General features: G+C 45.9%; 1 protein-coding gene, 1 long non-coding RNA gene and 1 pseudogene across 5 annotated transcripts; 1 reads left to right on the top strand and 2 right to left on the bottom strand.

The window, feature by feature from the left end:
• Nucleotides 1–80627: 80627 nt before the first annotated feature.
• Nucleotides 80628–81637, bottom strand: LOC142436712 (ribosome biogenesis protein BRX1 homolog pseudogene; annotated as a pseudogene).
• Nucleotides 81638–126596: 44959 nt separating this feature from the next.
• LOC142436711 (uncharacterized) lies at nt 126597–135266 on the bottom strand. The gene is made up of 4 exons (XR_012782084.1): nt 134787–135266; nt 133946–134170; nt 133143–133276; nt 126597–128727 (listed from the first exon to the last, which is right to left on the bottom strand). It is a non-coding gene; the product is annotated as an uncharacterized LOC142436711 (long non-coding RNA).
• A 13688-nt stretch (nt 135267–148954) lies between these two features.
• LOC142436710 (thyrotropin-releasing hormone-degrading ectoenzyme-like) lies at nt 148955–472897 on the top strand. 4 transcript variants are annotated; one of them, XM_075540189.1, is made up of 4 exons: nt 148955–149877; nt 282626–282752; nt 446130–446267; nt 470734–472897. In XM_075540189.1, exons 1-2 carry the CDS (start codon nt 148976–148978, stop codon nt 282687–282689), a joined length of 966 nt encoding a protein of 321 aa, XP_075396304.1. In that variant the 5' UTR covers nt 148955–148975; the 3' UTR covers nt 282690–282752; nt 446130–446267; nt 470734–472897. The 4 variants fall into 4 exon arrangements, with proteins under 4 accessions (XP_075396304.1, XP_075396301.1, XP_075396302.1 ...); XM_075540186.1 differs by lacking the exon at nt 446130–446267 and having other exon boundaries at nt 148959–149877; XM_075540187.1 differs by lacking the exons at nt 446130–446267; nt 470734–472897 and adding an exon at nt 431415–431444 and having other exon boundaries at nt 148959–149877.
• The last annotated feature ends 103819 nt before the right edge of the window (nt 472898–576716 follow it).

Genomic DNA, 576716 nt, shown 5'->3' with positions numbered 1-576716 from the left:
TAAGGGCTGGGGCGACCCCGGTCTGGGGCTCCCCAAGCCTGAGGGCTGGGGCACCACAGGCCTTGGGCTCCCAAAGCCTAAGGGCAGGGACGTCCAGGCCTAGGGCACACAAAACCTAAGGGCTGGGGCGTACCAGTCCTGGGGCTCCCAAAGCCGAAGTGCTGGGGCGCCCAGGTCTAGGACTTCCAAAGCCTAAGGGCAGGGACGCCCCAGGCCTGGGGCTCCCTAAGCCGAAGAGCTGTGTCGCCCCAGGCCTGGTGCTCCCTAAGCCTAAGGGATGGGGGGCCCCAGGCCGGTGGCTCCCAAAGCCTAAGAGCTGGGGCGCCGCAAGCCTGGGCTCCTAATGCCTAAGGGCTGAGCGCTCCAGGCCTGGGGCTCCCAAAACCTATGGGCTGGGGCGTCCCAGCCTGGGGCTCCCAAATCCTAAGGGCTGGGGCACCCCAGGCCTGTCGCTCCCTATGCCAAAAGGCTGGGGCGCCCTAGGCCTGTGGCTCCCAAAGCCAAAGGGCTGGGGTGCCCCAGGCCAGGGGCTCCCTAAGTGTAAGGGCTGGGGCGTACCAGGGCTGGGGCTCCCAAATCCTAAGGGCTGGGACGCCCCAGGTCTCGGGCTCCCAAAGCCTAAGGGTCGGGGCGCCCCAGGCCTTGGGCTTCCTAAGACAAAGGGCTGTGGCGCCCCAGGCCAGAGGCTCCCTAAGCCTAAGCGCTGGGGCGCCCCAGGCCTGGGGCTCCCTAAGCCTAAGGGCTGGGGTGCCCTAGGCCTGGGGCTCCCAAAGCCTAAGGGCAGAGGCGCCCCAGGCCTATGGCTCCCAAAACCTAAGGGCTGGTGCGCCCCAGGCCTGGGGCTCCCAAAGCCTAAGGGCTGGGGCGCCCCAGGCCAGCTACTCCCTAAGTCTAAGGGCTGGGGCGTACCAGGCCTGGGACTCCCAAAGCCTAAGGGCTGCGGCGCCTAGGTCTGGGACTTCCAAAGCCTAAGGGCTGGGGCGCCCCAAACCTGGTGCTCCCTAAGCCTAAAGGCAGGGACGCCCCTGGCCTGGGGCTCCCTAAGCCAAAGAGCTGGGTCCCCCCAGGCCTGGGGCTCCATAAGCCTAAGGGCTGGGGCGCCCCAGGCCTGTGGCTCCAAAAGCCTAAGAGTTGGGGCGCCCCAAGCCTGGGGCTCACAAAGCCTAAGGGCTGGGCGCCCCAGGCCTGGGGCTCCCAAAACCTATGGGTTGGGGCGTCCCAGCCTGGGGCTCCAAAAGGCTAAGAGCCGGGGCGCCCAAGGCCTGGGGCTCCCTAAGACTAAGGGCTGGGCCATACCAGGCCTGGGCTCCCTAAGCCTAAGGGCTGCAGCGCCCTAGGCCTGGGGCTCCCTAACCCGAAGGGCTGGGTGTCCCCAGCCCTAGGGCTCCCTAAGCCTAAGGGATGGGGCGCCCCAAGCCTGGGGCTCCCAAAGCATAAGCGCTGGGGCGCCCCAGGCCTGGGGCTCCCTAAGCCGAAGGGCTGGGACGCCCAGGCCTGGGGCTCCCAAAGACTAAGGGCTGGGGCGCCCCAGGCCTGGAGCTCCCAAAGCCTAAGGGCTGGGGCGCCCCAGGCCTGGGTCTCCCAAAGCCTAAGGGTTGGGGTGCCCCAGGCCTGGTGCTCCCTAAGAAAAAGGGTTGTGGCACCCCAGGCCAGAGGCTTCCTAAGCCTAACGGCTGGGGCGACCCAGGCCTGGGGCTCCCTAAGCCTACGGGCTGGGGCACCCCAGGCCTGGGGCTCCCAAAGCCAAGGGCAGGGGCGCCCCAGGCCTAGGGCTCACAAAACCTAAGGGCTAGTTCGCCCCAGGCCTGGGGCTCCCAAAGCCTAAGTGCTGGGGCGCCCCAGGTCAGGGCCTCCCTAATCCTAAGGGCTGGGGCGTACCAGGCCTGTGGCTCCCAAAGCCTAAGGGCTGGGGCGCCCAGGAATGGGACTCCCAAAGCCTAAGGGCAGGGACGCCCCAGGCCTGGGGCTCCCTAAGCCGAAGAGCTGGGTCCCCCCAGGCCTGGGGCTCCCTAACCCTAAGGGCTGTGGCGTACCAGGCCTGGGGCACCCAAAGCCTAAGGGCTGGGGCGCCCCAGGCCTGGGGCTCCCAAAGCCTAAGGATGGGGGCGCCCCAGGCCTGGGGCTCCCAAATCCTAAGGGCTGGGGTGCCCCTGGCCTGGGCCTCCCAAAGCCTAAGGGCTGGGGCGCCCCAGGCCAGGGGCTCCCTGAGCCTAAGGGCTGGGCCCTACCAGGCCTGGGGCTCCCAAAGCCTAAGGGCTGAGGCGCCCCAGGCCTGGGTCTCCCAAAGCCTAAGGCCTGGGGCGCTCCAGGCCTGTGGCTCCCAAAGCCTAAGGACTGGGGCGCCCCAGGCCTGGGACTCCCAAAGACTAAGGGCTGCGGTGCCCTAGGCCTGGGGCTCCCAAAGCCTAAGGGTGGGGCACTCCAGGCCTGGGGCTCACAAAGCCTAAGGGCGGGTGCGCCCCAGGTCTGGGGCTCCTAAAGCCAAAGGGCTGGGGCGCCCCAGGCCAGGGGCTCCCTAAGCCTAAGGGCTGGCCGTACCAGGCCTGGGGCTCCCAAAGCCTAAGGGCTGGGACGCCCCAGGCCTGGGGCTCCCAAAGCCTAAGGCCTGGGGCGCTCCAGGCCTGGGGCTCCCAAAGCCTAAGTCCTGGGAAGCCCCAGGCCAGGGGCTCCCTAAGCCTAAGGGCTGGGGCGTACCAGGTTTGGGGCTCCCAAAGCCTAAGGGCTGGGGTGCCCCAGACCATGGACTCCCAAAGCCTAAGGGCTGGGGCGCCCAAGGCCTCGGGCTCCCAAAGCCTAAGGCCTGGGGCGCTCCAGGCCTTGGGCTCCCAAAGCCTAAGGGCTGGGCACCCCAGGCCTGGGGCTCCCAAAACCTATGGGCTGGGGCGTCCCAGCCTGGGGCTCCCAAATCCTAAGGGCTGGGACGCCCCAGGCCTGGGGCTCCCAAATCCTAAGGGCTGGGGCGCCCCAGGCCTGGGGCTCCCAAAGCTTAAGGGCGGGGGCGCCCCAGGCCTGAGGCTCACAAAGCCTAAGGCGGGGACGCTCCAGGCCTGGGGCTCCCAAAGCCTAAGGGCTGGGGCGCCCCTGGCCTGGGACTCCCAAAGCCTAAGGGCTGGGGCGCTCCTGGCCAGGGGCTCCCTAAGCCTAAGGGCTGGGCCGTACCAGGCCTAGGGCTCCCAAAGCCTAAGGGCTGGGGCGCCCCAGGCCTGGGGCTCCCAAAGCCTAAGTCCTGGGACGCCCCAGGCCAGGGGCTCCCTAAGCCTAAGGGCTGGGGCGTACCAGGCCTGGGGCTCCCAAATCCTAAGGGCGGGGGCGCCCCAGGCCTGGGGCTCACAAAGCCTAAGGGCGGGGGCGCCCCAGGCCTGGGGCTCCCAAAGCTTAAGGGCTGGGGCGCCCTAGGCCAGGGGCTCCCTAAGCCTAAGGGCTGGGCCGTACCAGGCCTTGGGCTCCCAAAGCCTAAGGGTTGGGAAGCCCCATGCCTGGGGCTCCCAAAGCCTAAGGCCTGGGGCGCCCCAGGCCAGGGGCTCCCTTAGCCGAAGGGCTGGGTAACTATTTTCTATATAAATACATAAACACACATCCGTGTGGTAAGGTTTACCCATGAAGTAAACTAAATGCTTGTTTAATAAAACTTCATTTGCATTGTCATTAATTTAGTGCATCACTAAGATTTTTTTATCTGCATACCAGCTTTCTTCTTAGGCTCTTTGCCTATAATGAACTTTCAAAATTTAACTCCTATTTTATTCATAGTAACTCCATATCTATCTACCTACCTGATCCACCAATATTCGGTATGGACTCTCCATTCTTCTGTGTAAGATCCACTTGTCCCTAAGAAGCCGTCTGCCTCCCCGATGGAAGGCTATCACTGCAGGGACCTTCTCCTCCTTCCCTAGCATCGTCATCATTCTCCTCTCAGTTTTGTATTTCAACCCGAACTTCCCTCTTGTTATTAATTTCTTGCTTCCTTTTTATTTTAATTGAAAAATGTTAATTTCCAATATCTAACCAAGGATATGCTCCGCAAGAGCAAAACCAAAACTCTTCCTAGCACCACGTCCAGGCTGCCTCAGAGTGACCCACAGGACAGAGGAGAAGTACCCCTGTGAATCTAAGGCTGTAACTCTCAACAGCGCTAGAAAGCCTCATCTTTCTCTCATCAAGCAGCTGGTAGTTTTGAACTGCTGACCTTGGAGTTAGCAGCCCAATGCATCATCACAACTCCACCGGGGCTCCAGGAGCCATTTTTTATTCTTTTCTAAATCTCTACCACCTAGCATAGTTCTTGGTATAGAGCAAGTACACAAGATAAATTTGTTGAGTAATAAAACTTACAGGTACAGGGTTGTATAATCACATGTGCTTTCATTTTCAATTCACAGTTCAGTGTGTTGGCTAACCCCTGATGTTGACTTGAATAGTGTGAGGATATTGGATTCCGAGCAAGGGCCTCTGGTTAAAAACGTCTTTTTCTCTCGACTCCATTTCTCATTTTAGGCAAGTTCTTAATATCTGTGATTCTCTTCTGTCAAATGGAGAGCTTGATCTAGATCCTATGTTTTCCTAACATATCCTATGGTGACGAGTGTGCGGTGTCTCAGACGCTGTTACCATGCTTATCAAGGGTGGCTCCCGTTCTGTGGACTTCTGAGCACCATCGGGTTCCACGTACGACTCAGAACCAGCTCCCCAGCACCTACAACAGCAACCGCCACAGCACACGACTGTTCAAAGATGGTCATGGGAGATGTTTCAGTGTTCTACAAATGAACAACTTAAAGCCCTAAACAGATGGGATGGTGTGTAAATAGTTGCTCTTGGCTCTCTGTATGTTTCTAAGTGCATTTGAAAATTAAAGGAAAGAGGGATTCACAGAGTGTCAGGGACCGGGAGAAGAATTCTCAGACTGGACGGTGACTACTGGGCTGGTGGAACTGTTTGGAAAAACTGGTGTGACAAGTTGTGACAGTGTGTTGGAGGAACAAAGAAAATAGAACAAGGAGGATGAAGATGGATGCCCATTGGACTTCGATCGTGGAAGGGCCTTAGATGTGGAAGGACGCTTGTGCCTGCAACCTCCTGCAGATATTAAGCAGCCACTTCTCTGGTTTAAGCAGTGACATGATAAAAATGGCTTTTTCAGGACGATAAAGACATAGCATACTAGCATTCCACTCCAGGAATGAAGATAAGCCTTCAAGAGGCAGGTAATTTGATTAAATTACTATGTTTATGATTCATTCAGCGAATTAGGGGTTTGCCGTTTATTTCTTGGATTATGTGAGGATTCGTCTGGTCTCTGCACACCGGTGCATTCTGATTAGGGAGCTCACACGACTTAAGAGTTCAGAGCCCAGGATAAATTTAAATTCTACAGGACTGGCTTGTTTGAGATTTCTTTTCTGTTGCTCTAAATTTGGTCAATTGTGGTGAAATTAAACTTGAGCTCCTTAGTTCTGTTCATGTCTGGACTTTTTGTTTTGCTTTGAGTGTAGAGTAGCGTTTGTGTCTCAAGCGAATAAAGGGTGCCACTGAATAATCTCACAGCGTTCCAAGGTATTCCTAGGTGACCCGAGAAACCTCTGCTTGCTAGCACATTGATGGATGGAGATTTATGTCCTATTGACTATGTTCCTTGGATGGAAAAGGAACAGTGTCACCCCCAATCCATTAATCTGACATCTCTTATAATTGAAGTCCGACCAAGTTTGTGTAATAAGAATTGCTTGTGGACTTGTGTGTGTCAAGGAGAGAGAAGATAGGGGTGGGGGGAGACTGTGAGGAGGGAAGATTGTCTACAACTCATTGGAAGCTCAGTGTTTGAGGACTTTGAACTCTGTCACGAGCGGGCTCCATTTAGTAAGGGCCCAGGAGAGGCGTGTTAGCATCCAGGTGTGCTGCCTGAGAAAACGGTAGTCTCCTTTTGAATGATGCTTCCTACAAAAGTATCATTTGTGATCATAGTTTATATCACATTGTGGAATCAGAAAATGTATTTCCAGAGCAGAAATGGGGATAGTGCCTACTGGGGTGGGGGTGGGGAGAGAGATAATTAGAAAATTTACTTTTGACTTGAGACGAAGCAGTGCAGAAAATCAAAAGACATGAAATGGAGCCGTAATTTTCAGGGTCCAAGTTGTGTAGTTAATGTGCAGTAATGTATAATGTACAACTTTGGAGAGATGCAGTTGTGAAAACCATCAACCTGGATTAAACTTTAGATATTATTTAATTTAGCCACTTGTGTTGCTTGTGCTGCTTGCAAGGTTCTGGTTATCCAGTGAAGACAGAAAGATAAAGACGTTCCTACACAGCAATGTCTTTTGTTGTATACCCACATAAGAAGAGGGCTGGTGGTGCTGTGGTTAGACATCGGGTAGCTATAACTGCAAGGTTGGCAATTCAGACTTATGAGCTACTGGGGGGGGCGGGGAATGAGGTTCCCTGCTTTTATAAAGACGTACAGAAATCCCATATAGGGTTGTTATGAGACAAGAGTAGATTGCATCTGAGTTTATAATCCAGTGTTCTAGGGACTGCATGTACAGGTGCTGATGAGCAGGAGCCCCTGCAGTGCCATGAGTGAGGTTTTGAGCTACTAACCCCAAAGTAGGCAGTTCTAACTCACCAGCTGCCCCACAGGAGAAAGATGAGGCTGTCTGCTCCTCTAAAGCTTTATAGTTTCATCAACTTTCTGCAGGATACCGATGAACTATAATCAGCTCCATAACAATTTTACTTAGTTTTTGCTTGTTTGTTTGTTTGTTTAAAAGAAAAATTAATTTTAGCAGGGAGTTTTTAATAGGACGGCAATAAAAAATTTCCCTACCAGAATGTAGGGAAATGTAGGTTATGTAGTAATCTGCTATCAGTTGCAATAATTTATTGTTTCTGGAATTGATCTCTCTCTCTCTGCATGATGTATTGCGGGTGGGAAAGTGGAGGGAGTCAGTGTGGGAAGGAAAGTAGAGAGTAATGGAAAGAGGTGAAGCTGAAGCAGTAGGCAGCAGATGCATCATGAAGGGTCTCATAAAGCAGGTTAGGAGATTTTAGTCAGTGACACAGAAATAACGCAAAAAAAGCAAAAGACACAGCTATAAACAACAACCGAAAGAGTCTGTGAAATCCAAATCCAGCAGCAACCACTTACAATGAGTGTTTTTAGAAAACAACTTTAGAGAGCAGAAAATGATCAAAAGAATGAAGGCTAAAGAAAGGGAGAGAACGGTCAATATTTTAGCCTAAGACTTTGAAGTTCGATTTGCCCCCAGTTAAACCCAATTCTGTTAAATTTCTAGCCCACCAATTCTGTGGACCATCTCCAGTGATAGAGAATTCGGAGACACATGGATTATAATAGAGAGTACGTCAAAGTTTATAAGGAAAATTTAAAGTCTCAAACCAAACTCATGGCCATCGAGTCAATTCTGACTCATACCCACCCTCTATGTGGATCAGAGAAGGGAATGTCATGGCATGAACGAGGGGGTGCCTTCCGACAGCCCACTTGCTGCCACGCAGTCACTCAGCCCCACGGGAGCCACACGTTTCTGCTTTTGAAAATATTGACAACGAATTAACTTTTCTATAGCCTTTGCTTATATCCCAGCTACTTCCCATCATTTGTGTAATTAGGGTCATAGAACTATGCGAGCGATTACCAAATTTCCACCAGGAAATAGTGAGGGAGAGCACCCAGGGGAGTAGGGGGTCATCTCAGAGGGGATGGCATGGTGCAGTATTTTGGAAAAGTTGGCGTTTAGGACATCGTTAAATGCCGTATCGTAAGGAAGAGCTTTGTCCTGATCCCGCTGAACAAAATTATCCATGCAATGAGGTACAAACATCGCTTCCAGTTCCCGGTTCCTGAACTAGTCCTTTTGCTTCTCTGTCCCTACTCATGACGGAGAACGTGAATTTCTTTTAAAAGTAAACTGTCCTAGAAATATCCCATTTCTTGGTGGCACAAATGGTCCTGTGCTTGGCCACAAAACAAAGGGCAGTGGTTGGAATACATCTGGAGAGGAAAAGGCCTGGCATTTTGCTTCTGCAAGGTCTGCAGAGTTCTACTTGGCAAAGGCGAGACTGCGTTCACAGAAATGGCTCACTGACAACGGCCAGAACTCCGTGAGTGTGCCAGGGCTTGGGGCAACTGCCTCTCTTGCGCGCACGCTTGCCGTCTCCAGGCTCGTTTCTACCAGAACCAGTTCAACACGCAGTTCTGAATATGCTACTTCCGTTCTAAATAAATGGCTCCCAAATAATTACTATGCACGGAATCAACATCTTCAATTTAACTCTCTTTGAACCGTGACCAGAACTCTCTCTTCATCAGTCCTTGCCTCTCCAATCACAGCTGGAGCTGGAGCCCTATTCTCCCCCCCATACCCCCCCCTCATTTTTAAGAGACCATACTTCCCTGTTTGTTTGCTTTTTTCCTGTGTCAAAGTAGGTGCGAAGGGAAGACAGTGCAGAGCCCCTGGGGTAGGAAAATTGGGGGAGGAGGTAGAAAGGAGAATATGTCTCTAAAGGAGGGGAAGAGGTGTATCATTAAGGCAGGAAAATATTCTCTGTCAAAAGCTGAGGGGAGGGGTAGCTACAAGCCACAGAGATGAGCGCAGAGGCTAAGGCACAGCATGCCTCCTCAGTGAGGAGGGGGCGCGGTCCTCTCCACTCAAGTGTCCAGAGGAAGGGAATTGGTAGGTTCTCTTCCATCTCTGGGTCTTCGTCCCGGTCCAGCCACTCCAATGCCTAATCCTTCTCCCTTATCTAGATAAGGGTCCTTCAGGGCCCGGAAGACAGAGATTCGTTTTTGTGGGTTAAAAACCAGCATTTCCAGCAGCAGCTGTGCTCCGAACTCTCCACCTCGGGCACCACTGACTCCTCTGGGCAGGGCCCTTTGGGGGAAAAGGCTCCCGGGGCAGAGATACGTCTCGGGCCAGGCTTCCTCTGGGGGCAAGCCGAACAGATAAAAATTGTTGCCTAGCTGGTCAGCTTCAGAGTGCACAGAAGAGAGGCTTCCGACGAACCATCTCTGCAGAGATCAGCCAGCACTGCTTGTGGCCACCGGAGTTGCTTATGCAGCTTGCGGAGGGACTTCGGGAGCCCTGCACCAGAATGTAACAGCCACAGGTGTAAGGGCCATCTGGGAGCTGGAGATTCTGGTCACGCCAAAGGCAGCCGGCTTGACCGTCCCATTACTTGTCACCAGAATGTTCTCCGGCCTCAGGTTGCAATTGGCACGCAGGACATCAAGGCCTCTGAGAAACTGCCCCATCAGACCCTCGAAGTTCTCCGAGGGCAAACCTGGTGAGGGGCCTATTCTTAAGCAAAGCTACCTCCTGAGTTGTGCATCCCTTTCTGTTCTGTTCATTCAGGCCTTTCTTCTCAGCAATCCTTTGACACAAACGACCGCTCAAGTCACAAAAAGCAGTGGTTACATCTCTGTTTCCATCTCAGTTTACCTCTTAGGAGTCTCCCACGCGCCCAACACTTTTATTGGCACACAATTCTCATATCATACAATCGAACAGTTCAATCGTTCAATCACATCAAGGGGAGTTGTATTCCGTTGATTAATTCCTCCTTCTTGCAGTACTTTCTTTCCTTGCTTTTTCATAACAAGTTCTTAATATTCTGCCTACTCCCTCATCTGCTTTTCATGAACTTCTTTGATAGCTCATGCCCTCTGAGATTTCCCCAATCTTGGGGTGCTCTCGCACTCTACCTGTGGCTACTTTCTCCATCTAGACATCTTAGGAGTAATCCTATCCATTGTCTTGACTTTAATATCTATGCACAGAGATGGCCACATTTATCCATGGTAAGCCCTTGGACAAATTCCAGACATCGATTTCTTCATTTGGCAACTCGAATTTGATGTTTCATATATTGAAACTTACCATGTACAAAATAGAACTCTTCATTTGCCACTCCCCTTAAATTTACCTTGTAACTTGCTCCATATTAAAGTTTTAATTAAAACATTTTAAATTGAAAGATCATTCTATCGGGGGGCTCTTACAACTCTTATAACAATCCATATATCAATTATATAAAGTATATTTGTATATATGTTGTCATCATTATTTTCTAAACATTCACTTTCTATTGAACCCTTGGTATGGGCTCCTCTTCACCAACCCCACCCTCATGATCCCTTGATAAATTATACATTATTGTTATTTTTATATCTTACACCAACCACTGTCTCCCTTTCCCCATGGTTTCTGTAGTTCGTTCCTGTGTTCGTCTGGGTAGACTAGAGAAACAAATTCATAGACACTCATGTATATATAGGAAAGAGCTTTATATACAAGAATAATTGAACAGTGAGGAAACATTGTAGCCCAGTCCACATCAAGTCCATAATCCCAATATTAGTCCATATGTCTGGTACCAATCTATAATGCCCTCTTCTGACTCACAAAACACATGCAATGACATAGAATGCAGGAAGATCACAGGCCAGTGGGTAGAAAGTCTTGTGGATCCAGTGGCATTGTAAGCATCTTAGCGCTGGCAGGGGTCTCCATGTGGCTTCTGCAGCTCCCAGGGTTCTGGTTGCATCAGGGTAGGTCCATGCGGCTTCTCAGAAAGGTCTCACAGGGAGTGAGCATGAGTCCCGCCACCGCCACCAGTGAACTATTTATCTCCTTAGCATCTCCAAATGAGGTCATCAAGCTACTGCCTGATTGACAGGCTAGACTCCACCCCTTGACACCAGATTATGTAACTACCACAGTCCCCCTCGTGTGTGTCTATGTGTTGATCATTGCAACTGGTTCCCCCTTCCTTCCCTGCTTTCCCTGCCTTCTCTCTACCATCCTGGTATTGCTACTCTCATTTCTGTTACTGGATTCCTTTTGTTCTGAGCTTTTACCTCTCATCTGTACTTGTGCACATACTCTGGTCTAGGCTGCAGTGAAAGGAAGGACTGGGGTCATGATAGTGGGGGGTGAGGAAGGCTCAAGGAACCGGAGGAATATTGTGTGTTTCATGGGTGCTATACTGCGCCCTGGTTGCCGCATCCCTTCCTTGTGACCCTCTGTAAGGGCATGTCCCATTGTCTACAGATGGGTTTGGGTCTCCTTTCTTCGCCACATTTGCTTACGCACGCATTTTGTTTTCAGTGATTGCGCTGGGAGAGTGAGCATCACAGGGTGCCAGGTTGTTAGAACAAAGTGTTCTCGTATTGAGGGAGGACTTGAGCAGAGGCCCGAAGTCTGTTTAGGAGCCCCTCAAATAGACTTCAGGCTAGGAGGGGCAGATCCTGGAATTCCCCCAGGACCAAAGGGGAAATAGTCATAAAGGTCAACAGACAGACCTGGAATCATGTATTTTTTTGGTTTCTTTTTTGCTAATTACTATTATCTTTTTCCTTTTACCTTTTTATTCAATTTTTTTCTCTTTGTTTGGTCTCTGATATTGTTGGTTTGCCTACATATATAAGATAGGCATGGGAAGAAAGTTCGAGGAGAAAGCAACAGGACTGATGGTTCAGGAAGGACTTGGGTGGGCTAAGTGGGGGAGAGAAGGAGGCAGGGGAAGGGAGCAGTGAGCAAACCACACCATAGAGAGGGGAACAACTAGGGAATTAAAATCAGCAATGAGAAGGACATAGAGATCCTGCAGGGTTTGGAGCAACAGCAATCTAGCTGAGAGGAATTACTAAGAGGAAAAAGAAGGGTGAGCATGATGGTGGGGCAGGAGGAAGGTAAAAGGAAACACAGGAATGATCTAGGAAACAACGCTATGGAGAGAGGTATAAGCGTAGGTGTATAGAGCTTAAATTTTGAGCACTAGGGTTTCAGAAGGCTACCATTACAGTGAAAGCCCCAACTCCATCTGAGTCTCTAGGGAGATTAAGGTGCCATTGAATTTCTTTCTGACCTTTAACTAGCAAAGTATATATCTTTGCTCTGAGACAAAGTACATTATCACAAAATCAAACTCACTGCCATCCAGTAGGTGTAGACTCATAGTGACCATACAGGGAAAGGGTTGAACTGCCATTTTGAGTTCCAAAGACTATCTGTTTACAAGAATAGAAAGTCCTATCTTCCTCCCTAGGAATTGCTGGTGGTTTTGAGAAAAATCTCAGTCCAAGGCATAACCACCAAGCTACCAGGGCTCCTCCCAGGGTACATTGAAAGTGAATTCCTACACTCCCCTAGCCAAGGAACAGGGGGAAGGCCTTCCCTCAAGGGCTTTCCTAGCTGTGTCTTTGGTGTAATGGGGTACTAGAGTCTCATGGTCATGAGTCATACTCTGAGCGTCCTGGTCAGAGGCCCTCAAAAGCAATTCTGTCTAGCATTTTGCATGCTTCCCAATCATGGTCTTACTGCTGCTTCTGTATTCCCACCTGCAGATGTATTGATGTGTTGCCAATCATGCTTTTGTGTCCATTTGCCCTGTACTCCCATGTCCTGCTTAAGCAGGCAAGCTCACTACCATGAAGTTGATGCTCACTCATATTTTCTTACAAATCCTTAGGCATCATTACGACCTCCCACTCATGGTCTCCTTCATCGGGATGAATTGTTTCCTTTGTTGTCCTGTTTAAGAAATAATAAATGTGTCTTTACCAATGATATTTGAGATCTGGGGTTTCTTTTGTCCCCTACCTTTATCTAACAGCTCCCAATTTGACCTCTATTTCAGTTAATGGCCACTTCTCTTTTCTGTATTTATTAAGCTCTGGTTTAGCCTGGTTTTCCTCTCTTAGATTACTAACATCAATGAGCTAATTCTCTGTATTTAATCCTCTTCATTTGAAACATTCCCTAGATTTTGTGGAATATACCCTGATTAACATAGTATTTTTAATCTGTTTGATTTTCTGTCCTGATTGTTACAGGCTTGCATTTTCTCAGATTCATGTACTTATTCAAATGTTACCACCATACTCTATATTTATGAAAAAATGAATATTGATAACACATTGAAGACATTTTTGAAATCATTCATATATATGAATCATTTGAAATTTCTTTTTGTAATCTACACTGTTTTGTGATATATCTTTGTTGATAAGTGTTGAACAAGTTCATTAATTTTCCCAACTATATGCTATTGTTGAACAGACTATAGTTTATTTATATAGTCTTCTACTGATTTACTTCCATTAAAACTATGAACCAATCTGCAATCAATATACTTTTGAATGTATCTCTTTGAGCCCACTTTCTAAGTTCATTGCCACAGTGCTTTTGATACGTCTTTCTTGTTTGAAGTCAGGGGATGTCATTTTAGCTACTTACTATTTTTGGTTTAGCAGTGCATTCCAAGGAGGTAAATGAAAGCCATTTTTTTAGGATTTGCTATAAATAATTATCTAGTTTTCATATTTTTGGAATAACATACTCTTGAATTTGTTCACTATTTTACTCAGATTTCTCAACGAAATTACCTCTTAATTGATGAGTTCAATTGGCCTATTTCAGTTTTTCTTATGCTTTGCTGCTTGATAGTTGACACACTCTCTCCCCTTTTCAGTCAGCTTATGTCCTCTTCTCTTTGCTTATAGTTAGACGGCACCACCCACCCCTGAGTCACCGTTAGCTATTGCTGCCTCTGACTTTTTCCCTATTAACTCCTCCACTCTGTGCTTCCTGGGATTTGTCTGTAGTCATTTTCTCTTATGTAGTCTCTGTGCTAGTTAGGTTTATGTCAAGTTGAGTAGGACAGGATTCTCCCATGATGCCATCTAACATAGTGTGGTCAATTCCACGATTCAATTTTTGACAAAGCACTTAAGCAGCTGTGGGGAGAATAAAATTAAAAGCCCAACTCACTTCCATGGAGTGGATGCAGGCTTTTAGCAACCCTATAGAACAAGATAGAACTTCTCCTGGGAGTTTCTGAGAGTGCAACTCTTTACAGGAGTAGAAAGCGTTGTCTTTCTCCCCGTGTGGCTTATGGTTTTGAACAGCTGACCTTTCAGACAGTAGCTGTAAGTGCAACCACTTAATCTGGTCACAGACTTGATATGGCTCAGGGAAGTTTCACTTAGAATGTGGCCTGTGCTTAGTATAAGTTGACAGTGGATGGAAGTTAGCTTATTCTTACTGCTGAATTTGGATCCTGCATTGCTTCATCAACCTCCTATTTAAAAAAATCCTGCCCATCAAAGGAGCAATCATTAGATTCATTTGAAACGTGGATTCATTTGGCTGATCTCAGATTCATTCACCTGGGCATCCACCAGTCTGTGGTCTTCTTGTTTCATCATCTTGCTTCTTGTTCATTAGCTCTTTCAGCTTTGGAGGTTAGCTTACATCTGGCCCATGTTCATGAACTGAACTGAACTTGATGCCCTTCTACAATGGTATGAGACTTCTTGATAAGAACCTCTTTCTATATGCATGCAAGCTTCATTGGTTTTGCTTCTCTAGAGAACCCAGCCGAATTCACTCTCCCTAAGGAATTACATGAACTATCAACTTTGGACATGTTAGCGGGAAAGACCAGTCCCTGGAGAAGGACATCTTGCATGGCAAAGTGGAGCGGCAGTGAAAAAGAAGAAGGTCCTCGAGATGGATTGACACAGTGGCCACAACATGGGCACACACATAAGAACAATTGTGAGGATGGTGCAGAAGAGGGAGGCGTTTCTTTCTGTTGTAGTTAAGGCTGCTATGAGTCAGAACCAACTCAATAGCACCTAACAGCGACAGTAACAAATATCAACTTTTACTTGATGCTTCCCAAACTCTTCATTTGAGTATCTCCTACTCTCTAATCTATTTTAATTAATTATTCAACATTTTCATCTGGATGCCCAATAGGATCACAAAGTCAGCGTGTATATGCTTAAGTTCATTACTTTACTTCCAATTCTCATTCACTTTGTTTTAATTATCCATCTTACTGTCAAATTAGGAGTTGAATTTGGCCAGCAATGTGGATGAGCATCTCAGAGTCAAAGACATAGACTTTACCCAATTATACATATCTATCTCTTTGTATCTGGATCACATTTCTTATGTACCCATGCACTTTTCTTTTCAATAGTATTTCCAATGTCTGTGTTTCTTACATTGAGGTACTTTGACCCTTTCCAATTCATGGAAAACAGCTGTACAAAGTATAAGACAAAGGATTCTGAACTCAGAATCTTCATTTAGATTCATTCTTTCTAGGAGTACTAAATAAGTTATGATGTACAGAATTTTTAAAATAAGGACATAAGATAATATTTTATTCTAATAAAATAACTGTAAATTGTTATCATCAAACAATTCTTTAAAGGAACTTTTTGGATCAATGGACTGCCCTGGTTCCCGCATGGGAATATTTGTTCTTCATTTCTCCCAGCCTGTGCTTTTCTGCAATGCCCTGCACATCAGCATTCTGCTCACTCCTTACAGTTCAGGTCAAATGCTGCCGCTGCTGTGGAGCGATGCTACTCTGAATTAGAATTAATTATTGCTTCCTTTGTGTTAATAAAGCACTGTTTTTTTGTTGAATTTTGTCTTGTGCTTTATTTGTTCATAGGCAATTTGATCCCTACTGTTGAATCTTGTTTATTTTTTCTTGTATTTTAGTTATATATATATATATATATATATATATATATATATATATATATATATATATATATATATATATATATATATATATGTATATATTTCTTCATGAATTATATAGCAGGTAATTGTCTACTCTTTGTAGCTTCGCTGTACCTAGCTCATTTTAGGTGCCAAATGCATATTATGAATTTAATCCCTATTAGCAGATAAATAATATTCTACAACTTTTTCTTTATACTTTTGCAGCAGGTACAAAAAGAGTTGATTTTTTTCCCACTCAAATCATATCCTCTACCTTTAAAGCTAGAAGAACATGAGATGTCTCTCCATATTATTCTTTTTCCCTATGTAATTTCATTGTTTGATTGTTGATAGAATTAGTCTGTTAACCTTTCAAATGAAGATAAAAATATAAACACAAAGCAACTATATTACTTTTATAAAATAACTTTACTTTAAAATATAGGATTATATGCTATACTATAATACAACATTACATACATGTGACATATTTTTCTACACATGTAAAGGAAAACATTTTTTTGCATGCAATGAATTACACTTGACAACTAATAACTTATAGGAACTGAACTTGTTGAAAGCAATGGAAACTACATGATTTACTGAACACAACTGAATGAAAATAAGACTTTTTACCTTTTCTCTTTTAGTGTAGTACTCTAAGGTCTTCCACATTTTCTATTACAGCTCGCTAAAATGCGTCAATAAATCTCTACATTTTACTTTCCGTGCTACTTTATCGTTCTCTTGGACATCTGCTCATACTTCGTCCTTTGAGACTCTTTTATAGCCCCTCTCCCCAGGATCGCCTGGTACAGCTGATGACCAAAAAAGATGAGGAGAGCAGGGATGTTACCTATGACTCAGTCATATTAACTTAGATCGAAAGTGTTATTCTGTTTTTACCCCTGGTGTCACCTGATCCTCATTGGAATCTTACTTTACTCAGGAAGCCTAGGAAGAACAACCTCTTTGGGACACGTAAAAGGCCACGGTCCAACTTCTTAGGGCTTGAATCGAACCGTGTCTGGAGAACAAGCATGGTTCACAAATGTCAGTTCTAATGCAGAAAAAGGTAGACAACTTGGCACATGGTGAGCATGATCCGTAGCAAAAAGGCTAAGCCCCCTGAATATACTGGTATGTTTAAAGTTCAATATTTATGTTAATATTTATAAAATTAAACCTGGATCCAAAAGGCATTGGAAGATTACAAACTACCCTAGCAAAACGTATTGGCAGCTGTGCTTGACATGATTGAAGGGGACGCTTTGTTGCTCTCCTTTTGCTCTCCCATAGTCCCGTGTATCTAGCACACGAGGTGGCCTCAGGCCTCCCCAGTCTGCTAGCAATGAGGCCACATTAACATTCACGCCTGCTTTTGCTGCACGCTGACATTTACCTGTACCACTGTGAGGCCTCAGTTCCTTCCTGTCCCCATCTCAAACATCTTATTTCTCCAACATTTATTTCTAAGCATCTCTAGGAGTAGTCTCATGAGATCTCTGGATCAACAACATTATTCTACTTTTGTCTCTTCGATGTCTGTTGCCTGTGAGTCACTAAGGGAAGTGTCTCACCATTGTCACTGTTGCCAGCACGTTACTGTGCCTAAGTTCCTTCTGTCGCCCTCTTCCTAATTATTTCACATTTCATCACTGAAGCTGTCCAGTCTGTGTAAACCCAAATATCAGGGTGCTCTAACCAAGGCCCCCCCCCGTTTCTGCCTTCAGAGGGGGGAGGGAGCAGGAAAGGAAAGTGGCTTGGTCATGACCAGGCGCGCAGAACCAACCTCACCACTTCTTCTGCGACTCAGAATAAGTTACTAAAACTCACTGAGCCTACTCTGACTCTTCTGCAAGTGGATATTGATAAGAATATCTATTTTAAAGAGTTATAATGCAAAGCAAACTCACTGCCACAGCTCAATGTTGACTCACAGCTACCCAACCGGACAGGGGAGACCTGCTCCTGTGGGTCTCTGACACTGTGACGTTTTACAGGAGTAGAAGGTCTGTCTTTCACCCAAGGAGGGGTTGGCAGTTTCAAACTGCTGATCTTGGGATGAGCAGCCCAACAAGTAACCGCTATGCCACCGGGACTCGTTCAGAGGGTTATGACAGAGGATTGAATTAGTTACCATTTGCAAAGTATTTATTCAGTGCTAGTGAACATTGGATATTATTACCATTTGTTATTGAGGCTACAAAATTATCTTTGAATTTTATATTCATGCTTTACTCCAGAGTTGAATTACTCCACGCTTCTCTGGCTATCTTGAAGCCACAGACACCATCTCGGGATCCAGGCCCTCGAGTTCAATGGGTCCGTAGAACAGCCCGTTCTGCCGCCGTGAGACCGATCCTCGACACTGGCCCTCTGCCCACTGGGGCATGGGTTAGACTGCTAGCCACAAGGTGATCACTTTGAAACCACCAACTGCTCCATGGAGGTAAGATGAGGTTTCTACTGACGTGTAGATTTAGTGCTGGAAACCCGTCCGAACGGCCTCGATGGCAGGGAGTTTGATTTGGGGTTAGCTGCTCTTACGGTTTTCCTGCTCTCCCACTCCTCCCAATCCGCCGCCACTCCCCTTGGGATTTTTCCGAATTGTCCTTCTCACCTGCTTTCTTTATCGTCCAGCCATGGTCTGCTTCTGGACGTGTCTGCTTAGCCTCCCTGCGCCAGTCCTCTCCTGTTGTCAACTGTACCCGCTTTCCGGAGACGAGAAGCAGATGGGTTGTGATGAATACCATCTCATGTGCCTACACTCGTTCGGTAACAGGTGGCTGCTCCGTCAGCTGGGGTCTCCTTGAGGACACCCTCCCGGCCTCCCTTTGACCATGCATACGCTCGTCCAGATGGCGACTTGCTTCCCCAGAGTCCTGAATCAACCTAACAGGAGATGGCAGGGCTGTGCTCATTTTGCCTGGGGCTTAATAGAGGCATGGAGTTTTATTTATTTTTTGTCCTCTTAATTCAGGAAAAAGGAACAAACCTTATGTGAAAATGATGTTCACAACGTGGTTTTAAATTCTCTCACAGGAAGTCTAAATTTGTGTGATTAAATTAGCATTCATAAATGCCAAAGCAAGAAACCAAATTAATTTGTTTTTGCTGTTGGAAAAGAATAAAGATATCTTTGAATCATCTAATGTATTAGATTTTTACTCTGTGTATCTTACTTCTGTTTAATGCACTCTGGCTACATTAAAAGGGAGGCAACTGAATTTATTATGTAAAGATAAATGTATAGGTTAGGTTCACCTTGGTAAGATGGAAGCAAGTTGCTTTCCCCTAAGGTTAAAACAGCTCTTCTACCTTGTATTCTGGAAGTAACCTACTTTCAACCAAATTACGGCTTCAAGAACAGTACACATTTGCTTGAATTCATCTCTGCCTCTATCGTTTTCCGGATGCATCTGTGCAAGCCCTGATTAAAGTCTTCATGTTGCTTGAATGCCTACTATCCCTGAACATTAGAGTAAGAAAACCTGGAGCCAATGTCCCAGAGTTGAAGGATAGACATTTTTAAAGTTTAAAAATAATATGGCTTTATTTAAAACATATCTAGTCATTTGTAATCCCTGTAAAAGGAATCACTTATGGACGATTTTTCAAAGAATTAAGAAATCCCAAATATAAAGTCTTCTAATCTTAATCTGTTAAACATTGGTGTAGGTCGGGTTCACTAGGCAAGCAAACCTGGTGACACTTATAAAGGTATTTATATTAAGAAAATGCCTAACAATTATAGACGTGAGCATGTCCAAGTTCAAGCAGGATTCAAGTCTGTGAACCAGACGCTAGGCTAGAGGTTTCTCCTGACTCATGTAGCTTCAGGGAATAGTAATTCCAAGATCAGTAGGAAGACCACATGATGGTCTTCTGAGTGGCTGCTGAGACAGACAAATCCAAGATTAGTAGATCAGGCTTGTGGCTGCAGAAGCAAATTAATTCACAGTCAGCAGGTCAGATGACGGGGCCCAGAATACTCCCAGGATCAGTAGGCAATAGGGCAGAAAATTGGCTCAAGTCCACAGAACCAGAGGTTGATGAGCCAGATACAGGAGACAGATTCAGCAGAAAGCAAAGCAAACTTTCCCACAATGTCCCATTTATATTGGACGTAGGACACACACCCTAGGAAACATCCTTTCCATTGCATCCATCTGTGACCTTAGTAAAGATGTTGCATAACACGTTAATCTTGTTTCAAAGACTGGCTGCTCGTAGTAGATTCCATTATGTAGTTAACTACACTGTGTTAGATCACATGAAAAATCATAACTACCAAACCACTGGGAATCTTGCTCCAGCCAAGTTGACACAAAACCTATCAGAAACATTAACTTATTTAGAACCACAAAGAGTGTAAGTTCAAGAAGATATTTTATGTGCATATACATTTTTCTCCATCACCTGTCCGTCAGTTTGTCCTACTGTTGTGGTTCTGTGTTGCTGTGATTCTTGAAGCCATGTCAGTGGTATTTCAAAAACCAACAAGGTCACCTACAATAAACAGAGTTCAGCAGAGCTTCCTGACTAAGCACAGACTATCAAGAAGGAAGATGCTGTCCGCTTCTGTGGAGTGAACCACTGAATACCTTATATATTGAAGCACAGCACTGTCACATACGGAAAACCCATTAACATCAACAGAACATGGTCAGAGACAGTTCCAGAGAAAGAGTCTCCCAGGTCAGAGGGCACGGCCCTCACATTATAACTGAAGTACTTGGGGAAGACTGCCTTCTCAGAGCAGAATGGACCACAGTGATGCAGCTGGAGTAAAGCTTTTGTGACCTTCCTTTGCTGATGAGGCGCCGCTGAAAAGGAGAAGAAACACTTGCAAACACCAAGAATAATTGGAAGATGAAATGTAACAAGTATGAATCTAGGAAAACTGGAATTTGTCTAAAATGAAATAGAACTTCTAAGGATGGATTTGCTAGGTATTAGTGAGCTGAAATTAACTGATACTGGCCTTATTGAATCAGAAAATCATATAATTTACAATGCTGGAAATGAGAGATTCAAGAGGCATAGTGTCTCATTCATCATCAAAAAGGATATTTTATGATCTATCTTGAAGTGCAATGCTGTCTGTGATAGGGTAATATTTATCTGCAGGCAAGTAAATCCAATAAATACTATTATTCACATGTATGCAGCGATCACAAAAACTAATGATAAAGACATTGAAGAATTTTATCAACATCATTCTGAAATGGAACTAAGATGCATTCATAATTATTGGTGATTGGAATGTAAAAGTTAGAAACAAAGAAAAAGAAATAATTGGAAAATATGAGTTTTGTGATAAAATGAAACTAAAGATCAGGTGATAGAGTCTTATATGACCAATGGCTTCTTAATAGCATATACTTTTTTCAACAACACAAATGGTGACTCTACACATGGACTTCTCTAGATGGAACACACAGAAATCTAGTTGACTGTATCTGTGGGAAAAGACTATAGAGAACCTCAATATCAGCAGCTAACATGAGGCCAGGGACTGATTATTGGAAAAGACCATCAATTGCTCATATTTAAGTTCAGGTTGAAGTTGAAGAAATTGAGTCCATGACACCCCAAATAGGATCTTGAGTTCACTCCACCTGAACTTTTAGCACATATCAATTATAGGTTTGGCATTGAGCAATAATGACAGAAGACCTGATGAGCTGTGGGAAGACATCGAGAACATCATTCATGAAGAAAGCAAAGGTCATTAAAAAGGTAGGAAAGAGGGTGTCAGAAGAAGGTGTCTATGTGGGTGTCAGAAGAGACTCTGAGACTTGTTCTTAATCACAGTGTAGCTAAGGCACATGGAAGAAGTATTAAAACCAAAGGACCCAACAGAAAATTTGAAAGGCAGCTTGAGAAGACAAAGTAAAATATTATAATGCAATGTGAAAAGACCTGGGGTTATAAAATCTAAAGGAATAATGCACTCAGCATATCAAACTGAAAGAACTAAAGAAAAAAATTAAAGCCTCAAGTTGCAATATTGAAGAATTCTTTGGAAAAAATATTGTCTTAAACAGGAGGCATCAAAAGAAAGAATATACAGAGTCCCTGTACCAAAAAGAACTAGTCATCATCAACTGCTTCAGGAGGCAACATACGAGCAAGAACCAGCAGTACTGAAGGAAGAAGTCCAAGTTGCACTGAAGGTATTAGCCCCAAAGAAGGATCCAGGAGATGATGGAATATCAGTTGAAATGCTTAAACAAGCTTATGCAGTATTGGAAGCATTCATTGGTCTATGGAAGACAGCTACCTGGACAACTGAATGGAAGAGAGCCACATTTGTATCCACTCCAAAACAAGGTGACCAAGCAGAATACTCAAATTATAGATAATATCATTAATATCACATGAAGTAAAATGTTGCTGAAGATGATCCAACAATTCAGAAGAGGATATTGATCAAGGGATATCTTTGCTTATGTCAGTTGTGTCTTGTCTAAAAGCAGAGAATATCAGAAAAAAGATTACTTGTGTTTCATTGAGTGTATCACAAAAAAACTATGGAGAGCCTTGGGAACAATGGGCATTCCAGAACACGTCTTATGTTTATGCAGAACTTGTACATGGATCCAGAGGCAGTTGTGCAAATAGAATAAGGGCATGCTGTGTGGTTTAAATCAGGAAAGGTGGACATCAGGGTTGCATCCTATCACCATATGTCCATATGTATTCGATCTGTCTACTGAGCAAATCATCAGAGACGCTGGATTACATGAGAAAACGTGCAGCGTCAGGCTTGGAGGGAGGCTTACTAACAACCTGAGATGTGCAGATGACACAACCTTGTTTGCTGAAAGTGAGGAGGATCTGTGGCACTTGCTGACGAATATGCAATTTTCTTTCTGAATTACAACTCAATACAAAGAACAGCAAAATCCTCACAACCGCACCAGTAGGTAACGTCATGATAAATGGAGAAAATAGTGAAGTTGCCAAGAATTTTGTCTTGCTTAGGTCCACAATCAAGCTCACGGAAGCAGCAGTCAGGGGGTCAAAGGACGCATTGCACTGGGTAAATCCGCTGCAGAAGGCTTCTTTAGGGTATTGGAAAGGATGTCATTTTGAGGACTAAGGTGTGGCTGACTCAAGCCATGGTATTTTGAATTGCCTTGTGCATGTGAAATTGGACCCTGAAGATGGAAGACCAAAGAAGAATGGATACATGTTAATTGTGATGCCAAAAAAGAATACTGGAAGCACCATGGGCTGCTGAAAGGGAAAGCAAATCTGTCTCGGAAGAAATGGGACCAGAGTGCTACTTAGAGGTAAGGGTGACCGTCTGACATACCTTGGACCGGTGGTCAGGAGAAGGAGCGTGCCAGAGGGGACAGAGTGGCAGCAGTAATGGGCCGAACACAGCAGCCATTGTGAGAATGGCGCAGAGGGTCGCAGTATGTCAGAACTGACTTGATGTCACCTAACAACAACAACGTATCTGTACAACTGTGTATTTTTAACAGATTAGTTAACATATCAATCATGTACCATACAATCTAATGGTTTAATATATTTTCCAAAGATTGTTCAATTATCACCATAATCAGTTTTAGAACATTTTCATCATTCTTGTGTCCCTTGTTGTTAGCTCGGTGTTACCACCCTGTTTCCTCTGCTATAACCCTAAAGAACTATAAATGTATTTACTGTCTCTATCGATTTACCTATCTTATATTTCATATAGAGAAAATCATACATAAGAAATTGATAATGACAACAAAGTGCAACACAGAAAAACCTCAATTCAAGAGAAAGCAGAAGTTAATAGAAACTAGAACCTATTAAAATAGTCTAAGGGAAAACAAATGATAATATATTCAAATTTAACTTAACTAGTACTGAAGTAGTCTACTCTCCAATGCACTCTGAGCAGAAGAGTATTTATATAGCTGGTCAATTTTCCAAGGGAATTCTATGGAGGCCTAATTCTGTGTAGGCTCTGAAAATACCTTTTAATCTTTAATTTTTATCCACCATCTTGCACAAACCACGTGCTCAGATGTTAAGCTCTAGTACAATCTTCTCTTCTGAGCTTGAATTTTATTATTTACAATCCTTGGATTATATGGGCTGGTGTGTGCCTTCACTGTGAACAGAGCATCTCCTCATTTAAATGGCTGCTTGTTTTATGACAAGCCTTTAAGATCCAAGACTCTTTTCTTTCTGATAGCTGGGCACCATCTGATTTCTTCATTACCATTTGCTATGGCACCACTGTCTTCAGTGTGCTCTTCATGAGGCAAGTATTGAGAAAGGGCCACATCATCAAAACTATTTGTCCTTTGATTAATGCTTATGATTGTGAGTTCAAAATCCATTTGTGTATCTAATGTTTACATTTCTAACCCTAGTTCCCACTCTAGAGGCAAAATCATCACCATCTGTGAAATAATTTAAGTAACCTGCATGAGACATTGGGTAATTCTCATAATAGCATAATTTATCTAGGCAATGGCACAAACTTTAAAGCACTTTAAAGGAAAAATATACATATGTGGGAATGCTTTTTACACTTAAATACATGGGATGTTCACTTGTACAGGATATAAACTTCAGTAATTTAAAGCTGCTTAAGAAAAAATGAGGGCTAGACACAGGGCAACAATTTCAGCCACATTGATTCACAAATGGAAAATCACGTCTGCAGGACTAACACATGTCACAGAAGACAAGGTGGGGTGAAATTGGCCAGTACATGGCAGTCTTCAGTTGCCAATTAATGGGAAACCTCAAAAGCCAGAGATTTGAGCCAACGTCCACGAGCATCCAAATGTCCTACTTCAGGCTGCAGGGTTCTGCTGCTTCTCACACTGGGGTGTTTCAGCTTTAACTCCAATGGAGTGTTTACGTTCCTTTCTTTGCAAGAGTTATGTTTAAGGTAAAGTCCTGTCCCATAGTGGGGTTTTCAAATCACATAATTCTGATGTGGATTATGAAAAGTGCTGTCCACCTTGAAAGACAAAATCTAAAATCCAGGTGGTCTATACCATTCAGCCAGGGTCACTGAGTGCTAAAATAAACTTGGTCAAAAAAATGCATGATTAGCAATATTATACTGGGTGGGTTCTTGAATTGAGAGTCTATGTACGTAATGGTAAGCCATACAGTGAAGTTTCTTTCGACAATTAAAAGAAATTAAACACTGACATAAAATAGAGTATGGATGATTTTTCAAAGCATTATCCTAATGGAAAGAAAGCAATCCCAAAGACTACATATTATATAATTATGTTTATACAAAATATCCAGAATAGCTGAATCAATAGCAATAAAAATTAATTAGGTTGTGTTTGCAAATGGAGGTGGGAAAAGTAGGGGACATTGAGAGTAACTGCTAATTGGTGTGGGCTACTTTTTAGGGAGCTGAGGATGTTCTAAATTTAGATTATGGAGATTGTTGCTCAAAACTGTCAATATACTAAAAACCATGGAAATACATACTTTTAGACTAGTATTCAAATTATGTCTCAATAAAGTTGCTAAAATTATCATGATATGTTGGTGCTTTGTAGTCCATGTGTCAGGTGACGTTCTCTAGAGAAGCAAACTAGAGATGTTTCTGCATGTGTATGTAGGCATAACTTTACATCAGGCACATGGTTCACTTAGCCGCAGAAATGGGTAAGCCCAAGTTAGTTTCAAGTCAGATGTTAAGTTGGAGGCTTCTCCTAACTCACATAGCTTCAACAGCTGATAAACCAAGCATCAGCAGGAGCACCACAGGCTGCAGATTCAGACAGATTCAAGGTCAGCAGGTCAGGTTTGTGACTGGCAAAAGTGAATAAATCCAAGGCTGGCACAAGCCAGAAGGCAGGCTGCTGGTGGCTCCAGGATCCAAACGCAGGACAAAGCAACACACTTTGCTGCATGGCCACATGGATACTAGGTCTTCAGAATGCAAACATCATGCTGTTTCCGTTATACTGTGGTGCTCTTTAAATTCATCCTGCAGCTATTAAATTCCAACAAGCTTCTTATACTTAATCTAATTTGTGCACATGAATGAGCACCACAATTTTTGCAAAATCTAAAAAGAATTGCTTGGCATTATACACAGGCCACAGGATAAAACGGAATTTGGCTAAATTTTCTGTGAGTCAAGTGAAAGAATTGCCTATTAGTTGACTAACGTTATTAATTCAACCATGATATATCCCATATTACAAGGATCAACTATCTGGAACTGAGGAAAAAATGCCTTTCGCTAACAAAACTCTTTAGTAATTCCTGGCTTCCCACCACTGACCTTTTGTTGGGGAGCACAGCACTGTTGTCACTGTATAGTCAGAGCTCCTTATGCATCTCCATATGCTACAGCGCCCAGACGATAGCACACGGCGGACTGAAGAGCGAAGAAAAAGAGTTACAGCCTAAGTTCCTGGTGCAGACATATAACCAGACATGTAATTTTAGCTAAGTTCAATTTTTTATACATCTCACTCCCAGCCTTTGTCTGTCAGTTTGTGTCTTATAACATGACTTGCATGTTACTATGATCCTGGATGCCAGGCCACTGATATTTCACCTGCCAGCAAATGCCCATAGTGGACAGGTTGCAGTGGAGCTTCCACACTAAGCAAAACTGGGAAGAAGCTTCACTTCTGAAAACTAGCCCAGTGAAAACCTTCTGAATCACAGTCTGACATAGCTTACACTGTGCTGAAAGAAGAGTCCTTTTGGTTGGAAGGCACTCCAAATAGGAAAGAAGAACTGCCTCTTCAAAGTAGAGTCAACAACAAAAACATAGATGCCGTCAAGCTTTCAGGACCTACATTTGCTGATGAGAAGAAACATTTGCAAACTTTCATTAGTGATTAGAGTGTGGAATGGACAAACTATGAATCTAGAAAAATCGGAAATAGTAAAAAATGAAAGATACACTTGGATGCACAGTAGGTCAGGTGATTGTCTGATTCAAATTGTCATATGCCAGTCCCTTTTAGCTGACTACTATGCAAACATGACGAATTGAAGAGGGATGGCAACCATGCACTGTCAGAAAGAACATTTCAGAATTTATCCTGAAGTACAATGCTGTCAGTGTTAGGATAATATTCCTTCATCTACAAGAAAGATGAGTTATTATGACAGTTATAAAAATTATAAACCAACTACTAAGGCCAAAGATGAAGAAATTTAAAATGTTTAACAATTTGCACAATTTAAAATTGGGCAAATATGCAATGGCGATGCATTGATCTTTACTGGTGATTAGAATGCAAAATCTGGAAACACAGAATGATTAGAAGTAGGAAAATATTAATTTCATGGTAGAACTGATGCAAAAAATCATATAATAGACTTTTACAAAATCAATAATTTATTCATTGGAAAATGACCTTTTTAATAACACTGACAACTACACAAAGGGCCCTCGTTGCATGAAACGCACAGGAATCAAACTGACTTCCTCTGAGGAAAGAGACAATGGAAAAATCAATGCCATCAGGCAGATAGGACCACCCACTTTCCTATGGAAATTTGAGTCAAAGCCGAAGAAAATTAAAACAAGTCATGAGAGCCAAAGTACAACTTTGAGTAGCTCCCACCTGAAATGAGAGACTATCTCAAGCATAGATTTGATACTAATTGAACACTAGTGAAAAAAGCAATAAGAATTTTCAGATGGCATCAAGGACATTGCACACGAGGAAATTAAAAATTTCATTAAAAAGAAAGGGCTAAAATGAATGTCAGAAGAACTCTTAAACATAGAAGAGCTAAAGCAAATGTAAGAAATGATGAAGCAAAAGAGCTGATACCAGCTGATACCAAAAGAGCTAAACAGAAGATTTCAAATGGTGGCTGATAAGGAAAAGTATTATAAAATGAACAAAGACTTAGTGTTGGAAAGCTAGATGAGAAGAACACACCACACTTGACATATCTGAAAAGAATTGAAGAAGAAAAAAATTCAAGCCTTCAGTTGCAATTTAAAAAATCATTTTATTAGGGACTCATATAACTCTTATCACAATCCATACATCCATCCATTGTGTCAAGCACATTTGTCCATTTTTTGCCATCATCATTCTCAAAGCATTTGCTTTCTACTTGAGCCCTTAATATCAGCTCGTCATTTTCTCCCCTCCTTCCCTACTCCCCCCTCCCTCATGAACACTTGATAATTTATAAATTACTATTATTTTGTCATATCTTACACTGTCCGATGTCTCCCTTCACCCACTTTTCTGTTGTCCGTCCCTCAGGGAGGAGGTTATATGTAGATCCTTGTAATCAGCTCCTCCATTCTACCCAACCTTCCCTCCACCCTCCAGGTATCGCCACCCTCACCACTGGTCCAGAAAGGATCATCTGTCCTGGATTCCCTATGTTTCCAGTACCAGTGTACATCCTATGGTCTAGCCAGATTTATACGGTAGAATTGGGATCATGATAATGGGTGGAGGAAGAAATTTAAGAAGTAGAGGAAAGTTGTATGTTTCATCATTGCTACCCTGAAAACTGACTGGCTCATCTTGCAATTTTTAAGGATTCTGTGGACAAAACATTGAGTGATATAGAAAGCATAACAAGAAGAGAGAAATCCAAAGATGGTACCAAAATTATTTATCATACAGTCAGCCATTTTAGGAGGTAGCATATGGTCATGAACTGATGGTATTGAAGGACGAAGCCCAAGCAATGGCGAGCAGCAAGCTTTTCCAGAAATTGACAGAATATCAATTGAGATGTTTTTTGAATGATGCAACACTGCATTATTTGCCAAGACATTTCAATGACAGCAACCTGGCCGAGGAACTGGAAGAGATCCTTAATTGTGTAGTTGAAATTATCAAGCAGTATCATTAATACCACACACAAGTAAAATTTTGCTGAAAATAATTGAAAATGATTGTAGTAAATACAACAAGGAGATACTGCCAGAAATGCTAGGGATATCATTATCATGTCATGATAGAAGAGAATCCCAGAAAGATGCTTACCTGTATTTTAATACCAGTGAAGGCATTTGCAAAGGCATTTGACTGTGGATTATAACGAATTATGCATAACATTGTGAAAGGTAGGAATTCCAGACACTTAATTGTGCTCATTGTTTGGGCCCGGTCCAGATTAGGCAGCTGCCTCCAGCTCCTCAGGAGGATAGAAATTCAAGGCCCCCATTGCCAGCCTCTCAGGAGGATAAATGACCTATTGAAGTATGCATCTTCTGCCCCAACATTCCAAGGAGCTTGTCTCTCCACCAAGGTTGTGCAGCCCCTGTCCCAACACTCCAGGGAGTAGGTGGGTCGGTAAACAATAAAGGCACTTCCCATGGATCGCATCTTGACTCAAGGACCTGCAGCTGCAAGGAAAAATATCTCTCTTTTTTTGTCAACGTCTACCTCCCTATCTCGAGCCCTGCATGTATATCTCCCACGGCCTCACCGACAAGCTGTGATTTCCCTGAACCAACTCGTTGGGTCTTGGAACCTCCCAGGAGCTCAAGATGCTCCTGTCCCTTTCTCTGCTCTCCCTTCCAGCCCGGCAGCTCTTTCCCTGCCCTAATAAAGCTGCTCTTAACCTCACATTCTTTGTCCCAATCCTATCTCCGTCAGTGTCTCAATGTTGACCTCTCACTCATGTATGCCCTGGACACAGACCAATGGGACAAGATGACACTGTATGGTTGCAATTAAGAGAGGTGTGGGTCAGGGTTGTGTAATTTCACTGTAATTATTCTTTCTATAAACTGAGCAAATTATTTCAGAAATTGAGCTATAAGAAGAAGGCCATATCAGGACTGGAAGGAAACTAATTAATAATCTGAAATACGCAGGTGATGCCACATTACATGCTGAAGCAGAAAGGATTTCAAACACCTTGATGAAGCTCAAAGACTGCAGTCTTCAGTATGAGATGTACCTCAACATAAAGAAAGCCCATGCTCTCACAACTGGACCAATAAACATCATGATACATGCTAAATGAAGAAACTATTGAAGCTGTGAAGGATTTCATTTTATTGGGAACCAGTCAAGAACGCAAACAACATATTGCATTGAGTTAATCAATTGCAAAAGGCCTTTGAAAGCGATAAGGAGCCAAGATGCCTTTTTGAGGATTAAGGGCCACCTGACTCGACCCAGGGTACTGTCAATTGCATAAAATACTCATGAATGTGGAACCACGAGTGAGGGAAATAAGGAACTCTGGTGTTGGCAATGAATATTGCATACCAAAATAAGGACTACCCCTGTCCTGAAAGAAGCGCAGAGTATGCTCGGCAGGAGCATTCTGGTTGCACTTTCAGCGAGAATTCTTCCCAGGTCCTATGAGTATGACAGTAGGAGGGACCACTTCCTTGATGCCATGCTAAGTAGAAGGTCACTGAATAAAGGGAGACCTTCAACAAGATAGACGGGCACAGTGGCTGCCCCAATTGGCTCAAAGCTAGCGATGATGGTGGAGATGGCACAGGCCTGGCGATGACATTCTTCTTTTGTACCCGAGGTCACAGTGATTCAAAACAATAAGAATACAACATTTCACTCCTTGCCACAAATATCTAAACAAAGCGGTGATGATTTTACTGTCATTCGGGGGAAGTGAGAGCAGGCGAATGGTCCGTACAGGAAATGAGCTGGCTACGATTTCCCGAGAGGACACGCAGCATGTTTGGCTGCAGTTTCTTTACAAAGTACTGCTTTCAGTGGGGACACAGCACTGCCTAGAATGTAAAATAAAACCATCAGTTCTCTGTGACCCTATTCCAGGATAATTTGACTAGAAATTAATAGCTGCCAACTGGAGAGAGTTTGCTGGCACTAAGGTAAAATGATGTGTGATTCTTCCTTCAGGTTACTCATATTGCAAACAGCAGTTACACCCGAAGATTAAGGTACCAACTGGAGTGGGGGAAAGCATTTTAATTTACACAATTATTGCCTTTTCTGAGGTCATGAATTTGGTTTTCTAGATATTTAAAAGTGCTTCCTTACTCAATTTCTAAATAGCAAGTAAAGCTAATGATATGGTTTCCATGACTTTCTAATAAAGAATTCAGTGTTTTACATTTAATGGGGTTTTTACACATTTGAAAATTATTCTATGAGGACCATTGAAAACAATAAAGACAAACAAGCAGAAGACCCAAGGACACATGCTCATCTTATGTTGAATGCACTGGTAGAATCTGTTAGGAAAACAATCAGACTGTTATTGAAAGACATATTTCACATCTATTTTCTCCCCTCAGACACTTTTTTTCTGCATGCTCATCCTGTTTAAGAACAAAACCTTTTTTAATTCTACATGTACGTTCTACTGTGCGACTGACAGCACCAATTGTTCTAAATCTCTGAACGCGTTGAAGGAACCATGAAAAAGTTGTATCTTTTCGCTGCTTCACTTCGCCCAAGCTGTTGTTTATCGAGTGCCTTCCTGCGCTTGATTCCTGAGTGTGACCTCACTTCTCTTTGCTTCTCCAGCTGTCGATTAGATAGCTACTTGTTTTGTATGTGCAGAATGAGGCTCCGGGAGGACAGAAACTGCCAAAGGACACTCAACTGTTCCGGACTCCTCAAGCCGCTCAATCTCATGTCTCATTTATAAAATGTGGCTATCAAAATGTATTTCTATGAATTATTTAGAGGATTAAGTCAGCCCATACAATGTATCAAAGAGCAAGGATGTTGCTTTGCGAACTAAGGTGCACCTGACTCACGCTGGGATTTGTTCAGTCCCCTCGTACGCCTGGGAAAGTGGGACCATGAGGAACCAGGGCTGGCGCAGGGCTGACAGCTTTGAATTGTGGTGTTTTCGAAGAATGTTTAACAGACTATAGAATTCCAGAACAAACAAAAACTTCCCTTATATTCTTCAGACATGTCCTCAGGAGGGACCCACCCCTGGAAAAGGGCACCCTGCTCGTTGAAGAAGAGCATCAGAAGAAACAGGAAGGGCCTCTGGAAGACGGCTGTAAAAGTGGACTCAAACGCAGCAGCAGCTGTGAAGATGTCACAGGACTTTACCCACGGAGCTGCGGTGAGCCAGAACTTCTCCATGGCGCACACCCACAACATATATAGGCCTAGGTAGGAGGAACTCAGAAATGTTAGTCGGTTCCATGCTTCTGAGAAATCCACTGACTAGGAGCAGTCACAGCAGCCCGGCTTGAGTAGCCTTTGCATTTGAATCGATATGAATTCTCCGTAGGCGATCTTGAATTCATGTTTATAGGAAAACAAGGCCACCCTGTAATACTTTTAATGTACCAAGAATTCTCAATACACTCTTTCACCTGATACTTTTAAAAGGCTTACGATAGTCTCAGGCCTTATACTTAATATGTGGTCTATGTAAACTCTGACTAATTAAAGATGCAGGGTCTCAATGAGTCACAGTCACCTTGATGGCTGTGAATTTGAAATTTTTGTTTTAGTAAAGATGAGGGGGATGATATTCAGAGTGTTAACATAACAGCCAAAGTCACAAGATTGCCAGTTAGGGAAGCTAAATAACGTGTCTTCTGTGTTCAGTATGTCATTAAAGATCTCTCCTGAGGGGTGGGGACGTAGTAAAGTTGTAATGTCCACATTATTCAGATTAGCTTGAGCCCATGGTTCTTGCTGATCTTAATTTCCTTTAGAGTATGTGTCTTAAATAGAAAAATATGACTCTATGGACAATATAGAATCAATATTAGTGATCATTTTGGAAGCGAGACAATTTATGCTGATTGGTTTGTTGCATCACCCAAACATCATTCCTATATTTTCCAATTACATTTTACATTTCCTTGAAGACTTTTTACCACTCTAGCCATATACCAACATAAATTTGCATTTATTTCACTTCAGAAAGGTGAATTTCCTATTATAAATAATTTAACTGAAAAAAATTTACATGAATTGAATTCTCGGCATTTCATTTTAATGATATTGGTCGTGGAAAGTAAACAGCAACGAGCTTGATGAGATTTTCGCATCTTGTCATTGAAAGAATTTTAAGGTAAGGTCAGTTTTTTTTTTAAAGAAGTAAGATGGTTGCAGTTCAGTGAATTACTTAACACGGCCCTTCCAGCTATATTCTTTATTAATCGTACTAAATGACTGAGCATGATTATGCAATTATGAGGTGTCTGTGGTACACCAAAAGGGTTGGATAGCTTGTTGATAAGATGACTTCTAGGGGTCGGACCATACAAATAGGCGCATGATATGGTAATATGGGGGTTGGTAACTTATGCCAGCCTGCAGGGCCTACAGTGCAGGATAAAAATGAGCCACCCCAGAGTTAGAAAGAAGGATCGTACTATAATCAAGAAGGAAGAGTTAGTGCATCCTTTGGAGCTGACCTTTCTATGCTGAACTTCCTGGAGCCAGGAGATAGACACCTATGACACGCGAGACAAGGAGCAGCAGTGAGGACCAGTGACAGAAATAGCAGCAGCAGACGCAGAGCCAAGTGACTGCAAGGAAATGGTGCGGTGGACTTCCCAGCCCACAGAGTGAGATATCGGAATGCCTTTGGCAAGAGGCGGGTTGGAGAAGTGGGGTACCTCTGAGCTGTTGTTGACACAGTTCAAGAGTTGGTACCACTTGCCAGAGCAGGTTAGGGGCCAGGCTGAGGGAGCAGGAGCAGAGAGTGGTGTCTCTGGAGCCGTGGCTGAGAAAAGGCTGTCCTGATTGAAGAATTGTATCAGGAGCTTTCCTGATCAGGAATTGTAACTTGTTACCTCCCTAATAAACCAAAATGCTGTCTGGGAGTGCTCAGTGGCCACTTTCACGAATGCTGGAATACAGCAGAGAAGCAGAGCGCCGTGAGAGACAGATGTCATGTCAGAATTGGCAATTGGGTCGGAGGATAGAGGCTTATCTGAGATCTACATCATAGTCATATTCTTTGGCTGATGTTAATGGTGATTTTCTACTTTCCCCAACCCTTTTCACACCATTTTCACAATTGTATTACAGGAATTATTAAAATAAATAATTATAGTTTTCTGTTTCATTGTGCAGCTCATAAATGATTTCTTTTCAAATATCTGTATACTGCCTTAAGAAAAGCATTTAGGAAGAGGATAACGTTTACTGATAAGAAATCTTAAGGAAATAAATACAAGTGACGCTGTGAGGGAGGTATTTTTGTACACAACATCTTCACTGTTTCTCACTCTGGAAATCAGATCTAGTAATGAACTTTGTTCCATTCAATTTCAGCTACTTGCCATAATGAATCAAGTTACTCTATAACCTCATTAATACTAAATAGCTCTCTTTCTAGCCCTTAGTTTCCTAAATAGCTATCCATCCACATCTTGGTTAAGGACCTTCCTTTGTGCCTTTAGTAATTAATGGATTGGTAGCATTACTGCACTGCATCTTAAAACGCCAAAGATCGTTTACTATATTTGGAAAAATCCAATGGATGTCTGACAGGACATGAGCGTTCTTTGCATCTGTCAATCTCTTATTTGGTTGTCAACGTGCAGCATGTCAGCTAGGTAGTCTCTGCGGGAGGAAGTAAGCCTGGTTAATCTCTTTCACACCCAGAAATAACTACTCCATCATTCCAATTTAATGGCTGATTTTTATGCTGGTAGAACGGTGCATATACATTTAAAGTAGCAAGATCTCTGCAGATTCAACAGAATACTAAGTGAAATAGAGATGCTTTCGTTGCACAATATCATGAATCAGAAACATGAGAAACATGAAAAATTTAAAAACATAAGCTTAAATGTCAGATTGGAGAACACATCAACCCAACTTTTTTTACTATGTTTGATGGGAAAATGTTAGAACAAAATATTGGACTTTCTCACAGAAACCCAGAGTCAGATATAATCATTTACTTCTGCATAGTATTAAAATAAACTTTAAAATTGTCTTTAAATGTTCATTTCCTTTGTCTCCAACAGGGAATGTGCAGATGATTCTCAGCCAGGGGAGCTCATTTTGCAGTGGCAGAATTGTAGCCTCCATCAGTAGCCATGTATTTTACTTTCATTCATACATCAGTAATAAAATGATATTACCTATCTGCTCAACTAAAGACACCCACCAATGTTGGGTTATAAAGTCCAGGGGGAAAAATGTGATTACCTTCACAATCGTCATGATTTCATTTCCATGAGATTTTGAAAGCAATTGATGGAAAGCGTTATTGTTGTGGTTTCTGAGACTGGTGCTAATTTGGCCAGACAAGCATCTGACTACATATGATTACCAGCGCTCAGCTAATACTATCACTCTGATGCTTGTACCATGAGCTGTCAAACATTTCTTAAACCACAGGCTCCTCCAGTTTCTTTAATTTCATGATGTTTTTGTAAATCTTACCCTGAAACAATTCCTCCTTAGTTCTCTAGACCTGCACTAACAAATTTAGCACACATTGAGCGGCTTCAAATGCCAGGAAATTGTCTCCCACAGTCCTAGAGGCTAGAAGTCAAAAACCCGGGTGTTGAAGGGACTGGCTCCTTCTGGCGGCTCTGAGGAAGAATCCTTTCCATTCATCTCTCCAGGCTTCATGTGCCTGCTGGCAATCTTTCTTCCTTGGCCCATAGCTGCATCACATCAGTATCTAAAACCATCACCCCATGACTTTCCTCTCTGCCTCTTTGTGGCGTAACGTCCCCTCTGTGTTGAGATCCATCATTGTAGCTAGACCCAGTGTTAGACTGGGTTGGCTAGTGCAACAATTCCAGAGACTTTCATATATATATGTGAAAGAGCTTTTTTATCATTTTATCTCTTCCAGTTCTTATTTTATCTTATTTTTATCACATCTCTTCCAGCTCTTATCACAATCCATCCATCCATTGTGTCAAGCACTTTTCTACATTTGTTGCCATTATCATTTCCAAAATATTTTCTTTCTACTTGAGCCCTTGGTATCAGTGCCTCATATATTCCTCTCCCTACATCACAAACCCTTGATAAACTAAAAATTATTATTATTTTCTTATATCTTACATCATCCACTGTCTCCCTTCACCCACTTTTCTGTTGTCCATCCCCCTGGGAGGGGGTTATATGTAGATCATTGTGATCGGTCCCCCCTTTCTGACCTCACCTTTCCCTACCCTCCTGGTATTGCTACTCTCATTATTGGTCCTGAGGGGTTTATTTGTCTTGGATTCCCGGTGTTTCCAGTTCTTATCTGTACCAGTGTACATGCTCTGATCTAGCTGGATTTCTTAGGTAGAATTGAGACCATGATAGTGGGAGAGGAGAGAGAAAACATTAAAGAGCTAGAGGAAAGTTGTATCTTTCATCGTTGCTGTACTGCACCCTGACGGGCTCGTCTCTTCCTTGTGACCTTTCTTTAACTCTGTAATGCCAAGCGTGACGTTTTCATAACATTTAATTAAATGTATATATTAAGATATAGTGATAACTGTGAAATGTTATCAGCAATGTATGTATATAGTAGCTTTCCCCCTATGCCCCTTTTGCATTTTTAAGTTTACCCCAGCGGACTCATGTTGCACTTGTTCTTTTGTGCTTGGTTTGCTTTGCTTAGCATAATTTCCTGCAATTCTCCCCATGTGGCGATGTGCTTCATGCGTTCATCACTGTTTTTTTTTTTTTTTTTTTCTTCTTTTACATTTTATTAGGGACTCCAACAACTCTTACCACAATCCATACATATACATACATCAATTGTACAAAGCACACCCATACACTCCCTGTCCCAATCACTCTCAAGGCATTTGCTCTTCACCTAAGCCCCTTGCATCAGGTCCTCCTTTTTTTCCCCCTCTCCCTCCCTTTTCCCCCCTCCCTCATATGCCCTTGGTAATTTATACCTCGTTATTTTGTCATATCTTGCCCTATTCAGGGTCTCCCTTCCCCCCTTCTCTGCTGTCCCTCTCCCAGGGAAGAGGTCACATGTGGCTCCTTGTAATCAGTTCCCCCTTTCCAACCCACTCACCCTCCACTCTCCCAGCATCGTCCCTCACGCCCTTGGTCCTGGAGGTATCATCACTGTTTTTTAGCGATACCTAGTACTCCATTTTATGTGTGTACCACAGCTTTTTATTCCATTCATCTGTTGATGGACATTTGGGTTGTTTCCAACTCCTTGATTGTGAACTGTGCCGTGATGAACATTGGAGCACAGATGTCTGGCCGTGGTTTGTTTCTTGCCTCTTCTGGGTATATGCCCAGTAGGGGGATTGCTGGGTCATAAGGTAGTTCAATTGCCATCTGTTTTAGATATCACCAAATCAATTTCCCTAATGGCTGTACATACCTACAGGTTCACCAGCAGTGGGTGAGTGTTCCTATCTCACTGAAGCCCCTCCAACACTTGTTACTTTCTGATTTTTTTTTATTTGAGTTATCTTTGAGGGTGTTAGGTGGTATCTCATAGTTGTTATAATTTGCATTTCTCTTATGATTAATGAATTGGGAACATTTTCTCAAATGTTTATTGGCCATTCGGATTTCTACCATTGTGAAAATTCTGTTCAGGTCCTTTGTCCACATCCTCAATGGGCAATTAGTTTTTTTTTTTCTTTTTGGAAGGTAGCAGAGCACTCTAGATTTTAGTAATAAAATCTTTTTCTGATGTGTCATTGCTAAAGATGTTTTCCCTGTCTATGAGCTCTCTTATTTCTCTCTTCGCAAAATCTCTCAATGTACACAGGTATTTTATCTTCAGCGTATTGCACTTGTAATTTGTGCATCTTCTGTGTTTGAGTCCGTCTCTATTTCCGATAGCCTATGTATTCCCTGTGCCCAAGTTCTCAAGTTTGTACCAATTCCCTCACTGATGACTCCAATAGTTTAGGGTTATACCTAGAGGTCTGTGATCAACCTTGAGTTTATTCTTGTGAATGGAATGAGGTAAGGGTCTTGCTTCATTTTCCTGCAGGTAGACATCAATTTTTTTCCAGTACCACTTGTTGAAGAGCGCATCTGCTTCCTATTTTTGTTTTGGGGGCCCTTATCAAAGATCACATGTCTGTATGCTGATAATTTTATTTCTGGGTTTTCAGTTCTTTATCATTGGTCTGTGTATCTGTCATTGTACCAATACCATGCAGATTTGATAATTGTGGCTGTATAATATGTGCTAAAGTCAGGTAAGGCAAGCCCTTCCACTGTGTCCTTCTTCTTGAGGAGTTCTCTGCTAATTCTGGGCTTCTTCCCTCTCCATATGAAATTGGTGGTCAGTTTTTCCAATTCTTTGAAGAAAGATGATGGTATGTGTATACAGATAGCATTGAACTTATATAGTGCCTTGGGAAGAATTGACATCTTTACTATATTGAGTTTTCTAATCCATGAGCATGGGATATTATTTTATTTGTTGAGGTCACTCTTGGTTTCTTGTAATAGCATTCTGTAGTTTTCCTTATACAAATCTTTTGGGTTTTTTATTTTTAGTCAGCTATATCCCTAGATATTTCAATTTGTGCTTAGCTATTGTGAAGGGTACTACTTTTCTGATCGCCTCTTCCATGATCTTCTCAGATTTGTATAGCAGTCTGATAGACTTTTGGTTGTTGATCTTGTATCCTGCCACTCTGCCATATTCCTCTATCATTTCCAGCACTCTCTTTGTGGAGCTTTGGGATTTTCCATATATAAAATCATATCATCTGCGAATAACGATAGTTTCACCTCTTCCTTTTGGAGATGAATACCTTTTATGTTTTTTTCTTTGCCTTATTTTAGCTAGGACTTTTAGTACAATGTCAAATAAAAGTGGGTACAAGGGGCATCCTTGTCTGGTCCCCTTTTTCAGTGGGATTGTTTTCATGTTTTCTCCATTGACCACCACAATGGCTGTTGGTTTTTTATATATTATCTTGTACTATATTGAGGAATTTTCCTTCCCTTCCTATATTCTTGAGTTTCTTAAACAGGAATCTGTGTTTGATGTTTTTGAATGCTTTTTTTCCACATCCATTGCTATTATCAGGTGGTGAAAGAACTTTATATCAAGAAGTAATTTATATCAAGACACTTTGTTAGGCAGATAGGCAGGGATGGGATGTCCATTGACGCATGCCCAGGAGAGCCAAGCATAGAACAAAGGCCTAGGTTTTCCCCTTGGTGGGCATGGTGGGCTGGTGGGCGTTAACTTGGATCAGCCCACCTGGGCCAGGTGAATTCAATCCAGCCAGTGAGGTCAATCTGGGGTCGTCCACCATGCCTCGCCCTGGAATCCTTGAAAAGGCAGGAGCCAGAGAGAGAGGAACTGGGGAAGGAACTGGGGAAGGAACTTGAGATAGTCCTTTTGGAGGAAAACTTGGGAGAGAGATCTTTGCGTGACCCCGAGCAGTCTCTGCCAGGCTGCATGGTCGAAAGGAATCTTATGGGTGCCGCGTAAAGCCTGAAACTTCTTTTAAATCTCATTAAATTCACTTGGATCACGAGCCAGGCTTCGGCATGAATTCTTTCTCGTGTAGCGCCAAGGACGGAGGTGTAACTCTAGCCCAGAAGGAGAGATCTTACAACTTCAGCCCATTGCAACTCAAGTCCATAAGTCCTACACTAGTCTATAAGTCCCTCGTAAGACTCATGGGGCCACATGCAAGAATGCAGGAAGATCACAGGCTGTGGGGGGCAAGCTCATGTGGATCCAAGGTCAGTGGTAACATGGCAGGGCTTCAGCAGCTCTCAAGTTGGCCAGCAAGCAGGAGAGTGAAAGCAGAGGGAGGGGGTTCCCCAGGGCATGCCTTATGAGAAGGCCACGTTTACAAGGAGGCACCATCAGGCTGAGACTTGATTGAGAATTTGGATATCATCCCTATACTTTTATATATCTGCAATCTGACAAAATGATCTATTACAGGCTCCAATCTAAATACAAGATGGTCTACTTTTAGTATCTTTAATTTAATGACATTTGCAAAGATTCACCATCTCTTTCCCCAAGTATGGTCACATTTATAGGTGCTGATCAAATCTGCGATTCCTTTCTTGGAAACATTTAACAAACTCATCTGTTGGATGGCTGACAGCATCACCCTCATTTTTTTTCTTCACACCTTTTCTATATCATCAAATTGCTGTCCTTTCATGATCCTCTTCATTTTTGTAAACAAAAAGAAGTCTCACAGAGTGAGGTCAGGTGAGTAAGGTGTGCAGGGGCAAGAGGAGCATGCTGTTTTTTGCCAAAAACCTGGCGCACTGAGATGGATGCGTGAACTGGTACATTGTGGTGGCTAAACAAGTCCCCCACCTGCCATAAACCAGGCTTTTTGGTCACACACTGTTACATAATCTTTGAAGAACTTCTAAATAGAAAGCTTGATTAACAGTCTGGCCTGGTGGAACGAACTCCTAGTGCACTACAAGTCAACATTTTCATACATTCAGGAAGTTGATGCATGTCCAGAATGAGGTTAGTCATCAGTTGACATTTCACCTTTTTTGAAATGAGAAAATCACTTTTACACGTGAGATTTAACTATAATGCTGTCCTTGTAAGCTGTGTTTAACATTATAACAGTTTCTGTGGCATTTTTCTTGAGCAGGAAACAAAATGTCACAGCTGCATACTGTTCTCTTCAATCAGACATCACAAAAACATGAGGTTCAAGTAAAACTGATTTTAAGAAATTATTCACTATGACCAGAGAGAACCTTCCCTGCTGATGCCATTGGGTGCACTAACTCAGAGCCAGTTGTTCAATGCTTGCCTAGTGGGAAAAATCTGTACTACAAAAGCTTTGCCCAGCGGAGCTTTCTTCCCACTGTTTTTTAAGGTACACATACACACACACACACAGACAGACACACACACACACAGAGACTGAGACAGAGACAGAGAGTATGAGAGTGTCACGATTCAACCTACTATACTCTCTCAGACCTGAGTTCTGCGAATTGGTTCAACTGGAAAACTTCACACACCAACAGCCTTTTTCTTACCCCTTCAAATTTCTTTTTGTTCCACAAGCTCAAAGAACACTTAAAAGGAACACAATTTGAATCCCTTGAAGATGACAAACTGCCATCTTGACAGGGTATAAATTGAAGTTCAGAGAATAACTCTGTAGAGATTTCGAAGAATGGCATCGCCTTCAGAAGTTTTACCAGTTAGCAGGGAAAAGATACAGCAATTAAAATGAAGTGAATTTTTCATACAACCAAACGGAATCAAATGTAGAAAACAATGTTTATTTCTGTGGTTATGTAGTGGTTACACACTGGGTGGTTGGCTTCACATGCCACATGTCAAAACCACCAGCCACTCTGCAAGAGAAAGATGGGGCTTTCTTCTCCTGTGAAGAGTTTTAGTCTCAGAAGCTCACAGGGGAAGGAAGCTCTGAATCAGCATCGACTAGATGACAGTGAGGTTCTTTTTTCCCCCTTTCTTCACAACTGCAAACTCACTGCCATCAAGTGGACGCTGACTCAGAGGAACCCTGTAAGAGTGAGTAGAATTGTCCCTGCGGTGTCTGGGCTATCACTCTTTATGGAAGTAGACCGGCTCGTCTTTGGGCTTGCTCTCAGGGTGGGGGTGGAGGCTGGTGCTTTTGAACACAGACCCTGTGGTTCGCAGCCCAACATGTAATCCACTATGCCACCAGGCCTTCGATGCCCTTCCTAGTTTCTTCTTTTTAAATATAGTGATGATGATAACAATTTGGAAAAGAAGTCATGAAATACAACAAAATATTTGCCATTTAACCACTTTTAAGTATACAATTAAGTGATAGTAATTACATTCACTATGATATGCAACTGTCACCACTGTTCATTTACAAAAGTTGCCTATAATTATTTTCTTAAATATAATTGGGCTAGTTCACATTTGTATTTGTTGTTTTGTGCCTGATTTATTTCACGTAACAGTGTTTTTAGTGTTCATTCATACCTGGAATTGGTTAAGAGCTGCAAAGGAAAGTGTGGAATGGCCTTCCAGCCACAGATAATGGAATATGAAAAGAAGTAGATGTTTGACGGGGTGCAGCACATTGGTAGATCAATCTTCCCAAGACTGTGTGCTGAGTGTGGGAAATGAGGCCTCTAGGGTGTGCCTTGGATTATGACTTTTAAAAATTTTTGTATGGATTTTATAGTGGTTTAATCTCGAAATTATAGTTACACATCTACATTAACCAATCTGATGTGACACTAAAATTGTACATTTATTCTCATACTTATTACACTGCTTAACTCAGACTGAGTTCGTTAGATTCTGGTTGGATGTGAAGTTTTGCAGGAGATGTGAGCCTCGCATTGCCTTTCGGATCATTTAAAGAAGTGGAGGAGCGCAAGAGTGACTGCTCCATGTGCTGCAGAGCTTCTCTGGAAGTTTCAATGAACTCACCTGCTCAGGAAGATTTAGGCATCGTCACTTTTCCCCCATAGTCATTTAAAAAAATCATTTTACTGGGGGCTCTTTCACAATCCACACATCCACACACATCCATTGTGTCAAGTGCATTTATACATTTGTTGCCATCATCATTCTCAAACCATTGCTTTCTACTTGAGCCCTTGGGATCAGCTCCTCATTTTTCCCCTCCCTCCCTATACCACCCTCCCCCACAAACCCTTGATAATTTATAAATTATTATTATTTTGTCATATCTTACACTGTCCAACGTCTCCCTTCACTCACTTCTCCATTGTCCGTCCCCCAGGGAGGAGGTTATATGTAGATCCTTGTAATCTGTTCTCCTTTCTACTCCGCCTTCCCTCCACCCTCCCTGGATTAAGTGTTCAGCAAACATTCTAACTGCTTCTTTGTTTTCCAGGCTCTCTCTTCTCCAATCCTATAAACTGTTAAGGCATTCTTCACAAATTTGGCCTTGGTCATATCATTTCCTGCATAAAAACAAACAAATAAACAACTCATATAGATGTCCATGATGTAAAATATGTAGTCTAGGTCGGTAGTTAATAGATGTATTATGTGTTAAGGGTTAAGACCAGTGACAGACTCAAGATCAGTACTCTTATTGCTTGTGTTGCTAGCCTGGCATTGTTCTACTCTGTACTTGCTCTACTTTCAAAATCATCTGTTATTATTTTTTAAGTATACCTTTATACTTTATAATTAGAAAATACTTGAGAACAAACTTACTAGAGATGCTCAGGACAATGTCAAAACAAATGCAAGAATTAATGAATAACATCAGAAAGTTATTTAGGACATCTGAAAATTATAAAACAAGCTCATATATCAACTGAGACAAATGGAAAATTCCAGTAGGTTTTTGGGTTAGGCTGGGATGACTAGAGAAACAAATTGAGTGACACTCATATATGTGTAAGACTGAGTTTTATATCAAGAACGAATTATACATCGAGAAAACATCCCAGCCCAGTTCAACTAAAGTCTATAAGTCTGATACCAGTCCATAAGGCCCTCTCAGACTCATGCAGTCACACATAATGATGCAGAAGCAGGAAGATCACAGTCTGGTGGGTCACGTTTGCAGGGATCCATGGATCCTGTGGCTCAGCACAGGGATTGAGCAGGTCTCCACGGGGCATCAGCAGGAAGGTGAAGACAGAGAAATAGGGTAGGGAGGCTCGCGGGTGCCTCCTTTGTAAAAGGCCACTCCCACAAGCAGTCACTATGAGGCTGTCACCTGAAAGACAGGCTAGACTTCACCATACAAGTTGGCACGAAATTATGTATCTACCACATTTCTGTTACTTATTTATCTTTAGATCTTGAAAATTGTTCTAAAAATTATCCAACATAATAGGGACAACTTTTATGAAAAAAAGCATTTTGAAATGGGAATAGTCCTACTTGCAATTAAATTACATTGCGTAGCTGTGTTTAAAACAGGGCAGAGAAGGTGCACGCTGAGAGGCAGATCAATAGTCTACAGGGAAAGCCTGAGAAATGAAGGTAGAAAGCCTTTGCTTTTTCCTGCAGCAGGTGATTTAGTATTGCTGACCTTTATGCCCGATGCGTAACCACTAGACCACCAAAAACCAAGTGAAATGCACTGCCATGGAGTCGATTCTGACTCCTAGCTACACTACAGGATAGAGCAGAACTGCCCCTGTGAGTTTCCAAGACTATAAATCTTTACAGGGAAAGAAAGCCCCGTTTTCCACAGAAAGCTTGGTAGTCTCAAACTGTTGACTTTGCAATGAGCAGCCCAAAGCGTATCCATGAGGCCACCAGAGCTCCTCAAAATGGAAAATATTTTTCCAAACTTATTTTTCATCAGAATTAAGTTTTGTTTAATCAAAGCTTAGGAAATAACCCCCCAAAGTATTCATACTTTGCTCTTCTCTCAGGATCTATGCTTTGCTGATGCCACGGATCATCATTTCCAATGCAGACTTGGAGCTGGGTCATAAGAACACATTTCAGTGCTCTCAGGACCGGTCTAGCTCCCTGACTAGACTGATGATCCGCAAAGTGACTTCAAAAAGTTTGTAGAAAAATTTTATCTTTTAATTACATTTCCCATGAACTTTTGAAGCCCCCTTACATGTATGAAGTATATTGTAAGGTTCTTCTATTTGCCCATAATAGCTACTCCCCTTAGAGGATCTCCTCCCAGTCTCTTTATAAGCAGATTATTGATCATTGAAACTAAGTTGGCTGCTTTGCATCTGAACAAATATGATCCCACTACTCCTTATTTCTGTGAGACAGTGGTGGCTCAGTGTAGATTTCTATTCTTTCAAGTGGTAGGTCTGGGCTCAATTCCCAGGAAGGATACTTCATGTCCCCTACCTATCTGTTAGGGAAAGGATACTTCATGTCCCTACCTATCTGTTAGGGAAAGGATACTTCATGTCCCTACCTATCTGTTAGGGAAAGGATACTTCACGTCCCTACCTATCTGTTAGGGAAAGGATACTTCACGTCCCTACCTATCTGTTAGGGAAGCTGGGTGCTGTTGTGATGCTGAGCTGTAGATCACACTCATTTGATCTGTAGTCCGTTAAGGGGATGTGCCTGGATCCACCATGAGTTTGGTGGATTAGAAGACAGTTAACAACAACAAAAAAAACCCAAAACAAACAACTCCTTGCTTCTTTTGTGTCATTATAATGATAGTGACAGATGAAAACAAACCTAAAAAACAAAAAATCCAAATTCCAAACTTTGTTCAGATTTACAAAGTACATTGAACTACTGACTTTTGATCTTGTTCAAGACAGCCACAAGTTAGATAGAGGAGGTACACAGCCCGTTCCTAGGAGACCAGGAAATAAAAGAACAAAGGTAGAAACCAAAGGTGGAGAACAATCATATAGATTTCTAAGCGGAAATCTTGACAACAGTGAGTCAGTAAATGATCCTTAAGGGTATGTGATTTAAAATGCAAGAATAAAAATATTAACTCACACATTAGAAAAGTTTCTCTTTGATGCATTGTAGCATGGTAGCTAAGGACTCAAACTGTCAAGGCCACCTGTTAGATTCTGACCATCTCAATTATTAGCTATGTGGCTTTCGGCAAGCTATTTAACTTTCCAGTGCCTCAATTTCCTTATCTACCAAATGGGGATGACAATATTAGTTCCTAATTAATGATGTTTCGATGAGAATTAGGTAAGTTAATGCTAGAAAAGGGTATAAAACAATTACTAACATGTGGTATATGCAATGGTATTTGGAGATTATTATTGTCAGGCAGATGAGGATTAATTTGTGCATCATATACGAAGATACAATCAAAATCAAAGAAACTGTTATTAAACAAAAATAACACAATGTGAAGGTTTTGTTTTTCAGTCTATTTCTTGGTCTATGAAGGTATTCCTTCATCTAGGTCTATACATGTCTGAAGGAGGGATTCTATCTCTCTAACCTTTCCCTGAAGAATCTGCTTTCTATAATTAACATGCAGTCAAAACAATAGTTCTGGCATCCTCAGGGGACTTAAAGTTGAGTTCCTTATAAATGTTGAGTTTGGGGAACAAATAATTCTACAGTCAAGATCAGGGCCGTCGGGTAGATAGGGTAAATTTTCTGAATGAAATTTTCATAGGATATCTCCTTCTACCCTCACAGGATGAGCAGCTACAGGGTCATGATAGAAACAAACAAAAAAACATCTCGCTGTAATTTTCCTGGTCTTTTTCTCACCAATGCAATTTTCAATTTTCTTAAAATGTCTTCTTCATAAGTCCCATGATCATCCTCTGATTTTAAGAACTTCTATCCAGATGGTGCCTTTGAGGAGCTCCAAAACCAGTTGCTGAACTCATCTCTCTGTTGGATTTAGTTGACATAGCAGGTCTCCTCGGAGAACCACTGTTTAGATTTTTCCTTGTGCTGGACCATATTGGTAACTGGAAGACTCATCCCCACTTATAATTTGTTCCACAGAATCACTTTATAGCTTTTATCTTGCGTAAAAGACTGGTGGAAAGTGAGCTAGTTTACCTTTGCACTGCCCATTACCTTAAAAGATTTCTGAGGACAAGGTGTTTGCTTAAAATTATAAATGTGGAATCATGTGATATCCCAACTCCCTAGCTATCACATTAACACTAACTCGATGGTTTTTTTCCCACTGGTTTCTGAACCTCAGGCAATTTCATCATTTGTGATGTTGATGATCTTTCTTCCCTTGGCTCATCTTTGAGGTCTTCCAACAGCAGTGACAAAAAGAATGTATAACCTACTCCCTTACTTTTGGGAAGTAGACGTAGTTGTCGTTCCTGTGATAGGCACTCATGGACCAGGAGAGGAACAGAAAACAAAAAGCAGAAAACCAAATTAAAATCCAATCTTTTCAGTGGTAAGGAAGCCTTATGGGAACATTGGTTAAGTATTGTACTGATAATCACAAAGTTGGCGGTTCAAACCCACCAGCTCCTCCCTGGGTTTCAGCTGCTGGGTAAGGAGTGTAGGAATATTAAAAACATTAGTGATCTAAACTGAGTGGTGAGGAAGAGGATAATTTGAGGGGGAAATTCTCATCTCTTTACCCTGATATCCCATATCAGAAATCAATGATTTTCAAACTTCACCACGAATCAGTCAATCACTTGAGGGCTTCTTGAAATACAGATTTCGGAATCTCCAGGGCTTTTGATTAATAATGTATGGAGTGGGGTGATGAGAATTGCATTTCTAATTAACTTTGAGAAGATGTTGAAGCTACATATCTGAAGATTCTACTGTATGAACCTCTCCTCCAGATACTAAGTCATTCTTTGTTTACTATTGTAACCCATTGTTTTACTTAATGTAGTCAGAAAAAATCTCCCTTACAAAATGTAGTAAGCTGAAGTCAGTGTTTCTCAACCTTCCTCAGGCTGCGACCCTTTAATACAGTTCCTCATGTTGTAGTGACCCCAACCATAACATTATTTTTGTTGATACTTCATCACTGTAATCTTGCTAATCTTATGAAGCATAATGTAAATATCTGATATGCAGGATGTGTTTTCATTGTTATAAATTGAACATAATTAAACCATAGTAATTAATCACAAAAACAATATGTAATTATGTATTATGAAATATTTATTTCTAATTACAAATAAATGAAGTTTCATCTTGAAGCATGGTGTAGCACAGGTAAGTCTTCATGCCAGGTACTCGTATGCGGGAGTATTTGTCGACCTGCCTGGAGATGGATGGATAAAGGAGCGATGTCTCAGTTCTTAAGACCATCAGAAATATGTTCTCTGATGGTCTTAGGTGATCCCTCTGAAAGGGTCATTTGACCCTCAAAGGGGTTGTGACCCACAGGCTGAGAACCACTGGCCTACAGTGTTATTTCTTAATGCAGTATCTGTGGAATTTTATAAGTGGCTACATTGCCGAAAAGCAGACAGGTTAGATGCAGGTATCTCCTAAAAGGGCCAGATAATGCGGAGAGTCTTCTCTTATTTACTGTTGTGGTTAGTTACAAAATCTGTTGTAAATTTGAGAGGATATGAGTGAAGGGTTGGAGTTTAGCCTGTCATTCGGGTAACAGCTTGATGACCTCACTTGGAGGCATTAAGAAGATAAATAGCTCACTGGAGGCAGACTGCAGATAGTCCCTGTGAGACATTCTCCTTGGCAAGCCACATGGAGACGGGCTGATGGCAGCCAGACCCTTGGAGCTGGAGAAGCCACATGGAGACCCCTGACCTTGCTGCTTTGCTTACAACACCACTGGATCCATAAGACCTTCCACCACCTGGCCTGTGATCTTCCTGCATTCGGCATCATTGCATGTGTTTTGTGAGTCTGAAGAGGACTTTATAGATTGTTATCAGATATATGGGCTAATGTCGGAATTATGAACTTGATTTGGACTGGGCTGGGATGTTTCTCAATATTCAACTGTTCTTGCATATAAAGCTCTTTTGTATATGCATGTGAGTTCTATGAATTTGTTTCTCTAGTCTACCCAGACTAACACACCTATTCGTAATTAAAAACCAGGCCCTGCCACCTAGTTGGTCAACAAAGACATCCTGAGACAGGCCTAAGACTTAAAGCATTTTCTCATCTGCTTGTTTGCTCATGGTCAAGAGCTGTTTCCCTTGGTTATCTTGAATCCTGAGTTAATGTAAAGCTGCTATACATGACTCCCCAAAGTGTACATTCCAAAGCCAAAGGCATGTATTTTCCATGTATTCTGATTCCACCCAGCACACCACAAAGACAGTCTGTTCTGAACTGCTGTGGTCTCCTCACTGGTATACCTGCTCAGTAAAAACAAAAATTTCTCTTTCTGCCTCTGATGTGGAGCGGGTGAATTGCCAGGTAAAACACCTGCATGTAAGGTGACACAACTTGCTTCAATTTTCATCAGGTTAATTCCACATTGTAGTGATGCACGGAGTCACTATGATGCAAAATTAACTTGATTCATAGCATTTGGGGGTTGATTTTTTCGGAACTAGATCTCCAGGTTTCTTCTGCATTTGCTTTGTTTAGTAGTTGAGTGCTTAACCATCTGTGCCACCAGGGACTCTGGTTACCTCAGAGTAACCAGTGTGACAAAGTAGACCTACCCCCGGGCTTGTCTAAGCTATACCCTCACAGGAGCAGATTGCCCAATCCCTGTGAACTGAGAAGCTGAACACTTAACTGTTGATCCACGAGGGCGCGTTACTCACGCCTTCCCCTTGTTCATTTGTTCCTTTTGTTCTTTGCACCCGCCCCTGCATGGGCCACGTCGAGACAGACCTCTTTTCCATGTATGTGATCCGTCTCCATACTTTATTTTGGACCTATCTGCCTTCAAGGTTGATGGAGGGAAACGAGTAAACTGAGAAGAATACAAGAAGGCTTCAGGTTTGTGAGTCCTGCTCCCTTAGAGTGGCACCTCTAACTCTGGAGTGGGTACGATGCAAATCTACTCTAGTTTGGACACAATGAAGATAACGTGTTGCTTTCTGACCACTTTTTTTTTTAAAGGTCTCAGATGCCTCCCTTGTTCTCTGGCAGACACTGTCGGCACCCTTAAGCATGTTCTGTCCACACAATGCCTTATGAAACGTATGATTCACCCTCTTTGGGCTACTGCTTTGTAAAAAACAAAAATTCACAAAATCAATATAGTGAATGGAAACACAAATTACAATGGCGCAATCTGGGGTCTTAAATATTTAAGTATTCTTATAATTTCCTTTGATAAGTTTAAAGTTGTTGGTGAAATTAATCTATATGAAAGAACACGAATTTGGCTGTTAGATCAGAAACAAAGGCAGACTGTACAATCTGATCTTCGGGGATATGGACGTGGTGATGATGTCATGGAGCCTGAGCATCAGGGGGTGCATTTTTCAGGTTCTACAGTGCAAGGTTAACAAAACTGAGTTTTGCAGAAACCACGACACTCTGGCTACTAAGGCTTGTTCACAGTTGATTTAAAAGCTCCAGTCAAAGCAGGCAAAGAAGAGCATCTGTCCCCATTACTGTTCAAGGACAATGCTGAATATTGGACTCAGATCTCGGTCCATTTGTTCATATTATTAATCTAGGATTACAGACATATCTGGTTGGACACAGAATGTTCTTTGTTCAACTTTTTAAAAGAATGAGCTATCTCTAACTTAAAATTATAGACCTCGTAGCTTAATAGAAATTAATTTGTCTACCTGGTATCCATCTGTATTAATCAGCATCTGCAGCAGTATGAACTGTGTAGCATACTGTCTGGATTCAGCCCCAAGAGAAGAAGAGACCCTCCGTACACAGGTCCCCAGAGAGCCAAGGACAGATGGAGAACCAAGTGAGAGAAATCATTTGATTTGCATTGGGGTGGGGTGGGGAGGAAGGGTTCCTAAGGAATGGGATAGGGAGTAGCTTTGCTTCTAGTGAGGCTGGATGGGAACGTTTCGTCTGAGAGGGATTGCTCTGGGAAATCCTTCTAGAGTTGGAATAGGGGGCGCTACCGAAACTAACCTACCCTGAACCGGAATCCCACTGCGAGGTCCATGCTCTTCTGGTAGGGAGAGGACGAAGAGATCATCCACAGCACCTCTGGCAATGCTGTGGCACCTGGCTATCTTTAGGGGAGCAGTATCAGGACCAAGGACACTTGGGGTGTGCCTACGTAGCTGAAGCATGGGCCATTTTTGGAGCATTAATACTTACCTACAGATATAGACATGAATGATCTAAGTTTTTCTCTGATTGACTTCAAAGACATTCAGTTGAATTGCCTTTTTCATTGCGTCAGTAAGTGATCTTGCAACTCTTTTGTTGTCTTCTAGTCCCATGCAGGTGCTAGTCTAAGAGTTCCTTACAGGATAAAGCACCACCAATTCTCTAAGTCGAGGAATCCTGGGGGTGGTGTTTGGAGAGCAGGGCCAGTAGATGATTTACAAAGTGAGTCAGAGTCAATAGCATATTTACGAAGTCTTGGAAACTTTGCACAGAGTAACTGTGTGTCAGAATTGACTCCATCGTGGTGGAGGGTCTTTTTTGGTGTTGTCTTTTAATCCTCTAACTCATCCTCCATCAGGGAGAAATCTCGATTAGGGACAAGGACATCGTCTATCCTTTTACTGTCCTTTGTACCTCCTGTTTTCTGGGTTTATACTTAATTTATAATGGTGAAATCTGGCAGGCGATATGAAGTGGGAAAGATGAAATGTCTCCCATTTAACCAGCCTGGCTTGGTCATTTATGGCTCTGTATAATTCAAAGACTGGCTTTAATTTAGGGAGCATATGACAGATTTTCTGGGGTCCATTGGATGTACTCCACTGAATCATATGCTGAATATTGGAGCTATGTTCCTGTAAGACATATCCACGTTGGTTTCTCACTGCCAGGACTCTTTGGGCTCCTACCCAGCTATCGTCTGTGGCATCATTGCCATTCAAAATGATGAAGGATCCGGCTAGTCCACTGACTATTTCACTCAGATTTCTTTCCCTCTTCTTACTCAGGCTCAGGATGGAGATTAGGCAATATGCTTCAGAGGTGACTATCCAATTTTCTGTGTAAGTCCCTCTTCCCTAATCCCCCCAAGTCTCTCTCAACTATATCACACTCACGACTCTCTTTGAAAACAAGTATTTGGCAACGTCTCATATTAAATCCTGAAATGAAATTCATGGGTGGCAAGTATAAAATGTACTCATAATTTTATAGCAGAACAATAAAGCACTGTATAAGATAAAGGAGAGAGAAAAGAAATAGAATTTACAATAAAGGAATAAGTACTTTCGTATGTAAGTGCTCACATAGTGATACTAGAAAACAAATGAAAAATTCAGATGCTGGCAGCTTATTACTTAGATGAATGAATACTTAGAGTTAAGGTTATTTAGAAAAAAGCTATTCTGAATAGGGAGAACATTCAAAGGCTAGAGATGTGGGTGAATCCTAATTAAAATTAGTGGACAGATAAATAATTTTAAAATATTTATTTGTAAATGATAAGATGAAAAAGAGAACAAGGGAACAACAAGTGATCCAAATGGGTGGTGAGGAGGGTGTCAGAGGTTTGGTAGGTTGTGATCAAGGGTAATGTAGCCAAGAGGAATTACTGAAACCCAAATGAAGGCAGAGCATGATAGTGTGACAAGAAGAAAGTCAAAGGAAATAGAGGAAAGAACTAGGAGGCAAAGAGCATTTACAGAGGTCTAAATAAAGGCATGTACATATGTAAATATATTTATATACGAGGATTGAGAAATAGATTCATGTGCATATATTTATAGATTTAGTATTAAGGTAGTAGATAAACATTGGGTCTCCACTCAAGTACTCCCTCAATACAAGAATACTTTGTTCTATTAAACTGGCATTCCATGATGCTCACCTTCCTGACACAATTGTGTTAGACAGGGTTCTCTAGAGAGATAAAACCTATTGCTGATAATTATATATATATATATATACATATATATTTATAAAGAGATATATAGTACAAGAAATGAACAGTTAAGTTATAAACAGATTGATATATAATGCAAGAAATGAACAGTTAAATTATAAAGCAGTACAAATGGCTCAGGGCGACTCACTCCCATGAGAGAGTGGTGATACACTGTCAGTCTTTCAAGTCTTGAGGGCCGTCAGGTAGTCCTCTGTAGAGAGAGCGAGCTAGGCTCTCCCAGCACAGTCAGCAAACAGCAAGGCAGGTCACCAACTGTCAGCCAGGTCACCAACTGTCAGTTCTCAGCTCTGGAGATGTAAATTTCATTTGTGTGGTCTTAAAGGGACCACACAACTTACAGAGACACAGTCCACAGTCTAGGCGTCTCACAGGTAGTGTGTCCTTTAAACTGAGGCACAGAACAAGCAAGGCAGCTGCACCCTGGTCCGATGATTAAAGAGTGAGAGACAAGAAAGGCGAGGCTAACCAAGCCACTTATCTCTCCTCCCTTCAATTAATCCCACTTATGTTTATCGGCCAGGTTGGCACAATAAACTATCTTACTCACCTTCCTGACACAATTACTAAAGACAAAGCAGGTGCATAAACCAATGTGGTGAAGAAAGCTGATAGTGCCAGGCTATCAAAAGATATAGCATCTAGGGTCTTAAAGGCTTGAAGGTAAAGAAGTGGCCATCTAGCACAGAAGCAACAAAGCCCACATGGAGGAAGCACACCAGCCTGTGTGATCACAAGGTGTTGAAGGGATCAGGCATCAGGCATCAAAGAACAAGAAATCATATCATTTTGAATGAGGGGGAGTGCTGAATGGACCCAAAGCCCATCTGTAGGCAACTGGACATCCCTTTACAGAAGGGTCACAGGGAAAAGACGAGCCAGTCAGGGTGCAGTATAGCAACGATGAAACATGCAATTTTCTTCTAGTGCCTAAATGCTTTCCCCCAACCCCCGCCCCACTATCATGATCCAAATTCTACCTTACAAATCTGGCTAGAACAGAGGACGTACACAGGTACAAATAGGAACTGGAAACACAGGGAATCCATGATGGATAATCCCTTCATGACCAGTGGTGAAAGTGGCAATATTGGGAGGGTGGAGGGAGGGCGGGGTAGAAAGGGGGAAATGATTACAGGGATCTACATAAAACCTCCTCCCTGGGGAACAGATGTACAGAAAAGTGGGTGAAGGGAGACACTGGACAGTGTAACATACTACAAACTAATAATTTATAAATTATCAAGGGTTCATGAGGGAGATAGGAGTGAGGAGGGGGAAAATGAGGAGCTGATGCCAGGCACTTAGGTGGAGAGCAAATGTTTTGAGAATGATGAAGGTAATAAATGTACAAATATGCTTCATATGATTGATGTATTTTTGGATTATGATAAGAGTTGTATGAGCCCACGATAAAATGATTTTTAAAAATGCCCTTGGGAGGGACAAATCAAAGCCATAGAGGGATTGAGGAGGGGCTTGTAAAAAGTGTAATAAACACGCAGGATGGAAAAAATAGAGGCGAGAGAGAATATAAAGTGAGGTAGAGAAAACAAAGACACAAATTACAAACTGTCAAAATGGAGGAAACAATAAAAACAAAAAAAAAATCCTAACAAATATGTTAGTCTTATTTATAACCACAGTGAGAAAATGGTTTCTATTCTTTGCCCTAAGATAGATTATTGTTAAAATAACAGAAACCACTCTGAAGTCCACAAGTCGAAGTACATATTCAGGATCTTAATGTCTTAAGAGACATACGGATACTATGTGGCACAGAGCTTGGAACACACATCTTCACAGACTGGGTTTCTATCTCCCTTTCTGTTTCCCTCACTCATGCTGTGTGGCATGTACCCACTGCAGGATGGCTAGCAGCATGGGCTCATGCTTGTCAACCGACTGTCTTTGTTGTTGTGTGTGCTGTGGATGGAATGTCCTCTCCTATGGCAGAGTAGAACTGTCCCATGGATTTCTTAGGCTGTGTTCTTTACTGGGAAAGACGGGAAGTTCTTTTCCTCTCTGGGGTTGCTGGTGGGCAAAAACAACTGACCTTTTCGTTAGTAGGAGAGCATTTAACTACTAAATCAGTTGCCTATCATCCACTGCTATCAAGTGGATTCCAACTCACTCCTACCCCGCCGGATAGAACAGAACGAGTTCTTAGAAATTCAAATACATCTTTATGGAAGCAGACAGCCTAAATGTTTTCCTGAGGAGCTGCTGGCGTGTTTGAACATTAACGTAAGGTTAGCGGACCAAAGATTAACCCCCTATGACACCAGTACGGCAGCCAAATGCCTGTAAGTGCCCCTAAAACTGTAAGAAGAAGAACAACGCATTCAACGTTTTCACAGTGCTGCCTAGAGGATAGCTCCTCCCCTAGAGGAAGCAACAGATCTTAAAATGGTTTCTTTGCTGTGATTTTTTCATTAGACCGTTTTTATGGTTGCTCTCCAGTGAGACCTGCTTTTGTTGAATTCAATACTAGCGTGGTGCTGCTGGTCTGCCCTGACTCTATCTCAACACTGTATTTTCTAAAATTATGGATAATGTCGATGATGCTATTCTCAACATCAGACCTGTGTGCTTATTTATTTTTCTATGCAGACTAATGGAAGAAATGTATCCCTGACGCCATAATAGGATAGCGAAGCTTCTCTCGACTCTTCTGACTTTGAGACGTATTTATGCTTCTCTGTGTGTGTTGGTCAAATAAGTCACGGGTCAAATTTGTGTTCTGTATCTTGAAGGCAGATTTTTAAAAACATTTTTTCTCCTCTTGTTTCCATTTCCATTCTGCTTTTGTCATTTCATGCAAGCAACTGTTTTTACAACGATTATTTTTTTCCTTGTTGAGTCAAAATAACTCAATAATTCTAGTTTTTAAGATTTCAGACTGAGCAGATATTGTAAGTATAAACTGTAGCTTTAACTATCATCTTCCCCTGTTTACATCAAGCATCCTAGGAAGTACACACACACACACACACACACACACATATCCCCCATGGGCTATAAAAGGGGGCCATTCAACCATATGGTTGCAAATAAGAAGAATTCCTTTGATGAGGGAATGGAAAGCTAATAAAAATTACTGGACTCTTATATTTCATCAGGTAATGGCTATACAAGAAAAAAACAACTAAGGTCTAGAAACCAAGGGGCAATGCGCACGGTGCAGTTTGGAGGAAAGCAAAGCATATTAATACTTTAATATCATATCGTTTCATACTGAAGATCTCCACTTAACCTGATAGATTTTATTCTTATTGGACTGTATCAATGTTGCTTGGGACTTGGTTATGAGGGCACACCAGGTTACCCAGAGGAAAGCTATAACTTTCTAAGTGTAACAAGGAATTCTGAGTCCTCAGTATGAGTGGGATTCTCACTAGATTTACATCACATACTCAGGTCAAGAAAAAATGAGCAGCTATGGTCCAGTAACAATGACGTTCATTCCTGTTACAAAAATTCATGCATGAGTATTGTGCAGTGCAATGTTTTCCATGTGTTGGCTGTCAGATGCCATAGACCTGTTCTCGCTGGCAATGCGAGGGGAATAGGCTGGAGCTGCTCCATAAGGTTTCCAAGGCTGTGATCTGTGGGAAGCTGATTCCCAGACCTTTCTTCTAAATTGATATCTGGCTGGAATTGTTAACCTTTCCATAATTAGCCAGAGCTTAGCCATATGTCTCATAAACCACCTTAACATTAAAGTAGGTTGGGAAAAATATCAGTGGTTTGAATTTTAATCATAACTCTCCATTAGTACACATATGCAAACATGGCTACATTTTAATCATCTTCCTCCGCCCTTAATTCTTGTAAGCTCATTCAATTTTGCATATTTAATTCTTGAGCTTATTCTATTTTATTTATTAGGATTTCAAGTAAGTAATTTTCAGTTTACTTTGGAACCAATGGCTTAAACCCATGCCTACTGAACTTAAATAAATTTCCCTATGCTAGATGAATTGGTAAATCCTGATTCTGCAAAAAATTCTGCAAAGAAATATACCTCCTCCTTGTGAATAAGAATATGAGTATACTGTCTGTCATATACTAAAATGATGCAATTGACCAGCTGTCAGGAAATGCTCTCTGAATTTTTTTCCCAGGGATCCTGCTAAATTACTCTATTGGCTGTAGTTAGAGAGACAGTCTTTTTTGTGGAAAGATTTTTTTTCCCCTCTCTGTAAAGTTAACTGACTCAAATAAGGAATGAATATGCAATCTTAGCCTCATAAGCAACATACTATCACACTCTAACCAAAGAATTGCTTTAGTAATATTTACTACTGTGACATATAACCATCTGTGGTTTGTTAAAAGTCTCACTTAAATTTTTTCTGCATATAGTTAAATTTTCTTCAAAGGTCTTTAAAGTTAGGGAAAAGTCAGTGGAAAGAAGAAATCTAGGAGATAAAAACGTGAAACAGGATAAAGTGTAAGGTGGTTGAAACAAGGGATACACATTTATTCAAAGCCACTTTCACCAGGTTTGTAAATAAAACAATTATATTGATGTCCAGAGCTTCTAAGCATTTAATGTGATTACATATGGGAGGTCAACTACAGGACTTCTTTTCTTATGCTTATAGGAGGCACCATTTCTCATTAGGAGGTGGGAGACTAGTTATTGAATTCCTACAGGAATGATGGAAATGAAATTTTCTTTTGGTCTTGAGGTTGGAAGCTTGCATGTCTGACTGCTTTGTTCTTCATGATGTTCCTGGAAGGAAAGCCCCAGGGAAAGATACTGGGTGATATTTCTAGGAGCCTGAGAATGAAGCTTTGACCGGGGGCAGTAGGATTTCTCAGGGAAGAACCAGAGGCTGACTATCTCTTTGGTGTTGTAGACAAGGATCTCACTAGAAATCTAAGATGTGTCATGAACTTCAAATCGTATCGATGTTTGTACTAGAGAGGGTGTAATACTCAGTGTTTTCATGGTGGGATAGTCGTTAAGTTGTGTGGTAGTTATATGAATGGTACCTAAAAGATAAAAAAACCAAAAACACTTTTACTATGGGTATGGGCATGATAAATGCTGCAACAAACTTATTCTTCATTTCCTCTGAAATCTGTAAGCTCAAACATTTTCCTCTCTTGAGAGCCATTTAAAGGAATCATTTAAAATGACAAACAAGATTCTTGGGGATATGGCTGTCAGGTAACAATCACAGGAAGATCTCCTTAGCAAGTAGTAGAGAGGTCCCACTAGTAGGGAAATCCTGCACTCCTGGGAAGGCAGAAAAACAACTAAACACCTAAATGCACCAAAAATTCTTAAAGTTGGAACTTAGCACCACCTTTTGATTGTGACTGACTCACCTTTCCCATTGACTGGCATCCAGGTTGTTTATGTGTGCTCCCCCTCCCTTGTACAAGTGGAACTTTCCCTGTCTCTGTTCCAACCTGCACACTAAACCTCTTGCCTTGCTGGCCTCTGTGGGCCCTGTGTGGACAACAGACTGTGTGGGTAGCTTGGGTAGGCATCCTAACTACCCAAACGATACTTTTACCCATTAATATTTTTTTCTTATTTCCTCCATCTTTTGCACCCCTCCCCCACATGCCACCACCTCTTCACCATGCAGCAGTCAAGGGAGCACACCAAAGCAACTAAAGGATTCAGAATCCCCACCCAAATTATGGTTTTATTTTCTACTTTTTGTTTTTTCTATTTTTGACTTGTTTTATTTAATTTTTTCTTTTATCCTGGTTAACTCTTACTTCTTCCCATGTGTCCTCTGAACTGTGAAGATATGCATGCTTCCTAAGAAGATTTACAAACCTGCAGACAGTTTGATACAGTTACCCAAACAAGGTTTTTTTGTTCTGATGATGCCTGATACCTGATCCCTTCGACACTTCGTGATCACAAAGGCTGGTGTGCTTCTTCCATGTGCACTTTGTTGCTTCTGAGCCAGATGGCCGCTTGTTTATCTTCAAGCATTTAAGACCCCAGATACTATATCTTTTGATAGCCAGGCACCATCAGCTTTCTTTGCCACATTTGCTAATGCACCCATTTGTTTTCAGTGATTATACTGGGGAGGTGAGCACACAATGATATGATTTTTTATTTGATGCCTGATAAGTGATCCCTTCTGTACCTCGTGATCACACAGGCTAGTGTGGTTCTTCCATGTGGTCTTTGTTACTTCTAAGCTGGATGGCCAATTGTTTACATTCAAGCCTTTAAGACCCCCAGACGCTATATCTTTTGATAGTCTGGCACCATCAGCTTTCTTCACCACATTTGCTTATGTACCCGCGTTGTCTTCAGTGATTGTGTCGGGAAGTTGAGCATCATGGAATGCCAGTTTAATAGAACAAAGTATTCTTGCTTTGAGGGAGTACTTGAATGGAGGCCCAATGTCCATCTGCTACCTTAATACTAAATCTATACATATATGCACATAGATCTATTTCCACATCCTCACATATAAATATATTTACATATGTACCTGCCTTTATTTAGACCTCTATGAATTCCCTTGACCTCCTAGCTCTTCTTTCCTCTTTTTCCTTTTCCTTTCTTCTTGTCCTGCTATCATGTTCAGCCTTCTTTAGGGTTTCAGTAATTCCTCTCGGATACATTACCCTTGATCATGCCCTGCCAGGCCTCCTACAACCTCCTTACCACCAGTTTGGACCACTTGTTGTTCCCTTGTCCCTGAGTTTATTAACATCACTTCCTTCCCACCCCCCACCTCCCCATATCCCCCCAGAACTGTCGGTTTCATTGTTTTCTCCTCCAGATTGCTCATCCAGCCTATCTTATTTAGACAGACCTGCAGAGATAATAACATGCACAAAAACAAGACAGAGCAAAACCAAGCAACAAACTAAAACAAAACAACAAGAGCAACACCAACAAGCCAATGGCAAAAATCAAAACAAAGCACAACAACAAGAAAGAAAAGCTTGTAGCTAGTTCAAGGGCTGTTGGCCTTTAGGAGTGTTTTCTGATTGAATCTGTTGGGGCACCAAGCCCTGGCCCCAAAGTCTATTCTCTGGGAACTTCCTTGCTCTGTTCCCCTTGTTGTTCTGTTCCACACCCTTAGTGCTTTGCCTTGGTGTGGTGGGATCAGATCAGGTGCAATTCCCACACTTTGTTTCCAGTGTTGTCCCCTGTAGGGCTATGGGTCAGTGAGGGATTTCGTATCTCATAGTGGGACTGACCGTGTTGTCTTCTCTGTAGCGACTGCTCTGAGTGGGAATATCATCTTCTTCAAGGCTCGCAGGACAGGCTGTGCTCCACTCTCTCTTCCTCTCCCTTTATCTGCTCCCATGTGCTCTGATCAGACATGTGTCTCTCCTGGAGCTGCAGATACAGTGTTGTCCTTTGAAATAAATCCTTATGGGGGGAGGGGCAGCTGTCCACATAGTTGGGATTGAGGCTGGCCCCTCAGCACTCTCCACTGGTTCCCTAGTCCATGCCGGCATGTTGCATTTACATTGGGTTGAAGTCTAGTCCCTTTTTCCCTGTGGAGATATAAACAATACCCTCCCCCTGGGTGGGTTAGAGCCCTGACTCCCCCTACCCATTATTTTTTCTTCCCCCACATCCTTTTTAGTTGGCTACCATATGTATCCTTGTATTTGGTCTGGCCTCTGCCATACTACCTGGTTCTCACCCCAGGAATCAAACAAGGTTTTTAAAACTAGATTGGGTTTGTTTTTTTCTTTTTTGCTTATTGCCCTGAGGGTAGACTCACCCATGTTCACATCACCATAGTAACAGAACTCCATACTCATACCCAAGCCAGGTCTAAGTGTTTATTTGTTTGTTTTTCAATCTCTTCTCAGCACAGTTAAATTTTACTTTTTTCTTTCTTCTTTTATCATATTTGCCTTCCCTCTTTCCCCTTCCTTCGATTTTTTCTTCCATTCCACCTTCATTTTCTTTCTTGTTCTTTAATTCTACTTATTCTAAATACAAACAAAAAACCAAACTCACTGTCATTGAGTCAATCCTCATAATGACCCCAACAAACAAAAAAAATCTACACAGATAGAATGGTCCCCTGTGGGTTTCTGAAGCTGTACTTCTTTAAGGAATTAGAAATCCACATCTTTTTATAGTGCAGTGGTTGATGGCTTCAAAGAGCCAACCTTTCAGATCGCAGCCCAATTTGTAACCCCGACCCGACCAGAGCTCCCTTCTCCATGTAAATGCATATTAGTGCACTTCTTCTGGTCTGACTATTTACTTACAATGTTCTCCTGCCTCATGGACTCTCTCTTCTCTATCTCCTTTCCTAGGACACCTTTAAATCTTATGACCTATCTTAAAATGTATTTTCTTTATTTTTATAGACCCTTTGCTCTATTAAGATATCCCCCTTATTATTATTATTATTATTACTATTAACTTAATTTTATCCTCTCTCTTCTTTCATTTTACCTTCCCCATTTGCCCATCTCCTTCCATTTTCCACTAAATGTTCTCTAGCTCCTATTTCACTCTTCCCCCATAACTTGACAAAACCAACTCCCCCAACTCGACACAGCAGCTCACACACTATTAATAGCTTCACCTTGATGCCAGGGAGCAGTCAACCAGAGCACACTCTACAAATCAAGAAAACAGTCACTAACCACTGGTAATCACCTAAATACAATGGGTTACTGTATCTGAAATTGAATTCAAACAAAATGTGTTGAGGTGCTGTCATGAGAAGTGGGGTTTTTTCATGAGAACAATGGAAAGAACTAAAAAACGAGAAGTCTTACATCAACCGATACCAAGTAACTATCAGATGATAAGCAATAATGTTATAGAACCAGGCAGCATGGCAAAAGACCTGAGTTCTATGACAGAAGAAAAGGAGAATTGAATCAGTGAACTCAAAGAAAATATTCTGACTACCAGCTTGGAGAGAAACAATAAAAAAGCAGAGCAATGAAATCCAAAGAAAGCCTGAGAATGTGGTGGGGAAAAAGTAATATCCTACATCTCATTGGGTAAGAAGAAACACTCCAATGTGGTGTGTAAAAAGTAACATCCTACATCTCATTGGAATCCAGAGTAAGAAGAAACAATCGAAAATATCTACAAAGAAAATAGTAAGAGAAATCATGCAAGAAAACTTCCCTAACATCACAAAGCAGGAGAAAATAACTATTTAAAATCTAAGAAAACCCAAACAGGACAGAATCCAATGAGAAATGCTTTGTGATATATGGTAGCCAAATGATCCAATTCCAAGGTAAAGAGAAGAATCATGAATGCAGCTTGGGGAAAAAAGTCATCTACAGAGAAAAATGATAAAGATAAGCTTGGATGTCTCAGAAAACATATGCAGGCGAGAAAACAACAAAGTGACTCGTGTCATGTTCTGAAAGAAGAAAGAAGATTGACCAAGAATCTTGTGCCCTACAAAATAATTCCTCAAATATGAGAGAGAAGTAAAGGTATTTACAGATAAAGAACAATTAAAGGAATTCAGAAAGACAAGACCAGCATTACAAAACGAGGATCACTATTGACAGAGAATCAATAACAGCAGACAAACCTGAGATCATCAGACAGGTAACAGCACCCAGAAAACAATACAATGAAAGCAGTATTCAGACCAACACAGGACACCAATAAAATCACAGCAATAAATAAGGACCAACAACAAAGACAAACACAGCAAAATTATAATGTCAAACACACATATATCAATAATGAAACTGAATGTCAATGCATTGAATGCACCAAGCAAGAGACACAGGGTAGCAGACTGGATTAGAAAGCAAGGCTCACCTATAAGGTGCCTACAAGAGACAAACCTAAAACTCAAAGACAAAAATTGGCCCCAAATAAAATACTGAAGAAAAATTTACCAAGACTTTGGCAACCATAAAAAAGCAGGAATGGCTCCATGATGCTCATCTTCCAGACACAATCGCTGAAGACAAAGCAGGTGCATAAGCAAATGTGGTGAAGAAAGCTGATGGTGCCCGGCTGTCAAAAGATATAGCATCTGGGATCTTAAAGACTTGAAGATAAACAAGCGGTCATTTAGCTGAGAAGCAGCAAAGCCCACATGGAAGAAACACACCAGCCTGCGTGATCACAACAGGTCAACAGGATCAGTTATCAGGCACCAAAGACCCAGAACAAAAAATCATATCAAGGTGAATGAGGGGGCATGTGGAGTAGAAACCCAAAGCCCATCTGTAGGGAACTGGATATCCCCTTACAGGAGGGTGTTTCCTCCCCGCCACTCTCATGACCCCAATTCTACTTTACAAATCTGGCTAGGTCAGAGCATCTACATAGGTGGAGATAAGACCTGGAAGCTCTCAGGGCCAATATTGAGAGTAGCCATATCAGGAGGGTAAGGGGAAGGTGGGGGGAGAAAGGAGGAACTGGTCAAAATGCTCTACCTATTACCCACTTCCAGGGGCATGGACAACAGAAAAGCGAGTGAAGGGAGATATCGGCCAATGTAAGACATGGAAAAATAATAATAATTTATAAATTATCAAGGGTTCATGAGGGAGGGAAGGTGGAGAGAGATGGGGAAAATGAGAAGCTGATACCAAGGGCTCAAATAGAAAAAAAAATGTTTTGAAAATGATTCTGGCAACAAGAGTACAAATGTGCTTGACACAATGGATGTGATATGGATTGTGATAAGAATTGTATGAGCTCCCAATAAAATGATTTTTTAAAAAGGAATGGCAATATTAATCTCTGATAAAATAGACTTCAAAGTAAATAGCATAATTTGAGATAAGATTGAACATCATATAATGATTAAAGGAATACAAGAACAAGACATACCATAATAAACATGCAAAGTCAAATCAAACTAACTGCTATCAAATTCATGCTGACTCATAACAACCCTAGTATTGGTTTCTGAAACTGTAACTGTTTACTTGAATAGAAAGCCCAGCCTTCCTCCCTCGGAGTTGCTGGTAGTTTTGAACTGGCAACCATGCGATTGCAGCCCAACTGGTAAACAATACACCACCAGGGCTCCTTATAATAAATATATGCCCCCAATGAAAGATCCTCAAATAAATCAATTAAACCCTCATAGGGTTGAAGAGAGAAATAAATGGCTTGACTAATTGGAGACTTAATTTATACCAATATCAAAGAAAGACAGATCATCAAGGCAGAAATTCAGCAAAGAAACAGAAAAGCTAAACAACACAATCAGCTAGCTTGGGCTCCTACACATACCCAGAGCACTCCACTAACAGCAGCATGGCATCCATTCTTCTCCAGGACACTCAGTATGTACTCTAGAATAGACCACCTGCTAGACCACACAGCCAGCCTTACTAATTAAAAAACAAACCAACATTGAGATCCTACAGTCTGTTTCTCAGATCACAATGCTATAAAACTGGAAATCACAATTGATGTATGTATATGTATGGATTGTGATAAGAGTTCTATGAGTCCCTAATAAAATGTAAAAAAAGAAAAGAGGAGAAAAAATGATTAGGGAAAAGAATGTACAGATGTGCTTTATACAATTGATGTATGTATATGTATGGACTGTGATAGGAGTTGTATGAGCCCCTAATAAATTGTTTAAAAAAAACAAAACTGGAAATCAACAAAGTAAGGAAGAGGAACATAAAACTAAACACAAGTACAATGAACAACATAATACTTAAAAAGGACTGGTAAGAGATCAAATAATAATTAAATAAAACACTTTACTACCGTTGAGTCAATTCTGACTCATAGTGACCCTACAGGACAGAATAAAACTGTCTCTGTAGGTTTCCAGACTATAATTCTTTATGGGAGTAGAAAGCCTCATCTTTCCCCCAGGAGTTTCTGAAATTTTTGAATTGCTTACCTTCAGGTTAGCAACCCAACATATAAGCCTTACATCACCAGGGCTCAAATATCAAATAAGAGATGAAATTGAGAAATGAATGAAAATGGTAGCACAATATAACACAGGGAAGGCATTTATCAGAGAGGAAATTATAGCAATCAAGACACACATGAAAAAAATGAGGGAAAATCCACAATCTACACCTTAACATAACACATGCATCAACTGGAACAAGGGCAGTGACATAAACGCTCAGCCAACAAAATAAACCAGAAATAAATGAACTAAAAAACAGAAAAACAATGGAAAAGCTCAATAAGACTGGAAATTGGTGTTTAGAAAGGATCAATAGAATCGACAAACTGCTGATAAATTTAACAAAGGAAAAGACAGAGAAGATGCAAATATCTAGAATTAGAGATGAAAAAGAAAAACGTGACAACAGATTCAAATGAAATTAAAAGAAGAAGAACTCACTACTGCAAAAGACAATAAGTTTGATCCTGGAAGTGGACAAATACCTAGAAATACATCATCTACATAAATTAATGCTGATGCGTTTCGAAAACCTGAAGAGACCTATAAGAAAAAAGAAACAGAGAAGGTTATCAAGTAGCTCCTAAACCAGAAAAGGCCGAGACAGCTGGTTTCACAGGGGGAATTCTACCAAGTCCTCATTGACGATCCGTCACTATTCCGACACAGAATACAGAAAGGGCCAACAGACCCCCACACTCATTCTATGCAATGAGCATATGCCCGATACCAAAGCCAGGCAAAGACCCCGCAAAGAAAGTGAACTGCAGACCAATATCCCTCAAGAAAAAGACACAAAAATTCTCATCAAAATTCTGACTCATAGAATCCAATAACATATCAAAAAGACAACTTGCCATCACCAAGTGGAATTCATACCAGGGGTTCAAGGATGGCTGAACATTAGAAAAGTAATTAATGTAAATAACCACATGAGCAAGACAAGAATAAGAACCACATGAGCATATCAACAGAGAAAATGTAAATGACATTATCCAACAGCTATTTCTAATTTTAAAAAAACCCAAGAAAAAAACAGAAAAGGAAATTCCTCTGCAGAATAAAGGCCCTATATAAAAAATTCAACTGCCAATATCATGGTCATTGGGGGATAAACTGAAAACATTTTCTCTGAGAACAGGAACCAGACAATGATTCTGCATATCATTACTCTTACTCAACAATGTGCTGGAAGTCTTAGCCAGAGCCATTAGACAAAAAGGGGAAATCAAGGACATATAATTGGGGAAAGAAAAAGCTAAATTCTCACTATTATCAGATGATATAATTTGATAAATACAAAACCAGAAAAGATTGTTAGAAACAATTGAGGAATTTGGTAAAGTAGAGGGGTATAAAATTATCCAGCAGAAATAAATCAGATTCCTGTATACTAGCAAAGAGAACTCAAAAATGACATCCAGAAAATAATACCATTTACAATAGCCACATGTGTTAAGTTGGGTTATTTAGACAAAGAAGACCAACGACACTCTTATATGTACAAGAAAGAATTTTTATATCAATTAACTTCATATCAAGAAGGCTCCCAGCCCAGTCCAACTCAAGTCTGTAAGTCTGATGCTGGATTAGCATTTTCAATTGCCGTGTAGGCATGTGAAACTTGAACATTGAATAAGGAAGAGGGAAGAAGAATCCATGCTTTAGAATTGTGGTACTTTTGAAGAATGTACCATGAACTGCTAAATGGACAAACAAATCTGTTTTGGAAGAAGTTCAGCCAGAGTGTTTCTTAGTGGCAAGGATGGTGAGACTTGATCTTACATACTTTGGACATGTTGTCAGGAGAGACCAGTCCCTGGAGAACAACATCATGGCTGATAAAGTAGAGGGCAGTGAATAAGAGGAACTCCCTCAAATAGATGGATTGACAAAGTGTCTGCAACAATGAACTCAAGAGTACCCACAGTTGGGAGGATGGCAGAGGACTGAGCAGTGTTTCTCTTTGTCGTGCATGGAATTGCTATGAATCAGAGCTGACTTGATGGCACCTAACAAGATCAATAGGATTACTATATGAGAGGGTACCCCAAAAAGTCTGGAATTTTTTCAAAGCTATATATTTAATTTTTTTAACAAAACAACCTTATTAGCTTCAAAGTACTCTCCATTACAGTTAATATACTTGTCAAATCTGCATTTCCATTCTTGGAAACATTTTACAAACACATCTGTTTGGATGGCTGACAGCTTCTCCCTCTTTTTTCTCTTCACCTCTTCTAAGTCGTCAAATCATTGTCCTTTCATGTCCCGCTTCATTCGTGGAAACAAAAAGAAATCTCATGGAGCAAGGTCAGGTGAGTTAGGTGTGTGGGGCAAGAGAAGCAGGCTGTTTTTTGTCAAAAACTGGCACACTGAGATGGCTGCATGAGCAGGTGTATTGTCATGGTGGCAAAACTGGTCCCCCGTCTGCCACAAATCAGGCCTTTTTGGTCACACACTGTTACACAATCTTTTCAGAATCTCTAGATGAAAGACCTGATGAAAAGTCCAACCTGGTGAAATGGACTATTCCCCTCACATTAAAAACAACAACAACAACAACAACAAATAAGCATCATCTTGATCTCAGATTTCACTTGTTGAGTTTTTGGAGGGTGAAGTGACAATGGGGTCTTCCACTAGTGTGATTGATGTTTGCTTTCAGCGTCATGTCTCATTACCAGTAACGAACTTGGTTACAAAAAGTCTGGGTCGCTTCAGAACTGTTATTTCAAAGCATGGCATGTTTCCACTCAGTGTTATTTTTCTTGTTCAGTCAGAACCTGAGGGCGCACATTTTCCAGCAACCTCATTCCCAAATCTTCCGTTAAAATTTGCTGAACCAAGCTCCAAGATAGTCCCTATAACTTCTCCATCTCTTCAATCATCTGACATGGTCTTTGAGCACAAGTGCACAAATTATGTTGACATTTTTGTCCATTTAGGACAGACATCCAGAAGATTTGTCATCAATGGAAACTTCACCTTTTTTTTTGAAATGAGAAAACCACTCGTGCACCTGAGTTGAATAAACTGTGTTCAACATCACAACTTTTGCAGTATTTTCCCCAAGCAGGACACACAATTTCAGTCACACACTGTTCTCTTAAATCAGCCATCACGAAAAACGAGAGTCAAGCAAAACTGCTTTTATGAAAAAAATCACTGTGACCAAAGAGAACTTCCCCAGGTGATGCCACTTGGTGCATGTGGTAGTCACCTAATCTGCTGTCAATTTGAGTCTTAAGGGTTTAGGGGTGGAGTCTAGTCTGTCAATCTGAAGATAGCCAATGTGACCTCTGTGTGGGTATGGCCTTCTCCTGAGAATTCTGGGAAATCCAGTACTTCCTCCTTGGAGGCAAGAGACACCTCTCTCTGCTACTTCCTAGGGGACATTGCAGAAGGCAAGCTACATGGACATAACCATATCTCAGAAGCTGGAGAAGCCACAGAGAGACCCCTGCCAGCACTGAGATGCTTACAATGCCACTAGATCTAAAGACTTTCTACCCACTGGCTTATGATCTTCCTGTATTTGGCTTCATTGCATGTGTTTGGTATCGGACATATAGGCTAATATCAGACTTATGGCCTTGGATTGGACTGGGTTGGGATGCTTTCTCAATGTTCAACTCCTCTTGTATATAAAACTCTTTCTTATACACATATGTGTGTCCATGGATTTGTTTTTCTAGTCTACCCAGATTAACACAATGCACTAACTCAGAGCAGGTTACTCCATGCTCACCTAATGGGAAAAATGCATATTATGAAGGCTCTGCCAAGTGGAGACTTTTTTTTCTTCCATTTTGGGGTACCCCTTGTGTTACCTATATGGATGATTTATGACCTTCTCTCTTAAGATGGTAAAGATACAGTTACTATGAATCAGGGGCCTGTGTAAACTATAGACTTATGAATACATTTTGAACATTCACTTAATTATAACCGTTCTTGTGACTTGGTCATATGATCACTGAAAATATGGTGCTATTGTAAAGTGTGGCGAAACATCAGATGGCACTCGCCTATTGCAAAGGATAATGTGTGGGGCCTTAAAGGCTTGTCTTGATCCAATTTTTGTAACTAATGAAAGCCAAGACGAGAGAAGGGAATGGCATTAGAGCTTACCTTCTGTGCATCCAGTTTGCATAAGGCTGCGAAGGACAGGGAAAGTCCCAATACATTGTCAGGTTACCAACCTGGATTAAGCCTCGAGGGAATTCCCTCTGGCTATTGGCCATGAATGGGAATGGCCTTCCTATCAGACAGATTGCATTGGAATTGGATCAATGTAGATGTATTGCTGTTGTTGGTATCATCAAGTCTGTTCCATTTCATAGCAACGCTATGTAGAGCAGAACGAAACACTGCCTGGCCATGGGCCATCCTCACAATTGTTCATATGTATGAGCCCATTGTCATGGGCACCGTGTCAGTCCATCTGGTCAAGGATCTTTTTCTCTTTTACTGCTCCTCTAATTTACGAGTCTTGATGTCCTTTTTGAGACTGGTCTCTCTTGATAACACGTCCAAATGACATAAGACAAACCCCTTTTTCTGTCCCTCCACTGCTTCCCGCTGATAACATGTCCACAGCATGGGAGATGAAGTTCTGTCATCCTTGCTTATAAGGAGCAATTTGACTTACTTCTTCCAAGACTTATTTATGTGTTCTTTTGACAGTCCATTGTACTTTCAATATTCCTTGCCGGCCCCATAATTCAAATGCATAACTTTTTCTTTGATCATCCATATTCCATGTACAAGCTTCACATGAGCATGAGGCAATTGAAAATTCCAGGGTTTGAATCAGGCACACCTTAGTCCTCAAAGTAGCATCCTTGCTTTTCAGCTCTTTAAAGAGGATCTGTGCTGCATATTTACCCAATGCATTGTATCCTTTGATCTGTTCACCGATGCTTCTAAGAACATGATTGCGAATCCAAGCAAGGGGGAATCCTAGATAACTTCAATCTTTTGTCTATTTATCATGATGGTGTTACCTATTGGCTTTTCTTCACATTGAGTTGTAACTCATACTTAAGCCAGCAATTCTTGATCTTCACCAGCAAGTGCTTCAAGTCCTGCTCATTTGCAGCAAGGAAGGTGCTGTCCTCTGGCTATCGCACATTTTAATAAGCCTTTCTCCAGTCTTCTTCATAGAGCCCAGCTTCTCTGATTATTTCTCAGCAGCCAGATTGAAATACAGGCAAAGTTGGGTTAAAAGTTAACACCATATGCTTTGTTTCCTGTTGGACCAATTTTAAATTTGTTCTAGGTTTTAATATTTTCTCCTTTCCTTTCAATTGAGATTTTTCTCTGATTTATTTCATTGTTGGGCTTTTTGTGTTTGCTTTTAGTTTGGGGTTTTTTTCTGCGTGTGAAATCTAGGATAAGTAAATCTATAGAGACAGTTTCTTAGGGTTAATGGGGAAGTTTGAGGGAAATGGGGAGCTACTAAAGAGAACAAGAAAGTAGAACTATTCCAAAGTTGATTGTGGTTATGACTGCACAACTCTTTAATATGATTCAACAATTGGAGTTGAAAAATCAATCAATCAATAAAATCACAACGGTTGTTACGCATGGCCAAGGGGAGTCCAGAAGTGTATGTGGTAGGTGAACTTGTCTACCACGTTGAGCATGTGGAACAACAGATCGCATTGGCATACACATCTTGTCTCTTGCTGGCCCTGCCCTCTGTTTTGGTGTTCTCCATGGCAATTTGATCGGCTTCCATGTTTCCAGAGTAGATCTGCTCCCTAAGGTCTTCAAGGCTGAGGCCGTTTGGAAGCAGGGCACCAGACTCTTCCAAGGCACCTCTTGGTAGACTTGAATTCCCCAGCAGTCTGATGCTTTACCGCTTACAGACTCCTCATTCCTTTTCAACTTCTCAGAGATGTAAGAGTGTGGAAATGCTCTGTCTTTACTTATGTGGCCACTCTGTAGAAAAGACAATTGATTTTGACTATAGTGTATTTAGTCTAACTGACAAACAGTTCATAAAAATGTCACTTTAATAAAATAGAAATTATTTTGATTAGTATAAATTCCAGTTAGAGACTTCAGTTTATCTTATAAATAGACTTTAAGCCTCATTGCCAATTTGTGAACTTTCAGAGACCTACTAGTAATTGTTTGACTTTCTGTCATAGAGAATGCAGCCAAGTGACAAATAGAATCATCATTTTAATATGCTGAGGCTTGCATCATTGAATGTGCTATGAGGCTGGGATAAGGTATTTAAAGTACTTTAAAATGGACAACAAACAAACACAACTTCTAGTTAAGATGGCATGTGCTTCAGAAACTACACATTTCCTCATGATTTCATCAGGGAGTAATTAACTGAAAAGATGAGAATGGTACCGAAGATTAATGATAACATCAATAAGCTGTTTGAACTCAATAGGCTAAAAAAGGAATACATCGAACATAGCAATTAAGCACATTTGGTTTAAATAAAGCACCTTTAGTTGCCAGGAATATTACCCACTGTGTTTGTGTTTTCACTGGGAAATGTTTCTTGGGATTGGGGTAATGAAAACATTTAAAAAACAATGGGAACAATAAACTAGTTAAAAAGAGTTCAGAAAGAAAGCAAGAAAAGATCCTCTGGCCATTAGTATTTAAATTCTCAGTAAAATTCCAAGGCAGATATTAAAGGGAAATGTATACGTGCATCAAGAGAGAAATGAAAGCTTGTATGATAAACAGCATGAGCATATAAAGAACAGATCATGCCAGAGATATTCAATTGCATTCCTTTGATCAAATTACCAAGTGGATGAAGGGAATTTAGTAGATGCAATATATCTGGGCTTTACTAAATCATTTGCTTTATGCTTTATGAAAACCTACTTAAAATTTTAATTAAAATTAGCTTAACTATTTACACTGTCCCATAGACTGAAGTAAACTCACAAATAGATAAAGAGAAATGAGACTTTGCAGCCGTATCTGCACTGAGGGAAAGGGCTGTGGAAAGTCCCCCGATGGCACGAGATGTAGAAGGAACAATTGTATGCTAAGGACAATGAGAACTGTTAAAAGCATAGAGGGGTGAGATGCTAATGTCGTGTTAGAAATTTCAAGGTTTTTCAAATATTATAATTCAATATTCATTTTAAGGAGCTTAGGAAAAATGAATTCTTTCGCAACCTGATATATGATGCAGATATCAATAGTTTATAGATGTGCTAGCAGGAGGATATCTAGTTTATCACTGGCAGATGGTTTTCTTTCTAGAGAACCTTGAGTGATTGAAATCTGCCCTATTAAAATTATTATGTCAATAAAGCAAAGGGCCTTACGTCCTAAAGAGTGTAAAATTTGTAACAATAAACTTGTATTTCCTGTATACATCTTGATAAGTATTATCTGAGATCCTTTCTAGTTTTGGGTCACTATTAATTTTCCAGGGCTGTTCTAGCAACACACTAACAGGAAGGTGGCTTATCACAACAGGAGTTATTGACTAAAGTACAAATCAACATGTCAGACAGGCCAGGCTCCCTCCAAACCCTCTGGGGGCAGACAGAGCCTGTCTTGTGTCTCTCAACTGTTAGCCTGAGGCATTCTTGGGCTAGTAGATGTATCATTACATGACTGTTCTTCCCTTGTCTGTTTTTCTGTATCTCTTCTCTTCTTTTATAAGGACTTCGCGCAGATTTTATTAGTACCTACTCCAGTATGACCAAATGTTAACAGACGTTAACAGATGACAACATCTTCAAAGACCCTATTACCAAATAAGTTCACAATTACAGGTACCAGCAGTTGGTACTTCATATCTTTTTCAAAGACAAGTCAATCTGTAACACCAATTAATAATCATCTTTGTTTACTCATAGCCTTTAAGTATATAATTAGCATAGTGATTTCATGTTATTATCATCCATATTATCCCTATTATAATAAACAAAGTAGCTATTGTAGTAATTGTTTCATTCTTTTTCTTATATTTCCCCTCCTGACATTCATGTACCTGATACCAATATATTGCATAATATGTAGTCTGAATACTATACTTTCTAATTAATCAATCACATCATAACCAATCCAGAATGTGAAAATTTACACTTTCAAGCAAATACTGTTTATAGACACACATCAATACTGAATCTCATTCTGGGTAACTAGGTAATTATAATATTATTGTAATTTGCAGTTACTGTCACTAGATAGTGGAACTAGCTAATATACTGATTTTTAATAAAGTCTAGAGCTCCCCACTCAGAAAACCAAGCATTCCCCAGGGTGGCTGATTGCAAAAGCTCTCAGGGCACCTTAGCAGAAAAACCCATCAGTTTTGACAGGGTTGGGAGATACATTTTCCCTCCACTCTACTTGTGGTAAAAATTTCCCCGTGCAACATATGCTTATAAAAGTTGGCTGTGTCTTATAAGCTGCCAAAGCTTATAAATGAGAAAATACGGTGATGTGTTCAACAGATATGTAGTCTTCCCCCAACTGTAGCACAAGCTCTTTTTAAGTCAAACGTTGTTACTATGAATCATAATTCTGTTTTCATCACTCGATAGAAATGTAATTGAAAAATAACACACTGGGATTATTTTAGGACCAGAAATTAGCATAAACTGTGAAAAGAAAATGGGTAACAGAAATGATATTGTCATTTTTTGACTTTGGACATTCATCAACACTTAAAGTCAGAGCTGTGTTATACCCATAGAATTAATTCACACACGAGGCAGAATTTTAACTGATTAAGTTTTGCTATTTTTTGAGGAAAAAATAAACAAACATAAGACATGTTTATTTGACAATGAAGAAAGAACATGAAAACAAAAAAGAGAAATATTTTAAAATCCTACAGAACACTTATATTTCACTACATTGATCCCCCACTGCTCTGTCAGGCCCTGGCTCATGTATGGCTGTGGGGCTTGACGAAGTCACCAGGATTTTAAATCCCAGAAAGGTGACTGACGGTAGACAGGCTGTAGTGGAGCTTCCAGCCTAAGAGAAGCTAAGAAGAAGGAAGAGGCATTTCACTACTGAAAAATTAACCACTAAAAATCTTATGAAGAGCAGGGGACATCATTTTACATACTAGAATCAGAAAAAAAACAAAACAAAAGTATTGCTGCTATGGTTCCAGTTCAGACACGAATGAGTTCCTTCCAAACAAACTGGTTTATACCTGGCTCAGCCATCAGCGACTGGCTGCCAACAAGGTAGTTCAGTGATACTCTCGTGTCAGTCCATTGGAACACTTCCAACAAGGTCTACTCAAGTAGTTGCTTCCAAGGACAAGTTAAAGGAAAGGCAGAAAGGTCAGTTCAGAAGATTTTGATCACTTGGGGGCGTGGGCAGACTTCAAAGGACAAATCTTTTTTTCATTTTATTGTCTTTTTTAAAATTTAATCATTTGATTGGGGACTCATACAATTCTTATCACAATCCAGACATACATCCATTGTGTCAAGAACATATATACATTTGTTGCCATCATCATTCTCCAAACACTTGCCTTCTACTTGAGCCCTTAATGTCTGCTGCTCATTTTCCCCCTTCCTCCCCACTACCCCTTAACTCACGAACCCTTCATAATTCATAAATTATTATTATTTTGTCATCTATTACACTGTCTGATGTTTTGCCCTACCTTCTTCTCTGCTGTCCCTCTCCCAGGGAGGAGGCTATACGTAGATTCTTGTAATCAGCTCCCCCTTTCTACCACATAGCGTCTGGGGTCTTAAAGGCTTGAAGATAAACAAGCGGCCATCTAGCTGAGAAGCATCAAAGCCCACAGGGAAGAAGCACACTAGCCTGTGTGACCATGAGGTGTACAAGGGACCAGTTATTAGACATCAAAGAACTAAAAATCACATCAGTGGGTGCCCACCTTCTTGATACAATCACTGAAGACAAACGTGTGCATAAGAAAATGTGGTGAAGAAAGCTGATGGTGCCAGGCTATCAAAAGATGTAATGCCTGGGGTCTTAAAGGCTCAAAGATAAACAAGTGCCCATCTAGGTCAGAAGCAACAAAGCCCACATGGAAGAAACACACCAGCCTGTGTGACCACAAGCTGTCGAAGGGATCGGGTATCAAGCATCAAGGAACAAAAACTCATACCATTGAAAATGTGGGTGAGTGCAGAGTGGAGACTCAAAGCCCATTGGCAGCCAACCAGACACCCCCTTACTGAAGGGTTGTGGGGAAGAGATGACCAGTCAGTGTGTAGGTTAGCAAAGATGAACATACAACTTTCCTCTAGTTCTTAAATGCTTCCTCCCCCCCACTATCATGATCCCAATTGTACCTTACAAATGTGGCTAGACCAGAGGATGTACATAGGTACAGATAGGAGTTGGAAACACAGGGAACCCAGGACAGATGACCCCTTCATGACCAGTGGTGAGAGTGGCGATGCCTGGAGGGTGCAAAGGACTAATCTTGATAGATTTTCTATAAGGGCATAGCACAATCATTCGGTGAGGAAAGGTCCAGTAAAATTGTGTCAAGGAATTTTCCCATCACAACAGTGCACCTGCTCATTCTTTGTGGGAAGCAAATTATCCTACAAGAACTTAATAGGAAACCTTATCCCATCTGCCCTACAGCCCTGATATCACCCCTTCAGTCATTGTGATATTGACAAAATTCAAAGAATATTTAGACAGAATATTGTTGTAGGCTCCCGAGGATGCCCAAAGTTTTGATTTAGTCTAAATCAAAGAGCACATTCTTCAGGAAGGATTACAGAGATGGAAACCACCTTCAGAAGTCTATAGACCTAGCTAGAGAACAATAGCTTCATATTTTGAAATTTTTGTTTAGTAAAGATTTCTGTGATGTTTTTGGCAATATTTTTTAACTTAACTTTTGGTGCCGAAGGTGGGCCCCTCAGGTTAGAAGGTATTCCAGATAAGGCTGGAGAAGCCATCTCCTCAGAGCAGAGGTGAACGCCGTAGTGGACGGCGGCTTTTGAGACCTTCATCTGCGGGTGTGACATGACGCAAGATGAGAAGAGACACTGGCAAACATCCATTGCTATTCAGAAGTTGGAATGTATAAAGTACAAATCTAGGAAAATTGGAAGTCATCAAAAATGAAATGGAAGGCATACAAAGCCACATCCTACACTTTTGTGAGGCGAAATGCACTGATCCTAGCCGCTTTGAATCCAGTCATTGGTTTAGTATTGCTGCAATGTCACAGTGTCAGGCATTCATCATTAGAAACGAACATTTCAACATCAATACCGCAGTACATCAGGTTTATTAACAATCTGCAGATAACACAGCCTTGGTGGCTGAAAGAGAAGATGGGAAGCTCTTGTTAATGAAGACGAGTGACTGCCGCCTTCTGTATGGACTGCAACTCAGTGTAAAGACTGAGATCCTCATCACATCATGATAAATGGAGCAAATATTGACATTTCCCAGGACTGTATCTTGCTTGCACCCATAATCAATGCTCATTACAGCACTAGTCAAGAACTCAAACAAGGCATTCTATTGGACACTCTGCTGCACAGGGTTCTTTGAAATGAGGACCATGGATGCTATATTGAGGACTCACGTGTGCTCGGCCTAAATCAGGGTCTTCGCTAAAGAGTGATGTATTTGAATTATGGTGCTGGGGATGAATAGTGCAAGTACCACGGCCTAACGGAAGAACAAACAAACCTGTCTTGGACAGAAGTACAACCAGAATGCTCCTTAGAAGCAAAGATGGCAAGACATTGTCTCACATACTTTGGATATGCTCTCAGGAGAGACCAGTTCCTGAAAAAGCACACTGTGCTTGGTCAAGTAGACAGGCAGCAAAAAAAGAGTAACTTTCCAGAAGACAGCTTGCCACAATGGCTGCGACAGAGGACTCCAACGTAACATTTGTGGAAGTGTTGCAGGACAAGACAGTGTTTCACTCTGGGGCTGCTAACCCCAAGGTCAGCAGAGTGAAACCACCAGCACTCCTGAGGGGAAAGATGGCGCCTGAACTTCCTGGGGGCAGTTCTTGTCCTCTGGAGTTTCTGGGAGTCGGCATGGATTCAGGGGCTGTGAGATTTCCTTCTCTGAGTTGGAGCTGACTTCACAGCACTGGTGGCAACAGTAATTGAAGTACAAGATGAGCAGAGGTAGGATAATGACCAGACGTCTTCAAGGAAGACCAACTAATATGACTATTATTCAAATGTACACTTTGGCCACTAATGCCAAAGATGAGGGACTTAAAGAGTTTGACCGTGTTCTGCATTCTCAATTTGATGAGATGTGCTATCAAGATGTATTGTCAATTACTAGTGGTTAGAAATTTGGATAAAAAGATGATTTTGAGTTTGGAAAAGATGGCTGTGGTGATGGAAACAATGTTGGAGATCATATGATAGAATTTTGTAATACCAGTGATACATTTTGAGTCAAATGGGGTCAAACCTGTCCTCCTGCATCAGCGTCTATAATACTCTATGCACGGACATTGCCAGTGGATAAGACAGCCCAGAGGGATACTGCGTGGTTTAAAACCGGAACAGATGTGGTTGGGGTTTTGTTATTTCCGTATACTTTTTCAAACTCTATGCTCAACATACAATTTTTGAAAATTGAACTATATGGATGAGAACCTGAAATCAAAATCGCCAGTTCCAACTCTTTGCTACATAAATCCGAACAAAACACTGCCTGGTCTTGCACCATGCTCATAATTGTTCTTACACTTGAACCTGCTGTTGCAGCCACTGTGTTGATCCATCTTGAGCAAGGCCTTCTTTTTCACTGGCCCTCTACTTTAGGAGACGGGCTGTTCTCTGGGGACTGGTCTCTCCTGACAACTTGTCTAACGTACTTGAGACAAAGTTTAATCATCCTTGCCTCTAAGGAGAGTTCTGGCTCTACTTCTTCCATGATAAATCTCTTTGTTCTTTTGCCACTTTCAATCTTTGCCAGCATCATAATTCATATCCAATGTTTATTCTTTGGTCTTCCTTATTGAACACCAAACTTTCACTATTATATGAGATGACTGAAAATATGACATGAGTCAGGCGCACCTTAGTCCACAAAGTAACACCCTTGCTTTGCAACACTTTAAAGAGGTTTTGTGCAGCAGATTGACCTAATGCACTTGTCCTTTGATTTCTTAATTGCTGTTTCCATGAGCATTGTTTGCAGATTCAAGCAAGATCAAATTCTAGACAACCTTTTCTTTATTTATCATGATGCTACCTATTGGTCCCATCATGAGGAGTTTGGTCTTCTTCACATTGAATTGTAATCCCTACTGAAGGCTGACTTGATCTTCATCAGCAAGTGCTCCTCACTTTCAGCAAGCAAAGTGGTGTCATCTGTACATCACAGATTGTTAATAAGCCACCGCCTTCTTCCTGTAATCCAGCTCCTCTGATGATTTGCTTAGCATACAAATTGAGTAAATATGGCTGGTGGACACAACCCCAATGCACATCTATCCTCACTTTTAGTTATGCGGTATTCTCTTGATCTGTTTGTAAAAGAGCTCCTTGATCCAGGTACAAGTTCCACAGGCGCATGACAAAGTGCTCTGGAATTCCTATTCTTTTTAAGTCTATCCTTAGTTTGTTGAGATCTAAATAGTTGAACGCCTTTCCATAGTCAATAAAACACAAGTAAACATCTTTTTGGAAATCTCTCATTTCATCCAAGATTCATCTGATATCAGCAATGATATTACTCGTTACATGCTCTCTTCCAAGTTGGACCTGAAGCTCCCTGTTGATATTCTGCTGCAACTGTTGTTGGACGATATTCAGCAAAATTTTACTTGTATGTTATATCAATGATCTGGTTCTATAATATGAGCATGTCGCCTTTCTTTGGAATGGGTACAAATATGGATCTCTTCCAGTCAGTTGACCAAGTAGCTGTTTACTAAATTTCCTGGCATAGACCAGTGAGTGCTTCTATGCTTCGTGAGCTTGTTGAAACATTTTAATTGCTATTCTATTGACTATCCTGGAGCCTTGTTTTTGGTTAAGGCTCTCAGTGTAGCTTGAACTTCTTTCTCTAGTAACTTTGATTCTTGTTTATATGCTACCTCTTGAAATGGTTGCGTGTCAACTAGTTCTTTTTGGTACAGCGACTGTATCACTCAATATTTTGGCCATAGAATCTTTTAGAATTTCATCTTGAGGCTTGATTTTTTTCTTGAGTTCTTTCCATTTAAGATATGCTGAATGTGTTATTCATTTTGTATATTTCATTATAATATTTTACTTTGTCTTCTCAATCTGCCATTTGAAATGTTCTGTTTAACTCTTTGACTTTCTAAGCCCCGCCCCCATTTGCTTTAGCTACTCTAGGATTAAGAGCAAATTTCAGAGTCTCTTCTGACATTCACTTTGATCTTTTCTTCTTTCCTATGCTTTTAATGATCTTTTGCTTTCTTCATGAATGATGTTGTTTTCTTTCATTTTTTTGAAGTTGACAAAGATGTTTTTACTTGACTCCACAATCAACACCCATGGAAGCAGTAGTCAAGAAGTCAACTACAATATTGCTTTGCGCAAATCTGCTGCAGAAGTCCTCTTTACATGTTAAACGAAATAAGTAAATCACCTTGAGGACTAAAGTGCTCCTGACTCACAAAGTCATTATATTTTCATTGATTTATACCCAGCTGAAAATCAGGCAATGAAGAAAACTCAGAGCAGAATTCCTGGCTTTGAATTATAGTGTTGGTGAAGCATATTGAGCGTAGTATGGAGTCCTATAAGAACCCTCGGATCTCTTTTGGAGGAAGTCCAGTCAGAATACTCCTTGGATGTGCGAGTGACAAGGCTTCACCTCCCATACTTTGGTTATATCATCAGGGGTGAGCAGTCTTTGGAAACGAACACCATGCTTGGTAAAGAATAGTGCAATGAAAGAGCACAAACCCTCCAGGAGATAGATAGGCACGATGATGAATGATGTTCTTGATGTTGTCTCAGCAACTCAGGTCTCATCGTTCATGTTGTGTTCAATGTATCAAATCTGTCCTTGCGATATTCTCAGGTGGGATCTACTCAAGTCCTATTTTGGCTCTGGTGGACTTGTTTAATTTCTGCTTCACAGTCAAATTACATATAAACAAATGATGTCCTGTTTTACAGTCATTCCCTGGTCTGGCTTACCTGCTAATATTGAGCTTCCTCCTTGTTTCTTCTTACAGATGGAATCAATTTTGTTTCCTACATATTCCATATGGAGAAGTCTATGTGGACAGTCACTTTTTATATTGAACAATGGTATTTGCTTTGAAAAAAATATATTTGCATTGGTCTTGCAAAAGTCTCTAATGCAATCTCTAGCATCATTTCTATACTGTTCCTTCTTCTCGGCTTCTAACTTTTGTGATCCAATTTCCAATAATAATCAATGCATCTTGATTGCATAATTAACCAAGTTCAGAATGAAGAGTTGGTAGAAATCTTTAATTTCTGCATCAGTAGCATTAGTGATTGGTGTATAAATTTGAATAATAATTATCATAAATATTTGTGTATAAGTGGAGTTTTTCAGCACATTTTAATGCCATTTTTGTGGTAAAATTAGGTGCCTCGGCTGATATTCGGGTCAGCTTATACTGAAGTATATATAGTATATTGACTTATTAACTTGCATTTGGATAGATATTATGCTATCACAAACAGCAGTGAAATGTCCTTTTTGACAATAAATCAGACACCATTCCTCTTGAATCTATCATTCCCAGCATCATAATTCATAAGATTTTTTCATTCAAAATGGCTAATACCAGTCCATTTCAGCTCACTAAAGCCTAGACCATCAATCTTTATGTGTTTCCTTTCATTTTTCACAACTTCTGAATTTCCTAGCGTCGTAGTCTATGCATTCCAAGTTCTGATGATGACCAATGGCGTTTGCGGTGCTTCCTTCTCATTTTGGGTCAGAGCCCATCAGCAAGTCCAAGTCCCAAAGGCTTTGCTCCTGTAAGCCTTTTCTCCATCCGTGTCATGATGACCCACCCTGCTTTGAGAAGCCAGGGCCTCATGACCCTGCATTGGCACCACACCGAGGCTGCATCACTGGGATGACTCATAGAAGTGATTGTGAATGCAGCCTGACCCTGGCAGTGTTTCCGTCTTCTGTCCATAATGTTTCCATGCGCTGGAACCAATGTGATGTCCCCTAGCACTAATCTGAGTCTTTGATATTCCAGAGAGTTGTGACTCTTTTCAGCATTTATTCACTTCCTTCTTTTCCTTCTTATGTAAATGACGCGGCTATTTCAGCCTACTGGCCTAGAAGAAGTTGTGGAGGTGGTGCACACCATGGGATGGGTACCATCTTTTCCTTACCCAAAAACGCCTCTCCCTATTCCTTTTGAGGACCTTCCAGCTGATGACAGTCTGCTGCTGCTGTACAACACTTCGGAAAGCCCCCAACGGGAGTTAGACGTGGCCCGGGAGATCTCTTCTCCCCTTCACTCTTTTGGTCTCATCAAACCAGACCCATGCTTTTCTGTTCGCTTTGTTTTTATGTCTAGACAATGCAAACAGTACCTCCAGGAACCCAGTTTATTATGATTGGAATGTTGTCACCACTAAGAACGTAAGGCTTTGGGGTTACTTTTGAATATTCTGAATAGAATATTTTTAACTTTTTTATTAAAAATTACTGTGAATTAGGTGAAGGTTTACAGAGATGGTCATAGTTTTACATACAATGAGTCATACACCTTATGATTAAAATAATCCACTCCAATCCCCTCAGTATTTCATCATGTATCCCATATCCCCTGTTCAGACTCAGAGCTGAAGCTTTCGTGGGGATCCCACCTGATCTTTCCAAGAGGTTAACCTGTTTGTTTTTGAGTTGTGATACCATTTTATTTAGAAACATACGGACACCATTAAATCCATACAAAATGATTCTGGTATTTCATTTTTTTCTTTAAAATTGCATGAGTTACACAGCTCTGGATAATGGAAATATTAACACTCTGAATGTAAATTAAATACAAAACAACTGGACTCCTTTCGCACCCCCACTGCTCATCTTCTGTGGCATTTTTCGTTGCCTTTTGTAGATCTTTTTCTTCCTGGTTTTCAATCCCACCCGGGGCTCTGATTTCACCCACTCGATTTTGATGGATTTTTCCTCGGCTGGGGGTTGAGCACATCTGCAGGGGACCATGGGCAGCTCAGTCGTGGGCTCTTTCTTTCTCCGTTTCTGCACCTCCTCCCTTGCTGTCGTGCTTTGTATTTTGCAGCTGTGATGGATTTCTTGATACGGCTGCGTGTTTGGTGACTGAATAGGGTTTTCCTATGAAGTTGGTGCTCTGAGCCTTCCCTGGAAAATCTGGATAAAGTTTAAGACAAAACGTTCCCTATCTCTACCAGAGCAGCATCTTCCTCTATAATCTGGAAATTCTGCAACCATAACCGATTATCCACAATGCTGAAAGCAAACACATGATTCACAAAGGGCTGACAAGGAGGTCAGCTGGGGCGACAGCGGGGCATCCAGAAGATCTGAATTTAGCAGTCTTTTAACAAAGTATCCTGTGGGATTCATCCAATACAGGGTCAAGACACAAAAGGGGCCGAGAAACCTGCAAACAGCTTCCAGTCAACTTGAGTTCAGCTAGGGTATGATTATTCTGAACAAGGAATTTAGCAGATGGTCCGTGAGGTGAATTTGAAAGCCACATATAAAGATGCTGCTTTTTCTTGGCCTCAAAATAGATGCACTTATTAGTTTTTCATTTAGTAGGCCTCATTAATCACGAATAACTTATCTTTATGATCTATTTTAGTATCTGCTTTTGAACGAGGCATCACTATTCTTAAATCTTGCATTAAGCATCTTGTTCTGAAATTTACTCCTCTGGAAGAATAGATGAGAACTTGATCCTTATTCTTCCACTTGCCCTTGCTGACAGGGCCTGGGATATGGTCTATGTATTCCTCTTGTGCCTCCTTTGCAGTGTCATGCTGCTTAGCCGGTGATGGGACATCTTTTTGGTTCCATTTTCATGTCTTGGCTTGGATGACCAGGTTTCCATGCCATCTAATATGATCTTTTTAATGCTTTTGAATTATGTTCCACATTTTCCACTCGTCATGTTCATGACATCCTACTGTGATGCTGCTCAGAGCAGTTGATAGTGGTCAACAAACATGCACCATCTACGTGTTTTTGTCTTAGAATGTTTACATGATCCATTAGTCCATCAGATGAATTATTTCTGTGTTTTTATTTTTATCACTCTTTTTTTGTTTTGAATTTGGTTCAATGTAAACACATTGTTCACAATTAAGATGCTGGAATCGTTCTGAGTTAGGAGGCACCACTTCTATTAAAGAGTTCAAGGGCGGTGGACAATTGGAGTACAACTAGAGAGTCAAAGTGAGGGCAGATGGTTATGATCTTGTTTTAATCCCTAACCTAACCCTAACCCTAACCCTCACCCTCATCCTAGCCCTAACACAACTCTAATTGGCTATGATCTTATAACCAGAGGTTGGAATTGGATTTGTGTGTTGTAACAAAGATTGGTTTTGTGTATGTGTATGTATGTATGTAATAATTTTCAGTTATACCGAGCTAGACTCTAAGACAGAATTTTGAATATTATAATATTCCGTTATAATAAAGAGAACCACCATTATTTTCTAATGAAATAAAAATAATTTCTGAGTTGCTCATCTGCTACCTGAGAGAAATTCTGGGAAGGAGGTATTAAGAACCATAGTCCTACCATCTTCCTTACCAGAACACTAACTTCCAAGGGGAAGGCCTAGCTCAAGTTCAAGGGGGAACACCTATATCAAAGTCTTTTTTTCCTTATTTCTAAGACATACTTTATCAGCATATATCTAGGTTCCCCCCTTATTTTCTTGATTCTATTACCAAAATAATACCTTCAGTCAATCTTCTTTCCCGCTGTCTCATATAAATCTGTTTTCTTCCACAGAGTCTCTTTTAATAACACCTATCATTCTATAATTTATACATTTTGCTTGTGTACTTTGCTTATTATCTATCTCCCTCATGAAACTGCAAGCTTGATTAAAGCAGGGAGTTTCATCTGTTGTGTTTACTACCGTTTCTCCATGGTTTTGAACAATGATGGCACACGGTAGATGCCTACTAAATATTTGTTGAAAACATCCCTTAATGAACCATGATGTCTGATGTTCAACTTAAAGCTGCTTTCTGTTCTTTTGAAACCTTCAATAACTTTTTTTTGCACACACAGCTTGAGGAATGAAGGCAGAAACGCAGGATAAAACTACAGGGTGAGCGTTATCTAGAAGGAATGTAGGCAACCTCAATCTAGTTCTTAGGAGGTAAGGCAACTGGGGTTTGGAATTTCCTGAGCACCTGGCTTGGGATTCAAATAATTTTATTTGAGTATTAATTTTAATTATTGAGTATTAATTTTAATAAAATTCAAATAATTTTATTTGAGTATTAAAAATATATTTGATTATTAAAATATATTCCAATTGGGTAGGGCAGTGGAGTGCGTATGTAGCACAATGATATTGAAGAAAGTCTTGGGTAAAGAGAAAAAAATATTTTTAAAATATTCAATAAAAAGCAAAACTGTTAATAAGTTAAGTGAAATTCACAGGAAAAAAGGAAGCAACATGAGTTTCGTTTAAGGGAAGAGACATATTATATCACTACTTGTGTCATTCTCAATATTACTGTGTGATAGTTTCTCAAAACTAGGGTGATTGGCATGATTGAAATAACTCACCTGAGTCTGAATCGAGGCTTCATTGATTACTATTTAGCTACCTATTTACTTTTTGACTACTATCTACTTTGTTTTCTATTTTGCCTTCAGAAGTGTACTGCCTGCTGTTTGGAGCCTTCTGACATTCCTGGAACATTTAGAACCTGAATAGCCAACAATGGAGGAGTCAAGGATGCTATTTGCAACAAAATGTGTGTTTGCCAGAGTGGTCTTGCAGGAGTATTTGAGCAGCATGCCTCAGCACGGTTATCCAGGGAGATGTTTCAGAGGATCACTTTCTAGGTTGGAGGGTGGATTAGCTAACCTTGCACTGTTCAATTTGCTGTTTTCCTATACATAATCCCTAATCCTGCCATCGCGCTCACCTTCTTCTTACCCCACTTTTCTATATAACGGTTCATCTCTCTCTCAGAATGTCAGAACATTGAGTTTCTTTTCCTGGGCTCTCTATTTCCCTTTTGACCTCTTAGTTTTACTCTGAATAGAGGATTGGAATTTTATTCTATGGCTCTTCCTTGATGATGTTCTGTGTGCACTTCACTGATATATGAGAAACACAAAACTTCAGCATAAAATTTCCTAGTTTGTGAGTCAACAGTGAAGGATAGGTACATAATGCAGCAACTTTTAGATACATAAAAACACTATTATTATTTCATACTGCTTGGTAACGTTATTCTCTTGTATACATTTTCAAAATTTAACTTTTGAGATGTGTTTTCTTCCCCAGTCAATGCAATACCTTTTCTGTTTTGTCACCTAATTTTTCAATCACTGACTTCCAGCTGATAATAGAAGAGAATGAATAATACCCCAGGTGTGTGCTAGATTCTGTGTTTGTATTGCAATAGTAGAAACTACTTGTACATAATGATAGTAGACCATTTCTGAGGGTAATTTAAGTTATTTGTATTTGTGATGTGACACATCTGCAGTATACCTCTGTAACAAGGAAATACTGAATTTATTGTAAAATTTCTTGATGAGGTATAGTATAATTCAATTTTGGTGTAAGTGAATACAATAATTTTTTCCTGTAAGTGATACAGAGAAAATATCTAAATATTGAGTAAATCCTTGTAATTTTTATGTTCACCGCTTTGTCAAAAAGATGTTATCTTCCCAGCAGCATCATGTTATCAAAGATGCAAACTTTAAATCAACAGTTGTTACACCTCCAGCAAGTCATGAATGTTTTCTGATTTATAGCAATCATTCTTTTTATATCTTTTCTCAGTCAAGCTGGGGCATTACAGTTATTTTCATGTAAAAGATCAAAACACTGTGGCTTACTGGTTCAAATAATCCACACCCAGTACTTTTAAAATTAATTGGCTATTGAAATAAATGTGACTTGAGGGCTCTTTTGATTAATAACATAAATATTGTTAACAAATACAAGGTAGAGACATTTACATAAGAATAAAATAGAAGATAACATAGACATAATGAAAAGAATCCTTTTTATGATTTATATTATAATGATATGCCAATAAAATATGACCATAAAAGCTGAAGAAATTTGTGGTATTTCAGGAGAGAAATATTACAGTTTTGTTTTTTGTTGGTTTTACATTCTCTTTTTAAAAAATCCACTTTGCCTAAATCAAACAAAGAAGGTTACCTTTTGGTGAATTTGCATAAATAATACTTTGAAGTTACAAACTACAGTACGCTAAAACTGACCTTATAGATCATAAAATTGTTTGCCCCAATTAATAATAATTAATCTGTTTTGATTTATAGTAAATTACAAGTGTAAATTACATACTGTATGAAAATATTTTCTATACAGCAGCTAACAGTTCTGGAAAGAACTTTTTGGAGCTAAATACTATTGCGTACTGATGATTCTGACTTACAGAGTCATGTGAGAGTGAAACTGTGCCACCCTCCTGGGCTGTAACCTTTATGGGAACAGAACAGCTGGTCTTTTCTTCTACGGAGCCTCTGGTGGGCTGAACCACCGAGCTTTCAGTTAGCAGCAGAGATCAGACTACTTTACCATGATAGCATCGGGGTTCCTAAGCACTATTATTGGTTCTATGTCATTGATGAGAAAAGTGAAATCCAGTGTCTGGGCCAGTGCCCAAGTCCTAGGTTGTTAAAACCTAGGTTTTTAAATCCAGAATTAAAAAACAGGATTTTGACTCATCTGAAGGAATAATTGAACAAACATAACCCTTAAACATTTTATTATACTGGCTTTGACTACAGTGTCTTAGAAAAAACTGGGAGAGTCTGATTGAAATGAAAAGAAAAGAGCTTTTATTGAGAGAGGCGTCAATTTACAGAGGATTCTTAACTGAGACAAGGGGGAGACAATTCACAGTGTTTATATATGGAGTTTTAATAAAAATTCAACAATTGGTAGATATTTAAGTAATAGTTACAAAATTGGGTGATAGTGTATCTGATTGGAAGATTATACACAGTTTCTAAAGTGCTTTTTTGTTGCTGTTTTTTTCTTTTTACAAAGTGATCATTGCATTGGGTACATTTGGCCTTCAATCATGAGAACTTCCCCTGCCTGCATGGCTGCAGGGTGGACATACATAATTCTAAAGTTTCTTTTGGGTAAGCATCTTTTCTGAGAAGTGTTTTGGACATTGCTTCCTAAGCGGCAAACAAAACTTTTCAGTAAGTAATGGAGAATTAAGATCTGAAGTTGCTTACTGAATGATTTTCTCAAGATAGAATAGAAATTACAGGAATGAAACACTTCCTTCCTGGTGCAGAGGTTATATTTGATTTGAAACAGAATTGTTAGCCTTGACCTTACCAGAGTCACCCTCCTACATTAAGAACCCTAAATTAATTAGAGTTGCTCTCCTCCAGCAGGGAAGCACGTTTGCCAAACCCACACCAAGAACCGACCGGCCGAAGAAGCCAATGTAGAAATGGCCATGTTTTTTACCAGGGAGACCTAAAAATGTGGTTTAATTATACTCAAGAAGAAGAAGCAAAAATTACAGGTAGAGGGATAACAGTTCTAGTTATTTTCCAAACTAATTTTAGCTTGCTTGTGGAGTCCTATGCACATTGCAATTGTGCTTAACATTCTCTCCAAGGCCACTTATTGTCAACAATCAAGAATCACACTTTGGACACATTTCTCGGGCTCGAATAAGACAACTTCATAACGTGGTTACGTTCTTGATAGAAGTGCTTTCTCAACACATTGATTGGTTTATTTTATTTATCAAACACACTAGTAACGTAGTAACTGTGTGCTAGCTACTGTTGTAGGAACTTTGACATATTCGATTTTTGAGATAAATTCTATTATTGTCTCATTTTATGATTAAGATGACTGAAGCATAGCTTAAATAACTTGCTCCCATAAAACGTAACCGGTGAATGGTAGAGATTGGACAGAAAACGGGTTGCATTCACAATCTGTACTCTTAACCACACTACATTAGGATTCTCTGTATCACCCCACTATTGCTACATTGTTGCATTTGGCAAACCACCTCCAAACGTCACGATTCAGCACAAGGATGCTCTCTTCTTGTTTACAGATCTTCCGTTTCAGTCAGGTTTACATGACTTCAGACGGGTGCAGCTGATGGCTCTGCTTTCAGTTCTAATCCAGGCTCCTCACCAGACTCTCAGCTAGGGCCCAGTCTATTCCATATGTGTGTGCAGAGAGGTTCACGCCCACGAGGAGCAGAAACAAGGGCAAGCTCTTCTCAGGTAGATCACCAGAGGACCAAGCTAAACTTAATAAGTACATTAACTCGCCTTTAGAGTGAGGCATGTATTAGCTAACACGACTTTACGCTAGTGAATTAGAGACATTCTCACTCTACATTTGTTTAATACAAGAAGAGCTTGTTGCTCCACAGCACGCCATATGAGCAGACTTCCTCAAGTGTATTTGTGGATTCAGCTAGGCCTCCATGTATCCTGGCTATTCCTTCCTCTAGCAATCAGACATTGTTCCGTCATAAGGGAAGGTACAGAAAGAATGGGAATTGGCCCTGACGGTAGCATCCTTTAATTCTCTGTATTACATTGGCTAGAACTCAGACACATCGTTCCTAACTCTGAGGGAGAAAGGAAAATGAACTAGAGTTTGTGCTCCAAGAGGGTATTGGGTTTGGTTAGCATCTAGCCAATTTTGAACATGCAAAACGAATCACGTGATTATACAACAATGAGCAGATATCTGTCTACACTTGTTCTTCATGCTATAGCAGCATTAAGTGCATTAGAGAGGTACCTTAAATCCCTTACTAAAATGAAGACAGAATATTAGCATAAAATCAAATCTTTAGGATAATAAATTCAACAAACTACTAGGGGTTTTTTGTTGGTAGTTGGGTGGGCAGGGTGGTCTTATAAAAGTAAGAAGTCACCAGCCACCTCTTTGAATTCCTAGTTCACACTATCATGTAAAAATGAACTTGGAGTATGAAAATCCATAGTTTGCACCAGAGTGAAACAGTTAAAAATGTGTAAATGTGAGTTTTTGAAGTCTCAAAGCAGTTTGTGTCTTCTGAGAAAAATATTTTGAGAAGACATTGTTTTTTCCTAGAGCCATAAGAAACAGACATTGATCTTTGGTTTTTATGAAAGTACACTGCCTTTCTGCAGACTCTCAACTACATCACATCTTCCAAAATTAATCTTCCACCATTTTTTTGTCAATCGTGACCAGTTAACACTCCATATCATTATTTAACCTCATGGTTTTTCTTTTCCTTTTTTGTATTCAGAAAAATAAAATTATTCATACGAGACAGATGGAAGATTAAGGATTAAATCTATGCTTCTCTACTGCCAAATTGAACCCCATTTTGAGTCAGAGCACCAGCTACACGGTGAACACAAGTATTCAATGAAGGAAGTTATTCACGATATGACTGGCCCATTACTAATGCAATTACTATAGCACTTGTTGCAATGACTACGAGTTCAATTACGTTACAACAAAATGACTCCGAAACACAAAATGGATATTTCTGGTCTCGTTAGTTGCAGGAGGTTGGAGCACCTAAATCACATCATGTAGCTGTCACTTTTCAATCATTATTTATGTCAGAGGTATTATCGACTGATAAATCCAGTTATTCCTTGCTCCCCTGAAAACACTTAGCATATTGCTTTTTTGTCTCTCATTTTTGACAAGTACTTTTTGTGTCAAAAACAGATTATGTCACAGTATAAATCACTGCTTCAACCTCTGCATGCATTATTTTCTTAATGGAGATAAAATCTGTTATATTCTTTTAAAGTTAAAAAAACCATAAAACACAACAATTTTTAAAAAGAAATGTCTGTTACTTCACATCCTAAACATTTAGCTTGATATATATAATTTGCTTTACCTACTGGTTATGCCACAAATATAATTGAACTTTGGATGAGGTCTTTTTGTGTCTGTGAGAATAACAAGGACAACACTAATAAGAATCCCTGCTTTAATTGATTTTGTTATTTTCATGGGAATGCCCGTATTTTGTTCCTACCAAAAGAAATCTTGCAATGTTAAAAAAAACCCAATTTATGTGTTTTTCTTTCTTTTTGGGTGTTTATTAGGTTTAGGTAGCCCTGCAAAGTAGTCTTGTATTTTTCTTTCTATTTTAAGTAACGTGTTGGTTCCTAGGAAGAACTAGTCTCCAGAGTTGAAACAGCTGGGGCTTCAATATCCATATTTTTAAGCTGAAATAGCACCGTAAGAGCATTGCGGCTAGAAAAGAAGGAAATAAATCAGCCTGTGAGATGTTATCATTCACTTTACATCGTGCAAAACAAATACAGCTGCCATATTCTAACATCCACCATAGATAGATTGAAAATGTATATCATTATTTAACATGGTGCAATGAGGGAGAGGGCGAGAGCATCTATGGCTTTGAAAGTACAGTATTTTGGTAATATGTCTTATTAAAGCAAAGTAAATTGGCTACTGGATGGTAAAATTGCAAAGAGGTTATCAAAGTGTTGAATTGTAGAGACTCAAAATTATATGAATTTAGGAGTGGAGAAGATTTCGCTGTTTATTAATCTCTGAAATAGGTTGTAACACCATGTAACATTTTTAAAAATATGAAGAGGTATCACTAGGCTTCTATTGATTTTTCTTCTTAATACCTCTGGGGAAAATGACTGTTTCCTTTGGAGAAATGCTCTCTCCTCGTTCCCTTTCATCTGTATGTTCAGGGTCTTTGCTATTGGGGAGTGCCGCTGGCATTTCTGACGTCAGTGGCTACTGTCAGAAGAGTAGCTCACCCCGTGAACTAAGCCTAGTGATTCACCTTTTCTATGAACAATGCACGTGATTCAAGCCTGGACCATTTCCCCCCTGTTATTTGCCTGTAATCTCTAAGAACATCTTGTGTCATGAGCTACTTCTCCTATTTTTTTCCTATTAAAATTTTCATAGTTTTATAGTTTCTATTTACTTCTCCGCTACATTTTGAGTTGTTTTTTTGCACTGTGTATGAGGTTTAGGGCAAGATTCTTCTTTTTTGTTGATGTTACTATTTTCTTCTAATTCAATGGCCCATTATCCTAGTACTGTTTTTATACATTTTCATTTCAATCCATTATTTAACTATTAAATATTTTCCAACATCTGTCAAAATCAATTAGTCATTTTTATAGCATTCTGTTTCTGGGTTCTTTATTGATCTTGATATCTTTCTCTGTGTCTGCAACATGTCATCTTAATTACACTGGCTGTGTAGGAAGTCTTACAATTAAGTGAAATAATTCCTCCTGCTTTATTCTCATTTGTCACACTTGCTTTGACTCTTCAGGATCCTTCCCCTTTCCAAACATATATTATAATGAGCTTACTCATATCCAGAAAACAGTCTTCTGGAATTTTGATTGGTATTGTTTTAATTCTATAGGTCAATTTTTGGAGAATTGACATGATTATTGGTTGAAACTTTTGATATTAAAACATTAGATGTCTCTTCATTGATTTATTGAATTAGTATTATATAATTCTGAGAATACAGACTCTATACATGGTTTATTATAGTAATTATTATTTCCTATTTTGTTGTTTTAGATATTTTACATGAACTAATTTTGATATTTTTTATTCCAATTCATTATTACTAGTTCATAAAAATACATTCTTTTAATTGATCATGTGGCCTGTAACTTTGCTAAACACCAGTTCTAACAGGTCCTTTGTAGATTCTTTGAGATATTTTTACATTAAAAATATTTCACCTCTGAAAAGGGTTGGTTTTATGCCTCCTGCTGTGTTTTTATGTTTTTTAAAAAAAATTTCTCCTTCCTTTCTTTGCCATATTTTCTGTCTAGGGCTGATTAAAGTAGAAATTCTTATCCTTTCCCCAACTTTTGGGATGAAGCATTTAGGTTTGCATCATTAAATACAATGTTAGCTACAGATTTTTGTATATAACTCTTATCAGGCTAAGGGAATTGTTATATGTTCCTATTTTATTAAGAATTTTTATCTAGAATGCCTGTTGAATTTTAAAAAAGGCTGCTCTGCACTAATTGATCGAATCATCTGCTGTTTTCTTTAAGGCTGCTAATCAGATTTTTTCTATTGATTGATTTCTGAATGTTGAACTGCATTTGCATTCTCTGATGCACTCCACCTGACTTTCCTATTCTTCAGTTTATATATTGCTGAAATTGGTATATGGATATTTCTGAGAGTGTTTGTATTTATGTTCATGAGGTCTGTTTATCTGTTTCAGTTCTCTTGAACTCTTTGCTCGTTTGCTAGCAGGGGAATGTTGGCATCATAAGATGAACAGAGAAGTGTTCCCATTGCCCCTATAATTTGGAAAGTTGTGTAGAACTGGTGATAGTCTTCATTAAAAGGTTGATATATTTCACTGATATATACCAGTGAAATGGGGTTCTGGAGACATTTTTGGTTTTACTAATTTATTTTAATTCTCTCTAAGCACAAGATTTTTCTCATTTTTGGATTAATATTAAAATGACCACAAATATATTTTCTAGCTCCAGTCTCATAGATTCTGATTCAATAGGTAAAAGTAAAAACCATAACCCTGTATTTTTAGTAATCATTGGTTTCAGTATTCTAGAATCCTTACTATAGATTAATATGTCTGACTATGTGCACATGAACTCACATGTTGCCATTTTCTTCAAATGCTTCAATTTCTCTCTTTACTCTAGGTTTTTGCCCCAAGATTCTACTGACACAGGCCTTTCAGAAGGTGACCAATGATTTTCACATAACTGTAACAGGCAATTCCAAATCCTGTGCTATTTGGCACAGTTTAATCTATAGTGAAATTCTTCCAATGTGGAATTCTTCGTTTGGATTCCAGGACACCAGTTACTTTTGTTTCTTCCCTATGGTCTCACTGGCTGATCCCTGTCATTGTCCTTGATTTTTGCTCCTAATCACTTAGACCTCATTCCTCGTGTTCTGTTTGTATCTGCAACCTTCTCTGGAGGCTCTCCATATGTCCTATCCGTGCTAATGATTCTCACATGTGTATCTTCATCCCAGATGCCTCCTCTGAATTCAGGACTTACATATCTAACTTTTCAACAGTTCCACTTAGAAATCTCATAGGTATTTAAATGTAATATGTCCAAAATAAAATTCCTAAAATTATCTCCAAATCTACTCTTTCTGTAGCCTTTCTCATCATAGTAAATGACAACTCCATACTTCAAATTGCGTAGATTAAATTTTTTATATTTTCCTTTTAAAAAAAGAAGCTTGGGAGCTCTTACAGATATTGGAACAATCCATATTTCAATTAAAATAAGCATAATTGTACAAATGCTACCACGATCAGTTTCAATATATTTTCTTTCTTCTTAAACTCTTTGATATCAGCTTCCCTTTATTCCCCCTTCCCCACCCTACCCCCAGAGACCCTGTTTTATTACATATTATTATTTGCTGTATCTTACACCATCCAGTGAATCCATTGACCAGCAATTCTGTTATTCCTTCTCCTCAAGTGGGGTTATACAGTCATCATTACTATCAGATCCCAATTATCCCTCCCACCCCCCTCGCCAGTCTTCCAGACACTCAGGGAATCTTTACTCTCATTACTGTTACAGAAGGGTTATCTACTTAGCTTTCATGCATGGAGCGCTCTTAATTGTACAGATGAACATATGCAGGCCTACAAGTTTAATGAGGCAAATCAAAGACCATAATAGTAAGGGGAAGAAATGTTACAGAATTAGAGGATAGTTATGTGTTTCATCAGTGTTATCCTGCTCCCTAGATTTAACATTCCTACCGTGTGGCCCTTCTATGAAGTACTATCTAATTATCTTAGAGGTGGGTTTTGGGTCTCAACTTTGTCCATGCTCTTCCCTTCAATTTGATAGCTTGCTTTTGAACATCTGATACCCATTCCCATTGACACCTCATGACCACACAGGCTGGTGTGCTTCTTCCATGTGGACTTTGTTACTTCTCAGATAGATAGCCACTTGTTTATCTTCAAGCCTTTAAGGTCCCAGGCACTATATCTTTTGATAGCCGGGCACCATCAGCTTTCTTCACTACATTTGCTTATGCACCTGCTTTGTCTTCAGTGATCGTGTTGGGAAGGTGAGTATCACACATTGTCACATTATTAGAATAAATCATTCTCATACTGAGGTAAGGTTTAAGTAGAGGCCCAAAGTTCATCTGCTTATTTATTGAGTTGACACATGTATACATACATAGACAGATACAGTTATTTTTATATCTTTATATATTTACATTATATATGTATATTTATACCTTTATCTATAATTGTTACTTTCTTCTTCTTTCCCCTGTTCTGTCTGCTGTATTTCTCACCTTGCATCATTCAAATACTATCCTTAACCCAAGTCCATCACCCCATCATTTATACTCTATTTCAAGCCATCATCAAGTATTGTTTATATTATTGTAACAATGTGTATAATAAACACAAATAACCCTCTTGAGAAGTAAGGTTATTTCCTTCCTCTGTTCACAGTCCTTCAGTGGTGAAACTCATCACTCAGGGTGAAAGGGATAAGACGGTCCCTGCTACTTCATTAACCTCATTGCCTCCTACTCCTGCTCGCTCTCATTTCGCTGCCGTCATGTGAACTTACACATGCCAACGAAGCTCCCGAAGAGTCTTTACTCTTCCTAGTCCACTACCTATCATGTGCTTTTTCTGGAGAGATATAAGGTTTGCTTGCTCACTTTTTTTGTATCGCTACTTAAATGTATGTGAGACCATGTGCCCACTCCCATGATATCCAGTCTTCCTTAGCTGGTTTTATTGTGGTCTTTCCATTGTCCTTATCACAAACACATACATGTGCATATATGTACATGTATATAAATATGTATGCATATACATATGTGTATTCTGTCTTCCTCCTCCCTTTCCTGCCCCTCCTAGAATATAAACTCCATCTGAGCTTGGCAGTTTTCTCTATCATTCATTGCTCTGTCTCAAGTATCTGGAGCAGGAATCAGCAACCTTTTGAGATGGAGAAGCCACTCCTGTTCCTCACAGCAATTTACAAATTATTCAAGAGCCATAAGTATATTTTCACAAACAAATGAAACTAGTACTATCTGAATAGTATCCATTAAAGGAAATGATGTTCGTTTAATTTTCATTTTCAATTTTACTTCAGATCCCTGGGTGCCTTCTGAAGGAACTGCATACGGCATATCAGCTGACCCGGATCTAGAACAGTGTCTGCACAGGAAACTCATTTCACATCCAAACTAAGTCATTCCTTCCTCTTTTATTAAAGTTTTATCGGGCTTTACTCTCACATTTTACCTCTTGATATCTTTAGATTCTGATGCTTTTACTGTAGACTTCAAAGGATTTTATATTAAAAGAGGATAAAGAAGTAATAACTACAGAGTAGTTTCTCTCACAGTTTATTTTCTTTCTAGGGATTGCAAATATTAGCACACACAATTACGAACCTTTCAGGAAATTTATTAATGATGAGAACAGGTTGGTTAATCCATAATTGATATTCTCTGTTGCCCCTTTGTTGGTGTCATGAGCTACGTAAATGACGAATGCAGCTTCTCTGCGACCGATACTTCTTTTCTGGAGAGACAATGGAGGTGGTTTAACTCCGTTTACTCACTTTGATCCTAGGAGATTTGGGCCTGGTAAGACAAAATCTTGGACAAGAACAAGTGACTTTTCCACAGGGGCTATACCATTTTTGCACCCTCAGTAATAGAGGAAGGTTCTGATTTCTCCACATGCTTATTAAGCCCTTACGTTCAGTTATGAGGCTCTATTTATCATTTGATGTTACTACATTTATTATCCTTTTTTGGCCCATTGATGCACACATGTTCAAGTCTATGATGTTACTAACTCCATTCGTAGCAACTTCCTCATGGAATACCACTGTCAATTATGTCCTCTTGCTATACCATGATCTCGAAACTGCAGTAACCATAAACTTGGAGGTCAATGAAGTACTCTATAGGTTTGATATTAGAATGGGAAATTTTACAGAAATGTATTTTAGATTCTATTGTAAATAATATATTTAACAATACATTTGAAAATTCAGCTCTTAGCCGTCACTTAACATACCTTAACATACTCTTCTTTTGGCTATTAATTTCCCTTCATTAATGATAGAAGTAAGCATTCCTGGTTAAATGCTCAACGACTAAATGAAAGATTGGCTGTTTGAACCCACAAGTTACTCCACAGAGGAAAGATGTGGCCGGCTTCTTCCATAAATATTACACCCTGCCAAATATGGGGCTGCTCTATGACCAACTGACTCGCCTACAGAAGTCATTTTGTTTTCTTAAAATAGATGAAAATAACTATTTTCTATAAATATATACACGAATTGCTAAAAAGGCATCACCATCTCATTAAGAAATCAATTTCGCAATTAAATATTACTTTATGTTTCTAATTATAATGATTTCGATATGTTTTTGATGGATTAGATACTAAAAGTAATTTTGTTGCTGTAAGGTGTTGTTGAATCAGTTCTAACTCCTAACGACTGTGTACAACGGAAGGTAGCACCACTGGCCCTGCACCGATTCAAAAGGAAACTCACTGTACTTGATGGGTCCATAATTATTTGCAAAGTAAAAATAAACGTTACATACATATTTTACTGATGAAAATGTGATAGGGGGTCAATAAAAGACTTCCAAGAACAATATTCAAGATAGTGTTCTGAGAACTAAGAGGTTATATGATTTACATAGGAGCCTTGGTGGCATAGTGGTTGGGCTGCTAACCAGAAGGGCACGGTTGGAAATCACCAGCCACTCTGCCAGAGGCCTCGGGGCCTTCCTATGCCCATCAGAAGTGACAAAACGGAAACTCCCAAGTCATCTCTACCTAGTCCTTCTGCATCAACTTAATGGCAGGTTTGGTTTCTGATGATTTCGATGTTGCACGAGCTAATAGTCCGGGCCTGGCTCTGGAATATGTTAGCGCTTAGTGGTGATCGTGAGTGTGCCGAGAGGGATTCGCTTTATGTTTCATTTTCAAATTATATTATTAGCAGTTTGTCCATATCTACTATAGATCCCCCGGCACATTCATTAGCCCTGTTGCTTTCAGTGGAGCCAATCTTTTACAATGTAGAGCATTTCTTTTCCTTTTCTGAGTATCCTAATTGCCATGTGGGACAAGCCTAAATCGTGAGCGATAACATTCACTCATTTTCCACTTTACTCTTGTTCGTAACCTTGCTTCACTTCTGAATCAATATTTCTGCCTTTCCTTTGTATGTAGCTGCTAACAGTGTCAGCGATTCTGCCTTCCTCGGGAGCCATGAAGCACATCATGGAAATATTTTCTAAGGAAAATTGCAGAGAGATAATGCTAAAACTCTTGAGAGTTGTGCTCTTACATGATATTGCATGTTGCTGCCTATGAGTTGAAACATATTTGTTACTTTGTACATTTAAAAATAGAACAAACCGTACCATTAATATAAATGGTTATTATGCCTAGCCAGGCATACATATTTTAGTTTTATATTTTGACCGGGCAGTGCGATCCCTTGTACCCAAGAGGAATTAGATTCCCCTTGTCTTACCTGTGGGAAGCGTTGTGTTCTCTACGTACCATTCTTCAATTGGATTTTTGCACTCTGCACTAGTACATGTACATGTGTCAGATGTTCTGAGTAGATGTTATGTGGCATATGACTGCAAGATCAAATTCTTTGGGGACAGAGGACTAACAATATAATTTTAAAGAGGAAAAAGAATGGTAGAAATTTTCTGACTACCAAAGAGGAGCTTTATATTTATATTTCTGTGGTGTTTAGGCCATTGGCTTATATTAAACATAATGAAATGGGATTTTTAATTGAAAAACAATTTATTTTATATCCCTTAAATCATTAATCATAAAAGTGAAAAAGTGCTTGGAAAACAAGTAGGGAAATAGGAATGAGACAAACAGTCTTTGAACAATTATTTTACCCTTGAGAGATAGCTTAGTTTTGTTTTTTGCCATTCATTCAAAAAATAAACAAGCAAACAAAATATCTATCAGATTCCTTAAAAGGTACCTTTTAATATTTGAGTGGAAACACAGAAAATGACTCTTTCAACATTAAATTATCTATATTAGGCTAATTTATTACTTTACTATTTATTATAAATTGGGCAGATATAAAAGCACACCAGTTTTCCATCAAAGAATTTATTAATGTTTTGGTACATAGCATTAATTTCAATAATGTAACATCATTTACCCCACTTTCATATTTCCCGTTTCAATTCCTTTTTTTCTCACCCTTTTGAACTCTGCCGCTGCCCTTTTCACTACAAGTGGTGGCTTATTTAAGGTGTGCATATCTCTTTAGGGTCAGTGTTCTCCTTATTGACCTCACAACCGCTTGGCTAAAATACTGAGCCACGGAGGTGAGTTCATTTCCAGACGTGGAAGGTGACTAAGGGCCGTAGTCTTGGGTTCCACTACTCTCTGCACCACCAGTAAGGCTTCTCGTTATGATTTTGAGATCTCTTTCAGAACAGTTGTTTCTAGTATTCCAGTACCATGTAGTTCTTCTCCTCTTAGGGCCACAGAGGTTGTCTATGATTTATCATTACAATGGACTCAATTGTTTCCATGCATCCTCCGTTTTCTTCACTCCTCTCATCCATTCATAGAGAGACCAAGTTCCATCTGAGGCAGCTCTTCTGGAGTGTTTGGAGCCCCAGTGACACAGTCAACAGCTTGTTTTATTGATGCTTTGCTGTTTCATTTATTTCTGTTCTAAACTTCTTTTTCTTTCAGTAATTATAGGCCTATTTTGCTGTTCTTATCCTAATTGTTGTAGATATTGGGTTACGATGTTGATTTTATTCATTCGATGTGGTACTCATTGCTTTAAATTGCCTCTGAGCACTCTTTTTGTTGTGATCCCAAAACATTCTGATATGTTGTATTTTCACTATCACCTGATTCAGTAAATCTTAAATTTTCATTTCTTCTATTACCCAGTTTTTAAGCAAGTTGTTATTCAGTTTCCATGTATTTTACTCCCACTACCCTCAATCTTCCAATTGTTTACTTTTAATTTTATAACACTGTGAGCTGAAAAGATGCTATGTTGTTTTCCTATTTTTAAGAATTTCTCAAGGCTTGCATTGTGGCCTAAATTAAGCTCCTTTCTGGAGAATGTTCCATGTATTCTAGAGAAGAATGTATATTGTGGTGTTGTTAGGTAGGATGTTCTATATACATGTATGATGTTAATCTGATAGAACTGAAGGCAAACAATTAAAGTCTGTAGTTAGAATATTAAAAGATTATATGGACAAAATATTAAACATAAAAAAACCCCAAGCCTTCTTTCCATCATGTAAATTCCAACTGACAGTAATCCTATAGATAGAATATAACTGCCTCTTTGGGTTTCTGAGACTTTAAATCTTTAAAGAAGTAGCCCGCCTTGTCTTACAACAATACAGGAGGCACACATTATGATGGAAGGAACACACAGTTAGTGCACCAAAAATAACTGATGGATATTCAATCCTTTCAAGAGATGGCATGTGATCAAGAACCAATGGTATAGAAAGAAGTCTAAGCTTCCGGAAGTCATCAGTGACAAATAAGGCTCCTGGAATGGATAGACTACCAACTGACATGTTTTAATAAACTGTTGAAGCCTTGGAAACCCTCACGCTTCCTTGCCAAGGAATTTGGCTAACCAATTGGAAGCTATTCATATATGTGTCTATTCCAGAGAAAGGCGACCCAAAAGAGTGGAGACATTATTGAACAATATAATCAATATTGCACACAAGTAAACTTGTGCAGAAACAATTCAACCATGGTTGCATTAGTATATTGCCAGAAATTCAAGCTGGATTGAGAAAAGGACGCAAAATGAAAGATATTATTGCTGAGAGCAATTTCATTGTGGCTGAAAACAGAGAATATCAAAAAAGAGGTTGACTTGTGGTTGATTAACTATGTAGATACATTTGTCTGAGTGGCTCATAACAAACAATGGATAGCCTTGAGAAGAATGGGAATTCCAGAACTCTTCATTGTGCCCCCGCATAACCTGTATGTGGACAAGAGGCAGTATTCAAACAGAAAAGGGGAATGCGGTGTAACTTAAAAACAGGAAAGTAGCATGTCCGGGTTATAGCCTTTCACCCTACATATTCATGCCTGCTGAATAATCTGAGAAGCTGGATATCAATAAGATTAGAATCAGTGTGGGAGAAAGTCTTATTAACAAGCTGTCATTTGAAGATAACACACTCGCTTGTTGAAAGTAAGAAGGACTGGAAAGATTCGCTGAGACACAATACCAAGGAGCTCAGCTTGCGGTGTGGATTGCAACTCAATGTCAAAAACCAAAACCAAATATGCTCACCACTGGATGAAAGTCAGCATCATGATAAATGGGGAAAAAATGAAGTGCTCAGGATTTCATTCTGCTCATATTCACTTTCAATGCTCTGGAAGCAGCAACAGGGAGTCAAACAGTGCGTTGCACTGGAGAAATCTGCTGCACAAGCCTGTTTTTCAGTCTGGAACAGGAAGGCTCTCACTCTGAGCACCAAAGTACATCTGACCCAAGTTATGGTATTTCCAGTCACCTCACATCTATCAAAAAGTTGGGCAAGGGATAATGAAGACTGAATGATGTGTGGAATTATGGTGTTGGCGAAGAATATTGAAAGTACCATTGTCTGCCCAAAGAGCAAACAAATCTATATTGCCTAAGTACAATCAGAATGCTCCTTCGAAGCCAGGATGGTGAGATTTCATACTCTGGAAATGCTCTTAGGAGCAACCAGGCCTTGCAAAAGGACAGCAGGCATAGTGAACTCGAAGGTCAGCGCAAAAGGAGAGTCTCAACACAGTTAGGGATATGGGACAGCTAGGATGTGGTTTCCCAGTGAATTTCTCTAAGGAGAGCCCTTGCTACTCCTAAAGAACGAGCAGGGGCACCATTAAGATGGACGTGGGTCTGGTTACTTCTGGCCATTTTTTCACTAATTTAGGTGTACAGTTTTCTTAAAACTTCATATTAAGTTCCAGGAATCACCAAAACTTACTGGGTACTCTGTACCTCAAGAAAATCTGTCAAAATTATCCCTTTGGAATAACAGAAAACAACGGCATGACCCCCTAAGATGACTTGTATTTTACTGGTCAGTAGATGCCTTCAAAAGTCAGTTTTGATTGGACTTTTTTTCCCTTCCCCTCCCCCCTATTCCACCCACTAGCCAATTGGATTTTTTTAAGGTACTCTAATGAGGCTAAGATAAACACATTACTGAGAGAACTTGCCTGCAGTCACACACTGATCACAGACATATTTAAATATTTAATTTGGAATATATCATGCATGTGAATCAACTGGAACTATCGTAGCAATAACTTTGTACTTACTTTGTATTTATATGTAATCAGCCACTCATGTCGCTGATCCTACTTTTCTCCCCAAATCTCAACTTTAGTGGGAAAAAATTAAATCACTCTATTCTCACACACCTTGAAGGCTACACATTATTCAATTTTTCATCTGAGATATCCTAGTGCTGCTAGAAGTTTCCCAAGTCTCTTCTATGAAAACACTATGTTCTGATTCCTACAAGTATTCACAGGATATACTTTTCCTTGCAAAAAATAAACTTTTACTCCTATGGATATGTTTACCTATCTGTAAACCTTAAAACAATTTAATTTACTACTCTTTCAACATTTCAAAAAAATGATTAAGTAAATGAAGCATATGACTTTACAAATTACATTTTTTTACATTGCATTCTTCTAGTAAGGAAATTATTGTTAAAATTTTTGGTCATTATTTAAATTTACACAGGTACAGATAAGTTGATTAAAATTGATATGCACATATATATTTAATTTTAGGAGAAGCATATAATATATTAGGTTAAGTTTAAACAAATATTTTTCACAACAATAAAGTCTAAAATGCCATGATGTATTTAACCACACCCTAATGGTTTTTCCGCAAGATGTTTTCAAAGTCTTTCTCTTAATCACATGCAGTGTGACAAAGAGCGTCCTGGTGAAAATATCACTGCGTGTGTTTGATTATTTCTCAAATATAGATTCCTAAAGTGGGGTGACTTGGTCAATGATTTTACATGCTAATGTTTCAAAGATATTGTCTCCCCAAACAAAACTATTTTACATTTAGATAACAGTGGAAAAAAGGTTTCTTACACCTTCTGCAAAAATGCATATTTTCAACTTTTAAAACTTTTTGCCAAGCAAGTACGTGTGAGAAGCTGCAAGAAGTGTGACTTCATGTGGACATTGGCATTTCTCTGTAGCATATTGCTCTGCAGAGAGAAGTGGCATGTCTATAATTTGAGTTTCAGTAATGCTGAGTTACTTTTTCTCCCCCTTAGGCCATGTTTATCTGCACAATATCAGTTGGATATGGATTTTGATTCCCCTCTGTCTCCAGAGAAACATATTTTCCTGCTTTCTTTTTGGATCATTTCCTCCTTTCTATTTTCATCTTCAGGAGCTCTGGTGGCTTAGTGGGTCAGCGGTTTGAACCCATCAACAGTTCCACGGGAGAAAAATGAATGCGTCTGCATCTGCGAAAATGTGCAGTCTCTTAAACCCAAAGGGGAAGTTCTACTCTGTCCTATAGGCTTTCACTGAGTCGGAATCAACTTGATGGCTGATTCTGGGAGTATAGTATAATTAGCATAACAAATGATTCCTTGTCTCCAAACAGGATTTACATCTACAGGTTTAGAGGTTAAATTTACAACATATATTTCAGGGTAACATAATTTAACCCATAATATTATTAATTCTTTTTTTATGTTGGACACAGAATATTGGAGTTAAGAACCAGTGAATTGAGGTGAGTGAAGAGGAAACTGACTTTTTCAGTGTTACACACGTTTGTATTTGACACACTAAATTCTACTTGTTTGGGAAGTTCAGAAAAGGAAGCAGGAGCAATGGGGAGCAGATGACCGCTGTTCCAAGATTGTAGACTTTGTGCTTGTTGGCCTTTGCTTCCAATTTCTTGCTTTGAGGGTGCCCAGTGAATAATGGGTGGCCTGGGACTACCAGATATTTACTATGTGAATACACTCTGCTTATTTATGACATGTGTTAGCCTGGCAGTCATGGTTTTGCCTTTGGTGAGTGAGTGTTATTGAAAGTGTTGCCCTATCCGCAATCCTCGCTGCTCCTGTGAATAGTGGCCAGTCACTTACGCACTGAACTTGACAGATCAACAATTCATGTATTGCTGTCTGAAAAGCTGACCTGTTCGTGAACAATATCCTTTTCTCAACAGTTTTCAAAGTCTATACCTCTGGCTAAACTAATGAGACTATCAATAGGATTGCCTCCTGTCAATGGAGATGATTTATCATATTCTCTATCAAAAATAATGATGGCCCCAAAGTGACCAGAGACCTGTATTATTAATGGATTTTGGACGCACACTTAAGCATAGTCACAGTCTAAGAACACCTAGGTCTCATGATGTAATACTAGCCTTCTTGAGGAGAGCCCTGCGGATAAGGGCGCTACTGCAGAGTATGGGGAAGAAACCCGATGGTGCCTGGCATACGAATGAATACTATCTTGGGTTTTAAATTCTCGTCTCCAAGCAAGCAAGCATCTAAGTGATGGGTCAACTAAGTCCACATGAAAGAAGCGCATTAATCTGTGCGATCCAAGGATTGCAAATAATCAAATCCAAATCTAAAGGAGGGGACCATATCAGATCTTAAATTGTGAACACCTGGGCTTAAAAAGCTATGGAGGAGAATGGACGCCCAAAATCCATTTACAGGGTCCCCACGCCGAGTGAGGCTTCCTTGAATTCCCTCTGATGGCACTGCACCAATGGAACATTGCTTCCCCACAGAGAGTAGTATAAGATCAATTATGACAGATGTAGTTAATACCTTATCATTTGATCCCTATATGATCCATTTGAAAGCTGTTTCCATTTTTAATACTTTCTTTTCTATTAAGATTTTTTCCTCTGTCTCATTTTGTCATTGTTTCTGTTTGCGTTTTGTATGATTTTCTCTTTATGAAATCCAGAGTGGGTAACTCTATTGACAGTGACTGCATTAATAATCATCCGCGGGCATGGCAGGAGATGTTGGCTGCTGGGGTAGGATGCTAACAACAATGGGCATGAGAAAAAAGAAAATGTTCTGAAATTGACCATGGTGCTGATTGAACAATCCTTCTCAATATGCTCTATTAATGGTATGGCATGTGAATTATATCCAATAAAATTATTTAAAAAAGAAACATGTAGATCAGCACTTCTCAAATTTTTATATTATCAAAAGTTATTGAGGGCCTCAAAGTACTTTTGTCTTTGTGAGTTATAGTTATCCATGTAAACTATGAGATTAAAATGTATTTATAAAATATGTTAATTAATGTAAAAAACGATTCATTTATATTAATATAAATTATTTGTATTTTATTGAAAAATAATAGTTCTCCAATTAAAGATGACATTAAATGAGAAGAATGCCATTTTTTTACCCTTTTGAAAATCTCTAAAATGTGTGACTCAAGAGAAAACAGGTGTATTCTCATCTTTGTATCTGCTGTCTATCGTTGCAATATATGCTTAAATTGAGAATATAAATGAAATTTAATCTTTTACATAGTTATATACATATAAAAGAAAAGGATACTTTAGAAGTCCTTTTAGATCAGTAGTTCTCAGCCTGAGGGTCATGAGAAGACTCAGCACTATCTGGCCCTTTCAGGAGATACCTGTACCCAATCTGTCTGCTTTTGTGAACAATGTAGCGACTTAAAAAAAATTCCACAGATACTGCATTAAAAAACATACCTTAACCAGCAGTTCTCAGCCTGTGGGTTGTGACCCTTTTGGGAGTATGACCCTTTCGCAGGGGTAGCCAAAGACCATCGGAAAACATATATTTCCAATGGTCTTAGGAACTGAGACACCGCTCCTCTATCCATCTCCAGGCGAGTCCACCCACAGGCAGATACGCCCACATATGAGCACCCAGCAAGAAGACTGTTACCCATGCTGTACCATGCTTCAAGACAAAATTTCATTTATTTGTAATTAGAAATATGTCACAAAATATAAATATATGTTGTTTTTGTGATTAATCACTATACTTTAATTATGTTCAATTTGTAACAATGAAAATATACCCGGTATATCATATATTTACATTATGATTCATAACAGTAGCAAAATTGCAGTTATGAGTAACAATGAAAATAGTTTGATGGTTGGTGGTCACTACAACCTGAGGCACTGTATTGAAGGTTGTGGCATGAGGAAGGTTGAAAACAAGTGGTGGTTTCTTGAAGGTTAGTTATAATGTGAAATCTACAGTTTGTCAATGTTTTTGTAATCTATTATATTATGTGCTATTGATCCATCCTGTTCTTTTACTAGATCTTTTACCCACGCATGACCTTGTAACACTATGCATGGCCGCTTGTAAATGATTGATTTTCTGAGTCATGTAGGGTTTCCAAATGTTGCTACACTGCTTTGTACCATATAAAAAACTTTTTAGCCTAAGTATAAATTTCTTTAGAAAAATCATTAAGCCTTTTTATAGGCAGCAGTTTCACTGTGGCAGGAACACACTTTGCAAATTTCTAATTTTTCACTTCAAGTTCACATTTGATCATTGGCAACTGTTAGTGTATTGTTTTCCTTAAAGTGACAGCTAATTTGGTTTGTTGAGAAAATTTCTGCCAAATGCTCCTGTAGAAATAATTATTTTTCAGTCTTTAATTCAAACAAAAATTATGTTCATGCTAGAGTGATTAGTTTCATTCAGGACCTAAGCAATCACACAAATCCCTCTCTTGGAGACAAGTCATTTTATACAACAGTGTAAAAGTCCTGGATGTGTTTCTTTCATCTTGGTGCATAGAAGAGTAAAGGGATGTTTCTAAGAGTTAATATTTAATAACATTCATCTTTTTCTAATTAAATAATGGACATTATTTAATTTTGGGGGGTGTTCTCTTACCACGTGTTGGTGTGCGATGGTTGTAAGTTGCCGTGGAGTAGGTTCTGATGCTTACAACCCCATGTCCTACAGAATAAAACAATGCCCAGCACTGGCCCAGTGCCATGGTTTGAGTCCATCCTTGCAGTCATCAACCAGCAGCATTGGTCCATCTCCTTGACAGTCTTCCTCTTTGTTGTTGATCTTCTACTTGACTAAGCTTGAAGTCCTTTCCAGGGACTGGTTGGTCATATGCCCAAAGTACATGAGACATCGTTTCACCATACACACTTCTAAGGAGCCTTCTGGCTGGGTTTCTCCCATGAAAGATTTGTTTGTTCTTCCAACTGCCCATGGTACTTTCAATATTTTTTGCCAATACCATAATTGAAATAAATGCATCACATCTTCTTCGGTTTTCCTTATTCGTTGTCAAACTTTCACATGCATACAAGGTAATTGAACATAGCAGGTCTTAATCATGTGGTAGTGAAAAGTTCAACAACTGGGGTAGCTTGTCCCACTTTCTTAATTCATGCTGCGACTCCAGAAACTTTACTAAGCATTAATAAAAATGTCGTCTTAACATTTTAAAAAACTGACATCTCTGCTTTAGCCTTTTAACTTTTGACCTTGTGGACCCCTGAAAATGTACAAGGGGCTTCCCGTGGTCCATGGACCAAGTTTTGACACCCCACACTAAAAAAAAAAATGGTTCTCAATCCTGGCTGCATGTGACAGTGTCTTTCACATTGCAGGCCCTCAGATTACATGCTGGGATTATATTGGGAAACCTACAAGTACATAAACTTTTTAAAAAATTAAATCACCTTATATAACTATGGTACTTTGTGCAGAATATGGGCCAAAGCAATTTCAAGAATCTCTTTCTCAGACTTACAGAGAATTGAAAATATTTTGGAACTTCATTTATATTAGGTATAGAATATTTAGATACCCCAAACCAAGTCCACTGCCAGTGAGTTCCTTATGACTCAAAATGACCCTGTCTGGGGTTTCTGAGACTGGAAATCTTTATGGAGATGGACAGTCTCACCCTTCTCCCTGGAAGCAGCTGGTACATTTGAATCACCGACACTGAAATTAGAAGTCCAACATCTTACCCACAGCACCACACCAATGTAGACAAATGGAAAACAAACTATAAATCAAAAAGTGAAATTTTTATTTAATGCCTTTTCATATTTATATACAATTGAATTGCTCTTAAAAGATACCTTTGCTAAGTCTTCATACAATTTCCCTTTTTTGGCTCCTGAAGCCAACTTATTTCAGAGGGTAAATCATTCTAAATATGTTAGAATGTTAGGGAACAGAAAGTAGAGTGAAGGCATAAGATTTAGGGTTCACTAACGAAGCAGTAGCTGCCCTGACTCTTCTTGAGTATGGGAGGGGGTAGAATTGTTGGTCTCCTTTAGTCACTCCAGGAGAATCAGAACATTTTTATTTAAGGCACTTGCCTTGGTGTATCTGAAATATGGATATTTTGTTAAGAAACTATGTTGCTTATAAGTTTGGAGTTCATATTAGTAGATATCAGCTTTCTTATTTATTCCATTGATGGGAAGTTTTAGGTTTTAAAAGTAAAATATTGAATTTCTAATACATTAAATTAAATACTTGTTTATTTTTAATTTTATTTTATTGTTCAAAACAAAGGCAGGTACTGGCTGTAGACCGACCATCAGTTTCTTTATTTTCTATTTTAAATATCATTTTATTAGGTTCTTACGGTCCTTAAAGCAATCCTTACATCAGTTGTATCAAGCATAATTGTAAATATGTTGCCATCATTATTTTCTAAATATTTACATTCTACTCTGTCTCTGGTATCAGCTCCTCATTTTACTCTCCCTCCCCCAACCTTGTGACCCCTTGATACATGATAAATCATTATTAATTTCATATATTTTTAATAATTTTATTGGGGCTCATACAACTCTTATCACAATCCATACATACATCAATTGAGTAAAGCACCCTTATAGATTCATTGCCCTCCTCATCATTCTCAAATTTCACCTTCTGCTTGGGTTCCTGGAATCAGCTCATTTTCCTTTTTTCCCTCCCCCTCCCTCGCAGCTCCCCCCTCCCTCATGAACCCTTAATTATTTATAAATTATTATTTTATCTTATCTTACACTGCCCGGTGTCTCCCTTCACCTCCTTTTCTGTTGCCCATCCCCCAGAGAGGAGGTTATATGTAGATACCCGAGATCGGTTCCCCCTTTCTACCACCCCCTTCCTTCCCGGTATTGCCACTCTCACCGTTGGTCCTGAGGGGTTCATCTGTCCTAGATTCCCTGTGTTTCCAGATCCCAACTGTGCCGCTATGCATCCTCTGGTCTAACCAGGTTTGCAAGGTAGAATTGGGATCATGAGAGTTGGGGGCGAGGGGGGGGACGGGAAGAAGCGTTTAAGAACTAGAGGAAGGTTGTGAGTTTCATTATTGCTATACTGAACCCTAAGTGACTAATCTCCTCCACACTACTCCTCTGCAAGGGATGTCCAGTTGTCTCTCTTATACCCACTACTGTCTTCCTTCCCCTGAAGTTTCTTCCCTGTCTTCTCCCCACCTTCCTCCTACCCTCCTGATATTGCTACTCCCATTTCTGTTCCTGAGGGGTTTATCTGATCTGGATTCCATGTGTCCTGATCTGTATCTGTACCTGTGCACATGCTGTGGCCTAACCCACAGTGAAAGAAAGGACTGGGGTCATGATAGTGGGGAGGTGGGGGGTGAGGAAACCTCAAGGAACCAAGGACTATTATGTGTTTCATCAGTGCTATATTCACCCTGGCTTACTCGTGTCTTCCTTGTGACCCTTCTGTGAAGGGATGTCCCATTGTCTACAGACAGAGTTTGAGTGTCTGCTCTGACTTCCCTGGTCCTCTGAAATATATTTTTGTTTGTTTGTTTGGTTTGGGCCTTCTGGTGCCTGTTATCTGATCCCATCAATATCTCATGATCGCACAGACTGTTGTGCTTCTTCCACGTGGGCTTGTTGCTTCTCTGCTAGGTGGCCACTTATTTAACTTCAAGCATTTAAGACCCCAGACACGATATCTTTTTTCTTCACCACATTTGCTTGTGCACCCATTTGTCTTCAGTGATCGTGTCAGAAGGGTGATCATCACAGAAGGCCAGGTTGTTGGAACAAAGTGTTCTTACATCGTGGGAGGGCTTGAGCAGAGGCCCAACATCTGTCCACTTCCTCAATGTATTGTCATAGAAATGTATGTACCTATGCCAATACCCCTATTTTTATGAATTGATATATTTACATAAGTGCACACCTATGTTTAGGCCTCTATCCATAGCTCTGCTTTCTAGGTCTTTCCAGTTTCCTTTTACCTTCCTACTTTCCCACCATGATGACCCCTCGCTGGAGCATACCATGACAGAGGTCAGTGCTGGGGATACATGGTGGGGAGTGCGTCCAGTCTGAACCCCCGCAATAGGGCGACCCAAGAAGGGAACATAACAGATCCACAATGGGAGCAAAGCCAAGCCACAAAACCACTGAAGAGCCCCCAAAATAGACTTCCGGCTAGGAGGGGCAGTTCCCGGAACCCCCAAAGACCCATGGGAATATAATCAATATGGTCAGCAGGCAGCCCTGGAATTATTTATGCTTGTTCAGGGTTTTTATTTGTTTTGCTAGTTATTATTATATATATATATATTTTTTCTATCTCTTTTTTCTCTCTTTTTATTCATATATTGTTTTCTTTTTGTATTGTCTGCATTGTTGTTGGGTTGCCTACCTATATACGATAGGCATGGGAAGCAAGCCAAAGGACCTAAGGTTCCAGAGGAGGCAGAAGGAAATGGTGAGGAAACAACTCCATAGACAGGGGAACAACTAGGGAATTAAAATCAACAACGAGGGGGACGTAGAAATCCTGGGGTTGCTGGAGCAACAACAATCTAGCTGAGAGGAACTACAAAGAGGCAGAAGAGAGGAGCATGCTGATGGGAAATACTTAAGTTTAATACTGAATACTTTAATACTAAGTAGTTAAGAACTAAGTTTAATACTAACTAACTTAAGCACTTAAGTTTAATACTACCTGAGAAAAATTGAATTTAGCTCTGGATTTTATTATTTTTTAAAATTTTATTCCAAAGCTAGTTGGAATGTATCATAGACTTGATGTAAAATATCAAACAAAGGATCCTTTAGACAAAAAACAGTGGTTAAGATCTTTATGACATTGAGAGGAATAGATTTCTTGAGGCAAGAAACAAAAGGAATTAGCTATCAACATTTTATGTCCTAATTAAGATCTTGTTAGAATGAAAACTTCTGACAATTTATTGTACTCTTAAGAAAAAGTATTAAAGTAAGAAACATATTGGGAGATAATATTCACAATGTATGCACACCTGACAAAGAGTTTTTATCTGTTATATATAAATTCCATAATAATAAGAAAAAGAACCCAATTAGAAAATGGGCCAAAATGTGAAAATTTCAATCAAAGAAGATGTGTGAAGGCCAACAAGCACAAAAATCTGTTCAGCATTAGTAATCACCAGCGACATATACCTTAGAACCACATGGCATTCTACCTACTAGAATGGTAAACATTTTAATGATTTCACAACAACCGAAAAAGCCCCGATCTTATCAACGATGCAGAACTAGTGGAACTCTCACACATTGCTGATGGGAATCTTTTCTTTATGCATTTGAGGGTCTGGCTTTCTTGGTTAAGTGGAACACATGTCTGCCTTTTGATTCTGCCATTCCACGGCCAGCTGTTTGCTCAGGAGTCTTTAGATAGCCCATAGAGACTTGTACATGAATTCTCTTAGCAACTTTATTGGTAATAGTCCCAAACGACAAGCATCCCCGATATCCTTCATCAAGTGAATGGCTAAGGACACCTCAGGTCATAACATGGAACATGCCTCAGAAACAGCAGCAGCAACAAAGCAACTGCTTAGATAAATCTCAAGACTCTCATCCCGAGTGAAACAAGTCAGACCCCAAAACATACATGCTATGTACTTCAGTAAAATTATGAAAGAGGCGAACTTAATCTATATTGATGAAAAGCAAACTAGTGGTTGCCTAGATCTGGGGTTTGGAAAAAGGGGACAAGTCAATTTGGGATGTTCAAAATGTTTCATAACTTGATTGTGATGATGGTTCCACAGGACTGAATCTATTTGTCACCATACACTGGATGTACATGTAAAATGAGTGCTTTTTACCACATATTAATGATGACTTAATTTAAAATAAATATGTTAATATAGGTAATAAGGGTTAGAGAAATTCAGAAATGAGCAAACTCATTAGGGCCTGGCAGTTTCAGTTGTAGAAATGTCAGGCTGGCAAAACTCTCTGAAAGGGGATCTAAATGGTAGGAAGATCACACTGTGAGTCAGATAATCCAGCTTTGAAGATGTTTCTCATATCCAAATTTTGTTGTCACAAATTTTAAAGGGCTAAAAGATGTTTCTCCATTATGCTAAAGGTCAGAAAGCAATCAGGAACCAGATAAAAGAGAGCTCATTTTATATGGTCAGCAAACAACACAAAAAAATTCTAACAAGTTATAAACAGGCTTTTAGATGATACTGAAAGAATTTTTGACACCAAGCTGCTTTGAAAAAGCGTCCGAGGCTTTCACAGTAAAAAGGGCAGGAGAAGGACTTTGAAGGTGTCTTTCTTCTTGGCCAGAGGTAGTTTGACTCTAATAGGTTGACATTAGCTCTCACAATGTATATGCTGCTTTTATTTCCTTGACTTTTGCCAAACATGTTTTGCTAAGATTTTCCGGATATTTTTTTGCATTTAAGTTCATGAGAAACATTGATATATCATTTTTGTTCTGTCTTTGCTAATTTAGGGTAATATTATCCTCATAAAATGAATTGAGAATCAATACCTTTTCTTCTACGGTTTGAAGATATTGAATAAATTATTTTTACTTTTTCTCTCTGCTAAAATTGCCTAGTGAAGTTATCTGGGCCTTAATGTCTTTCTTTTAGGTACTTTTACAAATACATACTCAATTTCCTTAATGTTTATAAAACTACTTAGGTTGTTATTAAGTCTTGGTTGAGTTTTTGGTAGTTTGTGATTTTCAGGGAATTAGTTCATATTTAGGAGGATAAAACTTCCTGTAAAAATATAAATATATCCCATTTAATTACTGCAAGATATGTGGTGATATCCCTTTTTCATACATACTCTTGGTATTTTATGGCTTTCTCTTCATTCATCATGTTTTGGGGGTGGTATCTGACCTCCCCTAATTTCATGAAGAGGAAAGAGAAGAATTGCCATTGGTAGCAGCCCAGCACTGATGTCTATAAGATAAAGTTCAGGAATGCTTCTACCCTCCACATTTCTTACCAATTCTGACACCAATCGCCTCTCCCAAGACACACTATGCTTCTCTACTATGTTCAGTAGTTCGTTTTGAAAGCCACACAGAACTCACAGGCAACATTCACCATGAAGGGATTTATTAGTAAAGTTAACAGATACAGTTCAGGGTCAGAAATGCTCAGGACAGCATCTTTTCGGCCATGTCCACGGACATAACTCTCTCTTTTCCTTGATCTCTTAGCCACTTCTTTTGGCAGATGACGTTTAGAAATTATTTTAGCTCTGTCGATAAATGTCCAGAGGCACCAGACTCTGCCAACAAGCTTTCTCCTTGAAACCCCTTAACATTCTTGCTCTATCGGCTGGGAAGCTCACTGCACTGTCTGCTGCCAGTCCCCTAGCTCAGCTGCTGCCCTTTCTTTGCTGTCGCTCTGCCATTTGTGGTGTCACAGCCCTGTGGATCTGTGCAGGGATTTCTAGGTCAGCCTCCCCTCCTAGCTCTTCTTTCTTGATGGTGGTTGGACCCACGTGGCATCTCTGGAGTGGTTCATTTTCAGTTTAGCAGGATGGTGTAACTAACCAATCCCTTTGTCAAGGTCCCATCCTCCTTATTTGCAAGGTCCCACACAATGGTTTCATGTTTCTTATTTACACTGTTAACATACTAATTCAGTGTAGCAGCAATGAAACTCAAAACCTTTCTCTAGTTCTTGAATGCTCCCTCCCCTCCCAATTATCATGACCCCAATTCTACCTTGCGGACCTGGTTAGACCAGAGGATGTACAGTGGTGCAGTAGGGATCTGTAAACACAGGGAATCTAGGACTGACGAACCCCTCAACACCAGCGGTGGGAGTGGCGACACCGGGAGGGAAGGGGGTGTAGAAAGGGAGAACCGATCTTGGAGATCTATGTGTAACCTCCTCTCTGGGAGATGGGCAATGGGAAGGTGGGTGAGGGGAGACGCCGGGCAGTGTAAGATAAGATAAAATAATTATTTATAAACTATTAAGAGAGCAGGGAGAAGGGGGGAGTGGGGAGAGGGGGTTAGGAAACTGAGCTGATTCCAGGAACCCAAGTGGAAGGCGAATTTTGAGAATGACGAGTGCAACGAATGTATAAGGGTGCTTTGCTCAATTGATATATGTATGGATTGTGATAAGAGCTGTATGAGCCCCAATAAAAACATTTAGTAATAAAAAACAAACAAAACAACTAATCAATCCCTTGGGTGGATAACAAACACCTTAAATTTGTGGAGCCATGGTGGTGTAGTGGTTATACTTTAGGCTGCAATCTACCTGGTCCACATAGGCAGCAGTTCAAAACCATGAGCAACTCCACAGGAGAGACTTTCAACTCCAGTGAAGAGTTACCGTCTCAGAAACCCACAGGGAGTTGCTAGTAGTCAACATTGCCTTGATGGCAGTGAGACTACACCTCATCATGAAGGAGCCCTGGTGGTATAGGGAGTCACTCCGTGAATTGCTAATTGCAAGATCAGCAGCTGGAACCCACTAGTGTCTCCATGGGAACAAGATGAGCTTGTCTGATCCCATTACGATTTAAAGTCTCAGAAACCCAAAGACCGAGTGTTATTCCGGGTTGTGGGTTGGAGACCCAGTCTTTTGGTGAAAGTTACACAGATGATAGCTAGAAGAGCTATAATAAGCAATACACTACAGCACACTCTTTTAAACTTTATTGTTCTTGCTAAATGTTAATTAGCTATTTTACTTGTATTTCTAAGAAAGCAGTCTTTGGTATTGTTGATTTTCCCTATTGTTTACTGTTTTCAATTTCATTGATTTATCTTCCTTATCATATCCTTCTTTCTGACTATTTGAATTTATTTTTCTCTTTTTAAAAATTCTTTAGGTGAGAAGCATATCCTAGATTATTGATTTGATATTTTTACTCTTTTATTATATATAGTCATACATTTATCTTTTACCAAAGTTAGAGAGTTTTCAACCATTATTTCTTTGAATACTTTTTCAGTCCTGTATTTGCTCTCCTTTTCTCTTGGGACTCTGATGATGTGAATGTTGGATCTGTTATTGTCCCACAGGACTCTGGTGGTCTGTTCTGTGCCACCACCATCCCTGCCCCCCATTCCCCGCAGAATATTTTCTCTCTGCTTTACAGGTTTACTAAATTCTAATCAGCTCTTATCTACTCCACTGGTTCTAACTCTATAACTGAACCCATCTATCATTTTTCTTTATCATCATGTTATCTACTGGTATAGTGGTGAGGATTTTGGTTTCCTTTGCATTCACTTATAATCCATATTGAAGTCTGTAAACCTTGATCTTCATCAGCAAGTGTTTCACGTCTTCCTCACTTTCAGCAAACAAGATGGTGTCATTTGTATATTAAAGGTTAACAAGCCTTCTTATAATCCTGATGCTGGATTCTTTTTCATATATCCAGTTCTCAGAAGATTTGTTCAACATATAGATGAAACAAATATAGTGAAAGCATACAACCTTGATATAAATTTTTCTAATTTTAAACCATTCAGTATTTCCTTGTTCTGTTCAAACAACTGCTTCTTGTTCCATTTACCGGTACCTCATGGACCCAATGGCGTGCTTTGAAATTCCCATTGTTCTAAATGTTATTTCTTTATGATCCATACAGTCAATAAAACACAGATAAGTCTCTTTCTGGTGTTCACTGCTTTCAGCCAAACGCCAGCTGATGAAAGCAATGATCAGTCGCTCTTCTATGTCCTTCTCTGTATCTGTCTTGAATTCCTGGCGACACCCTGTCTATGCATTGCTGCAACCATTGTTGAATAATCTTCTTAAAATTTACTTGTATTTATTATTAATGACATTGTTCTAAAATTTCAGAATTCTCTTGGGTTGCCTTTCTCAAGGTTTTGCACAAATATTTCACCGTAATATTTTATCTTCTTAAGCTGCTCTTTGAAATGTTTTCAGCTGTTTCACTTTGTTATTTCATTCAAGTGATTTATGTTAAAAAGCAAATTTCAGTCTCTTCTGACGTCCACTTTGGCCGACTCTTTCTTTCTTATCTTTTAATGACCTTTTGTTTTCTTCATCTGTGATGTAGTCAAGAAATAAAATAAGGCATTATATGGGTAATTTGTTTCACAAGATTTTTTTTAATGTGTTGAAGATCATTGATGTTACTATGAGGATTAAGGTGCTCCTGACTCAAGCCATGGTATTTTCAATCACCATGGTATTTTCAATCACCTTAAATGCAAATACTGGACATTGAATAATGAAGAATGAAGAAGAATTCAGGCATTTTAATTATGGTGCCATCAAAGTATACTGAGAGTACCATAATCTACCACCGGAATAAGCAGATGAAGTAGAGCTAGCATGTGCCTTGGAAGAGAGGATAGCGAGACTCTTTCTCTCATTCTTTGGATCAGGAGAGACCATTGCCTGTAAAAGAACATGCTTCTTAATGTAGAGGGGCAGCAAACAAGAGGGAGATCCTTGACCAAATGGATTGTTACAGTGGCTGCAAGGATGTACTTGACCATAACAATTGTGGGGGCCGGACCAGGCATTGCTTTGCTCTGTTGTACATAGGGTTGGTATGGGTTGAAACTAACTAGATGGCTCCATTTTATTTCAATTTTCAATTCTATAATTTCTTTTTAAAACTTCCATTTCATTCATTTGGAAGAAAGCAAACCTTTATTGTTGTGTCTAATTTATGGTGGCAACCTTATATTCTTTGTCAGATGGTTTCAATATTTGATTCCTCTCAGAATTTGTGCCTGCTGAAATGTCAGTATTTTCTCAGTTGAGCTGTGATTTTTAAAGGTTTTTGCTATAATGAGTAATCTTTGATTGTAGTGTGGACATTTTAGATATTATGTTTAGAGGCTCAGGTTTATTTAGATCTTCTATGTTAACTTGATACTTTCTGATGCTGGTTTGGCAGAGGTCTGGCAGGCCTTCCCCGTCTCTGCTGGGATTGTCATTTGGCAGAATGGGCGTGCTGGCTTAGGGAAGGACAGCTGTTAGCGCACTGGATACTGATGATGGTAGATCATGTTTGTGAGGCAAGGGATGAATTAACCCTCTGGGTGGCAAGTGACTGGCAATTGCGCCCATTACTGTCACCCAGTGTGAATCAAGGGGTGGACAGGATTGCTTAGTCACTTGCTGACAACCCTATTGTTGACAGATCAGCTGCTGCTGCCAGAGTGTGGCTTGTCTCTGCTGGGCTACTGTCTCCCTTTGTTATTTTAGTTCATTAGTCAAAGCAACAGGACATTTCTCCCTCTTTCATCTTTTTCTTGTTTATGCCTGTCGAGAGTTCTGCATTGCAGGGCTTTCCAATGTCCAGCCTGGGCTACAGGAAAAATTAAACACCAGCAGCAACTTATAATGAAGTCTAAGAAGTCATTATAACCTTATTCTTTAAGCCCTAAGATGCCTAGCCAAATAATCTTCTTTCCACCTTCAGAGTTCTCCTATGATTTTGAGTGTTTTGCAGGGTATTTAGTTTTGCTTAGAGGGAGGGAGTAGAAGAAAGCTACTTTTTCTATTTTATCTCAGAAATAGACTCTTCTTTTAAAAGTTTTATTGGTAATTTCTTTATCCACATGCCATACAATTCAATAATCCAATCATACCAAGAAGAGTTGTAGAATTACCACTTCATTCAATTTTAAACATATTCTTCCTCCTTGTACTCATTAGTATTCATGCAATTATTTTTTTAACCTTGGCAAAAATATGCATTACAAAACATTCTCCAATTTGACAATTTCTATGTGTATAATCAAGTGCCATTGGTTATACTCTTCATGCTATATATTCATTATTAATATCTGAGTTAGTTTAGGTAGACTAGGGAAAACAAATCCACAGAAACTCATATATGTATAAGAGAGTTTTATATAAGAGGTAAATGTACATTAAGGAAGCATCCCAACCCAGTGCTGTCCAAGCCCTTAAGTCTGACATTTGCCCATATGTCCAACACTGATCTACAAAGTCCTCCTCAATCTCACAAAACACATGCAATGACGCTGACTGTAGGAGGAAAGCCAAATCAGTCAGCCTGGAAGCATCTCAGTGCTGGCAGGGGTCTCCACGTGGTTGCTCCAGCACCCAGGGCTGCATCAGGGTAGGTCCATGTGGCTTCTCCTCAGGGGTGTCTCGCAGGAAGTGAGCCTTGCCAGCTGAGGCACGGAACTAGCTATGGCTGCACACTGGTCCCACTATCAGAGAGCAAGCGACAACACAGGCGAGGCTCGCTGACCCATTTATCTCTCTCCCCTTCAATTAACCCCAGGTGTTCATTGGCCAGTTTGGCATAACTATCACAATATCCTTTCCTAACATTAACATTAACTCTTCCCCTAACTATTAACATAAACTATTCCCCTAACATTAACATAAACTCAATGACTTCTAAGCAACAATTCTTCCTCCTTTACCCATGTTAACCATTAGTCAAGTTTGGTTTCATTTCCCCCCCTCAGTTTTCTTAATATAGTATTCACATATCATACACTCCTATATTTAAATTGATTTTAAAAAGAGTTGTATACACGTGATCACAATCCGTTCTAATGCTCCTTGCCCACTCCCGAATTTATTGTTTGTTCTCTCTCCCTCCAGTTGTCCCCCAAAATCCCCAATAAATCATTGCATCATGTATTAAGAAATAGATCATTCTTTCAGAATTATTACATCTGTCTACTTGGTAGCACTTTATCCAGGTTGCTTAGTATCTGTCAGGGAAATAAACATCCTGTCAAAAAATACAGAATGCTATCTTCACCAGAATTCTTTGTATTATTTTGATTTCTGTTATTTAGCTTTAATAATTAACCAGTATGTAAATAGAAGTTATTTGATTAGAAGATTTGATGTCTGAGTCTCACCTTATCTGTTTCCATCCATGACCCTTCTATTGCAGAGATAAAAGTTGAGAACCATGTCCTGTACTCATAAATGACACACATAATATTTTGTAGATTAAGTAATTTCACAAGTACATATATGCACCCATATAATTTTAAGGTTAATCGTATCTGAAAAGTCTCTTTGTCATGTAAAGTAATATAGGCATATCTTCCTGGGATTAGGATATGGGCATCTGGGGAGTCATTATTCAATTCACTGTGCCAAGCATACATAAAACGATGGCTTTAATTATGAATTCTTAAGGAAAAAAATATCTCCATTCCCTCCACACAGCACTTAAGCCTAGCCCAGAATAAGCTGCCGCATTGTTTGCTTTTTCTGGTGGAAACGATTTTATCTTATTCATCTGTTCATTGAAGACATATGTTCAATATAAAGTTCACCACTCCAACTTCGTTTGTTGGATACTCAGGTATTGACTATAGTTTTGCAAGGTAATTAAACACCACCTACTTTTGTTTTTAAAGTGGCACTATTCCCAGGTACCTGTCTGCTCAAGAATGTACCTGTATTGGTTTCTACCTTCTCTTTCTTTTTATTGTATGGAGGTATTTTTGTTGTGTGTGTTTTTTTTTAAAGAGCCCTGCTAGAATTGTAAAGGATCACTTTAAAGTAGTTTTGTTATGTTTCATCCAGAATTTCATGGTATTTTATTGCAGAATATCATTTAGGATACACCTATTTTCTTAAGAGTATATTAGACATACACTGAACCTTATAAGGTCAATGGAGACGATAAGAGAATAATCCCCCAAAACAACTCACTACCATCCAGTCAATATGGCCTCACTGTGAGCCGATCTGGATTTTTGAGGCGTAAATCTTTCCTGGAACAGATCACTTCCTCTTTCTGATGGGAAGTGCATCTGAATTGCCAACCTCGTCCTTAGCAGCCCAACACCAGGTCTATGGGGCTCACAGCCCAACACCAGGTCTCTAGGTCTCCAGGGGCTCCTGGCTCCTAGAGAATACCATAGTCTAGACTGAGAAATAGAGCCCTTGCTGTTCTTAAAGACCCTTCTATAGAAGTGCAGATTTCAAAGGAATGTTTTGGTTTTATGTATTTGATGTAGAAAATTGACAAAAATTTGCTTAATAGTGTATGTTTTTTAAGATAAGAATATCAGCATTTTAAACTTAAAATACTGAATTATACAACTTTAAAATATTTCCTAATATTTGACCTATCTATCCAATATGTGCATTTTGTGATGTAATACTGTGCCACCCAAGACCATGGCTAACATCATGGCTAAAAAGAAAGATGATACCTTACACGAAACAGTATGTTTCCATCTTTATAATCATATTTATCAATAATTTCTTTTCTGTCACTCTAATAAAAACTTCCAGCTCAATTACATTCTAGTTACTTTAACCAATTTTAAGTGTTTCTCCAAATGTCATTTCATACCTCAAACTAGTTCACCTGTCATATAACATGCTGCAGAAATATATATAATTGGTATATATGTATATATTTTTATTAAATATTATCTGAATGAATTTTTAAATTCTGACTTGTTTCTAGTGACATTGCTCAATTTCCTTACTGCCATGGTTTATTTGTATTTCGTCCATACATAGTTATGTTATATGTGGCCAATGAAGCTTTCATTTCCTCTTTACCAATCCTTAATGTTTTTATCATTTTATTTGGGGCTCATACAATCCTTATCACAATCCATACATCCATCCATTGTGTCAATCACATTTGTACATTTGTTGCCCTCATCATTCTCAAAAATTTGCTTTCTACGTGAGCCCTTAATATCAGCTCATTTTCCCCCTCCCTCCCTGCTCCCTGCTCTTTCATGAACCCTTGATAAGTTATAAATTACTATTATTTTGTCATGTCTTACACTGTCCACCGTCTCCCTTCACCCACTTTTCTGTTATCCATCCCCCAGGGAGGAGGTTATATGTAGATCCTTGTAATTGGTTGCCCATTTCCACTCCACCCTCCCTCCACCCTCCCGGTATCGCCACTCTCAGCACTGGTCCTGAAGGGATCATCTGCCCTGGATTCCCTGTGTTTCCAGTTCCTATCTGTACCAGTGTACATCCTCTGGTCTATCCAGATTTGTAAGGTAGAATTTGGATCATGATAGTGGGGGGAAGAAGCATTTAAGAATTAAAGGAAAAGTTGTATGTTTCATCATTGCTACCCTGCACCCCGAGTGGCTCATCTCCTCCCCACAACCCTTCAGTTAGGGGGTGTCCAGTTGCCTATGGATGGGTTTTGGGTCTCCACTCTGCATTCACCCTCATTTACAATGATATGATTTTTTGTTCTTTGATGCCTTATACCTGATCCCTTAGACACCTCATGGTCACACAGGCTGATGTACTTCTTCCATGTGGGCTTTGTTGCTTCTGTGCTAGATGGCCGCTTGTTCACCTTCAAGCCTTTAAGACCCCAGACGCTATATCTTTTGATAGCCAGGCACCATCAGCTTTCTTCACCACATTTGCTTATGCACAAATTTGTCTTCAGTGATTGTGTCGGGTAGGTGTGCATCATGGAATCCCAATTTAATAGGAAAAAAGTGTTCTTGCATTGAGTAATTACTTGAGTGGAGGTCCAATGTCCATCTGCTGTCTTAATACTAAACCTATAAGTATATGCACGTAGATATATTTCCCCATCATCTTATATATATTTACATATGTACATGCCTGTATTTGGGCCTCTATAAATACCCTTTGTCTCCTAGTTCTTTCCTCTATTTCCTTTTGCTTTCCTCCTGTCCCACTATCATGCTCAGCCTTCATTTGGGTTTCAGTAATTTCTCTTGGTTACATTGCCATTGCTGAATCCCTACCAGGCCTCTCACACCCTCCTTACCACTAATTTTGGAGAACTTGGGTCGGTCCATACCACCACTAATTTTGGAGAACTTGGGTCGGTCCATACCACCTACTTATCCCCACCTCCCCCTCGCCCATGTCCCCCTGGAACCATCGGTCCAATTGTTTTCTCCTCCAGACTGTTCATCCAGCCTATCTTATCTAGATAGATCTGTAGAGATACTAATAGACACCAAGAAACATGGCACAGCAAGACAAAGCAACAAAAGAGAACCCAACAATGACAACAAAAAAGAAAACCAATGACCCACAAAAGAATAAATTAATTTAAAAAGAAAAAATTAAAAAAGAAAGAAAACCTGTAAATAGATAAAGGTCTGAATTTTGACCTCTAGGCATGGCCTCCAGTCAAGTCTGATGGGGTGCCACGCTCTTTATCGAGTTTATCCTTTGTACTTCCACCAATCCTTAATTTTAAAATGAATTTTTATTGTGGTTGTGCACTGGGTAGGACCTTCAGAGCAATGTACTCTATAGGAGTGACAGATGACTTTTATTGTTCACAATTGTGAAAGGCATATTCTTATAGATCACCATTAATTATGATTTCTGCTGTAGGATTCCTGCCCCCCCCCCACACACACACTTTTTCTGGATATGTGTTGGTGTGTTTAACAAGTATCTTTCTACTCCTAGTTTGTTAAGGGTTTAAAATTTTTTTTTATTCTGAGTACTAGAGTTTTGTGGAATGCTTTTTCTATAATTATTTTCTTAAACTGATTGTTTTTCTTTATCCTGATGATAGGATACTTTATGTTGATTGATTTTTAAATGTTAAACCGCCACTGCATTCCTGGAATATACCATTTAGGATCATGATGCTTTAAAAAACCAAAAATACTGGATTAAAGTGTTATGCCGGGTTGACTGGAGAAACAAATCTAGAGACTATCTATCTATCTATCTATCTATCTATCTATCTATCTATCTATCTATCTATCTATCTGAAAGAGTTTTGTATCAAAGAGTAATGTATACCAAGAAAACATTCCAGTCCAGATCATCTTTTAGTCCAATTTCAAACAATAAGTCCAATACCAATCCATATGTCTTTCTTCAGACTCACACAGCCACATGCAATGATGCAGAATGCAGGAAGATCACAGGCCAGTGGGTGAAAAGTCTGTGAACCCAGTGGTGGTGGATGTATCTTGAGGTGCTAGTTGGTCTCAGCCATGTGGCTCCCAACAGGAAAGAGAAGCAGGGAGAGGAAGTTCCCGAATCCTCCTGAGGCCTTGCCCACAAGGAGGCATCATCAGTCTGTGACCTGATGGACAGACTAGACTCCACCCTTTCACTCTGAATACCCTCAAGTTGACACAAGATTGTATAACCACCACAGTGCCTAATATATGATTTAGGATTTTTGCATTTATTTTTATGAAAGAGAATGGTCTATAATCTTCCTTTTAAATTACATTCATGTCATTTTATTATGACAGTTATGCTGACCTCATAAGTGAATTGGAAAGCATTCTCTTTTTATCTGTTTTCTGAGTTTGTGTAAGGTTGGATTTATTTTTTCGTGAGCTATTTGGAAGAATTTATTATGGGAAATTTTTTATTACAAAGATTTTTAAGTAAATATATAAGGTTTTTAGTGTCAGATCTGATAAATTTTATTTTCTTAGGACTTTTCTTTATATCTAAACTTATAAATGTTTTGACTTATGTTTTTTCCATTGTATCATTTGATGTAATTTAATATTAACATTTGTAATTTGTGCCTTGTCTTTTGTCTTGATTAATCTTGTTAGGATTTTATAAGTGTTATCGGCATTTTCCAAGAATCTAATGTCAGTTAGTTAACTGTATTAATATGTACTATGTATGTTTAGATACAACTCATAGTATGACTTATCCCTCATAAAGTGTATTATATTAACCTTTTGAAGTACATACAATGGTTTTCAGTAATGAATCAGTGCTACTTCATGATTCCTACCAAACCATTAGTATTATTTATTGTTCTGGGCTAAGGATGTTTTAGGGTGTCTGGAAGTATTTCTTTGATGCATACAAAGAAGCCTCCAAACATGTCTCTTGCTGTCAATTTGGTTTGACTCGGAGACCCTGTAGAACTAGGCTTCTAAGACCATCAATAATGATGGAATCGGATTTCTAAGTCTTCCGGGCAGCACCGAGCCCTGTGCCACCACGGCTTTTGATGCACACACGCTAGACTATGCGAAGACAGACGCTTGACTGATAATTACGTCAGACCTGTTTCAACTTATATGCACATTTGACGTCAAGACAAATTTGGCAACAGAACTCGTCATAATCCAGAGATTGCCTGTTTCGTATCTTTGCAGTTCTCTTGACTGACGGAGACTTGTTCGCGGCCCCACGCGTGCATAATTCTGCAAATTGGTCCACGTGTACTGAAAGGCATGAACGACATGCATTCTTCGGATGCTGAGTTCTCCATTTTCTGGCTAAGTTTGTGGATTATGCTTTTAAATCTTATGCAGTCTTGATATTTTCCCTGCTTATTTTGGAATTACTGAAAGATATATGTAACATTGTGAACTGTGAGTTTGTCCATTTGACTTTTTATTTCCGTCAAATCTTGCTTTATGTATTTTCAGGCTATGTTACCAATTTCACGCAAATTTAGATTTTGTCTTCATATGTTCTTGAATCTTCTATTATGGAAAATATTTTTTAGTGAAAGTTTTTAGTTAGTAAACCCTTCTTGTTTTCCAGCATACTTTGTCTGCTATTAGTAATGCAATCCCATGTAAATTCTTTGAGTTCATATTTGCTGTTATCTTTTCCTATTCTTTTATGCTTATCTCTTCCTCTATCTTTGCATTCAAGATGAGTAGTGCAATTTTTAAAACTCAGTTCATAATGCTTATCTTAAAGTGTTCAATGTCTTTCCACTTCATGCAGCTGCTGGTACAATGAAGGAAAAGTTACCATCTCATCACTAGTCTTCCATATTTGCTTAAATAACCTTTTCTTCCCTTTCTTTCGTATTTGACATTAATCAAGGATTTTTTTGCATTTGTTTGGTTTGTTTGTCCCACGTATCTTCATTAGTTAGGTCTTGTTACAATTCTTTTGTTGATTACTTAAGCGTCTAGAAATGTCACCATGCGATACGGAAAGAAAACGTTTCTGTGCTCTCTCGACCACTTGTCTACTCCCACCACTTTTATTTTTCATTCACTCGCACTGTCTCCACTGCCCGTGTTCATGTTGTGCTCACCCATGTTCTTCAGACTGGCAAATAAGAGCAACCATCAGACCGCATATCAATTGATTACCAACAAGAGTAACCCCAAAATTTTTGTATTTTTCTCAATCTTGGTCCTCCTTCAGTCTTCTCTACTTCAGTAACTAAGTTCTGTCTCCTTATTGCTCAGGCCAAATATCCTGACATTATTCTTGAGGTCCCTCACAGGCAACAATAGAAATTCTTTAGCAAAATTCAGTTACTTTTCACCACTTGAAATGCTGCCACTCTAGTCCAAATCACAGCTGGCTTTTGCTTGGCTTATTATTATTTTTCAACTTTGTGTTGTGAATTGGATGAAGGTTTACAGAGCTGATCAATTTTCTCTTCAACAATTCACAAAGATTTTCATCTCACTGATTGTAATCTCCACACGTGACATCACTTATCCACTTCCTCTGTTTCCTATTTCGAGTCTTTCCTAACCCATCTGAAGCTTGTCTTTGGGTCAATGCTGCCCTTTTATAGCTCAGATGGTTGATGGCTCTCACTGGGCGGTTCTCAACCTGTGGGTGGCGACCCCTTTGAGGATCCAACGACCCTTTCACAGGAGTCACCTGATTAATCACAGTAGCACAATTACAGTGATGAAGTAGCAACGAAAATCATTTTATGGTGGTGTGCGGGGGGGAGGTCACCACGACATGAGGACCTGTATGAAAGAGTCCCGTAGTTAGCTAAGTTGAGAACCACTGCTCTAAGATAAGGATACCCCTCTACTGCTACTGTTCCTGTATAGACCTATTGTTTGGCTGAATAGTGAGCCCTGGGCAGGAGTTGTTTCCAGACCTGAAGCGTAATTAAGGTGAAAGTGTTGGAGGTTCCATTAGTCTCTATCTGACCAGTAAGCCTGGTCTTTCTGTGACCCCAGGTTTTGTTACACATCTCCACTCTACTCAGGTGCTTCTAATGCGATCCCTTTTAGAGCCGTTGCCAGTGCTAGCTGGGTGCTCTCTACTTGTTCTGGTTTCAGGGTCATGGAGAATGATGTTTGCATGGCCTGTTAGTCCATCAGACTAATTGCGTCCACGTGCTTTTGATTTTCTGCATGCTTTCCTCTGGACAGGGAGAAACATATGTTGAACATTAGATAGCCTGTATTATTTTGGATAGTTTCCACACTGTCACTTTTTGGGTTTTGTAAATTTACATCAATTACAAGAAGAATTTGTCATAAAGCTTTTGCTTTGTCCACTCCCTCAAGTACACACCTTACTTACCACTGGTGTTTATTCACATATAAGGCCTTCCCTGTCAGTTTAAATCCTGGGTCTAGCTCCATTTATAATATACTTATTTATTTTAATTCTAAAATTTTGTCTATTAGAATGAAATCTCCACACGGGAAAATTTTTGTTTTTGTTTTGTTCACGGTGCCCAGAGAAGTACTTTGCACAAAGTTCTTATAAGCATATGGTGAGTGAGTTAGTAAATAAATACCAGGAAGGACAACTTTGGGACAAGTTTCAAGACCCATGATCTAATATAAGAGAGGTTATGCTGAGAAGAGATTGGTTTAAATGGGGCCACATGTCCCAGCCCCTTTATTGTGGCAGAGAGTACCCAAGGAGGGCTGCAGATCCTGGCCTAGAAGAACTAGACCCAGGATTCGCAGCAGCACAGAGTGTGACTTACCAAGGGGCTGTTCTGGATGAAGTCACACAGTATAAGCTTGCAGTAGCTGGGTTTGAACACTGCATCATAGGAAATGTCCAATAAAAGCGGTTAACAGGTCTGGTTACAAGTAGTTCTCAGGGGGATGATCGCTTGGGCAGGGATTCTTAGAATGCCCCAAATACTACTTACCTGATTTGTGATTTCCATTCTTCTTCTATGGCCATTTTCCTTCTCGCCATTAACACCGAGACGGAATTAAGGAGAATGTGAGGTGATCATAACCATAATGGAGATGAGGCAGTTGGTGATTGCAGGTGAGAGCCCCAGGTTATCTAACCGTGTATTCCGTTAGTCTCTGTGAGGCAGATGAACACGAGAACTAAAATATCTCACCAGATAGACTGTGAGTCTATTGTTTCTCCTGATTTGTGGATATTGTTACAGGTCTTAGAAAGCTCTGTGGCTGTCATTGCTGCTTCCTTTGTACTCCACCTGTCATTACTAAAGAATGGTGGCGATTTTAATTGCAGTCAAGGTGATTTGAATTTAGATCTTCTAAAGTTTTCTTTCAACAATTTCTCACATTCTTGACAAGTGGTGTTTCAGAGTGGCAGGCTGTTTTATAGCCCTGACTTGAATTGCAAGGGGAGAAAATTTAGAAAACCGAACAAAAGAGAATGAAAAGGAGGGGGGATGCTTACCACCCTGATTTCCTTTCTTCTCACAGCTTTAAGGGAGGGTTTGGAATAGAGTATAGGTCAAGAAATGTTGATGGTGGGCCTCTCTCTTTGAATGAGTCTCAGAAGCATTTTTACATCTCTGGTCAAGGGAAAAGGAGGCCTGGTGGTGTAGTGGTTATGAGATGGGGGCTAATTGCATTGTCAGCAGTTCAAAACCATCAGTCTCTGTGGGAGGAGGGTGGAGCTTTCTACTCCCATAAAGAGTTGGTCTCAAAAATTCAGTTCTCAGTTCTACTCTGTCCTGTCTGGACACTGAGTCAGCAGCAACTCAATGCAGGTGAGTTTTGGTTTTGGTGAAGAGAAGAGAGGAGGAAACGACGGATAAAGAAGAAGAGGCCTGTGAGGTAAATGAATGTGATGAAGAAAGCTAGGAAGACCAAACTAAACTCCCTGTCTCATAATTCAGTGACTAAGTTCATTGTGACTCACAACGATCCTATAGGACAATATAGAACTGCCCATGTGGATTTCTGGGAATGTAACTGTGGGAATAGAATCGCTCATCTTTCTCCTATGAACCGCTGGTGGTTTTAAACTACCGACTTGGTAGTTAGCAGCTAACGCTAACGCCCCAAGTTACCCCTTCCTCCGTCGGTGCTCGCAGGTGATTCATGGGGCTGGGAGAGTGGTCTAGCAATTTGCTGCTTAGCGTGGCCTCTTCCAGAATAATAAACGATGTCTCTAAAAATAAATTCGTGAAGAACAGGAAGGAAAACATACTCTCAAAATAAGTCTTTTTCGGTGTTTAAAATGGTTACACAGGCTTTCTTATGGTGGAAATGTACTTGCAAGACACCAGGAACGTGAGTGAAAGCAAAAACTTGACTGTGAATTAGTCGGTGGATGGCTGCCACATGACCGCTTCACCTTTTCCCCCACTTTACTCCCGCTTTCCTTACTGCCGCTCTACCAATGTTCTGTTCCTAGCAGCACAGGGGCACCTAAAAATAATACTGATGAGCAAGCAGAGAGGCTTGCCAAACAGACTTTTATTTTCAATAATTCCAGCCTGATAGAAGCGTTGTATGAATAGCACAGCATGATGATCTGCCCAGTAACCGCGTTAGTCTGGGTGCTTCAGCGAAACAAAGCCATAGCAACCATGCATAAGACAGAGTTTCATATACAGGTTAAGTGCACATCAAGAGAACATCCCAGCCCAGTGCTGCCCAAGTCCACAAGTCCAACGTTAACCCACTAACCCAGATGTCCAATACCAATCCACAAAGTCCTCCTCCATCTCACAGAACACACACTATGACGCCGACTGCAGGAGGAAAGCGGAGTCAGTGAATGTGTAAGCGTCTCAGCACTGGCAGGGGTCTCTACACGGGTGCTCCAGCACCCAGGGCTGCATCGGGGTAGATCCATGTGGCTTCTTCTTGGGGATGTCTTGCAGGAAGTGAGCCTTGCCAGCTGAAGCAGGGAATTGGCTAAGGCAGCTACATATTGGTCTGACCATTAGAAAGCAAGAGACTCGAGAACTCTAAAGGCAAGGTTCACCGAGCCATTTATCCCTCTGTCCTTCAATTAACCCCACATGTGTTTATAGGCCAGGCTGGCACAATAAACTAACTCAGTAACCTTCTCCCAGAGACCAAATTCAAAATATGCCAATTATTCCAGTAATGTGCTTGCAGCAACAACGGTCACTTCAGGATCGCATTACTCTCAGGTGTCATGTCTTCTCAGCCTCCGTCAGTCTGAAGTAGCTCCTCTGTCTCTCTGACGTTCATGGCCCTGACGTTTGTGAAGGCCAGTGATATTATAGAAACCCCCTCCAGTTTTGTTTGATGTGTATTCTGTTAGGTCAAGGTAATGCAGTTTTACCTGGAATACCAGAATTAGGATGCATTCTTACTGCATCTCATTAGGTGAGTTTTAATGGTTTGGCTTGCACTGACTGTTAACCAGAGTTGGCGGTTCAAAACCACCTAATAGTACCACAGAGGAACAGGCCGGACAACCTGTGTCTGAGAGGCCCTAGAGCCCATCGCATCCATGGGGCCCCCACAAGTGGAATCAATTTGATGACAATGAACAAGTTTTCATTTTTATCATTTGATTCAAATGGTGTTTTTAAATTAGGGTTCTCCACTATGAAGTTTTCTTCTTTTTTGCAATTGGTAACAATTTTGTCTGAAGATACTTTAAGACAGAGTAAAGTCGTGTCTCACTTTAAAGCACTAGATTTCGCATCATTGTTGTTTCTTGCTGAGTTCCCGGTACCTTGATTAGCTGGCATTCTAAGCTAAGAAAGCACTTCCTTTTCTATTTGTATATATCAGTGTGGACAAACAGATTTCTCTTTTATTCATGAATTTATTATCCATTACTCGCTTCATTGTGCTGCATCAATTGTCTTACCTTCCAGGTGGCTCCTGTGTTCTTTGGCCATGTTCACATCGTTCTTTGAGCTCACTGACTCCGTGGCATACCAAGATGTTAAAATCTCACTTCATTCCTGCTTTGACCCACCGTTGGAACCTCCAGTGATCTTGATTTCTTTAGTACGGAGAGATATTTAGAAACCAGGATTTGGCCATTAACTCTTCTCATTGCTTCGGCAATGTTGCTGCTTCCAGGTTATTTTAGTGGATGCACGCACCATCTCTCGGTGTGTGTCTTAGTTACATGTGGCAGAGTAGGCTTCATGTCGAGCTGCTAAGCACAAGGTCAGCAGTTCCACTCCACCAGCAGCTCCAGGGAGACGAAGCTGTATGCTCCAGCAAAGATTGTCAGGCTCAGAAACCCCAAGGGGCAGTTCTACTCTGTCATCTAGGGTTGCTATGAATCAGAATTAACTCGATGCTAGTGATCTGGAGTTTGTATCTATATTTGTTAAAAACTATGAAATTACATCTTTACCTCCACTTACAGCTTGACTCCACAAAGTTAATTTGAAGTCCTCCCTTTGCATATTTGTGTCTTCCTAAGAGACTTGGTTCCTTGTCCTCATACGTCATCATTCATCTGATGCTGTTGGTCCTCTGATCTGCTCAGGCATCCCTCCTTAGAGTCCTGAACTTTGCCAGATTGCCTTCTTGTCAGCTCCGATGCACTCTTTAGGCAAGCCCAGACAAGCACTGGACTGCTTTTCCTGCGGGACAGAGAGGAAGGCATTACGACTACAGGTAGACTCTGTATCTTTAAGCATTTGTAGACAACTCAGAACAGATGCATATGGTTTTTAAAATTTACCCTTACTTTATCGCAAGAAGAAGAGGACTGGTGGCCTAATATGTTGTGTATTGGGCTGTTACCCTCAAGTCAGCCGTTTTAACCTGCCAGTCATTCTCTAGGAGCAGGTGAGGCACTGGGTTCCTGTGTAGATTTACACCCTTGGAAACCCATAGGAGCAGTTCTACTCCCTCTGGATAGTCACCATGAGTAGGAATAGACTTGATGGCTAAGGGTTTACTATAGGAGCCCTGGTAGTGCAGTGACTAAAGTGCTCGGCTCCTAAGTAGAAATACAGTGATGTTAACGCACATACGGCAGCCTGCTTTTTTATTTTTTTAAAGGATTTTCAACCTAGGCAACCCTCTGGTTTCAGTTCTACAGGGTCCTAGAAGTCAGAGAAGACTCCAGGCAAGTGAGTTTAAAGGATAGGTTCCCAAACTTCTTTGGCCTACTGCCCTGTGTTCAGGAAAAAAACAAACCAAAAACAGCACCCCCAAAACCAAAGCAAACAACTCCTGCCACAATAGCAAACAATCCAGGATAAAGCGCAGGTGTCTGACTTTTCCAATCACTTGCAGCAGTCCAGCATCCCCAGGGGATGTACTACCTACTTCGGGAAACACAGATTTAATGCAACAAAAGGCTTGCTATCTTTCCAATGCCTTCAAGTGGCACATGCAGCAAATGCAAGCGACTGTGATGAAGAATTTGTTAGAGGTCTGTGTAGTTGGCTTTGTGTCAGGTTGTTAACCGCGTCAGCAGTTAAAGGTACCAATCTGTGGAAGAAAGATGAGGTTTTCTACTTCCTTAAAGATTTATAGGTTCAGAATCTCAAGGGTTGGTATGAGTAGCAGTTGACTCGATGGAAGTGAGTCTGGCGATTTGTTTTATTGGAGAGGTTGGCTCAACGGTTTCAAAGCAATAGCAAAATTATGTAACATTAAAATGTAAGTAGAAGTAGTCCATGAATCCTAGGTTAGTAAGCCAGTGAGCATATTTTTAAATTAAGCTTTCTGTATTAGCAAGTTATTTTGACATCATACAACTACAATAGTAAATTAGCAGCAGTGTTATTTAAAAAGGGAGGCAGACTAAATGTTGTGAAAATATCAACATTTTCAAAATACTTTACAAAGTCAGTGCACTTGTGATCCAAATTCCATCACAATTTTCAAAGAAATGGAAAAACTAATTACCAAATTTATATGAGAGAGAAAGGAACCTAGGACAAACACACACACCCACAGACACTATTCAAATTTTTCACAAAGCTAAGTGGGTCTTTCACTCCCAGCCTTTCAAACCTACTTTATTGCCATGCTAACACGCAGCCTGGGACTGGCACAATGGCAGGAAGACCAATGGATGATAATAGACACCTCAGAAGAAGAACCACGTATATACAGACACCTCCATTTTTAAATAAAAACTACAACCTATTAAATGAGTGAGAGACAGCTTTTCAACGAATCATGCTGGAAAACTGGATCTTCACCTGCAGGAGAATGAAACAAGAGCCAAACTTCATCCCATGACCCCAAACATTACCAAAGATGACCCAGAGGTGGCCAAGAACCATATGAAGAATTGTTAAGCTCATTAGCAATGAGAGAAATACAAATGAAAGCAATAAGTTTCCATCGCACACCATCACTTTTCAAAAAATTCAATAAACTAGAAATTAAGAAGTGCTGCAGAGGATGCAGAGCAAGAGGAACGCTGTAACCCTGCTGGTGGGAGGGGGGCGCCGTGCCGGAAGCCAGCGCGACGCGTGCGGCCATCAGCACACGCAAAGCCAAGTCCCTTATGACCTGACCTAGCAATCTCTCTCCTCTCTCCAACTTCTACGAAGAAATTAAGAGGAAAACACAAACAGACATAAGTACACCCATGCTTCTTGCCGCGATTTCTGCAATAGCAAAAACAAAGAACCAAACCCCCAACCCCAGAGCCATGGCTAAACAAGTTCTGGTACATTCATATGATGGAATCTTATACATCAACAAGGAGCAGTAACACTCTTACGCACAGAAAGACATGGACAAATCTAGAGATCTTAGGCTGTCGATATTACAAATTGACATATTTAATCTCCATTGTTATATGCAAAACTAAAGGAGCAATGTGGCTTGGGCACCAAAAAACGACTTGATGCCCGCGAGGAGGCCAGCAACAGGCGTGGGGAAAGGGGGAGGGGATACATAGGAGAGGGCAGGTTAAAAAAAAAAAAAGGTTTCCATTAGAGAAAATAAACGCACAAAACCCCTCCAGACTCCCCAGTCTTTAGATGTAATAAACATTGGTCTGAGTGGCTAAACAATGAACATTGAAGCGAACTTGAAGTCTTCAGTGACATACAAGTTCATTTCAAGCATATGGCGGGGTGGGGGAAAGGTAGTCAAATTACTTGAGTGTTTTATTGACCCAAATTTAACGTAATTAAAAATATTGTTTATGTATTACATGTGGCATTTAAACATACATATTGGTATAATGAAACAGGCACACAAAGCTGACTTACCAATTATTGTAGTAAGTCTGAGGTACTGTTTAGGAGTAAATTGCACCGCAGGTGCCTGTTACCTTATAGTCTTTATTTCAGAGTTTAAGTCCCGTGTGAAGTGTAGCTCATTTTGTAATGCCTAACGTGTTCCAACATCTAGTCACATCCTCCATGTGGGAAAACACATTCACTTTGGTTTCAAAATTTGAAACTTCGAGGATCTGATACTAATTTAGATCCTACTGACTTACTGGCTCATTCAGGGACAATGCTGTCATTTCTGTTAGCTTGTCTCCTCCCAAAATAGGTGGAACTGCTTTCAATAAATATTCTGGTGCCAAATCTCTGACGGGGTTGGAGAAGATGCACCTTAGTGATGAGATCGCCCCCCAAAGGCGGTTCCTTGGGACGGGCGGTAGACGTCCGAGGTGAAGAGCGCCTGCAGCAGGCACGCATCCCGAGAGGATGTGGCAAAGCAAAGGCAGTGAAGGAGCCAGAAGGCCAAGGGAACTGATGATAAGCACTACTGACTTCACTCATGTAACGTATATGTACTAAGGGCTTGGGATGCCCTGGAGTGCTTGCTTTGTGCATACATAAATAAACATGCCTCTTTATTCCATTTTCCTACGAACCCCTGAAGCCCCTTTGACATATTCCTCACCCCTGAACAGCCTGCAGTCTAGTAAGTGAGGTTTCTGTTAACATTTATGATACAAGGTGTCTCAAACATCTCACTGCAGCTGTTTACTTTGGCGAATTTGACAAGCATTTGCCAAACTACTTTCCATAAGGTTTACATCACTCTATAATGAGAGTTGGAAAAGTAATTTCTAAATATTACTTAAAATCCCCACTCCACACAGGATCTTGTGTATTGGGAAGGCAAAGTGGAAGAAGGGTTTTGTTAACAATTTTAGACTTCCTCAGGACATTTTTTCCCTGCACATTTTCTTCTTCTTCCGAGTTGCTTAACAGGTACCAGGGAAGTGGTAATGCTTTTCTGAGAAACAGTGGCTAGTGGCTACATTTTTCTAGATGTTGACGGTACAGGACTGAACTCCAAGGGGTATGGAAATGATCTTCTTGTCCAGAGGTTGGTAAACTGTGGAGACAGAACAGCCAATCCTGTTCCACACCATTAAAAATCAAAGAGCCAAAAAGATACTTTTACAAACAAATGAAATCACAATTATCTGAACCCTATCCAAAATCCTTTACAATTTTCTGTTACTTCAGAGCCACACATGCCTACTCATAAAACGACATATGGTTTGAGAGGCGCAGTTTGCTGACTCGTTCTAGTCAAATCACTATTGGGTTGTTGGCCTGTTTATTGCCTATTAACTATATCCCAAACCATCGAGTCAATTCCAAGTCATAGTGGCCCTGTGTAGAGTAGGATACAACTGGTCCTCTGGGTTCATGAGACGTCAACTCGCTACAGTAGACAGCCTCAGCTTCCTGGATGGAGTGGTTGCTGGTGTCAAATGGCTAACCTAACGGGCAGCTGCCCAACTCAGTCATCATGCCGTCAATTGTTCAGCGACTGGTACATGAGAGGCATTCAGCTTAAAGCTCCCGGGACTTTGCAAAAGCAGGTGATCATTTCATAACAAACGCTTCCCTGAGAGATTACGTGGCTGAGAGAAACCCATTTTGAGGTTATGGAAGAAATTACAGATTGCTCTTAAGTGATCTTCAATAAATAAACGATGAAAGTCTGACATTTACACCTGTGCCTATGTATCTTCATTTTTCCCTCTAGAGAAAACACTGGAGAACATAGCAGTTTGGGGGAAAGTAATTAAGGAACTCAGAAGTAACACCAGAATATAAAGGTCCTCAGGCCGGATTACTGTTGGAGTTGGGGAGCAGACAGTAGGGAAGGTGTGCAGTGGGAGTCTGTCATTCTTCGTAGCAGAAGCTCCCCTCTCAGCTAGGAAGGTGCAGACAAAGCCTACTGAAGAGAGGGGAGATGCAGACCATAATTAATTCTCATGGTTAATGCAATTTCAACTAGCTAATAACAGACAAGGCAGTTCAAGAACATTAACACTTTGAGCCATAGGCAATCAAAACGGAGGGCTCATTCTGCTCAAGTCATAATACAGGTTATAGATTATAATGTTGCTGGGAAGCAACTATTTGCATACCCTAAAAGGTATAGCTTCTGCTTAGAATATTTCAAGAGAACTGCTATAGAATTCTGAACATTAAACAGAATTACCAGAGGTAAATCTCATGGAGCTAGAAAGAAATGATTCTACAATCATGGTTTTACAATTATATATTTGGATGATTATCACATCAGTTTAATTTGGCTATCTTGGCAAAAACTGAAAATGGAAGAGTGGCGCAGTATTTTATAATACTACAGGTCAGCAGAGTCTCTATTCAGACCCTATGGAAACATGTATTCCTTTCTCATCAAATGATACCTCTCTCTTATTCATAGATTTAGATACATAAAGTAATATATACGCAAATAAGACACAATGATCACAGAGAGGGTTTGTAAGCATTGATGCTAACTTGTGGGCACACATTGATTTTAAGTGTATCTTTTACTTTAAATAGCTTTGATTTTCTGTCTAGAAGACAAAAGGGAACATTAATAGGTGTCACTTACTGAGTTTTCCTAGTTGAATGTTAGCGCTTTTAAGAACAAGTCAAAATTCATCACTTTCCACTTTGGAAGATTAAAGGAACCAAGATGCTAAAGAATGTCAGGAATATATTTTGTGCAGCCAGACTTTAAGAGGAACTGAACAGAGACCATACATGCCATTTGACTTTAAAGTAGGAGTCTGTTGGTCTATAATGTAATCCAATTAGGATCTGTCCAACTTGAAATCTGTAACAGAGAAGATATGAAATATGTTTCCTGTATCTATTTACCATAAATAAAATAGAACTTCATCACTGCAGTTCAGCAGTCCCTATCTGCTCAATGGGTTTTCTAGATGGCTTACATAGCAGTTTCTGAAGCTTAGGGTATAATTTGCTGAGAGATTTATATCTGTTCCTAGCTGGTCGTAAGGGCGAGAAAGAAGATAGGCTTCTAATGTTAATGCTGAAGTTGAAGCATGAAGGAAAAACTGCTCAGCACTCTTCTTGGTCCAAGGTATAGGAGTCTAGCTCCGGGGTTTTTGATTTTAGGTTTGGATTTCAAAGCAACTTTCCGAGCACAGGATAAATCGAGAACAACGTAACTGACATCATTTGAAGGTATCTTTAAATTTGTTCCTGTATGAAATCTGTGGGAAACAATGAGGGCAAAATGGAACAATTAAAGTTCCTGAAATGGAAAACACAATGTATTAATTCTGGAAGCACAGTGTGAGACTTGATCAAGATCAAAGGTGAGTAGGGAGTTATATTCGAAGGGTTTGCAGTCTTACTGATAGTGTTTGACTGGACTGTGTCCTAGTTCTGTAATTAGACTTTAGCAAGCCTAGAAAAATACTTACATTTTCTTGTTTTGTTGGTGTGCTTCCAGCATTGATAACCAGTAGCTTAAGACATTCCGGTTATAGGTCAGGTCCGAGGCCTTATTGCAGATCCAGGGAAAATTACTTTTTGAATAATACATGGCCCAACCCTCAAATGTTAATAGGTTAGGAGGAGTTCAACTCTGAGCATTTACACATTCCAAGTAACCAGACTATACATGATTTTTACTTTCTCTTAAATGACTCCAAAAATACAATTTCAAAAAGTGTCCACATACACCCACAGCAGTAAGTTCAGACACATTCACTTTTTTTTACGTTTGTCTTTTTTTTCTTTTTTTTACATTTTATTAGGGGCTCATACAACTCTTATCACAATCCACACATATACATACATCAATTGTATAAAGCACATCGGTACATTCTTTGCCCTAATCATTTTCAAAGCATTTGCTCTCCACTTAAGCCCTCTGCATTAGGTCCTCTTTTTTTCCCCCTCCCTCCCCGCTCCCCCCTCCCTCAGGAGCCCTTGATAATCCACAGATTGTTATTTTGTCATATCTTGCCCTATCCGGAGTCTCCCTTCCCCCCTTCTCTGCTGTCCATCTCCCAGGGAGGAGGTCACATGTGGATTACATTCACTTTTTAAAGAGGATAAGCCATGGATTTTTATTTGACAATTTAAAAGATTATTATAATATGTAGAAAATGTTATGCCCTCAACCTTCCTCATGCCGCGACCCTTTCATACAGTTCCACATTGTGGTGACCCCCAACCACAAAATTATTTCCGTTACTACTTCATCACTGTTATTTTGCTACTGTTATGAATTGGGCGACCCCTGTGAAAGGGCCGTTTGACCCCCCAAAGGGGTCACAACCCACAGGTTGAGGACCGCCGTGTTAGGGAATATATATTTCCTGTATGTCTGAAAAAAGACATTCAATATATTGTGCGGAATTTTTCCTTCTTCTCTCATAGCAGCAGCATAATTGAAAAAAAAAACCTGAGTATGATAACTCAATGCAAATGCAATCTCATGTTAGAAGTAAGCTGCCTTAGCGACGAAATCAGATACCAGAGCTTTTCTACAACAGGATTAAGCAGCGCTGCGAATTACCTAGAATCAATTCTCATGGGACACTGTTGGAAACATCATGATACTGAATTGAGAAAACACTTTTCTTATGGAAAAATCACGTCCGAGCTGGCCAGTTATGTTATCCAAGATAAGTTTGGTGATTATCCTGTAAATTAACATCGATTTTTGTATAGACTCCAATATTGCCGATCTCTGAGAAATCATCCTGGTCTCCAGAAGGGCCAGTTGCAGAGGTATGGCACATACCTTCTGGTGCAGAGGCTGTCTGAGGACACGAATGGCCGAGTTTACCACACCACGATGAAGACTAGCTTAAACACAGCAGAAGACAAAAACTTCCCCCAAACCCCAGAGACTAAAAACTACGTATTTATTGTTACTGGCGAACCCACAAGGTGGCACTAAAGAGAAAAATGACTAAAGTGAATATACAAGGAAGACTTACATAATAAATCCTATACTGAGAATTAACCAATTTTATGAAAGGGTCAACTTTTATTTAATAATTCACAAATCGTCTCCTTCAGGTGCATTGCTTTTCCCCTCCCACAAACTGTTGAGAGGAAAAATGCTTCATTTTATGACACAGTTGGTTATTTTTCAAGAGTCAGCAGTTTGCATTTTCTGTGGATCCCTTTTGCAGGGACGACTTTGTACAGATATAAACTGGTCAACTGTTTGGCATATAAATGATGATCATTGCACTTTTACGTTTTGTATAGTCCCCAGCACTTAGTTTCTTAATATAAAAGGCAATCAGTGTAACAACATATTATATGAGCTGGGGGCCTTTCAAACATTCCTGGGAAAATTCCATTATTTCTCAAGTCCATTTTTTTATGAACTTTTTGAAGATCCTTTTAGTGAGATTTTTAATATTTGTAATAATACCCCATAGCCAAAAGTCTAAATGTTCGAGTTTCAAGAATATTTCTGCATTCCCAAATTCCTACTTTCTTTTTAAGCCATTGAAAAGTGCCTTCTGGGTGTGTGGAAATGTTCTCAGAAAACAATGTGTGTCTCAAACAAATTTGGTGTAGTCTTAGTATCCAATCCTGAGACTGAAGATGGGTTCTGAATTAGGGTATCATGAGCTGAAAGGAAGAGTTTCCCTTTACTGACTATGCACAAGCTTTACTGACTATGCGCAAAGAGATGGAGTGAACCAGAAGCTGCTCTTCAGTTCCGAGGGAAGGAACTATGCTATTTGCACACAGACCTAAAACTTGAAGAGGGAAAAAACACAATAATTCATTCCTGTGTTAGGCTGAGTTGTCTAGAGAAACAAAACCAGTGACACTCAGATATTTATAAAAAGAACTTTCTATCAAGATAAAATTATATATTAAGAAATCATTCCAGCCCAGTCCAACCAACGCCCGTGGTCCTCTTCAGACTCTGGTAGCCCAAGACTGATGACACCGAAAAGTGAAGCGGGACGCAGGGACATCAGCCTGTGAACACTGGGATCCAAGGTCGACGGAAGCAAGGTGGGGCGCCAACAGTTCTCTGGAGAACCACAGGGTGCTGCCCTTGGTGGCAGGCAGAGTCCCAGCAAGGAGGCCAGTCAAGGGCAAGAGAGGGAGTTCTTCCTGCCTCGCTTGCAAAAGGCCATACCCTAATGAGGCATCCTCAGGCTGTGACCTGAGGGATAGGTTGGACTCCACCTCTGCACCTTCACACAGACATAGTGGACTGACATCTAAGCACAACTCCTTTGCCTAGTATCCTGGTAGGAATTTAGTGTAGTTGACAATGTGATTTAAATTTTTAGCATTATTTTGCATGTTCGTCATGAACTATTTTCTAGCAGAAAGTCTGCTTCTGACACAGACATTAAAATGTCCTTGACCAGGAAGCTGACTATGCAAGAACAGGGTTTAATATTACAATATTAAAAATAAGACACCGTGTGCCAAAATCAGCTTTTAAAAAAATCACACCTAGGCATATGACTTCCATGTTAGCTGTATTTTAATACTACACTAATTCACCATATTTTTGTCAATTTATCCACAATGATCATCTGATAGCTAGATTTAATATTCTACTTAGTATAGTTATATTTATATATCAAATAAGGGGCTGTGATGATTTTTTTCTATTAATGTAAAGAGATGGGATAAATTACTGTAAGAAAGATTAACATTTACAGATTAGAGTACGTGGAGGCACTAAAGCAGGATGTGTTTCACCTTTATGTGCGTTTACACTCAGTATGTCTTTTATGCAGATACTGACTGTGGTTTGAAAGTGGTGAGGCGCCGTTCAAATCGTGTAAATTTGATCTGTCAAACCATCTTGGGTCAAAGGGGAATATTTTTAATGCATCCACAAGTTAAGATTTGTAAAGCACATAAACTGCTTGTTCTGCAGTATGAAAATAAGCTATCGTCAACTCTTTCAACTACTTAGTTCTCAATCCAGGATGGATAATGCTGTGCTTTCTATAATCATTATTTTATAAAATTATAATTATTCTGCGGAGGGTCACACTACACTATTCTCTATTTATTCACTTCACGTAACAAACACCCAGGTAGCACTTCTGTACGCTAGTAAGAGTAGAGCTCAGAGCTGTCTGGTTCTGCCCTACACTCCTAGTTCAGTGTCTCACCAACTTCATAACTTATATAAAGAGTTTCAGCTATGCACTCAGACTTGTTACAGTTGCTTACCTTTCTGAGTTACAGAACAACATGACCTGATTTGGAATCTGAGCATTGCCACAGCTGTTGATTGAAAAGGGCTCTCACAAAGGTATGTTGCAGTTCTAACCCTTGCTAGGTATGACGGTAGCTTTTTAGCACATAGGATTCTTGCAGACGCCCTCGGATGGCATGAGGTCATCCTGGAGCAGCGTGGGTTCTAATCCTGTGTGGCTGGTGTTCTCGTAAAAGAGGAGCAGCACGGACTTAGGGCAGCCATGTGAGGATGCATCTGACAACCCGTGAATTTTTCAATTTTAAAAATGTTAAATTTTTAAAAAATTTTGAAAACTCATGAAACAATATTTATTGTAAATTAGGTGCGTGTTTAATTTTCAGATCACTAACTTTGTATTCAACAATTTAAACTACTAATCAAAGTCCCAATAGTTCACCCTTCATCCACTCGATTTCTCTTCTCCCTCTTGTGGACCGCCTTATTCCATTTCACCTAATGAAACACCTGTTAACAGCCTAGCCCATTGCTTTGTCTTTCCTCCATGGCCTCCCAAATTCCAAAGCCTGTTCCCTTTAGCATGGAAGTCCTCATCTTGGTTTCCCCCCTCGTTATAAGAGTGGTCTCATATCACACTTCTCCGTTTGTGACGGCTAATTTCATGCATCATCATATTCTCTAGTTCCATATGCCAGGACATGATTTGTGGTTTGGTGTTGGTAGTTTTAGTGATGCATACTATTCTATTGTGTGTTTGTGTCAGTTTCTTTATCCGTTCTTCTACACTTAGGTTTTTTCCATCTTCTTGTTCCAGCTTACAGTGTTGCATTGAACATGGATGTGCTTATGTCTGCTCCTGGTACGGCTCTTACTTCTTTATGATTTACACCCAGCAGCGAGATTACCAGGTCCTATGGAATTTTTATTCTCAGCTTGATTTCTTACCGATGACTTTATGGCTCTGGGTTTTACTTTTAGGTCTTTGATCCATCTTAAGTATGTTTCTGTTCATGGGGTGACAGGTCTTGTTTCATTCTTCTACAAAATGGAAATCTAATTTATCTAATGCCATTTGATGGTTTTAGGACCTTTTTTGAAGATAAATTTTCTTTAGGTGGAAGGATTTATTTCTGGCATCTCGATTTGGTTCAACTAGTCTATGTACCAGTGTCATTGTGCCAGTACCAGGACGTTTTCGATAATGTGGCTGTACAATGGGTTGTGAGGTCCAGAAGGGCGAAGCCTCCTCCTTTGCTTTTCTTAAGTATTATTTATTTTTATACCTCCTGGGTATCTTTCCTTACCACATGAAGTTAGTAGTGTCTTCTTCATGTCGTTAAAGAATGCATGTGGAGTCCGGATCTGAATTGCAATTGTATTCATAAATATTCTTTAAGTGGTTCTCTTTCGGCTTCTTGTAGAAGCATAGTTTCGCTGTACACGTCCTAGGTTTTTCTGGTGAGGCTTATCCTTTATTCCTAAGTACGTCTCATTGTTTGTGTGGATATTGTAACTAGTATTGTTTACTTGATTCCTTTTTCTCATATTCTTCCCGTATTGCTCTCATTAGCACACAGGGATCAGATTATGTGTATGTTAATCTTGTATCCTGCCACGTTGCTGAGTCTCCTCAGATTGTTTCTAACAATTTTCTGAATGTTTGGGGGATTTTCTATGTATAAAATCATATAATCTTCAAGTAGTGAGACTTTGACTTCTTCCTTGCCAATCCACATTCTTTGATTTCCTTTGACTGTCCAATAGCTCTGGCTAATCATTCCAGCACAAGGTTGAATAATAAGAGTGATGAGTCTCTGTCCGATTCCCACTCACTAGGCGGGGATCTTTGCCGCTTTCCTACATTGATGAAGAGAGTGGCCTTTGGTTTATAATCTATGGCCTTAATTGTGTTGAGAAATTTCCCATCTAATTCCCATTTTGTTGATTGTTTTCATCAGGAATAAGGGGTGGATGTTGTCAAATGCCTTTTCTGCATCAAACCATATGACCATATGGTTCTTAACAAAAGATCTTAAGAGTAGCAGTTCGCAACCTGTGGGTCGTGACCTTTTTGGGGATCAAAGGGCCCTTTCAAAGGGGTTGCCTGGTTGGTAACAGTATCAACATTACAGCCATGAAGTAGCAACAGAAATAATTATGTGGTTGGGAGGGGGTCACATGTGAGGGACTGTATTAAAAGGTCGCAGCCTTAGGAAGGTTGAGAACCACTGTCTTAGAGACTTGGAGTGGGGGGGAAGGGCTATGGCCTGGTCTACACATTGAATTAGACTTCTAGCTTCTAAAATTATGGGATAACATTTCTGTACTAATATGTTAACCACAGTTTATGATGTGATCTGAGCCTTAGAAACCTAAGACAGTCACCAACTAATTAAATTAGTTTAGGCACATTAATTTCTTTCAGTCTCATTTTTTTCAAATAGGGAACATGGTAGCAATGATCCTGTTGGGGTCATTTTCACGATAAATGAGATATTCTAAAGTCGCTCAACAACCATAGGGCACGTGGCAAGTTCTCGGTGTTGTTAGTTGCGGAGCTGGTTCTGACACACAGGGACTGCATGTACAGCAATGCCGCACCACCTCACAGCATTGCTCTGTTTCACATTAGTGCTGCGGCTGGGGCGCCGCTTTATCTGAGGTTCTTCCCATTGTCTTGCTGCCTCTCTAGTTTACACTGAAGTTCGAAGTTACCATTGATCGGGTCTCTCCTGATACCATGTCCAATGTGCGTCAGGTGACATTTCACCATGCTTGCCTCTAGGGAGCCTTCTGGCTGCACTTCTTCCAGGACTGGTGTGCTTCTTCTTATAGGCCACAGTATGATCTTCACCAAGACCGCAATCAAAGGTAACAATTTTCCTTCGGTTTTCTTTATTCATTGACCACAAGGGACTGAAAATACCATGGCTGTGGTCAGGCTCCCCTTAGTCATCAAAGAGGAACCCGCCTTTTGAACACCTTTCATAGGTCTTTTGCAACAGCTATTCCCAGTTCGGTATGTCGTTTGGCTCCCTGCCTGCTGCTTCCGTGGACATTGACGGTGCACTCAGTTAAAATGAGATCGTTGGCACTCCCATACTGCTCTCTTTATCATGGTGTTGCTTATGCTGCGAGGGCCTGTGTTTTCTTGATGCCGAAGGGAAATCCACATTGAAGGCTGCGTTCTTTGTTAGTCATCAGTACGTGCTTTCAATCTTCTTTACTTTTAACCAGCTAGGGTACATGATCTGCACATAGCAGGCTGTTAACGTGCCTTCCTGTAATCCTGAGTTCAGTTTCTCAGGTTACTGGCTGAGCACACAGATGGAGTAAGGATGATGAAAGCATACAGCCCTTCCAGTAACTTAGTCCTGATTTTAAACGATGCGCTATCCTCTTGTTCTGGTACAGCCTCTTTGTCTGCACACAGGCTCAATAGGAGCAATATGAAGTCTTTTGGAATTTCCATTCTTCGCAAAGTTATCCATAATTTGTTATGATCCACACAGTTGAATGCCTTTGTGTAATCAATAAAACACAGGTTGACTTCTTATTTGTATTTTCTGCTTTTCTGTAAGCTCCATCTGCCATCAGCCATAATATCCATCATTCTCCACCTTTCTCTAAATCTAGCTTGAATCTCTGGCAGTTGTCTGTCAATGTACTGCTATGCCCACTTAAGGATATTTCCAGTGAAAGCTTACTTGTACTAATATATTGGTGGATAGTTGCCAGAGTGAGCCGAATTACCTTTCTTGGGAACTGGCACAGATGTGAGTCTTTCCCAGTCAGTGGAGCAGGTGTCTCTCTTTCCCATTTCTTGCTGTAGGTGAATGTGTGCTTACAGTATTATCTGTTTGACAAAACAGCTCAATTGCTATCTGTTAACTGCACAATTCCCAGAGCCTTGTTTTCGCTGATGCCTTCAGTGTAACTTGGACTTCTTTTTTCAGTACTGTCAGTTCTTGATCAGCTGTTCTCTCCTGGCGTGAACTGAACATTGGTTGATCAATTTTTTTGGCTCTCGATTCCTTCCTTATTATTTTGTTACTTTGTTTTGTTGAATTTTTGTCCATTCAATCTTTCAACATTGCAGTTGGAGGCCTGAAATGTTCTTTCAGCTTGAGAAAGTCCTCGATAAACCTTTACCATTACCTAATTCTTACATAATTAATTCTTGTCATAGTTATGTATTTGAACAACTTAAGTTCATGACAAAAATATGTTGGTATCTTATAGTTTTCCTTTCTTCAGCTAGTAGACTAGTTAGTTCAGACTAGTTCAACATAATGTATCCCTAGAAAATGACCCAATTTCTGTTCTGTGTGTAAAATCTGGTGCCTATTATGCTTGCAAGCTTTATAAATATATAAGATTTCCACAGTACATACTTTGCCTTTTTATAGAGTTTGCCTCCTGAGCTTATAAAACAAAGAACCCAGAGCAAACACTGAAGTTTTAAGTTGTCATTGATCCAGTGTCAGAGTGGAACTGAGCTCCACAGTGCTTCATCAATGTTTTTTTGGGGGGATGGTGGTGGTGGAGGGGGTAGTATACATTAACAGGCCTTTCTTCTGCTATGCCTCTGGAGGATTCGCTGTCAGTGATTTGGTTAGCAGCTGTATCTGTAACTGCACTACCCGGGGACTATAGCCAACTGTGTGTGTTACTGAGTTGATTCCAACTCATAGTGATCCTGTAAGCCAGAGCAGAACTGCCCGATAGGGCTTGCTAGGCCGGATGCATTACTGGAGCAGATTCCTAGGTCTTTTCTTCTGTGGTGTTACTGGATGGGTTTGAACCAAAGAGCTTGCTGTTAGCAGTGAAGCATTTAATTGTTGTGCCACCAGGCCTCCTTGATTAGGACCCCCCAACACCCCACCTTGGTGGAAACATAACTTTCCAGAGATCCCAGTTATCTCTTCTGTGCGTATAGTTTTCAATGCTTGATTGGGAAAAACCCTGGATATTTGGTCAGATTTTTCCTTACATTTCCCATCTATTTTCTGCTTAGACTTAACCTTGTTTTGATGCAAGAATAATCAGAAGACTTTCAATAATTCTATAGCAATGCTAGTGGGGGTGGGGTAATGACAGCTTGAAAGTTATTTGAAAAGTTCAAACCTACCTTCTGCTCCACAAAAGACCTGGCAATCAGATTTGCTTCCCCAGAGATTATAGCTTAGGGACCCTGACCACGTGTTCTACTTGGCTCCATGGAGTTGCTTTGACTTGACTTGAGATTGATTCAATGGCCTACAACAAGTAAACATATTAATGCATTAAGGGATTAAGGGACAATTCCATAGTTTCACCAATGTTTATGTGAGGAACAAAAGACAATGACATTTAGATGTAATTTCTATTCACATAGGTCTTTAAAAACAAACAGAAGTCAGACAACTCCCAGTTAAATCAAAGGCCTTATCTATAGTGACAAACTACTCACATCATGGACATTTCCATGTTTCCATATTAGGGCTAATTTTAACCAATTCTCTTTCCATCCTCAAGATGGTGAGGAACGTTCTACCCACCAGGGTTGTTCTTGTGGAAATCCCTCACCACTGCTGACAGGTGCAGTGGCGCCACATGTGAAATCAACAAGTTGTGCAATATGAAAAGATTAATAAACCAGACAATAATATGAATTTTTCCAAAATAAAAATTTCATCACAATTTCACGAAAGGCAGTTCATTTTGATCATTTACAGGGACAGGTGAAGTATAAATTTAATTAAAAACAACTTCTCTTTGGACTCATGAATATTAAATATTCAGACTGTTTCCATTTTTACAAGTCAACTAGGGCCACAAAATTGACTTCACGGAAAAATCATAATATTATTCAAACAAATTTGTGTTTTCATTTTTCTGTTGTCACATGGCGGTAACCAGCTTCTCCATATTCATGTCAGCATGGCCCCCAATTGCGTGTGGTCTGCAGGACCTCAGCCCTCACAGCACACGCATCGACCCTGTTTGACTGCCAGTGTGGGGAAGGTTTGATCCTTCCTCTCTGCTCCACTGCTCCATTACATAGATGGCTTAAAGAACAGAGATTGTCTTGAAGTTAGTTGTGGAGGTTAGGAGTTCAAATCCAGGGTATTGGAAGAACCATGCTCCCTCAGCTCTAGAGCAAGATCTTTCCTTTCCTCTTCCAGTTTCCGCAGGCTCTGGGCGCTTCTCAGTGACTGGGCTTTGAAATGCATCTTTACATGGCGGCCCTCTTCCTCGAGTGACTTTATCCTCTCGCCTGCTCTCCTCTTTTAGAAACCGTCTCTCAGATGGAATCAGAGTCCTCTCTCATTCCTAAGTGACAAACCTCATTTCCAAACAGGGTCACATTTCGATACAAGGATGAGGGCTTCCACCTTTTAATTCAATCCATATCATATTTGCTATTAAACATTTTATAGTGTCTCTTTACCCATTAAAAAGGTAAAAATTAAAAATTTCTCAATGGAGATAATTGAGAAATCTATTGAAAGCAGAGAGGGTAATATATCAGTTTCTAAGTCTTTCATAAAAGTTAAGAACTAGTAGCGTTTGCCTAGTCCCACTTCTCCACAGTCAGTCACCCCCAAAACTGAGCTCATTCAGTCACTGGACTTAGGTTGTGTAAGCAGCTGGGGCTGACTCGGGCTCTATCTAGCTCTTTCTCCTGAGCAACAGCTGCTTCTGGATGAGAAGCAGTAATCGCACTTGAAGGGGCCGAGAATCCAAGGGCACTTAAATTGCACCTCACCATACAAACCAGTTTCCAAAGGAGAGCAAAAAGAGCTCAGGTGTAAACAATTAAAGCATAAAGTCTCTGCTCTGAAGCCAGCACATTCACGAAAGGCAGTTCATTTTGATCATTTACAGGGACAAGGTGAAGTATAAATTTAATTAAAAATAACTTCTCTTTGGACTCATGAATATTAAATATTCAGACTGTTTCCCTTTTTACAAGTCAACTAGGGCCACAAAATTGACTTCACTGGAAAAATCATAATATTATTCAAACAAATAAATGTGTTTCTGAGAAAAAACATCATGTACTTGGAAAGCTCGATATTTCCCTAGGGAAATGCATGGCTCCAGAACTGGCCCAGTCAAAAGTGTCTTTATCCCAGTGACTCACAACACAGAAGGCCCATAACACCAATATTCCTTGGTAGAAATATCAGGGTATTATTTCTTGATATTTTTGTTGGACATACAATCTAACAGAAACACAGGATAGAAATAGCAGGTTCTAAGAAGATATTACTATTTTTCCAAAGACCCTGCTTCTGAGGGTGAGGGTGCTAAAACACTTTCAGAAAACACAACACCATAAAATCAAACAAAACCTCACTAGGATGCTTTTATAACATTGATCTGAAAGGCAGAAATATCCATACACTTGACCTTGATAGTCAATTTATTGAGTGAGGCTACATTTGGGGAATCAGTGCATTAAGAGGTCATGTCCAGTCTACTTGAATTTCAAAAAAATCATTTATTAATTCAGTCACATTTAGTAAAGCCTTTACTAATTGGTACATATATATTCTTTATCTCAAAATATCTGAGAGTTTCCTTGTTGTAGCACTGAAAAGAACATGAACACATTGAAAAGGCATAAAGAACGGAAATGTGCCCCATCTTTTCATGACGACTAGCACTTCAGAGCAATACTGAGTGTGTAAACTTCTTCATTAGGTGGCGGCTGTCAGACCCCAGCGAATGGTTCCAGACCTTTCTGATCATCAACGTGTGATGAATCCATGGACTTCAGATCAATAACCTGAATTGGCAGATTAAAACCTGAGGTCAGGTGATCTGAGAAGGGTCCCACCATTCCGTTCCCCTGCTGTGTGATGCTATGAAAGCAAAATAGGTAACGCTGCGCCTTGCTTCTTCCAATGCATTTAGCCAGATACATATGGGCAGCAAGAGCACAGCGATGTAAAAACAGAGCAGAAAAAAGTAACTTGAACAGAATGTGGCATTTTCCCTTGGTTTTGCTAACGGCCCACATACAACATGCTTTTAAAAAGCCACCCTAGAACATTTTCTCTTCATCATTTTCAAGCAGCTTAAATGGACATTTAGAATGTATAGCACTGGGCATGTATTCCATCTGGGAAAAATGGAAAAGAGATTTAGCACGATGGGTTGCATTTCTATAATTGTTGTTAGGACAAAGTTGATGTGTACTTGATCTCTTGTCTTTTGGTCATATTTTAAGGTCATCGTACCTTTTCAGCTCTGCAGTAGCACTACATGTTGCTTTTTGTAAGGAAAATAATTTTGAACATAATCAGTACACTTTATATTTAATTATAAATATCGATTCATTTTAAATGCCTTGAGGATTTGAAGACTTGAAAGACACATATAAGAAGAATTCTCTTTATATTGTGAAAACTATTTTTATGGACTCTAAAGCCAGTAACACTTCGCTTTATTAAACACCAGTCCCCTGCCTCCTGGATGTTAATTTTATTGGGGCTGTCCTCTGAATATTCTTCCAATTCGAGCTATTCCTGCACAGCCCATGCACACTCATAGAAACTCTGCACCACCGTTCAGAACTTCCCCGTGCAGACATGTGTCCACAGCCAGCCAACGCCGCTCCGTGCCTTGATAAATATTGGCCTATTATAACCATTCTTAACAAAGTTTATTTCCAAACACATTTTTGTAACAATCTTCAAGATAACACCGAAAAACTGCACAAGAGTCATCTTGACTGGGTGAAGCGGGGAAAAAATGCCGACCAATTATAGCATTGCTTTGTTTACTCCTCCAGCAAGTCTGAAGTATTGGGGCTCTGAACCCTGTTGTTCTGTCTCAAGTATATGGTCCTGGATGTTATGTTTAGGTATTATGTTTTTATCATTTCTCAACTCTAAAGATACGGGAGGGAAATTCTCTCTCTAGCTTGTACAGCCAGAGGACTCCAATGCTTCCTTGCTAACCACACTTTAGTACTGCACACCTGCACACATCATACTGTATAATATATGTCGACAGTCTATGGAGAATTTATCTCAATTTACATACAGCTCTCCAAATCCTCTGGTGAGCCTGATGTGAAATCTGAGACAGGCCAAATCTCCCCAACAGGATCTTCTTTTCCTCCAGGGGGTTCACCGCCGAAGGCAATACAGATCCTTGGACAGCGCGGTGGGGCTCGAGATTCCGGGAGAGGAGTGGCTGCGGGGCTTGTTTCGCTGAAGATTAACAATGTAGTTCTTGCAGGCGGCTCAGCAACCCCCTCTGTGGCGGTGGGTGTCTGCTGTGACAGAGCGGGGGAAAAGCTCTCTAATCTCCCGTGCCTGCCTCTGCTTTCAGCCGCTCCCCTCTCCTGCCTTCCCTGCCGCCGAGCGCTCTCGCCTCCTTTGCCTTTCTAGGGGAGGGGGGATGTTCGGGTGGGGTGGGGGGGGGTAATAGGTGTTCAGTCCCTGAAGGCAGCTAGAGTAGCTTTGGCAATATAGACCCGAGCCTGTGTGCGCGCACACACACACACGCGCGCGCGCACACACACACACACACACTCACTCACTCACTCACTCACTCACTCACTCACTCACTCACTCACTCACTCCAGCTCTCCCCACGGGGATACCAAGCCAGCCGGAAGCTCCAGCTACCTGCAGGGGGTGGCCCGGCCGGGCGCTCAGCGCTTACTTGCCATCTGCGGAGGGCAGAGCCACATCCAAACCAGGGAGGGCGGTTGGCTGTCCGGTTGGCAAGCTGGAGACGTTGGCCGCCAACGCGGCTTAAAGTGTCCAGGGTGGCGAAGGAGTCTCCAGGGCAGATTCCCGGAAGGGCTCCGAAGCTCCCGGACTTCCTCCGGCGCCGGCGCTCCAGTCGGTCCCTCCTGGCCATCCTCTCGGGCCCTTCTGCGGGGTGCTGGTCTGGGGCGCCCCGGGGCCGCCGCCGCCGCCGCCAGCGCAGCCCACCCGGAGGAGCACTGAACGCCCCGGCGACACCGGAGTGGGGGGCGAAAGCGGGAGCCCTAACTTCCCCCCGCGGGACCCTCGCTCGGCGTCCGCCTCGCAGTGTCGCGCAGCCGGGGGCCGGCGGACGGGCTCCCGCGGAGAGCGTGGCGCAGGGGAGGGCCCGGCGGGAGCGGCGGGCGCGCAGGGGGCGCCCGGACCCCGCCCAGGAAGTAGCGCGCCGGCGGCCGGCGGCGGCGCCTTCCAAGTTGGGCGCGTCCGCGAGCCCGCCCCGGGCGGCACGGCCCGGGGGGAGGCGGGGCTCCCGGGGGCAGTCGGGGCGGCCCGCGCCCCGGGCCGGCGCCCGTCCTGCGAGAGCGCGGGCCGGAGGCTCCCGGCTGCCAGGCGGCGTCGCGCCGCGGGCCCGCGTGCGCTGCCGGATGCCCGCGCCGGAGGGGGCTCGGGGCGCCCGCCCGCGGGAGGTGCTGGGGAGGGCGGGGGAGGAGGCGGAGGAGGCGGCGTGATGGCCCTGGACGGCGAGCGGGGGGAGCAGGAGGAGGAGAAGGAAAAGAAGAAGAAGAAAAAGAAGAGGAGGAAGAAGAAGAGGGCAGAGGAGGGGGCCGCGGAGAGCCGCTCACCCTCGCAGGCCACCATGGGGGAGGCCGCCGCCGCCGCGCCCCGGCCGGGCGGCAGGGGGCCCTCGGACCCGTGGGCGGACTCGGTGGGCGTGCGACCCCGCACCACGGAGCGCCACATCACGGTGCACAAACGGCTTGTGCTGGCCTTCGCCGTGTCCCTCGTGGCGCTGCTCGCCGTCACCATGCTCGCCGTGCTGCTCAGCTTGCGGTTCGACGAGTGCGGCGCGCCCGGCGCCGACGGCGGCCCCGCGGGCTCCCCCGCGCGTGACCGCAACGCCAGCCTCCCGGGAGCCGCCCCGCGCAACCACCCCGCGGGCGAGGGCTCGGCGCCGTCCGAAGCGGCCGGCCAGGCGACGCCGGCGACCCCGTCCGCCCGGCCACCATCGGAGGAGGAGCGCGAGCCGCGGCGCCCCTGGACCCAGTTGTGCTTGTCGGGCCACCTCAAGCCGCTGCACTACAATCTGATGCTCACCGCCTTCATGGAGAACTTCACCTTCGCCGGCGAGGTGAACGTGGAGATAGCGTGCCGGAACGCCACCCGCTACGTCGTGCTGCACGCCTCCCGGGTGGCCGTCGAGAAGGTGCAGGTGGCCGAGGACCGCGTGGCTGGGGCCGTGCCCGTGGCCGGCTTTTTCCTCTACCCACAGACCCAGGTCTTGGTGGTGGTGCTGAACCGGACCTTGGACGCCCAGAGGAATTACAACCTGAAGATCGTCTACAATGCCCTCATTGTAAACGAGCTCCTGGGCTTCTTCCGCAGCTCCTACGTGCTCCACGGGGAGAGAAGGTAGGGAGGGGCGGGGCCCCGCGGCGCGGGACCCTCAGGACCCTCTGGGCTGCCTGCCACCCACCCCCCAGACTCGGTCCCATTCCCTCTGGGAAGCAAGGGGTGGCGGCGTAAAGTCACCAGCCCAAACCCTCTACTCCCCAAAGCCCAAAGCCCGTCCCCAAAGCCCATCCGCTCCGCAAACTCACTCACTCACTCAGTGCCAAACAGGGAATTCCGCCCCCCTTGCATAGTTGGGACCTTCTCCTGGGGTAAGCTTGCTGGGCCTTAGAATAGATTCCCACTCCCAGTGCTGCTGCTTTTCTAAGGGGAATGTGTAATTTGAGCGATGCCAGATTGACAGTAAAAGGCTAACAAGTTATCCTCTAAAGAAAATGACTGAGCGCTTAAGGCCAACATAGCAGAGCCTCTCCGTTAAGGTATTGGCAAATTCCTCTTACCAGGTCCACCCTGTCTGACTCTTCGTCCCCTGGCAAACGCTTGGCAGAAGATGGGCTTTGGCTGCGTAAAGTTTTCTAAAAGTAGAACGTCAAGTTCACAGCCCTGCCTAGTACAGCTCAAGGCCGGAGAGGCTGGAGGGGTGGTTGGCATGGTACACGCTGCCAAGAGTGCCCCGCCGCCGGGAGCTGCAGTTTGAGGATCAAGGCATGGTCATTCCAGTGGCTTTTCCTAGAGTTATTGCCCCTGGAGATGTCTCTAGTGGTGAAGGGGGAGAAAACACGGCTAGTTAGTCTTCAAAGCCGAGTGCCTTTGATGCCTTTTAGATTGGTCAGTATTCTACTTATTAGTGCCTTAAAAAACTTTCCTTCACTTGTTTAGAGTTTGTGCTTAAGAATCCAACAGAACAGGTGCGAATTGCACCAGTTCCTCCAAAACTTTATGGTTTGGTGAAGTTGTTTAATTTAGCTAAGCCAATATTTCTGAACCTGATGACCTCTATCTAAGTTCTATCAACCCCACAGCAGCCCTGTAGGATAGGAGCTGATATCCCGAGTTTGACAGATGGGAAAAGGGGAGCATCGGGAAGTCAGGTATCTTGACTGTGATTACATGATGAACCGACAAAGCAGGGATTTGAGTTCAGGCAGCAAGGCTTGGTAGAGCCCATATATATCCCCTGACTTGGGAATAATAACAATAATAAATCCATAATGATACCATACTCTCACAGTATTGCATCAGGTGCCCATGACTCATTCACTTCCAGAGACTCAAGTCTGACTCACAGAGACCCTGCAGGACAGAGTAGACAGAGTAGAACTGCTCCTGTGAGTTCATGAGTTCATGAGACTGTAACTGTGTACCAGAGTAGAAAGCCCTGTCTGTCTGTCTCCTCAGAGCACTGATTCGAACCGTTGACCTAGTGTTTAGCAGACCAATGAGTGAGTACCATGCCACCAGGGCTCCTAGGTGCCTATGAGTAAATGTGTTAAACAACACTCGACCACGTGCGGGGAATATAATCTACCATAAATAAGTGTCTGGTAGTACGAGGTTCTTAGGTATATTTTAATGAAAGAATAAGATTCTTGCTCTTCCCCTGACTCATTGCGTTTAAAGCAAATGATTACTTAAATGACTAGAACAGGTGAGAGTTAAAAAATAACAAAGTAGTAGAAACATAACAAACTTAAAAATGCAAACAACTTGATTAAAGGTGTGCTGGAAATGACTGATGGGAGATCCCCAGTGATTCTCACAACGGCAAAAACGAAGGCTCAGCAGTCCAGCGCACTTGGGATCCCCAGGCTTGTCAGTGAAGAGCTGAGTTTGAACTCTGGTTTTCTGATCCCTAGACCTGAGCTTATGGTGCCTGGAAACTCTCAAGAGAAACTGCTAGTCTCTCAGAGACGGGAACTTCACCAAAGTTCTGTTTTATGAGGTCACGTTATATAAATAAAATACCGAAATGCCTCAATAGTTGCATGATAGTTAAGGTCTCCCATAAATTAGTCACTTGATAAATCGTAACATTAGGTATGGATAATTTAAACCCCTTTCCATCATTTTCCCATATATTATAAAGAATATAGATTAACCATTAAAAACCCCACTATCATCAAATATGGGGAAAGGCATAGAAGGTATATCTTCATATGCTGAGAAAAAAGCTTATTATATCAAAATATCAATACTGTAAATTGTACATCACTACTGATAAATCTTGCTGCGGTAAAATAAATACCTCCAACTAATGCTGGTTTTTGAGCCATGCCAAAATATATTTGGTGGAACTGAGTTTGTTTTGGTCAGTGCTTTCAAATTAACAGGACTCTTAAAAAGACCAGATGTTTCTGCTTGACCCATAACTGATTTCTTATACCCCTGGTACATATTTGCATTTCAATGCACTCCTTCAGTTCTCCCTACAGATGTAAAGAGCTCAGTTGAAAGTTTAACCTAGTGCCCATGCAGCTAAACTCTCCTCTTGCCCCCCCCCCCCCCCCCCCCCCGGAACTACAGGATTCTGTGTTCCTAAGAGTTCTGTTCCTTTTTCTTTAAGGCCATGTTAATTTGATCATGTATTGGATGTTTATGCTAGAGTTGATAAGACAATGAAAATGTAGTAAATTATTATAAAAAAATCATACCAGCGTTCCAGATATTAACTCTTGTTGTTGTTGTTGCTGTTACTATGGCTACTTAGACTAATAGCAGGAACTCAGTCAAAGTTGGACTTTTGTTAGTAATAATTTTATCACCTAAATGCAGTGTAAATAACATTTAAAAACCCCACTCTCCAAAAGGACACAGGGGCAAGCTCTGGGAAACCTGGTTTAAAATAAATATGGTTGCAAAGGAAATTAATGCCATTATCAAAGTATAGTGGCCTAGTCTATGTGACCGTAGTTACTGTTCTAAGTGCAGTGGATACTGGCCATACCTACTCCCAGCCCACTGCCATCGAGTAGGTTTTGGCTCGCAGTGACCCTATGGGACAGAACAGAACCGCCCGAGAGGTTTCCAAAGCTGAACTCTTCACAGAAGCAGACTGCCACGTCTTTTATTTCCACGGGGCAGTTGGTGGGTTCGAACCACTGACGTCTCGCTTTGCAGCAGAGCAGTTTAAGCAGTGGACCATCAGGGATTTTATTTTGGATATAGAGGAACATGTTCTTCTTTTGCATCTATAATCATTTTATAGAAATCTTTAGATGCTTTTTGATGTTCTTATGGCCATTTCAAGGCTATACAGGTTAGATCATTTCGTGAAAGGAAATCCAAGACACCTCGTTTTCTCTCTGTCTTCAAAATTTGGTGTTTGATTTGATTTGAGTCACTTAGCACGTGGGGCAGGTACCGGAGGTGCTTTCTTCGGGCATGCTCCCTTGCAGCGGTGGTTCTCACCTTCCGACAGTTCCTCATCTGGTGGTGACCCCCCCAACCATAACAATATTTTCGTTGCTACTTCATAATCATAGTTTGCTACCGTTATGAATTGGGCGACCCCTGTGGAAGGTTCCTTTGACCCCCACAGGTTGAGAACCGCTGCTATAAAGTATCTTAAAATTGTTCTCAGTCCCACTCATCTGTACTTGTTGCTAAAGGTTTAAAATCAGACACACTAATTATTTAGATGTGACTTTTTATGAGTTAAGAATCTAAGTAATTAGTAAACATTTGAAAATTTGACTTCATAATTTTTATGTAGAAAAATAAAATAGCACACTATCAGAGAGTATCAAAGGTCAATTGGAAAAAACTTTTAGTTTGTATAATCTAAAAATGCCAAGATCAGTAAAACGGAAAACAAAATTGCCATAGGGAGTTCTTATTTAATACTGTGGAAATCTGATTTCAAAACCAGTCTCGCTTCTTCTGTCACCCTTTGAAAATTCAATCTGTTTTCTTTCTCCTGCCTTTCTTTTTTTATTACTGGAAACAGATAGGAATGACATTTATCAACCCTTACCAGCTGGAAGGAGTGAAAGTTTAGCTTCAGAATCTTGAGTGGGGGATAGTCATGTGAAATCCAGGTGGCCATTACAGAGCCGAAGATGAAACTCCTTCCTTTGGGATGAGAGCGATGAAGTTGAGTAGTGTCTTTGTAAACCCCAGCTGAATGACAGCAGCGCCTCAAGGTGGCACGTTTGAGACATCAGCCATATCCTCAGTACCTGCTTATTAAGCTACCTACTCCCTCCCTCCCCCCCCCCCCCCCACCAGGCACTGCCCTGAGTAATCGGAAAGATAAAAAGCAGTCCAAGGTCCCACTGGTACAGAGATCGGACATGCAGCCTTCAGATAGACTTCAAGCCTGCAGACACGATTTGTTTACCTAACCCCCAAACAGCTTAATGTTATTTTTCTGATTAGCTGTAAAAGTTTAGAAATTGAGGGATTACATAGAAAAGTATTTATTTCTGGCCTTTTGGAAAATTGGAAAATCTTGTACCACTGGGCTTTACATTCTAGCTTGGCAGTATTTGTCTTCATTTATTACTTCAACAGTTATTTATTGAATGTCCTCTGTGAGAGTCAGGCAGTTTCATAGGCTCTAGGGTCTAGAAATAAAGTGAACAAAATCACATTGTCAGGAAGCTTTTATACTTCTTAAGTTTGTGACTGACCCATTTACAAGTGACATTTGCTTCCATGTGTAACTTAATCTAGACCACTTCTGCATCTTTGTACCTAGTCTACTTCACCTTTTTCAATCAAGTGGCTATTTGGATTTTCAACCCTTGCTTGGGCCATAATTCACCAGGGAGGCCAATAATAAGGACCAGGAAAAAGAGGAATATGAATAAGAAAATCAACAAGTTCACTAATTGTGAATTAATGACAGTAGCATTCACTAACTGTCAAGTGTAACCTGTAGAGAATAAGTTTCTTGTACATAATGAGTCCAAGAGAGTTTAGAAGAGGGAGAAATTTCTGTGAGTTAGAGTCTAGAGATCTACTTTATAAAAGAAACATGATTTGGTATTCACTTAAATAATATTATAAAGAAAAGTCATAGAAATGGGGAGGTCTGTGGGAGAAAGTATAGCATTCTTGTTATAAATAGATCTGAGAATTTAGATTTCGTTTCTCTGTGTAACATGGGTTAATTACTTAACCTCTCTTTAATTCACATTTTTAAAACTAGAAATACAAATTCTTCATTTACATTGTTTTCCTGGTTACTATTGTGATAAAACAAACCATCCCAAAGCTTAGTGGCAGATAGAAACCACTTTGCTGTACTGAAGCTCTCCTTTAATGGATCAGGAATTTTGGACAGGAAAGAGGCAGGCTAGCCTACACTCTATGATGAGAGGTGACTCCGTGTAGGTTCTTTTGTTGTGTCTGTGGGATTGGTGCTGGCACGCTCGTGGAACTCACCTGCTGCTCATTGTGGGTACTCTCTTTGGAACGCAGTGTGGCCTGGCCTTCTAACTCACGTGGTGATCTCCGAATGGCTGGTTTTCTTACACGGTACTTCAGGGCTCTGTAGGGGAGTTCTTACATGGTACTTCAGGCCTGTGTTCTTACATGGTACTTCAGGGCTCCGAAGGGGGGTGTTCTGAAAGAACTAGGTGGAGACTGTGGCCTTTACCGGCATCCTTACGGGTTGCTCAGTATCACATATATAATATCTCCTAATTATAAGTGGGTCATTAAGGATGGCCCTGATTCATTAGAAGAGAAAGTGTACCTCACCTCTTGATAGGAAAAGGGTCAACAGCTTATGGAAGTGTTTTAAATGTATATTATTTGCTCTCTGGTCCTAAAGAATTTTATCTACCCCTGTACGAATTTCCGCTGACCCTTCAGAGAGAGCGAACCACCAATAGGCCTCCTCCTATTACAACTCAAGCTCAAGCTTGAGGTCCAGGATCTTACCCTGCCCAGCTGCCACTCGGGGTTTGTCTCTTATGTGTACTTCCTCTACTCTGAAGACCATCAAGTCAGAAGACAAGTTGTTTCCCCCTGCGCATCCAGTGTGCAGTAATAAAACAGGCATACGGTGATTACAGCAGCCATTTTCATGAAAATACGGAGAAAATAGGAGGATACAGACGTCACTGGCCGATGGCAGTTCTCCAATTCAGTTGAGCCCCTGCCGCCAATTCCTTTATTATGGCTCTTTTCGACTCCTTGAGAGTTGTTCTCCCTGATACGTGACCTTCCTTGCTGGGGCCTTTATATTTCATTCTAAATCTTCCTTTCTCTACATTTAAAAGGCAGTTTGCTCAATTCATTGACATCGGCTTTATTCTTCAGTTGTATAACCAGTCTCACTATTTTTTTCATAATCACTCCACCACTATTTATATAAACTTACTGCTCCTTAAGTTTCTTGCCTGATCTTTCTGGATGCTGTTGTTGATTCGATCTAAATGCCTGAGAGCAGTGCTCAAGGCACACATTGCTAATTAAGCTGAACTTGTAACAAGGGGTAATAGAGAGCTCATGGTCTCCTCTGTTGAGGAGAGTTTCTTGAATTAATTAATAGGCCTCATGTGATTGATTGCAATTTAATTTACATTTGGACCATAATTTCCCCTTTAGATGTTTTCTTCTTTTATTAAAATTCCACTGTGTTGTATGTTGGAATGAATCAAACTGTTACTTATCCGCAAAAGATGAGCTGTGAGCAGGACGTATAAATGTCGGCAGGAGAGACTGCCACATTTCTATTAATCCAAACTGTGGCATTTTGAAAGATAGAGCATAGGTTTATGATTGACTTACACATCATGAAAGAATATGAGTATATAATTCAGGTACTAAAACTTTGATCATTGTAAAACATTCAGTTGATTCTCCAAAAAAGTTGTTTACCATTTGATGATTTGTCAGTAAACTCAGGAAAACTTATGCAGACAACAACCAGTAGGTTGTGGTTGGTGTTGAATAACCTTCTCAGTTTGTTTCAGTGCAGGGTTGGGAAGCAAGGCTTCTGTTTTATTGTTTCGTTTCTATTGCTGGGAATTCAAGCAGTTGTAATTCTTTTAAAAATGGTGGGTTTTTTATGTATCAACTGGTATCCACTCGATTAGACAAAATTACATGCACAAATCTCTTTGAGATGAGCCTTTCTTTACCTTCGGGGTCTGTAGAACAAGACCCTTATAATTCTTACCTATCCTATTATTTAAAAGACAAGGCTTGGAAGAGGCTTAATCGAAAGACTCCAACAGCCTGTTGTCACGTTGAAAAGGCCCGTTAGGGTCTTAATAAAGTCATACTCTAGCATTATCTTTAGATCAAGCTTTTCTTTTTTATTTGTTTGTTTGGGAATTAAATTCAATGCAGTATCTATTACAAAAGAGTCTTGCTTTTGAAGAGGAAAATGTGAATTTGCCAACTTAAAAAAAATTATTAAGTACTTTCATTGGGGCTCTTACAGCTCTTATCACAATCCATCCATCCATCCATTGTGTCAAGCACATTTGTACATATGTTGCCATCATCATTTTCAAAGCATTTTCTTTCTACTTGAGCCTTTGATATCAGCTCCTCATTTTTTCCCGCCCTCCCTCCCTCATGAACCCTTGATAAATTATAGTTTATTATTTTCATATATTACATAGTCCTCTGTCTCCCTTTACCCACTTTTCTGTTGGTTGTCCTCCTGGGATGGGATTGTATGTTGATTCTTGTGATCAATTCCCTTTTCTCCCCTACACACCCCGTATTCAACTGGTATCTCTAGTCTCATTATTGGTTCTGAGGGGTTTACCTGCCCTGGATTCCCTGTGTTATGGGCTCTTATCTGTAGCAGTGTATATGTTCTGGTCTAGTCAGATTTGTAAGGTAGAATTGAAGTCATGATAGTGGAGGGGAGGAAGCATTAAAGGCTCACAAGGAAGAGATGAGCCCGCCAGGGTGCAGTACAGCACCGATGAAACCTACAACTTTCTTCTAGTTCTTTAATGCTTCTCTCCCCGCTCACCCAACTAGATCATGTTTTCTAACCCTTTGATTTGAATATTTTTTTTCGGAGGCTGCTTTTACTTTAAGGATCTTAAGCCCTCTGTAGTCTGGGAAGGAAACACAATTTTAATTTAAAACCTAGAAAGTCCTGCTCGTTTATGGTTTAGCTACATTTTACTTGAAAACTGTAGAGATTGTTCTTAACGTGTGTGTGTGTGTGTGTGTGTGTGTGTGTGTGTGTTTCATGGCTAGTGAGTGATAAGCCAGGTCCAGACAGGCTCTCTGCTATCGAGGTGATGAAGACCCATAGCAGCTGCGGACAGGGTGGAACTGGCCCCGTGAGCTTCTGAGACCGTAATGCTTCAGAAGAGCAGAAAGCTCCACGTGTCTCCTGCAGAGTGCTTAGTGGTTTTGACTGCTCACCTTGTGATTAGCACCCCAGTGGGTCACCGCTACACTACCAGAGCTGCTGACGATCAGCCAGGTAGCACTGTCAGTACTCTTTCTGGAAGCTCCTTGGCTAGAAAAGAAGAGTGGAATGGGTTTCTTCTCCTTTCGCATACTGCAGACAACGGTAGAGCTAAACTTTCTGTGACCACACAAAAAGTTTGTCTTTTATTATGTTTCTACCCACATTTATCGTATTAGCCTCGAAGCCCTCATCAACAGTTTCCACTCATAGTCTTCTTATGTCTGAAGCTACGGCCATGTTTTAATTAAAAGCCCTTGTTACAGCAATGCTCCATGGATACAAATTTGCTTTGGCTGATTCTGCTGTAGAGCAAACCACTTGACAATATAATATACTTTTTATGGCACACACAGGTTCTTTGTGTGAGGGACTCAGATCGTTTTTGGAACGGAGCAATTTATCTCTGCTACATGATGTCTGGGGCCTTAGCTGGGAAGTGTCAGTGTTGGGATATCAAGATAATCTATAGCTGGAGGGCCCGAGCTGTCCAGCGGCCCCATCATCCACTGTCTAATGGGTGATGCCATTAGGACTTCACCTGGGGCTGGCAGCCGAGGGGGTTACATGTGGCCTCTCTCCGTCACTTGAGCGTCTTTGAAGCATGGGGATCACATGGTATTCACATGGTAGTTGGTCTTCTTAGCTATTGATTTCATTTTCCAAAGACACAAGTATAAAGAGATTTACATCATTTGTTCCTTGCATTATAAAATAGTTATGGAGAATTGCATTTGTCACTATATTTTTCTCTCTTGTTAGGAAGGTATTACCATTTCTAATGCAGCCATGTGTCAGTATTACTTTATTAATTTCAAGCTTAGGGTGACTCATGATCAATGGATGAGGCATAAACTCCATCTCTCAGTGAGAATAGAGTCAAAGAAGTTGTATAAATTTTCTCAAACTACCAAAAGTTTTTCTAAATATTAGAAGAGATTACATAAATAAAGGGAGTCCTGGTGGCTCAGTGTTTAAGTCTTGGTTGCTAACTAACCCATCAACTCCTTCTGTCAATATTTACAGCCTTTGAAACCTATGGAGTAATGCTACAGGGTCGCTGTGAGTCTGAATCGACTTGACAAAAATGAATTTATTTCAGTTTTATGGATATGAAATCGGAAGCACAGCATTTGGCACATAATACACTGATGATTATAAATCAATCTGTTCAGAAATTCTTTAATGAATTTGTGATATATACATTTAAGAGTTTAGATATAAACTAGATTATAGAGGATCTTGATACCAGACCAATCGAGTATTTGTTTTATTCACTGAATAATTTAAAGCTACATAGAAAGCTAATACAAACTCAATTGCTTTTGAGTTGATTCCAACTGAGAGCAACCTTGTAAGACAGACTGTCTTAGGATTTCCAATGCTGTCATTTTTTTAAGTGTAAGAGAGAGCTTTATATCAAGGCGTAATTATATTTCCAGCTAACATCCCAGCCTAGTACAGATCAAGTCCATAAATCTGATTCTACACCATAAGTCCAATACTAGTCCATAAATACCCCTTCAGAGTCGTGCAGCCACATGCAGTGAGGCAGAATGGAGGAAGATCACGGGCCGGTGGGGGTGGGTGCAAAGTCTTGTAGGTCAATAGTGGTAGACACATTCTGGGCTCTGGCTGCCATCAGCATGACTTGAAGTGGCTTGTCAACAGGAAGATGAAACGGAGAGTGTGTATGGCCTGCCTTCAAGGAGAAAGAGACAGGAAGAGGCTGGCCTCACAGAGCCATTTATCTCGGTCCTCCATTCAAGCTGTGACCTCATTAATACACTAAACTCCAGGTTCCTACAAGAACCATGTGGACACAAGAAAACCTAACTATCACAGTCCTCAACTTGGCACATATATACCATTCTTTAGTCAAATATAATTTTTTTAAAAAGGACAATAGTAAAATCATATTTGTGCTTAAAAGGAAAAAACTAAAATTCAGAAAATTCAAAATATTCCAGGCTTTTTAAACATAATATTCTATACACTCATAGAAACAAAACTATTCTATGCGTAATAATTGCAGTATGTGAATACCTACATCATAATCCTATCAAAATATTCTTTTTAAAAAATGTTTCCTATCAAAATATTCTTATGAACATATTCCCATACCCATGGAAGTTTGTAAGCCAGCCATGTCATTACTTTGTCCTCCCTTTTTGGGTATCCAATTTCTATACTTCCCTCTTAGATCAACCCAGTGCTCTCAGGAGACCAGTGTGTTCTTTGGTGTGAAAACTCTGCGTTCCAGTTGGGAGCTAGTGAGTCTGCATTCACGAGCGAAGTCAAACCAGGACAGGCTGTTGCTGTAAGTGTCCTGGGCATTGACTGCCACACCTTTCTCCCGTGGAGCAGGTGGTGGCTTCCAATGGCAACCTGTTGGCCAGCAGCTAAGCACTTAACTGCCGTGCCACTGGGGTACCTTCAAAGCTGCATGTGTTTATTTATACTCTTGATAATCTGGTGCAGCTTTTATGGCACGAGGAGAGTTCACATAGGTAAGACTAAGTATTATCACTACTAAAGTCATTATAACTTAAAATGCATAGAACAAAGTGGATATGGAAGGGATTTTAAAGGAGGAATTGATAGGATTTGGATAGGGAAAGAAAAAGTTGAGAAAGCAAAGATTGGCTTTAAAATTTAAAGTAATTACCAACACCAAATTTGCTGCCAGTGAGTCAGTTCTGACTATAGAAACCTTCTGTGGAGTTTCATAGGTTTTATAAATCTTTACAGGAACATACAGCCTCACCTTTGTCCTTCTGAGCAGCTGGTGGGTTTGAATTGCTGACTTTGAGGTTAGGAGCGTAATGCTTACCCAACAGCACACCAGGCCTCCTGTTTAAAGCAAAACCACTTTTTTTTTTTTCCTATCAGCATTTGTTGTGCATTTTGAACCAACTATTCACAGGCAATGTGGGTTTTCATTCTTTCTGGCCAATCCATTGGGCACATAAAGCACACTACCCAAATAACCCATTTGTTGCATTGTAACTTATTATACAGAATTTTATTAGTCACATTTTTTATTAGTAGCTAACAAAACTCCATCAAAGCTAAAGAAAAAGAGAATTTATTTTAGAAAGTGATTGAAGTCCACATCAAGGATGAACTTAGTGCTCGGGGCGCTGTGGGAACTTATGATTCCTATTTCAGCATGTGTTAGTTTCCTAGGCCATTGCAGCAAGTGGTCATTAAACTGAGTGGCCTAAAATAATAGGAATTTGCTTTCTCACCGTTCTGGAGACTAGAAGTTTCAAATTACACTTTCCCCAGGTTATACCCCTTCAAAGACTCTAGGGAAAGTCTGTGTTTTTTTTTTTGGGCGGGGGGGGGGGCTCTTCTAGTTTTTTTCCCTTCCAATAGTCCTTGTCCTTCCACCGATTCATAAAGATACATTACTCCAGTCTGCCTTCAAGTTCTGGGTGTGTGTCTCTGTTTCTCTTCGCTTCTCCTTTTTCAAGGACACCATTCATTTAGAATGGATTATGACCCACTTCGTTGTGATCTGAATAATTGCAAGGAGCCCTGGTGGCTTAGTGGCTACACATTGGGTTGTCAACCACATGGTCAGCAGTTCGAGCCACCAGCTGTTGCTTGAGAGCACGACGTGCCTTCCTGCTGCGGTCAAGAGGTAAAGTATTGAAACTGCAAAGGGGGCAGCTCTACCCTGCCCCATTGGGCACCATCAGTCAGAATTGATTGAATGGCGGTGGATTTTTAACTAATTACATCTGCAAAGACCCTGTTTCTAAGTAAGGTCACATTCACAGATACTGAGGAAAAGACTTGATGATCGCTTTCTGGGGACATACTTTAGCTCACAGAATAGGCCCTTCTAAATGCTGTTTCTGGTTCATTTTCTCTCTCTTACGGTGGCATTCTTCCTCTGTTCCTCGATGCAGACAGTGAACTATGACTGCCCATATTTTCAGGCTTTACATATTGCTGTGCACACTCCAAGAGAGGAAGTGACCTTTATAAAGTCCCCAATTAATAACAAGAGTATTGATTGCCTGTGTTTGAACTACTGATCATCCATGGTTGCTAGGTCTGGAAAGTACACATGTGAAGGGAGATTTTCAGAACATGATATCTTTTCCTGCATCCTTGCAAACGGGAGTGGGTGTTTCAAGAAATACATTTCTAAAGAAGGACTTCAGGAAGAAAACGCAAGTCCTAAAGCTTGCATTTTACATATTTTCACTTTGGATTGACTACAACAGAAACCATAAACCAAATATGCAGTGGTAGTGTGTATACAATACACCCCCTGGAAAGTGTACACTTGCACATTCACACACGAATGTAAGGCACATTTCTTTTTTATGTTTATATATATACATATATATATGCACACATTTTAATCATTTTATTGGGGGCTCGTACAACTCTTCACAATCCATGCATCCATCCATTGTGTCAAGCACATTTTTATATTTGTTGCCATCATCATTCTCAAAACATTTGCTGTCTGCTTGAGCCCTTGGTATCAGCTCATTATTTGTTTCCCTCCCTCTCCACTCCCTCCTACCTCACGAACCCTTGATAATTTGTAAATTATTATTATTTTGTCTTATCTTACACTGTCCGACGTCTCCCTTTATCCACGTTTCTGTTGTCCATCCCCCAGGGAGGAGGTTGCGTGTGATATGTTTATATTTTTAAATGATCTGTAAGGCACATTTCTGATGGCCAGTTTTAGTGAAGAAATAATGTGTACATTTTTAAAAATTGAATTATTCTGTGTTATTTCCCATTGGAAGCAGAACTTAGGTCTTATTTTAATAAGAGAAATAGGTTAGTATATGGTTAGGCTTATTTTTCAGTTGTCATAGAAAAAAAAATCTATGTTTGATAACAAAAGTCTCTCTGTCATTAGCCTTTCTGTTTTGATTATATTGCACATGTAACAATGACCGCAGAGAGAAAAAGAAAGCAAACAGTAAGAAATGTGTTAGCTTGCAGCCTGTCTTGGAATGTAAGCAGAGACTTCCTGACAAACCCAGAAAGAGTTAGTCATCTTCCGAGATCCTCTTAAAGTACGTGGAGCATGCATTTTTCCACAGATGTACAGCTGTCCATCGGCTGTATGGCTGGCCTCTTTGGAGCGCCAAAGTCTGCACACTTTGAGGCAGGCTCCTTTGCTTACCCAGGTTTGTAGGTTCGGTTGTTCGTAGTGTATAAAAAATGGTAGGTACTTAGGGAGAGTCCACTTGGTGTTTGAATGGGGGAGTTCCTTTCAGAGAGGTCCCAATTTCAGGAGCTTCTAACTGTTTGGGGTAGTTAATATGTAGGACAGATACTTTCATTATTATTGCCTCTAAGGAATTTTCCAGGAAGATGTAGGTGAAATGAGATTCCAGAGAGAATACTGAGGAGACTGTCAAATGGAAAAATGGAACCAGCAAAGTCTAGACACTGAAGACGTCACTATCAAGAAGCATAAATCATCTTTGTTTTCTTTTTAGGAAAGGACTCTGTGTGGTCCTGTGGGGTGGGTCACTACCTTGCTGCCAACTATAAGGCTGGTAGTTCAAACCCACCAGCTGCTCTGCAGGAGAAACACGAGGGTACTGCTATCTAAAGATTTCCAGTCTCAGAAACTACGCAGGGTTGCTGTCTGTCAGAGCTCACCAGATGGCAATACGTTTGGGTTTGGTTCTTTTTGAGCATCGTCTCTAAGAATTGTTGACAGGCTGGTCATGCCAAATAGGCACTGAGCTGGCAGGCAGAGATCTGTGAGGTGGGTGCCTGCCTTGGGTCATCATCAGTAACTTGCCTCGGATGTGCGGGAGATGTGCCGAGTCAGGGTTAGCGCTCCAAGTAAGATCAGCATTGCTATCAACAGGTGAGATGACAAGGCCAGGGTTACTGGGTCCAGGAATTAGAGAATATAAAAAGAACACACATACTATGAAAACCTCAGTATATTTCACGGATGTGGTGAGAAAAGGACAGGTTCTGTGATGGATAGAATGTCTAATGGAGAAATGGTTCCAGCTATTGCTGACTCTGTCTTCCAGCCACCATTTCGCTGTCTGTCTGTCATTCTGTGGTGGCTTGTGTATGGCTGTGATGTGGAAGCTGTGCCACTGACATCTCAGATACCAGCAGGGTAACTCGGCGTGAACAAGTTTCAGGAGAGCATCCAGACTGAGAATGGACTCTGAAGGACTAGTCTGTCGTCCACTTCAGAGCGATTAGCCTCTGGAAAGACTATGGATAGCAGAAAACATTGTCAGTTACTAAAAACCCAAGTAACAGAAGCAAATCAAAAGCAAAAGATTATGCTGGAAGATAAGCCCCTCACATTGGAAGTAAAACTATTACTTGTGAAGAACTGCCTTCTCAGAGTAGAGGGGACCATCAGGCCTGGATGAAGTAAAGCCTGCAGGCCCTTCGTTTTCTGATGGGGCATTTCACTCAAAACAGGAAGAAGGCGTTGCGAATGTAAATGAGTACTTGGAACGTGGTTTGTACAAAGAATGCATCTAGGAAAATTGGAAGTCATTAAAAGTGAAAAGCACAAAAGATTGATATTCTAGGCACTGTTCAGCTGAAATAGTCTGATATTGGCTGTTTTGAATCAGAAAATTATGTATTTTATTTCCCACCAGCAAAATCGAAAGGAAAGGAAGGCATTGCTTTCATCATCCAAAGGAACATCAAGATATAGCGTGCAGTGCAGTGCTGTCTGTGATAGGACTCTATCGATCCACATTCACACAAATCCCACCAATACCACTATTTTTCAAATTTATGCACCAACCTCAAAAGGTAGTGATGAATAAATTAAAGAATGCAATCCAGATGCAATGGCAATTAATGGTAATTAGAATGGAAAAGTTGGAAAGAGAGGAAGGATTAGTAGTTGGAAAATATAGTCTTGGTGATAGAACTAAACTGGAGATCGCATGATAGAATTTTGCAAGACTTGTTAATAGAAAATAACTTCTTTTCAACACACAAAAGGTTGAAGACATGTAGACTTCTCTAGATGAAATACACAGAAATCAAGTTGACTACATCTGTGGATAGATGTGGAAAGAGACAATGGCAAAGTTGATTGACTATCAGCAGCTAAACCAGGCCAGAGGCTGATTGTGGAACAGATCATCAATTGCTCATATTTAAGTTTAGGTTGAAGCAGAAGAAAATTGAAAGAAGTCCCCCCAAGTCAAAGTATGACCTTGAGTATATTGCAGCTGAATTTTGAGAATATCCCAACAGATTTGACGCTGTGCCCCCTTAATTGCAGAAGACCAGATGAGCAGTGGAATGGCATCAAGAAAAATCTATAAAGAAACAAAACGTCATTAAAAAGCTAAGGAGGAAAAAAAAATCAAAGTGGATGTGTGGAGAGACATACAAATTTGCTCTATTTGTAGAGTAACTAAAGCAAATGGAAGAAATGAAGAAGTATAATAACTAAATAGAATTTTTCAGGAGACAACTTGAGAAGAAAATATAAAATATGAAATCCGAAAAGAAAGACACCCTCAGCATATCTTAGACTGAAATAACTAAAGAAAAATTCAAGCCTCAACTTGTCATATTGAAAGATTCCATTGACAAAATACAGCACGTTACAGGAAGCATCAAAAGAAGATGGAAATAATATGCAGAATCCTTTACCAAAAATAACTCGTCAATAGTGAATCATGTCAAGAGGTAGTATATAAGCAAGAACCAGTGGTACTGAAGGAAGAAGTTTAAGCTACACAGAAAGCACTGAAAGACTTCAGGAATTGATGGAGTACCAATTGGAATGTTTCAACAAGCTGATGAAGAACAGGAAGCACTTAGTCCTTTATGCTGAGAATTTTGGAAGACAGCTTCTTGGCAAACTAACTGGAATCAATCCATCTTTCTACCCATTCTTAAGAACTGAGACCCAACAGAATGTGAAAATTATACAGCAATAAAATTGATATCACCTACATGTGAAATTTTGTTGAAGATCATTCAACAGTGTTGCAGCAGGACATTGACAGAGAGTTCCAGAAATTCCAGGAATTCCATAAGTTCTGTCTGGAATTCTGTCAGGAATTCTGGAAATTCTGTCAAGAGGATTTAGCGCCAGGGTTATCATTGCTGATGTCAATGGATCTTGCCTGAAATCAGAAAACACCACAAAGATGTTTACTTGTGTTTTGTTGACTGTGCAAAAGTGTTTGGCTGTGTGGATCATAGCACATGGGACCACGAACAGGGGCACACTGCATGCTTTGACATCAAGAAAGTTGTGCCCCAAGGTTGTATCCTCCCATCGTACCTTTTCAGTCTGCATGCCAAGGAGAAGAACGGAGACGCTGAGGAAGAATGCGGTATCACCATTGGAGGAAGGCTTGTTAGCGACTTGTGACTTGCAGATGACACACACCTTGCTGGCTGAAAGGGAGGGGAACCTGAAGCACTTGCTGATGAAGATCATGGATTGTCCCCTTCAGTCTGGATCACAACTCGATGTAAAGACAACCGAAACCCTCCCACTGGAGCAATAGGCAACATCCTGATAAGTAGAGGAAAGATCGAATTGTCAAGGATTTCATGTTGGTCGACTCCGCAATCGATGTTTATGGAAGCAGCCAGCAGAAATGCATTGTGGTCAGTAACTCTGCTGCACGAGACCTCTTTAAATTGGTGAAAAGCAAAGATGATACTCTGGTGACGAAGGTGCTCCAGAACCAAGCATTGGGATTTTTAATCGACTTCTATGCATGTGAAAATTGGACATTGAAAAAGGAAAACTGAAGAAGAATCTGTGCATTTGAATTGTGGTGTTGTCAAGGAATATTTAAAATACCATGAGCTTCCAAAGGAACAGATAGATTTGTTTTGGAAGAATTACAGCCAGAATGCCCCTTAGAGGCAAGGACGGAGAGAAGTCCCATACTTTGGACGTGCTGTCAGGAGAGCTCAGTTCTTGGAAAGGTGCCCCATGCTTGTTTGAGTGGAGGGGCAGGTGGACGGACACAGTGGCTGCAGCAGTAGGTGTAGACACACGAGCAACTGTGAGGTCGGCACAGGACTGGGCAGTGTTGTTTTGTTGTACGCACGGTCACGATGGATCAAGACTGATTGGAACATCAGTGTAAACAGTAACGTGACTTCAAAAGTATCCCTTATCCTTGAAGGGGTAGGAAAATGTATTCATGCATAGCATAGTTAAAATGATTTAGATAATGGGAGAGCTGTATTTATAAGACATTTTCAGATAGCAGTCACGGGTCACCTAATGCTTAACAACTCATCTTTCTGAGAGAAATACCCAGCACACTCTTGTGCCTATTTGCAAGTTTTATTAACCCAGAAATAGAGAGAGAGGAGATGCAGATTTTCAAACTTGGGGATTCACAAGACATACAGAGCCAGTTGTCTAGAGGACAAGATTTCTAGTACAACATATTAGTGTTGTAGAAATAATTAGTCCTAATGTCAAGAACGATAAAGAGGGAAGCCAACCTTCAGTGGGAGCCTATAGGGACATAAGTGAAAAATGGATTGGGTGGGATTGAAGAATATAAGTCAACATGAGACTAAACTGTAGTTTCATGAAATAGAGAGATGAAGTGGATAAGGTAGGAAGATTGTTATAGAGAGTTTTCTAGGTAAGGTAAGCAGATTTCTAAGTAAGCTGGAGGGATTTTAAGTTCTACTGCAAATTGGGTGAATTGGGGCAATGAAGATAAGAGTTCTGGAGTGTACATGGAGAGGTCAGATTAGAACAGACAGTATTATTGAGAAGGGATTGATAAGAAATCTGTAAGCTAGACTTCAGCTCCTTGAAGAAATGCACGGCCAGGGGGCTGGCGCAGAAAGGATTTGTGAATGCCGTGAACTCCATCCAATAAGAGAGAAGGTTTTCCATGAAGTAGAAGAGGAATAGCATAAAGCAGCAATTGAGGGAGCTGGGAATGTGCCCACCCCTGTCTGTCTTTGAGGGTAGGTGAACAAGCTGTTTTCAGTGGGCACAGAAAGGAAGAGGAGTCAGAGGATGAGAACTATCGGAATGGTAGACTAGAGGGACATATTTGCAGAACAGGGGAGGAGTAAGCAGGCAACATTTCGTTAATGGAGGCGCTGACACAAGCATCAAGCCCCAAGGTTTCCATCGGGATATCGGTGTAATGGAGTGTGCCTCCGCAAATCGCCATCCCCTGGTGGCGGGCCTCGGCTGATGGTGGCTTCAGTGATGAACGATAATGGGTTTTGTTATATAATCCACAATTTATCAACAGCCTTAAGGCTTAGAAGCATATATATTGAGGAGCAGAATAGAAACTAAGGGAAAGAGCTTGAATTGAAAATCAAACGTACAAAACAGAAGAGTTCAATTAGTGTAGAGCATTCATGTTTATGGTGTGTTTAGATATGATAACGCGATAACGCGTGTGCTAGATTGTATAGCGCACAACCAGGTTATTCTCCTTCCTTGTACAAACTGGGAAATGATCCTGGGGGTCTTCCAGCAGGATTTCAGGTGTTTACAGAGGGGACCATCAGTTCCCTTGTCTTCTAGTGTAGTCTCGGCATATCTAGACTAAAGAATAGTTTGTGTCCTCCCTCTCACTCACTGCCATCCAGTTGAGTCCAACTCCTAGCGACTCTTTGGGACAGAGTCAGATAGCTCCTGTGGGTTTCCGAGACTGTAAATCTTCATGGGAGTAGAAAGCTGCATTATTCTCCTCGCTTGAATCCTGATCAGTTTTAAAAAAGAGTCTTGGTTGCCCACTGTTAGGTACTCGGCTACATACTAACATGGTCAGCAATTTGAACCCACCAATTACTCTGGGGTGGAAAATGTGCCCCTCTGCTTCTTTTTTTGTATTTTATTTTATTTTATTAAAAAACATTTTATTAGGGGCTCATACAACTCTTATCACAATCCATACATATACATACATCAATTGTATAAAACACATCTGTACATTCTTTGCCCTAATCATTTTCTTTTTAAATTTTTTTTAAATTTTAACAATTTATTAGGGGCTCATACAATTCTTATTACAGTTCATGCATATACATACATCAATTTTATAAAGCACATCTGTACAGTCCCTGCCCTAATCACTTTTTTCTCCTCTTTTCTCTTTTTACATTTTATTAGGGACCCATACAACTCTTATCACCATCCATACATATACATACATCAATTGTATAAAGCACATCCATACATTCCCTGCCCCAATCATTCTCAAAGCATTTGCTCTCCACTTAAGCCCCTTGCATCAGGTCCTCTTTTTTTTTTCCCCTCCCTCCCCTTTCCCCCCTCCCTCATGTGCCCTTGGTAATTTATACCTCGTTATTTTGTCATATCTTGCCCTATCCGGGCAGCGCGACTGTGTCTTGTTGGGTACATGCTGGCTAGATCAGGAAATAATGATTTATTGGCAATCGCGTGCTCATCTAAATGTGAGGGGTACCAAAGCTGGAACGGCGCTGGGCAGAGGGCAGCTCGTGTAGTCTGCATTGTTCCTGCTAGGAGAGCATGGAGCAACTCGCTCTGAGCGAGTTTACCCAGTGGTGTCCCCTGGGAAGGCTCTCTTTGGTTACAGTGAATTTTTTCTTAAAAGCAATTTAGCTCAAACCTCGGATTTTTTTTTTTTTTTGTGACGGTTGATTTAAGAGAACAGTGTACGGCTGTGAAATTTTGTTTCCTGCTTGGGAAAAATGACACAGAAGCTGTTCTGATGTTGAGCACAGCTCATAAGGACAGTGTTATGGGAAATACTCAAGTGTATGAGTTGTTTTCTCATTTCAAAAAAAAGATGAAATGTCAGTTGATGACAAACCTCATTCTGGATGTCTGTCAACTTCCTGAATGGATGAAAATGTTGACTGCTAGTGCATTGGGAGTTCATTTCACCAGATCAGACTGTTAATCAAGCTTTCTATTTAGAGGTCTGAAAAGATTGCATAGCAGGGTGCAACAGAAAAGGCCTGATTTGTGGCAGAAGGGGACCGGTTTTGCCACTATGCCAATGCTCCTACTTACAGAGCTATCTCAATGTGCCAGTTTTGGGCAACAAAACAGCATGTCTGTCTTGTCCCGTGCCCCTTATTCACCGGGCCTCACTCTGTGCAACTCCTTTTTCTTTCTGCAAATGAAGAGGGACATGAAAGGACAGCAATTTGCTGATGTAGGAAGGTGAAGAAGATAATCAAGGAGGTGCTGTCAGCCATCCAAACAGATGAGCTTGAAAAATGTTTCCAAGAATGGAATTGCAGATTTGGCCAATGTATTAAGTGTAATGGAGAATACTTAGAATGTGATAAGGTTGTTTTGTAAAAAAATTAAATACCTAGCTTTGAAAACAAAATTCACTTTTTCAGAGTACCTCCTCATAGACTTGATTTTCTTTCCTTTGCAGTTGCGTTTATTTTCCTAATTTCAGATTTATTTTTCTTCTTTTTTACCTTTAAGTTCTTTAAGATTTTCGCTTTAAAGGATTGTTTGGCCACGTCTTTTTTCACCCCTGCCTGGGATGGGTGGACTGTGGAGCTCAGCAAGACATGCAGTTGCCAGGAGTTGGTCTCCACTTCACGGCAGCGGGTTGAGACAGGTAGAGAGAAGGGTGTGAGGAGAGATGAGGTTGATTATTTCTGCACGGTCGGGATTGCAAAGGGATTTGTAGGTCATATAAGGAGTTTGGATTTTATCTTTAAGCAGAGAGGAACCATTAAAAGGCTGTGCCGAGAGGCATTCAGATCATATCTGGAGCTTTCTGGAGAAGCACAGGAATAATAGACAATGTCTTATCACCTTTGCCCACATACTTGCAATAGTTCATTTTCTCCATTCTTACTGACCAGTATCTGTTTTCCTATTTGGTTAAGGCTACTAGATTAATCTAGTTTAAGGCTCAAGAAAAAGATTTATTGGCCTTGTGGACTTTCATGTCAAAGCTGACATGAAAACAAAGCCAAAGTTTTGCATCTGATCTCAGACACAAATTGTGTTACAGAGAAAATTTTCTGGTAAGTATCCTATAAAGTGTATGATGAGGCAAAGTCATAGTCTAAAGTTCAATATTACCTAGGTTCAAAAGATTCCTAGAGGATTGGATATTAATTTTTAGGAAGACTTACAAGTATATTTGGTGGAAGGTTGTTTAATATTTCTGGGTCTGGAATTTCCAAGGGGAGAAAAGAGAAAAACCATTTGCTGAAACATCAAGGAATTATCTTCCTGGAAGGCCTTTCTATTTCAGCAGATAAACAAAGCTGCACATTCAGTGTGGAAGAAGCCATCAGAAGTACTGACAGTTCTGCCTGTCCTCAGCCGTTGCCACTTACTAATGTTTCTGCATGTCCTTATCAGACCAGATGGCAGGCTGGAAACTTACTGGCTCTGTGAGATGCTGCTGTTCTCTGATTAGATTTAATTTAGGGAGGAACTGGCCAGTGTTTGAAACTAATCATTATTCATGTGTACTGTTGACATTAAAATAAAATTATATATTGCTGACCCTATATATTAAAACCACAGAGAGCTATTAATTTATTCACAAACATAAGTTGAACAACTATAACGAATGATGAACTGAGATATTTGGAATACTTTAGCTTAATTAAGCATATTAAAAAGAGAACAGCTTGGGAAGAATTCATAAGCTGTTCACATAAATATAGGAATTTGAATGATAAGAAATGGAATAATTTTGATTAACCTTAATCAGTTGACTAGCAGACACCAGTGTCTTCTCTGAGTGTACTATGTGTAGACCAGCAGGACAATATAGATTTTATGTTTATTGGTTCAGGAAGTAGTTGAAGACACGATAGGCACGCTGCCACTCATGGGGCTTTCTTTACAAGGCACGTAGAAAGGTAAAGTCAGTAGACTGCTAGATGATGAAGAACAGAGAAGAAAGTCAATGAGTGCGGTATGATTACTGAAGAGTCTTGAAGCCTGGGAAGTGAGTGAACATGAGGTGTTAGAAAGCGAGTCAGAGAATGGTGTTTGAGAAGAAGAAAGGGTCAGGAAAGGGAGGAAGGATCATAAGGCTTTCCTCAGAGGGTGAACAGGTTGTGTCAGGACCTGCGTTATCTCTGTTTGCTAGACGAGGACAGTAAGACGCTGAGAGAGTGGTGAGGGTACTTGGTCCTGGTTACGTGGTCCATAAGTGGCAGGGGTGAGGTTCCGGCCCAGGTAGTTGAGCTCCAAGGTGTGTACTTTTGACTATGCTGAAGAAGTTGCAGAATGGAGACTCAGAAAATAAAGTTGAGTACGTAGAGGAGCCAAAAACACACTTTTATATTGAAGTGGGAGGAAATGATCATCATAGAAGAAAAAAGATAAATACTTAAAAAATGTTATTTTTTATCTAAGTAGAGTGTCAAATAATATGGAGAAACTAAAGTCTGTAGTCCTGAAAGCCCATGGCCGAGTGAAGGCAAATTCATTGAATGCCTGTATACCTTTTTAACATGGCAATGAATTATTTTTAACACACTTTAATTTAAGTGAAAATTAACATAGCAAAATAATCTCCTAATCATTAATTCATACACACATTGTTCTGTGACATTAATTGAAATCTCCTAATTTCCCCTTGGGTACTCCTTTCCATTGATCTGGCTTTTCTGTTCCATCCTTCTTTGCCCCATTAGTCTCAATATAGAGCATGCTCTTCATGGCTGTTATTTATTTTATAGCCCCGTATTGAGTTTCAAGTTGGAAGATTGCTTTCGGGCAGTGGTTCTCAACCTTCTTAATGCTGGGGCCCTTTAATACAGTTCCTCATGTTGTGGGGAACCCCAACCATAAAACTTATTTTCATTGCTACTTCATAACTATAACCATAGCTGTAATTTTGCTACTGTCGTGAATTGGACAACCCCTGTGAAAGGGTCGTTAGACCCCCCAAAGGGGTCGGGACCCACAGGTTGAGAACCACTGTCTTAGGGAACTAGCCTTGCGGTGTCTTCCAATACCTTTCAGAGCAGTAAGCTGGTATTTTCTATTTTTGTTTTTGAATTTGCCCTACTTTTTAATCATTTTAATCAGGGTCATCTTCCGTGCTCCTAGTCAGCGCCAACTGTGGTGGCTGGGCACCACCTGGTTCTCTGGTCGCACATTATGGCTCATGTGGGCCGTGCGTCCTTTGGACTGGACTACTAATTGCTTCCTTGAGTCTTCAGTTTTCGTCTTCTTTCTAAACTAATTGTGATTAATACACCTATCAAACTAGGCCACAGTTCAATCACATCTAGCAGAATTGTACATTTGCTGCCACGGTCATTTTCCACACAATCTTTTTCTGTATGGACCCCCTTGATAACAGCCTCCCTTTATCTAATCTGTGGCCCCCTCCCCCACAAAACTCATATCCTACTGCTGACGATATAGTTTCATCTGTCCTGGTTTTCATAACCTGAAAAATGAAAAAGACATATACTGCAGCTTCCAGAGGGTGACTGCAATGATACTGCACTCCCAAGATACCCCTGAATATGCACAGTCAGAAACCCAGCCAAACAATACAATCCCCAATGCATACGATTTTGGAGACCAGATCAGGTCCAGCGTGCATCCTAGGGGGAATCTGTTGACAAGTTTTAACTTTTTCAGGCAGGCTTCTGCCTTTGACCTTCTATACTCAACTCACCAATGCCCTCCGTTTAGTGACCACTTTCCTCCTGTCCCTCGATTCTGGATAGAGTCTTATTTCCTGCATAGTTCCACCAATGAATCTCGGGCTCCCATGTCATCCGTAGCGTCTGGCAAACCAGATTCTTGGGCTTTAGTCTCTGAAACTGAGCCCTCCCTTCAATTTGGATTATATGCTTCACAATCCTTTGGTGACTGGTGATGGTGTGCTTCTTCCATGTGGACTTGGTTGACATCTCACTTAGATCGCTGCTTGTTTGGAGACAAGATTTAAGACCCCAGATGCTATTTTATCTGATAGGTGGCACCATCTAATTTCTTTACCACATTTTGCGATAGCACCCGTCTCCTCCATGTTCCTTTCCTGGAGACGAGTATTGGAGTATTGAGCATGGCCATGATGTACGAACTAATTATTTTTAAGTTGGAACTGGGATTTAGTGTATGCCCAAACCAGTCCTGGATGTATGTTTGTTTGACGTGGTCTTTCAATTTATTCTTACTTTGGAATTAACCCAAATATCATACCACTTAATCTCATCAAGCAGAATTTTACCATTGCTTCCATAATCAGTTCCCAAACATTGGATTTCTCCTGGGTACTCTGACATTATCTCCCTTTTATTGCTATCCCCCTCCCCCACTTTCCTGGGTTTCATTTACCAAAAAAAGGAAAAACTTATTTCACTTCTTCTGAAGGCTAATTCCCTACTCCATAGCACCTGAGGTATGCCCTGCTATGAACAAACAAAAACCAAATATAGCAGAACGATCATCACATATTTGCCAGAACAATATTTGATCTTAGCACAATCTATGAGGCATTGATGTAGCAAGACCTTATTTGTCTACCTGCCAACAATTCTCCAAAATTGATTCAGCTGTTTTCTGCTTCCTTGGACACATGTATTTTCCGGTTTAAGTCCACAAGTTCTAGGTGCGTCTGAGGTGGGATTCCTGCAAGGGATCTCTTTGATTCTGCCTCTGGGGCATGCCGTACGACGTAAAGGTCCAGGATTCAGTGTCCCAAGGCCCCGTGACACCCAGCCTGAGTCCCCAGGATACAGCCAGCAGCCTGCGTCAGGGTGACCCATCTGGTGCTCCAGGCTTCTGTGATGGCCAGTCTCAAGCTTTGCAGACTCCAGTAGCTTCTCTTCAAATGAGGATGTAGAAAATTATCTTTATGAGGTATGTTATGCCAATTAACCCAGATGTCCCTCGAGACGACGGTCCTTAACATTCAAACCCAATAGCTCAGTCCTCTGAGGTGTTTGGATAGGTCTAAGACGTTTCCCAAAAGTGCCCCTATTTGTATACATACGCCCAATTTCCCTAATGATATCTACACGTGCATGCATGTGTACTCTCAGATGCCCTCCCACACTTAGCTAGTATACATGTTAAGAAGGTAACCACTCACAGATGTTTGGTCAATATTACTGTTCTTCCAGAATTGTATATGTTACAGCATTTACATACCCAAGCCAAATTAACTGCCACAGAGCACCCTATTGGACAGGATCGAATTGCCCCATAGAAAGCCTACGGCTGACCTTGGGGCAGCAGCCCGACTTGTACCCATGAAGCCCCTAGAGCCCCATAGCATTTACCACCGTTGTCCTTTCTGCTTACGATGTTCTCAGTGTCTCCCTTTGCCTTGGTCACATTGCGCCGACTTCCTCCATGTTGTATATTGCTTTTTCTTCACCAGAATCATCCTGTTTGCTGTCTAGTAAGTGATTCCCCTTCTTTCCTTGGTAATGTTCAAATGATGTTTCTAAATCTGTTCTGGACATTTTATCATGGCAGTCTCATACAATATTTGTACTTTGGAGTTTGACTTATTTCACTCACATTATCTCTTCAAGATTCACCCGTGTTTAGTGGATTCGTCATTATCATTGCAGAATATTCCGTTGTATGTATGTGCCACTGCTTATTTATGTTTCGTCCTCGGTGGGCTCTTTTGTTGTTTCCATCTTTGGTTATTGTGACTGATGCTGCAGGGAACATGGATGTGCTTTTGTCTATTGATGTAATGCCTCTTATTTAGGATCTACATCTAGGAGTTAGATTGCTAACTCTTATGGCATTTCTCGTCCTGGCTTTCGGGGAAGTGTGGATTCCCTTTTTCACAGTGGGTGTGCTGATTTGTGCCCCGTCATACTGACAGTGTCTGAAAGTCCCCGTCTCCCCAAACCGCTCCAGCATTTGTTGTTCTGTGTTGCTGTTTTTGTTATTGTTCTCCTTTTCTATCAGTGCTATTCTGACTGGAGTGAGATGATATGTCATTGTAGTTTCAATCTGCATCTTCCTTCTGGCCAGTGATCCTGAGCATCTTCTGATGTTTGCTAGCCACCTGGATGTCTTGTTTGGTGACATGTCTTGTTCACTTTAAAATGGGTTGTCTTTTTGCTTCTTTTGGATTGAAGTGTTCTATTGAAAACATTAGCGATCAGACCATTTTTTCAGATACGTTATTGCCAAAAAATAGTACCCGACCTTAGATTCTCTTTTTATTCTTTTGGGGAAAGTTATTGATGAGCATAAATATTTAATCTTTAGGAGGTTAAAGTTTTCTAGTTTATAGTCTGGTGTTTGTGCATTTTTATTTATGTATGATAGTGTGTAGGTATTACATTTAGGTCTTTGCTCTGTCTTGAGTTTTGGTTTTCTGTGTGATATGAGATACGGGTCCTGTTTCATTATTCTGAAAATAGAAACCCAGCTTTGCCAGCACCATTTAATGAAGAGATGACCTCTTCCCCACTGAATGTAGTTCAGCCTTTGCCAAACATCAGCTGTTCATAGGTGGTTGTGTTTACTTCTGACGTCTCCAGTTTGTTCCATTAGTCTTCTAAAAAAATCACAAGAACACACTGTCACTGCTGTTTACTGTCACGTTGGCTTCAGCTCATGATGCCCCACAGTTCCAGGAAACACTGTGTTAAAGAGGCAGAGACTTCTTAAAAAATGGTCTAACAAGGAAGAATTATTCTGGCACAAGAACTTCGAGGGAAAATTTTCAGTTTCACTTCCTCCTTGAAGCCTTGTGATTTTTCCCATTTTGATTCTTCTCTTTTTATTCATAATTTTTCTCTTCAGGAATGATTCTCATTGGATAGTTATCCCGGTTTATTCATTTTGTAGTTTGAAGATATGCGCTGTTACATGCGATAATATTCCCAGTCCCAGAAATGGTATACAAACTAGCTACTACTCACCGCATGGTCCCTAGCCCAGTGCCATGCCCTCGCTGTCTCTCAGGAGGCATCCAGAGCGCTTAGGAATGGGGCCAGGTACGATTTGAAGGGAAGTCATGTGGACGTGATGAGTGCCTTGATTTCGGTGACAAAGGGGTAAAAAGGGAATCAAAGAGAACTTACAGATTTTAGACCATTTTTCCTGAGAGGATGGCAAATTATTACTGTCCCTGCACTTTAGGTTTATTTTTTTTCCCTTTTGCTTCCCCTGCCTCCCTTATCTCATACTTTTTCTTACTACTCTTGTCTGTGAAGCCTCAGGTAGAGGGCCGGTCAGAATGCGATACTCCTTTCTCTCTCTCTCCACTTCCAATTTAACACAGCGCAATCCTGTCATGCCAGTGAAAGAAAATGAAGAAGTATGGCAGGTTTTCTTTAATATGGAAAACTTATAATATGTGTCTCTGATCAAATGTAAATCTTTCAAATGCCAAGTCAGGCTGAAAGTTAGGTTATTTCCACACATGCCTAGAATTAATGCCGAAGTCTCTCACAGAATTTCATATATGTATATAATATATATATACACATACGCGCGCAAACACACACTAACTGTTCAAAATCAGATTATTTTTCCAGAGTGAGTTTTATTTACATATTTATTCAGTAGTTCATTAGACAATGAAAAATTCTACCAGAAAGGCCTTTATATGAACATAGGAGAAGTGTGTGGTGGAGACAAAGAAACAGAAGATGCAATGTCCAGGCTCAGTATGTGGCTCTGAAAGAGTCCTCTGTAAAATAATCAACTGAGCATACAGTGAGTCTGTTCAGTGCTGTGGGGTTTCTGGGGGCCATGGAGGTTCCAGTGTAGATTGGTGAGAGGCTCGTGGAAATAGCGTTGGCTTTTGGCACAGTGGGGTTGGACTTCAGATTCTACCATGAACCAGCATTGGGTCTCAGACACCAGAAACTCACTCACTGCCATTGAGTATATTTTGACTCAGAGTGGTACTAGAGGACAAAGTAGGACTGCCCGTGTCAGTTTCTGAGACTGTAAATCTTTAGCGAGTTGAAAGCCTCATCTTTCTCTCTTGGAACAGCTGATAGTTTTGAATGACTGACCTTGTGATTTGCAGCCCCAAACCAGGACTAGAACCTTAGTCTTCTCTTACGAAGATGAGGATAACAATAAGTACTCTGTAATGCAGCTGAGAGGCTTAAAGAGAGACCAAGGAAGCGAAGCACCCATCCAAGTGCCTGATATGTAAGGGCTCTTTCTCAATGTGTAGCAACTATACAGACCAGAGTGCGTGTGTGTCTTGTGAGTGAACAGGGTAGAGCTGTGCATGGAATAGGGGAGAAAGTGCACAGGAGGCTCAAATGGGGAGCTTTGTGGGAGCAGGTTTAAAGATGGAGTTTGCAAAAGGGAAGGAGGCATAGATTGAGAGGACAATATACCCAGCATAATGCATCTGTGGATAATGCTGTAAAAATGCATAGTGCTTATTATTCCTATGATAATCAACCTCGTTATTGGAGCAAATGAGCTAAGTTCTGTCATATGTTGGATGATCAGATCTTCTTAGGTTCAAGGCACTTTGTTCTCAGTAATGTACTAGAGACGAAGTATTTAAAGAGATGGAGATTTGTAAGAAGTTGAATTAGCAAATGTTGTGTGATACATGCATGTATATCTGTTTTTTAATAGCAGCAGCAGTAAAGGAACAGAAAGGAGAGAAAGAGGAGAATCGTCGTAAAGGCTGCTTATATAGAGTCAGACACCTCAAGAGGTTTGATTTTTGATTTGAAGGTTTAGGGGTCACGATTTCATAGGACATTCAATTAATTGGCTTATCATTGGTTCTGGTACTTCTGTTTTGTCCCTGATTTGTCACAGGGTGCTAAACAGCTTGCAAGCAGGCATCTAAGTGACAATAACTGGTTTCGACGTACCTACCATGGGAACTCTGATGCTGGAGTGGGCTAAGAATTGGGCTGATAATCACAGCGTGGGGCTCACAGCCACTAGTGACTTCAAGACAGGAAAAGTAGGCTTTCTTCCCATCCCAAAGGCTTACAGCCTCGGAGGCCCACAGGGGCTACTCTGTTCTGCAGTATAGACTCGCTATGGGTTGGAATTGACTTGGTGGCCATGGGGTTCATGAAGAACAACAGAGGAAGAAGGAGAGTCAGGATTAGGAGGAAGAAATGGAATGCGCCCTGGGATAACATTTCAACTTTACATGAAAAGAATTGTTTCCGAATCCTTCTTCAGTCCAGGCCTCAGTGTAGCTTAATTAATGTGGAATAACTGCCGTGAGCACTTCACTCTGTCAGCGAACTATGTAGACAGGTCCAATAGCTCATCACACCTTGAGATGTGGCATGGGAAGCTTCGGGAACAGTGAAAGGCAGGCTGAACGTGGTTGTGCAACCTGAAGAATATAGTCAGTGTCACTGAATTGTAATTTTTAACTGTGGAAGTGGCATGTAAGGATACGTAAAAAAGTAATGCTACAAAATCATAGAAACCTCTATTAAACCTTTACAAAATGCGAAGCTATTGCTTCCTGACATATCTTCTGTCTACATCTATACTTCCAAAGGCAGTGTTTGTACCTATCTCGCCTGCCCTGAGGAAGGGGCATTCCTTTGCCCTCTTGGATTTAGACCATGTCAATGATAATTTTGGCATCCGCAAGGGATACAAATTGGGTTTCTTTCAAATGTTCTGTGAGTTTTCAGGACAAAGGGAAGTGTGAGGCCCAGGACCGAGGTTGTGGGGTGAATGGGCTAGGATTTCCCGAATAGCTGCTCTTAGGACCGAGCAGGTGTATTTTGATGGGAAAATTCTTGGCACAACTTTCCTGGCCCTTTCTCACCTATACGGTTTTCATTTTTCTCCCCCCCCCCCCAGTAAACTCTAATTAATTGTGCATTTTTCTTTGAGAAAACCTATGAAGATTATCCCACTGGGATCCTTACAAACAGTGGCTGTAACTTTCGGAGCTGGCTTTGTTGTCTGGAGTTTAATTGGCCCGGCAGATCCTGTGGGGCGCCGCTGTCTTGCAGTGCCCCACCTTCTATTCCCTTTCCTTTATGAAGGCGCCCTGATCAGACCAGCACAAGGACATTGCTGACAGGGTTTGTCCGTACCCATCCACGGATCCAAGGACATGCTTACATACATTTTGTTTGGAATAAACCCATGCGCAAATGAACGGAAACGGTAGTATCAATACTTTTTGACTTACAGTTAGCTGTTTTACCGTGTTTATTTTCAACAACAAAAATAAAGCAGGTAAATGATTGCATTAGTCATGCACAGGTGCCTGTGACAAGTAGCCGTATGTAAAGCAGAGTGATATCCTGCTAGTTGTCCGGCTGTCCTGAAAGAAGGGGTGGGGGTGGGGGGCTGTACAGCAAGTTCGAAAGCTGGAAAAGAGATTGTCTGCACTGTTGGGGCTGTACAAAAATAAATCATTTATTCACCAAATAATGGCTAATACTTATGTTTCATTAATCAAATAATACCTAGTGTTTGCTTTATTGATTATTATGCATCAGTTATATCATTTCATCTTCATAACAATTAGGAAGAAATTTCTGTCACATTATTTTACAATATTTTATGGAGGAGGGCACAGAAGCTCCGGGAGATTGGAGTGATGTTCCCATTGCCACGTGACTCTAACTTGTGGGGCTGAGACTCCAGCTGGGATGGTCTGCAGAGTCCCTTCTACTCCTTCTGCCCTCCCCCACGGGTTGCGGTAGGAGGTCTGCAAGGCAGGCGCAGCGGGAAGCAGGGCAAGCCCTTTCTGTCTGTCTGCTTGGAGTTAATTCCGAGGCAGAGATGAAATTCTCTGAGCATTCTAACTCCAGCTGTCGAGGAGAGGGACCCTTAAGCACTCTTTGGAACACAGTTTCTCCATCTCAGGACCATGCTCATGTTGACCTGACTGATTCTGTGGTTGCTGTTGTGATGGCCTGTCCGGCGCGTTACCGGCTGTGGATCAGCATTTCCTTGCCCACTAGATGCCAGCAGCACCAGCAGCTGTGATAATCAGCAGTGTATTCAGAGATGGCCACATGTGCCGGGAGGACCCTCCCGAGTCTAGAAAAATGCGTTGGCTCTTGGTGAATTTAAATTGCAAAAGTGTGGAGGTGTGCAGCCAGCCTATATTCGGAGGTGACAGAGGGCTTGGCGAGACTCACCTTACTCCTTGGTAATCTTCTTTGTCTGCAGAAAAACTTGAACTCAAATGGCGCTGCAGGCAGGACATCTGGACTACAGCGCGAGAGACTTAAGGGCTTGGCGTAACCAATTGAGTGATTAAAAGGGAAAGGTTTTCAGATTTTCATTGGATAGTTATTTTAAATGAAGAGAAAATACAAGTAAAAGGAAGTGAGAAGTAAACATTTTATGAGCGAAACCCGTGAGAGTTGGGACTCAACACTACTGCTTTGCTTTTTCCAAGTCTCACAAGTATTTTCCTTTTACAGGGAAAAATCTTAGGACCTTTCTGTCACTTGTTTGAGCGGAAGGAGCCCTGGTACTGTAGTGGTTATGCATTGGGCCACTAATCGCAAGGTCAGCAGCTTGAAACCACCAGTTGCTCTGTGGCAGAAAGACAGGGCTTTCTACTCCTGTAAAAAATTACAGTCTCAGAAACTCAGCTAACTGCAAGGTCAGCAGTTTGAAACCAGTTGCTGGGGAGGAAAGAGTTAGTCTCAGCCTTGGAAACTCACAGGGGCAGCTCTGCCCTCTCCTGTAGGGTTGCTAGGAGTCAGCATCGACTGCACGCCTGTAAGCTTTTCTTTTGTCTTATTTTAATGGAAAAGATTTGAGTTTCCCTTTTCTGACAGGCTTCTACCGTACACGAATCTGGCTTTTGTCATTTTCAGAGTACCCTGGTTTGCTTCTGGGGGTTGCTGGTGTATTTTGGAATAGTCTGAACTTGCATTTAACAATGTTTTTAATGCATGATTGATTAGCCTTCGGTCCTCCTTATGTTTTAGTAGCCCTACAGTGGTGGTCATATATATATATATCAGAATAAACTGAGGACATTTTTCTCTCAAATTCATACGTATAGATGCAGCTCCAAACCTGCTGCGTTGGAGTCTTTAGATGCAGGAGAGCATATGCTTTGACAGCATACAAGGGGGCTCCAGAAATTCATGGGAAATGTAATGAAAATAACATAATTTTATTTTTGGAACTAAACTAAAAAGAAAAGTATGACCAGGCTTACTAGTCAGATAGCGACTGATGGAACGTATGAGCCGATGACCCTTGGTAACCCTCAGGTGTGGACATGAATTCACTCTCACGCTTAATGTTGAGCTAGAACCATAGGGGGAGCAGTCACACTAGAGAGGGAGAAGACCCGACACTCAGGGCTCAGGGGCAGTGTGTGCGAAGAACACGGCTCAGCGGGTGAGAGAAGCAGGACACAGGGAAGTCTGGAGGAGGCGGGAGAAGCAGGATGCATTGTGAGGTTTGCAGCATGGTTTGTGGAGTAGAGGACTGATCTGCCCAGTAACCTTCTACTCAATTCACTAAGAAGGTTCAAAAGATAACAGAAGTTTTAGGACTGAACTTTTTGAAGCTTCCTTTGAGTTAGAAAGCTCTGAAGCACACTCTGATTGAGAGGCATCGACAGTCTTTTTTCCCTGCCTCTTGGTCTGCAGTGACCTATTGTGACCAAAGGACTATCCCCCAATTCACAAAGAGCAGTTCTGTTTAATTCTTATTGTCTAGAACTTCTCTGTCATATCGAAGTTCAAGGGATGTTGGGAAATGTAAATTGTAGTTAGGAAGGTCACATGTCCAGCTAAAAATGAGGGGTTCTACTGCTCAGTAACAAAAGAGAACAGACATTGATGGACTGTTAGCAGTCCTTAGCACATTCAATTATTATAATAGGGGGTAATTTATTGAGCACTGAACGGGTGCCAGGAAGAGGCAAAGCCACTACATGATGTCCCTGCTTTGAGCATCCTTGTTTTATAGATGAGGAAATGGAATCTTCAAGGCCTGAACAACTTGTTTATGGGGACATAGTTGCTGAATATTGTGCTGAAATGCTAAAACAGTTTCTCTCTATTCTATCGGCATTTGCGACGAGGCTATTGAATTCTATCACTTACCTCAGTTGCCCAGGACAATTTAGTTACAGTGTTTAGAGTCTTTAGATTTATATGTAAAGCCAATTTGGCCTCTGTTGGTAACAGGAGTATCAATAAGCCTTTATGTTTAAGATTTTATTAGAACCATAGTACTATTTATTTTGAATTTACTATCTTTTATTTTTAGAGAAAAAACTAAGATGCTTTATTGTAATTTGGCTTCCAGTTTACAGAGAAATTTGGATTTTCCTTCCATAGTTCATATACCTTTTGGTGCATGACATTGACTGCAATGTGTACAGTGTAACAACACCCTTTCCACACCCTTCTTAGGTTTACTCTTTCCATTTGTCCTTCTTTACTATCCCTTTCTGTCTACTGAGCTTTACGCTGGTAAACATGCTACCTGTGCTCAGGGAAACATTCATGCCAAGACACATGGAGATCTCCCGGAGATGCCATGTCTACAGATATTGAAGGGAGGTAAGAACTTCATCCTAGGGCTGACACCCTGAATTTGGACTTTTAGTTTCTAAACTAGGAGAGAATACATTCTCGTTTCCTCGAACCAGTCAGTCATAGTATTTCTGTTAAAGCAAAACTAGACAACTAAATCTAATGTCTTAATTTAATGTTTTTCAGGAAGAATGAGGAGGATTTTGACACTCCCATGTTTATGTATTTTCTGAGACTACATTGAATGACAGTACTCATTCATTTTTCTGTTTTTGATTTCGTGTCAGAAAGTCATCATGGACTAAGAATAGTACCTGTATAAGTCACAGGATAGTAACCCTTTCTTAGAAATCTGCATAATACTACCATTTTAAAATCAGTGATTTTACAGGGCAGAAACCATGTAAGATAAAATTCTAGTACTAAACTGTAAAGCTGACTTTTGCCCTAGTTTCTTATTTATTTTAGATTTACATTTCAGCTGTTGTAGACATGAACGCAAGCGTTCTTCTCTGTGTTTTTGTCAGTCATTTATTCATCACACAATCATGCTCACTTGACAAATACCCCCTTTTGAATCTTAGCACGTGCCAGCCACTTCTCCTGGCACTGGGGACACAGCAGTGAAATAAACAGATAAAACTTCACAGACCTTACATGTCTTCTGGTCGAGGAAGATTGACAAAACAGAAAATACATGGTAAGTTCAATGGTGATGTGTGCTGAGAAGAAAAACAATGCCATTTAAAATAGGGTGGTTATCACAATGAACTGTGAATGAACGCTTGAACAAAGGTTTCATGAACTGCAGGTGTGAGCCTTCGGATAGCTGAGGCGAGAGTATTCCAGGCAGAGGGACAGCATATGCACAGGGCTCAGACAGAACGCTGCCTGGAGTTCTTCAGGTGCTACAAGAAAGCATTGACGCAAAGGAAAGGATGATTTGGGGGATTGCGTGTGCTGTGGAGAGGCCCTTGTAGGTTTACTGCAAGGACTTCCTATTCAGCCTGCAGGAGATGGGAATTCTCAGGCTTTTAGAAAAACAAAGGAGGGACCCACCAGGTTTACATTTGAAAGGGCCTCTCTATGAGGACTTTGAAAAGTTCAAGGACAAATTGAGTTGAAAAGTAATAAAAAATTTCCATGAGCTTTTTGGAACCCCTCCTATAGGGGGGCAAAACATAGAAGCTGAGTGGTCTTCTAAGTGATTTTTGCAGCCTCTGATAGCAGAACTTAGACAGGCGGCGGAATTTAAAACTTGTCTATATAAGATATTGCGTGTGGTTTGTAAGAAAATTTGAGAATGCAAGGTTCTAAGGTTTGTTTTGTACTTAAAAGATATTTAGAAATGACAAAATAACGATGTATAAATTACCAAGGGCACATGAGGGAGGGGGGAGAGGGGTGGGAGGGGAAAAAAAAAGAGGACCTGATGCAAAGGGCTTAAGTGGAGAGCAAATGCTTTGAGAATGATTGGGGCAGGGAATGTATGGATGTGCTTTATACAATTGATGTATGTATACGTATGGATTGTGATAAAAGTTGTATGAGTCCCTAATAAAATGTAAAAAAAGAAAAGAGGAGAAAAAAATGACCAGGGCAAAGAATGTACAGATGTGCTTTATACAATTGATGTATGTATATGTATGGACTGTGATAAGAGTTGTATGAGCCCCTAATAAATTGTTAAAAAAAAAGATATTTAGAATGTGGGGATACATAGGAAACAGCTGAGCTAGTTGTTCATTGTCAGAGAGCACAGGTCTAAACAAGCTCAACTGAATTAACATTGGGATCATTTAGTCTGTAAGTGGACAGTACTAAATTACTCTGCTCAACACAGTAATTAATTGAACAGTTGAGAATTAATTTTACAGATTGCATATTGTATGCACACCCACAACAGAGTATTTATTAATAAAATCAGATTCTTTATCGCCTACATAGTCATTTTGTCATGCTTTCAATTCTATATGGTGTCGACTCTGAGATTTAACAATAACTATCTGAAGGTATTAACAGAATCAAGGCTGATTCTACTAATTCTGTTTTTTGCTTTCGTTCCTGAAGATCTTCATCACTGTGGAGAGAAAGCTGGTTAAGAATATGGTTAGGCTCTCGGAGCAGGGCAATTCCCACTCCCCCTTCTAGTACTGGCTGCAATACGCTGACGGTCGTTTTCCTCCATGCACATGCCAGTGAATGGAAGGACAGATTGCGCGTGGTCCAGCATTTGTCAATGATTTCTTCAGACAATTGGTATCTGAGAAAGATCATGTCATCAGTAAACTGACAAACTACTTGTTTAGATTAGTGGCTGTGTATGGCATACAGGATGATTTTAAAGCTTGACATTTTCTGGAACTGATTCTGCTATAATTACATATTAGCCGTGTTACTTAACTATGTTAAATAAATAATTTCATTTCATCTAACACATTTTTATGCATGTCAGGTAAAATAAGATTACATATCTAAAATGCCTGGAATAGAGAAGCTGCTTTGTCTTCAGTTCTTTGCTATCACTGGGGTGTATTGTCAAAAAGCAGCAGCCACTGTCCAGGTTATCTTAGTAGCTGTTGCAGTTTTTTAATCAAGTAATTATTTTTAAAAGATTTTTAAAAACATTTTATTAGGGGCTCGTACAACTGTTATCACAATCCATTCATACATCCATTGTATCAAGCACATTTGTACATTTGTTGCCCTCATCATTCTCAAACATTTGCTTTCTACTTGAGCCCTTGGTATCAGCTCCTCTTTTGTTCCCTCTTCCTGCTCCCTCCTCCCTCATGAACCCTTGATAATTTATAATTTTTATTATTTTTTCATATCTTACACTGTCCAACGTCTCCCTTCACCCACTTTTCTGTTTTCCATCCCCCCGGGAGGAGGTTATATGTAGATACTTGTGGTTCCACCTTTCTACTCCACCCTCATCTGTCCTGGATTCCCTGTGTTTCCAGTTCCTATCTGTACCAGTGTACAGTGTACAAATCTGGTCTAGCCGGATTTGTAAGGTAGAATTGGGATCATGATAGTCGGGTAGGGGGAGGGGAGGGAGGAAGCATTTAGAAAGTAGAGGAAAGTTGTGTGTTTCATTGTTGCTACACTGTACCCTGACTGGCTCATCTCCTTCCAACGACCCTTCTGTAAGGGGATGTCCAGTTGCTTACAGATGTGTCTTGGGCCCCCAATCTGTACTTCCTCTCATTCACAATAATTTTATTTTTTTTCTTTGATGGCTGATATCTGATTCTTTCAACACCTGTTGATCACACAGGCTGATGTGCTTCTTTCATGTGGCCTTTGTTGCCTCTGAGTTAGATGGCCGCTGTTTACCTTCAAATTAAGACCCCACATGCTGTATCTTTTGATAGCGGGCATCATCGGCTTTCTTTACCACTTTTGCACCCTTTTGTCTTCAGCAATCATATCAGGAAGGTAAACACACAATGATATGATTTTTTGTTCTTTGGTGCCTGATAACGTGATCCCTTCCGCACCTTGTGATCACACAGGCTGGTGTGCTTCTTCCATGTGGGCTTTGTTGTTTCTGAGCTAGATGGCTGCTTGTTTACCTTCTAGTCTTTAAGACCCAAGACCAGACATCCCCAAACTACGGCCCGTGGGGTCACATGTGGTCCACTGAGGACATTTATCCGGCCCACTGGGTGTTTTTGACCGCCCCCCCTCTTTTTTACTTCAAAATAAGATATGTGCAGTATGCATAGGAATATGTTCATAGTTTTTTTTAGACTATAGTCTGGCCCTCCAACGGGTCTGAGGGACAGTGAACTGGCCCTCTGTTTTAAAAGTTTGAGGACCCCTGCCTAGATCCTATATCTTTTGATAGCCGGGCACCATCAGCTTTCTTCACCACATTTGCTTATGCACCTACTTTGTCTGCTGTGATTGTGTTGGGAAGGTGAGGATCATGGAATGTCAGTTTAATAGAGCAAGTATTCTTGTATTGAGGGAGTAGATCAAGTAATTTTTAATGTTATGTCTCATTTTTTAAAATAGAAGTGATGCATAAAATATTCACTAAAATATTTCTGAATTTTTATTATTTTTACCTAAAAACTTCATCTACAAGGACTAAGTGATACCATCTTCTTTGAATTCTGGTAACACAAAACATTTCTCTAATTTCATATTAATCCCTTTCTGACTTTGTTATGGAGAAACTCACCTCTCAGTTTAGTGTCTAGCCACATAGTTCATGTTCTCACCCCTTTTGATTAGTGTAATTCACTTCTTTGCAATTCATTCTTTCTTTGTTTTCTTAATCAGCTTATTTTTAAATCAATCTTATGGAGAAATTTATGTATGATAAACTATCTTTGTAATATACCATTTTTATAATCATTTTCAATTTATAGCAAAATGATGAAGTACAAAGGGCTCCCATGTACCCTTCCTGTCTCTTGGACACAGTTTTTCCTTTCATTAATACTTGCATTGTGCATTAGAATTGCTACCACTGGAGAACCAATACAGCAGCATTATTATTAAGTATAGTACCTCATTTACATAAGGCTCCTACTCTGTGCTGTGTAGTTCTATGGATTTTGACAAATGCACAGTGTCATATGACTGCCAGCAAAATCACCTGCAGAATAGTCTCACTGCCCTAACACTCCTTTTGCCTATTTCCTTTCTTCTTCCCCTTGAGTCCCTAGAAACCACTATTTTTTTTTAAACTGGTTCTAGAGACTAGACTTCTCTAGGGTGTCATAGAGTTGGAATCATACAGTTCATATGCATTTTAGGTCCACCCATATATTTCCATAGCTTGCTAGATCATTTCTTTGTATTGCTGAATAATATTCCGTCTCGTGGCTGGACTGGAGTTTTTGTGTAGCACAAAGAGTTAAATCCTAAACTCTTAACTGGAAGAGTTGTTTCTGGAACTTACCCAACAGCCCCTCCAAAGAAGGGTAACAGGCGTGAAAACCCTCAGAAGGGGTTGAGCTCTGAGTTGCCACATGTTGAAATTGACTTTATGTTCCATAGTTCATCCAGTCACCAACTACAAGGCATGTTGTTAGGTTCTTGCGTGCCATTGACTCAGCCCCAACGTAGCAAGCCTATGTACACGAGAGTGAAATGCTGCCCCACTCTGCATCCTTCTCATAACTGCTGCTGTTTGAGGCAGGTGCTGTAGCCCCTGCCCCTTTCCTGTCATTGCATCTGCAGCCCTCAACTTCCCCTGCAGTGTCATGTCCTTCTCTTGGGACTGCTGTGCCTGCACAGCCTGTGCGAAGTATGGGAGACAGCTCACAGTCCTTTCCTCCAAGGATCAGTCACGTTGTACTTCCGCTAAGACCTTTTTTTTTTTCTTCAATTTTTTGGCAGTCCAGAAGCTATTCAGTATTCTTCACCAACACCATAATCATAGATATCATTTCTCAGTTTTCCTTATTTACTGTCCAACATTTCCTTTCACATGATATCATTGAAAATACTGGGTCAGAGGTCCCCCCCAGCACCACCCCCAGCCCATTTGTCCAATAAAGTACATTATAATGCTTCTTGAAAGCTAGGGGTTAAGACCTGATCTCTCATGCTTTGGACGTATAATCAGGGGAAACCAGCCCTGGAGAAGGGCGTCATACTTGGTGAAGTTAGTTGAAAAGAGGAAGATCTTTAGCAAGATGGATTTGCTCAAGTCAACCAGTGTGGTGATGTGAAGGACCGGGCAGTGGGGCCTTCTCTTGTAAATAAGGTGGCTGTGATTTGGAACTCACATGGGGGCACTTACCAACACCCTGCACCCATTAAGGGCGAACTATTCAGTGATGCAGTGAGCCTCAAAAGAAGATCGAAGGAACACATGGCATCACCGGACCGAAGGAATTAGTTGACCTATTTCAAGAGACAGCGTGTGACCAAGAATCGGTGGTATTACTGGGAGAAATGCAAGCTGCAGTGAAGGCACTGTGACAAACAAGGCTCTGGGAATTGAGGAAGTACCAATTGAAATGTGTCAACTAGCGGATACTATGCTGAAGCACTTACGACTCTGTGCCAAGTAATTTGGAACGCAAAGAGATACGTGTCAGTGCCATTCCAAAGAATGGTGAATCCAAGGAACACAGCAAATATTGAACAATATCATTAATATTCCATGCAGGTGAGATTTTGCTGAAGATCATTTTACACTGACAGGGCGCTGCTAGAATTTCTAGCTGGACTCAGAAGAGGATGTGGTTGTAGACTCTGAGGTATCATTGCTAGTGTCAGGTGGGTATTTACAGAAAGCAGAAATCACCAGAATGATGATTATTTGTGTTTTATTAAATATGCAAAGGCATTAAACCATGATTCATTAGAATCGTAATAAATAATGTATGTGATTTAGAAACATGGGCTTTCTTGTACTCTCCGTTTTAGTCAAGCCAAGGTTGTATGTAGACATAAAGGTGGTCATTTGAACGCACAGGGTCCTGCGTGGTTTCAGATCCAGGAAAGGGTGTGTCAGGGTTGTGTCCTTTCTTCGTGCTTATCCAGTCTTCGCGTTGTGCAAAGAAGCTGAGCAGCTGGAGTTTATGAAGACAACTGTGGCCTCGAGATGGTAGGAAGAGCCAGTCACACCTGTGGGATTCAGGTGACACAGGCTCACTTGCTGACAGCAAGTGGGTGATATGTCCCTGAAGGGCTTTGTAACAATCCAGACATGCTGGAGTATGGGCTCTATAAGTAAGTTTTTAATTGCGAGGATGGTGCTGAGTAATTTTTTTAAAAGCCAGTGGCAGGCCAAATCAATCTGGGAAGCTATGGGCTAGACTCCTCTTCAACAAGGATTGCACCTCAATGTTAAAACAAAACCCCAAAGTTTCTAAGGACCCTTTTCTGCATGGCTCTCGTATGAAGGCGAGGGAAGAGACTGAGAATTCCCTGTAACTGTGAGCAGGATTCCCTGGAATGCCATCCTGCTGCATTTAAAATGAGCCCTCTGAAAGGCAGGAGGAAGGATGGAGCTGAGCCTATTGTTTGGATGTGAGATCCCTGTGCAGCGAATCTCCTGGATTCAGGACACAACAGTGCTTTGTTCTGTTGTCCTGTGTATCAGGTCTGACCCACGACACCCAACAACAATTGACATTTGATACTGAGCGTTTTCCTTATGCCCTGTGTCCCTTTCCGGTGAAGTGCCTTCTCAGATATTTTAACCCATTTTGTAATTGGGCCGTTTGAGTTCTTATTGTTGAATTTTAGTAATTCTTGTGTATTTTGGATATAAATCCTTTATCAGGTGTACATCTTATAGATTTTCCCATTTTCTTCTCGAACTTTTATAATTTTACATTTTGCAATTTGGTCAGTGCTCTGTTTTAAAGTAGTTTTTTGAAGGATGTAAGGCTAGTGTTCAGATATTTGGGGCATGCTGTTGTTTTGTTAATCCAGTGCATTTATTATACAGCCCGTCATTTCTTTATTGGATTGTCTTTGCACACTTTTGAAAGATCAATAGACTAGATTTGTGTTGGTCTATTTAAATGCTATTTTACTGATCTATTTGTCTACTGTTTTACATAAACCATAATGCCTTGATTATTTTTCTTTCAAGATAGAAGCATTGCTTAAAGTCAGCTATTAACTGACTGTAAAAGAGGTGACCTTATTCTAGTTCATGTGCAATACGCTCCAGTATCCTTTTAAAAATGGATAAAATGCGTGCATTGGTTGGAGTAGCATGTATGCCTATCACATATGGGATATGCTGTTTACACAAATATTCTGTGGTGAATTGTGCCACGGGGGCTCTATTACCATTAAGAGTCAGAAAACTTGAGTTCAAATCTCATATCTAAATTCAAAGCCAGTGGGAAAGCTGTCCATTCAGTGCTATTTGCTTACATCAGCTGTGTTGTAGGTTAAATTAACTTACCTGAACGTAGTTGAGTGACAATGGAATGATATACTATATATGCTTGTGGTATATACAAATAATAACACAATTTTTAGTGTTAATTGTGTGTCCGATTACACAGGAATTCTGTAAAGTAATGAATATGAACATGTTATAGGCTAGGCAAGGCTATGAATGTAGAGCAGTGTTGAGATTAAAAATAGTCTGTAGATTTTTATTATGATCATGTGGTCCCTGGGTTTTCCAAATGATCGAGAGCTCAGTTGTTTACAGAAAGGTTGGAGGTTTGTGTCTACCTAGAAGCTCCTCGAAAGAGAGACCAGACAATTCACTTCTGGAAAAAATCAGCCAATGGACATTCATTAGAGAACAGCTCTACTGACATACATGGGCTCAGCATGAGTCATAACTGACTTCAAGGCAACTGATAGCATGGTGGGTTAGGAGTTGGGCTGCTAAATGCAAGATCAGTGGTGTGAAACCACCAGCTGCTCCTTGGGAGAAAGATGAGGCTTTCTACTACTGTGAAGAGTTACAGGTTAGGAAACCACAGGGGGCAGGTTCGACCCTGTCTTCTGGAATCATTATGAGTCAGAATTGACTCGATGGCAGTGAACCAATATTGATTATGTATTTATGCAATTATATTTTTAACCTGCAGCCTCGAAGAAATATTTTATTGGCAAGAAAAGAAGGCAACCGTTTAAATTTCTCATTAACAGAAAGTTTTGCTGTTCTTGTGGTGCTCAGTCCCTTTCTTTCCTTCAGCACGTGGCGTTGGAATTTGACAGTGCCTCGGCAATACCAATTTCAGTCGATCCCAACCTCTAATAGCATACAGCCCAAGAATTCATTCAGGTACAAAATGTTGCAAGTTCTTTTAAAGATTTGTGGTAACTCTGTGTATTAACTTCATGGAGCACCATTGGAGGATAAATTATAGCATTTGCTGTCAGTGTGGGTTCCCCTACTTTCTTTTCCTTTCTCTAGTGAGCTCTTTTATTTTTAAGTCAGATTTATTCATATGTAATTTGCATATCATCATATTTATCCTTTTAAGGTGAAAGTTCTCTGGATTTTGAAAAATGTGAGCAATCATGTATCCACTAACACAATCAAGATATAGCACAAGCTCATCACTCCCCAACGGGCCTTCGTGCCTCTGCGCTTCGTCTCTTTGCCCAACGCTCAGGCCATGGGAACCACGGATCTTTTTTCTTTCCCTGCCCTTTTATTTGTTCCAGGATTCCATTTATATCAAATATGTGAAGTTCTGTGAAGTTTGTAAGTTTGTCAGAACAAGTGGTGTAGTTCTTGTGTCCTCTTACTTCAGTGCAAGAAGAGCCCTGGTGGCAGAATGGGTGACATGTTGAGCTGATCACCACAACGTTAGCAGCTCAACCCCCCCATCGGTCCACTGGAGAAAGATGAGACTTTATTCCTGCAAAGACTTGGGAACCCAAATGCAGAGTTCTACTCTATCTGATGAGTTGGAATTGACTTGATGATCTTGGATTTTTTTTTTCAAGTGCAAGAAATTCTTCTTATTATTTTCATTGATTTGAAAGTTGAAGTGGTTGTGATGGCTAATTAATTGCATGTAGTGGTTGGTTCAATTGTTTCAAAGTTAGGATGAATTCACATAACATGAAAGCAGTGGTTCTCAACCTGTGGGTCGTACTCCTTTGGGAGTGGGTGTTGAATGACCCTTTCACACGGGTTGCCTGATTCATAACAGTAGCAAAATGACAATTATAAAGCAGCAATGAAAATAGTTTTGTTTTGGGGCTCACTACCACATGCAGAACTGTGTTAAAGGGTTGTGGCATTAAGAAGGTTGAGAACCACTGCATTAAAGGGTCAGTAGGATTCGTCGCTACGTGGGAATTTTGTTACCTGGTACTGCCTGTATGTCCAAATTTACCCATGGAGGCATGCGTGGGTGTATGAGTGCTGTGTCCATGTTTGTGAGTGGTTCGAGGCAGGTGGTAAAGGATGGTGCTAATGAGCCCCAGGGCCCAGGCCTCATTTATCGCCCGAGAGGCTGATGGGATGGGATTTTTAGAGGGCAGCACAGTTGCTGAAAATCAGAGAAAGGAGGAGGTTTCTTTTCTCAGTTGCCTCTCAGTCAACCCTGTTGACTGCTGACATGGTAATGGAACTAAGGAAATAGCTTTACTGCTGGGGAGAAGTCAGTTGATCTGTATGAAAAGGAGAATAATAATAACATCAGCATCAGTGCTGTTGTATCTGTTACACTGGCCAATTTGGAGTGCTACTGTTGCTCCACACATTTTGGTAGATGGCCAGCAATACAGCTGGAGAACACTAAATTGACTACAAAAGGGTCAATTGATGGGCAATAGAAATTCTTCCCACACACATGGGTGAGAAGGAAACTCATTACTTACCTCCTTACGAGTAGAGCTTCAAATCACTTAGAACCTCCATCCTAGGAAGTTTCATATCCTGATAAATTGGGATAATTATATAATCTTCTATTTTAGATTGTAGCATTATCATAGATGCAAATAGGTGGAAAGACAATACTAACAAGTATTTAAGTTTCTGCCACATGCGCACTTATGGATGCTTTAAATACATCTTACAAGCCGGACAGAAACCCTTAAAGGGGGCTTTGTGATTCCTATTTTCTACATACATAAAGTAAGCGGAGCCTTTCGAGGGCCATGCAGCCAGTCAAGCCAGATACCACCTTCAAAGACCACAGTCAATGTGCCTCCCCTCGTTGATTTCCCTGTATGCTGTGTGGTGACGCTTCAGTGTCATTCCTTTGGTCCATTTATCTACTAGCTAAATGCATTGATATTGTTCACAGAGCATCAACTTTATGATTATGTACAAGTGTTCAGCAAATAACAGGAATTGCTTTTTCATTTTCTATATTTAGGAGGTTAGAACAACTCATAATAAATATGATGACCTTAGGTCAGACATTTCCTGTAAAGTAATGACCAGAACTTCTGCAGCCTACTATTAATTATGATCCAAGAGCACTCAGCCATTGCTTTAAAAATAATAAAAAAATAAAGAATACAACAAATGATGCTTTGGTTGTTATGTAACAGTGTGGTGGGTGTTAAAAAGGTAATTTTGTTGGCCTATGACTATTTCCCGTAACTTCACTCACAAGAGCAGGTGAACTCATTTTCCGGTAGGTCGCAAATGTACCAGCTTGGGCTTTATTACCCACTTAAACTTTAATAAAGTCTCAAGAAGGTTATCAGTCTGTTAACTTTCTATGGTTACGTCATTGAAAATCTATGAGGTGACCATTCCGTTTTTTAAGCAAATGAAGAAAGATTGGGTCCAGGAATATTGTGAAGTATTTTTTTCTGCATTATTTTTCTTCTTCCTCCTTCTCTCTCTTTAAAAATTTTAAAATTTATTTTAAAGACTCGCTCCCCACCTTCCTCCTTCTCTTGTCATTCTGGGCAGGCCTTGACTTATGAAAGATTTTCAATCCTGCTTCTTTCTTTTCTTTTGTAAGTTACAATAGTTAGGTCGGTCAAATGTTTGCCTTTGTGTGTGTGTGTGTGTGTAATATTTCTATGAATAAAAATCATTAAAGAAGTACCCTGGGATATATTAAAACATCCTTAACACAATACAATAATACTTAATAATAATGTTTTGATGTGCATTGCAAAGTACCATCCCTTGTGACTACAATCCATTTCCTCTCATTTTTAGTAGGCAACACAGGGCTGGCCCTTCAGTACAGGCTGCAGCCAAGTCAGACCTGGGTGACCTGGAGACTGCCTACATACCTGAAGGGATTTGTAGGACGTTTTTGTGGGTCTTGAAACAAACTTTTCTTAAACTTCTTAAATTTTGAGAAGGAAGAAGTGTTTTCCCTCCCTCTATCCCTCCTTTCTTGTTTTATCCACTTGGAATGTTTCACTCCTGTGATGTAAGCCATTGGTTAATTTTATTAGATTAGAAGCATTCAACTTTGGACTTAGCTGTTCAGCTTGACAATTGTATTATTTCTGGCAGGATATATGTATAATTTCAAACAACTGTATCAGGGAACAAGGCAATGTATCTGTTCTTTCCAATGGCCAAACCATTTGGCTGCTTCTTAGAATTTTCATATTTTATTTGCCTTATAGAACACCTGATGAAGTGACTACTAATATAGATGCTTATTTTGGGAAAAAATGTAATGTACATTAGATGTTGAAGTGAACATTTTAAGAATGGTATTAGGCAAATAAACTATAATAGTGGTAAGGTTATTAATTCTATCATCAAAGGGGAATTTTTTATTTTTTGTCAACAGCAAACTTTGTTCCATTTTATCACTGGGGGAAAAAATGTGCTTCCAGCGCTAGTTCAAACCTTTATTTTTAGGTAAAGCGTGGAAGATTTTAGAAAAAAACATATTTCAGAAAGTATATAGCATGTAGCTGAGAACTGCTAGTGTGGGGGTCGGGTGACAGTTCCCATGGGAATTCTCCACGTCTTGTGACCATTGTTGTTCTGGACTATCTTTTCAGGGGTGTTTGCCCAGCAAACAGCTTTAGAAGCTAGGAACAGTTCTGCCTTTGAGGCACAGGGGAGATTTTTTCCTTGATCCAAATAGATTCTGTGCAGAGAGGTTAGCAGGTTTGTGTGCAGCTCTCTATAAAATTGGGGATTTCCTAAATTTGGGATTCTTCCGGTGTGACACAGACACTGTGAGTACAGCACCCCCCGTGAGTGAGAGAGTCTGTGACTGGGACGTCAGCGTTTATGGAATTGTGACAGGCGAACAGGGGAGTTTGACAGCCAGATAGAGTTCTCAGTCCCTTCACAGTGCTTGATTTTTTTTTTATCACATGTAGCTAAACATTAGAACACCAGGCCTTCCTTTTAAAAAAGAGGAAAAAAAGGAATACAACTGCCTTATAAATTGCACTTATTTCTCAAACTAAATGCACTGGGAATGAAGCATTCATATATACTATTTGCCGTATAAAACTTCAACTTATGGCAGCATTTATTGCAGAGACAAGAGTATGAATATGAAATTAATTTTACTTGCATAAACTCACACTGCTTCAAATGCTAAGCAGTACTGATAGTTCGAGGCTTGATGTGTCCATGGTGTGTGGTTCTGTGCAGTTTAAGTGTTTGGCCCTCAAAGGAGCAGCAGGTGGCACTTATATCTGAGTTCTAGCAAATGAATAAAACACATGCAAGAGATTTAATAGATCAAGATGCCTGGTAACTGTGATCTTAATTTTTTTCCCCTTTGGTGTTGTGTTCCTTCTTCAGATGTGGCGCAACTGATACGGGAATTGAGAATTGGGATTAGAAATGGGGCTACTTTTTGAAAAGCTACTAAAGACGTTGCATTGAATGCCCATGCTCAGCTTGGTGGCAAGTTTGCAGTCAATGAACCACAAATACCTGTTAATATAAGTGATGTATTCATCGCAAGTTTACCAAATTAATTTGGTGCGCCCTAGATAAAAGTGAAATGCTCAGGCAGGTGTTATGGATTGAATGACGTCTCTCCAAAACATATGCTGTAATTCCTAACCTCCATGCCTGTAGGTGTAATTCCACTTGGGGGCAGGCTGTCTCTGTTAAGATGTTTATGACGAGGGCTTTATGTAGGTGGTATTTCAGTCAGTCTCTTTTGATATACAGACGCAATTAAAGAAGCAAGCTAGTAGAGATGGGACTAGACTGAAGCTGAGCCACGTGGAGATCTGCAAGAAACCAGGAGGCTAGCTGAAGGGACAGGGCCGTCCACAGAACCAACACAAAGAAAATCCCTCCTCCAGCGCTGACTCCTCACCTCTTAACCTGTGAATTTTCATACAATTTCTGTTTGCCGTGGCCACCCACTTGTGGTATTTCTATTGTAGTAGTGCTAGACATAGAAGACAGCAGGCATATTGATAGATTTATATTGAGATAGAGCCTTAAATTTTATATAGGGTATTTTGCTTTTAGCTTTAGTAAAGAATAACTTTAGTTATATTTAAAGGAAAACTGCATTTTACTTTTATATATTTTTTAAGTGACAAGTTATTCTCAGCAACTAACTTCCAGATCTTTCATTTGTATATTCTACACGAGCAAGATAAACTTCTACCTTCAACTTTGGTGCTGTTAGGAAGTATTTCAATATGATAGCTACTGGCTGCTTCCTACTAATTTTCTCGGGAAAAAATAAGCAAATTTATAGGTGTTCCACAAGTTCCTCAAGGTGGTAATGTTTTATGGAATGAGTAGTTTAGATTTTGTAAAGTCCACATATACTTTAGATTTTTATGGAGTGTGTGTGTGTGTGGTGTGTGTGTGGTGTGTGCTGTGTGTGTGCGTGTGCTGTGTTTAGGTAGCCATCTGCATCATAATTTATGATGTCTTGTGCATTTTAATCAGCGTCTAGTTATGCACAGTCCTAGCCTTCCTGCTACCTAAATACTTAAAACAGCAAAGAGCTGTGGGATATAGGGCATGTAGCTGGAAAACTACTTCCTGCTTTGCCTCCCTGTACCTGAGCAGATGATCTGCGAACCAAGGCCTCTCGGAGGCACAGCTGCTGAACTGCTGGAGTGCGGTTGGCAGCAGGAAGCAGGGACTGGGTCTGTGGCTGCCAAGGGGCCTGACCTTCCTGCTGGTCAGCCTTGGGTGCTCTAGTTAGGGAGGGCAGCATGGCACCATTTTACCCATGGCTGCCTCTGAGTAGGCTTTTGGCGCTGGCGGAAAACGGGAGCTGGTGCTGCCATGTTGTTGCCATGCAGCCTCCTTGCCCGCAGGGTTTTAATTGCATTGTGTGGCTTTGGCACCATGGTCATTTTAACGGATAAGCATTCATTTTTCCCCCTTTGATGTGTAGTTTAGTCAGAAAAAACTGCAACTGAAATCCATTTCAAACAGAAATGCGTTGTGCCAGCTGCAGATTGAAGCCTGGCCTTGATTTGCAAATTTTCACAGATTCGGAGGATGTTCTGCCAGCGAGCCAGCGCAAAAGCTGGGATAGGGCCAAAACCAAGCTCCACTGAACACTTTCCATCCCAGCTTCTCAATGTACAGATCCAAGGAACTTTTTCCTTGAGAAGACACTGGTATATATGTTTTTTGAATAGCCTTATACACACATAAATCCAGAACCCTGGCATGGAGATAAGACTTCTGGGCTTTAATTCTGAGTCATGGGTTTGTTATATGACTTTGCTGGATTAATGGGACCTGGAAAGACCACAAGGCACTTGGGGATACCAATTTTCAAAATAAACTATTTTTTGAAGTATTATTAAGTCAAAAAGTATTGCTAAAATTAATAGTGGCCTTTCTTAAAAAAATCTAAAGGTGCAGGTATTACTCTTCAACAGATTCTCCATCTAGGTCTACATACTTTCTTTTCCTTTTTTAATCATTTTATTAGGGGCTCATACAGCTCTTATCATAATCCACACATACATCAATTGTGTAAAGAACATTTGTACATTCATTGTCCTCATCATTCTCAAAACATTTGCTCTCCACCTAAGCCCCTGGTATCGGTTCCTCCTTTTCCCCCTCCCTCCTTACTCCCCTGTCCCTCATGAACCCTTGAAAATTTATAAATTATTATTTTGTCATGTCTTGCCTTGTCCAACGTCTCCCTTCACCCACTTTTCTGTTGTCTGTTCCCCAGGGAGGAGGTAATGTACACATCCTTGTAATCGGTTCTCCCTTTCCAACTCACCCTCCCAATGCCCTCCCTGTATCGCCACTCACACCACTGGTCCTGAAGGGATCATCCGCCCTGGATTCCCTGTGTTTCCACTTCCTATCTGTACCAGTGTACATCCTCTGGTCTAGCCGGATTTGTAAGGTAGAATTGGGATCATGATAGTGGGGGGTGGGTTGTGGGGGAAGCATTTAGGAACTAGAGGAAAGTTGTATGTTTCATTGTTGCTACATTGCACCCTGACTGGCTCGTCTCCTCCCTGAAACCCTTTGGTAAGGGGATGTCCAGTGGCCTAAACATGGACTTTGGGGCTCCACCCCGCACAACCCCCCCGTATTCATTATGATATAATTTTTTGTTCTGATGATGCCTGATACCTGATCCCTTTGACACCTAGTGATCACACAGGCTGGTGTGCTTCTTCCATGCGGGCTTTGGTTTTCCTCTCTGTAACCCATTCCTGAAAAATTCTGCACTCTTGCTTTACACCATGCCCAAATGGCAGATTTGCCATCCTCCAGGGACTCAGATGAATTTCCCTGTTGAACAAAAGGAAGCCTGAAGAGGCAAGCTCAGGCTGTTGGGTGAATGAGGTAAAGATTTCTCAGTAAATTCTCAAGGAATACCTTTGCCACCCTCGAAGAATGAGCGGGACGTTTTGCCTCCCAGGATTCTGCCCCTGCTCGAGACTAGCAAGGGTTGCTCTAGGGGAAATTCTTTGAGAAACCTTATGGCAGACGATGGCCCCTCTTTCCTCTGAAGAACAGCTGGCTGTTCGAATCCCTGACCTTTTGGTTAGCAACAATGAATGCCTCAATCAGTGTGCCAGCAAGTCTCCTTTTATTACGAACATACCACAGCTCATTAACGAAGCAAGAGTGCGTGGCATCAAGTAGCTTCGCGCTAGTTGTGTAGTGTGCATTTCTAAGTCAGTGATCGTTCAAGTTTCTCACATGCAAGCTACATGCTTTTCTTGGATCGTTCATACAGGATCAAGACTCACTTCTGACAGGGTAGGATGTATTCATTTATTTTTAATGAAAATATTTGTGTATAGCAGACATTAAAAGAAGTGTGTGCAGTTATGACATGTCCTATCCTATTAAATTCATTAAACACACCTTGAGTGTTCACACTACTATGTACTCTGGTCTTCAGAACAATCCTAGAAGGTATTGTCATTCCTTAGTGTGAGGAAATTGAGCCTCAGAAAGCTGAAGCTAGTTGCCTACAATGCAACTTCTAAGTGGTAAAGCAAAATTTAGGCTGCTTTCTTAGCTTCAAGTTCCACGTGTGTTCAACTCTACTTTCTTAAAACATGCTAAGGCATAACCTCAGCCTTCCTGTAGCTTGTATTCTGTGGCACTAGAGATACAAACAGAGAAAGTGACTGCTTAAATGTGAACTTTTGTACAATGGCTGTACATTGTAATGGAAGCATGGGAGCAATCAGTGCATGGAAGTCTTCAGGGTAGGGAGACAGTTGTAGGTCGAATGTGCAAGAACCATGCAAAGTAGAACAGGTGCTTTTGCGGAGGCATGGCACGATGTGAGGAGCACAGCTACAGCTCAAGGTGGGCATGGGGTAGGATAGCAGGAGAAAGCACATGGTAGAACTGAGCCTTCAGTGCTGGCCTCTGAAGGAAATTCTTCTGGGGAGAGGGAGGGCTGCCCACCTAGTTGGGATTGGGGCTGGTCCTTCAGACCTCTCTATTGGATCTACAGCTCAGGAAGAGGGACATATATGATCAGAGCACACAGGAGTAAACGGAGGTGGAGGAAAAGAATGGGGAGCACATCCTGACCCACCAAGCCCCGAGGACAATATTCCTGCTCAGAGCAGCCAATGCACAGAGAGGAACATATGGCCGGGCCCACTATGACACACGACATCCCTCACTGACACATAGCTCTACGGGGGGCAACACTAGAGACACAGTGTGGGAATTGTGCCCAACCTGACCCCACCACACCGAGGCAAAACACTAAGGGTGTGCAACAGAACAGCAAGGTGAGCAGAGCAAGGAAGTCCAGAGGGGGTACCAAAACACAGACCTTGAACTATTTATAGGCTTTTGTCTTTTTGGTCATTGGGTTTTTTGTTGTTCTTATTTTTTGTGCATATTGTCTCTATAGGTCTATCTAGATAAGATAGGTGGGATGAACAATCCGGAGGAGAAAACAACAGGATCCAGGGTTCCGGTGGGGTGGGGGTGGGACATGGGAAAGGAGGAGGTGGGGGAAAGGAAGTGGGTGTTAACAAACCAAGGACAAGAGAACAACAAGTGATCAAAAATCAATGGCAAGGAAAGTGTAGGCGGCCTGGTAGGGCTTGATCAAAGGCAATGTAACCCAGAGGAATTACTGAAACCCAAATGAAGGCTGAGCATGATAGTGGGACAAGTGGAAAGTAAAGGAAATAGAGGAAAGAGCTAGAAGGCAAAGGGCATTTATAAAGGTCTCAATAAAAGCATGTACATATATAAATATATTTCTATATGACAATGGGGAAATAAAGTAAATTCTTCTGGGGGGAATGGCAGTTGTCCACGTAGCTGGTATGGGGGACCGAGCCCTCGGGCCCCTCTAATGGCTCCCGTCCTCTAGTTCTTAATGCTTCCTCCCCCCGTCCCTATCATGATCCAAATTCTACCTTATAAATCTGGCTAGACCAGAGGATGTACACTGGTAACTGGAAACACAGGGAATTCAGAATAGATAAACCCCTCAGGTCTAATAATGAGAGTAGTGATATCAGGAGGGGAAGGGTAAGGTGGGGTAGAAAGGGTGGACAAATCATAAGGATCTACATATAACCTCCTCCCTGGGGGATGGGCAACAGAAAAGTGGGTAAAGGGAGATGTTGGAGAGTGTAAGACATGAAAAAAAATTATCAAAGGTTCATGAGGGAGGGGGATGGGGAAGGAGAAAAAGAAAATGAGCTGATATCAAGGACTCAAGTAGAAAGCAAATGTTTTGAGAATGATGATGGCAACAAATGTGCAAATGTGCTTGACACGATGGTTGTATGTATGGATTGTGATAAGAATTGTTAGAGCCCCAAATAAAATGATTTTAAAGGGGGAATAAAAATAAAGGACGTGAGGCATGGACAAGAACGAGGAGGACGGGGTTTTCCTGCTAATGAGTGTGAGCTTTTCCATATAGGTAATTTGTAGTGATTATAGGACTTTTATCAGGGGGGAAACAGGAGAATCAGTACTGCACAGTGACACCAATATCCTTTAACCAAAGCTCATAAATAATGCGTCTGCAATGGAATAACCTGGACTTATTCTTACTGTAGAGTATGTTAGAAAAAGTTAAGATATGATTTGGTGATTCAGGGTAGGTCAAAGGAACCAGAGTTTCACCATGGATTTGATGTTATCAGGAACCAGAAGTAATTCTGTAATTTGGTAATTTTATAAATTGGATTTAGTAGGAGTGCTGAAAGAAATCTGACACTGATTGGTCTCAGAAAAAGCAGAAATTATTCATATTAGCTGGGAGAGGGTGTGGTTGGCATTTTTTAACGGAGTACACGATACATCTGTTTTTTTATATGCTTAGGCAGGATTATGAAGTAGACTTGGCTTTGCTCTCCCTTCATCAAAGTCATAGTGACCTTGGGTGATGTTGGTGTTCCCTGGGACTGTTTGTGCCCACAGGACAACACTGCAGCTGTGCTGTGAGGGCCAGTCCGGGGTGTCTCTTCAGCCAGATTTTAGTGGTGCAAGCTATGTATTCAGACTCCACTGTCTTAGCTGAGTGAGCTTTGGCAAGCTATTTAGACTCATTATGCCTCCGTTTCCTTTTCTGAAAATAGGATTAGTTCATGGAGTTATGATGGAATATATGGGATGATAATATATGTAGTTAGAATCATGTCTGGGAGATAGTAAAATTTCAGTAATTATAATCGTTTCTATTATTTTGGAAATATTACTCCATCAGAATTGGAACCAAAGGCATGAGGAAGGAAATGCTTAGGAGAGCTGGTTGACTGCTCGGCCAGGGTGCTAGAAGTAGGCTCTGAGAGAGGCAATCCAAACGGACGTTAGACAAGACTCGGCCTCAGATGGTGGCGCGAAGACAAGAAGAGGCTATACGACAGTCTCCCTATGTTTATCCCCGAATGTGCGGTGGGAGGTGAGATTCTCACAATAGATCTGGAACACAGGAATCGCAAGGAAGATTAAAGGGCAAGAATGATAGCCAGCTGGAGATGTTCAGCAGCTGCTGGTGATACATAACCGAAACTCAGGGACAGGCCAGGCGCGCTAACCACTGTGCTTTCTGCTGTCTTAGAGAGGGCCTAACTGTCCACAGGTGAGAAGTGCCACTCATTTCATCCTTGCCCCCCTCCCCCCTTTGCTCTCTGCAGGTCTGAGGGAGGAGGTTTCCATGATCTCATATATAATACCAAACAATCAGCAGACTGTCAAAAATGATGGATTTGCTTTTTGTCAACAAAATGGAACATTCTTTTTTAAAAAAAAATCATTTTATTGGGGCTCATACAACTCTTATCACAATCCACATATACATCAATTGTGCAAAGCACACTTATACACTCATTGCCCTCATCATTCTCAACATTTGCTTTCCGCTTGGGTTCCTAGAATCAGTTCCTCATTTTCCTTTTTCTCCTTCTCTTTCCCTCCCCCCGCTTCCCCCACCTTCATGAACCCTTAATAATATATAAATTATTGTTTTATTTTATCTTACACTGCCTGGTGTCTCCCTTCACCCACTTTTCTGTTGCCCATCGCCCAGAGAGGAGGTTATATGTAGATCCCTGTGATTGGTTCCCCCTTTCTACCCCCTTTTCTCCTATTATCGCCTCTCTCACCCTTGGTCCTGAGGGGTTAATCTGTCCTGGATTTCCTGTGTTTCCAGTTCCCATCTGTACCGCTGTGCATCCTTTGGTCTAACCAGGTTTGCAAGGTAGAATTGGGATCATGATAGTTGGGGGGAGGAAGCGTTTAAGAACTAGAGGAAGGTTGTGAGTTTCATTGTTGCTACATTGAACCCTGAGTGACTCGTTTCCTCCCCACTACCCCTCTGCAAGGGATGCAAAACAGAACATTCTTATGCCAAGAAAATCTTGTCTGGGGCTTTTAACTTTGAATAATTCTGCATGATACTTTCACAAATGCTTAGATGGAAAAACATAAGGTGTTCTTCTAGATAGTTCCTTAGATAATTTTATATATCTGTCTACACATCTGTCCTTCCATCCATCTATGGCCATCAGGTTTGCTGAGTAATGGACCGTATTACTTTGGTTCTTAATAAGGTTGCTTCTACAAACCATGATTTGGCAGGGTGCAACCAATTTTTACTGAGAGATGTTATAAGGAACTGGCAAGGAACCATGGTTTATTTTTTAATTCACTTTTGGTTTTGTGAATAATCTGGTTCTCGATAGTGTACTAGGTAGACTACATGAGGACTCTGGGAGAAAAGTAACTTCCAGTGATCAATGACAGGAAGTGCTCTACTTCTCTTGAATATTCACCGCCCCCCTCCCTTGATGGTGAATTATGTAGCTGCTGTTATTTCCTTCTTTGAGTTAGTCACTGGGAAACTCAGAGGAAAGCATATGGTTCTGAATGAAGTATCTGTTACCAATAACAGTAATTATAGTGCTAATCAAAATTCTGGCTTTATTCTCTCCTCTTTTTACTTCCTGTTACACACCTTTTCTCAGTTCTCTTTAGTCTCATTACTCGAGTAAGGTACTCGGAAGATGGTAAGGCGCTTACATTCTTGTTTGTCCTATAAATACCTGAGTGTGTATGTGTACCTACACGACAGTTTTGTTGCTACTTATAGGTGTTGTGTGTTCCACGTGACAGAGTAGAGCTGTCTCGTAGGCTCAATCTGTATGGAAGCAGATATCTGGCGTTTTCTTCCGTGGAGCCACTGTGGGGACCGGGGAGTATTGCATGCTACAGATATTTTCGTTGGAAGCTAAGCTGGAAACCATTGTGCCACCAGGGCTCCTTTGCACAGGCTTACACACATGTCATTGTAAAAGCACTAACAAGGACCTGACAAACCGTCTCTTTATTCCACTGAAATGGGCTCTTTTGTGTGGCATATGTAAGAAACATCCTAATTTCATAAGATGGGAGTTTTATCTTTATTACAAAGATATATATATATTAAAGAATAATGGAAGCAGGGTAAGAGGTTTTCTAGAGTTAAAAGGAACCAGAGGCAAATACTACTATAGACACCATCGTGCAATCGTGGAGATCTACAAGTACATGCTTGTGTAGACACAAAGGCTGAACAGCTATGGGAGGTGGAGGGGGAAGTAAGCCCATGTACATACAGAGATTTGACAGAGGTTATTTGTATATGTGATTTTACCTTGAATTCAATGACAGAAATGAATGTGGCTGAGTGTACAGGGGATCAAGCTATCAAAACTTTTTAGACATAACCAAACAACCTCAGGGAATGGACCTGCTCTCTCAAGAAGGTAGTCTTGGGTGATACCATGGTCAATTGGCATGACAAAGACAATGTTCTACATCCTACTAAGGTGAGTAGTGACTGGGGTCATAAACACTATCAGCATCCATCTAAGGTGCAAATCTTGGGGTCTCCTCACCTGAGGAAATAAGAGTGATGAAAATCAAGAGAAACCATTAGTCCAATGGACTAACGAACCATGCAGACATCAGTCACTATAATTCTGAGAGCAGAAGAACTAGATGTTGCCCACCACCACTGCCAACTGCCCTGAAAAGGATTATGTTCGGTCCTGGATGGAGCAGGAGAAAAATGTCGAACAAAACTAAAAATCATAAAAAAAGATCAGGCTTTCTAATGGTTGGATAGATACAGGTGGAACCCCCGTGATTATGGCCCTTAGTCCTTCTGTGTGTTTTGAACTGAACTCCTTTGTTAGAATCATCAACCATTTAAGAGCAACAGGAAATACTCAAGGCAAAGCTTAGCTGACGGGGAATGAAGAGGAATGGAAATAGGACACACAGGAAGGCAATGGTGTACGTGAGAGTACCTTGGGGGGAATTGCAACAAAGTGTGTAAGAATTGAGTATAAAACCGATTTCTGCTGTAAATCTCCATCTCATGAACAGTAAAAAAGTATTTTAAAATGCTATATGCAAGAAAAATGAGTTAGCTGTGTAACTCATGTGTAGATTGTGTTAGGAAAAGCTATGGATTTGAAATCAGAAGGATTTCATCCTTCTTGGTCTTTTAATAGCTGTGTGGCCTTACACAGCTACTTAATCTGTGTGAGCTTTGAATTTCTCGGTAGAATGAGAATAAAAATATCTGTTCTACCTACTTTTCCTTTATTGCAAAGATTACACTGGATAATGCATAATCCTCTGTAAACTGCAAAGAGCTAGAGGTAATATTGTTATCCAAGTTTTGATTTTCACTTCTTAGAAGAGTATCTGTCACAGCGTTAGAACAGGAGCCACCAACTTAACACCAATGTGAACGATCAGGGGTCAAGAAAACGAATCCTGTGATTCTCTGCCTTTTTCTCATCATCGATGGAGGCATTAGTAAAAGAAGTACTTCTCTCAATATTAGAATAGAAAACTCACTGCAACATCAGGGGTAACAGCAAGTAGCAGAGAAACAATACTTAGAAGAACCATTTGCTCTGTTCTGTAGGAGTTCCTGGGTAAAGCAAATAGTTAATGATCTTGGCTGCCAACCACAAGGTTGGCAGTGAAGGTCCACCAAGTAACACCCCCGATGAAAGGGCTAGCAATCTACCCTTGAAATAAACTTGTGGGACATCATTCCACTATAGCACACACAGGGAGGCTTGCCGTGAGAGGGAGTCAACTCAGTGGAAGATCGTTGATGCGTGTTTCTGTATGTCCTGTACAAGGAGCGCAAGTGGGGCCGGTAGGTAAGCATTGGACTGCTAACTTCCATCTTCTCAGTTCAAACCCACCAGCCAAAGACAGCTGAGGTCATCTTGTCGCATAAACACACACACAATCTTGGAAACTGACTGGAGGATGACTGTGAGTCTAAGTCAGCACAGTGGCAGGAGGTGGGTTAATGTCAGATACAGCCAGCAGCCACGAGTCAGTGACTCCTCGTGGTTTCCAGGCATACATGGGAATGGTTTTGTTTTTAAAGAGAAGGCAGAAAAAAAACCTTTAAAAAAGTCTTCCCAATATAGTTTTTGGTAATTAATTCAAAATTTTAAAAATACATATATTGGTGAACACTGTTCAGGGAGGACAGGATAAGTTGTGGTTACTAGGTCATGACCTCAGTTACAGAAAGTATTTCTGAAATTCGGCTCATGTGTGAGGCAACACGGACCCAAAAAGGAATAAATTTTTAAGTTCTTTGTAGAAAGCAAACGCACATCTATTTTTTAAGTGTTACAAAGCATTTCTCTGGTGAATATTCATTAAATTCTATACATGGTGTTCTAAAAATATTCAAATTTGTTTCTAAAAGGCACTTTTTACTATGAATGCATTACAAAGGTATATTTTTAAATGCACAATTAATATATTCATGCAGCATACAAAGGAAGCAGTATTTATAAATAATTATTTGTGAATAATGTACAGTTTTGTTAGGTGTTGCTGTCTTCTGCCTAGTTGTGGTAACATGCTGATATCAAACAACAGGTATTCCTAGGGACTGTATTCCAGGAACATCAAAGGACTGTTGGTTGCTTATCTTATTATAGTAGGTCCCCGGGGTAAGATATCAAAAAATGAAATTGAGAAACTAGCACATTACCCAGATTATATATAAATATATGAACACCAGATAATAGACTAATTTCCACCATGTATTAGAGTTGTTATCACTACTTTAGAATTAAAAGGGATATCTGAAAACGTCAGTAATCACCATATGATAAATTATAAATGAGCTTTTGAGCTTGAATTTATCAGGTATGTCTCAAAAAAAAAGTAGATCAAGATTTTCTGTAATCGCCACACACTAAGCTGGGAGTGAGTTTTAAAAACCTGTTGCCCTTGAGTTGATTCCGACTCACATGACCCGTTAGGACAGAGTAGAATTGCACCTTTGTGTCTCCAATCCTGTGCTCTTTATGGAAGCTGATTGCCACATCTCTCCTGCAAAGAAGCTGATGGATTCTGTGTTTCGGTCACCACCTGAGAGCATTAACCTGTGTCCCTAGCACTCCTTTAAGTGAGCTCTAGGACCTGGGTTCTCCAGGGCTGGTACCATCAGCAATAGATGCTGGAAATACACGAGCACTGTTTGGAGCCCTTGCCGACCTAGTGCTAATCTTTGCCTCCTAACAAATTAGCCATTGTCAGTTTCTCAGGTTTCATTTTTAATCTTTAAAAGGATGGCATAAATGAAGATTTTCAGAGTTCTATTCTTACAATTATATTTGTCTGTGAAAATATTACCACTTGTGTTTCCCCATGCGCTAGGAGAAGGGAAAAAGAAATTCGGTTACAAAAATGTTTCTATAGAAAGCATAGTACTTACAGTGAGGAAGGTCACCACCAGTTGTAAGAGAACATACTGAAATTGAAACACAAAGATCGGAGATGATGTAACGAGATCAATTAGAGCCTATGGAGCCGTGCTTTCCAGCCTAGAGGAGGAGGAGGGCAGAGAGTAGCTTGTTAGAGTCATCTGGTGAGAAGCAGAATTTTTCGCATTAAAAACACATACCGCTCCTGTCAACTCTTTATGTTGGGTTTGAATAAGGTTGAAAACCATTTGTAATGAATATTGTATGAATTGCTAGAACAAAACAACAACTTACTTGCTGTCGGTTCTGAAGGCGCTGTGCTTATACAAACTACAAACAGGTTTGTTCCAGGTGATCCCAAACCCATCCTATTGCCCAGGTACACAAATAAATAACTGAGCTATCTGTCAAAATCTGACCCAAAGGAAACCATTTTAAAATAATTGACTATGATGGCTAATAGCATGACATGGGTCAAAAAAGTGTACTGGGCCAATCACATTGCTTCATCGTAAATTTTAAATAAGCCACATGGAGTTGCAGCTAAAAGGCGTCATGGTGTTGAGAGAGGTTGGGTTTGTTATGATGGGTATTCTGCAAGAAAAAAGTTATCAGAAAAACATAAACACAGAAAAATGAGGGTGGTGGGGAGTCTGGTTGACAGAGGATGAGAGAATAGACAGAGTGGGCGAGTCACACTGGCGGCAGGGTATTTACCGCAGACCCCATGACTCATCTCTGCCACTGATTTTGTTTTTCCCAGATCACACATTGCCCATAGTCATTTTACCAGTCTTTGGTACAAAAAATAAACAAAGAAATTTTCACACCTATTTTTATGTTGACTTCACAACATCACATTGTTATAAAAATGGTTTAATTCCAATTTAAATGTTATCTTTTTCCATTTAAGCCTGTTTATCCAGTTTTATTTGCACATAGTCACCATTTTTTCTCCGAACTATTTTTTTTTACATAATTTCAAGTACTGTCCACTAAAGAGATTTAGACTTCATCTTGAGAGATTTATATATCTGTATGTTTCTACTCAAATCTCAGGGGGAAAATAGGAAAGAAAGCCTGTAAAACAAATGAACATTTCTGTTGATCAAATAACTTTTGTGAAGAAAGAAAACAAGGGTGATTTTGTTTTTGTAAACAGAATTTTGTATTTTTAAGAGTAGAGTAACTATGCTAATAAGAAAAGTACAGCAATCAACAATCCTTTTTTGCTGGAGAGGAAAAAGTAATAGAGAAGAATGTTTTACTTATATCACTTGTAGTGCCTTTCGCACTGTTTTGGATGGGTCCAAACTTGGTGATGAAGTAAAAGATACTCGACTTTTAAAATTTAGTGGGATCTAGAATGCGAACAGGCATTGGTAAAAACATGGTCAAAGCATTGGAATGGCAAGTCTCAGAAGAGGCCTGATGTTGTTACATGAAATGAGGCCAGTTTTGACTCAGAGCAACGGTTTGTACAACAGAACGACACACTACCGGGTCCTGCTCCAGCCTCACCGCCGTTCCTTTGTGTGCCCATTGTTGCCAGCCACTGTGCCAATCCATCTTATTGAGGGCTTTATTTAATTAATTTATTTATGCATCTCTACTGAGTAGGATGCCCTGTGGCAGGATCTTGTCTTTCCTGATAACATAGCCAAAATACTTAAGACGAAGTCTGACCATCCCTGCCTCTAAAGAGCACTCTGGCTGTGCTTCTTCCAAGGCAGATTTGTTTGTCCAGTTAGCAGTCCACGGTACCTTCAATATTCTTCCCCAGCACCACAATTCCAATGTGCAGATTCTTCTTCAGTCTTCCTTATTCATTGTTCAACATTCACATGCCTATGAAGCAAATGAAGAAGATCATGGCATGGCGCTGGGGCACCTTATTCTTCAAAATAGCAGCCTTGCTTTTCACACTTTAAATAGAACTTGAGCTGCGTATTTACTCAATGCAATGTGGCATTTGATCTCTTGACTAAGCTGCCCTCAATGTTGATTATGGATCCAAGCAAGATGAAACCCCTGGCAACTTCAATGTTCTTTTATCATGATGTTGCCTATTGGACTAGATGTGAGGATTTCTGTTTCCTTGACACTGAGTTGTAATGCATAGTGTAGGCTGCAGTCCTTGGACTTCATTTTCAGTATGCAAGGTTGTATCATCTGAATATCATAGGTGTTAATAAGCCTTTCTCCAATCCTGATGCCATATTCTTCTCCATACAATCCAGGGTCCTTAATTATTTGCTCAGTTTACAGATTGAACAAGTGAGGTGAGAAGACCCAACTCTTGACACACACCTTTCTTGATTTCAAATCATGTCATATACAAAGGGATACCCCCTAAAACCAGAATTGGGCTGGCAGAGCTTTCTTAGTATGTGTTTTCCCCACTGGGCAAGCATTGAGCAACTCTCTCTGAGTTAGTGTATCCAGTGGTGTCACCTGGGGAGGTTCTCTATGGTCTCAGTGGATTTTTTTCATAAAACCAGTTTCTCTCAAACCTCATTTCTTGTGATGGTTGATTTAAGTGAACAGCTTGTGGCTGTGAAGTTTTGTTTCCTGCTCGGGAAAAATGACACAGAAACTGTTGCGATGTTGAACACAGCTTACAGGATAGCACTATGGGAAAAACTCAAGCGTATGAGTGTTTTCCTTGTTTCAAAAAAAAGGTGAAATGTCTATTGATGACAAAACTCATTCTGGACATCCATTAACTTCCCAAACAGATTGAAACATTGACTTGTAGTGCATTTGGAGTTCATTCCACCACGTCAGACTGTTAGTCAAGTCAATCTTTCTATTTAGAGCAGTGGTTCTCAACCTTCCTAACGCCACGGCCCTTTGATATAGTTCCTCATTATTTTTGTTGCTACTTCATAACTGTAATTTTGCTACTCTTATGAATCGGGCGAACCCTGTGAAAGGGTCATTCGACCTCCAAATGGGTCGCAACCCACAGTTTGAGAACCTCCGATGTCGAGGTTCTATAAGGATAAATGTAATTACTTTGAAATGAAGGATTATTTAGTGAAATTGAAAATATGACTGCCAGTTCTTTTTAATGGTACATTTTATTTGCCTTAACTACTGTATATACTTGAGTATAAGCTGACCTGATTAACAACTGAGGCACCTAATTTTACCACAAAAACTGCATAAAAATGTGCTGAAAAATTTGGTTTATACACGAGTATATAACTAATTATTGTAACATGCATTTTGTCATTTACAGAATATTTGATTCTTGGTTATGGGACTACAGGCTCAATATTGGATGCAGTGCATACAAGAAAATAATTGTCTAGTTTTGGAGGGAGAAAATGTATTCTTGCTGACCATTAAAAACAAATGTCAGTCTGGGTGTCAAATTGTTCCTTGTTACTGATGAAAGCCATCTTTATTAATATTGTTATGTGAAGTGTATATGGATGTAATTTAAATAAAATCTTCCAACCTATTTTTTCTGGTTAACCTCCTGTTGAAAATTTCCTTTTTTTCTCCAGATAAATTGAAACTGACTCTATAGTTGGACAAGATATTCATGTGATTCTTTTAGACCCTATTAAAATGTAGATTCTGATTCAGTGTACGTGAGATGGATGTTGAAATTATCAGCAGTGGGTTGAACTGGAATTCCCGATGTAAACACCCTGATTTAGACCTCCACCCGATTGTTAGTTTGCTGTGCTCTGATGGCTGCGTGTTGCAGTGATCCTAGAAGCTATGCCTCTGGTCTTTCAAGTACCAACTGGGTCATCCGCAGTGAATAGGTTTAGCAGCGCTTGTAGACTAAGACAGAGTAGGAAGAAAGGCCCGATACAAACATTAACCAATGAAGACCTTAGTGATATGAACTGATCATTTTAAGACTAGTTTGATTTGAACTGGTCGAGTTATGGAATAGAACAGCACTTCTGGTCAAGTAGAAGACCACTAGAGTATCTAAGGAACAATTTGGCTGTACTTCTTTGAATACATATTTATTTGTTCTTCTCACAGTCCACAATACTTTCAGTATTCTTCTCCAACATATTAATTAAAATGCATCAATTCTTCCATCTCCCTTATTCATTGTCAAATTTTCACTTGCATATGAGGAAATTGAAAACACCAGGGCCTGGTCAGGCACACCTTAGTCTTCAAAGTGACCTGCTTGCTCTTCGACACCTTAAAGTAGTTTTGTGTGGCAGATTTGCCTAATGAAATACTTCACTAAATTTCCTGGTTACTAAACAGAAGGCAGCTATACCAAGATTATTGAACAGTCAGTAGGCTGACAATCATTGTCTTACCACATCAATGCCCCATATGCTATAGGAAGATATATATTATTCTAGCAAACCTGTGACTGACATTCTCAGTGAGTATTATTTTAAGTTTTCCCTGGCAGCCAACTCCCATTGTTTGTATAAGTAGCGTCCAGCCATGAAACGATTGATTCTGTACAAGCGAATAATTCAGGTCCTGTGATAGGGAGTTAGTCTACATTGGACCGATATCTCTATTTAAAAAAAATTAGGTACCAGGGGCTAATCAATGACAATATTAACAGAAGATCTTTTTGCCTCAAGGAGGTGATCAATAAGACTCTCTAACATAAATTGACAATGCGGTCTCTAAAGGGAGCCAAATGCAGATAAAAATCCATACATCCAGAAATAGATTTTGGGTTCATATGATATCCTATAGAGAACAATTAGTGCTTACATCATGGCCCTGCTTGATAGGGAACCGAGGATATATGAATGCTATATCAAAGTGTGGTGAAGAAATTAGATGGTGCTTTACTATCAGAAAAAAGATAACATCAGAAGTCTTAAAGGATTGTTTCCAAATAAGCAGCCATCTAAGTGAGATGTCAACTAAATCCACTTCGAAGTACACCAATATCAGTGACCACCAAAGGATTATAAACCATATCATCTGAAGCCAAAGGAGGTCAACAATATCAGAACCTAAATTGTGAGACATTAGTTTGCAGAAGGCTATGAGTGATGGGGGGCACCCAAGATACGTTTGTGAATTCTACATAGGAAATAAGTCTTCCTTGATTCCCTAGATTCATAATTGAGGGATGGGACGAAACTGGTTGCCAAACCAAGTGCATGGCAAGATGACTCTAGGGAGATCAAAATGATAACCTAACTTGAGCAGTGAAAACCTTGGCAGCTGATTTCCCCTCTGTTAAGCCTGATCTGGTTTTCATCATTTTCTGTAGTTTCTTTCTTTTTTTCATTACGGGGTTTATCTTCGATGTATTTTATCATTGAGGGTAAGCTCCTGTGATGAATGTTGGGCCTGATCTGGTTTTCAATATTTTCTGTGTTGTGTGTGCGTCTGTGTTTTTATACTGGGTTTTATTTTAGATGCAATTTGTCTTTGGGGGTAATTATCTTGAATTTTTTGTTACATTTTTCTGTTGATCAGATCCAGGAATGATGAACCTATAGAGACAGCAGGCAGAATAAGGGTTTCTGGGAGTATGATTGAGGGTGATGGGAGAAGAGAGAGAGATGATGTCAGAGTTCAAGAAGGAAGCGAATGTTTTGAACCTGATTGTGGTAGCAGTTGTACAATATTGCGCCATGTGATTGAACTATGGGATGACAATATATTAGCCCCCAATAAAATGGTTTTTGGGGGAAAACACCAACAAAATAAAATTTTTGCAAACACTGATCTTTCCCCTGTTTATTGTGATGTTACCCATTGGTCCAGTTGTGAGTATTTTTGTTTTCTTTGCATTGAATTGCAACCTATACTAAAAAGGGACTGTCCTTCATCTTAATCAGCAAATTCTTCCTCCTCCTCACCTTCAGCAGGTAAGGTTGTATAATCTGCATATCACAGGTTCTTAGTATGCCTTCCTACAATCTTGATGCCAATTTCTTCTTTATATCATGCAGCTTCACATATCTTTTGATCAGCATGCTATTGCATAAGTATAGTGAAGGATACAACCCTAACACACACCTTGTTTGATTTTAAACCAATGTGTACATCCATTCATGTTCCTATGGCTGCCTCTTAGTCCATGTACAGGCTTTGCATAAGCACTATGATATCAGTATTTTGGAATTCCCGTTATTCTCAATGTTACCCAGAGTTTGTTATGATGCACACAGCTTCATGACTCTGCATAGTCCATCAATAAAACACAAGTAAACATCTTTCTGGGATCTTCTGTCATTGTTAGTCTTGTTGCATGTCCTCTTCTGAATCCAGCTTGAAATTCTGCCTGGTACCTGTCAATATGCTGCATTGACTATTGTTGAATTATCTTTGGCAAAGTTTTACTTCCATGTGGTACTTATGGTTTTATTTGATAACTTCCATCTTCATTTTGGTCACCTTAAGCTCTTACTTTATCCTCTCTGCAGTTTTCTATAGCTGTATATGTTCAGGAGTTAGCTTTAGAGTCTATTCTGATATGGATTTTGATCTCTTTTTGCTTCCTGTCTTTTAAACACCTTTTGTTTTCTTCATGTATGAGCTTCATGTCAACCTACAGATGACAGATTTTCTCTCATTAGTTTTCTATGGAGCATATCTGTTCCACAGGTATTCTTGAAATTCAGATGGGATATACTCAAAGTTGTATTTTAGCGATGTCAATTTGTTTTCATTTTCTTTAGTTTCAACTTGAACTTGTGTGAGAGCAATTGGTGATCTGTTCCACAGTTGGCTCATGGCTTCACTTTGGCTGCTGATATTGCATTTCTCCAACTTCAAAATGTGGTCCCTTTGATCCCTGTGTACTCTACCTGTTGAGATCCATGTGTACAAGTCACAGTTTATGTTGTTGAACAAGGTATTTGCATTGCAGAATTTGTTAACTCAAGTCCATAGTAACCCTGTAGGATAGAGTAGAACTGCCCCTTTGGATTTCTGAGACTAAATCTCTATAGGAGTAAGACAACTTCCTCTTTATCTTTCAGGGCTGCTGGTGTGTTTGAACCACTGACCTTGTGGTTTGAAGCTCAATGCATAGCCCACCATGCCTACAGAGATCCTTAAGGAGTCATTGTTCTTGCAAAATTCTGTTACTGTTTCTGTCAGCAGGGTCATAGTTCCCAATGACTGCCCCTTTTTCTTTGTTGCCAGCTTTTGCATTGCAATTGCCAATAACTGTGATGGCATCTTGATAGCATATTTGTTCAGTTTCATACTGAAGAAATTGGTACAGTTCTTCAATGTCTTCACCAGTAGCTTTAGTGTTAGTTTGTAAATTTGGATACAAGTTGTATTAACAGGACTTCCTGTAGATGTATAGATAATATTTTATCACGGACAACATTGTTCTTCAAGGGAGCGCTTCAAGTATTCTCTTTGATGATGAGTTTGACACTATCCCACTTCCCATAGCCAAATCACTACCTGATTCAAACTGATCAAAACCATTCCATTCAGCTCACGAATATGTAGGATATTGATCTCTGTGTGTTCCATTTCATTTTTGGTGACTTTCAACTTTACTAGATTCATACTCTGTTGTGGGGGAAGCCAGCCCCCCACAAATAATCATGGGTTCAGTAAGCACAGTTGTACTGTTGAGCTATATAAAGATTATAATAAAGTCATAGAGAAATGGGAGAGATGGGAGAGAGTAAAATAAAGAAGTCAGACACATTTCTTGGTAGCATGCTCACCTCCTGGATGGCCATGATCTCAACAGCCAGGTCCATGCACAGCGCGGGCAGAGAGGGCAGGAGGAAGATTTATTACTAACCAAGGCTTATATATCTTTTGGGGGTGTGCAAGCCCCCTAATTACAGGTAAAGACATATGTCACAGGAAAGGGTTGTACTATAGGTACTACAGTAATGAGGGAGACAATCAAGGGGTATACGCACAATAGGAAGGGGAGTTATTGGGGGTACACATGTGACAAGATGGGCAGATCCTAGACTCATGATGGTGGGCTAACCTTGATTGCCCTTGAGCTGCAGACTCCAAGCTTTCAGGGGAAGCATTCCATTGTCCCTAACAGCAGGGAGTGAGCCCCACCTGTGGTGGGACCAGACAGTAGTCTGATGGCTGAATGCCTTCAGGGCGGATATCTCTTAAGCATCTGACCTCCCACCATGTGCCTGCAAACAGCCTCTAATGTCTGGCATATCTTTGGGGGAGACAAAGCTGGGGAGAAGTCTTTTTTATATCCCACACTCTGTACATTCTATGTTCTAGTTATTAATTGATATTTGTAGCTCCTTCTTATTTTGATGCTCTGTCTGTAAATGAAGTTTCCCAAAGCTTTCCTCTATCCACATTATTATGGTGGACTCTGCCTTGAGAAGGCAGCTCTTCCTTATCTTATTTTGAGGGCCTTCCAAGGTGAGGGGCTCAGCTTCTGGCACTTTAGCGAGCAGTGTTCTTAATCCCTCAGCAGTGGGAGCCTGGTCCCCTTCAGGTACGCAGCTAACAGTGTTCCCCTCGTTATAGTGGTCAGTGGCTAATACCTGATTTCTGCTTTGGGGTCTCTGTGTGGGAACGCTCACTGAAATGCGTTTCCTTTGGTGGCCCTGGCTGCATTTAAAGTACAGCGTCACAGCCACCGGTGAGTCGTCCATTATCTCAAACTGACACGTGAGGGGTGGGATCGCTCCTTCGGAGGAGCCTTATTCATTTCCCCGCTTACAGAGGCAAAGATGTTTCATAATGTGCACTGACCAGATGTGTCCAGTGAGAGGAGGTGCAAGAAGGTGGAGACCTTAAAGAAACAGATTTTAATTAGAGGGAATAGAGTTCGGAGGGGAGGGAGTCAGGGGCAGTGTCCGTATTTCTCCTTAATTCACATTAAGACTTCTATTGAGGAAGTGAGAATATGATGTGAACTTGAGGGTGGGACCCTCACAGGGGTAGGAGAGTTTCTGAAAAAATAAGTAGTGCTGGTCAGGCAAGTGAGTGAGTGAAAGAATGAACGATTGTTCTTATACCATTAACCCGTGCTGTTAACAAAAGTAATTAGGTTATGTGCACGAGTGATATTCTAAAATTATTAGTCTTTGGGAAATTGTCATTATTTTTTTGATCACCTATTAGAACACACTTACCAGAGATATTTCTTCTCAGAATTCAACGTCTACCCATCATGAAATTGCCAGTGTGGGAAACTGCTGAGACCACAATGAAGACATATCGTACAATCTCCACCCCCTTGCCATTGTTAACACTATTTATTTTCCTTTTAAAGCTCCTTAAATCCAAGATGAAGCTAGCTTTTAGCAGTTATTCTCTTTTATCGGATTAATAGTAGAAAGAAAGAAAATGTAACACATAAAATAAACACCTAAGCTATTTGATTACCTATCAGGGTGAAATATAAAAGATATAGCTTTGACTTTCAAAAGATTGTTTGGGGAATTCGTTCTGCTCAGACTTCCCTTTCTGCTTGTCTCCCACACGTTTTCTCATCAGTTTTCTTGCTAGGAGTGTATGCAGGGCAAGCAGCCCAGTTTTAGTAATTGTGAGTGTTTTGGCTTTTGCCTAATCAACACCAGGCACTCTGGTTTTTGCATATTGACATACATTGTAAATTACCCAGGGGTATCAGAGAGGAAAAAACTGCTCTACTAGGTTTGAACAATGTCAGGTTATGAATTATATCATTCGAAGCCGAAATACTCCAACCCAATCTCGCAAATTCCATTCTGAATTTGATATGATTATAGTATGCTTTTGTGATGCTGTGTATAAGGAGGCTTCAAAAAGTTTTTTGACAAAATGGAAGTGAAAAATAATATAAAATTTCCATGAACTTCTTGGATCACCTCATATGGACACCTACTAAAATTAAATTCCTGTGAAGGCAGTCACTGATTGGGTGGGGTGCAGACTCAAGGAGATTTAAAATAGAAGCTGAGTGTTACTGACGCGTTCCAAGTAATTTCCTAATTTGGAATTTCTTTTCTGAAGTAGGGTCACTTATTACACATTAATGGGTCAAATTTAAGTTTGATCGATATTCTTTTCAGAAACAACGTTCCACTCATTTTCTTTGCAAATGCTGGCACTAAAGTGTTGTTACAGAGATATTTGTATATTTTCTTTTAGATTATCAGTGATTTAGTTCATTGTAATCATGGACAGACACAATAGGAGAATACTTTTTACTTTTATGACCTGGAGACTTTCATAGGCAAACAGACAATCTTTACCCTAGATACTTGTGAAATTTTATTAAATTGTCACCATGTTATATTTTAGAGAGAAATGGTACTACACATGAATCATAAGTGGTCTGGGTGAGAGATAAATTTGTTGAAATAGTTTAACCAGGCAAGATGAGATTGTAAGTGGGATGAAGTAATTTTACAGAGAGGAAAATTGTCCTTCTTTCTGACTTGCTTGCATTGCTATACTACGGTTTTTCAAGTGGCACAATCTCTAGAGTTTTTGCTATTGATGTAGCTTATAATTTGTATGAACATGTTTAATAATATCTAGTGTATTTTAAAACCTTAATTATATATGCATCTATATATGAGTCATAATCAACTGACAGTAAGAAATGTATGTATGTATATATATTTATATCATATATATAATTTCTGACATCCTAATTTTATGTCACTGGAAATATATATGAAAATATGAATACTAGTTTCAAAGTTCTTTTATAAAGTTCACATTTCAAAAATATTTATGGAAAGCTCACCAGATTCTTGTCTTTTGTTAGGCTTTGAGGTGCTAGCCCATATTTCCCTACTCACAGTTGACTGATTGGAAGTCTGATAGGAAACTAGAGACCTTTGTCAACTCTGCTGAAGCCAGCAGAGGGGATTATGGGAGGTTAAAGGTTAAATAAAAAACAAGGACAGAGTCCATCTAGGTCAGATAAATCCTTAGAGGCTTCAATTAATAAAAATAAAGATATTCAAGTTTTGAAAATTATGAAAATACCATTTGATTTAGAAATACATATTGGGTATGACTCAAGCAGAGTGGGAAATCAGAGTGACTGTAATTATAGTAAAACATTGAACCCATTTTTCCTTACAGGTTGGTAATGCCTACCTTTACCTACCAATTCCATGATAAGAAAGTGTATTACATTAAAACAAAGCATATAGAACTTATCAAAGAACATCAGTTTTTGAGGCTATTGTACGTTGTTTCTGTTGTGCTTTACAGCTACATCATAGGGTGCAGCGCTAGTTGGTAGCATGTTGCATCTCCATTTTAAAGGAAAATAAGTAGTGGGAGTGAGTGGAACAGTCTCTCTGATTATCATTTGTTCCATTTGGATGGAAAAAGGAAGTTCTCTTCTGATTTATGCCTTGAAATAATGTTTTATTTATTCCATCTGTTTATCACAGAGGAGACGGATAGCTTGGGGCTTGTTACCCAAAGGAATCACTTGTCCTGCTTTCCCCCAGTTTGGTCTCATCAAAATTCAAGAACACTGGTGCGACAGGAGTAGGGTGTGGAGGGGACAGACAAGGGAAACAGGAGGGAAAGAGGAGAGATGGAAGTGGGGCTGTAGAAAAGATAAATGGTTTTGCTGTCAGTGCAGTGGAATGACAATGAAATCAGCGTAGGCCATGTCCATTTCCCCCATCATTCCAAACCCCAAACACTGCTTTAAATAAAACATATTTCTTTTATTTCCCATTTCTTGCTTGCTAACTTAAAGATAAATGACTTGCTTGCAAGTGCAGTGAAAAGGAAATAAAATCAGTAACAGGCAGTGCCCAAAAATGCCCCAGCTGCTTAACGGTCTGGCCTTGAGCAATACACAGTTTTTATGGAAAAGTTTTACTATTCGGCTGTTAAGGAAACAAAAGCAACTCTCCCCAACTCAGGCCCCTAATCCTCAAAAAATAAAAGCAAAGACAAAATAAAATCTAAACCTCAACAAATCCGAGCAATCCAGAACCCTGCATGTCGTGTACGTAGGGTGGTGACATTAAGGGTACGAGAGGAGGTGTCCAGCCTGGAGCTGCGTGAGCACCATTCTGAGGCCACTGGTGCTCGCCCCTGTGATGGGCTAGCTGATGGTCATGCGCCTACAGCCAGAGGTCAGGTGCTGTAATTAGACCCAGGGTGTTCCTAGGCAGGCAATTGGATATCGTTTGTGAGCAGCAGTTTGGAGCAGCCTCAAAGGTTGGTAATTAGGCAGCGAGGTAACTGAATCAACTAGAGAGTTACTGATATACAGGCCAGGACATGTGTTCAGAAGTAGAGTGAAAGCACTTTTAGATTAAATATATCTTAATAAAAATAATAGGAACCATTTAGCTAGTATCTCTTTGCTTGTCACTAAGCGAAGCGGTTTACACATATGATCTAATTCTTACAACTTGGTGATTTTCTGGGGCAGTATTTAGTGTGTAGTTGATTTATCTGGAGGGCTTTTCCCAACATAGATTCTTTGGTTCCACTCCCAGGGATTTTAATTCAGAAAGTCTGGGATGGGGCCTGGGGGGGTTGCCTTTTTAGATGGTTCCCAGGTGATGCTGCCACTGCATCTCTCAGGAGTGTATGTGGAGAACCATTGCCTACATAAACTTGTCTGTGGTTGTCGTAGCCAGGTTAACATTTGAGGAGTTTATATGCAGCATGTATTCTGTAGGCAGCTCGCATGTATTTTATCTCATTTACTATTTATAATGGCTTTGTGAGGTATCATGTGCTCCTTTCAACAGAGCCTCTTGGCTTTACAGAAGCTATAGGACTTGGCCAAAGCTATCGATCTAATAAGTAGGAAGCCGATTGATCTTTAAGTGCTGGTCTCTAAAACCCTTGTTGTAAGTACCACACCTCAGAATTTTGAGTGTCTTTTAAAATAAAAAAGAAAATACTTAAAAGAGTTCACCTGCCCGTATAGCCCACGCAAGGAATGAAAAATGCTCGGATGGTTACATTTCTTTACTCTGCATGGACAGTGCAAATACAAGACATTGAACTCGCAGGGAACTTTTTACACCAATAGAGCGCATTTCATGACTTTGCTCCTAAATAGACTAAATGTCTCTGATCTGAGATGCTTCCCATGCATTTTGCTCTCTTAGAGTGCCCTCAAAGACTGATGAGGTACACATTTCCTGAGGGGCAGAATAATGTCTGGTATGACTGAAGAAACTGGGCAAGACTTTATGGAGGAGGTAGGACTTGAGCGAGTGTAAGTGGGAAAGGGAGCAGGTGTGAAATGCTCGAGAGATGAACGGGCAGTTCAATAGATAAGTGCGGTGAGAAACATGGCCCCAGCTAAGGGAATGGTGTAGAACAATGCAAGGGGATAGGGATGCGGAGTTAAATGTGGGTGAACTTGATGGCCAGCATGGGAAATTGGATGCAGAAATGATTTGATCAACCCTCAAGTTTCAATCTGTATGCTGAGCACATAAGTTGAGAACCTGGACTCTAAGAAGAAAAACTTGCCATCAGGATTGGAGGAAGACTCATGAACAACTCTTGATATGCAGATGACGCAACATTGCTTGCTGAGAGCGAAGAGGACTTGAAAATGTTCACTGGTAAAGGAAGACAACGCCCTGCAGTAGACTGATGGTTGCCGGGGGCAAGGGAAGGGGCTGTGGGATGGAATAGGGAGTCAACAACAATGGGAAAGAGAAGGAAGGAAAGGTTCCAAAATTGACTGTTGTCAGGACTGCACAAACCTTCACGTGGCTGAGTTATTGAACTGTACGTTAATTATAATGAAATGAAATTATAAAAAAGAAAGACAAAAATACTCACAAACAGGAAAAATCATAAGTAGAGAAAAGAAAGAAGTTGTCAAGGATTTCATTTTACTTGGATACACAATTAATATTCATGGAAGCAACAATCAAGAAATCTAATGACATATTGCTTGCATTGGTGAATCTGCACACGACCACTTTAAAGTTTCATTTTGAGGTCTAAGGCGTGACTTTGCGGTCTAAGCGATGGTCATTTCAGGTGGGTCCCATGCATGTGAAAGCTGAATGATGAGGACAGAAGATTGATGCCTTTGACTTTTGATATTGCTGAAGAATATTGAGAGTACCATGGACGGCCAGAAGAACGTACACGTTTGTCCTGGAAGAAGAGTAGCCATAATCCTCCTTAGGCCTTCATCTCATGGACGTTGGGCATGTTATCAGAAGAGACCAGTCCCCGGAAAAGGGCATCGTTTTTGTAAAGCAGTGAGTCAGTGGCAAAGAGGACGACCCGAACAAGGTGGATTTACACAGTGACTGCATCAATGGGCTCAAACAGCAAACACGCGACGATGGAGCAAGACTGGGCAGTGTTCCGTTCTGTTGGGTGTAGAGTTGCCTCAGCAGCGTCTAGCAGCAGCACACACAGGAAAGAACCCTGGTGGTGTAGTGGTTAAGTGCTCACTGTTAACCAAAGGTCACAGACTGAACCCACCATGTGGTCTGCAGGTAAAAAGACTTGATCTGTTCCTGGAGATGTTCGGTTCAAGGAAGTAATGACCGTAGTCAAAGGCTTTACTTTCTTCACAGCCTCATTTGTTTCTGTTTACTTTGCTAGTTCTAGGGGAGCACGTCAATTATCTTTTTTTCCTTTAAATAATTTGCTTTATCTGTTTTTAATTTTTTTTGAACAGTTTTATTGGCATATAATGCACATATCATACCCTTCAGTAATTCAGCCATCTTAAGAGGAGTTGTACAATCCTCATCACCGTTTTAAAATATTTTCTTTTTTGTTGTACTCATTGTCATTAGCTTCCCATTTGCCCCAGCCTCTCCAGCCGTACCCTCAAGAAACTATTAATACTGTGTCTATAGATTTGTATATCCTAGATTTCATATGCAGAAAAACATACAAAACAACACCGCCAAAGCTAACAACAATAACAAAGGAAAACAGAGAAAAACTTCAGTTGAAAAGAGGATAGAAAATAGAACTAGAACACAAAGGAGCTCAAATGATAAGGTGTTTTAAATGACCATTTTAAGTGAGCTTCATCTGCGCTGACCTATTTCCCATTGCACTCTGGATGAGAATAAGGCTGTTCACAGCCCTGATCTGTGCTCTGAGAGGATTCACTGGCAGCTCTGTCCATGAATATTGTCTCTTCACTTAAAAAAAAAACAAACTGAAAAAACTGGACAATGTGTCAAAAGGGTAATCAAATGATAAGATATTACATTTTAACCTAAATATACCCACCATAATCAACCTTACGATGCTCTTTGTCGGATAACAAGTCTATTCATATCCCTCGACTATGGTCAGAGGGGACTCAGGAGAAGCTTATTCCACACGTGGGCTCTGCAAGTGGGTTTGGACTTCTACTCTCAGCACAGCCTTCTGCAAACCAGGCAGGTGTTCAGAACTTGGCTCTGAGACCAGGAGGGGAGGGAACACCTTTAGAAAGATTTGAGTTTTATTGCTTACCATTTTTTTGAATCACACAGTCTGGTTTGCTTCTTCTATGTGGACTTCGTTGGCCACTTACTTACATGGCTGCTTGTTTGAAGACAAGCCTTTAAGACTCCAGATGTGAGTCTTTCTGATTGCCAGACACTATCTAGTTTTTTCGTTTTTACCACACTTTGCTCTTACTTCCTTATCTTCAGTGATTTCTTCATGTGGATGAGCATCCAGCGGGGCCATGTCATAAAAGCTAATTGTTCTTAGATCCGGGCTGGCATTAAGTGCAAGCTCCAGATCCATTCATGTCTCTATGGTTAATACATGTCTCTGGTTCACCTTAGAGACATCGTTATCATTTTATGATACAGAACAGGGGCATCAGACAAATCTATTAATAGTGTCATTCATTTGTTCACTAGAATCAAAAACACCATCGAGCAAAGGAAATTACTCAAGTATAGGCTAGCTAAGACCAACAGTACATAAATTGTTGATTTGCACATGTTGAACTCTTAAGTGACTGGACACTACATACTCAATGGAGGTTGGCACCAGGGTAAATTTTCAATAATATTCATTCCTCACAGCATAACCAGGGCTACCAGATTAATGCATGTCATAATCATGAAAAGAGGACATTAAAATAGTAAGTATGCGGTAGTCTTGGACCACCGTTAATTACACACCTTCCTTTTTTATCTCTTCCTCAGCACCTACTTCAGAGCAAAGCACTTTAGTTGAACTCTGAGCAGAATGAAGATTATTGGAATCACGGATACACCTAATACAAATTACATCAGAAACTGTAGATTGTCTGAATATTTACCAAATATATTGGTGCTGTGCTGAACCTGGCGGCACATTGGTGGCGCTTATAGTTCAAGCCATGCAGTTGCTCCACAGGAGAAAGACGAAGCAGTCTGTTTCTGTAAATCTTTCCACCTTGGAAACCCCGTGGAGCAACTGTCCTCCATCACTGTTAGTCCGAATCAATAGCCCCAGGTTGAGTTTTGCTCTGTGTTTATCAGAAAGAAAGTTTTAGCAGATAGAAAGTTATCTGAATGAGAGAATGTTAAATCATAGGAATTTGAATTAGAAGAGAATGAATCAAAGATGATTACACATTGGGATGCTAACCACAAGGGCTGCAGGTCCACAGGAGAAAGCTGAAAGTTACTATTCCCGTGAAGGCTTCAGTCCTAGAAACTCCCAGGGACAGGGACAGCTCCACCCTGTCCTAGAATGCCATTATGTGTTGGAGTCGACTCAGTGGCAGTGAATGAGAATCAGAGTGAACATAATTCAGATCCACTTAGGAAACAAGGCAATTTGGAAAGTCTCTGGAATTTGTGACATTAAGAAGGTTAAAACAGTAGTGTGGTACTAAAGCATTCTTGCTCTAGGCATTAAAAGCAGAAGGATATAGATTGAAGGGCGCAGGTAATGGGGAAATTCACAAGCATTAATGATTAGCTCCGTTTGTGTCCTTAGTGAGCCATGTCTGACCCTCTTGTCCATGTAGCCTAAATATACTTCAAGTGATGGGAAATAGGGATAAAAATATCTTCATACCATTTTTTAGGGTCAGTGATTTTGCACTGAGGTATAGATGAAATGTATCTTGTTCATTGTTTATTTACATCATATTTTGAATAGACAATATTGGAAAAATTTTCCTTTAGGAACAGGTTTTTTTATAAATAAAAAAATGAAAATATTGCATTGGATAATTCAAACACAAGTGTTGATGCACATAGAGAAATAGTGTTTTATGGTTCAGTTGTTTGGAGACTAAAGTCAACCTTTGATTTTTTTTATCTAGTGGAATGGGTACAATTCTGGGTTTACAGAGGCCTCTGGACGGTTTTCCTAATTATTTTCTCTTCTTCTAATCTTTGTAAAGGAGAAGGAGAACTGAGGTCGTTCGCTCCGCCTCTCCAGCGTGGATTGTATCTCAAGGGGTCTGGTATAAAATAATCACATTCCGATGCTCACAGAGAGCAGAAATCTCTGTAACGTTTGTTGTTCAGCAAATCATTCGTCATCCTGATTGCCTCAGTCGGCACTTTGCTCATTTGTAGATTTTTCCTTTCTTGCCAGAATTTTGCCTTAGTAAAAATGACTTAGGGTGTAGTTATAAGGTTCACTCTGATTCTTCATGATAGAACAGGTACAAGAACTGTGTATTTCCAAATCCACTCCCACTCAGATTCTGTTATTGTGACTATGTGTTGCTTAGAGCTTGCCAGTCATAGAGTGTTGACTTTATATTCTGCCGAGGACGACATCTGTGCTCTGGCAAGAAAGTTTAGGGAACATTAAGACTGCACAGCCCTAAATGACATTTTATATTTACTTTATGAGGAATTAATTTTTTGGACTACAGATATGAAATCCAGATAAACTGATGAGCACATATACATATGAAATGATTCTGGCATCTAGAGATATTTTATTTCAGCGCCTTTTTTGTTGGTATTTTGAAGTCTTTTGTGAAAAATTGCAAAATTTTGAAAGTATAATAACTTTTGGGTTTCATGATAACAGCACCTATGTAACCATTATCTATAGTTCGGCTTTTAGAAAATTAAAACTGTTCATTGAATTGAGTTAAGAAGCATAAAAGCAGAGCGAGTGCAAAGAGAATGAGGAGGAAGAAGCAGTGCGCGCGTGCCCCTGTTCATTCCCCAGAAACCGGCTCAGTGCAACCACCCACCCACCGCCCTTGAGTCGCTCTGACTCAATCTTATGTAGGTTTTCTGAGGCTGTCAATCTTTATAGAAACGGCCTCAACTTTCTCCTGTGGAGATCTGGTGGGTTTGAACTGCCAACCTTGTTGGTGGCAGGCTAACTCTAATGTGACCCTGTTCAACGAACAGTGAATAAATACAGCATGGATGGAAGCCCCAGAATTCTGGGCTGCAGCTAAGAACCTGGGAGTTGGGGTGACTCCAGCAGCAGGGACGATGAGGACCAGCGATGGCAAAGCAGCCGAGAGAACCTTCCCACTAACGTTGTATGACTCCTTCTTCACAGCCATTTTGAGCTGGGATTGGGCAGTCCTCCAGAGAAGGGACATCAAAGAGAAACTCACCTGAATAAGCTGTCACCTGGTATGTTAAAGCAGTGTGGCTTGGTGATAGGAATTCATAGGCCTTGAACCTGAGAGGGGTTAACAGGAGGCTGTGCCGCTACGAGAGAACACTTGAATCTTGCTGAGGTTCGAGACAAATGGACAGCAGGACAGGGAGGAACTGCAAGCAGCAGGGTTGGGGGAAGAGTCCACACCGTTACTGACACAGAGAGAAGGAGCCAGCTTTTGGTCTACTGTGAGACACCATCGGAGAGCCTGTAAAGGGGTACTCAGGAGGGTAAAGGGGCACCCATGAGGGAAAGAAAGAGCCCTCTAGTCTTTGCCCTGGAAAGTCAAGCCCTGTTGCTTACATCACAGTCCAGGCAGCTAAATATTCCCGCCATTTCCATATATACCTGTTGTCTTTCTGAATTCAAGCATCCGGAACTGAATCAGCACTGAATAATGACTTCTTTCAGGAAAAGATAGCTAGTCCATGGCTGCTCTCTTGATTCGGATACACAGGGACCTGTGGACAGAGTGCAGCACCCCGCTGGTTTCCAAGGCAGGGGTCTTTCCCCACGCAGAGGCTGTTGAGTGTGGACCCGAGTCTTTTGATTGGCACCTGGTTATTTGACCTTGGTGCTACCAGGTCAGTCAATCAGAGACAGTTCCCACCGAAAACTAGAGTATGACATTTAAAGTTAAAAAAGAAATAGGAAAATGACCAAGGTTTAACTAAAAATAGTAAAGCACGCAGAATTACAAGAGAAGGATCAATCAAAAGAAAAGCATGGAGGAGAGAGATTTTATCCCATGAGGTCAGACTACTGCCAAGAATCAATCATTTTCAGACTGTGGTGCTAAATGTGTTTGGAGGAAGCAAAAGTCACAGAAAACAATGGAAGGAGTGTATTGGAAAGTGGATTATTAAAGATACAATTAGGTTAAAAATGTATCACCTTACCACTTGATCTCTCTTTTGAGCCTTTTAAAATTAGAACAAATTTAAACTAAACTAAGTACAACAAGGTTTTTTAATATTTCGACTGAGATAGAAATATATCAAGTAAGTAATTGGATGAATGGTTTCCTCATGGCACAGTGGGGGAGGTTGTAGGGAAATGGCGAGCTAATGACAAAGGATACACGAGGTAAATGTTCTGAAATTGATTGTGGTGATGATTGTATTACTTTTAAAAAATATGATTGAATTATTGTATTATATGTGAATTATATGCTAGTAAAATGGTTAAAAAAGAAAATGGAGGAACAAAATGAGAGATTCAACAAGGAAACTGAAACTTAAAAAAGAAAGAAAATTGGAAAACAAGGCAAAGTAGTAATATAATAGGAGAGAGACCATAGTAGAGGTCAACAGACAAACTGTAGAATGAGTGAATTAAAAGACAAAATAACAAGCCTCAAGAACAAGAAACAAAAGAAAAGGTAATATTTGATTTAATTAGGAATCAGTCTAATATAGACATTCCAGAACTCTATAGTAATAGTAAAGACATAGATATTATTTTTCAAGCGATAACCATAGAGATGATCAGAACTGAACAGAGAAACAAATACGAGAAGCTACATGAGCAGAACTTTGAGCAGGAATCAGAGGAGGGATGACATTGATGTTGCTGGATCTTAGATGAAAGAAAACATCCTTACCAGTAGTTTACTTGTGTTTTATTGATGCGAGAATGGCGAGACTTAGTTTTGTGTACTCTGAACATGTCACCAGTAGAGACTGGTTCCTGAAAAAGCACAATGTGATAGTTAGGGGTTTTTTTTTTTTGTTTGTACCTGGCTCCTGTAAGAAGATGTGGGTGGAGGATAGCCTGCCAGCCAGGTTGCAACTTGATGACCTCCTTAGGAGGTGCGATGAAATAAATGGCTGCCTGGAGACCGGCGCCTCTTTCTCTATCCTTTCACCTTCCTGCTGGTGAGTCACTATGAGAACTCTCGGATCCACGGCCATTGGAACCACGAGACTTTGCACCCACCGGCCTGTGATCTTGCATTCTGCATCATGGCATGTGACTGCATGAGTCCAATGAGGGACTTACGGACTCGTGTCGGCACAGTGAAAAAGCAGAAGGCCCTCACAGAGATTAACTGACACAGTGACTGCAACAATGACCTTGAAAAGAACAATTGTGAGGACAGTGGAAGACCAGGCAGTGTGTCCTTCTGTTGTACACAGGTCACTCTGAGTGGAATTTACACCACAGCCAACAACAACAACCAACAGCCACAACCGCCCAACTACCCAACCACAACCAGTCACCCCGCCCAAACCAACTGCAACCAAACACAATCCATGGATGTCAACCAAAAGAGACAAAGATTAACTCCCAGCCGTCTTCTAATAAAACTCTTCAAAACCAAAGCAAAAGAATTCGGAAAGCAGCAAGAGACAAAGATCAGTGTAACTTACTGAGAAGCATTCATAGAATCAGTGTACATACCCCCCAGCAATTTTAGACAATGGAACAAAATGTATAAATTATTAAACAAAAATGATCTCTAACTAAGAATCCTCTACCCAGAAAGATGTCACTTAAAAACAAGTGTGGAAAATCAAGATATTTTCCGCAACCAAATGCTCTGGGAATTCGCCACTACCAGGCCAACGCTGCAAGTATGAAGAGAATGCACCAAGGGAACAGCAAGGCCATCACATAATTGCCTGGATTTATGCACTGCAAGAGGCAACATGAAACAAACTTCTAACTAGGATCACAATACTTTGTTCCATGTAGAATGGGAGAGAAATGGGGAGCAGAATGCCAAGACTTTCTTTGTTTGGCTGGCAAGCAGAAGATGGAAACCAAAATAAGAGAGTCAAGTGTTGTCTGTGGGTCACTGGAAGAAATAACTGCCTTCAGCACACAAGAAGGTGCCCTGGTGGCATAAGGGTAATCCATTTGTTGCTAACTACCAGGTCAGCAGTTTGAAACCAACAGCCACTCTGTAAGCGAAAGAAGGGGCTTCCTTCTCCCATAAAGAGTTAGGGTCTGTGAAATGCACAGTGACAGTTCTACCCTGTCCTTGTAGGGTCACTGTGAGCTGGAATAGACTCAATAGCAGTGAGTTTGGTTTTGGGTTTGGTATTATGCAGACCAATTCCAACATTGTGGCAACCGGTTTTGCAGACTCACCCCCCAACCCCCAGATTATACACAATCTGAGTACAGGGATAATATGGTAATCATGGAGGTTTGCCCCATCATACCTTATATGTTAGGAATTGAAGACAAACATTAGAATGAGATTATTAAAAAAAATTTTTTTTAGTAAAACCCTTCCGCGGACCCATGGTGGCAATTTATTATGCTCTGTTTTATGTCAGTGGTAGCCATTTTTTAAACCAAAAATTGGTGATCATTATTTAATGAGTGGGCAGAATATTTGAAATCCAAGCTCCCTTGAAAAACTTAAGGCAGATATACGATGACCACATCTTTACTTATTTTGAGGAATAGGCTTATGAACTATTATTTAAAGAATAATAACAGTGAGCAAGTGGAATAATACATTTAACTCATTTTTCCCTAGAAGACAGAAAATTTGCAAATTCAGTGTTTTTTTAGAGACATAAGCACATTTAGAGCAATCAGAAATGAAAGTAACTATAAAGGATGGAGGGTGGGGAGAGCATTTATGGTGAGGTTGGAGTTGCCATTGATTTTAGATGCCAATAAAAGGGGAGAGAGCGTGACACATGTTAAGAGCTCACATTTGTTATACCTTCTACAACCCCAGAGACAGGTTTTATTGTGCCCATTTCCCCATGGGAAACATTCGTTCAGAGATGTTACCTGATTTGAAAGCCCGTGCTGTTCTGCTCCATACTGTCTTCTGTTCAGTCACTGTAAAATCCCAGGCCAACCAACGTCAATCAGGATCTAATTGAATCCCTCTTATTCCTCAACTTAGTCATATTAACTATCTGTGAATGGAAATGTCACGAGAATTTCTTGAGCGTCCTTTCAAGATCTTTAATAACATCATTTTTCAGAACTGAATGAAGAGTTTTCTTCTCTGGGAAACTGCACTTCCTCAGGCTTAGTTAGTGACCTATAATATGTTGTTGCTGTGCTTGTTATGTGCTACTGAGTCAATTGTGACCCACAAGGACCTCACGGGACCCCGTAAAGCTGTCCATACAGCGTTGTCTGTCGTCTTTATAGAGCAAATGGCCTGGTAGTTCTTTTGTGGAGCAATGGGGTGGGTTCAAACTACCGCCCTTTCAGTTAGCAACCAACCCCCTCACTCTTTTCATTACTAGGGCGAATTCTATTATTTGTTGCCGTGTCGTTAGATTAGTTTTATCTCTCTGTGCCTGTCTCTCCCACAAAACTCTCAACTCCTCCGATGCTTACTATTAAAGAGTGGCCCATAACACGGCAGCCTCAGGATCATTTAGGAGCACTAAGAAAAACAGACTCTCAAAGTCTTTCCCGGATCTGTTGTTGGTATTGTGGGTTGCCAATTTAATGGAGCACAGAGCAACCTATGTACAACAGGTGAAACGCAGTCCAGTTCTGGGTTACCCTGAAACACTGTTATCTTGGAACCCACTGTGTAGACTTCTGTGAGAATCGGTCTGTGTTGACCAGGGACCGGACCTTCTGGATCACATGTCCAGAGTACGCGAGACAAAGCCTTTTCATCCTTGCATCTAAAGAGCATTCTGCCTGTACTTCTTCTGAGGCAAACTTGTTTTTGTTCTGGAAGTCCATGGTTCTTTCAGTATCCTTCACCAACACCATGATTTATAGGCATCAATTCTTATTTATTGCTCGGTTTTTACATACACGAGCTAATGGAAAAGAATATGGCTTGAGTCAGGCACACCTTAGTCCTCAAAGTTAGCTCTTTAGCACTTTAAAGAACTCTTTTTGCAAAAGATTGCCCCAATGTAATAGATCATTTGATTTTTTGATTGATGCTCCGATGGACATTGATTATCGGTACAAATAAAATGAAAGCCTTGAGAACATGAATCTTTTCTCAGTTTATCATGATGTTGACTTGGGTCCATTGTTTTCTTCACATGGATTTGCAGTCTGCTGAAGGCTACACTCTGATCTTCATTAGGAAGTGTTCCAAGTCCTCTTCACTTTCAGCAAGCAAGTTTATCTCATTTATATATTGCAGGTTGTCAATCTACTTCCAGTCCTGACGCCATATTCTTTAAAACATCCAGAATCTCAGATTACTTGCTCAGGACACAGATGGAATAGACACAACCCAGACACATTTCCCTTCTGCTCTAAACCTCACAGCATTCCGTTGTTCTGTTCTAACAGTTGCCTTGTGGTCTCTGACAGCTTCTGCATGCCTTCCGTGAAGTGTTCTGCAGTGGTCATTGTTTGCAGTGTTCTCCATAATTTGTTAGGATGCTCACAGTCAAATGCTTCTGTGTAGTCAATAAAATACAGGTAAATAAGCTTCTGGTCTTCTCTGCTTCTTGCCAGGATCCCCCGACTCCCCCAATGGCGTCTCTAATTCAGCATCGTCTTTGGGACGCAGCTTGAGCTTTGGCAGCTTTCTGTCCACTCACTGCTGCAGCCATGGTTGAATTATCTTCAGTAAAGCTTTAACTGCATGTGATACTCGAAGGGGCACTGAATGATTTAATGTGGTTCTTCTGGCCAAAGTCTCTAACTCCCATAAACAACCTTTCCATGCATGGGTCTGGTAAGAAGGTGGGGATAATACTGATCAGATTCACTTGTGAGTCATTGAAAACAGGATTCCTGGGAGTGCCATCCTGCTGTGTATCACCTGAGAAGGAAGAGTAGGGATGTCCTTATCAGCAGGACGCAAGAGTGGACCAGAGATGACTGCATAGGGTCCTTCTGGATCCAGATGACAGTTATCGCAGCAGAGGGGCAGCTGTCACACCAGGAGCTAGAGCATGAGAGGGGAGGGCTGGGTTTCCGAGCTGAGATTAGGGCTGTTGTTCAGGAGGCAGACTTCTCCAGTGGGGCACCTCTGGGTTCTTAAAAGAGCTGGGTTGCTGATCCATAGAGCTTGAGCTGACTGCCTTTGGATTGAGGGTTACAGCAAAAGGGTACGCCAATTTGGCCGTATTAACAGACCTGTGACTTTGTCACACACATGTCCTGGTTAGCAACTACCCTGAGCACCTCTTATGGGCATTACAATTTGTTAACTTCTTTAATAAATCATTTAATCGTGGATTTTGTCTCTGAGTTGCTGTGTAGCCACTTCAATGGATATTGGAATCTAGAGAAGTAAAATAGAGAACGCTAAGACAATTCAATATTAAAGATATTGTTTGATAATGTAGGTACAAGGGGGCTTTAAAAAGTTAGTGGAAATTCATTTTCCTAATCTCTTTTCTTTTTCACAAACTTTTGAAAAGCCTGGTATTCAATTGGCTCACCTTTCTTTGGAATGGGAACAAATAGGCATCTTTTCAGGCTGTAGTCTGGTTACTATCTTCCAAACAGATAGCCATCTTCTAAACAGATGTGTGAGTGTGTCCAGGGTTGGAGCCATTTATTGAAACTTCTGAATGGGTGTGTCATTAGTTTCTTAGTGCTGTCAGTTCTTGATTATATTTTTGTTGTTCAGTATCTGGTCTATGATGTTGGTGTGATATTGCCAGGTCATCTTTGATTTATTACAACACTATATGTAGCAGAACACTATCTGGTCTTGCACCATCTCCATAATTGTCATGGATGAGCCCATTGTAACAGCCATTCTGGAAAGCCATCTTTTGTAGGGTTTCCCTCTTGTTTTGCCGAATCTTTCAATATTATGACTGAACCCTTTCCTTTTCAGTTCTTTCAACTTGAAAAATATTGGGTATGTTTTTCCTTCTTAGTTGTTTATTTCCAGGTGTTTGAATTTTTCATAACAACCTCTAGGTTTTGAAACCTTCTGTGTAACTCTTTTGATTCAGCATCTCTCTATTGGCTTTAGCTACCATTCTGTGCCCCAAAGCACATTTCCGGGTCCCCTCTGTTTTTAATTTTTAAAAATTTTTCTGACTTTGCCTTTTTAATGTATGGTATCCTTGATATGATCCCACAACTCATCTGGTCTAATGTGTCCTATCTATTTTTGAGATGGCCTTTTAAATCCACGCTCTATTTTGGCTTTCATGGATTTCTTTTTTCAGCTTCAACTTGAACTTGCATATGAGCCATTGATGATCTCTTTTCATGGCTGTTCCTTGACGTTGTTTTGTCTAATGAAATTGAACTTTTTCCATCTTGTCTTTACACAGATAAAGTTGATTGATTCTTGTGTATTCTAACCAACCATTTCCACGTGTGTAGTTTATTCTGTTTAAAAAAGGCATTTCAATGAATAGGTAATTGGTCTTGAAATGTTTTATCAAACAATATTCAGCATTTTTTCTATGACCAAAGTCATATTTTTAAACTGATTTTTCTTTGTTCTCAACTTTCACATCTAATCCCCTCAGACCTACTTAGAATTGCACTTTAATGAAATCTCTAGATGTTTTACCTATACTTTACAGGTTGCTAAATGCCATGTTATTACATGGTGAGCACTCATTTGAGCAAATAGAATATATATACATATATATACATACATACATACATGCAGTAGACCCACTGTTACTGTGTTTCTTCCTTTGGATAGTTGTGGGCAGTGCTATTCTAAAACGTTGGTCACCTGGAGCTCAGTGCACATTAAGTCCTTACTTTCCTTCCCCCCCCTCTGAGCCTGAGGACCACTGATATACATTCTACGCTGTACATTTGCCTACTTTATTGCTTATTTAGGTGGGATTGTGCAACACCTGTCATTTTCTCTCTGGGTTATTTCACTTTGCAGAATGCTTTCTAAGTTCATCTATTGTAGTATGTGTATGTTAACTTCATTTATGTGTATGGAGTAAGTAATATTCCATCGTATGTGTGTACCTTCTTTGGGTGAGACACATAGTTGTCAGTTAATAATTACAAGGCTGGCTGTCTGAAATTATCAAGAAACTCTGCAGAAGAAAACCCTGCCAGTCTATTTCTGTAAAATTTCAGCCATGGAAAACTCTATGGAACAAACTTCCCCTCTGACATCCACGGGGTCCCCATGAGCCAGCGTAGATGACAGCAGATTTCATAGGTATGCACAGACATTTTGCTTATCCATTCATTTGTTGACAGGCATTTTGGTTGTTTCGAGTTTTTACTATTATGACTAATGCTACAATGAACATTGGTATATAAGTATCAGTGTCCTGCTTTTAATTTTTTGAACATATGCCTAGGAGTGGAATTGCTGTCTTATGTGGTCATTGCATTTTTTAAAATACTTTTATTGGGGACTCTTACATCCCTTATCACGATCCGTACATTCATCCAGTGTGCCAAGCACATTTGCACATATGCCGCCACCATCATTCTCAAGGCATTCTATTCCCAATTGAACCCCTGATATCAGCTCCCCATTTCTTCCCCTACCTCCCCTCCGCACCCACCCTCACAAACCCTTGATAAGTTATGTATTATTATTTCCATATCTTACCTTGTCCCCCGTCATTCCTCACCCACTTTTCCATTATTTGTCCCCCTTGGAGGGGGTTCTTGTTGATCATTGTGATTGATTCCCCCTTTCTTCCCCCACTATCCCCTAATCCTCCTGGTATCGCCACTCTCATTGTTGTCCCTGAGGGTTTATCTATCCTGGATTCCCTGTGTTTGGGGCTTTTATCTATAGCAGTTGGCATGCTCTGGTCTAATCCAATTTGTAAGTTAGAATTGAGGTCATGATAGTGGGGTGAAGGAAACACCAAAGAACTAGAGAAAAGTTGTGTGTTTCATTGGTGCCACACTGCACCCTGACTGACTCATCTCTTCCCTATGACCCCTCATTTTTAACTTTTTGAGAAGCCACAAATCCAATTTCTTTTTCTTGTGTTTAGGAGGGTTGGACACTGGCTCCCTGGGGTGGTTAGAGGCATGCTTCAGAAGTGTTGATTGGCAGAGGTCTAATCCCTCCACTGCTGGGGGGTCTGAGCTGTATGGTCTGTGGGACAAAGGAGAGTCCTTCTTCTTATGCAGGGCCGAGTAACTATAGCCACATGTCAACTCTTCTGCCCCAATATGTCCTGGGCAGGAGCAACCAACTCTCAACACAAAGCTGTTTTGATGCCAAGAAGTGGGAATAGAGAAGTAAATCTAAAACTTCATTTTTAGAGCTCCTTCAGAGATGACGAATATTTCCTCTCCTTAATTATTTATGGTGTTACCTTGGTGGTATTTATAGAGTGTGATCAGCTTCCCTCCTTGATGCTCATTCTGGAGACTGTAAATTTAGTTTCCCCGAGTGTGTCTCATATGTCTTTTCCATGGAGCCAAGACTGACATGCATTCTATCTCCCTTTACTGACGCTGTGATTTATCTTCATTGTTACTAAAGTGCTGGGGTCAGAAGAGCTCCAGCTTATGGTCTTTGGCTGGTTTAGATTCACGGCTATCTGCCTGATTGTTTTAAATGCCTTTCATAAGAGACATATCTGAAAGTTGCATGCAGATTTCTTTTATTATTTTCTATTGCCAGTCTATGCAAACTTTGAAATGTCATAGAGTGGGTAAGTGTACCATTGTCCTGCTGCATGCACTTAACTATGGTTAAGCACAACACTAATAAGCCTTTTAGGTAGGAACTTGAAAAATGTGAAAACATCAACAAAATCCAGTAAATTCTCAAACCAACACAGTGAATAGAGTAACTTGCAGACATTTCCAATCTGCAGGATTTTCTACTAATTGGATTTCCAAAATATGTTTTATATGACTCTGTGAACAAGTGACACTGTGCCTGCTTATGTTTTCACACAGAGTGTTGGAAAGCAAAGCTTTCTCTCTTTCTTGGCGATACTTATTTATTAGCTTGATGCCAAGCTTTCTGCTGGAGCCTTTTATTGCCAATTTAAGGCTTTATTTCATCATCCCTCCTCAGGCAAAAATCCTGTTATTTTCTGAGGATGGCAGTGATGATGGTGTTTTTGCTGGGAAATTATGCCAAAGGTGAGTCGGTGATGTAAATAGAGTGTCACCTCCTCAGTTGGATAGTTTCTCTCTGTAGCACTTATCTAGTATATTTTAAAGAATTCCAGGAAAGTGAAGCGATAGATGTTTACTCTTTAAGTTGGCCTTTAGAATGTGGAATTATTGTTAGTAAAGAAAAGCTTGTTTGAGAATTGAAGTGTGGTGGGAAGTGTTAGACTAGGTGTTAGACAGTGTAGGTTCTCCCTTTAGATCCCCAAGTTATATGACTTTGCCCAATTTGTTGATACCTGAGGATAAGTTTTTTCTGGTTCAAAACTCAGTACATAGAATTTACTAATTGATATATGTAAGCCCTAACCAAACAAAATCAAACCAAAATGACAAAACTAATTGATCCCGACTCAGGAACACAGGAGCGCAGAGTAGAACTGCCCCATAGGGTTTTTCTCAAGGCTGTAAGTCTTTGAAAGTAAGGCAGCTGGTGTATTCATGTTACTGGCTTCTGAGTTAGAAGCCCACCCCTTCATGTACTCACAGCCTTCTGCACACAGTGATGTGTGGTAAACAAGTGGCAGATGATGATGAGGATGTTCCCGATGTAATTTATTTTGGTAATGTAATTGATGCCCCACGAGAAAGACATATTCTAAGTAATTATTCAGAATGTACAACTTATCTTTGGAAAGATGAGATGTAAACACAGAGACTACTAATGTATGCCCCACTCCCACTCCTCACCTGTGCCCAGGAATTTAAGACACAACAGATAAGATACTGAAAACTTTTAAAAGAAGAAGTGATGTTGAAACGTTTTCTCTTTTTAAGAAGGTTGCATAACTTCTTCTTGACCTTTGGCAAATATCAAGAATAATATCTGTTCTTAGCAGTTTAAAAAGATTGTCTTTAGTTGGAGAATATATATTATAAATCTTTTTATTGGGGGCTCATACAACTCTTATCACAATCCATACATCCATCCATTGTGTCAAGCACATTTGTACATTTGTTGCCATCATCATTCTTAAAGCATTTTCTTTCTACTTGAACCTTTCGTATCTGCTCCTCATTTCACCCCTCCTTTCCAAACCCCTCTCCCTCACGAACCCTTGATAATTTACAAGTTATTATTATTTTGTCATGTCTTATACCGTCCAACATCTCCCTTCACCCACTTTTCTGTTGTCTGTCTCCCCAAAGAGGAGATTATATTTAGATCATTGTGATTGGTTCCTCCTTTCTCCCCCACCTTCCCCTTCCCCTCGTGGTATCACCACTCTCACCACTGGTCCTGAGGGGTTTATGTGTCTTGGATTCCCTGTGTTTCCAGCTCTTATCTGTACCAGTGCACATCCTCTGGTCTAGCTGGATTTGTAAGGTAGAATTGAAATCATGCTGTGGGTGGAGGGGGAGGGAGGAGAGAATCATTCAAGAACTAAAGGAAAGTTGTATATTTCATCCTTGCTACACTGCACCCTGACTTGCTTGTCTCCTCCCTGTGACCCTTCTGTAAAGGGATGTCCAGTTGCCTACAGATGGACCAGATGGACTTTGGGTCCCCACGCCACACTCCCCCCCATTCATAATTATATGATTTTTTATTCTTTGATGCCTGATACTTGATCCCTTTGACACCTCATGGTCACACAGGCTGGTCTGCTTTTTCCATGTAGGCTTTGTTGCTTCCGAGCTAGATGGCCACTTGTTTACCTTCAAACCTTAAAGACCCCAGACAATATATCTTTTGATAGCCAGGCACCATCAGCTTTCTTCACCACATTTCCTTATGCATCCACTTTGTCTTCACCAATCATGTCAGGAAGGTGAGCATCATAGAATGTCAGTTTAATAGAACAAAGTGTTCTTGCATTGAGGGAGTACTTGAGTACAGGCCCAATGTCCATCTGCTATGTTGATACTAAACCTATAAATATATGCACATAGATGTATTTCCCCATGTATAAAATATATATTTACATATTTTGAGAGAAAAACTCTATGGATTACTTTTGTGAGAATTGGACATTGTAACAAATTATTTTATTTGAACTTTCTGCTTGTTTGAATAACTGCATGTGGAAGAGTGTACTTTCTTCATCTCTCTCAATAGCCTAGGACAATCAACTAACAATTTTTATAAACTTTTGCCCTGTGGAGCTCATAAACACCTTTATTTGGTTTATGCTAATTATTTTAACAACTAGTTTAAAGAAAATAGTGAAGCTTTTAGTCTTAAATTTTTTTAGTTTTATTTTTCTATCTTATTTTCTATTCTGCTTAGGACCAACATTACCTATTTTGTGATTAGCCCAACAAATGACATTTCATTCTTTATATTTAAGCTCATTTTCTGAGCATTAAGTCTCAACTTGCACTCCTACTGTCTAGGTCATTTCACACTGAGTATGAACCTCAATAATGTCATTTAACCTCTTTGAGGTCTCATTTGCCTCATTTTTAATGAATGTCAGACTGAGACATATATGCTGTTTCAACTTTGATGGTCCTGTTGGCTATAGCAGTTATTTCCCTCTCTAGTCTTCTAGCTTTCACAGATAATTTCAATTTCTTCTTAATTAATATCATCCCCTTTGCTTGAAAATATACATCCTTTTTCATTCATCTCTATTTCTGTCTATCTATTCACTTTAAGTAAATTGTTTTAACTATACAAGGAATTTGTTTCTTGAAAAAAGAACAAGACATGGGTGTACAATCTCTGCCGGTAATGGATACTGACTAATTGATATAAAGATAGCAAGCCATGTCTCTCATCGTAACTGTGACAATTCTGAAGGGCATCCCATCTCCCGAGCACCCCATAGGATAGCCTGACACTTGATTTACAACAGCACTGCAAGGGAAATTCTTCTTCAGACCAATTCATTTATCTCACTTCTTTTCAATTTGTCTTTTGAGAAGACATGCAAACAGACCTCTTCATTCACCTCTCCTTCTCAGAGTTGGTTTCTAGAGAAACCATTCTAAGATGGTACCATTCAGAAGTTTACACTTCAATTAGGATTGTAGACAATAAAACTAGTGTTTAGTGTACACTGAGCTTCTGTTATAGGTAATGGGGAAATTTGAAACTAGATCCACTCAGTTGTGATCGGTCGAGCAACTTGGCGTATTTTGAAAAGAGACAGGGAAAAGTTGGTTGTACACACACACATGAGTGAGTATACATATATGCCACTTTTTTAAAGCATGGTAAGCACAATGGTGAAATTACATTTGGTTTTATGGGAATTTGCATGGGGGAGTGTGAAAAACATACAGCAACTCATCTTGGGACATGAGGATTCATGAGACAACAGGGGAAGTCCTGACCATTGATATATGTTGAGCTAGCCACTCCAATGAAGGGATAAAAGTACTTTAGTAGCCAATTGCTTTCACCAAGAGAACTTGAAATGATTCTCACTGAAATGAATTCTGGGTGGAGGGAATATGTGAACAGATTCAGAGCCATGAGTGGCTCATGTAGAGGACATCTGCTGGTTTGCTTGTTTTCCTGTCCAGCATCTGTACTCATCTATACTCTTCCAATATTAGCACTTTGATTCCAATTAGATTTAGCTACAAAAATGTGAACTCCACAAGTAAGTCAATTGGAAACGGACCTCACTCTCTTACACACACGCACACACAGTGTAGAGGTGCTCCTCTATTGTCTGAGGCCTAGCTTCACCTAATGCTGTTACTCTACCACATATGATTTCCATTCCCAAAGCTACTTGATGCGTGCACTGGCTGCTGAGCCTACAAATAGTCCTTCTGTGTTTCAGCCAGCCATTGGGCGAAAGAGGAGGAAAAGACATGTCATCTGTTCCTAAGGATACTTCTTATATAACAATGTCCATTTAGGTACCATTGGACAGAACCTACCTATGAGGGAGAGTAGGAATATAGTATGTATGCAACAGATCATCTAGGACATTAAATAAGTGAAAGAGAAAATATTGGGAAGTCTTTGCCGTAGAAACTGTCGCCTCTCAAAAACACAGTCTTGCTAGACTCCAAAGGGTAGGCATGGGATTTAGACCTGCTAAGCCATGCTCCGTCCACGGGATTTGAATGCAAGTTGAATGAATGAAGAGTAGTGTGGTGGGTGCTCTGGGGAGATTGTCCATGGGGCTCTGTCAGCTGGAACGCTCTGTTTTCACCAGTTTCCCCTTTGGCTTTTGTCAATGAACCTATATCTTTCTTAAGTTAGAAAGTTTTTTCATCACTTTTACCTACACACACACAAACCTCTAACACATTATGTTATCTATATAAAATTGTGACATTTTTGATAGGAAGAATGCACTGAAGAGTTTTAAGCAGAAAAATAATATCAATTTTTCTGTGTTAGAAATTAATTTTTTTTTAAGTGGAGCTCAAAATGAATTGGAAGGAGTTAAGTTTGAATGAATTGGAGAGTCCCAAGATTAGTTCATGATCTAGATGAGCGGCAGAATCTATGATAGCAATGTGATTAGATCCATGAAGTATGATTTGAAGGTTCTTGGGAGGTAGTACTTATTGACAAATATTATTCATTAGCAAAAGATGAATTTGTGTTTAAAAGACACTTCCAATAGAATCTCCTAAAAACAAGTGCAATGCTTCTTTCAAATCTTTGTCTAGTGAATAATAGATGTAGAATGTGAAAACAAATTTGAAAACATTTTTGGAACAAGTAGTCTAGAGAAATGGCAAGCTACAAAAAGACAGCACATATTAAGTAGCAAGGAGGATTGAAACAATTCGAAATCAGTTTTCAAGATATAAATAAATATCTTCTACGTAAAATGAAAATACCTTAAAAAGTCCCATGTTTCTGTGAATATGGAAAATTTGAAATAAAATCAGAGCTCATTTAGAAAAACAGTGCCAAAGTTTAACAATTCTTCTTCTGGATTGTCAGTATGTTTTATTGTTATATTTTGATTGTTTTTCTTTCTTTGTGTCATTACATAAATAAATGAAAATTTAAACTTATGAACATAACCTTTTTGTTAGATTGGAAAATATTTGAGGAAAGTGGTATAAATGAAAACAAGCTAAATCTACCAGAGCTAAACATTTCTCAGAACTCTTTTGTCTTTAGATGTGTTCTATAGATTTTAGTGTTTTGAAGGCACAGAAACAAGAAGAAAGTTTCCTGCCCTTTCTGAAAATGCAAGTGTATTCCTGTTCAATCAGTGATTTTGAATGAACTCTGTTTCCTAAAGAGGGCAGTAGTATAGAGTATATGGTTACTCTTGGTGATTGAGATGAAGAACTAGAAAAATCAATTTTTATTTTCATTAGCTAGGTAAATAGCAGTTAATAAACTGGATACTATTGAAGCCTGATTTTATAGTATTTATGTCAAACTTTCTCAAATTTAGTTAATAATTCGAAGGAAGAATTAGTTGTATTGTATTTTTTAACATTACAGGATGATGAAAATAGTTGTATGTATAGAATTTTGAACACATTGTTTTTCTTCATTTGAATGGCATGGAATATAGTTATGTCAAAAAGATTCCTGGATTGAGGTTTTTATTTTCTTTTTCATATTTTTTAACACAGCCATTATAGCGGCTAGACTTTGAAATCTTATTTAATTTTAATGACAATACTAATAATCACAGCCAACATAAAGATTTTCTTAAAATTTTCCCATTCTTCTCCTGGTATTTGGACAATCATAAAAACAATAAATCAGTTTTTCAGTTACTGATTTTTGTGGGCCACATCTGGTCGCCAGGGCCATCTTCAAGTTCCTGTGGTGATGCCACGGTATGTGGAGTCCAAGATACATAGAACACCATTGTTCATATGAAGGGCCTCTACTCAAACACTCCCTCAATGCATGAATACCTTCTTTTATTAAATTGGAACTCTATGATGCTCACTCTCCCGACACAATGGCTGGAGCCAAAGTGTGTGAACAAGTAAATGTGGTGAAGAAAGCTGATGGTGCCCGGCTATCAAAAGAGATAGTGACTGGGGTCTTAAAGGCTTGAAGATAAACAAGCGGCCATCTAGCTCAGAAGCAACAAAGTCCACATGGAAGAACACACCAGCCTGAGTGAGCGAGTGGTCCCAAAGGGATCAGTTACCAGGCATCAAAGAACAAAAAATCATATCATTGACTGCACACCTCCATGATAGGATCGCTGAAGACAAATGGGTGCATAAGCAAATGTGGTGAAGAAAGCTGATGGTTCCCGGCTATCAAAAGAGATAGTGTCTGGGGTCTTAAAGGCTTGAAGGTGAACAAGCGGCCATCTAGCTAAGAAGCAAATAAGCCCACGTGGAAGAAGCACACCGGCCAGTGCGATCACGAGGTGCCCAAGGGACCAGGTATAAGGCATCATGCAAAAAAAAAAAGATATAAGTGTGTGTATGTATGTGTATATATGTGTATATGTATATATGCATGTATATATATGTATATATATATCATATTAAATGAAGGGGGAAGTGCAGAGTGGAGACCCAAGGCCCAAGTGTCGACCAATGGAGATCCCCTCATAGAGGGGCTTAGGAGAGGAGATGGGTTAATTAGGGTGTGAGGTAGTATCGATGAAGAACACAGCTTTCCCCCGGATCCTGGATGCTTCCTCCCCCCAACTACCATGATCCGAATTCTACCTTGCAGGGCTGTATAGGACAGAGGCTGTACACTGGTGCATATGAGGGTTGGAGGTACAGGGAATCCAGGGTGGATGATACCTTCAGGACCAAGAGTGTGAGGGACGATGCTGGGAGAGTGGAGGGTGAGTGGGTTGGAAAGGGGGAACTGATTACAAGGATCCACATGTGACCTCTTCCCTGGGAGAGGGACAGCAGAGAAGGGGGGAAGGGAGACTCCGGATAGGGCAAGATATGACAAAACAACGATGTATAAATTACCAAGGGCATATGAGGGAGGGGGGAAGGGGGAGGGAGGAGGGGAAAAAAAAGAGGACCTGATGCAAGGGGCTTAAGTGGAGAGCAAATGCCTTGAGAATGATTGGGGCAGGGAATGTATGGATGTGCTTTATACAATTGATGTATGTATATGTACGGATTGTGGTAAGAGTTGTATGAGTCCCTAATAAAATGTAAAAAAAGAAAAGAGAAAAAAATGATTAGGGCAAAGACTGTACAGATGTGCTTTATACAATTGATGTATGTATATATATGAACTGTGAAAAGAATTGTATGAGCCCCAATAAATTGTTAAAATTAAAGAAAAAAAAGAATTGGAAAAAAAATAAATAAAAATTGTAAAAAACTAACAAGAGAAACCAAAAATAAAATAATAAAAAAAATAAATATTTAAATATAAAAAAAAGATAAGATATAATAATTATTTATAAACTATCAAGGGACCAGGGGTGGGATCGGGGAGGGAGGGGGATGGGGGAAAAAAAAGGGAAACCGAGCTGATTCCAGGAACCCAAGTGGAAGGTGAATTATGAGAGTGACGAGTGCAACGAATGTATAAGGGTGCTTTGCTCATGTGATGTATGTACAGATTGTGATAAGAGCCTTATGAGCCCCAATAAAAAGATTAAAAAAAAAAGTTCATGGAAATATTACCCTGCCTTTTATGTTAACGATTTCATAGGCCCATAATCCACATAAGCATACGATCTGGTAGTTCCAGCACATCTACATTATCTTTGAATTCACATTTTTTCAATAACTTTAAGGACATAAATCATGGTGGACTAATGAGTACATAATGTTTTTTATATTTTTTATCTTTGTTTTAAATATAACTTAGTTGTACGTTTATGTAATTTTTAATAATGAGCACATTTACCATTAAGCTTCCAGAATTTATAAAACTCTAAGTGGACTTTTTCAAAGAGTAGATTTGACCTCAGCAAACTACTGCCTGGGTTGCTGGCCATGAAATGACAGTCATTGAGCTTTGGGGGTGCCTGGGTGCCAGGTGAGCAGAGTCTCTTGGCCCCCAGAATTCTCACACCTGTGAGAAGTGGAGCCGGAGGAGCAGAGAGACTCCCGCACTCCCCCTGCCGCCTGTATCAAAGGACTGCTCTGGGAATGAAGTAACAACACAGAGACTTCTTTCTGGTCTGCCCAAAGTGACAAGTGTTCCCTAGGTGGGTGAAGCTATAGAATAAGCATAGCACATCTTGATGGAAAATCAATTTTACTCATATATTTGATAGAAAAATCCATGATTTTTCTATTAAAATAAGAAGAACTTAGCATGCAAAACCTTATTTTTCAAAAGAAAATGCCAGCCAGCCTCAAAGTCTGCTGGAGGAGGGGGTGAGGTTTGGGATGTGTCGGCGGAAAGGGAGAGGCACTGCTGAAGGAATCTGCTCTAGTTGCCGACTAGTCTGGGCCGTTTGTGTTCTTCTGTCTCTGCAGTTGGTCAGGATTCACTGAAGGACGTTCGCAAAGGTCTTTAGGGGCAGATAGGTAGAACCCTTCACTCAGGGCTGCCAATTGGTGTTTCAAGTGCAACTTGTATGAAAACACTGAGTCAAGAAGGCACACATCCAGGATGAAAGCCAGTTGGCAAACCCTGTGAAGTAGAATTCCTCTGGTCAGATGGATGCGTTTGTGGGTTGTCTGCCCAGGTGAGATGCGTCCCAATTGTTTCTTCCAGAGAATCATCTTTATGTCACCTCACCCTTCAGGAGGGGGTGCCATTTAAAATGTGGGTGCTTAGAATTGGGTCCCCTGTTTCAAGCACCTTGTTGGCAACCTGCGTGCGAGTAGGTACTGCAGCTATATTTCTTATGTGTTGTGTTGTGTGTCCAGTGTGCAATTCAGAGCCTGTCACAGAGGAAGCACTGAGTATATATTGAATGAATGAATGAATGAAAAGGTGGAAGATGGATTTGGAGGAGACAATAATAAAGGAAGACACCAACTTTAAATGAGCGAAACTGGAGTCCTACAGTTATGTAAGACTAAGAACAGAATGAGGATCTTCCTATTCCCAAATCAGTAGAATGTCCTTCTGTAGCTAGGAGGCTGTGCAAGCAGCATAGTGTGATTATTATCACCTACTCGGTAGTAAATTATCCACCCATCTTGTTTCTAGTTGCTGCTGAGTTGCTTCTGACTGCTGGTGAGCCCTCGTACACCACGGTGCAGCACTGCCTGGGTCTGCGCCATCTTCACAACTCCAAGTGTGCTCGAGTTCATGGTTGTGGTCATTATGCACTTTTGAGTCCTTTCCCACCGAGGAACTTACCTTGCAGCACTATATTGGGCAATCTTATACTGTCATTCTTAGTATTTTCCTTGATTTATTTTTTCAGAAGTAGCTTACCAAGCCTTTCTGGCTAGTCGGTCTTATTTTGGAAGTTCTGCAAAAGCCTGTCCATGGTGGACGACCGCCTCATGTTTGAAACACTAGTGGCACCACTTCCGCATCATCGCAGCAAAGGAGCCACCCAGGATGACAAGTAGATGGGTACCTGCTGTGTAACTTAGTAGCTGAACACAACATTTACTATTGCACATTTTCTCTGGGTCAGCAAAATAATCATGGCTTAACTGGATCCTCTGGCTTATGGTATCACACAAGATGACAATCAAGGTGTTTGCAGGGACTGCAATCATTTCAAGGCTAGAAAGGGGAAATTTACTCATATTGTTGGCAAGAGTGTGTTCACCGTGAGTTGTGTTGACTGAGGGCTCTGTTCCCTGCCCTCATTGGTTGGAGGTTGCCTGTAGTCAGAAACCGTGAGATTCAGTGATGGAGCCACCACGCATCCATTTGTCATAATGCGTGACCTGTTTATTGCCATCATGCTAGAAGCTAGGTGGCCTCTCCACAGAACAACCCCAAACATGGTAGCTGGTTTAATGAGCATGAGCAAGTGAAAAGAGCCAGAGAACCAGCAAGCTAGAAAGCAAGTGTGAGAGCTAGATAGATGGAAGAGGGCGGGGCTATAGGAGAATGATCGAAGAGCCAGTGGCTTTTCTAACCGAATCTAGGAGTTGACATTCTTCATTTTCACCAGACTCTTTGAAGGAGCTCTGATGGTGTTTTTAGATACACCTTGGCTGCTAACTACAAGGCCAGTGGTTCAAACGCAACAGCTATTCAGTGAGAGAAAGCTGAGGCTCTCTGCTGTCATAAAAATGTACAGCCGTGGAAGCCCTGGGCAAGGTGACTAGGAGTGGAATTGACCTGATGGAAATCGGTCCGTCCCCCACCCCCAAGAAGCAGTTTGATAGGTATAGCTAATATGGGAGAAGAGGGGATTGGACTGGGGCAAATACCAGCAGGCAGGGTTCGTTGGAAGCATTGCAGAGGCTGTCTACCTCGTGTGCCCCATTGTTCGTGCGAGTAAAGCTTTGAACTTTAAGTAGTTGTTCAACTTTTTAAAAAGTTGCTATGTGCCAGTCATCTGGAACTGTGTTTCTTTAATCCTGTTAAGGCCATAGAAATCCTCTGGTTCCTGGTCCAATTCTCAGTGTGTGTATGTTTCTCCCCCTTCTTCTGCATCACCCTGGACCACTGGCGAGGCTGCTAATCACTTTGATCCCTGACTGTGACCTTGATCTTTTCCTTTGGGGAGTTAGCTATAAGAACAACTTCTTAATTGATTCAGGCCATCTCTTTTCTTTTTGGTGTGAAACATTTTTATAAGATTATTCTAGGAGTCATATTAAGTCTTGGCAAGTAGAAGTACGAGATTGAAGGAAAAATCTATTACTTCTTTCTCTTTTTCTGTTGGTGAGACAGAGACTAACTTTTCAGATTAAAAGTCATTTGAGTGATTCCAAAAATGGAAATAAAAACTTGTGGTGGCTGCAGTGATACTGTCTTAAGCTAAAACAACAACAAAAAAAGATGAATATGCCTGAATGCCGGTCAACACGCACTCTTTTGAGTTCCATGCTCTCCAAAGAAGTGTGTTAGCACGTTGATGCATGTACGTGGCCAAAATAATATAAAAGAATGAAGTTTCTGCAAATTTTCTTGACTTGAAATCATTTAATTTTTTTATTTTTTAGCTGGAAACATTTTATTTGTTTGTTTGTTTTTTACATTTTGTTTGTTAAAGGTCTTTTTCACTAATAGGTTTTTCCTAGTAGGATATGGTATATGGAAAGTTTGATTTTTATTTTTTGTTTTCCTATTTCATGGTTAATGGATTTTTCTTTTTCAAGTTGAATTGTATGTCTTTCCCCTCTGACATGTTTCTAGCTTCAGGGAATTTAGTCCCCTCTGGTCCATTAATATTAGCAATCATAAGTGATGTAATCCTGTTTCATTTCCACTATTGATTTGATACTGTAGTGGTAACTTCTCATACATAAAGTTGAATTTATCTAAGCATGCATTTCCGTCATTTTTCCTATGAATATCTTTGCATTCTTAAAAGTGTTAACCATATATATATATATATATATATATATATATATATATATATATATATATATATATATATATCTCAGCAATCTGTTTGCTCATGCAGTCATCACAGAAATACTTTGCTTTATTTCTAAACTTCCTTTCCTTTCTTTTCTTCTATGACCCACACTAGACAATCAGGTGTTCTTTATGTTCCTGAAAGGCTGGCCCATTATAGGGTAATATAGTGAGGCATGTGGCCAGCAAAGCAGTTGTCAGAGTGACTTGATTTGATACCTGGGAGCAGTGGATTGAAACATGGCTGTGCTTTCCTTTCCTATGTTTTGCTTCTAGCGAGAAGATTTCCTGAGAGGTAATTGGCATGTCTTTTGGTTCCTTTGGGTCTTTTTTGGCTTCTAGATAAAATACCCTTCTAGTGTCCTGTGTAGCAGACCCGGCTTACTTTCCACTGAGGCCAAATATCATCCACTTCTTATTGGGAATCATGATTTATGACAGAAATTCATTGCACATACAGCTTTGGAGCGGAGAGGCCCAGCCTTGTGGTCTTGGGTTTACTTTGGTCTAGAAGAGCACACCTGGGTGCTGAACATGAAAGCCTGGCTTATGGAGGCATTGCCTATTATTTTCTAAATATGTGATATAAATAAATCATTGAGCATGAAGTAGCTCCTCTGTAAAATCGTAACAGCAAACACATGTTTTTCATAGGGTTGTGACGCTCAAATCAGTATTTAAAAAAAGTTTTACGGGAAAAAAATGAGGAGCTGATACCAGGGGCTCAAGTAGAAAGCAATGTTTTGAGAATGATGAGGGCAACAAATATACAAATGTGTTTGACACAATGGATAGATGGATGAATTGTGATAAAGAGTTGTATGGGCCCCCAATAAAATAATTTAAAAAATAAAGTTTTAAAAATACAGATTAGAATATGCATATTCATGTGAAACGCTGAGTGAGACTAACCAATGGAGCTATTGTTTGTAAGTCTGCTGTCATCATTTGGTGTGCATGAGTGGTACACCACAACTACTTCTGTTGTTCACACACGCTCCTCTTCAGGACGCAACTTATCCCTTCATATTCCAGCACATGGGAGGGCACTGCTCCCTTCCTTCCCCTCTCACCATGTATTTTTGTTGAATTCACAGAGTTCTTAAAATGTGCAGCTGCTCTGTGACTTACTCCATCTTGAATCTTTGATGTGCCAGAAGGCAGGAATCGTTGACAAAGCCTCTCCCTCTTAACTATCTCTGCTCCTTCAGTGGGTGATCAGGCTTGGAGGGCAGCAGGCCGATGACAGTGATGGACATCTGTGCTAAGCTTTGTTTATACTACATGTGCGCATTATTTATGCTATATGTCATCTTGTTATGTATTTTAGGTAATATTGTTTGCTATATCTTTATATTATTTTATATAGTGTAATATATATTCTAACCTGCCTTTTACAATTGAGGAAAAAAAGTGTAAGTAGATTAAAGGACATCCCCAAGTCTATGTAGCCGATCTATATGAAGATCCATGTTTTTAACCAGAGCCAGCCTTTGCTGATGTGAAACATTTTGATAAGATCATTTATCTAGGAGCCATTTTACGTTTTTTGGTGTCATGGTTATGCATTGGGTTGTGATCTGAATGGCCAGCAGTTCAAAACCTCCAGCCGCTCAGCCCGAGAAAGACTGGGCTTCTTACTCTAGTAACAGACACCGTCTGTTATGTTATGTCGCTATGAGTGAGTCAGCTTTGGCTTGATGCTAGCGAGGTTTTCTTTAAAAAAAATTTTTTTTTTTGTTGAGTCCAGAACTCGGGTAGAGGATTGGCATAGCTAATTCTAGTTGACTAGGTTTGGATCTTCTCCCTTTAAACTTTCTTCCAGGGATTGCTCATGAAAATAGGTTCGATAGGGGAAAAATGTACAGTACAGAAATATCCTAAAGGAGATTAAAAATAGGTGTGTTTTCAGAGCATATGCCCGAATGTGAACAAATAAATCAGAAACTGCAATTGGCGGAGAACATGGCACACATTTACATATAGCTGCTTGCGAGGCTGAAGGGAAAATTGTAGCAAAATCTTAAATATGTTTGCATTTCTGTCATTCACAGTTTGTTAAACTGATGGAAGCTGCAGAGAAAAAGCTTAGAATATTTTTTAAAATTTCTACAAGTTTTATAGACTTTTCATAAACGAGAGTAAATCATTAAGGAAGGCGTGAAGTCTGGGGCAGTAGACATCCTCTCTGTGATAATCCAATGTGCTGAAGAATGAAATGAGGTCAACAGCGATGAAAATAGCTCATGTCTCACAGGTGAAATAGGATCCTATTCCGTCTGCAAAATTAGTTCTGGCCTCTTACAGAAGTGTAAGCTCTGGACAGAATATCTACAACTGCAGGAGTTCTTTATATTGTAAATGGCATTGACCCTCCCTCTTTAATGAAAACATGGGCAACTCTGCCTGGTTTCCAGTTTCAAGAGAGTGGCGCCCTTTTAACCAGCAGGGATGTGACTACCTGGCAGCCAGACCAGAAATAAGGGCACTGGAAGAAAACATTGTTGGAGAAATTATGAAAGAGGCTCTTGTTAAATCTTTCCTTTCTTGTCTAATCATATTGATTTTGCCCTTTCAATATCGCTTACGTTCCTGGATCGCTCTCTGTCTCCATCACCACATCAGCCCAAGCTACTATCTCTCATTTGAATGGAACTGTGGGAACATCCTTAAAGTGCTTTCCATTGCTGCTGTCCCACCTTTCTTTCTCTCCAGTAGAGTCTGTCATCGAAAAGTTCGTCATTATCCTTCCAAATCATTCAAAGTAAAGAATTAACACTTAATAAAGAGCCAAGTATCCAAGCATATCTGGGACAGACCTCTGTCCCCACAGCTTTCTCTTGAACTGTTATTCTTCTGTCACAGCCACCGTTTGGAACTCACTGCTCTTTCTTGAATTGTGGCTTCCAACTTGCTCTCTCTGGATTGATCATCAGCTCACCTCTTCCTCTTCCTATAGACATTGACTTAAAGCAACATTCTAGAACATTCCACATGCATTCAGATTTCTTCTGTTGTACGCTCTCAGAACCATAATGCTCAGTGTTCATTCATGGTTTTGCTATTTTAAAAATTAATGTCTGCCTTCCTTGCTAAATCATGACCACAAACATGGCAATGTGTTTTGCTCATTATTTCAACTCCAGAATGTAGTCAAGGCTCATTAAGTCTAAACTGAGAAGCTTTGGAACAACTTATATCCTAAGTTTGGAATTTTTTTAGAAAGGAAAGATTTGGCTAATGTTTTCTTAATTGTGTCCATTTTATCTACTTATTGTGAATATAGTTTAAAAACATATTGTTCATCAGGGTACAGACACTGTTATATGGATTGTTGCCTCCCTCACCTACGCTTGCTATGGAAATTAAAGCATAGTACCATCAGGCCATAAAAAGCCATCTTGGTGAAATATGGAACTGGTGGTGTTTGCTTATCATTTCCATTTGAGTTACAATTACTTTGGGTTAAATGCCTAAAAATCTGAAATGGTAATTATGGACTTCCTATGTAGGACTAAGGTTAGGCTGTTTGCTTGCTGCTAGGTTACCCATTTGAATGTTGTTTTGAGTTGGTAGGAAAGTGGTCATAAACTTTTGGGTTCTCTGTATGCATTTCCCGGTTCTTCCCACCAACCTCACTTGTATCAAATGTTTGTTGGTGGTGTATTATGAACTTTTCAAAGACTTAAAAAAAATAGATGATTCTTAAGGAGCACTTACAAGTGGCCTTTTAACAGTAATAATACTTAGTCTTATAAAAGGAGCCCCATCCACACAGAACTTAAGGGGCACAGCTGAGTTTTCAGTCAAACAATAGACATGTCTCAGGAGAACAGGAACCCTAGTGAGGCAGCAGCACAGTAGAATATCCATCCATTTCCGATCAAAAGGGCAGCATTTGCTCAAGGCCTAAGGTCAGAAGGGTTAGTTAGAAAAGGAAGAAGAATTGAAATAGGAAACGGAAGAAGTGAGATGAATGACATACTGCTCTGATTGTAACCAATGAAATGAAACCAAGTATGTATGCATGGTGGAATGTAAAACTGACCCACTCTGAGTCAACCAGGGTGCAGTAAAGCATCGATGAGACACACTATCTTCCTCTGGTTCCTTGAGGCCTCCTCACCCCCCACTACCATGACCCCAGTGCTGCTTCTCAATTCAGACTAGAGCGGAACATACATGCAGGTAGAGATAAGAGACGGGAGCTCACGACACACGGAATTCAGGAACAGGAGTGGGAACTATGATATCAGAAGTGGAGAAGGAAGAAGGGGAGAGGAGGGGAGAAAGGGGGAACCAATCACAATGATCGATATATAACCATACACCCCTCTCCAGGTGGAAGAACAAAAGAAAACATGTGGGAGAAGAGACACAGCGGGCGGTGTAAGATATGAATATATTAACAATGTACAATCTATCAAGGCATTATCAGGTGCATGGGGGGATGGAGGGGAAAAAAGAGGGGCTGGTACCAAGGCCTCAATAGAAAGTAAATGTCCAGAAAAGAATGAAGGCAACATATGTACAAATTCTCTTGATGCAAGCTATGTGTGGATTGTGACAAGAGTTGTAAGAGTCACCAATAAAATGAAAAAAGAAATAGTAATGTTTAAAAATAAAACTTCAAGTCAAGGAAAACAAAGCAAAATGACCAAAAATAGGAACGGGTCCGCTCTGTAAGCTATCACCCAGTTTAAGGTAAGCCGTTTAAAAAGGAAAGCGCCGCGCTGTTCTTTTAGGGGGGTTGAACCTACCAGGTGCTGCAGGGTCAGATCCCGGTGAGGAGTCCTGCTCTGCCCCGTGAGGAAGGTCCTTCTGAGTCAGAATTGATTTGGTGGCCGTGATTTTTGCGTAGGCTTGCAGAAAACGATACTGTTTGACAGCACATTTTCGGGATTGTTCCAGATGAATAATGAGTTCGAAATCGAAACAGATTACTTATCACCGAGAAGATTTGGTGGAACCCATAGCTCTGTACATGCTCTCTCTCCCTCTCTAAAAAATTATCCCTAAAACCCACAGACAGACTTATTTTATGTTTTCAGTCCATAGCTGCGATGGTTTTCACAGTGTATTGCTGACTTAGAAAAAATGGAATACAAATTTAATTTTATTTAAAGCATATTGACCAGATTAAAAATATATTGAGATTTTTTGTGAACAAAAATCACCCAGCAAGGCAGAAAAAGGAAGTAATCCGAATTCTGTGAAACCAATCTGGCATGTTAATCTGTGATCACTCACCCTGGTCTATTTAGATGAAACTATACTAGGAATCGTCAGAGGAATGATGGTGATAATATGAGATAAAGGGTAAAATCAGTAATAAACCGTGAAACAGAAGCAGTAACTTTCACAGGCCACTGTTGAAAGCATGACATGACATAAGCTTAATGTGGGCAGAAAGTTAATTGGTTTTGTTTACTGTTCTGTCCCTAGTGTTTGAATCAGTACCTGAGAGTTAGCAGGTACACGGATAAGTAAAAGGTCAATGAAGATCTCTACGTTCTAGGTATATGGCGTCTAATCCTAATCCCCTCCCACAGTTCTTTCCTAACAATGAGGTTGCCTATTACAAGAGGGTGTAGGCCAGATGCTGGACATTTAAGCATATATTAATTCTATTTCCTGCCCTCTAGAGACTCATAATTTAGTTGGATAAATTGAATGGAAAATTGATTTACACCAATGATGGTAAATAGTTTAAGACAGGAATTTACAGAGCCGGGTGGAAACATAGAGACTGAACCCCTAGGCACCATTCATGCACTCCCACATTCATTTGACCAGTAATAATCGAGTTCCTTCTTTGTGCCAGTTCTAGATACTGGGATGCAAAAGGGAGTAGTCCTCGTTGCTTGTGGCAACTGGCATTATTAAATCGCTCACAGCCAAGTAAGTGGAAGGTGCCGCGCTGCAGTTGTGCCATCTTTTCTCTAAAAGTGACGTAGATTTAGATTCGAGGAGTAGGTTTCCTAAACGAAGGATTAGAAATACACAGTTGAGTCAAAGTTCATTATAAAGGGGTTGTAGGGTACAACAGGGTGGTTGGGGAACTGTTGAATGTTAGGTGAATCGTTTATATGTAACTGCTTAGAGATTTACCACATAGACCTCATAGGCTTTTAAAATTTAACCTGAGAACAAATGGACCAAATAAAAGTAGAAGTTACATAACCAAAATTTGTATCTACAAAGACCCTCTGGCTCTCTAACGAGGAGTTTGTGAAATGACTGTGAGAAATTCCTATAGGTGACCAGGTGAGAGATGGGGGTCACAGGACTGGGGTGGTGGCTCTAGAGAGAAGTAATGGGTTCGAAAACAAAGAAGTAAGAGAAAAAGATTGTGATTGGAGTAATTTCTTGATCTGGGGTTAAAAAGTATCACAACCTAGGCGGTTAAAAACAACAGATAATAGATTTTCTTTTCCTTTCAGAGTTCTGGTGGCTGAAAGTCCCAAATGAAAATGTTACCAGGTTGCTATCTCCTTGTGAACGCTCTAAACATACAGTTCTCTGCTTTCTTCTTTCAGTGCTTGAGATTTCTTGAGCGCTGGTGTATCAGTAGGTTAAACATCGGGCTGCTAGCTGTCGGGTCAGTGATTGTAATTCACTGTTTCTAAGGAGCGGTCTGCTCCTCCGGAGGGTTTACATGACAACCTGGGAAACCCTGTGGATCACTTCTAGTCTAAACCAGCGTTCCTGTGGCTTAGAATGGACTCGCTGGCAGTGGGAAAGTTGGGAGGGTTCACACCATCTTTTATTTGAAGCACACACCTCTGCCTCCATGTTTGTAAGGCCCTCCTTACTGTATGCTCCCCCTATCTTTGTGGTTCCAGATCTTACGAGGACACCAGACATTGGATGTTGGGGTGTCCTGGTGTAGTATGATCTCTTCTCAATTATACTATGTCCACAAAGACTCTGGATCCCACTAAATTTACATTCTCTCTCTCTTTTTTTCTCTTTCAGTCTCTCTGTCTCCTGTTCTCTGTCTCTCACTTTCTGTTATTGAGTTGATTCTGACTCATAGCAACCCTTTAAGAGAGAGGGGTACTACGTATGTGGACTTCCAGGGGTGTAAATCACTATGAGGACCAAAGGCTTCATCCCTCTTTCTTGGAGCCTCAGGTGATTTGAACTACTCACCGTGCAGTTAGCAAACCAGTGCATAATCCACTATGCCACAGAGCCCCTAAGCTCACATCCACAGTGTACTTCATGAGGGATCGAACCCGCCATTGTGTTCAACAGTGTGATAGGCATGAATCAAATCTCCAAAATGTGGCGATTGGTCAGTCCTTACCTTCTCACATCTCTAGCCCATTTGCCAGCGCCCCACAGGGCCTTCTCTCTGATCCTAGGCACTTGGAGCTGGGTTAAAGCTCACCGATTAGAAAACCAGCATTCTGCAGACAAACTGGTTGTAGCCACCTGGAGTGAGGCTAGAGCTCACAAAGGAAGACACGACCAACTCTTCAGATTACCAAACAGGCAGATGCCAAGTGCTATGTTAAGGAGTTCACTTTATTTCCCAACCTAAAGCTTTGCTGACTGCAGATTCTGGGCTCTCTGTCCCACTTCTCCTTCAGGTTGCAAGCCACGAGCTTGGGAGGGCACAGGACACCCTTTCTTCCGAATCTGCTGGCTCCTACTGCCCCTTTATTCCTTTAGGCTTGATAATTTGCTGAAACAATTCACAGAATATAGGGGTGAAATGGAGGCTTTCCTATAATTGCAACAAAGGTTTTGTTTTTTACCATAAAGGGTATGAGCAAAGAGAGGCCAGGGCAGGGTCTGGAGGGTCTCAATGGAGAATTACCAAGGGATGTATGCTGCTCCTGAGAACTGATGTTCTTGTCAGCCAGAACACCCTTTGTGTCTGAGGGTCGCAGACTCTTATGCATGCGCTCACCATGATAAGTTAAATCAGGCTTTCTGTGCTAGTGGAGATCAGCCTCCCAGTGAACGCTTACTGGTATGGCCAGCACCCATGGGCCACCTCCAATCATCAAGTGTGGCCTGGAATGCCAAGGCTCCACAGTTTCTCCGAAGGTTATTTCTAAGAAACCAAGGAAAGAAAAACAACGCAGCAAAACTATCAGAATTATTTCAGAACCTTGACTTGTTTCAAAGTCACTTTGAAAAAATCAATAAGAATTTAATATCAGTAATAAGAGATTGAAAATGCTTTTTCAAATTCCAATCTGAGTGACAGCAAGCAAGCCATCAGGTAACTAGAAGTGAATCTAGATACAAAAGCTATGGGAAGTATATATGGAATATAAACTTGAATAAAATATATGGAGGAAATGATAACATTTTAAAGTAGGACAAAGATGGTCATGAAAGAGAACTATTCCATGGGCATACATATTGAGATCTAATATTGCAAGGATGTAAAATTAGTCTATAAATTCAATGAGAGTTGAGCAAAATTTCTAATAGGGCATTGTATAAGTGCAAAAAATGACCTTAAAACTCATACGAAATCTTAAGGAATTAGAAATGAAGCTGGAGATCACATGACAGGATTTTGCATGATCAATCAATTAATCATATATGTATTTTTCCCTTTTAAGTAGTGACTATACATTTGAACCCTCCCAAATGGAGTACATGGACAGCCAATTGACTACCTCTGTGAAAAGAGATGATGGAGAAATTCTAAATAAGGCAAGAGTAACGGTAAAACATCAATTATCCATAATCAAGTTCAGATTGAAACTGAAGAAAATTCCAAGTCTTTGAGAGCGAAACCCATGATCGTGTGTGTTTTTAGATGCCATCAAGTCACTTCCAACTCACAGGGGCTCGATGTACAACAGGAGAAACGCAGTCCGTTCCTGCACCAGTCTCACAGTTGTTCTCATGGTTGAGCCTGCCGTCACAGCCACTGGATCATCCATCTCATAGAGGATCGTCTTACCCTGGCTTTTCTCCTTTAGAAAGCATGGCTTCCTTTTCCAGTGATGGTCTCTCCTGATAATATGTCCCAAGTATGTGAGGAAAAGTCTTGCTACCCTCGATTCTAGGAAGCATACTGGTTGTACATTTTCCAAAACAGATTTGTTTGTTCTTTTGGAAATCCATGGTATTTTCCATATTCTTCACTGGCACTGTACTTCAATTGTATCAATTTTTCTTCTCTCTTCCTTATTCAAGGCTGCGGGAATCGATGAAATGCCAATAGAAATGTTTCAACAAACTGATAAAGCACTGGAAGCTCTAGGCCTAGAAATTTAGAAGTCAGCCTCCTGGTCAACTGACTGAGATTATTGAACAATGTTAAAATTATTATGATTATTCAACAACACTTTCAATAGTGCATCAACAGGCTCCTGCCAGAAATTCAAGCCAGATTCAGAAGAAGACAAGTGGGGGATAACACTGCTGATGTCAGAAAAATCATCAGAGTATGTTTACTTGTGTTTTATTGACACTGCAAAGACATTGGTTGATGTGGATCATAGCAAACTATGGATAGTGCTGAAAAGAATGAGAATTCCAGGAAAATTCATTATTCTTATGTTGAACCTGGAAAATGAACCAAGGCACAGTCTTTCAAAAAGATCAAAAGAATATTGTATCCCAATTAATATTTGAAGATTTCCATTTTTTCCTAGGTTTATACTTCATGCACTTTGCATTTCAATTGTTATTGGATGTTAGCAGGTTTTTTGCCCTTCTCATTTTAAGTAATGCCCATGCAGAAATGCAGGACTTAAAGGCCTAGCTCTACCCGCATTATGGTTATGGTTGCCTCGACTTTGAGGATGCAGCTCTCCCCCAATTGTATTTTGAGTATCTGCTTACCCGACTGGTTCATCTTCCAGCACTGGGGAAGTTCCATTGCTATTCACAAGCTTTTCAGTGGCTAATCCTTCAGAAGTTGAGTGCCTATAATTTCTTTATAATTTGTTCTTGGCCTAGAAGTTCAGCTGAAACCTGTTCACTTGGCTAATCCTGCTTTTACGTAATATACAGGTGACATAGCATTCAGCATTGCAACAGCATGTAAGTCACCACAGTCTGGCAAAAGGACAGAAAAGCGGGAAGAACATTGTGATAAATGGAGAAAAGGTTGAAGTTGTTAAGTCTTTCACTTTATTGAGATCAACAATCAATCGTCATGGAAGCAGCAGTCAATAAATCAAACGGTTTACTGCATTGGACCAATCTGGTATAAATGCCCGCTTTAAAGTATTAAATAGCAAAGACATCACTGTGAGAACCACTGTGTGCCTGAGTCTAGCCATGGCATTTTAATTCATTTTAAATTCATTGAAGAAGACTCTTCATATTGGCAGCGAAAGAATCTGCCTTTGAAGTACGGTGTTGGTAAAGAGTATTGGATGTACCATTGACAGTCAGAAGAACAAACAAATATGCCTTTAAGGAAATAAGACCATAATGTTCCTCAGAAGTGAGGGTGGCACTTCCATTCTCACTTAGACTCATGTAGCTTGAACTTACCATGAGGGATCTACCCACATCCAACCCACTGCCTTCAAGGCCATTCCAACCCATGACGGCCCGAGGCTTCGGGTAGCAGAGGCTGTAGACCTTTATGGCAGTCGATAGGCTCCTCTTTCTCCTACAGCGTTGCTTTGGGGTCTGAATTGCTTACATAGCAGGTAGCAGTCCAGCACGTACCCAACAGCACCACTTCTTTTTATTCTTTATTAATTAAGAGTTAATAGGTGTATCATAGTCCACAGTTCAATCACATCAAACAGAAGTGTACAATGGCTACCAAAATCAGTTTCCTAACATTCCTTTCTTCCTGGACTCCTTGACATCATCTCCCTTTGACCTTCTACCCCTGAAGTTCTTCATCTACTTGCTGTCCTCGTAGGTTCATCAAACTGGATTTCATATACCAAAGCACAGAAAACCATATAGCAAACTTTATTAGAGTAACCTCCAATGACGTGACACCTCTGAGATATACCCTAATACGAACAAACAGAAACGAAACAACAGTACAGAAAAGCTTGAAAACCAGATCAGATCCAGCATGCATCAGAGGGGGGATCAGGTGACAGAAGTTTTAAGTGTTCCAATCAGATTGATGCCTTTGATCTTCTAGACTCATCTTTCCCATGCACGCTGTTTAGTAACCACTTTCCTCTCATCCCTCAATTGTGGGTAGAGGGAGTTCACCAGAGCTTTGTGAAGTTCCCACAAATGAATCTTTGGCTCCCTTTGCCATCCATAGCCTTCTGCGCGCCTTTTGAATTTAGGCTCAGATGTTAATCCCTCATTTGATTTTGGATTATATGATTTACAATCCTTTGGACAGCTCCACTTCTTATCAAAGGGGCCAGAGAGACCACTTGTCTGAAAGGGACGTCATGCTTGGTAACGCAGAGGGTCAGTGACGACGAGGAAGACCCTTAAGAAGATGGACGGCTTGGGTGACTGCAACCATGTGTCACAGTCATGAGGAAGTGCACGTCTGGCACTGCTTCCTCTGTCACGCATAGTATGACTGTGAGTGGCACTCAGCTTGATGGCACTTACAATACCAAGAATAGCCGGAACTTCTGGGGGATGCACAAGGTCAAAAGAAAGGTCCATTGATCTATTTCCTCAGAAAATTAGCCATTGAAAATCCTACTCTGATACACACCTGGTTACCATAAATTGGAATCAACAATTGGTTGCTCGTTATAATAATAATAAAAAAATAAGAATCGCACATTGCTCCCACTAATTTTACGTTACATTACTTACTTTTAGTGATACAGAATGTTTTATTGACTTACTGATGGCCATACTAACAAAGAAAAATAATATGATCCTATTATATATGGGAACATGGTCATGAGAAAAGAACATTAAAATTAATGGGCAAGGTCAGACTTCTCAATAACTAGTACTAAGACAATGACTATCCACATTAAGGAGAACGAAATGAGAGCTTTCCTTTCCAACTCACAAAAATATATCCCGTGTGGATTAAATCCCTGACTTTGAAAAGTGAACTTTTAAAACTTTCAGAAGAAAATATGAGAAACGTATCCTTTTGGCCTTGAGAACAGTGAAATAAAGAACTTTTTTTTTAAACACCCAGAAAGCACAAACCCTAAAGGGACCTTTTGATCTTTGAGTACATCCAAAGTTAAAAAAAGGAAAAAAAAAACCTGTTTGATCATCAACATACTGTCCAAGACTAGCACAGCCTGGGACAGGGCTGCTGCAAATCATACATTGGCAAATGATTACTCTTCAGAATATACAAAGAACTGCTCCAAATCGTGAGAAATTGATCAGTGATAGGATGGAAGACTAGGCAAAGGAACAGAGCAGTCTGGCAGAAAGAACTATTTGAACGAATGCTCACCCTATGATCACAAGCACAGAAGTTACAGTTAGCTTTAAGACACCATTTTATGCTCATTGATTAACCAAAAAAAAAAATCAAAATAGAACATTTAATGAAGATGTGGGGAAGCAGGGACTCTCATTTGTTGCTGGTAGGATGTATATTGGTATAATTTATTTTTAAAAGAGCTTGATAATATTGAGTAAACTGAAGGAGAAATATTGCATTAATTGAAAATATACTGCACAAATGACTACAGAAACTCTGAATATAGAAGACTCTGATGTTGAATATAGAAACCATTATCTTGTCCACAGTGGTACATATGGAGGGAGGGAAAATGATGGAGACGACATGCTACCTTAAGGGGAGGTGTAGTCTTTTACATACTTAATGCTTATATAAAATAAAAAATTGAAAAAATAGCAACATTATGAAGGTCATGCTACTAGCTTCATACATGCATACACATCTAAACATGTCTTTGATGCTTGTGTGACTGAGAAGAATCTCAATGTCTCCAGCCTTCCCAGACTAGGTTCTTATCTCACTTGAGAGAAAGATTTTAGGCAAGAGATAAGAGTCAGAACAGAGTCAGAGAAAAGGTTTTGACAGGAAGAGTGAGTTTATTGAAGGCGATACTTTGAAAAAGAAATCCGAAGGACCCTTCGTTAGTTTAAATGGCCTGGCAAAATGTAGGGCTGACCCTTAGAGTTTGCTTACGGTGGACCTCCCACCATTGCCTGGTTTCTGGTACATCTGCTATCGGCTGGTCTTCTGTAGTGCACCTCCTCTTTCTAGGCATGTGCACCCCGCACCCCACACCTGGACTTCTTGCTGGCCTCTTCTCTGCGCTCACAGCCCGAGTGCCTACTCAGTCCCTGTGGGCATAGTGTGACTAGTCGGTCTTGTCCAGAAATGTCTCTTATTTGATCTTCCTCTTCCTTTGTGCTGGAGGGGCCTGTGAGGAAATATGTCTCTAGTGCTCCGTTGTGTTTCCATTCCTGCCATATTCCTGCCATCATTGCCTCTTCTCCCTTTGCCAGCCTCTGTCGGGCTAACATCCCCATCCTCAAGTGATACCATGCAAAGTCTTTGGTAAGTTTTGTTAGGCTGGGTTGACTAGAGAAATCAATCCTGTGACACTCATATATGTGTAAGAAAGAGCTTTATATCAAGTATTATATATCAAGCAAACACCCCAGCCCATAAGTCCTCTCGCACATAAGTCCTAGAGTCCAGAGTCCTGTAGACTCATGCGGCCACATGCCGGGATGCGGACTGCAGGAAGATCACAGGCCGGGTGGATGCAAAGCCTTGTGAATCCACTGACAGTGGCTCTGGCCGCCATCAGGGTCAGCAGGAAGGTGAAGTCAGAGAGAGAGGGAGCGGTCCCCAGGCCTCCTTATGAGAACACCATTGCCACAAGGCGTCACCATCAGCCTGTGACCTGACTGACAAACTAAACTCCAGCCTACACACTTATATATCTTAACGTTGACAGGAAATTGTGTAGTTAGCACAGCAGTTGAGCGGTGAAGATCGTCCTCGTGGAACTACTTCATGCCGAACACAGACGTAGAGCTGAGCTGATCCAGTTGCCACCACTTTTGTTCCTTATTTGGGCATGGGTTTGGAGCCTGGTAGCAGCCTGATCTAGGTGGGTGAGCTGCAGGCTGGGCTCCATGATTATCTTAGCCTCACAGTTTCCACCTGGAGAGACCAAACGAACAAGGGCATTAAACCTACAAGGTCCAAAATGAAGTAGGAGAATAGTAGAGGCCAAGAGGTCCACAAAAGGGCGTCACAAGCCCATGACCAGACATATGATCAGGAGATCCATCCTTGTGCAAAAGAGCCTGCAGTTCCCGTGCCCAACCCAGGAATGAGCAAGCATGTTCTTGAATGCGGTCTTGTCTGACTTACCCAGAAACGGCTTTCTTCTTTGAGCATGGCACAAGTTCTGTGCTGAGCCACGGGCAGCTGGCCTAGGCCCCGCCGCGCTGGAAGAGAACTGCCACGGGGAACCAGTCTGTGCCTGTGTGGTCACGAATCCGCAGTCTTGATGCTGAGTTGTGCTAGTTTGGAAGAAAGCTGAACTGTTTTCTGCAGAGACCACTCCAATGGTTCCAACAGCATCGCACTGATCCCGAGGAGAGGTGTGTGTGTGGGGGGGGTGGAGTGTTGGGGGTGGGGTGGGGGCACTCAGAGGCCCTGCTCTTTCGCTTAAGGGAGCAGATATAGGTGCTGGGGCCTTATCAACAGATACAGTAGGCACAAAATAAGATGGCTGCAGACAAGTTCTCTCAATGGTACACTTGTCACCTTAGGGTTAGAGAGATGGAGACACTGCCTTCAGAAGTGTATAGACCGAGATATAGCTCCCCCCCCCCAATAGCTTTCCGTTTTGATAATTTTATTTAATAATTTTTTCTATGATTTTGTATTAATACTGGAGAGGGTATAAGAATACTGTCGCATTATTCCCTCTACTTTTGTATGAATCTGGATCGTTTTATACTTAAAAATAATTGAATAGAGAAGTTTAAGGAATTAAAAAAATAAAGATTTAATGGACTTATTAATAGCTAGTGCTGAAATGCATGTTCCATAGGAATATATGAAAGTGCTTTCAAAAGTTTGTGGAAAAGAATAATTAAAATACAATGAAGATTTTCCACAGACGTTTAGATGTACCGTCCATCTTGCTCGTGTTCTCGCTCATGTCAGATATTTATTCAAATATCACCTTTTCAGTGAAGCTTTCCTCGACCTTCCACATTCCCTAACTCCTTCTCTTAGTTACGTGTGTGTAGGAATCTGACCAATTCCAACTTTCAGAATGAAGGGGACACTCCATGTCCACACCAGTTCAAGGTGGACTGCCACATGACCGAGGTTAGACCTGCCTCCACCCTCACTTTTCTTACCCTATTTTGATACCTTCTGTCCCTCCCACAGCACACTCCTTTCCTGCTGGGTTCAATAAGTCATTACGATGCCACCCAAAACTCTCAGACAATACTCATGATGAGTGGGCCTTATCATGGAATTGTGTTCGGCTGGGTTTTCTAGCGAGACAAAACTACATATATGTATGTGTGTGTATACATACACATATGAAAGAACTTTATAGTAAGAAATAAATTTATGTCAAGGAAACGGCCTAGCTAAGTTCAACTCAAGTTCTTCGCTCAGCTGCAAACGGGAGGCCCTCAGGAAGCAAGCAGCGACCAGCTGATGAAACAAGGAGCTGAGAGCCCACCGGCCGGGAGTGCAGTTAGTCCCATGGGTCTAACATGCATGGTGCTCCCAGTGCCTCCCCAGTCCCAGGGGTGAGACACAGGGCCCAGTCAAGCAGGAAGGAGAACAAGAGAGAAGTTTCTCCTATGTCTCTTGAAGACCACACCACCAAGCAGGCATCATCAGATTGCGACCTGATGGATGCATTGGAGTCCAGCCCTCCCTTCACTCAGACGCATTAAGTTGGCATAGAATCTAGTCATCACAGGGCGTTAACAGGTTACCAAATGTTAGGATCATAAACATTAAGGATGCAGTCTTTGTATCATAACAGCACCTCTCCTCACCCACTGCCAAGTTTTCTGTCTGTTGCTCACCCTCTCAGATTCATGGTTTCTTGGCCTCTTCCTTGTTCTTTTTTTGATGATCCTGGTGGTTTTTTTTTTTCTTCCTTCCGAGATGGCTTTCTTATATGCAGAGGAATGGTTTAGATAGAGGTGTCTGTTTTGCCTTTTAGCATACCATACCCACAAGGAAACAGAGTGGTAGCTTGATTCACACCTTCCAGTAAGGTGCGGGTTAGGAGTCCTGGTGTTGTAGTGTTTATGACTGGAGCCACAAGCCCCATGTCAGCAGTTTGAAACCACCAGCCATTCCTCGGGAAAAAAGATGGGCATTTCTACTCCTACTAACAGTCTCAGAATCTCACAGGGGCAGTGACCCAAGAGGGTCACTAGAGTTGGCATTGCCTCTATGGCAGTGAGTTGTCTTTTTTTTAAGGAAGGGGGGGATTCAAAATACATACCTCTTAATCCTATCTATTAGCAAGATCAAGGACTTCTTCTAAAATGAGATTAAAGGCTAGAATTTACAACACATTACAAAGAGCTCATGGATCAAAGATCCGTGCTGTCTGAGTGTTCTGTACTGTACCTCTGTGAGGGATCCCGGTGGTGTCAGGGTTATGCATTGGGCTCTTACTCATAAGGTTTGACACTGAGCCACTTCGTGGGAGAAAGTTTTACCTTGCCCTACGAGGTTACAATGAGTTGGCGTTGACTCAATGACAGTGCATCTGGGCTTGGATTAGAGCCTCTGGGCTCTACTATCCATTGCAATGGCTACACTGAACTCGGATAAAACTCATGATTGAATGGTTTATTAAGAAAGTTAACAAGTTGTAATGCAAATGAGAAATGCACACGGTTGAGTTGATTATCAGGACATGTTACACAGTTCTTTTAGGTCTTGCTACTAAATGCCAAAAGGGTCTACCGCTCCCCTATAGGCCTCAACCCAAAGGCATTCAGCGCAAGCTCCACGAATCAACAAATCCAGCTGCCTGAATTAAGTGTCCAGAGGTACCCCACTCTAGTAAGCATCAGCCTGAAGGCACTGAGCTCCCTCCTGTGGGTCAGCAAGTCCAACCTCCTCAACTAAGTGCCCACTCCACAAGCCCGCCTCCTGCACCCAGGCACTCAACTGCATTGCTCTGTGGGTTGGGAAATCAATTACTCTGGACCCTGGTGCTGTTACCACTCCTCCAGTGTTAGACATGTCTTCTGGATCTCGGAGGTTCACTGTGCAGGGATCTTGGGCTTCAAGGATACATTCCACTCCTGGCTCTTGCTAATAATGAGATCCCTCCTGCTGTGGGTCAGAGGAAACCTTTTATACATAGCAGGAGGCACTCCAGGGAATTCTGTGAGTAATTACTCACAGGAAATTCCTATCCCTATCTTCCCTCACTCCTTTCCTGATCTATGCAGCATAAAGTTGTCTGATGAGAGTTAGAGACTTTGGCTAGACAGTCCACATTAAATAATTCACTGCCCCTGCAGAGCCACATGAAGAAATTTCACTTCACCACACAATTAATGCCATTTAACATTGTATATTTCATCTGTGTTATTTTTTTGTCTTTTCTACAAGACGAGGCGCTCTCCATGAGTTACCCTCATTTGGTTCACACTGTATCCTCAGTGCCTGGAAGAGTGACTAACACAGAATAGGCTCTCAAATATTTTGGTAAGTGAATGAATTAAAAAGCCAATTCTGGAATTTCCCCCCATAGTTCAAGAGCCCTGGGGATGCAACTGTGAAGCACATGGTTCATAATGGAAAGGTTCTTGGCTTGAACGGCTCTAAGTCGTCCACCCCAGAACTCCTTATAGAAAAATTAGAGCCAAGAAAGCCCTTTGAAGCTGTTCTGTGCTATCACGGGGTCAATGTGAGTCCGAATGAACTCCTGAAGACCCAGTAGCAGCAAACACAGCACTTACTTGCAAATGGATGCCAGCAGCTTTCTCTTCAATAGAAGAGAGGTGAGTGGTATGGGGAGCTGGATGCATTTGAAATAGATGTTGACTTAGGTGGGTGTGATAGGTTGTCAGGCCAACTTGGGTGGGTCAGGATTCTCTCATGATGTGGTCGAACATAGCGTGCTCAACTCCATGGTGGGCTCTGCCGTGAAGCAGCCGACCTATTTTGGAAGAACGGGCTTCTTTTGGGAGAGCAGGGGTTGGCCAACTTTTGAGATGCAAGAGCCAATCTTGTCCCTCACAACTCTTCAGAAATTGTTTGAGAGCCAGAACCTATGTTTACAAACCAATGAAACCACCATTACCTGAATAATATCCTACAGAGATTTTAATTTTTACACCAGAGCCACACGTGTGTATCGGAAGAGGTGCTTATGGCTGGAGAGCCTTGGTTTGCGAGCCCACGCTGTGCATATGGCTTCCTCTATCTGGCCACAGCCTTGATACAGTTGAGGGAGTTTCACTTGAACATGGCCCACTTTTCAGACAGATGGACACTATGTGTAAGCTAGCTCACTTCTGCTGGATCTGGATTCTGCATCTGGTTCATCACCTCCTGTTATAATACCTGCCGACCCCAGAAGCCATCAGTTGCCTGGGGCCCTTGGATTCCTGTGGCCAAGTTGAGATTCATTCCATTGGCATCCACCAGCCTGTGGTCTTCATATTTCCTGTTGGTCAGTCTCTGCAGGCGCTCGAATCAGGAGCAGCCCCTAGTTCACATCAGCGGCACAGGCTCGAATCACACTGGGCTTTGCACTTCTGCAACTGCGTGAGCAATAGCTTGATGTGAACCTCTTTCTATGTGCACATTCACACAAGCATCGCTGGCTCTGCTTCTCTCGAGATGCCAGCCAAACCCAAGGGGAAAAAAGGTGCACATAAAAGTGAGGTCAGCAGGCGGTTGGAAATCAGGGAATAAAAAGACAGATGGGACAAAGTAAATTGAAACCGAGTCCAGCTGTGCACCGAGCCCCTGGATTTACAAAAATATATACTTATCAGCCACTCTTGCTGAAGATATTTGACCAAGGATAAAATAGATATCTTAATAAGGACACTTTATAAGTTCATTCTATCTTGATTAAAAAACAACCAAACCAAAACAAAAACCTTGTGATTCAAAGGAGATACTTATCTCCAGTCACCCCCTGCCGTGGAGTCAGTTCTGATCCTTAGCCAGCCGAGGACATGAATCGCTGCCGCTGCCATGTCTGTGGGCGGTGGCAGTTCTAAACAACTTCTTTCCAACCATTGGGTATGTTTCATCTGTTCTTCATTGTTTATTGCACAGGGGGGAAAGTAGTCATTGTAAAAAATAATAGTGGGCATGTTAATTATATCTGCTTTGAGGATACAGAAGTTGCAAGGGATTTAAGGAATAAAGATGTATACGTAGATACACATTTTCTTATATGTTAGACTTCGGATACATATTTCTTTTAAGGATTTATTGAGATTTGCTTGCTGTAGTGCTAAATGAACAAAAGAATGGTTATGCTGTGGGTTGTAATCACTGCAAGGTCAGCGGTTCAAAACCACTGCTGCCACTTGGGAGAAGAGAAGGGTTTTAATACTGATGAAGAGTGACAGCCTCAGAAACGCACAGGGACAGATCTGCTCCAGCTTAGAGGCTCACTAGGAGCCGCATTGACTTGGAATTTGCTAAATGAAGATTTTAAGGCCTTGCCTGAGAGAGATGACTCAAAACTTTTGTGTGGTGAAACCTAGGAATCTGAGTTTTAAACAACGATTCCGGGGAATTCTGATGCAAAACATTCTGAGACCACACTTGGAAAAACATCACTGCAGATCATTCTTACTGTCATTCAACCAGTGCACGTTCTCTTTCTTGTGCGCGCCTATGCACATTGGTATGTCGTGTGACTGGTGATCATGTGAAATGATGTGGAGGTGCCGAAACAACACCTTGAGAGCCGTAAGGCACAGGAAGAAGCATAAATTGTGCCCCAACTTTCAAAATCCGAAAAGAAAAAATGCTGTATTTAGTGACACGGAAATAAAAAATGTTGTACTGCAGTACAAATGATCATAAATTCATGCCTTTAAGCAATACAGATTATAATTTTAACAGTTCTGGAGATCAGACGTCTAAATGAGTCTCAGAGAGTGGAAACAAGAGTGTCTCTGGGCCTTATTTCTAGGTTTTTCCCATCGTAGCGCCTGTAACTCTCTTCGCCATCACCTACCACCTTCTCTTCTTTTATTGCCTGCCTCCTTCTTTTAGGGTGCTTGTGATCATGACTAGGGTCCACTTAGGTAAGCTAGGATAACCTCCCTATTCCAAGATCCTTAATCACGTCTTCCAAAGTCTCCTGTGCCACATTAAGGAGTCGTCTCGGAATCCGGGATGAGGATGTAGTTATCTTTGGAGGCCACATTCAGTTTACCACATTTATAAGAGGTTTCAAAATGCTCAGGGGAAAATGGAATCAAATGATAATGCCATTTGTTCTCAAATCTTTGGACACCTCTCTATTTTCACTCCCCCATGCACATAGGAAAATCCCACTGTGGAATGCGTGACTGCGATAAAGCCTGTCTTGTCGTGAAGTGCCCGTACGTAACTTCAGCTTGGAAGTTCTACAGTGAAGTGGCAAATACTACGCTTAGGAATAAATGCGAAGTGATCTTCAAGAAGAGACTGCACAGGTTGCCACAGTGCTAATTTCCTTGCCTGAAGCAAAATGCGGTTTGGAGATGCAATCAATCTATGATAACAGCATTTTAGTACCAGAGTGGACAAGGACTTTGAAAGTTTATTATCGGTTTATGGGAGCTAGCAACATGTAGTCAATCCATGCTGAGTGCAAGGCATTGCACTGGACAATGGACAGCGAAAAGAGAAATTTAAAAAATGCACTTGCTCTTTAAAGAACTTAACATCCTATTGAGAAATATAGGACACACTTTAGAGAGCCTGTGAACCCGTGTTCAGGACCTCTTGTGGTCTAGTGGGTGACAAATTGGGTTGCTAGTTCTAATCTGTCAGTGATTCAACAGGACGAAGATGAGGCGTTCTGTTCTTGTCACACTTTATACTCTTGGCAGCCCACTGGGGTAGTCCTATAAGGTCAAGATGAGTCTGCTACGACTTGATGACAGTGAATTTGGGTTGATTTACGAACCATGTTATCAGGAGAGACCAGTTCCTTGGGAAGACATCATGCTTAGGAACGTAAAAGGGCAGAGGAAATGAGGAAAGCTCCTGACAAGATGGATTGATCCAGTGGCTGCAACAATGGGCTCAAATGTAACAACAATTTTTAGGATGGTGCAGGGCTCAGCAATGCTAAGTTCTGTTGTACGAAGGGTTTCCATGAGTAGGGACTGACTCAACAGCCACTGACAACAGTGGCCGCAACAACGACAGCAAACAGCAGCAGGATTCTGCAGAGTAAAGGCTGTGAGATCCAGAATTAACGCCATAAAAGTAGCAACTCATAATTTTCAGCCAATGCTTTACTAGGGAATTCTTTGTTATCATATTAATGGTAGCCCAGTGGTAGAATTTCCATTCCATGTAGGAGACCTAGTTTAGATTACCTGTCTATTCATTTCATATCACTCAACCACAGTGGAGGCTTTTGGATATTGATATGATGCTAAATACATTTCAGTGGGACTTCCAGACTAAGAAGGACTAGACAGAAAGGCCAGCAGATCTACTTACAGAGAGCCAGTCAATGGGAACTGTGGAATCACAATAGGTACCCAAAGTGGTATCTAGAAGCAGTGTGCGAAGCAAAAGGGGTAGGCACAAGAACCAGACGTTAGAGCAGCTTTATCAGTACCAATACTCCGGATTGTCTTTATGACAGTTAGTGATAAGATGGAATTTATTATAAGTCTGGCTTTAACATCTCTTGGTGACCCCACATGTTACAAAGTACAACTGTCTCACAGGGTTTTCCAAATGCTTATGGGAACATATCTTGATACTCTAGGCAGGTTCAAACCAGGAACCTGAAGTTAGTATTTGAGCCCAAACCATTTGCACACCTAGGGACTCAGGGCGAGTCTTTGTGAGATGTTTAAAATGATTAAGGTATGTTTTATGAAACGATCTACCCGAAAGGTGTATGGTTTTGGTTCCAAGTGAGACTCCTTGAGGAGGCTTGGTATGTACTTCTGCTTTGTGATTTGACGTCATGTTAGTTTTGACATCGTTGTGTGTCAGACCCTACCATGTGCCTCACCTCCTCATCGTGAGCTATTTCTGATCCCTTCACCTCTGATTTGAAAGTCCCCTCCTCAGAATTAAGACTTTAACTAAGGTGATAGTGCCTATTGCTGACGGTTTTCTCATTAAAATCTATAGGATACATCTATGCATATATTTATAGGTTTACTATTAAAGTAGCAGATGGACATTGGGCCTCCACTCAAGTACTCCCTCAATGCAAGAATATTTTGTTCTATTGAACTGGCATTCCATGATGCTCACCTTCCCGACACAACCACTGAAGACAAAGCAGGTGCATAAGCAAATGTGAAGAAAGCTGATGGTGCCCGACTATCAAAAGATAGAGTGTCTAGGGTCTTAAAGACTTGAAGGTAAACAAGTGGCCCTCTAGCTAAGAAGCAACAAGGTCCACATGGAAGAAGCACACCAGCCTGTGTGATCATGAGGGGCCGAAGGGATCAGTTATTAGGCATCATAGAACACAAAATCATATCATTGTGAATGAGGGAGGAGTGCAGATTGGGGACCCAAAGCCCATCGGTAGGCAACTGGATATCCCCTTACAGAAGGATCAAGAGGAGGAGACGAACCAGTCATGGTGTATTGTAGCAACAATGAAACATACAACTTTCCTTTAGTTCTTGAATGATTTCCCCCTGCCTCCCCACTATCATGATCCCAATTCTACCTTACAAATCTGGCTAGACCAGAGGATGTACACTGGAACATATAGGAACTGGAAACAGAGGGAATCCAGGACATATGATCCCTTTAGGACCAGTGTTGAGAGTGATGATACCGGGTGGGTGGAGGGAGGGTGGAGTGGAAAGGGGGAACCGATTACAGGGATCTACATAGAACCTCCTCCCTGGGGGACGGGCAAAAGAAAAGTGGGTGAAGGGAGACATCGGACAGTGTAAGATATGACAAACTAATAATTTATAAATCATCAAGGGTTCATGAGGGAGGGGGGAAGCAGGGAGGGAGTGGTAAAAGTAAGGAGTTGATGCCAAGGGCTTAAGTGGAGAACAAATGTTTTGCGAATGATGAGGGTGATGAATGTACGAATGTGCTTTATACAATTGATGTATGGATTGTATGAACCCCTAGTAAAATGATTTTTAAAAAAAGAAGAAAAAAATCTATAGGATACATTTTTCACTTTTAATAGCATGATTTTCTATACTCTAGCCTCCCTGGCTCAAGATCTCTTAAATTCTGTTGCCTACATAGTCTCTCTTTGTTGCTTTCAATCACATTACTCTGCTTTAGACTGAGAACTGGCTCCGAGCTTCTCCAGGCAGCGCCTCCAGACTCTTCACTGGGGTGTTCAGGCCCTGGTCAGTTACCTGATCCTTGGCTGCTCCTGCCAGGCCTGCCTCCTGCCTCTCCTTCTTCCAGGCACCTCTTTAAGTTTATTGCCTCCTGAGCTTAGCACTGGTCCCGTTTCTGTCAGGTTTGTGTGTATTAACTCACTGTACTTAGCTAAAATGAGATAAACATAAAACTATAAAATGTTTGGGTTTTATTTCTTGTTTACTATCTCCTTTTGTCGTTGTATCAATTTATTTCTCTGCGCTTAGTACCTGAAGCACCTGTGTCTTTCTCCTGGCCTTGTTACGGTTTAGTATTTTCTGTGAAGAATTCCCAAATCAAATTATATTCACGTAGGTGCATTAATTCAGCTTTATTGGTTGAGAATTTAGGGACAGTACATTGTCGCTTTGCAGTTATTAAAGGGACTAAGCTTTCCATTAGAGCAGAAAGGAAATGTAAACTTATTATTGTTATTATAGTGATATTTTAAAGGTGTGAAGTAATTACTGTCTCCCAAAATTCCTAACATACTCTTGCAGTGTAAAATTTTCTCAGAGAATAACTCCAGCAAGCCAGAAGGTTTATTTAATTTAAATACAAAATTACAGATGACAAATCAGAGAAAATTTCATTTAACAAGTGTGCTTCTGGTGTAGATTCTGTTCTTTGTTGTATGGTGTAACGACACACTGTTTCATACAGTTCATTTTCGAGCACAACAAATAATGAAAGCCGTCTAGTAGAAATGCTTTGGGAAGTTCAGCGACTATTAAAAACCCTATCTCCATCTTCTTCATCTATAACACGTGAATTAATTACTTAAATCCCTATCTGTTACTTAGGAATTTTATAAAGAGAAGTGATAAACTATATGAAGTGTTTTAAATTGAGATGATACTGTTTGGGCACTTGCGAGTGTGGACTTGAACTTTTTTGCATTATGTTACAATTGCGTATGTACTTTTCCCTACATCTTTACCACAGAGAAAGGTATCAGCACTCTGTCCCAGAATCTGAAACTGTGTTTCTCCTGATTCCTCTGGTCCACTTACCCTGTTTTGCTGAATCACCACCGCTGTAGGGAGGCTATATTTGAAAAGCTCCTGTAACTGAGGTCCACTTTCTGCTTCTCAATATGAGTTCTTGTAGTTCTGTGTTCCCGCTAGACTGTGCCCTCCTGCAAAAATGAGACCCGTCTCTCTCGCTTCCCTTTGGACACTCAGCACACGCATGGCAGCCTGACCATCTGTGTTAGACAGGGTTCTCTAGAGAGACAAAACCAGATTGCTGATAATTATATATATTTACAAAGATAGGTAGATATATAACACAAGAAATGAACTGTTAAATTATATACAGACAGATAGATATATAATACAAGAAATGAACAGTTAAATTATAAATCAGTACGAATAGCTCAGTGCAACTCACTCCTGTGAGAGTGTTGTGAGCCACTGGCAGTCCTTCAAGTCTTGAGGGCCACCAGGTAGTCCTCTGTAGAGCGATGTGGGCTATCCCAGCACAGGTAGCCAACAGCAAGGCAGGTCACCAACAGTCAGTCCCCAGCTCCAGAGATGTACATTCCAATCCTCTGGCGAGGCAAGTCTTAAAGGGACCTCAAAGTACAGCGACACAGTTCACAGGTTAGGTGTCCCAAAGGTAGTGTAGCTTGAAAATTGAGGCACAGGACAAGAAAAGGCTCTTCAACAGGTTCAGGCTGCCGTGCATTTGTTAATAGAGGCTCATTAACTATTAATTAATAAACATAAATAAATGATGACGTTCTTAATCAGCCTTTGCTGTCCTTTCTCTAAATCGCACAACCACCAAAGGCCAGATCAATTCAAGTCTATGCAGAGTTGCCTTCCCTTACACCTCCCTGAAAGGTTAGTCTGTCCTGATCATGCATATGTCCCGCACCACCACAACGGCCTTTATCTGTAAATGCACAGCAGGAATTTCACAGATCCCCCTGCTGGGTCCAGATGTAGTTTTAGGATTCCTCCCAACATAGCCTCCAGGCAGTCACTCTCAGTCCTCGGGATAACTGAAATGTATCTACTCTTTGTGGGTTGGTTTTTTTTTTTTTATAAAGGATTGAAAGATGCCGTTAGCATCCCTCCCCCCTTTTCAGGAATAAAAAAAATGAAAATACTACAGATAAATGAAACTTGCATAAAATATGGAGAGTCCAGGAAACTACACAGTCAATCCCACTGGGTCTAAGGAGAGACGCTACCAAAAGAACACTGATTTGGGGCATTGAAGTGCTTTAAGGGATCAGTAGCACCCCTGATGGTACACTGTGGGCTGCTAACTGCAAGGTCAGCAGTTCAAAAACACTATCTACTCCTTGGCAGAAAGATGGGGGCTATGTCATCCTATAAAGAGTTACCGTCTCAGGAACTCACAGGGGCAGTTCTTCCCTGTCCTGTAAGGTCACTGTGAGTCCGGCGTCAACTCAGTGGCAGTGAGTGAGTTTATTTTTTTTTAAGGGATCAAAAGTCTGAAGTTCTTAAACTTTAGCTCTTTTTATGATGCATCACCACAGGATTGGAGCCATAAGGACACGCCTCTTCCATTTGTGTTGGTTACTACAGCTATTTCTGTCTTCCCCGTCTCAAGTTCATGGAATAGAAGAGGAATACTCAAGGACAACAGATAGAGAACGAGAGCAAGATAGTTTATTTTCAAGAGAAGTGAAAGATGTAAAAATAGCCAAACTATACTGAGGAAATAAAAACCTTTTCTTTTATTCTGCTTGTAAATGGGGACTACACAGGGGAAGACAATAGGTTTATATCGCTGATCAGTCCCCTAGGCTTAAGGGGATTCTAGATTGTTGCTCCGGGAAGACACTGAGGAGCCGAGATTCAGAGAAGTTTGCTGACTCTCTTAAGCTGACACAAGTTGTCAGAGAGAAAGCCATCCCTGCAAATTCCTAGTGCATTGTCCTCCACATGGGACTCAGTGGCAACCTGGTTGACATTGGTGGTCGGAAAAGCTTTTAGAAGGAGAGATAAAGCCTGCTCCGGGAAAAGTAAGCAATTTGCCTCTTTAGCGCTTCACGCTTATCATGGCATGTCAGAAAATGCAAATAGGCAGGTGTAATAAAATTATATTTCAGTGCTTTTGAGTGATAAACGGGTTTATGAAGATTTAGTTTGTTTGTAATGATGAGGTAGAATCTAGTTACTCTAGAAGAAGAAAGCAAATAGAAATGTTTATGTACGGTCACGTAAATTATTATACAAAATGTTATTGATTAACCACAAGGTTATGCAATATTTTAAACTCTTCCCTCCACAGTTCAATCCAGGTTCACTTAGTACAACAGAGTAAGGTATGTGCATGTGTGAGTGGCTAGTTTTCAATGCGAATGGTCCTAAAATTCACCACGCGCAATATCTCAGTGACTTGTTTAAAAGCGAGTGAGAGCAGTTGAATAGCTCCATCTTTTCTCTGCCTCTAAATTGCTCTCTCTAGATCAAATCACTGTTCTCTTTCATCTGTCTTGCTGGCATAGTCTCAATTTATTTGTTTCACTCATTCCTAGCCCCTATAAGACATATACACTAAGATTTGTAACCCTTGTGGTGTAGTGGTTACATATTGGCTTGAGAATCCCATGGTGGGCAGTTCAAAACCACCAGCAGCTCCGGGAGAGAAAGACTGGGTTTTCTCCTCCCGTAAACAGTCATTGTCTCAGAAACCCACCCTGGTTCACTTTGTGTCAGTGTTCGCTCCACGGCAGTGGATCAGTTCATGTAATCGCTTAATATAACTCTAGTCACGCCACCCTGTTGCTTCAAATCTTTAACTGATATATCTGTGCCTTAAATTCCTATTCTTTATTTCAGTTTACAGTCTATTCTGTAACATGCATGAGTAGATGTTCCATACTCCCCTAGCCTCCCCTTTCAGTGTTTATCTCATTTTTGTGAGTTTTGAAGCCTGAAGCCATCCCCTGTACTTCAGTTCACTAAGGTTTAGGCCCCTAAAACGATATTTCTGAAATGCAAAGGAATGTTATCACTCTGCGGCATCAGAGCCTTCGTGAGTGGAGGGCGGTATTACCTGTAAGGGAGCCCCGGTGACCGAGTGGCTGCTGCAGCAGGCTGCAGACCACCAGGTCTGCAGTGGGAGCTGACCTGCTACTCCCAGGGACAGAGGAGATGCGTTTTTTTTCTGTCAGCATGTACAGTTCACAGTCTTGGAGATCCTGGAAGTAGTTTGACTCTGTCCTACAGTGTCACGATGAGTCAGAATTGATTCAACAGTGGCTGCTTTGTTTTTTGGATTAGTTTTAAACAGGATGAAACAGACTATAGGAGAAGCAGGATGTGTGTGTGTGTGTGTGTGTGTGTGTGTGTGTGTGTGAGAGAGAGAGAGAGAGAGAGAGAGAGAGAGAGAGAGAGAGAGAGAGAGAGACAGATATCAAGGTATCAAGGTTTGGTTTTAATATGACTGATAGATATTTGAGTGGAGGTATCAGTTGGCAGCTGCATTTACAAATCTGAAATTGTAGGGAAAGTCTTCAGTTTTAATATCTGAAAACTAGATATGATATATGATTAGCAAGATCTTAAGTGTAGACAGCCTGTGGAAGAAGCCTATGGCTTGCAATCCGGATCTCTCTACCATTGAGGGAAGAAAGAGGAGGAGCCAGCCAAACGTGGGAGTGCTTAAGTGGGAATAGAAGTCAAGTAACAAAAGTGTTTCAAAGGGAACACATGATCGCCTGTCCCAAGCACTGCTGACAGGGCAAGCATGCATTGTGAAGTCATTAGTAGGGTACTTTTGGTGCGTCTAGTTCTGGTAGACTGTTGGGGGCCCAGGTGGTGCTTTGGGCTGACTACCAACCACAGTGTCAGGGCTTCAAACGCATCAACTGCTTCATGGAGGCAAGTTGAGGCTTTCTGCACCCTTGAAGATTTACAGCCTTGGAAACCCAACATGGAGTTGGAATCAACTCAGTGACATTGGATTTAGTGTTGGTTTTCTGGGTATAAAAGCCTGGTTAATGAACTGTGAAAAGAATTGTATGAGCCCCAATAAATTGTTAAAATTAAAAAAAAAAAAAAAGCCTGGTTGTAGTTCATGAGCAACTTAAAAGCAGGGGATATACGTTTCAAAACACCCCATTTATAATTGTCTCTATATTATATGCCCACTTTCATGCTGGTTCATATTACATTTTATGTTGTTTATTATAATATAGGAAACTCTTTTGAGTATCATTGATATAAAAGGGAATGGAAATATGGGACAATAATTGGAGGAACAGAGGTTAAGGGTTTTTTGGTTTTTAATTTTAACAAAGGAGACAAAACAGAGTATGTGCCTACCGAGGAGAATGATCCAGGAGGCAGGCATCAGTTGGTGATGCAGGAAACGGGGAAGGGGAAGGCATTTTGGCAGTGACGTCTTTGTTCAAGTAAAAGGGGATGGAATAAGGACTTGGCCTTGGACAAGAGATTAATCAGTTGATCTGTTGGAATGAGAGGAAAAGCAAAAGATGCCCTTTTGATGTTCATATTGTCCTTTTGCTGTTAATCTGTGTGTCATTTAAGATGCCGTGAAGAGTAGTGGTGCTACAACACAGCTTAAGCACCGGGATGGCTTTGACAAGTTCGTTTATTTTCTCATGGTTTCAGGGCTAGAAGTCAGAACTCAAAATGCCAGATCTAGGGGAAGGCTTTCTTCCTCTATTGACTCTAAGACAAAGTCCTTGTCTGCCCTCAGCATCTGTGGGCTTGGCATTCCTTGGAGATTTCCATCTGTATGGACATCCCTCTTTCCCTGAATCTAGGCTCTCAGGGCAGGGATCCCGGTGAAAAAGACACACTCTGCTGGCTTTTCTTTCACTGTGGTGGGGAGGGTCCTCTCTCTCTTCTTATCTCCCCGGAGGATTCTCCTGACACTGGACGAGGGGCCTTATCTTGACTAGGGCTGTTGCCTCCCACTGAATCCTGCCTCGGTGACATAACAAACATAATATAATCCTCATCACCATGACCTAGTCCAGCTTCAGCTATACATAGAAGATCACGAAGTGGGGGAGTAATAAAATCACAATACAGGAAATCATGATCCAGCCAAGCTCACCCATCTTTTGAGGATACACAACTTAATCCATGCCATTACTTATCAACATCTAGGCACTGCTATGAAGTGCATGGTATGAATCTAGTCAATTCTGACTCACACTGACCTTATAGGACAGAGCAGAATTGCCACTTTTGGTTTCCAAGGCTGTAAATCTTTACAGGAACCAAAAACTTATCTTTTTTCCATTGGAGCGGCTGGTGAGTTCAAACTTCAGACCTCGAGGGCTACGCACTCTGTGGTCTTGTTTTATTTGTAGGCTCCCGTAAAGTGCCTGGTACACAGCAGGCATGCAATACATGTTGGAATGAATAAATGAAGACACTGCTTCTATGTCTTATTTCCTCACCTGGAATTGGATCATTTCCATCAATTCTTAACAACCAGATTGACTCAATCATGCTTTTCTTGTCTGGTCCTGCAGATAGCTTGACAGTCTGGTGGAGTTGATTGATAGAAATAGCTGCATTTTTACCAAAATCGGTGATGGTGCTTAAGATTAAAATCAGTGACCCTTACTCTGTCATTTTGTAGTGGTCCTAGTTATAGTTTTAACTTGAATTTATTAGTTACTTCATTTCAAACCTTCTGAAAGCTATATATTTTTCTCATGATACATTTGCCATTTATATCACAGGAAAATGTTACTTGTACAATGTGTTTGCTGGACAGAGTGGATTCCAAGGACACTCATATATGTGTAAGAGAGAGCTTTATATCAAGAAGTAATTCTGCATAAATAAAATATCCCAGTATAGTCCTGATAAAATCCTTATGTCCAATACTAGTCTGTAAGTCTGATCTTAGTCCATAAATTCCTCTTCAGACTCACACAGCTGCAAGCAATGATGCAAAATGCAGGAAGATCACAGGCTGGTAGGTGACAAGTCTTGTGGATCAAATGGTGGTAGAAGCATCACAGGGCTCTGGAAGGTCTCTGAGTGGCTTGCCAGCAGGAGGGTAAAGGCAGAGGGAAAGAGAAAAAGAGAGAGCGAGAGAGAGCGAGAGCGAGAGCGAGAGCGAGAGAGCGAGAGAGCGAGAGAGCGAGAGAGCGAGAGAGCGAGAGAGCGAGAGAGCGAGAGAGCGAGAGAGAGAGAGAGAGAGAGAGAGAGAGAGAGAGAGAGAGAGAGAGAGAGAGCGAGCGCGAGCCCAGGATCCTTCATATGAGAAGACCATGCCCAACAGGAGGCATCATCAGGCTGTGATCTGATTGACAGACTGGACTCCACCCCTACATTTTCATATCTTCAAGTTGATATGAAAATAATGTAACTAAAAAATACAAATACTAAATTACTGAATATATGTTAAGCTTTTTAATAATGATGATTATATTATCTCTGATCTTTGTACCTTAATGCTTTGTACCTCATTTAACTAGAGACCATGTTTTCTTCATCATTAAATAAAAAATACTTAGCCTTGACCATGGTACAAAATTCCCCCCAAAGAACAAAACACCCACTGCCATTGAGTCATTTCTCTCTCAATCTCTCACACACACATGCACACCTGCTCCTCCTGTAGTCTTTTTCATCCCTATTAAAAATAATCAAAAAACTAAACCAACTGCCATTGAGTAATTCTGATTCATAGTGACCCTGCGGGACAGAGAGGCAGGCAGTGTCCCTTAGAATTTCCGAGGCTGTAAACCTCAATGGAAGCAGATGGCCTCATGCTGCTCCTGAAGTGTGAGTTTGAAGTGGTGACCTCTCAGTTAGCTGGTGGCTTTGAACCACTGACCTTTTTGTGAGCAGTCCACCACTTCTCGGATTATTATGGCACCGAGCACGTGCTAATTAAATATCTGTTGACAGTGAATTAGTTTCTATGACAGTTGCTGTTGTATAGGCTAGATCCCCTTCCCTATTTGATGTCCCTATTGCTCCGGTTTAGTGATTTTACTCCTAACTGCTCACACCTGAGAGTCCCAAAACACGAGCAATTGACTAGGGGAGCTCCTTGCCCAGCTGTCTCAAGAACAGGAAGTGCCTGAGGTTTTATGCCCGCCCTTAGCAGTGAGCAGCCAATGAGGCCTGGTCCAGGCTCATGGGAGCCAGCCAATCACGCAGGACACACTTTCCAGATCATCGAGGCCCTTGTGGGTCAGTCTGTGCTCCAGATTTCACCTGAAATTGCAGCCTCGCTTGGATTCTCACGTTTCTGGATGCTGCTTTGCCTATTCCCTCGGAGGTATCTCCTGGGCACGCCTCTTTCCTGATCACCCACACACCCTACTTGTCTTGTGGCCTATCTCTTGGGAATTCCACCTAAAATACCGAATGTATACAGAATAGTTGATGCCAGGCACAGCAGGGACTCAGAATGATTGCATTTCCCCGAGTGTCAAGAGTGGCATGTGCTGCTCTTTCAGATGGGCTTTCCTGAGAGTGTCGGCTTTCTACCGCTGCCGACTAAATCTGTGGTGACTGGACCCAATTTTATATCTAACTTAGTTGCTGCATGAGAAGCAGCTTCATCATTTTAGTAGTTAATTGTTATTGAATTCATTGCAGATATCTTGACTGATTTGTGGAATTGATTGATGGAAGAGGTTATATTTCTGTCAGCCATTTTTGTTGGAAATGTGTTAGTCAGTAAATCTGGTATTGAATTATAGGTCTTTCAAGCTAAAGTCAAAATGTGTTTTCCTCGATTTTCTAGGCTTTTAGATTGTACTTATATCTTGACTGTACAGATAGTTTGCGATTGGCTCACCCCTACCCAGAAATTCTGTTGAAGGAAGTCCCGAGGAACGACTTCCAGACGAATTACCGTGATACACTTCTATGGAGCGGGTCTGCTCTGGGACATATCGAGCCGCTGCTTCAGAATTGACTTAAGAGCAGCTGCTTTGGTTTTCCCTTCTCTCTCCTTTTAATATAGATGGTAAAGAGTCACCTGTACAATCATGTGTTATATTGCGATGGGGTAGGCTAGGGTGTCTAAAGAAACAAAACCAATGACATAGATTGTTTATGGATTTGAAATCAGAAAAAAAAACCCTTGATATCAAGAAACAATTTCACATCAAGAATGCATCCCAGCTGAGGCAGGCGGATGAAACAGAACAAGTACCTTTAGCGGAAGCAGGGGGATCACAGGTGGGCGCAGAGTCCTGTGGATCCAGGGTTGGTGGGAAATGGCAGGGTGTTGAAACATGCAGGGTCTGCAGTCCACATGGGGCTGACGCTAGAGGCAGACACAATCTTGGCAAGCAGGGAAGGCGGCGGGCTTGAGAAAGAAGTTCTTGCTGTTCGCTTATAAAAAGCCACGCCCCCAAGGAGGCGTCACTAGGCGACTACATGATTGACAGGTTTGACTCCACCCCTGCCTCCACAAAAGTACCAAGTTAGTATAAGATCTAACCATTACACATGGACTACAGTTTTCCTTTGTAGTCTTTATGAACATAAATATCCATTTACATATACTAAATAAAATATTTTATACTGATTTGGGAAAATCACCAGTAAGAAAATAAATCCTTTTATCTGTAAAATGGGATTGGGAATAGGTGTTTTAGAATTGAAAAACACTGTAGAACTATCTGGTGGCAAACACCTTTATTTTATAAATGAGAACATTTGAGACCCAAGCAGGTTAAGTAATTTGCTCACCAGCATCCCACGTTCTTAGTGGCAGAGTTGGACTAAAATCCAACTCCCAGGACACTGCTCTCCACTGCTGTACAAAATACACATTTCTTATTCACACAATTGATATGAGGATTAGGGACCACATCTGTGAAAAATAGACTTAGCCTTTGGAAAGAAGGATGCTGGATAGCTTTATGAAAGCTTTATGGAAACTAATCTCATTTTAGCCTTTTCTGTACAATTGTTAGTTTTGTTCAGTTTTATGTTACTTGCCTTAGGATCCTTCTTGGCTGAGGACTAGATAATATACAATGCTTGATTTAAAATCCATATTAAGGGTCCAGATTGTGCTGGAATATGAATGATGTTCAGCTGGGTTTGAGCCAGGAGCACTTGCAGAGTGCCCACCAGAATGAGGATTGTTGATGTCCAGGCAAGAATTTTCTATCCCTGGTTTGCAGATTGGGAACAAGACAGGTTTTTTCCAAAGAAAAGAAGGGGGCATAAATTATATTTCTGCCCTGCTCAGTAATACTTTCAAAGTTTGTTATAATATGTCTTTAACAAACCATGAATTTTCTCTCCTGCTGAGCCACCGTATCCTGACTATTTTCAGCATCATTAGGGACCCATTATATTAATCCACCATACCTTCAAATCTCTAACAGGCGCACATAAGTGATCACTTTGAATATTTATTTTGAAGCAAGGTATAGAATTGTTCTCTTTGTCGTCTTGCAAAGGGAGGAAATTGTAACTTGCTCACCTTGGTTACTTCAATTGTTGTAGTTTGATTCTTTCAATTACAAAGTGCCTTGATATAATGGACAAAGGATATTGTTTAATTTTTGTAGTCCTTGAAGTAATTTGTGTAGGTTCATATTTGCACGATAGATACAACTTGAGACCAAAAGGCTAAAGTGCTGCGTCTGCATATGTTTTAGGTGCGGTTGTATGCAAGACCCGACGCCATCAGAAGAGGATCCGGGCACTACGCCCTCCATATAACAAAGAGACTAATTGAGTTTTATGAAGACTACTTTAAAGTGCCCTATTCTTTGCCAAAACTCGGTAAGAATTTTCTTGTTTATTTTTTCAGAAGGGCTCCTTGAAGGTGGAGTTTATTGGTTAAGATGCTTAGGACGCATGAACAGTCTAAGGGTTATATTTTTAGAGGCTATGATTTCACAAGAGGTAAAATAAAGTTTGGTGCTTCTGGATTCTTGCCACAAAGTATGTGTATAATTATTTAAGAACTGATGTAGGTTTAGCATTTTAAAAGATAGCCAAAATAATTCTACTTTGTTAAAAACATGCGTAAAAGGTTCTTGGCAGTGTCACACTTCATGTTCTTAACTACCGTGTACAGTAGGCACTGCTACACGATTATTTTTTATATTAAGGAAATTGAGACCATGAAGTTTCCTATTCCTGCAGACAGCCATTAAATGAAGGAGCTGGGATGTCAAACACATTCTCTGTGATTCCCCAAAGTCTTCACTGTGACACTATGAGGAGGTGCCCATTGATTAGTGCTTGTTTCCTAACTCTCACATGCCGGGCTACAGTGTGTAAGCTGCCCCTCGGTTTTTTTCATTCAGCCACATGTTGGATGCCGAGTTATAGTAAGTTAAATAAAGAGAAGAGAGAAAGGAATTGCACTGGTCATGGGATTGTGTTCTCGAGTGTTCTTATGTTTCTTCCATGCACGAAAGTAGTATACTCAACACTGTTGGTTGAATGAATAAATTAATTACTTTTATTACTTTAACTTCAATGAGGCTGCTTTGGCAACGTCATTCTATGACTTTCCAGAAAGGTAGAATGCATACCCATTTTGAATGCTGAAGGTATTTTTTCTTCTGAGAAAATCTGTTTTGAAATCTCACATCACAACACTCCTTTGTTCCCCCCTCCCCACCGCTACACGTTTTTCCTTCCCAAGGGGATTTTTGATCAGGATCCACATCAAAAGTATTGCTCATTGGCAAGAACAAAGTGCTTTCATGATCACAGTGCTAGCGTTTCAACCACAGGTTCTTGTCCCCAGAGAATAGGCCTGTTTCATTAAAGTACCTGCCTGCTGTGTAGCTTTACTGGTCATACAATGAGCTGTTTAGAAAATAGACAGAATAGTTGACACTCTTACCACTAGGTGTAGCATGTGATGGAAAAGAATGAGATTGTACATATTTGAATTCATTTTAAAACATAAATAACTTCAAATCCATAGGCAACGTGATTTTTTGTTTTCTGTTTTGTTTGCGTTTTTGTTTTATCCTCTCTCTCAAGTCCTCAGTTAGCCCCGGTTACACTGACATCTCCCTGGTGGGAACCCAAGGCAGGGAGGTGTACCTGACCTTATTTGCGCGGGAGGTGACACCATGCTCTGTACTCGGTCAAACAAACTGGAGCTTCCCAGCTTGACCCTAATGTCCCATTCACGAGTGCTTGTTGCAAGTTCAGCAGAGAATAAAATGTGGATCATTCTTTGTCTCTTTCAGGCCGGTAATTAGCAGAGGAACTCAATTTAAAACTTCAGGGGTCCCATGTAACTGTCAGCTTGCAGCAGGGAGCATTTCTGCTCCTCTGCTTCACTCCCAGCCGAACCATGTACGCTTTCTCTGTAGAAATGGACGCTGTTCACTGTGATGGTGACTCGCTAACATACTTTAGGGTGTATGGCATGGAATGATTTGACTTTACCCCGGCACAGTCAGTGTTATCTTGGGAAGATATCACAGCCCATGTGCTTTGTAAAATTTCTCTCAGTTTCTATGCATTCTATAGATATTTTCATATGTCTGTTAATGACATTATAAGTACATTTTCTATATAAAATCCTACATAAAGTTTGGTAAAAGCAGAAGTAGTTTGACAAGGTCTTAGCTTTTGTTATACATTGTGAATTGTATTTTCAAAAAAGGAATATTTTGGAATCAACTCGGTTTTTATGAATGACCCAGGCAGACTCGTTTTGGGTATTCGCTGTGGCTGTCTTACTATAGAGTCTATTTCACCCATCCTCTCTTCCCTTACCTATCTTCCCTTCCTGCCCTCTCTTCGACCTTCCCTCCTCCTCTCATTTCCTCTGCAGGTGTTCGTTGGGTCACTCACCTGTTGTAGACACTTAACTTTCTGATAGCCATAGAGTTGTGGATAAAAAATACAAAACTTCATTCTATACTATTATTTAAAACCTATTAATTTGAGGCAAGTTAAATCATTAAGTAAAATATATAGCCTATCAGCTACAGATTAAAAGACAAAACAAAAACAACTCAATGCCATAAGATTGATGCAGACTCACAGCGACCTTGTAGGATAGGGTAGAATGCCCCTGTGGGTTTCCCAGACTGGAGCTCCTTACAGGAATGGAAAACCTCATCTTTTTCCCATGGAGTGGCTGGTGATTTTGAACTGCTGACCTTGGGGTTAGCAAAGGCAGAAAGGATGAATAGAAAGTGTGTGTGTGTGGCACTGTAGATGAAGCTCATATTTTTACTTGTTTTACTTTTTTCTTTTTGTAAATTGATTTTGTTGTGAATTGGGTGACGGTTTACAGAGCAGATCATCAGTTTTTTTCAACAATTAAACACATTTTGTTTCATCTCATGTACCATCACATATGTACTTCCTTTCTGTTACCCGTTCCCATCCATGCTTCTTTTCGAATGCTCTGAAATTTGTCCTTGGGGAAATGCTGCCCTTTGGGTCTTAATTGGTTGATTATACTCAGGTGTGCCTACCACACTAGCGCTGTTATCCCTCTTTGAGACCTGTCTGATGTGTGACTGAAACGTGAACTACAAGGGTGAGTCCAGTTACAGACCTGAGGAGTGACTAAGGATCATAGACTTCAGGGTGCCACCAGTCTCTCTCCAGCCTGTGAGCCCGGTCTCTTTTGTGATTCTGGAATCTGTACTGTATTCTCCTCTGCTCTACCCGAGCCTTCTGTGTAAGCCTTTCCATAGCAGGTGGAAGTGGTAGCCAGGCGCCACCTAGTGCTTTGTGTTTCATGGATGTGAAGGCTGATGTGTGCATGCCCCATACAACTATTAGACTAATTGTTTCCATGAGAGTTTCTATTTTTATCAGTCTTCTCTCCTCCCAGTGGGGGAGCAAAGGAGACCAGTAATTGTACCCTAGATGGCCACATGAGTTTTTCAGGCCTCAATCTCTACTCACCAAAGTAGGCCTTAGAACATCGCCTTCATGAATTACCTATGTCACCCTAACCATTGCTAATAAGTGTTTGGTTATGTCTAATAAGGTGTTGAGGTTTTTAAATGGGAAATCACAGAAGACACCATTGGGAAAATGGTTTTTGAGCAAAGGACTTAGGGTAGTAGAAAAATTAGCCCAATACATGGAAGAAATGATGGACACAAAGAGATGAACAGAAAATTTCAAAGGACAGCTTGAGAAGACAAAATAAATTATTATGATTAAATGTGCAAAGACTTAGAGTTAGAACACCAAAAAGAAAGAACATAGTTGGCATATCTTTAACTGAAATAACTCATTATTAAAAAAGTCAAGCCTTCAGTTTCAATCTTGAAAGATTCTATCTGCAAAATATTGAATGATGGAGAAAGCATTGAAAGAAGGAATACACAGTCATTGAACCACACTAATCAACATTTGTCCATTTCAAGATGTAGCATGTGACTAAGAACTAATGACACTGAAGGAATAGATCCAAGCTGTCCTGAAAGTATTAGCCAAAAACAAGGTTTCAGGAATCGATAGAATATCAATTGAAATGTTTCAACAAAGTGATGAACCACTGGTAGCACTCCTCTAGAAATTTGGAAGATGGCTGCTTTGTCAACTGACTGGAAGAAATCCATATTTATAATCATTCCAAATAAATGTGACTCAACAGAATAAGAAAATTATCCTTGATATCAGATGCAAGCAATATTTTGCTGAAGTAGTAAACAACAGTTGCAGTAGTTCATTGATTTGGAGCTGCCAGAGGTTCAGGCCAGATTCAATAGAGGATATTGAACAAAAGATATCATTGCTGAAATCAGATGGATTTGGCTTAACACAGAGAAGACCAGCTGTTGTGCAGCGTGTTTCATTCACTATGTGAAGGGATTCCACTGTATGAATCACTGCAAACTATGGATTACCTTGAGAAGAACAGGAACTACCTATTATGCTCATGTGAAACCTGTACATGGATCCAGAGGACATTGTGTGCACAGAGCAAGGGACTACTACTTGGTTTAAAATTCAGTAAAAGCGTGTGTCAGAATTGAATCCTCTTGTCCTACTTACTCAATTTGTTTGCACAGCAAATCATCAGAGAAACGGGATTATGTGAAGAACTCAGCATCAGGATTGGGAGGCAGGCTTATTAACAACCTTCAATATACAGATGACACACCTTGCTGGCTGAAAGACAGGAGGACTTAAAGCTCTAGTTGTTAAAAATCAAGGATTTCAGCCTCAGTATGGATTACAACTCAATGTAAAGAAAACCAAGATTCTCAAAACTGGACTAATAGGCAACATCAGGAAAAACAGAAAGATTGTAGTTGGCAAGCATTTCGTCTTGCTGGGATTCATCATCAACACTCATGGAAACAGCACTCAAGAAATGTAAATCTGTTGCATAAAATTTCTTTCAAGTATTGGAAAGTAAGAAGGTCACTTTGAGGACTGAGGTACAGCGGACAGAAACCATGGTATTTCAGTGACTTTTTGTGCGTGTGAAAGTTGGATATTGGATAAGGAAGCAGAAGAAGATTCTCTGCATTTGAGCTACGGTGTTGGCAAAGAAGAATGAAAGTCCCACGGACTGCCAAAAGAGCAAACTGGTCTATCTTGGTGAAGGACGGCCAGACGCTCTTTAGAGGAAAGATGGTAAGACCTTGTCTCACATACTTGGAACTTATTATCAGCAGAGACCGGTCCCTGGAGAAGTCCATCATGCTTGGTAAAGTGGAGCAGCAATGTAAAGAAGGAAGGCCCTCAATGAGAGAGAGGGATTGGCAGTGACTGCAACAGTGAGCTCAAAGTGAAGGACAGGCGTGACGCTGGGATGGAGACGAGTGCTTTGTTCCGATGTGCATAGGGTTACTGTGCAGCACCGACTTGATGACAACATTCAAGCGGGTATCCAAAAATAACCCAGGCTTTTTTTTTTCTAAGCTATGCATTTAAATTTTTTTACAAAACAACCTTTTAACCTTCAAAGTATTATCCATTATACTTAATACATTAGTCAAATCTGTGATTCCATTCTTGGAAACATTTTCAAACTCATCTGTTTGGATGGCTGAGAGCACCTCCCTCGTTATTTTATTCTACTGGTCAACAAAGTGAATCACGGCCCATTCCTATGTCATCCTCGCCATCATTTATTATTTTTGAGCCCGTTGTTACAGACACTATGTCAGTCCATGATGTTTGGGGGGTCTTCCTCCTTTTCTTTGACACTCTATTAAACATAATTTCCTTTGGCATGGGTTAATCTCTCCTGGTAGCATGTCCAAAGTACATGAGATGAAGTCTTGCCTCACACACTTCTGAGCAGCATTCTAGCTGTATTCTATTTTTTTAAAAATTGGTAGCTCTTATAGATATTATAAAAATTTATATTTCAATTAGATCAAGCATATTTGTACAGTTGCTGCCACCATCATTTTCAAAACATGTTCTCCGTGAACTTGTTGATATCAGATCCCCTTTATCCCCTCCTTAGCCCTCCCTACCCCCCAGGAAACCTTATTATATATTATTATTATTAAATTGCCATATCTTACACCATCAAATGTTTCTGCTTACTACAGTTTTGTTATTTGATCCCCCAAATGGGACACAGTCATCATTGCTGTCCATCTCTTAGAAGAGAACTTTGTTTGTTCTTCTGGCAGCTCATGGTACTTTCCATATTGTTTGCCAGCACCATTGTTCAATTGCATCGATTCTTCTGTGGCTTTATTCACTATCCAACTTTCATGTGTATTTGAGGTGACCCATGGCTTGGATAAGACATGCTATATAGTATTGGTTCTTAATCATGGGTAAATTTGTTGCCCCATCCAAAAACCAAAACATTCGGAGGTTTTGGGGACATTTGCAATGGTCCCAAATGCGGAGAGATGATATTGACATTTAGAAGCCAGAGGTGCTGCTAAACATTTTACATCGTGAGGCCAAGTGTTCATCTGAAAATGTCAGCAGTGGTTCACATAAAAGAACTTTGTTGTAGGTGGAAAGGGCAGAGGCATGAAAAGCAGTTAAAATTCAGGCCCAAAATGATGGCCACTTAGTGTAGGCTGTTAACAGTGGCATAGACAGGAGTAGAACAATTCTGGTTGGTAGCAGAACCATTTGGAATTTGTTGACGAAGATGTATGAGGTGTGAAAGAGAGAGAAATCAAGGCACCAACTCTAAGGTTTTGAGGAAAGAACCATAAATATATCAATAAACTCACTGACCCTGAGTCAATTCCAATTCAGTGACTCTGTAGGATAGAGTGTAACTGTCCCTTTGGGTGTCTGAGGCTGTAAACCTTTGTGGGAGCAGAAAACGTCATCCTTTCTCCTCAGTGTGGGTGATGGATTAGAACTGCTGATTTTGTGGTTAGCTCCACAAGCAAGTCACTTTGGCACCAGGGCTGAAGAATGAGAAGGGTGGAATTTCCATTTGCTGAGACAAAAGATCGTCTGTCCAAGAAGGAGATCACTTAGAGACTGACATATCTATTAAACATTTAGGTAGACATTTTATATCTGCTAGAAATTTAAACAGATGTTGGATTTGAAACTGGAGTTGACTGAGTGGTTTGGCTTGAGATATACATTTGTCAGTATCTAATGAAATGTGAAGCTTCGTGCACTCACCCTGGTGGTGAAAGAAGGTAGAAAAGAGAATGGGACAAGGCAGCACTGACAGAGATCAGTCATCTGAGGCTATCATCTACATGCCCTTGAGTGGATTCCAGCAACTGCAAAGCTGCTAATAGAGGTGCTGAGGAAACCAGGAATAGACAATGTCTAGAGAGTATCTCAAATAGGAGCAGACAATTCTGACACGTCATGTTACAGGCGGACTGACTGAGAATTAACTTTAGCAACGTTAAGGTAATTACTGACTGTGTTACAGATAAAGAAGCAAAACTAGGGACACTTATAAAGAGATAAATTGATATCAAGACAATGCCTCATACAATTGTAGACATGGGTAAGTTCAGTCTAGCTCAAGTGCATGGATCAGATGTTAAGCTGGGGGCTTCTCCTGACTTGCCTAACTATAGTGACTGATTACACAGAAAGAAAGAAGACAGAAAGGTCAATGACTACAGAGGAGGATGAGTCTGAGGTCCGAGGTCAGGCTTGTGGCTGCAGAGTTCATAAAATCCATGCACAGAAGGCCAAATGGCAAACTATTGGTGACGTCGAGGGTCATTAATGTAGATAGTGGGTCTTTGGTTGAAGTCCAAAGAACCCCAGGGGTTGATGAGCCAGATGTAGGATCCCCACCATCAAAAAGCGAGGCAGTTTCCCACAGCCTCAACTGACCAGTACATGAGTAGTAGGACACATTCCCCAAAGAAACCTCCTTCCCATTGCATGAGGGCTGTGACCTAAGTCAGGAGGTTGCATCCCGCCTTTATGTTCTCACCTGTGCTTGTCTACTCACAAGCAGACCCCAAGATGGGAATTGTTGTGCTGTGTTAGATCACATCGTGGAGGATTACTGGGAACGTATTGAGAATCCTGACCCAGCCAAGATGAGGCGCGACTTACCTGTCACAGTGACTTTGACAAGTTGCAGGGGATGTTGGCAACAAATACCTGATAGATGTGTTGAAGAGACAATGGATGTGGGGCATGGCTATAGACAATGGGTTTCTAGGAATTCCCAGTGATTTTCTAAGAGGAGGAGGGGAAGAAAGGCTTATGTTCTGATAACACTTATCTCTGGTGGACAAAGGCTGCTTCTGCAGAGCTGAGAGCTGAGAGCTGCCTTAACTTGCTTTCCCCAACCAAATCCCAGAGGAATAAGGAGCTTGCTACTTTCCATTAGAAAGTCAAATTTTAGACCAATTGAGCCAATAATAAACTACTAGTTGACCTGATTTTACTTAAGCTATGGAGGCGAAATGTGCATGTAAGGGTATTATATGACCAATGACCTTAAAATAAAAATTTCTATTAATAAATATTAAAATTTTAAAAATCTTAAAAGTAATTTTTATTTCTCGATTATAAACTCTGCAATGCCTTCTCTCCTCTCTTTTCCTTCTTTCCCAAGTTCTTTTTCAATTGTAGTACTGAGCAGTCTGTTTTTCTATTGTGGTCTCATCTGTTAACATACCCCCAAGGGTTTGAATTTTCTCCTCATGCGGTTTATCCAGGAGAGACCCCAGAGGAGAATTATGTAATTGGTGTTCACCATGTGAGGATTTGGTTTTAAATCTCTAAATTTGATAATTAACCTATCTGTAGGTAATCTATTTATATGAGATTGGCAGATCTTTTCTATTTCTAGCTGTTCAATTATAATTAAAAGTGTATCATCTACTTGATACAATACAGCAAGCTATCTTATTTATATTTTATCTTCATGAGAACCCTCAGAGGCATGGAGTGCTTCTTAAAAGGATGTGTTGTAGAAATTTGAAGAATGAAATTGTCCTCTTTCCTCCTATCCCAAAGACATACTAAAAATAACAACAACAAATACTTATATCACTTTTACTATATATGAGTCACTCCTTAGGACATGGAACATTTTGACCCATTTAGTGTTTTACTATGGCCTTAGGAGATAGTCCCTCTTATATTCTCATTTTCCAGATGAAGAAAACTAGGCATTTGGTGATGAAGTAAAGTACTCAGATTACACACTTGGATATGGAATTTCAAACTCCATGATCTGTTCTCAGGAATAATACAAGACTTTTTCCTTTGTTGTTATTGTTGTTTTAGTTCCTTAAAGGCAATACATGTTCTTTATAGAAAAACTGGAAACTTAACTAGCTAAAAGTGCACATATGATAGCTCCTAATTTTATCTCCGAAGATATATTTGAGTATTTCAAGTGTGATTTCTTCATGGACATTTCATAATTAATTCAGTGATAGATAAAGTGAGTCAGAATTTTATTGGAATATTTTGTTATTCACCCTGTTTAAATTTCAATTAATTATAGACTGATAGTTTTCAGTTTCCTTTTGGTACTGCTCAAAATCTGTATATCAAGAAGTTCTCTAAAGCGTATGCTCGATTACTTCTTTTCAACACTTTATGCTTTTATGAAGATCCATTACCCACCTGGCACAGAGGTGCCATCTTAGAGGAGGAACTGGTATTTTGTAACAAGAATATCTGCCTTCAGGGAGATTGTGGTTTTGATGAGGAAGCAATGAGATATTTATAGGAATGTGTGAATTAGAGACTTACACAATATGGGATGTAATTAAGTACCAACGTGTACGGTACAAATGTACGGTACAATTACCTGCTAGCCAGGCTATGAACAGTGACTCATTGTACTATATATCCAGAACATGAAATACCTATTAAAAGCAGCCTTCATTTTACTTAAGTCCAGAAAAAGAGAGGGGAATTGAATGAGAAGAAGAGATAGAAGTAGATGGGAGATCAGTTTTCATGTTGTGTACTAGGGAAAGCTCATAGATTTCACTTTATACATTTGGTTTTATATAGTATGTTGATCGATTTACTTTCCTATAATAGACAAATTATGAGATATAGTACCTTTTGAATTTTTGTAAATGAGAGAGGTTAGCTTGTGTAGTTTCTCAAGTTGTCACAGATGTATCTATGTCTTCATGCTGACAGCACTGATGACAACGACAGTCCTTCTCCTTGAAGGTGGGCACGCTTACTGTCTCTCATCCGGTAGCGTGGTTACAGTTCCATACTTACTCTGTGATTGGGTCTTCTCCCTGTATCAGTGGCTGTATTGTTGTTTTTAATTGGAGGTAATAGATTTATAATACTTGATTATGCATATTATAGTGATTATTTGTGATCCTTTCAGTGTGTTTTTTCTTCCTCTGTATATATTTTTTCTGCTTTTGCTTAGCTATTGGAATGTACAAATACTGAATACCATTTACCATATATACTTGTGTATAAGCCGAGTTTTTCAGCACATTAAAAAAAATAATTTTATTGGGGCTCATATAACTCTTATCACAATCCATACATACATCAATTGTGCAAAGCACACTTATACATTCGTTGCCCTCATCATTCTCAAAATTCGCTTTCCATTTGGGTTCCTGGAATCAGCAACTCATTTTCCTTTTTTCCCTCCCAATCCCTCCCTGCCCCCCTCTCCCTCATGAACCCTTAATAATTTATAAATTATTATGTTATCCTATCTTACACTGCCCAGTGTCTCCCTTCACCCACTCTTCTGTTGCCCATCCCCCAGGGAGGAAGTTATATGTAGATCCTTGTGATCGGTTCCCCGTTTTTAACCCCCATCCCTCCTGGTATGGCCACTCTCACCAATGGTCCTGAGGGGTTCATCTGTCCTGGATTCCCTGTGTTTCCAGATCCCATCTGTACCACTGTGCATCCTCTGGTCTAACCAGGTCTGCAAGGTAGAATTTGGCTCATGATAGTTGGGAAGAGGGAGCATTTAAGAACTAGAGGAAAGTTTCATTATTGCTACAGTGAACACTGAGTGACTCATCTCCTCCCCACTACCCCTCTGCAAGGGATGTCCAGTTGTCCTCAGATGGGCATTGGGTCCCCGTCACATGCTCCTCTCCTTCACAATGATATGATTTTTTCCCCACCTGTCTTTGTTGCTTGAAACCTGGTCCCCTCGGCCCTTCATGATCACACATGTTGGTGTGCTGCTTCCATGTGGGCTTTGTTGCTTCTGGGCTAGATGGCCGCTAGTTTACTTTCAAGTCTTTAAGACCCCAGACACTATATCTCTCGATAGCCGGACACCATCAGCCTTCTTCACCACACTTGCTTATGCACACATTCATCTTCAGCGTTTATGTGGGGAAGGTGATCACACAATGATGGTTTTTGTTCTTTGGTGTCTGCTACCTGATCCCTTCAATACCTCGTGTTCACATAGGCTTGTGTGCTTCTTCTCTGTGGGCTTTGTGGCTTCCGAGCTAGATGACCGCTTATTTGTCTTCTAGCCTTTAAGACCCCAGATGCTATATCTTTTGATAGCCAGGCACCATCAGCTTTTCCCACCACATTTGCTTATGCATACGTCTATCTTTAGCGATCATGCTGGGAAGGTGGGAATCATGAAATGACCATTTAGCTGAGCAAGGTGCTCTTGTATTAAGGGAATGCACGTGAGGAGGCCAAATGTCCACCTGCTACCTTACTACTAAACCTATAAATATATGCACATAGGTCTATTTCCCCCATAATCATAAATATATTTACATATGTACATGTCTGTATTTAGGCTTCTGGGTATGCCCTTTTCCTCCTACTCCTTCCCTCTATTTCCTTACGCCTTCCTCCTGTCCCACTACCATGTTCAGCCTTCTTTCTGGTTTCAGTAATTCCTCTCAGTACCTTGCCCTTGGTCACTCCCTACCAGTCCTCCCATCCCCTCCCTGGCACTGGTTTTGAACCACTCCTTGTTCCCTTGTCCCTGAGTTGGCCAATACCTCCTCCTTTCCCCCACCTCTCACACTCTCATTTCCCTCTGGGACCTTTGGTCCCGTTATTTTCTTCTTACATTGTTTGTCCCGCCTATCTTATCTAGGTGGACCTGCAGATATAATAATATGTCAGCACATTTTTAATGCAGTTTTTATGATAAAATTATGTGCCTCAGCTGATATTCGGGTCGGCTTATATTTGAGTATATGGGGGTGTGTGTTTTCTTAAGTTGATCAAGTAACACTTTTTTTGTCGGGGGGAATAAAATTTCTGGGAGGTCTGTATAGCCTAGTCTAATTCTGACTTCATCCTCAAAACACTTTATTTCAACTAGAGCTCTTCAAACTTACAATAGAGCTATTTAATCTAGTGGGTTATTGGTGGAAACTAACATAAGCTGTCTCGGTGGGCTCTCAGGGAAACAGGTGAGGCAGTCCATCTCGTTTCAGTTTTCTAAGTACCACTGGGAAATACTTTTGTGCAAATGACTATCCTTGCTCCCCATTTGGAATCAAGTAAATGTAGACGCCTCCTGCCTCATGGAGCTAATTTATTTCGTCAAAGTCCTTCATAGGGTGATTTTTCTAAGGAAAAAGAAAGTCAGTTCCCATTAATTTCAATGGCAAATATTTTTATGCGTTTCCTACCCCCACTGCCTTATGCTAAAACAATACCAAATCCAAGTCACTTCAGGATTTATCAGCCATTTTACAACAATCCAGCAAGGCAATTTTCCCTTCATTAATTATAATATGATCATTTAGCAGTCCTTGTTAAGATATTTTGCATTTACCGCATAGTGTACATTTCCAAGACTACACTAAAAATGCAAAGCCAAAAAATAGCACTGTGACAATGAGAGAAATCAATGAAAACAATGCATTTTAGTGGGGACGCTGCATGAGATTATTACGGCTATAAACCAGCAAACCATGAGTTCATTGAGAGGAGCATGTAATGCAACACAACAGAATTGAATTAACTAATTCAACTAGTATTTATTGAGTAGTGACCAGATAACGTTGTCCTCAGCGATGATAATAAATGGTCTCTTCCATTAGGAACCTAAAACCTAGTTGATTTTTATGACTGTGCAGCTTGCCAGCATTGTTTGATGTTCAGTTTGCTTACCACCCTCCCCTATGCGTTCGTTTTTAAGAGTGTCTGGCCTTTACAACGTTGGGTTTGTGCCCAAACATATTTTCATTAATTTAGTATTAGTCTTGTGAAAGAGTGCTTCTCCTCCTGAAACTACATGCAATTTCAGAAAGTGCTTAACTTGCTCGGGTGTGTTTGTAAGGAGCCCCCCAAGGCGTTGTTTACAGACTCCAGCAGCAGTATCCGGTCCTGACAGCTCTGCAGTGAAGTGAGAGAACGGACTGGCTCCACTATGTTGACTTGAATCATTGCTAAAGTCTCATGCTCTGTATTCTTCCCCCCCCCCCCCCTATTCCCATGGCTTTAATGATGCCACGCCAGTGATGGGACCTTCTCTCAGGATCACCCGAGCCCAGCCTCGCTCGCCTGCTCCCAGACATCTCTCGGAGTTCTGTCCCTGCCCTAAATCCTTGATTTTCCCCTTTTATTGGGTCCTTTTCTGTTGGCACTAAAAATGGGGAACTGTTTCTCTTCACTTAAACACACAGACCCACACACTTCCACTCCCACTCATTCCAGCCACTGGACAATTTCTCTCCTTACTTTTATAGCCAAACTGCTTTAAGAGGTTAGCTGTCTGTACTGACTCCAATTTTTCTCTCTCCTTTGTCTTTTGAATGCACTTAACACCAGGCTTTTGCCCCCTACACGCCACTAAAACTGTGCTTGTCAAGTGCAAGAATGCCTCTCCATTGTGAACTTCAGTGGTCAATTCCCAGTTTTCATCTTGAACTGCCAGCAGATTCTGACACAGTTGTTCTCTCAACTCCTTAAGATACTTTTTTTTCACTTGTCTTTTCAGACAACACATTTCTCTTCCCTGCCCGCCATCCCTCCTGCTGCTCATTGGGAATTCTCTTCCTATGTATTTACTTTCCTTTCCGTCTCTCTTCACATTTTCTCTCGAAGTGTCCGGGTCTCAAGTTGCGTAGCTCTTTTCTTAACTACCAACTTTAGTCACTTATTGACTTCACCTAGCTTCTTTAATTACTATCTGCTGATAGCTAACAACTCCCAAATTTGATCTTTCCAATTGAGTTCGCTCTCAATTTCAGATGTCTACTTTGTACTATTTGGCATCTGTTTGAGTGTCTAAAGCGTATATGAAAATTACCATGTTCAAATTTGAGGTACACATTGTAAATCACTTTCTTTTTCCTTCTGAAGTTTTGCCTATCTCAGAACAGGGCAGATCCATTCCTCCAAAAGTTGTTTGGTGTTCTTGCTGGCTGCTGTCTGGTGATTCATTCTCACGGTGGTCCTGTGTGTGTGTAGACTGGAATACGACTCCGTTTGCTTTTCGTTGTTGTGAACTTTTGGAAGTAGATCGCTAGCCCTGTCTTCGCTGGTATCTCTGAGGGGAAATGAATCGTTAGCTTCTCAGCTAGGAGCCAAGCACTGAAGTGTGCTAGCTAGAGAACCCCTACATTGTTTAGAAAACACACAAACAAAGTAGCAACCTTAGATTTAAACTCTTTGTCTCTCATGTCACACACCCAAGTCATAATGCATCTTTTTGGTTCTATATTATAAATATCTTGGAAATCTGATCACTTCTAGCCATTTACCATTGTAACAGCTCATACTGTTATCTGACTCGCCGTGCTTTCTTTGTCTTTGTGCACCTTTTAACTGAAATGGATTCTGATGTTAAGTGGTATGTGAATGTGATATGTCCTGAATTTTAAGATTCTGTTGGACAGATGTTAGATTTAGCTGCTGCTGCTGCTCTCCAGTTCACACCTTGCCTTGGCACCTAGTGCCCATTCAGGGATTCTTTGGTGTTTCAAGACCCTGGATGGTGTGGCTGCCGCTCCATCCTCGTCTCCGATTCCTCTCCTCCTTGTGCACACCTGTTCTGGTTACACTGCCAGCCTACTGTTTCTTACAAGCACTACGCAGGCTCCTTACTTGGGTGTTTTCACTTGCCCTTCTTTCAGCCTAAAGCCCCCCTTCCTTCAGATGTATGCGTACTTAAAATAATCTGTTTTTCAGAGTTGTGTTTTCTGACTTCCGCTTTTTATATTATAGCCTTGCGGTCACTCCTTATCTTCCTTCTTTGTTTTACTCCTCTCCCTTTCCCTCATTTCATGCAGCATTAAGGTTATCATTTCCCTTATTAAATCTTGGTCTCTAGCCCTTGTCCCACAGCAGGCACTTGGACGGCGGGGAGAAGAGTGTCTTAGTCGGAGGGAAGATCCATTGCCAAGGCTTTGAGGTGTGCAATGTTTTAGTCTGATTAACAGCAACAAGGCCAGTGAGGTTGGACTAAAGTCAGTGGGGAAAGGGGTAGCAAGAGATGAGATCAGAAGGGGCCAATTATATATGACTTTAGGGGTTTTCACTCTGTGTTTTTTTAAGAGTTTGGTTTTGGGTGTTAGGAATGTGACCTCAAGATAGGCGATACAAGAAGAGATGGTTTTATTTTCTTGTTTGCAGCTCGATTTCCACTGCCGAGTGCCGTGCCTGACCCAAGGGAGGTACTTAACAAATCTTTCAGTGTTTTCCCATCTTCCATTTTAACCCTTTGTATTATGTGGAAGATAAGAAGCAAACCTTTTCTTTTACTGTTGTTGAAAGTATATACCAATTCCCCATGTTGACCTCAATGCTAGTGAGTACATACCCCAGGTCTGCAACCTTCCTCATTCTCCTTTGCCGAGTCATTCCCCTCCAGGAACTTGAACTTTTTGCCCCTGAGGTTTCTAGTTAATATTTCATGTTGCTTTGGTCAGCTTGATCTCATGCAGTTTCAAGGGCTCCAGGTAGTGTGAAGCCTATGAGCATTTGAAACGCTGGTACACACTTTTCTCCCGTTTGGTCCAGTTATTCCACAGAAGCTTTGGTCAAGATGTTCAGTAATGGTAGCTGGCTACCATCTAGTTCTCGTGGTTCATCTTGTTTGAGAAAATGATGACGGTTTTCCTCATAATTGCCAAAGCTGTGCCTTTTCGGTAAATAAGATGTCAACGAGACTAAAGATGTGGTATCTCTATTTGCAACAGCCCTGCCATTAGGGCCCCCAAGTAGAGTTTGCTGTGAAGACTGGGGGCAAGTGCATTGAGCTTTGTTTACCATCAGAGCAGTGTGAGGGTGGAACTGTTAAGAAGGGTGGTTTTGCATGAAATGCTTTTTTCTTCTGAAAATGCAGAATCTCGCTTTTCTTGGGCATTAGAACCACATTAATTAATGGATTTGACATATGTTTATTGGCTGTTTACTAGATACTATTCTGCCAACTGGTGGAAAATCAGCAGTTAATGAAACAGATATTCCTGTTCTCCTGGAGCATACTTTTTAATGGGAAAAGACAGGTCGAAAACAAAACATTTATGATGTTAGAAAGTGATAACTTATATACGAAAAATAAAATGTTGGCAGGTCGGGCTGTAGTTTTAAACAAGGTGTGTGGTCAGGAGAGAAAGCTGCTCAAAAGGCATGGAGGAGGTCCCACCTGACCCCTGGCCTGCCTGTTGACATGAGGCAGACGTCAGCCATGCCTCGACCTTCCGTCCTTCTCTATCCTATGCTGACACGGACCATTCCTGCCATGACACTCTACGTTCATGCTGCGTTTCATGCTGAGCCAGAAGTCACACATAGGACCCACAATTGTGTATTAGGGGAATTGGGAGGTAATCCCAAGTCAGGATCAGCAAACAATACAGTTATGGTCATTGGTCCACAGCAGCATCTTCATAGCCAATAGCCAGCTCTCTCTATAGTATCAGCCTCTCGCCACATGATCTCTTGGCCTCTGGCTCTTGCGGCCAAGAAGCTGACCTGCTGCTCTGCCTCGCAGTCTCAGTGTCTGCTCTCTCTCTCATGATCTCTCTGCTTCAGCCTCTGATGTTGGGTTGGTTTCTTTGCTAAGTCCCATGGTGTCTACATCATATCTTCTGGTGTATCTGGTGTCTTTGCTCTTGGCTTGTGCTACTTTAGAAAGGGATTTCAAACATACTCCTTTGGTAGTTGTTCTTCTGATGGGTGATCCTGGGACTTCTCTCTCTGCTCCTGCTTTTGAAGTGTCTCTTATATAGAGAAAATGATTTTGAGGTGTGGTGTTTAATCTTTCAGCAGACCATAGCCCCAAGGAAACAGGGTGCTGGCTTGGTTCACCCCCTCTGCTGCAGTGGAGACTTCATCCCCCTAATCTACTGTCAGTGCAGTAGAGAGCTCTCTCCAAAATGGAATTCGAGCCAGCAGCGCAGAGGCCAGCAGTTTTAGTACATCATGTAAGGATTGTGGCCAAAGGACCATATTCATTGATGCTATCTCAAAGGCCTAATGGTGAAATGGTTCATTATTCAGCTCCCTACCAACTGGTTGGCAGACGGAACCCACCCATTCATTCGGTAGAAGCAAAAACTGGAGATCATTTGATTGCAGCTAAGATCATTCTAGTGCAGGGGTTCTCGATCTTTCTAATGCCATGACCCTTTAATACAGGTCCTCATGTTTGATACAGACCCCCAAACATAAAATTATTTTTGTTGCTACTTCATAACTGTAATTTTGATACTGTTATGAATCATAATGTAAATATCTTATATACAGGATGTATTTTCATTGTTAAACAAATTGAACATATTTAAATCATAGGGATAATCACTGTAGTAATTATATATTGTGAAACATTTATTTTTAATGACAAATAAAAGAAATTTGGTCTTGAAGCATGGTGTAGCATGGGTAACAGTCTTCATGCCCAGTACTTGTATGTGGGTGTATCTGCATGTGGGCGGACCTGCCTGGAGACAGATAGAGAAGGGTCTCGGTTCCTAAGACCATTGGAAATGTGTTGAGAACCGCTGCTCTATAGGGTAATTTTACTTGGTCACATGGCATTACTGTGAATTGACATGGACTCAATGGCACCTGAGAGAAGCCTGAAGGAGAACATTGTCTGACTCCTTGGAGAAAAGTCGGGGGACCGGGTCAGACTGCATGGACCTGAGAGTAGGATTTGTAAACTAACTGTTGCTGACAATCAAAGATCTTCCATGGTTAATGAAAGGCTCACTTTCATTTTGAGCAGAGGAGCAATTGAACTCTGCTTTGAGTTAATATTAAGTGGTCACTTAAATAACCCTGATAGCATGGTTGTTACGCATTGGGCTGCCTAATTGCTAGGTCAGCAGTTCAAAACCACTAGAAACTTGGTTTGAAAAATATAGGGCTTTCTACTCCCATAAATAGGTCCAGTCTCAGAAACTCGCAGGGGCAGTTCTACTGTGTTTTCTAGGGTCATTGTGAATCAGCATAGACTCAATAGCAGTGAGTTTCAGTTTTTAGCTGCTTCATATAATATGGCTTTGGGGGATAGAGGAGAATCAAGGGCAGAAGCTGAGAGGCTCCTGCATTAATCTGAGAAAGAATGGAATTTTCTACAAGAGTGCTAGCAGTAGAGGTTGACAGAGTGAACTTATTTTGGATGGATTTTGAGAGGAGACCCACCACAGTTTGCTGCATTACATCTGGAAAAAAGGAAGTTGGGTGCCTCTTTCTCTGAACTGCTTTTTAGTGTAATTTGGTGGCAACTAGTTTGAAAAACGATGCTCTTTCTTCTTTCCCTTGTAGCTTACACTTCTGCATAGCTACAGTGAAGGGGCGCAATCTTTTCATGCTTCCTTATTCCCTCGTGGTTGTTTGAAATTAACATAGTGGGATAAGTCATTTGTATTTTCAGTTTTGTCCAAACAGAGCAGCTGTACTTGGAACAAAATAATGGTTGTAATAATCTTTTCTTAGAGTAAATTGTTCTTTCACTGGCCTTTGGTCAATCCGGAGTTAATTATAACCAAATAGCTATCCTAAGCCTCAGAGGACAAGCGCAACATTTCATTAAAGTCTAGGCTGGGGAGTACTGCTGACAGAAGCACTGCCAATCAGGCAATTTGAAAAGAAAGGTGACCATTCCTATAAACTTGAGAGCTAAAATAGCTTATATTGAGATCAGTAGGTTTTTCAAAATAGCTTCATTACAAGAAACTGAGACTGAGGGGTCGTTATGTAAATTAAGGTTACCCTTCTAAAAGCCAATAAAGGCAGAAAGCTCTCTAAGAGAGAAATAGTCAAAATATATTTTTTGTCTCCCTTTTCCCAGTGTTATTTTAAGCATTCTTTATCCAGTTCTGAGCTTCTCAGAAAAAAGACAGGGACTACTTGTTGATTGATGATCCTTTCTGCGGTTTAGGGGCTTCGAATGACCATGATCATGGCTTTCCTTTACCTTCAGCATTTAGGCTGTCTGATCTGATACAATAAAGAAGAGTAACAAAGATCTTTGTTGTAAACCATGGAATATTCACTCCCAATCTTGTGGAGCGAAAAGCAGATGTCCCTCTCTCACCTGAGTGAGGTATACTTTGTTTACTTTTTATTTTTTGTAATCTCAGAGGGGATTGTCTCTCAAACCATATTAAAATTAAACTGGGATGGATATGAGGAAATTATCACAAGAAAAATAAATTGAAATATTTTTCCAGTTAATAACAAAGGTACAGTCTTCTAAATAGTGATCGATGCTGTCATCATTAGGAGTCATTAAGTTGACACTAACTCAGAGAGAGTGCAAGTATGCTGTTAGGTACATGGAGTCAGTGACCACCCATAGTGACCACTATACACATCAGAATGCTACACCGCACGGCCCTGTGCCATCTGCACAATAGTTCCTACCCTTGAGCCCATTGTTTCAGCCACAGTGTCCGTCCATCTCCCTAAAGACTTTCCTTTTATATTGATGCTCCTCCACTTAACCAAGTTTGGTGTCATTCTCAAGGGACTTGTTTCTTTTGATAATATGTACAAATATGTAAGATGAAGTCTCTTCTTCCTTGCCTCTAAGGACCACTCTTGGCCATATTTCTTCCTCAACAGATATTTATTTCTCCTTTGGGCAGTCCAAGTACTTTCAATATTCTTGACCAGCACCACAGTTCAAATGGATCAATTCTTTTTTGGCCTTCCTTATTGCATATCCAACTTTCACATGCATATGAGGCAATTAAAAATACCATTGCATGGGTCAGGCACACTTTAGTCCTCAAGGTAACACCCCGCTTTTCAAGACTCTAAAGAGGTCTCGTGCAGCAGATTTACCAAATGCAATGCATCAGTTGCTTCCATGAGTAGCGATTGTGGATCCAAGCAAGATGGAATCCTTGGCAACTTCAGTTTCTACATTTACCATGTTGATACCTGTCAGTTCAGTTGTCAGGATCTTGGTCTTCTTGACATTGAGTTGTAATCCATACCATAGACTGCAGTTCTTGATCATCAACAGCAAATACTTCAAGTCCTCCTCATTTCCAGCAATCTAGGTTGTGCCATCTGCATGTTGCAGGTGCTCGAAGCCTTCCTCTACTTATCGCAGGGGTTAATAAGCCTTCCTCCAATTCTCATGCCACATTCTTCTCCTTATAAGCCAGCCTCTCATGATTTTCACAGCATATATATTAAACAAGTATGGTAAGAGGATACAACCCAGACGCATAACTTTCTTTATAGAGAGAGCAGAAGGAAACACTGCCTAGCTACATCCTCCTATCAGTTTTTGTTATCTTGAGCTTAATGTTGAAGCCAGGGTCAATCCATCTTGATGAGGGTAGTAATATTTTTGTGCTTCCTTCTTCTTTAGCAAACATGAAGCCCTTTTCCAGGGGCCAGTCTCTCCAGGTAACATGTCCAGAGTATGTGAGATGTCTCACCATCTTCGCTGCTGAGGAGCATTCTGTTCTTGAGCACTTCAATCTTCTCTCTGTTTCACATGATGTTATGTATTGATCCAATTTTAAGCACTTGGGGTTTTTGTTTCTTTTTTCAGATTGAGTTGAAATCCATATTGGAGTGAATTATATTTATAAAATAAGATTTTTGCAAACTACATTTTTACTTGATTGACTGTACCACTGCAGTATCTGAGATTGAGATTGAAACATTATGATTTTCAAATGGAAAATATATTACTACGTCAGTTTTAGCCTTACAACCTCTTTCACGATCTTTGAGAACTGTGATGCAGCTGCAGCACATGTAAATGTAAAACAGACTGAAGTGTAAAAAAGAGAGGTGGCCTGCATGGGAGGTTGCCATACATAAGCAGAGCGGATCCAATATGGCAGTCGTAAATGATGCCCCTGGGGCATCTCTAAAGCTTTAGGGAGTCTAATTTTGAAAGAAGGAGTGAGTTCCAAATGCCATTTTTCAACTGGAGGAATTTTAATGGTTTATAGTTTAGATTTATTCTTTATTGGCTTTATTTTCTCCTATGGGTTTAGTCTCCTTATGAGAAATAATTCATGAATGACCTAAAGTATCTCTTCAATAAGATAGAATAGCATGTTTTTTAGCTTTTAAATTGTTTAGCATTTTCTTCTATTTTACAGACTGGAAAAACATTCACTTGACTGTAAAATAATTGGTAGGTTTATAATGTTTAGGATCATTTAGCTTAAGTACATTTAGATAGACCCTGCAAGTTTTTATTAATATTAATAAAACTAGATAGTGAGTGGTATGAATCCTGGTGAGCCAAACTTCTCCAGTGGACGAAACCAACACTCTGTAGCTGTAGCAGAAGTTTGGTTATACTTCTATACTTATGCATGGACTTGGGTCACATTCAGTGCTACTTGCTGAGATTTGAGGGATTGTCAAAGACTATATGGCCCAAATGTAGATATGACAGCCATAAAGTGTATAAGGCTTCCCTTTCACAGTTTCACTTTATATTAATTATTTAATCATTTAAGAGATTTAATTGGGTTATCATCTTAATATCTGTTAAACTACCTTACCCTTTCCTGGCATCTGTATTGAGACAATTTATAAGAATAAATTTCAATCAAGGAAATAAATCTCCAAAATCAATATGATAGTGATTAGAGGACATTCACTGTAACAGATCAGACACTAGATAAATATTTTACAGTTTGGGAGCCATAACATGACATCGACAACTACTCAACTTCGTAGAGGTGGCAAGAAAGCAGCCATAAATAATTTATAAGTGAATGAGGATAGGCGTCCCAGTAAAATTTTACACAAAAACAGGTAGGCATGTGGATTTGGCCACGGACTCTACTTGATTGCCTCCTTCATTCAACAACACAAAAACCTATAGTTTCTTTAAACTAAGAGGTTATAATCAGGGATGTATTTTCTTTCTACATTTCTATATATGCTTAAAAATAAAACTCAACTGTCACATTAAAAATAACTGGTACATTTAGTTTTTATTAAGATAATCAATTTGTCTATAAATATATATAATGGTACCCACATTAATTGAGTATACATATGTATCAAAATTATAATCATATGCTATATTATTTGTATATGATAAATGACTATATTTGTTTCTATATAACTTTTGAAAAGTTTAAATTATATGTATGGGTAAATTAATTTATTTGTATGTACCATATTAAACATATTTATGTACAGTATATTAAAAATCAATATTGCATATTCATCTAAAGACTTATGTTGATACTTTTGTCTAATTTATTTAACATTCTCACCTGGAATGAATAATATCTGGAAACTTCAGGATCGATAAACCCATTTTTCTCACCACTTTGAATAATGCTGAAAATTAAGAAGAGCGGTAGTAAAGCATAATGACTGATTCTATACTGCTGACTCAGGGAACTGGATTTAAATTTCAGGTCTGCTACTCAGTGTCTGTGAGATCTCTGGCATTCAGATATTTAAATCTATAAATGGGAATGTTTCCAAGTTAACAGATTTACTGTGTCCATGGTATGTTTCAAGGAGCCCTGTGGTGTAGTGATTACACGTTGGGTAGTTGAAAACTACCAGCCCCTCCTGGAGAGGGAGATGAGGCTTTCTACTCCCATGAAGAGTTACAGACCCGGAGACTCACAGGGGCAGTGCTACCCTGTCTTACAGAGTTGCCGTGAGTCAGAAGTGACTCAATTGCAGTGAGTTTGGTTTTTGATTTTCTTTTTGTAGGTTGTAAGTATTTTAATATGTGTTTGTGGTAGTCACCTAATCTGGTGTCAATTTAAGGATTGAGAGTGTACGGGTTAAGTCTAGGTTGTCAATCTGGAGATAGCCAATGAGACTTCTGTGTGGGCATGGGCTTCTCCTGAGAATTCTGGGAAATCTGGTACTTCCTCCTTGGAGAGCTGGAAGACACCTCTCTCTCTCCCATTCCCTGGGAGACATTGCAGAAGACAAGTTACATGGACACAACCAGACCTCGGAAGCTGGAGAAGCCACAGAGAAACCCCTGCCAGCGCTGAGATGCTTACAACGCCACTGGACCCGGAGACTTTCTACCCACTGGCTTGTGATCATCCTGCATTTGGCTTCATTGCATGTGTTTCGTGATTCTGAAGAGGACTTTATAGATTGATATCAGACATATGGGCTTATATCAGACTACGGACTTGATCTGGACTGGGCTGGGATGTTTTCTCCATGTTCAATTGCTCTTGTACAGAAACCTGTCTCTTATATACATATACATGTTTGTGAATATGTTTCTCTAGTCTACCCGAACTAATACAGTATTTTTATTGTTAGTTGCTATCAAGACAGTTTTGGTGCATGGCTACTGCATATTTTCAGAGTTAAAAACCCTTTTAAATTTTTTAAGATATTTAAGAGTTCAGAACGAGAGTGCTAGGTTTCTCTTCCAAAATAGCTTTGGGTGGGTTCTAACCAGCAGCCTTTTGGCTAGCACTCAAGATTTTAACTATTTGAGCTACCCGGAGACTTTATAATATGTGCTGTCTATTTTTATTTTTATTGGTTCAATCTTTCTTAAAAGTTTAAGTTCACTAAGGCTCACGCTTAGGCATGTAACGCCCCTGCTTCAGAACTTGGCCATAGGAAGAATAGAGTTCTTCCCCACATGGCAATGGATTTACCCCTGCGAAGTGCGGGTGAAGTGAGGTCAGAGTAGGCAAGGGATGTCTTTAATGCAACAATCTTAGAGAGAACATAACATGTTTCAGAATGAATTCTATTTTTCAAAGCTAGAGGATATAAAAATTGAGGATCTGTACCCAGTGTCATCTTTTATATATATGTTGTCAAACATATCAGTCATTTGAAATTTAAGATTAAAAAACCCTACAAATAAATGATCACAATAAAGAAAATGTACTGATCCTCATTTTTTGATGGCAGTTGATTTATTTGGGCTGATATAATGCTGTTGTATTTTGTGTTTTTGTTTTATATAGTGAGCCTAGAAAGTGAATCTTTATGGTGGATGTCATGTGTGAAGTGTTAGAAATATAATGAAGATATTACTTTAAACTTCACAAAAATATTAAAGTTTTCTATTTATTAGTCTTTTTGTGCCCTTCAGGATATAGTAGAATCAAATTTAATATGCAATGTATCTTTCATGCATGTGTTTCTAAAATTCTTTTGAAGACAATGAAAAGGGTTTGGAGTAAAAATAATAAATGTGCACTCCTTTCTTAAGTGAACACACTCAGGCGTGATATTTAGTTATCTGTACTGAGACTGGTAAAATTTTTAAGATGTTAAGGTAGATAGTTGCAAAAGCAGTAAAATTTATATATGTGTCTAAATAAAGAAAGAGACTTTTTTTTTAATCTTAAGGGAATGATTCATAGTGTTGCTGTTAGCTGTTAGGGGCCATCGAGTTGGGCCCAGCTCATAGCTCCGCCGCCTGGTGCTGCGCCATCCTCCCTATTGTCTTCTGCTTAAGCCCATTGATGCAGCCACTGTGTCAATCCTCTTGCTGAAGGTCTTCCTCTTTCTTTCTGCCTTGCTACTTTACACCAAGCATGATGTCCTTCTCCAAGGACTTGTCTCTCCTGAAAACATGTCCAAATTATGTGAGAGAAATCTCACCATCCTTGCCTCTGAGGAGCCTGCTGGCTGTACTTTTTCCAAGACAGATTTGTTGGTTCTTTTGGCAGTTCATGGTACATTCAGTATTCTGAGCCAGCATCATAGTTCAAATGCATCAAGTCTTCCTTAATCTTCTTATTCACTGCCCAACAGTGCATATGAGGTAATTAAAATTACCAGGGCTTGGGTCAGGTGTACCTTAGGTACATAGTTGAGAGGCTTGGAATTCCCAAGTCATGGGTGAAAAGTCAGTATGGCGGCTTCTCTTTACTCATGAAGCTACAGGGTTGATGAACCTAAGATTGGCAGGTCAAACAGACTGCTGACATCTATTGGAAGCAGATGAGTCTTAAGAGCAACAAGCAATACAATAGACCTCTGGTTCACATCCAAAGAATTAGAAGTCAGATGATGTGGTCCCGATACATGTCCTATACCAGTGGTTCACAACTTTCTAATGCTGCGACTCTTTCAGACAGTTCCTCATGTTGTGGTGACCCACTACCCATAACATTATTTTATTGCTATTTCATTACTGTAATTTTGCTACTGTTATGAATCGGATAACCCTGTGAAAGGGTCGTTCAATTCCCAAAGGGGTCACGACCCACAGGTTGAGAATCACTGCTCTAGAGCGAGAAAAAACCTAAAGATATTTATCTGAATGTCTGTATGTTATTGTTCTTAAGTGCCTTCAATTCGGTTCTGCTTCATAGCAACCCTACGCTCAACAGAACAAAACACTTTCAGGCCTGTGCCGTTCTCACATTTGTCCTTATGTTTGAGCCGTATTGCTGCAACCAATGTCAGTCCATCGCATCGAGAAGTGCATCGCATCGACAAGTGCATCGCATCGACAAGTCCATATTGCTGCAACCACTGTGTCAGTCCTCTCATTGACAAGTCCATCGCATTGACAAGTCCATCGCATCGACAAGTTCATTGCATCGACAAGTCCATCACATAGCAAGTCCATATTGCTACATCCACTGTATCAGTCCATTGCATCGACAAATTGCATCATCAAGTCCATTGCATCGACAAGTCTGCTATAGTTTATTGTGCCAGCCTGGCTGATAAACACAAGTAGGATTAACTGAAGGGCAGAGGGATAAATGGCTCGGTGACCCTCACTTTGGTTGTTCTGTGCCTCAGTTTAAAGGGGTACACTACCTGTGGGATGCCTAGCCTGTGGACTGTGTCGCTGTAAGTTGAGGTCCCTTTAAGCCCACACGATTGGAATGTTCATCTCTGGAGCGGGGGACTGACAGTTGATGACAGTTTGGGACAGGCCTTGCTGTTTGCTGCCTGGATATATGTAGCCCAGCTCTCTCTACAGAAGAGGACTGGCAACTGGCAGCTCTCAAACCTTAAAGGACTGCTAGTGTCTCACTGCTTTATAATTTAACTGTTAATTTCTTGTATTATATAGCTGTATATAATTTAACGGTTCATTTCTTGAATTATATGTCTATCTTTATAAATATATTTATATATAATTACTAGCAATCTGGTTTGTCTCTCTAGAGAACCCTGTCCAATACAAAGTCCATCGTACTGACAAGTCCATATTGCTGCAACCACAGTGTCAGTCCCTCGCATTGACAATCTTCTGCTGTCACAAGCATATGCCCTCTTTCGGGCACTGGTATCGCCTAATAACATGTCCAGAGTATATGAGACGAAGTCTAACCATTTGCTTCTGAGGAGCATTCTGGCTGTATTTCTTTCAAAATTTGTTGGCTTATTTGGTAGTCCATGATATTTTCAATATTCTTTGCTGCCACCTTAATTCAAATGCATTGGTTCTCCAATCTTCCTTATTTAATGTCCAAATATTATACGCATATGAGGTAATTGCAAATACCATAGCTCGGGTCAGGTGCAGATTAGCCTTGAAAGTGACTTATTTGTTCTTCAACACTCTAAAGAACTCCCGCGCAACAGAGGTACCAGCGCAGTGCATCACGGAGCATGTTGAGTGCTGCTCCGTCAACATACATAGATGTGCATTTAAGTCAAATGGAACGCTTGACAATGCCAATCTTTTCTCCGTTTATCACGATGCTTTCAATGAACTCAGTTGTGAGGATTTTCATGGTCTTGAATATCCATACACATATATTCACTAGAACTTTATTAGTAGTCTAGGTAATAGATTATGAAGACATCACTTTCAACTTCCCATTTCACCCAGGTGAGATTATGTGATGTCGCACTGTAATCACTCCTCTGGCTTTTGTCTTTGACTCCTTTGCCTGGTCTTTCATCATAGTCATTATTGTTGGTATGGTTGATTCCATCATTTGTGGCCATTATGTAGTGTTTTCTAGTCTACATGCAGGGAGGTAAAGTTCTGGCAGTATATCAGAAAATATTGTGTTGTGACCCATAGTGTTTTCAATGGCTAATATATGGAGTTAGCTCACCAGACTTTTTCCCTAATTTATCTTAGTTTGTGTGATAGTTAGGTATTGTGTCAACATGGCCAATGAGAACATGTGGGATTAATAAAGTTGCAGTTTGTTTGGAGGGCAAATAGATAAATGGCTCGCCAAACCCTGGCCCCTCTCTCTTGCTCTCTGGTGATTGGACCAGCATAAGGCTGCTTTAGCTAGCTCTCAACTTGTGAGCTACACTACCTGTGGGACAGCCAACCTGTGGATCTTGTAGCTAGAACTTGAAGTTCCTGCAAGACCTGCTTCACCACGGAGCTGGTGTATACAGGGCTTGAGCTTGAGGCTGTTGGATCCTGTGTCTTGCACTGCTTGAGTTTGATGTCCCATCTGGGCCTGCTTCTCTAAGCTCCTGAGCTGCTGACTATTGGTGACCCGTCCTGCTGTTTTCTGCCTGATCAGCTGTCTGTTCCTTAACCTTGGACTGAGCAGTGCTCATGAGTTGGAGGACTTCCAGTATATTAACTATTCCATGGAAGTGAGTTGAACTGAGCCCTCTATACTGCTGCACAGACTAATTAGCTGTTATATTCCTTTGTGCTGTATCTAGCTTTCAAATCATAAGTGTCCTGGTTTTGTTTTTTTCTAGCGAACCCTGTCTAACACAGTTTGAAAGGTCTGCTTAAGTCTCTGGTGACCTTGCTGCTATCTGCAATGCTAATGGCACAACTTACAGCATCAGAAAAATACACAGCCACCGTATTATAACATAATATGACACCAGTCTCAGTTCCTTCTCCGAAGCTTTTTGTTCTCTTTCCCTCGATCTGAAGTACTTTTTCATTAGAGATTTATTTTGGTAATATACTCAAATAACACTTCCTAAAAGGGACCTTCCTATAACCAATCTTCCCTGATTACTTATCAAATACAGCTAAACTTAGACTCTATTGCCTTGTCCTATATAGTTTTTCAGAGGAGCCCTGGTAGCATAGTAGTTCTGAGTTGGGCTGCTTACTGCAAAGTTAGCAGTTTGAAACCACCAGCAGCTCCTCGGGAGAAAGTCAGGGCTTTTGACTCTTGTAAAGAGTTACAGTCTCAGAAACCCGCAGCTGTAGTTCTTCCCTGTCACCTGCGGTTGTTTTGAGTTGACATCAACTTGATGGCAGTGAGTTTTGAGTTTTATACTGGTTTTCTATGCAGTATTCGTTATTCTGTGCTCTTGAATTACATGGAGTAGTGGTTAAGCATTGGACTGCTAATTGCAAGGTTAGCGGTTGGAAACCACCAGCCGTTTTGTGGGAGAGATATGAGGTTTTCGACTCCTGTTAAAAGTTTTGGAAACTCACAGAGGCAGTTCTACACTGGGCTATAGGTTCACTATGAGACAGAACTGACTCAATGGCAGTGAGTTTGGTTTTGAGTTTCACTGAATTATATGCCATTTTATTTATATGAAGGGTCTTTAAAAAGATTGTGTAAAACCGCAATTCTTTAAATTTTTCCTATGTCAACTAAAGCAGAGAATACTAGAATGATTCTAGTATCAATAAAACTTGTGTTGTATTGATTTGACAAGGCATTCAATTGTGTAGATCATAGAATACCGTGTATAACTTTGAGGAAAATGGGAATTCCCGAACACTTCATTGTGCTCACTAGGAATGTATACATGCATCAAGAGGCAGTTGTGTGAATTGAACACGGGACTACTGTATGGTTTAAAATCAGAAAAGGTGTACGTCACGATAATTATTCAAGCTATATGTTGAAAAAATAGAGAAACTGCTTATATGAAGAAGAATGTGGCATCAAGATTGGAAAAAAGGGTTATTAACAACCTGCAATATGCAGATGACACACCTTGCTTGCTGAAAATGAGAACTTGGCGAACTTGTTGATCAAGATCAAGCATTGTAGCTTTCAGTATGGATTATGATTCAATGTCAAGAAAGATCCAAACCCTTATAGCTAGACCAACAGATAGCATCACTAAAAATGGCAAAAGATTGTAGCTGTTAAGGATTTGTCCTTCCTGGATCTGCAATCAGTGATCATGGAAGCAGCCGTGAGCAGATCAAGACCCATTGTATTGGGCAAATCTGCTGCACAAGACCTCTTTAGATTATTGAAAAGCAAGGATGTTACTGGGAGGACTCTGGTCATCCTGACCTCAAATGTGGTATTTTCAGTTGCTTCGTATGCAGGGGAGAGTTGGAAATTGATTAAGGAAGATCGAAGAGAAACTGGCACGTTGGAATTGTGCTGCCAAAGAATATTGAAAGTAACGTGTACTGATTCAGGGACAAACAGACCCGTCTCAGAAGAAGCATGGGAAGCGTGCCTTTGGAAGCAAGGCTAGCCAGATTCCGTCTTAGATCACTTGAAGCTGTCAGGAGAGAGCAGTCCCTGGAGAAGGGCATCCAGCTTGGTGAAGGGGAGCGGCCGGGAATCGAGAAATAACCTGGAGGTGAAGAAACGACACAGTGGCTGCAGCAATGGGGGTGGCACAGCTCTGGGTAGAGTTCTGTCCTGTGCATAAGGTGGTTCTGTTTGAAACGGACTTGGTGGCAGCTCACCACAGCAACAGTTTATTACATGTGTAAGGTTTGCCGGGAGAGGGATTTTTACTGGATTAACCATGCATGGTAGTCTCTGTTACAACAGTGTTTGGTTTATAATAAATGCTGACTCAACATGGATTTGGTAAATGAATTATTGAAATGCCAGTGTTTATTGTAAATTAACTTTCCTCCCTATTATTTTTTACTACTTTTAAAATTTGAATACATTGTCCATTAATTTTAATCAACAGAATCCATTTAAAAAATCTTTTTTTAAGTCCCAATATAGAAAATGAATGAAAGTAGTCCTTATGTGTTTAATGTGGAGAGGAGGGGAGGTTGAACTGCCCTTACTCTACCCATCGTCAGCAGATGAATATTAAAATACTATATGTTTAATGTTATCAAAAACATTTTCTCTAGTCCACTCGAGTATTTACAGGTTAATAGAAAAAAACAAAACACAAAACCCCCAAATCCTCTGGGCATTACCAAAAATCATAGTGAAAAAAATCTTTACAAAATAATTTAGAAAGGTTTCCCCCCAAAATTAGATCATGACATTTAATTCACAAGAGAAGCATTCCTAAATCTTACTGTGAAAAATATAAGCCATTTTGGACAGCAAATGTTATCAATTTCTGAATAATACAAGCTTGAACTTAACTATTTTTGTTTAATAATTTAAAAATATTTCTGTGCTTCTTATAACCATACAGAATATTTAGATGATTTATTTATTACAGTAACATAACTGTCAATGTTGCAATAACATTTTTCACCAAGAAAGAGTTTTTTATCCTGATCAACCCTATAGCTCTTGGTAAACACTCAAATTTGGATGCAGAAAGTTCACATGAAACCCACTTTGTAATTGATGAGACATTTAAACTGCAAACATAACTTACTTCCACAAGATTTTAGAAGATTTCTGCACAAGTTTAATTAAAACCACTCTTTTCTTCTGATACTTTATTAAAGTGTAGTTATTTTGATGACTTGTTACGAAGACTACTTTTTTTAGAAAAATGTAAACTCTCAAAGACAGATGAGTGACAAATTTCTAGATTCTTTATTGCCTCGGTATCTCAATTGTCTGTCGTCTATTTTAAAATGTAGATGAATAGGCTATCAAGGGAAAAAGTTGGTGCAATGATTCTAGATTTAATTTCCCACACTGCCACTAACTCACTGTTTAATCTTGGGCAAAAATCTCTATGGACCTTAGTTTCTTAATCTAATAAATGGGGATCTTACTCTATGTCATATTAATTTTTGTCCAGATTATTGACAGACAGGTATGAAGCTATTTGTATCAAAATGACTTTTTGATGAATGTACATTAAATACCTATATAGATTTGTGAATACTTCAGTTAAATCAGATTAGTGTGTTTTCTTGTGTATTAATAGAAATAAATATTTTTACAGTGAAAATCCACTGATAGGACACATAGTTGATGTTCTATTAACATTAAAGTCACTTGTTGATTTGGGAGAGTTTTTTTCTCATGGCAATGGAGAAAACTAGACAGTGGTATTAACTGCTATTGGTATGAAGAATTATTTTGCTGAAAGGATAAATACATTCTCTACAACTTGAAAATTTATTTAATATCACGGTATAACCAAATCATATTTTACACTTTGGGAGTAAAATTTTCAGTTTAAGTCAGTGTTTGGCATGCACACCTTCAGGTCACGGTGAGATGGAAATTGACGCAGTTGGCAGTGAGACAGTTGCGAGCTGTGTGGTGGGGAAGCTTCTATTGACAGATAATGCAGTGACTCCAAACTTTGGAAGAGATAGAACTTTGGGGAGGATAGTGGCAAAAATCCCTTAGGGTTTAGCATGCATTGGTAAGCTGCTTAACTAAGCTGTATACCAAGTTTATAGAGAAGATTTTAAGGGAATTCATATAAGACTGGATTTAAATGACATATATTTTGTTAAATTTCACATTTGTGCTGCAGCGTGCATTATGTGCAATTCGCTTTGAGATTTTTTTTCCTCAAGGAAGTTATAACTACTAAGACACTTTGCTGCCAAGTCACACAACTCTCCTATCTTCTTGTCTAGAATATTTTATTACTTTGCTTGAAGGAAGCGATTTTCAATTAGAAAATTATTCTAATGCACTGCACTATCTTTTCCCATGAATTATATGTCCTGTACAAATGAGATTAAATAAAAACCCCCAAAACAAAACCTGTCAGATTAAATTGAGACTGTGATTATAGATAGCCCCATGTATTCTTGACTAGACCTGTGTTCTATATGGACGCCGTTGTTAATTATAAAAACCAAGCCAAACTCACTGGTGTAGAATTATTTCTGACTCATAGAGACTTATAGGACAGGCTAGAACTCTCCTTCTGGGTTCTGAGACTAAACCTTTACTAGCGTCGAAAGTCTCATCTTTCTCCCTCAGAGCACTTAGTGGTTTCAAACTGCTGACCTTGCACCTAGAAGCCCAATACATAATCACTATACCACCAGTTTGTTGTTTAGCAAGTCATTATTATAAAGTATTTTAAGAAAGTCCTATTCACATATTTTCATTCTTTTACATTATGGTTAATGTTATATACTCTGTTTCACTTGGTTTAAAATCAGAGGAATAATTCTATTATTTTATTTTTAAGTGATTTCTGGCTTTTGAAATGATCATCCTTTTTGAAAGCAGACTGCTGTAACACTTTTTACCTTTTAAATTTCTCACAAGGATATTAACACATATCTATACAAATGATACATCACCCGCGGCTGAAACTCACTGAAAACTTGCTCTATATAAAGTGCCTTAGTTTCCTAGCATTGCCATTAGGACCTAGCTGACATCTTATTAACATAACAAAAGACAATCCTCTTTTGGAGCTGAGTCACATTCACAAATTCCATGAGATGGGACTGCAACATGGATTGTGGGGTGATACAATTTGCTCTCGAATATGAAGTAGTTACTAAGCATTTTGCATCCACTATCTCATCTAATCCTGACATTGATATTATCCACATTTAACGTATGAGAACTATGCCTTTACAAGATTAAGCCACGTAAGGTCATGCTCAAAGAAAACTCATAAGGGTTGAAACCAAATTGGGATGCTCCAGAACCTTCAGTCCATCCTTATACAGACAGAAGTCAAATTTTTAAGCGAAGGATTGGTAGTCAGTTGTCTCAAACGCTACCTACTTTTACATTTAGGTTCTAATAGTAATTACAGTTGCTACACAGCAATCTCACATACAATTTTAATGATTACAAGGCTTATTGAAGAAGTTAAAAAAGTTATAACACAAGTGATGTACTTTTCTCATCGTGACGTGTTGGAAATTTTTTTCAGGACTGCTAATAATGTGCAAAGGTCATGCCACTCCCCTGTAAGCCTCAGCTCAAGGTCTGTGGGTCAGCAAGCCCAGCTCCCTGAATTGAGTGTCCCAGGCACCTCACTCTAGTAAGCCTCAGCACAAAGGCACTTGGCTCTACTTTTGTGGTGATGAAAGGCCTGCTTTTCCAATTAAGTGGCCAGAGGCACTCCACTCCCCAAGGCAGTCTGTCTTACAAAAGCATTCAGCTTTACTTTCTCTGAGGGCTGCCCGTCCATCACTCTGTTTCACATTGTGGCTCCTGGTTCTCCTTGTGCTCTTCTGAAGTAACAACTATCTTCTGGAACCACGAGGTTCAGTGCACAGGGGTGTTGGGGTCTACAGGATTCACTCTGTTCCGGACTCTTGTGGACAACCGCATCCCTCCTCAGAAGCTTTTTTATCCTACCTGGATGGTATTCCAATAAATCCTACTCACGATTACTCACAGATGAATTCTATCAGTCCCTTCTTCCACCTTCTGCCCCAGACCCAGGCAGGAAAAAAGCAGTTAGGTCAGAGTTATGGACTTGGGCCCTAAAAGCCACATTCAACAGTTCAGTGCTCCTGCAGACCGTTTGAACATGTGACAAGAATGATCGAGTTCACACTAATAACAGTTTTTAAAATTGTTTTACAAAACATTGAAGAACATTATTAATAAGAAATCTTGAACCTTAAATGCAGCGTCACTGAAAAAACACAAATTGTAAAACTACATGCGTCATTACCTATTCTACCTTTTAATAAACCATGGGACTTAAAAGGTCTCCTCAATTTTAGTTAAAAGAGTAGGAATAGGTCAGTGAAAATGAACTGGATATTTACAAAGAGCACTGGAATGATGGAAGATGAGGATGCTAGCCTATTCAGAGGTGAAAAATGAGCTTATCGTTGATATTATTGGCCAGAGATGGGGAACATCTTTTTCTATAATCCAAAGATTCCTTCACCTTCCGATGTATCATTCATGGGTAAAGTCACTGGTATTGGGTTTGAATAAAGGTTAAACTGATTACATTTATCTTTTTGACTGAGTTATTTTATACCTACTGCTTTTTAAAATTTCTCTGTTTACTGATCATTTCATTTCAATTATTGCAAACTTTTACTTCTTATGAAATAGTCCCACTGACTTCCTCTCAGTAGAACATGCAGTTTCCACCATTACTTCCTATGCTAGAAGGCAGTTGATTCATGTTGGAGAGCTGACCTGACTTGATAAGGGTGGAGGTGTCGGGTAACTCTGTTTGTCCTTGGAGAGGAGAGGCTGTGTTATAAGATGATGGTCTCTTCCTCAGCCATCATCCTGTGCTTTGCCTAACCCTATGATTTAGTCACTTACCACATCATCATTAGGTGGTATAGGCATAAGATGACCTATTCAGATTAATTAAAATCAGTAAAAAAAAAACCAAAACTGGTGCCTTTGTTGCTTGAGACCTGGTCTCCTCTGCCCTTCACGATCACCTATGTTGGTGTGCTGCATCCATGTGGGCTTTGTTGCTTCTGGGCTAGATGGCCGCTTGTTTGCTTTCAAGCCTTTAAGTCCCCAGACTCTGTATTTCTCAGTAGCCGGGCACCATCAGCCTTCTTCACCACATTTGCTTATGCACACTTTCATCTTCAGCGATTATGTGAGGAAGGTGATCACACAATGATTGTTTTTGTTCCTTGGTGTCTGCTACATGGTCCATTCAACACCTTTTATTTGCTTAGGCTGTGTGCTTGGTGGTGAGAATCACATCACTGTGAAAGAGGGGGAGTGCGTGATAGGGACCCAATGCCCGTCTGTAGACAGCTGGACATCCCTTCCAGAGGGGTAGGGGGAGGAGATGAGTCACTCAGGGTTCAGTATAGCAACAATAAAACTCAAAACCTTCCTCTAGTTCCTGAACGCTTCCTCCCCTCCCAATTATCACGACCCCAATTCTACCTTGTGGACCTTTTTATACCAGAGGATGTACAGCGGTGCAATAGGGATCTGGAAACACAGGGAATCTAGGACAGACGAACCCCTCAACACCCGCGGTAGGCGTGGCGACACTAGGATGGAAGGGACTGTAGAAAGGGAGAACCGATCTCGGAGATCTATGTGTAACCTCCTCTCTGGGAGATGGGCAATGGGGATGTGGGTGAGGGGAGATGCCGGGGAGTGTAAGATAAGATATAATAATTATCTATAAACTATCAAGGGACCAAGGGGAAAGGGGGGAGTGGGGAGGGGGGGAGGGGGAAATAAAGGGAAGCCAAGCTGATTCCAGGAACCCATGTGGGAGATGAATTATGAGAATGACGAGTGCAACGAATGTATAAGGGTGCTTTGCCCAATTGATGTATGTACAGATTGTGATAAGAGCTTTATGAGCCCCAATAAAAAGATTTATTAATTTAAAAAAACAAAAACAAAAAACTGGTGCCTATGCTGGTGGAAGAATGCCTGGGTGCCACAAACAGGTACGCACTTGACTACTAGTCAAAAGGCGAAAGAATTGAGTCCACCCAGTGAGAGGCCTGATGATCTGCTTCCAAAATATCAGACATCAGAAGTCTATGGATGGGGGCTACACATGTACAAATGTGCTTGAAACAATGGATGGATGGATTGTGATAAATGATGTATTTTAAAAATGTCCTATGGAAGATACTTGGATAGATAAGCAGGCTGAACCGTTGTAGGGGGGAGAAGGAAGTGTACCAACAAATTGTTAGGTTTGGCAGCATATTTCTGAATGTGCTTTCACCTTTGCAGAAAATATACCATATAAACTCCAGTAGAAAGCCCCCCAGTTTTTTTGTGTGGTAGAATTAAGTGCCTCGGCTTATACTCAGGTCTATACTCTATCCATTAATGTTGAATATGCAGGGGGCAAACTTAGGAAACCTTCTTAGACATAAGCAGGCAAACACCTGAGGGAGCGAGTCACTGGGTGTAGGGATTCAGGGTACCAAGGTCTCTGGGAACACCTATCTCAATTTGAAGAACATCATTCCCGAAGACACTGTTCTCTTTACAAACAAAAATCATTTTATTAGGAGCTCATACAATTTTATCACCATCCATCCATCCATCCATCCATCCATCCATCCATCCATCCATCCATCCATTGTGTCAAGCACATTTGTACATTTGTTGCCATCATCATTCTCAAAACATTTTTCTTTCTACTTGAGCCCTTGGTATCAGCTTCTCATTTTCCTCCTCCACCCCCTCCCTCCCTCCCTCATGAACCCTTGATAATTTAAAAATTATTATTATTATTATTTTCATGTCTTACACTGACCAATGTCTCCCTTTACCCACTTTTCTGTTGTCCATCCCCCTGGGAGGGGGTTCTATGTAGATCATTGTAATCAGTTCCCTCTTTCTCCCCCCACTTTCACCCTACCCTCCTAGTATGGCTACTCTCATTATTGGTCATAAGGGGTGTTTCCAGCTCCTATGTGTACCCATGTACATGCTCTAGTCTATACAGATTTGTAAGGTAGAATTGGGGTCATGATAGTTGTGGGGAGGAAGCATTGAAGAACTAGAGGAAAGTTGTATGTTTCATCGGTGTTATACCACACCCTGACTGGCTCGAAAGACACTTCTACATTCGGTTTTTCTGAATAGTGACTAGAGTCCTAAAAACTCATGAGTAGACACCTAAGGTTCAACTATTACTATTGATCTCTTCTTATCTGGAGGAAATAAATTAGTGTAATCAAAAGTCTTAAGGAAACCATGAACCTTGCAAATATTAGTTTCCAAACTTGAGGCCAGAAGAATGAGATGATGCCCAACCACCATTGCCCAGTTTTCTAAAGGATCACATTAGGGTCCTAGGTAGAGTGGAAGAAAGTGTAGAATGAAACTTGAATGAAACAAATCAGGTGAGACCCTCAAGACCAGAGTTTCTCAACCACTGCTACTTCATCACTGTAATTTTGCTACTGGCATGAATTGGGTGACCCTGTTAAAAGGTCCTTTGATCCCCCAAAGGGGTTGTGGCCCACAGGTTGAGAACACCTGGTTTAGATGTTGTGAAAACAGAAAGGAGGAGGAATCTTTTCTTTAAGAGATGATGTTTAAGCTGAATCTTGAATAATTTAAGTGATGTAAAAATTGGAAGGACAGTTAGACAAGATGACATAGCAACCTGAATTATCTATTACCCAACATTCATTCATTCAACAAACCTTCGCTTCATTTGCTATGTATCAAGCATCATTCTAAGTGTGTCCCTACATTATTTCATTTTCAAAGAAATTCTATCAAGCAAGTCCGAATATTTTTCCCGTAAGAAATAGGCTGAGAGATTACAATATGCCTACTATCTTTGACCTTTAGTTCCAAGTTGAATTCACTCTAAATATTCATACTAGACTTCAAGGAAAAATGAATTCTATGTAGGGCTTAGAGTAGAATCCCGGGGAACTACATGGAATACTGGAGTAGGGTGAGTCAGACCCCGGAACAAGAGAAACTGAACCCGAAGACTAACCAAAATTTGAAAGTTTGCTTTGCTAACCAACCTGAGGCTGTTTCATCTCAAGTTAACCCTAACTATTTAACAATAGAGCTATACTTCATTGTGTTTTCAATGTTAGTTTAGTTTAGAAATATATCACGAAGCTTTTCTTCGGAAGTGTCTCTGGGTGTATTTGGACCATGAACCATTTGGCTGAAGGCCTAACATGTTACCTGTTAAGACTTTAATCTGAAGATGAGTCAGATAGGCAGAATGAAATAGGAGGGGAACCTAAATACATATCCTGCAAGAGCATGGAGAGCTTGGGGGATGGAGTGGAAAGGTGGGGTTCTCGGGAGATGACTTTAGTAGGTATTTCTCATGTGGACTACTCTGAGAAGAAAGCATAATTTGAAGATATCAAGTTGACTCAGACACTCAAGTATATTTTCTTTAGAGGTAGGCAATGTACACAAAAGTATGTCTGTGTACTTCTATAATGTCAGTACTCAACTTTGGTTTCCTTGTTAGGAGCTGGACTGCCTAAATTAAAAGGCGTATCCATAGCAATGAAGGGTTGAGGAAAGGGTCTGGTGACCATGCCTGACTCCCCAAAGGGGAAAAAGAAGCTGACTTCACATCCACACAAAGTTGATTTCTGGTGGGTGGAAGTCAGACATGCTTCCACCTTCCAAATGTGTTGACCCTGCTCTGACACCTGTCTCACCTCCCAGTCTCCCTTCCCAAGATACTCTACTCTCTGCCGTGATAGTGTGCACCCTGTCTGTGCTTGACAGAATTCAATAAAATACCCATGGTTGTGGGATTTATTGGGGAAACAAAAAGGTTACATGTCAGGGTCAGAAATATTAAGGTTTGTCTGCAATATTTTTTTTTCTTAGCCATGCCCCATAGTTGTAAGTCTCTCTCTGGCCCTCAACTTTTCTGTCTTGTGGCCTGTTGGTCTCTGCTCTGGTCTCAGGACAGCATTGCAAAGCTCCTGGAGTACTGATATATCCCACAGGGTACCCCACTCTGCAAGCCAGCCACTTGCCCAAAGAGATGTAGCTTTATTCATTCTTGGGCCGGCAGGAGGCCTACTGCTCTGTCTCATGCAGTGCCACTAAGGCTTCTCCATGCAGAAGCCTCAGATACATTTTGCTCCTCTGCCACAGGGCTCAAAAGATTCTTTCTTCCTGCTTCTGATGTGACTCACCTTATACTCAGGCAGATGACAAAACTGACTGATTCCCTCCTCAGAGCCCTTCATACTTTCCTGGAATGTTTCCACTTGGTCATTTGGTGCTTGTTACAATGACTACGGATAGAAGATTAATAGCAATTAATTTCCCTTCACTCCAAGGTACCACTGGTACCTACTAACAAAGCACATAGACCAGAGTCCAGTGTATAGTCAGTTTTCAGATAAAAAAAAATATATAATTAGCTATGATAAGTTATGAATACTTCAGGAGATTTCAACAAAAGAAAACAAACAAACCGCATAACCATAATGAAATGATTTATTATTAAATCCTCACTGTGTTTAAAGCATATACCAAGACCTTTCAGGAGTCATTTTATTCCGTCCTTTACATGTTAGTTTTAAAAATAATTATTTACAAAAAATGTAAAACTGAGACCAAGAGAGCAATATATATGTGTGTGGTAGAGCACCCGCTGAGAACAGCACAAGGGTACTAGTCCGTGTTAGTGGCCTTTTGGATAAGATGATGTTTAATATTTCCTTTGTTGAATTTTAGAAATTGTATTCTGCTTGCTTGTTTATATTCATTTAAAGTGATCTCTCCAGAGATTACCACTAGAGTTTCTGTGTTAGAAATGTCTCCAATGGTTCCCAACTGTGATTTGAGTTAATTCTTCAGTAGCGAGTTTGGTCTCTAATATTGGGCTAATCTGTAATTACACTTTTCCCCAAAGTCATCCCTTATTCAGGCAGCTTTGGTTGAAGGCTTCTGTTATTTCTCGCTTTCTCTATCCAAAGTCTTCTCTCACATCTGTTCTCCAAGTGCTTGCGCCTTAGAAGGGAAAATTAAAAACAAGACAAACAAATTCAAAAAGAAAACACTCTACTAATTTGGATGAGGTTTTCTGTAGATTTATTTAAAGCCTGGCCTCTAGGGTCCTTTGTGATGAGTCTGAAAGGTGAGTGTTGGGCCTGGGACAGGAAACAGACCACACTGAGGGTCACAGCTGGAAGCACGCTGGCAGTTTTGCATCAGTTCCTGAGGACAGTGAAATAGATGGCAGTGTCTCTTTAATCCATAGCACTAGTACCTTTGCAGGAATCTTTGCTTTGTGGACCTTAGGAACGGAAACAGCTCTTTCTCTGTCTCATTAACTCCCCTCAATATTCAAACATTTCTTTGCTCACTGGCCCATAAGACTTTTACTTTCCTGCGTAAGAAAAAAAAAAAAAAGGAAGCAGCAGCAGCTTAAGTAAGTAACTTGGCTGTTTTACTGGAAATCATTCAGGGATGCGGGACTCTGAAGACTTGTGTATAAAATAACGTGTTATATTATTTCAAATACTGCATTTACAGAGTTTACAGGGCTGAGGATTAAAGGAATGTGCCGTGACAAATGGGATTTTGAGCAGGATTGCCTCCTCCAAAAGAGATCAGTTGCATTCAAGTAAAGCTTTTGATTTACGAGAATTAGAACTACCCCGGCATTGTATAGTGCTCCATGTAATGTCAACAGATTACTGTTTCCCGGGGAGCTCCCAGTGGAAGTCCAGCAAAGTCCAGCCACACTTCAGTCTGTAATACTGCAGCATTTGAGCAAGGCCAAGATCTTCAGGCTTCCCCTGGTGCACAGGCACATAACTTTGACAGGAAATAGGGGGTTTGCTAGTAGGTATGAATTGTCTTACTAGGAAATGAGTGGGTATCTTTGCTAAGGGTGAAAGTGTTCCCAGAGAAGACATTAAAATATCTACTTCTTATTTTGTCGTATCTTACACCATCTAACATCTCCCTTCACCCACTTCTCTGCTGTCTGTCCCCCAGGGAGGAAGTTATATATAAATTGTAAAAGGCTCATTGGGGAGGGGAGAGTGGGGAGGGAGGAGAAAAATGAGCTGATACCAAGGGCTCAAGTAGAAAGCAAATGTTTTGAGAATGATGATGGCGACATATATACAAATGTACTTGACACATGGATGTATGTATGGATTGTGATAAGAGTTGTATGAGCCCTCCATAAAATTATTAAAAAAGAAAATTAACCTCAACTACATCATTTAATCATATAAAATTATAATTTTTCAACTTAACATTTAGTTGTCACATATATAATTGTTCAGTGGTTACACATTTTAAAAAATATTGTAAATAGAATTTTTCCACCTTGAAAAAACATCTACGGGGAACTGTAAAAACAACCTTTCCTATCTTTGAGAAAACATTGAAGCTTTCTCCTTTTATTGTCCCTTTATAATATATAGAGTGATTACCTTCTTTTTAACCACTGGAATTTGGATGTTTTCCTAAATGATTGTCATTGGATTTCAAGTGGGCTTCGACTCAAGAGGTCGTTGTGTGAACAGAGCAGGGCTACTGCGTGGTGTCAGGAAAGGTGTGCATCAAGGTTGTGTCTTCGCACCATACTTGGTCAGTCATTATGTTCAGCAAATAATCAGAGAAGCTGGATCATATGATGGATTCAACACTTAAGAGATCAAACGACGTGTCGCATTAGGTAAATCTTCTGCGTAAGACATCTTTTTAGAGTACTGAAGAGAAATGATGTTACTTTGAGGACTCGGGTTTGCCTGATCCAAGCCATGGTATTCTCCATTGCATGACAGTATGTGAAAGTCAGACATTTATTATGAAAGACCATAGAGGAAAAGATGCACTTGGATTGTGGTGCTGGAGAAGAATATTGAGAGTACCATGGACTACTAAATGGACAACCGATCTGTGTTGGAAGAAGTAAGGCCAGAGAGTTCATTTGAGGCAAGGATGGCAAGACTGCATCTTACGTACACTGGACATGTTGTCAGGAGAGACCAGTGTTGGAGAAGTACATCATGTTCGGCAGAGTGGAGGGGTGCTGTATACAAGGAAGGCCCTCAGTGGGATGGAGTGACACAGTGGCTGCATCAATGGGCTCAGGCATAGGAGTAATTGTTAGGATTAATCAGAATTGTGCAGTGTCTCGTTCTCTTGTTCAGATGGTCACTATGGGTTGGAGCCAACTACTCCATGGCACCTAAAAACAATAGCATGAACTCTCAAAAGAACAAATGGAATTGTCTTGGGAAAGATCAAGTCAGAATGCCTCTTGGCAGCAAGGATGATGAGACTTCACCTCATGTATTTTGGTCACGTCATGAGACACCATTTCCTGGAGAAAAGTATCATTCTTAACAAAGTAGGGTACAGCAAATATCAGGATACCCTTTGACAAGATGTCTTGCCACAATGGCTATATTGATAGGCTCAAATATGGAAAAAAATGTGGAGAGAATGGCACTGTGCTGACAGTGGGTCATTTTGTTGTACATTTGGTCTCTATGAGTCACAACTGGCTTGATGGTACTTAAAAAGAACAACTTATTGAAGGTTGTATTTTGTTTTCTTGTTGGTGCACTGTTTTCGTTTTCTTCACCTTCAACCTGAACTTCCATATCAGCAATTGATGGTCTGTTCCACAGTCAAATCCTAGCCTTGTTTCGGCTGAAGCTATGAAGCTTCTCCATTGTCTTTCCCAGAGATATAATCTGTTTGATTCTTCTCTATTCCATTTGGTGAAGTCCATGTGTAGAATCACCATTTATGTTGTTGAAAAAAGTATGTTCAATGAAGAAGTCTTTGGTCTTGCAAAACTCTATCACGTAATCTCTACCTTTCTTTCACCCAGGTCATATTTTCCAACAATTGGTTTTTCCTTTGTTTTCCACTTTCATATCCCAACCATCAGTCATTATCAAATCATCTTTTTGTCAGTTTGATCTATTTCAGCCTGAAGAAATTGGTAGATTTCTTTGGTTATTTCATTGTAGCATTAGTAGTTAGTGTGCAGATCTTAATATGGTTGTATTGCCTGGATTCCCTGTGTGTGGATAGATATCATCCTGTCGCAGAAGCACGTAAGCCAGCATAGTGCAATAAACTGACATAGAGCCTTCAGTACTGCTTTTCCTTTCAGGTCTTGAGACATGCTGAGCAGATCCTTCCATTTTGGTGTGCTAACTCTAAATCTTTTCATGTTTCATAATAATGCTTTACTTTGAGACTTTCTCTTCAGCACTTTTATGCCGTAATTGCTTTCATTAGTTTTGGTTTTCTAAATTCAAGAGCTGTTTCAGAATCCCTTCTGATACCCATTTTGGTCTTTCATTTTTTTCTTGTATTTTTAAGTACCTTTTGCTTTCTTCATGTGTGATGTCCTTAATTTGACCCCACAATTCCTCTTCAGTCATTACTTTTTCACATGCCAAATCTGCTTCTGAGATGGTGTGTCTAAATTCAGGTAGGGTATAATATTTTAATTCTAATTGACTTTTAAAAATTTGCTTCCATGTCATCCTGAACTTGCTTATGAGCAGATAATGGTTTGTTTCACTTAAGCTTGGCCTTATTGTGGTCAGTGATAGAGTTCCATACTCTTTTCTCACAGATGTAGTCAATTTGATCTCAATGGATTTTGTCTGATTGGGTTCATATGTACAGTCATTTTTTTACATTGTTGGAAAAGGCAAGTATGTGAATTCAAAACTGTCATTCAAATTTCCACCTTCATATCTATTGCCAGGTAATGGGTTGTTTTTTTCTTTTTGCAACTACTTACCCTTCCTATTAATTTATAATTTATAAATACCAGTAATTATCAAAGCAATTGTTTGTGTTTTTAATCAAATTTAAACTGGAGAAGTTGGGAAATTTCTTCAATATCTTCATTAGTGAGTTTAATAGTGGTACATAAATTTGAATACAGTTGTATTAACCTGACTTATACTCATATAGATATTGCTCTATCACGACACTTCAAATTGATACTTCAAATTGATCTTGAAATATATTTTGGTGAGGAATGGAAGAACGTGGGGCTGATATTCTCGTATGTTTCAGTCCAGGCATAAGAAACAGTGTGACTTCAGTTCAAAGTGACCACTCCAGTCTTTCTCAGTGTCCTCAGGCTCACGATATAGAACTTTCTGTGGCTCGTTTTCTTTTTCACAACCCAATTTCCATAAATTTAGACTTTATTTTTTCTACTTTCCCATTACAAGTGGGATGTTTGCAACTGTTTCCCCTCATCTTGAGTTGGGACCTGTGATAGCGTGGCTAGGTCAGGATTCTCGTAGATTGTTGAGCCCTCCCACATGTGGTCTAGGGTTAGATGTGGTCTCACATATCCAATCAAACAGCCAAGCAGTTTTGGGAGGAACCATTGTGGGCAGAAGGCGGCTCTATACCCAAGCCACAGCCAGTGACGTTTCCTTCTGGTGTGGCCTACTTAATATGTAAGTTGACACTGTGGCAAAGCTAGCTTGCGCCTTATTAATTTGTATCCTCCATCTGTCTCACCAACCTCTGGTTCTTTGGACTTGAGCCCAAAGCTTGGGAATGACCTGCTGAACCTTAGAGCCACTAGAATCTGCCTTCAGTCCTGTGGAACTTGGATTCATCCACATCTGGATCCAACAGCCATGATTTTTGTGTGCTGTTTTCCTGCTGCTTGGTTCATCAGCCCCAGCAGAATAGAGTCCAGCTTAACATCTGGCCTGAGAAATTGAAAAAGATTCATTTTACTGGCTTCTATAAGTATGTGAGGCATTTTCTTGATATACATTTATGTGTGTGGTAACAATTTCTTTTAGAAGAATTCTTTGGAGATTAATGATGTCCCCAATTTCCAAGATGGCCATCTTCCATGATGCTATTCGGCTCCATTCTCTCCTGTTCTTCCCTTGGGTGTATTCCCTTGTGTTCGTGGGTTTTGAAAACCACTATAACGCCCCACAAATGCACACCATTTTGTGGAACTGTCTCACACTGTGATAGGTAGTGCTCAGTCCCAAAGTCAAAGGTCGGGCAGGTCTAATCCAAGTGCAGGATCCAGAGCAGAAGCCAAACATTTCCAAAAGTCACAGCAGGTCTTCTTGTATCTGCCATGACTGAGTCAGAAGGTAGAGGTCTTGTTTTCTAGGTAGGGTTATGTATGTTAGAACCAGCATTTTATGCTCTTCCAAAAATAGTGCCTTAAGTCACACCCCCTACCAAGGTAACAGTCAAAGATGATCCCAAAGAAACAAAGGGTGTGGCCTTTTTCACAACTTCTCCTAAAGGTCTTAAAGATACTCCCAAAGAAATGAAGATCCTAGGACACATCCGTTACTGAAATGGGGTCTTAAAGATAACCCCAAGGAAACAAAGGGTGTGGCCACACCCTAAGGTTAGATCTGAATACCACCCCCCTTCTGTCCATAAACATGATAGAGAATTCTCGCTGTAATAGGCCCATAGACGCAGATATATAAAGGTGAGAATCATAATGTATCATGCAAGGAACCATGGCTAAAAAGGCCATATTAATGGACTATAACTCATTGTGTGTGTGTGTGTGTGTGTCCACACACACTGGTTTTTACGTTCTACAGACCCAGCCTGACACAGTCACCACCAAGTAATGAAGGTCCTGAGACCTTTGTTCTAGTCACACCTTTGTATTTTGAGGAAGCAGCTCTTCATCAATAATATTTAGAGTAGCATGAACTATATCTGACAATGTTCTACCGCTATTCATAAGACTTTCATGGTTAATAGTTAAGAAGTAGATTACATTTTATATCTGCCTTGTCGGTCTGTTCTTGAGTCTATTTGTAAACTCAGTTGAACTCTGATCCTCATGGGTGACCCTGTGGCAATAGGAAACACTAGTCACCTATCTTCTGTTTTCACTTCAACATGGAATTCACCAGGGTAAGGCAAACTGACAGATGAGGCATGGTTGCAAGTTAGCAATTTAAAATATGTTGTCTATTACAGGTGATGACATCATTCTGTTTTACTTCTATTGAAAAATTAGCGAAACAATTAGAATTGACCACACTCTCTCACCACTAAGAGCAGAGATTGTGGTTAAATGTAGGATTAATTTTTTTTAATTAAAGATCATTTTATCATTATGAAATATAACATCAGAGTCTAGGATGATACTTTATTTTTGACTGATGTGCTAAAATAGTAGATACAATGATACCAAACAAGAGTAGATGTGCTATTGCTGCTATAGAATTTATAGAAGATGAATGGAAAACTCGTGATATGACTCTTGCACAACTAAGCACAATCAGACACTTGAAATGGCAGGCGAATTGACTGCCAACATAGTTTCCATTAGAGAACTCTTGCCACAGGATGAGTTCCTAGTCTGTTTCATTGGATTGATAGATGGTCTATTCATTTTCAAAAGTTAATTAGGAAGAGTTCCCATGAGAGAATGTGGAGAGGTTTCAATGTGTTTCGTGCATCTGAACATTCTAGAATACTCATAGACAACACATGTGACTTTCACGTGAGGTGTGCTGCCTGTGTGAGAACTCTGGAGGTGATAACAAGGTGGCAATTGCTTTGCAAAATATAATCACCTGGTTATGGATTTTGATTGACCCGTAATTCCAGAGTTTTCTGGGGTCAAGGGAAGGGAAGCATTTCCTTTAGTCTACATATCCCCCAAACATGATCGACTAGTTTGTAATTACCTGAGGTTTAGTTCAGTGGTCACGCTCAGAGAACGGAGACTGGAGGTATATCACCAATGAGCAAAATTTAAAAAAAATTTTTCAAATGATCAAAAGAAAGAGAAATCAATCTGTCTCTTCAGGGAACACTCACTGAATCCACAATGTAAAGTAATCCATGAAAGTAAAACATTAACTGTCAACATACATTAAAAGAATTCCATTTTGGAATAATGAGTGAAAGATATAAAATTAAAGTTAAGGATGCTGAACAAAATAGCCTGATATAATGGCATTGTAAGTATGTCCTACTGAGTATAGAAAGGGAGAGAAAGGAACTTTATAAATGAGAAAGTCCATGACAAAAATAAAAAAAATCAACAAGTCAATGAGAACAACTGTATAGAAGGGCCGTTAGAGTAATTTTCAAGGCTAGAATACTAGGAAGGAATGATAGAAAAAATGCACAAACGAGACATTAAACACCACAGAGAACAGAAAGAGAGATTCTAGTCTATGAAACTAATAGATGTGTAATTGGAGTTCCAGAAAAAAATCTAGAGAGCAACGGGGCAGAGGGAATTCTTGAGAAGATGCTAGCTGCAAATTTTACACAATAGAAAAAAGATTCCTATCTATATGTTCAAGATGTCCAAAAAAATTCAAGATTTATAATTAGAGCGAGAGACATATCTAGGTATATCCTACTGAAACTGCAGTACACCCAATACAAATGAAGATCTTAGAGGCAGCCAGAAATTAAAGAGTGATAATCTCTGTTAATAATAAAAATGGTACGAGATGAAAGTAGGATGTTATCATTGCTATTCTGAAAGGAAATCTAGTGAATATATACGTTGAGAAGTTACATTTCAAGAGTGTCAGTAAATAAAACACATTTTCCCGACAAACAAATAATTGAGTTTGTCATCCACAAACCTTGTCTAATGAAAATGTCAAAGAATGTTCCAGTAGAGAATATTAATGTCAGTTGGTTTCTGGATCTTTATAACAGGGAACCCTTGCCTTACTGCCATCAGAATGAACATATCACTTTATTTCCCAATACAATGTGAGTGGAAGTGACATAAAATAATTCTGATCAGAAATTTTAAAGCTATTGTCCCAGATAGGGGTTACTTCTACAACCTAGATTCTAAAATAAAGAATGCATTGAATGGTTCTATGGTAACTCTACTATGAACATAGATTTGAGAAAGTAATAAACCTTTATTGTATGCCAGTAGAATTTTGGAATCATTTGTTATTGCAGTATAATTTGGCTTACGTTATTGATACAGATGTCATTCAGACTGGAGGAAAATGATCCCAGATGGAAAGTCTTAAATACAAGATGGAATGACAAAGGGGAAAAAAATAATTCTATCAACTGTGGCATAACATCAATTGTCTTAAAGAACAATAATTATGTAGTATAAAATTCCCAATAAAAGAAGAAAACTGGCAGTTATTTTATATATGTAAATGGGATTATAGCATTTTAAGGTCTTTCATAAACAAATAATTATGAATCTAAAAGATGTGATTTAAAAAGTATTATGAAATAAGGAAAGGCATAAAAAAGAATGAATAATTTTTCAATATGAGAAATAAAAAGCTTATCAGTACAGATATTGTGTGTGGTAGTTAGAATTTATGTCAAATTGCATTTACCATATATACTCAAGTATAAACCAAGCTTTTCAGTCCATTTTAATGCAGTTTTTTGGGTAAAATTAGGTGCCTTGGAAAATATTCGGGTTGGCTTGTGCTCGAGTATATATGGTATGTAGTGATTGAAAACAATCTGCCAGTCAGGTCCTAGCCTGATGCTGTTTCCTGGGAGGTGTGACATTTTATAAAAGAGAGGATGGACACTGGTACATATAGGAACTGGAAACACAGGGAATCCAGGGTAGATGATACCTTCAGGACCAGTGGTGTGAGTGGCCATACTGGGAACGTGGAGGGTGGGTGGGTTGGAAAGGGGGACCGAGTTACAAGGATCTACATGTGACCTCCTCCCTGAGGGATGAACAACAGAAACGTGGGTGAAGGGAGACATCAGACAGGGCAAGATATGAGAAAATAATAATTTATAAATTATCAAGGGTTCATGAGGGAGCGGGGAGTGGGGTAGGAGGGGAAAAATGAGGAGCTGATGCCAGGGGCTTAAGTAGAGAGCAAATGTTTTGAGAATGATGAGGGCAATGAATGTACAAGTGTGCTTTACACAATTGATGTATGCATGGATTTGTGATAAGAATTGTATGAGCCCCTAATAAAACGATTTAAAAAAAGACATTGGGATTCCTCTTTCTGCCCCTCAGTCTTCCTACTGCTGGGGCTCTGTACCTGCCTTAAGGGGTAGCCCATACCCAACCTCGACAACTGTCAAGCCATGCTATATTTCCACTCAGACTGGATTTACATACCCACACCTACCAATCTATAATCTTCCCACGTCCCACTTCAACTTTTTTTGTCATTGGCTGCAGCTATGTGAGTTTGAAGAGGTTTCTTGCTAGCTTCAAACCCAGGCATTTAAGTTGGACTGGGTTGAAATACCTTCCTGATATCAGATTACTTTTTGATATAAAGCTCTTTCCTATACATATATGATTGCCATTGGTTTTGATTCTCTAGAGAATCCAGCCTAACACAAATTCATACCACGGGAATGGGCCTTTAGGGAAATAAATGATGAAGAAGAGTGGAGACTTTCGGACCTCAGCCTCATGGCAATTGGGTGGAATTGGATTTTCCTTCTCCTTCGGATACGCCGAGGAGGTCACATATGGCCACTGTTGTATTCAGTTCATTTTAGGAAAGGCATGGGGATGGAAAATTCTTAGTTGCTCTCTTTGGTGATTCCTGAAATGAAACAAAGGAATGTAACGAATGTTAACTGAAGCTGGGAAAGTATAGCACCATTTGGCTTTATTGAGGTAAAAGCTTTGCTGCTTAGACAGAAAGACCTTTAGCAGGTCAGGTTCTGGACCCTAACACCATGTTGCATATGAATAGAATAGTTTCGACAAGAAAGGATTGAATTAGAATATTTTTTAAAGAATTATGTTTAGGATCTGACTATCCTGGGATTATATTTACTTCCCCTTACTTACAGTTATTGACATAATATGATAGAAATGAATATTTGAAATTAATGACCAGAGAGAGGATTTTTGTTTTGTTTTGTTTTGTTTGGTGCCAAGGTTGAAGGCTTAGAAAAGGTAACCTCCTCTCAGGGCCTTAAGAGCCAAGCTATTTGCGTTTGAAAATTCATGCAACTAGAACTTCAGTTTGGACACTGGAGGAAGAAATAAAAAGTGACTTTTTAAAAAAAAATTGAGCAAGTGATTTTCTTGTGACTATACCTAGCTTGGAAAAATCAGTGCCTATCAGCACTCCTCTCTTAGGGTTGACAATTAAAGGGAGCTTGTGGACAGCCAGGGATGCTCGCTAGATGACCTCTTGAGTTCACCTGTGGAGTGGAAGTGGGGGAAACGCCGCAATGGAGAGACAGGTAGAGACCCTATCTTTGGATAGCCAGAAGAGGTCAAATGTGGCCACATGAATCCCGTGGAATGACATAGGGACTAGAGGAGAAATGAGAACTGGCTGCCTGGCCTACGGATTAAGAGTTGTGTGTGCCCTGAGTCTATGATAGGACCTAGCCTGAGGGGGCTGAGGTTGTTGAGAACTTGTGGAGGAGACAGTGGTCTGAAGTGAGGGGCACTTGTGTGGGGAACTCCCTGACTTGATATGGTACCCATTGACCTAGCATGGAAGGGCTAGGACAGAGTGGAGCAGAAGAAGATGTTTGACCATTGCTTGCTGACTTGATGGATGGTCTACTCTAGATTTGACTTTGTTTATGGATGCAAGCACAAGGTTCCAACTGGAGTGAAGATTCTTCACATCAAAGAACACCTTTGTCTTCTCCAGGGCAGGATAGAATGGATAGTGTAGCAATTAGATATCAGAATGGGGGAAAGTAAAGTCATGAAGTGACTGGCTTACACATTTTGATGGGTGGGAAATGTTAATAAGACTAGGATTAAGGTGTAGGTGTTCACAAACCTGCAATAATTAGGCATAGAATATTTTTGTTTTGTTCATTCATGTAATATATTTAAATAGGGATGGTGCATTTTTGTGTGTATGGTTTAGTTTTACCTTGTTAGGCATAAACATGATTTTATCATTAATTGTGTTTAACTATTATGTATGATTAAAGCATTGCTTCCAGGTGTCAGGTTGACAAGAGGTAGTCTGTGGCAGTTAGTTTTCTGTCTACCTGCACTTGTATAGGGGCAGATTCCACCTGGTCAATCAGGTCAAAACCAGATGGTGCCTACTGAGAAGTGTGATATTTTTATAAGAGAGTTACTGGGGACCCCTCCCCCTGTCTGCATTTTCACCTTCCTGCTTGCCCGGTCTCTATGCCTGCCATTAGGAGCAGCCCCATGTGAGCTGCTTGACCCTGAGAGATGTGAGAACCCTTCCATGTTTCTACTCAACTTGGATCCACATAATTACACTCATGAGCATCATGATTATCCTGTGATTGTCCTGAATCCCGCTTCATCCTTCTAGGTCATTGACCTGCAGCTACTTGAATCTGAAGAGGGCTCTGGCTAGCATCAGGCCCGTGTCTGGAACTGCAGTAGGCTGGGGAACCTCTTTTGGATTTAAAGCTTTTATATATACATATATATGTGCATTATGTGTATAAAATGTGAATAAAACCTTCGTATTATTTTAGAACATATACACCATATTAGGCTGGATTGTCCATGGGGGACATATGTGTCTGTGTGTGTGTGTGTGTGTGTGTGTGTGTGTGTAGAGAGAGAGAAGTTTTGTTTGAAAATAATATAAAGGTTTTATTAATATTTTATGCACCTACTTTTGACCTTTTATATAAATGGATACATTCGCAGAAAAATAAACTTGCTGATACTGACCACAGAAACCATTCAGCAGTGGATTTCTGACAAGGTGTCAGACTGGGTAGACATGCTTCCCAGACCGTGTATTGCAGAGAGAGGCGAGACTAACTGAAGAAGTTAGGGATGATGCTTCCGGAGCCCTGAGCTTCAGAAGAAAGGATAGAGAAGTGGTGTGAAGACCAATGAGCAGAAGAAGCTGAACTAAATGGCGCGTCAGAAGACCTAAGGAACAGGTGAATTGTCAGCTGGCAAGACACCACATGGCTACTTTGAACTCATGCCAGTCACGTTCTGACAGAGATAGCAACCTGGTAATCCACTTTGCCCACAGCATGAGTGCACAAATCAGCGGGTGGGGACCAGAAAAATGCATGTTTCCGCTTGTTTCCCAAACCCTTCTGAGGACCACAAACCAGGCCAGCCAATACCACCAGTGCCTGAGAGTCGGTGGTAAGGTGCTGTTCAGTTTGACCTATGAAGGCCTGGTAGAGGTGGGACAAATAAAGGGTCCAGATTCGAAAGCCAAAAATGTTCAAAAGTCATGGCAGGCCTTCTTACTTCTACCGAAGTTCAGTCAGGATCTAGAGGTCTGGCGTTCCAGGTGAGGTAATATGTCTTAGAACTCCTTGGTAGCCCCATTAACTACAAGGACAACAATGGGTGTGGATGGGTTTTCGCCCTGTATTAAGGTGGGTTCTTAAAGATGCCATCAAGGAAACAAAGTAAGAAAAAGAGCAATGAAAAGTTAAAGACATTCTTAGAAACTCATTTAAAATGAAGAATTTTAAAAGGCTAAGAGTTTTGTTGTAAATTTTTCTCTGTCTAGAGCCTCAAATTAAGAATGGAGTGTGATAATTGAATAAGGTCAAGAAGAAAGTGACTTAATTTGCAGTTATGAAAGCAGTAGGGACAGGCATCTTGTCAGTGAGTGTGTTAATCACGACGATAATCTAGTAGCGATGCTTGGCTGTAAAATTGCTTTCTTTCCAAGTCTTTAATATGTATAACATATAGAAGCCTAGGGAAGCATTAATTTGACTCTATTTATAATCTGAGGTGGCAGGTGGGGGTAAAACATAATATATTAATTTACTACTCTTTGATGGTTCTTTTACATACGTTAAAATATTTCATTGTTAAAACATCTCCATGAAGGAGGTATTAATATGCTTTTACTTGTAATTACAAAATTGAGACTAAAGAAACAAGTGAATTGTTCAAAGCCTAACAGTTATTAAGGTTATGGACAAAGATTTAAATTTAGTTACTTCTGATTCTGAAGTTGGTGTAGCTGCCTCTATGTACGTGTCTCCTACTGTTATGTTCATTTATGAATCATTACTTCTAAATAAATAAAAACAGCATAGCATAGCACTGCTTTATATTGTCCAGATTCAAAACTTTACATAGAAATCACAACTATAGTTCATTAATCTATTCCTTAGTTCTTAATTCTTTTGTTTCTGCCACAAAAGTGTAAAAGTGAGGTAGTAACTACAAGGGGACTGGGACATAACTTTGATAGCCTTAAGTTTCAATTGTATTTTTTCAATAGTAAGATAATGGGAATCAGGGGGAGTTTAGCATTGGTGAAGATTACAGAATCAGGCACTTATTATTCTTGTAATTCAGATATATCTGGCTTATCTGATTACTCTAGTTTTCTTTTATGCCCTGTACAGAATGAGGCAAGCCAAGACCTCAGTGACTCTCTTGTAAAACAAAAAAGTGTATTTTCCATATTGGGTTCTTGTAAGCAACTGATATCATCTGCAGTAATATACAACTTATGAATTTGAGTTTGAAATTGTTTTCTGGAGAAAATATTGTACCAGAAGTATGGAGTTTTACTATTTTTTTACAGTTTTATTTACATCAGCACTCTGTGATGGGTTTATACATTTTATAAAGTCACTAGGCTGTGAGGTTCTATTTGGTATATATAATTTCAATTGTTATTAAAATTATTTCCTGAGTTTCCTAGATAACTATGTCCCCTTCTGTGACTAATCCTATACATAAACTTCATATTTCCAGATTCCTATAATTTCCTTTGAACAAATATTAGGATGTAACATATTTTATTTCTTTTGAGTCATCTACCAACTGTAAAAGTCTACCAATTGTAACAATCTTTCTTATATATTTTCTTGAATTTATATTTCTCAATCAAGCAAATCAACGTGTATGTTAATTGTTTACCAAATACAGCAGAAAATGGATATTTCATGTTTGGCAGTTGCTGATTATTTGACTAAGAGAACCCTTTGCCACAGAAAATGAAATCAAGAGGAGGAACCCTGCCTGGTATGCCCAATAATCCAATCTCTGGACAAACGTCTTTACGAGAAAGTATATTTATTTCAAACTGCTAAGCAAGGAGTTGGGAGAGGGCAGTTCCTGAGATCTTTGTGAATAACTGGGTGTGTTGGACCAGAGAAACAAATCCAGAGACACTCACATGTGTGTAAGACAGAGCTTTATATCAAAGGGTAATTGTACACCGAGAAAACATCCTAGCCATTCCAGATCAAGTCCATAAATCGAATATTAGCTCATATGTCTGATACTCGTCCATAAACTTCTCTTCAGACTCACATTGCTACTTGCAGTGATGCCGAGTGCAGGCAGGTCCCAGGCCAGTGGGTGAGGACTCTTGTGGATGCGGTGCCAGTGTGTCTCTGCAGGTCTCCATTGGATGGCTCACTCAGATTTCAGCTTAACTGCACATGGCTTGTTCACAGGAAGATGAGGGCAGAGAGGAAGAGAGGGCGTTCCCAGAATCCTCATGAGAAGGTCACTTCATTTGGTTGTGACCTTCTCATGAGGATTCTATCAAGGTGACATGAAATTATGTAACTACCATACTGGGCTTTGGCACTCTTGTGGGCTGGTCAAAATGGGAAGCTGTACGTGGTCAGACATCCTTTTTCTAGAAATCTCTGTGTTATGCCTTGAGGTGACAGGGAGGATTGAGACCTTGGGGTGTCATGGTTATGCATTGGCTGCTAAACCACAAGCTCTGAGGTTACCTGCTAGAAAAAGGGTTACCTGCTGTCTGTTCCCATCGAGAGTTATAATCGCAGATACTCATAAGGGGAGTTCTCTGCCCTGTCCTATCAGGTCACTCTGAGTTGCCATTGACTCCATGGCAGGTGAGTTTGAGGATTTCTTTCTTTTTGGGGGGGGGTGGAACATGTGTGTTCTGGTGTTGGCTAAGAATCTTGAAAGTACCATAGACCGCCAAAGAAGAAACAGACCTGTTTTGCATGAAATACAGCCAGAATGCTCCTTAGAGGCAAGGATAGATAGACTTCATCTCACATACTTGGATATGTTTGTGAGAGAGAAGTCCTCTGAGAAAGGCATAAGTCTTGATATAAAGACAGTGAAACAGACTGACACATGGCTGCAGCCAGGGCTCAAACAATTGTGGGGATGGCACAGGACCAGGTGGTGTTTCTGTGGTCCGTATGTTTGCTATGAATCAGAAGTGTCTGAGTGGTCCCTAAGAACAACAACAGGGACCATGTGTAGCAGTGGCACACCTTGTGTCCCCCAAATACCAGTCTAACTCTATTGGTGGCGGATTTTATACTGGATGTATACGTTAAGGTCATTTATAAGACATGGCCAGATGAGACTGTAGAGGTGGATAAGTTCCAAGTCTGTGGGTGAGATGTCAGTGTGGTACCGTATATACTCATGTATAAACTGAGTGTTCCAGCACATTTTAAATGCGGTTTTAATGGTAAAATTAGGTGCCTTGGCTGATATTTGGGTCGGCTTATACTCGAGTATATACGGTAGGTACATTATCTGCTGTCAGTTTGGGACTTGAGAGGATTAAGAGTGAAGGGGTGGGACTAGTTTGTCAATCAGGTCATAGCCAATGAGGCCTCTGTGTGCATGGCCTTTTCCTAAGGATTCTGGGAACCCCTGTATTTCTTCCCTGGAGGCAGGAGACACACTTTCTCTCTGCTCACTCCTTTGGAGACTCTCTCTTGGCTCACTCCCTGAGAGACTCTCTGCTGTCAAGGCTGACTTCCTGTGAGACATCCCTGAGGAGAAGCCACATGGACCTACTCTGATGCAGCCCTGGTGCAGGAGAACCCATGTGGAGACCCCTGCCAGCGCTGAGATGCTCACACCACCCCTGGATCCAAAGACTTTCTACCCACTGGCCTGTGATCATCCTGCATTCGGCATCATTGCATGTGTTTTGTGATTTAGAAGAAGACTTTATAGCTTGGTTTTGGACATATGGGCTAATATCGAACTTATGGACTTTTTCCGGACAGGGCTGGGATATTTTCTCAATGTTCAATTCCTCTTGTATATAAACCTCTTTCTTATATGCATTTGAGTTTCTATGGCTTTGTCTCTCTAGTCTACCCAGACTAACACAGTCAGGTTGTAGTCTTCTGCTGATTCACACATCTGAAAGCCTACGATCAGCAGGTCAAAGAGCAGACTTTGGTCTGCAGGTGTGGACGAATCCAAGATGGAAAGGTGGATGACTGGGTACTGATTTCTCCCATAATTGTTAGGCATTACAGAAAAGCTCTGGCTCAAAACCAAAGAACTGTTTATTAATGAGCCAAAATCAGGACCCAGATCCAACAAGAACTAAGCAAACTCTCCCACGTGTCTACTTACGTTGGGTACAGGCCAGAGACTTGACATCTCTTCAGAGAGGATTTCTATTTTACTGTCAAAACACACATTCATGACCTGGCAGAGCTGATATAAAACCTTAACTGTCACACTGTGCCTAATGGTGGTTATTGAAAATCTTGAAAGCGATTTCTACAAGTTGAGATTTCTTCATACTAAGTCCCCTTCTACTACAATTCTGAAGGCCTGATCTTGATTCAACTTTAATAAGTGGTGCTTGTGATATATTTCCTGAATAACTAAAATATACCAGAATTTTCTGGATGCATTCCAAGGGGTTTAATTCTTTACTTGTTTGATTACCCATTCTTTAAGCAGCACACATTTAATCAAAGCTAGGTCAAAACCAGAAAACAAGAATTATTTCCAAATATAGAACCTGATCAGGACTCAAGCCACGCCTGTCTGGGTGAAAGAGATAATGGATATCCTTCTTGGGCTCCAACTCAAAAATGGGTTCAAGGAGATGTCTATAGTCTAGTCAAGGATAAATCTCCAATGTATCACATAAATGGTGGGATTCAAGTAAACTAACAATTAGTGCACTGCCCTAATGACTTTTAATTATACAAAATCTATTTAATGAAAGATAGTTCATTATTTCATACAGTTAATACTTACATAAGAACAATAAAAGAGGCACACAGAGCTAGGTTGTTATAAAATTTTGAAAGTATTATTGAAAAATATTAAATAGTACCTGACAAATAATTAAATTGTAATTTAAGATATTTTCATATTGCTTCTTTAATAGCGTCCTCATTTGCAATATTCTTCACTTTTATACAACCATCATCAGCTGTGTGATTTATCCTTAACCGTCTTTTCACTGTAGAGATAGGATTCCATTCCGTTAATGGTAGGCCAATTAGACAATAGTCATTTTAATTGATATACTATAAACAGGCAACTTCTGTTTTCTAAACATTATGTTCATCTTCGAAAAGCTACCTGTTTCTGCTGAGCTCACAGCAATTATTGTGACAATATATTTTGCTCTGTGAACCCTTTCAGGAATTGCATAATTCCCTCACAATGTCTCATGGGAATTAGAGGTGTAACATAATGCTGAAATGAAGGACCACGTGTCGCCCTCTGGTTGGTTTGTTTCTCTTTATGCTACATGTTTGCTGAAGTAAGAAACACAAGGGAATAAAAAATGCAGCATTTTATCAAAAGCATAATGAGTTTTATACAATGAATAAGCAAATGTTACAAGCATAGTTCTGTCTATTTTTTATAAGTATGGATGGAATGAGCAGAAGGAGAAAATAAATGTGTGATTTCCGCATCGAGTGACAGATTACAAGTTTTTCTCTTCGAGAGACCCCTGATCGCACATGCCATTTAAAAACCAGTTCCACAACTCAAAGGCAGCAACAAATGGGGACCGGTCCTCCTGGAGTGGTGTGGACTGGCTGAATGAACTACATCCCTGGCATCACAGTCACGTCTGTTGCAGCACCATGAATCCCTATGAGATTTTAAATGGGTGACTCTTAAGACAAAATGACTTACCCAAATGTGGTAGTTATATCATCTGGTGTCAGTTTGAGACTTGAGAGGATTAAGAGTGAAGGGGTGGAGTCTAGTCTGTCCGTCAATTGGATCATAGCCAATGAGGCCTCTGTGTGGGCATGACCTTCCCCTGAGAATTCTAGGAACTCCTGTGTTTCCTTCTTGGAGGCGGGAGACTTTCTCTCGCTACTCACTCCCTTGGAGATACTCTACTGAGAAGATGCATGGTGATACACCCTGGGAATTGAAGAAGCCAAATGGACCTACCCTGATGCTGCCTTGGGAAATGGAGGAGCTACGTGGAGACCCCGCCAGCGCTGAGATGCTTGCAATGCTACTGGATTCAAAGACTTTCTATCCACTGGCCTGTGATCATCATGCATCCAACATCATTGCATGTGTTTTGTGAGTTTGAAAAGGATTTTATAGATTGGTATTGGGCAATATGGACTAATATCAGACTTATGGACTTGGACTGAACTGAGTTGGGATACTTTCTCAATGTCTAATTACCCTTTATATAAAACTCACTCTTATACACATAGGAGTTTCTATGGATTTGTTTTTCTAGTCAACCCAGACTGACACACCAAAAGTCATCTTTATTCAGGCTAGTTTTGGATTCTCAAAACATGTTGTGTTTCAGACTGTAGACTGCCTCATTTTCAGATGGAAAACTCACCTGTTTCTCCTGAACAGAGGGATGACTTACTTTTCACACTATGATTTGGTATGCATGTATTGATCTTGTCCCATGTTCAGAAAAATGGCATCTTGCATGATCAGTAGGGAAGTTTTCATAGGGGATATATCTTAAAGTCATCGTTAAAACATAGCTCGTTCCAACTGTGCAGGCTTGCTGGGCAAGGAATGGATAGAGCCAATTTGAGCTGGTCCTAATAGCCACTGTTTCACCAAACAACTTGGATAAAGTGAGTTTAAACCTATCTGAGCTGGCTTCACTGTCAAGTTGATTGCAACTGATAGCGACCTTACAGGACAGAGTAAAACTGTCCCCTAGGGTGTCCTATGCTGTAAACCTTTAGGGAAACATGATACCACCTTTTCCACCTGTGGAATAGCTGGTAGATAGGAACTTCCAACCTTTCTTTTGGTTAGCAGTCATGTGCACCAGTTCTCAGTGGCTAAATGTTAGAAGTAGATGCAAGAAGCTTGAAGGATTTTTTTCCCCTAAGTCCCTAGGTATTTTTTAAATGTTACTTTAGAACTTATGCTATAGTTAAAATTTCTAGTTTATCTTCATAATTCCTACTTTATTAACTCTTGTTCTAAAAAGGCAACTATCATGGAGAGAGTATTGCTCACTTTCTTTAGGGCATAAAGATATAAATCAAAAATGATTCTCAAGAGAAAATGTTAATTCTCACACTTATTAAGGCATGGCTTAACGTTTATATCACTTGAGTATTTTGTATTAGATTTTAATGGCAAAATATGACAAATATTTTCATGAATAAATTAAAAATATATAATATTTACTAGCGAATGCTTGCTTATATAGAATATTTACATAATAAGGTAAATGCATATTTAACATGTTTAAAAGCTTTCAATTGCATGCAGAATTTATAAGTAGATCCAATATGTTCGGTGGTTTAATGACAACATATGGTAAGTACAATGTCATTGAGGTTGTCATTTCTTAGCAGTTTTACTGCCACATAATTCACGTGTCACACAGTTTAATAATTCAATCATATTAAAGAATAGTGGTGTAATCACCACCACAATCAATTCAGAACATTTTCTTCTTTCTTGTATTCATCGTTGTTAGGCCCCACATTCCCACTGACCCTCCCGCCATGACCCTACATAATTATTAATGTAGTTACTCTCTCTATAGATTTACCTGTCCTGGGTTTTATATACAGAAAATCATACAAAATAAAAATAAAAGACAAACAATAACAAATGCAAACAACCATGACAAAAGAGGGAAAAATTTTGATCCAAAAAAGCAGAAACTATTAAAAACTGAAACAACCTTAAAATGGGTCAAAAGGGAGATCAAATGATAAAGTGTTACGTTTAACCTAACTACATCTACAATAATTGACTTTAGGTTCTATGTGTCTGATAATAAGGCTATGGTCAGCGGGTTTTCATAGAAGGCTTAATCCTTGCAAATGGATTTTTGCATCGAATGTCATCCATAATCTTCTGCAACTGGGTAGTCAGAATTTAAGCTCTTATATCTCCCTGCCTCTGGATTTCAATATTATTATTTGTAACCCTTGGATCACACAGCCTGGTGTACACCTTCCATGTGGATTTAGTTTGTCTTTCACTTAGATTTTTTGTTTTAAAACAAGCCTTTAAGACCTCAGATGCTGTTCTTTCTGATAGCTGGGCACCATTTGCTTTCTTCCTCACACTTTTCTGTAGCACCCACATCTTCAGTGATTCCTTCTTGAGGGTGGTATCCAGTAAGGCAATGTCATAAAAATGGATTGTTCTTAGATTAGGGCTAGAATTAAGAGAGAACCGCAAGTACATTCATATAACTATGGTTTATATGTATATATATCTGGTTCATTGTAGAGATATCATTTTATAATTGAGAACAATTATAAATCATCCACATGGGGCATAAAGCAATTCTATTGAAAGTGTCATTAATTTAGCCACTGATATAGAATATAAAGCACTGTTGAGAAAGGAAATTTTACATGTACAGGCCTGCCTTTCATACCGCAATACATGAATTGTTGACTTGTACCGATTAAAAGCATGAGTTACGGGACACAACCAATAACTGTTGGATAAAGGGCAAAGTTTTCAATAACACCCATTTGCAAGAGCAGAACCCAGCCTGCCAGACTAACACATCATAAAAAAACAAAGAAAGTACAACAATAGTAAATACATGGTGATTCCAGACTGCCTTCCTGGAGCACCTTCAAAACAAGCAAGGGATCCTAACTAAAGTCCAGTGAGCAGCAATTCCAAATTCTTGAGCTAGTGGTCTGCTTCTTACACTAAGGCAGTCCAGCCTTCAACCTAGGGAGGATGTCAGGTTCTTCAATATACTACAGGTTATTTTAAGTGAAAGCTCAGTTCGCTTAGTGGATTTCCCCATTGAGTCCTTCTGGTGTGGCCCATCAAGGATGCTGTGAGCCTGGAAAGAACAGACTCTAGAGTCCTACTTGTCTATAACATTCAACTTGGGTCTCCAAGATTTGGAGAAAAACTAGATGGAAAGTGTCCCATTGGTTATATAATACTGGGTAAATTCTCCCCTTGGGGTTCTATATAATCATTGTTACGCATTTTTCACAATGTCAGGTGGTCCCACCCAGTCTTTGCACCAACAGAATTGTAATCACCTTCTCTGAGACAGACTTGTCCACCTCCAACATGCCTTGACTTGAATGCCAGTAATCATTCTTTTAAAAGAATTGGTGATTTGGCATAACCTCAGAATAATGTATGACAGCAACTGATTGGCATTCTCCTTCTCCCTCTACTTTGAGAAACTGACCCCCGCTGAGGCAAAATCTCCCGTGATCAAGTGATTTTTTTTAAGATGTACAAATAAAGGCGGTGTACAAATAAAGATGTACAAATAAAGGGAGATTAAGATGGACAAATAAAGGGGACTTCGTGGTCAATAGGCAGGTTCCTTACTTGTTGCTTAGGAGACAGGATTAGAAGATCATACGACCTAAGACCAAAAGCCTGCCTTGGTCTTGGTGTTTATTCTTACAGTAGGGAACTCATAAGTCATTTGACATTTTGCAATTCATTGATTTCATTCAGCATAAAGGTTTCTATGTCCTTTCTTGTCACGGGGTGTTTCATTGATTTTTTTTGTTTGTATTTTTAAGGAATACAGAGGATGCCATTGTGTGTATGTATCAGAGTTTCTTTATTCTACCGATGGGCATTTGGGATATTCCTACTTCCTTGGAAATGTAAACGGTGTTGCTATGGACCTGGGAGAGCATACATCTGTGTTGTCTTTTACCTCTTTGGAGTATATTCCCAGTAGAGGTATGGCGGTCTTCTGGTATTTCTCTTCCTAGTTGCTTTAGGTACCACTTATAATACTTTTCACAATGGTTATTTATACGTATTTGCAAGCCCACAAGAAGCAAAAAAAAGTTTCAATCCCTCTCAACCCTCCCCAGCATTTGCTGTAAAGTTTTTTGTTTTTTTTTTGAAATTGGGCTTTCATTGTGGGTGTAAGGTGGTATTATTGTTCTGATTTGCATCATCTGGATGACTAGTGATTGTGACCATGCTCCCATGTGTCACCTTTGTGAATTGTCAATTCATGTATTTCACCTCCTTTAAATTGGATTATTTTCTTTCTTCAAGTGATGCAGAATTTTATAGATTTTAGAAATTATTCCCTTGTCTGTTTTGTCATCGCTAAAGATTTTTTTTCCCATTCCGTTGGCTCTAATTTCACTCTTTGATGAAGTCATTTGATGTGCATTTTTCCCCAATAGGTCCCAATCATCACATCTGTTTTCCGTTCTGTGTGCTGCATCTTTTATATTTAGTAGTATACGTATTCCTGCAATAGGGACCTTAAGTTCATCCCAATTTTCTCACTGACAAGCCAGCCCTATAGCTCTGGGGTTAGTGTTTAGGTCTCTAATTCATCCTGAGTTCGTTTTGTGCATGGTTGAGGCATAACCCCCTTTCATTTTTATTCTGTATCATTTTCTATGTGTTTCCTTTATCCTTTAGCTCTGTTTTTTCCCAAGTAAAGTGGATTTTTTAACGTTCCAAAGAGACTAGTGAATTGATTTCTCCATCCTTTAAGGGGAAATCAGACTGACAATGAACAACTTTCTTTGGCGACATATAAAGCACCTTATAAACATTGCCTCATTAATCCTTATACCAATAATGGGGAAACATTAATGTCCCAGTATTTCAAGTGAGACAAAAATCAAGAGATCTTGTTTCAAATCACGTGCTAACTCAGCGATCAAGTCTATCATAGAATTTTGTCTTTTGTTTCTGTTGCCAACGAGCATTGCTGTCACCTGGGCATTCTGATATCAAAGTAAGAGAGAGGTCTTCGGAACAGTCACTGATTATTAAGAAGTTATCAAGGAAACACAAGGACAGTAATGCTAACTTTTGGCTTCCATGGAGTCAAAGGGACAAGACTTAACCTTGGCAAAGGAGCCCCCACAAGTAAAGAGGAAGGAACTGTAGGAGCAGATCACAGTGGCATCCAAGAGTTAATCAAACATGAGATCTTTGGGTACATTACAATAAAAATTATACAAGAAAAATACTTAGAATTATTTTGATGGAGACTTTAGGCATGAGATAAATCTGGAGAAGTGGAAAATACTCAAATATTTGACAAGATAATCATAAAGGATTGTAATGAAGTAGAGAATCTATCAGTGTTTGAAGAAATTAATGTGTCTGTTTGGAAAGCTCCCTGATGAATTTGTTTGCAAATAGATGAATTGGATATATACATATGCTGAAAAGAGATGGGGATGACCGATGATGACAGTAGAAATACTCGATGGCGTTCGTTTCACCTTAGTAGAGCTACAACCTGGCTAATATCTCATTGCACACAGTAAATTGGTTACTATTGCTACTTATATTTTAGAGATGAGACAGCTGAGCCACAGGGAAGTTAAGCAACTTAATTAATTATGTGTTAATCATGTTAGTCAAGTTAATCATATGTAGAAAGATAGTATGAACTTATGAGAACTATTTCTGAAAGATAAAGTTCAGAAGCTGTCCAGATTTTTAATAAATAAAAGAAGTACTAATAATCAAAAAGGCAAATCATGTGGAGAAAGAAGAGAAAGAGAATGGCCAAATCTTTTTGGGAAGATGGAAGAAAAAAAAGGAAGTTCTTAACCTGAGCTAAGGGAATCAGATAGATAACTGATATAAAACTAAACCCAACCTATTGTTATCTAATTTGGACTAGCCACCCTATGTCAATTTGTACAGGAATGGGCAGCTGGTTGGTTTGATCAGCTGAGCTTATCTACTTCACAGTGTCACCAGTGATCCTTAACTGTTATAAAGGACATGGCCAATAGTGGCTCCTTAATATTTCTGTCTAACCAAACTCATCGCCATTGAGTGGATTCCAACTTAGAGACACCCCAGAAGACAAGTTGGAATTGCCCTTGTGAGTCTCCCTGATTGCCACTCTTTATGAGAGCCCTATCTTTCTCCCAGTGGAGCAGCTGGTAAGGTTTTGAACTGATGACCTTATAGATCACAACCTGAATTGTAAACACAATGCCACCAGGGGTGCTAATATTTATGTATATTTCTTTCTAAACAATTAACTCACTGCTATTGATTGATTCCAACTCATTGCAACCCTACTGGACAGAGTGGAACTACTCCTGTGGGCTTCTGTGGCTGTAAATATTTAAGAGTATGGAAAGCCTCATCTTTCTTGGGTGCAGCAGCTGGTGGGTTTGAACTGCTGTCCTTGTGGTTAGCATCCCACTGTCTAAGCCACAATGCCAGCATCCCAGTGAATTGAAGAGGATGTCACCAGCTAACATAGAAATGCTTACAAAAATAGGTAAAATTCTACAGTGTCTAAAAGACTGCCACTTTTGAATGTACTTAATTGTCCATTAGGGCCCCTGGTGGCATGGTGCTTACAATTTGGGCTGCCATCGAGCAGGCCATCAGTTCCTAGCCACCAGCTGCCCACTGGAGAAAGACAGGGCTCTCATAAAGAGTGACAACCAAGGAGACTCACAGAACGAGGGGACAAAGCTAGCTCGGGGGAAATCTTGAAAGGGAATGGTCACAGTCTCTGGAATGTGCAACCTGTTGCCATAAGCAAGTCTGATAGATTTAGGACCTTTTTAGCCAGAGCTAGGATCGCAGTCCATGCTAGGACAAAGTACATTATAGTATCAATTTTCTTTCATTCAGTGGGCTATTTATTGTCATAGATGAGGGCACTCGAATGCCTTCTTGGGCAGAGTTCAGCCCTAGAAAATGGGTCCTGAAAAGAGTCCCGCAGATTGGTTGGGTACCAGAGATTAGGGCATAGAGCCAATCAGGGACTAGCCAGGACAAAATGTATATAGCGGATTTATAGCTCAATTTCACATATACTGAGATAGATTACACATTTAAGTTATCAGATGAGGAGATCTCACTATTTAGGAGGGGAGGAAATCTCTAAAATCTCAGGCTAGGCTCTCAAACCCAATCTATGGGCTAGCCATGGCTCTGAGCCTGTGTGCTATATTAACTGGTATTCTGGGTTCTAGTACTCATTGCATGGAAGAGCTATATAGAACTCACAGATTCAAGGATTTTTTTTAAAGGACGTGACCATGCAATGTGATAAAGCAAGTGAGAAATGTCCAAGACACAAAGTCTTCCATCAGGACATGTTACAAAGTTTGTTCTGGGCTGCTGCCTCAACCCAAAAACGTTCAGCTCAAGTTCTGTGGGTCAGCCAACCCAGTCCCTGAATTAAGTATCCAGAGGCAGTCTACTCCTGTAAGCCTCAGCACAAAGGGACTCAGCTCTACTTTATTATGTCAGCAAGCCCAGCTCCCCCAAATAACAGAGACCCCCCCCCACTCTACAATCCAGTCTCCTGCCCTAACCTTTGTATGCTCCATGGGCTAGGAAGTCCACCGCTCACTCGTGCTGTGGCTTCTGGCTTTGCTGCTGCTACTGCTACTGCTACTGCTCTGCTCTGATGGTACAGCTGCCTGCTGAATCCAGAAGGTTCGCTCCACAGGGGTCTAGGGGCCAGAGGACACTGCTCTCTTGCTTCTTGCTAGTGGTGAGGTTCTCCCCTTCTCTGTCTCAGAGGGCTCATTTTATGTGCAGCAAAAAAGCATTTCAGTGCATCTGTTCACAATTACATGTGAATCCTATCGGTATCTTCCCCCGTCTTCTTTCTAGACTCATGCAGGAAAAAGTGGGAGTTAGAAACTTCGACTAAAAAAGTCACATTGAACAATTCACTGCCCCTTCATACGTAGGTAGTACACCTTCCTTAGTACGTGCGTTGATTTGGATATTATTGCAGTCTCTACACCGAGTAGGGAATAGATAATGTAGTCTAATTATATGATGCTGAAGAAAGCACTCAACAACCAACCATTGTATTATGCTCCTGGGTTTTGTGGGGACGGTTGTTATCTCCTTAATGCTAGTTGAGGCTGGTTGAGAAACCCGAGAGCTGGAAGTGATTCCTGGATGGTTGGAAAGTCGTTTAGAGGCCTGTGTACACACAGATCCAGGATTACAGCGTTCACTATCAATTACCACTCATTGCGAAGACCAAGGTCCTCAAAACGACCACCAGGTAAAATCATGATCAGTGAAGAAGAGATTGCAATCGTCAAGGATTTTGTTTTGCTTGGAACCACAATCAGTGCTTGTGGAAACATCAGTCAAGAGATTAAAAAATGTGTCTGATCAGGTAACTCTCTTTAGAGTGTTGAAAAGCAAGGATGTTTCTTTAGGGACCAAGGTCCAGCAGCCTCAAGCTGTGGCATTTTCCTTTGCTCCATATTACGTGACAGTTGGGTATGAAATAAGGGAGACTGAAGAAGTCATTTGAATTGCGGTGCTGGGGAAGAATATTCAAAGCACCACAGAGCACTGAAAGGAATACAGATCTGTCTCGGAAGAAGCAAGGCCAGAGTATTCCTTAGAGGCAACGATACTGGATTTAAGACTCTTACATACCGTGGACATGTCAGAGGACACCAGTCTGTGGGAAACAAAGATTTTTCCCAAGTTGTCTTCCCCAAATATATGCAAACCCAAGACTTTGCTTGCTACATATGGTAAATGACAGTACACTAGGAGGTCAGTGAAAGTAGGTCAGGGGTTATTCTCCTTAAGGGTATCTAGAGCACCCAGACTGTATAATCTGCCCCCTCTCTAAGTAGGGCCCACTCCCTTCTGATATTATTCTCGAAGGAGGGCTCGAAGGCAATCCCAGGACCACTCAATGATGACTAAGGTTAGGCTACTATATTGAGTCTAGGGTAAGGTGACCAGATTTTAACATTAGTAAAGCAGGACACCATTGATGGGGGGGAGGAGGGGGGGTTCTTGATTAAAAATTTAGTTTATATGGAGCAACAAAAATTTTCATAGAATGCAAAAATAGTATTGTAATATATTTTTAAAATTTCAATGTACTTACAATTTACAAATGTAATACATTAAAATTATGTATAGTATTATTTTATTCTTTCGCATATTTTTCATTTGAGTGAATTATTTTTAGTAGATTGCTGTCGTTGTTTAAAAGGTCATGAAATTTTTCACAAGAATTTGTTAAATTATATTTAACACATAAAATAACTTTCAATGTCTCAACACTTAATTGTGATTTTTCTGATGTTTACACTTTATTTACCGTAGAAAAATGCGTTCAGTCGCAGCATTAGTTCCTGGTAAGGACAGCACGCATTCCACAATTTTTAGTGCATTATTGTATGGCACATGGTTTGTTTCAAAATGATGAAACATTTCTAACCATTTGTTCTCTATTGTGACTTTTGCTGATGCCCAAGATTTAACCTTTTCCTTATCAATATTTTTTAAAATAATGATACCTCATTAAAAAGATCATTTTAGGAAATATTACTTTTTGGAAATTTTTTAGTAATATGATCGATTGAGTTTTTGCAAATCATTCCAATTAAGTTCTTGTTTTAATGTAACCCAATAAAAATGTTCAATATCATTGTAATGTACCGTCCACTCTTCTAAATAATCTATGTAGTTACTATAGAACTTTTTAATGTGATTCATGATTTCTGCATGATTTATTGTACCTTGTTCTTCTAGCTGGCTTATACTATTATGGATAGTTAATGGAAGAAAATTATTTTCTAATTGCTCATGACACTGAAATTTTAAATTATTAACTTCATTTGCTACTTCGATTACCAAAATTTTGTCACCTTCAATAAGTTTTATTGCATTTTGAAAAAGAGCTGCTTGATTGTGTACAAACTCTAGCCAAATTTTTGAAGATTCTTTTTCAAAAAACTCTTTTAAAATTCTAGGACATTTATTCTGTGATAGAAAGTAGGATTTCGAAGGATCGTATATTTTCAAAATTCTTTTGATGGCTGGCCAAAGAGCTAACCAGCGCGTTTTACTGTACCCAAGTATTTTCTAATATTAGACTTCCGTAGTTTCACAAAATTCTTTAAGCATTTCAACGTGCACAGTGTATATATAGAAATAAAAATATATTTTAATAACAATATTTCCCACATCTTCGGGCAACAAATCAGCCTCTGTTTGAAAAGTATTATGTATTATGTGCACTGCACAACCAACACCAAAAAAGTTTGATCAAGGTTTTTGTTTAATTTATTAAAAATATTATTTGTACCTCTTCTTGCTTTTCCTCCAAAATTTGCATCCGTGTTGTCTGCACAATATGCAATCATTTTATGTTTAAAATTTTTTCCCAAAATATTAATAATGGAACTGAAAATTATTTCAGAAGTTTTGCCCGCCACAGAAATGAAATCTAAAATTCTAATTTTTATTCCAGTTTCTGAATAAAAAAATCTAATAATGGTTAGAAATAACTTTAAATCGTTATGATTCGATGCGTCAGAATATATGGATATAAAATTAATTTTTTTCTAGATTTTTGTTTAATTCTGAAAATGCATTTGGAGAAAGCACATTACACACAATTGCTTCAGATTTTGTTCTAGCATAGGCAAACTTTTGTTGATTAACACTTTGACAACTTGTGATGTACAGTCCATAGATCTGAAGGAATAATTGTGATTAATAGCATGAAAAGACATAAGTCCTTCTGCTAATGCTAATTTCTTTTCTTTGTCTCCACAAGTTGTTTTTGAAAAAAAATTCCTGTATTTTGGAGGAAGATGCAGCAGTATTTAAATATCTTTTATCTTTCTGTTCTCCAAGTGCTTTGAAATATCATTCTTTCCGCCTGCAAAATAGAAAATTCACCATTACATTTCTCACACTCTACCATGTAATCACTTTTGGTATTTCTAATAAAAGGAAACTTACTTCTTAGATCATTGTTGAATTTGCATCCTCTTTTCTTACACATTATGTTAAAAATCTAAAAAAATAATTTAAAATTATATTAAAATTATTATATACATATTGCTTAAAAACACAGCAAGTAGGTACATAATTATATGAACATATTTTATAGTTAGTTTATGAATTAATTTGATTGTTTAAAATAACTATATTTTAAAAATTATTTAAATTTAATCCTATATATTCTTATTTTACCATAGGAGTGAGTTCAATTCCAGATGTAAAAGATGGCTAGGGGCTATAGTCTGGTGGGGCCCACCGGTTAATTATATAGAAATGTAAACCAGAATGCCAAATATTTGTATGGCCCAGAGGTGATACTTATGTATGTCTACATGTATTCCTTAATACATGACATAGATTTGTTGTTTTACACTCTCTAATATAGAGTATTTTTTACCTTGTTCATAGCTATGATTCATTATTTTTCATTCTTAAGCAACTACTTAAAATACTCCAGAGCTACTGCTGTTCAATCTCTTATATTAAATTTTTATCTCTAGAAATAGTTCCTTTTTCAGTTGGAATTTTAAGGTTCTTAGAAATAAAGATTAGAGTGTGGAAACATTGCCAATTTAAAAGTGCATCTTAAAATGGGAAGAGTTTCAAAATTGGTTAAGAAGCAGCTCGTATCCTGAAATGGAAAGGGCTATCATATATTACAACATCTACAAGTGAATTTGGCATTCCCTATACAATTCTCCAGGTCTAAGAAATAGAGGACTCTATTTCTATAATGTGTTTGATTTCTTGACCTTTCAAGTAAAGTTAAATTTACTTAGAGTGGTCATCAATGTTCTTTAGACTCTATTTCTAATCTTATTTCCAAACTTATTTTTATGAATATCTTTGAAGCTAACCTTTGCTATAGTGGAATTACACCATGTACATTTCTATAACCATAATCCTCACTTCCTTATTTCTGTACATAGACTTGAGCTGCCCCTTCCATTTGGGACATAGTCCTCTCTCAAGGTCAAAAATCTCACTCAACTCTTAAGGTAGGTGGTGTTTCTGTACCAAGGGAGATAAACAACTCTTTTTTGACAGCTACTAAACAATTTATAATCAAAGCAGTCTGGATACCACGTTTTGCAAAATACTGGTTTATGAACTTTTTCAGGCAAAGTAATAGACACCCCAAAGAGATCCCTATCCTAATCTTCAGGACTAGTGAATATGTTACACTAAATAACAGAGAAGAATTATTTTGAAAATGAAATGTTTGCTGTTGACCTGGATATAAAAAGATTACCATAGATTATCTGTTTTAAAAGATTAAGGAAAAATTCATCTCTGAAAGTTCCAGAGGGACACTGTAAAGATTTGAGAGTCAGAGAAGGACATGTGATGATGGGGCAAGTTACCAATAGACAAGATAAACACGACGTGTGTGTGTGTGTGTGTATGTGTGTGTGTGTATCTAGGGAATAAATGTCATACCTTGGCGACAGCGGGAAGGAAGGGGTTATAGAAAGGGGGAACCAATCTCGGGGATCTACATGTAACCTCCTTTCTGCAGGATGGGCAACAGGATAGTGGGTGAGGGGAGTGTAGGATAGGATAGAGTAATAATTTATAAGTTATTAAGGGTTTGTGAGGGAGGTGGGAGTGGGAAGGGAGGGGGAGGGAAAAAGGAAAATGAGGAGCTGATTCCAGGAACCCAAGCGGAAGGCGAATTTTGAGAACGATGAGGGCAACAAATGTATAAATGTGCTTTACTCAATTGATGTATGTATGGATTGTGATAAGAGTTGTATGAGCTCCAATAAAATGATTTATAAAAAAGAAACACACACACACACAACCACATCAGAGATTCTGCGTTGATGACTGGCTGGCATCTGTCTCTCTCCCAGTCCACAGGACCATCTTACAGAATTAATGTGTCTTCAAATGTCCAATTCCTGACAGGGACTGGGTACCCAGTGAAGACGGTAAGCATGGGTTTATTTGCTCACTGAAGAACTCACAGCCTGTGCTGATAGAAGCAGAAATCCGAGTGATTTGATGTGAGAAGACATAGTCCACTGGCTTGGAGTTGGAGGAAAAGGGCTATTCACCAAGAAAGGCAGGAGGCCACCTTCATTCGCTGCCACCAAAGTGGTTCCACTTGTCACCACCCTGTAGGACGACGGGGTCAACCTGCCCCGCGTGTTTGCAAGATTGTAACTCTCTGCAGGAGTAGAAAGCCTCATCTCTCTCCTGTGGACCTGCTGCCCACCAAGCCACCCGGTGGTCTCTAGAAGCTGAAAAAGGAAGGGCTTTCCCACAAAATTTATACTGAAAGCCAACCTCATTACTCCTTTAATCTCCAGACTGAAGGAAAAGGAATCTGTGAGGCTTTTAACTACGAAATTTGTAACAATTTGTTACACTCTTCATAGAAAGCTAATATATGCACTAAACAAGTACAATCGCCCTTATAAAAGTTCTTTATCTTCCCTTATTAAATTCCAGCTCCCAGTATTAATTTGTTTATACTTCTCTAATAACCACGAATCATTTGTTATAGTTTGTATTGCATTAATACTAAATTTTTGTAGCGAGGAGGCATTTTGTTCTTAGTTTTTATACCTGCTCCAATAGCCAGCAATAGCAATAGCTAATAGCCATTCAATAAATACGTAGTGAAAGAGTGTTAAATTCTTATTTAAAGACTAATTCTTTTGTAGAGCATAATTTCCTTTGTCAGAGTGTGAAGTCATTCTTTCCAAATAGTAGCTACTTTAAAACTAAAGTAAAATAGAAACAAAAAATGAAGAAAGGAAAACTTCCCTTAAAACTTAACTGAAAAGGCCTTTTATAGTAACTTTTAAAGCAACTATAAAATCTTTATTCCTATAAGAGAACTGAAGGCAATATTAGCCTTGTGTTTTACATTAAATTTGATTGTGGGTTGTGGATACTTGACAAAATAAAGGGCAATCGCATATGCATTTTGCTACTGCTATTGTGGTTAAAGAGAGCTTTTTGGCATAGTGGGTCTTGCATTGGCTTGGTAATCAAAAGGTCAGCATTTCAAATCCACCGGCCTGTGTGAACGAGAAAGATCAGTTTTTCTACTCCCCTAAAGATTTCGAGCCTCGGAACCCCCCTGGAGCAGGTCCCCTCTATTGTATGGAGCTGCTTTGAGTCGGAATGAACTAGATGGCAGTGTGTTTAGAGCTGTTAAAACATTTTTGTCTAGACCAAGAGTGCTTTTCAAGTGTGGCCCCAAAGGGTTTCTGCCCTGTTAGCCAGCCAAACTCTTTCTCTTTCTGTTTGAAAAGCTACTATGGGCCAGCTTTGTTTTTCTGTTTGAGTTCTTCAGTTAATATATTCTTGATCAAATATGCTTAAAATATATAATGCTGTGGATTGAATTGTGTCCACCTAAAATGTGTATTAAAATCCTGATCTCTGAACCATAAGTATGACCTATTTGGAAATAGGCTTTATTTATCAAAGAGATCATACGAGAGTCATGCTGGACCTAAATCTAATCAATTTTGAGTTATATCAGAGCAGAATAAAAATAGAAAGACACACACACGTACACATATGGAAGAGGAGAAGAAGATATCCGGCTGAGCTAGGTGCATTTAAAAGTCTCGGAATCCAATGTTTGCTGGAAGCAATTAGAAACTCATATAGACCGGGAACGAACTTGTGTTAGAGTCATACCTGGAATTCAGCTGCCAGTGTCCTAAACTGTGGAAACTGAAAGTCTAGTCTTTGCAGCTACCTGACTTATGATATTCAAGGTACCACTATTGTAACTAAGACACTTAATGCCAATAATTTTGTTTCATAGTTGTCAAATATTCTGTGGTACATTTAGATATTTTAAAGTTCTTATTTATAGCAGAATTTGAAAGATTTGTGAACCAGATTGCCTGTATGTGTGTTGGCTCCATTTAGTTTAAAATCACACTTTAAGTTATCAAATCAGTTGAGTTTCTGTAATTTATGTTCACTTTAGATTCCTCATAGTGACAACTGATGGATAGCCCTTGAATGATTTTTTATTACAAGACAAGATTGAATATGACTTGAAAATCAGTATTTTTATCAAGTCTGCACAATACCTTTTTTAAATTTGAAAATTTTGTTTAATTTTTCTATTTCTAATACCAGTTGACAGTAATTATCTTAAGGTACTTAAAGAATAAGCCATGATACTGTATCATATGATTGATGAGATCATTTAATGGACTAATTATTATTATTATTGTCAATTTTTCCCTTTACTATGGCTCTGTGACAACCATACTCATTGATGTGACTAATAACATCAACAATAAATATATATTTCCATTATATAATAGAGGCGCTGTAAAGGAGAAACAAGATACTAAGTGTTCATGCCAATAAGCATTTGTGACAGTCACTATCAATTGAGCTAGTGGTTAGGATGAAAGCTATTGTTTCTAAGGAATCTTGCTAATAGGGTGAAGTAAAAGCAATTACACAGCAGTCACATGTAGTGTGCATCTTTCCTGAATAATTAAGGATACACTTGTTTTTATAGGTACAGGTAAAGTGCTATGGGTGATAACTAAATTTATTTTAGTTTGGTAAAAGAAACAGCCAGATTGGCAATATATATTCTCGCTGTTTAATACATTTTTTAACAGGCAAAATGGTAAAATATCTTCAGAAGAATGAGTACTGTTTTGAGTTTTACTGCTCTATAATTTTATAAACTGTAAACTTTAAAATCTGTGAAAGAGATTGAAGAGGAAAGTTTCAATATTTCTAGGGAAAAATACACCCATTTTAGTAGTTGTGTTAGGCAGGGTTCAATAAAGAAGCAGAACCAGTGACATAGATATATGATAGGTAGATAGATAGAAAGAAATATAGAAAGAAAAATTTATATCAAGGAAATGACTCACACAGTGTAGAAGTGGAAAATCCAGTTGACTCAAGTTCGCAGACCCAATGCTAAGCTAGAGACTTTTGATTACTCATATCGTTGCAAGTGATGATGATGAACCAGGAAGTAGGAAGATGAAGTAATCACAGTCTGTTGGATGTCAGCAGGTCAGGCTTGTGCTTGCAGAGGCAAGTAAATCCAAAGTTGGTAGATCAGATAAGAGATCAAATGGCACATCACTCATAGCTCCTGGGATCATCAGGCAATATGGCAGACCCTTGCCTAAAGTCCAAAGAACCCAAGAGCAACAGATAAAATGCAAGATGTAGGCTCAGCAGAAAAAATGAATGTGCTTAGCATAGCTTCTATTTATATATCAAGTAGACTATACCCCTGAGGAAACAACATTTGGTCCTGTAACCCAAGTCAGGGGTTGCAATCTACTCTCATCTCATAGCTACTTTGCTGCTCACTGCAGATCTCATAATAGAGTTGATTACATTATGTTAGGTAACATGGAAAAGCCTTACTGCCAAATCATGGTGCAGCCAAGTCGACACAAAACCTAACAGTAGTCATAGTCCTTGAAGATTTTCCTTGAAGATTTTCAGGACACAAGAAAACAGATGCACTACAATGTTCCAAACACTATTATAAATAATCTACATATATCATCACAATTTATTCTCACAATAATTTTTTAGGGCAGTGGGCTTTTCTTGTTACTGGATGTAATCAAGTTGGCTCTGATTTGTAAAGACCCTGTGTACTGTCAGCCCTGTGGACCAATGGGTTTTATGTCCATGAACTCTAGAAATCAGTGATCAATCACATAAAGCAAAAGAAATAAAAAGGAGGAGCAGAAAAATAAAAACAAATAAATGATCAAAACAATCTCTCAAAAGCTAAGAGGGAGTTTAAAGTTCTATGCTTATTAGTAGTAGTATTTATGCTATATTATATAAGTAAGCTAGTGATGATTTGAAGAATACAGGAAGATGTGCATGGGTTATATGTAAGCACTATGCCATTTTATATCAGGAACTTGAACAGCCACAGCTTTTTGCATCTGCAGGTATACTGTAACCAATCCATGGAGGGGGAGGACACTGAATGAGAACTGGACAACAGAAGGACACATTTCTGGGTCCTGCACTATTCCTACATCACTGCTATGTTTGACCCCATTGTTTCTGCCATTGTGACAGTCCATCTTGCTGAGGGACTACCTCTGTTTTGCTGCATCTCTACTTTACCACGCATGATACCCTTCTCCAGGGACTGGTCTCTCTTGAAAACATGTCTAGGACGAGTCAACCAGGGTGCCCTATAGCACTGAGGAAACACACAACATTCCTCTAGTGCTTTAATGCTTCCTCCCTTCCCACTGTCATGACCCCAACTCTACCTACTAATCTGGCTAGACCAGAGTGTGTTCACTGGTATAGATAAGTGTTTTCAAGACATGGAATCCAGGACAGATAAATCTCACAGAGACATTAATGGGAGTATCAATACCATGAGGCTAGGGGGAAGGTTGGGGGAGAATGGGGAGAAAGGGGAATAATCACAACAATCAACATATAACACCCCCCGGGGGTGGGGATAAACAACAGAAACATGGGTAGTAGATGGTGTAAGATATGAAAAGAATAATAATTTATAATTTATGAAAGGGTTCACCGGGGTTGAAGGTTGGGGGAGGAAGAGAAAGAAAACTAGCTGATACCAAGAGCTCATGTAGAAAGAAAATGTTTTGAAAATGTTGATGGCAACATATGTACAAAATGCTTGATACAATTGATGTATGGTTTGCTATTAGAGCTGTAAGAGAACCCAATAGAGTGATAAAAAAAGAAGAGTAACCTTGAAAAAAACAAAGTACATGAGACAAAGTCTAGCCATCCTTGACTCAAAGGAGCATTCTGGCTGTACTTCTTCCAAGACAGATTTATTGGTTCTTTTGGCAGTCGATGATTCTTTCAGTCTTCTTTGGTGGGGTTGGTAGTGGATCCAGGTAAAATAAAATCTATTACAATTTCCCTATTTTCTTGTGATGGTTTGTGTGCCCATCAATATTTTGCCCACATTATTTTCAATATTGCCCCTTGAGGCTTGAGTATTTTTTTCTGCTTCAGAAAATCTGAATGAATGTTTCTTTACCCTTGATTTCTATATACAGCTCTTTAACATTTTGCTGTAATACTCTGCTTTTTCTTTTGTATTTTCTCTTTGGAATCTCTGTTTAGCTCATGTCCTCCAGTTAGTTTAGCGAGTCTATAGCCAGGAGCAAGTATGGAGGCATTTTCTTAACTTCCATTTGTTCTTTTCTTTCTTTGCTCGTTAGTGATTATTTCCTTCCTTTCTGTAGTATGTCCTCAATGTTTATTTGGTCATCAGTCAAGATTACTCATCATGTCAGAGTTATTTTGTGTCTGGACATGAAATTCAGGTAGGATATATTAAGGGCTCTGTTTGGTTATCTAGATTTATTTTGATTTTCTTTAGCTTCAACTAGAACTTGCATGTGAACTATGTGTGGTCTCTGTTGTAGTAGGCCTTTGGCTTTGTTTGGACGGATGTATTAAGATTTTCTATGGTCTCTTGTGACAGATAGAACTGATTTTATTTTGTGTATTCCATGTGTATCTGGTGTGGTCCATATGTATGGTCATCACTCATGTATTTGAAAAGTTTCCAATGTTTTATGTCATTCATTTTGAAAAAATCCTATCATGCAATTTCTGGCCTTGTTCCTACCACTAACATGATGTTTGCTACTTACTGATCTTTTTATTTCCACTTTTTCATTCCAGCCATCAATGATTATTAATGCATCTTGATTGCATGTTTGATTAATTTCAGACGGCAGAACTTGATAAAAACTTCCAACTGCTTCACCTTTAACATTAGTGGTCGGCGCATTCATTTGAGTAGTGGTATCTTACCTCATTGCCTGCAGGTGTATGAGCATTGTCCTGTGACTACCATGGCTGTACTTCAAACAGATCTTGACGTGTTCAGTTTGACCATGATTGTGGTACAATTCTGCTTCAATTTTGCATCCAGGCACAGTAGACCATGAGACTGTATGATTGAAAATACTCATTATCAGTTCATTTAAGCTTAGACTATTGATCGTTAAGAATGCTCTTTTATCTTTTGACAAGTTCTAGTTTTCCCGGATTCATACATTCTACTTCCCACCTTCCAATTGCTCATGGATTTTAGAAGAGATTTTTTTGTTATTTTGAGTTGTGCCACATCAGGGAATGGCCCCAAGGCTGTCCTCCATCCTATTGTTTGTTATGTGTGGCTGAGCTGTGAGGAAGCATCTCTTCCCCAGTTACATGGTGAATGCTTTTCAACCTGAGAAATGTATCTTCTGACAAAACATCAGACAATGCTGTACTGCTTATTATATGTTTCAATTGGTCACATTTTCAGAGTAGACCATTATATCTTACTTCCTCGTCTGTCTCAGTCTAGAAGCTCTATTGAAACCTTCCACCATGTATGATCCAATTGACAGTAGAAATAAAAGTGGCATAGCTGTCAGAATCCCAACAACAATGATATTTTGGGACTCCAAAGTGACCAAAGGAACATATTTTAAAGACGTTTTAGGAAAATAAAATATTGCATGAGCTAGCCAGACAAGCTGGATTATATGATTGGAAGATTGAAAATGAGGAGGAATTGAAGCACTTGCTGATAAAAATTAAGGACTGTAGCCTTCATTACGGATTGCAATTCAATGTAAGGCAGACCAAAATCCTCACAGCTGGATGAATTGTTAACATCATGGTAAATGGGGGAAAGGTCAAAGTTGCCGAGGATTGATTTGACTTTGATCCATAATCAGTTCTCATGGCAGCAGCAATCAAGAAATCAAAAGATGTGTTACACAAGGCAAATCTGCTACACAGACCTCTTTAGAATATTGAACAACAAGGATGTTACTTTGAGGACTGACCCAAGCCATGATTGTCCATTGCCTCATATGCATGTGAGAGTTGGACAATGAATAAGGAAGCCCATAGAAGAGCAGATGCATTTGAAATATGGTACTTAAGAATACTGCTGAAAGTGTCATGGACTCCAAGCCAGTCAAACAGATCAGTCTTGGAAGAAGTAAGGCCAGAGTGCTCCTGAGAGGCAAAGATGGCAAGTCAAGTCTTGCAAACTGTGGCCATGTTGTCAGAAGAGGTACATCCCTGGAGAAGAACATCTTTTTTAGTAAAGTAGAGGGGTGGCTAGAAAGAGGAAGACCTTTAAGAAGATGGCGTGACGCAGTGGCGGAGTCAATGCGCTCAGGCAGAGGAACAATGGTGAGGATGACGCAGGACCTTGCAGTGCCTCATTCTGTTGCTCTGGGTTGGAGCTGACTTGATGTCACCTAATGGCAACATTAGCAAGTTAAAGGCTAAACAATCTATCAGTAATTTATTTTCCAATAGCATTATTCACCTGTTCATTCTTTGTGGCTATAAAAAACTTTCTTGAATAATCGTTTTTTGCACTGGAAAATCTTTCGCCATATACCCTCAGCCTTGATTTTGCTCTTTCAGTCTTTTTTATTCCTCAAACTGCAGAATATTGAAAGAGAGTACAATTCAATCCTCGTGGATACTGTGGTACTAATGTTTTCTGCCATGGTGACACACCTGTGAAAAGATATGGGTAATGTCTAACCTGTCAATCAAGTCATAGACTAATGATTTCTCTTTGACAATGTGTCCTATTTATAAGAGACCCTGTGGATACCACATCCCTCTCTCTTGCCCATCTCCTTCCTGCTTCTGAGGCTGGTGGCCCATGTAAATGTTAATGTAACACTATTAGGATACAGGTTCTGTATCATTCATTTCATCTATTTAAAGTGTATGATAAAATGTATTTTAGTATATCGAAAAGTTATGCAGATGTTGTCATGGTAAAGTTTATCATATTTTCAGCCAATGCAGAAGTCATTTTCCATTTTGCCCAAGCATTTTCTCCTCACCTCAGGCAACTACCTATCTGTTCCTTAATTTTTTATGAGATTTTCCCATTTTAGATATTTCATATAGACATACATTTTTGGTGTCTGACTTCTTTCATTTAACATAAAGTTTATGATTCCCCCATGTGTAGCAAGAATGAGTACTTGATTATTTTTTATTGCTAAATAATATTCTGCACTGTGGACATAGCATATTTTATCTGTCCATACCTTTGGGGATAGGTATTTTGGCTATTTCCACTCTTTTTGGTGCTATCAACGATGCTGCCTCAACACTTCTGCACACATTTTGTGTGGAAATCCATTTCTTTCTCTTGGTCTATAGCTGGAGGTCGACTTTCTGGGAAACATGATCGCTCTATCTTGAACGTTTTTTGAAGAACTCCGAGGATGTTTCTAAATTGGTTTCAACATTTTCCGTTCTCCTCAGCAGTGTATGTATGAGAGCCAAATTTCTTCCCATCTTTGCCAACACTGATTACCTACCCTTTCTATTATAGAGCTTCTGTTTAGTGGGAAAGGGTCCTGCTAACCTCAGGGTCAGTTGTTTGAAACCACCAGCTGCTTTATGAGGGAAAGATGAGGCTTTCTACTTCCGTAAAGATTTACAATCCGAGGGACCCACAGGGAAGTTTCACCCTATCCTTTAGGGTCACCATGAGTTGGAATCTCCTAGATGGCAGTGGAGGAGTTGTGAAATGGAATGTGATTTACATATATCCCTGATGACTCATGATTTGGAGAATATTTTCATGTAATTATTAACCTTTTTGTATGCTCATTTAAGAAGTACCTATTCAAATACGGTTTGTTTTAAAATTAGGTTATTTTTCATTTTTACCAAGAACTTGTAATAGTTTTGGCATACTCTAGTTACAAATTCCTTATCAGATACAGGATTTGCAAATATGTTCTTCTGTCCTGTGGGTTATATTTTCATTTATTTGGTGGCACCCTTTAAAAATAACATTTTTTTAAAGTTTGATCAGGCCTAATTTTATCTATATTTTTATTTTGTTGTTTTTGCTTTTATTACTATAGTGATAAAGCTTTGCCTAATTCAAGTACACTATTAGGATTTACTCCTTTTTTATTTTCCAAGAGATTTATACTTTTAGCTCCTACATATAATTCATTTTGAATTTTTGGTACAGACAGTCTACAAATTGTCATAAACATACAGAAAAATTTAATCCAGGGCTTTAAACTTGCTTTGTCATTGCTGTAGGAGTTAAACAGGAAAAGATCAGACTTTTTATAGCATGCATGACTAGTCAAGGTGACCAGAACAGGAAACATTACAGGTGGAAGCCCTGGAGTGGGAGACTTGGAAGAGGTATAGGGAGGCCTTCTAGAAGAGAACCACACATAGGAAGCATCACTGTCTATTGAGATCTTTGAGTAGGGCACTGCCTTGTTTGAAGCTCTGCTTCAGTGTCATGTCAATACCATCACTTTGAAATCATTGGACCAACCTCTAAGCACAGTACATTCATTACCACAATCACCTTCAGTTGCTATGAATGCAGCTTTTAAAATATTGAAAATGCTTCTAGCTTTTCCTTGCTCTAAGGTTGAATAAGAACTATATACACCTGTTTCAACTGACCTACAAATTCTAAAAGAAGCAATATTAATGGGGTTGCCTGTATACCGCGAGAAAGTGATCCAACTTCATTCTTTTGCACGTGAATATTCAGTTTTTTAAGGATTGATTTTTTTATTATTCTCTTTCCCCATTGGATTTTGCACTCTTGTTGGAAAATCAAAAAAAATATAAAAGTAAATGTGATTTTTAATTTATCCATATATATATTTGACTATCCTTTTGAGTATGCCACAGATGTGCTAATTAGTGAAACTTGGAACTACATCTCAGTTATCTACTGCTGTCATAATAAAAAATATAAGTGTGTAGCTTTAAAGAGTAGCAATTTATTTTCTCACTATTCCAGAGGTGAAAAATCTAAATTAAGTTCCTGGTTGATGACTTCTGTAGGCCTCCCTTCTGACTTCTGGTAACTGCCAGCATTCTCTGGTTTTCCTGTGTGCTTCCAATGCATCTGTGCTTCATTCCTTTCTATTTGTGCTCCTGGCTATTCTGTTTGTTATGTAAAACATGACTCCAATGTGATTAGGCTTAGGATCCATGCTATTCTGATATAATCTCACTGACGTAATAAAAGAAAACCTCCTTTTGATGATAGACAATTAGCTGGTGATCAGATTGAATGATGGAATTTTGCAAAACCATCAATTTCTTCATGTCCAGCAACTTAAATGGTTATTATTCATGTAGGCCTCACCAGATGGAATACACAGGTATCAAATTAACTACATCTGTGGGAAGAGATAATGGATTAAGCTTAATATGAACAGCCAAGATGAGAACAAGTGCTAACTGTATTTATATGTTAGCTCACATTGGCATTGAAAAAACAATGAAAACAAGTCCATGACAGCCAAAATTCAACTGTGAGTATATCCCACCTGAATTTAGGGACCATCTCTAATACAGAATTGACTCATTGAACACTAATGACCTGGTAAACTGTGGGATGGCATCAACAACATCAAACATGAAGAAAGCAAATTTCATTAAAAAGACAGGATAAAGAGAAAAGATCAAAGTGGATGTCAGAAGGGGCTCTGGGACTGGCTCCTGATAGAAGAGTCTCACTCTCAAACTCACTACCATCGAGTCAATGCTGACTCATAGCAATCCCTGTGGATTTCTGAGACTGTAACTATTTATGGGAGTAGAAAGCCCAGTCTTTTTCCTTTGGATCTGCTGGTTACTTTGAACTCTCAACCATGTAGATTACAGCCCATTGCGTAATCACTACACCACCAATGCTCCATTGATAAGAGAATACAAAGTATTATAATTAAATGAGCAAAGACAAGAAATTAGAAAACAAAATGGAAAAATATGCTTAGCATATCTATGAAATGGAAAAAACTCACGTCTTGAGTTTTAATATTAAAATATTCTATGGGGGGAAAAAACATCAAAAGAATGAGGAAGGCTCAAGTACTCCCTCAATGTAAGAATGCTTTGTTCTATGAAACAGGCATTTCATGATGCTCACCTTCCCAACGTGACCACTAAAGACAAAGTGGTGCATAAGCAAATGTGAAGAAAGCTGATGGAGCCCAGCTATAAAAAAATATAGCATTTGGGGTCTTAAAGACTTGAAGGTAAACAAATGGCCATCTAGCTGAGAAGCAACAAAGCCCACATGGAAGAAACATACCAGTCTGTGTAATCACAAGGTGTCAAAGGGAACAGTTATCAGGCATGCATCAAAGAACAAAAAAATCAAATCATTGTGAATGTGGGGAGTGCAGTTTGGGGACCCAAGACCCATCTGTAGGCAACTGGACATCCCCTTATAGAAGGGTTGCAGGGAGGAGGCAAGCCAGTCAGGGTGCAGTGTAGCAAGGATGAAACATACAACTTTCCTTTAGTTCCTAAGTGCTTCCTTCCCCCCCTACCCTCCACTATCATGATCCCTATTCTACCTTACAAACCTGGCTAGACCAGAGGATGTACACTGGTACTGATAGGAACTGGAAACACAGGGAATCCAGGACAATGATCCCTTCAGGACCAGTAGTGAGAGTGGCTATACGGGGACGGTGGAGGGAGGGTGGGGTAGAAAGGGGGAACCAATTACAAGGATCTATATATAACCTCCTCCCTGGGGGACAGATAACAGAAAAGTGGGTGAAGGGAGACATTGGACAGTGTAAGATAAGACAAAATAATAATAATTTATAAATTATCAAGGGTTCATGAGGGAGTGGGGAGCAGGGAGGGAGGGGAAAATGAGGAGCTGAAACCAAGGACTCAAGCAGAAACCAGATATTTTGAGAATGATGATGGCAACAAATGTACAAATGTACTTGACACAATGGATGTATGTGTGTATTGTGATAAAAGCTGTAGGATTCCCCCAATAAAATGGTTTTATAAAAAATGTGGAAGGAATACACATTTAATGTATCAAGAAGAACTGGTCAATATTAAACCATTTCAATGATACTGAAGGAAACAGTCCAAGTTCTACTGAAGGCATTAGCCAAAAACAAAGATCCAGGAATTGATGGAATATTGAAATAAATGTCTCAACAAACTAAAGAAGCACTGGAATCAATCTCTGGCCTATGCCAAGAAATCTGAAAAACAGTGTCTTAGAAAAGTTATGGGAAGAGATCTGTATTTGTGTCCATTCCAAAGAAAGGTTATTTAGCAGAATGCACAAATCAGTGAACAATATCATTAACAGTTGTAGAAAAGCATTGTGAGGGAGCTACCAGAAATTCAAGTCCATTCAAAAGAGGACCTGGACTTAGGGATATCATTGCTAACAGCAGATGGATTTGATTGAATGAAGAGATCAGCAAAAATTTTAACTTATATTTTATTGACTATACAATAGTGCATCATAACAAACTGGATGGATTGTAACAATCTATGGATAATATTTCCAAGAATAGAAATTCCATAGCACTTCAACACGCTTCTGTATAATCTGCAAATTGACCAAGAGACAATTGTTTGAGTAGAACAAAGATATATTATGTGTTTTAATATCAGGAAAAGTATGCGCGAGGGTTATATACTATGAGAATTTCTGTTTGCTGTTAAGTTGGCTGGGGCAGGATCCTCCCATGATGTGATAACATAATGTAATAACCTTCCTGATGGAGTCTTACGTGAACAGCCAAGCAGTTGTGGGAAGAATAAAGTAAACTCTTTCCCCATTAATTAAGCTTAAGATCTGACCCATGAGCTTGAACTGCACAGGACCTACCTGCTTCTATAACTGTATGAGCCACCTTCTTGATATAAATTTCTTTTTTTATATACACAAAAATAAGCATCATTGGTTTTGCTTCTCTGATTTATATCCCATCACTGTACCTATTCAACCAAGAAGCTGGATGATATGAAAAAGAATGAGACACCTAGATCGGAGGAACACTTATTAACAACCTTTGAGATGTAGATGACAAAACCTTGCTTGCTGAACTAAAAGAGGACTTGAAGTACTTGCTGATAAGGCTCAAGGACTGGATCCTTCAGTACAGAATTTAATTCTATGTAAATAATACCCAAATCCTCACAATGGCAGCAATAGACAATACTATGATAAAGGAGGAAAGATTGAAGCTGTCAAACATTTCCTATTGCTTGGATCTACAATCAATATCCATGAAAGCAGCACTCAGGAGATCCAATTGTGTATTGCATTGGGAAACTCTGCTGCCCAAGAGCTCTTTAAAGTGTCGAGAAACTAGGATGTCACCTGGTGGAGTAAGGTGTACCTTCCTGAAGCCGTGGTTTTTTCGGTTGCCTCATGTGCATGTGAAATAAGAAAGGCTGAAGAAGAATTGATATATTTCAATTATGGTGGTGGTGAAGAATATTAAAGTACTATTGTCTTTCTGAAGAGCGAATAACTCTGTCTTAAATCAGAATGCTCCTTGCAATCAATGCTAAGACTCTGTCTCACATCCCGTGCACATGCTATCAGGAGAGACCAGTCCCTGGAGAAGGATGTCGTGCTGGTTACAGAGGAGGAGCAGTGGGAGAAAGGAAAACCCAGGAAATGGTAGACACGGTGGCTGAAGGAATGCACTCAGATGTAGCAGCAAGTGTGAGGTTGGGGAGGACCGGATCATCGAATGCACTGTTGTATGTGGGTCATTAGAAGTTGGACAACCTCACTGCACATAACAAGCTAACGACATCATCTCCTCCCAAGGAAAGCCTGCCTATCTACTTTTGAAAAATCATTGAGGGTAAACTCTTCGACACACAATCATATATGTACTCACTAAAATGACAATGAGTCAGCACTAATTTATGGTAATTAGTTAGGTTAGGTTTATATATAATTATTTTTATGGGTTTTTTTTTCTCGGGGTTCCATAGAACTGCTCAAGCTGCCATATCAGAAATGGAATTTCTGAACTAGATTTTCAGTCCTTAATGAAAGTTTATCAATGATTCTGAATCTGATAATAGCCTGGTGTGGTAATAATTTCTTTCAGAAGAATTTACACTAGACTAGTCCAAATGAGGTGGAAATCATTGGTGTGCCTAATAGCCAACTCTTCTGAGATACTGATCTACTCCATTTTCCTCCGCCTCCTCCTTTGAATAATTCCTTAATGTCCCTGGGGCCTCCCATTTGCTGCAATGCCCACAGAGCCTTTTAGATCTTTGAGCACGTGTCTCATGTGGTTGGTGGGTGGCATTTAGTCCAAATCTGAAGGTCAGGCAGCAGTGAGCCACAGGCAGGGTCCAGAGCCAGAAACCAAAGATGTCCAAAACTCACCACAGGTTTCTTGCTTCTACCAAAGCTCAGCCAGCAAATAAAGGTCTGATTTTGCAGGTGAGGCTATGTGTGTTATAACTGTATGATGGAACCAGTATCCCTATAACGCCGAGTGTGACATTTTCGTAACCTTTAATTAAATGTATATATATATATATAGATAGATAGATAGATAACTATGAAAGTAAAGAATAAAAACAAAATTTTTTCCTGAAATTAAAAATTCTTGTGTTTTATGGTTAAATATCCAAGGAAAACAAAGGATGTTTTTAAAATCACACTCTCCATCAAGGTAGAGTAGGGCTCAAGGAAACCAAGGGCATGGCTTGATTCACCCCTTCAACAAAAAGCCAAGTCTAACTCCCACTATAGTACTGCCCCCTGGTAGAGAGAAGACCTCCAACAAGGGACCATGACCACAGGCATATAAAGTCCAGAAGTGGGAATCGTGGCTAGAAGTTACCATCTTAATTGACTACAACTCACCCTGTTTGGTGGGGACTTGGACTCAGTAACCTTATAGGTTATTTATTTCCATACTAAGGAAACCATGGGGAGAACTAGCACCCAGGCAAACAACACAACAACAACAGCAAAAGGAAGCAATATTGAACCCTACCTACCTAATTACTCTTAATCTCAGCACACCTTCACACTTTTGGGGGTACTTGCTTTCAGTTTGATGAGCTTACATGTTGCTCTTTAATTAGACAGGAATCCCTCATGAGTAGTGGAAACATGAACATTAATCTCCATGCTATGTAAAGGACTAGTATATATTTAAATATGCTTACAGGAATGCCAAGGAAACAAAAGATGTGGATTCATACCCTGTACTAAAGTCGAGTCTTTTTTTAAAGATAATTTTATTGGGGGCTCTTATAGTTCTTATAACAATCCGTACATCGATTGTATCAAGCATATTTGTACATCATTCTTTTCTAAACATTTTCTATTTGAGCCCTTGGTATGAGTTCTGCTTCGCACCCCCCACCCTTGTGACCGCTTGATAAATTATAGATTATAAGGATTTTTATACCTTACAATGACCAATATTTCCCTTCCCCACTGTTTCTGTTGTTCCTCCCGCTCTGGGGGTGGAGGGGGTGATTTTATGTCAATCATTGTGATCCATATTAATCCCACCCTTTTAGGCATGAACTGGGACCTGGAGACTTAGGGATGAAAGAGTTAGATTCTTTTTTGGCAGTAGCTGGTCATTTCCAGATGAGAATGTCTACCATTGTTATTGCTTGGCATTTTAAGACACGATGTATTTTTCAGATGAAAACACCTAAATTTTTAGCTATTGTCAGCAAACTTTAAAAAATAAATAAAACTTTCCAAATGCTTGAGGTTTAGCACAGCATGCTTGTCTTTTTGTCTGCCCAGGAGATAAGTTGAAGATGTAATTTAATAATATGTCTTCCTCAAAGGAGGGAAATCATCTTTCAGTGGGCAACAAGTGGATAGCTTGCATGAACTCAGGAAGCCTCTATAAACCGGGGTGGGAAGATAGGCTCCCTATTGGGTCACTAAGCACAAGGTCAACCGTAGAACGCACTGCTGCTAGGGGCAACCAGGAGCCTTTCTACTCCTGTCAAGATCTGTGACCTCAGAACCCCCAGGGGCAAGTCTACTCTGTTGTTAGGGTTGCTCTGGATTGGAATTGACTTCAGGGTAGTGAGGTTTGAGGTTGTTTTGGAAACTGGGGTGGAAAGCTGTACAGAACTGAAGGATTGCCTTACGTTTTTCTAAATTAGGTTGTTACAGGCTTGATTTGAATACTAAAAATGAACTTTATGATACAAGTAATTCTATTGTGCTTTCTTGGACAATCATTTATAATACACTAAATTCAATATTGTGGATAAAATATCTGAATAAAAATATACTCAATGTTGAGCTTCTTTTCTTGGTCAAAATCTCCCCCATTCTACTGTTGCATTGTATATGTTTTGAATGAATTGACTAGTAGGCATTTTTTCATAGTTCTTTTGGGATGTAATATAAGAATTTATTATTATCAGTTGTTATGAGAAAAACATATAATTCTGAACTAATGACCTGAGAGCTAAAGAATAAATAGCTACATTATAAAAAACAAGTTCCCAAGGACATAATTATGTTATTACTTGCAAACAGAGAGTTTCTGGTTCATTAAGTTAGAAAGGGGAAAAAAGTATAAATGATAAAGGTGAAAAATTTATTTTTTCATTGTTCATGTCTTTTTCCCCCTTGACCAATAAAAAATAAGCAGGAGGTTTTTTACACTAAAAGAAAATGTAAATGGTGAAGCTTTCTTAAAGCCAGCTTCATGTGTCTGTTCCCATAGTTTGATTATGTGGAATTTGACCTTTATTTAAAGAGCATCTCTGTTGAATGATAATTGATGGTGCTTTGAGTGAGAGTTTATGACAGTACTTCTACTTATTAAAAATATTTTCCTTAAGGTGAAGATGTTTCTTTTTAACTTTTGTCCTAGCTTAACCTTTGGAAAGATCATGTGAGCTCAGTTGCATTTATAGATTTAATTAGCATATTGTAGGCTTTTCCTGGTCATTAATAAAGATTTGGTGGATGACTAGATTTAGTCCTAATCCTGATAACTCACCAGTTTATTTCACTTGGGAAGTCATTCATTCATCCTTTTTATCTTGCTGGGTTTGAGCTTTATTTAATTATAGTAATTCAAACCCATTAAAATTTTAAATTTTTCTTTATATAAAGGTAGTCTCCTAATTACTAATTTACCCTCATTACTTGTGACCCTATTAGAAAACAACAGTGCTTTGTTTTACTTATTCAAGCACGTACCCCCTGTTGGGTTTTGTAGTCTTATGAGGTTAAACCCAATGGTAAGATAATGACTGACTAAAAGTAATAATATAAAAAAAAAAAGATTCCAAGGCAATCAGCCCATTCTGCTGCCTATAATTTAGAACACATGAACCTTCTGTAAGGTTGAGGTATCGATGAGCATAGTAATTTATCTAATTCTTTTGCTGTGTGACTTCTCTAAGCATATCTTATTTGATACTACACAGGCAAGAAGGGAATTTATAGTGTAGTTAACCTATCCATATGCTTCCTGTGCAGTATCAAATTAACTCTCTATTAATATCTGCTTGACTCTACCCTGAAACACACACTCCATTATCTATTTTTAAATATTTCTGAATTAAGCTTGTATACAACCTTATCTGGTTAATTCCTTAAGCCACTTGACATTGGAAGGAAGAAAGGTAGTAGAGGGAATAAAAGTCAGATTGTGCACAATTCCTCTCTACAGCCCTTAATAGCTGTAGACTTCCTAGCTGTATCCTTGCGGAAGTTGCTTAGGCTCTTTGTTCCTCTCTAAAATGGGAATTAAAATAAGAGTTGCTGTTATTTCCCATTGAGTCAAGGTATAACAGAATGATACGTAAACATGAACGATTGAAGCAGTTCCGGGTTTTATGCCATCTTCTTGATCATTGATATATCTGAGCTCATTGATTAGCAATTGTGTCAATTCTTTCTGTGTTGGTTTCTCTTGTTTCAGTGACCCTCTGTTTACCACACATGACTTCCTTTGGCAGAAACTAGTCTTTTGATATTGTTATGTCGGCAGTGAGCTAGCTATGTGCTATGTGGCCATTAGTCATTAGAGAGCTGAGAATCAAAATAATGAGATCTATCTCCCACAAGCAATTATAGCAAAGTTCAAAACGAAAAGCAACAAGTACTGGTCAGAGTACGGGGAGATTGGAGCTCCTCACAGCCTGGTGGTGAGACTATACAATGGTGCGAGCACTGTGGAAAAGGTCTGAATTTTCCTTCAAAAGAAGTAGAAATATCAGATGATCTAGCAATCTTGCCACTAGATTTATATACCGGAGACATGAATTGATATATGCATGCTAATACTCACTGTGTTATTCACAGTAGCAAAGATGGAAACAACCTAAGTGCCCCTTAATGGATGAATGGATAAACAATTGTGATACGTACACACAACTCTAAGATTGATGAATCCATGAAACACCTCATAACACACATCAACCTGGAGGACATCATTCACCAAAGGACAAATATTGTATAAGACCACTATTATAAAATTTCAGGAAAAAGTTTCTACACAGAAAGAAACGTTCCTTAATAATTACCAGGGATGGAAAAAGGAAGGAGGGAAATCACTAGAAAGTAGACATGTATTAACTTTGGTTAAGTAATAGGTGATAAATTTTGTATTGTTATACTTTGCAATTCTCAACAGAACTGGGTTTGTTTTCTATAATTAAAGTTATTATGAGAGTTAAATAAGTTAATATGAGTCAGTCACTCACTTAAAATACTGTCTAATGGAAAATAAGCACTCCATAATTATTATTGTGCCTTGTAGACTTATTCTTATGTCACATCAAAGTAGACGCTTCCCTGTTCATTTGTCACCCATTTCTCCATTGTGTCTCTCGTGGTAATTCAACTTTATTCATCATGGACAGTTTCAGGCTGTTGAAAGAGGTCTGTAATTCTACCCCTATTCTCCTACCCTCCAGACTCTTCAGGTTTAATCCAGTCATACGACTTGTCATGTAAGTGTTTCACATTATAGATTGTTGGAAAGAACTCCTTAGAAATCAGAATCCATCAAGCTTTCAACTATGATTGTCACTTTTAGGTCATTATGTGGTTTCAAAATTTGTATGGACTAACGGGATGTTGGACATCTCCACAGCTTAAATCCTAATGGATCCTTACATGCGTACTTCACAGCCTACCTCTTCTGGTTGCTTTTGGCCTTGCCACCCCTGCCTTGGATGGTACTGTATTCACTTTTCACATACATGTTTTTGAGAGTAAGCTGATATCTGACATGACTTGACTTTTTTTGTAACTTTTTTTTCCCTTTTAGAGGGGCCAGAAATACATTTACCTCTCTACAGTCATGTTAATACTGCCAACTAAGCTGTATGGAGCATCCATTATATGCTATCACATGTATCGACTTAATCTTCATAACCACTCTACAACATACATATAATGTACATATATATAAAGATAATTTTAATATATATATATACTATACATATACAACATAGCTATTAAATATGGGAACTAAGACATAGAGAGAGAAAGTAGCAGCAATAAGAGGTGGATTCAGTTTCCGTTCTGGGCGGCCTGACTCTAGGATCCAGAGATGCAGCTTTGTCTATTTACTTGGCACAGCTACTGGGTGCCGTTGTACCATTAGGAGGCGGTCTCATGCAGGGTTAAGTGTATCTCAGATTGTTGCTTCATGTTTGTAAGTGGGAGCAAGCAGGACATGTTACTGGCACTCCGATGTTATGCCTTCACGGCGTCTGTAAAGCACAGAAGTGTACATATGACACAGATTTAATCAAGGAACTAATAGAAATTATTTAAACCAGTAAATTATATACACTTAGTGATTGTGAAGGGGTGAGGATATTCATGGCTGTTACTAATCTCCGAAATGAGAAAAATTCAAAATGAATAAAGAAGCATCAAAATGCTATGTTATTGTTAGATATTTATACTTTACAAGAGGGCTCTGAACTTAGTAAAAAAAAATAAATGATGGCCAAATTGTATCTATTGAACAAGGGCTGTGTTATGCTGGGCTTCTTTCTCCTTGACTTTCGTGGCTATTTTGTTTAGTTTCTCAATTGGTACTGCTCCTTTCCCCAAATAACTGGCTTTACTTCTATGTAACTGAAGTTACGGCATGTCGTCATTTTGGTGGAAAGAGATAATTTGTTGTTTGGATGAAGGAGGAATAAAGCCGCTTGATAATAGCTTTTCAGATTACCTGGGAAAGGCAGTCCTCAGAATACGAACACCAACTTACTGTGCAACCTGCAGTCACTAACAGACTATAAAGCCAGTGGATTTAAATTTTTGACTTACATACAATAGTTCTTGGTGACAAATGGCCACTGCTTTGTGATGCTCATCAGAGCATTCTTTGTTTTATTAATTTACTAATATGTTCAAGATGTTGTAGTGTATCTGGAAAGTTTCTTTTGTGTTTCTATATAAGAATACAATCATTTAAAGTACTAATGTTTGATGATAAATGAACATAACTTTTATATAACTTAGACTTAAAGAGATTTAGGAGCAGAACTTGGTTCAAACAGTACATTTTTGCTCGCCTCACCCCTACTCCCATAATGACTGATTTTCACTTTCCAGCAAAACCTCTTCTAATGAGTATCTCTGGATAAGACACTCCATCATTGCTGCACGCAAGGTGGTGACATCCAGCTGGACAGCTAGGATGGGGGAAATGGCAGAAGGTGTTGGAAAAGTTTGATGAAAAGTACAGCTTCCTGTTAATCCTCCTGGAGGAGAATGTCTTAAAACTCTTAAAGTGGTTTCCTGTTGCAGGTAAACTCGTAAAATGTAAGTAGCACTGGGTTTTGATTGAATGAAGACAGATGTTACAGATGCAGTCTCATTTCCAGACAACCCGCAGCTATTTCGTTCCTCTGGCTGTCAGTGGGGCAAACACAGGACATGAGTGTTAGTTAAACATCAGCCCTAACATGTAGGTATAAGCAAGATAGTAAAGCCAATGCGTGTGACCAATAGAAAGGAAAGTTATTTTCGAGGCAATGCTTGAAATTTAAAAAAAGAAGTGGGTTTGGATGAGAATCCTCCCCATGTCTTCTATTTCATTTGTGGTTTTTTTAATACACATGGGTTAAATATAGTGTTAGACATACCTAACACATTCTTGTAAATACTAATGATGTGATGGGGTGGCCCAAATAAAGCTTTAGGTCGTTTTACAGTCGTGTCTTTTTACTCTTTGACATATGTGTAGGATAGCATTCCATCCCCACAAAGATCTTGTCATTTCTGAAGTGATTGTTGGTTGCCGTTCAGCCAGTTTGGGTTCAGGGGTCTTTACATGTGGGGTAGCCCTGCTCTACGGGGTTTACCGGCTTGTCTGTGGAGGGGCCTCTAACTGGGTTTAAAGCAGGGACTAAGACTAATTTCAAATGGCCTGTTCATGACCCATGAAAATAAGGACAGTATACAGATCGCAGAGCAACCAAATCTCTCAAGGTGTCAGATTTTGACCAGAGTGGAAATGGAACGCAATGGCCCACTCAGACCTCACAACTTTGAATGTCTGGGCTGGCTCCTGTCTGAGCTGGGCAAAGCCACCTTTCTTCAGTTCAGGTCAAAGCATTGGGCACAGAGGTATTTGGCTGTTAAACAGTATGTATGCAACCCTTGTGTCTGTGAGCCTTGACCAAACTTTTCAAACTGGTTCAAAATCCTGGTTTGAGCTGCCAACCTTTGGTTAGTAGTTGAGCGCTTAATGATCGCACCACTCAGGCATGTGTCCCAAGCACATTCATTTAGGAGACCTATGGAGGTACTTCTCATCCATAATGCCTTTTTTACTGTGATTGAAGTTCTATACTCAGGCTGAGGAAGATGACTCTATCTTTGAGCCATTTTGATAAAGATCGTCAGTGATATGTGCTAAAAGCATAAAGGCTATTTCTGCTCCATAAAAATAGGACAATTAGATTAGGGCAAATCTACCCCATCCACGTGGGTTTGCAGCCTCAGGAGGATGTGCTGCTTGTTCTTCTCTACTGCGTCATTCTTCAGGCTAGTGTTTGTCTGGCTCTCACCCCCAGTAGTCTATTCAAACTGCCTGGGAAAGGCAAAATGACCAAAGACAATAATTGCTTTCTCAGTCCTATCTAACTGCATCTCTGTGCTGCATTTGGATTATTGATCCTTTCTTTATTCTTGGGATTTTATTTCCTCTGACTGCACTATCTGTCGATTCTCCCTCTACCTTTTTGATGAATGCCTGTTGGCTGGCCACTCATGGATTGTGACTCATGTTTTTGCAACAGCAAACAAAACATTGCTTTCCGTTGTTTGCCTCTTCTTATTCATTCAGTATCAGTTGTTTGCGCGCCCACGTAAAAACTTGTCTGCGGACAATAAACACAGGAGGAGCCTTTTACATTCTTCCATGTTGCAGCTCTTCATAACGCTCCTTCAGGTTCACATATTTTAAAACACTTCTTCATCTAGTCACTGATTTTATTCCTCCTGCCACTTTCATCAGAGATTTGTTTCAAACCTCAAAGCTACAAAGCTTGTCATGTTGATCTTCTGCATCATTTCTTTGCTTCCCATTGCCCCTGAAATCAAATCCAAGCTCTTTCCGTGGAAGACACTGACCCCTGTGATGAACCATGGACATTCATTCCTTCAGCCTTGGACTCTCATGCTCCTGGCTTCCAAGTCCAGACTAAGATAGCAATCGATAGCTTGTTTCCCACAAAGACTGTGCCATTTCACCCACCGTGTCCTGGTTTGCCGCATTCCATCTGCTTAGCTTAACCCATTCCAACGTTCTCCAGTGGCTCTTACTCCTGCTTCATCTGTAGAGAAACTTCCTCAAGTGCTTCTGAAAAAATCCGCCATTGAAACCCATTAAACAAGGTTCTCCAACACATGGAGTTAGTTGTCTACTCAAGGCCTGATGCTAGCTTACTCAAGCATCATCTACTACAAGAAGCCTTTGTTCCACTCTCTTACGGGGCAGAGCTCAAACTTTATGTTTTCTTATCATGCTGGACATTTTTCACTTATGTACTTCAGCTATTTGATAATCATTTGAATAACAAGCAAGGGTTTGAATAGAATATTTGCTATTTCTTTATGTTGCTTAATTCTTCAATATTTATTTGCTTTTTAGGAAGCCTTTGCTCCCCCAAACCACTTGCCCCCAAGGTTAAAAATGCAATTTCAGTTCCATAGAAAATTATCCTAGTGAAAAATAGAAAATAATGAACAAGATGATGTGATATGGTAAGTGTGATGATAGAGCTATTAAGAGGGCAATATGGAGCTGTGAGATGCATCTATTTCACCCTTTTTGATTTTGTCTTGGCAAATCATGCTTGGGGTTTCTGGGATGGTGCCATCCCAGCATACCACCCTACCCCAGCATAGGGGTGTGGGGGGGGGGGAACCACTCGGTGTTTCTTGTTCTCCTCTTGGAGCATAATCTTCTGATGGCGATGGCAAAGAGATATCAGGAAAGCCTGGATGCTCAATCATATTTTTTCTTGCCTTCGGAAATTCACTGGCCAAGGCAAGTTCCAAATGAAGAGACAGCCACATATGGAGACGTCTGGGAGGTTGCTAACAAGAACCTTCTACATCTCCACAAGGGGCAAGCTGCACTCTCATGCATATTAATGCCTTTCACAAACCAGAAAGCCCTGCATTTTATTTCTTCCCATATAACTAGATATGTAGCATGGTAGCTGGGTATGAACACAACAGTGGCTAATGACTGAACTATTAAAATAATATTTTTGAATTTGTGATAAAAAATGAAGAATATGTGAAGTGAAACATTTTGCATTAAGCTCTGTGTATGAACATAAAATACTATTTTCCTCCTCTGTTTCTCTCCTCTCTTAGGTTCTATTTTTATCATGTACTATGTCAACATAGTCAGGATGAGACAATTGTTGTTTTTCTACTGCATATCCTTTCTGTAGTTTTGGATTTAAGATTAACCCATAGGTAAAGGAGTTTCTTTTTGTAGAATAATAAGGCTATAATTGACAGGCAATTAATTCTAAGTCACAATTAATTCTGTGACTTACTGTGGTTAGGATTTACATATCAAATTGCTCAAATATTCCACAGAAAAGAGAGAGTTTTAATTAAAGAGACCATAAAGCTTGTCTCCTTCAACATCCCATCAGACTGTTGATTTTGTTAAGCACAGGGCCTGAGAGATTTTAGGCCATGATTAAATGTTACTGTCTTTCTTCTTCTTGCTTATAAAGAAACATAAGAGGTGAGTGCATTTTCATCTAGAGCAGCCGTTCTCAACCTGTGGGTCATGGCCCTTATGGGGATCGAATGACCCTTTCACAGGGGTCTGCCCGAATCATAACAGTAGCAAAATTACACGTACGAAGTAGCAAGGAAAATAATTTTATGGTTGGGGGGGTCATCACCACACGAGGAACTGTGTGAAAGGGTCACAACATGAGGAAGTTTGAGAACCACTGACATAGAATAACTGAAAAAGTGAAGGCATTTTAATATAGAGTGTCTTTAATGTGTTGTACTGTGTATTGTGGCTTCTCACAGGCACAGGTAAACACAATGGACTTCGGATTTTCAGAACAATAATCTACACATCATGCACTCAATTTGGCCCTTTATAAAAAGACTCCCAAAGTGAATGCTTATCTTAGAATCCGTATTTTCCACAGTGGGAAGACTGCCCCGGGGGCACTGAAAGTGTCCAGAGGGCGGTGTGGGCTATAAAAGTAGATGGCTATACTTTGTTCTGGGTAAGGGCACTGATAGCTAGATCTGGATCTATACCTAAGATTTCATTTTCAGGGGAGGCGTTAAGGAAGGGTTTTTCCTGAGAGTGGGGCAGTAGGACAAATAAGTGTTGGAACCTGTGAGGTTGTAGGATCATTTACACTTGAAGCCGCTAATCATGGCAGCATCAAGTGAAACTCCCTTTATGTTTGTAGAACTGTCAAAGCCTATCTGTCTTCTCCTATTTACTATTCTATATGATGTGCGTCTTCCTTGCTAAAGGAAATAATGTCATCTAGTATATGTTTGCCTCATGCGTGTGTCTTGAATATTCAACTTGAAAAATAATGAAAACATATTGGTGTTAGAATCAACTATGAGATAATAGTAGTTCTTCAAATGTTGACCCCAAATCATCCTGCTAAACTTTAAGGTTTACTTCATTACTCCAATGGCAGACACTTGCCCGTTTTAAAGATATGTCTGTAGCGTGCAGACAAGGACCTATTGTCTTAATTGCTGGGCTAATTGGAGGGCTTTGGAAAGAGATGAGTTAATGCTTTCTGATTTAAGAGGATTAGAGCTAAACTGTCCTTGTATCGTGAACACCTTTTATGACAGACTAAGAAATGGGCTTGTGATCCGGGAGTGTCATTTGAGATTATGGAGTAAAGGGTCACTTCTTTAAAAAAAAACAAACAAAACATTTTTAGGGTCATTTCTTAAAGGAGATATAGTCACAAGCAGAGCCTACTGAGAGGTGACTGGAAAGTTTCCTGAGCCTTTTCTGTTTCATTCCATGTGTTTAGGAAACTTTGCTTGTTTACTCCTGTTCCAGGGAAGTAATAAGCAGTTCTCATCACTTTCCTGTTCGCCTTTCTCCTTCTCAGACACATCATTTGACTTTCATGGTTCTTTTCGGCGGCTTAGCTGCCTGCTGTGCACTTTCTAGTCCTAACTGACCTTGCTGAAAGATCCCTTCTTGTTATTTTCTAGATGGTTTACAAGTTTCTAAGGTATCTTTAAAAAGGGATGGCTTGATGACGGCCCAAGATCCTCACAATATAGTGCTTTGAGCCTATTTGTATATCTCGATTGTAGTTTTTCCACCCCCTAAACTACTTTTTCTTAAAAGGAAATGATAAAATTCAATAATTTTATATAAAGATGGAGAGATACTATGGAACTGATATTACCTTGGAACTGATATACTTACTTAATAAGTGAGTATAAATTCTACATCCATAAGGCGGCTGTTCTTTCATTCCTAAAGGCTTGTGACTAAAATATTTTCCATGCCCATGGTTGTATTTATTAGTAAACATAATCAAATGCCTCAAACCTTCCCATTTGAGATGGATTGCTCTCACATCTCCTGTTCTCAAAGGCCCTCCCGAGGCATTGGGCAGCCTCTCTTGCTTCCTGCCTTAAAGCTGCATAACTTTTCTCCCATAACTTATATTTCAAAGCTGCCCTGTCTAACATTCATTTCTGCTGCTTTGCTGAGTTCTTGTCAGACAAACTATGCCCAATGGAAAATAATTATGTTACCAAAGATACCATTTATCTAAAGCTTTTAAAGAGAGTGTTCTAAAGGCATCTCCAACATTTTCCCCCAAACTAACTTAAGTTACGATCGACTTTTTTTAGGTTAGGGGTTACATTAAGGCGGTGGGCGAACTATGGCCCACGGGCATATTTTATTTAGCCTAGAAGACGTTATGAGACCTTTGAATTAATTGCCAATATTTTACAGTTGGGAGATTTCACATAAGCATCCAGATTCACATTTTTTGAGATATTGGAATACCTGGCAACACGAGGCTTGAATTTCTGCACGACACTGTTAGTGCTGAAGGGTTTCGAAGGTTAGCGCTCAAGTTACCGGCAGTTCCAGATCCTGTTCCATCCCATTCCTAGTCCTCTTGGCCAAAGTAGGGGTATAATTTACACCACGCTTTCTGAAATGTTAATTTCTCTACGAATCACCAGAGGGTTTTGTGAAAATTCAGATTCTGATCCAATTGTTCTGTGCTGTGGCTTGAGATTCTGCTGCGTTCCTTCAAAGCTCTGTGGGAGGTCAGTGTGGCTGTCCCCGACATTTGAGTAACTGGTTGCTCAAGAGTCGGGCTCAGACCAGCAGCCTCAGCATCTACAGACTCATGCATTTGGGAGGAGGCCCAGGAAGTACAGTTTTATTGTACCCTCCTAGTGTTTCTTATGATCAAGGATTGCAGCCTTTAGTATGGATGGCAAGTTGATGGAAAGAAGGTCAGAATCCTCCTCACAATTGGATCACTAGGTGGTGTCATGATACGTGGAGAAAAGTTTGAAGTTGCCAAAGATTTCTTCTTGTTCATAAGCACAGTCCATCAGTGCTCATGGAAGCAGCCATCAAGAGATAAAAAGACACATTCGTTTGGGTAAATCTGCTGGACAAGATCTTTTTAGAGAAATGAAAATCAAGAACATTACTCTGAGTACTGAGGTGCGCCAGACCCAAGCCATGGTATTTTCAGTGGCCTCATATGCATGTGAAAGTCGGACATTGAATAAGGGAGACTGAAAAAGAGTACATACATTTGAATTGTGATGCTAAAGAAGAATATTGAAAGTACCATGGACTGCCAAAAGGTCGACCAAGCCTGTTTGGGTCAGAGACCAGCTTGGCGAGACTTCCTTATGTGTGTTGTATATATTGTCGGAAGAGACCAGTCCCTGGAGAAGGATATCGGACTAGGTAAAGGAGAGGGCCTCAAAATAGAGGAGGGCCCTCAATGAGATGGAGTGACACGGTGGCTACAACAATGGGCTCAAGCATAGGAGCAATTGTGAGGCTGGTGCAGGACCAGGCAGGTAGTGTCCCTGTTGTGCATGGGGTCACTCTGGGACAGAACCAATTAGATGCCACGTAACAACAAGGCATTCTGATGACACTAAAATGTAAAGACCAATCTTCTGGGCTCTTTCAGGATAGAGTATTAAACCTAAAACCATCTATTGAAGAGTTTCTAATCTCTGAGTTGGTATCAGGAACCATTTGGGGAAGTTTCAAAACCACTGATGCTTAGATTCAGAGATTCTGATTAAACTGGCCTGGGGTAAGGCATCAATATATTTTTTAAATGCTGTAATTGATCCTACTACTCAGCAAAGCTAAGAACCATGGCTAAATAACAAGGCTGTCTTGACACATTACCTGACATTCAATAGCTCTCGTCAGAAATTTATATTTATAGCTTATGTCCATTTGTGTTTTGTTATATTTGTTCTCAAGCAAAATGTAACTAGTTTCCAATTATGTGCTTGATGATTATCATGTTGTTTGATCAAAATAGGTAGTTCCCAAGTTAACGTGTGTACGTATGTGTGTGTGCTTTATTGACTTGAAAACCTATCTCAAAACCTCTGGGTTGTCATTGTTGTTAAGTGCCAGCGAATTAGCTTCCACCCATAGCAAACTCACAAACAATGGAAGGAAATGCCGCCTAGTCCTGTGCCGTGGTCACATGTGTTCCTTTGCTTGGGCACACTGTTGGATCCATTGTGTCAATCCATCTTGTTGAGGGCCTTCCTCATTTTCATTGCCACCTAACTTCCCAAACATGATGGTCTCCTCCAGGGACTGATCTCTTCTGACAACATGTTCTAAGTATGTGAAGGCAATGTTTTGGCATCCTTGCCTCTGTGGAGCACTCTGGTCATACATCTTCCAAGGCAGATCAGTTTGTTCTTTTGACAGTTACTGATACTTTCAATATTCTTTTCACAATTCAGATGAATCAATTCATCTGTAGTCTTCCATATCTAATGTCCAACTTTCAAGTGCATGTCAGGGTATTGAAAATACCCTGACTTGAGTCAGGTCCACTTTATTGTTTACTCAGTTCTCTCTAAAGAGGTTTAGTACAGGTGCATCTTTGTTGCAGGTTCAGGTGCATCTTTGTTTCAGGTTCAGGTGCATCTTTGTTGCAGGTTCAGGTGAATCTTTGTTTATTCAGTTCTTTAAAGAGGTTGAGTACAGCAGATTTACCCAAGGCAACACATCCTTTGAGCTCGATATTGGGGCTTCCATAAGCATTGATTGTGCTTCCAAGCAGGATGAAATGCTAGACAATTTTAAACTTTTCTCCACTTATCATGTTACCTGTTGGTCCAAACATGAGGATTTTCATCTTCTTTACTTTGAGTGATCTATACTAAAGGCTGCAGTCCTTAATCTTCATTAGCAAGTGCTTCATCCCAAGGGTTCATGGGGGAGGTGGGTGTAGGGAGGGAGGGGAAAATTGAGCAGCTGATACCAAGGGCTCGAGTAGAGAGCAAATGTTTTGAGCATGATGATGGCAACATATGTACAAATGTGCTTGACACAATGGATGGATGTATGGATTATGATAAGAGTTGTACGAGCCCCCCAATAAAATGATTTAAAAAACAGCAACCAAAAAACCAGGCTACTACTAAGCCATCCTCAAATTCTGCTTCTGCTGCTTTTTTTCCTACAATCCAGCTTCTTTGAGTGTTACCTCAACTATTTGTGGAGAGTGCATTAAACATTTGATCTGAATGGATTGGAAAATTTATCTTCTACAAAGTTTTGGCATAATCTAATAGGTTAAGTTATACATTGTGCAACACTAGAAATCATGTTCATAAGCATAGATTTTTTGTGTGTGTGTACTGATACTGGTTTCAGATAACAAGCAGAACAGTGCTCAGAGGGAGAGGTGATGTTTTCTAAATTGTACAATGATGCTATTTGGGCTAGCAATAGGGTATATATAATTGCACTGATAACACCATTATAAATTCACGATAAAAATATTTTCCTTACATGAAGATGCATGCTAAGAAATCAATTTCTTTGAAAATAAGAATTGGTTCAATAGAATTTTAAGGCTAAGAAGTTAAGTGTTTTCATTTTCTAATGGCCCATTAAATTTAGGGTAGTAGTATCCCAGTACAATTTATTTAAAGTTCAGGTAATGATTTCTAATTGGTTTAACTACTTTAGAATGTCTAAAAAAGCCTTTGTGTTGCGCATGGGCCAAATGTTTATAGAGTTAATCAATGTTCCATTTAATAATTTTATACACATTTTGTTTCATCCATTGGTTGCGATCCCGACAGTGTAACATCACTCATCTCACTTTCTCCCTGTGCTCTCTGTTATCCTTCCTCCTCCTTTCTCAACGTGTGTGAGCTTTGTTTTTGGCTCAATGGTGCCCTTTGGACATCAACTGCTTGATTCCTCTAAGGAGTGTGTGCCTCCATGGCGTTCCTATTTTCCTTAGAGATCGATTTAGCTAAAAAATGGAGTCTGCGCTGAGTTCATTTCTAGACTTGAAGGGAACTGAAGACCATAATCTGGAGGCAGGTGGGGGCAGTAGTTTCCACCAGTCTCTAGTCAGCTACTAAGCTTCTTTATGATTTTTAATTTTCCTCCCCATCTATGTGGAACCCACTAATGTGACCCTTTTAGCAGCAGGTGGCTGTGGAGGCAGAGCACAGTCTAGTTCTCCTTGTGTCATGATTGTAGAGATTGATGTTGTCATGACCTTTAGTCTAATGGAATAACTGATTTCAATTTCTTCAAGCTTTTTCCTCTGGGGAAACCAATATTTGCACCTTACATGGCTGCATACCAACTTTTTAAATCATTGTCAGCAATCGCCGAAGTATGCCACAAGGACTGTGTCATGCCAGTTGATCTTGATGCCCCTTGAGATGATGGGCCTAAGATACTAGACCTGTGACTCAAGGTGTTCGGTGTGTGATTATGTCTAAGACATTTCAGAACCCTGTCCACTTTACTGCATTTCTAAATATATTTACAGCAAAGATATATAATCAAACACGCAGCTTCCAAGTCCATGAGACTGATATTAATTGAAGACTGTAAACGGTCGCCAGGGCAGGCAGCTTCCTCTATATCCTATGGAGCAGCTGGGAGGTTGAGCCTCCAACCTTGTGATGAGCGGTCCAACATTTAGCCAGAGGACTATTAGGTCTCCTTGTGAGAGACAGTATCCTGTGTCAAGCCCGTATAAAGTTGTGGCTATACTTCCACTTTCCCTCCCATATCCATCAGCCCATGTGCCCATCTATAGATCTCTTTAATATCATTATTGCAGGAAGTGGACATAATAGCACTACCTCTCCTTCCTTTAACTCTGAAGATTCCCCAATGTCTTCCCTGAACTCCAATATTTTTGAAAACTCCCCTCTTAGTGTAAATTGCCTTTCTTTGCACCCAAGTGAATACCTGTATAACTTCCCACCAGTAATTTACCCTCCTTTTCCCTTCTATCCAGGGTAATCATCAAAGATTTTCAATTTGAGTGTGAAAAAATTTTCATGGCACTTAATAGTAGGGGTCTCAGAATATTTCACCTTTTATGATTGACTTATTTCACTCATCAGCATAGACTCCAGGTCTTTCTATGTTACGAAGACTTCTGCAGATTCATCCTTGTTCCTTCGTGTTGTCCAGTACTCATTGTGTATATGTTCCATAATTTGCTTATCCAGTTTTGATTGATGGCCATTTACATTGTTTCTATCTTTTTGCTATTATAACGTGAAAATGAGTGTACAAAAATCTGTTAATCTTACATATCTTGTTTTTTGATTTTAGGACATCCCAGCTGTAGAGATTGTTGGATCATATGGTATTTCTCTTCCTATCTTTCAAGGAAGCATACAATTTTCTACACCTTGCCTATTATAGATGATATTCTTAAATATGGGATTATAAGAAAACAATATCTATTATCTTAAAAATATTTTAGAGAATGCAGTGTGCTATCATGGGTTAGTCCAATTATAAGAAAGCAGTTTTGGAAGAAAATTCAAAGAAAGATAAAGAAAAGAAAAACAATATGAGCATTGTTATATCTCATATGTGTTTGCCTTTGGAGATAAGCAAACTTTAAAATTTTTACTATTGTCTTTTAATATATGTAGACAAGTGTAACACAATGATTTAAGCTAACTCTAAAAGTAAAATGGATCCTTTGCCTTTGTGCTTGAAGTGTAAGTGACTGGCTTATAATGCCACTTTACCACCTGCTGTTATGCACAGAGTGGAAGCGTCACTTTGTTAGAGTGGAGCCACCAGAGCTGTGTCCTATGTATTTTCTTAATTTAAGAGTGCCAACAGAGCATGGTTTGCATCTAATCTCAAATTTTCCTTTTTACTTGAAGGTTTGAAATTTCCTACTTCTTAATATAGAGTATTTATGTATGAGAGAAGACGGTTGTGATGTTTTTCATTAACACCAGATAATATGCCATCCTACTGAATACAAGCTCTCACTTAGTAAGGAGCAACGACATTTATAAAATAGTAATCTAGCTGAACATGTGCATGAACTCATTGGAACATGGGCAAATGAATTTATAGGAAGTCTACTGAGAGCCCTGGTACAATACAATTCTACAAGGACGGCTTGTGCAGAACTCATCGCCAGCATCCCATATAATAAACCTGGAGATTTTTGTTTGTTTATTTTTTTCTATATAGTAACAGAAGATGTCTATGTGATCAGCATTTTCAATTCTTTTGTCCATGTTACGAACTGCCTTTATTATTTTTCTTTTTTATCATTTTATTGGAGGCTCATACAACTCTTATCACAAGCCATACATCCATCCATTGTGTCAGGCACATTTGTACATTCATTGCCATTACCATTCTCAAAACATTTGCTCTCCATCTAAGCCCCTGGCATCTGATCATTTTTCCCTTCCCTTTCTGCTCCCCCTCCCTCATAAACCCTTGATAATTTATAAATTATTATTTTGTCATATTTTGCACTGTGCAATGTCTCCCATCACCCACTTTTCTGTTGTTCATCCCCCAGGGAGGAAGTCATATGTAGATCCCTGTAATCACTTCCCTCTTTTCACCCCACCCTCCCTCCACCTTCCTGGTATCGCCACTCTCACCCCTGGTCCTGAAGGGATCATCTGTCCTGGATTCCCTGTTCCTATATGTGCCAGTGTACATCCTCTGGTCCAGCCGAATTTGTAAAGTAGAATTGGGATCATGATAGTGGAGGGGGTAGGTAGATTTTTTTTTTGAAAAAGATTTTTTAAATAATAAGTTTCACTTCAGGCTATGTAGTATAGTAAAGAATAAAAAGATAGATTGAGGTTAACCACAGATTTTTCACATTTAAATGCTAATCCCACCTATTTTTGACATATTTGACCTTTAAATGAATATCTTTTTCATAAACATTAGCTAAAGAACAGATGCATCGAGATTAATGACATAGCTTCTCAAGCAAAGTAGCCTAGATTTTAAGTACCTGAAAAAAAATTTAAGGTATATATGGTAATAGTCCCTCGGTGGTGCCAATGGTTAACACTCTTAGCTACTTATGGAAAGGTTGAAGGTTTGGTTCCATCCAGCAATGTCTCAGAATAAATGTTTGGTACCTCTCTTTCAAAAAAGTAAAAACCAGCTATCAGGCACCCTGTGATGCTCACCTTTCTGACATGATCGCCGAAGACAAGGCAGGTGATTAAGCAAATGTGGTGAAGAAAGCTGATGGTGTCTGGCTATCAAAAGATATAGCATCTGGGGTCTTAAAGGCTTGAAGATAAACAAGTGGCCATCTAGCCCAGAAGCAACAAAACCCACATGGAAGAAGCACACCAGCCTGTGAGCAGGAGGTGTCAATAGGATCAGGTATCAGGCATCTAAGACCCAGAATAAAACCATACCCAAGGTGAATGGGAGGGGTGCCATGGAGTGGAGGCCCAATGCCCATCTGTAGACAGTTGGACATCCCCTCACAAAGAGGTCTCAGGGAATAGCACTGATGAAACACACAACTTTCTTGTTCTTGATGCTTCCTTCACCCCACTTTCATGACCTCAATTCTACCTTACAAATTGGGTTAGACTAGAGCATGCACACTGCTACAGATAAGAGCCCCCAACACAGGGAATCCAGGAAAGATAACTCCCCCAGGCCAACAATGAGAGTTGAGATACCTGTAGGATTAGGGGGGAGAAAGGAAGACTCGATCATAGGCATCTATTGGAATCCCCTCCCAGGGGGATGAATAATGGAAAAGTGGGTGAGGGGCAACAGAGGATGGAGTAAGTTATGGGAATAATAATCTATAACTTATAAAGGGTTTGTGAAGGAGGGAAAGTGGGAGAGGAAGGGGAAGAAATGGGGAGCTGATATCAGGTCTCAGGTTTCAAGAGCATACTTTGAAAATGATGATGGTACCCTCCAGATTCCTGTCCCTCTATGTATTGGTCTATGTATTGGTCTGAGTGGCGATAAAAGGAGTAAAAGTAAAGCTGAAGTGGACTTGGAGTCTTGAATGACCTGCAAGCTCATTTCAAACATAAAAAAAAAATGATGATGGAGGCATGTGTGCAAATATGGTTGACACACTGGATGAATGTATGGATTGTGATAAGAGACATAAGAGCACCCAGTAAAAGTATTAAAAAACAAAACAAAACCAAAAAGACCTATGGAGAACCATTCCATTTGGACAGTCATGGAGTTGCCATTCATCAGAATGTACTCCCCTCAACTGGTTTCGTTCATAATGTTTGTTGGAAGGAACTTCGGATGTCTCCCAGGATCAACATATTCTGTCTGCAGAGACAAGTGAATCAAGGTAAGCAGGCTTGGCAGGCAAGCAACACACCAAATGAAGACCAGACGAGTGGAAGTTGGAGGTGTTCAAATGCAGCCTCATCTTCTTACAACTGCTTGATACCTCATAGCGGATCTCATGGAGGGGCTTTGGCATCTTGGGATCCCATGCTACCTGCTGAAATGTTTGACAGTTGCCCGTTCTTTTTGCTATCCTGACTCTGCATAACTATCTTCTTTGGATACTTCCAGAGTCTTTGAATCTTTTCATATTGCAAAATAGGCTTGGGTTTCTTCTTTAGTTAATCAGATGATTCTTCATTAGTTTTAGAAATGATGGCTTTGTTCACCTCATTTAGTTTTAGGGTTTTGCACATTTCATTACAACGCTTTACTTTGTTTCTGAAAGCCACCCTTGGCATCTTCTGTTCAACTTTTTATTTAAGCACATCTTCTGCTTGCTTTCCCCACTTGTCAGTCAGCCTGTCTTACTGTGGCGGCTTGTGTCTTGCTATGATTTCAGAAGCTATGCCACTGTTTCAAACGTCAGCACAATGACCCAAAGGGAACAGGTTTCAGCAGAGCTTCCAGACTAAGAACAACGAAGAAAGAATTGGCTGCCCACTTCAGGGAAGTAGCTGCTGAAAACCTTATGCTTAGCTTCAAAACATTACCAGCTTTTGATGGCTTGATGAATGGGAGGAAGGCTGCGTGGGAGATAGTGCTGGAGATGAGCCCTTCGGGTCAGGGGCACTCAACTGTGACTGAGGAGGAGCTACTTTCTTGGAGGAGAGTCAACCATGCTGGCATGAATGGTGTGTAGGCTTTGGAGTCTTCCTTTGTTGATGGGCTATGGGGGAAGAAAGAGCTGAAAAATCTGATACTGTTTGGAACTCGGAATGTGCAAAGTATGAATTTGGGAAAATTGGAACTAATCAAAAATAAAGGGGAATATATAAAGATTAATATCTTAGGCATTAGTAAGCAGAAATGAACTGTCATTAGCTTTTTTGAATCAGAAAAGCCTGTGATTTACTATGCCGGGAATGAAATAGTCAAGAGGAATGGCATGCCTTCATGGTCCAAAGGCACATTTCACGATCTACTCTGATGTATAATGCTGTCTGTGATATGGTTATCTCTGTCCACCTTTGAGGAAATCCAACCAATACTATTATTCAAATGTATGCACCTGCCACAAAAACCAGTGCTGAAAAACTGGCTAGTTCTACGAATGTCTTCGGTCTGAATTTGATCAAACATTAAGTTGCATTTGTACTTATTGAAAGTTGAAATGTACAAGTAGGAAGCCAAGAGGGAACAGTAGCTGGGGAAAGGGGGACATGAGGCTAGAAACAAAGCTGAAAAGTCCATGATTGAATTTGAAAGACCAACGACTTAGTCATAGCAAATACAGTTTTTCAACAACACAAAAGTCTGCTATACACACTGACTTCTCCGGATGGAATACATAGAAATCAAATCGACTACATCCCTGGGAAGAAACGATAGAGAAGCACTAAAACGAAGCCAGGAAACGACAGTGGGATGAACCACCAATTGTTCATATGTAAGTTAAGTTTGAAGTTGATGGAAAATAAAACAAGTCCCCCAGAGTGGAAATATGGCCATGCGTCTACCCCACCAGCATTTGAGCACATCTGGACTGATTTGATGAACACTTAAGTCACCGAAGTCCAGATGATCTGTTGGAGGACTCGAGAACATCATTCATGAAAAAGCAAAAGGTATTTAAAAAGACAGGAAAGAAGACAAGATTACAACCTACTCAATGGCCCCTAACAACAATTATCTCTTTGCTTTGTATACTCTATGGTCAGTGCAGTTTTGCAGTTATTTGTGACTCCATTTTGGTTTGTTCTTTATTTCCTGATTTTTATTTAATCTTCTTTGTTTTCTTCACGTGCGCTCCCTTAGCTATCTTTCCACAACTCCTGTTGTTTTATGTAATTAGTCCACAATGTGTCAAACCTGTTCTTGAAATGATCTCTGAATTCAGGTACACTATTCTCAAGGTCTATTGTGGCTTTTATGGACTTGTTTTAATTTATTAGCTTCATTTTGAACTTACATATGAGAACCTGTTGGTCTATTCTCTATTTGGCCCCTGGCTTTGTTCTGACTGATTATCCTGATGCAGATATGAAGTCTGTAGATAGTGATGCTTCAGAGATATAACATATTTGGGGATAGACTACCACAATAATAGATGAGGAGGTGCCCCCCCCCTAAGAAAAACTGTAAAAAGCTCTGCTGATGTGAGGGAGATAGTGCATTTGGAGTCCATTCCACCAGGTCAGACTGTTAATCAAGCTTTCTATTTAGAGGTTCTAAAAAGATTGTGTAACATAGTATAACAAAAAAAAGACCTGATTTGTGGCAGACAGGGGGCTGGATGGACAGTAGTGTAATGGTAGGATAAAGAAGATTGGAGGATGGCTATGAATCATACTTGGCCAGATGTGGAATGAGACCCTTCTCCCCTCAAGTAAAGTTGGAGGAGCCCCGAGGGAGGGGGCCCATGCCATTGCTGCAGTATGGAGTGCCTGTTCTCGCTTTGGGTTCTTTGATAAACAAACCAAGGAGGGACATCAGCTCATCTGTTGAATGATAGAAACGATTAGTCTATTTACGTTTACATTAAGCAGAAATAAATATAAATAGAACAACTTCTAATTTACTCTCACACCTTAGTGGATGGCCTTATGAAAGTTGTGAAAGACACCCCCACGTTGGGACGGTTTGCTTCTGAAGCTTAAATGTACATATGATTCTGCTGAGTATATTGTTAAAATGCAGATTCAAATTCTGTAGGTCTGAAGCTCCGTGGGAGATTCTACTTTTTAAAAAATTCCCAGGTGATGCTCATGACTCGAGAAAAGAGTTATCTCTTAAACACATACTTTTCTAGGTTCTCCCAAACTTGAATCAGGGCATATAAAGTTATACATATTCTTCCCATTTTATTTGTTTGCCTTCTAACTTTCCACTTGCCATTTCCATTCATACACTTGGTATTCTCAATGCTGAGCACTCTGACCCATCTAGTGGATACATTGTTTTTTCGCACGTCACTTTGAAGAGCTCTTTAAGAGAGTGTGGAATTAAGAATAGGGAAAGGAGGCTACTTAATTAGGATCTGAAAGTTAATGGCTATCTCATATTTAGAAATTTAATGCCTTACACCATTCACAGAATTGGAAAATGCCAAAATTTTCTAATTAATCACTGTAATAGTTTCTTTTAACTACTCAGAGTTATTTTCCTTAATAGAGGCAATAAACAAATGATGTATCTTTGTGATATAATGATAACCACAACACATGTGGTATGACTCAAAATCTTGAGAATTTTCAAGTGTTTTATAATAACATTTAAAAACATTTTTATGAATAAAATATTTTGAAATATTGACAAATACTTTTGCAAAGGTCAATTTTCAGCTTTTGATTATTTAATATGGTTTTTGTATTATCCTGTATAGATTCAAACACCTTTCTGAAATACTTCTATACTCTACTTCTGAATTGCATACCACATCATTAATTTTTTCATAGTTTATTTGTTTTGAGTAACACATGGCAGTGTTAGATCCAGCAATTACATTAATATATGAGGACACACTGAGTGCTCAGCAATTGATGGGAATTTAGGGGTGGTAGTGTTCAGGAGGGCAGGAACCAAACACGCTGAGTTTTTAGAAGTGTCAAAAGCAAAACTTCTAAGTATTTCTGTAGCCACCTCAGAGACCTTGGAAATTATTTTTGAAGAATATTAGTACCTGCTGTTATCAAAATGGATCTCTTGTCCTGAAAACCGGTCTTTAATGCTTAGATCTGTTGTAAGTTACACAGCGCTAGACTGATAGAAAAGAGCCCAGCGGCACAATGACAAAGCCCCGACCTGCTAACCAAATGGTTAGTGGTTTGAACTCACCCAGTGTCTCCACAGCAGTGACAGCTTGATGCTCTGACCCTGGAAGATCACAGTCTAAGAAAGCAAGCCCCAGAGGATCTCTGTGGGTTGGAATTGATTTGAGGGCATACAACACACACAACACAACACACACACACACACACACACTCATACAGAGATACAGCTATGCCCAGTGTGAATTAGAATCATGGATTCATAGAATTTTATATGCTTAAATTCAGTTAACTTTAGTGTATATATGCCTCTATGTGTCTCTGTGTGTACATACTGGTTTTTGGTTTATTTATATGGAAGCCCATCTGGCATAGTGGTTTAAAGTTCAACTTTCAACAGAAAGGGTGGTATTTCAAACTTTCTAGCTGTACACTTACTAGCTGCTCTGGGAGAGAGGGATGTGTCAGTCAGCTTGCATAGATTTACAGCACTGAGAACCCTGTGGGGGCAGTTTTCCTGCATCCTTCAGGTCTCTCTGAGTTGGAATCAATTCAGAAACAATGGTTTACTCACACACACACACATCCATATGCAAACATACATTTGATCTGGAAATGATTTGTATGAGTGTTATATATATAACACATAAAATTTAAATATACACAATATGTAATAAGTAAAATTTATTATTTGTGTACTAATAGATACATATTGTGAAACTTAATGGGAAGTAATCTATTATTTACTGAAGAAACCTTGGTGGCACAGTGGTTGAAGTGTTAGGCTGTTAACTGAAAGGCTGGTGTGAATTGACCAGTTGCTCCGAGGGAAGAAAATACAGCAGTCAGCTTCTGTAAAGTTCTAGCTTGGGGTGGGTGGAGAGTGGGCATGTGGGCTACAGTCTTGGAACCTATGTTGGTATTGCTAAGAGCCCTCCAGTCACCTCTGACTCATAAGGACCCTGTGAACAATAGAAACACTGCATGGTCCAGAGCCATATTGGCAATTGTTCCTATTCCTGAGCCCCTTGAGGCAGTCACTATGTGAGTACCTCTCACTGAGGGCCTTCCCCCTTTTCTCCACCCATCCCCTTTACCAATCCTGATGTCCTTCTCCAGTGACTGGTCTCTACGATACGTCCAAAGTATGTAAGACGAAGTTTTAAGATGTTTGTCTCTAAGGAACACTTTGGTCTTACTATTTCTAATACAGATTGGTTAGTCCTTTTAACATTCCATGGTACTTTTAATATTCTTCTCCAGCACCACAATGCAGATTCATCAATTCTTCTATGGTTTTCCTTATTCATTGTCTAAATTTAGTTCAATTAACACCTTATGCATAAAACTCTGTGGAGCAGTTCTACGCAATCATATAGGATCATTATGAATCAGAATCTATTCAAGGCAAGTGGGTGGGTTATGTGTTGAGACCCAGAGATGTAGACACACAAAAATCTCTAGGAGGCAGTATAGCATTGATGAAACACGTAACTATCCAATATTTCCTCCCCTTACTCTTATGGTCTTAGTTTTACCTCATTAATCATGTTGCACCTGCATATGTTCAGTTGCATAACTAAAATCATTTGATACATTAAATCCAAGATAGCTAAACACTTCAGAAATAGTAATTGGAGTAAGAATTCCCCGAGGGTACTAGAAGAGGGCGGGGGGGGGGGGAGGCAGGGACAGGGGAACTGGTACAATGATGACCAGATAGCCCCACTTACGGGGAATGAATAGCAGAAGTGTAGGTGAAATGGCAACATTGGGTGGTGTAAGATATGGCAAGATAATCATCATCATCATAATAATAAAATAGTTAGGGTTCCTGGCTAGGGGAGGGCAGGGGGGATAAAGAAGAGTTGATATCAAAGAGTTCAAGAAGAAATAAAATGTTTTTAAAATGATGGTGGCAGCAGTTGTATAACTATGCTTAATCTAATTGGAGTATGGGTTGTTATACTATCTGATATAATGATCTAATTGAATGATGGGGTTGTTTAATTGGAAGAGCTCCCAATAACAATAATAATTCTCCTTGAGGTAAAACGTGACAAATATTTTCAAATGCTTCCTTCCCAGGCCATAAGGATGGCTAAACTATATGGGTGCCACCCCCCATGTATGGCCTGGCTATACCAACTGCTATAGTCAAACATGAGCAGATGTTCTATTGTTCTTGGACCTAAGCATTTTAGTGCAGCAGTTCATGTTGTTTATATTAGAATACTGGTTCCCATTTTAATTACTATTCAAACAGACTTCAGGTATAACAGTAGAAAATTTGCGTAGTATATTAGGATGTGAAGGAAAAATAAACAAATAGTGATCTGTTAGTCTGGGTACATTAGAGAAACAAATCCACAGAAACTCATATGTATAAGACAGTTTCATGTAAAGGTTAAATTCACATCAAGAAAACATCCCAACCCACTGCTGCCCAAGCCCACAGTCCAACATTAGCCCATAGGTCCAAAACCAATCCACAAAGTCCTCCTCCATCTCACAAAACACACACTATGATGCCGACTGCAGGAGGAAAGCCAAATCAGTGAATGTGTAAGCATCTCAGCACTGGCAGGGGTCTCCACATGGGTGCTCCAGCACCCAGGGCTGCACCAGGGTAAGTCCATGTGGCTTTTCCTCATGGGACGTCTTGCAGGAAGTGAGCCTTGCAAGCTGAAGCAGGAAATTGGCTAAGGCAGCTGCACCCTGGTCTGACCATCACAAAGCAAGAGACTCCAGAACTAGAAAGGCAAGGCTCACTGAGCTATTTATCTCTCTGCCCTTCAATTAACCCCACCTGTGTTTATTGACCAGGTTGACACAATAAACTTTATCTCAAGTGAGCTGGCCAATACTATTTTGTTCTTCGTAGTCTCCCTGCCATAGGATCAGTTACCTGTGGCTTTGACCTATGGTGTGCTCATGCTCAATTAACCGCGGTGCTAGGAAAATGGCTGCTGGCAAATTTCCATCTTGTCAATTCCATTAGGAAGCTACATTTTTATGATAGGTACAAAAATTTTCTCTTCTTTGCATTTTCCCATTAGGCATATAAAATGTTGTCCTTTTTATATAATATACTTTAGAACTATAACTTAGTGATGCACATTAGATACTGGAGATTGGAGAGGTAAAAGGTTCAGTTCAGTCTCTGGCTCATTATTAGTTCTTTCTGTTTTTCATTTCTTGATCTAATGTAAATTGAACTGGGAAATATTTGGAACACTAGTAATGGGTTTTGAGGGGAGAAAATCATTGAATAAAAGCCTTTAGAAACTGTTCTGTGAAGAAAAGTGGAAAAGGTGGATTCTTTATATTCTCAAGAAGATATTTATAACAAAGCATCGGGTACCTTCAGTAATGAAAAACATCGTTCATATTTTGATCAATACCTCCCAACTGATACATAGTTCAGACTGAATGGGACATGACATTCATTTTTCTTCACTACATTGAGTGACTTGATACTACATCGAAATGGTAAATTTATCGGCTTGGATTATAGAAAGAAAAACGTTTTGCATGTCACGGACTAATTGAGAAGAGTTATTCTTTTCCTTTAAAGGAAAATTGGCTGTATGATAAGGTTAGAATATCTTAAAGTAACATAAAGTTACCACATTTTATTTTCTTATAATTGTACTTTAAAAATTTGATTTCCTTTATATTTCTTGTCTCTCTGCTTTCATTACCCCAAATACCCTCAGAGGTTTCCCTAGAAACCTCTAAATTCACAGTGAATTCCAGTATCCCTGTTTATACTACTAGCACTCTGATTGCCTAGATGCCAGTTAGAATTAGGTAATACTTTATACTGCAATGTGAAGTGATGAAAAAGCCACTGGCTGTTAGTAATTTTGTTATTTTGACATCAACAAATATTTTATTTTATTTGAAATTAATGCTACATAGTTTTAAGATAAGAACCTAACATTGGTTCCTTTATTTCCACTTGCTGCATTTACATAAATAATTCCTTTTTGAGATAACTTCTGTTTAAAGTGCATATGAATTTGGGAATCCATTTTGCTGAGAACTCTAATTTCAAAACTTAAGGGTGCTCTTTTTTCATACTTTTATACGGCATGCAGATGTGTATCTGTCAATTTAATAGTGTATGAAGCTACCCCAAATCTCAAAAATGACTGCGGCTGTATCAGAATTTTAAAATAACCAACTCTTGAATTCTAGATTGTGGGGCAGCCCTAATCTGCTGTTATTGTCGGGTGAAATGAGTCAGTTCTGATGTACAGAAGAATGACAAATACCCGGTCCTGCACCTTCCTCACCATGGTTTTTATTTTTGAACCCATTATTGCAGCCACGGCGGCAATCCATCTAGTCAAAGGTCTTCCTCTTTTTCACTGCCACCGCCACTTTACCAAGTAAATGTCCATTTCCAGGGACTGTTCCTTCTTAAGAATGTGTCCAAAGTACGTGAGATGAAGTCTCACCATCCTGGCCTGTGAGATGCATTCTGGCCTCCTCACTTCTTCTAAGACAAATGTGTGTTATCTTGACAGTCCATGATACTTTCAATCATTTTCACAGCCCAATAGCTCAAGTGTATTCATTCTTCTTCGGCCTTCCTTATTCGATGTCTAACTTTCCCATGAATCTGAGGCGAATGAAAATACCATGGTTTGGGTTGGAGAAAACTGAGGGCTTAGAAGAGTGGATGTGGCCTTATTTCTACCCTCACAACCAGGGGCTGGGAAATCCAATTCTACTTAGATGAACAATCTCCACCGTGCAGAAAGTGTGCCCGTCTGCCCCTGGCACAGTGGGGTGAAACACATAGGGAGAGCAGCAGGGCAGCAAGGGGAACAAAATAACCCAGTCCCTGAGGTTTCCGGACTTCTGATGTGGGGGACAGTGTTAGAAACCTCATCAGACTTGGTCAGAAAACCTACATAGGGGTCAGCAGACAGACCTGCAACTACCTACTTATTTTTATTATTTTTGTTTCTTTTTCTTTCACCCTATGTCTATCTAGATAAGATTGGCAGGTCAGACAATCCTGAGGAGAGAAGAAAAGGACTGGCTGTTCCAGGGGAGACTGGGAGAGGAGGGGGTATGGAAAGCCTATACACTCAGGGATAAGATAACAACAGAGATCTAAAATTGATGGTGAGGGAGGGGTATAAAGCCTGGTGGGGTTTAATGTATCCTAAAGGAATTATGGAGAGCTGAATGGAGAGTGAACAAGATAGTGGGTTGGGAGGAAGGGGAAAGTAAATAGAGGAAAGAAATAGGAGGCAAAGCTATTTATAGAGGAAAGAGATAGAGGCCAATGTAAATATATTTATATTTTATGTTTTAAGATAGTAGATGGGCTTTGTACCTCTTCTCAAGGCCCCCTTAACACAAGGACACTTGTCTAATAACCTGACATTCTTTGATACTCACCTTTCCAACACCTTTCCAACATGGTTGCCGAAGAAAAAATGGCTGCATAAGCAAATGTGGTGAAGACAGTGGGTGGTGCCTGGCTATCAAAAGATACAGCATCTGGGGTCCTAAAGGCTTGAAGTTAAACAAGCAGCCATCTAGCAGGGAAGCAAATAAGCCCACATGGACAAGCACACCAGCCTGTGTGATCACGAGGTGTCGACTGGACCAGGTATCAGGTATCAAAAGATCCAAAACAAACAGCTATATCGATGTGAACAAGGGGGTTGGAGTGGAGAAACAAAGCCCATCTGTAGACCATTGGATATCCTCCCCACAGAAGGGTTATAAGGAAGGGATGATTAAGCCAAGGTTCAGTACAGCAGTGACGAAACACACATCATTCCTCTAGTTCCTGACTGCTTCCTCCCCAACACTACCATGACCCAGTTCAACCTTACAGATCTGTCTAGACCGGAGAACATACATAGGTACATATAAGAGCTCATGGTTTTCATGACAGATAAACGCCTCAGGAACAGTAGTAGGAATAGCGATATCATGGTAGGGGGATGGTTGGGGAAGGGGCATGGGGAGAAAGGGGGAACACATCACAAGGTTGGATATATAGGCCCTTCCAAAGGCAATGAATTACAGAGATGTAGGTCAAGGGAAACAATAGACAGCTTAAGATACAAAATAATAATAACAATATAAAATATATCAAGGATTCATGAAGGTGGGAGGGGAAAATAGGGATTTATACAAAGGGCTCCAGTAGAAAATGTTTTGGAAATGATGGCAATATATGTGTAAATATGCTTGATACAATCAATGTATAGAATGTTATAGGAGCTGTAAGAGCCCCCAAAAGCAAAGTCACTCCTAAGGACCCCAGTTGCTTCCTCTGTACCCCAACCTTGAGTCATGCACATCTTAATCATCCAAGTAACATACTTGCTTTTCAATACTTTACATTGAGATTTACCCAATGTAACATGCCATTGGAGCTCTTCACTGCTGCTTCCATGATCATTGGTTGTGGTTCCAAGCGAGGTGAAGCCCTGACAGCTTTCACTGCTTCTCTGTGTACCATGATGCTTTATTTTTGTGAGGATGTTTGCTTTCTTTGAATTAGGTTTAATCCTTAATCTTCGCAAGATTTTTGCTTCAAGCCCTCCTCACTTTCAGAAAGCAAGATTGTGTCCTCTGCCTCCAGAAGATTGTCAGTCAGCCTTCCTCCAATCCTGATCCTCCATCCTTCTTCATAAAGTCCATCTTCTTTGATTGTTTATTCAGCCTAAAGGTTAAATAAATATAATGCGACTATGTCACCATTTCTGGGTCTTTTTTTTTTTTTGCTCAGAATTTAAGTTTTAATATCATTCCTGCCTTTAAAGTTATCATTATAACATGATATACCTTAACTATCTTTGCCACATTTAATGAACAAACCAACATCAAGACCAAATCATACAGAGCAGGAAATTGCCTAAATATTGTCTTCACTGCTCTGGCACACAAATATTTCTAACATATCAGTTGATACATATTTATATATCGCATATATATGTATGTGTGTGTGTGTGTGTATACACATACATACATACCTGGGACTTGGCAGGGGACTTTGGGAGTGGAAGTGGGGGAGATGGGGAATTAAGAACAATGAACACAGATGGAAAAAAATAATCTACAAGGTATTGTAGTAATGATTACACAACTCTTTCTTTTTTTTCCTTCTTTTACATTTTATTAGGGACTCCAACAACTCTTACCACAATCCATACATATACATACATCAATTGTACAAAGCACACCCATACACTCCCTGTCCCAATCACTCTCAAGGCATTTGCTCTTCACCTTAGCCCCTTGCATCCGGTCCTCCTTTTTTTCCCCCCCTCCCTCCCTTTTCCCCCCTCCCTCATATGCCCTTGGTAATTTATACCTCGTTATTTTGTCATATCTTGCCCTATTCGGGGTCTCCCTTCCCCCCTTCTCTGCTGTCCCTCTCCCAGGGAAGAGGTCACATGTGGCTCCTTGTAATCAGTTCCCCCTTTCCAACCCACTCACCCTCCACTCTCCCAGCATCGTCCCTCACCCCCTTGGTCCTGGAGGTATCATCCACCCTGGATTCCCTGTATCTCCAACCCTCCTATGTACCAGTGTACAGCCTCTGTCCTATCCAGCCCTGCAAGGTAGAATTCGGATCATGGTAGTTGGGAGGAGGAAGCATCCAGGATCTGGGGGAAAGCTGTGTTCTTCATCGATACTACCTCACACCCTAATTAACCCATCTCCTCTCCTAAGCCCCTCTATGAGGGGATCTCCATTGGCTGACACTTGGGCCTTGGGTCTCCACTCTGCACTTCCCCCTTCATTTAATATAATATATATATACACATACATATATACATATACACATAAATACACATACATACACACACTTATATCTTTTTTTTTTTTTTGCATGATGCCTTATATCTGGTCCCTTGGGCACCTCGTGATCGCACTGGCCGGTGTGCTTCTTCCATGTGGGCTTATTTGTTTCTGAGCGAGATGGCCGCTTGTTCACCTTCAAGCCTTTAAGACCCCAGACACTATCTCTTTTGATAGCCGGGCACCATCAGCTTTCTTCACCACATTTGCTTATGCACCCATTTGTCTTCAGTGATCCTATCATGGAGGTGTGCAGTCAATGATACGATTTTTTGTTCTTTGATGCCTGGTAACTGATCCCTTTGGGACCACTCGATCACACAGGCTGGTGTGTTCTTCCATGTGGACTTTGTTGCTTCTGAGCTAGATGGCCGCTTGTTTATCTTCAAGCCTTTAAGACCCAGTCACTATCTCTTTTGATAGCCGGGCACCATCAGCTTTCTTCACCACATTTACTTGTTCACCCATGTTGGCTCCAGCTGTTGTGTCGGGAGAGTGAGCATCATAGAGTTCCAATTTAATAAAAGAAGGTATTCATGCATTGAGGGAGTGTTTGAGTAGAGGCCCAAGGTCCTTCCGCCACCTTAATACTTGACCTATAAATATAGACACATAGATCTATTTCCCCATCCTCCTATATATATTTGCATGTACATGTCTTTGTCTTGACCTCCATGAATGCCCTTTGACTCCTAGCTCTTTCCTCCATCTCCCTTGACTTTCCTCCTGCCCTACTACCATGCTTCATCGCCACCTGGGCTAGAGTATACCTCTTCTCTAAGCAACCTTACCCTTGATCATTTCCCACCAGGCCTGCCACTCCCACTTCTCTACCATTTGGGGTCCCATGTTTTTCCCTTGTCCCTGGGTTTGTTAACACCACTTCCTTACCCCCCCTACCCCCACCCCAAGTCCCCCCAAAACTGTCGGTCCCGTTGTTTTTCCTCCAGATAGTTCATCCAGCCTGTCCTATTCAGACAGACCTGTGGAGTCACTAACATGCACGAAAACTAGACAGAGGAAAACAAAGCAACAGTATACAACCAGACAACAAAACAACCAAAACAAACCACTGACAAAGAACAGAATAAAACAGTTCACAAGAGAAAAGCTTGTAGTTAGTTCAAGGATCGTTTGCTGGCCCTTAGGAGCGTTTTCCAGTCCAGTCTGTTGGGGCACCACGCCCTGGCCCCGAAGTCCACTTTCAGCATTCCCTGGGGACCTTGCCCCTCCATTCCCTTGCTGTTCCGCTGCACTCCCCCAGTGATTTGCCTCGGTGTGGTGGGATCAGGTCAGGTGCAATTCCCACACTGTGTCTCCGGTGCTGTCCCCTGTATCGCCCTTAGTCACTGAGGGGCATCATGTCTCATAGTGGGGCCAGCCATGTTGTTCTCTCTGTGGACTGGCTGCTCTACTCAGGAACATCATCATCACAGCCTGGTGGGCCAGGCTGTGCTCCACTCTCTCCTCCTGCCCCTTCATCTGCTCCCGTGTGCTCTGATCAAATATGTCCATCTCCCATAGCTGCAGGGTCAATGTCGTCCTTTGGAACAAGTTCTTTTCGGGGGAGGGGCAGGAATCCACTTAATTTATGGTGCTGGGGCCTGCCTCCCAGACCTCTCCACCGGTTCCGTCCTCCACGCCGGGATAATGCATTCACACCTTGCGACACTGGGTTGAAGTCTGGTCCCACTTTCCCTGTGGAGATATAAACAATACCCTCCCCTTGGGTGGATTAATGCCCCATTTCTGTCATGCTGATTGTACTTACCTCAGGGGACTCATGTTGTACCTGTCTCTTTGGGACTGGCTTACCTCGCTTAGCATAATTCCTTCCAGCTCTTCCCATGAAATAACGTGTTTCATGTGCTCATCGGTGCTTTTCAGTGCTGCATAATACTCCATTGTGTGTATGTGCCAAAGTTTGCTAATCCACTCGTCTATCGATGGAAACTTAGGCTGTGTCCAAGTCTTTGCTATTGTGAATTGTGCCGCAATAAACATTGGAGCGCATATGACTGGTCGTGTTTTATTTGCTGCTTCAACCGGGTATATGCCCAGTAGAGGGATGGCTGGGTCGTAAGGTAGATCGATTTCCATTTTCTTTAGGTATCGCCAGATTGCTTTCCACAGTGTCTGTACAAATCTGCACGACCACCAGCAGTGGAGGAGGGTTCCTATTTCACCACAGCCCCTCCAACACTTGTTGCTCTCTGATTTACTGATCTGGGCTAGCCTCAGGGGTGTTAGGTGGTATCTCATGGTTGTTTTGATTTGCATTTCTCTTATGGCAAGGGACTTCGAGCACTTTCTCATATATTTATTGGCCATATTGATCTCCTCTCTAGTGAAAGTTCTTCTCATTTCTTTTGCCCACTTCCTTAGGGGGTTAACTGTTTTCCTCTTTTTGCAGGTCATGATGGTGTTGTAGATTTTAGTAATGAGCCCTTTGTCTGACGTGTCATTACTAAAAATCTTCTCCCAGTCTGTGGGTTGCCTTGTCACCCTCTTGGCAAAGTCTTTCGAGGTGCACAGGTGTTTTATTCTTATTAGATCCCATTTGTCGATTTCCAGATCACCTGTGTGTGTCCCCTTCCCTGTTGCAGTGAGCCTATGTGCTCCCTGGGCCAGTGCTCTGAGATTAGTCCCGATTCCCTCCTTAATGGTCCTGATGGTTTGGGGTTTGACTTCTAGATCTGTGTTCCACCTTGAGTGTATTCTTGTGCATGGGGTGAGGTAGACGTCTTGTTTCAACTTTCTACATGTGGATATCCATTGTTTCCAGCACCACTTATTAAAGAGGGCATCTGCTTCCCACTTGACGTTTTTGGGACCCTTGTCGAAGATCAGTTGTCTATATGCTGATGATTTTACTCCTGGGCTTTCTATTCTTTTCCACTGGTCTGAGTGTCTATCATTGTGCCAGTACCATGCTGTTTTGACCACTGTAGCTGTGTAGTAGGCATTAAAATCAGGCAGGGCGAGTCCTCCAATTGTGTCCTTCTTCTTGAGGAGTTCTCTGCTAATTCTGGGTTTCTTCCCTCTCCATATGAAGTTGGTGGTCAGTTTTTCCAATTCTTTGAAGAAGGTTGATGGTAATTGGATTGGTATAGCATTGAACTTGTAGAGTGCTTTAGGAAGAACTGTCATCTTTACTATGTTCAGCCTACCTAACCATGAGCAGGGGAGCTTCATCCATTTGTGAAGGTCACTTTTGGTTTCCTGTAATAGGGTTTTATAATTATGCTTATATAGGTCTTTAGTATTTTTTGTTAAGTATATTCCTAGGTATTTCAGTTTGTTCTTGGCTACTGTGAAGGGTACTTCCCTCTTAATCGCCTCTTCCATGGCCCTGTCCGATGTGTATAGAAACCCTACCGACTTCTGTTTATTGATCTTGTATCCTGCTACCCTTCCGTATTCCTCTATTGCTGTAAGTATTCCAACTGTGGAGTTTTGGGGGTCTTCAATGTATAGGATCATGTCATCTGCAAATAACGATAGTTTCACCTCCTCCTCTCCCAACTGGATCCCTTTGATGTCCTTCCGCTGTCTTATGTTGTTAGCCAGAACCTCCAAAACGATATTGAATAGAAGAGGGGACAGGGGGCATCCTTGTCTTGTACCCTTTTTCAGTGGTATTGTTCTTGTCTTTTCTCCATTGACTATGATGTTGGCTGTTGGTCTTTCATAGATAGCTTGTATGAGCTTGAGGAACTTACCTTCCAATCCTATCTTCATGAGTGTTTTGATTAGGAATGGATGCTGGATGTTGTCAAATGCTTTTTCTGCATCTATGGATATTATCATATGGTTTTTATCCTTTTTCTTCTTGATGTGGTGTATGATATTGATGGATTTTCGGGTGTTAAACCATCCCTGCATCGCTGGGATGAATCCTACTTGGTCGTGGTGAATGATATGTTTGATGTTCCTTTGTATTCTATTGGCCAATATTTTGTTAAGGATTTTTGCATCTATGTTCATTAGAGATATTGGTCTATAATTCTCTACACTTGTGGGGTCTTTTCCCTGTTTGGGTATCAAAGTAATGCTGGCTTCGTAAAATGAGTTGGGGAGCTTGCCGTTCTTTTCTATGTTCTGGAATACTTTGTGGAGGATCGGTGTCAGCTCTTCCCTGAATGTTTGGTAAAATTCTGCTGTGTAGCTATCTGGCCCTGGGGCCTTTTTCCTTGGTAGGTTTTTGATGACACTCTCTATTTCTTCCTTCGCTATGGGTTTGTTGAGGTTCTTGATCTCTGTCTCAGATAATCTAGGGATAGATTGTTTTTCTAAATATTTATCCATGTCTTCCAGGTTTCTGAATTCATTAGAATACAAACCTTCATAGTACTTTGTGATTATCCTTTTTATCTCATTGGGGTCTGTTGTTATTGCCCCCGATTCATCTCTTATCCTGGCTATTGATGATTGTTCCTTTCTATCTTTGGTAAGCTTTGCCAGGGGAGTGTCAATTTTATTAATTCGTTCATAAAACCAGCTTCTAGTTGCGTTAATCCTTTGCATTGTTCTTTTGTCTTCCCACTGGTTTAACTCCGCCCTGATTTTTATTATTTCTTTTCTCTTGCTATTGGAGGGGTAGTTCTGTTGACTCTGTTCTAGTTGTTGGAGGTTTTGTGTTAACATATCTGTCATACGCCTTTCTTCTTTTTTCATGTATGCATTCAGTGATATCAAGCTACCTCTGATAACTGCCTTTGCAGTGTCCCATAAGTTTTGATTCTTAAACCATGCAATCTACCCTTGTTCTATTTGTGCTGCTGCTTCTTAATCCATGTACAAGTTTCACATGAGCAAGACAAAGTGTTCTGGAATTCCCTTCTCAAAACTATCCATGTTTTGTTATGATCCACACAGTCAGATAGCTTGGGTGTTAATAAAACATAAGTAAACATCTTTTGGGTATTCACTGCTTTTAGGCAAGATCCATCTGATATCTGATATGCTTTGTTCCACATCCTCTTCTGAATCTGGGTTAAATCTCTGGGAAACCAAACACACTGCCTTGTAGTTGATGACAACTCATCCTGACCCTATAGTATAGGGTAGAACTAACTGCCCCTGTGAGTTTCTGAGACTGTAACTCATTATGGGAGTAGAAAACCTTGCCTTTCTCCCACGGAGTGACTGGTGGTTTTGAACTGCTGACCTTGGGGTTTGAAATCCAACCTGTAACCACTGTGCCACGATGGCTCTTGAATGCTGAATATGGTAACTTTCTGTCAATGAATTAATGCAACTGTTGTTGTATTAGCTTCAGTACAATTTGACTCACATGTGATGCCAATGATAGTGTTACATAATTTGACCATTCCGTTGGTCTCCCTTCTTTGGTATGTATACACATATGGATCTCTTCCAGTCCGTTAGCCAAGTAGCTGTATTCCAAATTTCCTGACATAGATGAGTGAGTGCTGCCAGTGCATTATCAGCTTGTGGAAACATTTCACTAGATATTCCAGCAATTCCTGGCATCTTGTTTTGGGCTAGTGCTTTCCATGCATCTTGAATTTCTTCTTTCCTGACCATTGGTTCTTGCTCATATGTTACCTCCTGAAATGGTTGAATGTTGGTCTATTCTTTTTGATACAGTGACTCCATATGGTTTCCATCTTCCTCAGATGTTTCCTTCATCATTCAATATTTTGCCCATAGAATTTTTTAATATTGCACTTCGAGACTTGACATTTTTCTTCAGTTCTTTCAGTTTAAGATATGCTGAATATGATCTGTTTTGGTTTTCTAACTCTAGGCCTTTGCACATTTTGTGATAATATTTTACTTTGTATTCTCGAGTTGTCCTTTGAAATTTTCTTTTTAGCTCTTTACTTCATCATTTCCTCCATTTGCCTTAGCTACTCTCTGATTAATAGTAAGTTTCAGAGTCTCTTCTGACAAGCACTTGTATCTTTTCTTTATTTCCTTTTTTAAAAAATGACACTGTGCTTTATTCAGAGATGTTCTCAAAATTTGGTGGGTTATTATCAAGGTTGTATATTGACTCTCGTGTACTTGTTTGCATTTTCTTGACTTCAACTTGAGCTCACATATGAACAATTGCTGATCTGTTCCACAATCAGCCCCTGGACTGGTTTCAGTTGCTGATATTGAGCTTCTTTTATTGTCTCTTCCCACAGGTGTAGTCAATGTAAATTCTGTGTATTCCATCTGGAGAAGTCCACATTTATGGTCACCTTTTTTGTTGTTGATCAAATGTTTGAAGAAATCATTAATCATGCAAAATTCTAACATACAATCAAGATAAAGTGTTAATTATTGGTGATTGGAGTGCAAATGTTGGAACCAAAGAGGAAAGAACAGAAGTTGGAAAATATAGTATATGCTATCAGCAATTTATTGGTCTTGCAAACTCTGTCATGCGATCTCCAGCTTGGTTTCTATCACCAAGACCATATTTTTCAACTACTGATCTTTCCTCTTTGTTTTCAACTTTTGCATTCCAATAGCATTTTGATAGCAAGTCTGACAAATTTGGGACTGAATATGGTGGTAGAATTATTCAATTTCTGCATCACCAGCTTTGGGTGGTTGGTTCATAAATTTGAACAATAGTTGTATTGATTGGTTCTCCTTGAAGGGGGCTAGATAGCATCCTATCAAAGATAGCATTGTACATTAAAATAGATCTGAAAATGTCCTTTTGATGATGAATGCAATGTTGTTTCTCTTGATTGTGTCATTTCCAGCAGAGTAAACCATAAGATTTTCTATTTCAAAATGGTCAATATCAGTCCATTTCAGCTAACTAATGCTTACAATATCAATCTTTATGTATTCCATTTCATTTTTAATGACTTCCAATGTCCCTAGATTAATATTTCATACATCCCAAGTTTCAATTATTAATGACGATATGAACTGTTTCTCCTCATTTTGAGTTGTGCCCCATCAGCAAATGAAGGTCCTGATGGCTATACTCGATTTGCATCATTATGGTCTACTTGCCTATGAAAAGTCAGCTCTTCCTCTTCCTCAGCCGTATTTTGAGTACTTTCCAAGTTGAAGAGCTCATCTTCTGGCACACGTTCTGACAATGTTCTTCTGTTGTTCATGGGGGGTCTAGTAACTGACAGTGTTGCTGCTATCCATAGGGTTTTCAATGGCTCATTCTTCCCATGCGGGCAGCCAATTCCTTCTTCATTGTCTGTTCTTTGTCTGGAAGCTCTTTGGGTGACCCTGCTGGTATATGAAATGCCAATCACATAGCTCCCAGTATCACACAAAACAAAAGTCACCACAGTACCACAAAATGCCAGACAAGTGATGGACCTCTATTCTTAGTGAGGCGTGGCCTGGTGGGAGGAGTGGGCCCTTAGGTGGTTCTGATCCACTTACTGGAACAAATACTGTTATTTCTTATTTCATAAATGTGAAATGCATAAAAGAGACCCCCCAAAATATCCTCCAATTCAGACTTTCTGCCTTTTAAAAAAGGATAACCCACTCTGATTCAAAGTCATTGAGGTGTTTTGTTTTCCCCTCCCTCTGAGGCTACCGAGACTAGATTAATCACAGCTGACGTGGAGCGACTGAAATGACTTAAAGCACCAGCTAGACTGGCTGTCAGAACCAGCTACAGTCAACAGCTACAGACTGACAGAGCTGCTCAGCCAAGATCTGAGGGTTCTCAACTCCCACTTCTACTGATGGGCACAGCCAGTGGCCTCTGGGAGTTGACTGGAACCCAGCAGCCAGCTGTGAGGAGCAAGCTAATTCATCTCAGCCTGGCCCAGGTCATCAAGTCACTGAAGGAGTATCGGGAAAGAGGGAAGAAATTTGGGGTCCCACATTTGGCCACAGACAAAAGTTGTTCTGTGTTCAGACAGTAGTTCTGGGCCTGAGTTTGGGGCAGGTGTGATGAAGGAAAGTCAGCTCCCTCCCTGCATCTGGGAACAGATGGTGGGGCTGCCCTGGAAACAGCAGGCCAGTCAGCTGGAGCAAAAAAGGCTTGGACTCTAAAGCCCTGGCAGGGCAGACTGAAGCTACCTGGACTGTTTTTTCTTAACCCAATGGCTCCTGCTACCCTCACCACCCCCAACTAGGTAAAAGGGAAGAAAGATGCATTTTCTTTACAGAGGCAACTTTCTAGAAAGGAGACCAGCCCACCAGCTGTGAAAGGTCCCCTTAAACCATTTTACTTTGAGCAGGAGGAAGAAATGTTGAGATTCCCAGAGCCACGTGGAATTGTGGATCCTCTAGTTTAGGTTCCAGTGATGCCAGATCGATTTTTCTAGAGAAAGTCAAAATTCCTGTTTTCTGAAAAACCTCCTGATTTTTTCAAAGGCGATTCAATAACATTGGATAGAAGCCAGGTAGGCCAAAGAGCCTTGATGGCACAGTGGGTTATGTTTCGGCAGCTAACTAGAAGGTCAGTAATTTGAAACCACCAGTCACACTGGGGCAGCGGGGGGTGGGGGATAGTATGGGGGGCTGTGCAGAGATGAGACTTTCTAGTCCATATAGAATTTCAGCCTCGAAAACCCACAGGGGCAGTTCTGCTCGGTCTTACAGAGTCACTGTGAATTGGAATCTTCTAGATGGCAGTGAAAAAGCAGGCCAACCAGAGTCCACACAGGTCGTCATTTGGCCATGTGAGTCCCCAGTCTGTGACCCTCACAGAATTGACCTTTGTGTATCGATGTTAAAAGTGAGATCCAGAGAAGGGAGCGCCTGTCCCCTTGAGGAGCACCGAGTTGACCTTCCAGTCTCCAATCTGTAGCTGACACTCCCGGTGCTCCTTCTCTTCACTCCCAAATGCCTGATTCCGTGTACTCGCCTCAGTCACCAAGGGCCAGCTCTGAAGATTCCTTTGATGGTGCTGGCTGAATGTGCTGAGGAACATATGCCCCTGGGAACAGCCCTGACCAGGCCCCTCACTCCTTGGATGGCAAAACTCTGAGAGGCGTGTGCTACACCTACCCCTGGAGACTTCCTAAGTGATTAAGCAGCAGGTTCCCAGGTTTGTAATTGGATTCAAAATCTATTTGTTATCAGTGGCCTTCCCTCCACTGGCTCACAAAGCCACTTCATTACCTGCATGCTCAGAGTTTCCTAAATAAGCTCATTGCCTTTAAGTCTTTGGCCAGGGTCTGCTTCAGTGAGAACCCAAACTAAGCCCAGGTCTGAATCGTTATGTGTCCTTCCTGCCATCCAGTTGATGCCGACTCATGGCGACTCTATAGGATAGGGTAGAACTGCACCTGTGAGTTTCTGAGACTGGAATTCTTTTTTTTAAAACATTTTATTAGGGGCTCATACAACTCTTATTACAATCCATACATATACATACATCAATTGTATAAAGCATATCTGTACATTCTTTGCCCTAATCACTCTCAAAGCATTTGCTCTCCACTTAAACCCTTTGCATTAGGTCCTCTTTTTTTTTACCCTCCCTCCGCTCCCCACTCCCTCATGAGCCCTTGATAATCCACAGATTGTTATTTTGTCATATCTTGCCCTATCCGGAGTCTCCCTCCCCCCCTTCTCTGCCGTCTGTCTCCCAGGTAGGAGGTTACATGTGGATCCTTGTAATCTGTTCCCCGTTTCCAACCCACTCACCCTCCACTCTCTCAGTATCGCCCCTCACACTCCTGGTCCTGAAGGTATCATCCACCGTGGATTCCCTGTACCTCCAGCTCCTATATGTACCAGTATACAACCTCTGCCCTATCCAGTCCTGCAAGGTAGAATACGGATCATGGTAGTTGGTGGGAGGAAGCATCCAGGATCTGGGGGAAAGCTGTGTTTTTCATCGGTACTACATCGCACCCCCCTGACTGACCCATCTCCTCTCCTAAACCCCTCTGTGAGGGGATCTCTAGTGGCCAGCAAATGGGCTTTGGGTCGCCACTCTGCACTTCCCCCTTCATTCACTATTATGTATATATATATATACCATATATATGGTATATATATATTTTTTGCATAATGCCTTATACTGGTCCCTTTGGCACCTTGTGATCGCACAGGCTGGTGTGCTTCTTCCATGTGGACTTTTTTGCTTCTGAGCTAGATGGCCGCTTGTTCACCTTCAAGCCTTTAAGACCCCAGACACTATCTCTTTTGATAGCCGGGCACCATCAGCTTTCTTCGCCACATTTGTTTATGCACCCGTTTGTCTTCGGCAATCGTATCATGGAGGTGTGCAGCCAATGCTGTGATTTTTTTTCTTTGATGCCTGATAACTGATCCCTTTGGGACCTCGTGATCACACAGGTTGGTGTGCTCTTCCATGTGGGCTTTATTGCTTCTGAGCTAGATTGCCGCTTGTTTATCTTCAAGTCTTTAAGATCCCAGACAGTATCTCTTTTGATAACCAGGCACCACCAGCTTTCTTCACCACATTTACTTGTTCACCAGCTTTGGCTTCAGCAGTTGTGTCGGAAGGATGAGCATTGTAGAGTGTCAATTTAATAAAAGAAAGTATTCATGCATTGAGGTAGTGCTTGAGTAAAGGTCCAAGGTCCTGCCACCACCTTAATACTAAACCTATAAATATAGACACATAGATCTATTTCTATATATATATATATTTGCATGCACATGTCTTTGTCTAGACCTCTATAAATGCACTTTGACTCCTAGCTCTTTCCTCCATCTCCCTTGACTTTCCTCCTCTCCCACTACCATGCTCTATCCCCACCTGGGTTACAGCTATACCTTTTCTTTACGTAACCTTACCCTTGATCATTCCCTACCAGGCCTGCCACTTCGCCTCACTACCATTTTGAGTCCCATGTTGTTCCCTTGTCCCTGTGTTTGTTAACACCACTTCCTTACCCCCCTGCACCTCCACCTATCCCAAGTGCCCCCAGAACTGTCGGTCCTGTTGTTTTTCCTGCAGATAGTTCATCCAGCCTTTCTTATTTAGATAGACCTGTGGAGACACTAACATGCACGAAAACAAGACAGAGGAAAACAAAGCAACAGTATAGAACCAGACAACAAAACAACAAAAACACTGACAAAGAACAAAACAAAACACATCAAGAAAGAAGAGCTTGTAGTTAGTTCAAGGATGATTTGTTGGACCTTAGGAGTGTTTTCCAATCCAGTCTGTTGAGGCACCACAACCTGGTCCCAAAGTCCACTTTCAGCATTCCCTGGGGACCTTGCCACTCCATTCCCTTGATGTTCCACTGCACCCCACCACACTTTGCCTCGGTGTGGTGGAATCAGGTTAGGTGCAATTCGCACACTGTGTCTCCAGTGCTGTCCCCTGTATCACCCTTGGTCACTGAGGGGCATCATGTCTCATAGTGGGCCCAGCCATGTTGTTCTTTTTGTGGACTGGATGCTCTGAGACTGGAACTCTTTAGGGGAGTAGAAAGCCTCATCTTTCTCCCTTGGAGTGTCTGGGGATTTCAAATTTGCCATTTCAGACATTGCGTTTAGCAGCCCAACACATAACCCCTATACCCCTCCAAAGCTACAGAAAACAATAAAGAAACAAAATCCAACAACACTCATTGCCATTGGGTGCATAACAATCCTATCGAGAGAAAATACTCCGGCTTCCTGGGTTTCTAAGGCTGTAACTCTTTGTAAAAATAAAAGTGTGTTATGTTTTCAGTGAAAGTTTACATAACCGATTAGATTTTCATTTAACAAATTCTCTACTTGTTTAGTGACATTAGTTACTTTTTTCAATAAAAAGGTAAGCAGAAAATTAAAAAAAGAACAAATGAAAAACGTGTTAAGAGTAAAGACAAATGATAAGATGTTAATTTTTAACCTAATCATATCTGCAACAATACACTTTCTGATGTACTGACGGTGAGCAGGGTTTAATCCCATCCCTGGTGAATGGTCCCAGGGGATTTAATGGAGGCTTATTCTCTGTGGAATCTCTGCCAATGCATTTTGAGTTTTTATACTCATCTAAGGCTATAACTCTTTATAGGAGAAGAAAGCCTCATCTTTCTCCAAAGGAGCGACTGGTGAATTCTAACTGCTGACCTTGCAGTTAATAGCCCAACACATAACCCATTATGCCACCAGAAGAGAGATTTGTCTCTGGGTGCCTTCCAATGCAAGCACTACAATTATTCAAGGAGGATATTATTTTCTGTACTGGAGCCAGGTCAAGTCAGAACCAGTGTGTCCATGGTTTGCAGCGAAGTCAGAGGAAGAAGAGGGTAGACTGTCTATAACTTCTCATAGCCCAGGGAAATGCTAGGCCTGGAAGGGGGCATGCTGGCTCAACCATATTCAGAAAATCTGCACACTAACCTCCCCGGCTCAAATAATGACCAGCACCATGTCTCTGAATATCACCTGAAAGCAAAATAGTGAAAGCACCATTTCCATTTCACAATACTTTTATTAAAAGTAAAGTTCAATTCAGTGATGTGAAGAAGCTGGGAATTTATCTTTTCATTTCTTTCTTTTTCTTTCCCTCCCTTTCCACTTCTTCTCCACAAACCTGACAGGCAGAAGGAATAAAGGCAGCATGGCACCAGCTGGAGGACTCCGTGGGGTCAGGGTTACCATTTAACTCATGCTTCTCCAGTTTGGAGGGGCAACTGGATGTCCTCATTTGTGAATTTGCTTATTAATCTTTTTGAGTTAACAAGGTCATGGTAAAAAAGGATTGTTGGTGTTTTTGTTAGGAACCTTCTAGTCCAGTCCAACTCATAGTGACTCAATGCATCAGTGCAGAGCTCTCTAGACCAATGGTTCTCAACCTGTGGGACCCTTGCACAGGGTGACTGTAACAAAATTACAGTTATGAAGCAGCAATGAGAATATTTTTTATGGTTGTGGAGGTCACCACAACATGAGGAACTGTATGAAAGGGTTGTGGCATTAGGAAGTTTGAGAACCACTGCTCTAGGCTTCTCTATGCTGTAATCTTTACAAGAATGAGTTGCCTGGTTTTTCTTCCAAGAACAGAGCCACTGGTGGGTTCAAACCTTCAACCTTTTGGATAGCAGCTGAGCACTTAACCATTGTGCCTCCAGGGCTCTTTGATAAACTCTATTAGAGGGTCTTAACCATTGCAACCCCATGGATCCTTTTGGCATTTAGGAAAGGCTATGGAACCCCTGCCCACTCCCCAGAATAATATTTCCAAATACCTCCAATGAAATACAGAATCACAAAGGCACAAATTGTATTGAAATGCAGTGATAAAAATAAAAGACATTGGATTTGTGGCAAATATACATGTTAATAAATACATTAAATATGATCTGATGGCGGGTCTACTAAACCAAACCAACACCATTGAGTTGATCCTGACTCACTGTGACCCTATATAAAATTCCTCAGGCTAAATCTTGACAGGAGCAGATCATCTCACCTTCCTCTCAGAGAACAACTGGTGTCTTTGAACTGCCAACCTTGAGGTTACCTGCCCAATGGCTCACCCACAGCGTCACCGTGAGTTCTAGATAGTGATGAGCATGAACTGTACTCAACGATGGCTGCAACGACTAGCATGGGGTGTGAAAGCATGTAGAATTTCTCTCGGTGGTAATCGCATGGCTATTCAGAACACAGCTGTGGACATGCTAAACTGCCCTGCGAGCTTAGGGAAACTAACTCAACCAGGATTGTCCCTCATCCAATTTGACATTGCTCCCCAGCCTGCTGGGGCTCAGTGGCTCAGTGTTAGGGTCCCTTGTCTAGATACCAGGGCTGGCATGGAGAAAGTCATTCCTCTGCAGCCTCCTAGTGTGTGGAGGAAGATATTAGTGTTAAGCCTTGGCAGGAAATTGCTGGATTTTCCTGGCAGCCACATTCTTAATAACCATTTACTGGATATTTATTATATTCTGAGGATAAATTGGTGGTTCAGTTGTAGAATTCTCCTTTTCCATGTGGGAGATCTGGGTTTGAGTCCAAGACAATGCAACTCAGGTGCATCCAACACTCATTTGTCAGGGGGATGCTTGGTTATTGCTGTGGTACTGAACTGATTTCTGTGTTGCTATGATACTGAAATTGGGAAGCATGGTTGGGTGCGGCTATGAGACTGAACCTGTTTCTGTGATGTGTCCAGACTAAGATGAGCGATGAAGAAGAGCCTGGTTTTCTACTTCTGAAAACCAGTTAACGAAAACCCCTGTGAATCACAATCTGATGCACAACCAAAGAGATGGTGCAGGACCAGGGAGAATATTGCCCATGGAGTCACTGGGAGCTGGTTGTCACAGTGAGTTGGACTGGAGGCTGACTCAACAGCAGCTAACAACCATTGTGTTCCAGGCACTCGATTTGCTTTAAAAATCTAGCTCAGCCTTCTGGTACAGGGAAGTGATTAATCATGCCTACTTTATAGCACACCGTGAACCCTAATCAGTGTCAGGCCCTGTTTGTGTTTTGTCCCTCCTTTTCCACATTCACAACACTTCCATTCCCCTCTTCAGACTAATACCCCCTGCTGGGTGCTTGGTGTGTGTGTGTCCTTATAGGCATACAGCCATGTGCACTAGACCATGCTGCTTGGTGAATGGGCTTTCAGCTTCCATGAATGGTACTGCAATATAAATCTCATTCAGTTTCTGACCTTTTCAACTCCTTGCAATGTCATTAAGAGTTATTGCCATGCTGCATATCAATTGCATGTGCTGCTGCGTGCCACTTGGTCATGAGCAATCATCATCTTTCTTTTGTTTCCTTCTTCAATTGTCTGTTGATTGGCATCCAATTCGGCTCCAACTCTTCTCTACTGCAGGCATCAGCATGGTGACCTTTCTTGTAAAAATGTCCCAAGGGCCCTTTGAATTGGATAAATAGCTTGGCCTATATACCCAGGAATTATGCGTTGGGCTGCTAACCCCAAGGTGATCAGTTCCAACCCACCAGCTATTCCATGGAGCAAAGAGAGGCTGTCTGCTGTCATAAGAATTTAGTTTTGTAAACCTAAAGCATTAATTCTACTGTGCCTTGTAGGGTTGCTAATGAGGAAGAATCAACTGGGGTTTTGTTTGTTTTTATACATCCAGGAGAGAGCTTTGATGGGGGAGATATTAAGTGCTTGGCTGCTAACCCAAAGGTCAGTAGTTTGAAGCCGTCTTCCACACACTGGAGGATAAAGGCATGGCTGTCTACTTCCCAATAGAAGCCTTGAAAACATCATGGGACCATTCAGCTTTGTTTGATAGGGTCTCGAGGAATGAAAGTCAACTCAGTGACTGCGCTTCTTTGGTTGTACGCCCAGGAGGGGCTCACTAGGTCCTAGGGTACATTCAATGGGCTTTCACTAAGCTCTGCCAGATTGATGTGCAGCAAACCTGCATCATTAGCAGTGTTTCTCTGCTTTCCCCGGATCTCCAATGACACTTGGTATGTTTGTCTTTCTAACTGTTGCCCGTTTGATGGTTTTAAAAGGTCAAGCACAATAAACTCATCTATCCCAGGCACTTTCTGGTTCTGTAGCAGATTCTTAGGGTTGCCATGCCACATTCCTTTGACCCATCTCTGACACCATCTCACTGCCTTCCAGTCAATACCGACTCATAGCGATCCTGTGGGGCAGTGTACAATTGCACCCTGCGAGTTTCAAACACTACAACTCTTTATTGGAGTAGAAAACCCCATCTTTCTTCCTTGGAGCTAGTAGTTTTGAACTGCTGACCTTGAAGTTAGCAAACCAACTTGTAACCACTGCACTTCCAGGGCTCCTCCTGATATCCATCATAGCAGTGGCGAACGGCTCTATGTAAGTGCAGGCTCCTGCTGAAATGGTGTCTTATCACAACTGTGCAGCACGCAGCTCTCCATGTCCTTCTGCCTCGAAGCCTTTTGAAAGGCATGGAAAGCCAAACCCAGGAAGGTAGGAGAGGTCACCTTACTAGGAGGAATGCTCAACACCACTACAGGCGAAGAAGAGCCCAGCCTCCTTTTTCTGGTAGACAATTCTAGGACAGAACCCATGTTGCTCAGAAGTCCTGGGGGAATCAAGCCCCTGTATCCTACATTAAAAGCCTCAACACCCCGTTCCCATTGTGATTGCTTCTCCCCCTAACTCAGTCTTGCGTCTGCTTTCCTATTCCCACTCCCTGCCATCAGATCTCAAATAGACTCCCTGCACCCAGGCCTGAGGAATAATCTCGGCATGCAAGGGCACTCAATCCAAGACACACACATTACTCTGAATCTCCAAAACAACCCTGTGGGCTACGTGTGTAATCCCCAGTTCACAGATGAGAAATGGATTGAAAAACAGTGACACACCCAAGATCACACAGGCCAGGGTTCAAGTCTGTGTCTATCAGTTATTCTTTTATCCAAGTATGCCAGAGAAGACTGGGTCTTAACACTTGAGGAATCTTCTTGGAAGAATAAGGCAAACTACAGAAAACACAAAATGAATATCGCTTTTGTTCGTTTACCCATTTGCAAAAGACATAATACCTATAGTGCTAAGAATAGTATTCAAAGTATCTATTACTACCCCCTCAAAGCTTACATACTAGTCACCAAACTCAAACAAATACAATGCTATCAAGTTGATTACAACTTATAGCAACCCCATATAGGGCTTCCAAGACTGTAAATCTTTACAGAAGCAGAGAGCTTCACTTTTCTCCCCCTGAGTGACTGGTGCATTTGAACTACTGACCTTGTGGTTAGCAGCCCATTGCTAAATGATTAGTTCCATAATCATTACGCTTACTTAACTCTACATTCTTTTAATTATTTCTCTATCAGTCCAAATTGCATCTGGCTACATGGGAAAAAACAAACCGACTCTAGTGGTCTAATCACAAAAGCTTAATTTTTCTTATATTAACACCAAAAATACCAAACCAGTTGCCACTGAATTGATTCTGATTTACAGTTACCCCATATGATTCAGGGTAGAACTGTGCTGCATGAGGTTTTCAAGGGCTGAATTTTTAAATGTAGATTGCCAGGTTTTTCTTCCAAGGCATCTTTGTCGTAGCAGTGAATTGTGTTAACCCTTTACACCACACAGGGGTTTGTCTTATACAATAGTAAGTCTTGAAATAGGTAGCCTAGGTCTGGCGTATTTGCTCAGGGACTCATCTTGGATATAGGAGAATGCATACTTTTTGGTCTGCCAAACTCATGTAACCTATGTGACTCTCCCATCTTTCAATATTCTGACTAGGGAGCATGACAGCAGAAGAGCCAAGGACAAAAATGAAATGGGTTATGCCAGACAAGTGTTTTGCCTTAAACAACAACAAAAACTTTCTTTGGAGTCCTACTCAGTATCTTTCACCTACACATATTTGGCCCAAACTGGGTCAAATGCTTATGCATAGCTGCAAGGGAGCCTAGGAGTGAGCGATTTAAGTAGGTACATTATCACCCTAAACAAAATTGAGCTTCTATTAGTAGTAAGAATGAGAAAAATGGATACTGTGTAGGCATATAGCAGGGTTGGGTAGAATTCTATTTTGTGTCTCAATTTACATTTTGAATGAACTCAGAAAAAGTCATAGAGAGTAGAACAAAGGGATGGATGTGCATCCAACCACCTCAACTACTCATTTCTTTTCATGCTCTCCCTCTAGCTTCCCTGAATAGTTCTTGGTTACACATTGGGCTGCTAATTGCACGGTCGGTATTTTGAAATCACCGGCTGCTCTTTGGGAGAAAGATGGGACTCTACTCTGTAAAGAGGTACATTCTCAGAACCTCACAGGTACAATTTTACCCATGTGCTGTAGGGTCGATATGAGTTAGCATTGATTCCATGGCAGTGAGCTTGGTTTGGATAGATCTGTGGAACCTTAGGATGGAATAGTTTGAATACACAGAAAAAAATTCAGTGTTATCATAACCCTCTAAATAATTACCCTCTAAAGCCACAAAGATCAACTGTGTCCAGCATGGTGACAGTTTAGCATATGCCATGGGGACATTGCTCATATCCCAGTGTTGTTAATCAACAAAAACTCACGCACTGCCACTTATAGTGACCCTATGCACAATAGAATAAAAGCCTTTCTAGTCCTGTGACATCCTCACAATGGTCATAGTTTAGCCTATTGTTACAGCCACTGTGTTGATCCATCTCATTCAGGGTTTACCTGTTTTTTGATGATGCTCTACCAAGTATTTTGTCCTTTTCTAGGGACTAATTTCTCCTGATACAATGTTCAATGTATATGAAATGGAGTTTTACCATCCTCACTTCTAAAATACATTCTGGCTGTACTTCTTCCGGGACAGACCTCTTTGTTCTGCTGGGCATTCATGGTATATTCAATATTATTTGCAACATCATATTTTAAAGGCATCATATTTTCTTCAGTCTTCCTTATTTATGGTCCATCTTTCACATGCATATGTCACACATTACCATCAAGTCTATTCTTATTCATAGTGACCATATAGGGTTTCCAAGGCTGTAAATCTTTACAGGGTCAAATAGCTTCCTCTTTCTTCTGTGGAGCAGCAAGTGGGTTGAACCACCAAACTTGCTCTTAGTCATTCAACCCATACCAGACACTGAAATTAAGACTCCTTTCACATGCATCTAAGGTGATTAAAAATATCAAGGCTAAAAGCAGGCATAACTTGCTAATCCCCAGAGTAAAGCATTTGCTCTTTCACATTTTAAAGAGGTCTTTTACAACAGATTTTTCCAATGAAATACGTTGATTTATTGACTGCTGCTTCTGTGAGTATTGATTGTGGGTCCAAGTAAAATAGAGTTTAGCTACATTTCTCTATTTGTAATGATGTTGTGTGTTTATATTTGTCAAGTTGAGAAGACATTTGTATTCTTAGTGTTGAAGACTAATATATACTGAAGGTGTACTATATGAGCTTTATCAGTAAGTACTTCAAGGCCTATTGACTTTCAGCCAGCAAGATTGGGTCATCTGCATAACACAGGTTGCTAATGATTCTTCCTCCAATCCAGATGCCTCAACTTCTTCATACAGAGCAGCTTCTCAGATTATTTGAATAAGTATATTGTGATAGATAGGTAGGTTTATAGTGCCAACCTGGCCAATAAGAACATGTGGGATTAATAAGTTTGCAGTTTGATTAGTGGGCAAAGAGATAAATGGCTCAGCAAGCCACACCTATCTCTCAGTTGCTCTCTGGTGACCAGACCAGTGTGTGGCTGCCTTACCTAGTTCTGCAGTTTGCTGCCTGGCTGTACTGCCATATTTACTGTTGCATGGAAGTGAGTTAAACTGAGTCCTCTGTACTGCTATGTGGACTAATTAGCTGTTATATTCCTTCGTGTTCTATCTATCTATCAAATCATAAATGTCCTGTTTTTGTTTCTCTAGAGAACCCTGTCTAACACATATGGTGAAAGGATATAACCACAACACACACTCTCCTGATTTTAAACCACGCACTATCCCCTTGTTCTATTCGAACCACTTCCTGTTGGTTTATGTACAGGTACCACAGGAGCACAATTAAATGTACGGGAATTCCCATTGTTCTCATATGTATTCATATGCTACCCAAAGTTAGTTATGATACACAGTAAAATCCTCTGCATAGTCAATAGTACATAAGTAAGCATTTTCCTTGTATCCTCTGCTTTCAGCCAAGGTCCATCTGAAATCAGCATTGATATACCTTGCCTCATGCCCTCTTTTAATACAGCCTGGATTTCTGGCAGCTTCCTGTTGACATATTGCTATAACTACTTTTAAAGTTATCTTCAATAAAATTGTACTTGCATGTCATATTAATGTTACTTTAAATTAATTTGCAGATTTTGTTGCGTCATATTTCTTTAGAATGGACAGAAATATTAATCACTTCTAGTTGGTTGGCCAGATAGCTATCTTCCAAATTTCTTGACATGGACTATCACTGCATGAGCGTGTTGAAATATTTCCATTCCTATCCCTTTCTTGCTTTGCACTAATGCTTACATTGCAGCTTCAACTACCTCTTGGCCTTTTGAACTAGTAGAACCTCAACTAATTCTTGGGTACAGAGACTCTGTATACTCCTTCCATATTCTTTGGATTCTCCCTGCATCATTCAATAGTTTGATAAATAATCCTTGAACATTTTAATCCAAGAATTGGATTTTTTTCTTCTGTTCTTTCAATTTATGATATGCTGACTGTACTCATTCCTTTTGCTTTCCTAATTCCAGTTCTTTACACGTTACAATATAATTCTTTACTTTATCTTCTCAAGCTGGCCTTTCAAATTTATCTGTTCAACTCTTTTATTTCATCATTTCTTCCATTTGCTTTAGCTGCTTTAGGTTCAAGAGCAAGTTTCACAGTCTCCTCTGATATCCACTGTAGTATTTTCTTTCTTTACTGTATTATAATGATCTTTTTGAGGAGCCCCCAATAAAATGATTTATGATAAATAAATAAATAGCCACAAATGACATGACAAAAAAAAAGATTGATGACCTTGATGCTATTTCACAAGTCTTCTGGTAGCTGATCATTAATGTTCAATATGTCCAAACCGTTCTTGAGATAGGCTCCAAATTCAGGTGAGATATTGTGATAGTAAGGTTTGGTGTCAATATAGCTTGACCAGGATCTTCAGAAGGTGCAGGTCACAGTCTCCTTGGGGGTGTGACCTATTTCATAGCTATAAGTAGACTGTGGAGAATGGGCTCACTCTTTTTCTTCCTGATGAAAAGACCCTGGACCCTACGTTTGGCTTCTTGGGATGGCAATCACCATGAGACCTGCTGACCCTAAGAGCTGTCTGTGGCCTGCCAACTGCCTGTTCACTTTGGATTCTCCCAACTCTGCCTCCACCAACCTGTGGTTTTCCTGTTTCTTGGGCTATTCCTCCAACAGCTTCATGAGTCTGGAAGGGCCTCTAGTTTGCATCTGATTTATGGGCTGGAGTTGGACTGGGGTTTCTTGTTGTGTGGACTTCTTAATGTAAAATTCTTTATTGATATGAATTTCCTTCTTCTACATGTATCAATATCACTGGTTTGTTTCCCTAGAAACCCCAGCCGACCACAGATATAATATAGGCTGTATTTGGGCTCTTTTGCGTTCTTACTTTAATTTTCTTCAGGTTTGACTTGAACTTGCATATTAGTAATTGATAGTCTGTTACATAGTTAACCCCTGGTCTTATTTTGTCTCAATGATATTGAGTTTCTCTATCATGTCTTGCCACAGATTTAGTCAATTCCATTCCTGTGTATTCCACATGTATATATGCCGCTCCTGTTGTTGAATAAAGGTGTTTGCAATGAGGAAGTTATTGCTCTAGCAGAATTCTTTCATGCAGTCTTCAGCTTCTTTTCGATCCCCAAAGCCATAGTTTCTAATTACTCTTCCTTCCTTTTTGTTTCCATGTGTGCATTCCAATTGTCAACAATTATTAATGCATTTTCAGTACATGTGTGATCAATTTCAGACTAAAGAAGTTGGTACAATTCTTCATTGGCTTTAGTGGTTTGTATGAAAATTTGAATAATGGTTCTATTAACCGGCCTTCCTTGTGTATGAAGATAGATATTATTCTGTCACAGGCAGCATTGCACTTCAAGATAGATCTAGAAATGTTCTTTTTGAGGATGAAAGAGACATTCTTTTGAATTTGTCATTGTCAGCGTAGTCATTCTTATCATTTTAAGATTCAAAGGGACTATTTCAACTCACCAATGCCTAGGATATTGATCTTTATAGGTCAGATTCCGTTTTTTATGATTTCCAATTTTCCTAGATTCTTATTTTGCACGTTTCATGTTCTGATTATTAATGAATGGTTGCAATGATTTTTCTCATTTTGAATTATAATCCATCAGCAAATGAAGGTGCCAGAAGCTTTAGTACACTTTGTTGCTAGATGCCTTCATGTCAGTTCTGTCTCATAATAATGCCTACACAACAGAATGAAACATTGCCTGGTCCTGCCCCATACTCAAAATTTTTGTTATGTTAAAGCCCATTGTTGTAGGAATTGTCTCGATCCATTTGATCGGGTGTCTTCCTCTTTTTGCAACCCCTCCACTGTAATGTGTATGATGTCCTCCAGGGACTGGTCTGTCCTGATAATATCTGCAAAGTACAGGAGATGAAGTCTCGCCATCCTATCTGCCAAGGAACATTTAGCTGCACTTCTTCTCAGACAGATTTGTTTGTTCTTCTCTCTACCCATGGTACTTTCAGTATTTTTTTGTCAGTACCTTTATTCAAATGCACCAGTTCTCCTTCAGTCGTTCTCATTCAATGTTCAAATTTCACATGCATAAGATGTGGCGGAAAATACCATGCCTTGGGCCAGGCGCAACTTAATCCTACATGAAATTCTTGATCTTCAGTACTTTAAAGTTGTTATGTGCAGTAGATTTGCCTAATGCAATATGTTATTTGTTTTCTTGATTGTTGTTTCCATGAGCATTAGTTGTGAATCTAAGCAAGACGAAATCCTTGATAACTTCAATATTTTCTCCATTTATTATGATGTTATCTACAGCTCCTGTTGTGAGGGTTTGAGTTATCATTAAGGTGGACTCTACTTTGAGGAAGCTCTCTTTCTCGGTGATATTTTGATTGTTTTGCAATCTGAGGGGCTCATTTTCTGGCATTATATCAGACAATATTTTACTGCTATGCATAAAGTTTTCAATGGTGAATCCCTCAGAAGTGGACTGATTGTTTTGTCGTCCTGTCAGTTCTTAGTCTGGAAGCTGTGTTGAAATCTGTTCACCGTGGGTGATCCTGCCTGGTATTTGAAGTACTAGTGGACTAACTCCCAGCATCACAGCAAAACACAAGCTACCACAGTGCAGCAAATTGACAGATGGGGCGCGGGAGGGGAGTTGTCATTGTTAGACACTGTTAATTTGGCTCTAACTCATAGCACCCACAGCCTGTTTCCTCACAGTTAATGTTGGAGACCGTTTTTGCAGCCAGTATGTCAATTCATCCCATTGAGGACCTTCTTCTTTTTTTCACCACTCCACTTTACCAAGTATGATATCCTTCTCTAGGGACTATGCTCAGCTGTTAACATGTCCAAAGTATGTGATATGGAGTCTTGCCATTCTCACGTCTAGGAAGCATTCTGGCTCTACTTCCGCCAAGAAAGATTTGTTCCTTCTGAAAGTCCATGGAATATTCAGTATTCTTCACCAGCATCATAATTCAAAGACATCAACTTTTGTTTTATCTTTCATAATTATTGTCCATTTTCAAGTACATATGAAGTGATTGAAAATGCCATAGTATGATAGTTATATAATTTTATGTCAGTTTGAAGATATGTAAAAGTGTAAGGTTGGTATCCAATCTGTCAATCACACCATAGCCTGATGGTGCCTCTTTGTGGCCATGGCCTTCTCATAAGGAGGGCCCTGGGAACCTCCCCTTCTTTTTGCATTCACCTGACTGCTTCCTGCCCACGTTGAGAGCTGCCAGAGTCTTGCCATGCTTCCATCGACCTTGGGTCCACACGACATTGCAATCACTGGCCTTTGACATCCCTGCATTCTGCATCATTGCATGTAACTGTGTAAGTTGGAAAGGAACTTATGGGCTAGTGTTGGACTTATGGACTTGAGTTGGACTGGCCTGGGATATTTCCTTGAAATAGAAATACTACAGTGACTTCTTGATAGAAAACTATTTATTGCACATATATGAGTGGCACTTGATTTGTGTCTCTAGTCAGCCTGGCTTACATCCAGTTCACTGCCATCAAGCTGATTCCAACCCTTAGCAACTCTATAGGACAGGGGAGAGATATCCCTGTGGGTTTCCAGTACTGGAACTTTGTATGGGAGCAGAACTGTTGATCTTGTGTTGAGCAACCCAACTGGGTTGGTTCTGACGCATTATGTTTGTAACCACTATACCACTAGGGCTCAGCTGTGCCTTATTCCTCAAAGTTACATCTTTTAACACTGGAAATTGGTCTTCAGCAAGATCTACCAGTGTACTCGGTCATATGACTTATTTTCTTTTTACACTGTTTTGATTGTGATGTGAGGGAAAATCTACAGAGTATATTGATTTTCCTTACAATTCATGCAATGTTTTATGATATTGATTGCAATACCTACAATGCAATACTACTTTTTCTATTCCCTCCCTTTTTTTGCAGTTTCCATTGGTCTTTCGTTCCCATTCCTTCCTGCCTTCTGAGTAACTCCCTGACAAATGCTGGGCTCTGAATTGTACATCGTTGACAGTATAGCTCTCCTATTTGGGGGCTGAAAGTTGAGCCATGGAGGTGAGGTCATATCCTAATGTTAGTCTTCTTATTTTGAGTTCTACATTTTCCCCAGTTGATCCAGGGCCTACTACTGTGAGCACTTTCAGAGTAATCTGCAGTGAGAACCCTATGCTATCTTGGTCTTCTGGACTCAGCGCTGTGGAGCCTGGGCTTCATGTGGTCAGTGAATCCCTTTCATCTTCTTTTGATGCTATCTGTGTAATTTTGTATTTTGAATCTCTTCAATTTTTTCACCTAGTGAAATGCACATGCTTTTCATTTTTGCTGTCCTAATTCCAGGTCTTTGCACCTTTTAATATAATTCTTTATTCCATCTTTTTGAATTCCCCTTTGAAATTTTATGTTCAGCTTCTTTATTCAGCGTCTTTACTTCATCAACTATTTCTATATTTCTCTCTCTCTTTTTCGTACTTCATCATTTCTTTCATTGGCTTCAGCTACTCCACATTCAAGGTGACATCCGTTTTGTCTTTTCTTTAGTTTCTATCTTTTTAATTATCTTTGAATTTCTTTATTTATGATGTTCTTGATATTATTGCAGAACTCGTATCATCTCAGGTGATTTGTGTTCAATGTGTCAACTTTCTTCTTGAAGTATCCTCTAATTTAGATGAGATATACTCAAATTCATACTTTGACTCTTGGGGACTTGTTTTAATTTTATTTGAATTCGAGTTGAATTTGCCATTGATGGTTTTTTCCAGAGTTGGTCTCCAGTCTCGTGACTGATGATATTAAACTTCTTTATACCGTAAATACTTGAGTATAAGCCTAGTTTTTTTCAGCACATTTTTTATGCTGAAAAAGCACCCCAGCTTTGGTGGGTAAAATTAGTTGCCTTGGGTTATACTCGAGTATGAATAGTAGTTTATTTCAACAGATATAGTTGATTTAATTCCTGTGTATTTCTATCCAATATACATGATCCATGTCTATGGTTACTGTTTACATCCCTGAAAAATAAATCTTCAATCAATAAGCCACCCTTATTGGAAAATTCTATCATGAGGTCTCCCATGTGGCTTCCATCCCCATGGCCATATTTTCTAACTAGTGATCCTCCTCCTTAGTTTCCAAATTTTGCATTCAAGTCATCAGCAATCTTGATTGCATGTTTCATCAATTTCAGACTGAAAAGGTTGGTAAAAATCCTCAATGTCTTTATTGTTAGCATTAGTGGTTGGTGTGTCAATTTGAATAATAACTTTATTAATTATTCATCCTTGTAGGTGTAATATATCCTACACCTAACAATGGTGAACATTGGAATCGATGTTGAAACATTCTCTTTTTTAACATGAAAGTCATCCATTCCTTTCAAATTTGTTACTCTGGTATGTAAACCATATTATTGTGACATTCAAAATGGCCAATACCAGTCTATTTCAGTTCAATAACACCTAGAGTGTTTGATCTTTATGTGTTCCATTTTTTCATGGCTTCCAATTTCTCTAGATCCATATTTCATGCATCCCATCTTCTTGTTAGTGGTTATTGCAGTACTGCTGTTTCTTCTCATTTTGAGTCATTGCCACATCAACAAATATAGGTCCTGAAAACTTTATATCACTAAGGTCAACTCTACTTTGAGGAGACAGCTCTTCCCCAATTATATTTTGAGTGTCTTCCAACTTGAGGGGTTCATCATCCTGCACTATATGAAACAATATTCCACTGCTGTCAATGCGCTCCACAAACACCACTATTTTTTTCAGATGTAGATTGGCAGGTTATTCTTTCTAGTCTATTTAGCTTGTAAGCTTTTCTGAAAATTTTCCACCACAGGTAACTATGCTTGTGTTTGAAATACCAGTGGTATATCTCACAGGATCATGGTGACTTTCAAGTTATGATAGTTCAAGAACCTGACATGTCTGACAACTTGGCATGCTAGCCTAATTCCGAATGGCCAGCACATCTCTCTTCTTGCTTTCTCTAGTTTCTGTAGACCACTGTACCTAAGCATGCATGGCTTAGGAGGTTGTGGAGTTAATTCTTGCTTCCTGGAGTAACCCTTAACCAATAACCCATAGGAGTTGTTGGACAAATAGCCACACTCCCTCACATTCTGGGCAGAATAACTAGTAGATTTTCTACAGTGTCTCCAGTAAGATTAACCTCCAGTTACTCACAATTTTAAATTGTTTCATAATGTACTTTTCATTGGCTGCCTTCTTTCCCTTTTCTATTTCCCATTTCCTTATTGATATCTCCCCCAAAATGGCTTAATTAAAACCTTTGTCTCAGGATCTAATCCTATGGGGAACCAAAACTCAATCACACAAGACATTTGTCAAATCATGGACTTAGTGGTTATATCTATTATATGTGTAGGTCATGGAAGAGGAGGATTCATACCATCACTTTGAATAGTCATTCGGAGTGCCAACTGGCTCCCCAGCATAGATCCTGGACATCAAAACTCACTGTTTCCTGTATCATAACACTTCCTTTTAGACTTCTGTCATTCAAAAAACTCAACAAATAGCTTGCTGTCTCACTTCAAATTGTGTAGTGTGCAAATATGGCTATGTTTTCATTGTGTGTTTAGCACTGGACAAATCAGCTTTGACCAGGAAGGTGAAGTCATGTGGAGAAAAAAAACCAAAAACGCTAGCAGCTGTGTGTTGTGGAAGAAAACCCTGTGGATGAAGTGCAATTTTTAGGGAACAGGGCCAGCAAGATAAACCAATAAGTGTCCACTGTTCTGATGTTAAGGAGAACCCTGGTGAGGCAGTAATTAAGCACTTAAGGGCTAATCAATCAGCAGTTCAAACCCCCCATCTCCCCCAAGGAAGAGTTACAATGTGGCAGTCTGACCCCCTTAAGATTTACATTTATTACCACTACCAACTGATCTGAGAGGGATAGCATTAGGGAATCCTGGATAGCATTCTTAACGAGCTCTAATGGCAGAGTGGACTCCTCATTGAGCTCCTAACCACAAAGTAAGTGGTTCTAACCTATCAGTTGGTCCATGTGAGATATATGAGTTTGTCTGCTCTGGTAAAAATTTAAGCCTTGGAAAATGAAAGGGTGAAGTTCTATTCTATCTTGTAGGGTCTCTATGAGTCAGCTTCAACACAATGATAATGAGTTTGCTTTGGAATTTTGGGATAGAAAGGAGAAATATATGCAACAAAGTTTAAACTTATTTTAAAAGTTCAGGGGTATTGCTCAGAGAGAGATTCTTGGAACCCACAAGACTGTTGTCCTTAGGCACCTTCAGATCTGGAACTGAACTCACTCCCTTGGCTCAATCTTCAGCCAAACAATAGGTAGATCTATAAGGTAAAAAGTAACACTAATCAACTATTTGAATCAAAAGGATATAATTTATTCAAAGATAAAGTTCAGAAGGGTCAGGAAAGAAGGGGGAATGGAAACAGGAAATACAAGGAGGAAGTGCAATAAGTGATATTACGTTGAGCAGACTGCAGTCAATATCATGAAGCAAAATATGTGTGAACTGTCACATGGAAAACGGATGTATTCTGTAAAGCTTCACCCATCTCACAATAAAGAGATTTTATTTTCAGACTTGGAAACCTATGAGGCAATACTATTCTGTCCTATAGGGTACCCATGAGTTGAAATCAACTCAGTGGCAATGGGATATTGATGCTGATGCTTTCTTCCGATTCTAAAAAATAGGGTTATTAGCAATTATTGTGGAAATAGCATGAATGAGACTATGTAAATGGGGTTGGTTACAGATAAATTCTTGTAAATGTTAAAGGATAAGTGATTGAGGATGTACTTACCCAAAAAGAGAAAATTATTGCAAGATTTTGTTCAAGGGATAAAATAAAAATAGGCTTCCTGTGGATAAGACTTAAGCCTATAGATATGGAATTTAAGGAACTGGTATTCCATGATGGTCACCTTCCCGACACAATCTCTCAAGACAAAAGGTGGGTGTATAAACAAATGAGGTGAAGAAAGCTTATGGAGCCTAGCTATCAAAAGATAAAGAGTCTAGGGTTTTAAAGACTAGAAGGTTAACAAGTGGCCATCTAACTCAGAACCAATAAAGTGCACATGAAAGAAGCACACCAGCCTGTGTGATCACAAGATGTAGAAGGGATCAGGCATCAAAGAACAAAAAAATCATATCATTGTGAATGAGGGTGGGGGGTACAGTTAGGGGATCCAAGATCTATCTGTAGGCAACTGGACAACCCCTTACAGAAGGGTCGCTGGGAGGAGATGAGCCAGTCAGGATGCAGTGTAGCAACGATGAAACATATAACTTTCCTCTCGTTCCTAAATTCTACCGCGCCCACTATCATGATCCCAATTCTACCTTACAAACCTGGCTAGACCAGAGAATATACACTGGTCCATATAGGAACTGGAAACACAGGGAAACCAGGACAGATGACCCCTTCAGGACCAGTGCTGAGAGTAGCAATAACAGGAGGATGGAGGAAAGGTGGGGTAGAAAGAGGGATCTGATTACAAGGATCTACATATAACCTCCTCCATGAGGGAGGGGCAACAAAAAAGTGGGTGAAGGTAGATGTCGGACAGTGTAAGATAGGACAGAATAATAATTTATAAATTATCAAGGGTCCATGAGGGGGAAGGGGGAAGGAGGGGAAATGAGGAGCTAATACCAAGGGCTCAAGTAGAAAGCAAATGTTTTGAGAATGATGATGGCAACAAATGTACACAGTGGATGTATGTATAGATTGTGATAAGAGTTGTAGGAGCCCCCAATAAAATGATTCTTTTTAAAAACCTCAAAGAGCAAAACACACTATGGTTTATTGTACATCAATGATACTTCAATAAAATTACATAAAAGAGGGGGAAAAGAAATGGTATTTAAGGTAAAGAAAGTATTCCCTTTGAAGACCATATTGCAAATATATATTTAGGCAGGCAATTAGATAAAGATATTTTAAGTCTGGGCTTCTATACCTGCCATCTGTCTGTTATGAAAAGTATAATTAACAACTAGAATCTCTCATACAATATCAACTCAATATGGTCTTTCTGGTATGACCTCCGTGGTGTTCTACTCTGCTTTGATGGAGCTCATCATATCATGACTCTTTAACAAGATTGAGCAGTTATTTGCATTCTTATGTGGAAGGTAAATCTGTTTGGCCATTCTGTTAGACTAGTTCATTTTCTTTCCTACCATCCCATCTGCCATTTTAATTCAAAACAAGGAGAAAAGCATGTATGTGCCTTTTGAAGAAGGAGAAGATTTTGGTGTGGAAGAAATTCTCTTCTAGACTGCAAGGTAAGTATTTACCCCTCTAGCCCTGTTGGAGGAGGGTAAAACGAAGATTGACAAGGCAGAGAGAACAACATAGTTATTTTCATGCCTCCTTGCTTGACCTGGGGATTGAGGGGAATATCAGTGACTATGGACCTGTTGTGCTCCCCATTTGGAAGCATGAAGAATAGAGGCTGCCAGGCAGAGCAGCCCTATGGGAAGTCACTGAAGACAAACATATAGAGAGTGCCATCAAGTCTACTGTGATCCATGGAGACCTTATATGAAATGGAATGGAGTGCTGTCTGATCTTGCACCATTGTCACACATTCCTGAATGTTGAAGTAATTGTCCACTGATAGTGTGTCCAAAACACATTAGTCAGTCAGTGTTCTCTTGTGCTCCATAAGGTTTTCTTTCAGTAATTTTTGGAAGTGGACTGTCAGGCCCCTCTTCCTTGTCTGTCTTAGTCTAGAAGGTTCACTGAAACCTGTCCACCATGGGCAATCCTGCTGGTATTTGAAATCCTGGGAACAGAGCTTCCAACATCATAACAATACACAAACCATTATAGTACAACCAACTGACAGATGAGTGGAGGATATCTATCTATCTATCTATCTATCTATCTATCTATCTATCTATCTATGGAGAGAGAGAGAAAAACTGGCAATGCAGTCTGATTAGGCAATATTCTGATGATCTGCTGCTAACAGAAAGTATCCCCACAAATAACATCTTAAAGTAATGATAATATCAATTTTGCTCACAAATCTGCAATCTGGGCAGAGCTCAGTGAGGACACTAGTTTTGACTTCATCAAGCATTAGCTGGGGTAGCTCAAAGGACAGAGGCTGCAGCTCTCTTAAGACTCACTCCCTCACACGACTGATACTTCTATTGGTTGGAGCTCAAGAAGAACCCTATATGTGACATTTTCATTTGGCCTGGTCTTCCTTGCAACATCCTGACAGGGTCCCAATGGTGAACAACCCAATACGACCAGGTGGAAGTCACAGAGCAACACTTCTGCCATAGTCAAAGGCCTGCCAAGATGCAAGGAAGAGGGAAAGCAGGCCCTGTTTCTGGAAAAGGGAACACAAACTCATCTTGTAACAAGAGAATGTGCGATGTGCAACATTAGGACAGTCATCTTTGAAGGACACAACCTGCCACGAGCCAAGATACAGAGACAGATTTCTACGAAAGCGAAAGGGCAGGACTTAGACTTAAAGATAAAGCCACAGACTACATAGGACAAGAGCAATGGGGAGACAAGCAAAGGAAAGCTCTAGAACGCAAGCCTAACATGGCTAAAGATAGGGACAATGTCAGGACTGAACTGGAAGCAAGCAGACACCTGTGCAAGGCAGAACCCGTGAAGTTGTGAGTGCCTTCAAAACTAAGTCAAAGTACCTTGGGGCGTGAGAAGGGAAGGAGCAGGAGAAGAAATTAATGGGTAGGTTCATGGAATTTTTAAGTCTGGGGACAGAGCATCAGGAATAGGTGGGTTCTGGCACTCAGTTGATACCATCAGAGTTTGAACCTTTTCCTTTCAGTGCTGTTTCCTTTTGAGTTTCATGCAGGCTTCCTGATGACAGCTGTAGTTTTATCTAGAAGCTCAGGAATTCTATTAGAGAGAGGCTCATTCCCTTTCTAATCATTGGTGGTACTATCAGGTAAGCATTGGATTGCTAACTGCAAGGTTGGCAGTGCTACCCTACCAGCTACCTCATAGGGAAAAAGATGGAACTTTCTGCTCACATAAATATTTACAGTCTGAGAAACCCCACAGGGACCTTTTATGATTCAAAATGGACTCATTGGCAATGGGGCAATTGTTTCTGGGGCATTTTTTAGGGTTAGATATCATTAACCTAGCATGAGTCTCATACTGAGTCTGACCCAGTCCCTTTGGACAGAGGAAAGTCATGCCCTGACTACCCAGGCCTGGAGCTGACAGATTGGGTCAATGCCAGCAGAAGCATGGAGATGGAGCATGGTGGAAGAGTGATCCCAAAGATACAAGCCATGTGCTGTGCGTGGAAGAAGGGCAAATGAATGCTGCATTAATTAACCAGTCATTGACAAAATGAGGTTGCATAACAAATGGCTCCAAAACCCAGCAGTTCAACAAACAGCCCAACCCCTTCCCTCCCACACACACAGTTCTTAAAATTCAGGATCAGGGAGATTAACTGGAACTTTGAACTTGGCACTTTGGGGCAGTAGAGATCTTGGTGTGACTGAAAGCCCAGAAGAAGCCTAATTTGGGGGAGGTGAGATAATAGGAATGGAGTTTTCAGTGAGCATTTCCTTGAGAGCCTTCAAGCAAAAGCGATTTTTCTATATTCATGTTTTAGAAGTAGATCTCTACCCATTGGGTAAAGCTTTGGGTATTGGATTGGTGTCGGTATGCAGGGAAAAAATAAATGGGCTTGTTATGGATTAGGAGCCTGTGGTAGTCACCTAATCTTGTGTCAAGTTAAGGATTAGGAGTGTAGGCGTGGAGTGTAGGCTGCCAATCTGGAGATAGTCAGTGAGATTTTTATGTGGGCATAGCCTTCTCCTGAGAACTCTGAGAAATCTGGTACTTCCTCCTTGGAGGTGGAAGACACCTCTCTCTCTCTCTCTCTCTGCTACTCCTTGGGAGACATTGCAGAAGGCAAGCCAAATGGATGCGACCAGACCTCTGAAGCCAAAGAAGCCTCAGAGAGATCGCTGCCAGCACTGAGATGCTTACAATGCCACTGGATCCACAAGACTTTCCACCCATTGGCCTGTGATTATCCTGCATTCAGCATCACTGCATATGTTTTATGGGTCTGAAAAGGAATTTATAGATTGGTATCAGACATATGGGCTAATATAAGACTTATGGATTTGATCTGCACTGGGCTGGGATGTTTGCTTAATGTACAATTACTGTTTGATATAAAACTATCTCTCTGGATTTATAAGGTAGAATTAGACCAGAACATGTACTCTGGTACAGACAGGAGCTGGAAACACAGGGAATCCACGACAGATGATCCCTTCAGGACCAGTGGTGAGAGTGGCAATACCAGGAGGGTGGAGGGAAGGTGGGGTAGAAAGGGTGAACCGATTACAAGAATCTACATAAAACCTCTGCCCTGGGGGATGGACAACAGAAAAGTGGGGGAAGTGAGATGTTTGACATGTAAGAGATGACAAAATAATTTGTATATTATCAAGGATTTATGAGGGAGGGAGGGGGAGGATGGAAGAGGGGAAATGAGGAGGTGATACCAAGGGCTCAAGTAGAAAGCAAATGTTTTGAGAATGATGAGGGCAACACATGTACAAATGTACTTGACACACAATGGGTGGATGGATGGATGGATGGATGGATGGATGGATGGATGGATGGAATGACTGTGATAAGAGTTGTATGAGCCCCCAATAAAATTATCAAGGGTTCATAAGGAGGGGGGTGTGGGGAGGGAGGAGAAAAATGAGGAGCAGGTGCCAGGGGCTTATGTGGAGATCAAATGTTTGACAATGATGAGGGCAATGAATGTATAAATGTGCTTTATAATGGATGAATGGATGGATTGTGATAAGAGTTGTATGAATCCCTAATATAATGATTAAATAATAGGGAAATGATTTTTAAAAACCACCAACTATCTGTCATACACATGAGTCTCCCTCGAGTTTTCTCTAGCATACCCAGACTAATACACAGATCGCCCCTCTCCTATAGGGCCGCTATGAGTTGGCAGGGACTTGAGGGCAGTGGGTTTTTTAGGACTTTGGAGTTCAGCAGGCCTTTGTTGGTGTGTTTGAGTCCATTTTTGTAGCTGTTGTGTGCAGGTCAGTGGCTCATCTTCCAGCACTCTATAGGACCATATTTTGTTGTGACCCATAAGGCTTTCATTTGTTAATATTTGGAAGTAGATCACCAGGTCTTTCTTCCTAGTCTGCCTTAGGCTAGAGCAGTGGTTCTCAATCTGTGGGTTGTGACCCCTTTTGGGGTCCAGTGACCTTTTAACACGAGTCTCCCGATTCATGGCAGTAGCAAAATTACAGTTATGAAGTAGCAAGGGAAATGATTTTATGGTTGGTGGTCACCACAACATGAGGAATTATATTAAAGGAAGGTTGAGCACCACAGGGTTCAAGGTTCCACTGAAGCCTGCCCATCATTGCTGACCCTTCTGGGGATTGTCATATTGGTGGCACGGCTTCCAATTTCACAGCAACCCTCTTGCTACCACTGCACCACGAACTGATAGACAGGTGGTGGACTGTTCTTAAAAGCCACCTGATTTACGATGCTTTGTTTTGACAGCCCTGGAAAATGGATACAGAATCTAGTTTCATAGTCAATGCAAGACACACCTTGGGGCAGTAAGGATGGCATGAAGTGAATAGATTCAAAGTATATTTTAGGGAGAGGAAGGATGACAGTTAATGCCTGGGGGCTGTGCAAGAAGGAAGGAAGCAGAGACGCCAATGATATTAAGTGCCTGAGTTAAGACAGGAATTTCCAGGGAAGCTGGTGGGTCATAACGGGAGAATTTCACACTCCCCGGGGACAGGGGGAGCATTGATTAGTTCATATGTCTGCGCATCTTCTCAGACAATAGAGGCTTTGTCATCCTCAAATGAAGCATGCAGTTGGAGCTCAGAGAGGGCATGCAGTGCAAATGAGGACTGGGTTGGTTGAGATGGGTGGACCAGGGCCACTAGTCTATTCTGAGGAGCTTCAGCAAACCTGCCCAGTGTCTCTTGGAGAGTGGGCATGTCTCATGGCCACAGAGGGCCTTTTAATGTTTCACCTCCCACTGTAGCAGCGAGAGGCTCTATCAGCTCATCCTGGAAAGGAAACATACTACCTGCCATCAGGTTCATTTCTTCCAAAAGGATGGAAGAATACAAATGAAAGACTACAGTTTGAAGGGGTCTAAGGCAGACTATCAGGCTCATTAAAGCTTCATTTATTAAAACTTCATTATTCAGAGACATTCTCCCAGTAGGATGTATGCTGGGGTGGGGGTGGGCATGAGGAGGAAGGCTTGGAGCAGGGTAGGGGATCAACCCCACACCACCAAAAAATACCTTCCCACGAAGCAATTCCAGTGGGCACAGATTAGATAGAAGTTTCATCCTCTGGTCACTTGATGTTTGTCCCTCTCTTTTATCTGAATGCACTTTCCACATTGCTCAGATGAAGCATCAAATTTGTATTAAGATGCAAGTTAGGAAGCATCATCCCCAACCAACCCTGTTCATCAAAATGGTAGTGCTCTCTCCGGGTGGTGCTTGTTTGTCAACAAGCTGAAGCAGTTGAGCTGGGGCTCTGTGAGGCCCAGGAGCATGAGTTAATTAATATCCGACCCATAATGCCTTGCTGGGTTTATGCCAACAAAGCCCTGTCACTCCTTACCTTTGGATTTACTCACTCCTTGAAACAGGCATTTATTTACACACAGTTTGACCTCATGATGGTGTTCAGCAGATGTGGATCTTACTTATTTGCATTGTTCTGTGACAGTTGCAAAATTCGTTAGTGGCTCAGGGATCAACCCTCTGTGGACTTCCCCGAAGCTAGATGAAGCAAGCGGGTTCTCGCTGATTCATCCTCCCTCCTTAGCAATGCTTGCTAGTCAGGATAACATAGTGCTCATTAAAGAAACTGCCTGTATCAGTTTAAATTTGTGACCTGGGCGGGAGGGAGGGTCATGATCACAAGTGACAGAAACTGACACTTGACTAACTTAGGGAAAAAGGCCTAATGGTGGATAAATGGTGGGAAGACAAGAAAATGTGGCAAATGCCTGGGCAATCTCAGGGCTGTGAAGCAGGTACTGGCGAAACACTCCTCCTGAGGCCAAAGCGTGCCCTCTGTAGTACATTAAATCACATTCACACACACCCATTCATGTTCACATGGAACCTGAGGCTATGGCCTTACTTGGAGAGGAGGTCTTGGCAGATGTGCTTAGTTAAGGATTTCAAGAGCTCCATCTTTCTGGGTTTAGATTTCAGATGGATGCTACATGCACTGATTGGTGTGTTCTTATAAGAAGAGGACTGGGCACAAAGAGACCCCATGTGAAGACACTGGCAGAGATTGGATCAGTGCATCTATAAGCCAAGAAATATCAAGGATTAGCAGCAGTGACCAGAAGCAGAGAGAGGCTACTTTGATTCTCCTTCAGAGCTCTCAGAAGGAATGAATCTTGCCCACACCTTAATTTTAACCCTTTGCCCTTCAGAAAAGTGAGAGAACAGATGCCTGCTGTTTAAGTCACTCGATTGGTAGCCATTTGTTACAGCTACCCAAAAGAACCATTATGGATTGATCTGTAGCCCCCTCAAAATATGTGAGACATTTGAACCTTGGTGGACATGATCCTGTTTGAAAAGAAGGGAGTTCTTTTGTAATATAAATGAAGCCGTATGGCCACTGGAGATCCCCTCATAGAGGGGTTTAGAAGAGGAGATGGGTGAGTCAGAGGGGCGATGCTGGGAGAGTGGAGGGTGAGTGGGTTGGAAAGGGGGAACTGATTATGAGGATCCACATGTGACCTCCTCCCTGGGAGATGGACAGCAGAGCAGGCGGGGAAGGGAGACTCGGTATAGGGCAAGATATGACAAAATAACAATGTATAAATTACCAAGGGTACATGAGGGAGGGGGGGAGCGGGGAGGGAGAGGGAAAAAAAAAGAGGACCTGATGCAAAGGGCTTAAGTGGAGAGCAAATGCTTTGAAAATGACTGGGGCAGGGAATGTGCAGATGTGCTTTATACAATTGATGTATGTATATGTATGGATTGTGATAAGAGTTGTATGAGCCCCTAATAAAATGTTAAAAAAAATGAGGCCATATGAGAATAGGCTTGAGCCTAAACCTAAACACTTCTGAGTTAAAGGCCAGGATAGACCCAGTAACACACAGTACGGGGAGAAAGATAGCGAGGAATGCCAAGGAACTTTCTGGTATCCACAAATAAGGACCCTGACCTAGAGTCGCACCCCAATTTGAACCTGTAAGCTCCAAAGCAGGGGGAAAAGTGTTTTAAGGTTACTGACTTGTTGGATAATTTTTGGTTAAGGAGATTAAGACAGGAACTTAAGACATCCTCCAATCCTTCCGCTGGCTTCGTTCCATTTTTCTCACATTCAAGAGTCCTCCCAGAGGATTCAGTCAGGTTGTTGTTGTTGTTGTTCAGTGTCATAGGGAGGGTTTGGATTCATTGTGACCATACATACAACATAATCATACACTGCCCGGTATTGTACCATTCTCACAGTTGTTCTTAAGTTTGAGCTCATTGTTGCAGCCACTGTGTCAATCCCATTTGTTGAGGGCCTTCCTCTTTTCCATTGTCCCTCTACTTTCCAGAACACGATGTCCTGCTCCAGGGACTGATCACTCCGTACAACATGTCAAAGTTAAGGCGAAGTCTCCTTATCCTTGCCCTGAGGAACATGCTGGCTGTACTTCATCCAAGTTAGATGGGTTTGTTCTTTTGGCAGTCCATGGTACATTCATTACTCTTTTACATCACTATTAATCAAATATATCTATTCTTCTTTGGTCTTCCTTACTCAGTGTTCAACTTTCACATGGATATGAGACAGTTGAAAATACCATGGCCTGGGTCAACCCGCCCCAGTCCTCAAAGTAATGTCTTGCTTTTCAACACTTTAAAGAGGTCTCGTGTAGCAGATTTGACTAGTGAAATGTATCATTTGTTCTCTTCTCTGCTGCTTCCATGAGAATTGATTGTGGATTCAAGCAAGACAAAATCCTTGACAATTTTGATCTTTCCTCCATTTATCATGATGTTATCAATAGGTCCAGTTGTGAGGGTCTGGGCTTTCTTTACATTGAGTCATAATCCAAACTGAAGGCTTTAATCCTTCATCTTCATCAGCAAGTGAATCAAGTCCTTCTCATTTTCAGCAAAATTGTGTCATCTGTATAATGCAGGTTGTTAATAAGCCTTCCTCCAACCTGATGCTCCATCAGGCACTGCCCCTTAATGAGTTTAGGTCATGAAGGGTAGTCCTCCATAGGCACATTGATTATTACCCTACCCCCCTCACATAATAAATTCAGAGAGAGAACATTTCCCCAAAGCAATGGAAAGCTTACTAGAGAAGTGGAGGGTGCTCAAAGCCAAAGGTGACACAAACTGGAAATCAGTACTAGTTTTCAATACCTGCAGTCATCTAATAGTTCACTGCACTATCTAAGGAAAGGTGAGGAGAACTGGGGCAATTCCATTAAAAAAAGACAATGCAGGGTATGTAAGTCCGTCATTCCTCTGGAGAAGAAAAACACATAGTTGGGTTGTAGAGCTTTGTTTGCTAATCAACCAAATGTAGTTGTAAGGCAGGGGTGTGTGTGCACGGGTGTGTGTGCGTGCGTGCGTGTGTGTGTGTGTGTGTTGAAGGGAGGGGCTTGCCATTCTATTTCATAGCCAGGAGAAAGATGAGCCTCTTCCCATATCTTTTGCTCTGTGGCAAGTTACTGATCTACAAGGAACTTTTATTTGACAAGGACATTGCCGAGAAAAAAATGGGAAGCTTATGTTCATCTCTGCTGAGAGGTGGAGTCAAAGAGATGGGCTTTATGACAGACACCCTGATCGTGCAACCAAACTATGAAATGGCCTCATACATTCAACACACATTTGCTGCACCTACCCAGTGTGCTGCCCACATATTACCAGGCAGAGTGTTTTATGGGCAGCATTTTAGAGTTAGGCAGGCAGAGGGAGTGTCTTTGTGGGTGTTGCCTTTACCAGTCCTTGGATTGTTCTGGGACAGGCATGTCTTTTTCCTCTAAAGTAACTGATCGCGTGTAAAGAAGGAATCTCCTCAGTAAGACGGGTTAAACCAAACCCAACCTATGACAATCATCTCAATTGGAACACATAGCGACCTTATACAAATACCCATATGGTTTCCAAGTTTGTAACTCTTTTGTGGGGCCAACTACCATGTCCTTCTCTTTCAGAACCACTACAGAGTTGACCGTTGTGTTAGCAGCTGAATGCTTAATCACTGTGCCCATTTTGTTTGCTGAGCCGCCCTCAAAACACTGAACAGGTTTTCTGGGTACCAAGTGTGTCCACTTCTATGTCTGACATAGGGTGTTTGCTGAGCCGCCCTCAAAACACAGAACAGGTTTTCTGGGTACCAAGTATGTCCACTTCTATATCTGGCATAGGGTCTTTTCCCCAAGTTGATAGGAGGTGCAAATCAGTTACTAGGGGTTTGGCAGAGTCAGTATGGAAACTGGGAGGGTGTGTGAAATTTGAACCAGAGTAGAACAATTCCAAGACACTTCCTAGGGATTCCTGGCATATAATATGCAAATGATAGTCAAGATATATAACTGTGTCTCTGTTCTTGGTTCTGTCAGTACCTGGTGTGGCCACAAAGGAGAAACCTTTTCTCCTGCTATTTTGAGCATCTAGTGTGAATGACAGGAGATACGTCACATGCTAATGAACCCTGGTGGTGTAGTAGTTAAGCACCATGGTGCCCGGCTATCAAAGGATATAGCTTCTGGGGTCTTAAAGGCTGGAAGATAAACAGGGGGCCATCTAGCTAAGAAACAACAAAGCCCACATGGAAAAAGCACATCAGCGTACCCCGACAAAGCGGGTGCATAAGCACATACGAGCATGTTTTCTTGATGTGCACTCACCCTTTACATACAACTCTCTTATACATATGTGTTTCTGTGGATTTGTTTCTCGAATGCACCCAGACTAACATAAGCTGCGTGGAACGCATTTAAGAAACCTAGACAAGGGCAGGGCAGGATATTCGGAGGGACTGGATCCAGAATTAGAGAGGAAGGAGCCCTGGTGGCCAAACGGGCTGCTAGCTCCCTGTCCCAAGGGGGACAATGAGACTGCTGGCTCCCATGAAGATTTACAGTCTTGAACACTCCATATAGGGTCACTGTGGTTGGAATCCACTGGACGGCAGTGACCTTTTGGGATTGAAGGTGGAAGCCACCAATGACTTCCTGCCATTCAGCCAAGGAGCCTCCGGAGAGTGTGTGAACTTCTGGAATGCAGTAAACAACACATCTGCTTTTTGTGCTGCCCAAGTCATGCCCTTGGCCTTTGCTTAAACATATTCATCCAGAAGTGAACCATCACATCTGCTCCCTCGGGAAGCTGGGGGCTGAGCTCTCTGGTTCCACTCTGTCAGCATTTCTGGTCCGGGTACCTCCCCTCTGCCCCGGCACAGGCAATGTGCTTTTGGAAGCAGTGCTCCCAGGGTAGTGGGTGTGATTTGCCTCCTCTGGCCTAACATGATGAATGCTGAGAGGGGGTTGATACTAGGGGGTTAAACTCCCTGAACTTTACCTAGCCCAGGGGAAAACTTATTATTTAAAGTAAGTTTTAGACAAAATCTTTAGAAAGATAAATTGTTAACTTTATGTACACAATCACTCCCCAACACATAGGCTCAACCTCATAGGCTGTGTATGACCTTGAGCAGGTGCTCAGTCACAATGGGTTTCTATCAGGATTGAGAGTTCAGCTCTCTCAACTCTCCAACTGGTTATTAGTACCATAGTCTCGTTTCTATTTATGTATTTACTTTGTTTTTAGAGGGAAAAGACTCCCAATTCAACTATATTTTATTAGGAACTCCTTTGCTAAGTTTTTCACAAGAAAAAGGCCCAAACTGCTGTTCTGGATGAAGGAGAGCATCCGCATGAGGCCACAATGGTGTCAGAAGGACCCACAGCCACAGTTACTTAAATAAAATGACACCCATTCTGTCCTGCTGACTCTGACTCATAGTGACTCTGTGTAGGGATCCTGAAGTTGCTACCTTTACAGGGAGCAATAAACTCATCTTTTTCCTGTGGAATGACTAGTGGCTTTAAACCAGCGACCTTGCTCTTAATAGTCCAACACTATCCAGCATTACCACCTGGGCTCCTGAAAATTTAAATAAGACATAGAAAACAAACAACTGTGTCACAAAATTGTGACTGAAGACAGATCAATTCATGGAGTTTCAGGAGGGCCTGTGAGAGCATGAGCGGGACCTTCATTACGATGTGCACACTACCGTATATCGTTGAGTCTGGCCTGGGGAGTGGACGCAAGCACACTGCCTGAGGGACAAACTTTCCACTGCCAGTCAGCAGTAGGAAAGAACTCAATGGTGGCTGAATCTGTGGCCCCTCAAAATGGATGTAGGGTCTCCACATAGACTCTAACTGTGAGCCACAGCCTATTGCTCAAAATTTAAGCTCAAATACGACTTAAACGCCAAACATTCTGTTTCCTTAAAATAGGGTACTGCCAGGATCAGCTAGAAGTCTGCATGACCTATCAGATCTCACCGCCAATCTCAAATCACTTCACATGATCCATTCTACCAGTCATGTCAAGGACAACTAGAGGTCTATATGAGCGAGCCCATATCGCCTCCTCACTTACCCATTCCAGAGGCTGTGCCTGTATAACCTATCGACTAACACATTCCCATATGCCGTGGTTATGAAACCAACCATCATGCTGGAATAAGGACCAATCACGATGCAAGGGTCAGGGTCAATGGGAAAGCAAAATAGGGGCTGAGGGGAGCCAAGAGGGGTCCCTTCACTCAATCCCTAAACCTGATCTAATGTCACTAGACTGGGGTCTTCCTCACATCTCAAGGGCACCCGATTCATGATTGAAGTGAATTGTGCTTATTCAATCATTGTTCCGCTTGCTGTCCTGCTGTGCTGCATCCTCTTCTTGCTTTTTTGTGCATGGCTCCCTCTGTTGTGGTGACAAATGGCTCGAGAGGGATTTGACATAGGGAGAAAGCCCACCCACATCAACTGTCACCAGAAGCAGACACTAAGTCCATTTCTCTCACCTCACAGAACTATGCACACCAGACACTGGTAGGGCTGCCTGGGAGGGGAACCCTTAGTGCAGTGGTTCTCAACCTGTGGGTTGCGACCCCTTTGGGAGTCATATGACCCTTTCACAGGGCTCACCCAATTCATAACTGTAGCAAAATTACAGTAATGAAGTAGCAAGAAAATCATTTAATGGTTGGGGGAGGGGGGCATCACCACAACAAGAGGACCTGTATTAGGAAGGTTGAGAACCACTGCCCGAGTGTGTTTAGGACTTTGCTGCCCTCAAGGTCATCAGACATTCTTGAAGGCAGAGCCACTGCAGGAAGCCCTTCTGGGAAATGCCCTGAAGACAGGTCTCAACCAACTCCACCCTCACCCTCTGAGATCCTAATCATAGGACGCATGGAAATGCTCCCTGCCACTTCGAAGGCTGTAAGTCCATGGGAGCAGAAAGCCTCCTCTTTCTCCCTTGCAGTGGTGGCTGGTGAGTTCAAACTGCTCACTTTCTGGCAAACATAACCCACAGACCAGCTCCCCCTGAGCTCAGTTTGGTTTGCCGCACAGCACACATTGTTTGGAACCTTCTGAAATAGCTATGCATATGTGCAGGTTGGGGGGATTTCGCACAAGATGCAGTTTTCCACCCTCTCTTGGCAAAAATAATTTTTGCAAAAGGCTTGTATTCTCTTCTGGATCTGAGTAGCAGCTACTCTCATGAAGTCATAGCACATACATTCATGCTACATTCCTCCCAACTCCCTAATGTCTTACGCCGAGTCTGCTCCATGCTTTTCTGTGTCCTACATGGCAGCTGTAGGCACCCAAGGCATGGGCTCTGCAGCCTGGGTCCAAATATCTCCTTCCCACTTCCTCACTGTGTGGTCCTAGGCTCATGACTTTATCATCCTGTGCCACTGATTTTTCATCTGTAAAATGAGGCCAGAATAGAGTCCACACATAGGCTTGTTAAGTGGAATAATTGAATTATTATACACAAAAAGCTTAGAACGGTGCTTGGCATCTTGCAAATATTATTAGGTGGTTTAGCATAGGGACTGGGTCATCCATTACATATGCTCAGGTTCAAACTTCCGGCCAGGAAGGTGTGGTACACCTAGGTGGGCATTTCACCTGGATTGGCCCATCTGGGCCAGGTGAATTCAATCCAGCCATTGGGGTTGACCATGACCGTCAACCAAGCCTCCCTATGGAGGAATTGAAAAGGCAGGATCTTGACCGCTCCGATGTCTCCCTTCGCCCACTTTTCTGTTGTCCGTCCCCCAGGGAGGAGGTCACATGTAGATACTTGTAATCAGTTCCCTCTTTCCAATCCACCCTCCCACAACCCTCTCAGTATCACCACTCTCAAATTATCAAGGTTTCTTGATGGATGGGGTAGCGGGGAGGGAGGGGAAAAATGAGGACTTGATGCCAGGGGCTTAAGTGGAGAGCAAATGTTTTGAGAATAACGAGGGCAATGAATGTACAAATGTGCTTTACATAATTGATGTATATATGGATTGTGATAAGAGTTGTATGAGCCCCTAATAAAACGATTTTTTAAAAAAGAAAAAAGGCAGGATCCCGGAGCCCACTGAGTGACTTTCTCTCCAGCAGCTTCTAGGTAGGCTGTGCCCCGTGAGGGGCCCTGAGGTGCCTGTGTAAACCTGAAACTTCTTCTCTCAAAAAACTCACTTGGATCACAATCCAGGCTTCGAAGTGAATTCTTTCTCGTGCGATGCCAAGGCCTGAGTATATCTCTCCCAGGAGAGATCTAACAATAGTATCTCTTATTATAGCATTAGGAGCCCAGGTGGTGTAGTGGACTGTGCATTAAGCTGCTAATCGCAAGGTCGGGGGTTTGAACTGACTAGCCCGTCCGTGGGAGAAATATGAGGTTGTCTATTTCTGTAAGGCAGTGGTTCTCAACCTTCATAATGCCCCCACCCTTTAATACATTTCATGTTGTGGACACCTGCAACCATAAAATTATTTTCATTGCTACTTCATAACTGTAATTTTGGTATTATTATGAATTGGTTGACCCCTGTGAAAGGGTTATTTCATCCCCAGAGGGGTCGCGACCCACAGGTTGAGAACCGCTACTGTAAGGATTTAAAGTCTCAAAACCCCAAAGGGGCAGTTCTTTGTCCTATTGGGCCGGTATGAGTGGGAGTCAATAAAATGGTAGTTAGGTTTTCTTCTGCATCAGTATCAGATTCTGGTGGCAATCTCAGTCATCCTGCATTGTGGTCTGGTTTGAACTCTGGTAGATCTGTGGGAAATGACTGCCCTGGTTTGAGGTGAGGGCCATGGTGCTTCAGTGGTAGATCTCTCATTGTCTTTCACCGGAAAGACCCGGGTTCGATTTGCAGCCAATGTGCCCCAGACTGTCAGTGAAAGTTTGTGTGTTGCTATGACACTGAGCAGGCTTCAGTGATGTTTCCAGACTGAAATAGAATAAGGACGAAAGACCTGATTATCTCCATCCACACATCGACCTATGGCCCGCCACGGTTGGCTTCCCCTCCCAGCCCTGGTGATAGCACAGACTGGCATAGTTTGCTCCGCTTCCCATGAGGTGCCCATGAGAGGCTGACTCGACAACCACGGTCAAGATCAACAGCTTGAACTCCTTTCTGGGTCTACAGAAACAAGAACAACCTTCTGAAATGAGGTCGCATTGCTATTTGGGACTGGGAGAATGCCTTTGTGACAAGGATTGTGCTCTGGATCCCAAAGGCGACTTTTAAACACAGCCACATAGCAACTCCGGAAAGTGCCATAGTAGAAGCCAGGTTTAAAAAAAAAAAAATTCTATTGACTTGCTCAAAGGAGGCCAGAAGGGATGGGGGTGGGGTGGGGTGGGGTGGGAGACTCCTCTAAAAATGAACAAACTTGTTTCCTTACATATTTGTCATGTCTTTTGGTCCTGAAATATAGGGGGGGGGGGGAGCAGACGAGAAGAGAAAACGGCGACTCATCTTGTTGGTGTTCCCACAGCATCCACTCCTTAGGCACTTGCTGCCATCTCATCCAACTCCACTCAGTATATTTTCACCCAGCAATGATACAGAAATGTCTGTGTACTCCAGTTTTATTGTAGTCTGGCAGCGTTTACGGGTTTGACTTTCAACTCAGCATGGCAGGACGTCTAGAAGCAATTATAACCAGCACCTGCTCTGTCTGTGCGGTGGGCAGGCAGTGACGGATCCCCAGCTTCCGGAACACTTGTGCCCCCTCCCAGCTCAGGATAATGACGGTGACACTCGGCCTCCTTGTTGTCTGGGGGAGCTCTAGGAGCTCTCCTCTGAAACCTCATATTATTGGCATTTCTTTGAGTGAACACATCAAATTAGTGACTGTAAAGGAAGGTGTAGGAGATGATTATTGGTGACAAGACAAGCCTCAACCACCTCCAGAGAGCATGTCTCCTAAGTGCAAAGTAAGGAGAGGGAGGAAACAATTGACCACAAATGGAATAGGCTCTGAGTCTCGCCACACAATGTATGTGCGTGGTCACTTAGGCGCCAACATTATGACTGGAGGACGGATATGGTTTGTTCAGCCGTGATTGCCATCCAGAACGTGCCGTGCTATTGTGAAAAACGATTTTTGTATTCTGAGCAAATCTCTGCTTCCACTTGCTTTAATGCTTCGCCAGAGAGCCAGGGACTCTGGGAGGGGTGGGGACGCACAGGGCTGGGCTGACCTCAGGAACTCATGGGTAAAGGGCTTTTTCTCACTTGGAAGCAGGCTGGGTTCACAGCTGTTCTTTCTGGTAAAGCTTGTTTCTGAACCTTGCCACGTCTGAGTCCGATGAGGGAAATGAAGGTGACAAATGCTGCGAGGAGCCCTGGACACATCTTGGCTATGGTCCTGCTTAAGTCTGTTTCATTTGAATCCCAGTTTTACCTTTCCTCCTTTCTGGGTTCCGAAGCATCAGATGGGTGCCAAACGCTTCCACAGACAACTAAAGCTGAACAAGGTGCAGGCAGATGAAGAGCAACGGGAGGTTGGTGTTTGGGAGACTGAATACTTGGGCTTCCTAGGCCAGTCCAGCTGGTGGTTAGAGCCCTGTTTCAGATTCCACTGAAATCTCCTAGTGTCCAAGGACCAAGTGGCTCCTAAGTCCAGAATTTCTGTTACATGTCTCACCAAGGAGAAGCTGGGCCAAAATGCATTGAAGAATAAAGCAGGAGCTTGGCTTGTGAATCCACTCTCTGATTCTGAAATTTCAAAGGCTCCGTGCACAGACATTTCAACACTGAAAGCACAGCAGGGAAAATCAAAGACTTGGGCTTCCTCCTTGCCCCTCTTTTAGGGCTTTTATGGTTTTCCAAGGCGCCTCCCAGAGCCGAGTGTTGTATAGGTCATGTTTAAAAATGTCGTAGTTCTGAGGGACTTGCTGTTCTGCTTTCTTTTGCAAGGAGACCCGGTTTCTTGTCATGTGGCCAAACACAGAGCACAGATGACTGTGGGCCCCCTCCCTTTCCCCTGACCTTTGCTCTCTTCTCTGGATACCCTACTGACCTGTTCTCCCTTACAAGATCTGAACTGCTCATACACTTCGTTAAATTCTCATCCTAGCGAGAAGCATCTGAGCATCTTATTAGAGCCTGTATGAGTTCTGTTCTGGATGCCTATTTGTGTAACTTCAGGTCTCTGGCATGGAAACGTCCCATGCCCACAGACCCACACAGGTAATATAAACTCCAACAGTAGTTTAAGGTTTAAGGTGGTCACAGGGAACACTGGGGCCCGTGTCTCCTGGTGAACCACACAGGCTGTCTAAAGGGGCTAGTTCCATCTCAATGTAGCCATGCAGGAATGTAGACCGGTTAGGTAGCAAGACAAGGGGTTGTTCCTCTCCATGCTTAGGGGGCCCCCTACGGGAGTTTGGAAGCCAATGCGGGCTAAGCCCAAGCCAGGAGAGCTTAATTGACGCCTCCCAGCTGAAAGCCCTTAAAAGGCTGGAATCTGGAGACCACCGCCCCTTCCCTTCAGCTGCTTCTCTGCCTTCCACTCAGCAGGGCTGGGTGTGCAGTGTGATGAGGGTGCCCGTGTTCAGTTTAGTGTAACGCCGGAACCTTCTCCTCTCATGTATATAAACCCACTCGGATTACCAACCAGGCTTTGGTGTGAATTTCTTTCCAGTGTGTAGCCAAGGCCCGAGACATTTCCCACCCGACAAACCTAACAGACCCAGACTTACAATAAACCCATATTTTTATTTATAAGGCAAGAGGTGACCAGGTCTAGACAATAATGGTGAAGAGGGCCCTGGGTTTGAGAAAGATTCTGAAGTAGAATCCATAACCCTTAGAAATGTATTGGCCTTAGGGGAGGGGCAAAGAGGGCTGGATTGAGAAAGTCTCTGGCATCCAGTTCTGACTTGACTTCTAGATCCTGAATCCTTCAGGGCCATGACCTTGCCCTCCAGCCAGACCTTCCAATAGCCATCTTCTCAGAGCCTTGTTAAGTTCTCATAATACATTACACCTGCCATCCTGTGAGCAGCTACCAAACCCAGGCACTTTTTTCAAAGACAAGCTCGCTCTCTCTACCCCTAAGAGCAGGTAGTTTGGGGATGATGGATATGAGATACCACAGAAGACAAATCTGTTATCTTCCATGGTGCACAGAACATGCTGTCACAACCAGGACTCGTGACAATCCCTCAGTTTCCTAAATTGCTTCACTGCTACTTTTTAATTAAGCCTCATTAGATTGTCATATATTGATAAGAGGGATGACCCTGAACTAGATGCATAAATTAAAGCTTTCCTCATCCTGTGCTTTTATATGAATGTGTTAATTATTTTTGTCATTAGGGAGAATAATGGAGGGATGGAGCAATACCAAACGGAGTTTGACAAAGTGTTGGTGTTTGCTGCGGCAAATGTGGTGCGTGTCAGTGCCAGATACAATCCGTCACCCAGTGAGTCTGCAATTAACACCAAGGGACAAAGGTAGGATTCCCTGTAATAAATAGCCTTCCTCCCAGATGCTAATGGGGACCCAGCAGGACCCACTGTTGTGTTGTCGCAGTTGTACACGCGCCCTTAGAGGAGACAGAGCTGGTGTTTGAAACGAGTCTTGTTTGCCCCCAGTTGGAGCTCATCCACCCCAGGACGGTCCTATCCACTGCCAGGGACTCGCAGCTCCCCCTCCACAGTATGCAGCCAGCTCTCCAGCTCCCAGATGCCCCCCCGTATGCAGGGCCTGGGGCAGGACGTGGGGTGAGCAGTGGGCACTGGGCAACCTGGGGTCCCATCCAACCTGGCCCAGGGCGTGCACAGTCCCACCTTGCAGGCCTCCTGGAGCGTGGTCTCTTTCCTCCTACAGTTGGCCCTCAGCTCGCCCCAGAGCTGCTGCAGTTCCTGTAGCCTCGCCTAGAAGGTCTCTGAGGCCCAGTGGCCCCCCTGTAGGCCCCTCTGTCCCTCCTCCAGCCACAGTGGGCACACAGACCTCCTCCAGCCACCAGCCTTGTGGGTGTTGGTTTTGGCACTAGCTTGTAAGCTTCGTTCCCCCTCTATGTAATGGGCACAACAATGGATTTTTTTATTTCAAGGAGAGAAACCATATACAGTCCTGAGTGGGGTCCATCTTTTGTAGATGGGAATAGAGACACTTAAAAAAGAATGGAAAAAAAAGGATTGACCTCCAGTCCCTTCACCGGCAGGGACAAATGCTCTGGTCTCACTGTGTCCCCTAAAAACATCATGTCAAAACGTTTTCTTTTAAATTATGGACATCACTGCATTATAGTTACGACAGCCAAAGGTGGAAGCCGCCTTTGAGTCCGTGGACAGATGGATGGACCAAGTCAGTGAGTTCGAGTTCTAGAATGGAGTGGTGTCCTTTCATTAAAATAGGGGGATAAATGTCAGGTCACAAATGAACCTTGAAAAGACATGCTGGGAATGAAATAAATAAAATTCCCAACTCACTGCCATCCAGTCAACTCTGACTCATGGTAACCCTAATGGGCAGAGTGGAACTGCCCCCACGGGTTCCGGGGATGGTAACTCTTTTACAGACATAGAAAGCTTCGTCTTTCTCGCAAGGCGCAGCTGGTGGACTTGCACTGCCGGTCTTGCAGATCACAGTCCAATTCGTAACCACTACGCCAGCAGGGCTGCTGGTAATGACATAAGCCAGACACAAAAGAACAGGTGTAGGACCGAGCCAAGTAGAGAAAGGGTGAGCACAGGCAAAGGCACAGAGGCAGGCAGATCGGAGATATACGGGTTCACGGTGGCACCCTTGGGCGGGTTAGTGCCCTGTGACCCCGCTACCCATTTATTTATTATTATTATTACTTTTCCTTTCCCCGCCTCTTTTTTATCTGTCTACCATGTGTATCCCTGAATTTGGTCTGGTCCCTGCCATATTACCTGGTCCTCACCCCAGGAATGTTCATACAGTAGCTTTTCCCCTATGTCCCTTTTGCATTTTTTTTAAAGCTTACCTCCGTGGACTCAATGTGTACTTGTCCTTTTGTGCTTGGTTTACTTCGCTTAGCATGCTTTCCTCCAGTTCTTCCCATGCAGTGATGTGCTTCAAACTTTCATCACTACTTTTTAGCGATGCGTAGTACTCCATTGTATGTATGTACCACAGTTTTTTTCCCCCACTGAAAAAGAAGTCATTATTCTGATCCCACCAGCTGTACCATCTGTTATGCGCCTTCCTCCTTGGCAATCCGGTCTTTCTTGAGTGGTCCCATGAAAGCTTTTTTCTCTTCCACGGTCTGGAAACGGCCATGGCCCAACTTGGAGGTGGTGTCGATGAACTTGAGGTCGATCTTCTCCAGGGCACGGCGCTTGGTCTGCAACAGCAGGGACTTGTGCAGAGTCAGCACTCGCTTCTTGGTGCCCACCATGCCGCCCTTCAGCATGACAAAATCATTGATCACTTCCCCATAGTGGACAAAGTCGCCCAGGGGGTTGATGCTCTTGTCAGAGAGATCGTAGTCGGTGGAGGCGTTGTTCTTGATAAGCTTGCCGTCCTTGACGAGGTAGCCCTGGCCAATCTTATAGATCTTCTTGTTGATCTCTGTGCAGTGGTGGTAGCCTTTCTGCCCAGCGCGGGCCATCGAGAAGGCCACACGGGCGGGATGCCAGGCCCCGATACAAGCCACCTTGCGCAACCCTCGGTGGATCTTTCGGGGCAGCTTCTTGGTGTACCAACGACTGGTGACCCCTTTGTAGCCTTTGCCCTTGGTCACCCCCGTGATGTCGATCATTTCATCCTGGCCGAACACCTGGTTCACTGGCACCAGCTTCTCTTGGGCCCAGTCCAGCTTCTCAGCCACGGAGCCCCCGTTCACCTGCATCTCCGTCAGGTGCGCCTTCTCCTGGCGCAGAGGGAGCAGGCGCGTCTGGGTGTGGGTGATGGCGCGCATGACCGGGCAGGACTTCTTCATGCTGCTAAAGTCTTTCTCGAGCTGCTTCTTACCCTTGTCATCCTGCCACTTCTTGCAGTACTTGGTGAAAGCCTTCTTCTTCGACTAGTGCCAGTTCTTGTAGAACCGCCGCTTGCACTCGTCGTCACTGATGTGTTCCGCAAAGACCGTCTTGAAGGTCCGGAGGCCGCGAGGTGTCTCCACATAGCCCACGATGCCCACCACCACCATGGGAGGGGTCTCCATGATGGTCACGGCCTCCACCACTTCCTTCTTGTTCACCTTGGAGCCTGGCCTGTCGACCTCGCGCACAATGTGGGTCATGCTGGCCTTGTAGCCCAGGAAGGCCGTCAGGTGGACCGGCTTGGAGGCGTCATCCTTGGGGAAGCTCTTCACCTTCCCGCCGTGCCAGCTGCGGCGCTTCCGAGGCAGGAAGCCCAGAGACCCATGCTGGGGCGCCGAGAACTTCCGGTGTGACATTACATCGTTGATCCCCGCTGGTAGAGGTACCCCAGCTTTTTAATCCAATTGTCAGGTGATGGAAATTTGGGTTGTTTCCAATTCCTTGCAATTGTGAACTGTGCCAATGAACTTTGGAGCACAGATGTCTGACCTTGGTTTGTTTCTTGCCCAGTAAGGTGGGGGGGGGGGTTGCTGGGTCATATGGTAACTCTATTTCCATCTGTTTTAGATATCGCCAGTAGACCTCTTTCTTACACACATATGAGTCTCCCTGGATTTGTTTCACGTATGATGTGTCTGTGTCATTGTGTGGTCGTGGTCTCTTTTAAGACTTGATCGATGTTTTCTTTACATTGTTTGTCCTGATGGTCTCTTTTGTACCCTAAAACAAGGAGTCAAGGAGATGCATGGGACTTGATTGCTGAAGGGGGCCAGGAGTGAAGAAATGGACCCAAAGGGTGTCCATACCACTTCTGGGCTCTGCTCTGGAGCTGTTGCCAGCTGTCCATAAACTGTTGGCACCTGTGGCCGAGGCTGCGGGCTGACCCCAGGCTTCTCTGGCAGAGGAGGGCTGCCTTCTGCTCCGGGATATGGGGGATGTCTGGAGGCTGAGGAAGGGGATCAGGTTGTGCTCAAGAGGCCCCTGGCATGGGAGTATACTGGCTCAGCTCTTCCTCTGCAGGGTCCCACAGAAGAGGTCCCCTGGCCTGGCCCCGATGCTAGACCCAGTGGCATACCTGCCCCTGAACTTGGAGGAGGCCCATCTCCTGCTCCAAGGCCTCGTGTCTGTGCAGCAGCCTCTCCATGCTCTCCAGATCCTTCCCAAGGTCCAGGACTCTAGCAAGGGCACCCTGTGGAGGACGGGCACATTACAGGCTTGGCCTCTGCCCTTCTGCCCAGGGTTCTCTTCGATCCTTTCTTCCTGGCTGGTCTTGGCCTTGGCCTCGGGCAGGTGACAGAGTCTGATTAGTGTCTGCACAGTGACACTGCGGGTGTTGGGGACAAGGCTGCTGGATGGAAAACCAGTACCTAGCAGGGGTCCCAGGTCTTCCTGTCAATTCCCTTCCTGCCTCCCTTCCATGGGGTCTCTGTCTCATAAGCCAGGTGTTTCTGAAACCGCATCAGCTTCTCTTTGTGGTCCCCAAGAGGGACAGGCTATTCCAGCTGCTGGCCCCACCCCTGGATCCAGTCGCCGTCCTGTGTGATGGTGGGGACATGAGTGCCCTGATGTTCATACTGCCTTGGCCCCAAGCGGTGACCCCGTCTACCCCTCGGGCTGTGCCAAGGAGTGAAATGCTGACCAGGCTCAGGGACAGCACAATAATTTTTCTTTCACCCAAGATGACAGGGCCCAGGCCCATTAGTATTCAGATCTAGGAAGTGGTTGGGCAGGGGCCATGGGTGGGTTCTCATGTGGAGGGTGCCCCTCACCCACCCCTGGGGCCCTGTCTACTCTGCCCATCAGGATGACAGGTGTCCACACGGGTCTGAGAATCAAGGGCCCTGGGCTCCAGTCCTAGCTTTGCCCCTGGAAAAGCCATTAAACTCTCCACATCCCGTTCCACCGCAGGCCGCCCCTTGGCCCCTAGTGGGGCTGAAGGTCACTTGTAAAGGTAAAATGGGGTTCAGGTGGGGTGCCCTCTGACATGGCTAGCAGCCATGAGAAAGCCAGCAGTAATCAGAGAGGTGTGAAGCTTGTGTCGCTGACCTTCTCCCAGGGCTTCCACTCAAGCCGGCCGCTCTCGTATCGTGTCCAGCAGGCCCTGAACCCAGGGGCCTGGCAGCACCCTGGTCTGCTCTCTCAGCGCAGCCTCCTGCGTAGTGGGAGGTGGGAGGTGGGAGGTGGAACCAGCCCTGAGTACCGAGTGTACCCCTGCTGGGGCTGGCTCACAGCCCATAGCCCTCACTATAAGTCTCTAACTCTCACTAACAGCTCTGCAGTTGAGGGTTGGCCAGGCTCCTGGGCAGAAGGAAGCAGGGGCCATGTGATATGGGCAGATCCAAATGCCCTCTGTGGTCGCCAGAGTGTGGCCTAACCCATCCCCATGCACTTCTGGGTGCATGGGAACCTCGGCTTGGTCACCAGCCCTGGATTGGAGCCCCTGGCTCCTTGGTAATCCCTCACCCACCAGCACAGGTTCGGTGTGCATACACACCTCACCCGTGTACCCCCAACAGTCTGGATACCCCGGCCTTTTCAGGGTCACGCCCATGACTGTCCCGGCCATCACCTCCCTGTCCTGTGTGCTCAGCACCTCTGGAAGGTGCCATGCTTCTGGATCAACCGCTCCACCTCTTCCACAGAGCCCTCCAGGGCACTGGCTTCCTGGGAGACCTGGGGCAGCCATGGAGGTGACACAGAGGTGTGGGGGGGGGGATCGGGGGCACAGATGGTGGTTCAAAGGGAACCCTAGACAGCAACATCTGCCAGAACCTTGGTTTACAGCCTGGGCTCTCTGGGAGTGCATCAAGGGGCCTGCGGCTGGGGTGGGGAGGTGGGTGCTGAGCAGGAGGGGAAGGAACCTGAGGAAGAAGAGCACTCCAACCTGGGGGCCATTAGGAACATGCCAACTTCTGACGAGGTGGGGAGGAGCCCCATCAATTTCCAACCAAACCGTGTAGGGATTGGCTGGCCGGGGCCAGGTGTGGGGAGGAGATGGCCCTGAGTGACCTGAGGCTCAGGTGTCCCCTTGGCCACTTGGGAAGACACACTATCTAGCTCCGTATCAGAATAGCAGCCAGTGATCCAGGAAGCAAGGGGGATTGGGGTGGTACTACAGGAGGACTGGAGGTCCTGGGGTCAGTGTGTCTGTGTGTGGTGAGGGGAGCTGTCTCCTGGGCCTGCAGGATCTTGTCCAGATGCCACAATGTCTGAGGAAGAGCTGCTTGCGGTGCATGGCCTGCCGTCTCCCTTGCTTCCGTTCCCAGGCCTGAAAGACCTGCTCCCAAGCATCCTGCATGGCGCATAGCCTTTCCTGGACCTGGGCATGGGCATGGACACAACCGAAGGTGGTGCTGAGGGAAGCTCCAGAGAAAAGGTGCCTGACTGTTCCACCCAAGGGGAGGGTATTGTTTGTGTTTCCACAGGGAAAGAGGGACCAGATATAAAGCCAGTGCCAGATGAATGCAGTGTGCCCGCACGGAGTGGGGAGCCAGTGGAGGGGCCTGAGGGCTGGACTCCCATACCAGCTATGTGGACAACTGCCCCTGCCCCAAGAAGAATTTACTTCAGAGGACAGCACTGAAGCTGCATCTAGGAGAGAGGGGCATGCTTGATCAGAGCAAATGGGAGCAAAGAAGGGGGAGGAAGAGAGAGTGGAGCACATCCTGGCCCATCAAGCCTGGAGGACGATATCCCGGCTCTGAACAGCCAATGGACAGAGTGGACAATGTGGCTGATCCCACTATGAGACACACCGTCCATTGATGGCCCAGGGCCCTAAGTGGGACAACACTGGAGACTCAGGGTTAGAACTGGCCCAGACTGATCCTATGACACTGAGGCAAACCTCTAAAAGTGTGTGGCAGAGCAACCGTGGGAGCAGATCAGGGAGCCCCTGAGGTAGTACAAAGGACAGACTCTGGGGCCAAAGCATGGTACCCCATTGGACCTGACTGAAGGACACACCTAGAGATTAAAAATCAGACCTTCATCTATGAATAGGTTTTTCTTTCTTTAAAATTTTTTTCTTTTATTTTATTCTTAAAAAAGCATTTTATTAGGGACTCATACAACTCTTATCACAATCCATACTTACATCAGTTGTATAAAGAACATCTGTACATTCTTTGCCCTCATCATTTTCAAAGCATTTGCCTTCCAAAATTAATTTATTCTTCTATGGGTAATTGGTTTCCTTTTTGTTGTCATTGCTGTGTTCTCACTCATTGCCTATCTTGCAATGACTTGATTTTTGGTGCATATTATTATCTCTACAGACCTATCTAGATACGATAGACTGCATGAATAGTTTGGAGGAGAAAACAAGGGGACCAATAGTTCCGGGGGAATAGGGGAGTGGGAGAGAAGGGGGCAAAGGGGTAGTGCTGACCAACCCAGGGACAGGGGAGCAATAAGTTATCCAAAATCAGTAGCAAGGAGGGTGTGAGTGGTCTGGTAGGGATTCAGCAAGGGCAAGGTAACCGAGAGAAATTACTGAAACCCAAATGAAGGCTGAGCATGATAGTGGGACAAGAGGAAAGTAAAAGGAAATAGAGGAGAGAACTAGGTGACAAAGGGTATTTATAGAGGTCCAAAGACTGTAATGTACATATGTAAATATATTTATATGAGTGTAGGAAAACAGATCTATGTGCATATATTTATAGGTTTAGTACTAAGGCAGCAGATGGACATTGGGCCTCCACTCAAGCACTTACTCAATGCAAGAGCACGTTGTTCTATTAAATTGGCATTCCAGGATTCACACCTTCCCGACACGATTGCTGAAGAAAAATGTGTGCATAAGCAAATGTGGTGAAGGAAGTTGACGGTGCCCGGCTATCAAAAGATATAGCGTCTGGGGTGTTAAAGGCTTGAAGATAAATAAGCGGCCATCTAGCTGAGAAGTATCAAAGCCCACATGGAAGAAGACCACCAGCCTAGCTGACCACGAGGTGTAGAAGGGACCAGTTATCAGACATCAAAGAACTAAACATCGTATCAGTGGGTGCCCACCTTCCTGATACGATCTGTGAAGACAAACGTGTGCATAAGCAAATGTGGTGAAGAAAGCTGATGGTGCCTGGCTGTCAAAAGATATAGCATCTGGGATCTTTAAGGCTCAAAGATAAACAAGTGGCCACCTAGTTCAGAAGCAACAAAGCCCACATGGAAGAAACACACCAGCCTGTGTGACCACGAGCTGTCGAAGGGATCATGAGGTATCAAGAATCAAAGAACAAAAAATCATATCATTGAAAATGTGGGTGAGTGCAGAGTGGAGACTCAAAGCCCATTGGTAGCCAACCGGACACCCTTTACTGAAGGGTTGTAGGGAGGAGATGAGCCAGTCAGGGTGCAGAGTAGCAACGATGAAACATATAACTTTCCTCTAGTTCTAAAATGCTTCCTCCCCCCACTCTCATGATCCCAATTCTACCTTACAAATCTGGCTAGATAAGAGGGTGTACATAGGTACAGATAGGAACTGGAAACACAGGGAACGCAGGACAGATGACTCCTTCAGGACCAGTGGTGAGAGTGGCGATGCCTGGAGGGTGGAGAGAATGTGGGGTGGAAAGGGGAAATTGATTACAAGAATCTACAAATAGCCTCCTCCCTGGGGGAGGGACAGCAGAGAAGAAGGAAGGGGGAGACTTTGGACAGTGCAACATATGATAAAATAATATTAATTTATGAATGATGAAGGTTTCGTGAGGTAGGGGGGAATGGGGAGGGAGGGGGAAAATGAACAGCAGATATTAAGGGCTCAAGTAGAAGGCAAATGTTTTGAGAATGATGGTGGCAACAAATGTACATATGTTCTTTTAAAAAAAAAAAACCTTTTATTATTTAAGCTTAATTTATTCCCAAGCCATGAGTTTTTGCTTCTTCAGTTTCTTCTGGGAAATCTTTTTCTTCAGTGCAACCTCCTCTTCTGGCTTGGGAACGATTTGTTCCTTCTCAGTCAGGATCATTTCAATGTGGCAGGGGGAGCTCCTGTGTGGATTAATCTAGCCAAGAGCTCTGTAAGTCCGGTGGTGCATCTTGGGGGCTTTGTTCACCTGGATGTGCTCGATGACCTGAGAATCCACATCTAAACCCTTAAGTTCAGCATGACTTTCTGCATTTTTAAGCATGTGAACCAAAAATTCAGCACTCTTTTTGGGCTACCAACTCTGGGTCCCACCCCACTGTTTGGCCTGGGCACATCTACCAACACCATCATTGTCCCGTCGGAAAGGCACACACTGCTTATGCAGAGTGACGTCTTTCAAGTATTTGGTGGCTTTCCAGATGTGCATGCCTTTGATGGCCCGGGCAGTTTCACGGGTGTTTTTGAAGTGGACCCGGAGATTCGACCCTCTGTATTTTCAGGATTTTGTAGGGTTTTCTGGATCAAATGAGTAGCGAACCATTTTAGCAGGTCACCTCAGGCCGCTACAGTTAGAGGAAGAGCCTGTACATATGTTCTTGACACAATGCATGTATGTATGAATTGTGATAAGAATTGCACGAGCCCCCAATAAAATGATTAAAAAAATAGAAAAGAAAGGTGCTTGGCCCTGTGGGGCCAGGGTGCGGTGGTCCAGTGGGCTGGGGGAGGGCCAGAAAGGGGAGCCGACCTCCACGGCGGACGGCCCTGTAGCCTGGAGCACCTGCTGTCCCCGCTGGGTGGCGCACTGGTGCAGCTCCTTCTGGGCCTCCAGCTTGGCCCGCAGCTCTTGGTGGACACTGAAGCTTTGGGCTCCACTGCCGGGGTCTTGGGGCTCCTCCACCACCTGCAAATCTCACTGCACACTGGCTGCCCAGGAGGCATAGTCTTGCACCTGGAGCCTGGGAGAGCACGGGAGAGCACGGGGTGAGGGGACCTGGTACCGAGGCAGCGTCACAGCCGGCCTGAGTCCACCAACACTCATGTCCAAACCTCCATGTCTCTGCCGCTCAATCCCACAGCCTTACCAAGTGTCTACTCGGCCTCAGCTCTGCCCGCCACCCCTCCTTCCCACCCAGTTCTCCAGGGCCAATGAAGTCCCTCATGGGCCGCTTGATAGCTTTGCCCACCCATCCACAACTTTTCCAGACCCCCACTTAGAGGTAGCCTTTGGTGGCCTTGTGTGAGAGCCGAGGGACTCAGGACTCTTGTCCCTTCACTGCCTCACTGTGCAGATGGAGGTTTTTGGTGTTTTTTTTAAATTTAAATTTATTTATTTTATTGGGGGCTCTTACAACTCTTGTTACAATCCATACACCAATTGTATCTGACATAGTCATACGTATATTGCCATCATTCTTTTCTAGACATTTACTTTCTATTGAGCCCTTGGGATCAGCTCCTCTTTTTTTCCTCCTCCCCCAATCATGGTTCCTTGGTAGATTATAGATTGTTATTATTTTCATATCTCACATCGACCATTGTCTCTTTTATCCTCAGGTTTCTGTTGCTCCTCTCCCTGCGAGGGGTGTGTGGTTATATGTCATTCATTGCTATCGGTTCCCGTTCCTCCCATCCTCTACCTCCCTTCCCCCTACCCTTTTGGTATCTCTATTCCCATTCCTGTTCCTGGGTTCCATGTGTCGTGAGTTTTATCTCTTGCTAATACCTATTCACTCTAGTCCAGAGTGGGAAGCGGCACTGGGGTGATGATAGTGGGGGGTGAGGAGGCCTCAAGTTGTCAGAGGCAGATTGTGTGATTCATTGGTGCGATCCATGTCTCCTCAGGGGGGCCTCCACCCAGTGGGACACAGCATCTGGGAGGCTTGTGGCTTTCTCCTGAGATAGCATGGTGGCCAAGGGCCTGAGCATTGAGTGTGGGACTCTGGGCCTGGGGTGGCAGCACTTGCAGAAGCCACCCCCTCCCCCAGGCACCCACCTGGATACGGACGAGCACGTGAGACAGTTGGCTGTGAACTTTGAGGGTGGCCTCAGCGTCTCAGAGCAGGTGGGGTCTGGCCTGAGTCAGCTCCCACAGCTCCAACCAGGCAGCCCTGCCCCCAGGCGGGGGTCAGCAGTTATCCCAGCATGCTCATTCCTCCCCCTCAGCTTCTGTCTGGTCAACCCATCAGCTTCCTGGCTGGGTTTAGAATTTGTCCTAAGCTCCCAACGGGCCACCGTCCTGAGATCTTGCTCGGCGCTTTAGGCCTTTCTGCAAAGTCTCCTCCCAGGAGCCCATTATCACTAGCAGTTTACCCCTTGCTCTAACGATGCTCTAGGAGGCCTGCTTGGGAAGTGTTGGGCTGTTGCCTGGTTCAGTCCCACTAACTGCTCCTCAGGATAAATAAGAGGTTCCCTGCTCCTGGAAAGATTTACTGACTTGCAAACCCTCTGGAGGATCCCCATGAGTCAGCAGGTGGGGTCATTCTAAAGCCCAGCACACGGCAGGTAGCCACGTTGTGTGCCACCCAGGCATGCTGTGTGTTTGGAGGAGACTGCACACCCTTCAAAGGTAGAAGCTGCACCCCTCCATGGTTCTTGCATGCAGCAAATGCCGGGCCCCTGAACTCTGGGCCAGCCTCTGGGCTAGGATCATGGGCAAATTGGGATCTCGCCTAAGCTCCATCTGGGCTGGAAACGCAGTAGCTTGTACTGTGACCTGGGTCAGCCTGGGGCTGTGCAGGGCATCCTCAGCCCAGCTCAACTCTTCCCAGAACGCCCCTGCAGGTGCATTGAGCCCGTGGCTTGGGAAAGTGACCCTGCTAAGTGGGCTTTGTGACCAGGCTCCCTGATGAACCGACCCAGCTTTGCCTACTCCACAGGCCGCAGACAGCAGGGGCTGCCCTGGGTTCCCTGAACTCGGGTCCTCTCCAGAGACAGTGGTTTGGCAGAGCCGCAGCACAGCAAGGGTCTCCCTGGAAGCCTCTTCATCCCATGCCCAGCACCTCCTCCCAAACTCACCCCTGCTCCAGGTTGCTGGTACTCACTGTAGGTCCTGTCACCACTGCTGGGCCCTGGGGGCAGTGCTGGGCCGCCACTCCAGCAGGCTCTCCGCTAGTGGGGCAGGCTGCCCCCTGGTGGCCACCCATCTTCACTTGGTGCCGAAACATTGCAAACTTGGTTAAGAGGAGCTGAGAAGAGAGGAGAGGGGTCACAGGGGGCCCTGGCTGGTGGGCTGTGAGACACCTCAGTGAGTGACTGGGCAGGGCAGGACTGAACAGCCACAGAACTTGCCCCTCTACGCAGAGAGGGGAATAGGAAGCCACAGCTGTCCTCAGTCCAGACTGATGTTCCCCATCAGCCCCTTGTGCATGCAGCCCCCCTCCACTACCCGTCTTCATTCGGCTCCAGGGCACCTTCCTTGCCCCTAGCCCCTTCCTCACTAGGGTGTGCTCATAGTCCTCTCTCCTCTGGCCACCTGCTGCTGGCTGCTCAGCCAGCTCTGCAAGTCCTCGACTTCCCTCAGGAAGCCCTGCAGTGCCAGCATCCTCTTCAGATCCTGGCCCCTGTGGTGACAGCCTGAGTCCCCCAACAGTTAGTGTACATGTGTCCACACTCTGGAGGTCAAGGGACCCAATCAAAGGGGCTGCCTGAAGGACAAGGTTCTTCATGGTCTTTGCCCAGGCTGCTCCTCTGGATTCAAGAAGCAAACCCAGGGCATGGGGAGTTGGGGCTGGCGAGGGTGTGGCTGTGGGGAAGGGCATTTGACTGGAGCCAGGGAGCTGAGCCCCTGCCCTGCAGGCTCTCCTCAAAAGTTTGTGGGAAGAGGAAACAGTGAAGGACTCATCTTTTCCTGACAATGTCAACATGGCCTCTGTCACGGTTCTCTTCAAGGCAGGGGTAGCATCTAGGGGAATAAGCAACCCCAGCCAGGTTTCTGGTACCCACGGATGCAGTGACCCTCACTGTTGGGCTGCCAACTCCCGCAGTGTCTGCAGCTGCTTCCAGAGCTTCCCCTGCATCACACCCAGCTGCTCTGAGACCTCAGTTACAAGGATCTACGTATAACTTCCTCCCTGGGGGATGGACAACGGAAAAGTGGGTGAAGGGAGACAAAATATGTAAGATCTGACAAATAATCAAGGGTTCATGAGTGAGGGGGGAACAGGGAGGGCGGAGAAAAATGAGGACATGATGCCAGGGCCTTAAGTGGAGAGCAAATGTTTTGAGAATGATGAGGGCAATGAATGTACGGATGTGCTTTACACAACTGATGTATGTATGGATTTTGATAAGAGTTGTATGTGCCCCTAATAAAATGATTTTTAAAAATTAAATCATTATAATTTCTAAGGACAATGCCATTTGTATTTCAAAGCAACATTCACGAAAGCTATTTTTTCACCTTCACTATCTTCTATTTAGTTTTAGATAGTGAAAAAACAATTCTTATGCCTTTTTATGAGATGTAATGCAAGTAGACATAAATTTATGCATAATTAAAAATTTCAATGAACAAAATATTTTGTTAAAGAATTTGACCTTTTGTGAAAATCATCGAAAGCATATAGCATTTTATTGAAGGGTTGGGAATTTTTTTCCTCTATTTTATTCTAGTATTTGGTCTGAGGTTCTTACGGCATATTCTGATTGTTGTCATGTAAGAGAATGTACATTCCATATAAGAGAAAACTTTCCTTATAATATTTTCCTATCCATTGCTTCCTGCTGAATCTCTCATTTGTTCTTTTATCATTATTTTTTCCTATAAAAAACCCCAGGCTGCTTAATTTTATTCTTATTAATCATTTATATAAGTTAGGAAAATATTTATTATATATACATTTTTATTAAAAATCGTTTATTGGAGACTCTTACAACTTTTGTTGCAATCCATATTGATTGCATCAGGCATTTTGTACATATGTTGCCTTCATTCATTTATAGACATTTCTTTCTTTTTCTTTTTTAAAATCATTTTATTGGGGCTCATACAACTCATCACAATCCATACATACACCAATTGTGTAAAGCACACTTATACATTCGTTGCCTTCATCATTCTCAAAATTTGCTTTCCTCTTGGGTTCCTGGAATCAGCTCATTTCCCCTTTCCCCTCTCCCCCTCTCACCCTGCTCCTCTTCCTTCATGAACCCTTAATAATTTATAAATTATTATTTCCTCTTATCTTACACTGCGCGGCGTCTCCCTTCACCCAATTTTCTGTTGCCCATCTCCCAGGGAGGAAGTTATATGTAGATCTTTGTGATCGGTTTCCCATTTCTACACCCACTTCCCTCCCAGTATCGCCACTCTCACTGCTGGTCCTGGGGGGTTCATCTGTCCTGGATTCCCTGTGTTTCCAGTTCCCATCTGTACCGCTGTGTATCTTCTGGTCTAACCAGGTTTGCAAGGTAGAATTGGGATCATGAGAGGTGGGGGGAGGAAGTGTTTAATAACTAGAGGAAGGTTGTGGGTTTCATTATTGCTACACTGAACCCTGAGTGACTCATCTCCTTCCCACTACCCCTCCACAAGGGATGTCCAGTTGTCTACAGGTGGGCATTGGTCCCCCGTCATGCACTCCCCTCATTCACGATGATATAATCCCCACTCCCGCCTTTGTTGCTTGAAAACTGGTCCCCTCAGCACTTCATGATCACACATGTTGGTGTGATGCTTCCATGTGGGCTTTGTTGCTTCTGGGCCTGCTTGTTTACTTTCAAGCCTTTAAGACCCGGGACGCTATATCGCTTGATAGCCGGGCACCATCAGCCTTCTTCACCACACTTACTTATGCACACATTCATCTTCAGCGTTTATGTGGGGAAGGTGATCACACAATAATGGTTTTTGTTCTTTGGTGTCTGCTACCTGATCCCTTCAACACCTCGTGTTCACTTAGGCTTGTGTGCTTCTTCTCTGTGGGCTTTGTTGCTTCTGAGCTAGATTTCAGCCTGTTTGCCTTCAAGCCTTTAAGACCCCCAGAGTTTCATTATAATGTGCAGAGAGTGGCTATGAGCCAAACCCACTCGACTGCACCCAACAACAATAACAACAGGACTTGTGCTTCTAACAATATGCTGAAGAAGACCTTAAGAGAATCTCCCCTTCGTTTAGAGCAGCGGCTCTCGACCTGTGGGTCGTGTCTACTTTGGGGGTCAAACAGCCCTTTCATGGGGTGGCCTTAATTATAGCAGTAGCAAAATTACAGCTATGATGTAGCAACAAAAATAATTTTATGGTTGGTTGGTCATGACTACATGAGGAACTGGATGAAAGGGTCGTGAGTAAGAATGTTGAAAACCACTGTCCAAGAGGAAGACTCAATTCTTGATACAGTTGAAGGGCAACAAAATAGAGTCAGCCCCAATATAGATGGGATAGCACAGTGGCTGCAACAATAAACACAAGCCAAAGAAACACTGCAAGGATGGCACAAGACGGGACAGTGTTTCATTATATTGACATAGAGTTGCTATGTGTCAAAATCCACAAGAAAAAAATAGGACTTGTTTTTCTAACAATGTACCTAAGTAGACCTTAAGAGAATCTCCTATTAGTTTAGCGCAGCGGTCCTCAAACTGAGGGTTGTGACCCCTTTTGGGGAACGAATGACCCTTTCATGGCAGTGGGCCGTTCATTAAAGTGGAAAAATTAGAGTTATGATGTAGCAATGAAAATAATTTCATGATTTGGCAGTCACCACTACATGAGGAATGGTATGAAAGAGTCGTGGCATTAGGAAGGTTGAGAACCACTTCCCTAGAGGAAGACAGAATTCTTGGTAGAGTAGAAGGGCAGCAAAGGAGAGGCAGCCCCTACAAGATTGATTAACCCAGTGGCTGCAACAATGAGCACAAGCAAATGAACAACTCTGAGCATGGCATTGGACTGGGCAGCATTTCATTATATTGTGCATAGAGTTCTTGTGACCAGAAACCCACTCAACAGCACTCAACAAAAATAACTACAGGACTTGTGCTTCTAACAATATGGTGAAGTAGGACTTAAGAGAAAGTCCTTTAACTTTAGAGCAGCAGTTCTCAACCTGTGGGTCGCGCCCCTTGGGAGGGTAGAATGACCCTTTCACAGGGGTGGCCCAATTCATAACTGTAGTACAATTACAGTGACAAAGTACCAATGAAAATAATTTTATGGTTGCTGGTCCCCACTAAATGAGAATCGATATGAAAGGGTAGTGGCATTAGGAAGGTTAAGAACCACTTCTCTAGGGCAAGACACAAATTTGGTACAGATGGGAAGGAAGAGAGCAGCAGTCTCCAACAAGTTGGATTAGCACAGTGGCTGCAACACTGAGGCCAAGCACACAAGCACGGTGAGGGTGGCACAGGACAGGGCAGCGTTTCATTATATTGTGCATAGAGTTGCTAAGAGTCAAAACCCACTCGACGGAACTTAACGACAATAACTACAGGACGTGTACTTCTAACAATATGCTGAACAAGATCTTAAGAGAAACTCCTCTAAATTTAGAGTAGTGGTTCTTAACTTGTGGGTCGCGACCCCTATGGGGTTTCAGACGAGCCTCTCACAGGTGTTGCCCAATTCATAACAGTAGAAAAATCACAGTAATGGAGTAACAATTAAAAAAATTACTGTTGGAGGATCACCAAAACATTAAGAATTGTATAAAGGAGCCATGCCATTAAGAAGGTTCAGAAACACTGCCCAAGAGGAATACACAAAACGTGGTACTGCAGAAGGGCAGCAAGTGAGAGGCAGACCCTACAAGATGGAATAGCTCAGTGGCTGCAACAATGAGTGCCATCAACAAACCACTGTGAGGACGGCACAGGACGGGGCAGCGTTTCATTATCTTGTGCATAGAGTTGCTGAGAGTCAAAACCCACTCGATGGCAACTAACAGCAACACAAAAAGGACTTGAGCTTCTAACAATATGCTGATGTAGATCTTAAGAGAAATCCTCTTAGTTTAGAGCAGGGTTCTCAACCTATGAATCACGAACCCTTTTGGGGAGTGAGTGGGTTGAATGACCCTTTCACAAGGGTTGCCTGATTCATAAGATTAGCAAAATTACAGTAATGAAATATCAGCGAAAATTTTGTATGACTGGGGGTCCACCACTATATTGGGAACTGCATGAAAGGGTCGTGGAATTAGGAAGATTGAGAACCACTGTCCGAGAGGAAGACACAAATGTTGGTAGAGTAGAAGGGCAGCAAAGGAGAGGCAGCCCCTCCAAGTTGGAATAGCTCAGTGGCTGAAACAACCAGCGCAAGCAAAGAACCACTGTGAGGAATGCACAGGATGGGGGAGCGTTTCGTTATATTTTGCATAGAGTTGCTATGAGCCAAAACCCACTTGAAGGCACCTAAATACAATAACCACAGGACTTTTGCTTCTAACAATGTGCTGAAATATATCTTAAGAGACATTCTTCATAGTTTGGAGCAGAAATTCTCAACCTGTGGGTCACGATTCCATTAGGGTGATGAACTACCCTTGCACAGGGGTCGCCCAATTCATAGCAGTAGCTTCATTACAGTTATGAAGTAGCAATGAAGATAAATTTATGACTGGGATTGTACCCACTACATGAGGAGTGGTATAAAAGGCCTGTGGCATTATAGGAAGGTTGAGAGCCACTGTCCTCGAGCAAGACAGAAATCTTGGCAGAGCAGAAAGGCAGAAAATGAGAGGCAGACCCCCAGATGATAGATTAGCGCAGTGGCTGCAACAATGAGTGCAGACAAGAAACCACTGTGAGGATGGCACAGGACGGGGCAGCGTTTCATTATCTTGTGAGTAGAGTTGCTGAGAGTTGAAACCCACTGGGCAACACCTAACAACAATCACTGTAGGACTCATGCTTTTCACAATATGGTGCTGTAGATCCTAAGAGAAACTCCTCTTAGTATAGAGCAGTGGTTCTCAACCTGTGGGTCGCTAGCCCTTTGGGGGGGTCAAATGACCCTTTCACAGTGGAGGCCTGATTCATAACTGTAGCAAAATTAAAGTTACGAAGTAGCAATGAAAATAATTTTATGATTGGGGGTTCATCACTACCTGAGAAAATGAATGAAAGGGCAGTAGAGGGGCAGCAAAAGAGAGGGAGCCCCCCAAAAGTTGGATTAGCCCATGGCTGCAACAATGACAACAAGCAAAATAACCACTGTGAGGTTGGCACGAGACGGGGTCACGTTTCATTATCTTGTGTATAGAGTTGCTATGAGCCAGCACACACTCAAAGGCACCAAACAAAAACAACAGGACTGTGCTTCTATGAATATGCTGAAGTAGACCTTAAGAGAAACTCCCCTTAGTTTAGACCAGTGGTTCTCAAACTGTGTCACAGTGCCTTTAGAAGACTAATGAACTTTTCACATGGGTGGCCTGATCCATAACAGAAGCGAAATTACAGTTATGATGTAGCAATGAAAATATTTTATGGTTGGGGTGTCACCACTACATGATGACTGGTATGAAATAGTAGTGGCATTCAGAAAGTTGAGAACCACTATTCTTGAGGAAGACACAAATCTTGGTACGGAAGGGCAGGAAAAGAGAGGTAGTCCCTAACAAGATGGATTACCACAGTGGCCGCAACAATGAGCGCAAACAGAAGAACCACTGTGAGGATCCACAGGGCAGGACAACGTTTCATTCCATTGTGCATAGAGTTGGTATGAGCCAAAACCCACTCGAAGGCAGCCAAAAACAAGAACAGGATTTGTGCTTCTAACAATATGCTGAAACATACCTTAAAAAGAAACTCCTCTTAGTGTAGAATAGCAGTTCTCAAACTGTGGGTCGTGATGCCTTTTGGGGGGTGGGGGAGAGAATGACTATATCACATGGTGGCCTGATTCATAACAGTAGCATAATTTTAGTTATAAAGTAACAAGGAAAGTAATTTTATGATTGGGGGGGTCACCAATACATGAGGAATGGTGTGAGAGAGTCGTGCATTAGGAAGTTTGAGAACCACTGCCCTAGAGGAAGACACAAATCTGGGTAGAGTAGAAGGTCAGCAAATGAGAGGCAGTCCCCCAAAAGATGGATTAGCACAGAGACTGCAACAATGAGCGAAAGCAAAAGAAAAGTGTGAGGGTATTAGAGGATGGAACAGTGTTTCATGATACTGTGCATAGAGTTGTTATGAGCCAACTATGAGCCAAACCCACTCGACAGCCCCTAACAACAATAAGAACAGCACTCGTGCGTGTAATAATATACTGAGCTATACCACAGGAGAAACTCCTCTTAATTTAGAACAGCAGTTCTCAACCTGTGATTTGTGACCACTTTGGTTGGTTAACAACCCTTTCACAGGGTGACTAGATTCATAAGACTTGCAAAATTACAGTTATGGAAAAACAGTAGAAAAAAACCTTAATGCTTTGGGGACCACCACTACACATTGGGAAGTGTATGGAAAGGTCATAGAAATAGGAAAGGTGAGAAACACTGTCCTAGAGGAAGACGCAAATACAGTAGAAGGGCAGCAGAAGAGAGGAAGTCCCTACAAGACGGATTTGCACGGTGGCTGCAACAATGAGCGCAAGCAAAGAACCACTGTGAGGATGATGCAAGTCTGGGCAGGCCTGTATTATATTGTGCACAGGGTTGCTATGAGCCGAAAACCTCTCCACAGCCCGAACATCAATAACAGGAGGAATCATACATCTAACAGTATGCTCAACTAAACCTTGAGAGAAACTGCTCTTAGTTTAGAGCAGCCGTTCTCAACTTGTGAGTGGTAAATCCTTTGGGGGTGTTCAAATGACCCTCCCATAGGCGTGGGCCGATACGTAACAGTAGCAAAATTACAGTTATGAAGTAGCAACAGTATAATTTTTTTGGTTGGGGGGTCATTACTACACGAGGCACTGTATGAAAGGGTCGTGGCATTAGGATTGCTGAAAACCACAGTCCTACAGGAAGACACAAGTCTTGATACAGTTGAAGGGCCACAATATAGAGTCAGCCCCCAAATAGATGGAATAGCATAGTGGCTGCAGCAATGAGCTCAAGCTAAGGGAACACTGTGAGGATGGCATAAGATGGGGCAGCGTTACATTATATGGAGCATAGAGTTGCTATGAGTCAGAACCCACTCGACTGCACCTGACAACAAAACAACAGGACTTGTGTTTCTTATAATGTGCTGAAGTAGACCTTAAGAGAAACTTCTATTAGTTTAGTGCAGCGGTTCTCAACTTTTGGGTCACGAGCCCTGTTGGGGGATGAATGAACCTTTCATAGTGGTCACCCAGTCATAACAGTAGAAAAATTAGAGTTACAAAGTTGCAATGAAAATAATTTTATGATTTGGCAGTCAGCACTATATGAGGAACGGTATGAAAATGTTGTGGCATTAGGAAGGTTGAGAACCACTGCCCTAAAGGAAGACATAAATCTTGGTAGAGCAGAAGGGCAACAAAAAATAGCCAGCCCCCCCCCAATATGGCTCCAACAATGAGCACTAGCAAACAACCACTGTCAGGATGGCACAGGTCTGGGAAGCATTTCATGATATTGTGCATAGAGATGCGATGAGCCAAAACCCCCTCCGCGGAACTTAACAACAATAACAACAGGGCTTGTGTGTTTAACAATATGCTGAAGTAAATCTTAAGAGCAACTCTTTTTAGTTTACAGCAGGGTTCTCAACATTGGGTCGTGAACACTTTCAGGTGGGGGGTGTTTCGAAACACCCCTTCACAGTGATGGCCTGATTCATAACAGTAGCAAAAGTACAGTTATGAAATATCAATGAATATAATTTTATAATTTTATGTTTGGGGTCCACCACTACATTGGGAACTGTACGAAAGGGCCGCAGAATTAGGATGTATGAGAAACATTGTCCTAGAGGAAGACACAAATGTTGGTACAGCAGAAGGGCTGCAAAAGTCAGGCAGCCCCTACAAGATGGAATAGATGCAGCAGTGAGCGCAAGCAAAGGACCACAGTGAGATGGCACGAGATGGGGCCGAGTTTCATTATATTGTGCATACAGTTGCTATGAGCCAACACACACTCAAAGGCACCAAACAATAATAAAAAGAACTTGGGCTTCTAAGAATATTCTGAAGTAGACCTTACGAGAAACTCCTATTCGTTTAGACCATTGGTTCTCCAACTGTGTGTCGAGACGCCTTTGAGGAGACTAACGAACCTTTCACATGGGTGGCCTGATCCATAACAGAAGCAAAATTACAATGATGATGTAGCAATGCAAATATTTTATGGTTGGATGTCACCACTACATGAGGAATGGTGTGAAGTGGTTGTGGCATTTGGAAAGTTGAGAACCACTGCTCTAGAGGAAGACACATATCTCGGTACAGAAGGGCAGGAAAAGAGAGGCAGTGCCCAACAAGATGGATTAGCACAGTGGCTGCAAAAATGAGTGTGAGCAAAGGAACCACTGTATGGAAGGCACAGGACGGGAAAGCATTTCATTACATGGTGCATAGAGTTGGCATGAGCCTAAACCCATTCGAAGGCACCAAACAACAGGATTTGTGCCTCTAACAATATGCTGAAGAAGACTTTAAAAGAAACTCTTAGTGTAGAGTAATAGTTCTCTAACTGTGGGTCACAACGTCTTAGGAGGGAACAATGAGCATTTCACATGGGTGACCTGATTCATAACAATAGCAAATTTATAGTTATGGTGTAACAAGGAAAATAATTTTATGATTGGGGGGGGGGGGGTCACTAGTACATGAGAAATGGTGTGAAAGAGTCATGGCATTAGGAAGGTTGAGAACCACTGCCCTAGAGGGAGACATAGATCTAGGTTCAGTAGAAGGGCAGCAAAAAGAGGCAGCCCACAGCACGGTGGAATACAACAGTGGCTGCAACAATCCGCACAAGCAAAAGAACCACTGGGAGGATGGCGCAGGAGAGGAAACCTTTCCATCATATTGTGCTTAGAGTTGCTAGGCGTCGAAAGCTACACAACAGAATCTAACAATAACTATAGGATTTGTGCTTCTGACAATAGGGTGAAGTAGATATTAAGAGAAACTCCTCTTAGTTTAGACCAGCGGTTTTTATCCTGTGGTTTGCGACCACTTTTGGCGATCGAATGACCCTTTCACAGGTGTGAAATGATTCATAACTGTAGGAAAATTACAGTTACGAAGTAACAATAATGTTATGATGGGGGTCACCACTACATGAGGAACTGTGTGAAAGGGTCATGGCATTAGGAAATTTGACAACCACTGCCCTAGAGGAAGACACAAGTCTTGGTACAGTTGAAAGGCCACAGAAAAGAGGCAGCTACCCAAAAGTTGGATTAGCACAGTGGCTGCAACAATGAGCACAGGCAAAAGAACCACTGTGAGGATGGCATAGGATGGGAAAGCATTTCATTATATTGTGCATAGAGTTACTATGAGCCAAAACCCACTCGATGGTACCTAACACCAATAACAACAGAACTTGTGCATCTACCAGTATGCTGAATTCTATCTTAAGAGAATCTCCTCTTAGTTTAGAGCAGGGGATCTTCACCTGTGTGTCGCGACCCCTTTGTGGGTATGGAATGAAAATTTCACAGGGGTGTCGTGACTCATAACAGTAACAAAATTACAGTTATGAAGCTGCAATGAAATCATTTTTATGGTTGGGGGGGTCACCACTAAATGAGAATCGATATGAAAATATCATGGCATAAGGAAAGTTGAGAACCACTGCTCTAGAGGAAGTCCCAAATCTTGGTATGAAAGGGCAGGAAAAGGGAGGCGGTCCCCAACAAGATGCATTAGCACAGTGGTTGCAACAATGAGCGCAAGCATAGAACCACTGTGAGGATGTCACAGGACAGGGCGGCGTTTCATTATATTGTGCGTAGAGTTGCTATGAGACATACCCACTCGACGGCACCTAACAACAACAACAAATGCACTTGAGCTTCTAACAGTATGGTGAAATAGACCTTATGAGAAACTCCTCTAAATTTAGAGCAGCGGTTCTCACCATGTGGGTCGTGACCCCTTTGGGACTTAGACGAACCCTTTACAGGGTGGCACTATCCATAACTTGTAACAAAATGAGAGTTACGAAGTAGCAAAGAATATAATTTTATGATTGGGGGTCTACCACTACAAAGGAAACTGTATGATATTTATATTTGCATGTACATGTCTTTGTCTAGACTTCTATAAATGCACTTTGACTCCTAGCTCTTTCCTCCATCTCCCTTGACTTTCCTCCTCTCCCACTACTATGCTCCGTCCCCACCTGGGTTACAGCTATACCTCTTCTTTACGTAACCTTACCCTTGATCATTCCCTACCAGGCCTGCCACTTCCCCTCACTACCATTTTGAGTCCCATGTTGTTCCCTTGTCCCTGTGTTTGTTAACACCACTTCCTTACCCCCCCGCACCTCCCCCTATCCCAAGTGCCCCCGGAACTGTCGGTCCTGTTGTTTTTCTTCCAGATAGTTCATCCAGCCTGTCTTATTTAGAGAGACCTGTGGAGCCACTACCATGCACAAAAACAAGACAGAGGAAAACAAAGCAACAGTATAGAACCAGACAACAAAACAACAAAAACAAACCACTGACAAAGAACAAAACAAAACACATCAAGAAAGAAGAGCTTGTAGTTAGTTCAAGGATCATTTGTTGGACCTTAGGAGTGTTTTCCAATCCAGTCTGTTGAGGCACCACAACCTGGCCCCAAAGTCCACTTTCAGCATTCCCTGGGGACCTTGCCACTCCATTCCCTTGCTGTTCCACTGCACTCCACCACATTTTGCCTCGGTGTGGTGGAATCAGGTTAGGTGCAATTCGCACACTGTGTCTCCAGTGCTGTCCCCTGTATCACCCTTGGTCACTGAGGGGCATCATGTCTCATAGTGGGGCCAGCCATGTTGTTCTTTTTGTGGACTGGCTGCTCTGAGACTGGAACTCTTTAGGGGAGTAGAAAGCCTCATCTTTCTCCCTTGGAGTGGCTGGGGATTTCAAATTTGCCATTTCAGACATTGCGTTCAGCAGCCCAACACATAAACCCTATACCCCACCATAGCTACAGAAAACAATAAAGAAACAAAATCCAACAACACTCATTGCCATTGGGTGCATAACAATCCAATCGAGAGAAAATACTCCGGCTTCCTGGGTTTCCAAGGCTATAACTCTTTGTAAAAATAAAAGTGTATTATGTTTTCAGTGAAAGTTTACATAACCGATTAGGTTTTCATTTAACAAATTCTCTACTTGTTTAGTGATATTAGTTACTTTTTTCAATAAAAAGGAAAGCAGAAAATTAAAAAAAGAACAAATGAAAAACGTGTTAAGAGTAAAGACAAATGATAAGATGTTAATTTTTAACCTAATCATATCTGCAACAATACACTTTCTGATGTACTGACGGTGAGCAGGGTTTAATCCCATCCTTGGTGAATGGTCCCAGGGGATTTAATGGAGGCTTATTCTCTGTGGAATCTCTGCCAATGCATTTTGAGTTTTTATACTCATTTAAGGCTATAACTCTTTATGGGAGAAGAAAGACTCATCTTTCTCCAAAGGAGCGACTGGTGAATTCCAACTGCTGACCTTGCAGTTAATAGCCCAACACATAACCCATTATGCCACCAGATGAGAGATTTGTCTCTGGGTGCCTTCCAATGCAAGCACTACAATTATGCAAGGAGGATATTTTTTTCTGTACTGGAGCCAGGTCAAGTCAGAACCAGTGTGTCCATGGTTTGCAGCGAAGTCAGAGGAAGAAGAGGGTAGACTGTCTATAACTTCTCATAGCCCAGGGAAATGCTAGGCCTGGAAGGGGTCATGCTGGCTCAACCATATTCAGAAAATCTGCACACTAACCTCCCCGGCTCAAATAATGACCAGCTCCATGTCTCTGAATATCACCTAAAAGCAAAATAGTGAAAGCACCATTTCCATTTCATAATAATTTTACTAAAAGTAAAGTTCAATTCAGTGATGTGAAGAAGCTGGGAAAATTATCTTTTCATTTCTTTCTTTTTCTTTCCCTCCCTTTCCCCTTCTCCACAGAACTGAGAGGCAGAAGGAATAAAGGCATCATGGCACCAGCTGGAGGACACCGTGGGGTCAGGGTCACCATTTAACTTATGCTTCTCCAGTTTGGAGGGGCAACTGGATGTCCTCATTTGTGAATTTGCTTATTAATCTTTTTGAGTTAACAAGGTCATGGTAAAAAAGGATTGTTGGTGTTTTTGTTAGGAACCTTCTAGTCCAGTCCAACTCATAGTGACTCAATGCATCAGTGCAGAGCTCTCTAGACCAATGGTTCTCAACCTGTGGGACCCTTGCACAGGGTGACTGTAACAAAGTTACAGTTATGAAGCAGCAATGAGAATATTTTTATGGTTGTGGAGGTCACCACAACATGAGGAACTGTATGAAAGGGTTGTGGCATTAGGAAGTTTGAGAACCACTGCTCTAGGCTTCTCTATGCTGTAATCTTTACAAGAATGAGTTGCCTGGTTTTTCTTCCAAGAACAGAGCCACTGGTGGGTTCAAACCTTCAACCTTTTGGATAGCAGCTGAGCACTTAACCATTGTGCCTCCAGGGCTCTTTGATAAACTCTATTAGAGGGTCTTAACCATTGCAACCCCATGGATTCTTTTGGCATTTATGAAAGGCTATGGAACACCTGCCCACTCCCCAGAATAATATTCCCAATACCTCCAATGAAATACAGAATCACAAAGGCACAAATTGTATTGAAATGCAGTGATAAAAATAAGACATTGGATTTGTGGCAAATATACATGTTAATAAATACATTAAATATGATCTGATGGTGGGTCTAATAAACCAAACCCACACCATTGAGTTGATCCTGACTCACTGTGACCCTATATAAAATTCCTCAGGCTAAATCTTGACAGGAGCAGATCATCTCACCTTCCTCTCAGAGAACAACTGGTGCCTTTGAACTGCCAACCTTGAGGTTACTTGCCCAATGGCTCACCCACAGCGTCACCGTGAGTTCTAGATAGTGATGAGCATGAACTGTACTCAATGATGGCTGCAACGACTAGCATGGGGTGTGAAAGCATGTAGAATTTCTCTCGGTGGTAATCGCATGGCTATTCAGAACACAGCTGTGGACATGCTAAACTGCCCTGCGAGCTTAGGGAAACTAACTCAACCAGGATTGACCTCATCCAATTTGACATTGCTCCCCAGCCTGCTGGGGCTCAGTGGCTCAGTGTTTGGGTCCCTTGTCTAGATACCAGGGCTGGCATGGAGAAAGTCATTCCTCTGCAGCCTTCTAGTGTGTGGGGGAAGATATTAGTGTTAAGCATTGGCAGGAAATTGCTGGATTTTCCTGGCAGCCACATTCTTAATAACCATTTACTGGATACATATTATATTCTGAGGGTAAATTGGTGGTTCAGTTGTAGAATTCTCCTTTTCCATGTGGGAGATCTGGGTTTGAGTCCAAGACAATGAAACTCATGTGCATCCAACACTTATTTGTCAGGGGGATGCTTGGTTATTGCTGAGGTACTGAACTGATTCTGTGTTGCTATGATACTGAAATGGGGAAGCTTGGTTGGGTGCGGCTATGAGACTGAACCTGTTTCTGTGATGTGTCCAGACTAAGATGAGCGATGAAGAAGAGCCTGGCATTCTACTTCTGAAAACCAGTTAACGAAAACCCCTGTGAATCACAATCTGATGCACAACCAAAGAGATGGTGCAGGACCAGGGAAAATATTGCCCATGGAGTCACTGGGAGCTGGTTGTCACAGTGAGTTGGACTGGAGGCTGACTCAACAGCAGCTAACAACCATTGTGTTCCAGGCACTCGATTTGCTTTAAAAATCTAGCTCAGCCTTCTGGTACAGGGAAGTGATTAATCATGCCTACTTTATAGCACACCGTGAACCCTGATCAATGTCAGGCCCTGCTTGTGTTTTGTCCCTCCTTTTCCACATTCACAACACTTCCATTCCCCTCTTCAGACTAATACCCCCTGCTGGGTGCTTGGTGTGTGTGTGTCCTTATAGGCATACAGCCATGTGCACTAGACCATGCTGCTTGGTGAACGGGCTTTCAGCTTCCATGAATGGTACTGCAATATAAATCTCATTCAGTTTCTGACCTTTTCAACTCCTTGCAATGTCATTAAGAGTTATTGCCATGCTGCATATCAATTGCATGTGCTGCTGTGTGCCACTTGGTCATGAGCAATCATCATCTTTCTTTTGTTTCCTTCTTCAGTTGTCTGTTGATTGGCATCCAATTCGGCTCCAACTCTTCTCTACTGCAGGTATCAGTGTGGTGACCATTCTTGTAAAAATGCCCCAAGGGCCCTGTGAATTGGATAAAAAGCTTGGCCTATATACCCAGGAATTATGCGTTGGGCTGCTAACCCCAAGGTGAGCAGTTCCAACCCACCAGCTATTCCATGGAGCAAAGAGAGGCTGTCTACTCTCGTAAGAATTTAGTTTTGTAAACCTAAAGCAGCAATTCTACTGTGCCTTGTAGGGTTGCTAATGAGGAAGAATCAACTGGGGTTTTGTTTGTTTTTCTACATCCAGGAGAGAGCTTTGATGGGGGAGATATTAAGTGCTTGGCTGCTAACCCAAAGGTCAGTAGTTTGAAGCCGTCTTCCACACACTGTGGGATAAAGGCACGGCTGTCTTCTTCCCAATAGAAGCCTTGAAAACATCGTGGTTCATTTCAGCTTTGTTTGATATGGTCACGAGGAATGAAAGTCAACTCAGTGACTGAGCTTCTTTGGTTGTACACCCAGGAGGGGCTCACTAGGTCCTAGGGTCCATTCAATGGACTTTCACTAAGCTCTGCCAGAATGCTGTGCAGCAAACCTGCATCATTAGCAGTGTTTCTCTTCTTTCCCCGGATCTCCAATGACACTTGGTATGTTTGTCTTTCTAACTGTTGCGCGTTTGATGGTTTTAAAAGGCCAAGCACAATAAACTCATCTATCCCAGGCACTTTATGGTTCTGTAGCAGACACTTAGGGTTGCCATGCCATATTCCTTTGACCCATCTCTGACACCATTCTCACTGCATTCCAGTCAATACCGACTCATAGCGATCCTGTGGTTGGGCGCCCAGCCCTAAGGCCTAGGGAGATCCAGGCCTGGGGCACTCCAGCCCATAGTCTTAGGGAGCGCCAGGCCTGGGGCGCCCCAGCCCTTAGGCTTAGGGAGCCCCATCCTGGGACGCCCAAGCCCTTAGGCTTAGAGAGCCCCAGGCCTGGGGGCACCCAGCCCTTCGGCTTAGGGAGCCCCAGGCCTGGGGCGACCCAGCCCTTAGGCTTTGGGAGCCCAAGGCCTGGGGCGCCCCAGCCCTTAGGCTTTGGGAGCCCCAGGCCTGGGGAGCCCAGCTCTTCGGCTTAGGGAGCCCCAGGCCTGGGGCGTCCCAGCCCTTAGGATTAGGGAGCCCCAGGCCTGGGGGCACCCAGCCATTCGGCTTAGGGAGCTCCAGGCCTGGGGCGCCCCAGCCGTTAGGCTTAGGGCGAGCCAGGCCTAGGGCGCCCCAGCCCTTAGGCTTTGGGAGTCCCAGGCCTGGGGCGCCCCAGCTCTTAGGCTTTGGGAGCCCCAGGCCTGGGGTGCCCCCGCCCTTAGGCTTTGGGAGACCCAGGCCTGGGGCGCCCCCGCCCTTAGGCTTTGGGAGCCCCAGGCCTGGGGTGCCCCAGCCCTTAGGCTTTGGGAGGCCCAGGCCTGGGGCACCCCAGCCCTTAGGCTTTGGGAGTCCCAGGCCTGGGGCGCCCCAGCACTTAGGCTTTGGGAGCCCCAGGCCTGGTATGCCCCAGCCCTTAGGCGTAGGAAGCCCCAGGCCTGGGGCGCCCCAGCCCTTAGGCTTTGGGAGCCCCAGGCCTGGGGTGCCCCAGCCCTTAGGCTTTGGGAGGCCCAGGCCTGGGGCACCCCAGCCCTTAGGCTTTGGGAGCCCCAGGCCTGGGGCGCCCCTGCCCTTAGGCTTTGGGAGCCCCAGGCCTGGGGCGCTCCCGCCCTTAGGCTTTAGGAGCCCCAGGCCTGGGGTGACCCCGCCCTTAGGCTTTGGGAGCCCCAGGCCTGGGGTGACCCAGCCCTTAGGCTTTGGGAGTCCCAGGCCTGGGGTGCCCCAGCCCTCAGGCTTTGAGAGCCCCGGCCTGGTACGCCCCAGCCCTTAGGCTTAGGGAGCCCCTGGCCTGGGGCGCCCCAGGCCTTAGGCTTTGGGAGCCCCAGGCATGGGGCTCCCCAACCCTTAGGTTTTTGGAGCCCCAGGCCTGGTACGGCCCAGCCCTTAGGCTTAGGGAGCCCCTGGCCTGTGGCGCCCCAGCCTTTAGACTTTGGGAGCCCCAGGCCAGGGGCGCCCCTGCCCTTAGGTTTTGGGAGCCCCAGGCCTGGGGCGCCCCAGCCCTTAGGCGTTGTGAGCCCCAGGCCTGGGGCACCCCCGCCCTTAGGATTTGGGAGCCCCAGGCCTGGTATGCCCCAGCCCTTAGGCTTAGGGAGCCCGAGCCGTGGAGCGCCCCAGGCCTTAGGCTTTGGAAGCCCGAGGCCTGGGGCGCCCCAGCCCTTAGGCTTTGGGAGTCCCTGCCTGGGGCGACCCAGCCCTTAGGCTTTGGGAGCCCCAGGCCCGGTATGCCCCAGCCCTTAGGCTTAGGGAGCCCCTGGTCTGGGGTGTCCCAGGATTTAGGCTTTGGGAGCCCCAGACCTGGGGGGCAACTGCCCTTAGGCTTTGTGAGCCCCAGGCCTAGGGCGCCGCAGCCCTTAGGCTTTGGGAGCCCCAGTCCTGGGGCACCCCAGCCATTAGGCTTTGGGAGTCCCAGGCCTGGGGCGCCCCAGTCCTTAGGCTTTGGGAGCCCCAGGCCTGGTAGGGCCCAGCCCTTAGGCTTAGGGAGCCCCTGGCCTGGGGCGCCCCAGCCCTTAGGCTTTGGGAGGCCCAGACCAGGGGCATCCCAGCCCTTAGGATTTGGGAGCCCCAGGCCTGGGCTGTCCCCGCCCTTAGGCTTTGGGAGCCCCAGGCCTGGGGCACACCAGCCCTTATGCTTTGCAAGCCCCAGGTCTGGGGTGCCCCAGCCCTTAGGCTTTGGGAGCCCCAGGCCTGGGGTGCCCCAGCCCGTAGGATTTGGGAGCCCCAGGCTGGGACGCCCCAGCCCATAGGATTTGGGAGCCCCAGGCCTGGGGCGCCCAGCCCTTAGGCTTTGGGATCCCCAGGCTTGGGACGCCCCAACTCTTAGGCTTTTGGAGCCACAGGCCTGGGGCGCCCCAGCTCGTAGGCTCTGGGAGCCACAGGCCTGGGGCGCCCCAGCTCGTAGGCTCTGGGAGCCACAGGCCTGGGGCGCCCCAGCTCGTAGGCTCTGGGAGCCACAGCCTGGGGCGCCCCAGTCCTTAGGCTTAGGGAGCCCCAGACCTGGGGGGACCCAGCTCTTCGGCTTAGGGAGCCCCAGGCCTGGGGCGTCCCTGCCCTTAGGCTTAGGGAGTCCCAGGCCTGGGGCACCCCAGCCCTTAGGCTTTGGAAGCCACAGGCCTGGTACGCCCCAGCCCTTTGGCTTAGGGAGCCCCTGACCTGGGGCGCCCCAGCACTTAGGCTTTGGGAGCCCCAGGCCTGGGGCGCCCCTGCCCTTGGCTTAGGGAGCCCCAGGCCTCGGGTGCCCCAGCCCTTAGGCTTAGGGAGCCCCAGGCCTGGGTCGCCCCAGCCCTTAGGCTTATGGAGCCCCAGTCCTGGTACGTCCCAGCCCTTAGTCTTAGGGAGCCCCAGGCCTTGGGCGCCCAAGCCCTTAGGCTTTTGGAGCCCCAGGCTGGGACGCCCCAACCCATAGGATATGGGAGCCCCTGGCCTGGGGCGCCCAGCCCTTAGGCTTTGGGAGCCCCAGGCTTGGGGCGCCCAACTCTTAGGCTTTTGGAGCCACAGGCCTGGGCCGCCCCAGCCCTTAGGCTTATGGAGCCCCAGGCCTGGGAGGACCCAGCTCTTCGGCTTAGGGAGCCCCAGGCCTGGGGCGTCCCTGCCCTTAGGCTTAGAGAGCCCAAGGCTCGGGGGGCCACAGCCCTTAGGCTTTGGAAGTCCCAGACCTAGGCGCCCCAGACCTTAGGCTTTGGGAGTCCCAGGCCTGGTACGCCCCAGCCCTTAGGCTTAGGGAGCACCTGGGGTGGGGCGCCCCAGCCCTTAGGCTTCGGAGCCCCAGGCCTGGGGCGTCCCAGCCCTTAGGTTTTGGGAGCCCTAGGCTTGGGGCGCCTCTTCCCTTAGGCTTAGGGAACCTCTGGCCTGGGGCGCCACAGCCCTTTGTCTTAGGAAGCCCAAGGCCTGGGGCGCCCCAACCCTTAGGCTTTGGGAGCCCCAGGCCTGGGGCGCCCCAGCCCTTAGGCTTTGGGCGCCAGGTCTGGGTCGCCCCAGCCCTTAGGCTTTGGGAGCTCCAGGCCTGTGGCACCCCAGCCCTTATGCTTTGGGAGCCCCAGGCCTAGGAGCACCCAGCCCTTCGGCTTAGGGAGCCCCAGTCCTGGGGTGCCCCCGCCCTTAGGTTTAGGGAGCCCCAGGCCTGGGTCGCCCCAGCCCTTAGGCTTTGGGAGCCCCTGGCCGGGGCGCCCAGTCCTTAGGTTTTGGGAGCCCCAGGCCTGGGGCGCCCCAGCGCTTAGGTTTTGGGAGCCCCAGGCCTGGGGCGCCCCAGCCCTTAGGCTTAGGGTGCCCCAGGCCTGGGGGCACGCAGCCCTTCGGCTTAGGGAGCCCCAGGCCTGGGGCGTCCCAGCCCTTAGGCTTAGGGAGCCTATGGCCTGGGACACCCCAGCCCTTAGGCTTTGGGAGCCCCAGGCCAGGTACGCCCCAGCCCTTAGGAGTAGGGACCCCCTGTCTTGGGGCGCCCAAGCCTTTAGGCTTTGTGAGCCCCAGGCCAGGTACGCCCCAGCCCTTAGGATTAGGGACTCCCTGGCCTGGGGCACCACAGCCCTCAGGCTTTGGGTGCCCCAGACCTAGGGCGCACCAGCCCTTCGGCTTAGGGAGCCCCTGGCCTGGGGTGCCCCAGCCCTTAGGCTTTGGGAGCCCCAGGCCGGGGGTGCCCCAGCCGTTAGGCTTTGGGAGCTCAAGCCTGGTGCGACCCAGCCCTTAGGTTTTGGGATCCAAAGCCTGGGGCGCCCCAGCCATTGGGCTTTGGGAGCCCCAGGCCTGGGGTGCCCCAGCCCTTAGGCTTTGGAAGCCCCAGGCATGGGGCGCCCCAACCCTTAGGATTTGGGAGCCCCAGACTGGGACGCCCCAGCCCATAGGTTTTGGGAGCCCCAGGCCTGGGGCTCCCAGCCCTTAGGGTTTGAGAGCCCAAGGCTTGGGGCGCCCCAGCTTTTAGGCTTTGGGAGCCACAGGCCTGGGGCTCCCCAGCGCTTAGGCATAGGGAGCCCCAGGCCTGGGGGCGCCCAGCCCTTCGGCTTAGGGAGCCCCAGGCCTGGGGCTCCCCAGCGCTTAGGCATAGGGAGCCCCAGGCCTTGGGTACGCCAGCCCTTAGGCTTTGGGAGTCCCAGGCCTGGGGCGCCCCAGCCCTTTGGCTTTGTGAGCCACAGGCCTAGAGCGCCCCAGCCCTTAGGCTTAGGGAGCCCCTGACCTGGGGCGCCCTAGCACTTAGGCTTTAGGAGCCCCAGGGCTGAGGCGCCCCAGCCTTTACGTTTTGTGAGCCCTAGGCCTGGGGCGCCCCTGCCCTTGGCTTTGAGAGCCCCAGGCCTGGGGTGCCCAGGGCCTTAGGCTTAGGGAGCCCCAGGCCTGGGTCGCCCCAGCCGTTAGGCTTAGGGAGCTTCTGGCCTAGGGCGCCACAGCCCTTTTTCTTAGGGAGCCCCAGGCCTGGGGCGCCCCAACCCGTAGGCTTTGAGAGCCCCAGGCGTGGGGCGCCCCAGCTGTTAGGTTTAGGGAGCCACCTGCCTGGGGCGCCCCAGCCCTTAGGCTTTGGGAGCCCCAGGCCGGGGTGCCCCAGCCCTTAGGCTTAGGGAACCCCATGCCTGGGCGTACCAGCCCTTCGGGTAGGGAGACCCAGGCCTGGGGCGCCCCCGCCCTTAGGTTTAGGGAGCCACTGGCCTGGGGCGCCCCAGCCCTTAGGCTTTGGGAGCCCCAAGCCGGGGTGCCCGAGCCCTTAGGCTTTGGGAGCCCCAGGCCTGGGGCGCCCCAGCGCTTATGCTTTGGGAGCCCCAGGCCTGGGGCGCCCCATTCCTTAGGCTTAGGGAGCCCTAGGCCTGAGGACACCCAGCCCTTCGGCTTAGGGAGCCCCAGGCCTAGGGCGCCGCAGCCCTTATTCTTAGGGAGCCCCTTGCCTGGTACGGCCCAGCCCTTAGTCTTAGGGAGCCCCAGGCCTTGGGCGCCACAGCCCTTAGGCTTTTGGGGCCCCAGGCTGGGACGCCCCAGCCCATAGGTTTTGGGAGCCCCAGGCCTGGGGCGCCCAGCCCTTAGGCTTAGGGAGCCCCAATCTCGGGGCGCCCCAGCCCTTAGGCTTTGGGAGTTCCAGACCAAGGCGCCGCAGCCCTTAGGCTGGGAGTCCCAGGCCTGGTACGCCCCAGCCGTTAGGCTTAGGGAGCACCTGGCCTGGGGCGCCCCAGCCCTTAGGTTTTGGGAGCCCCAGGCCTGGGGCACCCCAGCCCTTAGGCTTTGGGATCCCCAGGCCTGGGGCTCCCCAGCCCTTAGGCTTAGGGAGCCTCTGGCCTTGGGCTCCAAGCCCTTTGTCTTAGGAAGCCCAAGGCCTGGGGCGCCCCAACACTTAGGTTTTGGGAGCCCCCGACCTGGGGCGCCCCAGCCCTTAGGCTTTGGGTGCCCCAGGCCTGGGGCGCCACAGCCCTTAGGCTTTGGGAGCTCCAGGCCTGTGGCGCCCCAGCCCTTATGCTTTGACAGCCCCATGCCTAGGGACACCCAGCCCTTCGGCTTAGGGAGCCACAGACGGGGGGTCACAGTCCTTCGGCTTAGAGAGCCCCAGGCCTGGGGCGCCCCCGCCCTTAGGTTTAGGGAGCCCCTGGCCTGGAGCGCCCCAGCCCTTAGGCTTTGGGAGCCCCAGGCCGGTGCTCACCAGCCTTAGGCTTTGGGAGCCCTAGGTCTGGGGCGCCCCAGCGCTTAGGCTTTGGGAGCCCCAGGCCTGGGGCGCCCCAGCCCTTAGACTTAGGGAGCCCCAGGCCTGGGGTCACCCAGCCCTTCGGCTTAGGGAGCCGCAGGCCTGGGGCGTCCCAGCCCTTAGGCTTTGGGAGCCCCAGTCCTGGGGCGCCCCAGCCCTTAGGCTTAGGGAGCCTATGGCCTGGGACGCCCCAGCCCTTCGGCTTAGGGCGCGACAGACCTAGGGCGCCCCAGTCCTTTGGCTTTGGAAGCCCCAGGCCTGTGGCACGCCAGCCCTTAGGCTTTGGGAGTCCCAGGCCTGGGGCGCTCAAACCCTTAGGCTTTGGGAGCCCCAGGCTGGGACGCCCCAGCCCATAGGTTTTGGGAGCCCCAGGCCTGGGGACCCCCGCCCTTAGGGTTTGAGAGCCCCAGGCTTGGGGCGCCCCAGCCCTTAGGCTTTGGGAGCCACAGGCCTGGGGCACCCCAGCGCTTAGGCTTAGGCAGCCCCAGGCCTGGGGGCACCCAGCCTTTCGGCTTAGGGAGCCCCAGGCCTGGGGCGTCCCAGCCCTTAGGCTTAGGGAGCCTATAGCCTGGGATGCCCCAGCCCTTCGGCTTAGGGCGCGACAGACCTAGGGCGCCCCAGCCCTCAGGCTTTGGGAGGCCCAGGCCTGGGGCACGCCAGCCCTTAAGCCTTGGGAGTCCCAGGCCTGGGGCGCCCAAGCCCTTAGGCTTTGGGAGCCCCAGGCCAGGTACACCCCAGCCCTTTGGATTAGGGAGCCCCTGGCCTGGGGGGGCCAGCCCCTAGGTTTAGGGAGCCGCAGGCCTGGGGCGCCCCCACCCTTAGGATTTGGGAGCCCCAGGCCTGGGGTGCCCCAGCCCTTAGGCTTAAGGATCCCCAGACCTAGGGCGCCACAGCCCTTAGGCTTTGGGCGCCCCAGACCTAGGGCGCCCCAGCCCTTTGGCTTAGGGAGCCCCTGGCCTGGGGCGTCCCAGCCCTTAGGCTTTGGGAGCCCCAGCCCGGGGGCGCCCCAGCCGTTAGGCTTTGGCAGCCCAAGCCTGGTGCGACCAAGCCCTTAGGTTTTGGGAGCCAAAGCCTGGGGCGCCCTAGTCCTTAGGCTTTGGGAGCCCCAGGCCAGATACGCCCCAGCACTTAGGATTAGGGACCCCCTGGCCTGGGGCGCCCCCGCCCTTAGGATTTGGGAGCCCCAGGCCTGGGGCGCACCAGTCCTAAGGCTTACGGAGCCCCAGGCCTGGGGCACCACAGCCCTTAGACTTTGGGCGCCCCAGACCTAGTGCGCCCCAGCCCTTCGGCTTAGGGAGCCCCTGGCCTGGGGCGCCCCAGCCCTTAGGCTTTGGGAGCCCCAGGCCAGGGGTTCCCCATACGTTAGGCTTTGGGAGCCCAAGCCTGGGCGACCCACCCCTTAGGTTTTGGGAGCCAAAGCCTGGGGCGTCCCAGCCCTTAGGCTTTGGGAGCCCCAGGCCTGGGGCGGCCCAGCCCTTAGGCTTTGGAAGCCCCAGACCTGGGGCGCCCCAACCCTTAGGATTTGGGAGCCCCAGGCTGGGACGCCACAGCTCTTAGGTTTTGGGAGCCCCAGGCCTGGGGCGCCCAGCCCTTAGTGTTTGAGAGCCCCAGGCTTGGGGCGCCCCAGCTCTTAGGTTTTGGGAGCCACAGGCCTGGGACGCCCCAGCGCTTAGGCTTAGGGAGGCCCAGGCCTGGGGGCACCCAGCCCTTCGTCTTAGGGAGCCTATAGCCTGGGACGCCCCAGCCCTTCGGCTTAGGGTGCGACAGACCTACGGCGCCCCAACCCTCAGGCTTTGGGAGCCACAGGCCTGGGACGCCACAGCGCTTAGGCTTAGGGAGCCCCAGGCCTGGGGCCCCCCGCCCTTAGGGTTTGAGAGCCCCAGGCTTGGGGCGCCCCAGCCCTTAGGCTTTGGGAGCCACAGGACTGGGGCACCCCAGCGCTTAGGCTTAGGCAGCCCCAGGCCTGGGGGCACCCAGCCTTTCGGCTTAGGGAGCCCCAGGCCTGGGGCGTCCCAGCCCTTAGGCTTAGGGAGCCTATAGCCTGGGTTGCCCCAGCCCTTCGGCTTAGGGCGCGACAGACCTAGGGCGCCCCAGCCCTCAGGCTTTGGGAGGCCCAGGCCTGGGGCACGCCAGCCCTTAAGCTTTGGGAGTCCCAGGCCTGGGGCGCCCAAGCCCTTAGGCTTTGGGAGCCCCAGGCCAGGTACGCCCCAGCCCTTTGGATTAGGGAGCCCCTGGCCTGGGGGGCCCCAGACCCTAGGTTTTGGGAGCCGCAGGCCTGGGGCGCCCCCACCCTTAGGATTTGGGAGCCCCAGGCCTGGGGTGCCCCAGCCCTTAGGCTTACGGAGCCCCAGACCTAGGGCGCCACAGCCCTTAGTCTTTGGGCGCCCCAGACCTAGGGCGCCCCAGCCCTTTGGCTTAGGGAGCCCCTGGCCTGGGGCGTCCCAGCGCTTAGGTTTTGGGAGCCCCAGCCAGGGGGCGCCCCAGCCGTTAGGCTTTGGCAGCCCAAGCCTGGTGCGACCAAGCCCTTAGGTTTTGGGAGCCAAAGCCTGGGGCGCCCTAGCCCTTAGGCTTTGGGAGCCCCAGGCCAGATACGCCCCAGCACTTAGGATTAGGGACCCCCTGGCCTGGGGCGCCCCCGCCCTTAGGATTTGGGAGCCCCAGGCCTGGGGCGCACCAGCCCTTAGGCTTACGGAGCCCCAGGCCTGGGGCACCACAGCCCTTAGACTTTGGGCGCCCCAGACCTAGTGCGCCCCAGCCCTTCGGCTTAGGGAGCCCCTGGCCTGGGGCGCCCCAGCCCTTAGGCTTTGGGAGCCCCAGGCCAGGGGTTCCCCATACGTTAGGCTTTGGGAGCCCAAGCCTGGGCGACCCACCCCTTAGGTTTTGGGAGCCAAAGCCTGGGGCGTCCCAGCCCTTAGGCTTTGGGAGCCCCAGGCCTGGGGCGGCCCAGCCCTTAGGCTTTGGAAGCCCCAGACCTGGGGCGCCCCAACCCTTAGGATTTGGGAGCCCCAGGCTGGGACGCCACAGCTCTTAGGTTTTGGGAGCCCCAGGCCTGGGGCGCCCAGCCCTTAGTGTTTGAGAGCCCCAGGCTTGGGGCACCCCAGCTCTTAGGTTTTGGGAGCCACAGGCCTGGGACGCCCCAGCGCTTAGGCTTAGGGAGGCCCAGGCCTGGGGGCACCCAGCCCTTCGGCTTAGGGAGCCTATAGCCTGGGACGCCCCAGCCCTTCGGCTTAGGGTGCGACAGACCTAGGGCGCCCCAGCCCTCAGGCTTTGGGAGCCACAGGCCTGGGACGCCACAGCGCTTAGGCTTAGGGAGCCCCAGTCCTGGGGCCCCCCGCCCTTAGGGTTTGAGAGCCCCAGGCTTGGGGCGCCCCAGCCCTTAGGCTTTGGGAGCCACAGGACTGGGGCACCCCAGCGCTTAGGCTTAGGCAGCCCCAGGCCTGGGGGCACCCAGCCTTTCGGCTTAGGGAGCCCCAGGCCTGGGGCGTCCCAGCCCTTAGGCTTAGGCAGCCTATAGCCTGGGATGCCCCAGCCCTTCAGCTTAGGGCGCGACAGACCTAGGGCGCCCCAGCCCTCAGGCTTTGGGAGGCCCAGGCCTGGGGCGCACAAGCCCTTAGGCTTTGGGAGCCCCAGGCCAGGTACGCCCCAGCCCTTTGGATTAGGGAGCCCCTGGCCTGGGGGGCACCAGACCCTAGGTTTTGGGAGCCACAGGCCTGTGGCGCCCCCACCCTATGGATTTGGGAGCCCCAGGCCTGGGGTGCCCCAGCCCTTAGGCTTACGGAGCCCCAGGCCTAGGGCGCCACAGCCCTTAGGCTTTGGGCGCCCCAGACCTAGGGCGCCCCAGCCCTTTGGCTTAGGGAGCCCCTGGCCTGGGGCGTCCCAGCCCTTAGGCTTTGGGAACCCCAGCCCGGGGGCGCCCCAGCCGTTAGGCTTTGGCAGCCCAAGCCTGGTGCGACCAAGCCCTTAGGTTTTGGGAGCCAAAGCCTGGGGCGCCCTAGCCCTTAGGCTTTGGGAGCCCCAGGCCAGATACGCCCCAGCACTTAGGATTAGGGACCCCCTGGCCTGGGGCGCCCCCGCCCTTAGGATTTGGGAGCCCCAGGCCTGGGGCGCACCAGCCCTTAGGCTTACGGAGCCCCAGGCCTGGGGCACCACAGCCCTTAGACTTTGGGCGCCCCAGCCCTTCGGCTTAGGGAGCCCCTGGCCTGCGGCGCCCCAGCCCTTAGGCTTTGGGAGCCCCAGGCCAGGGGTTCCCCATACGTTAGGCTTTGGGAGCCCAAGCCTGGGCGACCCACCCCTTAGGTTTTGGGAGCCAAAGCCTGGGGCGTCCCAGCCCTTAGGCTTTGGGAGCCCCAGGCCTGGGGCGGTCCAGCCCTTAGGCTTTGGAAGCCCCAGACCTGGGGCGCCCCAACCCTTAGGATTTGGGAGCCCCAGGCTGGGACGCCACAGCCCTTAGGTTTTGGGAGCCCCAGGCCTGGGGCGCCCAGCCCTTAGTGTTTGAGAGCCCCAGGCTTGGGGCGCCCCAGCTCTTAGGTTTTGGGAGCCACAGGCCTGGGACGCCCCAGCGCTTAGGCTTAGGGAGGCCCAGGTCTGGGGGCACCCAGCCCTTCGGCTTAGGGAGCCTAAAGCCTGGGACGCCCCAGCCCTTCGGCTTAGGGCGCGACAGACCTAGGGCGCCCCAGCCCTCAGGCTTTGGGAGCCCCAGGCCTGGGGCACGCCAGCCCTTAGGATTTGCGAGCCCCAGGCCTGGGGTGCCCCAGCCCTTCGGCTTAGGGAGCCCCAACCCGGGGGCGCCCCAGCCGTTAGGCTTTGGCAGCCCAAGCCTGGTACGACCCAGCCCTTAGGTTTTGGGAGCCAAAGCCTGGGACGCCCTAGCCCTTAGGCTTTTGGAGCCCCAGGTCTGGGGCGCCCCAACCCTTAGGCTTTGGAAGCCCCAGGCCTGGGGCTCCCCAGCCCTTAGGCTTTGGGAGCCCCAGGCCTGGTATGCTCCAGCCCTAAGGCTAAGGGAGCCCCAGGCCTTAGGCTTACAGAGCCCCTGGCCTGGGGCGCCCCAGCCCTTAGACTTTGGGAGCCCCTGGCCTGGGGCGCCCCACCCCTTAGACTTTGGGAGCCCCAGGCCAGGGGCGCCCCAGCCCTTAGGTTTTGGGAGCCCCAGGCCTGGGGCGCCCAGCCCTTAGTGTTTGAGAGCCCCAGGCTTGGGGCGCCCCAGCTCTTAGGTTTTGGGAGCCACAGGCCTGGGACGCCCCAGCGCTTAGGCTTAGGGAGGCCCAGGTCTGGGGGCACCCAGCCCTTCGGCTTAGGGAGCCTATAGCCTGGGACGCCCCAGCCCTTCGGCTTAGGGCGCGACAGACCTAGGGCGCCCCAGCCCTCAGGCTTTGGGAGCCCCAGGCCTGGGGCACGCCAGCCCTTAGGATTTGCGAGCCCCAGGCCTGGGGTGCCCGAGCCCTTCGGCTTAGGGAGCCCCAACCCGGGGGCGCCCCAGCCGTTAGGCTTTGGCAGCCCAAGCCTGGTACGACCCAGCCCTTAGGTTTTGGGAGCCAAAGCCTGGGACGCCCTAGCCCTTAGGCTTTTGGAGCCCCAGGTCTGGGGCGCCCCAACCCTTAGGCTTTGGAAGCCCCAGGCCTGGGGCTCCCCAGCCCTTAGGCTTTGGGAGCCCCAGGCCTGGTATGCTCCAGCCCTAAGGCTAAGGGAGCCCCAGGCCTTAGGCTTACGGAGCCCCTGGCCTGGGGCGCCCCAGCCCTTAGACTTTGGGAGCCCCTGGCCTGGGGCGCCCCACCCCTTAGACTTTGGGAGCCCCAGGCCAGGGGCGCCCCAGCCCTTAGGCTTTGGGAGCTCCAGGCCTGGGGCGCCCCCGCCCTTAGGCTTTGGGAGCCCCAGGCCTGGGGCTCCCCAGCCCTTAGGCTTTGGGAGCCCCAGGCCTGGTATGCCCTAGCCCTTAGGCTTTTGGAGCCCCAGGCCAGCGGCGCCCCAGCCCTTAGGCTTTGGGAGCTCCAGGCCTGGGGCGCCCCAGCCCTTAAGATTTGGGAGCCCCAGGCTGGGACGCCCCAGCCCTTCGGCTTAGGGCGCGACAGACCTCGGGCGCCCCATCCCTCAGGTTTTGGGAGCCCCAGGCCTGTGGCACGCCAGCCCTTAGGCTTTGGGAGTCCCAGGCCTGGGGCGCCCAAGCCCTTAGGCTTTGGGAGCCCCAGGTCAGGTACACCCCAGCCCTTAGGATTAGGGACACCCTGGCCTGGGGCGCCCAGCCCTTAGGATTTGGGAGCCCCAGGCCTGGGGCACCCCAGCCCTTAGGCTTACGGAGCCCCAGGCCTTGGGCACCACAGCCCTTAGGCTTTGGGCGCCCCAACCTAGGGCGCCCCAGCCCTTCGGCTTAGGGAGCCCCTGGCCTGGGGCGCCCCATCCCTTAGTCTTTGGGCGCCCCAGGCCAGGGGCGCCCCAGCCGTTAGGCTTTGGGAGCCCAAGCCTGGTGCGACACAGCCCTTAGGTTTTGGGAGCCCCAGGCCTGGGGCGCACCAACCCTTAGTATTTGGGAGCCCAAGGCTGGGACGCCCCAGCCCATAGGTTTTGGGAGGCCCAGGCCTGGGGCGCCCAGCCCTTAGGGTTTGAGAGCCCCATGCTTGGGGCGCCCAAGCTCTTAGTCTTTGAGAGCCACAGGCCTGGGGCGCCCCAGCGCTTAGGCTTAGGGAGCCCCAGGCCTGGGGGCACCCAGCCCTGCGGCTTAGGGAGTCCCAGGCCTGGGGCGTCCCAGCCCTTAGGCTTAGGGAGCCCCAGGCCTGGGGCGCCCAGCCCTTAGTGTTTGAGAGCCCCAGGCTTGGGGCGCCCCAGCTCTTAGGTTTTGGGAGCCACAGGCCTGGGACGCCCCAGCGCTTAGGCTTAGGGAGGCCCAGGCCTGGGGGCACCCAGCCCTTCGGCTTAGGGAGCCTATAGCCTGGGACGCCCCAGCCCTTCGGCTTAGGGTGCGACAGACCTACGGCGCCCCAGCCCTCAGGCTTAGGGAGCCACAGGCCTGGGACGCCACAGCGCTTAGGCTTAGGGAGCCCCAGGCCTGGGGCCCCCCGCCCTTAGGGTTTGAGAGCCCCAGGCTTGGGGCGCCCCAGCCCTTAGGCTTTGGGAGCCACAGGACTGGGGCACCCCAGCGCTTAGGCTTAGGCAGCCCCAGGCCTGGGGGCACCCAGCCTTTCGGCTTAGGGAGCCCCAGGCCTTGGGCGTCCCAGCCCTTAGGCTTAGGGAGCCTATAGCCTGGGTTGCCCCAGCCCTTCGGCTTAGGGCGCGACAGACCTAGGGCGCCCCAGCCCTCAGGCTTTGGGAGGCCCAGGCCTGGGGCACGCCAGCCCTTAAGCTTTGGGAGTCCCAGGCCTGGGGCGCCCAAGCCCTTAGGCTTTGGGAGCCCCAGGCCAGGTACGCCCCAGCCCTTTGGATTAGGGAGCCCCTGGCCTGGGGGGCCCCAGACCCTAGGTTTTGGGAGCCGCAGGCCTGGGGCGCCCCCACCCTTAGGATTTGGGAGCCCCAGGCCTGGGGTGCCCCAGCCCTTAGGCTTACGGAGCCCCAGACCTAGGGCGCCACAGCCCTTAGTCTTTGGGCGCCCCAGACCTAGGGCGCCCCAGCCCTTTGGCTTAGGGAGCCCCTGGCCTGGGGCGTCCCAGCGCTTAGGTTTTGGGAGCCCCAGCCAGGGGGCGCCCCAGCCGTTAGGCTTTGGCAGCCCAAGCCTGGTGCGACCAAGCCCTTAGGTTTTGGGAGCCAAAGCCTGGGGCGCCCTAGCCCTTAGGCTTTGGGAGCCCCAGGCCAGATACGCCCCAGCACTTAGGATTAGGGACCCCCTGGCCTGGGGCGCCCCCGCCCTTAGGATTTGGGAGCCCCAGGCCTGGGGCGCACCAGCCCTTAGGCTTACGGAGCCCCAGGCCTGGGGCACCACAGCCCTTAGACTTTGGGCGCCCCAGACCTAGTGCGCCCCAGCCCTTCGGCTTAGGGAGCCCCTGGCCTGGGGCGCCCCAGCCCTTAGGCTTTGGGAGCCCCAGGCCAGGGGTTCCCCATACGTTAGGCTTTGGGAGCCCAAGCCTGGGCGACCCACCCCTTAGGTTTTGGGAGCCAAAGCCTGGGGCGTCCCAGCCCTTAGGCTTTGGGAGCCCCAGGCCTGGGGCGGCCCAGCCCTTAGGCTTTGGAAGCCCCAGACCTGGGGCGCCCCAACCCTTAGGATTTGGGAGCCCCAGGCTGGGACGCCACAGCTCTTAGGTTTTGGGAGCCCCAGGCCTGGGGCGCCCAGCCCTTAGTGTTTGAGAGCCCCAGGCTTGGGGCACCCCAGCTCTTAGGTTTTGGGAGCCACAGGCCTGGGACGCCCCAGCGCTTAGGCTTAGGGAGGCCCAGGCCTGGGGGCACCCAGCCCTTCGGCTTAGGGAGCCTATAGCCTGGGACGCCCCAGCCCTTCGGCTTAGGGTGCGACAGACCTAGGGCGCCCCAGCCCTCAGGCTTTGGGAGCCACAGGCCTGGGACGCCACAGCGCTTAGGCTTAGGGAGCCCCAGTCCTGGGGCCCCCCGCCCTTAGGGTTTGAGAGCCCCAGGCTTGGGGCGCCCCAGCCCTTAGGCTTTGGGAGCCACAGGACTGGGGCACCCCAGCGCTTAGGCTTAGGCAGCCCCAGGCCTGGGGGCACCCAGCCTTTCGGCTTAGGGAGCCCCAGGCCTGGGGCGTCCCAGCCCTTAGGCTTAGGCAGCCTATAGCCTGGGATGCCCCAGCCCTTCAGCTTAGGGCGCGACAGACCTAGGGCGCCCCAGCCCTCAGGCTTTGGGAGGCCCAGGCCTGGGGCGCACAAGCCCTTAGGCTTTGGGAGCCCCAGGCCAGGTACGCCCCAGCCCTTTGGATTAGGGAGCCCCTGGCCTGGGGGGCACCAGACCCTAGGTTTTGGGAGCCACAGGCCTGTGGCGCCCCCACCCTATGGATTTGGGAGCCACAGGCCTGGGGTGCCCCAGCCCTTAGGCTTACAGAGCCCCAGGCCTAGGGCGCCACAGCCCTTAGGCTTTGGGCGCCCCAGACCTAGGGCGCCCCAGCCCTTTGGCTTAGGGAGCCCCTGGCCTGGGGCGTCCCAGCCCTTAGGCTTTGGGAACCCCAGCGCGGGGGCGCCCCAGCCGTTAGGCTTTGGCAGCCCAAGCCTGGTGCGACCAAGCCCTTAGGTTTTGGGAGCCAAAGCCTGGGGCGCCCTAGCCCTTAGGCTTTGGGAGCCCCAGGCCAGATACGCCCCAGCAGTTAGGATTAGGGACCCCCTGGCCTGGGGCGCCCCCGCCCTTAGGATTTGGGAGCCCCAGGCCTGGGGCGCACCAGCCCTTAGGCTTACGGAGCCCCAGGCCTGGGGCACCACAGCCCTTAGACTTTGGGCGCCCCAGCCCTTCGGCTTAGGGAGCCCCTGGCCTGCGGCGCCCCAGCCCTTAGGCTTTGGGAGCCCCAGGCCAGGGGTTCCCCATACGTTAGGCTTTGGGAGCCCAAGCCTGGGCGACCCACCCCTTAGGTTTTGGGAGCCAAAGCCTGGGGCGTCCCAGCCCTTAGGCTTTGGGAGCCCCAGGCCTGGGGCGGCCCAGCCCTTAGGCTTTGGAAGCCCCAGACCTGGGGCGCCCCAACCCTTAGGATTTGGGAGCCCCAGGCTGGGACGCCACAGCCCTTAGGTTTTGGGAGCCCCAGGCCTGGGGCGCCCAGCCCTTAGTGTTTGAGAGCCCCAGGCTTGGGGCGCCCCAGCTCTTAGGTTTTGGGAGCCACAGGCCTGGGACGCCCCAGCGCTTAGGCTTAGGGAGGCCCAGGTCTGGGGGCACCCAGCCCTTCGGCTTAGGGAGCCTAAAGCCTGGGACGCCCCAGCCCTTCGGCTTAGGGCGCGACAGACCTAGGGCGCCCCAGCCCTCAGGCTTTGGGAGCCCCAGGCCTGGGGCACGCCAGCCCTTAGGATTTGCGAGCCCCAGGCCTGGGGTGCCCCAGCCCTTCGGCTTAGGGAGCCCCAACCCGGGGGCGCCCCAGCCGTTAGGCTTTGGCAGCCCAAGCCTGGTACGACCCAGCCCTTAGGTTTTGGGAGCCAAAGCCTGGGACGCCCTAGCCCTTAGGCTTTTGGAGCCCCAGGTCTGGGGCGCCCCAACCCTTAGGCTTTGGAAGCCCCAGGCCTGGGGCTCCCCAGCCCTTAGGCTTTGGGAGCCCCAGGCCTGGTATGCTCCAGCCCTAAGGCTAAGGGAGCCCCAGGCCTTAGGCTTACAGAGCCCCTGGCCTGGGGCGCCCCAGCCCTTAGACTTTGGGAGCCCCTGGCCTGGGGCGCCCCACCCCTTAGACTTTGGGAGCCCCAGGCCAGGGGCGCCCCAGCCCTTAGGTTTTGGGAGCCCCAGGCCTGGGGCGCCCAGCCCTTAGTGTTTGAGAGCCCCAGGCTTGGGGCGCCCCAGCTCTTAGGTTTTGGGAGCCACAGGCCTGGGACGCCCCAGCGCTTAGGCTTAGGGAGGCCCAGGTCTGGGGGCACCCAGCCCTTCGGCTTAGGGAGCCTATAGCCTGGGACGCCCCAGCCCTTCGGCTTAGGGCGCGACAGACCTAGGGCGCCCCAGCCCTCAGGCTTTGGGAGCCCCAGGCCTGGGGCACGCCAGCCCTTAGGATTTGCGAGCCCCAGGCCTGGGGTGCCCCAGCCCTTCGGCTTAGGGAGCCCCAACCCGGGGGCGCCCCAGCCGTTAGGCTTTGGCAGCCCAAGCCTGGTACGACCCAGCCCTTAGGTTTTGGGAGCCAAAGCCTGGGACGCCCTAGCCCTTAGGCTTTTGGAGCCCCAGGTCTGGGGCGCCCCAACCCTTAGGCTTTGGAAGCCCCAGGCCTGGGGCTCCCCAGCCCTTAGGCTTTGGGAGCCCCAGGCCTGGTATGCTCCAGCCCTAAGGCTAAGGGAGCCCCAGGCCTTAGGCTTACGGAGCCCCTGGCCTGGGGCGCCCCAGCCCTTAGACTTTGGGAGCCCCTGGCCTGGGGCGCCCCACCCCTTAGACTTTGGGAGCCCCAGGCCAGGGGCGCCCCAGCCCTTAGGCTTTGGGAGCTCCAGGCCTGGGGCGCCCCCGCCCTTAGGCTTTGGGAGCCCCAGGCCTGGTGCTCCCCAGCCCTTAGGCTTTGGGAGCCCCAGGCCTGGTATGCCCTAGCCCTTAGGCTTTTGGAGCCCCAGGCCAGCGGCGCCCCAGCCCTTAGGCTTTGGGAGCTCCAGGCCTGGGGCGCCCCAGCCCTTAAGATTTGGGAGCCCCAGGCTGGGACGCCCCAGCCCTTCGGCTTAGGGCGCGACAGACCTCGGGCGCCCCATCCCTCAGGTTTTGGGAGCCCCAGGCCTGTGGCACGCCAGCCCTTAGGCTTTGGGAGTCCCAGGCCTGGGGCGCCCAAGCCCTTAGGCTTTGGGAGCCCCAGGTCAGGTACACCCCAGCCCTTAGGATTAGGGACACCCTGGCCTGGGGCGCCCAGCCCTTAGGATTTGGGAGCCCCAGGCCTGGGGCACCCCAGCCCTTAGGCTTACGGAGCCCCAGGCCTTGGGCACCACAGCCCTTAGGCTTTGGGCGCCCCAACCTAGGGCGCCCCAGCCCTTCGGCTTAGGGAGCCCCTGGCCTGGGGCGCCCCATCCCTTAGTCTTTGGGCGCCCCAGGCCGGGGGCGCCCCAGCCGTTAGGCTTTGGGAGCCCAAGCCTGGTGCGACACAGCCCTTAGGTTTTGGGAGCCCCAGGCCTGGGGCGCACCAACCCTTAGTATTTGGGAGCCCAAGGCTGGGACGCCCCAGCCCATAGGTTTTGGGAGGCCCAGGCCTGGGGCGCCCAGCCCTTAGGGTTTGAGAGCCCCATGCTTGGGGCGCCCAAGCTCTTAGTCTTTGAGAGCCACAGGCCTGGGGCGCCCCAGCGCTTAGGCTTAGGGAGCCCCAGGCCTGGGGGCACCCAGCCCTGCGGCTTAGGGAGTCCCAGGCCTGGGGCGTCCCAGCCCTTAGGCTTAGGGAGCCCCAGGCCTGGGGCGACCCAGCCCTTCGGCTTAGGGTGCGACAGACCTAGGGCGCCCCAGCCCTCAGGCTTTGGGAGCCCCAGGCCTGGGGCACGCCAGCCCTTAGGCTGTGGGAGTCCCAGGCCTGGGGCGCCCAAGCCCTTAGGCTTTGGGAGCCCCATGCCTGGGGCGCCCCCGCCCTTAGGATTTGGGAGTCCCAGGCCTATGGCGCCCCAGCCCTTTGGCTTAGGGAGCCCGTGGCCTGGGGCGTCCCAGCCCTTAGGATTTGGGAGCCCCAGCCCGGGGCTCCCCAGCCGTTAGGCTTTGGCAGCCCAAGCCTGGTGCGACCCAGCCCTTAGGTTTTGGGAGCCAAAGCCTGGGGCGCCCTAGCCTTTAGGCTTTGGAAGCCCCAGGCCTGGGGCGCCCCAGCCCTTAGGATTTGGGAGCCCCAGGCTGGGACGCCCCAGCCCATAGGTTTTGGGAGCCCCAAGCCTGGGGCACCGAGCCCTTAGGCTTTGAGAGCCCCACGCTTGGGGCGCCCCAGCTCTTAGGCTTAGGGAGCCCCAGGCCTGGGGCGCCCAGCTCTTCGGCTTAGGGAGCCCCAGGCCAGGGGCGTCCCAGTCCTTAGGCTTAGGGAGCCCCAGGCCTGGGGCGCACCAGCCCTTATGCTGAGGGAGCCCATGGACAGGGACACCCCAGCCTTTCGGATTAGGGCACGCCAGGCCTAGGGCGCCCCAACCCTTAGGCTTTGGGAGCCCCAGGCCTGGTATGCCCCAGCCCTTAGGCTTAGGGAGCCCCAGGCCTTAGGCTTAGGGAGCCCCTGGCCTGGGGCGCCCCAGCCCTTAGATTTTGGGAGCCCCTTGCCTGGGGCGCCCCAGCCCTTAGACTTTGGGAGCCCCAAGACAGGGGCGCCCCAGCCCTTAGGCTTTGGGAGCTCCAGGCCTGGGGCGCCCCAGGCCTTAGGCTTTGGGAGCCCCTGGTCTGGGGCGCCCTAACCCTTAGGCTTTGGGAGCCCCACGCCGGGGCGCCCCAGCCCTTAGGTTTTGTGAGCCCTAGGCCTAGGGCGCCCCAGCGCTTAGGCTTTGGGAGGCCCAGTCCTGGGGCGCCGCAGCCCTTAGGATTAGGGAGCCCCTGGCCTCGGGGCACCCAGCCCTTAGGTTTAGGGAGCCCCAGGCCTGAGGCGTCCCAGCACTTAGGCTTAGGGAGCCCCAGGCCTGATACGCCCCAGCCCTTAGTCGTAGGGAGCCCCGGCCTGGGGCGCCCCCGCCCTTAGACTTGGGGAGCCCCGGCCTGGGGCGCCCGCTCCCTTAGGCTTTCTGTGCCCTAGGCCTGGGGTGCCCCAGCCCTTAGGTTTTGGGAGCCCCAGGCCTGAGCGCCCAAGCCTTTAGGCTTTGGGAGCCCCAGGGCTGGGCCGCCCCAGCCCTTAGGGTTTGGGAGCCCCAGGTCTGGGGGGCCCCAGCCCTTAGGATTGTGGAGCCCCAGGCTGGGACGCCCCAGCCCATAGGTTATGGGAGCCCCAAGCCTGCGGCCCCCAGCCCTTAGGCTGTGGGAGGCCCAGGCCTGGTACGCCCCAGCCCTTAGGCTTAGGGAGCCCCAGGCCTGGGGCGCCCGAGCCCTTAGGCTTTGGGAGCCCCAGGCATGGGGCGCCCCAACCCATAGGTTTTGGGAGCCCTAGGACTGGGGCGCCTCTGCCCTTCGGCTTTGCGAGCCCCAGGCCTGGGGCGCCCCAGCACTTAGGCTTAGGGAGCCCCAGTCCTGGGGCGCCCCAGCCCTTAGGCTTGGGGAGCCTCTGGCCTGGGGCGCCACAGCCCTTTGTTTTAGGGAGCCCCAGGCTTAGGGCACCCCAACCCTTAGGCTTTGGGAGCTCCAGGCTGTGGCGCCCCAGCCATTAGGTTTTGGGAGCCCCAGGCCTGGGGGCACCCAGGCCTTCGGCTTAGGGAGCCCCAGGCATGGGCGTCCCAGCCCTTCGGCTTTGGGAGCCCCACGCCTGGGGCGCCCCAACGCTTAGGCTGTGGGAGCTCCAGGCCTGTGGCGCCCCAGCCATTAGGCTTTGGGAGCCCCAGGCCTGGGGGCACCCAGGCCTTCGGCTTAGGGAGCCCCAGGCCTGGGCGTACCAGCCCTTAGGTTTAGGGAGCCCCAGGCCAGGGGTGCCCCAGCCCTTAGGCTTAGGGAGCCTAAGGCCTGCGACGCCCCCCCTTAGGCTTTTGGAGCCCCACGCCTGGGGCGCCCCAGCCCTTAGGCTTAGGGAGCCTCAGGCCTGGGGGCACCCAGCCCTTCGACTTAGGGTGCCCCAGGCCTGGGGCGTCCCAGCCCTTAGGCTTAGGAAGCCCCAGGCCTGGGGCTCCCCAGCCCTTAGGCTTAGGGATCCCATACCCTGGGACGCCCCAGCCCTTAGGATAAGGGTGCCCCAGGCTTGGGGCACCCCAGCCCTTAGGCTTTGGGAGTCCCAGGCCTGGGGCTCCCCAGCCCTTAGGCTTTGGGAGCCCCAGGCCAGGTACGCCCCAGCCCTTAGGATAAGGGAGCCCCTGGCCTGGGGCGCCCCAGCCCTTAGGCTTTGGGTTCCCCAGGCCTGGGGCGCCCCTGCCCTTAGGCTTTGGTAGCCCCAGGCCTGGGGCGTACACGCCTTAGGATTTGGGAGCCCCAGGCGTGGGGCGCCCCAGCCCTTAGGCTTAGGGAGCCCAATCCTGCGATGCCCGAGACCTTAGGCTTAGGGAGCCCCAGGCCGGTGCTCACCAGTCCTTAGGCTTGGGAGACCCAGGCCGGTGCGCCCCAGCCCTTAGGCTTTTGGAGCCCCAGGCCTGTGGCGCCCAGCCCTTAGGCTTTGGGAGCCACAGGCCTGGGGCGCCCCAGCCATTAGGCTTAGGGAGCCCCAGGCCTGGGGGGACGCAGCTCTTCGGCTTAGGGAGCCCCAGGACTGGGGCGTCCCAGCCCTAAGGCTTAGGGAGCCCCAGGCGTGTGGCGCCCCAGCCCTTAGGTATTGTGTTTCCCAGACCTGGGGCGCCCCAACCCTTAAGTTTTGGGAGCCCCAAGCCTGGACGCCCCAGCCCTTAGGCTTAGGGAGCCCCTGGCCTGGGTGCCCCAGCCCTTAGGCTTTGGGAGCCCAAATCCTGGGTTTCCCCAGCCCTTAGGCTTTGGGAGCCCAAGCCTGAAGCGCTCCAGCCCTTAGGCTTAAGGAGCCCCAAGCTGTGGCGCCACAGACCTTAGGCTTTGGGCGCCCCAGGCCTAGGGCGTCTGAGCCCTTCGCCATAAGGAGTACCAGGCCTGGGGTGCCCCAGCCCTTAGGCTTAGGGATCCCTGGCCTGGGGCGCCCCAGCCCTTAGGCTTTTGGAGCCCCTGGCCGGGGCGCCCGAGCCCTTAGACTTTGGGAGCCCCAGGCCTGGGGCGCCCCAGCCCTTAGGCTTAGGAATCCCTGGCCTGGGGCGCGCCAGCCCTTAGGCTTTTGGAGCCCCTGGCCGGGGCGCCCCAGCCCTTAGACTTTGGGAGCCCCAGGCCTGGGGCGCCCCAGCCCTTAGGCTTTTGGAGCCCAAGCCTGGGGCGCCCCAGCCCTTAGGCTTTGGGAGCCCAAACCTTGGGGCACACCAGCCCTTAGACTTTGGGTGCCCCAGGCCTAGGGCGCCCCAGCCCTTCGGCTTAGGGAGCCCCAGGCATGGGGTGCCCCAGCCCTTAGGTTTAGGGAGCCCCTGGCCTAGGGCGCCTCAGCCCTTAGGCTTTGGGAGCCCCAGCCGGGGCGCCACAGCCCTTAGGCTTTGGGAGCCCCAGGCCTGGGGCACACCAGCGCTTAGGCTTTGGGAGCCCCACGCCTGGGGCACCCCAGCCCTTAGGCTTTGGGAGCCCCAGGCCTGGGGGCACCCAGCCTTTCGGAGCCCCAAGCCTGGGGCTTCCCAGCCCTTAGGCATAGGGAGCCCCAGGCTTGGGGCGCCCCAGCCCTTAGGCTTAGGGAGTCCATGGCCTGAAATGGCCCAGCCCTTTGGCTTAGGGCGCGACAGGCCTAGGGCGCCCCAGCCCTTAGACTTTGGGAGCCTCAGGAATGGGGCACCCCAGCCCTTATGTTTTGGGAGCCCCAGGCCTGGGGTGCCCCAGCCCTTAGGCTTTGGGAGCCCCAGACTGGGGGCGCCCCCGCCCTTAGGATTTGGTAGCCCCCGGCCTGGGGCGCTCCAGCCCTTAGGCTTAGGGAGCTCAAGGCCTGCGACGCCCTAGCCCATAGGCTTCGGGAGCCCAAGGCCTGCGACGCCCCAGCCCTTAGGCTTTGGGAACCCCAGGCCTGGAGGGACGCAGCTCTTCGGCTTAGGGAGCCCCACGCCTGGGGCGTCCCAGCCCTAAGGCTTAGGGAGCCCCAGGCGTGTGGCTCCCCAGCCGTTAGGTATTGGGTTTCCCAGACCTGGGGCGCCCCAACCCTTAAGTTTTGGGAGCCCCAAGCCTGGACGCCCCAGCCCTTAGGCTTTGGGAGCCCCTGGACTGGGGCGCCCAAGCCCTTAGGATTTGGGAGCCCCAGGCCTGGGACACCCCAGCCCTTAGGCTTAGGGAGCCCAAGGCCTGCGATGCCCCAGCCCTTACGCTTTGGGAGCCCAAAGCCTCAAGCGCCCCAGCCCTTAGGCTTTGGGAGCCCAAGCCTGGGGAGCACAAGCCCTTAGGCTTTGGGAGCCCAAGCCAGAAGCGCCACAGCCCTTAGGCTTAAGGAGCCCCAGGCTGTGGCGCCATAGCCCTTAGGCTTTGGGCGCCCCAGGCCTAGGGCGTCCGAGCCCTTCGCCATAAGGAGGACCAGGCCTGGGGTGCCCCAGCCCTTAGACTTAGGGATCCCTGGCCTGGGGCGCCCAACCCTTAGGCTTTTGGAGCCCCTGGCCGGGGCACCCCAGCCCTTAGACTTTGGGAGCCCCAGGCCTGGGGCGCGCCAGCCCTTGGGCTTTGGGAGCCCAAGCCTGGCGCGCCCCAGCCCTTAGGCTTTGGGAGCCCAAACCTTGGGGCGCACCAGCCCTTAGACTTTGGGAGCCCCAGGCCTGGGGCACCCCAGCCCTTAGGCTTACAGAGCCCCAGGCCTGGGGAACACAGCCCTTAGGCTTTGGGTGCCGCAGGCCTAGGGTGCCCCACCCTTCGGCTTAGGGAGCCCCAGGCCTGGGGCGCCCCAGCCCTTAGATTTAGGGAGCCCCTGGCATGGGGCGCCTCGGCACTTAGGCTTTGCAAGCCCCACCGGGTCGACACAGCCCTTAGGCTTTGGGAGCTCCAGGCCTAGGGCGCCCCAGCGCTTAGGCTTTGGGAGCCCCACGCCTGGGGCGCCCCAGCCCTTAGGCTTAGGGAGCTCCAGGCCTGGGGAGCCCCAGCCCTTAGGTTTTGGGAGCCCATGGCCTGGTATACCCCAGCCCTTAGGCTTAGGGAGCCCCTGGCCTGGGGCGCCGCAGCCCTTAGGCTTTGCGAGCCCCACCGGGGCGACACAGCCCTTAGGCTTTGGGAGCCCCCGGCCCTGGGCGCCCCAGCGCTTAGGCTTTGGGAGCCCCACGCCTGGGGGCACCCAGCCTTTCAGAGCCCCAGGCCTGGGGCTTCCCAGCCCTTAGGCATAGGGAGCCCCAGGCCTGGGGCGCCCAACCCTTAGGCTTAGGGAACCCATGGCCTGGGACGCCCCAGCCCTTCCGCTTAAGGCGCGACAGGCTTAGGTTGCCCCAGCCCTTAGGCTTTGTGAGCCCCAGGAATGGGGCACCCCAGCCCCTATGTTTGGGAGTCCCAAGCCTGGTACGCCCCAGCCCTTAGGTTTAGGGAGCCCCTGGCCTGGGGCGCCACAGCCCTTAGGCTTTGGGAGCCCCAGGCCTGGGGCGACCCAGCCATTAGGCTTAGGGTGCCCATGGCCTGGGACGCCCCAGCCCCTCGGCTTAGGGCGCGACAGTCCTAGGGTGCCCCAGCCCTTCGAATTCTGGAGCCCCAGGCTGGTACGCCCCAGCCCTTAGGCTTAGGGAGCCCCAGGCCTGGGGCGCCCCAGCCCTTAGACTGGGAACCCTAGCTCTGGGGCACCCCAGCCCTTAGGCTTTGGGAGCCCAAGCCCTGGGCGCCCCAGCACTTAGGCTTTGGAAGTCCCAGGCCTGGGGCGCCGCAGCCCTTAGGCTTAGGTAGCCCAAGCCTTGGGGCACCCCAGCTCTTAGGCTTTGGGAGCCCCAGGCATGGGGCGCCCCAGCCCTTAGGCTTTGGGAGCACCAGTCTTGGGGTGCCCCAGCCCTTAGGCTTTGGAAGGCCCAGGTCTGCGGCCCCCCCAGCCCTTAGGTTTTGGGAGCCCCAGGCCTGGGGCGCCCTGCCCTTAGGCTTAGGGAGCCCCAGGCCTGGGGCTGCCCAACCTTTAGGCTTAGGGAGCCCCAGCCCTGGGCGCCCCTGCTCTTAGGCTTAGGTAGCCCCAGGCCTGGGGTACCCCAGCTCTTGGGCTTTGGGAGCTCCAGAACTGGGGCACTCCAGCCTTTTGGCTTAGGGAGCCCCAGGACTGGGAAGCACCAGCCCTTAGGCTTTGGGAGCCCCAGGCCTGTGGCGCCCCAGCCCTTAGGCTTAGGGAGCCCCAGGTCTTGGGCGCCCAGGCCTAGGCTTAGGGAGCCCCAGGTTGGGGCGCTACATCCTTTAGGCTTAAGGAGGCCCAGGCTTGGGGTGCCGCAGCCCTTAGTATTTGGGAGCTCCAACCCTGCGGCACCCCAGCCATTAGGCTTAGGGAGCCCCACGCCTTGGGCGCCCCAGCCCTTAGGCTTAGGGAGCCTCGGCCTGGGGCGCCACAGCCCTTAGGATTTGGGAGCTTCAGTCCTGTGGCGCCCAAGCCCTTAGGCTTTGGGAACCCCAGGCCTGGGGGCACCCAGCCCTTAGGCTTAGGGAGCCCATGGCCTGGGACGCCCCAGCCCTTAGGTTTTGGGAGTCCCAGGCCTGGGGAGCCCCAGCCCTTAGGTTTTGGGAGCCCATGGCCTGGTATACCCCAGCCCTTAGGCTTAGGGAGCCCCTGGCCTGGGGCGCCGCAGCCCTTAGGCTTTGCGAGCCCCACCGGGGCGACACAGCCCTTAGGCTTGGGAGCCCCAGGCCTAGGGCGCCCCAGCGCTTAGGCTTTGGGAGCCCCACGCCTGGGGCGCCCCAGCCCTTAGGCATAGGGAGCTCCAGGCCTGGGGGCACCCAGCCTTTCGGAGCCCCAGGCCTGGGGCTTCCCAGCCCTTAGGCATAGGGAGCCCCAGGCCTGGGGCGCCCAACCCTTAGGCTTAGGGAACCCATGGCCTGGGACGTCCCAGCCCTTCCGCTTAAGGAGCGACAGGCTTAGGTTGCCCCAGCCCTTAGGCTTTGTGAGCCCCAGGAATGGGGCACCCCAGCCCTTAGGTTTGGGAGTCCCAAGCCTGGTACGCCCCAGCCCTTAGGTTTAGGGAGCCCCTGGCCTGGGGCGCCCCAGCCCTTAGGCTTTGGGAGCCCCAGGCCTGGGGCGCCCCAGCCATTAGGCTTAGGGAGCCCATGGCCTGGGACGCCCCAGCCCTTCGGCTTAGGGCGCGACAGTCCAAGGGTGCCCCAGCCCTTCGGCATAGGGAGCCCCAGACCTGGTACGCCCCAGCCCTTAGGCGTAGGGAGCCCCAGATCTGGGGCGCCCCAGGCCTTAGACTGGAAGCCCTAGCCCTGGGGCACCCCAGCCCTTAGGCTTTGGGAGCCCAAGCCCTGGGCGCCCCAGCACTTAGTCTTTGGAAGTCCCAGGCCTGGGGCGCCCCAGCCCTTAGGCTTAGGTAGCCCAAGCCCTGGGGCACCCCAGCTCTTAGGCTTTGGGAGCCCCAGGCATGGGGCGCCCCAGCTCTTAGGCTTTGGGAGCTCCAGTCTTGGGGTGCCCCAGCCCTTAGGCTTTGGAAGGCCCAGGTCTGCGGCCCCCACAGCCCTTAGGTTTTGGGAGTCCCAGGCCTGGGGCGCCCTGCCCTTAGGCTTAGGAAGCCCCAGGCCTGGGGCGGCCCTACCTTTAGGCTTAGGGAGCCCCAGCCCTGGGCGCCCAAGCCCTTCCTCTTAAGTCGCGACAGGCTTAGGTTGCCCCAGGTCTTGGGCTTTGGGAGCTCCAGGAATGGGGCACTCCAGCCTTTTGGCTTAGGGAGCCCCAGAACTGGGAAGCACCAGCCCTTAGGTTTAGGGAGCCCCTGGCCTGGGGCGCCCCAGCCCTTAGGCTTTGGGAGCCCCAGGCCTGGGGCGCCCCAGCCATTAGGCTTAGGGAGCCCATGGCCTGGGACGCCCCAGCCCTTCGGCTTAGGGCGTGACAGTCCTAGGGTGACCCAGCCCTTCGGCATAGGGAGCCCCAGGCCTGGTACGCCCCAGCCCTTAGGCTTAGGGAGCCCCAGGCCTGGGGCGCCCCAGCCCTTAGACTGGGAGCCCTAGCCCTGGGGCACCCCAGCCCTTAGGATTGGGAGCCCAAGCCCTGGGCGCCCCAGCACTTAGGCTTTGGAAGTCCGAGGCCTGGGGCGCCCCAGCCCTTAGGCTTAGGTAGCCCAAGCCCTGGGGCACCCCAGCTCTTAGGCTTTGGGAGCCCCAGGCATGGGGTGCCCCAGCCCTTAGGCTTTGGGAGCACCAGTCTTGGGGTGCCCCAGCCCTTAGGCTTTGGAAGGCCCAGGTCTGCGGCCCCCACAGCCCTTAGGTTTTGGGAGTCCCAGGCCTGGGGCGCCCTGACCTTAGGCTTAGGAAGCCCCAGGCCTGGGGCGGCCCTACCTTTAGGGTTAGGGAGCCCCAGCCCTGGGCGCCCCAGCCCTTCCTCTTAAGTCGCGACAGGCTTAGGTTGCCCCAGGTCTTGGGCTTTGGGAGCTCCAGGAATTGGGCATCCAGCCTTTTGGCTTAGGGAGCCCCAGAACTGGGAAGCACCAGCCCTTAGGTTTAGGGAGCCCCTGGCCTGGGGCGCCCCAGCCCTTAGGCTTTGGGAGCCCCAGGCCTGGGGTGCCCCAGCCATTAAGCTTAGGGAGCCCATGGCCTGTGACGCCCCAGCCCTTCGGCTTAGGGCGTGACAGTCCTAGGGTGCCCCGGCCCTTCGGCATAGGGAGCCCCAGGCCTGGGGCGCCCCAGCCCTTAGACTGGGAGCCCTAGCCCTGGGGCACCCCAGCCCTTAGGCTTTGGGAGCCCAAGCCCTGGGCGCCCCAGCACTTAGGCTTTGGAAGTCCCAGGCCTGGGGCGCCCCAGCCCTTAGGCTTAGGTAGCCCAAGCCCTGGGGCACCCCAGCTCTTAGGCTTTGGGAGCCCCAGGCCTGGGGTGCCCCAGCCATTAAGCTTAGGGAGCCCATGGCCTGGGACGCCCCAGCCCTTCGGCTTAGGGCGTGACAGTCCTAGGGTGCCCCGGCCCTTCGGCATAGGGAGCCCCAGGCCTGGGGCGCCCCAGCCCTTAGACTGGGAGCCCTAGCCCTGGGGCACCCCAGCCCTTAGGCTTTGGGAGCCCAAGCCCTGGGCGCCCCAGCACTTAGGCTTTGGAAGTCCCAGGCCTGGGGCGCCCCAGCCCTTAGGCTTAGGTAGCCCAAGCCCTGGGGCACCCCAGCTCTTAGGCTTTGGGAGCCCCAGGCATGGGGCGCCCCAGCCCTTAGGCTTTGGGAGCACCAGTCTTGGGGTGCCCCAGCCCTTAGGCTTTGGAAGGCCCAGGTCTGCGGCCCCCCCAGCCCTTAGGTTTTGGGAGCCCCAGGCCTGGGGCACCCTGCCCTTAGGCTTAGGGAGCCCCAGGCCTGGGGCGGCCCAACCTTTAGGCTTAGGGAGCCCCAGCCCTGGGCGCCCCAGCTCTTAGGCTTAGGTAGCCCCAGGCCTGGGGTACCCCAGCTCTTGGGCTTTGGGAGCTCCAGACCTGGGGCACTCCAGCCTTTTGGCTTAGGGAGCCCCAGGACTGGGAAGCACCAGCCCTTAGGTTTAGGGAGCCCCTGGCCTGGGGCGCCCCAGCCCTTCGGCTTAGGGCGTGACAGTCCTAGGGTGCCCCAGCCCTTCGGCATAGGGAGCCCCAGGCCTGGTACGCCCCAGCCCTTAGGCTTAGGGAGCCCCAGGCCTGGGGCGCCCCAGCCCTTAGACTGGGAGCCCTAGCCCTGGGGCACCCCAGCCCTTAGGATTGGGAGCCCAAGCCCTGGGCGCCCCAGCACTTAGGCTTTGGAAGTCCCAGGCCTGGGGCGCCCCAGCCCTTAGGCTTAGGTAGCCCAAGCCCTGGGGCACCCCAGCTCTTAGGCTTTGGGAGCCCCAGGCATGGGGCGCCCCAGCCCTTAGGCTTTGGGAGCACCAGTCTTGGGGTGCCCCAGCCCTTAGGCTTTGGAAGGCCCAGGTCTGCGGCCCCCACAGCCCTTAGGTTTTGGGAGTCCCAGGCCTGGGGCGCCCTGACCTTAGGCTTAGGAAGCCCCAGGCCTGGGGCGGCCCTACCTTTAGGCTTAGGGAGCCCCAGCCCTGGGCGCCCCAGCCCTTCCTCTTAAGTCGCGACAGGCTTAGGTTGCCCCAGGTCTTGGGCTTTGGGAGCTCCAGGAATGGGGCACTCCAGCCTTTTGGCTTAGGGAGCCCCAGAACTGGGAAGCACCAGCCCTTAGGTTTAGGGAGCCCCTGGCCTGGGGCGCCCCAGCCCTTAGGCTTTGGGAGCCCCAGGCCTGGGGCGCCCCAGCCATTAGGCTTAGGGAGCCCATGGCCTGGGACGCCCCAGCCCTTCGGCTTAGGGCGTGACAGTCCTAGGGTGCCCCGGCCCTTCGGCATAGGGAGCCCCAGGCCTGGGGCGCCCCAGCCCTTAGACTGGGAGCCCTAGCCCTGGGGCACCCCAGCCCTTAGGCTTTGGGAGCCCAAGCCCTGGGCGCCCCAGCACTTAGGCTTTGGAAGTCCCAGGCCTGGGGCGCCCCAGCCCTTAGGCTTAGGTAGCCCAAGCCCTGGGGCACCCCAGCTCTTAGGCTTTGGGAGCCCCAGGCATGGGGCGCCCCAGCCCTTAGGCTTTGGGAGCCCCAGTCTTGGGGTGCCCGAGCCCTTAGGCTTTGGAAGGCCCAGGTCTGCGCCCCCCCCAGCCCTTAGGTTTTGGGAGCCCCAGGCCTGGGGCACCCTGCCCTTAGGCTTAGGGAGCCCCAGGCCTGGGGCGGCCCAACCTTTAGGCTTAGGGAGCCCCAGCCCTGGGCGCCCCAGCTCTTAGGCTTAGGTAGCCTCAGGCCTGGGGTACCCCAGCTCTTGGGCTTTGGGAGCTCCAGACCTGGGGCACTCCAGCCTTTTGGCTTAGGGAGCCCCAGGACTGGGAAGCACCAGCCCTTAGGCTTTGGGAGCCTCAGGCCTGTGGCGCCCCAGCCCTTAGGCTTAGGGAGCCCCAGGTCTTGGGCGCCCAGGCCTAGGTTTAGGGAGCCCCAGGTTGGGGCGCTACATCCTTTAGGCTTAAGGAGGCCCAGGCTTGGGGTGCCGCAGCCCTTAGGATTTGGGAGCTCCAACCCTGCGGCACCTCAGCCATTAGGCTTAGGGAGCCCCACGCCTTGGGCGCCCCAGGCCTTAGGCTTAGGGAGCCTCGGCCTGGGCTGGGGCGCCACAGCCCTTAGGATTTGGGAGCCCCAGGCCTGGGGCGCCCCAGCCTTAGGCTTTAGGTGCCCCAGGCTTGGGGCGCCCCAACCCTTAGGCTTTGGGAGCTTCAGTCCTGTGGCGCCCAAGCCCTTAGGCTTTGGGAGCCCCAGGCCTGGGGGCACCCAGCCCTTAGGCTTAGGGAGCCCATGGCCTGGGACGCCCCAGCCCTTCGGCTTAGGGTGCGACAGGCCTAGGGCGCCCCAGCCCTTAGGCTTTGGGAGTCCCAGGCCTGGGGAGCCCCAGCCCTTAGGTTTTGGGAGCCCATGGCCTGGTATACCCCAGCCCTTAGGCGTAGGGAGCCCCTGGCCTGGGGCGCCGCAGCCCTTAGGCTTTGCGAGCCCCACCGGGGCGCCACAGCCCTTAGGCTTTGGGAGTTCCAGACCAAGGCGCCACAGCCCTTAGGCTGGGTGTCCCAGGCCTGGTACGCCCCAGCCCTTAGGCTTAGGGAGCACCTGGCCTGGGGCGCCCCAGCCCTTAGGTTTTGGGAGCCCTAGGCCTGGGGCGCCTCTTCCCTTTGGCTTTTGGAGCCCCAGGCCTGGGGCGCCCCAGCCCTTAGGCTTTGGGTGCCCCAGGCCTGGGGCGCCCCTGCCCTTAGGTTTTGGGAGCTCCAGGCCTGTGGCTCCCCAGCCCTTATGCTTTGAGAGCCCCAGGCCTAGGGGCACCCAGCCCTCGGCTTAGGGAGCCCCAGACCGGGCGTCACAGCCCTTCGGCTTAGGGAGCCCCTGGCCTGGGGCGCCCCCGCCCTTAGGTTTAGGGAGCCCCTGTCCTGGAGCGCCCCAGCCCTTAGGCTTTGGGAGCCCCAGGCCTGGGGCGCCCCAGCGCTTAGGCTTTGGGAGCCCCAGGCCTGGGGCGCCCCAGCCCTTAGACTTAGGGAGCCCCAGGCCTGGGGTCACCCAGCCCTTCGGCTTAGGGAGCCCCAGGCCTGGGGCGTCCCAGCCCTTAGGCTTTGGGAGCCCCAGGCCTGGGGCGCCCCAGCCCTTAGGCTTAGGGAGCCTATGGCCTGGGACGCCCCAGCCCTTCGGCTTAGGGCGCGACAGACCTAGGGCGCCCCAGTCCTTAGGCTTTGGAAGCCCCAGGCCTGTGGCACGCCAGCCCTTAGGCTTTGGGAGTCCCAGGCCTGGAGCGCTCAAACCCTTAGGCTTTGTGAGCCCCAGGCTGGGACGCCCCAGCCCATAGGTTTTGGGAGCCCCAGGCCTGGGGCCCCCCGCCCTTAGGGTTTGAGAGCCCCAGGCTTGGGGCGCCACAGCTCTTAGGATTTGGGAGCCACAGGACTGGGGCACCCCAGGGCTTAGGCTTAGGCAGCCCCAGGCCTGGGGGCACCCAGCCCTGCGGGTTAGGGAGCCCCAGGCCTGGGGCGTCCCAGCCCTTAGGCTTAGGGAGCCTATAGCCTGGGATGCACCAGCCCTTCGGCTTAGGGCGCGACAGACCTAGGGCGCCCCAGCCCTCAGGCTTTGGGAGTCCCAGGCCTGGGGCACGCCAGCCTTTAAGCTTTGGGAGTGCCAGGCCTGGGGCGCCCAAGCCCTTAGGCTTTGGGAGCCCCAGGCCAGGTACGCCCCAGCCCTTTGGATTAGGGAGCCCCTGGCCTGGGGGGCCCCAGCCCCTAGGTTTTGGGAGCCCCTGGCCTGGGGCGCCCCAGCCCTTAGGCTTTGGGAGCCCCATGCCTGGGGCCCTCCTGCCCTTAGGATTTGGGAGCCCCAGGCCTGGGGTGCCCCAGCCCTTAGGCTTACGGAGCCCTAGGCCTGGGGCGCCACAGCCCTTAGGCTTTGGGCTCCCCAGACCTAGGGCGCCCCAGCCCTTTGGCTTAGGGAGCCCCTGGCCTGGGGCGTCGCAGCCCTTAGGCTTTGGGAGCCCCAGCCCGGAGGCGCCCCAGCCGTTAGGCTTTGGCAGCCCAAGCCTGGTACGACCCAGCCCTTAGGTTTTGGGAGCCAAAGCGTGGGACGCCCTAGCCCTTAGTCTTTGGAAGCCCCAGGCCTGGGGCTTCCCAGCTCTTAGGCTTTGGGAGCCCCAGGCCTGGTATGCCCCAGGCCTTAGGCTTAGGGAGCCCCAGGCCTTAGGCTTACGGAGCCCCTGGCCTGGGCGCCAAAGCCCTTAGACACTGGGAGTCCCTGGCCTGGGGCGCCCCACCCCTTAGATTTTGGGAGCCCAAGGCCCGTGGCGCCCAAGCCCTTAGGCTTACGGAGCCCCAGGCCTGGGGCACCACAGCCCTTAGGCTTTGGGCGCCCCAGACCTAGGGCGCCCCAGCCTTTCGGCTTAGGGAGCCCCTGGCCTGGGGCGCCCCAGCCCTTAGGCTTAGGGAGCCCCAGGCCTGGGGCGCCCCAGCCCTTCGGCTTAGGGCGCGACAGACCTAGGGCGCCCCAGCCCTCAGGCTTTGGGAGCCCCAGGCCTGGGGCACGCCAGCCCTTAGGATGTGGGAGTCCCAGGCCTGGGGCGCCCAAGCCCTTAGGCTTTGGGAGCCCCAGGCCAGGTACGCCCCAGCCTTTAGGATTAGGGAGTCCCTGGCCTGGGGCGCCCCAGCCCTTAGGCTTTGGGAGCCCCATGGCTGGGGCGCCCCTGTCCTTAGGATTTGGGAGTCCCAGGCCTATGGCGCCCCAGCCCTTTGGCTTAGGGAGCCCCTGGCCTGGGGCGTCCCAGCCCTTATGTTTAGGAGCCCCAGCCCGGGGGCGCCCCAGCCGTTAGGCTTTGGCAGCCCAAGCCTGGTGCGACCCAGCCCTTAGGTTTTGGCAGCCAAAGTCTGGGGCGCCCTAGCCCTTAGGATTTGGGAGCCCCAGGCTGGGACGCCCCAGCCCATAGGTTTTGGGAGCCCCAAGCCTGGGGCACCGAGCCCTTAGGCTTTGAGAGGCCCACGCTTGGGGCGCCCCAGCTCTTAGGCTTAGGGAGCCTCAGGCCTGGGGCGCCCAGCTCTTCGGCTTAGAGAGCCCCAGGCCAGGGGCGTCCCAGCCCTTAGGCTTAGGGAGCCCCAGGCCTGGGGCACACCAGCCCTTATGCTGAGGGAGCCCATGGACAGGGACACCCCAGCCCTTCAGATTAGGGCGCGCCAGGCCTAGGGCACCCCAACCCTTAGGCTTTGGGAGCCCCAGGCCTGGTATGCCCCAGCCCTTAGGCTTAGGGAGCCCCAGGCCTTAGGCTTAGGGAGCCCCTGGCCTGGGGCGCCCCAGCCCTTAGACTTTGGGAGCCCCTGGCCTGGGGCGCCCCAGCCCTTAGGCATAGGGAGCTCCAGGCCTGGGGGCACCCAGCCTTTCGGAGTCCCAGGCCTGGGGCTTCGCAGCCCTTAGGCATAGGGAGCCCCAGGCCTGGGGCGCCCAACCCTTAGGCTTAGGGAACCCATGGCCTGGGACGTCCCAGCCCTTCCGCTTAAGGAGCGACAGGCTTAGGTTGCCCCAGCCCTTAGGCTTTGTGAGCCCCAGGAATGGGGCACCCCAGCCCTTAGGTTTGGGAGTCCCAAGCCTGGTACGCCCCAGCCCTTAGGTTTAGGGAGCCCCTGGCCTGGGGCGCCCCAGCCCTTAGGCTTTGGGAGCCCCAGGCCTGGGGCGCCCCAGCCATTAGGCTTAGGGAGCCCATGGCCTGGGACGCCCCAGCCCTTCGGCTTAGGGCGCGACAGTCCAAGGGTGCCCCAGCCCTTCGGCATAGGGAGCCCCAGACCTGGTACGCCCCAGCCCTTAGGCGTAGGGAGCCCCAGATCTGGGGCGCCCCAGCCCTTAGACTGGAAGCCCTAGCCCTGGGGCACCCCAGCTCTTAGGCTTTGGGAGCCCAAGCCCTGGGCGCCCCAGCACTTAGTCTTTGGAAGTCCCAGGCCTGGGGCGCCCCAGCCCTTAGGCTTAGGTAGCCCAAGCCCTGGGGCACCCCAGCTCTTAGGCTTTGGGAGCCCCAGGCATGGGGCGCCCCAGCTCTTAGGCTTTGGGAGCTCCAGTCTTGGGGTGCCCCAGCCCTTAGGCTTTGGAAGGCCCAGGTCTGCGGCCCCCACAGCCCTTAGGTTTTGGGAGTCCCAGGCCTGGGGCGCCCTGCCCTTAGGCTTAGGAAGCCCCAGGCCTGGGGCGGCCCTACCTTTAGGCTTAGGGAGCCCCAGCCCTGGGCGCCCCAGCCCTTCCTCTTAAGTCGCGACAGGCTTAGGTTGCCCCAGGTCTTGGGCTTTGGGAGCTCCAGGAATGGGGCACTCCAGCCTTTTGGCTTAGGGAGCCCCAGAACTGGGAAGCACCAGCCCTTAGGTTTAGGGAGCCCCTGGCCTGGGGCGCCCCAGCCCTTAGGCTTTGGGAGCCCCAGGCCTGGGGCGCCCCAGCCATTAGGCTTAGGGAGCCCATGGCCTGGGACGCCCCAGCCCTTCGGCTTAGGGCGTGACAGTCCTAGGGTGACCCAGCCCTTCGGCATAGGGAGCCCCAGGCCTGGTACGCCCCAGCCCTTAGGCTTAGGGAGCCCCAGGCCTGGGGCGCTCCAGCCCTTAGGCTTTGGGAGCCCCAGACTGGGGCGCCCCAGCCCTTAGGCTTTGTGAGCCCCTGGCCTGGGGGCACCCAGCCCTTAGGCTTAGTGAGTCCATGGCCTGCGACGCCCCAGCCCTTCGGCTTAGGGCGCGACAGGCCTAGGGCGCCCCAGCCCTTAGGCTTTGGGAGTCCCAGGCCTGGGGCGACCCCGCCCTTAGGCTTTGGGAGCCCCAGGCATGGGGCGCCCCAGCCCTTAGGCTTTGGGAGCCCCAGTCTTGGGGTGCCCCAGCCCTTATGCTTTGGAAGGCCCAAGTCTGCGGCGCCCCATCCCTTAGGCTTTGGGAGCCCCAGGCCTGGGGAGCCTCAGCCATTGGGCTTTGGGAGCTCCAGACCTGGGGCACCCCCCCCTTTTGGCTTAGGGAGCCCCAGGACTGGGAAGCACCAGCCCTTAGGCTTTGGGAGTCCCAGGCCTGGGGAGCCCCAGACCTTAGGTTTTGGGAGCCCATGGCCTGGTATACCCCAGCCCTTAGGCTTAGGGAGCCCCTGGCCTGGGGCGCCCCAGCCCTTAGGCTTTGGGAGCCCCAGGCCAGGTGCACCCCAGCCCTTAGGCTTAGGGAGCCCAAGGCCTGCGATGCCCCAGCCCTTTGGCTTAGGGAGCCCCAGGCATGGGGCGCCCCAGCTCTTAGGTTTAGGGACCCCCTAGCCTGGGGCGCCCCAGCCCTTAGGCTTTGGGAGCCCCAGGCCGGGGCGCCCCAACCATTAGGCTTTAGGAGCCCCAGGCCTGGGGCGCCCCAGCCCTTAGGCTTTGGGAACCCCAGGCTTGGGGCGCTCAAGCCCTTAGATTTTGGGAGCCCGAGGCCTGGGGCGCCACAGCCCTTAGGATTTGGGAGCCACAGGCTGGGACGCCCCAGGCCATAGGTTTTGGGAGCCCCAGGCCTGTGGCGCCCAGCCCTTACGCTTTGAGAGCCCCAGGCTTGGGGCGCCCCAGGTCTTAGGCTTTGGGAGCCACAGGCCTGGGGCGCCCTAACCCTTAGACTTAGGGAGCCCCAGGACAGGGGCGCCACAGCCCTTAGGCTTAGGGAGCCCATGGCCTGGGACGCCCCAGCCCTTCGGCTTTGGGCGCGACAGGCCTATGGCGTCCCAGTCTTTCTGCATAGGGAGCCCCAGGCTTGGGGCGCCCCAGCCCTTAGGATTTGGGGGTCCCAGACCTGGGACGCCCCAACCCTTAGGTTTTGGGAGCCCCAGGCCTGGTATGCCCAAGCCTTTAGGCTTAGGGAGCCCCAGGCCTGCGACGCCCCAGCCCTTCGGCTTAGGGCGCGACAGGCCTAGGGCGCCCCAGCCCTTAGGCTTTGGGAGCCCCAGGCATGGGGCTCCCCAGCCCTTAGGCTTTGGGAGTCCCAGGCCTGGGGCGACCCCGCCCTTAGGATTTGGGAGCCCCAGGCCTGGGGCGCCCCAGCCCTTAGGCTTTGGGAGCCCAAGCCTGGGGCGCCCAAGCCCTTAGGCTTTGGGAGGCCCAGGTCTGCGGTGCCCCAGCCCTTAGACTGGGAACCCTAGCCCTGGGGCACCCCAGCCCTTAGGCTTTGGGAGACCAAGCCCTGGGAGCCCCAGCACTTAGGTTTTGGAATTCCCGTCCTGGGGCGCCCCAGCCCTTAGGCTTAGGTAGCCCCAGCCCTGGGGCAACCCAGCTCTTAGGCTTTGGGAGCCCCAGGCATGGGGCGCCCCAGCCCTTAGGCTTTGGGAGCCCCAGTCTTGGGGTGCCCCAGCCCTTATGCTTTGGAAGGCCCAAGTCTGCGGCGCCCCATCCCTTAGGCTTTGGGAGCCCCAGGCCTGGAGCGCCCTTCCCTTAGGCTTAGGGAGCCCCAATCCTGGGCGCCCCAGCACTTAGGCTTAGGGAACCCCAGGCCTGGGGCGCCTCAGCCATTGGGCTTTGGGAGCTCCAGACCTGGGGCACCCCCATTTTTGGCTTAGGGAGCCCCAGGACTGGGAAGCACCAGCCCTTAGGCTTTGGGAGTCCCAGGCCTGGGGAGCCCCAGCCCTTAGGTTTTGGGAGCCCATGGCCTGGTATACCCCAGCCCTTAGGCTTAGGGAGCCCCTGTCCTGGGGCGCCCCAGCACTTAGGCTTTGGGAGCCCCAGGCCAGGTGCGCCCCAGCCCTTAGGCTTAGGGAGCCCAAGGCCTGCGATGCCCCAGCCCTTTGGCTTAGGGAGCCCCAGGCATGGGGCGCCCCAGCTCTTAGGTTTAGGGACCCCCTGGCCTGAGGCGCCCCAGCCCTTAGGCTTTGGGAGCCCCAGGCCGGGGCGCCCCAACCATTAGGCTTTAGGAGCCCCAGGCCTGGGGCGCCCCAGCCCTTAGGCTTTGGGAACCCCTGGCCTTGGGCGCTCAAGCCCTTAGACTTTGGGAGCCCGAGGCCTGGGGCGCCACAGCCCTTAGGCTTTGGGATCCCCACACCTAGGGCACCCCAGTCTTAGGCTTAGGGAGCCCCAGGCCGTTGCGCCAAAGCCCTTAGGCTTGGGAGCCCCAGGCCGGTGCGCCCCAGCCCTTAGGCTTTAGGAGCCCCAGGCCTGTGGCGTCCCAGCCCTTAGGCTTTTGGAACCCCAGGCCTGGGGCGCTCCAGCACTTACGCTTTTGGAGCCCCAGGCCTGGGGCGCCACAGCCCTTAGGATTTGGGAGCCCAAGACCTGTGGCGCCCAGCTATTAGACTTTGGGAGCCACAGGCCTGGGGCGCCCCAACCCTTAGGCTTAGGGAGCCCCAGGCCTGGGGGGACCCAGCTCTTCGGCTTAGGGAGCCCCTGGCCTGGGGTGTCCCAGCCCTTAGGCTTAGGGAGCCCCAGGCCTGGGGTGCCCCAGCCCTTAGGCTTAGGGAGCACCAGGCTGGGGCGCCATAGCCCTTAGGCTTTGGAGCCCAAGCCTGGGGCGCACAAGCCCTTAGGCTTAAGGAGCCCCAGGCTGTGGCGCCACAACCCTTAGGCTTTGGGCGCCCCAGGCCTAGGGCGCCCGAGCCCTTCCGCATAGGGAGTACCAGGCCTGCGGTCCCCCAGCCCTTAGGCTTATGGATCCCTGGCCTGGGGCGCCCCAGCCCTTAGGATTTTGGAGCCCCTGGCCGGGGAGCCCCAGCCCTTAGATTTTGCGAGCCCCAGGCCTGGGGCGCCCCAGCCCTTAGGCTTTGGTAGCCCAAGCCTGGGGCGCCCCAGCCCTTAGGTTTTGGGAGCACCAGGCCTGGGGCGCCACAGCCCTTTGTCTTAGGGAGCCCCAGGCCTTGGGGGCCCCAGCCCTTAGGCTTTGGGAGCCCCAGGTCAGGGGCGCCCCAGCCCTCAGGCTTTGGGTGCCCCAGGCCTGGGGCGCCCCAGCTGTTAGGCTGTGGGAGCTCCAGGCCTGTGGGGCCCCAGCCCTGAGGCTTTGGGAGCCCCAGGCATGGGGGCACCAAGCCCTAAGGCATAGGGAGCCCATGGCCTGTGACGCCCCAGCCCTTAGGCTTCGGGAGCCCAAGGCCTGCGACGCCCCAGCCCTTAGGCTTTGGGAGCCCCAGGCCTGGGGCACCCCAGCCTTTAGGCTTACGGAGGCCCAGGCCTGGGGTGCCACAGCCCTTAGGCTTTGGGTGCCCCAGGCCTAGGGTGCCCCAGCCCTTCGGCTTAGGGAGCCCCAGGCCTGAGCGCCCCAGCCCTTAGGTTTAGGGTAACGCCTGGCCTGGGGCGCCCCAGTCCTTAGGTTTAGGGACCGCCTGGCCTGGGGCGCCTCAGCCCTTAGGTTTGGGTGCCCCAGGCCTGGGGGGACCCAGCCCTTCGGCTTAGGGAGCCCCAGGCCTGGGGTGTCCCAGCCCTTAGGCTTAGGGAGCCCCACGCCTGGGGCGCCCCAGCCCTTAGGCTTAGGGAGCCCCTGGCCTGGGGGCACCCAGCCTTTCGAAGCCCCAGGCCTGGGACTTTCCAGCCCTTAGTCATAGGGAGCCCCAGGCCTGGGGCAACCCAGCCCTTAAGCTTAGGGAGTCCATGGCCTGAAACGCCCCAGCCCTTTGGCTTAGGGCACGACAGGCCTAGTGCGCCCCAGCCCTTAGGCTTTGGGAGCCCCAGGAATGGGGCAACCCAGCCCTTAGGTTTTGGGAGCCCCAGGCCTGGGGCACCCCAGCCCTTAGGCTTTGGGAGCCCCAGGCCTGTGGCTTCCCCGGCCTTAGGATTTGGGAGCCCCAGGCCTGGGGCGCCCCAGCCCTTAGGCTTAGGGAGTTGAAGGCCTGCAACGCCCCAGCCCTTAGGCTTCGGGAGCCCAAGGCCTGCGACGCCCCAGCCCTTAGGCTTTGGGAGCCCCAGGCCTGGGGCGCCACAGCCCTTAGGCTTACAGAGCCCCAGGCCTGGGGCGCCACAGACCTTAGGCTTTAGGTGCCCCAGGCCTAGGGCGCCCCAGCCCTTCGGCTTAGGGAGCCACAGGCCTGGGGTGCCACAGCCCTTAGGTTTAGGGAGCCCCTGCCCTGGTACGCCTCAGCCCTTAGGCTTTGCGAGCCCCAGCCGGGGCGCCACAGCCCTTAGGCTTTGGGAGCCCCAGACCTGGGGCGCCCCAGCGCTTAGGATTTGGGAGCCCCACGCCTGGGGTGCCCCAACCCTTAGGCTTAGGGAGCCCCAGGCCTGGGGGCACCCAGCCTTTCGGAGCCCCAGGCCTGGGGCTTCCCAGCCCTTAGGCATAGGGAGCCCCAGGCCTGTGGTGCCCCAGCCCTTAGACTTAGGGAGCCCATGGCCTGAAACGCCCCTGCCCTTCGGCTTAGGGCACGACAGGCCTAGGTTACCCCAGCCCTTAGGTTTTGGGAGCCCCAGGCCTGGGTCACCCCAGCCCTTAGGTTTGGGAGTCCCAGGCCTGGTACGCCCCAGCCCTTAGGTTTAGGGAGCCCCTGGCCTGGGGCGCCCCAGCCCTTAGGTTTTGGGAGCCCCAGGCCTGGGGCGCCCCAGCCCTTAGGGTTTGGGAGCCCTAGGCCAGGGGCGCCCCAGCCATTAGGCTTCGGGAGCCCAAGGCCTGCGACGCCCCAGCCCTTAGGCTTTGGGGGCCCCAGGCCAGTGGCGCCCCAGCCCTAAGGCTTCGGGAGCCCAAGGTCTGCGACGCCCCAGCCCTTCGGCTTAGGGAACCCCAGGCCTGGGGCACCACAGACCTTAGGTTTAGGGAGCCCCTGGCCTGGGGCGCCTCAATCCGTAGGCTTTGGGAGCCTCCTCAGGGCGCCCCAGCCCTTAGGCTTTGGGAGCTCCAGGCCTGTGGCGCCCCAGCGCTTAGGCTTTGGGAGCCCAACGCCTGGGGCGCCCCAGCCCTTAGGCTTAGGGCACGACAGGCCTAGTGCGCCCCAGCCCTTAGGCTTTGGGAGCCCCAGGAATGGGGCAACCCAGCCCTTAGGTTTTGGGAGCCCCAGGCCTGGGGCACCCCAGCCCTTAGGCTTTGGGAGCCCCAGGCCTGTGGCTTCCCCGGCCTTAGGATTTGGGAGCCCCAGGCCTGGGGCGCCCCAGCCCTTAGGCTTAGGGAGTTGAAGGCCTGCAACGCCCCAGCCCTTAGGCTTCGGGAGCCCAAGGCCTGCGACGCCCCAGCCCTTAGGCTTTGGGAGCCCCAGGCCTGGGGCGCCACAGCCCTTAGGCTTACAGAGCCCCAGGCCTGGGGCGCCACAGACCTTAGGCTTTAGGTGCCCCAGGCCTAGGGCGCCCCAGCCCTTCGGCTTAGGGAGCCACAGGCCTGGGGTGCCACAGCCCTTAGGTTTAGGGAGCCCCTGCCCTGGTACGCCTCAGCCCTTAGGCTTTGCGAGCCCCAGCCGGGGCGCCACAGCCCTTAGGCTTTGGGAGCCCCAGACCTGGGGCGCCCCAGCGCTTAGGATTTGGGAGCCCCACGCCTGGGGTGCCCCAACCCTTAGGCTTAGGGAGCCCCAGGCCTGGGGGCACCCAGCCTTTCGGAGCCCCAGGCCTGGGGCTTCCCAGCCCTTAGGCATAGGGAGCCCCAGGCCTGTGGTGCCCCAGCCCTTAGACTTAGGGAGCCCATGGCCTGAAACGCCCCTGCCCTTCGGCTTAGGGCACGACAGGCCTAGGTTACCCCAGCCCTTAGGTTTTGGGAGCCCCAGGCCTGGGTCACCCCAGCCCTTAGGTTTGGGAGTCCCAGGCCTGGTACGCCCCAGCCCTTAGGTTTAGGGAGCCCCTGGCCTGGGGCGCCCCAGCCCTTAGGTTTTGGGAGCCCCAGGCCTGGGGCGCCCCAGCCCTTAGGCTTTGGGAGCCCCAGGCCTGGGTCACCCCAGCCCTTAGGTTTGGGAGTCCCAGGCCTGGTACGCCCCAGCCCTTAGGTTTAGGGAGCCCCTGGCCTGGGGCGCCCCAGCCCTTAGATTTTGCGAGCCCCAGGCCTGGGGCGCCCCAGCCCTTAGGCTTTGGTAGCCCAAGCCTGGGGCGCCCCAGCCCTTAGGTTTTGGGAGCACCAGGCCTGGGGCACCCCAGCACTTAGTCTTAGGGAGCCCCAGGCCTGGGGCGCCCCAACCCATAGACTTAGGGAGCCTCTGGCCTGGGGCGCCACAGCCCTTTGTCTTAGGGAGCCCCAGGCCTTGGGGGCCCCAGCCCTTAGGCTTTGGGAGCCCCAGGTCAGGGGCGCCCCAGCCCTCAGGCTTTGGGTGCCCCAGGCCTGGGGCGCCCCAGCTGTTAGGCTGTGGGAGCTCCAGGCCTGTGGGGCCCCAGCCCTGAGGCTTTGGGAGCCCCAGGCATGGGGGCACCAAGCCCTAAGGCATAGGGAGCCCATGGCCTGTGACGCCCCAGCCCTTAGGCTTCGGGAGCCCAAGGCCTGCGACGCCCCAGCCCTTAGGCTTTGGGAGCCCCAGGCCTGGGGCACCCCAGCCTTTAGGCTTACGGAGGCCCAGGCCTGGGGTGCCACAGCCCTTAGGCTTTGGGTGCCCCAGGCCTAGGGTGCCCCAGCCCTTCGGCTTAGGGAGCCCCAGGCCTGAGCGCCCCAGCCCTTAGGTTTAGGGTAACGCCTGGCCTGGGGCGCCCCAGTCCTTAGGTTTAGGGACCGCCTGGCCTGGGGCGCCTCAGCCCTTAGGTTTGGGTGCCCCAGGCCTGGGGGGACCCAGCCCTTCGGCTTAGGGAGCCCCAGGCCTGGGGTGTCCCAGCCCTTAGGCTTAGGGAGCCCCACGCCTGGGGCGCCCCAGCCCTTAGGCTTAGGGAGCCCCTGGCCTGGGGGCACCCAGCCTTTCGAAGCCCCAGGCCTGGGACTTTCCAGCCCTTAGTCATAGGGAGCCCCAGGCCTGGGGCAACCCAGCCCTTAAGCTTAGGGAGTCCATGGCCTGAAACGCCCCAGCCCTTTGGCTTAGGGCACGACAGGCCTAGTGCGCCCCAGCCCTTAGGCTTTGGGAGCCCCAGGAATGGGGCAACCCAGCCCTTAGGTTTTGGGAGCCCCAGGCCTGGGGCACCCCAGCCCTTAGGCTTTGGGAGCCCCAGGCCTGTGGCTTCCCCGGCCTTAGGATTTGGGAGCCCCAGGCCTGGGGCGCCCCAGCCCTTAGGCTTAGGGAGTTGAAGGCCTGCAACGCCCCAGCCCTTAGGCTTCGGGAGCCCAAGGCCTGCGACGCCCCAGCCCTTAGGCTTTGGGAGCCCCAGGCCTGGGGCGCCACAGCCCTTAGGCTTACAGAGCCCCAGGCCTGGGGCGCCACAGACCTTAGGCTTTAGGTGCCCCAGGCCTAGGGCGCCCCAGCCCTTCGGCTTAGGGAGCCACAGGCCTGGGGTGCCACAGCCCTTAGGTTTAGGGAGCCCCTGCCCTGGTACGCCTCAGCCCTTAGGCTTTGCGAGCCCCAGCCGGGGCGCCACAGCCCTTAGGCTTTGGGAGCCCCAGACCTGGGGCGCCCCAGCGCTTAGGATTTGGGAGCCCCACGCCTGGGGTGCCCCAACCCTTAGGCTTAGGGAGCCCCAGGCCTGGGGGCACCCAGCCTTTCGGAGCCCCAGGCCTGGGGCTTCCCAGCCCTTAGGCATAGGGAGCCCCAGGCCTGTGGTGCCCCAGCCCTTAGACTTAGGGAGCCCATGGCCTGAAACGCCCCTGCCCTTCGGCTTAGGGCACGACAGGCCTAGGTTACCCCAGCCCTTAGGTTTTGGGAGCCCCAGGCCTGGGTCACCCCAGCCCTTAGGTTTGGGAGTCCCAGGCCTGGTACGCCCCAGCCCTTAGGTTTAGGGAGCCCCTGGCCTGGGGCGCCCCAGCCCTTAGGTTTTGGGAGCCCCAGGCCTGGGGCGCCCCAGCCCTTAGGGTTTGGGAGCCCTAGGCCAGGGGCGCCCCAGCCATTAGGCTTCGGGAGCCCAAGGCCTGCGACGCCCCAGCCCTTAGGCTTTGGGGGCCCCAGGCCAGTGGCGCCCCAGCCCTAAGGCTTCGGGAGCCCAAGGTCTGCGACGCCCCAGCCCTTCGGCTTAGGGAACCCCAGGCCTGGGGCACCACAGACCTTAGGTTTAGGGAGCCCCTGGCCTGGGGCGCCTCAATCCGTAGGCTTTGGGAGCCTCCTCAGGGCGCCCCAGCCCTTAGGCTTTGGGAGCTCCAGGCCTGTGGCGCCCCAGCGCTTAGGCTTTGGGAGCCCAACGCCTGGGGCGCCCCAGCCCTTAGGCTTAGGGCACGACAGGCCTAGTGCGCCCCAGCCCTTAGGCTTTGGGAGCCCCAGGAATGGGGCAACCCAGCCCTTAGGTTTTGGGAGCCCCAGGCCTGGGGCACCCCAGCCCTTAGGCTTTGGGAGCCCCAGGCCTGTGGCTTCCCCGGCCTTAGGATTTGGGAGCCCCAGGCCTGGGGCGCCCCAGCCCTTAGGCTTAGGGAGTTGAAGGCCTGCAACGCCCCAGCCCTTAGGCTTCGGGAGCCCAAGGCCTGCGACGCCCCAGCCCTTAGGCTTTGGGAGCCCCAGGCCTGGGGCGCCACAGCCCTTAGGCTTACAGAGCCCCAGGCCTGGGGCGCCACAGACCTTAGGCTTTAGGTGCCCCAGGCCTAGGGCGCCCCAGCCCTTCGGCTTAGGGAGCCACAGGCCTGGGGTGCCACAGCCCTTAGGTTTAGGGAGCCCCTGCCCTGGTACGCCTCAGCCCTTAGGCTTTGCGAGCCCCAGCCGGGGCGCCACAGCCCTTAGGCTTTGGGAGCCCCAGACCTGGGGCGCCCCAGCGCTTAGGATTTGGGAGCCCCACGCCTGGGGTGCCCCAACCCTTAGGCTTAGGGAGCCCCAGGCCTGGGGGCACCCAGCCTTTCGGAGCCCCAGGCCTGGGGCTTCCCAGCCCTTAGGCATAGGGAGCCCCAGGCCTGTGGTGCCCCAGCCCTTAGACTTAGGGAGCCCATGGCCTGAAACGCCCCTGCCCTTCGGCTTAGGGCACGACAGGCCTAGGTTACCCCAGCCCTTAGGTTTTGGGAGCCCCAGGCCTGGGTCACCCCAGCCCTTAGGTTTGGGAGTCCCAGGCCTGGTACGCCCCAGCCCTTAGGTTTAGGGAGCCCCTGGCCTGGGGCGCCCCAGCCCTTAGGTTTTGGGAGCCCCAGGCCTGGGGCGCCCCAGCCCTTAGGGTTTGGGAGCCCTAGGCCAGGGGCGCCCCAGCCATTAGGCTTCGGGAGCCCAAGGCCTGCGACGCCCCAGCCCTTAGGCTTTGGGGGCCCCAGGCCAGTGGCGCCCCAGCCCTAAGGCTTCGGGAGCCCAAGGTCTGCGACGCCCCAGCCCTTCGGCTTAGGGAACCCCAGGCCTGGGGCACCACAGACCTTAGGTTTAGGGAGCCCCTGGCCTGGGGCGCCTCAGTCCGTAGGCTTTGGGAGCCTCCTCAGGGCGCCCCAGCCCTTAGGCTTTGGGAGCTCCAGGCCTGTGGCGCCCCAGCGCTTAGGCTTTGGGAGCCCAACGCCTGGGGCGCCCCAGCCCTTAGGCTTAGGGAGCCCCAGGCCTGGGGGGACCAGCTCTTAGGCTTAGGGAGCCCCAGACCTGAGTCGTCCCTGCCCTTAGGCTTAGGGAGCCCATGGCCTGGGACGCCCCAGCCCTTCGGCTTAGGGCGCGACAGTCCTAGGGCGCCCCAGCCCTTCGGCATAGGGAGCCCCAGGCCTGGTACGCCCCAGCCCTTAGGCTTATGGAGCCCCAGGCCTGGGGCGCCCCAGCCCTTAGGCTTTGGGAGCCCAAGCCTGGGGCGCCCAAGCCCTTAGGCTTTGGGAGGCCCAGGTCTGCGGTGCCCCAGCCCTTAGACTGGGAACCCTAGCCCTGGGGCTCCCCAGCCCTTAGGCTTTGGGAGCCCAAGCCCTGGGAGCCCCAGCACTTAGGCTTTGGAATTCCCGGCCTGGGGCGCCCCAGCCCTTAGGCTTAGGTAGCCCCAGCCCTGGGGCACCCCAGCTCTTAGGCTTTTGGAGCCCCAGGCATGGGGCGCCCCATCCCTTAGGCTTTGGGAGCCCCAGGCCTGGGGCGCCCCAGCCATTGGGCTTTGGGAGCTCCAGACCTGGGGAACCCCCCTTTTTGGCTTAGGGAGCCCCAGGACTGGGAAGCACCAGCCCTTAGGCTTTGGGAGCCCCAGGTCTTGGGCGCTCCAGCCCTAGGCTTAGGGAGCCCCAGGTTGGGGCGCTACAGCCTTTAGGATTAAGGAGGTCCAGGCTTGGGGCGCCACAGCCCTTAGGATTTGGGAGCTCCAACCCTGCGGCACCCCAGCCATTAGGCTTAGGGAGCCCCACGCCTTGGGCGCCCCAGCCCTTAGGCTTAGGGAGCCTCTGGCCTGGGGCGCCACAGCCCTTAGGCTTTTGGAGCTTCAGGCCTGTGGCGCCCCAGCCCTTAGGCTTTGGGAGCGCCAGGCCTGGGGGCACCCAGCCCTTAGGCTTAGGGAGCCCATGGCCTGGGACGCCCCAGCCCTTCGGCTTAGGGCGCGACAGGCCTAGTGCGCCCCAGGCCTTAGGCTTTGGGAGTCCCAGGCCTGGGGAGCCCCAACCCTTAGGTTTTGGGAGCCCATGGCCTGGTATACCCCAGCCCTTAGGCATAGGGAGCCCCTGGCCTGGGGCGCCCCAGCACTTAGGCTTTGGGAGCCCCAGGCCAGGTGCGCCCCAGCCCTTAGGCTTAGGGAGCCCAAGGCCTGCGATGCCCCAGCCCTTTGGCTTAGGGAGCCCCAGGCATGGGGCGCCCCAGCTCTTAGGTTTAGGGACCCCATGGCCTGGGGCGCCCCAGCCCTTAGGCTTTGGGAGCCCCAGGCCGGGGCGCCCCAACTATTAGGCTTTAGGAGCCCCAGGCCTGGGGCGCCCCAGCCCTTAAGCTTTGGGAACCCCAGACCTGGGGCGCTCAAGCCCTTAGGCTTTGGGAGCCCGAGGCCTGGGGCGCCACAGCCCTTAGGATTTGGGAGCCCCAGGATGGGACGCCCCAGGCCATAGGTTTTGGGAGCCCCAGGTCTGTGGCGCCCAGCCCTTACGCTTTGAAAGCCCCAGGCTTGGGGCGCCCCAGGTCTTAGGCTTTGGGAGCCACAGGCCTGGGGCGTCCCAACCCTTAGTCTTAGGGAGCCCCAGGACAGGGGCGCCACAGCCCTTAGGCTTAGGGAGCCCATGGCCTGGGACGCCCCAGCCCTTCGGCTTTGGGCGCGACAGGCCTATGGCGTCCCAGTCCTTCGGCATAGGGAGCCCCAGGCTTGGGGCGCCCCAGCCCTTAGGATTTGGGGGTCCCAGACCTGGGACGCCCCAACCCTTAGGTTTTGGGAGCCCCAGGCCTGGTACGCCCCAGCCCTTAGGCTTAGGGAGCCCCAGGCCTGGGGCGCTCCAGCCCTTAGGCTTTGGGAGCCCAAGACTGGGGCGCCCCAGCACTTAGGCTTTGGTAGGCCCAAGTCTGTGGCGCTCCAGCCTTAGGCTTTGGGTGCCCCAGCCTGGGGCGCCCCAGCCCTTAGGCTTTGTGAGCCCCTGGCCTGGGTGCACCCAGCCCTTAGGCTTAGGGAGTCCATGGCCTGGGGCACCCCAGCCCTTAGGCTTTGGGAGTCCTAGGCCTGGGGCGCCCCCGCCCTTAGGATTTGGGAGGCCCAGGCCTGGGGCGCCACAGCCCTTAGGCTTTGGGCGCCCCAGGCCTAGGGCGCCCCAGCCCTTAGGCTTTGGGCGCCCCAGGCCTAGGGCGCCCCAGCCCTTAGGCTTTGGGAGGCCCAGGTCTGTGGCGCCCCAACCCTTAGGCTGGGAGCCCCAGGCCTGGGGCGCCCCCGCCCTTGGGCTTAGGGAGCCCCAGGCCTCGGGCGCCCTGCCCTTAGGCTTAGGGAGCCCCAGGCCTGGGCGCTCCAGCCCTTAGATTTTGGGATCCCCAGGCCTAGGCGCCGCAGACCATTGGCTTTGGGAGCCCAAGCCTGGGGCGCCCCAGCCCTTAGGCTTTGGGAGTCCAAGTCTGGGGCGCCCCAGTTCTTAGGCTTTGGGAGTCCCAGGCATGGGGCGCCCCAGCCCTAAGGCTTCGGGAGCCCAAGGTCTGCGACGCCCCAGCCCTTCGGCTTAGGGAACCCCAGGCCTGGGGCACCACAGACCTTAGGTTTAGGGAGCCCCTGGCCTGGGGCGCCTCAGTCCGTAGGCTTTGGGAGCCTCATCAGGGCGCCCCAGCCCTTAGGCTTTGGGAGCTCCAGGCCTGTGGCGCCCCAGCGCTTAGGCTTTGGGAGCCCAACGCCTGGGGCGCCCCAGCCCTTAGGCTTAGGGAGCCCCAGGCCTGGGGGGACCAGCTCTTAGGCTTAGGGAGCCCCAGACCTGAGTCGTCCCTGCCCTTAGGCTTAGGGAGCCCATGGCCTGGGACGCCCCAGCCCTTCGGCTTAGGGCGCGACAGTCCTAGGGCACCCCAGCCCTTCGGCATAGGGAGCCCCAGGCCTGGTACGCCCCAGCCCTTAGGCTTATGGAGCCCCAGGCCTGGGGCACCCCAGCCCTTAGGCTTTGGGAGCCCAAGCCTGGGGCGCCCAAGCCCTTAGGCTTTGGGAGGCCCAGGTCTGCGGTGCCCCAGCCCTTAGACTGGGAACCCTAGCCCTGGGGCTCCCCAGCCCTTAGGCTTTGGGAGCCCAAGCCCTGGGAGCCCCAGCACTTAGGCTTTGGAATTCCCGGCCTGGGGCGCCCCAGCCCTTAGGCTTAGGTAGCCCCAGCCCTGGGGCACCCCAGCTCTTAGGCTTTGGTTGCCCCAGGCATGGGGCGCCCCATCCCTTAGGCTTTGGGAGCCCCAGGCCTGGGGCGCCCCAGCCATTGGGCTTTGGGAGCTCCAGACCTGGGGAACCCCCCTTTTTGGCTTAGGGAGCCCCAGGACTGGGAAGCACCAGCCCTTAGGCTTTGGGAGCCCCAGGCCTGTGGCGCCCCAGCCCTTAGGCTTAGGGAGTCCCAGGTCTTGGGCGCTCCAGCCCTAGGCTTAGGGAGCCCCAGGTTGGGGCGCTACAGCCTTTAGGATTAAGGAGGTCCAGGCTTGGGGCGCCACAGCCCTTAGGATTTGGGAGCTCCAACCCTGCGGCACCCCAGCCATTAGGCTTAGGGAGCCCCACGCCTTGGGCGCCCCAGCCCTTAGGCTTAGGGAGCCTCTGGCCTGGGGCGCCACAGTCCTTAGGCTTTGGGAGCTTCAGGCCTGTGGCGCCCCAGCCCTTAGGCTTTGGGAGCGCCAGGCCTGGGGGCACCCAGCCCTTAGGCTTAGGGAGCCCATGGCCTGGGACGCCCCAGCCCTTCGGCTTAGGGCGCGACAGGCCTAGTGCGCCCCAGGCCTTAGGCTTTGGGAGTCCCAGGCCTGGGGAGCCCCAACCCTTAGGTTTTGGGAGCCCATGGCCTGGTATACCCCAGCCCTTAGGCATAGGGAGCCCCTGGCCTGGGGCGCCCCAGCACTTAGGCTTTGGGAGCCCCAGGCCAGGTGCGCCCCAGCCCTTAGGTTTAGGGAGCCCAAGGCCTGCGATGCCCCAGCCCTTTGGCTTAGGGAGCCCCAGGCATGGGGCGCCCCAGCTCTTAGGTTTAGGGACCCCATGGCCTGGGGCGCCCCAGCCCTTAGGCTTTGGGAGCCCCAGGCCGGGGCGCCCCAACTATTAGGCTTTAGGAGCCCCAGGCCTGGGGCGCCCCAGCCCTTAGGCTTTGGGAACCCCAGGCCTGGGGCGCTCAAGCCCTTAGGCTTTGGGAGCCCGAGGCCTGGGGCGCCACAGCCCTTAGGATTTGGGAGCCCCAAGATGGGACGCCCCAGGCCATAGGTTTTGGGAGCCCCAGGTCTGTGGCGCCCAGCCCTTACGCTTTGAAAGCCCCAGGCTTGTGGCGCCCCAGGTCTTAGGCTTTGGGAGCCACAGGCCTGGGGCGTCCCAACCCTTAGTCTTAGGGAGCCCCAGGACAGGGGCGCCACAGCCCTTAGGCTTAGGGAGCCCATGACCTGGGACGCCCCAGCCCTTCGGCTTTGGGCGCGACAGGCCTATGGCGTCCCAGTCCTTCGGCATAGGGAGCCCCAGGCTTGGGGCGCCCCAGCCCTTAGGATTTGGGGGTCCCAGACCTGGGACGCCCCAACCCTTAGGTTTTGGGAGCCCCAGGCCTGGTACGCCCCAGCCCTTAGGCTTAGGGAGCCCCAGGCCTGGGGCGCTCCAGCCCTTAGGCTTTGGGAGCCCAAGACTGGGGCGCCCCAGCACTTAGGCTTTGGTAGGCCCAAGTCTGTGGCGCCCCAGCCTTAGGCTTTGGGTGCCCCAGCCTGGGGTGCCCCAGACCTTAGGCTTTGTGAGCCCCTGGCCTGGGTGCACCCAGCCCTTAGGCTTAGGGAGTCCATGGCCTGGGGCACCCCAGCCCTTAGGCTTTGGGAGTCCTTGGCCTGGGGCGCCCCCGCCCTTAGGATTTGGGAGGCCCAGGCCTGGGGCGCCACAGCCCTTAGGCTTTGGGCGCCCCAGGCCTAGGGCGCCCCAGCCCTTAGGCTTTGGGAGGCCCAGGTCTGTGGCGCCCCAACCCTTTGGCTGGGAGCCCCAGGCCTGGGGCGCCCCCGCCCTTGGGCTTAGGGATCCCCAGGCCTCGGGCGCCCTGCCCTTAGGCTTAGGGAGCCCCAGGCCTGGGCGCTCCAGCCCTTAGATTTTGGGATCCCCAGGCCTAGGCGCCGCAGACCATTGGCTTTGGGAGCCCAAGCCTGGGGCGCCCCAGCCCTTAGGCTTTGGGAGTCCAAGTCTGGGGCGCCCCAGTTCTTAGGCTTTGGGAGTCCCAGGCCTGGGGCGCCCTAGCCCTTAGGCTTAGGTAGCCCAAGCCCTGGGGCACCCCAGCTCTTAGGCTTTGGGAGCCCCAGGCATGGGGCGCCCCAGCCCTTAGGCTTTGGGAGCCCCAGTCTTGGGGTGCCCCAGCCCTTATGCTTTGGAAGGCCCTAGACTGCGGCGCCCCATCCCTTAGGCTTTGGGAGCCCCAGGCCTGGGGCGCCGTTGCCTTAGGCTTAGGGAGCCCCAGTCCTGGGCGCCCCAGCAATTAGGCTTAGGGAACCCCAGGCCTGGGGCGCCCCAGCCATTGGGCTTTGGGAGCTCCAGACCTGGGGCACCCCCACTTTTGGCTTAGGGAGCCCCAGGACTGGGAAGCACCAGCCCTTAGGCTCTGGGAGCCCCAGGCCTGTGGCGCCCCAGCCCTTAGGCTTAGGGAGCCCCAGGTCTTGGGCGCTCCAGCCCTAGGCTTAGGGAGCCCCAGGTTGGGGCGCTACAGCCTTTAGGCTTAAGGAGGCCCAGGCTTGGGGCGCCGCAGCCCTTAGGATTTGGGAGCTCCAACCCTGCGGCACCCCAGCCATTAGGCTTAGGGAGCCCCACGCCTTGGGCGCCCCAGCCCTTAGGCTTAGGGAGCCTCTTGCCTGGGGCACCACAGCCCTTAGGATTTGGGAGCCCCAGGCCTGGGGCGCCCCAGCCTTTAGGCTTTAGGTGCCCCAGGCTTAGGGCGCCCCAACCCTTAGGCTTTGGGAGCTTCACGCCTGTGGCGCCCCAGCGCTTAGGCTTTGGGAGCCCCATGCCTGGAGGCACCCAGCCCTTAGGCTTAGGGAGCCCATGGCCTGGGACGGCCCAGCCCTTCGGCTTAGGGCGCGACAGGCCTAGTGCGCCCCAGGCCTTAGGCTTTGGGAGTCCCAGGCCTGGGGAGCCCCAGCCCTTTGGTTTTGGGAGCCCATGGCCTGGTATACCCCAGCCCTTAGGCTTAGGGAGCCCCTGGCCTGGGGCGCCCCAGCCCTTAGGCTTTGGGAGCCCCAGGCCAGGTGCGCCCCAGCCCTTAGGCTTAGGGAGCCCAAGGCCTGCGACGCCCCAGCCCTTCGGCTTAGGGAGCCCCAGGCATGGGGCGCCCCAGCTCTTAGGTTTACGGACCCCTTGTCCTGGGGCGCCCCAGCCCTTAGGCTTTGGGATCCCCATGCCGGGGCGCCCCAACCATTAGGCTTTGGGAGCCCCAGGCCTGGGGCGCCCCAGCCCTTAGGCTTTGGGAACCCCAGGCCTGGGGCGCTCAAGCCCTCAGGCTTTGGGAGCCCGAGGCCTGGGGCGCCACAGCCCTTAGGATTTGGGAACCCCAGGCTGGGACGCCCCAGGCCATAGGTTTTGGGAGCCCCAGGCCTGTGGCGCCCAGCCCTTACGCTTTCAGAGCCCCAGGCTTGGGGCGCCCCAGGACTTAGGCTTTGGGAGCCACAGGCCTGGGGCGCCCCAACCCTTAGTCTTAGGGAGCCCCAGGACAGGGGCGCCACAGCCCTTAGGCTTAGGGAACCCATGGCCTGGGACGCCCCAGCCCTTCGGCTTTGGGCGCGACAGGCCTATGGCGTCCCAGTCCTTTGGCATAAGGAGCCCCAGGCTTGGGGCGCCCCAGCCCTTAGGATTTGGGGGTCCCAGACCTGGGACGCCCCAACCCTTAGGTTTTGGGAGCCCCAGGCCTGGTACGCCCCAGCCCTTAGGCTTTGGGAGCCCAAGACTGGGACGCCACAGCCCTTAGGCTTAGGGAGTCCATGGCCTGGGACGCCCCAGCCCTTCGGCTTAGGACGCGACAGGCCTAGGGCGCACCAGCCCTTAGGCTTTGGGAGCCCCAGGCCTGGGGCACCCCAGCCCTTAGGCTTTGGGAGGCCCAGGTCTGTGGCGCCCCAACCCTTAGGCTGGGAGCCCCAGGCCTGGGGCGCCCCCGCCCTTGGGCTTAGGGAGCCCCAGGTCTCGGGCGCCCTGCCCTTAGGCTTAGGGAGCCCCAGGCCTGGGCGCTCCAGCCCTTAGATTTTGGGATCCCCAGGCCTAGGCGCCGCAGACCTTAGGCTTTGGGAGCCCAAGCCTGGGGCGCCCCAGCCCTTAGGCTTTGGGAGTCCAAGCCTGGGGCGCCCCAGCACTTAGGCTTTGGGAGTTCCAGGCCTGGGGCGCCCAAGCCCTTAGGCTTTGGGAGCCCCAGGCATGTGGCGCCCCAGCCCTTAGGCTTTGGGAGCCTCAGTCTTGGGGTGCTCAGCACTTAGGCTTTGGTAGGCCCAGGTCTGCGGCGCCCCAGCCTTTAGGCTTTGGGAGCCCCAGGCCTGGGCCGCCCTGCCCTTAGGCTTAGGGAGCCCCAAGCCTGGGGCGCCCCAGCTCTTAGTTTTAGGGAGCCTCAGCCCTGGGCGCCCCAGCCCTTAGGTTTAGGGAGCCCTAGGCCTGGGGCGCCCCAGCCCTTAGGATTTGGGAGCTCCAGACCTGGGACGCCCAAGCCTTTAGGCTTAGGGAGCCCCAGGCCTGGGAAACCCCAGCCCTTAGGCTTAGGGAGCCCCAGGTTGGGGCGCTACAACACTTAGGCTTAAGGAGGCCCAGGCTTGGGGCACCGCAGCCCTTAGGATTTGGGAGCTCCAACACTCGGGCACCCCAGCCCTTATGCTTTGGGAGTCCAGGCCTGGGGCGGCCCCGCCCTTAGGCATAGGGAGCCCCAGGCCTGGGGCGCCCCAGCCCTTAGGCTTTGTGAGCCCCAGGCATGGGGCGCCCCAGCTCTTAGGTTTAGGGACCCCATGGCCTGGGGCGCCCCAGCCCTTCGGCTTTGGGCGCGACAGGCCTATGGCGTCCCAGTCCTTGGCATAGGGAGCCCCAGGCTTGGGGCGCCCCAGCCCTTAGGATTTGGGGATCCCAGACCTGGGACGCCCCAACCCTTAGGTTTTGGGAGCCCCAGGCCTGGTACGCCCCAGCCCTTAGGCTTAGGGACCCCCAGGCCTGGGGCGCTCCAGCCCTTAGGCTTTGGGAGCCCAAGACTGGGGCGCCCCAGGACTTAGGCTTTGGTAGGCCCAAGTCTGTGGCGCCCCAGCCCTTAGGCTTTGTGAGCCCCTGGCCTGGGGGCACCCAGCCCTTAGGCTTAGGGAGTCCATGGCCTGGGACGCCCCAGCCCTTCGGCTTAGGGCGCGACAGGCCTAGGGCGCCCCAGCCCTTAGGCTTTGGGAGGCCCAGGTCTGTGGCGCCCCAACCCTTAGGCTGGGAGCCCCAGGCCTGGGGCGCCCCCGCCCTTGGTCTTAGGGAGCCCCAGGCCTCGGGCGCCCTGCCCTTAGGTTTAGGGAGCCCCTGGCCTGGGGCGCCCCAGCCCTTAGGTTTTGGGAGCCCCAGGCCTGGGGCGCCCCAGCCCTTAGGGTTTGGGAGCCCTAGGCCAGGGGCGCCCCAGCCATTAGGCTTCGGGAGCCCAAGGCCTGCGACGCCCCAGCCCTTAGGCTTTGGGGGCCCCAGGCCAGTGGCGCCCCAGCCCTAAGGCTTCGGGAGCCCAAGGTCTGCGACGCCCCAGCCCTTCGGCTTAGGGAACCCCAGGCCTGGGGCACCACAGACCTTAGGTTTAGGGAGCCCCTGGCCTGGGGCGCCTCAGTCCGTAGGCTTTGGGAGCCTCCTCAGGGCGCCCCAGCCCTTAGGCTTTGGGAGCTCCAGGCCTGTGGCGCCCCAGCGCTTAGGCTTTGGGAGCCCAACGCCTGGGGCGCCCCAGCCCTTAGGCTTAGGGAGCCCCAGGCCTGGGGGGACCAGCTCTTAGGCTTAGGGAGCCCCAGACCTGAGTCGTCCCTGCCCTTAGGCTTAGGGAGCCCATGGCCTGGGACGCCCCAGCCCTTCGGCTTAGGGCGCGACAGTCCTAGGGCGCCCCAGCCCTTCGGCATAGGGAGCCCCAGGCCTGGTACGCCCCAGCCCTTAGGCTTATGGAGCCCCAGGCCTGGGGCGCCCCAGCCCTTAGGCTTTGGGAGCCCAAGCCTGGGGCGCCCAAGCCCTTAGGCTTTGGGAGGCCCAGGTCTGCGGTGCCCCAGCCCTTAGACTGGGAACCCTAGCCCTGGGGCTCCCCAGCCCTTAGGCTTTGGGAGCCCAAGCCCTGGGAGCCCCAGCACTTAGGCTTTGGAATTCCCGGCCTGGGGCGCCCCAGCCCTTAGGCTTAGGTAGCCCCAGCCCTGGGGCACCCCAGCTCTTAGGCTTTGGGAGCCCCAGGCATGGGGCGCCCCATCCCTTAGGCTTTGGGAGCCCCAGGCCTGGGGCGCCCCAGCCATTGGGCTTTGGGAGCTCCAGACCTGGGGAACCCCCCTTTTTGGCTTAGGGAGCCCCAGGACTGGGAAGCACCAGCCCTTAGGCTTTGGGAGCCCCAGGTCTTGGGCGCTCCAGCCCTAGGCTTAGGGAGCCCCAGGTTGGGGCGCTACAGCCTTTAGGATTAAGGAGGTCCAGGCTTGGGGCGCCACAGCCCTTAGGATTTGGGAGCTCCAACCCTGCGGCACCCCAGCCATTAGGCTTAGGGAGCCCCACGCCTTGGGCGCCCCAGCCCTTAGGCTTAGGGAGCCTCTGGCCTGGGGCGCCACAGCCCTTAGGCTTTTGGAGCTTCAGGCCTGTGGCGCCCCAGCCCTTAGGCTTTGGGAGCGCCAGGCCTGGGGGCACCCAGCCCTTAGGCTTAGGGAGCCCATGGCCTGGGACGCCCCAGCCCTTCGGCTTAGGGCGCGACAGGCCTAGTGCGCCCCAGGCCTTAGGCTTTGGGAGTCCCAGGCCTGGGGAGCCCCAACCCTTAGGTTTTGGGAGCCCATGGCCTGGTATACCCCAGCCCTTAGGCATAGGGAGCCCCTGGCCTGGGGCGCCCCAGCACTTAGGCTTTGGGAGCCCCAGGCCAGGTGCGCCCCAGCCCTTAGGCTTAGGGAGCCCAAGGCCTGCGATGCCCCAGCCCTTTGGCTTAGGGAGCCCCAGGCATGGGGCGCCCCAGCTCTTAGGTTTAGGGACCCCATGGCCTGGGGCGCCCCAGCCCTTAGGCTTTGGGAGCCCCAGGCCGGGGCGCCCCAACTATTAGGCTTTAGGAGCCCCAGGCCTGGGGCGCCCCAGCCCTTAGGCTTTGGGAACCCCAGGCCTGGGGCGCTCAAGCCCTTAGGCTTTGGGAGCCCGAGGCCTGGGGCGCCACAGCCCTTAGGATTTGGGAGCCCCAGGATGGGACGCCCCAGGCCATAGGTTTTGGGAGCCCCAGGTCTGTGGCGCCCAGCCCTTACGCTTTGAAAGCCCCAGGCTTGGGGCGCCCCAGGTCTTAGGCTTTGGGAGCCACAGGCCTGGGGCGTCCCAACCCTTAGTCTTAGGGAGCCCCAGGACAGGGGCGCCACAGCCCTTAGGCTTAGGGAGCCCATGGCCTGGGACGCCCCAGCCCTTCGGCTTTGGGCGCGACAGGCCTATGGCGTCCCAGTCCTTCGGCATAGGGAGCCCCAGGCTTGGGGCGCCCCAGCCCTTAGGATTTGGGGGTCCCAGACCTGGGACGCCCCAACCCTTAGGTTTTGGGAGCCCCAGGCCTGGTACGCCCCAGCCCTTAGGCTTAGGGAGCCCCAGGCCTGGGGCGCTCCAGCCCTTAGGCTTTGGGAGCCCAAGACTGGGGCGCCCCAGCACTTAGGCTTTGGTAGGCCCAAGTCTGTGGCGCTCCAGCCTTAGGCTTTGGGTGCCCCAGCCTGGGGCGCCCCAGCCCTTAGGCTTTGTGAGCCCCTGGCCTGGGTGCACCCAGCCCTTAGGCTTAGGGAGTCCATGGCCTGGGGCACCCCAGCCCTTAGGCTTTGGGAGTCCTAGGCCTGGGGCGCCCCCGCCCTTAGGATTTGGGAGGCCCAGGCCTGGGGCGCCACAGCCCTTAGGCTTTGGGCGCCCCAGGCCTAGGGCGCCCCAGCCCTTAGGCTTTGGGCGCCCCAGGCCTAGGGCGCCCCAGCCCTTAGGCTTTGGGAGGCCCAGGTCTGTGGCGCCCCAACCCTTAGGCTGGGAGCCCCAGGCCTGGGGCGCCCCCGCCCTTGGGCTTAGGGAGCCCCAGGCCTCGGGCGCCCTGCCCTTAGGCTTAGGGAGCCCCAGGCCTGGGCGCTCCAGCCCTTAGATTTTGGGATCCCCAGGCCTAGGCGCCGCAGACCATTGGCTTTGGGAGCCCAAGCCTGGGGCGCCCCAGCCCTTAGGCTTTGGGAGTCCAAGTCTGGGGCGCCCCAGTTCTTAGGCTTTGGGAGTCCCAGGCATGGGGCGCCCCAGCCCTAAGGCTTCGGGAGCCCAAGGTCTGCGACGCCCCAGCCCTTCGGCTTAGGGAACCCCAGGCCTGGGGCACCACAGACCTTAGGTTTAGGGAGCCCCTGGCCTGGGGCGCCTCAGTCCGTAGGCTTTGGGAGCCTCATCAGGGCGCCCCAGCCCTTAGGCTTTGGGAGCTCCAGGCCTGTGGCGCCCCAGCGCTTAGGCTTTGGGAGCCCAACGCCTGGGGCGCCCCAGCCCTTAGGCTTAGGGAGCCCCAGGCCTGGGGGGACCAGCTCTTAGGCTTAGGGAGCCCCAGACCTGAGTCGTCCCTGCCCTTAGGCTTAGGGAGCCCATGGCCTGGGACGCCCCAGCCCTTCGGCTTAGGGCGCGACAGTCCTAGGGCACCCCAGCCCTTCGGCATAGGGAGCCCCAGGCCTGGTACGCCCCAGCCCTTAGGCTTATGGAGCCCCAGGCCTGGGGCACCCCAGCCCTTAGGCTTTGGGAGCCCAAGCCTGGGGCGCCCAAGCCCTTAGGCTTTGGGAGGCCCAGGTCTGCGGTGCCCCAGCCCTTAGACTGGGAACCCTAGCCCTGGGGCTCCCCAGCCCTTAGGCTTTGGGAGCCCAAGCCCTGGGAGCCCCAGCACTTAGGCTTTGGAATTCCCGGCCTGGGGCGCCCCAGCCCTTAGGCTTAGGTAGCCCCAGCCCTGGGGCACCCCAGCTCTTAGGCTTTGGTTGCCCCAGGCATGGGGCGCCCCAGCCCTTCGGCTTAGGGAGCCCCAGGCCTGGGGTGTCCCAGCCCTTAGGCTTAGGGAGCCCCACGCCTGGGGCGCCCCAGCCCTTAGGCTTAGGGAGCCCCTGGCCTGGGGGCACCCAGCCTTTCGAAGCCCCAGGCCTGGGACTTTCCAGCCCTTAGTCATAGGGAGCCCCAGGCCTGGGGCAACCCAGCCCTTAAGCTTAGGGAGTCCATGGCCTGAAACGCCCCAGCCCTTTGGCTTAGGGCACGACAGGCCTAGTGCGCCCCAGCCCTTAGGCTTTGGGAGCCCCAGGAATGGGGCAACCCAGCCCTTAGGTTTTGGGAGCCCCAGGCCTGGGGCACCCCAGCCCTTAGGCTTTGGGAGCCCCAGGCCTGTGGCTTCCCCGGCCTTAGGATTTGGGAGCCCCAGGCCTGGGGCGCCCCAGCCCTTAGGCTTAGGGAGTTGAAGGCCTGCAACGCCCCAGCCCTTAGGCTTCGGGAGCCCAAGGCCTGCGACGCCCCAGCCCTTAGGCTTTGGGAGCCCCAGGCCTGGGGCGCCACAGCCCTTAGGCTTACAGAGCCCCAGGCCTGGGGCGCCACAGACCTTAGGCTTTAGGTGCCCCAGGCCTAGGGCGCCCCAGCCCTTCGGCTTAGGGAGCCACAGGCCTGGGGTGCCACAGCCCTTAGGTTTAGGGAGCCCCTGCCCTGGTACGCCTCAGCCCTTAGGCTTTGCGAGCCCCAGCCGGGGCGCCACAGCCCTTAGGCTTTGGGAGCCCCAGACCTGGGGCGCCCCAGCGCTTAGGATTTGGGAGCCCCACGCCTGGGGTGCCCCAACCCTTAGGCTTAGGGAGCCCCAGGCCTGGGGGCACCCAGCCTTTCGGAGCCCCAGGCCTGGGGCTTCCCAGCCCTTAGGCATAGGGAGCCCCAGGCCTGTGGTGCCCCAGCCCTTAGACTTAGGGAGCCCATGGCCTGAAACGCCCCTGCCCTTCGGCTTAGGGCACGACAGGCCTAGGTTACCCCAGCCCTTAGGTTTTGGGAGCCCCAGGCCTGGGTCACCCCAGCCCTTAGGTTTGGGAGTCCCAGGCCTGGTACGCCCCAGCCCTTAGGTTTAGGGAGCCCCTGGCCTGGGGCGCCCCAGCCCTTAGGTTTTGGGAGCCCCAGGCCTGGGGCGCCCCAGCCCTTAGGGTTTGGGAGCCCTAGGCCAGGGGCGCCCCAGCCATTAGGCTTCGGGAGCCCAAGGCCTGCGACGCCCCAGCCCTTAGGCTTTGGGGGCCCCAGGCCAGTGGCGCCCCAGCCCTAAGGCTTCGGGAGCCCAAGGTCTGCGACGCCCCAGCCCTTCGGCTTAGGGAACCCCAGGCCTGGGGCACCACAGACCTTAGGTTTAGGGAGCCCCTGGCCTGGGGCGCCTCAATCCGTAGGCTTTGGGAGCCTCCTCAGGGCGCCCCAGCCCTTAGGCTTTGGGAGCTCCAGGCCTGTGGCGCCCCAGCGCTTAGGCTTTGGGAGCCCAACGCCTGGGGCGCCCCAGCCCTTAGGCTTAGGGCACGACAGGCCTAGTGCGCCCCAGCCCTTAGGCTTTGGGAGCCCCAGGAATGGGGCAACCCAGCCCTTAGGTTTTGGGAGCCCCAGGCCTGGGGCACCCCAGCCCTTAGGCTTTGGGAGCCCCAGGCCTGTGGCTTCCCCGGCCTTAGGATTTGGGAGCCCCAGGCCTGGGGCGCCCCAGCCCTTAGGCTTAGGGAGTTGAAGGCCTGCAACGCCCCAGCCCTTAGGCTTCGGGAGCCCAAGGCCTGCGACGCCCCAGCCCTTAGGCTTTGGGAGCCCCAGGCCTGGGGCGCCACAGCCCTTAGGCTTACAGAGCCCCAGGCCTGGGGCGCCACAGACCTTAGGCTTTAGGTGCCCCAGGCCTAGGGCGCCCCAGCCCTTCGGCTTAGGGAGCCACAGGCCTGGGGTGCCACAGCCCTTAGGTTTAGGGAGCCCCTGCCCTGGTACGCCTCAGCCCTTAGGCTTTGCGAGCCCCAGCCGGGGCGCCACAGCCCTTAGGCTTTGGGAGCCCCAGACCTGGGGCGCCCCAGCGCTTAGGATTTGGGAGCCCCACGCCTGGGGTGCCCCAACCCTTAGGCTTAGGGAGCCCCAGGCCTGGGGGCACCCAGCCTTTCGGAGCCCCAGGCCTGGGGCTTCCCAGCCCTTAGGCATAGGGAGCCCCAGGCCTGTGGTGCCCCAGCCCTTAGACTTAGGGAGCCCATGGCCTGAAACGCCCCTGCCCTTCGGCTTAGGGCACGACAGGCCTAGGTTACCCCAGCCCTTAGGTTTTGGGAGCCCCAGGCCTGGGTCACCCCAGCCCTTAGGTTTGGGAGTCCCAGGCCTGGTACGCCCCAGCCCTTAGGTTTAGGGAGCCCCTGGCCTGGGGCGCCCCAGCCCTTAGGTTTTGGGAGCCCCAGGCCTGGGGCGCCCCAGCCCTTAGGGTTTGGGAGCCCTAGGCCAGGGGCGCCCCAGCCATTAGGCTTCGGGAGCCCAAGGCCTGCGACGCCCCAGCCCTTAGGCTTTGGGGGCCCCAGGCCAGTGGCGCCCCAGCCCTAAGGCTTCGGGAGCCCAAGGTCTGCGACGCCCCAGCCCTTCGGCTTAGGGAACCCCAGGCCTGGGGCACCACAGACCTTAGGTTTAGGGAGCCCCTGGCCTGGGGCGCCTCAGTCCGTAGGCTTTGGGAGCCTCCTCAGGGCGCCCCAGCCCTTAGGCTTTGGGAGCTCCAGGCCTGTGGCGCCCCAGCGCTTAGGCTTTGGGAGCCCAACGCCTGGGGCGCCCCAGCCCTTAGGCTTAGGGAGCCCCAGGCCTGGGGGGACCAGCTCTTAGGCTTAGGGAGCCCCAGACCTGAGTCGTCCCTGCCCTTAGGCTTAGGGAGCCCATGGCCTGGGACGCCCCAGCCCTTCGGCTTAGGGCGCGACAGTCCTAGGGCGCCCCAGCCCTTCGGCATAGGGAGCCCCAGGCCTGGTACGCCCCAGCCCTTAGGCTTATGGAGCCCCAGGCCTGGGGCGCCCCAGCCCTTAGGCTTTGGGAGCCCAAGCCTGGGGCGCCCAAGCCCTTAGGCTTTGGGAGGCCCAGGTCTGCGGTGCCCCAGCCCTTAGACTGGGAACCCTAGCCCTGGGGCTCCCCAGCCCTTAGGCTTTGGGAGCCCAAGCCCTGGGAGCCCCAGCACTTAGGCTTTGGAATTCCCGGCCTGGGGCGCCCCAGCCCTTAGGCTTAGGTAGCCCCAGCCCTGGGGCACCCCAGCTCTTAGGCTTTTGGAGCCCCAGGCATGGGGCGCCCCATCCCTTAGGCTTTGGGAGCCCCAGGCCTGGGGCGCCCCAGCCATTGGGCTTTGGGAGCTCCAGACCTGGGGAACCCCCCTTTTTGGCTTAGGGAGCCCCAGGACTGGGAAGCACCAGCCCTTAGGCTTTGGGAGCCCCAGGTCTTGGGCGCTCCAGCCCTAGGCTTAGGGAGCCCCAGGTTGGGGCGCTACAGCCTTTAGGATTAAGGAGGTCCAGGCTTGGGGCGCCACAGCCCTTAGGATTTGGGAGCTCCAACCCTGCGGCACCCCAGCCATTAGGCTTAGGGAGCCCCACGCCTTGGGCGCCCCAGCCCTTAGGCTTAGGGAGCCTCTGGCCTGGGGCGCCACAGCCCTTAGGCTTTTGGAGCTTCAGGCCTGTGGCGCCCCAGCCCTTAGGCTTTGGGAGCGCCAGGCCTGGGGGCACCCAGCCCTTAGGCTTAGGGAGCCCATGGCCTGGGACGCCCCAGCCCTTCGGCTTAGGGCGCGACAGGCCTAGTGCGCCCCAGGCCTTAGGCTTTGGGAGTCCCAGGCCTGGGGAGCCCCAACCCTTAGGTTTTGGGAGCCCATGGCCTGGTATACCCCAGCCCTTAGGCATAGGGAGCCCCTGGCCTGGGGCGCCCCAGCACTTAGGCTTTGGGAGCCCCAGGCCAGGTGCGCCCCAGCCCTTAGGCTTAGGGAGCCCAAGGCCTGCGATGCCCCAGCCCTTTGGCTTAGGGAGCCCCAGGCATGGGGCGCCCCAGCTCTTAGGTTTAGGGACCCCATGGCCTGGGGCGCCCCAGCCCTTAGGCTTTGGGAGCCCCAGGCCGGGGCGCCCCAACTATTAGGCTTTAGGAGCCCCAGGCCTGGGGCGCCCCAGCCCTTAAGCTTTGGGAACCCCAGACCTGGGGCGCTCAAGCCCTTAGGCTTTGGGAGCCCGAGGCCTGGGGCGCCACAGCCCTTAGGATTTGGGAGCCCCAGGATGGGACGCCCCAGGCCATAGGTTTTGGGAGCCCCAGGTCTGTGGCGCCCAGCCCTTACGCTTTGAAAGCCCCAGGCTTGGGGCGCCCCAGGTCTTAGGCTTTGGGAGCCACAGGCCTGGGGCGTCCCAACCCTTAGTCTTAGGGAGCCCCAGGACAGGGGCGCCACAGCCCTTAGGCTTAGGGAGCCCATGGCCTGGGACGCCCCAGCCCTTCGGCTTTGGGCGCGACAGGCCTATGGCGTCCCAGTCCTTCGGCATAGGGAGCCCCAGGCTTGGGGCGCCCCAGCCCTTAGGATTTGGGGGTCCCAGACCTGGGACGCCCCAACCCTTAGGTTTTGGGAGCCCCAGGCCTGGTACGCCCCAGCCCTTAGGCTTAGGGAGCCCCAGGCCTGGGGCGCTCCAGCCCTTAGGCTTTGGGAGCCCAAGACTGGGGCGCCCCAGCACTTAGGCTTTGGTAGGCCCAAGTCTGTGGCGCTCCAGCCTTAGGCTTTGGGTGCCCCAGCCTGGGGCGCCCCAGCCCTTAGGCTTTGTGAGCCCCTGGCCTGGGTGCACCCAGCCCTTAGGCTTAGGGAGTCCATGGCCTGGGGCACCCCAGCCCTTAGGCTTTGGGAGTCCTAGGCCTGGGGCGCCCCCGCCCTTAGGATTTGGGAGGCCCAGGCCTGGGGCGCCACAGCCCTTAGGCTTTGGGCGCCCCAGGCCTAGGGCGCCCCAGCCCTTAGGCTTTGGGCGCCCCAGGCCTAGGGCGCCCCAGCCCTTAGGCTTTGGGAGGCCCAGGTCTGTGGCGCCCCAACCCTTAGGCTGGGAGCCCCAGGCCTGGGGCGCCCCCGCCCTTGGGCTTAGGGAGCCCCAGGCCTCGGGCGCCCTGCCCTTAGGCTTAGGGAGCCCCAGGCCTGGGCGCTCCAGCCCTTAGATTTTGGGATCCCCAGGCCTAGGCGCCGCAGACCATTGGCTTTGGGAGCCCAAGCCTGGGGCGCCCCAGCCCTTAGGCTTTGGGAGTCCAAGTCTGGGGCGCCCCAGTTCTTAGGCTTTGGGAGTCCCAGGCATGGGGCGCCCCAGCCCTAAGGCTTCGGGAGCCCAAGGTCTGCGACGCCCCAGCCCTTCGGCTTAGGGAACCCCAGGCCTGGGGCACCACAGACCTTAGGTTTAGGGAGCCCCTGGCCTGGGGCGCCTCAGTCCGTAGGCTTTGGGAGCCTCATCAGGGCGCCCCAGCCCTTAGGCTTTGGGAGCTCCAGGCCTGTGGCGCCCCAGCGCTTAGGCTTTGGGAGCCCAACGCCTGGGGCGCCCCAGCCCTTAGGCTTAGGGAGCCCCAGGCCTGGGGGGACCAGCTCTTAGGCTTAGGGAGCCCCAGACCTGAGTCGTCCCTGCCCTTAGGCTTAGGGAGCCCATGGCCTGGGACGCCCCAGCCCTTCGGCTTAGGGCGCGACAGTCCTAGGGCACCCCAGCCCTTCGGCATAGGGAGCCCCAGGCCTGGTACGCCCCAGCCCTTAGGCTTATGGAGCCCCAGGCCTGGGGCACCCCAGCCCTTAGGCTTTGGGAGCCCAAGCCTGGGGCGCCCAAGCCCTTAGGCTTTGGGAGGCCCAGGTCTGCGGTGCCCCAGCCCTTAGACTGGGAACCCTAGCCCTGGGGCTCCCCAGCCCTTAGGCTTTGGGAGCCCAAGCCCTGGGAGCCCCAGCACTTAGGCTTTGGAATTCCCGGCCTGGGGCGCCCCAGCCCTTAGGCTTAGGTAGCCCCAGCCCTGGGGCACCCCAGCTCTTAGGCTTTGGTTGCCCCAGGCATGGGGCGCCCCATCCCTTAGGCTTTGGGAGCCCCAGGCCTGGGGCGCCCCAGCCATTGGGCTTTGGGAGCTCCAGACCTGGGGAACCCCCCTTTTTGGCTTAGGGAGCCCCAGGACTGGGAAGCACCAGCCCTTAGGCTTTGGGAGCCCCAGGCCTGTGGCGCCCCAGCCCTTAGGCTTAGGGAGTCCCAGGTCTTGGGCGCTCCAGCCCTAGGCTTAGGGAGCCCCAGGTTGGGGCGCTACAGCCTTTAGGATTAAGGAGGTCCAGGCTTGGGGCGCCACAGCCCTTAGGATTTGGGAGCTCCAACCCTGCGGCACCCCAGCCATTAGGCTTAGGGAGCCCCACGCCTTGGGCGCCCCAGCCCTTAGGCTTAGGGAGCCTCTGGCCTGGGGCGCCACAGTCCTTAGGCTTTGGGAGCTTCAGGCCTGTGGCGCCCCAGCCCTTAGGCTTTGGGAGCGCCAGGCCTGGGGGCACCCAGCCCTTAGGCTTAGGGAGCCCATGGCCTGGGACGCCCCAGCCCTTCGGCTTAGGGCGCGACAGGCCTAGTGCGCCCCAGGCCTTAGGCTTTGGGAGTCCCAGGCCTGGGGAGCCCCAACCCTTAGGTTTTGGGAGCCCATGGCCTGGTATACCCCAGCCCTTAGGCATAGGGAGCCCCTGGCCTGGGGCGCCCCAGCACTTAGGCTTTGGGAGCCCCAGGCCAGGTGCGCCCCAGCCCTTAGGTTTAGGGAGCCCAAGGCCTGCGATGCCCCAGCCCTTTGGCTTAGGGAGCCCCAGGCATGGGGCGCCCCAGCTCTTAGGTTTAGGGACCCCATGGCCTGGGGCGCCCCAGCCCTTAGGCTTTGGGAGCCCCAGGCCGGGGCGCCCCAACTATTAGGCTTTAGGAGCCCCAGGCCTGGGGCGCCCCAGCCCTTAGGCTTTGGGAACCCCAGGCCTGGGGCGCTCAAGCCCTTAGGCTTTGGGAGCCCGAGGCCTGGGGCGCCACAGCCCTTAGGATTTGGGAGCCCCAAGATGGGACGCCCCAGGCCATAGGTTTTGGGAGCCCCAGGTCTGTGGCGCCCAGCCCTTACGCTTTGAAAGCCCCAGGCTTGTGGCGCCCCAGGTCTTAGGCTTTGGGAGCCACAGGCCTGGGGCGTCCCAACCCTTAGTCTTAGGGAGCCCCAGGACAGGGGCGCCACAGCCCTTAGGCTTAGGGAGCCCATGACCTGGGACGCCCCAGCCCTTCGGCTTTGGGCGCGACAGGCCTATGGCGTCCCAGTCCTTCGGCATAGGGAGCCCCAGGCTTGGGGCGCCCCAGCCCTTAGGATTTGGGGGTCCCAGACCTGGGACGCCCCAACCCTTAGGTTTTGGGAGCCCCAGGCCTGGTACGCCCCAGCCCTTAGGCTTAGGGAGCCCCAGGCCTGGGGCGCTCCAGCCCTTAGGCTTTGGGAGCCCAAGACTGGGGCGCCCCAGCACTTAGGCTTTGGTAGGCCCAAGTCTGTGGCGCCCCAGCCTTAGGCTTTGGGTGCCCCAGCCTGGGGTGCCCCAGACCTTAGGCTTTGTGAGCCCCTGGCCTGGGTGCACCCAGCCCTTAGGCTTAGGGAGTCCATGGCCTGGGGCACCCCAGCCCTTAGGCTTTGGGAGTCCTTGGCCTGGGGCGCCCCCGCCCTTAGGATTTGGGAGGCCCAGGCCTGGGGCGCCACAGCCCTTAGGCTTTGGGCGCCCCAGGCCTAGGGCGCCCCAGCCCTTAGGCTTTGGGAGGCCCAGGTCTGTGGCGCCCCAACCCTTTGGCTGGGAGCCCCAGGCCTGGGGCGCCCCCGCCCTTGGGCTTAGGGATCCCCAGGCCTCGGGCGCCCTGCCCTTAGGCTTAGGGAGCCCCAGGCCTGGGCGCTCCAGCCCTTAGATTTTGGGATCCCCAGGCCTAGGCGCCGCAGACCATTGGCTTTGGGAGCCCAAGCCTGGGGCGCCCCAGCCCTTAGGCTTTGGGAGTCCAAGTCTGGGGCGCCCCAGTTCTTAGGCTTTGGGAGTCCCAGGCCTGGGGCGCCCTAGCCCTTAGGCTTAGGTAGCCCAAGCCCTGGGGCACCCCAGCTCTTAGGCTTTGGGAGCCCCAGGCATGGGGCGCCCCAGCCCTTAGGCTTTGGGAGCCCCAGTCTTGGGGTGCCCCAGCCCTTATGCTTTGGAAGGCCCTAGACTGCGGCGCCCCATCCCTTAGGCTTTGGGAGCCCCAGGCCTGGGGCGCCGTTGCCTTAGGCTTAGGGAGCCCCAGTCCTGGGCGCCCCAGCAATTAGGCTTAGGGAACCCCAGGCCTGGGGCGCCCCAGCCATTGGGCTTTGGGAGCTCCAGACCTGGGGCACCCCCACTTTTGGCTTAGGGAGCCCCAGGACTGGGAAGCACCAGCCCTTAGGCTCTGGGAGCCCCAGGCCTGTGGCGCCCCAGCCCTTAGGCTTAGGGAGCCCCAGGTCTTGGGCGCTCCAGCCCTAGGCTTAGGGAGCCCCAGGTTGGGGCGCTACAGCCTTTAGGCTTAAGGAGGCCCAGGCTTGGGGCGCCGCAGCCCTTAGGATTTGGGAGCTCCAACCCTGCGGCACCCCAGCCATTAGGCTTAGGGAGCCCCACGCCTTGGGCGCCCCAGCCCTTAGGCTTAGGGAGCCTCTTGCCTGGGGCACCACAGCCCTTAGGATTTGGGAGCCCCAGGCCTGGGGCGCCCCAGCCTTTAGGCTTTAGGTGCCCCAGGCTTAGGGCGCCCCAACCCTTAGGCTTTGGGAGCTTCACGCCTGTGGCGCCCCAGCGCTTAGGCTTTGGGAGCCCCATGCCTGGAGGCACCCAGCCCTTAGGCTTAGGGAGCCCATGGCCTGGGACGGCCCAGCCCTTCGGCTTAGGGCGCGACAGGCCTAGTGCGCCCCAGGCCTTAGGCTTTGGGAGTCCCAGGCCTGGGGAGCCCCAGCCCTTTGGTTTTGGGAGCCCATGGCCTGGTATACCCCAGCCCTTAGGCTTAGGGAGCCCCTGGCCTGGGGCGCCCCAGCCCTTAGGCTTTGGGAGCCCCAGGCCAGGTGCGCCCCAGCCCTTAGGCTTAGGGAGCCCAAGGCCTGCGACGCCCCAGCCCTTCGGCTTAGGGAGCCCCAGGCATGGGGCGCCCCAGCTCTTAGGTTTACGGACCCCTTGGCCTGGGGCGCCCCAGCCCTTAGGCTTTGGGATCCCCATGCCGGGGCGCCCCAACCATTAGGCTTTGGGAGCCCCAGGCCTGGGGCGCCCCAGCCCTTAGGCTTTGGGAACCCCAGGCCTGGGGCGCTCAAGCCCTCAGGCTTTGGGAGCCCGAGGCCTGGGGCGCCACAGCCCTTAGGATTTGGGAACCCCAGGCTGGGACGCCCCAGGCCATAGGTTTTGGGAGCCCCAGGCCTGTGGCGCCCAGCCCTTACGCTTTCAGAGCCCCAGGCTTGGGGCGCCCCAGGACTTAGGCTTTGGGAGCCACAGGCCTGGGGCGCCCCAACCCTTAGTCTTAGGGAGCCCCAGGACAGGGGCGCCACAGCCCTTAGGCTTAGGGAACCCATGGCCTGGGACGCCCCAGCCCTTCGGCTTTGGGCGCGACAGGCCTATGGCGTCCCAGTCCTTTGGCATAAGGAGCCCCAGGCTTGGGGCGCCCCAGCCCTTAGGATTTGGGGGTCCCAGACCTGGGACGCCCCAACCCTTAGGTTTTGGGAGCCCCAGGCCTGGTACGCCCCAGCCCTTAGGCTTTGGGAGCCCAAGACTGGGACGCCACAGCCCTTAGGCTTAGGGAGTCCATGGCCTGGGACGCCCCAGCCCTTCGGCTTAGGACGCGACAGGCCTAGGGCGCACCAGCCCTTAGGCTTTGGGAGCCCCAGGCCTGGGGCACCCCAGCCCTTAGGCTTTGGGAGGCCCAGGTCTGTGGCGCCCCAACCCTTAGGCTGGGAGCCCCAGGCCTGGGGCGCCCCCGCCCTTGGGCTTAGGGAGCCCCAGGTCTCGGGCGCCCTGCCCTTAGGCTTAGGGAGCCCCAGGCCTGGGCGCTCCAGCCCTTAGATTTTGGGATCCCCAGGCCTAGGCGCCGCAGACCTTAGGCTTTGGGAGCCCAAGCCTGGGGCGCCCCAGCCCTTAGGCTTTGGGAGTCCAAGCCTGGGGCGCCCCAGCACTTAGGCTTTGGGAGTTCCAGGCCTGGGGCGCCCAAGCCCTTAGGCTTTGGGAGCCCCAGGCATGTGGCGCCCCAGCCCTTAGGCTTTGGGAGCCTCAGTCTTGGGGTGCTCAGCACTTAGGCTTTGGTAGGCCCAGGTCTGCGGCGCCCCAGCCTTTAGGCTTTGGGAGCCCCAGGCCTGGGCCGCCCTGCCCTTAGGCTTAGGGAGCCCCAAGCCTGGGGCGCCCCAGCTCTTAGTTTTAGGGAGCCTCAGCCCTGGGCGCCCCAGCCCTTAGGTTTAGGGAGCCCTAGGCCTGGGGCGCCCCAGCCCTTAGGATTTGGGAGCTCCAGACCTGGGACGCCCAAGCCTTTAGGCTTAGGGAGCCCCAGGCCTGGGAAACCCCAGCCCTTAGGCTTAGGGAGCCCCAGGTTGGGGCGCTACAACACTTAGGCTTAAGGAGGCCCAGGCTTGGGGCACCGCAGCCCTTAGGATTTGGGAGCTCCAACACTCGGGCACCCCAGCCCTTATGCTTTGGGAGTCCAGGCCTGGGGCGGCCCCGCCCTTAGGCATAGGGAGCCCCAGGCCTGGGGCGCCCCAGCCCTTAGGCTTTGTGAGCCCCAGGCATGGGGCGCCCCAGCTCTTAGGTTTAGGGACCCCATGGCCTGGGGCGCCCCAGCCCTTCGGCTTTGGGCGCGACAGGCCTATGGCGTCCCAGTCCTTGGCATAGGGAGCCCCAGGCTTGGGGCGCCCCAGCCCTTAGGATTTGGGGATCCCAGACCTGGGACGCCCCAACCCTTAGGTTTTGGGAGCCCCAGGCCTGGTACGCCCCAGCCCTTAGGCTTAGGGACCCCCAGGCCTGGGGCGCTCCAGCCCTTAGGCTTTGGGAGCCCAAGACTGGGGCGCCCCAGGACTTAGGCTTTGGTAGGCCCAAGTCTGTGGCGCCCCAGCCCTTAGGCTTTGTGAGCCCCTGGCCTGGGGGCACCCAGCCCTTAGGCTTAGGGAGTCCATGGCCTGGGACGCCCCAGCCCTTCGGCTTAGGGCGCGACAGGCCTAGGGCGCCCCAGCCCTTAGGCTTTGGGAGGCCCAGGTCTGTGGCGCCCCAACCCTTAGGCTGGGAGCCCCAGGCCTGGGGCGCCCCCGCCCTTGGTCTTAGGGAGCCCCAGGCCTCGGGCGCCCTGCCCTTAGGTTTAGGGAGCCCCTGGCCTGGGGCGCCCCAGCCCTTAGGTTTTGGGAGCCCCAGGCCTGGGGCGCCCCAGCCCTTAGGGTTTGGGAGCCCTAGGCCAGGGGCGCCCCAGCCATTAGGCTTCGGGAGCCCAAGGCCTGCGACGCCCCAGCCCTTAGGCTTTGGGGGCCCCAGGCCAGTGGCGCCCCAGCCCTAAGGCTTCGGGAGCCCAAGGTCTGCGACGCCCCAGCCCTTCGGCTTAGGGAACCCCAGGCCTGGGGCACCACAGACCTTAGGTTTAGGGAGCCCCTGGCCTGGGGCGCCTCAGTCCGTAGGCTTTGGGAGCCTCCTCAGGGCGCCCCAGCCCTTAGGCTTTGGGAGCTCCAGGCCTGTGGCGCCCCAGCGCTTAGGCTTTGGGAGCCCAACGCCTGGGGCGCCCCAGCCCTTAGGCTTAGGGAGCCCCAGGCCTGGGGGGACCAGCTCTTAGGCTTAGGGAGCCCCAGACCTGAGTCGTCCCTGCCCTTAGGCTTAGGGAGCCCATGGCCTGGGACGCCCCAGCCCTTCGGCTTAGGGCGCGACAGTCCTAGGGCGCCCCAGCCCTTCGGCATAGGGAGCCCCAGGCCTGGTACGCCCCAGCCCTTAGGCTTATGGAGCCCCAGGCCTGGGGCGCCCCAGCCCTTAGGCTTTGGGAGCCCAAGCCTGGGGCGCCCAAGCCCTTAGGCTTTGGGAGGCCCAGGTCTGCGGTGCCCCAGCCCTTAGACTGGGAACCCTAGCCCTGGGGCTCCCCAGCCCTTAGGCTTTGGGAGCCCAAGCCCTGGGAGCCCCAGCACTTAGGCTTTGGAATTCCCGGCCTGGGGCGCCCCAGCCCTTAGGCTTAGGTAGCCCCAGCCCTGGGGCACCCCAGCTCTTAGGCTTTGGGAGCCCCAGGCATGGGGCGCCCCATCCCTTAGGCTTTGGGAGCCCCAGGCCTGGGGCGCCCCAGCCATTGGGCTTTGGGAGCTCCAGACCTGGGGAACCCCCCTTTTTGGCTTAGGGAGCCCCAGGACTGGGAAGCACCAGCCCTTAGGCTTTGGGAGCCCCAGGTCTTGGGCGCTCCAGCCCTAGGCTTAGGGAGCCCCAGGTTGGGGCGCTACAGCCTTTAGGATTAAGGAGGTCCAGGCTTGGGGCGCCACAGCCCTTAGGATTTGGGAGCTCCAACCCTGCGGCACCCCAGCCATTAGGCTTAGGGAGCCCCACGCCTTGGGCGCCCCAGCCCTTAGGCTTAGGGAGCCTCTGGCCTGGGGCGCCACAGCCCTTAGGCTTTTGGAGCTTCAGGCCTGTGGCGCCCCAGCCCTTAGGCTTTGGGAGCGCCAGGCCTGGGGGCACCCAGCCCTTAGGCTTAGGGAGCCCATGGCCTGGGACGCCCCAGCCCTTCGGCTTAGGGCGCGACAGGCCTAGTGCGCCCCAGGCCTTAGGCTTTGGGAGTCCCAGGCCTGGGGAGCCCCAACCCTTAGGTTTTGGGAGCCCATGGCCTGGTATACCCCAGCCCTTAGGCATAGGGAGCCCCTGGCCTGGGGCGCCCCAGCACTTAGGCTTTGGGAGCCCCAGGCCAGGTGCGCCCCAGCCCTTAGGCTTAGGGAGCCCAAGGCCTGCGATGCCCCAGCCCTTTGGCTTAGGGAGCCCCAGGCATGGGGCGCCCCAGCTCTTAGGTTTAGGGACCCCATGGCCTGGGGCGCCCCAGCCCTTAGGCTTTGGGAGCCCCAGGCCGGGGCGCCCCAACTATTAGGCTTTAGGAGCCCCAGGCCTGGGGCGCCCCAGCCCTTAGGCTTTGGGAACCCCAGGCCTGGGGCGCTCAAGCCCTTAGGCTTTGGGAGCCCGAGGCCTGGGGCGCCACAGCCCTTAGGATTTGGGAGCCCCAGGATGGGACGCCCCAGGCCATAGGTTTTGGGAGCCCCAGGTCTGTGGCGCCCAGCCCTTACGCTTTGAAAGCCCCAGGCTTGGGGCGCCCCAGGTCTTAGGCTTTGGGAGCCACAGGCCTGGGGCGTCCCAACCCTTAGTCTTAGGGAGCCCCAGGACAGGGGCGCCACAGCCCTTAGGCTTAGGGAGCCCATGGCCTGGGACGCCCCAGCCCTTCGGCTTTGGGCGCGACAGGCCTATGGCGTCCCAGTCCTTCGGCATAGGGAGCCCCAGGCTTGGGGCGCCCCAGCCCTTAGGATTTGGGGGTCCCAGACCTGGGACGCCCCAACCCTTAGGTTTTGGGAGCCCCAGGCCTGGTACGCCCCAGCCCTTAGGCTTAGGGAGCCCCAGGCCTGGGGCGCTCCAGCCCTTAGGCTTTGGGAGCCCAAGACTGGGGCGCCCCAGCACTTAGGCTTTGGTAGGCCCAAGTCTGTGGCGCTCCAGCCTTAGGCTTTGGGTGCCCCAGCCTGGGGCGCCCCAGCCCTTAGGCTTTGTGAGCCCCTGGCCTGGGTGCACCCAGCCCTTAGGCTTAGGGAGTCCATGGCCTGGGGCACCCCAGCCCTTAGGCTTTGGGAGTCCTAGGCCTGGGGCGCCCCCGCCCTTAGGATTTGGGAGGCCCAGGCCTGGGGCGCCACAGCCCTTAGGCTTTGGGCGCCCCAGGCCTAGGGCGCCCCAGCCCTTAGGCTTTGGGCGCCCCAGGCCTAGGGCGCCCCAGCCCTTAGGCTTTGGGAGGCCCAGGTCTGTGGCGCCCCAACCCTTAGGCTGGGAGCCCCAGGCCTGGGGCGCCCCCGCCCTTGGGCTTAGGGAGCCCCAGGCCTCGGGCGCCCTGCCCTTAGGCTTAGGGAGCCCCAGGCCTGGGCGCTCCAGCCCTTAGATTTTGGGATCCCCAGGCCTAGGCGCCGCAGACCATTGGCTTTGGGAGCCCAAGCCTGGGGCGCCCCAGCCCTTAGGCTTTGGGAGTCCAAGTCTGGGGCGCCCCAGTTCTTAGGCTTTGGGAGTCCCAGGCATGGGGCGCCCCAGCCCTAAGGCTTCGGGAGCCCAAGGTCTGCGACGCCCCAGCCCTTCGGCTTAGGGAACCCCAGGCCTGGGGCACCACAGACCTTAGGTTTAGGGAGCCCCTGGCCTGGGGCGCCTCAGTCCGTAGGCTTTGGGAGCCTCATCAGGGCGCCCCAGCCCTTAGGCTTTGGGAGCTCCAGGCCTGTGGCGCCCCAGCGCTTAGGCTTTGGGAGCCCAACGCCTGGGGCGCCCCAGCCCTTAGGCTTAGGGAGCCCCAGGCCTGGGGGGACCAGCTCTTAGGCTTAGGGAGCCCCAGACCTGAGTCGTCCCTGCCCTTAGGCTTAGGGAGCCCATGGCCTGGGACGCCCCAGCCCTTCGGCTTAGGGCGCGACAGTCCTAGGGCACCCCAGCCCTTCGGCATAGGGAGCCCCAGGCCTGGTACGCCCCAGCCCTTAGGCTTATGGAGCCCCAGGCCTGGGGCACCCCAGCCCTTAGGCTTTGGGAGCCCAAGCCTGGGGCGCCCAAGCCCTTAGGCTTTGGGAGGCCCAGGTCTGCGGTGCCCCAGCCCTTAGACTGGGAACCCTAGCCCTGGGGCTCCCCAGCCCTTAGGCTTTGGGAGCCCAAGCCCTGGGAGCCCCAGCACTTAGGCTTTGGAATTCCCGGCCTGGGGCGCCCCAGCCCTTAGGCTTAGGTAGCCCCAGCCCTGGGGCACCCCAGCTCTTAGGCTTTGGTTGCCCCAGGCATGGGGCGCCCCATCCCTTAGGCTTTGGGAGCCCCAGGCCTGGGGCGCCCCAGCCATTGGGCTTTGGGAGCTCCAGACCTGGGGAACCCCCCTTTTTGGCTTAGGGAGCCCCAGGACTGGGAAGCACCAGCCCTTAGGCTTTGGGAGCCCCAGGCCTGTGGCGCCCCAGCCCTTAGGCTTAGGGAGTCCCAGGTCTTGGGCGCTCCAGCCCTAGGCTTAGGGAGCCCCAGGTTGGGGCGCTACAGCCTTTAGGATTAAGGAGGTCCAGGCTTGGGGCGCCACAGCCCTTAGGATTTGGGAGCTCCAACCCTGCGGCACCCCAGCCATTAGGCTTAGGGAGCCCCACGCCTTGGGCGCCCCAGCCCTTAGGCTTAGGGAGCCTCTGGCCTGGGGCGCCACAGTCCTTAGGCTTTGGGAGCTTCAGGCCTGTGGCGCCCCAGCCCTTAGGCTTTGGGAGCGCCAGGCCTGGGGGCACCCAGCCCTTAGGCTTAGGGAGCCCATGGCCTGGGACGCCCCAGCCCTTCGGCTTAGGGCGCGACAGGCCTAGTGCGCCCCAGGCCTTAGGCTTTGGGAGTCCCAGGCCTGGGGAGCCCCAACCCTTAGGTTTTGGGAGCCCATGGCCTGGTATACCCCAGCCCTTAGGCATAGGGAGCCCCTGGCCTGGGGCGCCCCAGCACTTAGGCTTTGGGAGCCCCAGGCCAGGTGCGCCCCAGCCCTTAGGTTTAGGGAGCCCAAGGCCTGCGATGCCCCAGCCCTTTGGCTTAGGGAGCCCCAGGCATGGGGCGCCCCAGCTCTTAGGTTTAGGGACCCCATGGCCTGGGGCGCCCCAGCCCTTAGGCTTTGGGAGCCCCAGGCCGGGGCGCCCCAACTATTAGGCTTTAGGAGCCCCAGGCCTGGGGCGCCCCAGCCCTTAGGCTTTGGGAACCCCAGGCCTGGGGCGCTCAAGCCCTTAGGCTTTGGGAGCCCGAGGCCTGGGGCGCCACAGCCCTTAGGATTTGGGAGCCCCAGGATGGGACGCCCCAGGCCATAGGTTTTGGGAGCCCCAGGTCTGTGGCGCCCAGCCCTTACGCTTTGAAAGCCCCAGGCTTGTGGCGCCCCAGGTCTTAGGCTTTGGGAGCCACAGGCCTGGGGCGTCCCAACCCTTAGTCTTAGGGAGCCCCAGGACAGGGGCGCCACAGCCCTTAGGCTTAGGGAGCCCATGACCTGGGACGCCCCAGCCCTTCGGCTTTGGGCGCGACAGGCCTATGGCGTCCCAGTCCTTCGGCATAGGGAGCCCCAGGCTTGGGGCGCCCCAGCCCTTAGGATTTGGGGGTCCCAGACCTGGGACGCCCCAACCCTTAGGTTTTGGGAGCCCCAGGCCTGGTACGCCCCAGCCCTTAGGCTTAGGGAGCCCCAGGCCTGGGGCGCTCCAGCCCTTAGGCTTTGGGAGCCCAAGACTGGGGCGCCCCCGCACTTAGGCTTTGGTAGGCCCAAGTCTGTGGCGCCCCAGCCTTAGGCTTTGGGTGCCCCAGCCTGGGGTGCCCCAGACCTTAGGCTTTGTGAGCCCCTGGCCTGGGTGCACCCAGCCCTTAGGCTTAGGGAGTCCATGGCCTGGGGCACCCCAGCCCTTAGGCTTTGGGAGTCCTAGGCCTGGGGCGCCCCCGCCCTTAGGATTTGGGAGGCCCAGGCCTGGGGCGCCACAGACCTTAGGCTTTGGGAGGCCCAGGTCTGTGGCGCCCCAACCCTTTGGCTGGGAGCCCCAGGCCTGGGGCGCCCCCGCCCTTGGGCTTAGGGATCCCCAGGCCTCGGGCGCCCTGCCCTTAGGCTTAGGGAGCCCCAGGCCTGGGCGCTCCAGCCCTTAGATTTTGGGATCCCCAGGCCTAGGCGCCGCAGACCATTGGCTTTGGGAGCCCAAGCCTGGGGCGCCCCAGCCCTTAGGCTTTGGGAGTCCAAGTCTGGGGCGCCCCAGTTCTTAGGCTTTGGGAGTCCCAGGCCTGGGGCGCCCTAGCCCTTAGGCTTAGGTAGCCCCAGCCCTGGGGCACCCCAGCTCTTAGGCTTTGGGAGCCCCAGGCATGGGGCGCCCCAGCCCTTAGGCTTTGGGAGCCCCAGTCTTGGGGTGCCCCAGCCCTTATGCTTTGGAAGGCCCTAGACTGCGGCGCCCCATCCCTTAGGCTTTGGGAGCCCCAGGCCTGGGGCGCCGTTGCCTTAGGCTTAGGGAGCCCCAGTCCTGGGCGCCCCAGCACTTAGGCTTAGGGAACCCCAGGCCTGGGGCGCCCCAGCCATTGGGCTTTGGGAGCTCCAGACCTGGGGCACCCCCACTTTTGGCTTAGGGAGCCCCAGGACTGGGAAGCACCAGCCCTTAGGCTCTGGGAGCCCCAGGCCTGTGGCGCCCCAGCCCTTAGGCTTAGGGAGCCCCAGGTCTTGGGCGCTCCAGCCCTAGGCTTAGGGAGCCCCAGGTTGGGGCGCTACAGCCTTTAGGCTTAAGGAGGCCCAGGCTTGGGGCGCCGCAGCCCTTAGGATTTGGGAGCTCCAACCCTGCGGCACCCCAGCCATTAGGCTTAGGGAGCCCCACGCCTTGGGCGCCCCAGCCCTTAGGCTTAGGGAGCCTCTTGCCTGGGGCACCACAGCCCTTAGGATTTGGGAGCCCCAGGCCTGGGGCGCCCCAGCCTTTAGGCTTTAGGTGCCCCAGGCTTAGGGCGCCCCAACCCTTAGGCTTTGGGAGCTTCACGCCTGTGGCGCCCCAGCGCTTAGGCTTTGGGAGCCCCATGCCTGGAGGCACCCAGCCCTTAGGCTTAGGGAGCCCATGGCCTGGGACGGCCCAGCCCTTCGGCTTAGGGCGCGACAGGCCTAGTGCGCCCCAGGCCTTAGGCTTTGGGAGTCCCAGGCCTGGGGAGCCCCAGCCCTTTGGTTTTGGGAGCCCATGGCCTGGTATACCCCAGCCCTTAGGCTTAGGGAGCCCCTGGCCTGGGGCGCCCCAGCCCTTAGGCTTTGGGAGCCCCAGGCCAGGTGCGCCCCAGCCCTTAGGCTTAGGGAGCCCAAGGCCTGCGACGCCCCAGCCCTTCGGCTTAGGGAGCCCCAGGCATGGGGCGCCCCAGCTCTTAGGTTTACGGACCCCCTGGCCTGGGGCGCCCCAGCCCTTAGGCTTTGGGATCCCCAGGCCGGGGCGCCCCAACCATTAGGCTTTGGGAGCCCCAGGCCTGGGGCGCCCCAGCCCTTAGGCTTTGGGAACCCCAGGCCTGGGGCGCTCAAGCCCTCAGGCTTTGGGAGCCCGAGGCCTGGGGCGCCACAGCCCTTAGGATTTGGGAACCCCAGGCTGGGACGCCCCAGGCCATAGGTTTTGGGAGCCCCAGGCCTGTGGCGCCCAGCCCTTACGCTTTCAGAGCCCCAGGCTTGGGGCGCCCCAGGACTTAGGCTTTGGGAGCCACAGGCCTGGGGCGCCCCAACCCTTAGTCTTAGGGAGCCCCAGGACAGGGGCGCCACAGCCCTTAGGCTTAGGGAACCCATGGCCTGGGACGCCCCAGCCCTTCGGCTTTGGGCGCGACAGGCCTATGGCGTCCCAGTCCTTTGGCATAAGGAGCCCCAGGCTTGGGGCGCCCCAGCCCTTAGGATTTGGGGGTCCCAGACCTGGGACGCCCCAACCCTTAGGTTTTGGGAGCCCCAGGCCTGGTACGCCCCAGCCCTTAGGCTTTGGGAGCCCAAGACTGGGACGCCACAGCCCTTAGGCTTAGGGAGTCCATGGCCTGGGACGCCCCAGCCCTTCGGCTTAGGACGCGACAGGCCTAGGGCGCACCAGCCCTTAGGCTTTGGGAGCCCCAGGCCTGGGGCACCCCAGCCCTTAGGCTTTGGGAGGCCCAGGTCTGTGGCGCCCCAACCCTTAGGCTGGGAGCCCCAGGCCTGGGGCGCCCCCGCCCTTGGGCTTAGGGAGCCCCAGGTCTCGGGCGCCCTGCCCTTAGGCTTAGGGAGCCCCAGGCCTGGGCGCTCCAGCCCTTAGATTTTGGGATCCCCAGGCCTAGGCGCCGCAGACCTTAGGCTTTGGGAGCCCAAGCCTGGGGCGCCCCAGCCCTTAGGCTTTGGGAGTCCAAGCCTGGGGCGCCCCAGCACTTAGGCTTTGGGAGTTCCAGGCCTGGGGCGCCCAAGCCCTTAGGCTTTGGGAGCCCCAGGCATGTGGCGCCCCAGCCCTTAGGCTTTGGGAGCCTCAGTCTTGGGGTGCTCAGCACTTAGGCTTTGGTAGGCCCAGGTCTGCGGCGCCCCAGCCTTTAGGCTTTGGGAGCCCCAGGCCTGGGCCGCCCTTCCCTTAGGCTTAGGGAGCCCCAAGCCTGGGGCGCCCCAGCTCTTAGTTTTAGGGAGCCTCAGCCCTGGGCGCCCCAGCCCTTAGGTTTAGGGAGCCCTAGGCCTGGGGCGCCCCAGCCCTTAGGATTTGGGAGCTCCAGACCTGGGACGCCCAAGCCTTTAGGCTTAGGGAGCCCCAGGCCTGGGAAACCCCAGCCCTTAGGCTTAGGGAGCCCCAGGTTGGGGCGCTACAACACTTAGGCTTAAGGAGGCCCAGGCTTGGGGCACCGCAGCCCTTAGGATTTGGGAGCTCCAACACTCGGGCACCCCAGCCCTTATGCTTTGGGAGTCCAGGCCTGGGGCGGCCCCGCCCTTAGGCATAGGGAGCCCCAGGCCTGGGGCGCCCCAGCCCTTAGGCTTTGTGAGCCCCAGGCATGGGGCGCCCCAGCTCTTAGGTTTAGGGACCCCATGGCCTGGGGCGCCCCAGCCCTTCGGCTTTGGGCGCGACAGGCCTATGGCATCCCAGTCCTTGGCATAGGGAGCCCCAGGCTTGGGGCGCCCCAGCCCTTAGGATTTGGGGGTCCCAGACCTGGGAAGCCCCAACCCTTAGGTTTTGGGAGCCCCAGGCCTGGTACGCCCCAGCCCTTAGGCTTAGGGACCCCCAGGCCTGGGGCGCTCCAGCCCTTAGGCTTTGGGAGCCCAAGACTGGGGCGCCCCAGGACTTAGGCTTTGGTAGGCCCAAGTCTGTGGCGCCCCAGCCCTTAGGCTGGGAGCCCCAGGCCTAGGGCGCCCCAGCCCTTAGGCTTTGGGTGCCCCAGGCCTGGGGCGCCCCAGCCCTTAGGCTTTGTGAGCCCCTGGCCTGGGGGCACCCAGCCCTTAGGCTTAGGGAGTCCATGGCCTGGGACGCCCCAGCCCTTCGGCTTAGGGCGCGACAGGCCTAGGGCGCCCCAGCCCTTAGGCTTTGGGAGGCCCAGGTCTGTGGCGCCCCAACCCTTAGGCTGGGAGCCCCAGGCCTGGGGCGCCCCCGCCCTTGGTCTTAGGGAGCCCCAGGCCTCGGGCGCCCTGCCCTTAGGCTTAGGGAGCCCCAGGCCTGGGCGCTCCAGCCCTTAGATTTTGGGATCCCCAGGCCTAGGCGCCGCAGACCTTAGGCTTTGGGAGCCCAAGCCTGGGGCGCCCCAGCCCTTAGGCTTTGGGAGTCCAAGCCTGGGGCGCCCCAGCACTTAGGCTTTGGGAGTCCCAGGCCTGGGACGCCCCAGCCCTTAAGCTTAGGTAGCCCCAGCCCTGGGGCACCCCAGCTCTTAGGCTTTGGGAGCCCCAGGCCAGGGGCGCCCATCCCTTAGGCTTAGGGAGCCCCAGTCCTGGGCGCCCCAGCACTTAGGCGTAGGGAACCCCAGGCCTGGGGCACCCCAGCCATTGGGCTTTGGCAGCTCCAGACCTGGGGCACCCCCAGATTTGGCTTAGGGATCCCCAGGACTGGGAAGCACCAGCCCTTAGGCTTTTGGAGCCCCAGGCCGGGGCGCCCCAACCATTAGGCTTTGGGAGCCCCAGGCCTAGGGCGTTCCAGCCCTAGGCTTAGGGAGCCCCAGGTTGGGGCGCTACAGCCTTTAGACTTAAGGAGGCCCGAGGCCTGGGGCGCCACAGCCCTTAGGATTTGTGAGCCCCAGGCTGGGACGTCCCAGGCCATAGGTTTTGGGAGCCCCAGGCCTGTGGCGCCCAGCCCTTACGCTTTGAGAGCCCCAGGCTTGGGGCGCCCCAGGTCTTAGGCTTTGGGAGCCACAGGCCTGGGGCGCCCCAACCCTTAGGCTTAGGGAGCCCCAGGACAGGGGCGCCACAGCCCTTAGGCTTAGGGAGCCCATGGCCTGGGACGCCCCAGCCCTTCGGCTTTGGGCGAGACAGGCCTATGGCGTCCCAGTCCTTCGGCATAGGGAGCCCCAGGCTTGGGGCGCCCCAGCCCTTAGAATTTGGGGATCCCAGACCTGGGACGCCCCAACCCTTAGGTTTTGGGAGCCCCAGGCCTGGTACGCCCCAGCCCTTAGGTTGAGGGAGCCCCAGGCCTGGGGCGCCCCAGAACTTAGGCTTGGGAGTCCAAGACTGGGGCGCCCCAGCCCTTAGGCTTGGGGAGGCCCAAGTCTGTGGCGCCCCAGCCCTTAGGCTGGGAGCCCCAGGCCTGGGGCGCCCCAGCCCTTAGGCTTTGGGTGCCCCAGGCCTGGGGTGCCCCAGCCCTTAGGCTTTGTGAGCCCCTGGCCTGGGGGCACCCAGCCCTTAGGCTTAGGGAGTCCATGGCCTGGGACGCCCCAGCCCTTCGGCTTAGGGCGCGACAGGCCTAGGGCGCCCCAGCCCTTAGGCTTTGGGAGCCCCAGGCCTGGGGCACCCCAGCCCTTAGGCTTTGTGAGTCCCAGGCCTGGGGCGCCCACGCCCTTAGGATTTGGGAGGCCCAGGCCTGGGGCGCCACAGCCCTTAGGCTTTGGGCGCCCCAGGCCTAGGGCGCCCCAGCCCTTTGGCTTTGGGAGCCCCAGGCCTGGTACGCCCCAGCCCTTAGGCTTAGGGAGCCCCAGGGCTGGGGAGCCCCAGCCCTTAGGCTTGGGAGCCCAAGACTGGGGCGCCCCAGCCCTTAGGCTTTCGGAGGCCCAGGTCTGTGGCGCCCCAACCCTTAGGCTGGGAGCCCCAGGCCTGGGGCGCCCCCGCCCGTGGGCTTAGGGAGCCCCAGGCCTCGGGCGCCCTGCCCTTAAGCTTAGGGAGCCCCAGGCCTGGGCGCTCCAGCCCTTAGATTTTGGGATCCCCAGGCCTAGGCGCCGCAGACCTTAGGCTTTGGGAGCCCAAGCCTGGGGCGCCCCAGCCCTTAGGCTTTGGGAGTCCCAGGCCTGGGGCGCCCCAGCCCTTAGGCTTAGGTAGCCCCAGCCCTGGAGCACCCCAGCTCTTAGGCTTTGGGAGCCCCAGGCATGGGGCGCCCCAGCCCTTAGGCTTTGGGAGCCCCAGTCTTGGGGTGCTCAGCACATGGGCTTTGGGAGGCCCATGTCTGCGGCGCCCCAGCCTTTAGGCTTTGGGAGCCCCAGACCTAGGCCTCCCTGCCCTTAGGCTTAGGGAGCCCCAGGCCTGGGGCGCCCCAGCTCTTAGTTTTAGGGAGCCCCAGCCCTGGGCGCCCCAGCCCTTAGGTTTAGGGAGCCCCAGGCCTGGGGCGCCCCAGCCCTTAGGTTTTGGGAGCTCCAGACCTGGGGCGCCCAAGCCTTTAAGCTTAGGGAGCCCCAGGCCTGGGAAACCCCAGCCCTTAGGCTTAGGGAGCCCCAGGCCTGTGGCGCCCCAGCCCTTAGGCTTAGGGATCCGCAGGTTGGGGCGCTACAACACTTAGGTTTAAGGAGGCCCAGGCTTGGTGCACCGCAGCCCTTAGGATTTAGGAGCTCCAACACAGGGGCACCCCAGCCCTTATGCTTTGGGAGCCCCAGGCCTGGGGCGGCCCCGCCCTTAGGCATAGGGAGTCCATGGCCTGGGACGCCCCAGCCCGTCGGCTTAGGGCCCGACAGGCCTAGGGCGCCCCAGCCCTTAGGCTTTGGGAGCCCCAGGCCTGGGGCACCCCAACCCTTAGGCTTTGGGAGTTCCAGGCCTGGGGCGCCCCCGCCCTTTGGCTTAGGGAGCCCCAGGCCTGGGGCGCCCCAGCCCTTAGTTTTAGGGGGCCCCTGGACTGGGGCGCCGCAGCCCTTAGGCTTTGGGTGCCCCAGCCGGGGCGCCCCAGCATTTAGGCTGTGGGAGCCCCAGGCCTGAGGCGCCCAAGCGCTTAGGCTTTGGGAGCCCCATGCCTGGGGCGCCCCAGCCGATAGGCTTAGGGAGCCCCAGGCCTGGGGGCACCCAGCCCTTCGACTTAGGGTGCCCCAGGCCTGGGGCGTCCCAGCCCTTAGGCTTAGGGAGCCCCAGGCCTGGGGCGCCCCAGCCCTTAGGCTTAGGGAGCCCATGGCCTGCGACACCCCAGCCCTTCGGCTTAGGGCGCGACAGGACTAGGGCGCCCCAGCCCTTAGGCTTTGGGAGCCCCAGGCCTGGGGCACCCCAGCCCTTAGTCTTTGGGAGTCCCAGGCCTGGGGCGCCCCAGCCCTTAGGCTTAGGGAGCCCCAGGACATGGACGCCCCAGCCCTAGGCTTAGGGAGCCCCAGGTTGGGACGCTACAGCCTTTAGGCTTAAGGAGGCCCAGGCTTGGGGCGCCGCAGCCCTTAGGCTTTGGGAGCTCCAACCCTGGGGCACCCCAGCCCTTAGGCTTTGGGAGATCCAACCCTGGGGCACCTCAGCCCTTAGGCTTTGGGAGCCCCAGGCTGGGGTCCCCCAGCCCTAAGGCTTTGGGAGCCCCAGGCCAGGCGTGCCCCAGCCCTTAGGCTTAGGGAGCCCAAGGCCTGGGGCGCCCCAGCCCATAGGTTTAGGTAGCACCTGTCCTGGGGCGCCGCAGCCCTTAGGCTTTGGGAGCCCCAGCCGGGGCGCCCTGCCCTTAGGCTTAGGGAGCCCCAGGCCTGGGGCGCCCCAGCTCTTAGTTTTAGGGAGCCCCAGCCCTGGGCGCCCCAGCCCTTAGGCTTAGGGAGCCCATGGCCTGGGACGCCCCAGCCCTTCGGCTTAGGTCGCGAATGGATTAGGGCGCCCCAGCCCTTAGATTTTGGGAGCCCCAGGCCTGGGGCACCGCAGCCCTAAGGCTTTGGGATTCCCAGGCCTGGGGCGCCCCAGACCTTAGGCTTTGGGAGACCCAGGCCAGGTACGCCCCAACCCTTAGGATTAGGGAGCCCCTGCCCTGGGGCGCCTCAGCCTTTAGGCTTTGGGAGCCCCAGGCCTGGGTCGCCCCAACACTTAGGCTTTGGGAGACCGAGGCCGGGGTGCCCCAGCCCTTAGGCTTTGGGAGTCCCAGGCCTGGGGCGCCCCAACCCTTAGGCTTAGAGGGCCTCTGGCCTGGGGCGCCACAGCCCTTTGTCTTAGGTAGCCCCAGACCTGGGGTGCCCCAGTCCTTAGGCTTTGGGAGCCCCAGTCTTGGGGTGCTCAGCACTTAGGCTTTGGGAGGCCCAGGTCTGCGGCGCCCCAGCCTTTAGGCTTTGGGAGCCCCAGGCCTGGGGCGCCCTGCCCTTAGGCTTAGGGAGCCCCAGGCCTGGGGCGCCCCAGCTCTTAGTTTTAGGGAGCCCCAGCCCTGGGCGCCCCAGCCCTTAGGTTTAGGGAGCCCCAGGCCTGGGGCGCAGGAGCCCTTAGGTTTTGGGAGCTCCAGACCTGGGGCGCCCAAGCCTTTAGGCTTAGGGAGCCCCAGGCCTGGGAAGCCCCAGGCCTTAGGCTTAGGGTGTCCATGGCCTGGGACGCACCAGCCCTTCGGCTTAGGGCGCGACAGGCCTAGGGCGCCCCAGCCCTTAGGCTTTGGGAGCCCCTGGCCTGGATGCACCCAGCCCTAAGGCTTAGGGAGTCCATGGCCTGGGACGCCCCAGCCCTTCGGCTTAGGGCGCGACAGGCCTAGGGCGCCCCAGCCCTTAGGCTTTGGGAGCCCCAGGCCTGGGGCACCGCAGCCTTTAGGCTTTGGGAGTCCAAGGCCTGGGGCGACCCCGCCCTTAGGCTTTGGGAGCCCCAGGCCTGGGGCACCCCAGCCCTTAGGCTTTGGGATTCCCAAGCCTGGGGCGCCCCCGCCCTTAGGATTTGGGAGGTCCAAGCCTGGGGCGCCACAGCCCTTAGGCTTTGGGCGCCCCAGGCCTAGGGCGACCCAGCCCTTTGGCTTAGGGAGCCCCAGGCCTGGGGGCCCCAGCCTTTAGGTTTGGGAGCCCAAGACTGGGGCGCCCCAGCCCTTAGGCTTTGGGAGGCCCAGGTCTGTGGCGCCCCAACCCTTAGGCTGGGAGCCCCACGCCTGGGGCGCCCCCGCCCTTGGTCTTATGGAGCCCCAGGCCTCAGGTGCCCTGCCCTTAGGCTTAGGGAGCCCCAGGCCTGGGCGCTCCAGCCCTTAGATTTTGGGATCCCCAGGCCTAGGCGCCGCAGACCTTAGGCTTTGGGAGCCCAAGCCTGGGGCGCCCCAGCCCTTAGGCTTTGGGAGTCCAAGCCTGGGGCGCCCCAGCACTTAGGCTTTGGGAGTCCCAGGCCTGGGGCGCCCCAGCCCTTAGGCTTAGGTAGCCCCAGCCCTGGGGCACCCCAGCTCTTAGGCTTTGGGAGCCCCAGGCATGGGGCGCCCCAGCCCTTAGGCTTTGGGAGCCCCAGTCTTGGGGTGCTCAGCACTTAGGCTTTGGGAGGCCCAGGTCTGCGGCGCCCCAGCCTTTAGGCTTTGGGAGCCCCAGGCCTGGGCCGCCCTGCCCTTAGTCTTAGGGAGCCCCAGGCCTGGGGCGCCCCAGCTCTTAGTTTTAGGGAGCCCCAGCCCTGGGCGCCCCAACCCTTAGGTTTAGGGAGCCCCAGGCCTGGGGCGCCCCAGCCCTTAGGTTTTGGGAGCTCCAGACCTGGGGCGCCCAAGCCTTTAGGCTTAGGGAGCCCCAGGCCTGGGAAACCCCAGCCCTTAGGTCTAGGGAGCCCCAGGCCTGTGGTGCCCCAGCCCTTAGGCTTAGGGAGCCCCAGGTTGGGGCTCTACAACACTTAGGCTTAAGGAGGCCCAGGCTTGGGGCACCGCAGCCCTTAGGATTTGGGAGCTCCAACACTGGGGCACCCCAGCCCTTATGCTTTGGGAGCCCCAGGCCTGGGGAGGCCCCGCCCTTAGGCATAGGGAGCCCCAGGCCTGGGGCGCCCCCGCCCTTAGGCTTTGTGAGCCCCTGGCCTGGGGGCACCCAGCCCTTAGGCTTAGGGAGTCCATGGCCTGGGACGCCCCAGCTCTTCGGCTTAGGGCCCGACAGGCCTAGGGCGCCCCAGCCCTTAGGCTTTGGGAGCCCCAGGCCTGGGGCACCCCAGCCCTTAGGCTTTGGGAGTCCCATGCCTGGGGCGCCCCCGCCCTTTGGCTTAGGGAGCCCCAGGCCTGGGGCGCCCCAGCCCTTAGTTTTAGGGGGCCCCTGGATTGGGGCGCCGCAGCCCTTAGGCTTTGGGAGCCCCAGCCGAGGCGCCCCAGCATTTAGGCTTTGGGAGCCCCAGGCCTGAGGCGCCCAAGCGCTTAGGCTTAGGGAGCCCCAGGCCTGGGGGCACCCAGCCCTTCGACTTAGGGTGCCCCAGGCCTGGGGCGTCACAGCCCTTAGGCTTAGGGAGCCCCAGGCCTGGGGCGCCCCAGCCCTTAGGCTTAGGGAGCCCATGGCCTGCGACACCCCAGCCCTTCGGCTTAGGGCGCGACAGGACTAAGGCGCCCCAGCCCTTAGGCTTTGGAAGCCCCAGGCCTGGGGCAACCCAGCCCTTAGTCTTTGGGAGTCCCAGGCCTGGGGCGCCCCAGCCCTTAGGCTTTGGGAGCCCCAGGCCAGGTACACCTCAGCCCTTAGGATTAGGGAGCCCCTGGCCTGGGGCGCCCCAGCCCTTAGGCTTTGGGAGTCCCAGGCCTGGGGCGCCTCAGCCCGTAGGCTTTGGGAGCCCCTGGCCTTAGGCGACCCAGGCCTTAGGATTTGGGAGCCCCAGGCCTGGGACGTCCCACCCCTTAGGCTTAGGGAGCCCAATCCTACGATGCCCCAGCCCTTAGGTTTTGGGAGCCCCAGGCCTGGGGCGCGCCAGCCCTTAGGCTTACGGAGCACCAGGACTGGGGCGCCTCAGCTCTTAGGCTTTGGGCACCCCCGGACTAGGTTGCCCTAGCCCTTCGGTTTAGGGAGCCCCAACTCGGGGCGCCCCAGCTCTTAGGTTTAGGGAGCCCCTGGCCTGGGGCGCCCCAGCCCTTAGGCTTTAGTAGCCCCAGGCCGGGGGCGCCCCAGCCCTTAGGTTTGGGAACCCCCGGCCTGGGGCGCTTCAGCCTTTAGATTTTGGGAGCCCCAGTTCTGGGGCGCCACAGCCCTTAGGATTTGGGAGCCCCAGGCTGGGACGCCCCAGGCCATAGGTTTTGGGCGCCCCAGGCCTAGGGCGACCCAGCCCTTTGGCTTAGGGAGCCCCAGGCCTGGGGCCCCAGCCTTTAGGTTTGGGAGCCCAAGACTGGGGCGCCCCAGCCCTTAGGCTTTGGGAGGCCCAGGTCTGTGGCGCCCCAACCCTTAGGCTGGGAGCCCCAGGCCTGGGGCGCCCCCGCCCTTGGTCTTATGGAGCCCCAGGCCTCAGGTGCCCTGCCCTTAGGCTTAGGGAGCCCCAGGCCTGGGCGCTCCAGCCCTTAGATTTTGGGATCCCCAGGCCTAGGCGCCGCAGACCTTAGGCTTTGGGAGCCCAAGCCTGGGGCGCCCCAGCCCTTAGGCTTTGGGAGTCCAAGCCTGGGGCGCCCCAGCACTTAGGCTTTGGGAGTCCCAGGCCTGGGGCGCCCCAGCCCTTAGGCTTAGGTAGCCCCAGCCCTGGGGCACCCCAGCTCTTAGGCTTTGGGAGCCCCAGGCATGGGGCACCCCAGCCCTTAGGCTTTGGGAGCCCCAGTCTTGGGGTGCTCAGCACTTAGGCTTTGGGAGGCCCAGGTCTGCGGCGCCCCAGCCTTTAGGCTTTGGGAGCCCCAGGCCTGGGCCGCCCTGCCCTTAGTCTTAGGGAGCCCCAGGCCTGGGGCGCCCCAGCTCTTAGTTTTAGGGAGCCCCAGCCCTGGGCGCCCCAACCCTTAGGTTTAGGGAGCCCCAGGCCTGGGGCGCCCCAGCCCTTAGGTTTTGGGAGCTCCAGACCTGGGGCGCCCAAGCCTTTAGGCTTAGGGAGCCCCAGGCCTGGGAAACCCCAGCCCTTAGGTCTAGGGAGCCCCAGGCCTGTGGTGCCCCAGCCCTTAGGCTTAGGGAGCCCCAGGTTGGGGCTCTACAACACTTAGGCTTAAGGAGGCCCAGGCTTGGGGCACCGCAGCCCTTAGGATTTGGGAGCTCCAACACTGGGGCACCCCAGCCCTTATGCTTTGGGAGCCCCAGGCCTGGGGAGGCCCCGCCCTTAGGCATAGGGAGCCCCAGGCCTGGGGCGCCCCCGCCCTTAGGCTTTGTGAGCCCCTGGCCTGGGGGCACCCAGCCCTTAGGCTTAGGGAGTCCATGGCCTGGGACGCCCCAGCTCTTCGGCTTAGGGCCCGACAGGCCTAGGGCGCCCCAGCCCTTAGGCTTTGGGAGCCCCAGGCCTGGGGCACCCCAGCCCTTAGGCTTTGGAAGTCCCATGCCTGGGGCGCCCCCGCCCTTTGGCTTAGGGAGCCCCAGGCCTGGGGCGCCCCAGCCCTTAGTTTTAGGGGGCCCCTGGATTGGGGCGCCGCAGCCCTTAGGCTTTGGGAGCCCCAGCCGAGGCGCCCCAGCATTTAGGCTTTGGGAGCCCCAGGCCTGAGGCGCCCAAGCGCTTAGGCTTAGGGAGCCCCAGGCCTGGGGGCACCCAGCCCTTCGACTTAGGGTGCCCCAGGCCTGGGGCGTCACAGCCCTTAGGCTTAGGGAGCCCCAGGCCTGGGGCGCCCCAGCCCTTAGGCTTAGGGAGCCCATGGCCTGCGACGCCCCAGCCCTTCGGCTTAGGGCGCGACAGGACTAAGGGGCCCCAGCCCTTAGGCTTTGGGAGCCCCAGGCCTGGGGCAACCCAGCCCTTAGTCTTTGGGAGTCCCAGGCCTGGGGCGCCCCAGCCCTTAGGCTTTGGGAGCCCCAGGCCAGGTACACCTCAGCCCTTAGGATTAGGGAGCCCCTGGCCTGGGGCGCCCCAGCCCTTAGGCTTTGGGAGTCCCAGGCCTGGGGCGCCTCAGCCCGTAGGCTTTGGGAGCCCCTGGCCTTAGGCGACCCAGGCCTTAGGATTTGGGAGCCCCAGGCCTGGGACGTCCCACCCCTTAGGCTTAGGGAGCCCAATCCTACGATGCCCCAACCCTTAGGTTTTGGGAGCCCCAGGCCTGGGGCGCGCCAGCCCTTAGGCTTACGGAGCACCAGGACTGGGGCGCCTCAGCTCTTAGGCTTTGGGCACCCCCGGACTAGGTTGCCCTAGCCCTTCGGTTTAGGGAGCCCCAACTCGGGGCGCCCCAGCTCTTAGGTTTAGGGAGCCCCTGGCCTGGGGCGCCCCAGCCCTTATGCTTTAGGAGCCCCAGGCCGGGGGCGCCCCAGCCCTTAGGTTTGGGAACCCCAGGCCTGGGGCGCTTCAGCCTTTAGATTTTGGGAGCCCCAGTTCTGGGGCGCCACAGCCCTTAGGATTTGGGAGCCCCAGGCTGGGACGCCCCAGGCCATAGGTTTTGGGAGCCCCAGGCTTGTGGCTCCCAGCCCTTAGGCTTAGGGAGCCCCAGGCCTGTGGGGACCCAGCACTTCAGCTTAGGGAGCCCCAGGCCTGGGGCGTCCTAGCCCTTAGGCTTAGGGAGCCCCAGGCCTGGGGCGCCACAGCCCTTAGGCTTAGGGAGCCCATGGCTGGGACACCCCAGCCCTTCGGCATAGGGAGCCCGGGTCTGGGGAGCCCCACGCCTGGGGAGCCCAGGCCTTAGGCTTAGGGAGCCCCAGGCCTGTGGGCACCCAGCCCTTCTACTTAGGGAGCCCCAGGCCTGGGGCGCCCCAGCGCTTAGGCTTAGGGAGCCCATGGACTGCGATGCCCAAGCCCTTCAGCTTAGGTCGCGAATGGACTAGGGCGCCCCAGCCCTTAGGGTTTGGGAGCCCCAGGCCTGGGGCACCCCAGCCCTAAGGCTTTGGGATTCCCAGGCCTGGGGCGCCCCAGCCCTTTGGCTTTGGGAGTCCCAGGCCTGGGGCGCCCCAGCCCGTAGGCTTTGGGAGCCCCAGGCCTTAGGCGTCCCCGCCCTTAGGATTTGGGAGCCCCAGGCCTGGGACGCCCCAGCCTTTAGGCTTAGGGAGCCCAATCCTGCGATGCCCCAGCCCTTAGGCTTTGGGAGCCCCATGGCCTGGGGTGCACCAGCCCTAAGGCTTACGGAGCACCAGGCCTGGGGCGCCTCAGCTCTTAGGCTTTGGGCACCCCCAGATTAGGTTGCCCTAGCCCTTCGGTTTAGGGAGCCCCAGCTCGGGGCGCCCCAGCTCTTAGGATTAGGGAGCCCCTGGCCTGGGGCGCCCCTGCCCTTGGGCTTTGGGAGACCCAGGCCGGGGGCGCCCCAGCCCTTAAGTTTGGGAACCCCAGGCCTGGGGCTCTTCAGCCGTTAGACTTTGGGAGCCCCAGTACTGGGGCGCCACAGCCCTTAGGATTTGGGAGCCCCAGGCTGGGACGCCCCAGGCCATAGGTTTTGGGAGCCCCAGGCTTGGGGCTCCCAGCCCTTAGGCTTAGGTAGCCCCAGTCTTGGGGTGCCCCAGCAATTAGGCTTTGGGAGCCCCAAACCTGAACTGCCCCAGCCCTTAAGCTTTGATAGCCCCAGTCTTGGGGTGCCCCAGCCCTTAGGCTTTGGGAGGCCCAGGTCTGCGGCGCCCCAACCCTCAGGCTTTGGGAGCCCCAGGCCTGTGGCGGCCAAGCCCTTAGGCTTTGGGAGCCCCAGCCCAGGGCGCCCCAGCCCTTAGGCTTAGGGAGCCCCAGACCTGGTGCCCCCCAACCCTTTGGTTTTGGGAACTCCAGACCTGGGGCGCCCCAGCCTTTAGGCTTAGAGAGCCCAAGGCCTGGGAAGCCCCAGCCCTTAGACTTTCGGAGCCCCAGACATGTGGCGCACCAGCCCTTAGGCTTAGGGAGCCCCAGGACATGGGCGCCCCAGCCCTATGCTTAGGGAGCCCCAGGTTGGGACGCTACAGCCTTTAGGCTTAAGGAGGCCCAGGCTTGGAGCGCCGCAGCCCTTAGGCTTTGGGATCTCCAACCCTGGGGCACCCCAGCCCTTAGGCTTTGGGAGATCCAACCCTGGGGCACCCCAGCCTTTAGGCTTTGGGAGCCCCAGGCCTGGGGCGCCCCAGCCCTTAGCCTTTGGGAGCCCCAGGCCTTGAGTGCCCCCGCCCTTAGGCTTTGGGAGCCCCAGGCCAGGCGCGCCCCAGCCCTTAGGCTTAGGGAGCCCAAGGCCAGGGGCGCCCCAGCCCATAGGTTTAGGTAGCACCTGTCCTGGGCGCCGCAGCCCTTAGGCTTTGGGAGCACCAGCCGGGGCGCCCCAGCCTTTAGGCTTTGGGAGCCCCAGGCCTGAGGCACCCAAGCGCTTAGGCTTTGGGAGCCCCACCCCTGGGGAGCCCAGGCCTTAGGCTTAGGGAGCCCCAGGCCTGTGGGCACCCAGCCCTTCTACTTAGGGAGCCCCAGGCCTGGGGCGTCCCATCCTTTAGACTTAGGGAGCCCCAGGCCTTGGGCGCCCCAGCCCTTAGGCTTAGGGAGCCCATGGCCTGGGAAGCCCCAGCCCTTCGGCTTAGGTCGCGAATGGACTAGGGCGCCCCAGCCCTTAGGTTTTGGGAGCCCCAGGCCTGGGGCACCCCAGCCCTAAGGCTTTGGGATTCCCAGGCCTGGGGCGCCCCAGCCCTTAGGCTTTGGGAGACCCAGGCCAGGTACGCCCCCACCCTTAGGATTAGGGAGCCCCTGGCCAGGGGCGCCTCAGCCTTTAGGCTTTGGGAGCCCCAGGCCTGGGTCGCCCCAACCCTTAGGCTTTGGGAGACCCAGGCCTGGGTGCCCCAGCCCTTAGGCTTTGGGAGTCCCAGGCCTGGGGCGCCCCAACCCTTAGGCTTAGGTAGCCCCAGCCCTGGGGCACCCCAGCTCTTAGGCTTTGGGAGCCCCAGTCTTGGGGTGCTCAGCACTTAGGATTTGGGAGGCCCAGGTCTGCGGCGCCCCAGTATTTAGGCTTTGGGAGCCCCAGGCCTGGGGCGCCCTGCCCTTAAGCTTAGGGAGCCCCAGGCCTGGGGCGCACCAGCCCTTAGGTTTTGGGAGCTCCAGACCTGGGGCGCCCAAGCCTTTAGGTTTAGGGAGCCCCAGGCCTGTGAAGCCCCAGCCCTTAGGCTTAGGGAGCCCCAGGCCTGTGGCACCCCAGCCCTTAGGCTTAGGGAGCCCCAGGTTGGGGCGCTACAACACTTAGGCTTAAGGAGGCCCAGGATTGGGGCGCCGCAGCCCTTAGGATTTGGGAGCTCCAACACTGGGGCACCTCAGCCCTTATGCTTTGGGAGACCCAGGCCTGGGGCGGCCCCGCTCTTAGGCATAGGGAGCCCCAGGCCTGGGGCGCCCCAGTCCTTAGGCTTAGGGAGCCTCTGGCCTGGGGCGCCACAGCCCTTTGTCTTAGGGAGCCCCAGGACTGGGGCACCCCAGCCCTTAGGCTTTGGGAGCCCCAGACCTGGGGCGCCCCAGCCCTTAGGCTTTGGGTGCTCCAGGCCTGGGGCGCCCCAGCCCTTAGGCTTTGTGAGCCCCTGGCCTGGGGGCACCCAGCCCTTAGGCTTAGGGAGTCCATGGCCTGGGACGCCCCAGCCCTTTGGCTTAGGGCGCGACAGGCCTAGGGCGCCCCAGCCCTTAGGCTTTGGGAGCCCCAGGCCTGGGGCACCCCAGCCCTTAGGATTTGGGAGTCCCAGGCCTGGGGCGCCCCTGCCCTTTGGCTTAGTGAGCCCCAGGCCTGGGGCGCCCCAGCCCTTAGTTTTAGGGGGCCCCTGGACTGGGGCGCCGCAGCCCTTAGGCTTTGGGAGCCCCAGCTGGGGCGCCCCAGCATTTAGGCTTTGGGAGCCCCAGGCCTGAGGCGCCCAAGCGCTTAGGCTTTGGGAGCCCCAAGCCTGGGGCGCCCCAGCCCTTAGGCTTAGGGAGCCCCAGGCCTGAGGGCACCCAGCCCTTCGACTTAGGGTGCCCCAGGCCTGGGGCGTCCCAGCCCTTAGGCTTAGGGAGCCCCAGGCCTGGGGCGCCCCAGCCCTTAGGCTTAGGGAGCCCATGGCCTGCGATGCCCCAGCCCTTCGGCTTAGGGCGCGACAGGACTAGGGAGCCCCAGCCCTTAGGCTTTGGGAGCCCCAGGCCTGGGGCACCCCAGCCCTTAGTCTTTGGGAGTCCCAGGCCTGAGGCGCCCCAGCCCTTAGGCTTTGGGAGCCCCAGGCCAGGTTACCTCAGCCCTTAGGATTATGGAGCCCCTGGCCTGGGGCGCCCCAACCCTTTAGCTTTGGGAGTCCCAGGCCTGGGGCGCCCCAGCCCGTAGGCTTTGGGAGCCCCAGGCCTTAGGTGTCCTCGCCCTTAGGATTTGGGAGCCCCAGGCCTGGGACGCCCCAGCCTTTAGGCTTAGGGAGCCCAATCCTGCGATGCCCCAGCCTTAGGCTTTGGGAGCCCCATGGCCTGGGGTGTGCCAGCCCTAAGGCTTACGGAGCACCAGGCCTGGGGCGCCTCAGCTCTTAGGCTTTGGGCACCCCCGGACTAGGTTGCCCTAGCCCTTCGGTTTAGGGAGCCCCAGCTCGGGGAGCCCCAGCTCTTAGGTTTAGGGAGCCCCTGGCCTGGGGTGCCCCAGCCCTTAGGCTTTGGGAGCCCCAGGCCGGGGGCGCCCCAGCCCTTAAGTTTGGGAACCCCAGGCCTGGGGCTCTTCAGCCGTTAGACTTTGGGAGCCCCAGTCCTGGGGCGCCACAGCCCTTAGGATTTGGGTGCCCCAGGCTGGGACACCCCAGGCCATAGGTTTTGGGAGCCCCAGGCTTGTGGCTCCCAGCCTTTAGGCTTAGGGAGCCCCAGGCCTGTGGGGACCCAGCACTTCAGCTTAGGGAGCCCCAGGCCTGGGGCGTCCTAGCCCTTAGGCTTAGGGAGCCCCAGGCCTGGGGCGCCACAGCCCTTAGGCTTAGGGAGCCCATGGCTGGGACACCCCAGCCCTTCGGCATAGGGAGCCCGGGTCTGGGGCGCCCCAGCCGTTAGGCTTTGGGTGTCCCAGACCTGGGGCGCCCCAACCCTTAGGGTTTGGGAGCCCCAGGCCTGGTACGCCCCTGCCCTTAGGCTTAGGGAGCCCCAAACCTGTGGCGCCCCCGCGCTTAGGCTTTGGGAGCCCCAGGCCAGAAGCGCCCCAGCCCCTAGGCTTAGGTAGCCCCAGTCTTGGGGTGCCCCAGCAATTAGGCTTTGGGAGCCCCAAACCTGAACCGCCCCAGCCCTTAGGCTTTGATAGCCCCAGTCTTGGGGTGCCCCAGCCCTTAGGCTTTGGGAGGCCCAGGTCTGCGGCGCCCCAGCCCTTATGCTTTGGGAGCCCCAGACCTGGGGCGCCCCAGCCCTTAGTCTTTGGGAGCCCCAGGACATGGGCGCCCCAGCCCTAGGCTTAGGGAGCCCCAGGTTGGGACGCTACAGCCTTTAGGCTTAAGGAGGCCCAGGCTTGGGGCGCCGCAGCCCTTAGGCTTTGGGAGCTCCAACCCTGGGGCACCCCAGCACTTAGGCTTTGGGAGATCCAACCCTGGGGCACCCCAACCCTTAGGATTTGGGAGCCTCAGGCCTGGGGCGGCCCAGCCCTTAGGGTTAGGGAGACCCAGGCCTGGGGTGCACCAGCACTTAGGCTTAAGGAGCCTCTGGCCTGGGGCACCACAGCCCTTTGTCTTAGGGAGCCCCAGGCCTGGGGCGCCCCAGCCCTTAGGCTTTGGGAGCCCCAGTCCTGGAGTGCCCCCGCCCTTAGGCTTTGGGAGCCCCAGGCCAGGCGCGCCCCAGCACTTAGGCTTAGGGAGCCCAAAGCCTGGGGCGCCCCAGCCCATAGGTTTAGGTAGCACCTGTCCTGGGGCGCCGCAGCCCTTAGGCTTTGGGAGCCCCAGCCGGGGCGCCCCAGGCTTTAGGCTTTGGGAGCCCCAGGCCTGAGGCGCCCAAGCTCTTAGGCTTTGGGAGCCCTACGCCTGTGGAGCCCAGGCCTTAGGCTTAGGGAACCCCAGGCCTGTGGGCACCCAGCCCTTCTACTTAGGGAGCCCCAGGCCTGGGGCGTCCCAGCCTTTAGGCTTAGGGAGCCCCAGGCCTTGGGCGCCCCAGGCCTTAGGCTTAGGGAGCCCATGGCCTGGGAAGCCCCAGCTCTTCGGCTTAGCTCGCGAATCGACTAGGGCGCCCCAGCCCTTAGGTTTTGGGAGCCCCAGGCCTGGGGCACCCCAGCCCTAAGGCTTTGGGATATCCAGGCCTGGGGCGCCCCAGCCCTTAGGCTTTGGGAGACCCAGGCCAGGTACGCCCCAACCCTTAGGATTAGGGAGCCCCTGGCCTGGGGCGCCCCAGCCTTTAGGCTTTGGGAGCCCCAGGCCTGGATCGCCCCAACCCTTAGGCTTTGGGAGACCCAGGCCGGGGTGCCCCAGCCCTTAGATTTTGGGAGCCCCAGGCCTGGGGCGCCCCAGCACTTAGGATTTGGGAGCCCCAGGCCTGGGACGCCCCAGCCTTTAGGCTTAGGGAGCCCAATCCTGCGATGCCCCAGCCCTTAGGCTTTGGGAGCCCCATGGCCTGGGGTGCACCAGCCCTAAGGCTTACGGAGCACCAGGCCTGGGGCGCCTCAGCTCTTAGGCTTTGGGCACCCCCAGATTAGGTTGCCCTAGCCCTTCGGTTTAGGGAGCCCCAGCTCGGGGCGCCCCAGCTCTTAGGATTAGGGAGCCCCTGGCCTGGGGCGCCCCTGCCCTTGGGCTTTGGGAGACCCAGGCCGGGGGCGCCCCAGCCCTTAAGTTTGGGAACCCCAGGCCTGGGGCTCTTCAGCCGTTAGACTTTGGGAGCCCCAGTACTGGGGCGCCACAGCCCTTAGGATTTGGGAGCCCCAGGCTGGGACGCCCCAGGCCATAGGTTTTGGGAGCCCCAGGCTTGGGGCTCCCAGCCCTTAGGCTTAGGTAGCCCCAGTCTTGGGGTGCCCCAGCAATTAGGCTTTGGGAGCCCCAAACCTGAACCGCCCCAGCCCTTAAGCTTTGATAGCCCCAGTCTTGGGGTGCCCCAGCCCTTAGGCTTTGGGAGGCCCAGGTCTGCGGCGCCCCAACCCTCAGGCTTTGGGAGCCCCAGGCCTGTGGCGGCCAAGGCCTTAGGCTTTGGGAGCCCCAGCCCAGGGCGCCCCAGCCCTTAGGCTTAGGGAGCCCCAGACCTGGGGCCCCCCAACCCTTTGGTTTTGGGAACTCCAGACCTGGGGCGCCCCCAGCCTTTAGGCTTAGGGAGCCCAAGGCCTGGGAAGCCCCAGCCCTTAGACTTTCGGAGCCCCAGACATGTGGCGCACCAGCCCTTAGGCTTAGGGAGCCCCAGGACATGGGCGCCCCAGCCCTATGCTTAGGGAGCCCCAGGTTGGGACGCTACAGCCTTTAGGCTTAAGGAGGCCCAGGCTTGGAGCGCCGCAGCCCTTAGGCTTTGGGAGCTCCAACCCTGGGGCACCCCAGCCCTTAGGCTTTGGGAGATCCAACCCTGGGGCACCCCAGCCTTTAGGCTTTGGGAGCCCCAGGCCTGGGGCGCCCCAGCCCTTAGCCTTTGGGAGCCCCAGGCCTTGAGTGCCCCCGCCCTTAGGCTTTGGGAGCCCCAGGCCAGGCGCGCCCCAGCCCTTAGGCTTAGGGAGCCCAAGGCCAGGGGCGCCCCAGCCCATAGGTTTAGGTAGCACCTGTCCTGGGCGCCGCAGCCCTTAGGCTTTGGGAGCACCAGCCTGGGCGCCCCAGCCTTTAGGCTTTGGGAGCCCCAGGCCTGAGGCACCCAAGCGCTTAGGCTTTGGGAGCCCCACCCCTGGGGAGCCCAGGCCTTAGGCTTAGGGAGCCCCAGGCCTGTGGGCACCCAGCCCTTCTACTTAGGGAGCCCCAGGCCTGGGGCGTCCCATCCTTTAGACTTAGGGAGCCCCAGGCCTTGGGCGCCCCAGCCCTTAGGCTTAGGGAGCCCATGGCCTGGGAAGCCCCAGCCCTTCGGCTTAGGTCGCGAATGGACTAGGGCGCCCCAGCCCTTAGGTTTTGGGAGCCCCAGGCCTGGGGCACCCCAGCCCTAAGGCTTTGGGATTCCCAGGCCTGGGGCGCCCCAGCCCTTAGGCTTTGGGAGACCCAGGCCAGGTACGCCCCCACCCTTAGGATTAGGGAGCCCCTGGCCAGGGGCGCCTCAGCCTTTAGGCTTTGGGAGCCCCAGGCCTGGGTCGCCCCAACCCTTAGGCTTTGGGAGACCCAGGCCTGGGTGCCCCAGCCCTTAGGCTTTGGGAGTCCCAGGCCTGGGGCGCCCCAACCCTTAGGCTTAGGTAGCCCCAGCCCTGGGGCACCCCAGCTCTTAGGCTTTGGGAGCCCCAGTCTTGGGGTGCTCAGCACTTAGGATTTGGGAGGCCCAGGTCTGCGGCGCCCCAGTATTTAGGCTTTGGGAGCCCCAGGCCTGGGGCGCCCTGCCCTTAAGCTTAGGGAGCCCCAGGCCTGGGGCGCACCTGCCCTTAGGTTTTGGGAGCTCCAGACCTGGGGCGCCCAAGCCTTTAGGTTTAGGGAGCCCCAGGCCTGTGAAGCCCCAGCCCTTAGGCTTAGGGAGCCCCAGGCCTGTGGCGCCCCAGCCCTTAGGCTTAGGGAGCCCCAGGTTGGGGCGCTACAACACTTAGGCTTAAGGAGGCCCAGGATTGGGGCGCCGCAGCCCTTAGGATTTGGGAGCTCCAACACTGGGGCACCTCAGCCCTTATGCTTTGGGAGACCCAGGCCTGGGGCGGCCCCGCTCTTAGGCATAGGGAGCCCCAGGCCTGGGGCGCCCCAGTCCTTAGGCTTAGGGAGCCTCTGGCCTGGGGCGCCACAGCCCTTTGTCTTAGGGAGCCCCAGGACTGGGGCACCCCAGCCCTTAGGCTTTGGGAGCCCCAGACCTGGGGCGCCCCAGCCCTTAGGCTTTGGGTGCTCCAGGCCTGGGGCGCCCCAGCCCTTAGGCTTTGTGAGCCCCTGGCCTGGGGGCACCCAGCCCTTAGGCTTAGGGAGTCCATGGCCTGGGACGCCCCAGCCCTTTGGCTTAGGGCGCGACAGGCCTAGGGCGCCCCAGCCCTTAGGCTTTGGGAGCCCCAGGCCTGGGGCACCCCAGCCCTTAGGATTTGGGAGTCCCAGGCCTGGGGCGCCCCTGCCCTTTGGCTTAGTGAGCCCCAGGCCTGGGGCGCCCCAGCCCTTAGTTTTAGGGGGCCCCTGGACTGGGGCGCCGCAGCCCTTAGGCTTTGGGAGCCCCAGCTGGGGCGCCCCAGCATTTAGGCTTTGGGAGCCCCAGGCCTGAGGCGCCCAAGCGCTTAGGCTTTGGGAGCCCCAAGCCTGGGGCGCCCCAGCCCTTAGGCTTAGGGAGCCCCAGGCCTGAGGGCACCCAGCCCTTCGACTTAGGGTGCCCCAGGCCTGGGGCGTCCCAGCCCTTAGGCTTAGGGAGCCCCAGGCCTGGGGCGCCCCAGCCCTTAGGCTTAGGGAGCCCATGGCCTGCGATGCCCCAGCCCTTCGGCTTAGGGCGCGACAGGACTAGGGAGCCCCAGCCCTTAGGCTTTGGGAGCCCCAGGCCTGGGGCACCCCAGCCCTTAGACTTTGGGAGTCCCAGGCCTGAGGCGCCCCAGCCCTTAGGCTTTGGGAGCCCCAGGCCAGGTTACCTCAGCCCTTAGGATTATGGAGCCCCTGGCCTGGGGCGCCCCAACCCTTTAGCTTTGGGAGTCCCAGGCCTGGGGCGCCCCAGCCCGTAGGCTTTGGGAGCCCCAGGCCTTAGGTGTCCTCGCCCTTAGGATTTGGGAGCCCCAGGCCTGGGACGCCCCAGCCTTTAGGCTTAGGGAGCCCAATCCTGCGATGCCCCAGCCTTAGGCTTTGGGAGCCCCATGGCCTGGGGTGTGCCAGCCCTAAGGCTTACGGAGCACCAGGCCTGGGGCACCTCAGCTCTTAGGCTTTGGGCACCCCCGGACTAGGTTGCCCTAGCCCTTCGGTTTAGGGAGCCCCAGCTCGGGGAGCCCCAGCTCTTAGGTTTAGGGAGCCCCTGGCCTGGGGCGCCCCAGCCCTTAGGCTTTGGGAGCCCCAGGCCGGGGGCGCCCCAGCCCTTAAGTTTGGGAACCCCAGGCCTGGGGCTCTTCAGCCGTTAGACTTTGGGAGCCCCAGTCCTGGGGCGCCACAGCCCTTAGGATTTGGGTGCCCCAGGCTGGGACACCCCAGGCCATAGGTTTTGGGAGCCCCAGGCTTGTGGCTCCCAGCCTTTAGGCTTAGGGAGCCCCAGGCCTGTGGGGACCCAGCACTTCAGCTTAGGGAGCCCCAGGCCTGGGGCGTCCTAGCCCTTAGGCTTAGGGAGCCCCAGGCCTGGGGCGCCACAGCCCTTAGGCTTAGGGAGCCCATGGCTGGGACACCCCAGCCCTTCGGCATAGGGAGCCCGGGTCTGGGGCGCCCCAGCCGTTAGGCTTTGGGTGTCCCAGACCTGGGGCGCCCCAACCCTTAGGGTTTGGGAGCCCCAGGCCTGGTACGCCCCTGCCCTTAGGCTTAGGGAGCCCCAAACCTGTGGCGCCCCTGCGCTTAGGCTTTGGGAGCCCCAGGCCAGAAGCGCCCCAGCCCCTAGGCTTAGGTAGCCCCAGTCTTGGGGTGCCCCAGCAATTAGGCTTTGGGAGCCCCAAACCTGAACCGCCCCAGCCCTTAGGCTTTGATAGCCCCAGTCTTGGGGTGCCCCAGCCCTTAGGCTTTGGGAGGCCCAGGTCTGCGGCGCCCCAGCCCTTATGCTTTGGGAGCCCCAGACCTGGGGCGCCCCAGCCCTTAGTCTTTGGGAGCCCCAGGACATGGGCGCCCCAGCCCTAGGCTTAGGGAGCCCCAGGTTGGGACGCTACAGCCTTTAGGCTTAAGGAGGTCCAGGCTTGGGGCGCCGCAGCCCTTAGGCTTTGGGAGCTCCAACCCTGGGGCACCCCAGCACTTAGGCTTTGGGAGATCCAACCCTGGGGCACCCCAGCCCTTAGGATTTGGGAGCCTCAGGCCTGGGGCGGCCCAGCCCTTAGGGTTAGGGAGACCCAGGCCTGGGGTGCACCAGCACTTAGGCTTAAGGAGCCTCTGGCCTGGGGCACCACAGCCCTTTGTCTTAGGGAGCCCCAGGCCTGGGGCGCCCCAGCCCTTAGGCTTTGGGAGCCCCAGGCCTGGAGCGCCCCCGCCCTTAGGCTTTGGGAGCCCCAGGCCAGGCGCGCCCCAGCACTTAGGCTTAGGGAGCCCAAAGCCTGGGGCGCCCCAGCCCATAGGTTTAGGTAGCACCTGTCCTGGGGCGCCGCAGCCCTTAGGCTTTGGGAGCCCCAGCCGGGGCGCCCCAGGCTTTAGGCTTTGGGAGCCCCAGGCCTGAGGCGCCCAAGCTCTTAGGCTTTGGGAGCCCTACGCCTGTGGAGCCCAGGCCTTAGGCTTAGGGAACCCCAGGCCTGTGGGCACCCAGCCCTTCTACTTAGGGAGCCCCAGGCCTGGGGCGTCCCAGCCTTTAGGCTTAGGGAGCCCCAGGCCTTGGGCGCCCCAGGCCTTAGGCTTAGGGAGCCCATGGCCTGGGAAGCCCCAGCTCTTCGGCTTAGCTCGCGAATCGACTAGGGCGCCCCAGCCCTTAGGTTTTGGGAGCCCCAGGCCTGGGGCACCCCAGCCCTAAGGCTTTGGGATATCCAGGCCTGGGGCGCCCCAGCCCTTAGGCTTTGGGAGACCCAGGCCAGGTACGCCCCAACCCTTAGGATTAGGGAGCCCCTGGCCTGGGGCGCCCCAGCCTTTAGGCTTTGGGAGCCCCAGGCCTGGATCGCCCCAACCCTTAGGCTTTGGGAGACCCAGGCCGGGGTGCCCCAGCCCTTAGATTTTGGGAGCCCCAGGCCTGGGGCGCCCCAGCACTTAGGCTTTGGGAACCCCAGGCATGGGGCGCCCAAGCCCTTAGGCTTTGGGAGCCCCAGGCCTGTGGCGCCACAGCCCTTAGGATTTGGGAGCGCCAGGCTGGGACCCCCCATCCCATAGGTTTTGGGAGCCCCAGGCCTGTGGCGCCCAGCCCTTAGGTTTGAGAACCCCAGGCTTGTGGCGCCCCAGGTCTTAGGCTTTGGGAGCCACTGGCCCGGGGCGCCCCAGCCCTTAATCTTAGGGAGCCCCAGGCCTGGGGGGACCCAGCTCTCGGCTTAGGGAGCCCCAGGCCTTGGGCGTCCCAACCCTTAGGCTTAGGGAGCCCCAGGCCTGGGGCGCCACAGCCCTTAGGCTTAGGGAGCCCATGGCCTGGGACACCCCAGCCCTTTGGCATAGGGAGCCCAGGCCAGGAGCGCCTGAGCCGTTAGGCTTTGGGTGTCCCAGACCTGGGGCGCCCCAACCCTTAGGTTTTGGGAGCCCCAGGCCTGGTACAACCCAGCTCTTAGGCTTAGGGAGCCTATGGCCTGAGGCGGCCCAGCCCTTAGGCTTTGGGCGCCCCAGGCCAAGGGCGCCCAGCACTTCGGCATAGGGAAAGCAGGCCTGGGGTGCCCCAGCACTTAGGCTTAGGGATCCCTGGCTTGGGGCGCCCCAGCCCTTAGGCTTTGGGAGACCCTGGCCGGGACGCCCCAGCCCTTAGACTTTGGGAGCCCCAGGCCTGGGGCGCCCTAGCCCTTAGACTTTGGGAGCCCAAGCCTGGTGCGCACCAGCCCTTAGGCTTTGGGAGGCCCAGGTCTGCGGCGCCCCAGCCTTTAGGCTTTTGAGCCCCAGGCCTGGGGCGCCCCCGCCCTTAGGCTTAGGGAGCCCAAGGCCTGGGGCGATGCCCTTAGGCTTAGGGAGCCCCAGGCCTGGGGTGCCTCCACACTTAGGCTTAGGGAACCCCAGGCCTGGGGCGCCACAGTCCTTAGGCTTTGGGAGCCCCTGGCCGGGACGCCTCAGCCCTTAGACTTTGGGAGCCCCAGGCCTGGGGCGCCTCAGCCCTTAGGCTTTGGGAGCCCAAGGATGGGGCGCCCCAGCCCTTAGGCTTTGGGAGCCCAAGCCTGGTGCGCACCAGCCCTTAGGCTTTGAGAGCCCCAGGCCTGGGGTGCCCCAGCCCTTAGACTTTGGGAGCCCCAGGCCAGGTACGTCCCAGCCCTTAGGATTAGGGAGGCCCTGGCCTGGGGTGCCCCAGCCCTTAGGCTTAGGGAGCCCAATCCTGCGATGCCCCAGCCCTAAGGCTTAGGGAGCCCCAGGCCTGGGGCGCCTCAGCCCTTAGGCTTACGGAGCCCCAGGCCTGGGGCGCCCCAGCTCTTAGGTTTAGGGAGCCCCTGTCCTGGGGCGCCCCAGCCCTTAGGCTTTGGGAGCCCCAGGCCAGGGCACCCCAGCCCTTAGGCTTTGGGAGATCCAACCCTGGGGCACCCCAGCCCTTAGGCTTTTTGAGCCCCAGGCCTGGGGCGCCCCAGCCATTTGGATTTGGGAACTCCAAGCCTGGGACGCCCCAGCCCTTAGGCTTTGGGAACCCCAGGCCTGGAGCGCCACAGCCCTTAGGCTTTGGGAACACCAGGCCTGGGGCGCCGCAGCCCTTAGGCTTTGGGTTCTCCAACCCTGGGGCACCCCAGCCCTTAGGCTTTGGGAGATCCAACCCTGGGGCACCCCAGCCCTTAGGCTTAGGGAGCCCCAGGCCTGGGGCGCACCAGCACTTAGGCTTAGGGAGTCTCTGGCCTGGGGCGCCACAGCCCTTTGTCTTAGGGAGCCCCAGGCCTGGGGCGCCCCAGCCCTTTGGCTTTGGGTGCCCCAGGCCTGGGGCGCCCCAGGTCTTAGGCTTTGGGAGCCCCAGGCCGGGGCGCCCGAGCCCTTAGGCTTTTTGAGCCCCAGGCCTGGGGCGCCCCAGCCATTTGGCTTTGGGAACCCCAGGCGTTTGGCGCCCCAGCCCTTTGGCTTTGGGTGCCCCAGGCCTGGGGCGCCCCAGCCCTTAGGCTTTGGGAGCCCCAGGCCTGAGGCAGCTCAGCCCTTAGGCTTTGGGAGCCCCAGGCCTGGTATGCCCCTGCCCTTAGGCTTAGGTGGCTCCTGGCCAGGGGCGCCCCAGCCCTTAAGCTTTGGGAGCCCCAGGCCAGGCGCGCCCCAGCCCTTAAGCTTTGGGAGCCCCAGGCCTGGGGCCCCCCAGCCCTTAGCTTTGGGAGCTCCAGGCCTGGAGCGCCCCCGCCCTTAGGCTTTGGGAGCCCCAGGCCAGGCGCGCCCCAGCCCTTAGGCTTAGGGAGCCCAAGGCCTGGGGCGCCCCAGCCCATAGGTTTAGGTAGCACCTTTCCTGGGGCGCCGCAGCCCTTAGGCTTTGGAGCCCCAGCCGGGGCGCCCCAGGCTTTAGGCTTTGGGAGCCCCAGGCCTGAGGCGCCCAAGCGCTTAGGCTTTGGGAGCCCCACGCCTGGGGAGCCCAGGCCTTAAGCTTAGGGAGCCCCAGGCCTGTGGGCACCCAGCCCTTCTACTTAGGGAGCCCCAGGCATGGGGCGTCCCAGCCTTTAGGCTTAGGGAGCCCAGGCCTTGGGCGCCGCAGCCCTTAGGCTTAGGGAGCCCATGGCCTGGGACGACCCAGCCCTTCGGCTTAGGTCGCGAATGGACTAGGGCGCCCCAGCCCTTAGGTTTTGGGAGCCCCAGGCCAGGGGCACCCCAGCCCTAAGGCTTTGGGATTCCCAGGCCTGGGGCGCCCCAGCCCTTAGGCTTTGGGAGACCCAGGCCAGGTACGCCCCAAACCTTAGGATTAGGGAGCCCCAGGCCTGGGGCGCCCCAGCCTTTAGGCTTTGGGAGCCCCAGGCCTGGGTCTCCCCAACCCTTAGGCTTTGGGAGACCCAGGCCAGGTACGCCCCAAACCTTAGGATTAGGGAGCCCCAGACCTGGGGCGCCCCAGCCCTTAGGCTTACGGAGCCCCAGGCCTGGGGCGACTCAGCCCTTCGGCTTACGGAGCCCCAGGCCTGGGGCGCCCCAGCTCTTAGGTTTATGGAGCCCCTGGCCTGGGGCGCCCCAGCCCTTAGGCTTTGGGAGCCCCAGGCTGGCGTGCCCCAGCCCTTAGGCTTTTTGAGCCCCAGGCCTGGGGCGCCCCAGCCCTTAGGCTTTGGGAACCCCAGGCCTGGAGCGCCACAGCCCTTAGGCTTTGGGAACCCCAGGCCTGGTGCGCCGCAGCCCTTAGGCTTTGGGATCTCCAACCCTGGGGCACCCCAGCCCTTAGGCTTTGGGAGATCCAACCCTGGGGCACCCCAGCCCTTAGGCTTAGGGAGCCCCAGGCCTGGGGCGCACCAGCACTTAGGCTTAGGGAGTCTCTGCCCTGGGCGCCACAGCCCTTTGTCTTAGGGAGCCCCAGGCCTGGGGCGCCCCAGCCCTTTGGCTTTTTGAGCCCCAGGCCTGGGGCGCCCCAGCCATTTGGCTTTGGGAACCCCAGGCGTGGGGCGCCCCAGCCCTTTGGCTTTGGGTGCCCCAGGCCTGGGGCGCCCCAGCCCTTAGGCTTTGGGAGCCCCAGGCCTGAGGCAGCTCAGCCCTTAGGCTTTGGGAGCCCCAGGCCTGGTATGCCCCTGCCCTTAGGCTTAGGTGGCTCCTGGCCAGGGGCGCCCCAGCCCTTAAGCTTTGGGAGCCCCAGGCCAGGCGCGCCCCAGCCCTTAAGCTTTGGGAGCCCCAGGCCTGGGGCCCCCCAGCCCTTAGGCTTTGGGAGCTCCAGGCCTGGAGCGCCCCCGCCCTTAGGCTTTGGGAGCCCCAGGCCAGGCGCGCCGCAGCCCTTAGGCTTAGGGAGCCCAAGGCCTGGGGCGCCCCAGCCCATAGGTTTAGGTAGCACCTGTCCTGGGGCGCCGCAGCCCTTAGGTTTTGGGAGCCCCAGCCGGGGCGCCCCAGGCTTTAGGCTTTGGGAGCCCCAGGCCTGAGGCGCCCAAGCGCTTAGGCTTTGGGAGCCCCACGCCTGGGGAGCCCAGCCTTAAGCTTAGGGAGCCCCAGGCCTGTGGGCACCCAGCCCTTCTACTTAGGGAGCCCCAGGCCTGGGGCGTCCCAGCCTTTAGGCTTAGGGAGCCCAGGCCTTGGGCGCCCCAGCCCTTAGGCTTAGGGATCCCATGGCCTGGGACGACCCAGCCCTTCGGCTTAGGTCGCGAATGGACTAGGGCGCCCCAGCCCTTAGGTTTTGGGAGCCCCAGGCCAGGGGCACCCCAGCCCTAAGGCTTGGGGATTCCCAGGCCTGGGGCGCCCCAGCCCTTAGGCTTTGGGGGACCCAGGCCGGGGTGCCCCAGCCCTTAGGCTTTGGGAGCCCCAGACCTGGGGCGCCCCAGCACTTAGGCTTTGGGAACCCCAGGCCTGGGGCGCCCCAGACCTTAGGCTTTGGGAGCCCCAGGCCTCGGGCGCCACAGCCCTTAGGATTTGGGAGCCCCAGGCTGGGACCCCCCATCCCATAGGTTTTGGGAGCCCCAAGCCTGTGGCACCCAGCCCTTAGGTTTGAGAGCCCCAGGCTTGTGGCGCCCCAGGTCTTAGGCTTTGGGAGCCACTGGCCAGGGGCGCCCCAGCCCTTAGTCTTAGGGAGCCCCAGGCCTTGGGCGTCCCAGCCCTTAGGCTTAGGGAGCCCCAGGCCTGGGGCGCCACAGCCCTTAGGCTTAGGGAGCCCATGGCCTGGGACACCCCAGCCCTTCGGCATAGGGAGCCCAGGCCAGGGGCGCCCGAGCCATTAGGCTTTGGGTGTCCCAGACCTGGGGCGCCCCAACCCTTATGTTGTGGGAGCCCCAGGCCTGGTACACCCCAGCCCTTAGGCTTAGTGAGCCCATGGCCTGAGGCGGCCCAGCCCTTAGGCTTTGGGCGCCCCAGGCCAAGGGCGCCCAGCCCTTCAGCATAGGGAAAGCAGGCCTGGGGTGCCCCAGCACTTAGGCTTAGGGATCCCTGGCCTGGGGCGCCCCAGCCCTTAGGCTTTGGGAGCCCCTGGCCGGGACGCCCCAGCCCTTAGACTTTGGGAGCCCCAGGCCTGGGGCGCCCCAGCCCTTAGGCTTTGGGAGCCCAAGGCAGGTGCGCACCAGCCCTTAGGCTTTGGGAGGCCCAGGTCTGCGGCGCCCTAGCCCTTAGGCTTTGGGAGCCCCAGGCCTGGGGTGCCCCGGCCCTTAGGCTTAGGGAGCCCCAGGCCTGGTGCGATGCCCTTAGGCTTAGGGAGCCCCAGGCCTGGGGTGCCCCCGCCCTTAGGATTAGGGAACCCCAGGCCTGGGGCGCCACAGCCCTTAGGCTTTGGGGGCCCCTGGCCGGGACGCCCCAGCCCTTAGACTTTGGGAGCCCCAGGCCTGGGGCGCCTCAGCCCTTAGGCTTTGGGAGACCAAGCATGGGGCGCCCCAGCCCTTAGGCGTTGGGAGCCCAAGCCTGGTGCGCACCAGCCCTTAGGCTTTGGGATCCCCAGGCCTGAGGTGCCCCCGCCCTAAGGCTTAGGGAGTCCCAGGCCTGGGGTGCCCCAGCCCTTAGACTTTGTGATCCCCAGGCCGGGGCGTCCCAGCCCTTAGGTTTAGGGAGCCCCAGGCCTCGGGCGCCCCAGCGTTTAGGCTTTGGGAGCCCCAGACCTGGGGTGCCCCAGCCCTCAGGCTTAGGGAGGCCAAGGGCTGCGACGCCCCTGCCCTTAGGCTTAGGGAGCCCCAAGCCTGGGGCCCCACAGCCCTTCGGCTTAGGGAGCCCCAGGCCTGGGGCGCCCAAGACTTTAGGCATTGGGAGCCCCAGGCCTGAGTCGTCCCAGCCCTTAGGCTTTGGGAGTCCCAGGCCTGGGGCGCCCCAGCCTTTAGGCATTGGGAGCCCCAGGCCTGAGGCGCCCCAGCCCTTAGGCTTTGGGAGCCCCAGGCCTGGGGCACGCCAGCCCTTAGGCTTTGGGAGCTCCAGGCCTCGGGCGCCCCAGCCTTTAGGCCTTGGGAGCCCCAGACCTGGGGCGCCCCAGCCCTTAGGCTTAGGGAGGCCAAGGGCTGCGACGCCCCTGCCCTTAGCCTTAGGGAGCCCCAAGCCTGGGGCCCCACAGCCCTTTGGCTTGGGGAGCCCCAGGCCTGGGGCGTACCAGCCCTTAGGCTTAGGGAGCCCCAGGCCTCAGGCGCCCCATCCCTTAGGCTTAGGGAGCCCCAGGCCTGGGACGCCCCCGCCCTTCGTCTTAGGGCGCGCCAGGCCTAGGGCGCCCCAGCCCTTAGGCTTTGGGAGCCCTAGACCTGGGGCGCCCCAGCCCTTAGGCTTTGGGGGCCCCAGGCATGGAGCGTTCTAGCCATTAGGCTTAGGGAGCCCCAGGCCTGGGGCGCCCCAGCCCTTAGGCTTAGGGAGCCCAAGGGCTACGACGCCCCAGCCCTTAGGCTTTGGTAGCCCCAGGCCAGATGCGCCCCAGCCCTTAGGCTTAGGGAGACCCAGGCCTGGGGTGCCACAGCCCTTTGGCTTAGGGAGCCCCAGGCCTCGGGAGTCCCAGCCTTTAGGCTTTGGGAG

The sequence above is a fragment of the Tenrec ecaudatus genome, unplaced genomic scaffold (genome assembly GCF_050624435.1).
Source record: "Tenrec ecaudatus isolate mTenEca1 unplaced genomic scaffold, mTenEca1.hap1 Scaffold_547, whole genome shotgun sequence".
Classification (NCBI taxonomy): domain Eukaryota; kingdom Metazoa; phylum Chordata; class Mammalia; order Afrosoricida; family Tenrecidae; genus Tenrec; species Tenrec ecaudatus.
This window is presented reverse-complemented; position numbering and strand designations above follow the sequence as displayed.

Excerpts from the sequence above, each read along its gene's own strand:
- LOC142436710 (XM_075540189.1), top strand. The coding sequence starts at position 148,976 with ATGGCCCTGGACGGCGAGCGGGGGGAGCAGGAGGAGGAGAAGGAAAAG. Across the intron at positions 149,878-282,625 it reads GTGCTCCACGGGGAGAGAAG|GTGCGGTTGTATGCAAGACC; the intron begins GTAGGGAGGGGC and ends CATATGTTTTAG.